The 576,716-nt window shown below is 38.7% G+C and overlaps 9 protein-coding genes, 1 non-coding gene and 1 pseudogene across 13 annotated transcripts; 2 read left to right on the top strand and 9 right to left on the bottom strand.

The window, feature by feature from the left end:
* Positions 1-111,435: 111,435 nt before the first annotated feature.
* On the bottom strand, positions 111,436-139,906 carry RSL24D1 (ribosomal L24 domain containing 1). Its single transcript, XM_060005941.1, has 6 exons — positions 139,779-139,906; positions 122,401-122,514; positions 120,597-120,669; positions 117,832-117,895; positions 115,996-116,081; positions 111,436-115,038 (listed from the first exon to the last, which is right to left on the bottom strand). Exons 1-6 carry the CDS (start codon positions 139,857-139,859, stop codon positions 114,965-114,967), a joined length of 492 nt encoding a protein of 163 aa, XP_059861924.1. The 5' UTR covers positions 139,860-139,906; the 3' UTR covers positions 111,436-114,964.
* Positions 139,907-146,243: 6,337 nt separating this feature from the next.
* On the bottom strand, positions 146,244-220,333 carry RAB27A (RAB27A, member RAS oncogene family). The gene is made up of 6 exons (XM_060005940.1): positions 220,201-220,333; positions 173,443-173,617; positions 165,135-165,220; positions 163,015-163,118; positions 157,768-157,891; positions 146,244-148,576 (listed from the first exon to the last, which is right to left on the bottom strand). Exons 2-6 carry the CDS (start codon positions 173,593-173,595, stop codon positions 148,378-148,380), a joined length of 666 nt encoding a protein of 221 aa, XP_059861923.1. The 5' UTR covers positions 173,596-173,617; positions 220,201-220,333; the 3' UTR covers positions 146,244-148,377.
* LOC132421494 (U6 spliceosomal RNA) lies at positions 195,177-195,283 on the bottom strand. The gene has a single exon (XR_009518738.1). It is a non-coding gene; the product is annotated as a U6 spliceosomal RNA (small nuclear RNA).
* A 10,833-nt stretch (positions 220,334-231,166) lies between the features above and the next one.
* PIGBOS1 (PIGB opposite strand 1) lies at positions 231,167-232,345 on the bottom strand. The gene has a single exon (XM_060005939.1). The coding sequence runs from the start codon at positions 232,343-232,345 to the stop codon at positions 232,181-232,183; it is 165 nt and encodes a 54-aa protein (XP_059861922.1). The 3' UTR covers positions 231,167-232,180.
* On the bottom strand, positions 232,270-297,758 carry CCPG1 (cell cycle progression 1). Of its 3 annotated transcripts, XM_060005933.2 has the most exons (10): positions 297,304-297,748; positions 281,471-281,539; positions 278,571-278,691; positions 276,799-276,875; positions 275,630-275,834; positions 271,254-271,505; positions 266,727-266,848; positions 262,620-264,028; positions 260,039-260,136; positions 232,270-232,400 (listed from the first exon to the last, which is right to left on the bottom strand). In XM_060005933.2, exons 2-10 carry the CDS (start codon positions 281,528-281,530, stop codon positions 232,330-232,332), a joined length of 2,415 nt encoding a protein of 804 aa, XP_059861916.1. In that variant the 5' UTR covers positions 281,531-281,539; positions 297,304-297,748; the 3' UTR covers positions 232,270-232,329. The 3 variants fall into 3 exon arrangements, with proteins under 3 accessions (XP_059861916.1, XP_059861915.1, XP_059861914.1); XM_060005932.1 differs by lacking the exon at positions 232,270-232,400 and having other exon boundaries at positions 259,141-260,136; positions 297,647-297,758; XM_060005931.2 differs by lacking the exon at positions 232,270-232,400 and having other exon boundaries at positions 259,141-260,136.
* On the bottom strand, positions 232,408-234,709 carry LOC132420980 (methyltransferase-like 26 pseudogene; annotated as a pseudogene).
* On the top strand, positions 234,847-259,128 carry PIGB (phosphatidylinositol glycan anchor biosynthesis class B). Its single transcript, XM_060005934.1, has 12 exons — positions 234,847-235,051; positions 236,687-236,822; positions 237,250-237,367; positions 240,992-241,096; positions 242,685-242,815; positions 245,369-245,509; positions 246,796-246,847; positions 251,935-252,146; positions 252,766-252,830; positions 255,211-255,424; positions 258,482-258,662; positions 258,991-259,128. The coding sequence occupies exons 1-12, from the start codon at positions 234,919-234,921 to the stop codon at positions 259,126-259,128; spliced, it is 1,626 nt and encodes a 541-aa protein (XP_059861917.1). The 5' UTR covers positions 234,847-234,918.
* A 151-nt stretch (positions 297,759-297,909) lies between the features above and the next one.
* On the top strand, positions 297,910-304,489 carry PIERCE2 (piercer of microtubule wall 2). The gene is made up of 2 exons (XM_060005937.1): positions 297,910-298,206; positions 303,992-304,489. The coding sequence occupies exons 1-2, from the start codon at positions 298,189-298,191 to the stop codon at positions 304,337-304,339; spliced, it is 366 nt and encodes a 121-aa protein (XP_059861920.1). The 5' UTR covers positions 297,910-298,188; the 3' UTR covers positions 304,340-304,489.
* Positions 304,490-316,155: 11,666 nt separating this feature from the next.
* On the bottom strand, positions 316,156-390,335 carry DNAAF4 (dynein axonemal assembly factor 4). Of its 2 annotated transcripts, XM_060005935.1 has the most exons (9): positions 390,204-390,335; positions 389,663-389,810; positions 382,240-382,373; positions 351,179-351,410; positions 333,187-333,332; positions 331,782-331,891; positions 319,712-319,865; positions 318,184-318,289; positions 316,156-316,619 (listed from the first exon to the last, which is right to left on the bottom strand). In XM_060005935.1, exons 1-9 carry the CDS (start codon positions 390,324-390,326, stop codon positions 316,510-316,512), a joined length of 1,263 nt encoding a protein of 420 aa, XP_059861918.1. In that variant the 5' UTR covers positions 390,327-390,335; the 3' UTR covers positions 316,156-316,509. The 2 variants fall into 2 exon arrangements, with proteins under 2 accessions (XP_059861918.1, XP_059861919.1); XM_060005936.1 differs by lacking the exon at positions 318,184-318,289.
* An 8,712-nt stretch (positions 390,336-399,047) lies between these two features.
* Positions 399,048-425,271, bottom strand: PYGO1 (pygopus family PHD finger 1). Its single transcript, XM_060005930.1, has 3 exons — positions 424,594-425,271; positions 408,253-408,338; positions 399,048-407,203 (listed from the first exon to the last, which is right to left on the bottom strand). The coding sequence occupies exons 1-3, from the start codon at positions 424,640-424,642 to the stop codon at positions 406,079-406,081; spliced, it is 1,260 nt and encodes a 419-aa protein (XP_059861913.1). The 5' UTR covers positions 424,643-425,271; the 3' UTR covers positions 399,048-406,078.
* Positions 425,272-447,935: 22,664 nt separating this feature from the next.
* Positions 447,936-575,771, bottom strand: PRTG (protogenin). The gene is made up of 20 exons (XM_060002982.1): positions 575,678-575,771; positions 573,150-573,452; positions 519,598-519,742; positions 517,785-517,918; positions 516,125-516,262; positions 515,703-515,861; positions 514,935-515,094; positions 513,881-514,128; positions 511,652-511,816; positions 508,099-508,404; positions 507,181-507,369; positions 467,293-467,388; positions 466,066-466,252; positions 465,252-465,379; positions 461,946-462,116; positions 453,723-453,905; positions 452,191-452,311; positions 450,746-450,911; positions 448,807-448,911; positions 447,936-448,322 (listed from the first exon to the last, which is right to left on the bottom strand). Exons 1-20 carry the CDS (start codon positions 575,769-575,771, stop codon positions 447,936-447,938), a joined length of 3,585 nt encoding a protein of 1,194 aa, XP_059858965.1.
* Between the last annotated feature and the right edge of the window lie 945 nt (positions 575,772-576,716).

Here is a 576,716-nt window from a genome sequence, read left to right as displayed (position 1 = left end):
ATTGGATGAAGGTGGTCAAAAGGTACAAACTTCCAGTTATAAGGCTAATAAATACTAGGGATGCAACGTACAGCATGATTAATATAATTAACACTGCTGTATGTTATACATGAATGTTGTTAAGAGAATAAATCCTAGGCATTCTCATCACAAGGAAAAAAGTTTTGTTTTTCTTTTATTTTGTATCTATATGAGATCATGAGTGCTCACTAAATTTATTATGGTAATCATTTAATGATGTATGTAAGTCAAATCATTATGCTGGACACCTTAAACTTGTCTAGTGCTATATGCCAATTACAGTCTCAATAAAACTGGAAGAAGAAATTGTAAGTACCAAAAGCCACTGAAATGTACACTTTGAATGGTTGAATTGTATGATATGTGAATTACATATCAAGAAAGCCATTTTTTAAAAAAAGAAAGAAACTGCACCTTGACCATCGCCTATTTTACTCTTCACTTTTGGTTTTCTCTGTACATACTGTGAAGGGAAAAATAGACGATTTTCACATGTATCAAAAAAGAAAGTGATGGGCAGGAGACCAGCATATATGTCCACAACTGAATCATATTTAACACCTTTCTATAACGCTTTTCTCCAAAATTCCCTCCTACCATAAGAAAAAAGTTGAAACACTGTTATTTTTCCAGAAAGCTGGGCTCTGGAATGCTATTTCAATTTGCACAATTTTAAGCAAGAAGTTATAGAATTGTATGCCAGTACATTTCCACAACAACAAAAAATAGTTCTAGTGGCTGAGATCTATTGGCAAAGGGGGAAGAGAAAGAGGTTTCAGATACTGTATTTCTTCAGACTCAGGAATACAAAGTTGACAGAAACATGAGAAAAGTTTCAGAGGTGAGAAAAAATAAATGGGAATGTTTACGATCCTTAAATCTCTGACTTTTGTAGATTTAATTATTTTCAGAGAGAGAGAGAGAGAGGAGTCCTAACATAGGCAGTCAAATACATTTCCTTTCCTACTCCTGCTGTGACACAGCAGGCTAGGTAGGATGAAATCATATTAATTAATTCACTTACAAGTCCTCTTCATAATCAAGTGAGAGGCTGAAAAGAATGGACAGGGTGTTACTGGGAATTCAGACAGTGTTGTTTATCAAAATAATACAGTGAGAGCCCTTGTATCTGACATAATTGAGAGCAATTAGTAAATGAATAAAATAACAGTAGGGAGAGAGAATTATATAAAGTGATGCACTCATTAAAATTTTTGTTTTAACATATAAATCCATTTTCATTCATCAATCTTTTGATGTAGGACCAAAGCCTTTGCTTTTAATATGATAGAAATTACAATGATCTGGTCACAATATTTATTAGTGGCTTTAACAAGTCTTTCCAAAACATTCAGTTGAGCTTTCAGAGAAACAATTCTCTTTTCACACTTCGGTTTATATAATATTTAACTAAATTACATAATTACAATATCAAGTACAACTGGTATAAAGAGCTTTGGAAACAAACACAACTGACTTGTGGGAAGCATTTAACTCAGCTGACATGGCAAGAGCAGAGGATGCAGAGTTGTTTTTGAATCATTAATAGATGTTGAAATTTATCAAAAGCTTCTACTGCATTCATCAAGATAACCATGAAAGAGTTCTTGTTTACTCAATTAAGACAGTGAACTGGGATTTCTGAAGTTAAACCATCCTTTTACTTGATCTGATATTTGTCATACACCAATAGACTTAGTTTCATAGATTATTTGGGAGTTCCACATGCCAGACCTATAATTATCTTTCCTTGTGCTGTCTTTATTTGGCTTAAGGTCATACTAGCCTAAAAAATGAGTTGGGAGGTTTTCCTCTTTATTTCTAAAATGTATATAAAAGATTGATTTTCTTTCCTTGAAAATTTGGTAGAACTCTCCCATAAAGCCATCTTTGTCTAGAGCTTTTGGGGATGAGGGTAGGGGTGAGGGTCTTTGATTACTACTTCAAATTCAAATGTTCTCTTTCTTCTGACACCAATTTTGTAATTTCATATTCTTCAAGAAACCTAGCTCATCTAATTTTTCAAAACATTTTTTGAAACAGTTTTTTAAATCACTTCTGTGAGGGGCTTCCCTGGTGGCACAGTGGTTAAGAATCCTCCTGCCAATGCAGGACACACGGGTTCAAGACCTGGTCTGGGAAGATCCCACATGCTGCAGAGCAACTAAGCCCATGCACCACACCTACTGAGCCTGCACTCTAGAGACCACAAGCCACAACTACTGAGCCCGCGTGCTGCAATTACTGAAGCCCTCACGCCCTAGAGCCCATGCTCTGCAACAAGAGAAGCCACCGCAATGAGAAGTCTGCACACCGCAACAAAGAGTAGCCCCCGCTCACCGCAACTAGAGAAAGCCTGCACGCAGCAACGAAGACCCAACGCAGCCAAAAATAAAATAAATAAATAAATTTAAGTCACTTTTGTGAAAGAAGACTCCAGGCTGTGGCCTCCTCAGAAATTCTGATATTATAGTCTGTAACCCTCTAAACACTAACCTTCAAGACCTTCGTGCTAGCACACAGCTCTCAAAGTGGAGAAGGGTGCTGAGGAGGAGAGAAGGCTTGAAGACCAGTAGGTCTGCCTGCACCTACTGTAAACTCCCACTGCCCCAACCAGACTCACCTCCATGCTGTTGGATAGCTGTCAGGATGGCTACTGTTTTCCCACTTCATGGTAGCAATGCAGCCAACCACAAGCCACTCAAGTAAAAACCAGGGCAAGGAATCTTACCTAGAGATTCCCACCTAAAATCCTCTCCCACCCTGTCTACTGCCTGTAGTGTGCCCATTTATTTTACATTCAACCATTGTGATTGAGCTTGTAGTCATGGCAGACTCTGTCCAAGGTACCAGGAAACTCAGTTGTGAACAACATATAAAGCAGTCTGCCCTTTTGGAGTTATAGTCTAGTGCAACCCTGTCCAATAGAAATCTAATGCAGCCACATGTGGAATTTTAGATTTTCTAGTAGCCACATTTTTTTTTAAATAAAAAGAAACAGGTGAATTTAATTTTAATAATGTTATAGGCTGAATTAGCACCCACCCCCCAATTCATATGTTGAAAAGCTAACCTCCAGTACTTCAGAAAATGGCTGTATTTGGAGTTAGGGCCTTTAAGGAGGTCTTAATTCAGTTAAAATGAGGTCACTGGAATGGGCCCTACTTCAGTGAGACTGGTGTCCTTATAAAAAGAGGCAAGGGCTTCCATGGTGGCGCAGTGGTTGAGAGTCCACATGCCGATGCAGGGGACGCAGGTTCGTGCCCCGGTCCAGGAGGATCCCGCATGCCGCAGAGCGGCTGGGCCCGTGAGTCATGGCCACTGGGCCTGCAAGTCCAGAGCCTGTACTCAGCGGCAGGAGAGGCCACAACAGTGAGAGGCCCGCGTACCGCAAAAAAAAAAAAAAAAAAAAGAGGCGATTAGGACACAGAAACACACAGAGGGATGACAATATGAAGTTATAGAAAGAAGACAGCCATCTAAAAGCCAACAAGGAAGGCCTCAGAAGAAACCAACTCTGCTGACACCTAGGCACTGGATTTCTAACCTCCAGATCTGTGAGAAAATAAATTTCTGTTGTTTAAGCTACCCAGTCTATAGTATTGTACTTTGTTACAGCAGCCCTAAAAAACTAATACATATATTTTATTTAGTTCAGCATATCTAAAACATTATCATCGCAACATGTAAGCAACATAAAAATGAATTAGTGACATATTTTACCTTCCCTTTTTTATACTAAGTCTTCAAAATCTGGTGGAAGGTGGGGGAATGAGGTATTTTACATTTGCAGCTCATCTCAATTCAGACTGGCTGCATTGTAAATGCCCCATAGCCACCTGAGGCTAGTGGCTATACCATACTGGGCAGTAGCGGTCTGGTCCAACGCTCTTCCAAACATGCTGCCATTTCCCACACTTTGTAACCCAGATGTGATCTTTGCCTCAGTGTTCCTTAGAGTTTGTTTGTCTGTTTTTATTAGTTTATCAGGCCGACTGACTTCCCTCTGGCTTTTGCAATGTTTTAATGTTGGTTACAGAAAGGGAGTCAGGAACCCAGCCTGGGTGAATCATATTATCAGAAGTCAGAAATCTCCACACAGGACTGAAAGTAGGGTTTGAACACACACTGCTCCTGGCTAGTCAGTATTCAAATCAAAGAGCGTGGTAATGACTCAGTCATCTCCCTGCTCAGCCTTACACAAGTTTGTCCTCTCTAGATAGTTGGGGTTTTCCACAGCTTCGAAAGCAAAGAAATGGAGTAGGATATTCAAAGTTGTCAAATGTGCCCTCAGTGCTATGAGAAGAAATAGTGTAGAACCCCTCCACTTCCAGAGTCCCCGTAGCAAAGCCCCACTTCTGTGAAAGACCCTCCTGAGAGACAGACAAAAAAGATAATTATTGACCAAGGACAGCTTTATTCCCATCCACTAAAAGAAAGAGCTGCTTAGTGCTACACTTCAAACATTCCTTTCCCCTTCATGTTGAACACTGAAGTTTCAGCTTTCAAATTCTCTTCTGAAGTTCTGATTCACTAACATCCTTATAAAATTTTATGATAGTCTTTCAAGTAGATGTAAGCCGGATATGAACTGGTGTTGACCTATTTCTTAATATCTAGATAAAGATAGATTAAAATCTCCACATTATCTATTGTAGAAAAATGCAGTGGCATCCTTGGGATTTCTGCTCATTTCTGTGGCTTAGGGGTAGGGGGGCCCTCTAATGGCTGCCTCTGCCCCTGTGTCTGTTGAGTGAATACTGAGATCAGCAGTTCTCTCACCCTCCACTCCCATCTGGCTCAACCCTGCTCTGCCTTCAGGTGCTCTTGTCCTTAATTTCAACCCAATGCACCCTCCAATCAAGGCATTTTGAGTAAAGAGAAAATATTATTGAAGGTTTAGGAAAGAAAAATCTACATTGCAGCAGCAGAAATCATTTAAAATTCAATAATAGATATTTGTATTGCTAGGTCGCTTGGCTTTTTCCTTGACTTGGGCACCAGCCACCCTCCATATTGTTGCTTCTCTCTCTCTTCCCTCCCCCTTCTCTTTTGTCTCCCCCTCTACATTCAGCCCCCTCTAAATCCCTGTTCATTTCTAAGGCACACCGCTTCAGCTATCATGAGTTTGCCTCGGCTCCTGGAGGTCCCCATGCCCCACCCTAGGATCCCATCTTTGCTTCAAGCAGCTTATCAAGGTATTTTTGCTCTTCTAAATGTATCTATCACTGTATCTCAAAAGTTCCCAATTGGATCAGTTTCAAGATTTGGATATGTATCTCTGTGAAATTAAATAATATCCTTTTTTCTCTTTCCTTCTTCCTTCCCACCACGTTGTACTCTTTCTATTCATTACCTCTCCACTTAGAGTCCTATATTCCTTTCCTGCCAGCATCCCATTTTAAAAATAAAAATATGATATAATCTTCTGGGTTCTATTTTTATACTTCCTTGTTTGCACTCTCTCTGGCTAATAGACAAATGTGAGTTGATACTGCGTTAAAGTCTTTCCTTTTTCACTGGGGTATTTGCATCCTAGTAGAAGAGCTAGGACCTTGCCAAGCTGACCAAAGCAAGTAAAAATAAAGGTGTCCTAATCTTGAGCACAAGGCACAGTTATCTAAAAACAAGAGTAATCTCTTTGCCTTCTAGCCTTTGGTGGCCAACATTGGGCATGAGCAGATGGTTAGTCTTTTTATAAAGAAGAAACACGATTTAGAGGAGTCTAAAGCCAGAAGGGAAAGTGGACAGATGATGTAACTTCTTTTTGTCTCTATTACAACCTCAGCATCTTAACCAAAGGGCACCCTAATTAGGTGTGCACACAACTATCTCATAACGAGGAGAATGGTCAATTCAGGAAAGGGCCTGGGGGGAAAGGCTTTGCCCTGAGGTGTCAGAGTGTGTGAGTTGCCCCCTAGGAAGCGGGGAGTGCTCTTCATAGCACCTCCTCCCCAGCAGGCAGCTATCTTCCCTTACTCTGAACTCACCCAGCAGGTCTTCATCTATCCCTCCCTTACATCACTTACCTGTTCCACCTTCTGTTACATGAGTTTACCTTTACACCTTTTTTCCTTATTAGAAATGAATTCCCTGAGGGCCCTGGTACTTGTTCTTCCCTCAGATAAATGTATCTCTGATCAAATGTCATTTTATCAGAGATGCCTTCCCAAACCACCCTATCCGCCAGCACCTCTCTCTTCATTCTCTGCTTCATTTTTATTTATAGCTCTGACTACTACTTGGCATATATTTTTTGTCTGTCTCTCAAATACACACCCAGGAAAACAACTCACTGACAAAAGAGATTTCATTTCTAGCTTGCAAAATAGAGCCTGGCACACAGTAAATATTCATTAAATGGATGAACAAATCAATCATAAAACTTTTTCATCTATCTATATATCTTTGTATCCCCCACAGAACTCAGTACAAGGCTTAGCATTTCTTGAGAACCTAGTAATTATTTGTTGAAGGGAGGAAAGGGGAAAAAAGGGTAGAAGGGAATGAAAGAGGAAAGAAAGAAGGATGGTTGAAAGGAAGGGAGAGGGGAAGGAGGGAAGAAAGAAGTGCTAAATGGCTAAATGAATGAATAAATGTACAGGTTATACATAAGTAACCAGTCACCTTGAGAAATTGTGGGAAAGACTGCAAGTGTCATTAAAACCAACGACTGCAAGGAAGGAGGCCCAGATAGTGGCTCATTTGCTTGGTAGAGACATTTAAGGCAGAGAGGCAAGATGCAAGGAAAGTTACCATAGGAGAACTCCATCCTATAGGCTGGCCAAGTGAAATATGAGATGAATTCAGGCATTAGCACTGCTTGGCCAAGAGCCACAGAGCTAATTGTTACTTGTTGTTTGAGTCTCTGAAGATGGCACCATTAAAACTTGCACTTTTAATATAATGAATAAACGTCTGTGAGCCCCATAATTAGAGGATGGTCTAGAAAATTAGGGAAATTACTTTTTTAAAAAGAGGAAATTAAGACTTGGAATCAGTCCAAGAAATTATTCAACTGCCTCCGTGTAAGACCAGTTCATATTTTCTGCCTCTTTAAATGTCTGTTGGCGATAAAACCACACATCTTCAGCTTCATCCGGCTCTTGTCAACCAAATCATGCTGACCATCTTTCATGTTTCAGCTACTCAACCATTTGGCACAGATGAAGATGGGTTTATTCCCTAATGAGCAACAGAAGAGCACTGAAGGTGTCCATAACAGAGTAAAGCACAGTGACTAATAAGAGTCTGGGATCATTGGTGGGGCTAATGGCGGACGCTGGGAGGGCTCAGTCCAAGGAGTACTTCCCAGAACTTCTGCTGCCAGTGTCCTTGTCCTCACGGTGAGATGAAGCCACCCCCTGCCTCTGCAGGAGACCCTCCAACACTAGCAGGGACCAATAATCTGTAAATATCAACATCAGTCTCTGTGAGAGAGGAAGAGTTGACAGGATACAGTTCACACGAGGCTACCAGCAGAAATGTCCAGTTTACCCCTTTCTCACCTGTGCTCCAAAGATACATCAGAAATACATCTACACGCGGAACAACTCCTACAGAACACCTACTGAATGCTGGCAGAAGACCTCAGACCTCCCAAAAGGCAAGAAACTCCCCACGTACCTGGGTAGGCGAAAAGAATAAACAAAGACAAAAGAATAGGGACGGGAACTGCACCAGTGAGAGGGAGCCTTGAAGGAGGAAAGTTTTCCACACACTAGGAAGGCCCTTCGCGGGCGGAGACTGCGGGTGGCAGACGGGGAAAGCTTGGGAGCCGCGGAGGAGAGCACAACAACAGACGTGCGGAGGGCAAAGCGGAGAGATTCCCGCACAGAGGATCGGTGCAGACCAGCACTCACCAGCCCAAGAGGCTTCTCTGCTCACACGCCGAGCTGAGGCTTGGGCTTCGGTCGGAGCGCAGCGAGAGGACTGGCGGCGTGAACACAGCCTGAAGGGGTTAGTACACCACGGCTAGCCGGGAGGGAGTCCGGGAAAAAGTCTGGACCTGCCGAAGAGGCAAGAGACTTTTTCTTCCCTCTTTGTTTCCCGGTGCGCGAGGAGAGGGGATTAAAAGCGCTGCGTAAAGGAGCTCCAAAGACGGGCGCGAGCCGCAGCTAACAGACAACTTCCCCGAGAGAATGCACGGCGCGCCTCAGGCTGGTGCAACGTCCCGCCGGCCTCTGCCGCAGGCTCGCCCAGCATCCGCACCCCTCCCTCCCCCCAGCCTGAGTGAGCCGGAGCCCCCGCATCAGCGGTTCCTTTAACCCCGTCCTGTCTGAGTGAAGAACAGATGCCCTCCGGCAACCTACATGCAGAGGCGGGGCCAAATCCAAAGCTGAGCCCTGGGAGCTGTGCGAACAAAGAAGAGAAAGGGAAATCTCTCCCAGCAGCCTCAGGAGCAGCGGATTAAATCTCCACAATCAACTTGATGTACCCTGCATCTGTGGAATACATGAATAGACAACGAATCATCCCAAATTGAGGAGGTGGACTTTGAGAGCAAGATTTATTATTTTTCCCCCTTTCCTCTTTTTGTGAGTGTGTATGTGTATGCTTCTGTGTGAGATTTTGTCTGTATAGCTTTGCTTTCACCATTTGTCCTAGGGTTCTATCCGTCCATTTTTGTTGTTTTTATTTTTTACTTTTAAAAAAAAATTTTTTTCTTAATAATTATTTTTTATTTTAATAATTTTATTTTACCTTACTTAATTTTATTTTTCTTTTTTTTTTTTTTTGCGGTACGCGGGCCTCTCACTGTTGTGGCTTCTCCCGTTGCGGAGCACAGGCTCCGGAAGCGCAGGCTCAGCGGCCATGGTTCACGGGCCCAGCCGCTCCGCGGCATGTGGGATCTTCCAGGACTGGGGCACGAACCCGTGTCCCCTGCATCGGCAGGTGGACTCTCAACCACTGCGCCACCAGGGAAGCCCTATTTTTCTTTTATCCTCTTTCTTTCTTTCTATTTTCTCCCTTTTATTCTGAGCTGTGTGGATGAAAGGCTCTTGGTGCTGCAGCCAGGAGTCAGTGCTGTGCCTCTGAGATGGGAGAGCCAACTTCAGGACACTGGTCCACAAGAGACCTCCCAGCTCCACGTAATATCAAATGGCGACAATCTCCCAGAGATCTCCATCTCAACACCAACACCCAGCTTCACTCAACGACAAGCAAGCTACAGTGCTGGACACACTATGCCAAACAACTAGCAAGACAGGAACACAACTCCATCCATTAGCAGAGAGGCTGCCTAAAATCATAATAATTCCACAGAAACCCCAAAACACACCACGAGACGTGGACTTGCCCACCAGAAAGACAATATCCTGCCTCATCCACCAGAACACAGGCACTAGTCCCCTCCACCAGGAAGCCTACACAACCCACTGAACGAACTTTAGCCACTGGCGACAGACACCAAAAACAACAGGAACTACGAACCTGAAGTCTGCAAAAAGGAGACCCCAAACACAGTAAGATAAGCAAAATGAGAAGACAGAGAAACACACAGCAGATGAAGGAGCAAGGTAAAAACCCACCAGACCTAACAAATGAAGAGGAAATAGGCAGTCTACCTGAAAAAGAATTCAGAATAATGATAGTAAAGATGATCCAAAATCTTGGAAATAGAATAGACAAAATGCAAGAAACATTTAACAAGGACATAGAAGAACTAAAGATGAAACAAGCAACGGTGAACAACACAATAAATGAAATTAAAAATACTCTACAAGGGATCAATAGCAGAATAACTGAGGCAGAAGAACGGATAAGTGACCTGGAAGATAAAATACTGGAAATAACTACTGCAGAGCAGAATAAAGAAAAAAGAATGAAAAGTACTGAGGACGGTCTCAGACACCTCTGAGACAATATTAAATGCACCAACATTCTAATTATAGGGGTTCCAGAAGAAGAAGAGAAAAAAAAAAGGGACTGAGAAAATATTTGAAGACATTAGAGTTGAAAACTTCCCTAATACGGGAAAGGAAATAGTTAATCAAGTCCAGGAAGCACAGAGTCCCATACAGGATAAATCCAAGGAGAAACACACCAAGACACATATTAATCAAACTCTCAAAAATTAAACACAAAGAAAACATATTAAAAGCAGCAAGGGAAAAACAACAAATAACACATAAGGGAATCCCCATAAGGTTAACAGCTGATCTTTCAGCAGAAACTCTGCAAACCAAAAGGGACTGGCAGGACATATTTAAAGTGATGAAGAAGAAAAACCTACAACACCAAGATTACTCTACCCAGCAAGGCTCTCATTCAGATTTGATGGAGAAATTAAAACCTCTACAGACAAAAAAAAGCTGAGAGAGTTCAGCACCACCAAACCTGCTTTACAACAAATGCTAAAGGATCTTCTCTAGGCAAGAAACACAAGAGAAGGAAAAGACCTACAATAACAAACCCAAAACAATTAAGAAAATGGGAATAGGAAGTTACATATCGATAATTACCTTAAATGTAAATGGATCAAATGCTCCCAAGAAAAGACAAAGACTGGCTGAATGGATACAAAAACAAGACCCATATATATGCTGTCTACAATAGACCCACTTCAGACCTAGAGACTCATACAGACTGAAAGTGAGGGGATGGAAAAAGATATTCCATGCAAATGGAAACCAAAAGAAAGCTGGAGTAGCAATTCTCGTATCAGACAAAATAGACTTTAAAATAAAGAGTATTAGGAGACACAAAGAAGGACACTACATAATGATCAAGGGATCGATCCAAGAAGAAGATATAACAATTGTAAATATTTATGCACCCAACATAGGAGCACATCAATACATAAGGCAAATATTAACAGCCATAAAAGGGGAAATCGACAGTAACACAATCATAGTAGGGGATTTTAACACCCCACTTTCACCAATGGACATCATTGGATCATCCAAAAGGAAAATAAATAAGGAAACACAAGATTTAAATGTTACATTAAACAAGATGGACTTAATTGATATTTATAGGACATTCCACCTAAAAACAACAGAATACACATTTGTCTCAAGTGCTCATGGAACATTCTCCAGGATAGATCATATCTTGGGTCACAAATCAAGCCTTGGTAAACTTAAGAAAATTGAAATTATACAAAGTATCTTTCCCGACCACAATGCTATGAGACAAGATATCAATTACAGGAAAAGATCTGTAGAAAATACAAACACATGGAGGCTAAACAATACACTACTTAATAACAAAGTGATCACAGAAGAAATCAAAGAGGAAATCAAAAAATACCTAGAAACAAATGACAATGGAGACACAATGACCCAAAACCTATGGGATGCAGCAAAAGCAGTTCTAAGAGGGAAGTTTATAGCAATACAATCCTACCTTAAGAAACAGAAAACATCTAATAAACAACCTAAGCTTGCACCTAAAGCAATTAGAGAAAGAAGGAAAAAAAACCACAAAGGTAGCAGAAGGAAAGAAATCATAAAGATCAGATCACAAATAAATGAAAAAGAAATGAAGGAAACGATAGCAAAGATCAATAAAACTAAAAGCTGGTTCTTTGAGAAGTTAAACAAAATTGATAAACCATTAGCCAGACTCATCAAGAAAACAAGGGAGAAGACTCAAATCAATAGAATTAGAAATGAAAAAGGAGAAGTAACAAGTGACAATGCAGAAATACGAAAGGTCATGAGACATTATTACAAGCAACTCTATACCAATAAAATGGACAACCTGGAAGAAATGGACAAATTCTTAGAAAGGCACAACCTGCCAAGACTGAATCAGGAAGAAATAGAAAATATGAACAGACCAATCACAAGCACTGAAATTGAAACTGTGATTAAAAATCTTCCAACAAACAAAAGCCCAGGACCAGATGGCTTCACAGGCAAATTCTTTCAAACATTTAGAGAAGAGCTAACACCTATCCTTCTCAAACCCTTCCAAAATATAGCAGAGAGGGGAACACTCCCAAACTCATTCTACAAGGCCACCATCACCCTGATACCAAAACCAGACAAGGATGTCACAAAGAAAGAAAACTACAGGCCAGTATCACTGATGAACATAGATACAAAATTCCTCAACAAAATACTAGCAAACAGAATCCAACAGCACATTAAAAGGATCATATACCATGATCAAGTGGGGTTTATCCCAGGAATGGGAGGATTCTTCAATATATGCAAATCAATCAATGTGATACAATATATTAACAAATTGAAGGAGAAAAACCATATGATCATCTCAATAGATGCAGAGAAAGCTTTTGACAACATTCAACACCCATTTATGATAAAAGCCCTCCAGAAAGTAGGCACAGAGGGAACTTTCCTCAGCATCTTAAAGGCCATATATGACAAACCCACGGCCAACATCGTCCTCAATGGTGAAACATTGAAAGCATTTCCACTAAGATCAGGAACAAGACAAGGTTGCCCACTCTCACCACTCTTATTCAACATAGTTTTGGAAGTTTTAGTGACAGCAATCAGAGAAGAAAAGCAAATAAAAGGAATCCAAATCGAAAAAGAAGTAAAGCTGTCACTGTTTGCAGATGACATGATACTGTACATAGAGAATCCTAAAGATGCTACCAGAAAACTACTAGAGTTAATCAATGAATCTGGTAAAGTAGCAGGACACAAAATTAATGCACAGAAATCTCTGGCATTCCTATACACTAATGATGAAAAATCTGAAAGTGAAATCAAGAAAATACTCCCATTTACCACTGCAACAAAAAGAATAAAATATATAGGAATAAACCTACCTAAAGAGACAAAAGACCTGTATGCAGAAAATTATAAGAAACTCATGAAAGAAATTAAAGATGATACAAATAGATGGAGAGATATACCATGTTCTTGGATTGGAAGAATCAACATTGTGAAAATGACTCTACTACCCAAAGCAATCTAGATTCAATGCAATCCCTATCAAACTACCACTGGCATTTTTCACAGAACTAGAACAAAAAATTTCACAATTTGTATGGAAACACAAAAGACCCCGAATAGCCAAAGCAATCTTGAGAACGAAAAACGGAGCTTGAGGAATCAGGCTTCCTGACTTCAGACTATACTACAAAGCTACAGTAATCAAGACAGTATGGTACTGGCACAGAAACAGAAAGATAGATCAATGGAACAGGATAGAAAGCCCAGAGATAAACCCACGCACATATGGTCACCTTATCTTTGATAAAGGAGGCTGGAATGTACAGTGGAGAAAGGACAGCCTCTTCAATAAGTGGTGCTGGGAAAACTGGACAGGTACATGTAAAAGTATGAGATTAGATCACTCCCTAACACAATACACAAAAATAAGCTCAAAACAGATTAAAGACCTAAGTGTAAGGCCAGAAACTATTAAACTCTTAGAGGAAAACATAGGCAGAACACTATGACATAAATCACAGCAAGATCCTTTTTGACCCACCTCCTAGAAAAATGGAAATAAAAACAAAAATAAACACATGAGACCTAATGAAACTTCAAAGCTTTTGCACAGCAAAGGAAACCATAACAAGACCAAAAGACAACCCTCAGAATGGGAGAAAATATTTGCAAATGAAGCAACTGACAAAGGCTTAATCTCCAAAATTTATACGCAGTTCATGCAGCTTAATAACAAAAAACAAACAACCCAATCCAAAAATGGGCAGAAGACCTAAATAGACATTTCTCCAAAGAAGATATACAGACTGCCAACAAACACATGAAAGGATGCTCAACATCACTAATCATTAGAGAAATGCAAATCAAAACTACAATGAGATATCATCTCACACCAGTCACAATGGCCGTCATCAAAAAATCTAGAAACAATAAATGCTGGAAAGGGTGTGGAGAAAAGGGAACCCTCTTGCACTGCTGGTGGGGATGTGAACTGGTACAGCCACTATGGAGAACAGTATGGAGGTTCCTTAAAAAACTACAAATAGAACTACCATATGACCCAGCAATCCCACTCCTCGGGGCATATACCCTGAGAAAACCATAGTTCAAAAAGAGTCATGTTGATAAAAAAACAGTTGATAACACTGTATCATATAACTGAAACTTGCTAAAAGAGTTGAACAACAGCAACAAAAATTTGGGAAGTAGGTAAATGCCCTTATTGTGACTAAATGTTACAAGGCACATTCTGGAGCTATTTCATAGTGTGGTTCTTTAAACTTTGGCATACAGAAACAAGCGTCAACACCAGTAGGCTACCACCAAAAATGGCTTTTGGTATCATGGAGGATGAATTAAAAGCTACCACAGAACCAGCCACAGCAGAAGCTCCCCCTGTTAGGGTTACAGGACCCACAGAGCTCATCTCTCATCTCAGATAATGAGCCACTGTGACTCTGGGAGCTCTGCCTGGTGACATCTGAGAGCAAAGGCCGTGACATCTGGCTTCCAGTGCTGCAATGTGACCTTTCTTCCTGTTTTTGCTTTTTTCTCTGTAAAAATTGACAATGAAGACCTTTTTGAGGGGGGAAATGACATAAATCATTGCAAATGGAGATAAATCAGTTAACAGACAAGAGAAGCTGATCTGGAAACCAAGAGATAATATTGTGTGTAAAATAAAGTTCATACATTCATGAAAAAAAAGAAAAAGAGTCTGGGATCAGAAGTCAGTTTCCTGGATCTGTCTTTTAACTGCTGTGTGACTTTGGGCAAGCTTTTTAACCTCTTAAGTCTCCATTTTTATCATCAAAATATGTGATAATAATAACACATACTTCATAGTATTGTAACAAATATGGTGCATGCAAAAATATGGTTTACTATAAGTAGAGTTCCTAGCAAATAATGTGTCTAGTGAATGTTCATTCTTTTCTGTCCTGCTTGTATTTGTCTTCTTTTTTCCTTTGACAGGATAAATTCCTTAAAGGAAGAAACCCTGTTTCTCTTTCCTTGATAATGATTCATTTTAACTAATAAAAATATTCACCAAAAAAGGCTGTACTCACTTTTGGTGATTCCATCCATCCCCAATTAATAATCTTCACTTACATTTTCCTAAAGATAGCATCCAGTTGTGAAGCCATTAGAAAGATGTCATGGGTTTGCAGGTTGTTACTATGCATCTGCATGTTATTTTCAGGTAATATTCTGAGCCCTATTGCTTCTTTTTCTATTTTTCTCTTTCTCTCAATCTTGCTGTTATCTTCAACCTCAATCCCCTATTCCAAAAAGTTACACTGGATATTTGCAATCAAACTCTTGTCACTGGTTTGTTGTACAGTCATCTAAAACGCAAATCACATTCCTCCATAAAACACAAATGCCTAACTGATGAAGTATAATTTAATTTCCCAAGGTAGGGGCTCCAGTCTCTCTCCCCTCCTCTACTTCCAGAAGAGTAAAAATGCTGCTCCCCTTATCAGGAGGAATGGAAACAAGCATGGCAGACACCATACTCTAGAATACTGAAGCAAGAAGGTGAGACAACAGTGCTGACATCTTGACCCTGGCCTGCAGTCCTGCTGAGTGACCTTGCCAAGACAAAGATTCTATCTTGCCCCTGTTGAAGCTATAAGAAACCATTCTATTAGCTCCATCAAATTCAGTCCATTAATTTGTCCTGCCTCCATGCCCCAGATCCATCACTAGAGGGATCACACTGTTGTAGCAAGAAAGGATCTCCCAGGACTTCCCTGGTGGTGCAGTGGTTAAAAATCCACCTGCCAGTGCAGGGGACACAGGTTCAATCCTGGTCTTGGAAGATCCCACATGCTGCAGAGCAACAAAGCTGGTGCGCCACAACTACTGAGCCTGTGTGCCCCAACTACTGAAGCCCACATACGGAGAGCCCATGCTCTACAACAAGAGAAGCCACCACAATGAAGAGCCCACACACCCCAACGAAGAGTAGACCCCATTCACCACAACTAGAGAAAGACTGCGCTCAGCAACAAAGACACAATGCAGCCAAAAATTAGTTAATTTATTAATTTTTTTTTAAAAAAAGGAAGGAAGGATATCCCACTCACCACAGTACCACAGTGCCTATTTGCAGTATGACAATTCAGGTACCTCCTGTAGGAGGAGAATCAAGAAAGTTTTTTAAAGGAGAAGAAAAGCTAATGGAAGCCTGCACATGTCCAAAAAAGGTTCCTACATCACAGTTTGACAAATACAATACTTTGGAAAAATTATAAATTTAAGGATTCAGAAAAATAAGGACATAGTTACTTTCTAAAGAATGAAGTCACATTTGATGATCACTGGGATAATTCCAGTTTCAGTGTATTCCCTGTGGAGGAAAAATCTGGGTTCTTCAAATAGAAATGCTCCCTACATCTTCAGTATGTAAAAACTTGGGTTTGCTTGAACTTTTAAGTTTACTGTCTGCCAAAAGTTTAAGCCTGTTTTCCTACATAATCAAAACCTGGGTTACAGCTGGTATTAATAATACATCTAAGTTGGCTAAGTGCTGGTGTGGTGATTGATTCAGAACAATCTGAGCAGGAGTGCTGAACAAGGGACCCTCTCCAAATCAGTACAACCCTCAAAGCCTCCCAGTGGACCTGTGGTGAGTATTTTAATCAGTCACTTGAATGAAGACATAGGATGGCAGTGGATGAACAGGCTAACAGTCGTAATGACAAACAGGAATGGTGCTTTTGATCAAATGAAACCAGCCATGTCGCTGGCAGGGCCTTTGTACTCTGGCTGGTTGTCAGGCCTGTGCCTCTGAGGTGGGAGAGCCAAGTTCAGGACATTGATACGACAGAGAGATCCCAGCTCCACGTAGTATCAAATGGTGAAAGCCCTCCCAGAGATCTCCATCTCAATGCTAAGACCCAGCTCCACTCAACGACCAGCAAGCTACAGTGCTGGACATCCTATGCCAAACAACTAGCAAGACAGGAACACAACCTCACCAATTAGCAGAGACGCTGCCTAAAATCATAATAAGGTCAAAGACACCCTAAACACACCACTGAACACATTCCTGCCCACTAGAAAGACAAGATCCAGCCTCATCCACCAGAACACAGGCACCAGTCCCCTTCACCAGGAAGCATACACAGGTCAATGAACCAACCTTAGACACTGGGGATAGACACCAAAAACAACGGGAACTATGAACCTGCAACCTGAGAAAAGGAGACCCCGAACACAGTAAGTTAAGCAAAATGAGAAGACAGAGAAACACACAGCAGATGAAGGAGCAAGATAAAACCCCACCAGACCAAAGAAATGAAGAGGAAATAGGCACTCTACCTGAAAAAGGATTCAGAGTAATAATAATAAATATGATCCAAAATCTTGGAAATAGAATGAAGAAAATACAATAAATGTTTAACAAGGACTAGAAGAACTAAAGAGCAAACAAACAATGATGAACAACACAATAAATGAAATTTAAAATTCTCTAGAAGGAATCAACAGCAGAATAACTGAGACAGAAGAACAGATAAGTGACCTGGAAAATAAAATAGTGGAAATAACTACCACAGAGCAGAATACAGAGAAAAGAATGAAAAGAATTGAGGACAGTCACAAAGACCTCTGGGGCAACATTAAACACAGCAACATTCGAATTATAGGGGTCCCAGAAGAAGATGAGAAAAAGAAAGGGACTGAGAAAATATTTGAAGACATTATAGTTGCAAACTTCCCTAATATGGGAAGGAAAATAGTTAATCAAGTCCAGGAAGCACAGAGAGTCCCATAAAGGACATATCCAAGGAGAAACATGCCAAGACACATATTAATCAAACTATCAAAAATTAAATACAAACAAAAAATATTAAAAGCAGCAAGGGAAAAACAACAAATAAAACACAAGGGAATCCCCATAAGGTTAACAGCTGACTTTCCAGCAGAAACTCAGCAAGGCACAAGGGAGTGGCAGGACATAGTTAAAGGGAAAAAACTACAACTGAGATTACTCTACTCAGCAAGGATCTCATTCAGATTCGACGGAGAAATTAAAACTTTTACAGACAAGCAAAAGCTAAGAGAATTCAGCAGCACAAAACCAGCTTTACAATGGATGCTAAAGGAACTTCTCTAGGCAGGAAAAACAAGAGAAGGAAAAGACCTACAATAACAAACCCAGTACAGTTTAGAAAATTGTAATAGGAACATACATATCGATAATTACCTTCAATGTAAATGGATTAAAAGCTCCAACCAAAAGACATACACTGGCTGAATGGATACAAAAACAAGACCCATACATATGCTGTCTACAAGAGACCCACTTCAGACCTAGGGACGCATACAGAATGAAAGTGAGGGGATGGAAAAAGACATTCCAGGCAAATGGAAATCAAAAGAAAGCTGAAGTAGCAATTCTCCTATTAGACAAAATAGACTTTCAAACAAAGACTATTACAAGAGACAAAGAAGGACACTACATATAATGATCAAGGGATCAAACCAAGAGGAAGATATAAAAGTTGTAAATATTTATGCACACAACATAGGAGCACCTCAATACATAAGGCAAATGCTAACAGCCATAAAGGGGGAAATTGACAGTAACACAATCATAGTACGGGACTTTAACACCCCATTTTCACCAATGGACAGATGATCCAAAATAAAAATAAATAAGGAAACACAAGCTTTAAATTATACATTAAACAAGATGGATTTAATGGATATTTATAGGACATTCCATCCAAAAAACAACACAATACACTTTCTTCTCAATTGCTCATGGAACATTCTCCAGGATAGATCATATCTTGGGTCACAAATCAAGCCTTGGTAAAGTTAAGAAAACTGAAATCATATCAAGTATCATTTCTGACCACAGTGCTATGAGACTAGATATCAGTTACAGGGGAAAATCTTTAAGAAATACAAACACATGGAGGCTAAACAATACACTCTTAATAACCAAGAGATCACTGAAAAAATCAAAGAGGAAATCAAAAAATACCTAGAAACAAATGACAGTGAAAACACGACAACCCAAAACCTATGGGATGCAGCAAAAGCAGTTCTAAGAGGGAAGTTTATAACAATACAATCCTACCTCAAGAAACAAGAAACATCTCGAATAAACAGCCTATCCTTACACCTAAAGCAATTAGAGACAGAAGAACAAAAAACCCCCAAAGCTAGCAGAAGGAAAGAAATCATAAAGATCAGATCAGAAATAAATGAAAAAGAAATGAAGGAAACAATAGCAAAGATCAAAAACTAAAACCCGGTTCTTTGAGAAGAAAAACAAAATTGATAACCCATTAGCCAGACTCATCAAGAAAAAAAGGGAGAAGACTCAAATCAATAAAATTAGAAATGAAAAAGGAGAATTAACAACTGATACTCCAGAAAGACAAAGGATCATGAGAGATTGCTACAAGCAACTCTATGCCAATAAAATGGACAACCTGGAAGAAATGGACAAATTCTTAGAAAAGCACAACCTTCTGAGACCGAACCAGGAAGAAATGGAAAAGAAAAACAGACCAATAACAAGCACTGATATTGAGACTGTGATTAAAAATCTTCCAACCAACAAAAGTCCAGGACCAGATGGCTTCACAGGCAAATTCTATCAAACATTTAGAGAAGATCTAACACCTATCCTTCTCAAACTCTTCCAAAATATAGCAGACAGAGGACCAGTCCCAAACTCATTCTACAAGGCCACCATCACCCTGATACCAAAACCAGACAAAGATGTCACAAAGAAAGAAAACTGCAGACCAATATCACTGATGAACATAGATGCAAATATCCTCAATAAAATACTAGCAAACAGAATCCAACAGCACGTTAAAAGGATCATACACCATGATCAACTGGGTTTTATCCCAGGAATGCAAGGACTTTTCAATATACACAAATCAGTCAATGTGATACATCATATTAACAAATTGAAGAATAAAAACCATATGATCATGTCAATAGATACAGAAAAAGCTTTTGACAAAATTCAACACACATTTATCATAAAAACTCTCCAGAAAGTAGGCATAGAGGGAACTTACATCAACATAATAAAGGCCATATATGACAAACCCACAGCCAACATCATTCTCAATTGTGAAAAACTGAAAGCATTTCCTCTAAGATCAGGAACAAAACAAGGTTGTCCACTCTCACCACTATTAATCAACTAGTCTTGGAAGTTTTAGCCACAGCAATCAGAGAAGAAAAAGAAATAAAAGGAATCCAAATCGGAAAAGAAGTAAAGGTGTCACTGTTTGCAGGTGATATGATACTATACATAGAGAATCCTAAAGATGCTACCAAAAACTACTAGAGCTAATCAATGACTTTGGTAAAGCATCAGGATACAAAATTAACACACAGAAATCTCTTGCATTCCTATAGAGTAATGATGAAAAATCTGAAAGAGAAATTAAAGAAACACCCCCATTTACCAATGCAACAAAAAGAATAAAATACCTAGGAATAAACCTACCTAAGGAGACAAAAGACCTGTATGCAGAAAATTATAAGACACTGATGACAGAATTAAAGATGATATAAACAGATGGGGAGATATACCATGTTCTTGGATTGGAAGAATCAACATTGTGAAAATGACTCTACTACCCAAAGCAATCTACAGATTCAGTGCAATCCCTATCAAATTACCATTGGCATTTTTCACAGAACTAGAACAAAAAATTTCACAATTTGTATGGAATCACAAAGGACCGGGAATAGCCAAAGCAATCTTGAGAAAGAAAAACGGAGCTGGAGGAATCAGATTCCCAGACTTCAGACTATACTACAAAGCTACAGAAATCAAGACAGTATGGTACTGGCACAAAAACAGAAATATAGATCAATGGAACAGGATAGAAAGCCCAGAGAGAAATCCACACACATATGGTCACCTTATCTTTGATAAAGGATGCAAGAGTATACAATGGAGAAAAGACAGCCTCTTCAATAAGTGGTGCTGGGAAAACTGGACAGGTACATGTAAAAAAATGAATTTAGAACACTCCCTAACACCATACACAAAAATAAGCTCAAAATGGATTAAAGAGCTAAATGTAAGGCCAGACACTATCAAAGTCTTAGAGGAAAACATAGGCAGAGCACTCTATGACATCAGTCACAGCAAGATCCTTTTTGACTCACCTCCTAGAGAAAGGGAAATAAAAACAAAAATAAACCAATGGGACCTAATGAAACTTCAAAGCTTTTGCACAGCAAAGGAAACCATAACAAGACGAAAAGACAACCCTCAGAATGGGAAGAAATATTTGCAAATGAAGCAACTGACAAAGGATTAATCTCCAAAATTACAAGCAGTTCATGCAACTCAATATCAAAAAACAAACAACCCAATCCAAAAATGGGCAGAAGACCTAAATAGACATTTCTCCAAAGAAGATATACAGATTGCCAACAAACACATGAAAGAATGCTCAACATCGCTAATCATTAGAGAAATGCAAATCAAAACCACAGTGAGGTATCACCTCACACCAGTCTGAATGGCCATCCTCAAAAAATCTAGAAACAATATATGCTGGAGAGGGTGTGGAGAAAAGGGAACCCTCTTGCACTGTTGGTGGGAATGTAAATTGGTACAGCCACTATGGAGAACAGTATGGAGGTTCCTTAAAAAACTACAAATAGAACTATCGTACAACCCAGCAATCCCACTACTGGGCATATATCCTGAGAAAACCATAATTCAAAAAGAGTCATGTACCACAATGTTCATTGCAGCTCTATTTACAATAGCCTGGACATGGAAGCAACCTAAGTGTCCATCGACAGATGAATGGATAAAGAAGATGTGGCACATATATACAATGGAATATTAGCCATAAAGAGAAACAAAATTGAGTTATTTGGAGTGAGGTGGATGGACCTAGGGACTGTCATACAGAGTGAAGCAAATCAGAAAGGGAAAAACAAATACCATATGCTAACACATATATATGGAATCTAAAAAAAAAACAAAAAATGGTTCTGAAGAACCTAGCAGCAGGACAGGAATAAAGACACAGACGTAGAGAATGGACTTGAGGACACAGAGAGGGGAAAGGGCAAGCTGGGACGAAGTGAGAGAGTGGCATGGACATATATACACCACCAAATGTAAAATAGATAGTGGGAAGCAGCTGCATAGCACTGGGATATCAGCTCGGTGCTTTGTGACCACCTAGAAGGATGGGATAGGGAGAGTGGGAGACGCAAGAGGGAAGAGATATGGGGATATATTTATACATATAGCTGATTCACTTTGTTTTAAAGCAGAAACTAACACACAACTGTGAAGCAAGTATACTCAAAGATGTTAAAAAAAAGATTATGTGCTAAAAGAAAAATAATAATACATCTATATTACCAATAATTGCTTCAGGTTTCATTTTGGCATTTTAAGGTTAACCATAATCCTTTGAAAAGTCCATTGTTTATTCTGTTTAAAGCTACTGTTAGAGTTAATGCACTTTCATTTTCCTACCTTCCATTCAATTAATCTGAAATCAAATATGCATTTCTTTTAATTGTGTCAACTTTTAGCTTTCATTTCATATACCAAAGTAATATGTCTGAGTGTCTAGCAGAGAGGAATAGATTTATGTATTTTGGTTACCAAATCCTATAAAAATCCTTAAAATATGCACAATTGTATCACATTTATGCAAAGGTCATATGTAAAATGGCTTCAGCCATCTGGATGAGATCTAAGAACCCACATGTAATTGAAGGTCAATGTCTCTGGCACAAATAGTAGAGGTTGCTTGTTGCTACTGTAGCTACCCAGTGGTCTCCTACTGCTCCTTTACTGCCAACAGTACTGTCACAGCTGCAACCAGCCAAAGTCTGACACACTCTGCCCAAGGGTAGGGAGTCACCACTGCCAGTACTCCAGAAAGACATGCAACTTTCAGATATCTTCTCACACTACTAGTCTCACATATTTCCCTATCATTCTGCCACTCATGACTTCCTGAGAAATGGTGAGAGCTCCTCAGAAAGACTTCTTTGTTCCCACCTTTAGCAGAAGAACTCTTGGCTCTACTCGTTTCTGATTGCACTTTCAAGGCACCTCTCCCAAGCCTTCAGGAGAAGACACCAAAGAATGAAGTTATTAGCGTTACTGCCCTCACACGACATACTCCTACAAAAATGCCAATGAATGATTCCAACCTCCTCTCCTCCTCCCAGCGTTCAGCTTTCTTAATAGAAGGACTGTTGTCAACTCCATCTAGACTGAAGGTCCCACTTCCAAAACCAAAGCATTTGTCATGTCCTCTAAATCGTCTAAGCTTCTACCAGGAGGGAAATCTCTTGTGTCTGATTCCTGCAATCAGCATCCTTCTACCCCTAACCTACAACTGCTCCCCTCAGTGTCCCAGCCTCCCCATGGCATAGGCAGATGGCTTGAGGTCACTGAGCCTGATAAACTCATGTTTTGACTGGGTCAACTCCCCTCCCAGGTCTCTAAACACAACACCTTGCTAAGCGGCTCCAGCACACTGGGTTACCCTTCCTATCTCAACCACGCACATCCTAAGACACAAGTCTTGTCGTGGGCCTACTGCATGCAGGGCAACATCCCTCCCATGCCATCTATAAACACTAACATCTGCAGCATCCATGCCTGAGACAGGCTGAGGGACCCCGCTGGTAATGAAGCCGGGGGATGCCTCAGGCTCCTGTTTCACAGCCAAAGACTAAGGTCACAACAGGCTTTCTATGGCCACCTTTCTACTATGTGGGCCAGACCACACATCAGACTCTGACACAACTAGCACCAGTGGTTATTAGTTAAAATGTGCATCCAAAACAGAATTCTACTGAGAATGAGAATTCAGGCTTTAATAGATTACACCACATCTCGATCATACGTAATCCATAGAGTGAGGTCCCCTTTGTGTATCAATCTAACCAACAGTGATTTGATTGCCTATAGAATACATCACTCTGTGAAGTGCAATTAGGGATGTCTTTGAAAATTCATTACAAAACAACCTGTATTAAGGCTTTTATTGCTAGAGAGTTGCAACATGTTAGATTTTCAGAGGAAAGTGAAGATGTGCTTTAGAAATGGGGGAAATTTATGAAGATTCCTAAGCTTAACACTACTTTACTCCCTCTACCCATTTCTTACTATCTCAGGAGAAAAGAACAATGTATCTTCCCTTGACTCTCTCTATTCATTTAATGTTACATAAATTATCTTTCTTAAAAGTATTTCACTGGTACACTCTGAGGTAAATTCTCAAAAACAAACAAATTTTACTCTACATTTCTTATTTGCTTCCCCCTGTCTCCTTCCTTGTTCCTGCTGGCTCCTCTAGGGGTCAAATTTACCTTTTCTCAACCTTCTCTTTTATGGATATTCTCTACCTCTTTTCCAGCTGGCTCGCCCTAACCCACACACCTGCCACTAGTTTCACATGAGTAAATTACCATAACCATCCTGGTTTCAGTCACATGACTCTTTTCAAAATAAATCATTCAAGATAAATTATTATCCCTAAAGAGAGCCCAAGGATCTACTGAAGTAATTTTGGTGAGGCTTTACAAAATTTTAATTGTGTCAAAACAGCTGAGATTGATTTAATTTTAAGTGCAGATTAATTCAGAGGGAAGAGTTTCAGCATTCCCTGCTTAAGAGCACTTTTAAATCGCTGTCACAAATTTGAAAGTCCTGAGATAATTACTTTTTTGCTTTTCTTTGATAATATATGAGTTGTTTTTATGAGATGCTCTAGACCTGTGGCAGTGAAAATCACCTATTTGCCCAGCCAGCTGTGACAGTGATACAGTGATCTGAAGAGAGAAATGTGAAACAATTTCAGAAGACCACAAATACTAGAGGCCTGAAAAATCTAATGGGGAGAGGTGTATGGAGTGAAAAGCGAGAGAGCTCCCAGGGCTAGAGTAAAGAGGTTTGGCCATGTGCCCATAGCAGCTGCCCTGTGGTAAGGAGCCAAGGGGAGCCCCTGAAGATGCCTTCCAAACTCAGCCAACCCCCACTGACCCGGCTTCCTCCCTCTTCCACCTTCCTCCTAACTTTCTCCAACTGAGGCCTCTGGAGAACGGAGAGGAGATAAGGCAACAGACAAGAGTCTATCGTGGTATCCGAGAATTCAAGGGAAGGAACAGCAGAACGTAAGCTTACCAATCAGTTCCCCCAGAGAAGAAACAAACCACCCACTCCAACTTCTAAAGGAAAATAGGAAGGAAGGAAGGAATTCAGCGAGGGAGGGAGGGGGGGAGAGAGGGAATCAGAATCCCGGAGGGAAATACAAAATGTTCCTTAGAAACCAGATATTGCATCTTCAGCATTTCTTTTATTTCAACTGTCTTCTACAAAGTTATTACTTCCAAAACCACCAATCTTTGGGTAATTTAAGTACTTTACCATGGCCCGCAGGCAAACTGAAATATATCAGGAAAAGGAAGAGTGTGTTAGGTCCTCTAAGCTCTTTGTAAGGGATAAACAGCCAATGTTGAAAACTTTCATTGCATAGAATTCAGACCTAATGATATAGCTGATGAATTTTTCCATCTTCATTTTTTAAAATTCCATTGTGCTTCTAACAGAATTAGTGAGATAAAAAATGCTGTGTTCATTTACTCCCTCCCCACCCCACCCCACGCCCCCCAATCTAAAGGCTGGTATACAGACTTCTTCACCCCTTCCAAAGTTATCACAAATAGCCCAGTGCCCTCTATTGGCCTTCCTGACACACTGCTTCTCTGTGGCCTCTGCAGCTACCTGGGTTGTTTTTAAACATTCTGCAGCCACAGCTCCGCAGATAAATTAGTGGCTTAAGAAAAGTGCTGTTTGGATTGAACACAAATCATCTGACAAACAAAAGAAGAAATAGGTATAATGGACTCTGAAATCAAGCAGTAAAATTAATTACAGCGGGTCAACAGTTATGTCACTTTCCTCTTTCAAGAAAAGATTTAATTTGACTTTTCTTAAAAACAGCTTTGTTATATTGCTGAATTACCATTGAGTGTGGCTTTACCTGACTGGCTTCAGAAGCAGACAATGAACTGAATCAAATCTACTCAAAGTGACCCAGCAAGCAGGGGAGTGATGGGAGACGATCGTGCTAGCCCATAAGGGCTGAGGGAGGAGGGGGGCTAAGCTCCTTCAGGCTTACATCATCTTAGACCAAGTTGGGAATGGGCTTAGGGAGTCAGATGCTATGAGGAGAAGAAGTTCCTTGAGGAGGACAAATTGGGCATGTTCAGAAAGCAACCCTTTCAAACTCCTAGAGAACCATTTCTTGACAGGAACATTTAACTCTACAGTCCTTCATCCAATTGTTGTTTTTTATTTTTAATGACACTATAAGGTGACCCTTATTGATGGATTTTTCTTTTTTGCATTAGAAGACTTTGCCCTCCATACAAAAGTTTATTTTACCCTCCTGTGTGAAAAAATCAAAACTTCCAAATTTGCTGGAAACGAACAAACAAAAAAAAACTAGCAAATAAGCCAAGAATAATTTCAATCTGGGACCTGTGAGGTCTCCATGTAAAACAGAGAAGGGACATCACCACAGCCCCCAGCCCCATTCTGACTGATCTGTTCCTGAGGCTAGAGACCTCATAGGTGACATTGCCTTGCAACACAAGATGGATATCAGCAAATAGCTACTCTTGCAACTAAAATAGTGAATTTCGTTCCTGCCTCAGTACTGTTGAATCATTTGTGTGCCAGGCGTTGGACAGGGGTTGGAGGAACAGAAATAAATAAAACACAGTCTCTACCCACAAGGATTTCAGTCAAGCAGGATACAAAGACAAGTGAATATAATTAGAACCTAACACTGTAAACTCCATGATAAAAGTACACACAAAGTGGAAGCAAAAAAGAGATGGTTCTAGCAGGAAAGATCCATGATTCCAAATCACAGTTTGTATTGTACCCCCAAATGCATCACTTTCATTCAGTGAGGACTCAGGAACCGCCTGAATTCTTTCATACCCTTCTGATGCATGGTTGCAAAGCAAAGCTGGTGATAAATATATTAAGTGAAGTGTGATTTACTCATATCAGAGAAGCATCAAACATAAACAACAAGCTACTCAAAAACACAGAAGAAACACATTCAAGGAGAGGATGGTAGGCTTGTCCGATAGAGAGAAGGTCAAGGAACATTCCGACTGAAAGGATTGCTGGATTTAGCAGTAAAAAGTCACTGGTGAGTTCAAGACAAGCCACTTCAATAGAGTGATGAATACAAGAAGCCAGGCTCAAAGAAAATGTGTTTAAAAAGGAAATAAACACCGTGGGCAAAGATACTCTTGTAGGAGCAGTTACCTTAAGTGAATGCCTTTGGAGACAGCACAGTGGGAAATTTTCCTCAGGGACAAGAGCCTTTCCTGTGGGGGAGAAGATGAGAGTGTTGGCCCTCCAGTCATAGAGACCTGGGTTCAAATTCCAGCTGTGCCACTTAAAGTAATTTGCCACTCCAAACCTCTGTCAGATGGGATCATCAGAGCACCTATCTCATAGAAAAAGTACCTGGCACAGAGTAAACACTCACTGTGGAAAGTGGGAAGGAGTCAGAGAAACCCCCCTATTCCTTGAATTCTAAGACTCCTATTTTAACATATCTGAAATCAGCATGCATCATAGTTTGTCAGTATTTTCCCTTCTTAGCAGCACATAAAATAATGACTCATCTAACAATCAATGACAACTTGGATTTAATGAGAGAATTAGTCCCTAACCCTGGAGCAGTTGAGTAACTGACCTAGCTTTATGCAAATTGGGTTATGAAGAAATGTTAAAGGGAACATTTCGCTTAAATTCACAAGGGTTTCAAAACATCTTCTGGACCCTTGCTACTTGTAATATGGCCCACAAACCAGCAGTGGCAACATCACCTGGGATCTTGTTAGAAATGCAGAATCTCAGCCTCCTCCCCAGACATATCAAATAAGAATCCTTATTTTAACAAGGGCCCTAGGTAATTTGTGTGTAAAGTTTTTAAAGCACTGTTCTAGCATTTTTAAAATTCGTTTTAAGTTGGAGCTATTGGTATAATTGGACACTGAATCCATTTTCTTAACTTATTTTCCTTCCGTACTCACCAAAATTTTATTCTTTCATTAAAAATATAAAAGAGAAGTGCCAAGTCAGTTCCGGCAGAGAGCGCGGTGAGAAGCGGATTGCGGCCTTCTAGCCCGGGGCCCTCCAGGCCCTCCGGCCTCTGGTCGGCAGGTGAACTGGGGGGCCCCCAGGACAAGCTCAGGCTGTGTCTTACCGAGCCCCAGAGCCCTCGCCGCAGCCGCCCACTGGCAGGGCCCGAGCCTGGAAGCAGCAACGAACTGCTCCCCCACCCCCTCCTCCGCGACCTAATGGCGGCGGCCCCTCGGAGCCCAGATCCCGCCCACCGCCGCGTCTCTTGACCCCACGCTGCAGGGAAGAATGGCGGCCACTGGAACGCTGCGGAGGGCCGTTAGAGCCTCGAAGGCCCGGGAAGGGGACTCTACGTGGACGCCAGCTCAGCCACCCTTAAGCCTTGGAGCCCGCGCGGATCCGGGACCTGAGGTGACCTCTCTGCCCCAGTTGGACGAGACCTCACCTCGTCCGGACAACGACGGACAAAGGCCTTAACGGGCCCGGAAGGTGAGCGGAGCCCCGGTCGACGACGGGTGGAACGTTAGCGGGTCATCGGGCAGTTGGTCGTCGTTCTACCAAGACCTCGATGTCGGAAGATAGAAATGGTAGAATAACGTACCACATGCGGCCAATAGGAAGTGCCCGCCACCCTTTGGGAAGATTTACTGGCCGTTTATATTAGGCCTGTGTATATAATATGAAAAAGCTGCTCTCAACTTTCCCCCCAACCTTTCGAAAGAAAACTTTTCGCTACATATAGGCCTTCTAGATGTGAAGAGGTTGCCGACGTATGATAGAGTTAAAGTCACATGTCTTGTAAATGCCCATTTGTTTCTTTAAAAAAACCGTAGAAAAGAAATGTCTTCTGGAAATGACTTTTCGAAATGGAGTTGTTTGACCACCTCTAGAGGCGACATCAGGAGCCACAGAGGTCCACGTTTGTTCAGTGGGTTAGAGGACATGGAATGGAAGACGTTGAGGAGGAAGAAAAGAAGGTTCTGTGCCAGACTGGTCACAATAGACATTTGCATATTAGAACCATTGTTTTGTGTGTGCATTTTACTCCTTACTACTGTATGTGTAGTTGACAATAAGTACTTTTTTGATATATCTAGTCTTTCTAGATCTTCTAAAGTGCCTGATATTTGTTCAAAGTAGAGGTAGTAAAAAGACATTTTGTAAATATCTTTTTGTTAAAATTCGTATGAAATGTTGTTGGGGGGGGAGGGGTGGCCAAACCACCTTTTTGAACAGTACGCAGTATGCACTGTGTGTGTTTGTGCACTGGTTCAAGGTCGCGGGGAGGAGAAGGAAGTGCAAAGAGCTCTGTGCCAGTGTGTTTATAGTGAGGCAAGATTAACCGTTGTCTTTTTTATGTTCCCGCATTTTGTTTCACTTTGCTGTGTATATAGTGTATATAATGGACAAATGAGTCCTAATTTACAACATCTAGTCTTTCTAGATGTTAAAGAGGTTGCCAGTGTATGACAAAAATAGAGTTAGTAAATAATACATTTTGTACATTTTGTGTTAAAATTTCTAGGAAACATTGTCTTCTGAAAATTTGAGCGTGATAGCCCTCTGGGTTGGTGGAGGGGAGAGAGAGAGAAGGGGGTTGGTCTTAGAATGGCTAGAATGCTGTTATTTTGAAGACAGTTTCAGATTATAACTGTTACATGTGTGCAGTTCATTCAGTACTGCTCTGTATATAGTGGACAAATTAAGTCCTTATTTGAAACATCTAGTCCATCTAGATGTTTAGAAGTGCCCAACGTATGTTAAATGGAGATGTAGTAAAATATCACTTTGTAAATAACTTTTTGCTAAAATTCACAGGAAGTACTGTCTTTGGGAATGTTAAATGTTAAACCACCTCTCTGAGCAGTATACTATTGTCTATACTTGTTCAGTGGTTTGGAGGAGGGAGGGAAAGAATTGCAAAAGGTAATATGCTAGTGTGTTCATACCTGGACATTTTCAGACAAAACCATTTTTTGTATGTTCATTTTGTTTTGCTGTGTATATAGTGTATATAATGGACAAATTGAGTCCTAGTTTTGCAACATCTAGTCTCTAGATGTTAAAGGGGTTGCCAGTGTATGACAAAGTAGTAAAATTAGCACAATTTTGTATACTTTATTGAAATTCATAGGAAAGCTTGTCCTCTGTAAATGACTTTTGGATATGAATTTGTTCAACCACCTCTAAGCATTACATATGCATGTACTTGTCCACTGGATTTGTGGTGGAGAGAAGGAAGTGAGGGAGGAAATGGTTCAGGCCAAAATGGTCATATTTAGAAGATACCTCAGATTATAACCATTGTTACATGTGTGCAATTTTATTTAACAGTGCTGTGTACGTAGTGGACAAGTAAGTTCTTATATGAAATATCTATTCTTTCTAGATGTTTAGGAGTGCTTGATGTATTTAAAAGTAGTTTTAGTAGAATAATGCTTCTTGTAAATAGCTTTTAAAAACTGATGGGAAATACTGTCTTTGGAAATGGAATTGTTAAACCTCCTCTCTGAACAGTATACTCTGTGCTTGTTCATTGGGTTTAGGGAGGTGGGAGGGAAGATTGCAAAAGATGTTTTGCTAGCAGGTACTAGAACATTTCAACTTATCCATTGCTCTATATGTTACATGCATTTTGTTTAACTTTACTGTATATATTTTGTATATACTGGACCAATGGGTCCCAATTTTATAATATCTAGTCTCTAGATATTAAAGAGGTTGCCAATGTATGACAAAAGTAGAGTTAGTAAACTAACACATTTTGTACACTTTGTGTTAAACTTCATTGAAAAGCCGTCTTCTGAAAAGGGCCTTTGGAAGTGAAATTGTAAATCACATCTAAGTGACACCTGTGCCTGACACCTGTGCCTGTACTTGCCCAATGTTGGATGGATGGCACAAAGGAGGTACTGGGAGAAATAAAGTGTTCTAGATTAGAATGTCCCTATGTAGAAGACACTTTCAGATCTAACCATTGTTACATGTGTGTAGTTTATTCAACACTACTGTGTATATAGTGGACAAACTTTAGTCCTTATTTGAAACATCTAGTCTTTCTAGATGTTTAGAAGTGCACAAAGTATGTTAAAAGTAGAGGTAGTGAAGTAACATATTTTGTAGATATATCCTTTTGTTAAAATTCATATGAAATACTGTCTTTTAGAAATGGAGTGATCAAAATGATCAAACCACCTCTCTGAGCAGTACACATTATTTTATTTGTGCTGGTTCAGGGAGAAAGAAGAAAGTGTAAAGGGCTTTATACCAAGACTAACCATTGTCTGGTGTGTCTCTGCATTTTGTTTTACTTGGCTGTGTACATAAAGGACAGAGGGTCCAAATTTACAACATCTAGTCTTCCTAGATGTTAAAGAGGTTGCCAGTGTATGACAAAAATAGCCGATAAATACATTGTGTACACTTTGTGTTAAAATTCATAGGAAAGACTTCTGAGAACAACTGGAGGAAGTAAAATTGTTAAAATCCCCTCTAAGCATTACAGATGCTTATTCTTGTCCACCGGGTTGATAGAGATGAGAAGGGGAAGCTTCTAGGCCAGAGTGTTCCTGTTTAGGAGACACTTTGTGACTATAGCCTTTGTGTGCAGTTTCTTCAGTGCTACTACGTGTATACATAGTGGACAAACTTAAATCTGTATTTGAAACATCTAATCTTTCTAGATGTGTAAAAGTACACAACATGTTGAAAATAGAGAGTTAAAAATAACACCTTTTAAAGTATTTTTTTTCTGTTAATTCATAGGAATGGTTGTATTGGGGGAGTGGAAATTGTTAAACTTGAGTCTTGGAGCGTAAGCTGACTATTCACTGGGTGGTGGGGAGGCGGGGAGCAGACAGGGAAGGAAGTACAGAGAAGGGATCTGTGCCCATGAGTCTTTAGACAAGTTCAGATTGTCTAACCATTGTTCTATTTGTGTGTTTTAGTTAATATTGCTGTGTATTAAAGAATAAGCAAGTCCTAATGCCCAAAGTATATTAAAAGTAGAGGTAGTAAAATAACCCCTTAATAAATGCCCTTTTGTTGGTTTTTAGGAAGGGCTGTGTCTTCTGGGAGCGTCTATGTTAATCCACCTCTTGGAGCTAGATATAGTCCTGTACTTAGTTGCTGATATGCTGGAGGACGGGTGAGAGGAAGGGTGAAGGGAAGGGCTCTTAGCTAATATCTCCATATCTAGAAGACAGTTTTAGGTTATAACCATAGGTCTAAATGTGCATTTTTGTAAAGTACCAATGCTTACTATGGACAAGGTTCATTCATTATTTTGCAACATCTAGGCTTTTTAGGAGTCCTGAGGTGACAATGTATGATAAAAAGTAGAGCTAGTGAATTAACCAATTTGTAAATATCTTCGTTATAATTGGTAAAAAAGTAGCATCTTGGACATGGAATTGTTAAACCATCTGAGAAATGTACACCAGGACTTGTTCATTAGGTTGGCAGCAGAGGGGCAGAAGGAAGTATAAAAGGGAGGGAAGTATGTGGATGTATTCCTTTTTATATTTTGATGCTAACCATTGATGTGTGTGCATCTCTTAGCTGTACTATAGGAATACATTGTTAAGTAATTCAGTGGAAATATACCTCCTTGCTAATACTTTCATAGTTTAGATCAGATAATGAATCCTCTTAAAAGCATTATACTATGGGTACTCTGTTGCTTTATGTCTCATTTTTAATTGAACGTTAAGGGAATGTAGTATTTTAATCATAACTCTGCCAATATCTTTACCTCTGGGACAACATTAAACGCACCAACATTCGAATTATAGGGGTTCCAGAAGAAGAAGAGAACAAGAAAGGGACTGCGAAAATATTTGAAGAGATTATAGTTGAAAACTTCCCTAATATGGGAAAGGAAATAGTTAATCAAGTCCAGGAAGCACAGAGAGTCCCATACAGGATAAATCCAAGGAGAAATACGCCAAGACACATATTAATCAAACTGTCAAAAATTAAATACAAAGAAAACATATTAAAAGCAGCAAGGGAAAAACAACAAATAACACACAAGGGAATCCCCATAAGGGTAACAGCTGATCTTTCAGCAGAAACTCTGCAAGCCAGAAGGGAGTGGCAGGACATATTGAAAGTGTTGAAGGAGAAAAACCTGCAACCAAGATTACTCTATCCAGCAAGGATCTCATTCAGATTTGATGGAGAAATTAAAACCTTTACAGACAAGCAAAAGCTGAGAGAGTTCAGCACCACCAAACCAGCTCTACAACAACTGCTAAAGGAACTTCTCTAGGCAAGAAACACAAAAGAAGGAAAAGACCTACAATAACAAACCCAAAACAATTAAGAAAATGGGAATGGGAACACACATATCGATAATTACCTTAAATGTAAATGGACTAAATGCTCCCACCAAAAGACACAGATTGGCTGAATGGATACAAAAACAAGACGCATATATTTGCTGTCTACAAGAGACCCACTTCAGACCTAGAGACACATACAGACTGAAAGTAAGGGGATGGAAAAAGGTATTTCATGCAAATGGAAACCAAAAGAAAGCTGGAGTAGCAATTCTCATATCAGACAAAATAGACTTTAAAACAAAGACTATTAGAAGAGACAAAGAAGGACACTACATAATGATCAAGGGCTCAATCCAAGAAGAAGATATAACAATTGTAAATATTTATGCACCCAACACAGGAGCACCTCAATACATAACGCAAATACTGACAGCCATAAAAGGGGAAATCGACAGTAACACATTCATAGTAGGGGACTTTAACACCCCATTTTCACCCATGGACAGATGATCCAAAATGAAAATAAATAAGGAAACACAAGCTTTAAATGATACATTAAACGAGATGGAGTTAATTGATATTTATAGGACATTCCATCCAAAAACAACAGAATACACATTTGTCTCAAGTGCTCATGGAACATTCTCCAGGATAGATCATATCTTGGGTCACAAATCAAGCCTTGGTAAATTTAAGAAAATTGAAATTTTATCAAGTATCTTTTCCGACCACAACGCTATGAGACTAGATATTAATTACAGGAAAAGATCTGCAAAAAATACAAACACATGGAGGCTAAACAATACACTACTTAATAACGAAGTGATCACTGAAGAAATCAAAGAGGAAATCAAAAAATACCTAGAAACAAATGACAATGGAGACACGACGACTCAAAATCTATGGGATGCAGCAAAAGCAGTTCTAAGAGGGAAGTTTATAGCAATAAAATCCTACCTTAAGAAACAGGAAACATCTCGAATAAACAACCTAACCTTGCACCTAAAGCAATTAGAGAAATAAGAACAAAAAAACCCCAAAGTTAGCAGAAGGAAAGAAATCATAAAGATCAGATCAGAAATAAATGAAAAAGAAATGAAGGAAACGATAGCAAAGATCAATAAAACTAAAAGCTGGTTCTTTGAAAGGATAAACAAAATTGATAAACCATTAGCCAGACTCATCAAGAAAAAAAGGGAGAAGACTCAAATCAATAGAATTAGAAATGAAAAAGGAGAAGTAACAACTGACACTGCAGAAATACAAAAGATCATGAGAGATTACTACAAGCAATTCTATGCCAATAAAATGGACAACGTGGAAGAAATTGACAAATTCTTAGAAAGGCACAACCTGCCAAGACTGAATCAGGAAGAAATAGAAAATATGAACAGACCAATCACAAGCACTGAAATTGAAACTGTCATTAAAAATCTTCCAACCTGCAAAAGCCCAGGACCAGATGGCTTCACAGGCGAATTCTATCAAACATTTAGAGAAGAACTAACACCTATCCTTCTCAAACTCTTCCAAAATATAGCAGAGGGAGGAACACTCCCAAACTCATTCTACGAGGCCACCATCACCCTGATACCAAAACCTGACAAGGATGTCACAAAGAAAGAAAACTACAGGCCAATATCACTGATGAACATACATGCAAAAATCCTCAACAAAATACTAGCAAACAGAATCCAACAGCACATTAAAAGGATCATACACCATGATCAAGTGGGATTTATTCCAGGAATGCAAGGATTCTTCAATATATGCAAATCAATCAACGTGATACACCATATTAACAAATTGAAGGAGAAAAACCATGTGGTCATCTCAATAGATGCAGAGAAAGCTTTTGACAACATTCAACACCCATTTATGATAAAAACCCTGCAGAAAGTAGGCATAGAGGGAACTTTCCTCAACATAATAAAGGCCATATATGACAAACCCACAGCCAACATCGTCCTCAATGGTGAAAAACTGAAAGCATTTCCACTAAGATCAGGAACAAGACAAGGTTGCCCACTCTCACCACTCTTATTCAACATAGTTTTGGAAGTTTTAGCCACAGCAATCAGAGAAGAAAAGGAAATAAAAGGAATCCAAATCGGAAAAGAAGAAGTAAAGCTGTCACTCTTTGCAGATGACATGATACTATACATAGAAAATCCTAAAGATGCTACCAGAAAACTACGAGAGCTAATCAATGAATCTGGTAAAGTAGCAGGATACAAAATTAATGCACAGAAATCTCTGGCATTCCTATACACTAAGGATGAAAAATTTGAAAGTGAAATCAAGAAAACACTCCCATTTACCATTGCAACAAAAAGAATAAAATATCTAGGAATAAACCTACCTAAGGAGACAAAAGACCTGTATGCAGAAAATTATAAGACACTGATGAAAGAAATTAAAGATGATACAAATAGATGGAGAGATATACCATGTTCTTGGATTGGAAGAATCAACATTGTCAAAATGACTCTACTACCCAAAGCAATCTACAGATTCAATGCAATCCCTATCAAACTACCACTGGCATTTTTCACAGAACTAGAACAAAAAATTTCACAATTTGTATGGAAACACAAAAGACCCCGAATAGCCAAAGCAATCTTGAGAACGAAAAACGGAGCTGGAGGAATCAGGCTTCCTGACTTCAGACTATACTACAAAGCTACAGTAACCAAGACAGTATGGTACTGGCACAAAAACAGAAATATAGATCAATGGAACAGGATAGAAAGCCCAGAGATAAACCCACACACATATGGTCACCTTATCTTTGACAAAGGAGGCAGGAATGTACAGTGGAGAAAGGACAGCCTATTCAATAAGTGGTGCTGGGAAAACTGGACAGCTACATGTAAAAGTATGAGATTAGATCACTCCCTAACACCATACACAAAAATAAGCTCAAAACGGATTAAAGACCTAAATGTAAGGCCAGAAACTATCAAACTCTTAGAGGAAAACATAGGCAGGACACTCTATGACATAAATCACAGCAAGGTCCTTTGTGACCCACCTCCTAGAGAAATGGAAATAAAAACAAAAATAAACAAATGGGACCTAATGAAACTTAAAAGGTTTTGCGCAGCAAAGGAAACCATAAAGAAGACCAAAAGACAACCCTCAGAATGAGAGAAAATATTTGCAAATGAAGCAACTGACAAAGGATTAATCTCCAAAATTTTTAAGCAGTTCATGCAGCTTAATAACAACAAAAAAAAAACCCAATCCAAAAATGGGCAGAAGACCTAAACAGACATTTCTCCAAAGAAGATATACAGGGTGCCAACAAACACATGAAAGAATGCTCAACATCATTAATCATTAGAGAAATGCAAATCAAAACTACAATGAGATATCATCTCACACCAGTCAGAATGGCCATCATCAAAAAATCTAGAAACAATAAATGCTGGAGAGGGTGTGGAGAAAAGGGAACCCTCTTACACTGTTGGTGGGAATGTAAATTGATACAGCCACTGTGGAGAACAGTATGGAGGTTCCTTAAAAAACTACAAATAGAACTTACCATATGACCCAGCAATCCCACTACTGGGCATATACCCTGAGAAAACCATAATTCAAAAAGAGTCATGTACCAAAATGTTCATTGCAGCTCTATTTACAATAGCCCAGAGATGGAAACAACCTAAGTGTCCATCATCGGATGAATGGATAAAGAAGATGTGGCACATATATACAACGGAATATTACTCAGCCATAAAAAGAAACGAAATTGAGCTATTTGTAATGAGGTGGATAGACCTAGAGTCTGTCATACAGAGTGAAGTAAGTCAGAAAGAGAGAGACAAATACCGTATGCTAACACATATATATGGAATTTAAGAAAAAAAAATGTCATGAAAAACCTAGGGGTGAAACAGGAATAAAGACACAGACTTACTAGAGAATGGACTTGAGGCTATGGGGAGGGAGAAGGGTAAACGGTGACAAAGCAAGAGAGAGGCATGGACATATATACACTACCAAACGTAAGGTAGATAGCTAGTGGGAAGCAGCCGCATAGCACAGGGAGATCAGCTCAGTGCTTTGTGACCGCCTGGAGGGGTGGGATAGGGAGGGTGGGAGGGAGGGAGACGGAAGAGGGAAGAGATATGGGAACATATGTATATATATAAGTGATTCATTTTGTTGTGAAGCTGAAACTAACATACCATTGTAAAGCAATTATACTCCAATAAAGATGTTAAAATGAAAAAAAAATTAAAAAAATAAAAAAAATATATAAGGAAAATTGGGAGTAAGTTGATGCTTTCAAATCTTTCAATATTTCTGATGTACCTGGGGATTAATATAACTGTCCATGGAAATCAAAATCTCTGAAAATCAGGTATAATATTAATACCAAAGTTGGAGAGGTGTGGAATCAAGTTTTAATTTAAAAAATAAATCTTTTCTCCTGCAGCATTGCTGAATTTGGTTTTCAGTGATGTTCCAAATTGACATATTTATACTGTTAGTCAAGAGGAATACCAAGCAGATTGAATACTTATAATGCATAAGGACTGAACACCTTAAGGCTCCAATTAACCTGTTCTGACCAACATAGGAAAACAATAGGATGCCAAATACTTGACCATATAATTAGAATTATTGGACTGTTATAAAATTTGTTGCTTGGTGACATCTACCCTGGAAAACATAAATCAGTATTAGGGACTTTTGTGATGCCCTGATTGAGGATAATACTAGTATAATCACGACCAAAGGTAGCACAACTTTGATTACTCTATTTTTTGTTTGTTTTGTTTTTGTTTGTTTGTTTGTTTTGCGGTACGCGGGCCTCTCACTGCTGTGGCCTCTCCCGCTGCGGAGCACAGGCTCCGGACGTGCAGGCTCAGCGGCCATGGCTCACGGGCCCAGCCGCTCCGCGGCATGTGGGATCTTCCCGGACCGGGGCACGAACCCGTGTCCCCTGCATCGGCAGGCGGACTCTCAACCACAGCGCCACCAGGGAAACCCTGATTATCCTATTATTCTCTATGGTGGGTTCAGTAAAAGGGAATGTAAAATCAGGAAGCATAACCCTGAAATGGAATAGTTAGTCCTCCACATAAAGAGTTCTCTGGATTGACTGCCAGAATGCAATTAGCTGGAGTGGTGAATGTGAAAAGATTAGCAATCCAGAGAAACCCCTGGACACTGTTACTTTATAGAGCAAATAAATTAGGTTTTCTATAATTCATGTAGGTAGAAGGAATTGGATTTGGCGTTTTTTTTTAAATCTTCTTGGTTTTATTACACTGAGTAGGCACACGTGCCTCCTTTCACAGCCCCCAGGAATCTGGTGTCCACTGTCAGCTTCTTGCTACAGGAGTCCCTTTACTAGCTGACCAGGACCTAGCCAAGCCCACCCAGGCTCTCTCTCACCCAAGGCCCATCTCTACTCCATGGGAGACACTCACAGTCACTCTCCTTTGCCCCAACAAACACTGAGGTGTAGGTTAATCCCTACGCAGTAACCTCTTTGCTGCCCCCCTCAGCGAAGCAGTCTCTCTTTTCTGATTCCCTGGGCAGGAGTCGCATCCCAGTTCTCTACGCCTGGCAGCCACAGTGGACACATAGCAAGCCCTCCAGATAGTGTGGTGAAAGCCCTATCTTGCCTTGAGTCCGCCCAGAAGCAGGCACTGGGACAAGGATTCAAGCGCAAGTGGTTTATTTAGGAGATTATCTCAGAAAACACTGGCAAGGAGTGGGAAGCCTAGGTCTGGTGGGCTCTGATGCATCGCCCAGATCCTCCAAGTAGGAAGGCTGTGTGTGTCACAGCAGAGCCTCAGTTATCGGCCCTCTTTGGAGATCATGTTGGCTGAAGACAACTGCCTCTCCCGAGGTCAGGCCTCCTTCTAGGCACAGCCCACACCCATGGACTAATCACTGTGAGGTTATAAACATCCAACCTACTCACCCCAACTGGAGACAATGCTGCAGGGCCTCTCCAGCTCCAGAGTTCCCTAAGGGGTCGGCCGAGGCTTCTGTTTGGACTGTGTTGTGGTCCAGCTTCTTCTTCTGTTACTCTGCTTCTGTCTCCTCCCTCTCACAGGTGCTGATCCTGAAAGAACTCCCTAATAAACACCGTGCATGCTAATAAGCCCCACCTGCAACAGGGAAGGGAGGGGAGCCAATACAGAATGTGTTGTCAAGCAGTTTACCACTATGGGTCATGGAGCTCAATCCCACCAGAAAAGTTTAAGAAACAGTATAGAACATGTGCCTTAGAATTATCCCACCCAAGGGGCAAAGGAGCTGAGGTATTCATTGGTTGAGGACATAATTCCTTCCATAAATGGCGTGCCCCATGCACAGGAGGCTGCAGCTGCCAGAGGAAGCCTTCGGGCAGAGTCATGGGGTTGGTGCTTGGAGGCTGGGTGGGAGCGCGCAGAAATGAGAGATGCCAGTGGGATACGGACGGGCTCTGACAGGATCTGCTTCTAGCCACCTGCTCCAGTTTAGGCCTGAGGGGAATCATCGTCCCGGACTAATGATGCTGTGGACCCAGAAGTAAAGAAGCACCAGACACGGAAGAGCCCTAGAAACACCTACCCCAGTCAGGAAGGGATGTGGGCTTGAAACCCAGAGAGTGGCCATATAGCAAACACTGATGGAGTGGATAATACCTGCCGGACATTCTATTGGGCTCTTCTCAGTCCTGAACGTATTTAATCTTCACAACAATTCTATGAGGTATGTCTATTTAACAGTTGAGGAACTGAAGTTTAGAGGAGGGAAACTTCCCCAAGTTAGAAGCGTCATCCCAAATCTAATGCAAAATTCCATAGTCTTAACCAGACTATACTATTTCACCTCTCTAGGAGCAAGAAATAGATTTCTCCAAAAAAGGAACATTTTTAGTGAGTCTTGGAAGCCAAAGGCCGCTACCCACAAGGCTGAATAAACATCGTTCACTTTTGTGAAAAATGAAGAACCGTGTCCCCCTTTCCCCCTGCAAACAGCTAGCATGGGGGGCAGGGGGGAGAAAATGTAATGTCATAATAAGAATTTAATGTTACTAGGTGAAATTACTTTATGTTTTAAACTGTCAGAGTTTGTTTATTTATTCCCTAGCATTAGGCAATCCAACTGCTGAACTGAGATTACGTTTGCAACTTAAAGTGACTATGACCGTGTTATTACCTAAGAGTAACCAGAAGGGTCATGGGTTGGCCAGAATTTTCATCCAATGGCAGGCGCAGATTACTCTCCCTCGATAAATTTCGTAAGGAAGATGGGAGACAAAAATAAAGGTGTGTCTCAATCACAGGCCACATCCCATGCATCACGCTAGCTCAACTTACCAGTTACATACTGACTAACCTACAAAATTCACAGGCTACTGGTTTCATTGGCTTATGACATTTTCAAACAGCCAGAATCCAAAATTAAAATTTATATCAAAATAATATTGTGGATTGTCATTTATTTTCATGTATGTATGAAAATCATTACAAGTCAAATGAAAATTAGAATCTTCAGGGGAAAAAAACTGTTTTAAGTAAAAACAATCTTGCATTATATAATGAACCCCACTAATAACAACTGGGTGTTACAACACTCTACTCCTTTGATATTTATTGAACTTTTACCAACAGATCATTATATAAAATAAAATTTTGGAAACACTCTGCTTCCTGAATCATAAGCCAACTCATGTACAATAAAAAACAATAATATGAAAAACAAAGCTCCAACAACTGTAACTTAAAAGATAGCAGAAGACACAGAGAAGAAAGGTGTTATGGACCCAGAAGGAAAGGAGAATTGAACCCAGATTGAAACATGAGACATGAACTCCACCATCTTCTTGTCCCCACACCAGTGTATGTATCAGTATCTGAACTCAGTTCACCATGCTTCCCTCCACTACCAGTGGAAGAGTTTTCTTTCTTCCCATATCTTATCTCTAAGATTGCAACCTAACTTTATAATCTTCTACTTTCCATTTTCCTTCTCCTCCTTAACCCCTTCAAGAGTTTTTTCAAAACTCTCCTTCAGCTGTGTAACTCTCTAAACCTACCCTCCTATAGCTCTCCTCCACCACTGCCAACTTTCTCAAGAGAATTAAATTACCTCTACTTTCTTATGCCAATTCACTCACCACCGAAGGCTTCCAACACTGCATCCCCAACACTCCCATGTTGCCTAGCAAAGATCACTGGTGACCTCCATTGTCAAATCCAACGTCCATTCCCCTGATTTTGCTTGAAGTCTGGGCCTCTCTGCTGCACGTGACTCATCAGCCACTTCACTCTCCTTGAAACTCTTATTCTTTGACTCTTCTATCACAGCTTTCTCCTTTCATCTCCCTGACTGCTACTTGTCAGTTTCATTTGCTGACTCAACTCCTCTGTCTTGGATGGCCCTGGTATGTTGACACGTCCTGGGATTCTGTCATTTGGCTGACAGTGTCAGTGATCCAACAGATTCCTTTTGCAATTTTAATACACTCCCAGCAGTCTGCTCCCACTTCTTTCTGCTGGAGCGCTGCCCGAGAGTGCTAGAGTCCACTTTGCTTGTCTGCACTTAGACCTGGAAGTGCTTGGGAATTCATGTCACCAAAAGCAGCCACTGGCCAGTGCTGACAGATGAGGAGTATACATATTCCATCTCTCTTGGCCCCAAATCAGGACATCTCTCAAGTGAGAACTACGCTGTCACCAGAGCTCCCCTTGGGTTTAAAGCAAAGTCATCCTCCGTGGAAGTTTAATATTGCATCCATTGCTTGACTTCCTTCCTTTTCCTGACCCACTTCCCTACTTCCCTACTTGTCTTGCCTATTAAGTCACTTTTACACAAATCTCTATCTCTAGGACTGCTCCTGGGGAGCCCAATCTAAGGCAGACACTGGAAATCTTCCCTCACGCTGCTCACTCTCTCTGGGTGATTATATTCATGCTCACAATTTCATCTCCTACCTATATGCTGATGACTTCTTAATAGTCCTATTAAGCGCTATCCTCTCCCTTGAGCTTAGATCTATCTACTCAACTGTCTGCTAGGAAATCTCAACCCTCATGTTCCCCCAATAACTCAAACCCAACACATGTACAAGACCGAATTCATGGTCTAGCACCAAATCCTGTCAATTCTATTAACACCTGTCATATCAATCCCCTCATCTCTGTCCCAACTGCTGTTGCCTTAGTCAGGTCCCCATGTGCTGTTTCCTAGACTATTTCAATGAAGAGTGTAGCTTACTACCACATACTACAGTGTGGGATGGCTCAGGCTCTAGAGACACACTGGTAGGTTCAAATCCTGACTGCCTCATGCACTAGCTATGGAATGTTAGGCAAATTACTTATCCTCTATGAACCCCAGTGTCCTCTTCCGTAAAAAAGAGAATCACATAATTATCCCCATAGGGTTGTTGTTTGGTCTAAATGTAAATTTATAAAGGTAAGGCACTTAGAAGCGTGTCTGGTACTTGTTGTTAAAAAATATACACATATGCATGTTGTTATTATTCTTGTTTTTACTGTGTTTCAACTACTGTACTGCGGCAAGATTAGTTCATGGCAGCAACTGGTATTTGGGGATGAGATACTCAGTGTTTTCCATACCAAGTCAGGAGAGGCTCAGTGACTTCAACACAGAGAGCATGCATAGCATCCTCCTAACCCTTCAGAGCTACCAGAAGGCTTTTAGGAAATACACGGAATTTCCATTTTTGTAAGTCAAAAACTGTGCAGTTACTGCAGTATCAATCTTATACTTTAATGTATAGAAATGAAATATGTTTACACAAGAAAAATACTATCTTTAAACCTATTTTGTTAAGGACCTTTAAAAAGTAGCCCCTCTTCCATTATGCTAAGTGAAATACGTCAGACAGGGAAAGACAAATACTGTATGATATCACTTATATGCGGAATCTAAAAAATACAACAAACTGATGAATTCAACAAAAAAGAAGCCAACTGACAGATATAGAGAACCAACTAGTGGGTGCCAGGGTGGGGGAAGGGCAGTATAAGAGTAGGGGGGTAGGAGGTACCAACTATTGGGTGTAAGACAGGCTCAAGGATGTATTTTACATCATGGGGAATAGAGCCAATATTTTGTAATAACTGGTAATGGAAAGTAACCTTTAAAAATTATATTAAAATTTTTTTTAATTTTTAAGTAGCCCCTCTTCTTTAAATAATTATAAGATTTTTTTCAAAGCCATATTCCTGTAGCTATATGTCATATCTCCTCTTCATTAAGATTAAGACACTCATCATCAGTAACATTAGGCAAACTCAGGTGTGAGCTTCTAGTTCTCCAGTCTTCACTGAATGAGTTCCTTGGGTCTCTGACATGCTAACTGAACCACCAACTGCTTAATTTTAAACCCTGGATCATAGAGGTTTTAGCTTCTAAATTTGACTTGAACATTAAAGTGTTTAATGGAGATGCCTCTCCCTGCAGATGTTCTAAGAAGCTGGTGACCGCATCTGTTTTCACCCACACAGACATGTCAGCAAATTTTCTGGCCCATTTTGATGTTGTATGGCAATGACGGTGGCAACAGTTGCTCACAGAAGCATCTCCACCTCACAAAAAGACAAGAGGGATCAAAAGCACTTCTAGCTGAGTACGGAAGATGCGGGGTGTCCAAACAACCAGATGTTCTGATTTTGTAAAGGCAGCTTGGTTCTCATCACACATCCTGTGAGCTCTCAACCCAAGCCCAAGTGGTTTGAACTTAGTTCATAGCTTCTGATTAACTGTCAGGGAGGAGGAATATTTTAAAATGATTTCCCTATCGGCATCACTCATACTCTTCTAATCCAGGTCCCAGGGCACTTGCGGAAGATTATATAAGAAAGAGAAGGCATTTTAGGAAACTGGAAGAGTAAGCCAATGACAGTACTAGGTCTAGGGACTACTCTGACACACTAACAGGTAAAGCAAGATTTTCAGTTCGAGAAATGTTAAAGAAAGAGCTGGAGTAAGGAGGACTTCTTCCTCCATCTCAGGGTACTGATGAGTTGGGCTGAATAGACAACCTGCGCGGAAAGGATAACATTTAGTATTAGTGGCCTAACTCTAGTGGCCAGACTAACAATAAGGGGATTGGGCAACATCAACCAATGAGCTCAGAAGAAGAGGCCAAATGCTGCTCAGAAAAGGAAAAAAGAAGCAAACCCTTGAAGGCAAAGCAACCAAGAAAGGGCTTTGGAAGAGAACAAATAGGTCCAAAGGGGATTTTTTTTAAGTGGGTATGATGAGATATGTGACGCAAATCACCTCCTCCACTTTTCCTACGAAATTTTTTACCTCAATTGTTGATTATTTTATACAATCAGGAAGATGTTTGTTGTTGTTGTCTTGTGTTAACCCTAAAAGATTCTGAGTTTGTCATCTAGGTTGGTCCAGAGATTCATCACGGAAATGCTGAAACTAGACTACAGTCTGGGTGGAGTTAATATCCTTCAGCATTCACCAAGGCCTCACCAAATCCTGAAACACTCCCCTAACTTCAGAAGAGACTCGGTGGCCCAGGATTTAACTTAACTCAGAAAACACTCTCAGAGATTTCTTACAAAGCAAACACTTGCTCCTACACTACATTTCCACAACTGCCCCAAACAGAGACCCAGCAAAGAACCATTCCCTGAATTGTAATAAATAATATATGTTTTTATTTATAAGTATAACAAAAGGTAAAGGCAATCCAGAGTGATGCACTGAATGAAACAATAGTTTTGCAATTACACCATAGCAAAGGTGCACAAAAGCTGCATGGCAGTTGGCTACACCACTCAAGGGAAGCTGGAAAAACATAAACACTCTCCAGTGACTAATACAGCAGGGCTTTGGGAAGAGACAACCAGATCTCAATGCAAAGAGGCGTGGGTTCAGTCTGAAGCCACTGGTGGCTGCCCGCCTTCCTAGGATCAATATTGCAAGTCGCTCCCAGCTGAAAGGACTGTCATCTGAAAAGAAGCAGGAATAGCATCTAAAAGAAACCAAATAGATGAGACAGATGTTTACATTTCCATTTATCAAATATCACACAGGTGTGTTTGTAGGAACAATCTGAGTGGATTTAGCTAAAATAATAAATAAAATGTAGCCCTGAAGTATTTATAAAGTAATTCTAGGCAAAATCCTTAGAGACAGTTATTATCTATCAGTTCTCAGTAGAAGTTGGTCTCTCAGCAAAATCAGTCAGATGAGTAGGAGGTTGAAGAGTAGAAGGCAGTGGTGACATCACCTGACATTCGTGACAATAAACAAGAGGAAAACAGTTGCAATCCTAGCCTTCTGGGATGCCAACATCAACCCTGCACAGCAGGTAGACCTGTGAAATGAGGGAACTTTCCAGGATGTAGGATGGACTTGCATAGGGTAGAGAACTGCATGAGAAATGGGTAAGTGGGGATAGTGGAAAGAGACTTCGTTGGATTCTCTTTGGAAGCTGTGATTCACACTAACTCAACCACTGATATCTCCCAATCAGTTCGGGCAGGGGCAGGAGACTGTTATGTAACTGATTTACCAAGCCCACTGGGCTCTCAGAGCTGATTCTTCAAACTAAGAGAGGAGAGAGAGAAGAAAACCTAACTAAATAAATAAAATTCTAAGGCATGAGGTACATTCAGTTGTCAATTTCTGCTAATCTGATGCACCTGTTGGTCTGCCAGTTCTCAGAAGATCAAAAGTTCTCTGCCAGTTCTCAGAAGATCAAAACTTGAGACAGGTGGGAGGCTTTAACTATGGACATTTAGAACTGCCTCTGGGGTACCAGTAATGCACAGCCTCGCCAGCAGGATGTCCCCTGTGCCTGCCAGGGGTGGGGAGGGGGGAGACTGAAAGAACTTCAGGGACATAGCCTTGAACCCCAGGGGAATCCCAGGGAAACCTGAAATATGAGAGAGAGGTTTTTTAATATACTGCATATAACAACCTCTCTCAGTGCTGATTAATCACTCCTTTTCAAGCGTGAATGCTCCAGTCCTAGAGCTCTCTGCTCATATGGAATAGAACAAACAAGGTTGGTTGGTTATTTAAAAGCTCCTCAGATAGAAATTTAAAAGGACCTGTGATGCTGCAGATAGAAATTTAAAAGGACCTGTGATGCTGGTAGATCTGAACAACTGCAGAATGGTACCATGGACCAGCTGTCAGGAGTCTCGGGAGCTATTTCTGCATCTGCCTCTAACTCTGTGTTACTTCTAGCCCTTGATTTTCCTCGTCTGTGAAATGAGGCTGGGATGATAAATATTGCATTTCATCTCGTATGCATGGAGTAGTTGACCCTCACTGGGTGCATGGATGGCTGTTTGCGAGGAATATGAGGCTGAAGTTAGGTACAAAGAGAAAGAGGACCGTGATGTCTGCAGTGCACACAACATTAGAAAGTATTGACGCATGATTCACCATATGTGAAAGTTCTTTTCTGAGGCTGCAGCTCTGTAAGTCTATGACTCATGTACTTCAAATCTTATTGGTGTTCCCTCATACATAAGTTATTTTTCCCTTGATGGTTTCAAGATTTTCTCTTTGTCTGGATTTCATCATTTCTGCAATGATGTGTCTGGGTGTGAGTCTTCGAGTTTATCCCACTTGGAATTTGTTGAGCCCCTTGGGAATGTAGGTTAATCATTTTCATCAAATTTGGGAATTTTTCAGCCATTATTTCTTTGAAAATATTTTCTGCTCCTTTCTCTCTATCCTATCCTTCTGGTACTCTCATTACACATATGTAAGTGTGCTTCGTGTTTTCCCAGATTTTTCTGAGGCTCTCTTCATTTTTCCTTATTCTTTTTTCTCTCTGTTCTTCATATTATATAATCTCTATCAAGCTATCTTTAAGTGTGATGATTCTTTCTTCTTCCAGTTCAAAACTACTGTAAAGCGCTTCTGGTGAATTTTTCATTTCAGTTGTGCTTTCAACTCCAGAATTTCAATTTGATTCTTCTTATTTTGGCTGCACCGTGGGGCATGCAGGATCTTCCCCTGCATTGGGAGCAGAGTTTTAACTGCCTGGGACTGCCTGGGAAGTCCTGATTCTTTGTTATAGTTCATATCTTTTTATTGATATTCTCTATTTGACGAAACTGTCTTCATACTTTCCTTTACTCCTATAAGCATGATTTCCTTTAGTTCTTTTAACGTATTTATAATGGCTGATTTGAAGTCTTTGTGTATTAAATCTGCCGTCTGAGCCCTCCCACAGGCAGTCTCTATTGCCTACCTTTTTCCCTGTGCATAGGTCACACTGTTTCTTCGCATCTCTCATAATTTTTTGTTGAAAACTGGACATTTTAGAAACTCTGGATATTGATTTCATCCCCCATCTCTGGGGATTTTTCTTTTTTGTGCATGTTTGCCTTTTTACGTGTTTGGACACTTGGATACTATTTTAGTGAAGTCCAATACCTCACCAGAGATGAAGCCTTTTGGATGAAAGTGGTTTTAGCAGAGCTGTCTTTGAGAGTCTCTCTGTTAAGATGTCTGCCTCACTTGGTATTACACCTAATTGTTAGGCTCCACTAGCCCATAGGGCTATTGTTTTCAACAATGCTTTGGGCATAAATTGCTCCGCAATCTCATCCAATGAAATTCAGACAGTAGTCATTTTTGAGACCAGTTTTTGAGGTTTGTTCTGACCTGAAGAAGGATCTTCTTAGTGGTCTCTCTCCAGTTCTTACTGCTAAAATAACTTGTCTGTGATTTAGTTTGTTGCTTTTAATTTGTAAGAGCTACCAGCCTCCTCTTATTTGCTTACCATCAAAACGTTCATATTTTGGAGAGCATCCCAGGTTTAAACTTCCCCACATTCTTTTTCAAATAAATTCTGTCCCGTTGTGGAGAGCTTCAGATATATCTTTTGCCTCTTGGGCAAAATTTCTGAGCTCCTTCTCCAGGCACTGGGCAGGTGTGGTAGCCTCTGGCCTTATTGACTTACCTCTCCTGGCTTGGAAACTCTGCTCTACAAGTGAGCCAGGACAGGGAAACTGGGGACCAATATGCTCATCCTGTTCCACCTGGGGTAGATCTGCCCAATGAGTGAGGGCTGGGTGGATGAAGGGAGCCACCTGAGTTCTCAGTCTCTCTCACCAGTAAATTAGCCTCTTCAACTCAGAGATTGAGGGGATGAAAAGGGCTGGAGACCTGCCCCTCCTGGTAAATACCACATCCCCTGATCAGAAGCTGAGAGGAGAGGGAGCCCCATCTTCTTAGTCACACCCACCAGAAGTAGTGCTTCCATCAAGCTGGTGGTGAGGGGAGCTGATCATGGCTCAAGTGCCACGGACTCTCACTAATCTTACTCTGTTTCACATATTTTCTTGAATAAATGTTTCTTCATTTACTGCATGCCCTTTGGAAATTTTCCAGGCTTTAAAATAGTTTGGCTTTATTTTATGGTTTTCAGAAGGTATACTTATTTCACTGAAGAATGGGTCCACAGAATTCCTCACACTACTATCCTAGAAGTGGTATCTGACAGCTGCCTTCTTATCTTAAAAAGCAAACTTAAATTTGCTGTAGCTGTATCTTAAAGTTGTCACCTCTATTTTTCTTGACTGAATGTCTGATCATCAGGTATCTTCTGTTATCCAGTTAAAATTGACGCACGGATAAGTAGAGATCTATGCTTATTTTCCATTCTGAAAAAGAATCTGTGTCACCTGAGGCTCTTAATTTTTGTAGAACCAAATTCTGGCAGAATCAGGGGATTCTTGAAGGAACACTTTCTTGCATACCATATAGATTAATTTTACGTCCACTTGACTGGGCCAAAAGGTGCCCAGACATTTGGTCAAACATTATTCTTGGTATGTCTTTGAGGGCGTTTCTGGATAAGATTAGCAATTGAATTGATAGACTAAATAAAGCAAATTGCCCTCTCTAATGTGGGTGGGGCCTCATCCAATCAAATGAAGACCGGATAAAACAAAAAAATTTTGAAGAAGCAGGAACTCCTCCCTCCTGATTTAATGATCTGGGACATTGGTCTTTTCCAAACTTCAGGCTCAGACTGGTGTTTCATGTCGAGCCTGCCATCTTTGGGACTGGAACTGCACAGCATCTCCTGTGTCTCCAGTTTGCCAACTGAAGATCTAGGGACTTCTCAGCCTCTATAACTCCATGAGCCAATTCCTTACAATAACCTCTTTATAGATTAGATAGATAGATAAATGTATAAATGTGTAAATATCTCAATTCATCCTATTGGTTCTGTTTCTCTGGAGAACCTTGAACAATACACGTAACAACTGCCTCACCTTTTGTAGCATTTTGCAGCTGCAGGTAATTCTCAGATTTGGCTCTCTCCAAAATAGATTTAGCCTCAGGACAAACTTCAGGGAGTCACTCATGGTTTCTTCTAGTTTTTTACTCATAAGTGTTGATTAAGAAAGTAAGTTGCAAAAGTAAAGCTATTTTTCATCCTTTCCTGCTGCATTTGACTCAGAACTACCATGAGGCCAAACTATTCTGAGAATGTATACAAATCAAACACCACAGGCCAAGATGAAATAGATGAAGTTGCATTAACCAGTCTGAGAGAAATATTCAAATGAATTGAGGACAAGAGCAATCAGACCAAGAATTGTGATAAAACTACATGGTACTTTCCACCAATTTCTGTACCATTCAACAGAGACCACTCCTCCTGACCACACAAAACATATCTGGACTATTTCCAAAGGACTTCCACAATGAGTTTAGACCACTTCTAAATGTAAAGTGGTAGAAGAAATGAAATCTAGTAGCAAACCTGCAATTGTGACAAGGTTACCATCCATACACCACAACTGTAGACCATCCCAGCTCTATGAACAATAGCCTGAGCTGGTTTGCACCACTGGCAAAATAATTTGGCAGGAACAGACCCTGAAATAACTGAGCCAAAAACAGTAAACACACATTTTAAAGCAACTCTGTTTAATTCTACTAATATGATGCCATGTCTACTTCATTAAACATATTTGAAGAGAAAGGGGGCATTAGGTGTTTCACTGCCTTACGTGATCATTGCAAATCACCACAACTAGCAATCCTATGCCTAGAAGGATTACACACCTGCATCATCACACAGTAATCTTGCTGGCCGCCTCCTGGGCAATTAGCTCTATCAGTTTCTGCTGCACTAGTCAACTTGAATCTGCTTTTAAACCAGTCAAAGACATAATGAAAACCAGCCAGCACAACAGAACCCTACAATCCCCCACAGAATGATCTGGAAGACAGCCCCTTCCCCGCCAACAATAAAAGCTGATCCTAATTTTTTTCTTTTCTTTTTTTTTTCTGGCTGCTCCACGCGGCATCTTGGTTCGCCCCACAAGGGATTGAACCCATGCCCCCTGCAGTGGAAATGTGGAGCCTTAACCACTGGACCACCAGGAAGTCCCAACAGCTGATCCTAATTTAAACCTCCATTGCCAAGCACTATTTCTAGCCTGTCATGAGGCATTAAGTGGGACCCTCTACTTCTTTGGAAGACTATGTATGACGCCGACCGCTAACCATGGGTGTAAATCCTCTAGATTTTGCACGCCCTCGCTCCCTCAGTCTGTAACAGACGCTGAACCAGATCATGGTATGCAACAGTAAATCAGATACAGGGTCTGTCCTCAAGGGGCACCCAGTCTGAGCATAAAACTAAGTAATTATAACTCCATGTTATGAGAGCTGCAAGTGAGACGTATACATGGAAAATTTGGAACTCAAAATGTTAAAACCTCTGGCTGAGGACAGGGAAAAAGACATCTTCATAGAGAAGAATTATTGAGCCAAGTTCAAATTTGTAAAGATCTGTTTATTCCTGTTCCTCTTTAGCCCATTATCATTCGCTTTCAACAACCACCCAGCTTCTCACCTCAAAATCAATAGATGCCCAGCCCTGAAGGCCAGCAGGTGCTCTCACTTCACTCCTATGTGGCGTCAAGGGATAGTTTTTAATTGTTTTTTCCCTCGAGGCTAAAACACCAGCACTCAAGCTCCTGACAACACTATCAAACTCAGCTTCCCAAACCTGCCCTGCCGAACAAATGGCAGTAGAAATTTTATTAATTGACGCCCATTTAACATTTCACCATGTTCACCAGCTCTGTCTATAAAACAGAGATGACAATGCCTACTGAACAGTCACATTTTGTGGGCTAGTCAGCCACTCCCTAGTATACCCACACACTTCTGCTTCCACTAATAAGTTAGCTGTATGTTTACTAAGAGTCAGCTGTGTTTGTTCCCAAACCTGTTTATGCCTCTTGTACTTCTAATCTGAATGGGGACTGTGGTAGGCAAAATAATACCCCAAAGATGTCCACATCTTAATCCTCAGAATTGTGAGTATGCTACCTTATGTGGCAACGGGGACTTTGCAAATATGATTAAGGTTAAGGACTTTGAGAAGGGGAGGGGAGAATGAATTACCCAGGTGGAACCAATCGAATCACCTGAACCCTTATAAGGAGAACGCCTTTACTGCCTGCGTCAGTCAGAGCGTGGCGTGATGGTGGAAAGCCGGTCGGAGAGCTGTTAGCTTTGAAGATGGAGGACGAGATTTGTGAACCCGGGAATGAGGACCGTCTCTAGAAGCTAAAAAAGGTAAGAAAACAGACTTTTCTCTAGAGCCTCCAGAAAGGAATGTAGTCCTGCTGATACCTTGACCTTAGTCTAGTGAGACCCACGTCAGACTTCTGACTTACAGAACTGTAAAATATGTTTGTATTGATTTAAGTGGCTAAATTTGTGGTGATTTGTTATAGCAATGATAGAACGATAATACAGAGATCAAAGACCTCATCCGGGCTTCCCTGGTGACGCAGTGGTTGGGAGTCCGCCTGCCGAGGCAGAGGACGCGGGTTTGTGCCCCGGTCTGGGAGGATCCCCCATGCCGCGGAGCGGCTGGGCCCGTGAGCCATGGCCGCTGAGCCTGCGCGTCCGGAGCCTGTGCTCCGCAGCGGCAGAGGCCACAACAGTGAGAGGCCCGCGTACCGCACCAAAAAAAAAAAAAAAAAAAAAACCTCATTCTCCCACTATCCTTAATCCTTAGCTTTGTTACAACTGCTGTGGTTTTCAGTGTGTAATGGGGACTCTCTGCACAGGTGGCTTTCTAAGCTGCTCCCAGGGCCATGGCAAGGTTGCCGGAATCCTGCTCGGCTAGAACTCACATACTCAGGAAAATGGGAAGGCCAGTCTGCAGACTGAAGCTTTTATAACAGCTTTACTAGATCAAAGCTTGTGTACATTTCTAAGGTGGCAAATTACTGGACTGAGTAGTTATGAAGAAAGGAAAGCTTAAAAATAAGAGTCAGGGCTTCCCTGGTGGCTCAGTGGTTGAGAGTCCGCCTGCCGATGCAGGGGACACGGGTTCGTGCCCCGGTCCGGGAAGATCCCACATTCTGCGGAGTGGCTGGGCCCGTGAGCCATGGCGGAGCGGCTGGGTCCGTGAGCCATGGCCGCTGAGCCTGCGCATCCGGAGCCTGTGCTCCGCAACAGGAGAGGCCACGGCGGTGAGAGGCCCGCGTACCACAAAAAAATAAAATAAAAAAAATAAGAGTCATACTTCAGTCTCACCGTACTGACAGCCTATGAATGTAGGAAGACTTTAGGGGAGGCACGTAAGGTAGTGAGAAGAGTACAATCTCTGGAAATAGGCAGGACTGAGTTCCTCGAACAAATCACTTTACTGGTGAAATGGGAATAAAAATATCAAATTCACAGAGTTGTAGAGATACCAATGATTCATGTAAATCTCCTGGCACATGTTTACTACATTAGTCACCATTACAGTGATACTGGCAACAGGTGCTGTTTCTTGACTGTTTTGGGCCTCATATAGAAAAGTAACACCTGCCATGCTCAGGGCTTCAATTGTGCGTTTATGTGTGTTGCCTCGTTTGATGTTAACAACATCCTTAGAAGCAGGCAGAGTAAGCTTTATAGAGGTAGAAACTGAGGAAATGGGCAGTGATTTGCAGACTGCTATGAAGCAGCAAAAACTGCTGAGAAGGCAAACAGACTGGTACACAGTCCACTGTGTACCCCACCTGATGTCTCCTGATCCTATCTCTGGTTCCCATATGCAGTGTGGTTCTATTTGTGGAGCTTCCCAGCAAGCCCTTCAGTGCTGTGTCGTTTGAGGCAGTGTCGTGATGTTCCTTTTCCCACACTTCTCATGCTGACAGCCTCTCCCCTCCCTGTGCAGTGTCTAACAAGCTGCCTTTCCTTCAGCCATCCACAGCTCAGATCCTCCCACCTGTGTTGTGCAGCAAAAGCACTGTGTCCACACTGGTGGGCAGGGTCCAGAGTTAGAGTTGTATGCTTGCTATAGGTTGGCAGTAGTGGTCAGAGCTGATAAGTTTTCAGGATTGTAGGGTCAGGTCCATAAGGAAGTGTGACCATCAGCCCAGTCACTCCACAGATCTGTAGAATGGTCTGAGGATATATCTTTTGTTGCCTCAGTTTCCCAAAGTGGATCACTTTTCAGGATGCCAGTGGAGATGTGGCCCAAAGGCACACAGCAAATGACTTGAGCAGTGTGTTGTATATATGTATAAACACATACATATTCCTAGACATCTCCAGTTGCCAAGCTTTTAGGTGTTCCTTATGGCTAAACCTCGAATGTTCACCTTCTTAAAGTTTATGGAGCTCACAAGAAGTCTGATACTAGGTAAGGGCATAGAATATGGACCAGAACTTCCACCTGCTCAGTCCCTTGGTTTCCCTGCTTTCACAGCCCACCTTGGGAGAAGGGAAAAGAAGAAAGGGGGGAAGAATGGAGACTAACATCTAGTGAGCCCTGACTGTTCCTGGCACAATGCTGAGAGTATCTGTCACGTGGCCCAGGGAGATAGGCACTGTTACCACTACAGGTGAAGAGGCTGAGATTAAATTACCCAGTGTCACATGACAAGTAAGTGACAGAACTGGGATCTAAGCTCAGGTTTGATTGACTGCAAAGCCCATGCTCCTTCAACTCGGTCATGCTCCCAGAAGCATCTAAAGAGCAAACCTAAGGCTGATTATATCACAACCTACTAGTCATCAACTACAGCTATGTTCGCCTATAACAGTGGTTCTCGATAGGGAGCAATTTTGCCCTCTAGGGGACGTTTGGCCATGTCTGGGGACGTTTTTCGATGCCACAAGTGGGGAGGAGTACTACTGGCATGTATGGGTACAGGCCAGGGTTGCTGCTAAACATCCTACAGTGCACAGGGTATCCCCCCAACAAAGAACTATTTAGCCCAAAATGTCAATAGTGCCATGTTGAAATTCTGACCTGTAAGAATCAGTCTCAACGTTGACAAATCACTGCTTACTTCATTTCTCGAACTTTTTTTTTTTTCCTGCTACCTGTTTCCCTGTTAAGATGCTTTCTGCCACTCTCAGTATATACCATGTATAATTCGGTTGATGCAGAGGAATACTTCAGATCCTTGTGACCAATGTCCCCACCAGGTCAACTCATAAGCAGAGTCCAGACCACTCTGCGAATCAAGCCAAGTAAGAGAAGTCTTTCAAGCTTCTCCATAAAGTCATGAACAGGTGAGAAAATCTGAAACCTAGTTCAGATCAAATGACTGAGGCAGTGAGGGTCCAGTCCCTTGCCTGTGTTGTTGGAGGATTAGCTAATGAGAACCAGCTCTTGGTCTTGAGGAAAAGGACAGAGTCATGAATATTTTATCTTAAACACTTCCCCAAGGCCCATGGCAGTGATCACTATAAATAAATGTCCCTTCTTGGATGTGAAACATTGATTGCCCTTACGGCAAATTTGGCCCCTAGCTGAAGACATGAATTTTCAACTCTAAGGTAGCCTTAAAAATGGAAAACAAAATAAGTGCCCTCTGAAAAACAGGAATACTTGCCCTACCTACTTTCTCAGGAAAGAGTACCTAGTGAATATCTTTGGATTGCAGAAAATAACAGTAAAGGAAACATAAAAAATTAATATATAGCTGTCTTTGCCCATTCTCCTTATGTGTACTTATGTTCTGAGTAAATATATATAATATATATAATGTATTATATATTTATATATTATATATTAATTATAATATATATATTATATATATATAGATTTTTTTTTTTTTGCGGTACATGGCCCTCTCACTGTTGTGGCCTCTCCCGTTGCGGAGCACAGGCTCCGGGCATGCAGGCTCAGCGGCCATGGCTCACGGGGCCTAGCCGCTCCACGGCATGTGGGATCTTCCCGGACCGGGGCATGAACCCACGTCCCCTGCATCGGCAGGCGGACTCTCAACCACTGAGCCACCAGGGAAGCTCTATGTTCTGAGTAAATATATTATTTGACTAAAAACCATCATTGCAATATTAGATCCAGAAAATTAATTGGGATTTGATTTATTCATTTTCTACTTGCCGATATTTTGAGAAACTGTGGTCATTTAAAACTCTCCAAGTATAATTTTGTGGAAATAAATGTATCCACCAAAAGTTCAGCTGATTTAAGCCATAATTATCCCTGCACAAGGCTGCAACCAAATGGTCTCTTTTTACAAAACAAAGATTTTTCAAGAGGCAGTTTTCACCTTCAAGTCAGTTTAAACTGTCCCGTTCTTCGCCTAAGAAAGAAGCAGCAGCCACTCTGCTCCCACTGTTAGCCCCTAGCTGTTCCTCTAAACACCATAATATGCTGGAATCACCCACCAAGGAAGATCCAGCACATTTTCTGAACGTCTGAGTCATCCAAAAACTGGACCATGTCAAAGCATAACATGTCATTTGCAGGTCGTGCTAAAACAGAACTAGAGAAAACAGAGCAAACAGTATTGAGAGTCCACTTCTAGGCATAGCTCTGCCTTTAACTGGCTATGTGATCCTGAGCTAGTCTGTTGGGCCTTTGTGAGTCACAGTTTAGTTATCTGTCACAGAGGAATAATAGGTGTTCTACAAACCATACAGGATTGTCATGCACCTCAAGTGAAAGAAGTGTATGAAAATGCTATGAAAAGTTTAAAGCTCTGTACAAATACCAGATTATCATCTCTGAGTGAAATCTCATGGTAGTGGAGAGACACTTACTTCCAAAGATTTCCATAACCTAAATCATCCTTGCCCCATTTCTATGCGTATAATCTGAAGTTATTTCCTGCTACTTCATTGATGGGAAATATCCCAAATCATCCTTATAAATAGGTTTATTTCACTATTTTCTTTCACAGAGTTTTTCCGTTCAAATCAATATCTAATTTTAACCCATGTATGAAAGGCCACTGCCTTTCCCTGATAGAACTAAAAGTAGAGATGGGGGAAAAAAGAGGACAGAAGAAAAAGTAAGCCATGCCTTTTTTTTTTTTTTCGTTACGCGGGCCTCTCACTGTTGTGGCCTCTCCCGTTGCGAAGCAGAGGCTCTGGACGCGCAGGCTCAGCGGCCATGGCTCATGGGCCCAGCTGCTCTGCGGCATGTGGGATCTTCCCAGACCAGGGCACGAACCCGTGTCCCCTGCATCGGCAGGCGGCCTCTCAAACACTGCACCACCAGGGAAGCCCAGCCATTCCTTTTTTACTTCCATTAGAGACCTTGACCAGAATCGATCCTAACCTCCTTAGCTTCTCTTACTGGTAAGAATATTGTCTATCCAGCTTTCATCACTGCCTTAGACACAGATCGTCCCAACTGGTAGACTGAGCCCATGGTTAACAGTAGCCTCAGCAGCCTCAGAGCTCCACTTGTATTGTTTTCCACATCTGTCCAAATTGGCATGGTAGGATCAGCCAGAGAGATGTGCAGCCTTTCCACTGTATTTATGGCCCTAAGTCATGGCCTCCACTGCCTACCATTCCTCAGCTGGGATCAGGAGCTTCCAGCCCTTATTTTCTGCCCAATACATGCAAGCCCTATTATTTATTCTCTTCCCCAGCAATGGAGCAAATATAAGTTGCCAAATTCAAACATAATTCCTATCCTGCAATTCAGACCTAAGGAATGTCTAATATTTCCAGTAGAATCTTTCCATCCCCCACCCATTGAACAAAACATGATTTGAATTGTACTTTTTTTCTTTGGGTTTGGTGGAGGAGGGTTCCCAGCTTTATCGAGATATAACTGACATTATATTGTGCAAGTCTAAAATGTACAACATGTCAATTTGTTATGTTTATGTTTAGCCAAATGATTACCACCATAGCATCATGTAATCATTTATTTATTGTTAGAATATTTAAGGTTATTCTCTTAGCAACTTTCAAGTATACAATATAAAATGATTAACTAGGATCATCATGCTGTATGTGAGATTCCCCAGAACATACTCATCTTATAACTGGAAGTTGGTACTCTCTGACCAACAGCTTCCCATTTTCCCCAGCCCCAGGTAACTATCATTCTGTTTCTCTGAGCTTGGACTTTTAAATTCCACACGTAAGTGATGTCATACAGTATTTATCTTTCTATGTCTGACATTTAATTTAGCATAACGCCCTCAAGTTCCATCCATATTGTCACATACGGCAGGATTTCCTTCTTTCTAATGGCTGAAGGACATTCTATTATGTTTGTATGTGTGTATGTATATATCACATCTTCATTTATTCATCCACTGATGGACAGGTTTTTCCATATCTTGGCTATTGTCAATAATGCTACAATGGACAGGGAAGTGTAGATATCTTTTTCACCTAATGATTTCATTTCCTTTTGATATACACCCAGAAGTGAAGCTGCTGGATCATATAGTAGTTCTATTTTTAATTTTTTGAGGAAACTCCATACCGTTTTCTATAGTGGCTGCACCAATTTACATTCCCACCAACTGTGCACAAAGGTTCCCTTTTCTCCACATCCTTGCCGACACTTATTTCTTGTCTATGGATAATAGCCATTCTGACAGATGTAAGGTGATAGCTCACTGTGGTTTTGATTTGCATTTCCCTGATGATTAGTGATGTTGAGCATCTTTTCATGTACCGGTTGGTCATCTGTATACCATCTTTGGAAAAATGTCTATTCAGTTTCTCTGCCCATTCTTTCATGGATTGGATTTTTGCTATTCAGTTGTATAAGTTCTTTACAAATTTTGGATGTTAACCCCTTATCCAATACATGATTTGCAAAAATTCTCTCCAGTTTTGTAGGTTGCCTTTTAATTTTGACAATTGTTTATTTTGCTGTGCAGAAGTGTTTAAGTTTGACATAATTTCACTTTTTCTTCTGCTGTTTGTGCTTTTAGTGTCATATCCAAACAGTCTTTACCAAGACTGGTATTGAGGAGCTCCTTCTCTGTTTTTTCTAGGAGTTTTATGGTTTCAGGTCTTAAGTTTAATGCTTTGATCCATTTCAAGTTAATTTTTTCTTTTTTTCCATACTGTAACAAATCTCACAATTACCAAATAGCACACACGTGAAAGAGGTAGTTCTGCATCAAGACTAAGGTCAGAAATGGAATGCTGGAATCTTGTTGCTTTCCCTGGATCTTTACCTAACCTGAGGAGCTGTACCAGCAAGATAATCTTACAGTCTTTGCCAGGATAGGAGTTGAGAAAGGGAAAAGACAGAGCCCAATTTCTGTTAGAATCGTTTTAGGGATAAGGAAAGGAAATAACAACTGGAACAGAATGTGTGTCTATCTTTACTCTTGTTGTCTTCTCCTTCTTTGACCACAGTATATCTTTTTTGCAGCTTCCTTGATGATAGAATATCACTCCCCCTACCTTCCCTTCCTTCCTTATCCATTGTGTTCCCAAGTAGTTTAACTATTGATACGGTAAGGGAAGGAGAAAAGGAGGGTGGGGGGAAAGGAATGCAGCTTTGGCATTAAGCTCTGGGAAACAAAATAAGCAACCCACAGATGACTCATGTAGGGAGGTGTTCAGAGGGTGGTGTTCATTTTTACCTTTTGATCCCCTTCACCCATTTCTCTCAAGTAAATTTTGTGTGATGTAAGATAAGGTCTGATTTCATTTTTCTGCATTTGGTTATCTAGTTTTCCAACACCATTTGTTGAAGACTATCCTCCCTGCACTGGGTGTTCCTTGCTCCCTTATCAAATATTTATCGGGCTGGGTGGTTAATTCTAGGCGCTCTATTCTCTTCCATTGGTCTATGTGTCTATGCCAACCCCATACTTTAATTCCTGTAGCTTTGTAGTGTAGTTTGAAGTCAGGAAGTGTGATGCCTCTGGTTCTTTCTCAGGATTGCTTTGGTCATTTGGCATCTGCGGCGAGCCGTTTCTGACCGGCAGAATAACGAGCCGCCACACGCAAGATTCTTCTCGTATCACACTTTATTGGAGCACAGCTTGGTTGAAGAAAGATGGAAGGAAGACCCCGCAATCCTATAGCAGTCTGCTTATATAGGGATTAAGAACATGTGTCGCTCTGTGATTGGCTTTCGCCGATGGTGCGATTTGTGAGCCAGCATCGGATAGGTCGCTACTTTAAAACCTCATTAGTATACTTAGCGCAAGCGCAGTGGCCACAGGAAGGATGACTCAGCTTATTTCAGCTTCCTGCCGCGTAGCAGTTAGCTGACCGCGCCCTACAGGCATCTTTTGTGGCTCCATACAAATTTTAAAACGTTTACTATTTCTGTGAAAAATGTCATTGTAATTATGATAGGGATTGTGTTGAATCTACAGATGGTTTTGGGTAGCATGGACATGTTAACAGTATTAACTCTTACAATCCATGAACATGGGATGTCCCTTCATTTGTTTGTATCTTTTATTTCTTTCAGCAAAGTCTTGTAGTTTTCACTGTACAGATCTTTCACTTCCTTGAATAAATTTGTTCTTAGGTATTTTATTGGTTTTGATGCTAATGTGAATGGGATAGTTTTCTTTTTCATGACTTGTATGTCCATCTCCTTCCTCAGGTTTGGCAAGTTCTCACTATTATTTCTTTAAACTCGCTGCCCCCTTCTCCTTCTCTTTTCTTCTCTTCCAGACTCCAGTTATTCAAATGTTTGCCCTTGTGATGGAAATTGATAGTTCATGTAGGCCTTCTTCACTCTTTTTAAATCTTAGTAAAGTTAGAAGATGAGAGGGAACTATTTTTATATTCCTACACTCCGAGTTACTACTGCTTTCTGTCATCTGCTCTGCCCTGCTACAGATGCTCTGTATTGCACTGTTAATCTCATTCGTTGAATTTTTCAGCTCCAGAATTCACTTGGTTGTTTTTTATATTTTCATTCTCTTTAGTAAAGAACTCCTTTCCATTAATTTTATTCATTATTTCATTGAACGGCCTTTCTGAATTTTCTTGTAACTTGTTGAATTTTTTCACAACAGCTATTTTGAATTCATTTAGACCACAATATTCCATGCCTTTGAGTATGGTTACAGAAGAATTACTATTTTCTTTTTGTGATACTGTATTTCTTTTTGTGATATGTTTCCTTGATTTTTCATATTGTTTGCAGTTACTCCTTTTACCTTCGAAGTAGCAGACACATTAACTAAGCTTTTATACTTTCTTTGGTTCTTAATATTCACCAGGCTGGCCATTTGAAACTTGTCTTTTGTATTCCACAAGGTGGTACTATAGCGCTTTTTTTTGTGTGTGTCTGCGGTACGCGGGCCTCTCACTGTTGTGACCTCTTCCGTTGCGGGGCACAGGCTCCGGACGCGCAGGCTCAGCGGCCGTGGCTCACGGGCCCAGCCGCTCCGCGGTACGTGGGATCTTCCCGGACTGGGGCACGAACCCGTGTCCCCTGCATCGGCAGGCGGACTCTCAACCACTGCACCACCAGGGAAGCCCTATAGCTCATTTTTGGCTTCTCCTCTGCCAACCATCCATGACCTGTTTCCTAAGCATTCTCCCTCCCTACTGGAGCTTGCTCTCACAGAGGCATTCAGGAGCACACACCAGGATCCAGCAGCAGAGTTAGGGGAGGTATGCGCTTGGCACTTGGGGCTTTGGGAGTGCTCTGCCCAAGCCTTTAAGACCAGTTCTTAGTCTTGTGGCTTTTGTGCATATAAGCCCTGTTGACTTTCAAAACTAGATGTTCGGGGGCCCAATCTCTCAGCTGCAGGTCTTAAAAGTTGGGGTGGCAATTTCAAACCCTTCACTCCTCAGAGAATCTCAGAGTTGTGAGTTCCCTCCTTATTGTGAGTCACTGTGACGGGTGGGATTCATGGCAAGATTGTGTCAGTCTCTCCTACCCATTTTGATGTGAGTTTTTTTTCTTACTCACCTGACGTGTAGGAGTTGTTCAGTTACTTTTTGGATTTCTTTCATAGGTAGGGAACTATTCTCTACATAGCTGTAGGTGTGGTGTGTCCATGGCAGCAGGTGAGTTCAGAATCCTCCTACACTGCCATTTTGATCCAGTCCTTTTTACTGTTTGTTTGTTTTTTCCTTTTGCTCCTTTGATTGGATATTTTCAATTGATCTATCTTCAAGCTCAATTATTCTTTCCTGCTTTGTCAAGTCTAATGTTGAAGCTTTCTATTGATTTTTCAGTTCAGTCATTCTTCAGCTCCAAAATTTCTATTTGTTTCTTTTTTTATGTTTTCTCTTTGTTAAACTTCTCATTTTGTTCTTGTACTGTTTTCCTGATACCCTTAAATTACTTGTGTTCTCCTGTAGCTCTCTGAGCATCTTTAGAACAATTATTTTGGATTTTTTATTAGGAAATTGCTGGATCTCCCTTTGGGGGCTGGGGGTCAGCTCTGGAGGTTTACTGTAATCTTTTGGTGGAGTCCTATTTCTGGTTCTTTGTGATCCCTGTAGCCTTGTATAGGTGTATGCACATTTGAAGAAGCAGTCACCTCTTGCAGACTTTATGGACTAACTTTGGTAAGGGAAGACTTTTACCTGCAGGTAGGGACATGCTGGAGCATGTAGTGACCCCAGGAGCAGTGTGCAGGGTACCACGTGTTAGGGGAGGGGTATAGCAGCACTGGGTCCAGGGGACTGTGATAAATCTTCTACTCAGCCTCCTGGGGTCCAGAGCACCAGCAGCCACACAGTTTGGTGAGCATTGTGGGTGTCCACAGTGGCTACAATAGCTATCAGGGTCCTAAGCAGTGCCTCCAAGTCCAGGAGCTAAGGACCAGGACAGGCAGCAGAGGTAGCTGGAGCTGGTGGTATGCATACCCTCAGCTGCAGGGGCCAGCTGCAAGTGCCTGTGTCGTGCCAGGGGCTGGTCACAGACATACACATGTAGTGGTGGGGGCCAGAGCAGACAGAAGAGGCTGCAGCCGACTATGGGCATGCTGGCAGGTGCAGGTGCCCTGGCTATCGTTACGCATGCTTTGGCTGCGGCATCTCACTGCTGGTGCACAGCAGTGGTGGCCAGCTATGGGGGACAGGCCGAGGCTAGGCAGGTGCACAGCTGGAAGGGCTATAGCTGCAGGTGAGTACAGTGCAAGCGAGTGACAGAAGAAAAGGGCTTCTCCAGGCCCACAAGTGTATTGTGACTTTTTTGGGGGAGTGTGGGAGGTAGGACTATCTCCCATGGCTGGACAGTGTCCCCTTGGGCCCATGCACTATGTTGAAGCCCAGTGATGCGTGTGAGGCCACCACACTACTGAAGGGGCTCTCCCTGAGTATACACACAGCAGGGGGGATCAGCTGCAGGAATCTAGGCTGATGTCTTGCACTTGTATAGCTGCACCGGCCTGGGCTGGCTGCCAATACAGGTCCTGGGCTCCAGAGGGGCCTGGGGTGGGGGGAGGGGTTGGGAATAGACAAGGACTCAGGCAGCTGGCATCAGTGAATGTGTGAATACCTGTAGGGCAAAAGCTGGTGAAATCTGCAGGGGGTCCTAGGCAGCTCTGCTGGCCCTTGGTTTCTTTAGTGGGGAGAGCTGCCAGGTCTGTCTGCAGATCAGGTCACTGGGAGACATGATCACTTCTGCTGTGTGGTTGCTCCTAGTAGCCCCTCTTCTCTTCTTTGTTCCTAGCCGTCTCTGTATGGCTCAGCTTTGCCAGTTGGAGTGGGGTGAAACTGGTGGAGGACATTAACGCAGTGCCTGAAAGCCTGGGGAAACTGGTAGCTCACCCCTGCAACTCTTCGAAGGGATGGGAGCCCTCCCTACCTGGGAAGTTCACTTTTGGTGCTGAGCAGTTCCAGCTTGGGGATGGGATGAGGCACACAAATGATGAAGCTGTCTTCTTTCCCTTTTTGAGCTGTTATTCTCAGGGGTTTTGTTCAACTGCGTTGCTAAAGTTTAAGTGGATTCCAGAGCTCTCTCAGAGCTCTTTTTGTTCATGGATGGCTGTCTAACTGTTAATCTTTGTTGGGGAACAAAGGCTGGGGCCTCCTATGCCACCATTTTTATGACATCACTCCTGAATTGTACTTTTGAATACTGCCCATCAGCTTCATGGTTTCAATTCGGTCTTTTCCATTCTTTGCTCAGTGCCTGGACTGATGGACTACATCTCTAAGGACTAGATCAAGGAGCTTCCTTGTTCCAAGTAGAATCTTTCTGATCTTTAAACAAAAAAGTCCAGAATGACTTTGGTTGAAGTCGGTAATCAGCCCTGAAATCACCAACTTCATCTGTCTTACTCTCAAAACCAAGGTGACAGGAGTGTTCTCTGGGCAGTTCGCCAGCCCTTCCAGTATCATTGCTCTGTCTTCAGTAAGCATGCAATTTGGGGTTTGAGATGAGAGCCTGGGTGACTCCATAATAACTTTCTGAGGCTGGAATTTCTGATAGCATTTTGGGAAAGTTACCCCTTTTTTCCACTGTTGGAAAAAGCTCCAGTCTACCAGGTTCTTGGGCAAATAAAAGCTGTCAAAAATGATTTCTGCAGCAGCATGTAGGCAAAGGTACACCCCTTTCTCTTGATCACTACTTCCCAAAAGAACAGCCTGTCTTTTTAAATAAGTATTTTCCATGGCAACTTCCTCCACACTGAGAGTCACAGTAGTCCAAAGCTGGCCCGAGAAAACTCGTAACCTTTGTTCCCAAGTTACGTCTTCAAGCAGCCCAGACCATCCCAAGCCATGCCAGCCTTTTAGTCCCGTCCATAGCGGGGAAGGGTCTTTGCTGAGGTTAATGAGAACAGCTCATTCAGGTCTTGCGTGGTCAGTGTGGGAATATAGATCAAAATATTGTACAAAGCAATAGAATAAGCCATGAAAAATTCTAATACTTGCTCACAAGGCCAATGCAGGAGTCTCAGTACTCTGAAAGGTTTCCCTGCCGTAATATTGGCCCACATTTCAGGAGGCTGGAGGGAAAATACTAAGAAGTAATTTTCTTGGTCAAAGAATAATTTGTCCTTTGGCAGAGCTGGAAGTCTGAGCAGCATTTCACAATAGAGCCCCTTGGGAATGATTGGAAACAGAATAGGCTACAGTCACTCCCTCACTGGTCATTCAAGTATTTACTTAACATTTACTACGCCAGGCTCTCTGGGGACTCGGTGGGGTTTCCAAAGATGAATCAGCCCTGCATCCTTCACCATAGGAATTTGGCCAAACTGGTTGAAAAGGAAAACAAAAGCATCAGCAGCATCACCATAATAGTTCCTATTTATCAAGCACTAGGAACTGTGCTAGGTAGTCTCATTTCATCTTCGCCACAGCTCTGCCAGGGAGGTACAGATGATAGAAGTGCGATTCGGAGGTTCTGGTAAACTGGACCGCGTATGCACAGCTAGCGTGTGGCAGAGTCAAGATGAAAAGCAAGGCCACTCTGACCCCAAAGTCTCTAACTTGATGTACAACACAGAATACACTCAGAGAAAGTACACTGGAAGTGATCTCAGGTGGTCTCGGCCTGCAGCAGCTTGAAGCAGGATTTCGGTTTCCGGCCACATACTGAGGTCGGGCTGCGGCAGTGAGAGCGCTGAATCCTAGCCACTAGACCAGTGGTCAGTGACAAGGCCCTGGCCCTTTGGCTTTGCGGAAATGAATTCCCACAAAGACAGAAGTAGTGAAACAAGTTAAGTGTTTATTAGGAGGAAAAAGAGTATGTGTGGATAGACAGGTGGACTCAGAGTCACGCCCTCATGGTACGTTAAATCACTTACATGGGGCATTATTTCCGGGTTTCCTTTGGCCAATCATCTGGCTTTGCCTGGTTCTGAGTCCATATTTGGTATATCTTGGGGTCCTCCCACGTGTGCGTGCATCTCTTAGCCAAGACAGATTCCAGCGAAGAGGCCTATGGGTAGGTTGACATCACCTACTATGCGGTGGCGCCCCCTACCTTTTGAGCTTCAAGGAGCCTTTTCTGTGCATGCATAGTCCAGAAGGTGTCCTTGACTTTGAGAATGAGAAATACGGGGTCTCTATTTATCTGGGCAGGGCTCGGACTCTCCTGTTATCCTGCTGTTATGGAGTATGTGTCCACAGGGGACGAGCTCCAGCTGCTCAGCCTGGGGCCCATCTATCTCCTGCCTCAGAAGAACAGAAATTACATCTCAGCCTCTTTCATTTGGGGATATCAGAGATCATGTTCACCTAAACTCGGTAGTGTTCCTTTTTGCACATTTAACCTAAAACTTTCCTTGGCCTGTGAATAAGTGCAGCAGCTTACTTCTGTTTCTCATGCCCACTTAAAGTTTAGGAAAAGTTACTCAATGGATTATGGATCGTAACATCTTTGGATGGGACCTTTCCTATCCTGACCTGTTTGTCCTGGGGTAGTAAGTCCCACACTCACCTAGGCTGCTATGTGTCCTGTGTGCTCGCTTCCCTGTGTTCCCTTCCTCTTTCCTAGGGGACACCTTTGCCATATGGTTCCCATAGGATTTATCCATATCACCCCCTTTCCCCAAGAACCTGATCTAATCCAGGTGGCCAGAATATTCCATTCCCTGGACTGAGTGATTGGTTCAGATATGGACAATGGAATCCAACCAGATCAGTCAGTCTCCCCTGGGACTTTTCTGCTACCGCCAAAGAGTCTTTTGCCCCTGGGTGTTAAGTTGGAAAAGTATGAGTTCAGGACTCCATTTGCCATCTTGCCCAATACAAAGAGCTGAGAAGGCAGAGTGAGGGCTCGCTGACAATATCGTTGTGACCTAGACCTCACATACCTAGGCTAGCGACATAGGTGATCTTTTCAGTAAGTACCCTCTCTCCATAAGCTAGTATGAGTTGGGTTTCGTCCACTAGAAACCACAACTTCTGAATAATACATTAAGGCAGTTGGCTGCAGAGTTCTGTGATTACATGTACCTCAGCACTAAAAATTTGTGCTGACTCTCAAAATACACATATATGCATGTGTTTGTTACATACTTGCGTTGCTGTACTAACATACTGTGTAATTAAAGAATACACAAAATATATACGTCATAAAAGGATGATTAAAAGCTAAATATAAATAAAAGATTTAATGTTTTCTTTCTGAACCCCTTTGAATTATCTTACAAAGTCCCTGAATGGTCACATCCCACTTTAGAGACCACCTATGAATGGAGTTAGGAGGGTGAGACAGGAGGTTGGGCACTACTGAGAAAATCAGACCTCAGATCTTAGAAAATGGGGCAGTTTCTGTTGGTGATGCACTCTAGGGTGACACTTTGCTGGTAGGTGATGGAGATCATTGGCAGAGATGAAGGACATTGGACCTCAGGAGATTGGGGAAACAGGACAGAATGACAAGCACCTCAATAATGTCCTCTACTTTTCAGCATCATCACTGAAGCCCTCTGCATCCTCCCCATGGAATTCATAATTTTCTCATAACTCAACTTTGACTCCCATCACATTGTATCATCAGTAGGTGACAAACCTTCTATCCCTTTGACTTAACTGTAAACATTTTAACCACAGTTGGCTAAGTTCTGCATCCCTAATGCTTACTTAACACAAGACTTGGAAACTTCTGTGACGAACAAATGCATTCATTACCCCAACTCAGAGCCAGGAAAGGAAATAAATTTAAGGCTCTAGCTTGGCAGGAGATAAGATAGTAAGAACTCCCATGTATCACTTCTCAGCTGAGAGAACGTCACGTTAAGCTTTGTATGGGTCATGTTAAACCTGTGCATGGTAAGAACTGTAGCCTATATCTACTACTTCAGAAGGGAGCAGACCACTTCTGATGCTTTCCCATTGACTCAATATAATAGCAAACATTCAGTATATGTGACAAGCTCTTAATATGCATCAACTGAAAAAATAAATACTGTCATCCTCAATTTACATATGTGAAAACTGAGTCTTACAGAGGTCAAATAACTTGCCTGAGTTCAGAGTGAGGGTTCAAACAGCATCGTGTGACTTCAAAGCCGTGCTATATCAGAACTTTCATTTTTTTAAAGCAGGACTCTCTCCTGTAGATGGCCCTGGCTTCAATCCCTCCCAATCGGAATCCAGGATCTAATCCCTGGATCTATACTGACTGTAGCCCTATTTAACCCCTTCACTGACATTCTGCCTTTCTGAGCCTCTCAGCTTATTAGCACAGCACGTTTGCCTGGTGTTACCCTACTTGGAATCCTGATTCTCGCAACTCTCTGCTGCCCCCATCTGGCGCCCAGAAGTACAGACTCCATCATTTCAGTCTAATCCCTTGTGAGCACTCTCCGATCGCCATATCTGTAACTAAATTTTCTAGAGGCCATATTAACAGAGAATAGATGAAATTAATTTTAATAAAATATTTTGTTTAACGTAATATATCTAAAATATTATTACAATACGAAAAATGTGTTAATGAGATTTTACCTTCTGTTTTTCATCAAAATCTGGTACATATTTTACACTTGGAGGACATCTGAATTTGCACTAGCCACATTTCAACTGCTCAGGTAACCACATGTGGCTAGTGACTTCAGTATTCTACGTCTTAGCCTTAGACATTAAATCTACTCTTCATGTCTGATTAAATTAGTAAAGTGGTTCCCATCTGGAGATAAAATGGTATTACCAAGTTTTAATACTTAACTAATGGGTTCTACAAAATCTAAGTGAACTATAATAGAAGGATATCACTCGAGAGTCAATTTGATATGGTGGGGAGAGCGCAGGCTTTATAGTCAGACGTTCTCAAATTAAAATCTCAGCAAAACGGTAGATAAAAGGATCTTCACTAATTGATTGTTTACAATAGTGAAAAATTAAGCATTTGTTTAAATTTCCCTCACTAGGGCAATGCATAACAAATTGTGGTATATTCCCATGATGGAATATAACACATTTAAATGAACAAATTAGATCTACATGTGCATGACACAGTTATAACTTAAAAAAGATTAATGATAAAATGTATTATAGGATACCTGCAGTATGAGATCAATTTTTAAAGTTTATATACGTGTAAAATTCTGTAATACATTGTTTGTGGATATACACTAATGACATGCAGTTATGAAGACGTGCCTGGAAAGATATACATCCACTTTCAAAGAGTGGTTCTCTGGCGATGGAAGGAGGGAAATTGGGTGACAGTGTGCAAAGTAAGACTTCAACAGTATTTGGAATGATTTATTGAGGAGGAGGAGAAAATATTTAAGACAAAGACTTAGGCAGTTAACGAATGACTACAGCCCAGGAAGTCCCTTGCCTGAAGAACACTTTGTTCAGCCTCTTAGTAGTTTTGAGGAAATAAAACCAGCAAGTGCAATTCTTAATCTAGAGACTTTCTAGACAAGCTTCCATCTCAAATCTGTTTTCTAAGGTAGCGCATCTTCCCACAAGGCAAACCCGTACTTCCACAACACTGGCTTAGAAAAGGTTAGAGAAGATGAGAGGAACAGCTATAAATACTGAACTTACCACCTAGGCAAGTCTGGAAAGAAATGCCTTTCTCAACTATCTAATGATTTCACTTAATGGAACATGACAAGATGTGCCTTGACAGTTTGTTCAATCTGCAGGATTTCTACTCAGAGCTGTAGACAGCAGAAGAAAACTTAAAGTAATTAATGCAAAGTTAATTATCATGCAGGCATTGGGAATTTAATATAGTGCTTATAGAGGATTTATTCCTGGACATATTTTTTATCAACATCTCCTAATCCATCTGTGCTTCTACAGTAAGATTTCTAACGCTAAAATCCTATGACTGTTTCCATTTGCTCTACTATAATTATGCAAAACTGTGTGTTTTGTTCAGCCTGATCCTAGTTCAATTTAAACACTGATTAAATGGGAAATACATTAATGTGATGCAAGTGTGGATGGAATCATCATAAACTGGTGCTTACCTACAGAAACAAACTATTCACTAATGAGATAATTGTACGCTTTATTTCAGGGAAAACATTTGATGAGATCAAATGGAGTACACACATTCGTGGACCCCAATAAACGGGTATGTTACAAGAATGACAGTAAATTAATTTGAAGAAGCTCTCCTAGCACAGGATATGCAGGCTCCAGTTAGAAAAGTGAGGAGTCCAATGAAAGAGAAAACATGTGATCTGCCTTGCCCACTCAACGGTGTTTGTCCTACCAAGGTAATGTGACTTTTTTTCTACTTTGTTTTATTCACTTCTGTATCTCCAGTGCTCAGAACAGTGCTTGGTACATAGTAGGTGTTCATTATATATTTGTTGAATGGATGGATGAATGTTTTAGGAGCAGTAAACTCTCTAGCTGGGCGCCAGCACTTCATGGTAGTTCTGTAATTTCTCTCAATACTCCTCCTCAAAATCAAACAGATTACTCAGAAAGACCTCTTAGGGCTTCCCTGGTGGTGCAGTGGTTGAGAGTCTGCCTGCCGATGCAGGGGACGCAGGTTCGTGCCCTGGTCCGGGAAGATCCCACATGCCGCAGGGCGGCTGGGCCCGTGAGCCATGGCCGCTGAGCCTGCGCGTCCGGAGCCTGTGCTCCGCAACGGGAGAGGCCACAACAGTGAGAGGCCCGCGTACCGCAAAAAAAAAAAAAAAAAAAAATAGACCTCTTAAGCTAAACTTGTTACCATAGTAGAGATGAGATTCATCTAGGGGAACAGCACCTATAACACATTTTTGCAAAGGGTCTGGCACTGAAACATTCTGTGGACACTATGATCATCTTCCATTCAACAAATATTTAACAGGTATCTATTATGTGCTTTGGTGTATATAAGAAAGGAAATAAAGAGACCCTGCCTTTCAAGAAGATTGTTTTTAGTAAGATTATTACTGTCTATAATACTACATGAGATAAATACCCCAAAAAAGTCATAACAATACATAGTTAGGGTAAACTGGATGGAGAAAATATTTCCAATAGCAGTGGTCATGAAAAGCTTTATGTAAGAGCAGATATTTGAGATGGGTCTTGAAGCAAAGTTGGGATTTGACAAGTGGAGACAGATACTGGGATACAGAGAAGCTCAAGGTAATGTGACTTTTAATCAAAGAATGGACACAGTTAATTCTCTGATGAATAAAATGTGCACATTTAAAGTAATAAAAATCCCAGGTGGTCACCTGAGAATTTCTGCAGAGACCACAGTAGACTTCTACAAACCAGCATCATGCCACTGACCCTGGATTCCCTGCAGATAAAATCTGGGGACTCATTAAAGGTATTGTATGGCTAATCTTTTTAAGCCCATGGTGGCTTAAAAAGTGGTAGCTACAATATTTCAACCAAAAAAGACTCAACTAGACCCCAGCTTTCCGGGAGATAAGCCTGGATTGGACCTGCCAAAGTAGAGTTGTCAGCAGTCGAAGCATTCACTGTGCACTTTGGTGATGAGGGATGAAACAGTCCTCTGACTTCCTCAGAATAGAACTCATGGATGTCTAAGAACATGATATTCTAAGCATGAACAGATGACTTCCTTGGTGGATATAGCTCATTACTAAGCAGGCAAGTCCCTCAACCCATGTTATAGGAGTAAACCACGTCCATCAGAGAAATGGAGGCATCACAGATACCAGCAATCAGGTGTGTACAGGCCAGAAGAGCAGTAGAAAAAGACAGAAATGCCTGAACTTTTTAATAGAAAAACATTCCTGGGCTGAGATAATGAGTCCAAGTTTAGCACCACATTTATAATAGTTTCTTTTTGTTTCTAATTACAAAGTCAATCCTTGCTCATTTAAAACAAAATGCAGATAAACACACAAAGAAAAATAACATGCAAAAACATCCATGACCCTATTTATCCAAAATGTATGTTTCCTTTCAATGTTGTATGTAATTATTTAAGAGCAGGGTTTCTCAACTTCAGCACTACTGACATGTTGGACCAAATAATTCTTTGTTGTGGGGGACTGTCTTATCCCTGACCTCTAGTCACGAGATGGATCACCTCAGTGTAGCAGCCAAAAATGTCTCTAAACATTGACACGTGTCCCCTGAAAGGCAAAATAGTATCCAGCTGAAAACCACTGTTTAAGTGGAGTCACATCATACAATTTCAAAAGCCCCCCAATTTTTTTTATTGAAGTATAGTTGATTTACAATCTTTTATTGGTTTCAGGTGTACAACACAGTGATTCAATACTTTTATAGATTATACTCCATTCAAAGTTATTACAAAATAATGGCTGTATCTCCCTGTGCTATACAATAGATCCTTGTTGCTTATTTAATTTATACATAGTAGTTTGTAGTTCTTATACCCTTACCCCTATCTTGCACCTCCCCCTTTCCCTCTCCCAACTAGTGTGTTCTTTGTAATTGTGAGTCTGTTTCTGAAACCCTCAACTTTCACTTAACAATATATTATAAGCATCTTTCTGTGTAATAAGAAACATTTCTGTGGCATCTTTTTTAATGGCTTCAGAATAGTCTACTACATGATGCGCTATAATTTAGTGAACTGTCCTTAATTTATTTAACCCGTCCTTAATTTATTTAACCAGTCCTTGTTTTCAGTGTTGTGCTAAAATATGATGAAGATCTTTGTACATACATATGCTGGCAGCAAATTATTTCTTAGATTATATTTCTTAAGATTTCTGGGTCAAGATGGGGGTTTTTTTTTGGTTTGGGTTTGTTTGTTTGTTTTTTAATGTCCTCTTATTTTAAAACTTTTGACATACCCTTGCATTATTTTCTGTTTGAGATTGGTGTCAGCCTTTACCTGGGACATTCTCTCCCACACTGCACTGTGAGTTCAGGGATTTATTTCTCTATTTTCTATATGCTACAATATCCACACATTGTCTAGAGCTGTGCCTGGCACATAGTTGCAGCTCAGTATCCATTAAATAGATGAATGGATACGTGAAAGATGGCAGTTAAAATTTCAAACTCCTTGCAAACTGCTAATTTTGAAGCTTATCCAAAAAGAGTACGTTTAAGGTTGATTCTGAAGTAATAAATAGGTTATAAATGTACTTTGACTTCAGAGAAGAAGGAAGCATATTAAGAGGCAGATTAAAAGTCCAAGACCTGAACACTTCAGTTTCAAGTTTGCAGTTGGAATGAAGAGAATTTGGTGGAGGTAGGGAAATGATGAATTATTTAGTGAGTCTCCCTAGCTCTGTTGTTTCTTTCGAAGATAATACCTATTCACTGCCTCATGACTTTACAGCTTCCTTACTGAGAAGAAAATAAAGACAGAAAGTGGTGTCTTTGAATATTATTGTAAATCAAGACTAAGAAATTTGGAAGATGCCATTTTGACTAAACGTTGATGTTTTGTGATGGAAACATTCCAAAATGAGTTTGAATAGTTCATCTGGGCTAACACTTTGTACCTGTTTATATCTAATTAGTGGACCCCAAACCCCAAAGTGATTGAGAAAATACAAATTTGATTATAACAAGGGTATGAGAAAAATGCTTCAAGTAATATTCCATCCTTTGGCTCCGTCCACCTACAGATGGTACAATACATCTCTCTTAAACAAAATGCCCAACTTGTTCCACTCATACATTCTCTTAACCTCTCTTTAAAGGTAAGTTTTATTTTTTGTGATAAGCTACTTCGTGGAAGAAACACAAGTGGAAGATAAAGAATATGATGAGGGCCTCATGTAGGATTCAAGGAGTCCTAGCCAGGCCATTCATAATTGTAAGAATTAAAGGGCTTCCCTGGTGGTGCAGTGGTTAAGAATCCACCTGCCAATGCAGGGGACATGGGTTCGAGCCTTGGTCCGGGAAGATCCCACATGCCGTGGAGCAACTAAGCTCACGCGCCACAACTACTGAGCCTGCTCTCTAGAGCCTGCGAGCCACAACTATCCAGTTAACTACCATAGTGGAGTCATGAGGTACTTGGAAAATTACATAACTGCTGTTGAAGTTATACACACATCATGCTAAAAATGCTTCCATTATTTTGGAAAGCCACTTGATAACATGATGAAACAAATTAGAGTGTTTGGTAAAATTCCTCTTGAAAAGGCACTATTTGAAAACAACTTTGCATTAATTGCCTAAACTAAGAAATTCTAGATGTTATTGATGTTAGTCCTCAACCTTGGGAACACATCAGGATCATCTGATAGCATTTTTCAGCTTTCCTTAGTTAAAATTGACAAATAAAATTATAATATATGTGAAGTATACAACCTGATGATTTAATCTACATAAACATACATTATGAAGGGATTCCTCAATCAAGTTAATTAACATATCCATTGCCTCACATATTTACCGTTTGTGTGTGTGACTGAGACACTTAAGTTTTACCCTTAGCAAATTTCAATGACACAATACAGTGTTAAGACACTACAGTCACCATGTTTTATATTAGATCCTCTTATAGCGGCAAGTTTGTCCCCTTCTACCAACCTCTCCCTATTTCCTGCATTCCCCTGCCCCCAGCAATCACTTTCATACTGTTTCTATGAGTTTCACCTCTTTTTTCAATTCTACATATAAGTGATACCATGCAGTATTTGTCTATTTGGCTTATTTCATTGAGCATAATGCCCCCAAGGTCCATGCACATTATCACTAAAGGAAAGATTTCCTTCTTTTTGTGGCTGAATAATATTCCTCTTTGTGTGTGTGTATGTGTGTGTATTGACATTTTTTTTACACATTAATGGTCAGCAGACTTAGATTGCTTCTATGTCCTGGCTATTGTAAATAATGTGCAACAAACATGGAAGTATACAGATACCTCTTTGCCATAATGGTTTTGTTCCCTTTTGATATATACCAAAAAGTGGGATTGCTGGGTCATGTAGTAGTTCTATTTTTAATTTTTTAATTACAACCAACAGTATACAAATGTTGGATTTTCTCCACAACCAAACCAGAATTTATGTATTATCTCTTTTATTTGTTTTTTATTGAAGTATAATTTATTTATACTTTATTTATAATATAACTAATGTTATATTAATTCAGGTGTACAACATAGTGATTAGATATTTTTATAGATTATATTCCATTTAAAGTTGTCATAAAATATTGGTTATATTCCCTGTGCTATATGTTACTTCCTTATATCTTATTTTATATGTAGTATTTTGTACTTCTCAATCTCCTTCCCTTGTCTTGCTGCTCTCCCCACCCCTCTGTCCTCTGATAAACACTCGTTTGTTCTATGTATCTGTCTATGTTTTGTGACCTTCATTTTTTTGTTTTTTAGATTCCACATATAAGTAAAAACATACAATATTTATTTTTCTCTGTCTGACTTACTTCACTAGTGATAATAACATCCAGATCCATCCATATTGTTGCAAGTGGAAAATCTTCATTCCTTTTTATGACTAATATTCCAATGGAGTATTATATATTATATATGTATAATATATTGTATATATGTTATATGTATAATATATTGTATATATGTTATATATAGTAGATATGTTATATATATATTGTATATATGTTATATATATATAATATCACGTCTTCTTTACCCAGTCATCTGTTGATGGACACTTAGGTTGTTTCTGTATCTTGGCTATTATAAACAGTGCTGCTATGAACGTGGGGGGGGGGTGCATATATCCTTTTAAATTAGTGTGTTTTTATTCTTCAGATATATACCCAGAGTGGAATGGTTAGATCATATGGTAGTTCTATTCTTAATATTTTGAGGAACCTCCATACTGTTTTCCATAGTGGCTATACCAATTTATATTCCCACCAACAGTGAATGAATGTTCCCTTTTCTCCACATCCTTGCCAAAATTTGTTATTTGTGCTCTTGTTGATTTTAGCCTTTTCTGACAGGTATGAGGTGATATCTCATTGTGGTTTTGATTTGCATTTCCCTAATTAGTGATGTTGAGCATCTTTTCATGTGCCTCTTGGCCATCTGTACATCTTCTTTGGAAAGATATCTATTCAGGTCTTCACCCATTTTTTAAATCAGGTTGTTTTTTGATAGCAAATTGTATGAGATTCTAAATACATTTTGGATGTAAACCCCTTATCAGTTATATCATTTGAAAATATCTTCTCTCATTCAGTAGGTTGTTTTTTCATTTTGTTCATGGTTTTCTTTGCTGAGAAAAAGCTTTTAAGTTTAACTAGATCTAATTTGTTTATTTTTGCTTTTGTTTCCCTTGCCTGAAGAGACAGATCAAAAAAGTTCTAAGAATTATGTCAGAGTGTACTACCTATGTTTCCTTCCAGGATTTTTATGATTTCTGGTCTTATATTTAGGTCTTTACAATTTTGGGTTTATTTTTGTACATGGTGTGGGAAATTTTTCTAATTTTATTCATTTATGTGTGGCTGTCCAATTTTCCCAGCACCATTTATTGAAGAGAGACTGTATTTTCCCCATTGTATATTTTTTCCTTTTTGTTGTAGTTTAATTTACCATATATGTGTGGGTTTAGTTCTGATCTCTCTGTTCCACTGATCTATGTGTCTGTTTCTGAGCCAGTTCCATAATGTTTTGATTACTGTAGCTTTGTAGTGTAGCTTGAAATCAGGGCATATGATAACTCCAGCTTTGTTCTTTTTTCTTAAGATTGTTTTGGCTATTTAGGGTATTTTGTAGATAAATAGGAATTTTAGGCTTATTTGTTCTAGTTCTGTGAAAAATGTCATGAGTATTTTGATAGGGATTGCGTTAAATCTGTAGATTGCCTTGGGTCATATGGACACTTCAACAATATTAATTCTTCCAATCCCTGAACACGTGATATTTTTTCATTACTTTGTATCATCTTCAATTTCCTCCGTCAATGTTTTATAGTTTTCAAAGTAAAGGTCTTAATCTCTGTGGTTAAGTTTATTCCAAGTCATTTTATTATTTTTGATGCAATTTTAAACAGGATTGTTTTCTTGCTTTCTCTTTCTCATAGTTAATTATTAGTGTAGAGAAAAGAACAGATTACTGTGTATTAATCTTATGTCCTACAACTCCACTGAATTCATTTATTGTAATACTTTTTAGTGGAGTCTTTAGGGTTTTATGCATATAGTGTCATGTCATCTGCAAATTGTGACGGTTTTGTTTTTTCCCTTCCAATCTGAATGCCTTCAGTTTCTTTTTCTCATCTGATTGCTGTGGCCAATACTATGTGAATAGAAAAGGCAAGAGTGGACATCCTTGTTTCTGATGTTAAAGGAAAATTTTTCAGTTTTTCACCATTGAGTACAATGTTAGCTGTGGGTTTGTCATAGATGGCCTTTATTATGTTGAGATATGTTCCCTCTACACTCCCTTTAATTGAGAGTTTTTATCATGAATGGGTGGTAAATTCTGTCAAGTGCTTTCTGCATCTATTGAGATGATCATGTGATTTTGATCCTTTGTTTTGTTAATGTGGTGTATCATATTGATTTATTTGTGGATATTGAATCATCCTTGCAACCCTCAAATAAATCCCAATTAATCATGGTGTATGAGCCTTTTTATGTATTGTTGAATTTGGTTTGCTAATATTTTGTTAAGGATTTTTGCATCTATGTATTCATCAGATACTGGCTTGTAATTTTCTTTGTACTGTCTTGGTCTGGTTTGGGTGTCAGGCTAATGGCCTCATAGAATTAATTTGAGAGTGTTCCCCTCTCTTCAATTTTTTGGAATATTTTGAAAAGGTTAAGTAGTACCTCTTCTTTATATGTTTGATAGAATTCACCTGTGAAGCCACCCAGTCCTGAATGCTTTTGGGGAATTTTTTTATTACAAATTCAATTTCATTACTGGTAGTTGGCCTGTTAATGTTATCCACTTCTTCCTGTCAGTTTTGAAAGATTGTATGTTTCTGGGAATTTATCCATTTCTTCTAGTTTGTCCAATTTTTTGGCATATAACAGTTCATAGTGCTTTCTTTGAAATTTTTTGTATCTCTGTGGTATGAGTTGTAATTTCTCCTCTTTTATATTTTGTTTATTTGGATCTTCTTTTGTTATGAACCTGGCTAAAGGTTTATCAATTTTGTTTACCTTTTTAAAAAAAATAGCTCTTGGTGTTTTTGATCTTTTCTATTGTTGTTTTTATTCTTGTTCTCGTTGTTTTTCTGGTCTCTATTTGATTTAATTCCTCTCTGACCTTTAATATGTCCCTCCTGGTGACTTTGGACTTCATTCTTGTTTCTCTAATTCCTTAGGTGGTAGGTTAGGTTGATTGATTGAGATTTTTCTTGTTTCTTGTGGCAGGCCTGCATCACTATAAACTTCCTTCTTAGAACTGCTTCTGTTGCATCCCATAGAGTTTGGAAAGTTGTGTTTTTATTTTCATGTGTTTCAAGGTATTTTCTGATTTCCTCCTTAATTTCTTCAATGATTTATTGTTTTTTTAGTAGCATGATGTTCAGTCTCCAAGTGTTTGTGTTTTTCCTATTTTTCTTCCTGCAATTGATTACTAGTTTCATACCACTGTGGTCAGAAAACTTGCTTGCTATAATTTCTATCCTTTTAAATTTTGAGACTTGCTTTGTGGCCTAGCATGTGATCTATCCTGGAGAACTTTCCATGTGCACTTGAAAAGAATGTGTATTCTGCTGTTTTTAGATGGACTGTCCAGTAGGTATCTACTAAGTCCATCTGGTCAAATGTTTCATATAAGGCCAGTGTTTCATTTTTGATTTTCTCTCTGGATGATCTGTCCATTGATGTAACTGGGGTGTTAAAACTCCCTGCTTGTTTTTTTTATTATTATTATATTTTTTGGCTGTGTTGGGTCTTCATTTCTGTGCGAGGGCTTTCTCCAGTTGTGGTAAACGGGGGCCACTCTTCTTCACGGTGCACAGGCCTCTCACTGTCATGGCCTCTCTTGTTGCGGAGCACAGGCTCCAGATGAGCAGGCTCAGTAGCTGTGGCTCACGGACCTAGTTGCTCCATGGCATGTTGGATCTTCCCAGACCAGGGCTTGAACCCATGTCCCCTGCATTGGCAGACAGATTGTCAACCACTGTGCCACCAGGGAAGCCCCCTGCTATTTTTGTATTGTCAGTTTCTCCCTTTATGTCTGTTAATATTTGCTTTATGTATTTAGGTGTGCTTATATTATGTGCATATGTATAGGAACGTTATAGCCACTTCATGTATTGATCTTTTATCATTACATAATTTACCTCTTTGTCTTATGTTATAGACTTGTTTTAAAGTCTACTTTGACTGACATGAATATTGATACCCCAGCTTTCTTGTCATTTCAGTATGCCCAGAATACCTTTTTCCATCACCTCCCTTTAAGTTTGTGTGTCTTTATCTCTGAAGTGAGTCTATTGTAGGCAGCATAAGGATGGATCTTTTTTCTTTTTTTCTCAATTACCCAAGCTATATCTTTTTTAAAGTGAAGTATAGTTTATTTACAATATTGTGTTAGTTTCAGGTGTACAGCAAAGTAATTCAGTTCCATATATACATATATATACACACACACACATCCTTTTTCAGATTCTTTTTCATTATTGGTTATTACAAAATATTGAATATAGTTCCCAGTGCTATACAGTACTTCCTTGTTATCTATTTTATATATAGTAGTGTATATCTGTTAATCCCATACTCCTAATTTATCCCTCCCCCCTTTTCCCCTTTCCCGTTTGGTAACCATAAGTGTTTTCCATGTCTGTGAGTCTGTTTGTGTTTTGTAAATAAGTTCATTTGTACTATTTATTTTAGATTCCACATATAAGTGATACCATATGATACTTGTCTTTGTCTGACTCAATATGATAATCTCTATGTACATCCATGTTGCTACAAATGGCATTATTTCATTCATTTTTGTGGCTGAGTAATATTCCATTGTATATATGTACCATGTCTTCTCTATCCACTCATTTGTCAATGGACATTTAAGTTGCTTCCGTGTCCTGGCTATTGTAAATAGTGCTGCTGTGAACAGTGGGGTGCATGTATCCTCTTGAGTTAGAGTTTTCATCTTTTCCAAATACATGCCCAGAAATGGGATTGCTGGATCATATGGTAAAACTATTTTTAGTTTTCTGAAGTACCTCCATTTTTCTTCATAGTGGCTGCATTAATTTACATTCCCAACAACAGTATAGGAGGGGTCCCTTTTCTCCACACCCTCTCCAGCATTTGTTATTTGTAGACTTTCTGATGATGGCCACTCTGACTGGTATGAGGTGATACCTCATTATATTTTTGATTTGCCTTTTCTCTAATAATTAGTGATGCTGAGCATCTCTTCATGTTCCTGTTGGCCATGCTTCTTTAGAGAAATGTCTATTAAGGTCATCCAACCATTTTTTGATTTGGTGGTTTGTTTTTTTGATATTGAGTTGTAGGAGCTGTTTATATATTTTGGAAATTAAGCCTTTGTCAGTTGCATTGTTTGCAAATATTTTGTCCCATTCCATAGGTTGTCTTTTTGTTTTGTTTATGGTTTCCCTTGCTGTGAAAAATATTTTAAGTCCCATTTGTTTATTTTTGCTTTTATTTCTATTGCTTTGGGAGACTGACCTAAGAAAATATTGCTACAATTTATGTCAGAGAATGTTTCACCTGTGTTCCCTTCTAGGCGTTTTATGGTGCCATATCTTTAAGTCTTTAAGCCATTTTGAGTTTATTTTTGTGTATGGTGTGAGGGAGTGTTCTAACTTAATTGATTTACATGCAGCTATCCAGCTTTCCCAACACCACTTGATAAAGATACTGTCTTTTCTCGAGAACAAAAGTATGGACACCAAGGAGGGAAAGCAGGAGGGTGGGTGGTGGTGGGATGAATTGGGAGATTGGAATTGACATATATACACTAATATATATAAAATAGATAACTAATAAGAATCTGCTGTATACAATTTTTTTTTTTTTTTTTTTTGGCAGTACACGGGCCTCTCACTGCTGTGGCCTCTCCCATTGCGGAGCACAGGCTCCGGACACGCAGGCTCAGCAGCCATGGCTCACAGGCCCAGCCGCTCCGTGGCATGTGGGATCTTCCCAGACCAGGGCATGAACCCATGTCCCCTGCATCGGCAGGCAGACTCTCAACCACTGCACCACCAGGGAAGCCCTAAAATTTTTTTTAATTTAAAAAATACTATCTTTTCTTCATTGCATATTCTTGCCTCCTTTGTTGAAGATTAATTGATGGTAAGTGTGTGGGTTTATTTCTGGGCTCTCTATTCTGTTCCATTGATCTATATGTCTGTTTTTGTGCTAGTACTACACTGGTTTGATTACTATAGCTTTTTAGTATTGTCTGAAGTCTGACAGGGGTATGCCTTCTGCTTTGTTGTTTTTCCTCAGGATTGCTTGGGCAATTCTGGGTCATTTGTGGTTCCATATAAATTTTAGAATTATTTGTTCTAGTTCTGTGAAAAATGTCATAGGTAATTTGATAGGGATTGCATTGAATTTGCATAACACTTTGGGTAGTTTGGTCATTTTAACAATATTAATGCTTCTAATCGAAGAGAATGGGATATCTTTCCATTTCTTTGAATCATCTTTAATTTCCTTTATCAATGTTTTATAGTTCTCAGCATAAAAGTCTTTGACCTCCTTGGTTAGGTTTATTCCTAGGTATTTTTTTTTTTGATGTGATTTTAAACAGGATTGATTTTTTTTTTTTTTTTTTTTTTTTTTTTTTTTTTTTTTTGCGGTACACGGGCCTCTCACTGTTGTGGCCTCTCCCATTGCGGAGCACAGGCTCCAGACGCGCAGGCTCAGCGGCCATGGCTCACAGGCCCAGCCGCTCTGCGGCATGTGGGATCTTTCCGGACCGGGGCACAAACCTGTGTCCCCTGCATCAGCAGGCGGATTCTTAACCACTGCACTACCAGGGAAGCCCAACAGGATTGATATTTACTTTCTCTTTCTGATACCTTAGTGTAAAGAAATGCAACCGACTTCTGTATGTTAATCTTGTATCCTGCTACCTTGCTGGGTTCATTTATCAGTTCTAGTAGTTTTTTTGTGGATTCTTTGGGGTTTTCTATATATAGTATCCTATTATCTGCATATAATGACAATTTTACCTCTTCTCTTCCAGTTTGGGTACATTTTACTTCTTTTTCTTGTCTGATTGCTGTATCTAGGACTTCCAATACTATGTTGAATAGAAGTGGTGAGAGCGGGCATCCTTGTCTGGTTCCACAATTGAGCTGGAAGGCTTTCAGCTTTCCACCATTGAATATTATGTTGGCTGTGGGTTTGTCATAAATGGCTTTTTATTATGTTGCGATATGTTCTCTGTATACCCACTTTGGTGAAGATTTTTTATCATGAATGGTGAATTTTATCAAATGCTTTTTCTGCATCTATTGAGATGATCATGTGGCTTTTGTCTTTACCTTTGTTGATGTGGTGTATCACACTGATTGATTTGTGTATGTTAAACCATCCTTCTGACCCTGAAATAAATCCAACTTGATTGTGGTGTATGATCCTTTTTATGTGTTATTGAATTTGTTTGCTAATATTTTCTTAAGGATTTGTGCATCTATATTCATCATAGATATTGGCCTGTAATTTTCTTTTTTGATTCTGCCTTTGGTTTTGTTATCAGGGTGATTGTGGCTTCATAGAGTGACTTTGGGAGTGTTCCCTCCTCTTCAATCTTTTGGAAGAGTTTGAGAAGGATAAGTATAAGTTCTCTCTATGTTTGGTAGAATTCCCCAGTGAAGCCATCTGGTCCTGAACTTTGTTTGCAGGGACTTTTTTTTTTTATTACAGAGTCTAGACCACCTCTAGTGAACAGTCTGTTCAAATTTTACGTTTCTTCTTGATTCAGTTTTGGCAGGCTGTATGTTTCTAGAAACTTGTCCATATCTAGGTTATCCATTTTGTTGGCATATAAGTGTTCATAGTATTTTCTTATGATTTTTTGTATTTCTGCATTATCAGTTATTTCTCCCCTTTCATTCCTTATTTCATTTATTTGGGTCCTCTCTCTTTTCCTTTTGGTGAGCCCGGCCAGAGGTTTCTAGATTTTGTAAATCCTTTCAAAAACAACTTTGGGGGCTTCCCTGGTGGTGCAGTGGTTGAGAGTCTGCCTGTCGATTCAAGGGACACGGGTTGTGCCCCAGTCAGAGAGGATCCTACATGCCACAGAGCGGCTGGGCCCATGAGTCATGGCTGCTGAGCCTGCGCATCCGGAGCCTGTACTCTGCAACGGGAGAGGCCACAACAGTGAGAGGCCTGTGTACCGCAAAAAAAAAAAAAAAAAACTTTGGTTTTATTAATTTTTTCTATTATTTTTTATCTCAATTTTATTTATGTCCTGTCTGATCTTTATTTCCTTCCTTCTGCTGACTTTAGGTTTTGTTTCTTCTTCTAATTCTTTAAGTTGGTAGGCTAGGTTATTTATTTGGGCTTTTTCTTTTTTGAGGAAGACCTGTATTGCTATGAACTTTGCTCTTAGGACTGCTTTTGCTGCATACCATAGATTTTGTATGGTTGTGTTTTCATTGTCCTTTGTCTCAAGGTAGTTTTTTAATTTCCTCTTTGATTTCATCATTGACCCATTAGCTTTTTGGGGAGTATGTTGTTTAGTCTCATGTAATCATTTTTTTTCTCATTTCTCTTTCTGTGGTTGATTTCTAGTTTCATGCTGTTTGGGTCAGAAAAGATACTTGAAATAATTTCTATCTTCTCAAATTTGTTGAGACTTATTTTCTGTCCTAGTAGGCAGTCTATCCTAGAGAATGTTCCTTGAAATGAATGCACTTGAGAGGAATGTGTATTCTGTTTGGGCTTTTTTTTTGGAGGGGGGCCATGTAATATCCTGTAGATAACAGTTCTATTTTGTCATTTGGAATCTCTGTTGCCTTACTGATTTTTCTGTCTAGATCTGTCAGTTGATGTCAATGGGAGTTAAAGTCTCCTACTATTATTGTATTCTCATCAATTTCTCCAATTATGTCTGTTAGTATTTTATGTATTTAGATGCTCCAGTATTGTTTGCATATATGTTAATGAGTGTAATATTCTCTTCTTGTATTGATCGTTTTATCATTATATAGTGTCCTTTGTCTTTCTTTATGGCCTTTGTTTTAAAGTCTATTGTGTCTGATATGACTATTGCTACCCACACTTTCTGGTCATTTCCATTTGTGTGAAATATTTTTTTCCATCCCCTCACTTTCAATCTGTGTGCATACTTTGCCCTAAAGTAGGTCTCTTGTTGGCAGCCTATTGTAGGTTCTTGTTTTCTTATCCAGTGTGCCACTCTATGTCTTTTGATTGGAGCAGTTACTTCATTGACATTTAAAGTAATTATTGATAGGTATGTATTTATTGCAATTTTAAACCTTGTTTTCCAGTTGATTTTGTATTTCATTTTTGTTCCTTTCTTCTTCTTTTTGTTTTCCCTTTTGTTGTTTGATGGTTTTCTCTTGTATTATGCTTTTTAGGTTTTCTGAATCTATTGTATGTTTTTGATTTGTAATCACTCTGATTTTCAAGTATGTTAACCCATAACTATATTTGCTTGCTGTTGACTTGTAGCCATGTAAGGTCAAACACAGTCTTAAAAAATCTACGCTTTCTTACTCCCCCAACATTTTGTGATTTTGATGTCCTATTTTACATTCTCATGTTTATCCTTTGCTGTTCATTGTAGTTATAATCGCTTTCACAGAGTTTTTTTAATCAATATATGGGCTTATTTATCTACTTTATATATATATAAAATCACAATAGGAAAGGCCATATTTATATATGGCCTTTCCTATTGTGATTTTCCCTTTACTGTAGATTCTTCTTTTTTATTTAGAGAAGACTTTTCAGTATTTCTTTTAGTTTTTGCTTGTCTGAGAAATTCTTTATCTCCCTCTATTCTAAATGATAATATTGCTGGATTGAGTATCCTAGGTAGCAGGTTTTTCTGTTTCAGGACTTTGGTTTTTGTATTTTTTTTGTAATTGAAGTATAGTTGATTTACAATGTTGTGTTAATTTCTGCTGTACAGCAAAGTGACTCAGTTATACATACATATATACATTCTTTTTTTATATTCTTTTCCATTATGGTTTATTCCAGGACATTGAATACAGTTGCCTGTGCTATAAAATAAGACTTTGTTGCCCATGCATTCTATATGTAATCGTTCGTATCTACTAACCCTAAACTCCCAATGTATCCCTCCTCTACTCCCCCTTCCCCTTGGGAACTACAAGTCTGTTCTCTATGTCTGTGAGCCTGTTTGTTTTGTAGGTAGGTTCATTTGTGCCATATTTTAGATTCCACATATAAGTGATATCCTATGACATTTATCTTTTTCTTTCTGACTTACTTCACTTAGTATGATAATCTCTAGTTGCATCCATGTTGCTGCAAATGGCATTATTTTGGTGTTTTTTTATGGCTGAGTAGTATTCTACTGTATATTTGTACCACATCCTCTATATTCACTCATCTTTTGATGGGCATTTAGGTTGTTACCATGTCTCGGCTATTGTGAATAGTGCTGCTATGAACATAGGGGTGCATATATCTTTTCAGATTAGAGTTTTGTCTAGATATATGCCCAGGAGTGGAATTGCTGGATCATATGGTAATTCTATTTTCAGTTTTCTGAGTAACCTCCATACAGTTTTCCATAGTGGCTGCAACAATTTACACTCCCACCAACAGTGTAGGAGGGTTCCCTTTTCTCTACACCCTCTCCAGGATTTGTTATTTGTAGACTTTGTTTTTTCAGTGAAAGCAGGTATACTGAGAGAGATATACATTCCATAGGTAGAATATGGTTGTCTCAGAAGGTGAAAGTGGCCCCGGGCTAAGGGGGTGGTTAGTTCTTATGTGCTGGTTAATTTCATGCACTAAAGAGTAGGAGGATTATTCCAACTATTTTGGAGAAGAGTCAGGGACTTCCAGGAGTTGGGCCACCACCCACCTTTTGGCCTTTTTTGGTCAGCCTGGGAACTGTAATGGTATCTGTAGTTGTCATTTAGCGTGTTAAAGTTTATAATGAGCATATAATGAGGCTCAAGGTCTACCAGAAGTTGAATCTTCTGCCATCTTGGGCATAGTTGGTTCTGACCGGTTTATGTCATATCTTCAACGGCTGTGTCATTCTTTTCTGTTTCTTTTTTTTTTTAATTGAAGTATAGTTGATTTACAATGCTGTGCCAATCTCTGCTGTACTGCGAAGTGACTCAGTTATACACATATAATCATTCTTTTTTTAATATTCTTTTCCATTATGGTTCATCACAGGATATTGAATATAAGTTCTCTATGCTATACAGTGGGACCCTGTTGCTTGTCCATCCTATATTTAATAGTTTACATCTGCTAATCCCAAACTCCCAATCCATCCCTCCCCCTTGGTAACCACTATGCTGTTCTCTGTCTGTGAGTCTGTTTCTGTTTTGTAGATAGGTTCATTTGTGCCATACTTTAGATTCCACATATAAGTGATATCATATGGTATTTGTGTTTCTCTTTCTGACTTCACTTAATGTGATAATCTCTAGTTGCATCCATGTTGCTACAAATGGCATTATTTTGGGTTTTTTTGTGGCTGAGTAGTATTCCGTTGTGTGTGTGTTTGTGTATACACCACATCTTCTTCATCCATTCATCTGTTGATGGACATTTAGGTTTCCATATTTTGGCTATTGTGAATAGTGCTGCTCTGAGCATAGAGGTGCATGTATCTTTTTGATTTATACCTTTGTCCAGGTATATGCCCAGGAATGGGATTGCTGGATCATATGGTAATTCTATTTTTAGTTTTCTGAGGTACTTTAACACTAATTCCCATAGTGGCTGCACCTGCTTGCTTTCCCACCAACAGTGTAGGAGAGTTCACTTTTCTCCACACCCTCTCCAGCATTTGTTATTTGTAGACTTTTTAATGATGGTCATTCTGACTAGTGTGAGGTGGTACCTCATTGAAGTTTTGATTTGCCTTTCTCTAATAATTAGCAATGTTGAACATCTCTTTGTGTGCCTGTTGGCCATGGCTTCCTTAGAGAAATGTCTATTTAGGTCTTCTGCCCATTTTTCAATTGGGTTGTTTGTTTCCGTTGTGGTTGAATTGTATGAGCTGTTTGTGTATTTTGGAAACTAAGCCCTTGTTGGTCTCATTGTTCGTAAATATTTTCTCCCATTCCATAGGTTGTCTTTTCATTTTGTTTATGGTTCCTTTGCTGTGCAAAAAGCTTTTTAAGTTTGATTATGTCCCATCTGTTTATTTTTGCTCTTATTTCTATTGCCTCGGGAGGCTGACCTAAGAAAACATTGGTATGATTTATGTCAGAGAATGTTTTGCCTATGTTCTCTTCTAGGAGTTTTATGGTGTCATGTCTTATATTTAAGTCTTTAAGCCGTTTTGAGTTTATTTTTGTGTGTAGTGTGAGGGTGTGTTCTAAATTCATTGATTTACATGCAGCTAACTTTCCAGCATCACTTACTGAAGAGACTTTTCCCCATTTTATATTCTTACCTCCTTTGTTGAAGATTAACAGACCATAGATGTGTGGGTTTAGTTTTGGGCTCTCTATTCTGTTCCATTGATCCATATGTCTGTTTTTGTGACAATACCATGCTGTTTTGATTACTATAGCTTTGTAGCATTGTCTGAAGTCTGGGAGAGTTATGCCTTCTGCTTTGTTCTTTTTCCTAGGATTGCTTTGGCAATTCTGGGTCTTTTATGGGTCCATATAAATTTTAGAATTATTTGTCCTACTTCTGTGAAAAATGTCATGGGTAATTTGATAGGGATCACATTAAATTTGTGTATTGCTTTAGGTAGTATGGCTAAATAGCATACTAATAGCAATATTAATTCTTCCAGTCCAAGAGCATGGGATATCTTTCCATTTCTTTGAATCATCTTTAATTTCCTTTTTAATGTTTTATACTTCTCAGCATATAAGTCTTTCACCTCCTTGGTCAGGTTTATTCCTATGTTTTGTTTTGGGTTTTTTGGTGCAAGTTAAATATTTTTTTACATTCCCTTTCTAATATTTCATTGTTAGTGTAAAGAAATGCAACTGATTTCTGTATGTTAATCTTGTATCCTGCTACCTTGCTGAGTTCATTTATCAGTTCTAGTAGTTTTTGTGTGGATTCTTTGGGGTTTTCTATATATAGTATCCTATTATCTGCATATAATGACAGTTTTACCTCTTCCCTTCCAGTTTGGGTACATTTTATTTCTTTTTCTTGTCTGACTGCTGTGCCTAGGACTTCCAATACTATGTTGAATAGAAGTTGTGAGAGTGGGCATCCTTGTCTTGTTCCAGAATTTAGCAGGAAGGCTTTCAGCTTTTCACCATTGAGTGTTATATTGGCTGTGGGTTTGTCATAAATAGCTCTTATTATGTTAAGATATGTTCCCTCTATATCCACTTTGGTGAAGGTTTTTATCATGAATGGATGTTAAATTTTGTCAAATGCTTTTTCTGCATCTATTGAGATGATCATGTGGTTTTTGTCTTTTTTGTTGATGTGGTGTATCACATTTATTGATTGGTGTATGTTGAACCATCCTTGTGAACTTGGGATGAATGCCACTCGGTCATGGTGTATGATCTTTTTTAGGTGTTGGATTTTGTTTGCTAATATTTTGTTAAGAATTTTTGCATCTGTATTCATCAAAGATATTGGCCTGTAATTTTCTTTTTAGGTGGTCTTTTAGGACTTTGGATATATTTTGCCTCTCCCTTCTGGCCTACAAAGTTTCTGTAGAGAAATCAGCTTATGGGGGTTCCCTTGTAACTGACTGTTTTTTCTTCTCTTGATGGCTTTAGAATCTTCTCTTTATCTTTAACTTTTGCCATTTTCATTGATATGTCTTGTTATAGGTCTTTTGGGATTCATCTTGTTTGGAACCCTCTGTGCTTCCTGTACCTGGGTATGTTTCCTTGTTTAGGTTTGGGGAGTTTTCAGCCATAATTTCTTCAAATACATTTTTGATCCCCTTTTCTCTTCTCCTTCTGGGATCCCTATTACATGGAGATTAGCATGCTTTATGTTAGCCTATACATCTCATATGTTGCGTTCATTATTTTTTTTCTGATTGTCTTTCTCTCTGATGTTCTGATTGGATGACTTACAGATCACTTGTTCATTCTTCTGCCTTGTTTAGTCTGCTACTCATTGCCTTTAGCTTGGTTTTTATCTCAGCAATTGAGTTGTGTAATTTTGATTGGCTCCTCTTTACAGTTTCTAGTTCCTTGTTACAGTCATCTGCATTTCTATCAATAATCTTTCTTAATTTCTTTAGTATTTTTATGACCTCACTTTTGAACTTGGGGTCTGGTAGACTGGAGAGGTCTGTTTCATTGTTCAGGGAGTTTCTCTTGTTAGTTGGGAGTAGCACCTCTGCTTTTTCACTTTACTTATTTCTCTGATTCTATGAATTAAGGAGAAACAGTTATCTACTGTGGTCTTGAAGATCTGTTTTATGTGGGAGCCTCCCTGTGTAGGCTGCACAAGACAATATTTTTGGTATGAGGGCTGTTTTTCTTATAGATGCCCGCCACATATTTCCTCAGGGTGTGTTGGCCCTTATTCCCTTAATATGGGGTGTGTTTCATGGGGTCTGCTCCCCAGTTGTTGGAGTAGAAGCCCCCAGATCCAATTCCAAGCTATAATGTGAGTTAGGCAGGAGTGGAGTGCTCCCACTGGGAAAGGAGTCATTGTATTCCTCTCCAGGAGCTATCAACCAGGACATGCAACTCTGATGCCACCTGACACCTGGCATGCATGCCAACAAAGTATACTGTTGCTGGTGCTGCCTTGGGACCCACCTCCACTGTGAGAGCGCTGGTAATCAGCTTGGACATCCCTCAGGCACTGCACTCACAACGCCACTGGCAAAAAAATCTGCCAAAGCTATGCTCCCACACCTCCTGTGGGAGCCCCAGTAATTGGATTAGATTTCAGCCCCACCTCCACTTGTGTGTGTGCACCCACAATGCCCACTGCTGCTGGCAGTGGACACGTCTCCACTGCAGAAGCACCATTGATTGGCTTGGATGACCCTCCAGTGGTGCATGCATGCTCCCAAACCCTGCTGGTGATTGCACACTCCCAATGTCTGCAGTAGCTAGAGCCATGCCCTGCTGTGAGTGCACTGCCAATGAGACTGCTGGGGCAGCCCCACACCTCTGTCTTCACACGCTGACAATGAGGCTCCTATGGTGGACCTATACTCCATCCCACCAGCTGTGGACCACACTTCAGGCTCTTTGGCCTGTCTCTGTGCATTCAAACCTAATCCTCTCCCCAGGGCTGTCCAGGGTAGCCCAAGTTTCAGCACCCAGCCACTGAGTACAACAGCAGGCACACATCTTGGGCTGGGAAGTGCAGTGAGGTGGCCAGGACGGTCTATGTTGGTCTCTCTCTACCTTATTTTCCCACACGGCAGCTCCTACACTCTCTTCTAGAGCCTCTGAAACTCCCTATCTGTCCTGGCGTACCTCCCAGCTGGTGAAGGAAGTCCCCATGGTGAGGGAACCTTTCCTCTTTCATTTTGTCCTACCCAGTTACATGGGGATCTTTATTGAAGCTTTGGTTGTATGAGATCTTCTGCCAGCTTTCAGTAGGTATTCTGTGAGAATTGTTCCACATGTAGATGTATTTTTGATGTATTTGTGGGAAAGGTGAGCTCTGGGTCCTTCTACTCTGCCATCTTGATCTGATGGGTCCCCCCTATGTCTGTTGATTGGAGTATTCAGTCCATTTACATTTAAGAGATTGTTGATAGGTAGGTACTTATTGCCATTTTGTTATTTGCTTTTTGGTTGTTTTTCTAGTTCTTCTCTGTTCTTCTTCTTTTAGTCTCTTCCCTTGTGGCTTGATGATTTTCTTTAGTGATATGTTTGTTTCCTTTCTTTATAGTTTTTTGTATAGCCATTGTAGATTTTTTTAAACATCTTTATTGGAGTATAACTGCTTTACAATGGTGTGTTAGTTTCTGCTTTACAACAAAATGAATCAGTTTTATATATATACATATGTTCCCATATCTCTTCCCTCTTGTGTCTCCCTCCCTCCCACCCTCCCTATCCCACCCCCGCAGGCGGTCACAAAGCACTGAGCTGATCTCCCTGTGCTATGCATATGCTTCCCACTAGCTACCTACTTTACGTTTGGTAGTGTATATATGTCCATGGCTCTCTCTCGCTTTGTCACAGCTTACCCTTCCCCCTCCCCATATACTCAAGTCCATTCTCTAGTAGGTCTCTGTCTTTATTCCTGTCTTACCCCTAGGTTCTTCATGACATTTTTTTTTCTTAAATTCCATATATATGTGTTAGCATATGGTATTTGTCTCTCTCTTTCTGACTTCACTCTGTATGACAGACTCTAGGTCTATCCACCTCATTACAAATAGCTCAATTTCGTTTCTTTTTATGGCTGAGTAATATTCCATTGTATATAAGTGCCACATCTTCTTTAACCATTCATCCGATGATGGACACTTAGGTTGTTTCCATCTCCTGGCTATTGTAAATAGAGCTGCAATGAACATTTTGGTACATGACTCTTTTTGAATTATGGTTTTCTCAGGGTATATGCCCAGTAGTGGGATTGCTGGGTCATATGGTAGTTCTATTTGTAGTTTTTTAAGGAACCTCCATACTGCTCTCCATAGTGGCTGTACCAATTCACATCCCCACCAGCAGTGCAAGAGGGTTCCCTTTTCTCCACACCCTCTCCAGCATTTATTGTTTCTAGATTTTTTGATGATGGCTATTCTGACTGGTGTGAGATGGTATCTCATTGTAGTTTTGATTTGCATTTCTCTAATGATTAGTGATGTTGAGCATTCTTTCATGTGTTTGTTGGCAGTCTGTATATCTTCTTTGGAGAAATGTCTATTTAGGTCTTCTGCCCATTTTTGAATTGAGTTGTTTGTTTTTTTGTTATTAAGCTGCATGAGCTGCTTATAAATTTTGGAGATTAATCCTTTGTCAGTTTCTTCATTTGCAAATATTTTCTCTTATTCTGAGGGTTGTCTTTTGGTTTTGTTTATGGTTTCCTTTGCTGTGTAAAAGCTTTGAAGTTTCATTAGGTCCCATTTGTTTATTTTTGTTTTTATTTCCATTACTCTAGGAGGTGGGTCAGAAAGGATCTTGCTGTGATTTATGTCATAGAGTGTTCTGCCTATGTTTTCCTCTAAGAGTTTGATAGTTTCTGGCCTTACATTTAGGTCTTTAATCCATTTTGAGCTTATTTTTGTGTATGGTGTTAGGGAGTTATCTAATCTCATACTTTTCCATGTACCTGTCCAGTTTTCCCAGCACCACTTATTGAAGAGGCTGTCCTTTCTCCACTGTGTATTCCTGCCTCCTTTATCAAAGATAAGGTGACCATATGTGCATGGGTTTATCTCTGGGCTTTCTATCCTGTTCCATTGATCTATCTTCCTGTTTTTGTGCCAGTACCATACTGTTTTGATTACTGTAGCTTTGTAGTATAATCTGAAGTCAGGGAGCCTGATTCCTCCAGCTCCATTTTTCGTTCTCAAGATTGCTTTGGCTATTCGGGGTCTTTTGTGTTTCGATACAAATTGTGAAATTTTTTGTTCTAGTTCTGTGAAAAATGCCAGTGGTAGTTTGATAGGGATTGCATTGAATCTGTAGATTGCTTTGGGTAGTAGAGTCATTTTCACAATGTTGATTCTTCCAATCCAAGAACATGGTATATCTCTCCATCTATTTGCATCATCTATAATTTCTTTCATCAGTGTCTTATAACTTTCTGCATACAGGTCTTTTGTCTCCTTAGGTAGGTTTATTCCTAGATATTTTATTCCTTTTGTTGCAGTGGTAAACGGGAGTGTTCTCTTGACTTCACTTTCAGATTTTTCATCATTAGCATATAGGAATGCCAGAGATTTCTGTGCATTAATTTTGTATCCTGCTACTTTACCAAATCATTGTAGATTTTTGATTTGTGGTTACCATGGAGTTCATATACATTGACCAGTACTATATCAACTGGCTTTAAACTAATAGCCATTTAATAGGTTAAACACATTCTAAAAGCTCTACATTTTTTGCTCCCCACCCCACGTTTTATATTTTTTATATCGTATTTTACATCTTCATGTGTATCTGTTAACTTTATTTTAGCTATAGTTGATTTTACAATTTTTGTCTTTTAACCATCATACTATCTTATTTAAATGGTTGATCCACTGCCACTAGTATATATTTGCCTTAAACAGTCTGATTTTTCCCTTCCTATAATTTCTTATTGTAGCCTTTTCTTTTTCACTTAAAGAAGACCCTTAAACACTTCTTGTAAAGTCTGTTTAGTGGTGATGAATTCTTTTAGTTTTTGTTTGTCTTATAAGCTCTTTGCTTCTCCTTCAATTCTGAATGATAGGCTTGCTGGCTACAGTATCCAAGGTTATAGGTTTTTTTCCTTTCAGCACTTTAAATATACCATGCCTATCCCTTCTGGCTTGCAAAGTTCTCTTAAAAATTCAGCTGATAGCCTCATGGGGGTTCCTTTGAATGTTACTCTGTTTTTCTCTTACTGGATTTAGAATTCTCTCTTTAACTTTTGACATTTAATTATGATATATCTTGATGTGAATCTCTTTGGATTCATCTTGTTTGGAACTCTGTGCTTCCTGTTCTTGGATTGTTTCCTTCTCCATGTTTAGGAAGCTTTCAGCCATAATTTCATCAAATAATATTCTACACCTTTTCCTCTCCTTCTCCTTCTGGGACCCCTATAACATGCAGGTTAGTATGTTTTATGTTGTCCCAGAGGTCCCTTAAACTGTTCTCATTTTTTAAAATTTGTTTCTTTTTACTGTGCTGATTGGGTGATTTCCATTATTTAATCTTCCAGATTGCTTATGTGCTCTTCTGTATCACCTAATCTCCTTTTAATTCCCTCTAGTGTGTTTTTCATTTCAGTTACTGTATTCAGCTCCGAGTGGTTCTTTTTTATATTTTCTAGTTGTTTGTTAAAATTATCATGTGTTCATCTGTTCTTTCCCCAGGTCAGTTAGAGTTCAAAGCAATAGTAATGAGAATGCTATCAGGTAAATTATTTATCTGTTTTCTTAGGTTTTTTTAAAGGTTATTTCTTTGTTCTTTCATTTGAAACATACTCCTCTGTCTTTTCATTTTGTTTAACTTTATCTCTATGAAATTATGTGAAACGGTTACTTCTCCTGGTCTTGAAGGCATGTCCTTCTGTGAGAGCTTGTGTATGCCATCTGCCTTTGCCCAGTGGCTTGGAGAGAGAGCTAGATCTGAAATGAGCATGAGCTGCATCTTTCACCCCAGGATGTGCTGGCAGCCACTACTTTTGTGGGAGGTGGGGGCTGGAGTTGGATTGGCTAACACCAGAGCCAGGTGCAAGCTGAGGTTTCTCCTATGCTCGATGGCCATCACCATCCTATCAGGGTCAGGGTCGGGGGCCAAGTGGCTGGAGCAGGACCCCTGAGGAAGTTGGGTTTCTTTCAGGAATGATGACAATCTCTGCCTTGATTTGGGATGTGACTGGGGCCTGAGGGCATGGGGTTGTACTTCTGTGCTGGTTTCACTTTTCCCCCATGTTCACACCTTTGTTAGAGGGTGGGTCAGGAACGGAGGGGTTGGTGCCACACTACTGAGCTTGTTTCACTCCTGTTGGCAACGTTGGTCTCCACCCTGGAGCTAGTTTTACTCCTCAACATGGGCAGAATGTGCAAGCTGGAAATGGCTGTATCCACTGCTGCCAGAGACAGAGCTGTGTCCAAGCTGGCTCCATTCCCTCTAGGTGTGCTCACTCTTTTGGCAACAGCAGCCTCCACCCTAGTGGAGAGCAGCACCATCGCAAGAGGGGCTGGAGCGAGTGCCTGGCGTGGGCTGGGTGGGGGTGTGCTGGGGCAGTCTTGGCAAGCCTACCAGAGCCCCAGGCAGTTTTCAGTCTGATCGCTTCATGCTATGACTAGGAGTAAGGAAATTAAGGCATGTGCTTTTCAAGATCAGAGTCTCAGTTTCATACACTCTTCCAGTAAGCCACACTGATTTTCAAAACAGCAAAGGGGCTCATCTTCCCAGTGTCATATCCCAGGGCTGGGGTGCCTAATACGTGGCTCAAACCCCTCACTCCCCAGGGAGGATCCCTGAGCCTGTGATAGCCCTCTGTTCTTCTTTGTCCCCCACTAGGGGTACCAGTCCCACCTATTTTGCATTTCCTCCCTTCCTACCCGAGTACATGTGGATCTTTCTTTACAGCCTTGCTTGTAGAACTGTTCTGCTAGCTCCTTGGTCAATTTCAGTGAGAGTTGCTCTATATGCAGTTGTAGTTCTGATGTGCTCGTGAGAGGAGGTGAGACCAGCATTCTCCTACTCTGCCATCTTGGTCTCCATCTCTTGTCCTTTTTTTTTTTTTTTTTTTTTTTTGCCGTACACGGGCCTCTCACTGTTGTTGGCCTCACCCGTTGTGGAGCACAGGCTCCGGACGCGCAGGCTCAGCGGCCATGGCTCACGGGCCCAGTCGCTCCGCAGCATGTGGGATCCTCCCAGACTGGGGCACGAACCCACGTCCCCTGCATCAGCAGGCAGACTCTCAACCACTGCACCACCAGGGAAGCCCCGTATCTCTTGTCTTTTTGATAGTAGCCGTTTTAACAGGTGTGAAGTGATATCTCATTGTGATTTTGATTTGCATTTCCAGGATGAGTAGTAATGAGCACCTTTTCATGTACCCGTTGTGCATTTGTATGTTATCTTTAAAGAAATGTCTAGTCAGATCCTCTGCACAGTTTTAATATGATTATTTAGGTTTTTTCTACTGAGTTGTATGAGTTCTTTATATACTTTGGATGTTAACCCCTTATTGCACATATGATGTGAAAATATTTTCTGCCATTTGGTAGGTTGCCTTTTCATTTTATTGATGGTTTTCTTTGCTGTGCAGAAGCTTTTTAGTTTGATGTAAACCTACTTGTTGATTTTTGCTTTTGCTGCCTTATGATTGTGTTTGTCGTATCAGTTGTCTTGTCTCCTCTTGCAATTATAATTTTAAATCCCATCTTTTCTTAGTCAGTCTATTTAAAGGTTTGTCTATTTTGTTTATCTTTTTAAAAACCAGGTCTTAGTTTCATTGATCTTTTCTATTGTCTTTTTAATCTCTAATTTATTTATTTCCACTCTGAGCTTTATTTCTTGCTTCTAACTTTTGGCTTAGTTTATCCTTTTTCTAATTCCTTTACGTGTAAGATTGGGTTGTTTGAGATCTTGCTTTTTCTTAATGCAGGCATTTAATACTATAGTCATCCCTCAGTATCAGTGGGATATTGGCTCCAAGACTGAGGATAACAAAATGAGCAGATGCCCAAGTCCCATGGTCAGCCCTCTGTATCTGCATATTCTGCATCCAAGGATTCAACCAACCGTGGGTTGTAAACATAGTACTCAATCCACAGTTAGTTGAGTCCACAAATGTGGACCCCATGGATACAGAGAGCCAACAATTTTGGAAAAAAATTGTATGTATTAAGTGGACCCATGCCATTCAAACGTGTGTTGTTCAAGGGTAAACTGTATAAACTTTACTCTTTGAACTGCTTTTGCTGCATCTCATAAGTTTTGGTATGTTGTCTTTCCATTTTCACTTGTCTCAAAATATTTTTCATATTTCCCTTTGTTTTCTTTGACCCATTTGTTCTGGAGCATGTTGTTTAATTTCTTTATATTTGTGGGGGTTTTTTTTCTAGATTCTTGTAATTGATTCCTAATTTCATACCATTGTGAATGGAAAGGAAGCTTGATATGATTTCTTTTTTTAATTTAATTTTTATTTTATATTGGACTGTAGTTGGTTTACATTGTGTGTTACTTTCAGGTGTACAGCTAAGTGATTCAGTTATACATATACATATATACTTTTTTCAGATTCTTTCCCATATAGGTTATTCCAGAATATTGATTAGAGTTCCCTGTGCTATAAAGTAGGTCCTTATTGATTGCCTATTTTATCTATGGTAGTGTGTGTATGTTAATCCCAATCTCCTAATTTATCTGTCCCCCCACCCCATGTTTCCCCTTTGGTAACCATAAGTTTGTTTTCCATGTCTGTGAGTCTGTTTCTGTTTTGTAAATAAGTTCATTTGTATCATTTTTTTTAGATTCCATATATGTGATATCATATGATATTTGTCTTTCTCTGACTTACTTCCCTTAGTATAATAATCTCTAAGTCCAACCATGTTTGCTGCAAATGGCATTATTTCACTCTTTTTTATGGCTGAGTAATATTCCATTGTATATATGTACCTCATCTTCTTTATCCATTCCTCTGTCAGTGGACATTTAGGTTGCTTCCGTGTCTTGGCTATTGTAAATAGTGCTGCAGTGAACATTAGGGTGCATGTATCCTTTCAAATTATGGTTTTCTCTGGATATATGCCCAGGATTGCTTTAGTTTTTTAAGGAACCTCCATACTGTTCTCCATAGTGATTGTACCAATTTACATTCCCACCAACAGTGTAGGAGGTTTCCCTTTTCTCCACACCCTCTCCAGCATTTATTGTTGTTTTTTTGTATGTATTGGAATATAGTTGATTAACAATGTTGTGTTAGTTTCAGGTGTATAGCAAAGTGATTCAGTTACATATATACATGTATCTATTCTTTTTCAAAGTCTTTTCCCATTTGGGTTGTACATTATATTGAGCAGAGTTCCCTGTGCTATATAGTAGGTCCTTTTTTGTTATCCATTTTAAATATAAGTGTATACATGTCAATCCCAAATTCCCTAACTATCGCTTCCCCCCACCCTTCCCCCCAGTAACTGTTGTAAATAAGTTCGTTTGTATCATTTTTTTGATTCCACATATAGTGATATCATATTTCACTTTCTCTGTCTGACTTACTTCACTCAGTATGACAATCTTGAGGACCATCCATGTTTCCAGCATTTATTGTTTTTGAACTTTTTGATGATATCCATTCTGACCAGTGTGAGGTGATACCTCATTGTAGTTTTTGAATTTCTCTAATAATTAGCAGTGCTGAGCAGCTTTTCATGTGCTTTTTAGCCATCTGTATGTCTTGTTTGGAGGAATGTCTATTTAGATCTTCTGCCCATTTTTTTATTTTTAATTTTTTTATATAAATAGGGCTGCATGAGCTGTTTGTATATTTTGGAGATTAATCCATTGTTGGCGGCTTAGTTTGCAAATATTTTCCCCCATTCTGTGGATTGTGTTTTCACTTTGTTTGTGGTTTCCTTTGCTATGCAAAAGCCTTTAGGTTTAATTAGTTCCCATTTGTTTGTTTTTGTTTTGATTTTCATTACTCTAGGTGGTGGATCAAAGAAGATCTTGCTTCGATTTATGTCAGAGTGCTCTGCCTATGTTTTCCTCTAAGAGGTCTTTAATCCATTTTGAGTTTTTTTGTATATGGTGTTAGGGAATGTTCTCATTTCATTCTTTTACATGTAGCTGTCCAGTTTTCACAGCACCACTTATTAAAAAGACTGTCTTTTCTCCATTGTATATTCTTGCCTCCTTTGTCATAGATTAATTGACCAAAGGTGTGTGGGTTCATCTCTAAGCTTTCTATCCTGTTCCATTGATCTATATTTCTGTTTTGTGCCAGTACTATACTGTTTTGTTTACTGTAGCTTTGTAGCATAGACTGAAATCAGGATGTTTGATTCCTCCAGCTCAGTCTGCCATTGGTAATTTGATAGGGATTGCATTGGATCTGTAGATTGCCTTGGGTAGTACAGTCATTTTGACAATATTCATTCTTCCAATCTGATATCATGGTATATCTTTCCATTTGTTTGTGTTGTCTTTGATTTCTTTCATCAATGTCTTATAGTTTCCTCTTGCCTTGTTAGGTAGGTTAGGTAAAATAACTCCCAGGTATTTTATTCTTTTTGATGCAATGGTGAATGGGATTGTTTCCTTAATTTCTCTTTCTGAACTTCCACTGTGATTGTATAGGAATGCAAGAGATTTCTGTGTATTAATTTTCTAGTCTGAAACCTTACTGAATTCATTGATGAGCTCTAGTAGTTTTTTAATAGCATGTTTAGGATTTTCTATGGATAGTATCATGTCATCTGCAAACAGTGACAATTTTACTTCTTTTCCAATTTGGATTCTTTTTATTTCGTTTTCTTCTTTGATTGCCATGGCTAAGACTTCCAAAATTATGTTGAATAAAAGTGGCGAGAATGGACAGCCTTGTCTCGTTCCTGATCTTAGAGGAAATGCTTTCAGTTTTTCACCATTAAGAATGATGTTTGCTGTGGTGTTTGTCATATATGGCCTTTATTATCTTGAGGTAGGTTCTGTCTATGCCCACTTTCTAGAGAGCTTTTATCATAAATATGTGTTGAATTTTGTCAAAAGCTTTTTCTGCGTCTATTGAGATGATCATATGGCTTTTATTCTTCAATTTGTTGTGTACAACACTGACTGATTTACAGATATTGAAGAATCTTTGCATCTCTGGGATAAATCCCACTTGATCTTGGTTTATGATCCTTTTAATGTGTCGTTGGTTTCGGTTTGCTAGTATTTTGTTGAGGATTTTTGCATCTATGTTCATCACTGATATTAGCCTGTAATTTTCTTATTTATTTACTTATTTATTTTTGGCTGCATTGGGTCTTCTTTGTTGCACACGGGCTTTCTCTAGTTGCAGCAAGCAGGGGCTACTCTTCGTCACGGTGAGTGGGCTTCTCATTGCAGTGGCTTCTCTTGTTGCAGAGCACAGGCTCTAGGTGCATGGGCTTCAGTAGTTGTGGTGAACAGGCTTAGTTGCTCTGCGGCACGTGGGATCTTCCTGGACCAGGGCTCGAAACCATGTCCCCTGCATTGGCAGGCAGATTCTTAACCACTGCGCCACCAGGGAAGTCCTAGCCTGTAATTTTCTTTTTCTGTAGTATTTTTGTCTCCTTTTGGTATCAGGGTGATGGTGGCCTCAGTAGAATGAGTTTGGGAGTGTTCCTCCCTCTGCAATTTTTGGAATAGTTTGAGAAGGATAGGTGTTAACTCTTCTCTAAATGTTTGATAGAATTCACCTGTGAAGCTATCTGGTCCTGGACTTTTGTTTGTTGGGAGTTTTAAAATCACAGTTTCAATTTCAGTACTTGTGAGTGGCCTGTTCATATTTTCTATTTCCTCCTGGTTCAGTCTTGGAAGATTGTACATTTCTAAAAATTTGCCCATTTCTTCTAGGTATTCCATTTTGTTGGCATATAGTTGCTTGTAGTAGTCTCTCATGATCCTGTGTATTTTCTGTTGTGTTGTAACTTCTCCTTTTTTATTCCTAATTTTATTGATTTGGGCCCTCTCCCTTTTATTCTTGATGAGCCTGGCTAAAGGTTTATCAATTTTGTTTATGTTCTCAAAGAACCAGCTTTTAGTTTCATTGATCTTTTCTATTATTTTCTTCATCTCTATTTCATGTATTTCTGCTTTAATCTTTGTTTTCTTTCTACTAACTTTGGGTTTTGTTCGTTCTTCTTTCTCAGATTGCTTTAGGTGTAAGTTTAGGTTGTTTATTTGAGATTTTTCTTGTTTCCTGATGTAAGATTGTATTGATATAAACTTCCCTCTTAGAACTGCTTTTGTTGCACCCCATAGGTTTTGGATTGTCATGTTTTCATTGTCATTTGTCTCCAGGTATTTTTTTATTTCTTCTTTGATTTCCTTGTGATCCATTGCTTGTTTAGTAGCATATTTTTTAGTATCCACATGTTTGTGTTTTTTAGGGTTTTTTTTTTCTTGTAGTTGATTTCTAATCTCATAACACTGTGGTTGGAAAAGACCCTTGATATGATTTCGGTTTTCTTAAATTTACTGAGGTTTGCTTTGTGGCCCACCATATGATCAATCCTGGAGAATGTTCCATGTGCACTTGAGAAGAATGTGTATTCTACTGCTTTTGGATGGAATGTTCTGTAAATATCAATTAAGTCCATCTGATCTAATGTGTCATTTAAGGACTGTGTTTCCTTATTGAATTTCTTCCTGGATGATCTGTCCATTGATGTAAGTGGGGTGTAAAATTCCCTCACTATTATTGTGATACTGTTGATGTCCCCTTTTAGGGCTGTTAGCATTTGCCTTATATAGTGAGGTGCTCCTATGTTGGGTGTATATATGTTTATAATTATTATGTCTTGTTGGATTTACCCTTTGATCATTATGTAGTGTCCTTCCTTGTCTCTTGTAACAGTATTTATTTCTAGGTCTATTTTGTCTGAGTATTGCTATTCCAGTTTTCTTTGGATTTCCATTTGCATGGAATACCTTTTTCCATCCCCTCACTTTCAGTCTGTATGTGTCCCTAGATCTGAAGTGGGTCTTTTGTAGACAGCATATATATGGGTCTTATTTTTGTATTCATTCAGCCAGTTTATGTCTTTTGGTTGGAGCATTTAATCTATTTACATTTAAGGTAATTATCAACATGTAAGTTCTATTTCTATTTTTTTAATTGTTTGGGGTTTGTTTTTGTGGGTATTTTTTCTTCCTTTCAGCTTCTCTTGTGATTTGATGACCATCTTTGGTGTTGGGTTTGGATTGCTTTTTCTTGTGTGTGTGTATCTATTACATATTTTTGGTTTGCAGTTCCCATGAGGTTTTGATATAGCAGTCTATATATAAACAAGATTGTTTTAAATTGCTGGTCTCTTAATTTCAAATGCATTTCCAGTATCCTGCATTTGTACTCTCTTCTTCTCATGATTCCTGGTTTTGATATCATATTTGTGTGTGGATAATTTCCTAACTTTGTTTGCCTTTACCAGTGACCTTTCCCATTTGTAATTTTCTTTTTTCTACTTGTGGCTTTTTCTGTTCTGCCTAGAGAAGTTCCTTTAGCATTTGTTTTAAAGCTGGTTTTGTGGTGCTGAATTCTATTAGCTTTTGCTTGTCTGTAAATCTTTTGATTCCTCAGTCAAATCTGACCGAGAGCCTTGCTGGGTAGAGTGTTCTTGGTTGTAGGTTCTTCCCTTTCATCACTTTAAATATATCATGTGAGTGCATTGTGCATGCTCCAGGAGAGAGGTGGTGTCAGAGCCTGCAGATTTTTGCTAAGTTTCCCTGAGAAGTTTGTGGAAAGTCAGAGCTCAAGGGAAGCTGGGGGATGGAGAGTGCAGGGAAGCAAGCATTTGAGAGAGGGAAAAGCAAAAAGTCCAAAGCACACTGCCACTGCCCTGCCTCCATCCATCAAGCCATGACCAAAGCAAAGCCCAAGCCCACCAAGACCCTCATGCCTGAGGAAAAAGCATGGGGATGACAGCAGCTGCTCCTTCTGCCTGTGCCCACCCTGATACCCCTCACCACAGGGAGAAGGGAGAGAGCAGGAGGGAACGATGAAAATCCTAAGACACTCACTGGATGTTTGCGTGGTGGAGTGAAAGCTGACATCCACGCTCTAAAGTGCCTGCATGCAGTGGGCCACTGGTGGCTCTTCACTGCTCTCTTGGGTGTGGACTCAGTGCGTTGGAGTTCAACATGGCTGCTGAAGGCCTGCTATGGGACTTTGGCGCCTTTTCCTTAATTTCTCCTCATCAGGGGACTCTTTGATTCCCCTTTTCTATCTTTACTGTGGTGGCCTGGAGTTAAGCTACAAGTGTGGAGACCCTAGGAAAGGGGTGCTCCCTCCCCACGTCCAACCAAAAGGGTGTCCTTGGCAGACAAGTGTCACCCAGCAGGTATGCCATGCTCAGTTCTTTCCAGTTTGTATGCCCTTAAGTAAGAGCCTCCTGAAGAGGGGGCTGTTTGGAAGGGAAAAGGCAGCCCAGGTACAAAGTTGCCAAGTCTTTTGGACTTGAGAGGGCAGAGGATGGTGCTGCTGGGTGGGTGGTATGGGAAGGCCAGGGTGTTTCCACGTGGCCATGGAGGCGTGCCTGTGTCCAAGGAGGGCTGGGGCCCCTGACCACCATCAAGAGGAAGCTCAGGCTTGCATTGCTGCACTAGGGATGGGATCCATGGCACCTTTAATTTCCCCTCCAGTGCCCGCTTGGGGCCTGGCCCAGCTGTCATCTTGTGACGCAGCTGCCATTTTGTGGCGTGGCCACCGTTTCGCCCAGCCATGGGGGCCGTGTAGTGGGGGAAGGGCACACTGCCAAAGAGGGGTGGGGCTGGCAACTGGGCACGTGCTGCCCCCAGGAGCAAAGGCGGGCAAGTCCCCTTTGTTCTTCTTCTGGGCTCAGGGCTGGGCTTGGGCTCTGCCACAATCCTTTCCAGACACAGGCCAGGTGCATATGGTGTGTAAACCTCTAAAAAGCACAGAAAGGCATGCATGGAGTCCCAAATCCTTCCTGCCCTCTAAGCGCTTGAAAAGTGAGATTTCTCATGCCCACCCTTGCAGTGTGATAGGGATTGACTTTATGAGGCTGTGCTCAGAGCTCGAGCATGGGAAGCTGTAATTTCACTCAGAGTGAAGGCACTTTCTGCAGTCCTGTGCTGCTGGGAGTAGTAAGCCCACTGGAATGCCATGTCTTGAACCACAGTGGTATTCTGCAAATAAAAGTTAAACTGCGGACCTGGGAGACCCAGCAATGGTGCTAAACACCAGTGTAACTGAGAGGTCAGTCTCCTTAAAGAAGAAAAAAAGAAAAGGTAATGTCTTTGGAGTGCCTTCAGCCATAGAAAAAGGGAGATGTTGCTTTTCATTGGCTGGCTTTGAAGCACACACTGTGCAACTATTTTCAGATCATGTTTATTCCATTATTTGTGGGGTATAAACTGGAACAGTAGATTTGAATATCTTATTTCTGTCTGTTGAGAACATCTTCCATTTAATGTCTTTTTAAAATCCCTTATGAGTATGTAAATAACAAACTGACTCAATAAAATGTTATGTGCCAAAAATAAGTATCAATATGTATCTATATCTATCTATCTGTATCATGCCACTCCCCTCTGGCCTGCAGAGTCTCTGCTGAAAAATCAGCTGATAACCTTATGGGGATCCCCTTGTATGTTATTTGTTGCTTTTCCCTTGTTGCTTTTAATATTTTCTCTTTGTGTTTAGTTTTTGTGAGTTTGATTAATATGTGTCTCGGCATGTTCCTCCTTGGATTTATGCTGTATAGGACTCTCTGCACTTCCTGGACTTGAGCGAGTGTTTCCTTTCCCATGTTAGGGATGTTTTTGGCTATAATCTTCAAATATTTTCTCGGGCCCTTTCTCCCTCTCTTCTCCTTCTGGGACCCCTAGAATGCATTGATGCATTCAGTGTTGTCCCAGAGGTCTCTGAGACTGTCCTCATTTCTTTCCATTCTTTTTTCTTTATTCTGTTCTGCAGCAGTGATTTCCACCACTCTCTTCCAGCTCATTTATTTGTTCTTCTGCCTCATTTATTCTGCTCTTGATTCCTTCTAGTGTATTTTTCATATCAGTTATTGTATTGTTCCTCTCTGTTTGTTCCTCTAGCTCTTTGTTAAACATTTCTTACCTTCTCAGTCTGTGACTCCATTCTTTTTCTGAGATCTTAGATATCTTTACTCGCATTAGTCTGAATTCTTTTTCAAGTAGATTGTCACCACTTCACTTAATTGTTCTTCTGGGTTTTTACCTTGTTCCTTCATCTGGAACATGTTTCTCTGCCATCTGATTTTATCTAACTTTCTGTGTTTGTGATCTCCTTTCCACAGGCTGCAGGATCGTAGTTTCTCTTGCTTCTGCTGTCTGCCCCCTGGTGGGTAAGGTTGGTCCAGGGGCTTGTGTAAGCTTACTGGTGGGAGGGACTGGTGTGCTTGCCCACTGGTGGGTGGATCTGGGTCTTGTCCCTCTGATGGACAGGGCTATGTCAAGTGATGTGTTTAGAGGTGGCTGTTAGCGAAGTACATCTTTAGGCAGCCTGTATGATGATGGGTGGGGCTGTGTGCCCCCACTCCTTGCTGTTTGGGCTCAGGCGTCCCAGCAGTGGAGTCTGCAGACTACTGACTTGGGCCAGGTCTCAGTGCCAAAATGGTGACCTCCAGGAGAGCTCATGATGATATTCCCTGGGGCCAAGCCACCAGTGTCCTTCCCCCCACAGTGAGCCACAGCCAACCCCCGTCTCCCCAGGAGACCCTGCAAGACACACAGTTATGTCTGGCAGAGGCTCCTATGTAGTCACTGTTTTGTGCTGTGTCCCAGTGCACATGAAATCTTGTGTGTGCCCTCTGAGAGTGGAGTCTCTGTTTCCCCCAGTCCTGTGGACCTCCTGCATTCAAGCCCCACTGGACTACAAAGCCAAATGCTCTCAGGGTTCCTCCTCCCAGTGCCAGATCCTCAGGCTGGGGAGCCTTACATGGGGCTCAGAACACTCACTGCTGTGGGAGAACATCTACAATATAATTATTTTCCAGTTTGTGGGTTGCCCACTCGGCAGGTATAGGATTTGATTATATTGCAAAAGCGCCCCCTACTGTCTCATCGTGACTTCTTCTTTGTCTTTGGATGTAAAATATCTTTTTTGGTAGGTTCCAGTCTTTTTTGTTGATGGTTGTTCAGCAATGAGCTGTGATTTTGGTGTTTTCATAAGGAAAGGTGAGCTGAAGTCCTTCTACTCTCCCATCTTGTCCAGAATCAAGGGGCTGCTTTTAGTGTGGATGCTTGCTGCCTCTTTCCTCAGTGTGTGCTGGCCATTATCCCCTTGATAGGTGGTGTGCAGGTGCGGCGGCCTGTGCGCTCTCCCAGTACGGCAGGGGCAGCGACTGGCACCCACTCACAGGTCTCCCAGCCATGGCAGTGGCCCACACGCTCCCAGGACAGCAGGAGCAGTGCTTGGCGCCTGCTCCTGTGCCTCTTAGTGGCGGCGACAGGCCGTGCACTCCTGGGATAGCAGAGGCAGCAATTAGTGCCTGCTGCTGCCCATGTGCGCTCCTACAGGTCTTTTGCCTCCTTAGGTAGGTTTATACCTAGGTATTTCATTCTTTTTGATGTGATGGGAAATGGGATTGTTTCCTTAAATTCTCTTTCTGATCTTTCGTTGTCAGTGTTTATTTATATGATTTCAATCTTAAATTTATTGAGGCTTGCTTTGTGGCCTAACATAATCTATCCTGGAGAATATTTCACGTGCACTTGAAAAGAATGTGTATTCTGCTGCTGTTTGATGGAATGCTCTATAAATGTCTATTAGATATATCTGACTAATGTGTGGTTTAAAGTGCAGTATTTCTTTATGGATTTTCTGTCTGGATGATGTATCCTTTAATGAAAGTGGGATATTGAACTCCCCTACTATTATTGTGCTGCTTATATATTACTCTTCATGTATGTTAACACTGAATTTATATATTTAGGTGCTCCTTTGTTAGCTGCATAAATATTTACTGATGTTTTGTTCTACTGATAAATTGAACCCTCTATCATTATATGATGACCTTCTTTGTTTCCTGTTAGTCTTTGACTTAAAGTCTGTTTTGTCTAATGTAAATTTAGCTACCTTGCCTTCTTTTGATTTCCATTTGTTTGGAATATCTTTTCTAATCCTTTCACTTTCAGTCTATGTGTATCCTTAAAGCTGAAGTGAGGTTTTGTTTTTTGTTGTTTGTGTGTGTGTGTGTTTTGTTTTGTTTGCTTGTTTGGGCTGTGCTGCACAGCTTGTGAGGTGTTAGTTCCCCGACCAGGGAGTGAATCTGGCATCCTAACCACTGGACCACCAGGGAATTCCCTGAAGTGAGTTTCTTGTAGGCAGCATATAGGTGGGTCTTGGATTTTTTCATCTTTTGTTTTGGTTTTGTTTTATCCATTCAGCTACTTTGTCTTTTATGAGAATATAGCCCATTTACACGTAACGATTGTTAGAAATGGACTTGATGTTGCTATTTTGTTGTTTTTCTGGTTGTTTTGTAACTGCTTTGTTCTTTTGATCCTCTCTTGGTTTCTTCCTTTGCGATTTAATGATTTTCTGTAGTGGTATTCTTAAAGTCATTTCTCTTTATCTTCTGTGCATCTACTATAGGTTTTTGCTTTGTGGTTACCATGATGCTTACATAAAATATAAGTCTATTTTAAGCTGATAACATAACTTTGAAGCTCTACATTTTTACACTCCCCCACCCACATTTTTGTCACAATTTGTCTTATGTTGTGTAACCATTAACAAATTATTGAGGTTATTATTAATACTTTGGTCTTTTAAACCTTATAGTAGAATTATAAGTGACTTACCCATCAATGTTGTAACTTTACAGTATTCTGAGTTGAACTATATAGTTACTTTTACCAGTGAGTTTTATGCCTTATGTTTCTCGTTACTAATTAGGATCACTTAATTCCAGCTTGAAGAACACTTCAATATGTCTTCTAAGGCCAGTCCAGTGGTGATAAACTCCTTTAGCTTTTGTTTGTCTGGAAAACTCTCCAAATCTGAAGGATATTTTTGCCAGAATATTCTCCATTGGCAACATTTTCTTCCTTTCCTTTCCTTCTTTCTTTCCTTCTTTCTTCCTTCTTTCCTTCCTTTTCTTCTTTTTTTCTTTCTTCTACTTTGAAAATATTCTGCCACCCACTTCTGTCCTGCAAAGTCCCTGCTAAAAAATCCACTGATGGTCTTATGGGGGTACATATACAACTTGTTGCACGAAACAAGTTGCTTTTCTCTTGCTGCTTTTAAGGTTCTTTCCTTTTCTTTATCCTTTGGCAGTTAAATTATAATATGCCTTAATTGGGTCTCTCCGAATCCTCTTTATTTGGAACACTCTGGCATTCATAGATCTGTAAGTCTGTTCCCTTCCCCAGATCAGGGAAGTTATCAGCCAATATTTTAAAAAATAAGCTTTCTCTCTCTCTCTCTCTCCTCCTTCTAGGACCCCTTTAATGCATATAATTGTGCTATGAGGGTTGATATCCTGTAAGACCCTTATGATATCTTCACCTTCTTCATACTTTTTGGGTTTTGCTTCCCTGGATGAATTCCATTGCCCTGTCTTTAAGTTCACTGGTCCTTTCTTCCACTTGCTCTAATCTGCTCTTGAATCTCTCTATTGAATTTCTTAGTTCAATTTATATTTTTCAGCTCTGTGATTTTTGTGCTTTTCTGCATTTTCTCTCCCATTTTTGAAATTATCATTTTGTTGTGCATTGCTGTCTGACCTCAGTTAGCATCTTTATGACTTATTTTGAATTCCATCAGTTACTTTACTTTTCTCCATTTCATTAAGATCTTTTTCTAGAGATTATCTTCTTTTGTTCAGAACATACTCCTCTATTTCTTCATTTTTCTTGATTCTTTATGTTGATTTCTGATAAAACAGCCACCTTTCCCAGTCTTGACAGAATGGTCTTGTGTAGGAGATAAACCTCAGCTATCAGCCTGGCCCCAGCTCCTGGTTCTCTCAAACCTCTGTGATCTTCCAAGCTGCCTTCTTTGTTCTGAATGGCTCCCAGTACTTAAGGGTGTACCAAGATCTGTCAATGTCCTAAAGTGGAGGATCTCAGCCGGAACCTAGATACACACTGATTAGAAGGCTGACCCTTAGGTGGCAGCTGGGAAAGTTTTTAGTTAAGCCCCTTCTAGGGAGAAACTGGGAGATAAGAATTTTTGCCTGCTCCCTCTGCTCTAGGCCCGCATATATAGATGCAGGGGTCAAGGGGTGCTTCTGTGCCCATTAAGAACTGCTTCTCTGTTTGTTACTATCCTGTAGGACTCATGAATGCAAGCCCTGTTAGCTATCAGAGCCAGGCAATCTAAGGGCCCATCCCACAGGCAGCAGCGCAAAAACTGGGCACAGATATGCATATAAGCTCCTTCCATGGTGACAGTGGCAAGTTTGAGGGGCTATAGGGAGAGGCTATAGCAGAAGAGGTGTCTGACAGGTTCCTGTCTCCAGGAAACACAGCTAGTGCCTAGATGTGTCCTAAAGTAGAAGCCTGACCCTGAGGCAGCAGCTTTCAAAGTATGCACATACACTCCTTTCAGAGAAAGATTGGGAAACTGGTGATTTTTGCCTGCTTCTGCCACACAGAGCCCAGGGGATATAGCCACAGCAAGTGCTCACACACCCACTAACAACTGCTCCTTTGTTTGCTATAGTCTTGTGGGTGCAAGCCTGATTGGCTTTCAGAGCTAGGTGTTTTGGAGGACCCACTCCTCAGGTGAGCATCTTTAAAGTTGGGACACCAGATGGGAGGTTCAAACCCTTTAATCCTCAGGGAGAAGCTGGAAGTTGGGAGTTTCTACCTAAATGTATGGTGGTGTGCTGGGGGTGGGGTTTATGGTGAGTGTGTCTCAGCCTTCCCTATCCATTTCAGTGTGGGTTTTGTTCATTCACCAGTGTATACGAGTCATTCAGCTAGTTTCTAAATTTCTTTCAGAGTTGATTACTCTGCGTGTCCATGGGAGAAGAGTTTAGGTACCTCTTGTGTCACCATCTTTCTTGACCCTAACGCCTGATAACTTTTAAAAATACCAATGCCTGGGCCTCAATCCCAGATTCTCATTTAATCGTTCTGGGGCAGGGACCTGGCACTGATAATTGTAAATTGCCCCAGATGATTCTCTTGTGCCATCAGGCTTGAGGCCCCCACTCTGAGTGCTATTGTAGCTAATCCTCAACTGTTTTGATCAAATCTTCCTGGATCCCTAATCTCCAGTGGGGACTTAGCATCAAGAAAAAGGAATACAGTTGCTTAGTAGGGCCCACATTATTTCTGAGGTTCCACTTAACTAACAGTGGGAATAAAATATTATCATGCGTGCTTATGCATTGCAAGAACATGATTTTAGATTCTTTTCCACATCAGTTATTACAAAGACGAATCAAATAGTACACTGGGCATCTTCAAATCCCACCTCTCACCTTAGATGAAACCTGAAGCTTGTCAGCATCAGGACTTTCAGCCCCTGGGACAAAGACGTAACTCTATTGTCAGTAATCCTGACAGTCCTAGAGAATTTAAGAATTGGCCCAAGAGCAACAGCTATTAGAATTAAAGTCCTATAAAATGAACTATAACTAGAGGAATGCACTTTGCAGTGATTCAAATTTCTCAAGTATAACATGAATTAACTTGCTAAGTGAGGCAAGCCATTCCTCACATACAGCAGACACAAAATAAACATTTAAAATTAATACTGAAGTTGCTTAATTGAATCAGGTGTTGAATTTCAAAATCTTTGGATAACAAGATTAGCATGCATTGTAGTGCTAAATGAACACTTGCTCCAATAATTACACTGTAATTACTTGTACTGCTGTACTAATTTTTGAAGTGAATTTCAAAAAAACTTAATTTCCCTAAACTTGCTGTCTGAATTATACTCAACCTGGGATAGGTGATCACCTGTCAGTCCTGGAAGAACTGGTAAGAAAAAGTGTTCATTCTAGAGTCATAGGTTAAACTACTCCATGAAATCTATCCTTTCCTCCTGGATACTTTTTTACTGCTAGATTTTTTTCCTTGAATGAATAAACACATGTATATTGAGCACCAACATGCTAGATGCTGTTTAGGATTTCAGCTAGTGATTGTCAGAGCTTGAATTTAAGCTCTGCTACTTGTTAGTGACAAGCATATGGATGAAGCTATTTTCATATTCTAATGTTCCTCATCTGCAAAATGTAGGACTAACTTAAAGGGTTGTGAATATTATGAGATAATATATGCAGTGTACCTGGCTGTAATATTTCCTGTATCACTGAGTTCTCACAACTCTGGGATAAGGTGGTACTACCTCTTGGCAAACGTGTGATCAAAGGAACTGAGAGGTTAGGACCTAGATATTTTTCCCTACAGAACTTTTATTTCCATTGTATATTATCTTCTAGAAATGGGGAAACTGTCTCTACAAAGTCAAAAAGCTACTAGCTCTGGTGTTTCGGCAGCATGAAGAATCAGAGTACTGAAGAGAAACTCAGTGGACAACAATGTAGTTTAACACAGTATAAGCAGGTAGTATCATTTGCTTTGGAATGGGGAGTCCTTTTAATCAGCTGGACTGCCTTTACTTGCTCACTGCCTACATCATTCTATATCAGAAGAGTTAATATGTAACAATATCATCAAATGGACACTGGAAAACAGTGTGAGGTAACTCACTGACTAGAATGGCATACTGTTCATTGGTGTTCCTCTTAAGAGTCCAAGGCTTGGTGCCGAACCAAACATATATACACTTTATTGGAATATATTAAACAAATGAAGTATTTAAAATCTGGCATTCTCAAAACAAAGAGTTCCTCAAAATGCTAACGGGCCAGTCTCCTGTATTTTTTTGGTTGGTTAACATCCCTTTAGAGAAGCAGTACTCTTTTAACAGATTCTTCCCAATTGTCCTTCTTTCTATTTTAGACTCTGTGGCTCCTGAAGTAAAGTTCTACTTCCACCAGCAAAGCACGTTCCAGACAAAACATTAAGAAACCTGCCAAAACCATGGCTCATGCTCAGTTCTTCCTGGGATTTCTTGACTTGTGAATGCTCCAGCCAGACCCAGAAGTGGAGGTTGGTGTACCACGACTAGACGGTTAGACCTAAGCAGCAAAATCAGTTTTTTGCAACCCAAGGTAAGCACTGTTCTTCAGCAAGTCTTCCCAACAGTGCAGATACAATTAATGTTAAAGTCACAGACAGGCTGCTTCCTTTCCTAATGTAGTATCTCTCTGCTGCTAATTGGTTCTTTATATCTTCCAAGTTACTGGCTATCTTAAAGATAAGCAGGAGTAAACCTAGCAAATGGCTACATTTAGTCGCATTTATTGAGCACCTTCCATGCACCAGGTACATAATATGTGTCTGGGATATGAAACAGTCCCTGCAATCTTAATAGATTATGATAGAAATGGGTTACCTGGACTTGCTGGAGAGGATGGGGATGTCTATCAATCAGAATTTTTGGTTACAAACACTGGCAAAAGGAATTTATTGTCGGGATCAAAGCAAAGACACAGAATCGATGGGAGCCTAGAGAATCAGTTCAGGTAACTGTAGTGAGTGTTTCTACTATGTTGGTAGAAACATCACCTCCAACCTCTGCATGATAGCTTGAATTAAGATACAAAACCTGGGGGGGGGGGGAGGGGGCTTCCCTGGTGGCACAGTGGTTGAGAATCTGCCTGCTAATGCAGGGGACATGGGTTCAAGCCCTGGTCTGGGAAGATACCACATGCCGCGGAGCAACTAGGCCCGTGAGCCACAACTACTGAGCCTGCGCGTCTGGAGCCTGTGCTCTGCAACAAGAGAAACTGCGATAGTGAGAGGCCCGTGCACCGCGATGAAGAGTGCCCCCGCTTGCCACAACTAGAGAAAGCCCTCACACAGAAACTAAGACCCAACACAGCCAAAAATAAATTAATTGAGGCAGATTAAAAAAAAAAAAAAACCTAGGGAGAGTGTTCAAGCAGGGGAGCTTAAGTTAGAGACTCACCCCATGGCACCAGAAACTAAAGATTGTTACATCCAGAATGTCAGAAAAGATAAGAAAAAGGTCACTTCTCCTTTAAAAAGAAATTCAACAGACAAAAACGATTCCAATCAACACGAGGCTGATGGATACACTCAGTGTAAACACATGCAGGGTAAACCATGTGGGTTAACTTTTCCATTCTGCTATGTATCAGTAAAGAATAGACACCTTAGAAAATTCTTCCTATAGCCTTTGAAACTGATTTTTTATATATTTTTCCCCTTCGTTTTTCAACACTCTCAATTCAGCAGGCTGCTAAGTTAAGTTTTACAAGGTGTAGTGTTCATTCAATATTGGAATTTATACTGAGTGATTAAAGTCTGATGTCTTTTTCCAGATCTCCATTTAAAATGTAAGCTAAAGGACAGAGGGAAAAAATAACTTTCCTTATATCATGTAAATTAGCCATTAAAACTATGGGTGATGATTCATTTTTTAAACTAATGCTGATGAACCAGAAATGTATTTCCCCCTTCCAATCTTCACAGCAGAGAATCTTTGTGGAATGAGATGCTTTTAATAACTGAACTTGCCAGCTGACATAAAGGCTAAAATTAACATTTTAAACCATACATATCACTTTGTAGACTAAGTACACTGCACTCAATTTAGCACAGCTAGCCCCAACCCTAAGACCTTCCATCTTTCTTCCAAGTCAAAGTCCTTTGCTGTTACTGAGTTTGTTAATAGCTAACACTTTTTTTTTTTTTTTTTCTGGTATGCGGGCCTCTCACTGTTGTGTCCTCTCCTGTTGCGGAGCACAGACTCCAGATGCACAGGCTCAGCGGCCATGGCTCATGGGCCAGCCGCTCCACGGCATGTGGGATCTTCCCGGTCCAGGGGACGAACCCGCGTCCCCTGCATCGGCAGGCGGACTCTCAACCACTGCGCCACCAGGGAAGCCCCGATAGCTAACATTTTAACAGTACCTTACTATAGTGGTGGAGTTGAAATGACTATTTTACATGTATTAACTAATTAGATCCTCATAAAACTCCTGAGGTTAGTCATATTATTGTCTCCATTTTTTTTTTTTTCAGATGAAGAAACCAAAGTATAGTCAAGTGAGTGTTGCAGCTAACACCTGTGAAGATGGGATCTGAGAGCCTCTAGATCAATCCCTTCCATATGAACGCAGGGCAATGCTGGAAACAGACTGGTAAGAACACAAATCCCTGCCTCTTCCATCTTCTGTTTCGTGTGATTAAGGGGCAAGATTTTATACCTGAGATTTGGCCATTTATAAAATTAGAAAAATGCTGTCTTCTTCATGAGATAATAGGCTAGTCCTTCTCAAACTTTCTTCTACAGGGTAAACATCTTCCTAGGGTTTCCATTTTTAAGAAATGAGATTTTTTTTTCATGTGAGAATTTTTTTTCTGCAATCTTACAAGGTTTTTTAAGAGGTACATGTTAAAAAAAATTCTATGACTTCCAGCCCTATGCTGTTCTTAAACAATGAGAGAATATATTCTGTGTAGTGAGTGTTTGGACAAATTTACGCTTTTGTGTTTATGCTAACTGCCCAGCAGAGGTCTCAACCAGACAAGCTAAAACAATAGTAGCCTAAAACCATTGAACCTCGCCACTCTCAGGCAAACTTTAAAGGGACAACTCATCCTCAGTGGTCCAACCAAGCTTAAAAAGCTGTGGGTGGATAAAATCATGGCATTTGCACCCAAATACTTATCTGGCGTCTCACAATAATATGAAATCCTGACAGCTAAGAGAACTGCCTGAATGTTAAACCTGAGACACAGTGTCAGCGCTGTTTCAGCTCAATTTCCCCAATTAATGATCTCAAAGCAATAGCTAAGCTGCTCCCTAACTAGCACAGTAGGAAATTTGTTTCTTAAAATTCAGTAAAACTTACTTACTAAGAAACTAAGTTTTACTATGTAATTTTAAACAAGTTTATATTAAAACAAACATGAATATAGAATGCAATGAAAACTTCAAGTAATTTTACAAATGTCTTTACATACATATTTCCCCTAAATGTTGCATCAATAATGTTGTTTACAAATGAGCTTTATTTTATCAATAAGAACAAAGCTGGATTCAGGTCTTCTAACACGTGGTCCAGTGATCAGTCCACTTTTTTTACTAATACTAAAATAAAAATTTAGCCATAACTATATAATTATATAACCTTAAAACTTGGAATTTATTCTAAATTTTGTCCTAAAAAAAAAAAATCTGAGTTACCTAATACTCTAAACATACTTACTCATAAGTAATGTAAAAATAAGTAATGTAAAAATAAGAAAACATGAAGTATAAAGTATACATTTCTCTCTAAATGTATCTCCTACTTCTTAGTATGTGTGAGCAAACTTCATACCTTTTGTTTAGTACTTTTAAATAATAAATACGTAGGCACTTACTTCAGAAACAATTTTATGTGAAAATAATCTATAATATGTTACCCATACGTCCAATTTTCCACAAACAATTAAGGAGTTTTTAAAAAGAAAACCACACAAAAAATTTTAATAGGTACTGGACGCCTAGAAAAATCTTATTCTACTAGGAATCTCAACTTAGAAGTGAGTATTCTCCAAAGTAGAAATTATATAGTGCCATTTCAGGAACAGACTATTCAACTCACCCCCAACATCCACAAATGCCTATCAATCACAATAGTTAAAACCAGATCAAAACGGTCCAACATAATTAGGCTTCAATATATTAGACCATTATGTTCTTCTAAGAAGCTAATAAACCAAAACCAGAAGTACTAAAATCAAAAGAAATTACTAGAGGCTAATTATCATACAGATTGTTAGTTCCTTCCTGTATCCCTTCTAGAAAAGGAATATTTTACTGCAATGAAAATTTTATTTTATATATAACTCATCATGAATTTGTCATTGTTACATAAATGCTGCCTAGTGCCGTTAACCAAATGGCATGACCATTTTATGTCCACAATTCACTTCTGTATTTACAATTTTCATGACTTATAAAAGTGTATCTCTCAGTGAAGGCTTACCGTTGAGATGCAATCAAGCATCCACATCTGCTGTTCTGTAGAGACCAATGTAGGAAGGAAGTAGTATAATCCCCTTTCATATGAGTGACCTTATATGGAAAAAAACCCAATAATTTAGAAGTTCTGTGTCTCCAAAGGAGATTGCCAGATGCACTTATAGAAATGGTTACAGACAGTGAGAGTTCTAAGAAACATCTTCCATGTCCACATCCTGTTGTAATTTCTGCACCATTCTGTCTTCCAGCTGCTTTTCTTTGCCTTAAAAAAAAAAAAAAAAAGGGAAAGAAAGAAATTAAACTCTTGACAAAGAGCTGAGATGTGAACCCTGGCCACCTTGAACCAGGGTCTCTGCTCTTAACACTGTACTACCTACCTCAAAGAGGGTTACCTAAAAACTTAGGTAACAATGGTTCATTCCTATTGTTTTTTGGGTGTCTGTCAGTCCATATCATCTATATGTGAAACAATACTCCAGGATTTTGTCTTTGGTACAAAAACAACCTAGCTAGGACTTTTGCATAAATCTACCCAATATGTGGTTATAGGATTTGACTTTACTAAGGTTTAGGCATAGCTATATCTCACCAAAATTTCTCTCCTTTTAACAGATTGTACTTGGCACCAGCTGAGTAAAAAGAGTGGTTTCCTAGCATCTCGCAAAAGAAATTATGCACACAAGCAACTGCTCAAGTGAGTGCCTAACTGTAAGTTACATAAGCACAAGGAGGGTTTTTAATACAAAACTGTAGTTCTCAAACTGAAGTATGAGACTCACCTGGAGAGCTAGTAAAGAACAGAGGTCCAAACTCAAGGGGCTTAGACCTCTATGTTTACATACTAAGTCCCCCAAGTAACTCCCACACCAAATGAAGTTTGAGAGCTACTAATATAAAACATTATCCTTTAATCAAAACAGGTATGAGGCAAAATCATCTATTAAATTATTACTCAAATCGTTTTGATTAACTTGGATTTTGTGGAAGCTAGGATTTTATGAAGGGAGAAAAGAAACACCATACGCAATAAATTGACTGGAACTGGGAAACACACTGACTAAATTATTTTTATAAACAGTCATATCATAAATGAGGGAGAACATTTACATGAAAAGATTCAACCTTAAAAAGTTGGTTGGTACCCAATTACATGGACAACAATCCAGATTTTTCATTTCTCTACTTAAGGCACAGAACTCCTGCACAGTGCAGTACTTACCTGCAAGAGGGGCCCGGATAAGATGGATGTTTTGCTTCACTTCTTTAATGTCCTGAACTTTCTGTAGTTCCTTATTTTTCTTCAACCTAGGACAAAGGCCAAAATTTCAGTTACTAAAATCTCTTTAAAAGACATTAATTCCTAATTTGTAAAAATTGTATTAAGTTAGCCACACAAATGAGCAATGGGAACACAATTCATTTCTTGTTCCTAATTAGCTTAAACATGATTCCTGCACTCCCAATTTGTTCATTCACTGTATTCTTAGCACCTAGTCAGGAATAAAACAGGGGTTGAAAAGATATTTGCTCAGTGAATGAAGGGATGTGATTGAAACAAAGAATTAACAAGTCTCAGAGATTACACAGAGTAAGAATCTCTAATTATTAAAGTGTCTGTGTTCTCTATTTGAGGAGAAAGATTTGTAGTCTCTGTGTTACCTAATTTTTTAAATCATTCAGTAATTACAAGAGCACAAAACACAAGACATTGAACAAAAAAAGCTAACAGACTAGTTCTCAAGACTAGTTCTCAAGCATTTGGGTCTTTTGTAGTGCTTTAAAAAAAAATTTTTTTTTAAGCCAGAAAGCTGTTGACACATGCTTTTCTATGACTTTTATGGTGACTAGATCAAAAGCGATGCCCCTTCTAAAGAAATGGCCAGTTCCAAGCTGGGGCAGGGAAAATCTTATTAGCCATAAAGCAAAAAGCAAGAAAGGACTCACAGAATGGTGAGGAACTGTCAAACTGACACACACAGCCTGCCTGAAGGAATTCTCACTGGCCAACTTGGGGCACTTAGAACATCAAAATAATGACAAAGAATTATAACTCATTGAATACAGTAAGAATTAATGAATACACACAGATATGATGTGAATAAAAGAATAAATTTTGGAACTGGGGAAAAAGGAAAATGCTCTTTCTTAGATAAGAAGAAGGTCAACGAATAAACGGAGAAGAAATGATGAAATCAGAAAAACCACCGTTTGGCAACAATCACAGTAGTAACAGATTCAGGCAGAACTCTAATGGATGTGAGAACCAGTACGTATCAGTTTGAGGAGTAACAGGCTCTTTGCCGAGTCTCAATGTGTCTCCCTCAAGGTATGTACTGATTAAAAAGGGGGAAAAACCAGTAACTTTCCAGTGGAGAAAACTGGCAGACACTACTTTAACCAAGCAATGAAAGTTAACATCACCAATAAGGGACAACAGGTGCCTCTGCTGGGGTGCTTAAGGGGGACACACTTCTATGATGTTCTGGCCAAAGGGACCTGAATCTAGTCACGAAGAAAACAAACAAAACCGGGGAACATTCTATGAAATGACTGACCTGTACTCTTCAAACAGGCCAATGTCATCTAAGACAAAGGTGAGAAACTGTTTGGATTAAAGGAGCTTGAGGAGATATGACCACTAAATATAATGTATGATCCAGGATTTTCTGCTATGAAGGACATTATTGGAACAACAGGTAAATCTAGTAAGGTCTATAGTATTTTAGCAGTGTTAATTTCTGATTTAACTATACTGTGGTTATTAAGAGCATGTTCTTATGCTGTACACCTGAAACTAATGCTGTGTGTCAATTATACCTCAATTTTAAAATCCCAGAGAAAAAGAACATGCTATTTTTAGGATATATATATATAGAGAGAGAGAGAGAGAGGCATACTTAGGAGGAAAAGGTATCATGTCTTCAACTTACTACGCACAGAGTTAAAGTAAATTTGGCAAAATGCTAACAGAATATACAAGACTTCTTTATACTATCTTGCCAGTTTTTGAAAGTTTGAAGTTACATGAAAATAAAGATATTTTAAATATTCATACCTGTTCATTATAAATGTAGCCTGGCGTTTCTGTTTGATCTCTTCAACTCTCTTCATTGCATCAACTACAGAAAAAATTCATAAATGTTAACAAATTTATGTACATTCATTCAAGCAGGATGATTATAACCAACAGGAGCTTTAACAATCACTACTTTACTGTGGCTTAGAAGTGGATTAAACTCAACAAAAAACTCACCTCAAAAACAATTCCTACTAAAATAGCTGACAAAGGTATGCACCCTTGGCTGATATCACTGTTGACTCTTTCCCACGTATCATTTCTCTTTTATTTTGCAAAAGCCTTTACTACTAAATTTTTCTTGTACTTGAAACCAGTCCAACGCTTTTCAAATTTTATTCTACAGAGAACTTGGATTAATGGCAATTAATCCCATTCTTAGCTTGTCATCTCCGTAAATAGACTCTACCTTGTCATAAAAGCCACTTTTTCTTCAAGTGCCTAGGATATGATCTGCACATGATGAATACTGGTAGAATGAACCAATCTGCCACGTTCTTAACCACTAAAATCCAACTGTTTCAGAAAATGTGTAGAGGAGCCTTGGCTATAAGGGAGTTGAGTCCAACTACTCTAGAATCTATATCAGCACTGTCCAATGTAAGATAAATCACATGTAATTTAAAATTTTCTAGTAGCCACTTTTTTTAAAAAAGTAAAAAGGAACAGTTTGAAATTAAATTTAAGATAGATTTTGTTTAACCCAACATAGCCAAAATACTGTCATTTCAACATGTAATTAATATAAAAAATTATTACTGAGATATTTTATGCTTGTTTTCATACTAAGTATTCAAAATCCAGCATGTATTTTATATTTACAGAACATCTCAATTCAGGCTAGTCACATTTTAATTGCTCAGTAGCCCCTGGGGCTAGTGGCTACCATACTAAATAGCACAATTCCCAATCCAGATTCTTAAAGTGTAGTCTGTGGATCTGAGTGGGGCAAATGAATGAGACTCTGTGATAATACCTAAACCAATTACTGTCTAACAGAAACAATAAAATAGAGTACTCAGTAAAATGCACTGAGAGATCAGGGACTGTGTATGCCCTGTTCATCTTTGTATGCTAGAGTCAGTGGTTATTGGTAAAGGAGACAACATCTTAGAGAACACACACTATTTCTCAGGAACAACATAAACATCATGATACCAGCACAGAGGATCTTAGTAACTGAAGATGCACAGATGACTAAAATATGTACCTCAGTTTCCATATCAAGCTGAACACCCATCAAATAAAAGTAGTTATAGGTAAAAATGGTCTGGAGCTGCTATCTTCAAGTAGTAACAAAAAAGAAAACAAAGGCCAAAGTGAACTAAAACTCAGTGGGGTCCAGAAACGCTTTAGGATCTTCCAATAATGTCCCTGCCAAGAGTACCTTTAGGAATCAATTTAATAATCCTATGAAAATTAGCTATGTATGCTGTAGATATTAACCAGACTTATTTTAGTGATCATTTTAGTGATCATTTCACCATATATACAAATATCAAATCATTGTGCTGTGCACCTGAAACTAATATGTCAATTATAATCTCAATTTTAAAAATCCTATTAATCTCTTCAATTTAAAAAATCCTATTAATCTCTTCAGAAATCCTTGCGTTTGAATCAGTGTTATTTCCTTACTAAATAAACCCAATAAAACCAACTGCTAATCAGAAATTAACTCCTCTGCTAATTACAAAACAGAAGGGAAAGACCTTATTTTTTAAAAAGATAAACCAAACAAGCACACCAAGGGGCAGAATACTGAGGCAAGTCCCCATTGGGACTCTGATTTTTCCACACAGTTCAGGAAGATAAACAAGGCTTTAGAGGGTGTCAAATGCTACTACAAAGGCCCATAACTTTCCAACTCTTCCTCTGAAGTCTTGTGACTAACTGGTGAAAAGGTGTTGAAAAGTATGCCCTGCCAATAATCCATTAGAGACCAACAAAGTTGGTAGAATTCGAAGTCTTAGAGACTTCTAGTTAACAAACTACATCACCCACACCCAAGACTAGAAATGGCTAAAGGCTGCATAAGCAGGCATGGGGGAAGGAGAAAAGGCAGGGCCGAGGGCCTCAAACACACATAGAGACATAGTGGAATCTACAAGCGAGCTTAAGGAACTACGTTTTACTACATGAGAATTTTTTAAATTAAACCCTCTGCTTAAACAAAACAGAGAGGTAGGTAGGTAGGTAGATAAGAATTAAACATTACTTTTAGTTTCAGTAGCCTATAGCTTCATTTTTACCCAAGTCGAGCACTTAGAAGTTCTCTTAGAAAACTTGTAATTATCACCTTACATGCTGTACTTTTTAACTTTACAGAATCACTAAGTTTTATTAGGTATACAGAAAACAATACTTATATCCCTAAACCAAATTATCTAAACTTGTAAAGTGTGTTAGGTTTTTTGTATATTTTAACTATGCCACACTCACCCCCCAAAAGTATTCTACATCTCTATTTTTTTCCCCAGATATTTGAATGTTTTTATATTTCTGTGTAGGCACTTCAAATAATATCATTATGTCACTTTTATAATGGATACATCAGCCAATTCTGAAAAGGATTTGGGATAGCTTATTAAAAAACCCCACAAATACAACAGAGCCATTAAAATAAGGATAAAAGTATAAAAGCTAACTGATGAAAAGAAATTAATATTTAAACAACCAACTGATATTAAAGTTACGGTAATATCCCAAACCAGTGTCTCCTGAAAATCCCCGTTGTGACTTACTGGTTTTATTCCACAGCTCTCGCTGGTATCTGACAGGTTCATTTCTACGTTTTTCAAATTCAAATGAATTATCCTGTAAGAAGAGGAGAAATACGGTTTTAAGAGAGGTAGAAAGGAAGCATTTCAAGAGAGGTAGAAAGGAAGCATTTCTTAAAACTTTTTCTCCTTTTCACAAAAGTTCTAAGTGTTTCAAGCTATGGGCACATATTAAGATTTCCCCCGGGGTGATCCCAGAAGATACAAGTTTTCAACCTTTTTCTCCTTTAAATACCACGATGTACAAGACAGCCCTATTGAAAACGTCTGTCTATGTATGAGTGATTCTCAAAGGGAGGGGAGGGGAGAGGATCACCACCATCCCTCATAGGGGCCTATAACAATCATGGGGATTATAAACGAACTAAAAAAGCTTCCCTTATTTCCTATTCCTAGATGAGACTCACAGCCAGAAAACTTTATATTAGTTTGAACCATATGAAATTTCCTTTTCCCATAGATCAAAAAGTCAAACACTGAGAACTGCATATGGTTCAACAAAAATACCTAACATGTTTATATATTTCAATACCTATAAACCTTTGTGTTACAGCACAGAGTTGAAACCACATCTTCAAATAATGTGGTACGACTCTGCATGATGTAAGCTGCAGCCTGAAATTCTTTAGTCCCCTCCAAATGTAGTTGATATTTTGACAATTAACAATCCTATTTATCTCAAAACATGCAAAATAATTTTGGAAAAACTACAGATATTTCTTAGTTTTCAAAGCTATCAGACTCTGGCATATGGAACAGCATTAACTCTGCACGTGGCTATTTCATTTATATACACATGCCTCTGTTCAGATCACAGTAACCTCAGCCATGATAAGGTAAGTGGTCACCAGCAAATGACTATGACCCGGCATCCTTTCTTCACTCATACAGTTGCCACCTGTATTTGAGATGCAACATATCTATTCGTCCACAGTGAAAATTACTTTTGTGACCATTATGATTTGGCCTTATGTGTTGTCAAAAAATATTCTTTATGTTCACTGAAGAACCTCAGGTGTCGAGAAAGACAGCAAAGGGCCTCACAGCAACTACTTAGATACTGTCTTTAAGGAGTGGAGAGGTGGGAAAGAGTCATGGGTTTGGGGGAAGAGGAAGTCCGGCGGAAGGGGACAGTTGAAAGCTCTCCCTCCCTCAAAGGTAGCCTGTGCAGCAGCTTCCCCTCCTCCCTTTTTAAGGATCGAGTGCAGATAAGCTTCACCAGGTCCTTACACCAACTCAATTAACAGCAATATGATGGTGGGGGCTTGCCCCATGGAACTCCCTCACCCCTGATTCCTCACTATTCCTCCTTACACTGCCATTATGAACTAAGCTCTCTGCTCTCAGACACACAGTCCTGCTAAAGAAATCAAGAAACTGATAAATGAGTCTACTACAAACCTCATCTGAGTCCTCACTGCTAGTCAAAAACCCTTTAATCTCTTAACCTCCTTTCAAAATCCTTAAGTAGCAATTTCCAACTTCAATCCATTTAAATAATTCTCCCCTTGTTGCAAGAGCTAAAAATACTTTTTCGAGAATAAGAAAAATCACTTTTACAAACTAGATTAGGAATTTTTTTCCTTTTCAGAATTCTACAGATTTATGGTTCTGAGGATCATGTGAGAATGAGATTACCAGATGCAAATAAGTCACTCATTAACCATTCTATAGGAAGCCTTGTTAGAGTTAATGAAATCACATCTCCCACCCAGAAGTTAAAATTTTGAAAACTGTAAAAACTATACTGATAGCTAACCGTACTCACCACTGTGAGCTCTTTACCAGCTGCTTTCCGGAATGCTTTGGTCCACCTGACCTTGCGAGGATTGCGCTTCTTTTTAAAGTTTTTATGACACTTGGATTTACAGAATCTGAACACCTACAAGAAAAGTGTTAAATAGTGAAAAGTCAATATTAAAAAATTTTATACCATAGGATGTTATCCTACCAAACAAAATATACTATGAAGTCTGAGAAGCAACAATCGTTCTCACAACTGCTTCTACTTACTCAAAACACCATTTAGAAATGTGTGAGACATATCACATAAAATGGAAATTGAACTATTTTTTGACTAAAACAGCATCACAACTAAAGATTGAGGGCCCCAAAAATATGGTTAAAACAACCATTGGGGCTTCCCTGGTGGCGCAGTGGTTGAGAGTCCGCCTGCCGATGCAGGGGACACGGGTTCATGCCCCGGTCCGGGAAGATCCCACATGCCGCGGAGCTGCTGGGCCCGTGAGCCATGGCCGCTGAGCCTGCGCGTCCGGAGCCTGTGCTCCGCAGCGGGAGAGGCCACAACAGTGAGAGGACCGCAAAACAAAAACAAAAACAAACAACAAAAAAAATGAAAAGGCAACCTACTGAATGGGATAAAATATTTGCAAATTATATATCTGATAAAGGGTTAATATCCAAAATACGTAAAGAACTCATACTATTCAATAGCAAACAAACAAACAATACAATTAAAAAATGGGCAGAAGACCTAAATAGACACTTTCCTAAAAAAGACAGATGGCCAACAGGTACATAAAAAGATGCTCAACATCACTAATCAGAGAAATGAAAATCAAAACCACAGTTAGAATGGCTATTTTCAAAAAGACAAGAAGTAACAAGTGTTGGAGAGGATGTGGAGAAAAGGGAACACTTGTAATTGTTGGTGGGATTGTAAAGTGCTGCAGTCACTATGGAAAACATTATGGAAATGCTTCAGAAAAAGAACAGGACTACTATATGATCCAGCTATTCCACTTCTGGGTATTTACCCAAAGAACACAGGAATACTAATTTGAAAAGATATATGCATGTCTATGTTCATTGCAGCATTACTTACAATAGCCAAGATATGGAAACAACCTAAGTGTGCATCTAGAGATAAATGGACAAAGAAAATGTGGTGTATATATACAATAAAATACTATTCATGCCACTGTAAATATGACATATATATATAATGGAACATTATTCAACCATAAAAAAGAAGGAAATCTTGGGAATTCCCTGGTGGTCCAGTGGTTAGGACTGGGTGCTTCCATGGCAGGGGGCCCGGGTTCGATCCCTGGTTGGGGAACTAAGATCCCACAAGCCACGTGGCACAGCCAAAGAAAAAAGGAAGGAAATCTTGCTGTTTACAACAACATGGATGTATCTTGAGGGCATTATGCTAGGTAAAATAAGCAGACAGAGGAAGACAAATACCGTATGTATGATATCACTTACATGTGGGATCTAAAAAAACAAAAACACAAAGCTCACAGATACAGAGAATAAATTGGTGGTTGTTAGAGACTGAGGGAAGCGGGAGAGGTGGGCAAAATGGGTGAAGGGAGTCAGAAGATACAAACTTCCAGTTATAAAAAAAATAAGTCATGGGAATGTAATATACAGCATGATGACTACAGTTAATAGACTGTATTGCATATTTGAAAGTTGCTAAGAGAGTAGATTTTAACAGTTCTCATCACAGTAAAATAAATTCTCTAACAAGGTAATGGTGACAAATGTTAACTAGACTTACTGTGGTGACCATTGCACAATATATATAAATATCAAATCATTATGTTGTACACATGGAACTAATGTTGTACGTCAATTATAACTTAATAAAAATAAGATGGTAAATTTTACGTTATGTAAATCTCACCTCAATAAAAACAAATTTAGAGTTTGTTGCCAGTGCCCTACAAGAAATGCTAAAGGAAGTCCTTCAGGCCGAAATGAAAGGACAATGGGCAGTAACTTGAATCCACAAGAAGAAATAAAGAACACCAGTAAAGGTAACTAAATAGGTGAGTATAAAGGTCAGTATTAATGAATTTCTAGTTAGTGACTCCTCTTTTTTCATAAGATTTAATTTAAAAGACAATTGTATAAAACAATAATTATAAATCTACATCACTGGAAATTAAGATTAATTGTAGTCACCAGAGTAACCATTAAGAAAGTTACTAAAACTAAAAATATACAAAGAAACAAGAAGGGAATCGCAACAGTAAACTACAGAAAAAGCAGTCATAAAGTAAGACAGTAATAAGAATTGAGGAACAAAAAAGACATGACATAGAAAACAAATATCAAAAATGGCAGAAGTCCTTCCTTACTGGTAATTACTTTAAACGTAAATAAATCAACTTCTCCAATGAAAAGGCAGAAATTGGCAGGATGAATTTTAAAAATGATCCATCCTGGGACTTCCCTGGTGGTGCAGTGGTTAAGAATCCGCCTGCCAATGCAGGGGACACAGGTTCAAGCCCTGGTCCGGGAAGATCCCACATGCCACGGAGCAACTAAGCCTGTGCACCACAATTACCGAGCCTGCGCTCTAGAGCTCACAAGCCACAGCTACTGAAGCCCATGAGCCTACAGTCCGTGCTCTGCAACAAGAGAAGCCACCGCAATGAGAAGCCCACTTACTGCAACAAAGAATAGCCCCTGCTCCCTGCAACCAGAGAAAGCCCCCATGCACCAACAAAGACCCAACGCAGCCAAAAATAAATAAATATTTTTTTAAAAAAAAGATCCATCTATATGCTGTCTACAGGACAGCATAACAGTAGTTATACTGTTTATATAGTATAACTATATTAGTAGTTATACTAATATCAGGCAAAATAAGTCTTAAGAAAAATTGTTACAAAAGACAAAAAAGGACACCATAAAATGATAAAAGGGTCAATCCAACATGAATATATAACTTAAAACATATATGGCTGGACTTCAGGAAGATGGCGGAAGAGTAAGACGCGGAGATCACCTTCCTCCCCACAGATACACCAGAAATACATCTACACGTGGAAAAACTCCTACAGAACACCTACTGAAGGCTGGCAGAAGACCTCAGACCTCCCAAAAGGCAAGAAACTCCCCACGTACCTGGGTAGGGCAAAAGAAAAAAAAAAAGAAAAAACAGACAAAAGAATAGGGACGGCACCTGCACCAGTGGGAGGGAGCTGTGAAGGAGGAAAAGTTTCCACACACTAGGAAGCCCCTTCGCGGGCGGAGACTGCGGGAGGCGGAGGGGGGAGCTTGGGAGCCGCGGAGGAGTGCACAGCAACGGGTGCGGAGGGCAAAGCGGGGAGATTCCCCGCACAGAGGATCGGTGCCGACCGGCACTCACCAGCCCTAGAGGTTTGTCTGCTCACCCGCCAGGGCGGGCGGGGCTGCGAGCTGAGGCTCTGAGGCTCGGCAGCTTGAACACAGCCTGAAGGGGTTAGTGCACCACGGCTAGCCGGGAGGGAGTCCGGGGAAAAGTCTGCACCTGCCGAAGAGGCAAGAGACTTTTTCTTCCCTCTTTGTTTCCTGGTGCGTGAGGAGAGGGGTTTAAGAACGCTGCTTAAAGGAACTCCAGGGACGGGCGCGAGCCGCGGCTACAAGCGCGGACCCCAGAGGCGGGCGCGAGCCGCGGCTAAAAGCGCGGACCCCAGAGACGGGCGGGAGACGCTAAGGCTGCTGCTGCCGCCACCAAGGGGCCTGTGTGCGAGCACAGGTCACTCTCCACACCCCTCCTCCGCGGAGCCTGTGCAGCCCGCCACTGCCAGGTTCCCAGGATCCAGGGACAACTTCCCTGGGAGAACGCACGGCGGGCCTCAGGCTGGTGCAAAGTCACGCCGGCCTTTGGCGCCGCAGGCCCGCCCCGCACTCCGTGCCCCTCCCTCCCCGCCGGCCTGAGTGCGCCAGAGCCCCCGAATCAGCGTCTCCTTTAACCCCGTCCTGTATGAGCAAAAAACAGACGCCCTCCAGCGACCTACACACAGAGGCAGGGCCAAATCCAAAGCTGAGCCCCTGTGAGCTGTGAGAACAAAGAAGAGAAAGGGAAATCTCTTCCAGCAGCCTCAGAAGCTGCGGATTAAAGCTCCACAATCAACTTGATGTACCCTGCATCTGTGGAATACCTGAATAGACAACCAATCATCCCAAATTAAGGAAGTGGACTTTAGGAGCAAGATCTATGATTTTTTTCCTTTTTCCTCTTTTTGTGAATGTGTATGTGTATGCTTCTGTGTGAGATCTTGTCTGTATAGTCTTGCTTCCACCATTTGTCCTAGGGTTCTATCCGTCCATGGTTTTTTAAAAAATTTTTTTCTTAATAATTTTAATTTTAATAACGTTATTATACTTTACCTTCGTTCGTTCTTTCTTTCCTTCCTTCCTTCCCTCCTTTAGACAACGAATCATCCCAAATTGAGGAGGTGGTCTCTGAGAGCAAGATTTATGATTTTTCCCCCTTTACCTCTTTTAGTGAGGGTGTATGTGTATGCTTCTGTGTTAGATTTTGTCTGTATAGCTTTGCTTCCAACATTTGTCCTAAGGTTCTATCTGTCCCTTTTTTTTTCTAAATAAGAATTTTTTAATTCAATAACTTTATTATACTTTATATTTACTGTATCTTCTTTCTGTCTTTTTTCCTTCTTTCCCTCCTTCCTTCCTTCCTCCCTCCCTCCTTTCTTTCCTTCTTGCCTTCTTTCCTTCTTTGCTTCTTTCTTTCTTTCTTCCTTCCTTCCTTCCCTCCTTTCCTTCTTTCTTTCCTCATACTTCTACTAATTCCCTCTACTTTTTCTCCCTTTTATTCTGAGCCGTGTGGCTGAAAGGCTATTGGTGCTCCAGCCAGGAGTCAGGGCTCTGCCTCTGACGTGGGAGAGCCAACTTCAGGACACTGGTCAACAAGAGACCTCCCAGCTCCACGTAATATCAAATGGTGAAAATCTCCCAGAGATCTCCATCTCAACACCAAGACCCAGCTTCACTCAACGACCAGCAAGCTACAGTGCTGGACACACTATGCCAAACAACTAGCAAAACAGGAACACAACCCCACCCATTAGCAGAGAGGCTGCCTAAAATCATAAGGCGACAGACACCCCGAAACACACCACCAGACGTGAACCTGCCCACTAGAGAGACAAGATCCAGCCTCATCCACCACAACACAGGCACTAGTCCCCTCCACCAGGAAGCCTACACAAACCACTGAACCAACCTTAGCCACTGGAGACAGACATCAAAAACAGGAGGAACTACAAACCTGCAGTCTGCAAAAAGGAGACCCCAAACACAGTAAGATAAGCAAAATGAGAAGACAGAAAAACACACAGCATATAAAGGAGCAAGATAAAAATGCACCAGACCTAACAAATGAAGAGGAAATAGCCAGTCTACCTGAAAAAGAATTCAGAATAATGATAGTAAGGATGATCCGAAATCTTGGAAATAGAATGGACAAAATGCAAGAAACAGTTAACAAGGACCTAGAAGAAATAAAGATGAAACAAGCAACGATGAACAACACAATAAATGAAATTAAAAGTACTCTAGATGGGATCAATAGCAGAATAACTGAGGCAGAAGAACGGATAAGTGACCTGGAAGATAAAATAGTGGAAATAACTACTGCAGAGCAGAATAAAGACAAAAGAATGAAAAGAACTGAGGACAGTCTCAGAGACGTCTGGGACAACATTAAACGCACCAACATTCGAATTATAGGGGTTCCAGAAGAAGAAGAGAAAAAGAAAGGGACTGAGAAAATATTTGAAGACATTAGAGTTGAAAACTTCCCTAATATGGGAAAGGAAATAGTTAGTCAAGTCCAGGAAGCACAGAGAGTCCCATACAGGATAAATCCAAGGAGAAATACGCCAAGACACATATTAATCAAACTGTCAAAAATTAAATACAAAGAAAGTATATTAAAAGCAGCAAGGGAAAAACAACAAATAACACATAAGGGAATCGCCATAAGGTTAACAGCTGATCTCTCAGCAGAAACCCTACAAGCCAGAAGGGAGTGGCAGGACATACTGAAAGTGATGAAGGAGAAAAACCTGCAGCCAAGACTACTCTACCCAGCAAGGATCTCATTCAGATTTGATGGAGAAATTAAAACCTTTACAGACAAGCAAAAGCTGAGAGAGTTCAGCACCACCAAACCAGCTTTACAACAAATGCTAAAGGATCTTCTCTAGGCAAGAAACACAAGAGAAGGAAAAGACTTATAATAACGAACCCAAAACAATTTAGAAAATGGGAATAGGAACATACATATCGATAATTACCTTAAATGTAAATGGACTAAATGCTCCCACCAAAAGACACAGATTGACTGAATGGATACAAAAACAAGACCCTTATATATGCTGTCTACAAGAGACCCACTTCAGACCTAGAGACACATACAGACTGAAAGTAAGGGGATGGAAAAAGATATTCCATGCAAATGGAAACCAAAAGAAAGCTGGAGTAGTAATTCTCATATCAGACAAAATAGACTTTAAAATAAGGACTATTAAAAGAGACAAAGAAGGACACTACATAATGATCAAGGGATTGATCCAAGAAGATATAACAATTTTAAGTATTTATGCACCCAACATAGGAGCACCTCAATACATAAGGCAAATACTGACAGCCATAAAAGGGGAAATCGACAGTAACACATTCATAGTAGGGGACTTAAACACCCCACTTTCACCCATGGACAGATCATCCAAAATGAAAATAAATAAGGAAACACAAGCTTTAAATGATACATTAAACAAGATGGACTTAATTGATATTTATAGGACACTCCATCCAAAAACAACAGAATACACATTTTTCTCAAGTGCTCATGGAACATTCTCCAGGATAGATCATATCTTGGGTCACAAATCAAGCCTTGGTAAATTTAAGAAAACTGAAATTGTATCAAGTATCTTTTCTGACCACAACGCCATGAGACTAGATATCAATTACAGGAAAAGATCTGTAAAAAATACAAACACATGGAGGCTAAACAATACACTACTTAATAATGAAGTGATCACTGAAGAAATCAAAGAGGAAATTAAAAAATACCTAGAAACAAATGACAATGGAGACACAACGACCCAAAACCTATGGGATGCAGCAAAAGCAGTTCTAAGGGGGAAGTTTATAGCAATACAAGCCCACCTTAAGAAGCAGGAAACATCTTGAATAAACAACCTAACCTTGCACCTCAAGCAATTAGAGAAAGAAGAACAAAAAAACCCCAAAGCTAGCAGAAGGAAAGAAATCATAAAAATCAGATCAGAAATAAATGAAAAAGAAATGAAGGAAACAATAGCAAAGATCAATAAAACTAAAAGCTGGTTCTTTGAGAAGATAAACAAAATTGATAAACCACTAGCCAGACTCATCAAGAAAAAAAAGGGAGAAGACTCAAATCAATAGAATTAGAAATGAAAAAGGAGAGGTAACAACTGACACTGCAGAAATAAAAAATATCATGAGAGATTACTACAAGCAACTCTATGCCAATAAAATGGACAATCTGGAAGAAATGGACAAATTCTTGGAAATGCACAACCTGCCAAGACTGAATCAGGAAGAAATAGAAAATATGAACAGACCAATCACAAGCACTGAAATTGAAACTGTGATTAAAAATCTTCCAACAAGCAAAAGCCCAGGACCAGATGGCTTCACAGGCGAATTCTTTCAAACATTTAGAGAAGAGCTAACACCTATCCTTCTCAAACTCTTCCAAAATATAGCAGAGGGAGGAACACTCCCAAATTCCTTCTACGAGGCCACCATCACCTTGATACCAAAACCAGACAAGGATGTCACAAAGAAAGAAAACTACAGGCCAATATCACTGATGAACATAGATGCAAAAATCCTCAACAAAATACTAGCAAACAGAATCCAACAACACATTAAAAGGATCATACACCATGATCAAGTGGGGTTTGTTCCAGGAATGCAAGGATTCTTCAATATACGCAAATCTGTCAATGTGATAAACCATGTTAACAAATTGAAGGAGAAAATCCATATGATCATCTCAATAGATGCAGAGAAAGCTTTTGACAAAATTCAACACCCATTTAAGATAAAAACCCTGCACAAAGTAGGCATAGAGGGAACTTTCCTCAACATAATAAAGGCCATATATGACAAGCCCACAGCAAACATCATCCTCAATGGTGAAAAACTGAAAGCATTTCCACTAAGATCAGGAACAAGGCAAGGCTGCCCACTCTCATCACTCTTATTCAACATAGTTTTGGAAGTTTTAGCCACAGCAATCAGAGAAGAAAAGGAAATAAAAGGAATCCAAATCGGGAAAGTAGTAGTAAGCTGTCACTGTTTGCAGATGACATGATCCTATACATAGAGAATCCTAAAGATGCTACCAGAAAACTACTAGAGCTAATCAATGAATTTGGTAAAGTAGCAGGATACAAAATTAATGCACAGAAATCTCTGGCATTCCTATATACTAATGATGAAAAATCTGAAAGTGAAATCAAGAAAACACTCCCATTTACCACTGCAACAAAAAGAATAAAATATCTAGGAATAAACCTACCTAAGGAGACAAAAGACCTGTATGCAGAAAATTATAAGACACTGATGAAAGAAATTAAAGATGATACAAGTAGATGGAGAGATATACCATGTTCTTGGATTGGAAGAATCAACATTGTGAAAATGACTCTACTACCCAAAGCAATCTACAGATTCAATGCAATCCCTATCAAACTACCACTGGCATTTTTCACAGAACTAGAACAAAAAATTTCGCAATTTGTATGGAAACACAAAAGACCCCGAATAGCCAAAGCAATCTTGAGAACGAAAAAAGGAGCTGGAGGAACCAGGCTCCCTGACTTCAGACTATACTACAAAGCTACAGTAATCAAGACAGTATGGTACTGACACAAAAACAGAAAGATAGATCAATGGAACAGGATAGAAAGCCCAGAGATAAACCCACGCACATATGGACACCTTATCTTTGATAAAGGTGGCAGGAATGTACAGTGGAGAAAGGACAGCCTCTTCAATAAGTGGTGCTGGGAAAACTGGACAGGTACATGTAAAAGTATGAGATTAGATCACTCCCTAACACCATACACAAAAATAAGCTCAAAATGGATTAAAGACCTAAATGTAAGGCCAGAAACTATCAAACGCTTAGAGGAAAACATAGGCAGAACACTCTATGACATAAATCACAGCAAGATCCTTTCTGACCCACCTCCTAGAGTAATAGAAATAAAAACAAAAATAAACAAATGGGACCTAATGAAACTTCAAAGCTTTTACACAGCAAAGGAAACCATAAACAAGACCAAAAGACAACCCTCAGAATGGGAGAAAATATTTGCAAATGAAGCAACCGACAAAGGATTAATCTCCAAAATTTACAAGCAGCTCATGCAGCTCAGTAACAAAAACCAAACAACCCAATCCAAAAATGGGCAGAAGACTTAAATAGACATTTCTCCAAAGAAGATATACAGACTGCCAACAAACACATGAAAGAATGCTCAACATCATTAATCATTAGAGAAATGCAAATCAAAACTACAATGAGATATCATCTCACACCAGTCAGAATGGCCATCATCAAAAAATCTAGAAACGATAAATGCTGGAGAGGGTGTGGAGAAAAGGGAACCCTCTTGCACTGCTGGTGGGGATGTGAATTGGTACAGCCACTATGGAGAACAGTATGGAGGTTCCTTAAAAAACTACAAATAGAACTACCATATGACCCAGCAATCCCACTACTGGGCATATACCCTGAGAAAACCAAAATTCAAAAAGAGTCATGTACCAAAGTGTTCACTGCAGCTCTATTTACAATAGCCCGGAGATGGAAACAACCTAAGTGCCCATCATCAGATGAATGGATAAAGAAGATGTGGCACTTATATACAATGGAATATTACTCAGCCATAAAAAGAAACGAAATTGAGCTATTTGTAATGAGGTGGATAGACCTAGAGTCTGTTATACAGAATGAAGTAAGTCAGAAAGAAAAAGACAAATACCGTATGCTAACACATATATATGTAATTTAAGAAAAAAAAATGTCATGAAGATCCTAGGGGTAAGGCAGGAATAAAGACGCAGACCTACTAAAGAACAGACTTGAGGTTATGGGGAGGGGGAAGGGTGAGCTGTGACAGGGCGAGAGAGAGTCATGGACATATACACACTAACAAACGTAGTAAGGTAGATAGCTAGTGGGAAGCATCCGCATGGCACAGTGATATTGGTTCAGTGCTTTGTGACAGCCTGGAGGGGTGGGATAGGGAGGGTGGGAGGGAGGGAGACGCAAGAGGGAAGACATATGGGAACATATGTATATGTATAACTGATTCACTTTGTTATAAAGCAGAAACTAACACACCATTGTAAAGCAATTATACCCCAATAAAGATGTTTTAAAAAAATATATATATAAATATATATGCACCTGCATGTAAATCAATGAAGTTACAACACACCCTCACACCGTACACAAAAATAAACTCAAAATGGCTTAAAGACTTAAACATAAGACATGACACCATAAAACTCCTAGAAGAGAACACAGGCAAAAATTTCTGACATAAATCGTACCAATGTTTTATTAGGTCAGTCTACCAAGGCAATAGAAATAAAAGCAAAAATAAACAAATGGGACCTAATCAAACTTACAAGCTTTTGCACAGCAAAGGAAACCATAACCAAAATGAAAAGACAACATACAGACTGGGAGAAAATATTTGCAATTGATGTGACCAACAAGGGCTTAATTTCCAAAATATACCAATAGCTCATACAACTCAATAACAAAAAAACAAACAACCCAATCAAAAAATGGGCAGAAGATCTAAACAGACATTTCTCCAAAGATGACATACAGATGGCCAACAGGAACATGAAAAGATGCTCAACATGGCTAATTATTAGAGAAATGCAAATCAAAACTACAGTGAGGTACCACGTCACACCAGTCAGAATGGCCATCATTTAAGAAGGCTACAGATGGGCTTCCCTGGTGGCGCAGTGGTTGAGAGTCCGCCTGCCGATGAAGGGGACACGGGTTCGTGCCCCAGTCCGGGAAGATCCCACATGCCGCGGAGCGGCTAGGCCCGTGAGCCATGGCCGCTGAGCCTGCGCGTCCGGAGCCTGTGCTCCGCAACGGGAGAGGCCACAACAGTGAGACGCCTGTGTACGCAAAAAAAAAAAAAAAAAAGTCTACAGATAACAAATACTGGAGAGGGTGTGGAGAAAGGAAACCTTCCTACACTGTTGATGTGAAAGTAAATTGGTGCAGCCACTGGAGAACAGTATGGAGGTTCCTCAAAAAACTAAAAGCAGAGTTGCCATATGATCCAGCAATGCTACTCCTGGGCAAATATCCGGACAAAACTATAATTCAAAAAGATAGATGCACTCCTATGTTCATAGCAGCACTGTTCACAATAGCCAAGACATGGAAACAACCTAAATGTCCATAGATAGAAGAATGGATAAAGAAGATGTGAGAGACATATATATATGATATATATATATCATATATATGTATACACACACACATATATACACAATGGAATATAAAAAAAGAATGAAATAATGCCATTTGCAGCTACATGGATGGACCTAGAGATAATCCTACTAAGTGAAGTAAGTCAGAAAGAAAAGGACAAATACCATAGGATATCACTTATGTGTGGAATCTAAAATATGACACAGATGAACTTATCTATGAAACAGAAAAAGACTCACATGCATAGAGAACAGACCTGTGGTTGCGAAGGGGGAGTGGGGGTGGGAGAGGGTTGGATTGAGAGTTTGGGACTAGCAGATGCAAACTATTATATACACTGAGTTGGCCACAAAGTTCATTCGGTTTTAAGTAAAAATAAAACACACATTTTTCATTTTCAGCAAGAACTTTATTAAATGTATTCATTAACCAAACGAACTTTTTGGCCAACCCAACAGAATGAATAAACAACAAGGTCCTATTGCATAGCACAGGGAAGTATATTCAATATCCTGTAATAAATCATAATGGAAAAGAATATGAAAAAAATATGTAATATATATGTATAATATATAACTGAATCACTGTGCTGTACACCAGAAACTACCACAACATTGTAAATCAACTACACTTCAATAAAATATATATATATATATATATATATATATATATATAGGCACCAAAAGAAAAAAAAACACCAACAGAATTGAAGGAAGAAATAGTTCAACAGTAACAATTGGAAACTTCAAATGCCCCACTTTCAATAACGGTCAGAACAAAAAGAAGATCAATAAGGAAACAGAGGACTTGAACAATGCTATAGAACAACCAGACATAATAGACATCAGTAGAACTCTCCACTCAACAGTAGAATATACATTCTTCCCAACTGCACATGCAACATTCTCCAAGACAGACCACAATTTTAGAACACAAAACAAGTCTCAATAAATCTGAAAAGACTAAAATAATACAAAGTATGTTCTCTGACCACAACAGAATGAAACTGAAATCAATCACAGAAAAAAATCTGGAAAATTCACAAATATGTGGAAATTAAACAATGCACTCAAACAATCAAGGGTGCAAAGAAGAAATCACAAGGGAAATTAGAAAATATTTTGACATGAATGAAAATGATAACAAAGCCTACCAATACTTAAGGGATGCAGGGAAAGCAGTGCTAAAAAGGAAATTTGTAGGGCTTCCCTGGTGGCACAGTGGTTGAGAGTCCACCTGCCGATGCAGGGGACACGGGTTCGTGCCCCAGTCCGGGAAGTTCCCACATGCCGCGGAGCAGCTGGGCCAGTGAGCCATGGGCGCTGAGCCTGCGCGTCCGGAGCCTGTGCTCCGCAACGGGAGAGGCCACAACAGTGAGAGGCCCGCGTACCGCAAAAAAAACCCCAAAAAAACCCGACCATTTTTATAGAATAATAGTAAAACCTTACAAATGATCTTGAATGAAGGGAACAGTTTTAGGGAAAGTCATTTATTTAAATCCCTTTGCAATTCAGAATAATTCTCAAAATTCACTTTCTAAATACCTCAATGGGGGGAGGGGGTTAAAAGTTTCAAACAACCATTCTGAAACTTCCTTTGGTTCTTTCCACCGTTGCACAAAATAATTTCAAAAAAGCAACTAAAACTGACTATAGATTTGTTTTCTAAAGTATTTATTCAGAGATCTACTAGGAAGATTCTTCACTACTTTAATTCTTCACTTTCATCCCAAAAGATGTGATCCTTTAATAGTGTTTACAATTTAATGATCATTCAACATGCTCCTGAAATGGCTTATTGGGACTCATTTTATAAGTCTAAAATGCATCATTTTGTTACTTTGTCTTAGAACACATTGAAATTTGTGTGTATTACTAGAGGAAATCTGAAGAGAAAAAGTAATTGAGTTTGTAGATCTTGGCAAAGAAAATTAAGTTGAATTATCATACCTAGAAAATGTGACCCATTAAAAAAAAAAGGTCAAAATAAGATATCACCATTTCAAGCTAACATACACACACTCACACACACACACACATACGCATATATCACAAACCAAAATACTTTTCATTTTATATACACTTTGTTCTATGGAGACCTTCAAATAGGTCACTAAACACACTAGGACATAGTTTTCTTAGAAATGGTCAATACCAGATCAATCTGATCTAAGCCCTGACCTCATGGAGAGCCCTCTCCTGCGAGACTCGAGTAAAAGCATGTCTACATTCTTGAATTAATTTCAAACCAACTAGAAAATAGGAGAATATTGTAGTCTTCTGGAATAACTCACTATAAAATCATTACTGGTAAAATTTCTTTGAGTATTTTCAGCCAAAGTACTATTAGCTTTTTTAAGTAAAAGGCTTCAATGTTTAATACCTACTAGATAACTCCTAAACAAATCCCCACTTCTGAAATATACCTAATGAGAGACCTGAACTTGTCCCAGGTCTCCTCGGTTCCAAAGAGAGCCAATGGGAAGTTACAGGCAAGTCTACTTGAACTCCATATCTAACAGACGTCACCTGAAAAGCACAATGAATTATCTGAAGAGACTGGAGTCACTGAGATGGGATGGGGATTCAATCCCCAAATAAGGAGCAGCTACTATGTGCTGGATGTTGTACTAGATACAAGAATAATTAAAACATGACGCCCTACGTTGAGAAGCTTAGTCTAGCAACGTGGTAAAATCTCATTTTGCAAACAAGAGAGATAAAGAGCCGACTAGGATATAAACAATGGGATATAACTATACACAATAATCAAGTATAAAGTAATATGCAAGTACACATTAAGGAAGTGGTTAAATCTATGGTGGGGTCGGTGGTAAACGATTATATGTGAGACAAAGCTTCATAAGACTCAAATTTCCCTTTTAACCTAGTCCTCTGGCATCATCCTCAGTCTTCAACATGCACACAAATGATCCATCTGAGCCTCAAAGTTCTTCCAACACCTTCAAGTTCTTATGCCACATCTTCAAGTTCTTATGCCACTAATTCAACAAACATTTATTAAGCACACCTTAAGAGTATGTATATTTTTCCTGTTTGCAAACTATGAAAATATGGAGCAGTAATACACTAATTCTACTCTTAAGAAACTACCTGAGAAGCATAAGAGGGGAGGTTTCTATGAAAGATGGTCCCAAAAGCTAAGAGCATAAATGCAGAAAGACTAGTTAGGAGGCTACAAAAGCGACAAGTGCCTAATCTGGACCCAGGACAGGTGGGCATTAAGAAAGCTAAGACACCACTCTCCCTTGCAAAGGCAGAATGGATAGAACCTATAGCTATATATAAATGGTGAAAGATTCAAAGATGACTCTCAGTTTCTAGCAGAACTGTCTAGGTGGATGACAGTATTAATTCAGAGAGCAAAAAGATTTGAGGTAATAAGGAACACTCTCAGTAGGCTCACTGTTAGGTACAAACAGGATTTCCCTGTCAAGCGGAAAATTCACACCTGAAACTAAGGAGATAAAGATTTCGGAATCATCAACAAAGAAAAAATGAGGCACCTGTTCTTCATTAGTGCTTCAGGGCCTCTACTTCTTATTTCCCCAATCAACTCTGTTCTGGATACACTGGTCTTCCCTACAGCAAGCTAGCTCCCAGCTAATTCAACACTATCCTTGCTAGCAATATAGACTTCCTCATCAACTTGAACTTCCACTGTGTCTGCCAGATCAACATACAACTCTAGATAGCTCCCATCATCCTTTCTAATTCCCATATCCAGCTGACAAACACTGATGGACAAAAATCATAGTCATGATGACCAAATCATCCACAAAGCCATAATGCCCACTGTGAATTACACCCCAAACTGACAATCATTTCATTCATTGCTATTAATTCTTTGTCATGTTCCTGAGAGCAGGAATTAAAAACCTTTTGGGCTTCCCTGGTGGCTCAGTGATTGAGAGTCCGCCTGCCGATGCAGGGGACACGGGCTTGTGCCCCGGTCCGGGAAGATCCCACATGCCACGGAGCGGCTAGGCCCGTGAGCCATGGCCGCTAAGCCTGCGCGTCCGGAGCCTGTTCTCCGCAACGGGAAAGGCCACAACTGTGAGAGGCCTGCGTACCGGAAAAAAAATAATAATAATAATGCGTGGAAGACCTAAATAGACACTTCACCAAGGAAGACATACATACAGATGACCAAGATGCACATGAAAAGATGCTCAACATCACTAATTACTAGAGAAATGCAAATCAAAACTACAATGAGGTATTACCTCACACTGGTCAGCATGGCCATTAGCAAAATATCTAGAAACAATAAATGCTGGAAAGGGTGTGGTGAAAAGGGAACCCTCCTGCACTGTTGGTGGGAATGTAAATTGATATAACCACTAGAGAGAACACTATTGAGGTTCCTTAAAAAACTAAAAATAGAACTACCATATGACCCAGCAATCCCACTACTGGGCATATACCCTGAGAAAACCATAATTCAAAAAGAGACATGAGGGCTTCCCTGGTGGCGCAGTGGTTGAGAGTCCGCCTGCCGATGCAGGGGACACGGGTTCGTGCCCCGGTCCGGGAAGATCCCACGTGCCACGGAGCGGCTGGGCCCGTGAGCCATGGCCGCTGAGCCTGCGCGTCCGGAGCCTGTGCTCCGCAACGGGAGAGGCCACAACAGTGAGAGGCCCGCGTACCGGGGAAAAAAAAAAAAATCTTTTACATGCTCTTTCAAGTTTTCAAACATCGCTTTGTTCCCACACTTTTGGCAAGACCCCTTACTCCTAATTTAGTGAGGTCAATATTTTTCATGTAGAATACAGACATAAGGTGATGAAACAAGAACTGTAGTTCTTTAGCATGTCAAAATCACCTCAATGAACATAGATTTCTAGCTCCTCTTCCTCTCTCCGCAGAGATTCCAATTCAATAGATCTGGTGGAAACCAGGAATCAGTATTTTCTACAAGTGTCCAGTGATTCAGAAGCATATACAAGAGAGGTCTAATTCTGAGAAACAATGTGTTAAACAGAGGAATGAGATCCATTCTGGTATGAAAGGCAAATTCATGTATCACTCATAAAGTCTTTCACAGAGGCCTTATACAGACGGTCCCCAACTTATGATCTTTCGACTTCATGATGATGAAAAAGTGATACACATTCAGTGAAAACCGTACTTCATTATAGCCCTACCCCAAGCCTCTATTACCATCTGCAATCCGTCACTTCCCTAAACAGAGAAGTAGCTGCTCCCCTCTGTGCCTTTGCTCAAACTGTTCGTTTTCCTTCCACCTAGATTGCCTTCTCCTCACGTTCTTAAGCAAAATGCAAGATCCAGGATAAACGTCACTTCCTTTCTGTGCCTTTCTACAGACGACCCTCTCCAAAACACCTCCAACAGCTTCATAATACATAACTCTATTATTAAGCCATATGCAACATTTCTATCAACCTCTACAGACTATGGCCAACCCCAAGTCTTATTCATCTGTACAGACGCGGACCTCAGCAATGATGCTTAACCCGGCATGCGTTCAACAAAGTTTACCGAACTGAAGAACGTGGCCCATGTGCAAAAGTGGGCAAACAGACTCCCAGCTTCCCCGTCGGCGCTGGCTGGAATCGCTCCTCAACCTCATGGCAGCCAGCCTCGCCCAACGGCGGTCTAGTGACCAGCTCCGGTCGCGACGCCGGCAGGAGAACCTTCCCCAAGAGGGAGGTCGAGGTCGGAGCCGCTAGCAAAACCAGCCCCACGAGCCGAAATCCTAGACCAAACCCCACGCAGGGGCAGAGGAACCCCGCGCCGAGCGGGCGCGGCTTCAGCCCGGCGGGAGCGCAGCGGAGCGCGCGCTACTCCCGGCCGTCTCACCTTGCAATCGTTGCGAACGAACATCATGCCGTGGCCTGGGTAAATCGGACCCGAACAGAAATAACACTTCTCAATCCGCATGTTGAACGCTCGTGCAGACGCCGCTCGTGCGGACGCCCCGGCCAGACGCCGCGCTTAAGAGGAAGTGACGTAGCCCCGCCACGGGAAGTGATTCTCTTTCCGGTTCTCCACCCGGAAAAGGCGGTGTTCCTTCGCTCTTGGGGGCCCCTGGAAAGCTAGCCGGACGTGACAGCGCCACCCCGCGGGCACGCCGGCAAAAGCGCTGCCGTTTGGCGCAGGCCCAGAGTGCGGCTGCCCGCTGGTGAAGTGCGCGTTTCTACGCAGGCTTCTGAACTGGCTGTCCGAGTCTGTAGTTTTCCTCCCCACCGTGTCGTACGACGTCAGCATTTACTCACGTCTTGTATATCTTGTTTCTGGTTTGTGCTTTTCCCAAGACGGCTCTCCACACGTGTCTCGTCTCCAGGAACTCATTTCTCTGCGGCCCGAGCCCCGCCCATGATTCCAGTCCCAAGCCGACTTGCCTGATGTCCGCGGCGGGAACCTGCTGCCACGCGCTGCAACCGAAGCAGCTGAGCCTCAGGTTCGGAGGACTTAACCGGCAGTGTTTTAAAGACTTGTAGTGGTGGTCTCCACCTTTACTCCCCCACCTCCGCGCTTTTTAATTAATATACATATGTGGTTAAAAAAATTTTTTTTTCTTCACAGTAAACTTAAGTTCTCTCCCCAGACCTCCAGTCCTCCTCTCCAGTACCAGTCACTTCCTTTTATTACCTACCAGAGGTTTTCTGTGCATAGACAAACATTTGTGTGTACGTGTCTCCACTCCCTCTTCTTGATAACACTGATGAGCATCCTGTTCACCCTTTTCTGCATCTTGCTGTTATCTGCCTCCCCTCAATGGGATGTGAGCTCCATGAAGGCAAGGATTTTTGTCGTTTTGTTTACAGCTATACGCCCAGTACCTAGAACAGTTCCTGGTACGTAATTAGGCATCCAATACACATTTTATTATCAGTGAATACTTCACATTGTCTTCCATAGTTACATAAGCGCAGTTGTAGGAGGGTATCATCTTAATTGGTCGCCTGTGTTTGGAAATTTGTTTCGTATCTTGTCTCCTATCTTTGGGAGATAATAAGCATCCTTACTAATTTTTTTTTTTCAGAAGAGTTTATTGGTATAGAGTTGCTGGGCCTATAACACTTAAAATTTGGTAGATAATACTAAATGCCTTCCAAAAGGTTTTACCAATTAACACTCAACAAGAACAAATAAGATGCCTACTTCACGACGTCTTTGTCGAAGGTGATCTTTGCCAATCTGAGATTAAAAATTTTTTTATTATTATTTTAACTGGCATTTATTTGATTATGAGTGGAGTTAGGAATCTTTACAAATGTTTGACATCTATTTTTTTCTGTGAATTGCCTGTTTATGTCCTTCACACAGTTTTCTACTGTGTTGTTGATTTTTAAGAGCATTTTACATATTAAGAAATTTAGAGCTTTGCTCTAACTTTCAGAAATTGTTTCCCAATTTATCAATATTTTAAATTTTGCTTATAGCATTTCTCTGTGCAGAAATGTCTTATTTGTATGTATCCAAATTAATCTTTTCTTCTGTGGTTTTGGATTTGGTGTTTCGCTTGAAACTGCATTTCCCTCTTCAAAATTGTTTTTCAAATATTTTTCTCTATTATTTTTATAGTATCATTTTCCACATTTGAATTTTCAACTAATCTGGAATTTGCTTAAGTATAAATAATAACATAGGATTCCAGTGCATTTTTTCCCCCAAGTACCACAGGTTGAATAAGGGCATTGCTTCCTCCACTAATTCAAAATATCACTTCTCCATGGGTCTATCTACTTTGTTCAACTGATTTATCTATTTATGTGACAGTTCCAAAATGTTTAAATTATTGTAATTTTTTAAATAACTGGGTTTACCAGCAGTCCTCCTCTTCCTTCCTTGGCCTTCTTATTCCTTGTTTCTCTAGCTATTCCTTAAAGTTTTTTCTTTAACTTTAGAATCAGTTTGTCTAGTTATAATCTGTGAATACATGTGTTTTCTTTTTATCTGATACTTGCATTTATTTTTCTTTGCTAATCACTTGACATGCAATTCCAGAACAATGTTAATAACAAAGGCACACATCAGAAATTTCAGTAATAAACATTTTCCCAACACTTCATTGGCAACCAAGATACTGAAAATTATTTTACTTTTGTTTGATCTTCTCCCTCTCTCATCCCCCTCAATAATTATAGAAGAACCTCATCAGTCTTCCCAAGCTCTTTACACAGTTCCTTCCCAACTCTCTCTGTTTTATCCCTTTACTTCAACAAGAAATTTCCTGCCTTTCTCACCAACATGATAACCCAGCTTCACTTCTTACCTTCAGTGTCAGGGGCCCTATCCCTTATCTGTGTTCTTAATCCCACACCTTAAGGCTTCATTTGAGACTGTGTTCCCTTCAGCCTATGAGCATACTCAGTGCTTCGCTCTAGGTTGAATAGGTGAGTAGCCAGTCTTAGAAAATGCTTTTCTTTCCAATTATTATAATGGAATACAGAGGAAGGGGTTCACAACAACAGCAAACATGTATTTCACGTCCAACAGACTGAACTGAAATCTTGGAAATACTATTTCTTTTTGTTTAGCTTGCTTGAGACTTAATGATTCCTGAATCTGAAGGTGTATGTCTGTCACCATTACTGAAAAATTCTCAGCGATTTTCTTTTCATATATTTCCTCTTCCTCTATGTCCTCCCATTTCTCCTTCTAGAATTCCTATTAGACATAAGTTGGAGCCTTAATCTTTCCTCTATCTCTCTTAACCTCCCTCATACCTTATCCCTGTCTGCTGAATTCTGTATAATTTCCTCCATTCTATCTTCTAGTTCACCAATTTTCTCTTCACCTGTCAAACTTGCCATTTAACTTCTGACCATTCCATTTTGAACATCAATAGCTACATTTTTCCATATATGGAAGTCTTTTTCTAAAATTCAAACCAGTCTTGTATCTTTAATAAAGTCTTCTTTTCCCAGATGTTTCCATTCCTTTTATGTTTGTAAGCATTTTAAACATCTTTACTTTATGGTCTCCATCTGATAACTATATTATCTGCTGGATTTTGGTTCACTGGCCCTTGCTCATGTTTGGGGCTGAAGGGGGTGAGGAAGGAATGGGTTTTCATTTTAAATAGTGAGCTCACTCTTAGCAGGGTGTTTTCTGTAAAAATCCTGTAAGTTCCGGGTGAAAATGTTTTCTCTGAAGAGATTTTACTTTGCTTCTCCCAAGAAATCCAGAGGTATTACCAACCACAAATCACTTTATGTTAGTTTATGTTCATTTTTTGGCTTAGACATTCCCAGAAAAGGGGGCTAATGTAAACTTGAACCTCAAACCTGTGTAAAAGCATACTTATGGTTATAAATGCTCAGGGAAGATTAAGACATAGACCAGGGCCTGGCTTTGTGTGTGTTTGGAGGTAGGGGCCCTCCACCCCAGTATCCAACCTCCAACAGATCCAAAGCTTTCTCCCATGATGGCATGTAGCCATTAAAACCAAGCACCTAGATTACTGATGCTGGAAAAAACCAAACCAAAAGCAAACCACACTCAGTATCAGTTTGTTTTAAGTTCCCTCTGTTGCTGCCATTGTTGTTGCTGATGTTGCTGCTGTTGTCTGTTTTGTGGAAAAAGAGGGATGGTCTCAGGGTATTTCCCTTACTTTCTTAAGAGATCAAGAGTTCATTAAAAAAAATGTTCATTATATTTTATCCAGCATTATCAAGTGTTTTATATTGGGAGAGTTTTCCAGTTCTATACTCACCCATATTGCCAAAAATAGAAGACCTGGAAATACCATATAGAGTTTTCCAGCTTATAAAAAGCCAAGCAAAACATTCTTTAGTGTGCAAAAATAAACAAATGGGACCTAATCAAACTTACAGGCTTTTGCACAGCAAAGGGAACCATAAACAAAATGAAAAGACAATCTACAGAATGGGAGAAAATATTTGTAAATGATGTGACCAACAAGGGATTAATTTCTAAAATATACAGACAGCTCCTACAACTCAATATCAAAAAACCCAAACAACCCAATTCAAAAATGGGCAGAAGATCAGAAGAGACATTTATCTAAAGAAGACATATAGATAGCCAACAGGCACATAAAAAGATGCTCAACATCACTAATTATTAGAGAAGTGAAAATCAGAACTACAAAGAGTTATCACCTCACACCAGTCAGAATGGCCATCATCAAAAAGTCTACAAATAACAAATGCTGGAGAGGGTGTGGAGAAAAAAAGAACCCTCCTACACTGTTGGTGGGAATGTAAATTAGTGCAGCCACTATGGAGAACAGTATGGAGGTTCCTTAAAAACTAAAAATAGAGCTACCATATGACCCAGCAATCCCACTCCTGGGCATATATCCAGAAAAGACAAAAACTCTAATTCGAAAAGATACTTGCACTCCACTGTTCATTGCAGCACTATTTACAGTAGCCAAGACATGGGAGCAACCTAAGTCTCCACTGACAGATAAATGGATAAGGAAGATGTGGTAATATATATACGATAGAATATTACTCAGCCATAAAAAAGAAAGAGATAATGCCATTTGCAGCAACATGGATGGACCTAGAGATTATCATACTAAGGGAAGTAAGCCAGGCAGACAAATACTATATGACTTAAATATGGAATCTAAACAATAACACAAGTGAACTTATTTGTAAAACAGAAACAGACTCACAGACATAGAAAACAAACTTATGGTTACCAAAGGGGAAAGGAGGGAAGAGGAATAAATTAGGACTATGTGATTAACAGATACACACTACTATATATAAAATAAGCAACGAGGACCTACTATATAGCACAGGGAACTATATTCAATATCTTGTAATAACCTCTAATGGAAGAGAATCTGAAAAAGAATATACATATATATATTATACATATATAATGTATGCATAATGTTAGCAAAGAATTACTTTGCTAACACATATTGTAAATCAACAACAGTTCAATTAAAAAAAAAAAACTCCTTATTGGGAATTCCCTGGCGGTACAGTGGTTAGGACTCTGTGTTTCCACTGTGGGGGGCACGCGCTCCGATCCCTGGTCAGGGAACTGAGATCCTGCATGCAATGTGGAGCGGCCAAAAAGTCCTCATGGAACATTTCTTCAATAGATTATTAGCTATCTTGACATCAACTTCAAAACACCAGAATATACTTCTCAGATTTCCTAATTTCTCATAATAAACCAATATGGATTTCTTATATGAGAGCATTTCTAAACATTTTTGAAGAGGTTACTTTCAAATTCTATTCCTGTCTTTGAATATTAATAGTGACTCCTGTTTTGAAAACTCTTTCACTTGACCCTGCTGCATCTTAAGTCCTTTATTCAGTCCACCAATAACCATTTGAGTACCTACTGTATACCAGGCCTTTTCCAGGTAGTGGCAACACAATTTTGAAGAAAACTTCCCAAGTCCCTGTCCTCATGGAGCTTATATCTTAGTGGATGGAGACAAACATACAAATATATTGAGTGGTAATAAGTGACATGTACAAAAACAGAGCAGGATAACAAGGCAGCAGGTGACAATCTGGTTGGGGCCATGAGGGGGAGTGACTGATATTTTATTTTATTTTTTTGCGGTACGCGGGCCTCTCCCGTTGCGGAGCAGAGGCTCCGGACGCGCAGGCTCAGTGGCCATGGCTCACGGGCCCAGCCGCTCCGCGGCACGTGGGATCTTCCCGGACCGGGGCACGAACCCGTGTCCCCTGCATCGGCAGGCAGACTCTCAACCACTTCGCCACCAGGGAAGCCCGACTGCTATTTTATAATAAGGTGATCAGTAAAGTCCTTTTGGACAACGTGACATTTGAACTGTCTTAACGGATGGGAGAGGGAGCCATGCAGATATATGGAAGACTAGCGTTCCAGGTAGAGGGAACAGCAAATATTCCTGAGGCAGGAACATACTTGGCCGCTCCAGGGAGGCCCGTATGCCTGTGGAGGAGTAAGTGGGGTGAACAGTGGTGGTAGGAAATAAGGTAAGAGTGTCCATTTCCCCACATAGTCCCTCCTCATCCAGTCAGGTACCACACCGCTCCCAATGCCTCTTGCACCCATCTCTCAGTCCCAGTCTTAGTTCACGCCCTTACCATCCTTGCTTTGTTCACCTGAGGACAGCTAGTACAACATTTCCTGCACTGTAGATGCTCCGTAAATGTTCGAGGATAACATATTTGAATTATCTTCTCCAGAATATGTTGTCTTGGCTGGTCCCTCAGCACGCACCTAATGGAATTTGTGTCTCTGAATGTGGTTTCCTTCAGCATTATGACTTCTGGTTGAAACTTTATTGTGATGGGAAATGAAGTTGTGTTCACATCCAAACTTGACAGATTAAACCACTTTTTTATTATAAGCTTAATTGGCACACAGTTCACTGAAGATACACTTCACTTTTACAGAAGCCTGTCAATAGGAAAATACATTGACACACACAAAAATTTATATTGGTACTTCAATATAAATTGAAACAAATGCTTTCCAAAGAGAATACAGGTTATTTACTTCAATAATTAAAGATGGCTCTTGCATGTGCCAATATCATGTATATGTTTAATTGTGTATTATGTTTAAGGCCGATGGAATCTGTAGCTAACTTCTCAGTTGGTTCCTAAATAGGTTGGAACATACTGATATTGTCTTCCTTTTAACTGTACAAATGAATCATATAAAATGTTCCCTGATATGTAGCTATAAAATTATCATTTACTCCACTCAAGCCTTGTGGCAACTTTAGAAGGCACTGCCTGTGAGGATGACCCTGCCCTTGAAATGTCTGGATCTTTTTCTCACCAGGTACACAATTCAAATGCATAGGACTCAATGAATCCTTAGTATTTAAAAAGGTCCTCATTTCATGGATAGAAATATATAAGATCTTAGTAAACACAGCTAAGTTTCTTAAGGGGATGGTGGGAGGGCAATGGCAAAAAAAAAAAACCAGGACAGATGCTCAACAAAAAATCGTTTGAAAATCATCATAAAGGTAATTACTTTCCATCATAGCTGTATTTTTCTAATTACTGTTATGCCAAACATTTGCCACCACAAAATACATTCATTTTTATTCTTTATTTAAATTATAATGAGTGGTGGGTGTTTCTTCCTAAATAGCCATTAAGCTCTTTGGAAATTTTAATCTACTTTACTTAAACTACTTTAATAAATAAGAATTTTCCCCTTTGATTTTTGTAAGCAACTGCCATGAAGCATATTTTGAAACCGCCTTTAATTTGCTAAAAAGACACTTTGGCAATGTGGAAGAGTACATGACCTTGGAAAGACCCAACAAGTACAGTAAATGCCCATGATCTGAAGGAAAACTACAGGCTACAGAACACTCCATTTTTCTTATGCTGAGCTAGAGTACAAATGTAACTGCTTAAACACAACCATCCATCTTCCACCAAATAGTAAACGGATATTTTATGTAATTATAAGATAATTCCTTCAATGCCACCAATGTAAAAACAAAACAAGTTGCAAAGATCAACAATATAGAGACTGAGGGTGAAAACAAGATGAGTCGTTCACAAGCTAATTGAAACTGCAGCCTGAGGATGCCAGACCAACATTATACATATGAAGAAAAAGAAGCTAAATGTTTACTTATCACAACTAACTTCGGCATAAGCACCAGCTATGTTCAGATGGGGTCAGCACATAGGCCACGTATAAATGCACAGATCACAGTGAACGAAAGCCATAAAAATCTAGCTCCCTGGCCCTTCAATCAACCCTTCAGAGCAACGGGAATCTAGCAGGGAGCCAGAAGTCCCCCTTCAGCTGCTTATACAACATTAAGCCCCCCCAGGGCTCACCCCCAAGCCCTTTCCCACCAGCAACAGTCACAATGAGCATACAATTTCTTGATCCAGTTTATCCAAGGTCTGTAGATATGGGCAATAATTTGCCCTATTTCATTTTAAACAGAATGCTTACATAAATTAATACTCAAAGACACTGAAGCATCATTTGTGTATATTCTTATTTAACATTCAAATGGTTTAGATGGCATTTTAGAAGGTCCCTTGGGTGCAAGTAAGGGTCTTCAAATTTGGATTAAACACTGATATTACGTCTAAGATCTTGAATGTGAGACTCCAGGCCTATCTATGGTAAGGCAGGTGACAGTATCTTCAGTCATTCTACATAATAAATGCACTGTTCTGTGGCTACAAAATCCTGACTACTTAAATGATCTACTGCCATGGGCTAAGGTTTTATAAGGCACTTTGGGCTATGTGAAATATTTCTCCTAACTCTCAGGCTGAATCTTAAAGAAATATTTACAAAGCTGCAGCAAAGTAATTTTAAAACTGGATGCTCTACTGATAGGTCTAACTGGGATGGTGAGAAGCAGTTTGTACACAATGCCCGTTAATTTCTCCCTGTGCCGTGTGTGTATCACCGTAGAGAAGGTCACAGACATGGGCCACCTGAACTACTGTGTAGCTCGCTGGACTCTTCAACAGCCACATGACCCCTTTTCCTTTTCTTCATTCAACTGATCTGCAGAGGTGTGACCGTTGGATCGCACCACGCCTTCGGGAATCCAGGACTTGTCCACACACCGTTCCATTCGCTTCATTATCAGGTCCAGGAGCATCTCAATCGCTTGGTTTATGTTTGTCCCATTGGCAGCGCTAGTTTCAAAGTAGGGGATTCTGGAAGACAGTGAGAACTCGGGTAACAACATGTGGAGGGAAAGGACAGTGACCTTTTTGCTCTTGATAATTCAACTTAAAAAATCGGAAGAATACAAATATACAAGACAACAAAAGCATTTTGCCACACAGGCCACATTAAAAAGTGAAAAATAAAATGATTGACACTGAATTCCTAACAGACGTAAAACTTCTGGAAGTGTTTACTCCCATTTAACAGATGATTAAACTGCAGCTCAGAAAGATAAAGCAACGTGCCCAATTTCATTATGCTAGAAAGTAGCGAAGCCAGGATTTGAATCCACAGCTGTTTGATTCTAGTGTAACCAACTTAAACTATAGGCTCCACTGGTTCCAAATATGCATACTTGCATGAGGATTTCCAAAACAGAAAACTCTGTTTCACTTGATACATACGGGGGGGTAAAAAAAAAGCTGATATAAGAGAGACTTCAGAGGTCCCTGGCTGTATTTGTCAAAGGCTTTGCCACTTGTCAGCTCCAGGCTGTATTCCTGGACCACACACTTGAAGACATTCTGAATTCCACAGCACTTCAGAGTTCCTCAGGTATTATCGATCTTAAGCATGTTTGTTTTGTTATCCCAGGACCCGAGGTTAGGTGTAATTTTTTAGTAACTCACAAAGCATCATTTCAAAACTGTAAGGCTACTTTTCACATATTCTTAAGACGTCAGTCTTGTCATGGTGGTCACCTTTCATACTTAGAGTCAGTCTTTGCAAGGGGATTAATCAATCACCTGCCAAGTTCTTCCTCCTTCTTAATAAAGTCATGAAAATAGTGATAAAATTGTATTTTCTTCAAACTGTTGATTTCATTCCCACCACTTAGTAAGGAATCTGACCAAAAATGCTCTTAGATGTAAAATCTACGAAAGAAAGTTGTTTTAGCACCTCTGGGAGCCCTGCAATTGAATTCAGTAAAATACTCCTTACATTTATAGAGACTTTAACATCCAACTCTATTACAATACTTTTCCTGAAGAATGTCTTTGTTTTCTTGTCTTCTCATAGCATGTTAACACTACATCAATGACTCTCATTACAACTTTGGTTATTCTTTCATTTCCTGGCTAGCAGCAGCTTCCACAGGAGAGCGTTTACAGATTTGTTTTAACCTTCTTACTACTTCTACAGATCTTTTCACAACTGTTCTGCTTCCTGTGTCACCAAGAAGCACATTAGGGGCACATGTGTAGGGATGGAAGGCTATTTGTCCATTATGATTTCCTCAAGATGTTGCCTTATTATCTGCTCGCTTCCTATGGGAGGTAACAGGCCTTGCAACTGGACTCTACAATCCTCTCCTGTTTGAGTATAGCTCTTAAAAACCGGTTGAGGAACCATCACTTCATTTGAGGATTTATCTACCTATCTGTGAGTTCTGAAGGACATGGTTGCTCCACTGATTCTACCATGACCATGTTCATAGCCCTTCATATGCTGACTCTAAAATATCTTAATCAGAGAAGGGTCCACTGGGCAAATTACATCATCTCAGTAGTTTTTAAACCTCTTGCCTGGATATCTCTTTGGTTACTGTCAGTCTTTTTTCCCTACCTCTTCATCTGGTGCCTTAGCCACAAAATGAAGGTAATACATCTTTCCCATCCCCCTGGTCACATGCAGTATTTCTTTACCAAGTTTGAAGAAGACATTCTTTGTGGGGACTGAATAAATACTTATTTATCAAGTACCTATGTGATTGAGCTAAGTCCTGGGGACACTTTGTAATGCTGCCATTTTTACATGAGCTGCATTTTAGATTAAGAAGTCTCAAAATTTAAATACTTAGGTTTTCTCCATCGTGCTCTTTCTCAATTATATCCATGAAGAATCATTTAATATCTGCAGAACATTTCTTATACTTAAGGAGAAGGCTTGATCATTCTATCACCATTCAGAAAGCTATTGTTTAATGGAAAAGCAACTGAAAAACTCATCTCTCCCTCAGAGAATAATGGGCTGAAATTGGAAATACAAAAATAAAAAAGTAGTTGAGCAGTAAACTTTCTTGTAAATACTAGTCATAATAGTGTACATCTTACTTTTAAAATTTCCTCAAAGTCAATTAAGAATATCCTTCCAGCTATAGAGTCCTCAGCCTCAATGAATTCCCCAACAGGATCTCCATTAAGCTATTTCTATTTTCCATAGTTTCTTCCATCTCAGCTCCTGGTAATTATCTCACAATAATTTTTAAGGCATAAATGAGAAAGAACAGTTGAAAATACTTTTTAAAAAATAATAAAACCGGGCTTCCCTGGTGGCGCAGTGGTTGAGAGTCCGCCTGCCGATGCAGGGGACACGGGTTCGTGCCCCGGTCCGGGAATGTCCCACATGCCGCGGAGCGGCTGGGCCCGTGAGCCAAGGCCGCTGAGCCTGCGCATCCGGAGCCTGTGCTCCGCAACGGGAGGGGCCACAACAGTGAGAGGCCCGCATACCGCAAAAAAAACACAAAAAAACAAAACAAAAACAAAAATAATAAAACCTATGCATGGAAGTTACAGACAGTTTGGAGAATAGTTAAGAGCCATAACCTCTGGAGCCTGCCTGCCGGGATTCAAATCCTAGTACGACTCCTTACCGACTGTGTAGCCCTGGCAAGCTATTAACATCTGTGCCTCAGTTGCCTTGTCCATAAAACTAGATAATATCAGTATCTTCCTATTAAGGATTAAATGAGTTAACATTTCAAGCACTTAGAAATGCGTAATTTTTGACAAATGTGTCATTGACAAACATTCCTTATTTCCAACGCAGTAATGGGTTAGGTTACAAAAGTTTGTTTTTAATTTTGTTGTTTAAATCTTAGGACACATAGAAACAATGTCACTGAATCATGGAAAATCATAGCTCCAAGAGACCTCAGCAAGATTATAAACATTAAATTTCCAGACTAGCCCATAAGCATTGATTTAATCCACAATGTAGCTGATATACAATCCTGCCCTAAATTCTGGTAAACTGAACCATGCTTCCCTACGTCAGAGATGGTTCACTCAGATCTGTCCTAGCCAAAATGTTTCATGCTTCAAAGCATTTGTCTCCCTCCAGTCCCTGTCAAACCATAAGAGGTTCCTTACTGCCCCCAAGTGATCATCACTAAATGCTGAGAGAAAATGGATCTTACTTTACTGATCAATACTGAAGTATAAATGACTGGTGCCTCTAGCAGAACTATGAGCTATTCTCTATTTACTAACTTCAGCAAATATTTAATTGGTATAATTTCAGGGTATATGAGTGAAGGTGTACATTTTTAAGTCACTCATATTAAAATAGGTACAGTATTAATGAGATATAGTTTAGAGTTATAATTCAAATTCTAGTAACAAACTAAAAATATATTTACTGGCCATTTGTGAATCTTCAGGTGATGTGACCAGGAGTCAGGTTAACAGCCTTAAAATCTTTTGACTAATTATTCAGAGTCTTCTGAGCAATTGGGGCAACACGGTTTTTGTTTCTATAGGAATAAATGAGTGCTAGAGATCACTCCTCTCTACTCTCAGTTCTTTGAGCTGCCAGACAAAAAGCAAACTAGATGAGATGCACATCAAAGACCCTGAATTAAGACTTCTGTTCCAGCATAAAATGATGCCCCAGACACAGAAATGTGCCTTGTGCTCACATTTGAAAATTGGACTTGCTCAGCTTGTCCTAAGGGCATAGGAAGTCTAGTGGATGGAGTCAGTCATATTTTTATGTCCATATCTTCCTGATGCTCACTTTTAGAAGGCATTCGGGCTACTTTATCTGAACAGTTCTCCGCGTCTGTAAAGAGGTGTTAACAGTGTTTCATGGGGTCTTGATAAGGAGGCAATAAGATAATATACGTAAAGGGCTTAACACAAGCCTAGCATCCGCAAGTGCTCAATCAGTGTTCATCTAATGGGGTTCTCTTCTTCTCTAAAAATAATATTCTGCTTTTCCTAAAACTTTCTAGGCAAAAATTTAGTAATCTTAGCTTAAATTCAAGAGGATCAATTGTCCCCCTTTTAAGCATGGAGACAGGTGTGTTGTTCCTTCTCGCCACATGGTGGTGCTAGAGCAGCATGACTAGGGAGCAGTACCGCCAAACATTTGAAAAAATCATGTGCAGCTAATTGATATCAATCTGTAAACGAGCGCTTAATGACCTTTTGGAACACATGCAGAATACAAATTTTGATGTGCTTTTAATAACTTGATAAATCACAAATTTCTAAATTAAAAAATAATGCGCAAAACGAAAATTAGGGTGGGCATTATCATTTACAGCTTTTCACCGAGACACCTATATCCAGCTCATGTCATAGGTTAGGACCCACATTTTTAGATGTTTTCTTTTCCATGACTTATTTCTACAACACTAGAAGAGCTTAGATCCCAGGAATGAAAGCAAGTGTATTTGGTGATTCTGTCCAATGGTTCTAGATATTTGGCTCACGTGTGGGTCCAGAAATTATGAAGATATTTTTCACTAAGGTAAGAAGCAAGTCTCACTGCTCCTCATGGCCTGTTGGCTGGTAAATGAACAAGCATTTACAGGAAACAGTGAGGGTATAAACTGTTTCAGCCTGGGAGACTGTGCCCAAATGAAATTCAGGTCCTCTACTGAGTCTTTGGGGCTCTGGAAATCAGCCTTATCTGTTTAGTTGCAGCTTATGTGTGTGGTTTTAAAATGTGCCCAATGATACGGCATTAATTTATTTCTTGAATAAGGGTCGGATGTCCACAAATTTTCAAAGAATAAAAAACTATTAGAGATCAAGCTATTCATACATTTCATCTAGTTCAGACTAGATAAGACACTGACAGCAGTATGCTGAGCTAAGCCACTTGAAATCCCAGAAATGGTCTGTACTCGTATTACTAATGTTGTAAATCAATGTTTTTAACACATCTTTCATTCAAGAAACTCTTGAGCACCCTTCTCATCACTAGCCAGCAGTCTCCAGTGGGGGAACAAAGTTGTCTTATATTTGCTGCCCCTAAGAATAGATCTTAAAAGCTCTCATCACAAGAAAAAAAAAAACTGTAACTACATGGGACTTTCCTGGTGGTCCTGTGGTTAAGACTCTGCACTTCCACTACAGGGGGCATGGGTTCCACCCCTGGTCTGGGAACTAAGGTCCCACAGGCTACCAGGTGTGGCCAGAAAAAAAAAAAAAAGGAAAATAAAATTGTAACTACATGTGGTGATGGATGTTAACTAAACTTACTGTGGTGATCATATCACAATATATACATAAATCAAATCATTAAGTTGTATACCTAAAATGAATACAATGTTATATATCAATTATATCTCATTTTTTAAAAATTTGCTGACTCTTTCTTTGCACAGCACATGTGAAATACATACTTTCAATTATCATACTTTCATCATATTCATAATGTTCTCTATTTCCCTCGACCCTGAATCAAAAACAAAAGGCTTATATTGACCACCAACTATCTTCTGTGAATAAAGAGGGTAGAAGGATGCTTAGATGCAACCATTTTCACTCACAATAAAGTCCTTTCCCACCCAGTTGTGGCTGGTGCTCCTTTGGTACCAATCCCAGTGTCCCTGCCCAGTCTGTATCAAAGCTGATATCATTAACTGTGCAAGAGAAAAAATCCTCCTGGATTTAGCATGGATTTTCCGATGTTAAGTCATTGAGCACATTTCCCTTCTCCAAGCATGGCACAAGTACACACCTGCTTCATATTCTGTGCATAATGATCTTGTCCAGCTCTGCTGTCAAGGAAAATATCTGCCAGCATGCACAGCTCATAGTAACTTGACATCTACACAGGTGGGTCTCAAAGTGTTATCCTCAATCACTAACAGCAGCAGCACCTAGGAATCAGCTAGAAATGTAAAATGTGGGGCTTCATCCCAGACGTACTAAATGAGAAACTCAGTGGGACAGCGTTCAGGTGAAGCTGGAGCACACTAAAGTCTGAGATTCAACGGTATCATCTAAAAGACGAATGTTGTCAATGTTGCATTCTGCTTTCTCTTTTAATATATTTGTCACTGACTTTGTAGCTATTTTTAAAAGTATTTCAGCAACAGTGTGAACTATAATAGTTTTGACTGGCAGAAGTACAAATTTGAATAACCCTCTGTTTTGCTCTCTTCTCCGATTTCATTGACAGTATTATTCAATATTACATACTAGAAAGCATTATTTTGTAGTTGTTCTAAAAAACTCGACTGCTTTACGGGGCACATCGCTTTGTTGTGTTAGGAAGTGACCTAAGAGCTTCACATTACAATTTAACCACGTTTTATAGCAAAAAAAAAAAAAAAAAAAAAAAAAAGGTAACTAGGGGTGAAGGGATTCTTAGTCTACTAAAACTAATTTTTTGAATATTCATCATCATGCATCCAATTCACCCTTTCTATTTTGGGCTGCTGCATGAAGCCCTCATTCTCAGATTTACTTGTCCCAGCAGACACAGATTTATGTTCCATATTTGCACTGTAACATGTTTTTATTAGGTTTGCAAAGTTTTTCTGAGACATAGTCTTTCACTCTCCAAATGCATGTATATTTCAGAGAACCACCTGTGAACCAATGACCCATTTTTATGAACTGAGGAGAGAAGGCAATATGATAGTAACAAAAAATGCAAATTTATCAGACAACATACAAAAGATATGAAGATATGCCGTAAACTACTGTTTTCTGAGTGTTAGCACATAGATGGACTAACCAACATAGTCCTCTAGTGCATGTGCAACCAATGAAAATATTACGATTATTAAAAGTGAAAAAAAGATTTCTGTGAAAATAATCATTAAACTTATATGTTCAAATTTGTGAAGCGCATGTGAACCAAATTTCCCCTTTACACCTTCCTCTGCCAAACAGCCTACAGAACTCTATTTTATGCTTCCTAAATCCTGAGGGATGTCCGTTTCCACCCCTTTCCATTCTTCAATAATTTCAATTATCTTATCTGCTAATCTCTCCTCTCCTTATTTTAACTCAGCTCAGAAACTTTACATTGAGTCCCTCTTATGAAATACTCCCCAGATCTTCCAACCTGGGCACAGAGGGAAGACAATCCCTGTTATCCCCAGAGCCCCCATATAGTCAGAAAGCAATGCCAGGCTCTTTCATACCAGGCAGGAGATGGGATCCTAAGAACCTGCCCAGAGGAAACAAGCAAAGGGCTGAAGAAGGCCAGAGGGATAAGAAATCAATCCAGACTCCCCCACAAAGCTTGACAATGTGCTTCTTTGATCCAGCTAACTCCCCTAGCTGCCCTATTTTTTTTTTTTTTTTTTTGGTCTTTGCAAACACACTTCTCAAAAGCATGGTCCACAGTTTCCGTTGCTTCATCACTTACTTCCTCCTCACCCCCTTGCAACACAGCGCCCAGCTTCAACACTACAGAATCCTCCATGATATTTGATCCCTCCCTCTTTCCTTCCACTACTTTACACAAAGTGCCTCTCATGAGAGGAGGGGACATATCAGGTGATCAGAATCGCCTGCAGGGCTCTGTCAGCCTCCATTTCAGAATCTCCTCCGTCAGAGGTTCTCAACCTCTGCTCACAAAAATCACATGGAGAGCTTTTAAAAGATACCAGTGCCCGGCCCCCACTCCCTACCTGTGGTGGCTTTGCAATCTGTCAGCTTGGCTAGATTGCACAACACTTCCCAGAATTCCCTTCCCAGTCAGGGTGGACCACAGAGAGATGCAGCGGGGGGGATGCAGAGGGCAGAAGTGAAGAAGCAGCCATTCTGCTCATACATCGACGCTTCTCCACTAGCTCATCTCGTTGGCACAGACCAGTGACCAGACCTGCCCCCTTTCCACCTTCCCCTAGATCCTCCTTCAGCTTCTCCAACTCCTGGGCCAGGTGTGTGTGTTTAGCTCTGTGGCAAAGGGTCTTGGCTTCTGTAGGACACCCACACCATCCAGGTCAGAAGCCATAAGAACTGATACAAGTTTCAGTCCATGATTACGGGTCCCAGCTGGTTCTGGCTCTCCGCCACTTCAAATCCATCTTTCCCTCTGACTGCCTGCCCTGTGGGCTCCAGAGTCAGACACAAAGCAACACTTTACAAAGGCTGCCCGACAGCTCTCCACTTCACCCCACTCGTCATCCCCAGACTGACCTGGGAAAGTACTCATAACAGCCCTCCACGTTTGAAGGCTTTCGACAACTTCCTGTGTCCCGGGAGATCAAGTCCACTCTTCTTACCTGGTGTTCAAAGCTCTCCAAACTCTGGCTCCTTCCCACCGGGCCTTCCACTCCCCCCCACCCCCGGTTTGAACCCCATTGTTGAGTGTTTTCCGAACTCAATCAGCCCAAGGAAGAACAAAGCAGGGGTCACACAAAGAAAAGGGAAAGGGCCTCCTCGGGCCTGCCTAACAGAGGTCGCCAGCGTGGTAACGCCCCTACACACAGCCTACTGACACCCCACACCATATCTCTCTCTCCCTCTCTCTCTCTCTCTCTCTCCCCTTCCTTCTCTACCCTACTTGCTGCCTCCCACTTATATTAAGGGTAATTAATACATACACATTTGCATTCTCATTATATTAGAGGCAGAAAGAAAGTAAAGCACGAATTGTTTTGTAGACGTGCCCCAGACACCTTAATTAGCAGCGGCTGACCCCTTCTCTCATGTCCAGTTAATGCTGCTGCTACTACGAACCTATTCCCTGAGCTAAAGGAGGAAGACAGTATTTAGTTGATTCTCCAGCACAAAAACACAGCTTAAACCAAAGGGGATCTTCACAGTCCTCTCCCAGCACAGGTATTCCAAAGCCAATAAGGCCTTCTTGTCTGCGGGAGCTCTCTACAGCAGCATAGGAACTGGCTTTGAAATTTCCTCACTGAATATAGAGAATTTCCTTACCCTGGGTGTCTCTTACCTGCATCTTGGAAAGGAGGCCTTACATAGTTAGGGCATTTGACCTCAAAGCTGTCTTTCTTCAAACACCAAGAGACTGAGAAAAACGGTACTGAAGCACTGAATGAGGGCCCTCGCCCACTGCTGTTGCTATGGTTCCCATATCATATAATATTAATATGCAAAGTAGGTATTTGACACCTCCCCCCAAGGGCTACATCTGAGTGTTTCAATTTTTTGCTTTTGCCCTTTTTGTTATCCGTTCATATGCAAATGTTTGCATTGGAAACTTGCCCTGTAGATTCCTCCACAAAAATACTCACCCATACTTCTCTGCAAGTCCTCTGGCTTCTTCCTCTTTTACTACTCTTTGGTCTTCCAGATCACTCTTATTTCCACATAATACTATATCTGGGTTTTCACAATATGCATGCATTTGTAGCTGGCCTATTAATATAAGAAAATTTATTATAGGTAAGTAATGTAAGTCTATGATCAGTGGAGAATACATGCAAAAGTGCTTTGAAACTGTAAATGGATACACAGATATAAGGAACTGATATAATTCTTTCAAAGCACCAAGACCCTAAGCTATAAAACTAAATGGATGGGGCAGAGATGTAAAACTAATCCTACCCTTATGCACATACCCCAGCTTATTTGTATCGGAGAGGAATGGGAGAATTTGTTCTCTCTCCAAAAGTTATGTACACACACACACACACACATGCATACACATACAACATAGCTGTCTTTCTTATGAAGGCCGTTTGAAAAAAAAAAACTTGGAGGATTTACTAGTGCTTATGGCTAATCTTAAAGCTCTGTTTGTCATATATTTTCTCTCCATAGCAATGACATTTTAAAACAAATTGTCTTTCTATAAACTAACCTATTTCCATCTGAAATGTTATTCACATTTTCCTATTATCCTAAGGCAGAATCAATTTACCTAAAACAAACAAAATATAGGATCAAATGAAGACAGAAAACCCAGAATAAGTAGTAAATGATTCTGTCACCAGAACCAAGAAGCAGGAGACTACAATTCTTACTCCATAGCTGCTATTTCTTTTCACCTGAAAACCTGTAAATAGGCAATAATTTTTAATAGCAGTTAAATCAAGGGAAATTCAACTAAGCTAAAGAGCTTAATCTCCCAAAGAAGGAAAATAAAGCCTTATTTCTTCCTCATCACACTCCACAATGAAATGAAAGCAACCCAAACTTGCACAATAAGACATCCTCAAAAATGTGCGGCTTAATTTATTTTTTATCATGGTTAACCAGAAAAGTGTTGACATTTTAGTTCCTCATTATAAAGTCATGTTCGCTATATCTTATCAGGAGAAAGTCAAATCGGCAAGTATTTACTGAGCAATAAGGGAGGCCTGTACTTGGTGTAGAATTCAGGGCACTGACCTTTGCCCTCAAGGGACAGGTAGGGGAAACAAGACCCATACAGGCAAGACCAAACTGTGTACCATTTCCAACAACAGCCGAGACCTTTCTTTCCTCCAGGCTGTTACACATGCTGTCCCCACACCCTTGAATACCCAAATACAACCTTCCTTCAGGGAATCCCAACCCTTCCTTTAAGACTTGCCTCTCAGTTACCTCTACTGTGAAACCTTTGTCGTCTCCAGAGAGACTCTGTGCTCTGTTAACACCATGTCTATTCAGTGTCATGGTTATGAGCATGAACTCAGGACTCAGGGTGTCTAAGGTTGAATCCTGGCTCTGCCATTTACTAGCTGTGTGGCCTTGAGGAAGTTATGTGGCCACTCTGTGCCTCAGTTTCCCCATCTGTAAATGGTGATAATGACGGTACTTACTTCATAGGGTTTAGGTGAGGATTAAATGAGTTAATTCAGCAACTCTTCAGGTAAGGTCCATGGACCAGCAGCCTAACCATCACCTGGGAACTTGTTAGAAATGCAAATTCTCAGGTACCACCCCAGATCTACTGAATCAGGAAGGCTGGGTTTCAGGCCTGGAATCTGTGTTTTAACAAGCCCTCTGGGGGGATCTAGATGCATGCTTGCACTTGACAATCATTGTTAATATAATAAAGAATTTAGAGCTGCTGTGTATTACCAGTAGTAATGTTTAATAGTATTTACTTTGAGGAGTCTGGGAAGTACGATAACTGATAATTTTTCTTTTTTCCCAACTTTTCTACAAAATCTGTGAATTACTTACCGTGGGTTCGATCCCTGGTCCAGTAAGATCCCACATGCTGTGAAGCAACTAAGCCTGTGTGCCACAACTACTGAGCCTGCACTCTACAGCCCATGAGCCACAACTACTGAGCCCACGTGCCACAACTACTGAGCCCAGGCACTGTAACTACTGAAGCCCATGTACTGAGGCCCACGTGCTGCAACTACTGAAGCCTGTGTGCCTAGAGCCTGTGCTCCACAACAAGAGAAGCCACCGCAATGAGAAGCTTGCGCACTGCAACGAAGAGTAGCCCCCACTCACTGCAACTAGAGAAAGCCCGTGCGCAGTAATGAGGACCCAACACAGCCACAAAAGAAAAAAAGGTAAATTACGGACGTCCCTGGTGGTCCAGTGGCTAAAGACTCTGTGCTCCCAATGCAATGGGCCCGGGTTCGATCCCTGGTCAGGGAAAATAGATCCCACATGCCGCAACTAAGAGTTCGCGTGCTGCAACTAAGGATCCTACATGCCTCAACTAAGACCCGGCACAGCCAAATAAAAAGTATTTTTTAAGTAAATTGATTAATCCTTTTAAAAAAATCTCACCAAGGAAAAAAGCACATACATAAATAACTACAACTAGAGGTGGTATGTGATACGGACCCTGTAAGTAGTACAAAAGGTAATAGGAGTTAAGAGGAGAGAAAGAATTTAATCCAACAAAGTTATCACAGAAAATTTCATGGAGGCCATATTTTGCTATATTTTAAAGAAAAAGTGAAACTCAACTTTTTAAGGAAATGGGAGTGGGTGTGAGGAGGGCTTTTAAGACAGAGAGAATAACAGGAATAAAAATATAAAGGCAAAAATACGTTAAAAATATACCTGCTGGGCTCTTGTCCCATTTATGTGAGGCTACAGAAGAAAAGTTTAGAAATATAGGCTGCTTTAGAGTTTCCCTACAAAACACGCTGCCTGTGGGCATGGCTGGCTCCTCCTACAAGCTCCAGAAAGACAGGTGAGTGATAAAAACTATCTGATTGCTCTCAGATTTCAAATTCAGGCCCAGAGGACACAGCTCTCTATTCAGTCTCCTAAACTCAGCAGGGATCACCTTGGGACTCTTACCCCTTGCCCAAGATGGCATGGACAGATCTTGGGTCAAGGGAGAAGGGACTGCAATGCAGCTCTAGAGAAGCAAAGGGAGGGGGCAGACTTGCTTCCTCCCCCTGGGCCTTCAGTGCCCAGGACTCAGCTACCTGTTCAATGCAACACTTGCCTCTGTTCTTCTATCACCATTAGTGTGTATATATATATATTTTTTTTTAATTTGACCAAAAAAAAGAAGAAATGAATGATCCCTCTAATAGTCAAAATACTAACAGGAAGAGGAAAAATAAAATGTATAGATAATTAACAAATTTTTATTCCTAATTAAGATTTGCTATTACCACCTCTGACACTGAACCTTATACCATTTTTTTAAAAACGGGGCTGGAGGGAGGAGAATACTTTCCATTGAAGATGCGAAATCTCCAATATGCATGTTTTCTTTACCTAACTGGGCAAAAAGAATTCTTTTACACTATAAGGAAAATATAAAATAATACATACATACACATAATTTCACATGATTTTGTTCTTCATCTAACTAGCCATAAAGCCCAAATGGACAAGATTTATCTTGTCCAGGGTTTCAGTTTCTGCCAGTGAAAAATAGGTGGGTTGATGCTCTTTCGATGCTAAGATTCTATGAGCCCATCTCTAACAACAATCCTTTTAAAGTGCTTGACTTAAGAAAGCCCCAGAATTTGTTCCGATGATGCAGAGGCGAGAATGATGAGCAAGGAATGAGGATAAGAGATTAGAAATAGCCACCACCCTTCAATTGTAAGGGTGTGTGACTCAGGCAGGCATTTAACGAACTGAAGCCCAGTAAACATGACTAAATTGGGGAACCTATATTTAAAGTATTAAATAGCTCTTCAACTCTTAGTGATCAACTTAGTTGAGAAAGAACATAAAGGGCCACTGAATCAAGGGGGGAAAAAGGCCACTGAATCAAAAGCCATAAGCTCCATGTCATTGGACAAGTCTGTTACTCTGTGAGGCTCAGCATCTTCATCCTAAAATTAGGACACACCACCTCCCTGCATCTGCTCACAGGCGGCACGTGGGGATCAGACACAAACTATGTGAAAATGCTTTGAAAACCACAAGGCACTAATAAATTACTTATTTAAAAACTCTTTTTTTTATTTTTAAAAATTATTTATTTTTGGCTGTGCTTGGTCTTCGTTGCTGCGCGCGGGCTTTCTCTAGTTGCGGCGAGCGGGGGCTACTCTTCGTTGTGGTGCACAGGCTTCTCTTTGCGGTGGCTTCTTTTGTTGTGGAACATGGGCTCTAGGCTCACGGGCTTCAGTAGTGTGGCATGTGGGCTCAGTAGTTGCGGTGCAAGGGCTTAGGTGCTCCGCGGCATGTGGGATCTTCCTGGACCAGGGCGTGAACCTGTGTCACCTGCATTGGCAGGCGGATTCTTAACCACTGCACCACCAGGGAGGTCCCTCATTTTTTAAAATAAGGTTTTCTACTATAAAAACCACAGCCCATTACCCTTTCATAATACAAAAACTCCAAATTCTTAAGTAGTGGGTGTTTCGAAATAAGTGTTTTCACTTTAAAGATTTGATGTTAAGAATTTAACATCACAGCCCTCTCAATAGATTCTCTAAGGTAACACTAATACAACCAACAGAGGAAAATGTACATTTGCAAGGCAAGAAAATGATACATTTGGTCAAGTAGCAGTATTTTAAATGGCTACTATAACCAATCATGTAAGAGATTAGGCTGTCTCCAAAGAGCCAAAATGCAGGTTCATATATATTTTGCTGGGGACCACTCTGGCCAATGCAGTTCTAGAGGTTTCTATGACGGGATCCTCCTGGTAAATGCTCTGGCCCTAAAAGTAGAAAGGGCCTCAAAATACAGAAGAGGCATGGAGCCAGGGGTAGGGTCCATTAAGCTTTCAAAAGGGTCAATGTAATATACGTTTTAAACCCTGGGATGGTAAAATACCTGATAGCACTTCTCTAGGCTTCTATTTCCTCATCTATAAAATGCAGATGAGAGTCCCCTTTGTGGAAAAGACTGATGAAGAGATTACATAGAAAGCACTCCTTGTATCTAGAGTGCAGGATGCACTCAACAAATGAAAGTGAGCATGACTAGGGAAAGCAGAGTATTTCAGTTATCTTCACCCCTAAACTAAGAGCCTTGCTCCTTTAAACAGCATCTTAAACAGCACTAGGAGCTCTTACAGAACAACTTACAAAAGAAGTAGAATATAAAAGGGATTTTACTGCAGGGAGTGGGAAGCAAGAGGCAGGGAGACTATTAACACTTACTTATCCAGTTTCTGACACTGAGGAAACTTTGCTCATTTGTCAGATCAAAAAGCAGAAGAAACCCCATAGCATCTCTGAAGAATGCGGTTGTCAAGCTGCGGAACCTGGGAACATAAAGCAGATTGGTCACCTAAACCATGGCCCCACTCTTGAGAGAGAAAGCCACCAGCAGTGCCCTCAGCCTCTTACAACAGTTCATCAAAAACAAGTTAGATGTTTAATAACATGCCGCTGTTTCTAGTAACTTCACATTATATATGCACATTATACATGCATAAATCTTATTTGTGCAAGATTTACTGTATTACATTAATAGATAATTTCAACAGTGTAAAATTATGTACATAATCAATGATACTGGATAGCATACAAAATATAGTAAGTAGTTATCTAGAGCAAGAAAGAATATGTGAAAACAAATCTAGACTTTCGAAAATGCCAACAATTACCCAAAGTTAAACGTGCAATTTTCTTTTAAAATAAAGACCATCTGTGTAAACTTTTAAAAAATTTTAAATAAGTTAGATGATGCTGTTCCAAACATGTACATTACAGTTATTTATCTGACTGATAAAAGTTTATGTGTTAATAGGCCGTGTGATTTAAAAACCCAGCCTGCTGGACAGGGATGACAAGAACTAGCTCGTGATTCCTTGGTCTCAACCAAGAATTTACTGTACAATTAAGAGTTAAATAGGCCCAAAGCAATGGTGCTTGCTGTGTTTGTCTTCTTTGTCCTGTGAAAGCTTGACTTGATTGAACATCACAATGTGTTCCATGACCTTTTAATGTTCAGTCTCTAAAGAAATCTCTTATCTCTGAGAACCATTTCTTTGGCTTTAAGGTGGGGATAGTATCGCCTCAGTCTCCCCTTTCTTGGTACTCTCTCCACCAAGGATTTATCCTGCTCTCTCTCCTCTCTCTCCCCCTCTAGTAGCAGGTTTTCTCTTATTTTGCTTTTATGCAAAGCCTGCAACTGACAGGCGAAGGCTCCAGGGAAGAAAATACTGGTACGAATCTGTCATCTAATCCGCTCTTTTAAGTTTTCTCAATTATTTCTAATCCATGTTCTTACAAAAAGAGTACTTATCTTTCAGAGATACGTACCAAAATAGTTACGAATGAAATAATTTGCTATTTGGGATTTGCTTCAAAATAATTGGGCGGTGGGGGTGGTGGGAAAAGGTGAGGAATATACGTGAAGTACGATGGGCCACAACTTGATGGCTGTTGAAACCAGGGAATTAGTACCTGAGTTCACTGTACTCTCCTCTCTACTTCTGCATATACTCGGAGTTTCCCATGATAAAAAGTTAAACAAACAAAATCCTTCAAGGAAATTGTGAGAGCTAACATGGCTATAGCTAACTAAAAGCAACTTCAAACAGACTTGTGGTTGCCAAGGGGGGAGAGGGGTGGGGGAGGGATGAATTGGGAGTTTGGGATTAGCAGATGCAAACTATTATAAACAACAAGGTTCTGTTATATAGCACAGAGATATATTCAATATATATATATATAGATATATATCACAGGATATATTCAATATCCTGAGATAAACCATAATGGAAAAGAACATAAAAGAGAATGTATATATTTGTATAACTGAATCACTTTACCATACAGCAGAAATTAACACAACACTGTAAATCAACTATACTGCAATTTTTAAAAAGTAACTTCAAATGAAGATTTCATGTGACATTTTTGTCATGCAACCTCTGACCCTATAAATTAATTCCAATGAGATTTTCTACTAGGTTTCAACAATCAGGTAAGAATAACGCATACAACTCTACAGCTTTCTTTGTGGTTGAGTAAACAGCAAAAGCAAATGGAGGAAAGTATACAGATCTAAAAAAAGGGTGGGAGAAAAAGAAAAAAGTCCATAAGTAAAAGGGTCCATTTTGAAAAGGATCCATTTTTCCTTTGACCTTGTATGAAATAAAGCCACCATTATCAGCTCAGACTGATACATTTCCTGCTAATTTGGCAGCATGTCTTATCCAGGTGCAAATCAACTAATCAGCTGGCCTTTTCCTGCTCAGGTCACTGCGTGAAGAGCGCAGCTGTTTTTCCCCTTTCCTCCAGTAAGGAGCACGTAAGTGAAGATCTCATACCTCTCCTGCCCTGCTGTGTCCCATAACTGCAGGTGGATTCTCTGGCCTCTGCCAATGGCTCCATCTGGTCCATTGGCTCTGTACACCTAAAATGGAAAAATGAAAGAGAAAAAGAGAACTTCTGAGAGAACTTCTTCTCACTTTCCTATTCAGTACAACTCCCCTAATCATCTAAACTTCTAAAGGAAATCCCATCTGGAATACAATCTTATTTGTATTTTATTCCAAATAATCGTCTTTGGGTAACACAATAATTTGTATTAAATGATGTATGTACATTATATATCTTTATAAATATATTACAAAATATACAAGTAATACATAATTTGTATTAAAAAATAATAATCAGCTCACCTTTCCTCAAAGTCCCCTCAGGTCGCTAGTTTCAGGAAATATTACCTTCTCCCCATCCTATGTTTAAAAAGTACTCTTAAAACAATTTTATAGGAAGGGCCTCTGAAAATCTCTTCCTCCATCAAAGCAATAAAAACACTGGCAAAAACAGTCAAAATCAACTTTTTCCAAACCCTTAAAATTAACAAAAGCTTGCAACATTCCAAGGAGCACCTATTCAAGAAAAACAGCTGAATATCAGTAAAAATTGTAAATTTTGTGCCTTTTTAACTTGTCCTATTCCCATTCCCCCTCCCCAGCTCCACTGTAGCCTTGAAAACCAACAGATGCACAACTACAGTAGCTGTGAAAACCATCAGTGCAGCAACCACTGTAGGAAGGAGAGGCAGAACAGGTTTGGAGTTCCCCAAAAGTCTCACCCCCAGAGTAGTGTCTGAAATCTGCCTGTAAAGCTCCATTCCCAAGTCTTGTCTTTATTTTATCTGACTTAACTTGCTCTATGAGAAAACCCTATCCTTAGACCATTTATTGAAAGCAATCAGCAGCAATTATTTAACATCACAGCTACCAAAGGCAGCAAGACCAGTTGGACCTAATCTAACCCAAAATCTTAAAGATAAGATATGAGATGTCCACAGAGAGATTTGAAAAGTTTCACAATATTCCTTGGAACCTACTAGGCCAGGCTCACGTGCATGGTTGTACATGTGTCCAGGAAAGACCTAAAAATGCCCTAATCTCTCGCCTTTGGCTGACCTTGAGACTCTTCTCAAGCAGAAGTGAAGGCTAAGGCAGAGTTGTAAACTGCCTGCAGGAGCATTAAGCAAACATCCCAGCACACACACACAGAGTCCCTCAGAGAAAGCTGAGAGATATACTGGCTCAAGAATTTAAGAAACTTTCTGTCCACTCATTAGCTGACCACTAAGTTAACTAAGCAGAGACTTCAGTAGCTGCACGTAACAAGAAATACAGACTTCACAGAATTAGCCCAAGAACATCACTAAACAAACAGTGACGACAAAAATAAACGGGAAAAACAAGAAACCCTTGGGAATGGGGAGGAATCTGATTTCCAGAGTTGCTACATTCTATCAATTTAAATGTTCAGCTCTCAACAAAATTTATAAGACACACAAAGAAATAGGAACACACACACAGATAAAGCAACCAAAAGAAACCATTCCTAAGGAAGCCCAGATGTTGAACTTACAAGACTTTAAATCAGCTATTATAAATATGTTCAAAGAACTAAAGGAAATCATGCCTAAGGAATCAAAGGAAAGTATGAGAATAATGCCTCACTGAATAGAGAATGTCAATAAAGAGATAGATATTATAAAAAGTAGTAAACAGACATTCTGGAGTTAAAAATTATAACTGAAGTGCAATATTCACTAGAGGGGCTCAAGAGGAGATTTGAACTGGCAGAAGAAATAATCACTGAATCTAAAGATAGCTCAATTGACATCACCTAGTCTACTCACAAAAGAAAAAAAAAAGGAATGAATAAAAGTGAAGAGAGGGAATTCCCTGGTGGCACAGTGGTTGGGAATCCACCTGCCAGTGCAGGGTATGTGGGTTCGAGCCCTGATCCAGGAGGATCTCACATGCTGTGGAGCAGCTGGGCCTGCATGCCACAACTGCTGAGCCTGTACTCTGAAGCCCACGAGCCACACTGCTGAGCCCATGCGCCACAGCTACTGAAGCCCATGCATCTAGAGCCCGTGCTCGGCAGCAAGAGAAGCCACCGCGATGAGAAGCCTGCGCACGGCAACGAAGAGTAGCCCCTGCTTGCCGCAACTAAAGAAAGCCTACGCACAGCAACAAAGACCCAACACGGCCAAAAACAAATTAACTAATTTTTTTTAAAAAAAGTGAAGAGAGTCTTGGAGACCTATGGAACACCATGAAACATACCAATATATGCATACTAGCAATCCCGTAAAAAAATAAAAATAAAAAAAAGGAGAGATAGAAAGAGGCAGAAAAATTATTTGAGGAAATAATAGCCAAAAACTTTCCAAATCTGATGAAAAACATTCATCTCCACATTCAAGAAACTCAGTAAACTCCAAGAAGGATAAGCTTGCTGATACTGACTAGACATATCACCACCAAACTGTCAAAATCAAAAGACAGAGAGAATTTTAAAAGCAGCAAGAGAAAAGTGATTCAGCACATGCAAGGGATCCCAATAAGACTAAGAGCTGATTTATCATCAAAAAAAATGAAGGCCAAAAGGCAGTAGGATGACAAAAAGTGTTGAAAGAAAAAAGACTGTCAACCAAGAATCCTATATCCAGCAAAGCTATTCTTTAAAATTAAAAGAGAAATTAAGACAACCTCAGATAAACAAAAACAGAAAATTCATTGCTAGCAGAACTGCCCTGCAAGAAATAATAAAGACAGAGCTTCAGGCTGAGATGAAAGGACCCTAGCCAGTAATTCGAATCCATACAAAGAAATAAAGAGCACCAGTAAAGATAACTACGTGGGTCAATATGAAAGACAGTATAAATGGTTTTTTGCAACTCTTTCCTTCCATCTGATTAAAATACAACTGCATAAATTAATAATCATAAACCTGTGCTGATGGGCACACAGTGTATAAAGATGCAATTTGTATGACAATAACAGTGCAAAGTAAGGGGTAGGAAATGGAGCCACATAAGAGCAGAGTATGGCATTGAAATTAAATTGGTATTAATCCAAACTAGATTGTTAAAAATTAAGATGACAACTGTAATCCCTAGGGGAACTATTACGAAAATAATTCAAAAAATATATAGTAAAAAATGAGAAGGGAATTTAAATAGTATACTAGAAAATATCTATGTAACACAGTTGCAAAGAAATAACAAAACAACAGAAAAAAGATAAGATACACAGAAAACAAGTAGCAAAATGGCAGATATAAATCCTACTTTATCAGTAATTATATTGAATATAAATGTATTAAAGACTCCAAGTGAAAGGCAGGGGTTGGTAGAATGGATTTAAAAACATGATCCAACTATATGCTATCTACAAAAGACACACTTTAAATTCAAAAAGGTGTAGGGAAAAGGATGAAAAAAATATATACCATGCAAACAATAACAAAGAGAGAGCTGGAGTGGCTATACTAATATGAGACAAAATAGACTTGAAGACAAAAAGAGTTATTAGAGACAAAGAAGGATATTTTATAATGATAAAAGGGCTGATTTATTAAGGATACATAGGGATAAAAAGAGAAATGAACAATTTGACAATAATATTTAGAGACTTCAATACTACTTTCAATAATGGATCAAACAGGGGCTTCCCTGGTGGCACAGTGGTTGAGAGTCTGCCTGCCGATGCAGGGGACACAGGTTTGTGCCCCGGTCCAGGAAGATCCCACATGCTGTGGAGCGGCTGGGCCCATGAGCCATGGCCGCTGAGCCTGCACGTCCGGAGCCTGTGCTCCGCAATGGGAGAGGTCACAGCAGTGAGAGGCCCGCGTACCGCAAAAAAAAAAAAAAAAAAAGGATAAAACAAGCAGGCAGATGAACAACGAAACAGAAGACCTGCAGAACACTGTAAGCCAATTAGACACAATAGACATCTACAGAAGATTTCACCCAACAACTGCAAAATACACATTCTTCTCAGGTTCACATGAAACATTCTCAAGGACAGACCATATGTTAGGTCATCAAACAAGCCTCAATAAATTTAAAAAACTGAAGTCATACAAAGTATGTTCTCTAACCACAATGTGGTAAAATTAGAAATCATTAACAGAAAGAAATTTGGAAAATTCATGAATATGTGGAAATTAAACAATACAGTCTTAAATAACCAATGGGTCAAAGAAGGAACACAAGGGAAACTAGAAAATACTTTTAGATGAATGAAAAGCACAACATACAAAAAATATCAAGTGAACTTAAAGCAGTGCTCAGAGGGAAATTTTTAGCAGTAAACACCTATATTAAAAAACAAGAAAGATCTCAAATCAATAACTTAAACTTCAACCTCAAAAAACTAGAAAAATAAGAGTACACTAATTCCAAAGCAAGCAGAAGGAAAGAAATAATAAAGATTAGAGTAGAAATAAATGAACTTTTCTTTGGAAAAAAATCAAGAAAATTGATAAACCTTTAGTTAGACTAATCAAGGATAAAAATAGAAGACTCAAATTCTTAAAATCAGAAATGAAAGAAAGGACAACACTACCAACCTTACATATGTAAAAAGATTATAAAGGAATAGTATGAACAATTGTATGCCAAAATATTAGATAGCTTAGAAGAAATGGAGAAATTCCTAGACCCAAACAATTGAAACTAACTCAAGAAAAAATAGAAAATCTAAAGAAATATATAATCAATAAGAAGACTGAATTCATAATAAAAATAACTTCCCACAAAGAAAAGGCCAGGCCCAAATGCCTTCACTGATGAATCTGATCAAATGTTTACAGAAAAATTAACACCAATTCTTCTCAAACTCTTCTAAAATATAGAAAAGAAGGAAATACTTCCCACCTCATTTTATGAGGCCTATATTATCCTGACACCAAAATCAAAGATACAAGGGGAAGAAAAACTACAGACCAATATCCTCTCTAAATACAGACACCAAAATACTAGCAAAAAGAATCCAGAAAAATATATAAAGGATTATATACCATGACTGAGTAGAAGTTATCACGAGAACAACAAGATTGGTTTAACATACAAAAATCAACCAATATTGATTTGTAATGGAATAGAATGGTTATAGAATAAAGGACTAAAACCACATGACCATTTCAAAAGATGCAGAAAAAGCATTTGAAAAAGTCCAACACCTTTCATGATAAAAATGCTCAACAAATTAGGAATAGAAGGGAACATCCTTGACCTGAAGAACAGCATCTATGAAAAATGCACAGCTTATATTACACTTAATGGTGACTGAATGCTTTCTCCCTAAAAGACAAGACAAAGATGTTCTCTCTGAACACTTCTATTCGACTTTTTACTGGAGGTTCTCATCAGGGCGATTAGGCAAGAAAAAGAAACAAAACATACCCAAGTTGGAAAGGAAGAAGTATAACAGAAGATGGGAATTCCGAACATCTATTTCCTATCTTGTATATAGGAAATCCTAAGGAATAAATACACACACAGATACATACACCCCCTACACACACATGTACAGGTTATATTAAAACTAATAAACAAGTTCAGTAAGGTTCCAGTATACAAGCTCAACTTACAAAATAAATTGTATTTTTATACACTGGCAAGGAACAATTCAAAAAAAAATTAAGAAAACAATTTAATTTATAATAGCATAAAAAGATTAAGATACTTAAGAAAAAATTTAATTAAAAAGTATAAAACATATTCTGAAAGCTATAAAATATTGTTGAAAGAAATTAAAGAAGATCTAAATAGGAAAACATTCCACGTTCACAAATCGGAAGACTTAATAGTGTTAAGATACCAATACTCACCAAATTATTCTAGAGTCAATGCAAACCCTATCAGAATCTCAGCCGGCTTCTTTGTAGAAATTAACAAGCTGTCCCTAAGATTCATATGAAATTGCAAGGAACCCAAAACAATCGTGAAAAAAGACAAAGTGGGAGGACTAGTGCTTCCCAATTTGAAAACTTACAACAAAGCTACAGTAATCAAGATAGTGGCATAAGGATAGACATATAGATAAATGAAATAGAATTGAGAGTCCAAAAATAAACCCTTACATTTATGGTCAACTGATTTTCAACAAGAGTGTGAAGAACATTCAACAGGGGAAAGAATAGTCTTTTCAACAAATGGTGCTGAAACAATTATATATACACATGCAGAAGAATGAAGTTGTACCCCTATTCACCCTATACCCCAAAATTAACTCAAAATGGATCACAGATCTAAATGTAAAAGCTAAAACTATTTGCATATCATATATCTGATAAGAACATTTATCCAGAATACACACACAAAAAAACCTCTTAAAACTTAACAACAAAAAAACAACCAATTTCAAAATAGGCAAAGGATCTGAACAGACATTTCTCCAAAGATGATAAACAAATGGCCGATAAGCATATGAAAAGGTGATTGTTCCACAACATTCATCATTAGGGAAATTAAAGTCAAACTTGCAGTGAGGTACCACTTCACACCCACTAGAATGGCTACAATCAAATAGACAACAAGAAGAGCTGGTGAAGATATAGAGAAATTGGAACCCTCATACATGGTTGGTGAGGATGTAAAATGGGGCAGCATCTTCTGAAAAATGTGAAAGTCCCCACAAAGTTAAACAGAGAGTTATCATATAGCCAGTCAAATCCGCTCCAAGCCTATATAAGTATATTGAAAACATAAGTTCACCCAAAAAATGTATATGAATATTAATAGAAGTATGGTTCATAACAGCTAAAAAGTGAAACAACTGAAATGTCCACCAATGGATGAATGGATAAACAAAATGTGGTATACCAATACAATGGAATACTATTTGATCATAAAAAGGAATGAAGTTCTGATACACGATACAACATTATGCAGAAAACATTACACTAAGTAAAAGAAGCCAGACGCAAAAGGCCACATATTGTATGATTCCATTTACATGATAAATCCAAACGAGCAAATCCAGAGAGTAGATTAGTGGCTGGGGGAGGGAAAATGGAAAAATGCTAAAGGATATGAGGTTTCTGTTGGGGTGATGAAATGTTCTAAAATTTGGTAGTGGTGACAGTTGCACAACTGTGAATATACTAAAATACCACTGAATTGTACATGTTAAATGGGTGAATTTTATATAAATTATATCTCAATAAAGTCATTTTTTAAAAACAAAGTTATAAAATGGGGATTAGTTACTAAATATAATCACAAGCATATAGGGGAGGGGCAAGATGGGGTAGGGAATTGAGAGGTACAAACTACTATATATAAAATAAATAAGCTATAAGAATATATTGTACAACACAGGGAATATAGCCAATATTTTATAATAACTATAAATGGAATATAACCTTTAAAAATTGTGAATCACTATATTGTACACCTGAAACTTATACAATATTGTACAGCAACTATACCTCAATTTTAAAATAATTAAAAAAAAAAAAGAAAGAAAAAGCAACAGACTCTCTGGTAGTGGAAGGCTTAGGGTGGATCAGAGGGAATGAATATTTCTGTCCTAGAAGCCAGAGACCATTCATTTTTCCCAGGTAGAATACTCTCCACTGCAGGGTTTTTGTCATTAATCTCCTGACTACTTGTTGACCTGCTTCATGGGAACAGCTGCTTTTTCAGTAAGAAATGTAGTTCCTGGACATACTAACCTCCTGCCTTACTCCCTACCCCACAATAACTTATCTTGCTGTCCTCTGAAATATAAATTAAATAAAAATATTTTAAAATATCCTCTTCCCTTATTCTGCAGAACCTTGCTGTTCCCTTGGTTACCTCCCAGATTCATATGCCCTACCGCCATTCCCATCCCTACTCCAACCTCACACTCCTCGTGGGATCAATGAGTTCTGCCACTTAGTGTTCCACATGCGATAGCTGAGGCCTTAATTAAGAGAAAATCCATTAAAAATGATATCAAAAATGGAAGAAATAGCCCACAAAACAGGGGTATGAGGAGCAGGGAAGATTGCAAGCTTCATAACAAAGGTACGAAGCAAATTCCACAAATAACTTTGTGGAAATCAGAAGGAACATACCAGCCAAAAGAGTATCAAGGAAATTTTTTTAAATCTTCACTTTTATTTTATCTGCTTGGTTTTATATGAAGCGTCCTCAGTTACAGCCTTTAATCACATTGCCCAGACTGAACATAATACACTCTCATATGTACCTTTTAATTTTAGATTCCAACCTTTGTCCTCCTAATTCCTACAAAGTAAACAAAACAGACAGGCAAATGTTGACTCAGATTACGTTTTTATATAGAAGGATACAGAACTTACCACTCTCTTTTCCCTGAAATCAATGCCGACTGTCGTGATAAATTTGGAGTTAAATTTACCATCTGTGTACTGGTAAAGTACACTGGTCTTCCCTACTCCAGAGTCTCCCAGAGCTAAAAACTTGATGAGGTAATCATAGTCTCCATCAGACATAATGAAGAACTCAGTGGTTCACCTGAAAAATACAAACAAATGTATATTTACCAAAAACCGATTAGAAAATATTAGAATCTTCCATGAATTAAATGACTTCCTTTAATATCCAGTTCATCAAGTACTTCTACGTAACACCTATGTGCCTAAGGGTTCTGTGAAGAGAGGATTAGACATGATTCACTATCCCAAGGACTTAATCATTGGCTAGATGAGCTGCTACTGAATTTGTAAACAACTAACAGTTTAGGTTAAATTTATCGTGCATATTATAGTACTGTTAAGACAAAAATTCCAAGTGAGAATGAAAATCAAGAAGATAATGGTCACTAAGGCTTATACGCAAGCCATGTAGAACAAGAGTTGACAAAACAAAGAAAGAAAGGAGGAAGTTGAATATTACAGGAATAACAAAAATTCTTAGAGTGCAAGTGGTTCCAACTGCCCCTCCTTTTTCAAAGTCTCCTAGTGCTGCATCCTTGGCTTTTCTTTTTTTACTTGGACGTTGAGGCAATTTCATTTATCCTATTCATTTTCACATGTGATTATCATTCCTTCAAAGATAATGTTAAGTTCACGAGTAAAACTTGGTTTGCAGCTTCCTTACAAATTATTGTTACTACATATTAAATGAGATCTTTCTAGAATATCACTGCTCACTTGAGAACTGAGTTCCACCATGAAGGGCTCATTTATCTACATTTGCCTTGGTATTCTACAGGAATACCTACAGGAAATTCTACAGGAATTCTACAGGAAATGCTTCCAATTCAGCTCTTCAATATTGGCCAGAAGTCTACCTTTGAGAAGAAATATTCTTGGTTTTACAGCAAGATCTAACCATGGTTACTTTCTATCCTTTGCAATCAGCACTTTTCAAGATTGTTTTTATCCTCTAAATAGATTCAAACTATTCAAAATATCAGTCTGACTAGAAATATAGTCTGTCTCCAGGGAAGGCTTACTTCTTTTTATCCTCCCATTTCTAATACCGATAAACCCTCCTGAAAATCAGAAAAACAATCAGCTATTCCGTTACCACTGACAACTCTACCTGCCCATTCAACATACATATTCACCCATCCACATACACATCATATGCCCTACATTAGATGCTGCTGATTTTCCTCTCATTGTCCCCTTTTCACCCAGCCATCTCCTGCCCAGAAACTTTACCACAATTCTCAACGCTTCCTATAGGATTATTTCTATAGATCCATAAAATTCATAAAAGCTCAGGCAAGGACATTTATTGATTTTCAAGGTTGCCTCCCCCACCCTATCCTCAATTTGGTGACCCACCTTATGCTCAAAAATCCTGAATTCTGATCCCCAAGAGCTGCTTCAGTGACTTCCACAGAGTCCCTTGGTGCAGAGCTGTGGCCTCACATTCAGATATGGCTGGTCAGTCGACAAGGGCAAAGCCTCTACAAACATTTGGCATTCTATTTGCACACTATAAGGTGTGACACTGTACAGATGATGGTTTTCCTATGTTATAGCTTCTGTACGCACAGGTACAGGTTGCCAGCATTAATGGTGTGTAACAGAATGCCTCTCCAGAAGATGACCACTTGGATACAAATAAAGATTCTAGTACGTTTTATCACAGCATCTCACTCGGCTCCAAGTTATTCATAAATAAGAGCTAAGAATTGAAAAGTAGGTCCAGATAACATTGAATCATTTGGGGGGGGGGGGCTCCCGTCCAAATAAATGAGGAAGCAGAAAGCAACTCCAAATTCTGCAAGGAGAATGATGCAAGAAGTCGCTGTGGCTACCTTATTTCCTCTTTACTTTTTTTTTTTTTTTTTTGTGGTACGCGTACCTCTCACTGTTGTGGCCTCTCCTGTTGCGGAGCACAGGCTCCAGACGCGCAGGCTCAGCGGCCATGGCTCACGGGCCCAGCCGCTCTGCGGCATGTGGGATCTTCCCAGACCGGGGCACGAACTCGTGTCCCCTGAATCGGCAGGCGGACTCTCAACCACTGCGCCACCAGGGAAGCCCTCCTCTTTACTTTTATTTTGAAAAAAGTTGGTCATTTTTATAACGAGTTTCTGTATCATTTCAGGTACAGGAGAAAATGTTGTCACCAATGGCATACTCTTCTAGAATTCTCTAAACCTACTTCAATGGAATTCAAAGACTGATGAACCTATCTCTGCTGCACCAAAATTTAACATGTTTAGTTATCATGGGAGAAGAATTACACAGGTAAGTCTACAAATGATCTTCATGGGTTTTGTCTTCTATTTGTGATGACAGCAATATATAACAGTTTGTTCCCAAACCAAACCATCATAAAGGAAGTGTTAACAACATACCACAACTGAAGGTATAGACACCACCATTGAAATTAATCATATTTTATACTCTTCAGACTGCACCTTTAGACAATTATCTGCCTTGCTGATCTGAAAATAAATGCTCAGACCTTCCATTTTCTGGGTTCAGTTTGCTAAAGAATGAAACAGAACCCAGAGAGTTTAACTCATTTGCACAGTCTAGAACATGTGTCTCCTAACTTCAAGTCCAATGTCCATTCTACCTCAAGCTTTGTGGCCATTACTCAAGTTTTTACAAATGGATGTTGGATTTAAAAGTGACCAGGTGGGATATCATACAAGGTAGCCTAACAGGAAACATGTGACTTCTGAAGTCAAGCAGAGCTGGATTGGATTCCATATCTCCCACATCCTGGCTACTCAGATGTTTTTCAGTCTTGGATTTTCAGGTTTCCATTCCATGAAAAAGAAAATGTACACTACTTCCCACCATTGTTCTAAGGATTGAATGAGATACTCTTTGTGGAGTGCCCAGCACAATGCTTGGCATAAGCTGGCTACTCAGTAAATGTTGGCTCACTCTCTTCTCCCCATTCTGGACACATCAGACAGGCTCTGAAGACCTAGAACAATTTCTGAAATTGCCTCTGGGCAGCTCAAAACATGTATTTCTGGCACAAAAGATTGCTGACTGGCTCAGAGTAGTTTACGGAGTCAGCAAACGTCACCTTCTTTTTTGGCTGCTTCAAACCATTTTCAATGAATTTTAAGTAGATATGTCAATTTCAAAAGAGTTATGACCAGCTTAAGAACAGGTTTAAATTGTATAAAGCACTCTGATCCATACTAAAAAATTCATACTTGTTTAAAAGGATCTCAAAGGTTCATTCTGGTTCAGAGTGAAAGAGTTAAGTTCAGAGACATTCTACCTACAAAACCATTTCTGATTGATCTAAAGCCACTTAGTTAAAACCATATGTATTACTCAGCCATAAGAAGAAATGAAATTGAGCTATGTGTAATGAGGTGGATAGACCTAGAGTCTGTCATACAGAGTGAAGTAAGTCAGAAAGAGAAAGACAAATACCGTATGGTAACACATATATATGGAATTTAAGAAAAAAAAATGTCATGAAGAGCCTAGGGGTAAGACAGGAATAAAGACACAGACCTACTGGAGAACGGACTTGAGGATATGGGGAGGGGGAAGGGTGAGCTGTGACAAAGCGAGAGAGAGGCATGGACATATATACACTACCAAACATAAGGTAGATAGCTAGTGGGAAGCAGCCGCATAGCACAGGATATCAGCTCGGTGCTTTGTGACCGCCTGAAGGGGTGGGATAGGGAGGGGGGGAGGGAGGGAGACGCAAGAGGGAAGAGATATGGGAACATATGTATATGTATAACTGATTCACTTTGTTATAAAGCAGAAACTAACACACCATTGTAAAGCAATTATACCCCAATAAAGATGTTAAAAAAAAAAACCACATGTATCTAACCACAATCATTTAGGTCTGGTTTTAGGAGCTCAAACTGCTTCACACTGGTTTTAGCTAGCTCAAATAATCTCTGACCTGGACAAGTAGGTTCTGACCGGCTCACCTAAGGTTTGACTGGTTCCGAGCATATTTTACTGAATCAAGCTAGTGCTGACCAATTAAATCTATCTCCAACTGGGTCACACTTGCTCTAATTTTATCAAACTGCTTGTAGTTGAAGGTAAAAACTGGCTCAAAACAGTCCAAGTTGACTGATAAGATGTTCAAACAGTTCAAGACTAAAAATGTAAAATGATATTCAGAAGCACCAAAAGCAATGGTTTGGGGCTTTTAAACTTATACCAAATCAACAATCTTAAAATTTTCCTTATAATTACCCCAGCTGTAGACAATCTGTACTCAAATATTTATCTCCATCACAGTATAGTCTCTTTCTACACTTGAACAGTTTGTACGTGTTAGAGTACAGAAAACAGGTTGGGAGAAGGGATACTGGCAGAGGAGAATACGATAAACAACAGGGAAAGGTATGATGAGTGACACAGGCTTCCTTGGTTGAGAACTCACCTCCTGCCTTATCTCAAGGACCTGGCAGCAAAACACTGATCTGTAATCCAACAATAAAACAGAGATTTCAGCTGGGGGGAACCTTTAGCAAATTGGGATGCTATTTACAGTTTGCCCTAAGTTGGTCACAATGACCAGGCTGTTCTGGGTTAACAGAGACCAGAATTCTAAAGAGTAAGGAAGCTGCTAGGAAATAAAAGTATTCAGGGAACAGGCAGGTCTTCAAATTGTTGACAGAGATTTTTCAGGGTATTGGTGGTGACAGGTTCCTTATCTGAGCTTACAGTCAGTTAGTCAAAGCCTAGAGTTAACGGAATCATTCCATCTTTCAGGAGAAAATAATTCTAGTCCATAGCAGACTACAATCCCAAACCCATGCTGCAGTCCTATATGTGGTTGTCTCGCCACTGCTTACCACCACGAGGTAAAGACAACTAAATGTTAAGTTTCAGCTTCTGGTAGGTCTTCACGTAGAACCATCTTCATATTATTAAAAATTATTTTTGGGACTTCCCTGGCAGTCCAGTGGTTGAGACTTCGTCTTCCAATGCAGGGCGTGAGGGTTTGATCCCTGGTCAGGGAACTTAGATCCCACATGCCTCCGGGCCAAAAAACCAAAACATAAAACAGAAGCAATATTGTAAAAAATTCAATAAAGACTTTAAAAATGATCCACATTAAAAAAAAGAAAATCAGGGCTTCCCTGGTGGCACAGTGGTTAAGAATCGCCTGCCAATGCAGGGGACACGGGTTCGAGCCCTGGTCCTGGAAGATCCCACATGCTGCGGAGCAACTAAGCCTGTGTGCCACAACTACTGAGCCTGCATTCTAGAGCTCACGTGCCACAACTATTGAAGCCCAGGTGCCTAGAGCCCATGCTCCACAACCAGAGAAGCCACTGCAGTAAGAAGCTCACGCACCACAACAAAGAGTAGCCCCCACTTGCCACAACCAGAGAAAGCCCACGCACAGCAATGAAGACCCAACGCAGCCAAAAATAAAAATAAATTTATTTTTAAAAAAAGAAAAATTTTTTTAAAAAGAGTATAAACATTTAAAAAAATTTTTAATTAAAAAAAATTAAAATTATTTTTGCTTTTTATTTTTGTTACTCAAGTCCTGAGTGGTGTTTCTGGAACCTGTTCTTCAGAAAAAAAAAATACTCCACTCCCCAATTATGGAAATAACAAATTATTTTTATGTTGGCATTTTAGAGCAGACAGGGAAACAGTAAAAATACACAGTGCAGAATTTGGGGCACCCAAACAACATTTTGTGCACACAATTTCCAGCAAACACTCCAGCCTATTGATGCTTGGGAAGCTAGTTCATCAAGGCCTCCCAATTGCACTGCTCTTGCTAAAAATAAGTAAGATGCCCACATGTCAGGCACTTTACCTGCATTAGTGTAACAGCCCTCATCACAGCCCTAAAGGCAGGTGATACATACATCACACACACTTCCTCCCTCCGAGGAATCTCGGTGCCAGTCTATCATGAATGCCACAATGAAAGGATGAGGAAGTGGGTCTTGGGCAGTCTCTCCACATATTAACATGCGCTCAATTCCAATGAATTGTTGAGAGGCATAAAAAAAGTGGAAGTTAAGAGCAAGGACTCTAGGGTTGAATCACCTGGATATGAATCCAGTCATGTCACTTTAGAAAATTTAATGTCTTTTGCCTCAGGATCCCCATCTTAACAATGGGAATGATAACCTATTTTATTAATACTATCAAGTATCTGCTTTCTTAACTTCTTTAAAAGTGGGGTGCATCTTATATTTCACAGTCTTACCACCCATGACATCTTACAATTGTTATTAAATAAGGTGGTACTGGAAATACAGTTGTGTGAAACCTTTCATTAGCAACTTCTAAGCAAAATCAAGAATGCAGCATCAACACATTTTAGATTCGATGGAGCACAACAGTAAACCTATCTCAGAGGGCTGTTGTGAGGATTGAGTATACATATAAAGTTTAGTTTAGAACAGTGCCTGGCACACAGTAAGTCCTGTATAAGTATTAACTGCTATTAGCATCATCAAGCAGTCTAGCTCTGAAGGGTCAATACGAAGGCAATATTCTTTCTTAGAAATGAAGAAAGAACTGAATCCCTAATCGAAAAATAAGATTAAAAAAAAAAAAGACTCTATGGAGATGTAATGGCCTATATGGGAAAAGAATCTTAAAAAAAAAAAAAAGAGTGGATATATGTATGTATATAACTGATTCACTTTGCTATACACCTGAAACTAATACAACATTGTAAATCAACTATACTCCAAAAAAATGTAAAAAATAAAATAAAATAAATTTTATCAAAAAAAGGAAAAAAAAGAATCTATGGAGAGCACTTGAACCTAAGGTCACTTCTTTAAACACTGTACCTCCTGGAGGAAGGAGCAACTAAATACCTCAAGGAAATGTCTTCTAAAGTCAAGAATGCCCTCAATTTGAGACAGGCAAACGATTTTCTTATTCATCTCATATCTATCTCTCCTCCTTACACAAATATTTTTTCAAAGTGATCTACACCCTCACTCTCATCAGATTAACAATAGAAAGCAAGGAACACCTACTTCCTCAACATGTACCATGTGGTGATAATTGCCTGGTGAGAGAAAGTCAATGATCTTCTTCCTTATTTAAAAAATAAAATATATTTTAATTGCTTTTCAGGAAATAAGGTAGAAGAAATTGATTTTAGTTAAGTGCAAAGGGAAAAGCTCTCACTCTCACTCCCTCTCTCTCTCTCTCTCTCTCTCTCTCTCACTCTCTCACACACACACACACACACACACACACACACACACACACACACTATAGCCCAAATTCTCCACGAAACTTCCTATTAAATTCAGTCAAAGATTCCAACCTTACGATCCCCAATCACTAGGCAGAATCATTCAAAATCTACTCCAGATAAGCCAGTTTTTAAAAGCCCAATTTTCCCTCTATCAACCACATTTAATACAGAGAGTAAAAAAGCAGGGAGGGATAATATTACCTGAACAACTACTATGTGACATGAATGGTAGTAGACATGGTTCTATTTTATCATCCTTAAGTGCAACTTAATGTCTGGGTAAGGCATAAAGAGAACGTTGTTTTCTTAATGTGGTGGCACGTAAGCTTGGGTTCAAATTCTGGACTCTTCTTGGTGTGACTTGGTCCAAGTTCTTCAAACTAAGTCTCCTCTCTTTCAACTACAAAGTGGAGATAACATTACTAACCTCACTGGGTTACTTTAAGGATGAAGTGACATAATCCACAGAAAGTTTTAGCACATTGCTTGGTTTGTGTTAAGTGTTCAACAACAGAAACTTCCTTTTAGCAATACTATTACTAACATATAGCCTCATCAAGTTCTTATTAGGCAAGGCATGTAATTTTATAACCTATTCTTAATGTAACCAGTACCTGAACCTTTAGAAAAAATAGAGAAAGAAAGTCAATTTAGGTGCAATCATTTAAGAGGTCTCTATCACAAAAGCTATCTTGGCATTCCAATCTAACAATGAGTTGGGTTTTTTTTTTTGTGGTACGCAGGCCTCTCACTGTTGCCTGTCCCGTCGCGGAGCACAGGCTCCGGACGTGCAGGCTCAGCGGCCATCTATCACAGGCCCAGCCGCTCCGCGGCATGTGGGATCTTCCCAGAGCGGGGCACAAACCCGCATCCCCTGCATCGGCAGGTGGACTCTCAACCACTGTGCCACAGGGAAGCCCAACAGTGAGTTTTAACTGGGTGATTTTTGGCAATTTCAGAGCTAGAGTGTTCATTATAAAAGCATTTTATAATGGGGAATTCCCTGGTGGTCCAGTGATTAAGTCTCCTCATGCTTCCATTGCAGGGGGCCTGGGTTCGATCCCTGGTCGGGGAACTAAGATCTCACAAGCCATGAGGAAAAACAAAACAAAAAAAAAAGCAGCATTTTATAATGTACCAAGATATGAGTAGGGGCAACTTGTGTTTACCAGATGAGCTCTGGCTACAACTATCTTAGATCACTGTAATTGCTATACCCTGAAGTGACATACATTTACTTTCACTGCAAAAGCAAGATGTGTACTGCCCAAGAGTGGGGCTCCCCATTTCCACAAGAGGAGATAGCCTCTGCCCTCTGTGCACGTGACCTTCCTCTTCTCAATTTCTGATCTAGTGTGAGTAGATAGGTTTCTGCCCTCCTAAATAGGTTGACAGTAGAATAGATGAAATTATAAACAAAGAGCTTATCTTGTTTGTGCAAAGATCTTAGGTAGAGAGAAGTAAGTAGAAATGTAATGGCATTGAAGAATAGACAGAAATTGGAATCTGTTTCATAGTAATATAATAGATCCACCCTTAACACTGAGAAGAGAGGTACATAGCTAAAAACTGACAATCTAAATTTACATACAATTTGGCTTAATATTTATAAATGTGCCTCTTACACAGGAATATTCCATTTTCCCCAATTACACAAAGTGAAAAGACTAAATTATAGCATTCGATGATATTCCAACATAGTAAGTTATTCAGAGAAAAAATAAAATCATCTACAAACACTACTGAATTAAATATACATTCCCAAATACTACCAGGACATCCAAATATATCATTTGTAAAAGCATCCTTCAGCCATTTGCAATTCCTTATGAGTATTAAAAAAGAAAAAATAAGCAGTCTCAATCCAGGAGTTGACCTACTATTTCTGAAATGTTACCATCATCTCAGTAGGTGACTAACATAAGCCAGTAGTCAAATAATACAAGCAACTACACATTAAGAAAGAAGTGGGCACTGGAATGATTCTTGAAAGTAGAAAATGTTCTTCTGGAAGACCACTGTCAGCGACTCAAATGAGATACTGGCTTCTTTGTTTTTGTAAGATGTGGAGATCATCGATTCATTTACTCAAAAGGCATTATTTGCTGCCCACGCCTCTTTTACGATCAGAATATAACTGTTTACAGAAATTTATGGAAAGTAAATACTGGGTGTTATTTACTTACAGTTTGTGACAAGTACATCTTATTTTATAGACACAGGGTAATAGGAATAAAGGCGTACTACAGAAACTGTCCTTTGTAAAATATAGACAATACAGTGGCAATAGGAGTGGCTGTTTGGTTTGCCGACTAATATCTCAAATAAGGTGAAAGTAGCCCCATAATGGCCCCAACCACATGTCCCTGCAATGGAATGTCCCACCCATGGCTAAACGTGCTTCCTAATGACACCGTAAAGCAGGAAATTCTTGGAGAATTCTTGGAATTCTCCAAGAAGTCCACAGAAGTGCAAAACGTGTAAAGTCTACTCCCACTCAGTGGTTGCTTTCTGTGAGCACATAGAAAACAGTAAGACATAGGTGTTGGAGTCAGGGTCTCCTCAATTCAAACAGGGGACCACCACCTACTGGTGTAAAGTGAGTAGCAAAATGCATGATGGAGATCAATATATCGTAGCTGTTCTTATGACTACGAGAGATTAAGGTTTGAACACTGACCTTATGGCATTAAGACTGGTGCTTTTTCCACTATTCCTTAAGAGGGACACTGAACCTAATAAATCTCCTAAAGAATGGAGTAAAAATATTTTCCGAAAATGGAACAGGAGGAGTGACCTAAGCTACCTGGAAGGTAGCTGCAAGACCAACTGATTCATAGAGGGAATTCTGCTATTAAGTTCTGAAGAGGTAGAAGTGAAGAGCCTTTGGTTATGTCAGAGTGATGCCAAACTCCTGGGCCCAAGACTCAAAGGTGGAAATATTGGGAGTGACTGTGCTGCTACCGCAGCCAGGACTGGAAGGATTACAAACCAAGTAGCACTCAAAGGACTTGAAATTGAAAAGTGCATTTCCATGAATTGGGAGATTGGGATTGACATGTATACACTGATGTGTATAAAATGGATGACTAATAAGAGCCTGCTGTGTAAAAAAATAAAGTAAAATTCAAAAAGAAAAAAAAAAGTACATTTCCAAGGTTGCAAAACACAGAACACCTTTCCATTTATGACCTAGAAATGGAGTCAGGGATTCTGGCCAAGCCTGGTCCTCCCGGAATATGCGAGGGTTGTAAAGGCCTCTGACCAACACAACCTAGCTGCCCTCTTGCATCTCACCTGCCTCAAAGTTTTTCATGTGCTAAAACACAGGAAAGATGTTGATTTGTCAGAGGAAATGCACCAAATCAAGAAAAGAATCACTTCACTTTGTGATGGAGCAACGATGGTTCTTTCATTCCAAGAAAAATTTTAGGATGGAAAAACAATTGTGAATTAGAAGAATCAAGACCTGTTGAGGATGACTGTCCAAATAATAAAAACAATTAGATTAATATCCCTGAGTTGGCAGTAGCTGGGGAGGAGAGGGATTCCTTTACCATTGCCTTTTTTAAAAACTAAAATGAGTGCTCTATATTTATGCACCCCGTAGAGACACTGTGTCCAGAATATACCACCTCCCTGCCTTTCCAGACCCAATCATTTGCATACCAGGATATTATTTTCACTGTTGTTTTTTTAGGGTGACTTCTACAGTGTACTGTAACCATTTCTCTGACTTCTTAAACAAAGGGCATAGACCATACCTCACCTTTTCTGTGATGAGATACCGTAACTGTATACTTGCAGAAACTGTGAATGGTGAGGGCTCGTATCCCACACACCCTACTCTGAAGGCTTAAGATGAAACATCAGTTTGGCACACAGATACTTACAAAGGCCACTAAGATGCACCGGACAGGGCTTCACCTCTCCCTCGTCCTGCCTACACCACAGTCTCACCCATGCGGACCACACCAGGGCACAGCCGTTCTCCACCCCCAGGGATATGCTTCTCAGGTGCAGTCTGGCTTACAAAAGCACACAGGAGTCCATCTCTTCACAGCTGGCTTTCTTTCTTTCTTTTTAATATAAATTTATTTATTTGTTTGTTTTTATTTTTGGCTGTGTTGGGTCTTTGTTGCTGCACATGGGCTTTCTCTAGTTGCGGCGGGCGGGGGGGCTACTCTTCGTTGCGGTGCACGGGCTTCTCATTGTGGTGGCTTCTCTTGATGCAAAGCACGGGCTCTAGGCACGCGGGCTTCAGTAGTTGTGGCACGCGGGCTTCAGTAGCTGTGGCACGAAGGCTCTAGAGCGCAGGCTCAGTAGTTGTGGCGCGTGGGCTTAGTTGCTCCACGGCACGTGGGATCTTCCCGGACCAGGGCTCGAACCCTTGTCCCTTGCATTGGCAGGCAGATTCTTAACCACTGCACCACCAGGGAAGTCCCATGCACAGCTGCTTTTCTTTTCCATAGTCTCCTATCCACCCTACAACACCCCCATGTTGGGTTCTAACAGTCCCACTTCTATCCATTACCCTGAGCCTCTCTACTCTTTCTTGTCCCTCATCTCCACGTACTCTTCCCAAACTCCAGTTTGTGTGTGCAAAAACTGACCTCACACCAACAACACCAGTCCATGAATACTGGTGCTTTCCTTGTAACAGTGAGCTGTGATATCAATTTCAAGGTACTGGACTCTCCTCCATAAGCTCATTTGCTACTCTGTCTTCAGGGACTTCTGCTTTTCCAATAAGGAAAGTCTTCCCCCAGCTAAGTCTGGGAACAGAGCCATTTCAGAAACCCAAGTGCTTCTCCACTGTGCCAGTTTGGGGTTTACCATATACTGATGAAAAGGCAGCATACTGACACAAGTTAATCATGAGTTTAAAAAACTAGTGTCTGAGGACTTCCCTGGTGGTGTAGTGGTTAGGAATCCACCTGCCAATGCAGGGGACATGGGTTCGAGCCCTGGTCTGTGAAGATCCCACATGCTGCAAAGCAACTAAGCCTGTGCACCACAACTACTGAGCCTGTGCTCTAGAGCCCGCAAGCCACAACTACTGAGCCTGCACGCCACAACTACTGAAGCCCGCGTGCCTAGAGCCTGTGCTCTTCAACAAGAGAAGCCACCGCAATGAGAAGCACGCGCACCGCAATGAAGAGTAGCCCCCGCTCGCTGCAACTAGAGAAAACCCGCACACAGCAATGAAGACCCAACACAGACAAAAATAGATAAAAAAGAAATAAATTTATTTTAAAAAAACTAGTGTCTGTAAATATTCCACCATGTATTAACTTAGTTCTTTTAAAAACAGTAAAATAGGCTCAGAAATATCAAACTATTTCCTGATGTTTTAGCACCACAAAACAACAGTACTAGGATTCTTAGCCTCTCTCGTTTGGTGTCAATAAGCTCTAAACAGCCAGCTATAGGTCTTCCTGGTCCTCGATCAGGTCCACTCTCTCCATTTAATATACTTACAATACATGTTTAACTGCTCCCTAAATATCATATTCTTTAATAGCTGAATCAAAAGGAAAGAAGAGAAACTCACCTGTGGTGCAGGTCCAATCTGATATACTTCTTATTGATTCTTGCCCGGTTCCACCTATGCAGTAGGCAGTCTTAGCAGGGACTGTTTGCATTTCTATCAACAGCTTTTTATAGACTAGGGCGTGCCTTGGGTTTACTTATGCAAAAGAGGACTGGGGTACTTGCAGCCATCCAGCCTATTTCTAAATCAGCCTGTCAGATCACAGTTGGCTTTTTTGCGATTGTTGTTGTTTTTTCTAATTTTCTTACCTTTGAATCAGTAAATGCTGCCTAATGTCACATTTGGGGGGATTTGTTACGTTTTACGAATGTCCCCTGGTTGCGTAAAAAGGATCTGTATTCCCTGTTTGTTGTATGCAGAATTACGTATGTACTAGTTCAAGCTAGTTAGTTGTATTTTTCAACCTGATATATCCTTGTTTATGTTTTCCTACTTCACCTGTTAGGTTCCGAGAAAAAACTGGATCGTATTTATTTTTAGAAAATAAGCACAAGACAATGTCTTAAACGAGATGAATATAGCAAATCATAAAAGAGTAAGGCACTGCAGTTCTTATTAGAGAGGCCTCAAGTCTGTGGAGCTCTGGGACCCATTGAGGTTCTTTAGGAGTCTATAAACTTTTATTCAAATGTCCTTTTTCTCTTTATTGTTATTTTTTTTAACTGGAATAAAAAGTTACAGCCAAACGAGTTATATACCACATTTAGAGACCTCCAAATTGTTCACTTACTGCCTGGCTAAGTTATTTGCTTCTGCCTTTAGTGCATACATATTATTTGGAATTCTTATAAATCTGTCATTAATTGAGAAGGCTATAGTTTGCACTAGGCTTTTGTCATTCTCTTTCCTTTTTAAAAAACGTTTGGAGTGGATTCACATGTCCACTCTTGTGAGAATATTTAAGGAAGCATATGTGAGCCACACTCAGTAAATGACAGAAAGGCTCAGGCACATCTGTTCAGCACATGCTGGCTTTTACTCAGTTAGGACAATTGAGCAATAAGGAATGAACACACTATGCTGCATCCTAACATTCTATTATAGAGCACTGCAGACATGATTTTATGTTTGGGGAGCTTCTTCTCTGACTTAGAGCTACGCTAAGCTTGGGTTACTTCTTGTTCATAGCAGATCAGTGTTTTCACAGCCAGCTGAATACTCTTGCATAGCGTCTCAGAAAAGCTACATAGTATCACTGCAGCAAATCTTTCGCTCCCTCAGAAAACTGCTCTGGTCCAGCTGGTTGCAAACTTTCTTTAGCAAGGTTCTTCAAATGAAATCTTACCTGGCACTTTAACATATAAAACAGGTGAAAGTAGAACCACTCTGGTAAAAGAAGTGAAGGTAAGACCCCACCTCCAAGGCCTGTGGACCCAACAAAGTCCTAACAAGTGCTCCATTGTACACATGTGGAAAATCAACGTGGAAAGCTCGACCTCAATGGCTCTGAATCATCTCGTTTACCTTCAGCTTTGTACCCAACACTTCCTGCCTGCCTAAACACCTCAAACTGACACCTCATTACAAGGTATGCTACACTTTTTTATTCAGCATCTCCTAAAAATGCCATCTCTCAAATCTCATCCCCTTACCACAACCTTAGGACTCTTCTTATCTGGGACTGAAAATCTGGAATGTATTGGGTGACCCTGGTAAGAATTCCAAGAAGGGCTACCTGGAGCTTCACAGAATAAGTCTGTAGGAAAGGACAATGATCACTGGGTCAATCAAAGGGAAAGAAGAGCTGTGGATCTAAGGCTGAATAGTCCAGGGAAAATCTAGATCAAACTGGCTAGAAGTGAAGCAAGGGGCAGCATCCCCCTTGGGACAGAAAACCAGTGTTCTTGGAAAAGGGAACTATTGGGAGGATGTTTATAATCAGCTACACTGGTGATCTTTTCCCAAAGGGCATTATAAAGCATAGCCATGTCAGTCTCAATGGACTCGACAACCTATGCTTGGGTGGAACCCTCAAAAGTCAAGATATGCTTTGAAGACCACAATGAAATGTTGATATAGCAAACTTAAAATAACTGAGAATATGTTATTTTGTGCTACGTCAGAAGCCACTTTGTACTAAAGTACAGCACAGGATAACACAAAGCAGCATAACTTTTAAAAAATACTGATGGGAGAAAAACTTAAAATTTTCTCCACTATCTTGACTTTTTTCTATAAATTCAAAAGAAATTGCTAGTATTGTATTTTCTCCATAGAACCCCTTGTTCCAGCTAATGGCTATGTCATGAGGAATGTTTCATATGAAAGGACTGCTACTGGGACTTCCCTGGTGGCGCAGTGGTTAAGAATCCACCTGCCAATGCAAGTCCTGGTCCAGGAAGGTCCTACATGCCACGGAGCAACTAAGCTTTTGCGCCACAACCACTAATTAGGCCTGTGCTCTAGAGCCCGCAACCCACAACTCCTGAGCCTGCGTGCTGCAACTACTAAAGCCCGTGTGCCTAGAGCCCGTGCTCCACGACAGTAGAAGTCACCGCAATGAGAAACCCGCGCACCACAACAAAGAGTAGCCCCTGCTCACCGCAACTAGAGAAAGCCCACACGCAGCAATGAAGACCCAAAGCAGCCAATAAATTAATTAATTAATTTAATTAAAAAAAAAAAAAAGAAAGGACTGCTACTTAGAACCATTAGAAAGTTCCAGGGAAGGAGGAAAGGGCATGGGGAAGACGGGAACAGAGCAATCCCTAGTGTTCCCTACCACAGCAGGCAGCCTCATATGAAGATGGCATAGAACCAACTTCAGGCCAGAAGGGGGAGATTCAAATGGAGGTCCCAGACAGGTGGACAAAGTCACATCAAAGTCAAACACCAAAAAAGTAAGGAGCAGATCAAAAAGGGGAGAGATGGCTTGTGGATTTGAGGAATTCAGGAGGACAGCTAGCCATACAGACTGGGAAGACCAGTTGCTCATCAGAGCCAGTAGGAACAACACCTAGAAAAGACCCAGGTAGTTGTTACTTTATCAAAAGCCAGAGAGATTCTTCCTTTCTAAGTCAGGGCAATTTATTCCATCTACTTGCTCTCCCCTGCTTAACCTATCCAATTTCAAAGGCTCCCTAATCAACCCAAACAGGTTCCTTCACTAAGTTTCCCCCAGCTGCCCTGGGCAAATGGAAAAGTCAAGCATCCAGGTTAGAACTTGGTTCAAAGCCATACCTGTCTTTGTCATCAGCCAAGCCTGGGATAAGGACACCTATGGGAACCAAGCTCCTATTTTCTTTTTTTTTCGGGGGGGGGGATGGGTAAGAAGTGGATTTATATAACACAAAATAAAGATTCTGTGTTAGCAAGGAAACTATGAATCAGCAAGAGAACAAGCTTCTATTAGGAAACTGGACATTTACCACATACATTCTAGTGCAAGAGGTTTTACATTTTGTTAAGATGCAAAATGTTTATTTACTCAGGAGATGCAGTGTGATTTTCCAAACCAAAATCTGGGGCATGAGGTCTGTCAGTGGATTTTCATGACCATTTTGGGAAAAAGGCAGAATCGGGAATATAGTTTAGTTACCAAAGTACTGGAATTTCTAAAGCACCTCACTAATTTATAGGGCAAATACACAGAGAAGAAAGTGAAATGAAGCAGTATCGGAAAAGCCATGGAGTTGGCCATCACAACACACCTCTGTGCACAGAGGACACGTGCAATCATTTGAGTTCCCTTCACTTCTGACCATCAGGGCTCAGGACTGAGACCCTACTGATCACCGTAGTAGAGAAAGGGGAAGGGAAGTTGTTTCAACGGCAACATCCTCACCTACTTATGTTCCTCTTCTCACAGTCTCAGTAATTAACAGTATGATCACGAACTAAGCCAAAAGTTTCTCTACCCATTCCACTCTCAGCCTGGAAACCAGTCCTCCTAGGCCACATCATGCTCTGGATATTCCTTTAACCAATGTTTTCTCAATATGTATGAGTGCTTTATCTTGGTTAACTTGGACGGGTATTACACTACTTCTGAGTACTCCTCTCCCATTCCTCAGCTCCCCAGTAAACTTGCGTATTGCCGGGACTGTTCTTCTTGTGTGTCGCTTCCCCTCCACACCTCACCGCTGGACTTAAAACAGGCCAGCTGTCACTCAATTGCTAATTGTGTCTACCATCTGGCTTTCTCTGACAGCCTTTTCCTTCCTCTGTTTCCCTCTGTTCCCTGCTGATTTCATTCAGGAATGACTCATAAGGTGTCTTGGAGCTCCACTGATAGCGGCTCTTTTTTTTTTTTTTAATAAGTTTATTTATTTATTTATTTATGGCTGTGTTGGGTCTGCATTGCTGCGCGCAGGCTTTCTCTAGTTTTGGCGAGCAGGGGCTACTCTCCATTGCAGTGTGTGGGTTCCTCATTGCAGTGTCCTCTCTTTGTTGCGGAGCACGGGCAATAGGCTCACGGGCTTCAGTAGTTGTGGCATGAGGGCTCAGTAGTTGTGGCTCGCGGGCTCCAGAGCGCAGGCTCAGTAGCTGTGGCGCACAGGCTTAGTTGCTCTGCAGCATATGGGATCTTCCCGGACCAGGGTTCGAACCTGTGTCCCCTGCATTGGCAGGCAGATTCTTGACCACTGAGCCACCAGGGAAGTCCCTAGCTGCTCTTTTTTGGTAAATTAAATTATATTTGCATTCAACTCAACAGTATTTGATAAGCAGTTTCTATCTGCCCAGTACTGTGTTGGCAACTACAAATGGCACAAGAGAAATATGAGAACCCTCAAGAACTTGGTAATTGGGATGAGCAAATAAAATGAACTCACTTCCAACAAAGGACAAATAAGACAAGATAATCAGGAAGCAAAATGTCACCCAGCCCAGGATATCAAAAGTGAAATGGGGGACTTCCCTGGTGGCTCAGTGGTTGAGAGTCCGCCTGCCGATGCAGGGGACACGGTTCGTGCCCCGGTCCGGGAAGATCCCACATGCCGCGGAGCGGCTGGGCCCGTGAGCCATGGCCGCTGAGCCTGCGCGTCCGGAGCCTGTGCTCCGCAACAGGAGAGGCCACGACAGTGAGAGGCCCGCGCACCACAAAAAAAAAAAAAAAAAAAAAAGTGAAATGGGCTTGATGTCAGAACACCTGGATTCTGCAACATACTTCCTAGCTGTGTGATCTCGGGCAAGTCACGTAACCTCTCCCAGCCTGTTTCCTCAATATGGGAGTGTTTATCTAGCAAGATCACTGGGAGGATTAAAGACCCCAAGAGGTCAGAAACAGGGCACAATCTGACCAAGGCTTCAAGCAGAAACCAGGGCCTTAGCTGAACACCTTCAAAGCCGGAAGGGATTTAGCTCAGTGGTGGTGAGTAGGAAAGATGGAATGTTTGGTGCAAGAACATGTTTTGACTGCAATTTAACAAGTATTGAGAAGCCCTGTTAACTACTTCAAAGGCTACGAATGTAAATACGATATAGTTCTTTCCCTCAAAATTTACAGTCAGAGAAACATAAGACAAATCCACAAATAACTATAAAACTGGCTATAAATTCAAAGGAATGCTTATGAGGCAATGTGGCAAGCTGAAGAAGGCTGGACAACGAACCCGTCGGTGTGCTGGGTACTCGTTTCAGCTCTGCTACCATCTGTGTGTGATCCAGCATGGGTCACCACCCCTTCTCCAGGCCTTGTTTCCTCAAATATGAAATAAGAGGGCTGAACTCAATGGTCTCTTCCCTACACAAACATTCTACATTTGAAGAGTTTAGCCACGAGACGTTTAAATGGGGTCATGGTGGCAGCTGTCCCTCGTGTCACCTCTCACTCCTTAAAGACGAGAGCCTAGACATGAGCATGAGATGGAAAAGATCCAAGAGACATCTGCATTGATTTTGTGGATTCTTGATGGTAAATAAAATGGTTATAGTATAAAAAATAATAATAATAATAAAATGCAGTGCCTCACTGGGTAGAGGAGGAAGCAGCAAAGAGAAAGTACTACCAAGAATGAAACTGGGTGACCAAGACAGCAAAATGGGCTGCTGACAGAAACAGGATATTTGAAGTTTGGGAAGGGAGAGAGCTGAAGTGGGCAGAAGTTTCTTGTGGGTGGCCACCAGATTTTTGGAGGGAAAAGATGATGAGATTGGATTGGGACAGACTGAGAGTTAGGGGTCAACAAAGCCACATGACAGAGAAGTGCTTGAAAACCATCCCCTTTCACTATGGTCCCACATTTATCTCTGTCCTTGGGACAGAGGCAGAGGGGCCAACAGTGAAAGGTCCAAAAAGAACGCCATGACTGTACAAACCACAGAAGAGGGAACACACAAGACCAAGGATCACAGCAGGGTGTTCTCACTCAAACTAAATTACATGGGACATGATGGGAAGTTCCTGCTGTTGTGATGAAACTTCATTTGCAGACATCATGCCTCTAGTATCTGACAGTAAGTAAAAGGGAAATGTCAAGGAGGACAGCTGGATATCTCCTTGCCTCTAGACTGTTCTCTCCTTTGGGGAGCCTTTATTAGGGCACCAATTCAGATTCAAAACATCACCCTATATCCTACCCATCTGACTACATGTTAATAAAAATACGTAATGGCCAGGGGTATATCATTTTCCTTCAGCCTCATTCTCTGCCTCTCTCACTCGGCTTGAAATAATTACCACTTTTACCACTGATTTTAAGAAATGACAAGCCCAAACCCTTTTCTAATTACTTAATGGCTGTGGGTTTTCAGAAGAGAATTAGCTAACTAGACCATGTCCCCCATGTTTTTGTTCTCATTTAAAATAAAACAACACTTCTATAAATATGCATGTGCACCGTCTCCTGATGCATGCCAGCAACAGCTTCTCCAGGAAATTGTTTGGCAACCTTTTTCATGCTATTTGTTTGACAAACTGGGTCAAATGCTTATAATCGAAGGCCACAGATCTGGGCATTCCAGCAATGCCAGGCCCTGCCCAACAACCCTGAGAGAAGAAGCGTTACTGTCTCAACACATCTGAACCAATTCAGAACATACCAGGGGAGAAGGGTAGATACCAAAGAGTGACATTCCTGGGGCATAGGTATGTGCGCGTTCAATAATATTCAGTACAAGACAATGCCAAATTGTTGTCCGGCATAATTGCTGTACTCTCCCAACTTCACATCTTCACCAACATTTTATTGGCAGACTTCTCAAAATGGTAACACACTGTAATCTAAATTAGCATTTCTTTTATTGCTAATGTGGTTGAGCCATTCAATTTCTTTTTTTTTTTTTTTAATTTGTTGGCCATTTGATTTCTTCTTGTGGAAGAGCATAGTCATGTCCTTTCCCTTTTTCTTCTATTGGGTTGTCCTTTTCTTATGGACTTTTTCTTAAAGACATTCTTATGTCTTTTTCTTATGTCTTTTTCTTCTATTGGGTTGTCTTTTTCTTTTCTTCTATTGGGTTGTCTTCTCCTGTCTTATGAAGGAGTTCATATATTCTGGCGACTTGTCCTTTGTCAGTTACAGAGGTTGCAAATATCTTCTTCCTGTTTGTGGTTTGTCTTTTCACTTTTTTTTTCTTAATTGAAGTATAGTTGGATTTGCAATCTTGTGTTAATTTCTGCTGTACAGCAAAGTGACTCAGTTTATGGAGAGAGAGAGCGAAAGAGTCTTTTTTATATTCTTTTCCATTATGGTTTATCTCAGGATATTGAACATAGTTCCCTGTGCTACACAGTAGGACCTAGTTGTTTGTCTTTTCACTTTTTTAATGGCTCAATCTTCCAGTAGTCATATCTATCAAACTTTTATAGATAGTTCTTTTCATATCATGAAAGAAATCCTTCTTTACCTAAAGTAATAAAGATATTCTTCTACATCATTTTCTAAAAGATTTTGCCTTTCACATTAAGTCTTCAATCCAGTGGGAATTTTTAAGGTGTATGTAGGAATCCAATTTCATTAGTTTCCCCAGAAGGACACCTAATTATCATAGTACCATTTATTGAGAAAAATTATGCTTTCCCTAGTGAGTCACCATATCTGATTAGATCTGTTTCATGGCTCTCTCTTCTGTTCCTTTGGTCATTTTCATTATCCCTGGGCCAATGTCATATGGTCTTAACTACTACTATGGCTTTATAATACAGCTTTATAATTGTTTATATCTGGAAGGACCAGGCCCCTCTACCTCACTGTGGACATCCTTGACCTTTCACACTTCCATCTAAGTTCCTCAAAAACCATAAGGAAATTTTGATTTGGAGTACATTAAATCTATAGATCAAATTGAGAAGACTGACATATTCATGATATTCAATCTATCCATGTAATGTATAATCTCTACCTTTATTTATGTCTTCTTTAACGCCTTTAAAAATGTTGTCAAAGTAAATTCTCTTCATAAAGACCTTGTACATTTTTAGATTTACTGGTACTTTATATTTTTGTGACTATTATAAGTGACATCTTTTAAATATATATAATATATATGTAGTATATATATATACACACACACACATATATATATACATTCTATATATTTCTTTTCTAATCTTTATATCTTTTATTTATATTCCTTGTCTTACTGTACCAGTTAGGACCTCCAAAAGTACTGAATAAAAATCTTGTCTTGATTCTAACGTTTCACTGTGATGAATAACATTTGCTATAGGTTTCTGGTACACACTCTTATCAGGTTAAGGAAGTGCACCATCTATTACTAGTTTTCTAAGAATGAGTATTATGAGTGCATATCAATTTTATCAAATTTCGTTCCTAAGTCTATTGGGAAAATTATGTGGGTTTTTTTTCTCCTTCCATCTGTTAATTTACAAGTTTTTATAATTATTCTGCCTTTTTTTTTTTACATCTTTATTGGAGTATAATTGCTTTACAATGGGTGCTAGTTTCTGCTTTATAACAAAAAAATATGGAACACTTCACGAATTTGCGTGTCATCCTTGCACCGGGGCCATGCTAATCTTCTCTGTATCGTTCCAATTTTACTATATGTGCTGCCAAAGCGAGCACTATTTTGCCTTTGATCTTTATTTTTCCTTTCTTCTAGTTTTTTCTCTAACTTTCCTGACTTCTCCTCTTCACCTATACTCTCTACCCAAGACTTCTCTTTCAAAGTCACTGTTTCTTCCATGTCCATCCCTGAGGAGAGGAGGCTATAGTTCTCAGAATCATTAATAAATATTTGAATGAATAAAAAAATGAAATACCTAATAAGTATCACATAATTGAGAGGATTTACGCAAAACCAATCTTCAAATGTAACACATCACGTGTACATAGGTTGCTCTAGCTTGGAGCCAAAAGAAAAACGTTGCTCAAGATGCAGTCAGTTAGAGACAGAAGTAATTATCACAGAAAGTTTTCAACTGAAATAGTCTTTTACTCCCTAGAGAAATATCAGAAAATCATTAGTTGTCTTTTGAATTTCTTTTCAGTACTATGTTGGACTTTAAGTACTGGGGTTCAAGCGCTCCCCCCATTATAAAACCTAGCAATGAGGGTGACAGATTTCAAAAATGGTAAGCATCTTAAGAGAGACAAAAAGTGACGCTTATATATATTTTGCAATTCAACACCACCAGCCAAAGGGTCCAGCCCATGCCTCAAAACCTTGGTTCCAAACCTAAACCAGACCAGCCACAATGATCATCTAATTTGTACAATCTGAGGATAGAGGGGAAAATATAGTTATTTCCTTTTGCTTAAAACAGGATGAACAAATCTGATTTGTGGAATGCTGCATCAAGGGAGGTTATACCTCTAGAAAAGACTGGACAGGTTCTGTTTTAATGAGGAGTTATTATCTGTTTGTTTTGTTCATTCATTTAATAGTTGAGTGCCCACCACAGGCAAACACTGTGCAAGGTGATAGAAATGCAAATGAGACAGATACAGCACCTGCCCCCCACCCCCCCCCGGCCAAATTTACCATCTAACGGAGAACACTGATCACGGAAGCAAGACTCCAAGTGTGGTTAGTACCTATGGCTGGCATAATGGAAGGAGCACATGAGATCAACACCTAACCTAGATACAGGTGAGGTAGGTTCTGAGAGGAAGTGTACAAAGGGTTTGGTGTCTGGAGATGGAGAAGTTCTCTAAGTAATTTGCCCTAAATAGTACATTAAAGCTGGGATTCCCTGGGGGGAAAGCATTCTACAGCCCAACAGTGTAGAACAGGAGAGAACAGAAAAGCTGAAAGATCCAAAGACCCTCATGCATACTCTCCCCTCATCCCACCCCACCGCCCATACACACACACAACTGTGTGACTCACCCTGAAGGCTACGGTTTAAAAAAAAAAAGTCAATGTATTCCCCAGATACTTGGAGAAAAGATTGTGACAGTGAGTAGGAAACAGGTTCCTCATCTTTCTTGCCTTACTATACCTCTCTTGTTATGCACTACATCCTACCCAATCTGCCTGCCATCTCCCTCTACTAGTCAAAAAATGTGCTTTTCATATAGATGGCTAAAAAGCACATAAAAAGATGCTCAACATCACTAATTATCAGAGAAATGCAAATCAAAACTACAATGAGGTTATCACCTCACACCAGTCAGAATGGCCATCATCAAAAAGTCTACAAACAATAAATGCTGGAGAGGGTGTGGAGAAAAAGGAACCCTCCTACACTGTTGGTGGGAATGTCAACTGGTACAACCACTACAGAGAACAGCATGGAGGTTCCTTAAAAAACTAAAAGTGGGGGCTTCCCTGGTGGCGCAGTGGTTGAGAGTCCACCTGCCGATGCAGAGGACATGGGTTCGTGCCCCGGTCTGGGAAGATCCCACATGCCGCAGAGTGGCTAGGCCCGTGAGCCATGGCTGCTGAGCCTGCGTGTCCGGAGGCTGTGCTCCGCAACGGGAGAGGCCACAACAGTGAGAGGCCCGCGTACCGCAAAAAAAAAAAAAAAAACCTAAAAATAGAACTACCATATGATACAATAATCCCACTCCTGGGCATACATCCAGAGAAAACCATAATTCGAAAAGATATATGCATCCCAATGTTCATAGAAGCACTATTTACAATAGCCAGGACATGGAAGCAACCTAAATATCCATCAACAGAGGAATGGATAAAGAAGATGTGGTACACATATACAATGGAATATTACTCAGCCATTAAAAAAGAACAAAATAATGCCATTTGCAGCAACATGGATGGACCTAGAGATTATCATACTAAGAGGAGTAATTCAAAGACAAATATATGATAACACTCATATGTGGAATCTAATTTTTAAAAATGATACAAATGAACTTATTTACAAAACAGAAACAGACTTACAGATATCGAAAACAAACTTATGGTTAACAAAGCGGAAAGGTGGGGGATAAATCAGGAGCTTGGGATTAACATACACACACTACTATATATGAGATAGACAACCAACAAGGACTTACTGTATAGCACAGAGAACTCTACTCAGTATTCTATGAAAACCTATATGAGAAAATAATCTGAAAAAGAATGAATATGTGTATAACTGAATCACTTTGCTGTACACCTGAAACTAATACAACATTGTAAATCAACTATAATCCAATAAAAATTTTTTTTAAATGTGATCTTATCACTTTTTAAAAGGTGACATCTCGGGGCTTCCCTGGTGGCGCAGTGCTTGGGAGTCTGCCTGCCGATGCTGGGGACACGGGTTCGTGCCCCAGTCCGGGAAGACCCCACATGCCGCGGAGCGACTAGGCCCGTGAGCCATGGCCGCTAAGCCTGCGCGTCCAGAGCCTGTGTTCCGCAACGGGAGAGGCCACAACAGTGAGAGGCCCACGTACCGCAAAAAATTAAAAAATTAAAAAAAAAAAAAAAGGTGACATCTTGGACTTTCCTGGTGGTGCAGTGGATAAGAATCCACCTGCCAATGCAGGGGACATGGGTTCAAGCACTGGTTCGGGAAGATCCCACATGCCGCAAAGCAACTAAGCCCATGCGCCGCAACTACTGAGCCCATGTGCCACAACTACGGAAGCCCGCGCGCCTAGAGCCCGAGCTCCGCAACAAGAGAAGCCACCGCAATGAGAAGCCCATGCACCGCAACGAAGAGTAACCCCTGTTCACCGCAACTAGAGAAAACCCACGCAGCAACAAAGACCCAGCACAGCCAAAATAAATTTTAAAAATAAAAAAATTTTAAAAAAGGTAACATCTTCATTTTAAAATTAAAGAAGTTGAAGGTACATTTCTAAACTCTGGCTAATTATTTAGGATGCACTTTTGAAAAAACTGCCAAGTTTTTTTTTGTTTTTCAATTGGCCTATACAATTATACTAAAGTCTGTATTTAACTCCATGAAATACACCTATTTTACCAGGGATGTTAGATGAAAAAGGGCAGTTAACTAGAAATCAGCAAGTAGCTCTCAAACAAACTTCTAGAGTCTTTCATCCTAAGAAAAGTAAATTAAACATCACAAGACTATATAGAATTGTAATTTGCACCTGACTCCAAGGAGCCCCAGGGCCATTGCCAGCAGTAAGTTTTCTAACACCATAAAAACAAAAACAAAACAAAATAAAAAACAGTCTATCTTCATTCTGTGATTTCTATAAACACTTAATCACTCTTACTTTTTAAACACTTTTCAGAACTATAAAAACTAGACTAGATGGCAATCTATTTTTTTAACACACTTTTAAGTGGCTTTAAAGGAAAAATTGGGGGGACTTCCCTGGTGGCAGAGCGGTTAAGAATCTGCCTGCCATAGCAGGGGACACAGGTCGATCCCTGGTCCGGGAAGATCCCACATGCTGTGGAGCAACTAAGCCTGTGCACCACAACTACTGAGCTTGCGCTCTAGAGCCCGCAAGCCATAACTACTGAGCCCACGTGCCACACCTACTGAAGCCCTTGCGCCTGGACCCCATGCTCCGCAACAAGAGAAGCCACCGCAACAAGAAGCCCGTGCACCGCAACAAAGAGTAGCCCCTGCTTGCCGCAACTAGAGAAAGCCAGCGGGCAGCAACGAAGACCCGACGCAGCGGAAAATAAATAAGTAAATTTATATAAATAAATAAATAAAGGAAAACTTGGCTCAAGAAATTTATATAAATAAATAAATAAAGGAAAACTTGGCTCAAGAAATTTATATAAATAAATAAATAAAGGAAAACTTGGCTCAAGAAATTTACATAAATAAATAAATAAAGGAAAACTTGGCTCAAACAAATGCAGGGACTTCCCTGATGGTCCAGTGGTTAAGACTCCGTGCTTCCACTACAGGAAGCGCGGGTTTGATCCCTGGTCAGGGAACTAAGATCCCGCATGCCATGAGGCACCGCCAAAAAAACAAAAAAGGCAAATGCAAAATCAGAAAAATTATAAAGGATAGGATGATGTGGAGAATGGCTGTGACAGATACGGAAGTATTTCCCAAGAAATACACATACACCAAATGTCCTTAAATATAACCAGAACTAAATGCAAAATGATATATAAATATCAATCCAAAAGGTGCTAATAATTTTAAATAAAATTTGACAAGTGGACTGTCCTACACCAATGATCCAAAGATATACCAGCAAAGCCTAAAGACACTGAGGAGGGAGAGCCTGGTATGAATGATAGAAATTCAGGTCGTGGCTGATGAGCAGATCAGTTCAAACATCATGCCTGTAATAAGTTAGCACTGAGAACAGGCCCTGCGCTCATCACTATGTTAAGCACCCAGAACAAGGCTCTAGAAAAGCAACGGTCTAATAGAAGCGCTGCACATGGAAATGAACAATGAAAATGCAGTGGAACAAGAACGTTACAGAAATATGCACACAACGCTGGGCAGCCAGGAGGCCTGGGGCAGAGAGGGCCAGAGGGGCGGGGAGCCCACTATGCCGCCTTACAGAGGGGCACCTGAGCCAAGGACTTACATCAGCACACAGAGACGCAAGTGACAAATGTGAATGAACAAAAATTACACAGTTCACATATGATGTGGTAAAGGACTTCACCTCATATGTCAAATAAGCATTATCCTTTAAAGATCATGGAAACCATCAACCAAAATGATCACAGATGCCAATCCGAAAGGTGTAACCGAGTTTTGATGGAATTAGGTAAGGGCTGTCTGACATTCGAAGTACAAAACACAGGCCAAGTTTAGAGCCAAGAGAAGGGAGCAGGTGCTGGGGTGACTGAATGGGAGGGTGGGAATCGGGAAAGAGCATTTGCACTTGCAAAGGTCTAAGAGGGAAAAGGCTACGATGCACTTAGGGGACCTCAGGAGATGCATGCCGCTATAGGGCTGCACGGGGAGGCGACAGGAGGTGTCCCAACAGGCTGAAAAGATGGGAGAGAGTTGGGACCTGGGCCTGAAAGGACTCTTATATGGCACTAGGAAGTCTTGTGTTGTCCTCTGGGCAATGGAAAGCCACTACAGGCTTTTACGAAGAGGAGGAACACAAGGTCTGTGTCTTAGAAAGATCTTTCTGGCAGCCACATGGAGACTGGGAATACACAGAGGACCAGGAAGCTATGAGGAGAGACAGTGAGTGACATGTGTTGGTGACAGTGGGATGAAGAAGAAGGGATTAATTCGAGATAGATTTAGGAGGCAGAAAATCAGTATAATTTCTTAACTGACTGGTATAGGAGTTAAAGATAACCAAAACTGAATGAAAGGTATTATCATTAACTAAGAGAGGAAAAGCTGGTTTGAGATGATTATAAGTAACACTCACTGACTACTAAGCCCTTTAAAATATTAACTCATTAGAGCTTCACAACCCTATGAATTCTCTAATTTACAGATGAGAAAAAACTCATGCATAGAAAGGCTAAGTAAGTTCTCCAAGGTCACACAGCCAATAAAAGGCAAAGCCAAGATTTGAACGCAGACACACTCTCAACTACTACGTTATACTGTATGGGACAAGACCAATTAAATGTCCCTCATGTCTCAGGGACATCCAGGGAGTTGTGTTTAATTGGCATGTGGAAAACAGAAACAGGGCTCAAAAGAAAAACAAGGGTTAACATGACGGATTTTAAAGCCATCAACACAGTTGATTTACTGAGAAAATGGGAGAGATAAGATGGCCTTTTAGAGTGAAGAGCCAAAATGTTAAGGATCAGCCAGAGAGATCCAAGGACACTAGGAAGGAAATTTTTCAAACGACAGTCCATAGGCTGGGTCAGTCACCACCGCACGGAGGTGCCAGCTTAAAGCCGTCTGGACTTTCTCCTTCTTGTGAAAGCAGAGGATCCATTCAATATTTGCTGAGTGATAAATCCAGCACTTACAATAAAGGACCCCTTTACAGATGACATCAGGGAGAAGAGAAGCCCAACAAAATCGATGCTCTCAGCTCTTGGATGATTTGCATCTGTGTCTGAGCAAAGTGGCTCCTGCCTCCAGAGAAGCAGCAGCAATGCGAGCTCACCTCTCACGCAGCGCCCTCATCTCATCACCTCCCTACCCTCCAACCCCCACCGAACCCAGCCTCTGCTCTGCCAAGAGGGCAGGGCCCCGGCCACACCACAGCAACACCGGGAGCGCCGGAGAAAGCAGGAAGGTGTCCTCTTGCAAAGACAGCCCCAGAGAATGATGGCTTCTGCAAAAATCAGCTTTTGTTTTTAATGGGCCTGTTCCATGACTCATCAGCTACCACATATGCTGCACCCTGGCTCAAGCTATAAATCAACCAGGTTCCTAGGGAGGAAGAAGGGAATGACAGCAAAAGAGAGAAGAGAAACAGAGGGAAGTGGGGAGCATGTCCTCCGTGAGCACTCAGGTACTGAGGGACTGGAAAGGGCAGATGCTGAAACAGCGGCAGAGGCAGCCCTGGGCTCCCAGCCCTGCCAAACAGGCGCAGGTCCTGGTTCCCATGGCGCTATCCTGCTGGCCGGTAAGGTTGCATCAGCATTCTCTTTCTACCACAGTTCCTGTCTTGTGGGCGGCAGCAGCAGCAAGAAAGAAGAAAAAATGTTGTTTGTACTCTAATGGCTGCTGGGTCACTGAACACTGTGCCTGGAAAGAAAAAAGGGAAAGCGGAAAGAGACAGAGAAACTAACCAAGGTGGGAGCAAACTCCTTTGGGATGTATTAACTACAAAATGGACATTCTATGGATGAAATTCTATGGATGAAATGCCCTCATGAATAAACACTCCTCCCCCAAACTTTTTTTTTTTTTTGGTACTTAGAAGAATCTCAACAGAGAATGTCGGCTTTTTATCAAGTCTCTTTCTCGTGGGATTTTTTTTTTTTTTTTTTTTTGCCACACCACGTAGCATGCAGGATCTAAGTTCCCCAACCAGGGATGGTCCCCTGCAGTGGAAGTGCAGAGCCCTAATCACTGGACCACCAGGGAAGTCCCCCTCTCACCTGATTTCTGATGAGACTTTGGGTTCACTCCTAGGTGAAAGCATGAACTGTGACCAAGAAAACAAAATGATGTACTGGGGTGGAAGTCAGGACACTGCCTTGGCTCTGACACTCGTCAGCCAAATGACTTGAGCACTTTGAAGCCCGAGTTTCTTCATTTGTGAAATGAGGAGGTCAGACTAGATGAATGTTAGGGGTCCTTCTACTCTCCTCACCTATCCTGAGGGTGTTCCGGAGCAAGGGAGCCCTTCCAGGTGCCCTTGTGCCAAGATGCTGATTGTGTCTCCAGGGACACCCAACAGTGAAAGTGGCCCCGACTCAATGGAAGAGATAAGTGAACGCACACTCACGAAGTTAGATCCATACATATGATTAAACCAATGTTAGTGGGCAGAGACAGTGTCTTATTTATCTTCACACACTCAACACTCAACACAATCTAGGCACTTGGCTTAATAAATACCTATTGCATGCACGTGGAGGCAAAGTGTGATGTAATGAAATCTTTCAGATTTATCTGTTATGAGTTGAACTGTGTTCTCCCAAAATTCATATGTTAAAGTCCTAACTCGTAGTACTTCATAACATGACCTGATTTGGAAGAGGGTCCTTAGAGAGGGTATCAAATGGAAAAGAGGTCATTAGGGTGGGCCCTAATCCAGTGTGACTGGTGTCCCTATAAGATTTCTGAACAGGGACACACAGAAAAGAAAGATGACAAGAAGAGACAGAGGGAGAAGACAGCCATACACAAGCCAAGGAGAGAGGCCTGGAACAGACCCTTCCTTCAGAGCCCCCAGAAGGAGCCAGCCCTGCCAACACCTTGATCTCAGACTTCTAGGCTCCAGGACTGAGACAAGAAATTTCTGTTATTTAAGCTACACGGTCTGTGACACTTTGTTATGGCAGTCCCAGCAAACTGGTACATATCTAAAAGTAGGGAGAATTGTCTAATAAGATACCCCATCATACTCATCACCCAGATCTTTCATTCCTGCATACTATCACTAAGCACCTCTAAAATAGATGGACCTTTCCTCACAATGCTGTTTCCAAACATCACAAAATGAATAATTTGAAGGCAAATTTAACTGACAGAAGAAATACACCTTATACTAAAACACATGCTTATATAATCCTCCACTAGAGCTACTAACAATATTGAAAACAAAATCCCAATAAGCCTTGAATTGTTGTGGATAAAATGCTCAGAGGATGAGCGAGACTCTTAGAGCAATTCAATTCCATAATTGGCTCTCTTATTCAGCATATTATCTGAGAATAAAAGCCTCTGTTACTTTGTTAAAGTACAGAAAAGAAAGGAAGAATGCAGTCGGTATTCATACTCACTCTCTGGTAACTGAAAATGCACTTTTCAAACTAAACCCAAGAAATTTAGCAGATGTCTTGAAGTCTTTGTTTAAAAAAAAAAATTAACATGTGCAGTGGCATTTTATGTTAAATTGCATGTGTTTTAAGTACTTGAAAATTGGCATGGCAGAACTCTACCTCCCTCCGCACCACCAAAAAAAGCAAAAGCATACCTTGATAAAGTCTAAATCGCTGGTTAATTTTCCTAAAACTGTAGAGACTGGCGTTCCCAATACTTCAACAATTAGAGATCTTGGAATCACATGTCCTCTTCTAAAAAGTTACTTTTTGTCTAATACAAAGATGTGAAAGTCAGAATCGCCTACTTGTAAAAGTTTTTCAAAAGAGTCTTTTGAAAAGCAATTTGCTCCATCAACTTTCAAAATCAGGCATCTCTGTAAAAACCCACAATCCAGCTAATTAGTCTCAGCTGTTCGTCATATGGCCTGCAAACCAGTCAAGTGACTTTGCCCCTTTCAAGTTTTTACTAAAACCCAATCTCCTGGTCTCTCAGACAGAAGGTGGCTGTATTAACCGCCTTCCAACGTTAGAAGACTCACACTTCAACTTTTTGTTTTTCCCCCCATCAAAAAATTAGATGTTTCTTGAAAAGACATCTTTAAAGGGATTGCGTTCTCAAGGCCCTGAAGGTTTATATTAATACTGTTTCTTTACAAATACAAGGCCTGATCCAAACAAACACCACGGGAGATCAGTGTTAAGTGGCAGAAGTGAGGGGACTTCCCACACCTCTCACTCCGGCCTCCAGACTCACGAGGGAAACTCTCTACCGCGCGGTCTACCCAGATATCTTGCCGGCATCTTAAATTCAACATGTCCTGCCCTCCACTTACCTCCCGTGCTCTCCTCTCCAGACCCTGCTTCAGACCCTCCTCTCCTCCTGTGTCTTGAGTAACACAGTCCGAACACACACCCAGCCAGACATCTGACTGGCCCTCAGTGGCTCCTCCCACTTCCATTAGCCACCAAGTTCTAGGGCTCCTCCCTCCTCTTGCCTTTATTCCAAGTGTTTATCATTTCTCATTGGATGGCTACAATCAACGACACGTTCGGTTTTCTGGCCCCCAACTGGGCCCCCCCACGGACCCATCCTCCACGCCTCAGCCAAAGTGATCTTTCCAAAAGGTAAGTGGGTGTCCATCACCGTCCTCTGTAAAGCCAGCCAACGGCTCCCCACCACCTCCGCAGTGGCATCCCCACTCCTTAGGCCTCTGCCTTCTTTGTCATCCCTGCCTCCTGACTCCAGCCACCACAACTAGCTGTTAATTCTCTAAACCAGTGATTTTCAAAGTGGGAGGGCAGTCATCAGCAGCATCTGGGAAACTGTTAGAAATGCACATTCGTGGGTCCACCCCAGGCCTATGGGATCAGAAATTCTAAGGATGGGGGCAGCCAACAAGCCCTCCAGGTGATTCTGATACACTCCCCAGAGGGCACCTGCTCTAAACCCACCCAGAGACTTAGTCCTTCGGCTCCTTCTTCTGCCAGTAATGCTGCATTAGATGCCCCTTCTCTGTGCTCACTCTTCCTAGAACAGGTTAACCCTGGATGGTAATTATCCAATTTATTTCTTGCTGGTTGGTGAATATCTTTTTTTTTTTTTCTTGGCCGTGCTGTGCGGCCTGTGTGGTCTTAGTTCCCCAACCAGGGATCAAACCTGTGCTCCCCTGCAGTGGAAGCACGGAGTCTTAACCACTGGGCCGCCAGGGAAGTCCCTGAATATCTTGAAGACAGGAATTGTGTCTTATCTGACTCACCGGTCCCACAAATCACTAGCTGAAGACAAGCCTGTCACTGGGATAGATGCTGGGCGTAAAATGAATCACTCTATCCTTTGCCTCTAGGGGAAGCCACCCGCTCACTTTGACCACTCAAAGTGTGACTGAAGACTCCACCGATACAATCTACACAATCCCATCACCAACCTGAAATGTGAGCAACTGAAAAAGACTGAACATAACCAGTCTGACATCATCTGGTAAATGACACGGAATTTTCGGTTTATGTGGTTTATAAAGGAAAACTTATATACTCCTCTTTTCTCACAGCAACCTCTAGAATGTGGAGAATAATTTATTAAGGGAATGTACCAAAATGTTTAAATCCCAGATTAAAATTCATTACAGTTAGCTTATTCTAAATTACAGTAGAAGCTGAGTAAAGTTTCATATTAGCACTTCTCAGCCTTCAGGGTTCTTAGGAATCTTAGGATTTTGTTAAAATGCTAATTCTGATTCAATAGGTCTGGGTAGGGCCCAGGATTCTGCATTTCTAAGGAGCACTCAGGTGATACCCAGGTAACAATGATGCTCTTAGTCCTAGAACGACACTTTCAGTAGCAAGTAAAACTTCAACGACCCCATTTTTCATAGAACTATAAGTCTTAGAGCAACACAACCTTTTTTTAGACCACTTTGCATTGAAAGCTTTCTCAAATGTCTTTCAGGCTTCAGGATACAGATGGAACACTAAATACATTTAGTTCTATTCCCTCCCCAAATCTCACTAGTATAACAAGGAAGAGAATTTTATTGCTTATAGACATAAACTTACAAAAACAAAGAGAACGTAAGTGGAAACAACAGGAAGAAAATGTTGGAAGCTAGAAAGTATCGAATAGATGAACAAGAGGTAATCGATTAGCAGACCCAGGAAAGCAAACTCTTTACCTGCCGTTAGAGAAAGCCAACAAGCAACTCATCACAGAATCTCCAGAAAGGCTTAGGCAGTTGGGGCCCCAAACACCTCTGAGGGAGGGGAGAGGGTAAAGTGGGGCTGAAAATGGTGGAAGTCTGTTTACACCCCCAAGCCCCACCCTTGCCAGCCTTGTGACTCCTCCAGCTCTGGCAGTAGTCGAAGGTTTATTCTCTGGAGAGAGTAAAACTCCGAGTACCAGACTCTCAGAGGGTCTCTGAGTCATACCAACTTCAGTGGAGGCAGGGGGAGGCACTGAGAAGTTGCTAAGTATGAAGACACCTCCACCCTCACCTACACACTGGACTTCCAGAAGGCAGGCATACTCCACAGGCAGGTGGGTTCAAATGGTCTTCTCGGGAGAATCTGCCCAACCCAGGAGGGACGCTGAAAGATACAAAGGAGCTCATGACATGTCAATCTAGCTAAAACTCTGTTGTACCTGCTGGGAGAAGGAGGAGATGGAAATGGTACACGTGTGTGGTAGGGGTATAGGTGGAAAAACAAGCTAAAATTCTCTTCTTCCATAGTAAAGCATCAACAGATAATGCCTCAAACTGAAAAACCGGCCATAGAAATATAAGTACGTCATTTAGAGACAGGGGATATAACAACCAGCAAGAGTCAATTCATTGCAAGAACTGAAAGCAGTTGACTCTGGGGAGCAGGAAATGAACTGGGGGCGGGGGCTCGGATGGCTTCTCCTAACAGGCCTTGTAGAACTATGCCCTGATAAAATCTTTAAAATTAATTAATACAAAATGAAATGTAATGCCCAAGCTTAAATTATTTTTTCTTGGATGAGTCAGGCCATCACAATAAACATCTCTGACGTGTGCTACATCCTCAGGATCTAGGGCCTACACGGAAACAGGATGCTGAGGATCTGGGCCCTGGAGACAGGCTGCCTGGCTCTGAATCTCAGCTTTACCACTCACTGGCTGTGTGACCTTCAGCAAGTTACTTAACCTCTCTGTGCCTCAGTTTCCTCATCTGTGGAACCAGGATAATAACAGGATTATTTTGTAAAAATTGAATTATGTAATACCTATAAAGTGCTTAAAACAGTGTTTGGCACATAGTAAATGTTCAAAAGTAGCTATTCTTATTAAGGTATGTTTGCCCCTATAATAAAAGCTTCCTGACACTGTATTGATTTTGTCTTTTATTAGTTTACATTTCATTCTCCCTGTCCTCACCTTCTCTGTCAGTTAGCCAGCTGTCCCTCACCACAATAGTCAGTGTGCCTTTCTAGGGTCACCCCTTCCCCCGCCAATGTGCAGCTTCTAATTGACAAGGCACATGGAAACCAAATAACCAAGATTAGAATTATGTATAAAATGGAGAAAAATGGGCACCACAAAATGTTCTGATGGTCTCTCTGTGGGGCAAATCTGCACGTTTCCATATACGAATCATCTATCTGACAATTCAGAACCCTTTGGGCTTACTTTCTAACTATCAACTGTAGGTCAGTGAGCTGGGTGACACTCAGGGAAACCAACCATCCCAGTTTACCTGGGACTGCGTTTTAGCACCGAAAGTCCTGCATACCTGGAAACCCCAGTCCCAGCATTGGTTAAATTACTTAATCCTTCTGAGCCTGTTTCATCAGCTGTAAAATGAAGGATAATATTTACTTTGAAAGTCTATTGAGGATTAAGTGAGAGAATGTTCATATAATTCCTGACACATAGTAAGCTCTCAATAAATGATAGCTCTAGCTACTGGACTCAGTTACCTATTGTTATTACCAACTCTGATATCAGTGGCAAAATAAATTATCCTTAGAAACTTAACCTGTACCTTGGTTATTTTCTTACTGGAAAAATAATTAACCTTATATACAGTGGATCCCAGGAAACTGAAATGTTTGCTTTCATGAATTTCCTTCCACCCTTTTCCTACACAATTTGTTTCAGGGACTAAGACTTGTTAAAGAAATGTAATATTTCAACAATGTTGACTTCTCCATGCATCTTTTCTACTACAGAAGCCCTGGGGTACTTATGTTAGTACTTATGTTAGTAGTTGCTTCTAAACTTCTGGACAGAAATCAGCATTCCAACTCGCAAAGAAGGACATCAGACATGATGAAATTCTTTTTTAATTTGCATCTCACTTTTTTCCTTCATAATGGCACCAAATCATTGTCTCCTAATGGATTAACAATTCATTCACTAAATATGTCCATTCTATGCCTGAAAAATAAGGGATCTTATCGACAAACAGATGAAATGCCATTCTGACCTCAAAAGCCAAAGGAAATTGCTCACATCAGGGCAGTCCACGAACACAAGGGCGAAGTTGCTATGAGAAAAGTTGCACGATTTGGGGTAGATAACTGAAAGGATCACAAGTTACTCAAAGCCAAGACATGGCCTGGGCACTCTAAGAGGCAGCAGAGAGCATGAACAGCCAGGCATGTAAGAGACTTCTCTGTCCAGGCTCCCAAGCTCCCACCTCCCATGCTCATACTTCTTCTGCCAGTGCCCCCACCCAGTGCCCAAGGCCTGTGAGCAAACCACTGGCGAACCACAGAACCTCCAAGGAGCCTTGAGAGACATCTGGTCCAACTACTGAAGCAAGAGTGATTGGATCCAGGAGAGAACTTCTCCAAGTGTGGTCTGATGCCCACTGGCAGCAGAATCACCTGGAGCACCTGAAGAAAATCCACCCAGGCCCCTGAATGAGGATCTCTGAGAGGATGGCTAGGGAATGTGCATTTATAACAAGATTCCCAGAGGACTCCTGATTGTGCATAAAGAGGTTTGAGTGGAGACCACAGACAGCAAAACACACAACCATCTCTGGGCAAATAACCCAGAGGAAAGACCACGTTTAACCTCCACCAACCTCAAGACTCCAAATCTGTAAAACAGGGATAATAATACCTACCTAGCAGGATGGTTGTGAGAATTAAATGAGACAACAGGTAATAGCTTCCAGCACAGAGCCTCACATGCAGCAGGTGTTCAACAAGTATTAACCCATCCCCCCCTTTCTTGTGTAGCAGTCTAATGAAGATTTACAACAAAAGTCCTTATTTTGAACAAACTTCACCAAGGAAAGCAGATGGCTAGCCTAAGTCCTGCATGTTAATGAGTCACCAACTGAAAGGCCGAGGCCAGCTTCTTTAACCAACGGTTGGGTTGTAAAAAGTACCTGTGATGGTGGTTCTCAAGCTTCAGTGGGCATCAGAATTATCTGGATGGCTTGAAAACACAGACTGCTGGGCCATCTCCAGAGTTCCAGAATCAGTAGTTCTGGGCCGGGGCTGAGAATCTGCATTTCTAACAAGTTCCCAGACGGTGCCGGTGTTGCTGGTCCCAGAACCACACTTTGATCATCGCTCCACTAAAATCAGATTGTTCTGACAGTTTGTAATCAAAAAGGAAAACGATGCTACATGCATTTCCTGTTTGACACCAGACTGGTTAGTTACATGTCCATAAAGAAAAAAGTAATAAACCCACAACTTCCAAGGCTGTGCCACCTCTGTCCCTGAGACTCTTTCTCACTACATTTTTCGAAAGGCGCAGAGAAAGCTGGGAGATTTGAGTGCCATCTCCCAGCTCCCCAGGTGGGTGCCCCTCAGTGAGACAGGGGATCTCTTTGAACCTCTCAGTGTATTCACCTGGGAACAGAAGTGGGCTCAGTCACTGGTTCCCAAACCTGGCTGTGCACCATCCATCACTACAGCAGCATTTTAGATAAAACATGGATTCCCCAGCCTTAATGCCAAGAATAGCAAATTAAAATCTCCAAAGGAGAGACTGAAAAACGTGTGGTTTTGCATGTGTATGTTTTTTTAGGTTTTGGTGTTTTTTTTTTAATATTTATTTGGCTGCACCGGGTCTTAGTTGTGGCACACGGGAATCTCTGTTGCCACGTGCAGGATCTTTAGTTGCGGCATGTGGGATCTAGTTCCCTGACCAGGGATCAAACCCAGGTCCCCTGCGTTGGGAGCGCAGAGTCTTAGCCACTGGACCGCCAAGAAAGTCCCTGCGTGAGTATGTTTTAAATAAAAGTTCCCTGTGTGATTTTCATGGGCAGCCAGTTTTGAGGAACCATTCCCATGGTGATCTTACAGGCCCCATCCAGCACTAAAGCTCTTGGACCTGTTTGATTTCTAAGTCCCTGTGTCTGAGTCTGTGCTTACGAAGTACCCTTGTCCTTTTATACTTGCTTCCCACAGAGTTTTTACCAGAGGAAGTGAGTACATTCATCTTCAAAGAAGGGAATCTAGTCTGCTTAACAGTTGCACTTTTCTCATGTATCAAACTGGCATTCCAGTTTTAGTTCAAAAAATAAAGTCCAGGACTTCCCTGGTGGAGCAGTCGTTGAGTCCTCCTGCCAATGCGGGGACACGGGTTCGAGCCCTGGTCCAGGAAGATCCCACATGCTGCGGAGCAACTAAGCCCGTGCACCACAACTACTGAGCCTGCGCTCTAGAGCCCATGTGCCACAACTACTGAAGCCTGCGCACCTAGAGCCCATACTCTGCAGCAAGAGAAGCCACCACAATGAGAAGCCCACGCACTGCAAGGAAGAGTAGTCCCCACTCGCCACAACTAGAGAAAGCCCGCACACAGCAACGAAGACCCAACGCAGTCAACAATTAATTAATTAATTAATTTTTTAAAAAGAAACAAGTTTAAAAAATAAATAAATAAAGCTCAATGTAGGAAAAAATAGGAATTACATAGGACAATCTGTCAGGCAATCTTCTCTAACACCAACTCCCTAGTTACTCTATCATTCATTTATTACCTTAGCATCTACCATGTGCCAGGCATTACTCTAGGTGCTAAGCATAGAGAGTTCACAAAACAGAAAAAGTCCCTGCTCTCATAGACAGAACAATTCAGTAGGAAGACACAGACAGTAATAAGGGAAGATAGAGATAAAATAATTTCAAAGAGTACTAAGTCCTGTGAAGACAATAGTGTAATAATAGGGTAGAGACTGACTAGAGACTACCTTCAACAGAGTGATCAGGGATTACTCTGCTGCAACGGACCAGCCAGGTGAGGATCTAGAGAAAAGACTTATAGGCAAGTATAAAGGCTCTGAGGAAGGAAAGAACTTGGCATTTTTAAGGAACAGAAAAGAAGTAGATAAGGCTGAAAGATGGAGGCACAGGGGTGAACTGAGGTCAAGGAGGTCAACAGGGCTCAGATCACGGAGACTCTTCCAGACCAGTTAGAACATTTGGATTTTACACCAACTGCAATGGGAAGTGACTGAGGAATTTTTTTTTTTTTTTGCGGTACGCGGGCCTCTCACTGTTGTGGCCTCTCCCGTTGCGGAGCACGGGCTCTGGACGCACAGGCTCAGCGGCCATGGCTCACAGGCTCCGCGGCACGTGGGATCTTCCCGGACCGGGGCACGAACCCGTGTCCCCTGCATCGGCAGGCGGACTCTCAACCACTGCGCCACCAGGGAAGCCCCGACTGAGGAATTTTAAACAGAAGAAGGATATGATCTGATTTACATTTTTTAAAGATCACTGGCTTTGTGTGAGGAATGGGTTATGGGTGGCACAGAACGGGACCAGAAAAGCAGCAGGGACTTCCCTGGTGGTCCAGTGGTTAAGACTCCACGCTTCCACAGCAGGGGGTGCAGGTTTGACCCCGGGCCGGGGAACTAAGATCCTACATGCTGCGTGGTGTGGCCAAAAAAAAAAAAAAAGAAGAAGAAGAAGAAGAAAAGCAATAGTACAGGCAAAAAAATGATGGTGGCCTTTAACTGGCAGCTGGCACACAGCCATAGCAGACAGATATTTCTGGACTGCTTTAACGTAGGGGAAAATCATTAATATACTTGCTTCAATTCCTGTGATATTTCAGAAGAGTTCAAGGAAGAGACACTGCTGGTTACAATTAAGAAACATTTGCACAGGGGCATAGAAAGAACCAGCAGACCTGTCTTCTAGAACCGTCTCTTTGTCATGTGACCTTGGGGACCATTCTGAACCTCTGAGGTGGAGGGGAGGCTGGGCCCCCTTGTTTCTAAGGTGCCTACCAGCCCTTAAATTACACGATGCCATAAGTGTAACAAGTGAGGTTGTTGCCACCTTATCTGGGTGGCAAAATGGGCTGCTGACTCAGGGTTGGGGTTTTTGCTGTTGACTTTTAATCTCTCAGAGAGGCTCTAGCTAAGCAGGAAATGGGGTGTTAATGAAGAAACTGGCCAGTCCTACTATTTCCTTGGGAAACTCTGAGGTCTGTGGCACCTCTGGCACAAGGGTACGGTGGCCAGCTGGGAATCTGTGGAGCAGACACTCCCAGGAAGCTGAGAGCTCGTCAGGCCGAGGGGCTGAGGGCCCCATCTCTGAGGAATTCAGGAACCAAACCTTCAGTCACAGCACTCCCTGCGGCCCTTCTGGCAGCCTTCCACCTGCGCTGAGTCACACGGCAGCCAGGCCCTGCCACCCGGCTCTCCCTTCCTACTGGCAGGCTCTCCCCACACCATCCACTCTCCTCAAATGGTCCACCTGGCACCTTGGTGAGGACCTCACTCCATGATCCCTGAGGGCAGGGTTCTCAGTCCCAACTGCCCACCAGCATCCCTGGTGGGGATTAAAAACTATGTACACATATAGATGCCTGGGTCCTACTTCACATTTAATGACTTAGAATTGGGGTGAGGGAGAGGTTAGAAAGGCAAGAGTGGTGGAGTTAGGCTTAGTTAACTTTACATGATGGAGAGAATGTGGAACTCAGGAAACCGCATACCAGAGAGGTTCAACGATGTGTCTAACGCAGGGTTTCTCAGCCTTGGCCCTACTGACATGGTGGGCAGGACTGACCCTTTGCCATGAGGGGCTGTCCTGTGCATTGTGGGATGTTTAGAGGCGCCCCTGGTCTCTAAATGCCAGCAATAGCTCCCCAGGTGTGACAACCAGACGTGTCTCTAGACATTGCCCAGTGCCCTCTGCGGGAGGAGCGAGTCGGAACCAGCCCAATTGAGAACGCTGGTGTAATATCACTTAGTTAATTATTGGCAGTGTTAGAAGCTAAAAACCAATCCACTAATTCCTGCCTGTGTTGGTTCCTCCACATTCCAGCAGGAGCTGTGGAACACAGGGATGAGTCACTCCCTGAAGAAGTACCACAACCCACTTCACGGCCCTCTGTGCCTAAGCAGAGTGGGGGCAATGGAGAACTGACCTTGTCTCTGATGAAGGAAGCCCAGCCTGGAACAGCCAGCAGCTTGTCTGGCCACATTTGGTCTCCAGTATCTGACTAGAAGGACGATACCTTATCTTTTCAAGGGCTGCTAGACCTTTTTACTCATGCCTGGGGTTGCTCCCTTGCAGTGGTGAGATTCATTATGAAAATGATTCACACACTGCAGGAAACAAAGAAATCCCGACCACAACCATGGATTATATTTTAAAATTCTCAGGTGTATGTCTCATTCCTTCCTTCCTGTATTAGGGCTAGTACAGCAAGAATTTAAACAATACCTTACCATAAGTTTTATTAGCTGACTGAGACCCTGTCTTTGTTGCCAATGATACACATATACAGGAGACAAGTAACCAGCCATACTCAGATAAGACTTGACCAGCTGCCCATGAGGTGGGATCAGAGCAAGATAGATGAGCAGCAGTTAGTTAAGAACGAACAGATTTTTCAGTCTCTTGGCAACCGATTTTATTGTTATGCTTTGACCTGGCAGCTGGTAAGGCTTTATATGAATTAATCAACAAAGCTATGAAAAAACAGGATTAGTGGCTCTGAAACATGGTATTCTCGTGAGAGTCAGAGGAAGCATATTCGTTTTCAAGACTGCTTTCTCAAATAAGTACCAATAACTTTTAAACAGTAAGAAAATAACCCAGTGTTTTAAAAGGACACATCTCTAAACAGGAAGTCACGTATACCTATCTACTGCATTGGTCCTTACCATGTAGCTTCCATATTTATTCTACCAAAATACAAAAGGATACGGAGTATCAAAGGAATAGGCCACACAAAGCAAGTGACTTACAGTGAGACAGTACTTGGTGGCTGTGGAATTGTTCTCAGCAAGTCCTCCTAAATCAAAGCATCTTACAATGAACACTCAAAGGTAACAAAAATATTAACCAGACCTTAAAAGGAATAAAAACACATGGAAAGACAGGCTTTCTGGCTTTCTGGCATCACCACAGAAATACAACCTATGGTGGCTCTAAACAGTCCTATGGTTCTCAGAGAAAAGACAAGGGTATCCATGAGGATGGCTTTGCCTGCCACATAACGGATCTAGGGACTGGAAGGACAGCAGGAGAATGGAGCGATCATGGGAGGGTGGCAAAAGAAGTGATTAAAGGTCAGCACGAAAACATAAGCAACTTACACATGATCTCTTAAGGGAAGACATTATGTAGCAGACCAACCACTGGACCCAGAGTTCCGGTTCTGGCTCTGCTACTAACTGTGTGACCTTAGAAAATGACTTAACATCTCTGGATAAAAATTTCCTTAACTACCAAACACTAGAGTAAGATAATCTTCTACTTCCTTCTAGTTCTAATACTCCTTGAGTTTACAAGCCCCCTCCTTCCTTAAGATGGACACATGTGCAATCACCAAAGTGAGCCATAGCTCAGGCATTCTTTGGACATTATCATGATCAATGCATTCCCTGTGCATAAACCTAGGTTTACCAAACCAGGGTTACCAGATTAGATTCAAGACACCAGTTGATTTTGCCTTTCATAAAAACAACTAGGGCTTCCCTGGTGGCGCAGTGGTTGAGAATCGGCCTGCCAATGCAGGGGACACGGGTTCGAGCCGTGGTCTGGGAAGATCCCACATGCCATGGAGCAACTGAGCCCGTGAGCCACAACTACTGAGCCTGCGCGTCTGGAGCCTGTGCTCCGCAACAAGAGGCCGTGATAGTGAGAGGCCCACGCACCGCGATGAAGAGTGGCCCCCGCTCGCCGCAACTAGAGAAAGCCCATGCACAGAAACGAAGACCCAACTCAGCCAAAAATAAATAAATAAATAAATAAATAAATAAACAACTAATTTTTTTAGCATAAGTACATCCCAAATATTGCATGGGACATACTTATAGTAAAATATTAGTTGTTGGTCATCCAAAATGCAAATTTCTTTTTTTTTTTCCAATTTGCTAAATCTGGCACCCTACCTCTGACCCCACGTTAAAAGTTCAATTTCAAAACTCAAAAGTCTGATTTCATATTTGTGGGTGGTGCCAAGTGTGGCTGAGGCACCAAATGGGAGGCCTTCTCATGGGTAACATACACAGAGGCAAAAAACAAAACAAAAACAGGCAAGGAAGAATAACTTTCAACATTTCTTTTGAGTAAGTGAGGCATCAAGTTTTCTTTAACAGTGAGTGAAATATGAGTGTTAGTGGACCTCAATCATACAAGAAAAACAATGTGGTGTACTGCACAACCAGACAGGAGGCCAAAACCAGCTGGATGCTCACAGCTCCACACCTCTCACCCTCTGGACATAAAGTTAATTACAAGCCCTTTATCTCTTCCTCCAACTCAGTGCTCACGTCTGCTCCCAAGATAATCAGCTTAAGGGAAACCAGACCATAAACTGGAACTTCCTGACCAAGAGGCAGAGGAATAAATATGATCCAAGCAAAACCTGCACACAGTATAAAAAGCGAAGGCAGTGAAAGGGAAAAATTCCTCTCTTCAGAAGGCAATCTTGTTCTAACAATGGCAAGACAATCTGGCTGCCTAGGGCATCACATTTTTTTTTTTTTTATTGTGAGCCAGCTTTATTGAGGCATAATTGACATATAAAATTGTAAGATGTTTAAAGTGTATATCATGGTGATTTGATATACATATACATTGTGAGAGGGATTCTCCCACCCATCCAGTTAATTACGGACTCACTTTAAATATGTGAGCCCTGTTTGGTTTTTCAGGTGGTATCAAGCCTATCATTATTTATTAGAGAGAAAATATATATATATATATATATATTCCATGTACGTAAAAATAATCCTTTTTCATAGCTTGTAGTGAAGATATAGACAGGGCACATTCCAAGATAAGTTTAAATAACGATGGAAGGCTAGTTCAGTTTTCAAAATAACACAGAAGATTGATTACTGTGCTGTCTGGGCCAGTTAATTCAATTCTCACTGAGAGAGGTCCGCAGGAAACCCCTCTCAACTGTTGCCAATATTGCTCTATCAGGAGCAGCAGGATGAGGTGGACTGAGACCAGATACTTATATCTATACACTAAGAAAAATTAAATATATGGACTAGAGGTTTCTAATGAGGAAAACAAATCCAAGTTTATTCATTAACTTATGGGTACATTCAGCAAGAGTTTATTGAACACTTCTTTTTTTGTCTAAGGCCACGTACACATAATCAGCTGACAGTCTAAAGTCATCACGTCATTAAAGGCCAAAATGAGTCTCAGAACTGGCAATTTCAGTTAGAAGTCAGAAAAAGATTAAATTCACTGTACTGCAAAATATTCATTAGGAAATGAAATTCCATTTTCTCAAATTTCCAAGGGATTTCACTCTCTCCCTAGATCAGCACAAGAGACCGAATCACTGGACACAGATGCTGAATGCCCCCACCCAGAGAAGAGGGCTCCCCACTGCCACGGTGGGAAGGACCCAAAGTCCTCACCTTTCTGCTTGTTTGACCTTTCCCTTTCCAAGGAGGGTAAGGCCCTTATCTTGAGGAAAATAGGAGAATAGAAGAGGAGAGGTTTAGGAGTTGTGGTATAGCTATGGACATTGCTTCTCGGATAAAGTGGGAAGAAGAGTGAGAAAGAAATAGCAGAGTGATCCCCATTTCTCAGCCTCTCATTCCCTTTTCATTCACTCAACATGATTTTTTAGGGCTTAATATGTGCCAGAAACCATTCTAGGCGCTATGCCCACCATAGTGAACAAGACAAATTCCTGACCTTCATGGAGCCTGTATTCCACCAATGGGAGATAGATGTTGTGTACAACATATGTGTGTGTGTGTGTGTGTGTGTGTGTGTGTGTGTGATGACAGTAAGTGCTATAAATACTCCAAAGAAAAATAAGGCAAGGGAAAGGGGAAGAAAATGATGGGGCAGGGCGGGGGTGGGGGGTGAAGGATGCTATTTTAGATGGGATGGTACAAGAAGGCATCTCTAAAGAAATGACTTTTGACTTGAAAGAAATGAGTGAGTAAGCTGTGCAGACATCTGAAGGAAGAACATTCCAGGCAGAGGAAACAGCAAATACAAAGGTCCTGAGGCGTGGCTGAAGCAGAGTGTGAAAAGAGGGGAGTGATAGAAGATGAAGCCCCCCACACCATGTAAGGGGACTGCAGGCCACAGTAAGGACTTTGGTTTCCTTCTGAGATAAAAAGCCACCGGAGAGCTTTGAGCACCGGAGTGAGAGACATAATTGACTCTGGCTGCTGCGTTGAGAACAGACTGTAGAGTGGTGAGGGTGGAAGCAGAGTGGCCTTGTAGGAGGCTTTTGAGTAATCCAGGCAACAGAAGTGAAAGGGACTTGGTGGAAGCAGGGGAAACTGTGGAAATTTCCTATCCTAGGTATAGACTCAAAATAGAACCAATGAGATCTGCTGAGGGACTAGATGTGGAGTGTGAGAGAAAGAAAAGAATCAGGGGTGACCCTGGGGTGTTTAGCCTGAGCACCTGGAAGAGTGAAGTTGCCATTAACGGAGACAGGTGAGACTAAGCGAAAGCGGGTTTGGAAGAGGAAAATCAAGAGTCTGTTTCCTAGAGACTGTTGCCCACTTCAAGACCCTTAGATCTCTTTTAAAACCAAGGCAACAGAAATTGAGAAGCTGATCTTAAATTTCATATGGAAATTCAGGGAACCCAGAATAGCCAGAACAGTCTCAAAAAAGAAAAGCAAAGTGGGAGGACTCACACTTCCCGATCTCAAAACTCACCATGTACACAGCTAATAAAGAGGCGAGTATGATACTAGCATAAGGATAGACATACAGATCAGTGGAGTAGAACCGAGAGTCTAGAAATAAACCCTCACATTTACAGTCAATTTATTTTCAACACAGGCACCAACAGCATTGAGAGGGGAAAAAATAATCTTTTCAACAAATGGTACTGGGAGAACTGGATGTCCATATGCAAAAAAATTAAGTTAGACCCCCTACCACACACCATATACAAAAATTAACTTAAAGTGAGTCAAAGATGGAAATGTAAGAGCTAGAACTATACAGCTCTTAGAAGAAAACATAGGCATAAATCTTCATGGCTTTGGATTTAGCAATGCTTTTTTAGATTTGACACCAAAAGCAGAGCAACAGAAGAAAAAATAAATTAATTGTACTTCATCAAAGTTAAAAATCAAGGCAGGCCATGGAAATTAAGGAAGTGAGGGAGTAAGGAAGAAAGAATAAAGGAAAGGAGGAAAGTAGGAATGAAAAACTAACATAAAATATAGAAAAGAATGATGGTCAGTCAAGTCTTTCCAGCACTACATTAACCTTTCTTCATTTGTAACCATCTGCAGAAATTCTGTTTTCCAGACTGTGTTTCCCCCCTAAAGCAAGTTTCTAAGAAGTTTAAGATAAATAAATAAATGGAACAAGAACAGTGAAGCACCAACAAGTTATATCACCAATAATTATAGAAAATTTATACAGCATAACACTCCTCCCCTTCTCAACATCTGAATGATGAGCTGAGCCAAAAGTGATAATCCATCCAGTAGGAAAAATAGCTGTTAGCCCATAGAGGTAAGAAAGAGGACCCCCTGGCAGGAAGTCATGTGGCCCGCAGGAGCCGAAATGCTGGGAAGGTGAAGTCAAGGGCTCACAAGCTTTCCTTCACTTCAGGCCTGACTTGGCTTAATCGGTGATCTACTGGGACAGAGACAAAAGCTTTGGCAATAGTTAGCAAACGAGTCATCACACCAGCCCTACCACCAGTCAAGACCCGAGAGCCTGGCTGCCTGGTAGGGTTTTCTGTCTGATTGGCAGGGAAAGAGAGAACCCTCTCCCACCCGTGCAGTTTGCCCGTCCAGACCCTCACCAGCAAAGGTGTCAAGATGTTAAATCATTCAACCGACAACAAAGGGAGGGAGGAAAGAACGGCGGGGGGCTGGGGGGCGGAGAGGAGGGCGTGCAGGAGGTCTGGAACCTTCCTCCTCTCCTGCCAGAGAAGTTTCCTTCCTCCCACCCCGAGATGGGGAGCCTCGCACCTGGATGCCGCCCGGAGGTGACCTCAGCCCCGTCCCAACCTGGGACTCCACCTAATCAGCACCTCGCCCAAGCTGACCCTCACCCCCGTCACTGTCATCGTGGGGTCTGTGCTGAGGGCCCGGGAGAAGCAAAGCAGCTTTTCTGGTGGGCTCAGCCGCCCACAGGCGGGGAGAGAAGGAGCTGCAGCTCCACCCCCCGCCCCAGGGCCAGACCCTGCGCTCGCCCTCTCCGTCGCTCAGCCCCGCGGGGTGACTGGAGCCTCCAGGAGCCCCGGGCCTAAGCGCGCCTCCCCCGCCCGCGCCAGCCGCCTCACCTGTTTCGCCCGCGGTCCCCACGCCGCTCCTTCTGCGCGCGCCGCGTCCACCCGCTGACGGCCTTTTTTGGGTCCTCGGCGGGTATTTTCCGTCGGGCCCCACATCACTTCCCGTAAAGGAGAGCGAGGTGGGGGCGGGACCTCCTCTCCACCCTCCACCTCCCGCTTCCTCCTGTCACCTCGGCGAGCACCCCCGCCCAACTCCGCGAGAGCGCTTTGCGGGCGCCCTCCCCGCGCGCCGCCCCCAGCCCCGCCGCACCTGCCACGCAAAGGCCCCATTCGCCTCTTTTTAATCCAAGTTGGGTCTCCACTGCCGCTTCCCGGAAGGCGCGAAACCTTAGGGGGTTGTTTTCGTTCTGAGACACAGTGGTGACACTTACAAACTGCCACGGGATCGGGCACTGCAAGGTAGTTTGGTGTCTCTCGCCAAATCTGCTCCCCTAAAAGCCATTTTCTAAAGGTGTTTTCCAGGGCATCAGGTCGGTGTGTCCACCTTGTAGCCAGAGGTGCTGAGCGGCTGCAAAGTCAGCCCTGCCCGCGGTTCCTGAGGCCCGGGGGCGCTCCAGCTCACAGTGCCCCCTTGGTCCGGCTCCCCAGGGACCGGATCCGCGCTGGGCATCCGGCTCTGCCACTGTCCATCCCGCCCCGCCAGCTCCTCACTCAGGGAGCCTGGACATGGCCCTCCTGGAGTGAGAAAAAGCTCTGGGATTCTTGAAAATGACCGGGGGAAGCGGGGGCGGGGGGAGAGTAGTAGAATTCTGGCAGGAAAAAAATATATTTCTGGAAGGAAATGACAAACGGGGTCTCTACTCGTACAGTCTAGTTCAGATTATAAAATCGCTCTCAGTTAAATTTCCAAGTATTAGAGCAATTCGTTAACAAAAAAAAAAAAAGTACAGTACTTGAAAGAATAGCCCCTGTACGGAGAAATCTGCGAGCCTTTGCTGCCCCCCAGCGGCTCCCTTCTCTCAGTGCCGACGGTTTTGTGTGGGCCGCTTGGACCTGTGGCTGTGAGGCAGGTTGGGGCCACCAGGTTCCCACTGAGAGGCAGCCGAATTCTCCTCCAGTGCCCTGGGGGTCTGAACAGTGGCTTTGGGGCCTGCCCCGTGGGCTTTCCGGCAAAGCACTTCTGAACCAAATAATTCTACTTCTAAGCAAAAGAAAATGACTGGAAGCCCTAGTCTACTGTCTCTTACTATCTGTTCTATCTCACTGATTCTTCTTGCACCACAAATTCCAGCTGTCTCAGGGCGACCTGCCCAACTCCATCATTCTTTCAGTCTATAACTACTCACAGTTTGCACTACAGTACAATCAGCTTCTCAGATTCACATATAGGATGAACCATATGAAATTGCCAAATATTGAATATACATTCAATTTAATAGTTCTAAATACAACACAGTGATCTCAAAGTTAGGGATAACAGATTTCACCATAGGGTGATGCTTTCAAGGGATGTTTTCCAGGGAAGAGAAAGGCCATCAAACTGTTGTTGATGGAGGTTAGGACAGGAAAAGTAGCCCGATATTCATGTGTAGAGGAAGTCTTAGGAGTCACTGATCAGCTAAGATCTGGGGGGCCAACAATGCAGCAACCGCTAATGGCTCATATAAGGAGAGCTCCCCCTTCAGCCCTCCCCACTCCTGCAGCCAGGCAGGGCTGTCACCAGGAGTTTACCAGGCAGGAGATCAGAAAATAGTGATACTGTGGCCCATTCGTCGTCACCCATTCATTCATTTCATTCAGTGAGTCAAGCACTGTGTTAGGTACTGGAGAGGCAATAGTGAACGAGGTAAATTGGTCCCTGCCCTCAGGGATCCTGCCCTCAGAGAAACCAAGTTAACTCCAGTGCAGTGAGATACGATCCTTGATAAGGGAAGTTAAAGAGTGTAACTGGAACACAGATAAGTGACACCAAGTCAAGACTTCCCAGAGATAGTGATGTATAGATTCAGAAGGATGAATAAGAGGGGAAAGTGACAGAGGAGAGAATTTTAGGAAAGAGAGCAGAGGAATGGTCTGGAGGCAAAAAGAGAGAATGAGATATTGGAGCAACTGAAAGAAGTTCGGAAAAGCTGAAAAACTGAGTGGAAGGAAGCAATCAAAGAAACTGCAGAAATGAGCCGAGGCTGGAATATGAAGAACCCTGGAATGCTTATATTAGCTAACATTTATTGACCATTTACTCTGAATCAGCCAATATGCTAAGAACTTTACATATATCACCTCATTTACGTCTCACAATTGCCCTATAAAATAAGCACTATTCTTGTCCCCATATTACAGATGAGGAAACTGAGCCTTAAAGGGATTAAGCAACCTAAGTTCATATACCTAATAAGTGGCAAAGCCAGGACCAGAACTTAGAACCCATTTTCTTTCTTTCTTTTTTTTTTTTTTTTTGTGGTATGTGGGCCTCTCACTGTTGTGGCCTCTCCCGTTGTGGAGCACAGGCTCCGGACGTGCAGGCTCAGTGGCCATGGCTCATGGGCCCAGGTGCTCCGCGGCATGTGGGATCTTCCCAAACCAGGGCACAAATCCGTGTCCCCTGCATCGGCAGGTGGACTCTCAACCACTGTGCCACCAGGGAAGCCCTGAACCCATTTTCTTAATGGCTATAAGGCGAAGAATGGGCTGGGAAGGCCAATTAGCATGCTGAAGTCCAAGTGAGGGATATCTGGTTTAAGGCAGTGGCTCTGAGGATGAAGATGAATGGACAGATTTGAGATACTTAAGAGAGTGAATCAAGAAGACTTTGTTAGGGACTTCCCTGGTGGCGCAGTGGTTAAGAATCCACCTGCCAACGCAGCGGACACGGGTTCAATCTCTGGTCCAGAAAGATCCCACATGCCGCGGAGCAACTAAGTCCACGCGCCACAACTACTGAAGCCCGTGCACCTAGACCCTGTGCTCTGCTGCAAGAGAAGCCACCGCAGTGAGAAGCCCATGCACTGCAATGAATAGTAGCCCCCCGCTCGCCGCAACTAGAGAAAGCCCATGTGCAGCAACGAAGACCCAGCACAGCCGAAAATAAAAATTAATTAATTTAAAAAAAAAAGAGGAAGACTTTGTTGTAGGGGGTGAAGAAGAGGGAGGAATCCATGGAGACGCCCAGATTTCTGGTTTGGGCAACTAGGAACCCTTGAGCAAAAGGAAGAAAGCAACAGGGAAGGAGAGTGAAATAGGCAATAATAAACAAGTTTAGGACATTTCAACTCTGACATACCAGCACCAGCAGAACATCCAAGTGAAACTGTTTAGTATGTAGTTGAATAAGTTGGTCTGAAGCACAGAAGACGTGAACTGGAGCTATTACCAAGGGGACTCAAAGACATGAGAGGCAATGAGCTAGTGTAGAAAATGTGCTGAGAGGGCAAAGAGGGGGCTTGGTGCAGAACCCAGAGGATCACTCAGTATTTAAGGCATTGGCAGAGGAAATCCAAGAAGGAATTTGAGAAAAGTGTGTCCAGAGGAAAACAAAGAGAGAAAGTTATTACAGAAACTAAGTATATTAAACCCATCTTGTGCACCAGTTCAAAATCCTCCCCACACCACTTCTTACTCCAGCCACAGAACTGGTCACAGTATACCTCTTGCTTCCAGCTCTGGAGCTTCTCTGACACTGCAGGCTGCTGCTTGAAACATGCAGAGTCCCAGCTCCAGTTACATTAATAGGATTGAAATGGGAGGTATCAGTACAAACTCATGATTTTTAATATGGAGAAATAGAGTTATGTATAGATATGTATTAAGTATATATTTTCCAGCTCCATCTGCTAAGAGGTCCTAGAAGCAAGTATATCATAGTAGCTATGAACACACTTAGCACTCAGATCTTGATTTCTAAATACCCTTTTCCAATAAAAGGAACCAAAGACAAGGTCTTTTATATATAAAATCCTAAAGAATCTACTAAAAAACTATTAGCGCTAATAAATGAAAGATGCAGGGTGCAAGATCAATACACAAAAATCAGTTGTATTTCTACACACTGGGAATGAACAATCAAAAAAGGAACTTTTAAAAAAAAATCCCATTTATAATAGCAACAAAAAGAATAAAATACTTAGGAGATGCAGGATTTATACACTAAAAACTACAGAACACTACTGCAAGAAATTAAAGAGGACTTAAATAAATGAAAATATATACCATGTTGTTGGATTGGAAGACATAATATTGTAAAGATGGCAATGCTCCCCAAAGCAATCTGTAGATTCAATGCAATCCCTATCAAATTCAACACTATTTTTGCAGAAAAGGAAAAGCTGATGCTAAAATTCACATGAAATTGCAAAGGACACCAAATAGCCCCCAAAAAAATCCTGAAAAAGAATAAAGATAGGGCTTCCTTTGTGGTGCAGTGGTTGAGAGTCCGCCTGCCGATGCACGGGATGTGGGTTCGTGCCCTGGTCCGGGGGGATCCCACATGCCGCGGAGCGGCTGGGCCCATGAGCCATGGCCGCTGGGCCTGTGCGTCTGGAGCCTGTGCTCCGTGGCGGGAGAGGCCACAACAGTGAGAGGCCCGCGTACCACAAAAAAAAAAAAGCATGAAGTTAATTCACACTTCCTGATTTCAAAACTTAATACAAAACTGCAGTAATCAAAACAGTGTGGTATTAGCATAAAGACAGAGATATAGACGAGTGGAATGGACTTGAGGGTCCAGAAATAAGCCCATAAATCTATAGCCAATTGATTTTCAAACAGAGTACCAAGACCATTTGATGGGGAAAGAACAGTCTCTTCAACAAATGGTGCTGGGAGAATAGATATTCACATGTAAAAGAGTGAAGTTGGACCCTTTCCTCACACCATATATAAAAATTAACTCAAAATAGATCAAAGACCTAAACCATAAGAACTAAAACTATAAAACTCATAGAAGAAAACATAGGCAGAAATCTTCATGACCTTGAATCTGGCAATGGTTTCTTACATGTGATAGCATAAGCAGAAGCAACAAAAGAAAACTGTATTAGACAATCAAAATTTAAAATTTGTTCACATCGAAGGATACTCTCAAGAGAGTGAAAACACAATCCACAGAATGGGAGAAAATATTTGCAAACCATATATCTGATAAGAATATAGTATCAGAATATATAAAGAGCTCTTACAACTCAACCACAAAAAGACAATCCAATTAAAAAGCAGGCAAAGGACTAAAATAGACATCTCTCCAAAGAGGATATAAACGTGGCCAACAAGCACATGAAAATATGTTCAATGGCATTAGTCATTAGGGAAACACAAATCAAAACCATAATGAGATACCACTTCATAACTTTAAAAAAAAAAGAAGAGACAAATAACAAGTGTTAGTAAGATATAGAGAAACTGGAACCTTTATACATTGCTGGAGGGAATGTAAAATGATGTAGTCACTTTGGGAAAGAGTTTGGCAGTTCTTCAAAAAGTTAAACAGAGAATCGTCATATGTCCCAACAAGTTTATTCCTAGAAATATGCCAAAATTATTGAAAACAGGTATTCAAACAAATACTTGTACACAAATGTTCATAGCAGCACTACTCCAAAAGGTTCCAAAAGGTAGAAACAATCTAAACATCCATCAATGGATGAATGGATAAAGAAATTGTGGTATATCCATACAATGGAATATTACTTGGCCACAAAAAGGAGTGAGGCACTAATACATGTTACAACATGAATGAAACTTGAACGTATACTAAGTAAAAGAAGCTAGTCACAGAAGGTCACATACTGTATGATTCTATTTAAATGAAACATCCAGAAAAGGTAAATCCATAGAGACAGAAAGCAGACTGGTTGCCAGGGCTGCAGGGAAGAGGAATAGAGAATGACTGTTTACTGTACATCATCCTTTTGGGGTGATGAAAATGTCCTGGAACTCGACAGAAGTGATAGTTTCACAACATTGTGAATGTACTAAATGCCACAGAATTGTATGCTTTAAAATGTGTTATGTGAATTTTGTTTCAATTTTTAAAAAAGAACCAAACTCCTAGAGTCAAAGCTTCATCTAAGAAAAGGATGAGCCAGAAAGTAAAGAAGTGCTCAGAGAATGACAAGGACATATCAAAAGGACACAGACCCATCTGGGGGAGGATTATTCCTCAGCTAAGAGCTTGCTTATTTTAACTAGGACTGTCAATATATTTTTGTTTATAAGCTACATTAACAAAACTTACCTTTCAAAAATGCCCACTGTGAATGTCAAAGTATATTCTTGAGTATTTTATACCTAGTTGTAAACTTTTTTAAGAAGTCTTATTTTACACTTGTTAAACTACAAAATTATTTTCAGAAAATGCTTAAACATTACATTTTATATCTGAAATAAACATTTATTAAAAAAGAATACAGGAGCCAGCTTGAAAGGACTCCAACCAGCCAAATCTGGGACAATTTGAACATGTAGTGATTGTCAGGGTTGTCTTCAGGGGCATGGAACTAGAACTTGACACAGGGCTCTGCACTCAGAATTTTAATGCTCTACAGTCACTGTCTTAAAATTCTTAATAATTTTACCTTTGAATTTGTGTTTTATAAGTGAAATCTGATGGCACAATGGAGGATGCTGGAGGCTTGAAGCCTCTGCAGACACATGGCTCTGACTCCTGCCACTGCCCACTCCTCACCCCCTGGTCCCCTGGGCCCTACCCAGCCTTGCATTCACTACCTTACTCCAGGGCAGTGACTAAGTCACCTTGGCTGCGGGAGGCTCACATTCCGCCATCACCTTCCACCTGGCCAGGAGCGTGGATGTGAGAGCAGAAGGGATCAGGGTTGAGCCCATGCCCCATGGCAGCATGGGGCAGGCAAGAAGGCAGGTATCACTACCGTAGTCTGGTAGCACCACAGTACATTCTATGTGCCACTCAGCAGGGGGCTCCTGCCACCACCACCCAGGAATCAAGAGCACCCCAGCATGGAGGCTACAATCCCTGGGGGGTGCACATTCACCATGGGTTGGAGTGGTGGGTCCATGAGAAGAGGAGATTGACTTTCTCATCCTCACCCAGGGCTGTGCATCTTCATTCTGCACTAAGCCCCACAAATCATGTGGCTAGCACTGGTGACAGTAATAGACTGTACCTCACTGAACAAAATAGGAATCTGTGAATCGTACTGAAAGATCATTTCTGCAGTATTCCTACCAAAAAGGTATAACCTGAATCTGTCTAATCATGAGGAAGCATTAAACAAACCCAAATTAAGGGAAATTTTACAAAACAGACCAGTATTCTTTAAAAATTTCAAGATCATGAAGGGCAGTGACTAAGGAATGAGAATAAATGAAACCAAAGAATCATGACGACTAAACTCATATGTAATCGTGAATTAGTTCCCAGACCAGAAAAAAAATTTTGTCTTGCTCTAAAGGACATTAATGGGACTTCGTAGAATTTGGATAAAATCTGAGATGAGATAATAATATCCTATCAACCTTAACTTCCTGATTTTGATTATTATACTATATTTATAAATGAGAATATCCTTGTTTTTAGGAATGGCACACTGAAATACTTAGGGGTAAAAGGGAATCACATGGGCAACTTATTGTTCTCAAAGGGTTTAGAAAAACAATGTGTGTGTGTGCATCGACATACACACACATATATAGAGATTAAAGCAACTGCGGTTAAATGTTAACATGTGTAGAATCTGGATAACAGGTATATGAAAATTCTTTGTACTATTTTTGCACTTTTTATTTAAGTCTGAAATTATTTCAAAATAATATCTAAAGAGCTTTTAGAATTCTCTTCAGCAAATCCCATAGGATCAAGTTTAGTGGCCCCCTTGAAAATCTACCATTGTTTAGGCTTTCCCCCTTTAATTCTCTTATTCTCCCTATCTTGCCCTCCTGATCTTGGAGTTAGAATGGATTTGTGATGAGACTGCAGAACCACCACCTGATTATGTTACCTGGGAAGGCCCTGATGATACTCCTTTCACTGAGGCACTGGTGAGGAGGCCACTGACATCTCTGAAAAGCACAATGGTGGAAGTCCTTTATGAGCTGAGACTGACAGAAGATGCTGCTGCAACAGGACTCCTGAGTATCAGTTAGAAACAAAAGAATGCCCAAATGGCAAAGAACAGATGGCAGGCCATAAGTACTATAATGGGAAGCCAGGCTGGGGTGCAACCAGGGTGTCTTGACCCACAGAGATCTGTGATGGTGGCTTACAGGTCATGGTGTTCTGAAGGAAAAGATAGATGGGGTGTTTTCGTTTTCAGGAGAGAAGGGGTGTTTCTTGACTCAAATATTTTTTAGAGAAAATCAAGAACTAGTGAGCAGAAGGCTGTCAGTCTCCACAATGGCAATCATGGTCTTTCACCAGTTTCCTGATTTAAGTCATTTCACAGACTTAGAGCCAATGACTGAAGAAGCTGTATTCACCTGAGGAAGGTGAATACCACAAGAATTATACCAATGCCACAAGAATTATATCGTAAACTTTCCTCTGCTCCTACCAAGAGACCAAGGCCTTCAACCAGGATAAATGTGCATTGGGGAAAGAGGAATTCAGACTTTGATGACTGCAAGATCTGAGTTGAAACTGGTACAAGGAGGCTCTAAATGCTACCACAGTCCCTCAGTTTAGAGTGGGGGCTTGTGAGGGTGATAAGATATGTGCAGGTTTGGCCCAAATTTGTTTTACAGGACCCACTCTGTCATTCCATAGGATACATTCCATAGGATACATACATATACTCAGTAGCTGGCAGAAACCCCACACTGACCTTAAAGGAAGAGCCCCTGCCTTAGTCTGCTCAGACTACTATTAAAAAAAAACACCATTAAATGAGTGGTTTAAAAAAACAGGTATTTTTTTTCTTACAGTTCTGAAGGCTATGGTGTCCAAGATCAAGGTGCTGGCAGATTCAGTGTATGATGAGGCCTTCTTCCTGATTTGCAGACAGCCACCTTCTTGCTGTATCCTCACATGGGCAAGAGAGAGAAACAGCATCTCTCTTGTATCTTTTCTTATAAGGGAACTAATCCCATTGATAAGGGCTCCACCCTCATGACCTAATTACCACCCAAAGGCCCTACCTCCAAATACCCTCACATTGGGGATCAGGGCTTCAACATATGACTGGGGAAAAGCATTCAGTCCATACCACATCGTTATTGTAGAAAGGACCAACTGAAAGCCCCTAAATCTGCTTTCCCTGGCTCCAATAGTAAATGAAGCAATTCAGGCAAAAAATTGCAGACGTTAACGCCACCTTCAAAGATATGAAGTATATGTGGGGGGGGTTCTCTCTATAACACCATTCAATTCACCTCTCTGCGCCCTGCAAAAACTAAACAGAAAAAGTTCTCGGGACAGATGGTGATGGTGGTCACACAACAATGTCAATATATTTCATGCCACTGAAATGTACACTTAAAAATGGTAAAAACAGTAAACTTTGTTATGTATATTCTACACCACACACACATGCTAGATGGATTATGGCAGAAACAATGGACTACCTCAACTGCAGCTGCTATTCTGGATGCAGTGGGTTTTTTTCTTCTCTGACAGTTTTGTTGAGATATAATCCCACACAATAAAGCTTTAAAGTGTACAATTCAGTGGTTTCTGTTTGTTTTTGTTTTTTGTGGTATGCGGGCCTCTCACTGTTGTGGCCTCTTCCGTTGTGGAGCACAGGCTCCGGACGCGCAGGCTCAGTGGCCATGGCTCACGGGCCCAGCCGCACCGCGGCATGTGGGATCTTCCCGGACCAGGGCACGAACCCGTGTCCCCTGCATCGGCAGGCGGACTCTCAACCACTGCGCCACCAGGGAAGCCCAGTGGTTTTTAATATATTCACAAAGCTGTCATTGATCACCACTATCTAGTTCCAAAATATTTTCATCAACCTAAAAAGTAACCCTATATCTATTAGCAGTCACTCCCTATCTCTTTTCCCCCTTAGTCCCTGGGAACTACTAATACACTTTGTTTCTACACATTTGCCTATTCTGGACACGTCATATAGAATCATACAATATATGGCCTCTTGTGCTCAGCTTCTTTCATGTTTCAAAGTTTATTCATGTTGCAGCACATATCAGTATTTCATTCCTTGTTATAGCTGAGTAATATTCCGTTGTGTGGATATACCACAACATGTTTATCCATTCACTGGTTGAGACATTTGGGTTATTTTCACTTTTTGGCTATTATAATAATGATTCTATCAGCATTCATTTACAAATTTTTGTGTAGACATATATTTTCACTACTCTGGGACATATGTCTAAAAGCAGAATTGCTGCCTCATATATGGTATCACTATGTTTATCTTTTTGAGGAACTTCCAAACTGTTTCACAGCAGCTGCACTGTTTTATATCCTCACCAGCAATATACGAGGGTTTCAACTTCTCCACATCCTTGTCAACACTCATTATTTGCCCTTTTTGACTGTAGTCATCCTAGTGTATGTGAAGCGGCATCTCACTGTGGCTTTGATTTGAATGGCCGCAGTACCTTTACTGGAAAAAACAAAAAACAAAAAACAACTCATTCCCTGGCACTTGTTATGTGACTACCGAACTGACAAACCAATCCTTCTCAAAAGGAGGATCAAAAGCAGTTCAATTTCGCATGATGTTAAATAGGATTATCATTCCTTGGATAACAGGATTATATATTCTTGCCTATGGTCACAGGCAGGAATACACTGGACTGTGTATCCTGTGGGAAGAGTCTTTTTCCCTGGCCTCACCTTTGGGCAGGACCTTGTGACATGTTCTAAACCAGCAGACTCTGAAGAGACATTTGCCACAGCTGAGCAGACATTTACAATTATGTTTCCTTTCAGTCTCTCTCTCTCTTAATCCTAAACTCTGTCATATCCTAGACAGGGGCTACTCCTTGAGCCTGGGGCCCACAATGATAAGACACACAGAACAGAACCCCAGTCTACCGACAGACAAGCCAAGCCTGTCACACAGTAGATACTTGGTATGTGTTATAAATTTACATATATTTTTCAGTGTGCATAGAAGAAAAACAGTCTCAAAAGCTCAAACTATTAAAGGTGCTAATTAAATCAATGTATACTGAAAAACCGTAATTTTCACTTTGTTCATTCTGTATTGTTTGGGTTTTTTTTAATGAGGTGAACATGTACTACTCTGTAATTTCTTATTCACATTTTTTTTTTTTAATTACCTATGCTGGTCTCAACATAGTTTAGATTAAGTTACAATGAATTTACTTTTCAAAAAAATCAATAATAAGAAATGAGTTGATTTAAAGCATTTTATACATATGTGATTACATTTAAACTTTCATTGTTAAATATCAGTTCTTAGCGATTTCCAAAAAACCCTTTAACTGTGTGAATAGCTTCATAATAAATTAACTCCTCCCTGACCACCATTATAATGCAAATTTGCTTGGTGGGTTAAGTAAACAGAGCTGTGGCTTGTTTGCCACCCTATGTGACACCACCTACCTTCTCAAAAACCTCCATTTGATCTGAGCCACCCCAATTCTCAATTTACTCCGCCATTCTGCCTGGGATGAGAAAGGGCTGGGATTAAAAGACTTCTAAAGTATATTAAAGCAGGCTAATTGTAGGCTAACTGAGGGGCATCCTGCCTGAAGTTAACTTGGTTAATTTAATCTACAAACACAACTGTAAACAACATTCCCAGCTAGTTTATACAGTCTAGACTGCCAATGTATAGGCCACATTCCCAGAAAAAAGAAGCTTCAACTAGGAAATAAAATATTCCTTAAGACATTCATTTTTGCTTAAAAGGAAAGTACTAATCTGTCCTGGTGAAAAGACATAAAATGGCAAACAAGAATACAGGAAACATTAAAATTGACAGTGCTAGTTTTAAAACTAATTTAAAATCATTATCTATGATTTATTTACAATTAAAATATACTTGATAACTTTTTACTAGATTATTTATAGTCAATGTATAATTCAATGGAACTTTAAGCAATTACAGTTCGACTCCATGTAGTATTAACTTTTCTTCTCTTCTGAGTCTTGTACCAATTTCAACTTTTCTTTTAATTCCTTCTGATCTCTGGAATACTGTTCAAATACTGGTTGATAAATATATATTCCTCCAGCAATTCCAAGGATGGTAGCAAAAAGCAGTTGTGGAAAAGTCAATCTTCCAAACATTTTTTCAACAAACACCGCACAGTGCAAGGGTGGTTTCCAGGATATCTCTTCAGATCTGTATACAAAGAAAATGGGAAGCAAAGCAGTAACTTAGCACAATATCCTTTATAAAGACTTCATGTCACAACTTTGCTCCTGCATGAACAGTATTTTTGTCATAATATGTAAATATGCTTATTGATGTAACTAAAATAGGAATCCAGATACATAGGGAATATGAGAAATGACCGTTAGGGGATAGGGTAAAATAAAGCTAAATCCTATTATAGAACGTTTTCAGTGGTTTGGGGGTTTTTTGTTTTTGTTTCTTTGGACAGCAGGAAACACTTTATTCCCAGGATCTCAGCAGCCCTGTGGCCACTGGCTAAGAATCCCCAGTGTGGGGAGGGCTAGTTCCCATAGTCTGGCCCAGGGTGGCAGGCGCTGGTGGTCTGGGTTTGTCCCAGGGACACAGGCATGGCGGAGAAGGGGGTTACTCTTTCCGGAAAATTAGGCACTTGTTGGCTGGTATGTCCACCATCCTCTCCAGCAGCAGCCCACTGGCCTGGCCCAGGTCCTCCAGAAGGGCTGTATCCCGCAGCCCCCACTCTGGGTTCCCGCATCGGAGGGTCAGGTCAAAGTCCACGTTACTCTGGGGAGAAATCTTCCCGTTGATGGCACAGGGCCCATAGGTGATGAGAAGCGCCTTGCATTTGAGCAGGTGTCCTGCTGCTCTGAAGAGCCCCTCGGTGCAGCTCAGGGGGCTGATGTGGCTCATGTCGATGCAGAGTAGCAGATCCAGAGATTGCGGCAGGATCCCACCCCACTACTCCCAATCTCACCTCACGTCCAGGTACAGCAGGGCCTTCACGTTGGATAGTCCCTGGGCCTGAGTGGTGGCCAGGATGCTGTCCAGGCAGCTCTGATCCACGTGGTTCGGCTGCCATTCGGCATGGGGGAAGGCCCGCCCGAAGTGGGCCGTGTGCTGGCCAGAGCCCGAGGCCAGCTCGAGCACGCGGCCACCGCACACAGCCGCAGCATGCGCAGGATAGGTTCCTTGTTCCTTTCCGCGGCTGCCGCCACCAGCGTCTTTCTAGTCCTGAGCGGCGTGGTCCATTGGCAGTGGTAGTCCAGCGCTGCTGGGCCCGTCGGGAGTGGTGGTGTAGTACCGCGGGGCCCGTCGGGAGTCTTCAGTGGTTTTAATGGATGATTTTTTAAATGGCAATAGTGTGAGAGAGGAGAGAAGCATACTCTTTATGCCTTTAAAGGCATACCAAACCTACTGAAAGAAACAGCCCCCCAAAAAAGTTGAAAGTGATCGCCAATCCCGTCTGGAAGTAGGAGAAAGAGATTTCTTACTTTTCATTATTAGCCTTTCTTTACTATTTTATGTTTTTTGGCAATATGTATGATTAAAAACAATTTTTAAAAACAAGCTAAAAGATTTTCTAGTTCCTTTTGATGCTGTAGTAGGTACATATTGACATCACCTCTAAGTCATCTGCCATCTATTTTTGACAAAAATATAATGAGGATTTGGCTGGTTTTACTTTTAACAATTGAGGAGTTAAGGCTCTAGAACTTCTCAGAAAATTATACTCCTTGCTATAGTCTATAGTCTATGAGAAGTCCTACAGTTGCAGGAGACCCTAAGCAGATGTTTATGAACGAGGAAAGCAGAGCGAAGAATTTACACGTTTTCTTTATTACAATATTTCACAGCCTCCTAAACAGCTGCCAAGGTCACAAAAATCAATAGGAGCTTAATAATTAGTAGCTTGCTCTTAATATATTGCTAAAATTGTCATTTAAACTAATCGGGGTGGGGGAGAGACTGTTTTCTCTTGGACTCTACAGCTAACTGGATAAATGACAACTTCGCCAAGCTTGGTTTCGTTCAATGACCGCTAGGTGTAAGAAAAGGAAACATTTGCAAGTCAGCTCCTTGGAAAACAGACAATTAAACCACACAAACACGGCAAGGTTCCCCTTCTGCCACTAGCTCGCTAAGTAACCCTGACCAAGTCCTTTAACGTTTGGGGGCCTCATTTCCCACAGGCTAAATTACCCCTACCCTGCCTACGTCGTTCAACAAATACTTATTGTGAGATCACCCAAAGAGTACAATGTTACACCAACACTTCCGTTTGTAATGAAGACTACTATTATCATTACCACTCAGAGATCTCTGACAGTTCTGCTCAGGCTCCGCGCCGCCTCCCGCCTGTCCCCGCAGAGGCGAGATCCGGCTCCTTTCTGCAGTTTCCGGACCGCCAGCCGCAGAGACCACGAAGCCAAAGGAGGGCAACAATCCCTCGAGAAAGAAACGTAGGCTGGAAAGCAGGGACTAGCCCGTGGCGAAGCGCAGAAGCGTTGCCTGAACATGCAGTACTGCGCCACAGGGACGCGCAGCAGAAACCAGCCGCTGGCGTGGGCGTAACCAAGTTAGCCTTTCCCGGCTACCTCCGCGCCTGCCAGAGACGGCAGCTCGCAAAGGCCAAACTTAGTGGGCGGAAGAGCGCGCTGCTTCAGCTACCCAGGGCTGGGGACGGTGACGGCTGGCCGTCCCCAGCAGACCTAGAAGCAGATGCAGGATGGAGCGAGAGGGCGGCGGCGGCAGCCTCTTTTTCCGTGGTCTCCAGAACCGCCCCCACGAGAAGATGAAGCTGAGAACGAGAAAGTCCACCTTGTACCTCAGCCAGCAGAAGAGCACTGGGCACGGCGGAGGTGAGTGAGTGGGTGTGGAAGACGAGCGGAGTGGCGGTGGCGGGAAATCGCCGACACTGAGCGAGGGCTCCATCTGCTGGGGTGGGGGGGGGGGGCAGGGGCAAGAAATCACTTTGCTTTCGAGAAGGGATCCTCGATCCCTGTCGTTTGCGCGGCGGTGTATTCTGCATTATTTTGTGCCGTCCTCCCCGCAGCCGTGTGAAGTGAGTAGGCATGATGTGGCCATCCCCTTTTCAGAGAGGGGGTCGTCACCCTGGCCCAGTGTTCCCGAGGTTTCGTAGCTACGGAGGGGCTGATTCCTGGAGTGGGACCAGGTCTGACCCCCCGCCGCACTGCTTTTTCTTCACTGCCCCCTCCGCCTTTTCTTTGGTCCTGATGTAATGTTGACAGGAGAAAAATCATCCCAGCAAGTGGGATTTTGATCTGTCGGAGGGGTATTTACTATAAAGATGGGCTCCTCATTCATTATTTATTGTGCGCCTCTTATGTGCCAAGGGCGGTTGTTCAAGGGCCACTTCTGAGTACAGTTTCTTCTGCCTGAGTCTACGGACTAGAGAGAAGGAAAGGAAAGAACAAGGTTTTCGGACAGCAGATACAGTGCAGTCGGGAGGTTTGTTTCTGAAAGATGAAAGTTCAGAAGGGGCATGTATGTGGTGTTGAACGTACCAGTTGTCTGAGAAACATTTAAAATGTGTTCCTGGAGAAGAAGGAAGGAGAGTGGCAGGAACCCGGAATGTTAGCAAAGACTCACAGTGGATCAGAGGCAGGTTGCAAACTCAAGTCCTCAGGAGGCCGGACAGGCAAGGCTAAATATTATATACATAAGAAGTCAAAGCACCCTATATTTCAGTACCAGCCAGTTGTTCCTAGTTGAGCTCTGTGTTGCCAGATCTTAGAGTTTTGATACGCTGCAATACAGATGTTAATATAAAACCTGATTTTTAAATGTTGGCAACTAAATTCACATTAAAAAAAATATTGTCTACAGGCAGTCCATTTGTGATTAAGAGCAGGGCTTTGGAGTCAACATACAGACCCGGTTTTGAATCCTGTTTATTTACAACCGTTTGACTTGGGAGAAGGCAGTTTAACTTCTGAGCCTCAGTTTCCTCATATATAAAATAGGGCTAATGATATTTTCCCCATAGCATTGAGGACTAAATGAGATAGCGCATGTAAAGGAACGAACTCAGTGCCTAGCATATAGAAAGTATCAGTAAGGACTATTTTAAAATGCATAGAGGACCATTTTATATGCTAGTATATGCACATTATACAAAGTGTCCCTTCCTATGTTAGTAATTTGTTAGCTGGTTTCTTTCATTAGATATACATATAGGATAACCTAATTAGCCTAAGGCCTTAGTTAACCCAATCTTTTTCAAAATGTATCTTAATATTCTCTTTATATTAATAAGTTGCCAGAAAGATTGGTGAAGCTCTGGCCTTTGTCTAACTTTCCACCCAGGTCTGCTTTGAGAGTAGTGTGGAGGGGCCAGAGTTCACCACTGCTTTAACAGAACCTGAGCAAGGGGCCAACCAGAGCAGCAGATTTTAGTTCCCCAACTGGAATTTGCCTGACTTTTGTGCTACAATTACCTGTTTGTTCATTTTTTGTTGTTGTTTTTTTTTCAGATCTTCTTGGTGAAAACATTTATCTGGTCTTGTTTACCATAGCATTACGAATATGTAACTGCTTTTTAGTCCAAACAAGTTTTGTTCCAGATGAATATTGGCAGTCTCTTGAAGTTGCACATCACATGGTTTTCAAATATCCTTTGTAGTTTCTTTTCTGGACTAGAAATGTGTATTCATCTTAGGAACTGTGTCAGCTCCATGACATATTTTCAATAAATCTTCCATATTTTCTCCAAATAATTTTAACTTATAAAAGTGTGCCCTTATTTTACGCTAATATTTCTTCTATATCTTTCTTTGATGTTAGTGTACCTGACTCAGCCTTTAGCATATATTCCCAAAGGGTTCAGTAATGTGGAGGATATAGATGAAGTAAAAAATGCATTCCTGCTTTGAAGAAGTTAACAGTTTAGTTGGCCAACTGCATTTTTACTTCAGATATCCAGTGTAAAATACTATTTTTTTAAGCTTCTTTGCCAAAAAATAAAAGTGTTTTATATATAGAACTGAAAAGAGGTTTTGTTTCAGTGCTATTTAACATTAATCCTTAATATTACTAATTATGGTTATTTGACTTGGGAATGGAGAGAAAGATTGAGGGGTTACACTTACCCCTTAATCTTTGCAAGCATATACAAGATTCTGCACCTTTTGGGGAAAGATAGTGTTCAGTTGCTGGTAAGTTTAAATAAAAGTAATCAAAATAGTCATTAACAGATTTATTCCATCCCTTTAAGGTTAATGTATATTAACTAAATGATAATATTGGTATCATGAAGTTTGTTTTTAAAAGACTACTGTTGCTAAACTCAGACCGCATCTGGGAAGCCCAGGGTTCAAAGACACACTGTGATGTGTAACTGTTCAATATGTGCTAAAACATAAGACTGAGCACGAAAGTGTTCTGCTGTGAGCAATCCTGTTAAGATATACAGACTCTCAGAATGACTACATTATATATTATTCGTACTTTAGAAGTAAATTTCCGTCATAAAACAATCACTTAAGAGCAGTGTTGTATCTTGCTTTTTTTAACTTGTGAGCAGAAGATCATGTTATATGAGCCTATGAAGACTAAATACATGTAAACCCACTCAGGATTTAGTGTTGAAATTACAAATTAGGAAAATTAATTTGACAAAAATATAGTGATATATACAATCATTGTGCTATGTAGTAATTAGCCATCAATAGTGAGCAGGGTTGTAATCCCTAGATCATGAACTTTGGGGGTCAGTCACCAGGAGAGGATACAAAAGAACTAATGGTGCAAAAGTTTTTCTAACCTCATTCTCAATATCTTTAAGCTATCATCAAGCTGGACTCAGAAGTTTGGGCCTTCCCCATTTTCTGTTAGGGAAGTGGCCCAGAATTCCAAAGGCAGTCTAAATCCTGAAGGGTTTTTTGAAGCCTGGAAAGACACTGAGGTTCTGGAGTTTTGGGTTTTGTTTTGTTTTGGTTTTCTTAGGCTGTATTGTACCCTCCCCTTTGCAACGATATTTGATTACCCATTATTGAGAAACAGGACCATATCGGTAAAATTGATGCTTCATTTGGGAATATCACAGGGAAGGAAAATTGAGAGCAGTTAACACATGTAGAAGTTAGGAACTATGAATTCTCTTTCCTTCTCTCAGGGCTACCCACTAGCTTCTAGATCAAGAAGGATATTCATAAACACTTGAAACAGGGCAAATATATATAACATCCCAGAAAGTAGGTTATATTATGAATGAAGGAGTCTTCAAGATTGAAAAACTTCCTATTCCTCCACGATCAATCCACTGCCCTCAACCTGTAGCTGACCCACCTGGCCATTTTGTGATTTAAAGGAAACCTCCTCTCGTCCCCATCCCACCCCACTCCAATACCCCTCCACCCCTGAAAAAACCTCTATCCTACCTGGAACTTCAGCAGATAGAGAACCATTATGATGCTATCAGTCATTCATACTCTCATATTGATTATTTTAAAATATAGATTATACAATTTTGAAACTAGAAGGGTCAGAGAAGGGATGAAGAAAATAGACCAAAGTCACAGCATGTTAAAAGCTAAAACTAGATCCTAGGTCTACTTATTTACAGCCTAGTGTTCTTTCCAGATAGCTTCTCTCTAAATTGCGTAAGGTGTGTGAAAAGAACTAGGGATGGCTTAAAGCTCTGCTGTCCAATATGGTAACCACTAGCCACCTGTGGCTACTGAAGACTTGAAATGCAGCTAGTCCAAATTGAGAAGTGCTATTAGTGTAAAATACATACCAGACATCAAAGAACTAATACAAAATAAGAATGTGAACTATTTCTGTAACTTTTATATAGATTAAATGTTGAAATGATAGTTTAGATATAATGAGTTAAACAAAAGCACTAAGATTAATTTTACCTGTTAGAGATTTTTTTTTTTTTTTTACTTTTTGACTACTATAAAATTTAAAATTTGGTATGTGGCTCACATTGCATTTCTACTGGACAGCGCTGGCTTAGAATATGTGAGAAGAAAGAGGGATAAGAAGGGAGACCTGTGGGAGTACCACAGTGGGGGCTTTGAACAGTCAGGAGATGGCACAAGGGCATGTGGCTCCTAGAGCTTAAGGGAGGAGGATCTTAAAGAGCAGGAGTGTAGAAAGGTAAGCCGCCAACACAGGCCTCACCTTCAGGGTTTACCCCTGGCATGTTCCTGCTCCTCTTTACCCCACTGCCCTAGTTGTTATTTTCCAGAAGCCATGTGTAACTGTTTAATTCTGGTCAGGTCCTTATAACCTGGAAAATGATATCTTAAAAGTCTGGAGAGACTGCTAATAACTGGGAATTTACAACTCCACTTATTTTTGTGTTGAGCTAAAATCTACCTTCTCTTAAATTCAAGATTTCTACATGACAACCCTTCAAAAAAGTTTTATTTATCCAGGATAAATAATCTCCAGTTCTAAACCTCATAATCAGATAATGTCCTCTAAACATCTTGTAATTTATTAATGTCCATCTTAATATGTGGGTCTCGAAACTGAACACAATATTGAAAGCTAGCTCAGAATATAGTGAGACCATTAACTTCATAAATACTATACTTCTCTCAGTGCACAAGAATCCTTTTAGTCTTTTAGTGGCTACCTCAACACTCAGCTCCTATTAAGTCTGTAGCAAAATTAACTTTTTACATGAAGTACTTTCATACCTGGGAGGTGAGGAGGAAGCTTACAGATTCTTATGCAGGGCAAACAGAAGGTGAGTACAGAGGTGCCTCTTACTGTATTTTACAGTGCACAGTTTATGTGGAATTATGAAGTACAATGTACCTTTAACTCTAAGATTTAAACATTTATTTACAGATTATTGATAAAGGATGTAAAGCTAAAGTGTTAGAAGCCACTGACAACTGAAAGTAAAGCGGCTCTAATTATAATGTAAAATTAGTGAAGTTTGATCCAACAAAAATACAGATTTACATATAAATTTTTAGAAACACATCTTTTGAGCAAACTAAAATTAAGCTGTGATCTACCAGCAAGTGTTACTTTGTTAATAACTGTGACACATTTTAAAACTCAAAGATGCTAATGTATAACATTAGAATCATTAACTGTAATTAAGTTATAATACATTTACTCTTTCTTTTTACTCTTATTCTTTAGTGTCATCTGACTGGATACCATGTTACATGTTTCTGTAATTATAGATTACTTAAAGCTTTAAAAAAAAAGTAACATTATTTTATTATCTATGTCGTAGGATAGGGGAGCAATGTAACTTAGTAGCTAAGAGCTTTGGAGTCAGGCTGACTTGGGTTTGAATCCTGACCTCCACACTAACTAGCTCTGCAGCCTTGGGGAAATTAACCTCTCTATGCCTCAGTTTTCTCATTTATAAAACAGTACCTGTTAGAAGCACTGAATCAGCTGATATACATAAAGTACTTAGTACCATACTTAGCATACAGTAGGGTAAATGTTTCATAAAAAATTACCTACTGTTATACTACTGAAAAGAACTATATGTGCTTCTAAAATAGAACCTTCACACAATGAAATGGTCTGCTGGCTATTTAAAATTAGTAGTGTTGTAATATATATATATTACAGAGAGAATGAGAATGAGAAAACTACCTTTTGGTATTTCCATGAAAATTAATGTAATTTTTAACGTATAAATTATTTTTGCAGAAGAATGGAATAATATATCTTTTTTTTAAACTAAGAATGGCTTTCGATTGATAGTTGGGTCAGCTTGTTGATTTCTTATGATTTTAAAGTATGAACCAACAGATGTTTTTAATATCTTTTTTTTTTTTTAACTAATGAAGATTTGGATTCCTAGACTTGCCCAAGCACTTCTGTCTGCTATAGCAGACTTGAGGCTTTACTCATTAATGAAGCAACTAGAAAATCAGCAAGTGGCAAGATGGGTGGTAAGTCCTAAACACTTTAGAAACTGTATGTCAGTTACTTCATTCCTACAAGCATGAAGCACATGAACAGGTCAGTCAATATGATTGATTCCCAAAACAGTTTCTGAAGGTAATTTGTACAACTTTATAGGGGTACTTCCATAATTAAGAACAGTAAAATGCAAGTGGACATGCTATCTCTCTCCTTCTGAATGAGCCCTAGGTGGCAGAAGCCACTGATACCCTCCAACACTATGAGAGGCTAAACCCTAGGACCCAGCCTTGGGAAGCACCATGACTCGGAACTGAGTCCTTGCCTCACTTTCCATAATATTCAGTAGGAATAGTTCTAAACCACTGCCTACCTCACAGATCACCTCAGCTGTTTACAACCCTTGTTCACTCTTCCTCCAGCTACCTGAGACATATCTTTTCACTGATGCACTCTTTCTCTTCTGGCTAGAATGGTAGAAATAGCTGGACTTTGCAAGAGAATGTGGTATAGAAGACTGTCTTTTGTCATTTGGCTCATTTCACAGTGGGGAGATAGATTCTCAAACTCCCATTCAAATCTTGAATGGATTTTCCCATTTAAACCGTAAGTAAGCTTATATGAGCCAACTTAGAAATCTTACTGCCTTTTTTATATTTCTGTTAGCAAATATGTTCCAAATTCCAAGTAACCAATGTACCAACACATTTCTGAAATATTGTTAATTAATATTAACAATTTATTATTAATAGGACATATTTCTGCAGGTAGTGTGTTGATTTGCATTAAAAAGACAGATTGCTTTAGCGATTGAGTCCTTGATAATTGATTCAAGGATTAAGTCAATCTCTTTAATTTGTGCTTAATACACACTGTCGAAGGCTGAACCTAAAATGGCAAAGGCATAATGCCTTTGAAATCCTTCCTCCAAAGTAGCAGCACTAGGATCTTCTAGCTCAGGAAGAGCCTTTAACTGCACAAAAATTGGGAACATATTTTAAAGTCTGTATTTGAAGAGATAGGAAGCTGGTACGATGTTTAATACCCTTGCAAGAACTAATAAGTTTCTTTTAAGGCATTTGTTTTGTAGACTGAATGATGCTTCTGTTTGTGTGTTCCACCAAAAAGTGGTTTATTAATTTAGTCCATTTCCAAATTAAAATTTAATGATGTTTCCTGATAGTCATGATTTTTTCTCTCTTACGTTGTCTTAAATTTTCCACCAAGAAACAGGACAACATTCCAAGCAAGGTCAATAAAAATCAGTCAAAATACTTGTCAGTAATATAAGACAATTGGAGGAATGCTGATTGTGAGACTCTAGTTATGAATTTCATTCTTCTCTGAACTCTCATCAAAGAATCTGTGTTTTATGTCTTTTATTAGTGTGAAGTGAGATTTAAATCAAATGCAATGCCACAAAAATGTACCTGCAAGTATGAACTTAACTTTAACAAATACAGACCTGGTATCATAGATGTGCTTGATATAACTTCTTAAAAACAATGTTTGGACATGCCCACTTTTAACATTATTTAGACTTGCTTGCTATTTTCCTTAGAATACTAAGCTTTTCCATTTCCCACTCCATATACGTTTGCTTATAATTGTTCTTAGTTTTTTTGCCAGTTATGCTCTTGGTTCACGTGGTATTGCTGTACCAGAACTCTTACAAACACCATGGAAACTGTTCTCACTATAACTGCTCTTTTCTACTATCCTTTGGAAGGTTCAAAGTTTATGAACAGGTGAGTAACAGTACTGTTATAATTATGTACAAAACTCTAAAGCATGCTTTTGAAAAATCTTAAATCATCAATATATTGCAATGTCCAGTGGACCCCCTAATGCTCATGAAGGCTTTTAGAACCACAAATTCACAGTTGATGTATTTATTATAGCAGGAAAGAGATATACTCAAACCAGATAATTAAGGAGAGTTTAATAAAAGGACTGTTTACAAAGGTGTAAACAATGTTTGGAAAAGCTAATAAGGGGATACCATAGTACCCAAGGGCTAGTCACAACAGGAAGTTTCAATTACCCTTTGGCCCCAAGGAGCAAGGAGAGGAAAGTTACTGAAATCCATAGAGCTGTAACTTTGAGAGGACCCCAACAGGAGAGGGGCACAGCCAGCCTTTAACCATAGCAAGGAAAGAGCAGGGTGAATAAAACACCCTGACTCTTCTGCCCTGCTGTTAACCAATACTAATGAGAAGCCAAAAAGCAAGATAGCCCATTGATATAGTCCATAAAGGTCAGCCTCCCTGCATATTGAGCAGGTGAAGAGTAGAGAGCATATCTGGATGGGCAAATAGAAAACATATGGACCTGGTTTGGGTTTATATAAATTGGTATAAAATACCAAGCAAAGGGAACATGAGAAAAGGCACAGAGCTATAAAAGGGCTTCATTGTATTCTGGGCAGGTTGTCCAGAGGAGCTAATGTGTGGTAGGATGTGTGGGAGAAGAGAAGAATGAGGGATAAGGCTAGAATGGAACTTTGCCTTTCTCCAGAATTTGGACTTTACAGGTAGCAGCTTACCACTGGTGGCTTTCGAGAAGCATGACATAATCTGATTTAGTAGCAGTATTTAGGATATACCGAAAGGGAATAAGCCAGAAAATTTGGGAATCTAGTTAAGAAAATTTGGGAATCTAGTATCCATTCTCCCTTATATGTAAGGTTTTTGGGAGGATCAAGTCAAATAAGATCATTTCTGCATTAGACTCTCGACTGCAAGAATAGGCATTCACTTAGGTTACCTATAGATGAGGATATCTAAACATTGATTTCTATCAAATGAGAATATTACAACAGCTCTCAAGAATTAAATGAGACTCTATGGACAGTATATAGCGTATAGCACATGACCTATTACAAAGTAAGTGTTCAGTAAGTACTGATGATTGACAATGATATTAAGTAATATTTCTGGGAAATTAAAAAAAAAGACTATGAAAAGATTCCAAACAAGTGACACAACTGTGAAAAGATTCTAGAGTAGTGAGAGGACTTGATGTAAAATGATGGCAATGAGAATGGGGAGGAAACACAGTGGATGTGTGGGATGAAAAGTTTCTATTTAAGGTGACTCCAAATTTTAAGACTGAGAAACTGAGTGATACCATTAACTTAAACATTAGACACTAAATAGGTTTGAGGGAAAGGTGTGGAGCTTATTTCATACAGTTTGATTTTGAATGCCAGTAAGAAATTTATGTAGAAATATTCAGAAAGGAGTAAGAAATCCAAGTCTGAAAATTTGGAGTGAGGTTAGGTAGGCCTAGATATATCTGGGCATCCCCTAGGTAGTTTCACTATAGCAGAATTTGCAATTAGGCTGTCTGCAAGTCAGACCAAGCCACAAATGTTTTATTTCACCTACACAGTGTTTGTTTTTTAACTACTTGGCAAAGTTTTTAAATTGGGAGATCTTACCTAAAATCTGGATTTCTAGTTCCTCTTGAAAAAAAATGTAAGGCCTGTTAACATTTTGGGCCAGGATTCCTTCATGATGATATCAGAGCCCCCATGCAGCCAATATCACACAATTTTTATTACTTATCTGGTCTCTGTAAGCATTTGAACTTGAAATCCCTGCTGTTACATCTTCACCAACATTGGAAATTTCTTTATAGTTACTTATTAGTTAATAGGTATGTAATGGTACCATAAAGTTGTTTTATTTTACCACTGTCTGTAGTCCTCATGATTAAATTATCAGGTGCTCGCCTTCAACCCTTTATTGAGAGAAGTCCTAATAGTAAAAACCCACATTTCTATCCATGATCATATAGGGTTTTATAAGTAAGATTTTTTTTAAAAAAATCAGGTGTATATACACATCTTTCAGTTGGACAAAATTACCAGCTTACATTCAAAACAAAACCACATGTGCCCAGATTTTCCTTATAAAATGGGGACTGTCTTTTATCTCTTTTATCTCTTTAGGAGAGACTTGATCATTTTTCCACCAGGAAAGCGACTGGCAGAGTTGTACGGTTAAAAGATGGTATACCTTTCAGTAAACAAGATAAACATTAGGACACAGAATAACTTCTTACTTGAAAATACTAGAATATTAAAGCTGGAAAAGACCTTACATATTACCTCTCTTTATGGATGAGAAAAATTAAGAGCCAGAAGTTTAAGTAACTTCCCCAGGTTCACATAGCTATTTATACCAAAAGGAAAATGCTCTCATTGTTTTAAAAAAAAATGTTATACCACAGCGTAAATAGATAACTTCTGAACTCATTTCCTAGTTGTCTTGACAATACCTTTTCCTTGCTTATAGTGTCAAGTACTCATCCCTGGTGGCTCTTGCCTTTATAATTCGTCCCACAGCTGTTATTCTGTGGATACCTTTGCTGTTCAGACATTTCTGGCAAGAACAGAGAAAGCTTGATCTTATTCTACATCAGTTTTTACCTGTAGGGTAAGTATGGCTACAATCCATATATTAATTTTAAAAACCTATAAATTATAAACAAGATTTTACATCTTTTAGTCAGTTACATCTTCTAACGTCAATGAGAATTGTCAGACCAAGGAAACATAGTATTTCCAATTTTACATGTTATATTTTTATTTGTGATTCTGAAGTATTTTAATTTGCTTAAGTGAGGATCTTGGCAATCTTTCTAAATTAGAACTTTCCTATGCTTTATTTCTTAAATATTTTTCAAATTTTTTTTTTTTAGAGATACTTGACTCCTTCACATTTGTATGGGGCTTTATAATATATGTGTTCACATATTACCTGATTTTCACAATTCTTGGATCTAGGCAATGTAGGTGTTTTTACTTTGTGATACAGAAAATGGAGGGCTTGGTGAAATTAAAAATGAATTATAGCCAGTGTCACTGGGTTGATTGCTCTGATGGAAATGGGATTGAAACCCAGGTCCTCTTAACTACATTTTGAGCTCCTAGGATCAGAATTATCCCAGGTATCTAGTAGAATATCCAAAATAATTATTTATTGAAGGGATGAATGCATTTTGACTCTTAAAACAGTGATCTTTTTAATATACTAGTATTCACTCTGTACAGGTTGTTTTTGGTAGCTATTAAAAAAGGACAAAATCATCCGGTGGCTAAGTTGCCAGTGTTGTCATTTCTCAGATTTATTAGCATTGTTTTGGAAGTAATGCATTCATTCAGCAAATATTTATTTAATCCTAGTATGTGCTAGGTGTCGTTCCAGATGCTGGAGATACAGCAATTTAACAAAACAAAGTCCATTCCTTCATGAAGTATACATTCTAGTGGCGGGGAGACAGCTAGAAACATATGATTAACATGTTTCTCAAATGACAATAAGTGCTATAGGGAAAAATCATGAGAGCCTGCAGATGAAATTACAGCCCCAGTCAATATCCTGACAAGTTATGAGACCTTGAGTCAGAGACACCCAGTTAAGCTGCGCCTGGATTCTGGACCCACAGAAACTGAGATAATAAATGTTCATAGTTTTTGGTTACCACATTTTGGGGTAATTTGTCATGCAGCAATAGATAATACAGAGTTTGTTACTTTTAAAAAGTTTGCTTAAATATAGCTTCTGTCAATGAAAGATCTTTCAAAACGATATTCAGTTGGTAAAACTTTTAAAGCATTTTTAAACTGGCTTTTGATGCAGGGCACTTTGCAAAGCCATATGCCACTGTTGGATTTTCAGCAAGTTCAGAATGTTAATCACCCTTTTATTTTGTTTTTCAGATTTGTCACTTTGAGTTTCTCTCTGATAATTGATCGTATTTTTTTTGGTCAAGTAAGTAAAATTATGTTTTTTTTTATTTAAAAAAAACTATTTTAATGTAATCATTTGTAACACTAAAAACTCAACCTTACTTTTTAATCCATGAATATCTGGGAGCATAATCAAATCATTTTTTTAATGATATGGGATATATTAGAAAAAAACTACTAGCATATGCCTTTGGTTAACTTTGCTGTGCTTTCTATATAACAGAATTGTATATTCCTAATTGAAGTTCAAGAATCCATTTTCAGGCATTTTTGTCAGGTCTGAACATTTCTGTCAGGTTTGTAACAATAAAGGTTAATTTTTAAATGATTTTAATTGACCTCAATTATTCAGAATTCAAATTAACCAGAATATTCTTTAAGCATCTGATTTGGCATTTTAATCTTATGACTATTGGTAATGCCTTTGGTTGTTTTTAAGTTCCCTGTTTTTAAGTCACTCATGGGTTCTGGAATCAGATGCCACTGTCTGAGGCCTAGTGCCCTCATTATTAGCTGTAAGACATTGGACAAGTTGTGTATCTTTCTTGCCAGTTTCCTTATCTGGAAATAATTGTGATACCTGTCTCTTACGGTTGGAAGACTAAATGAAATAATACATGTAAAACGCTTACAACACTGCATGGCACAAGTGAGCACTTAATGTTAGCTGCTGTGTCATTACCTACTTTATGCTATAATTCAAACTGCAATGTTTTCAAAGCTTTATCTTAATAGGTAATATCTGATGCCATAAGGTAGAACAGTAAAAATTTTAATATGGGTACCAAACACATATACTCATAAAAATTATTTTTAAGGATTCTCTTTACGTCCAGTTGTATGTAAAACTTAACACTGTCATAACATTTATTCATACTTGCTTGAATCTCAAGAACCCAGTGTTTCACAAATTAACAAAAAACACATTAGTACTTAGAACATAAAAAAATTAATAAAGAATGATTTCATTGTTATTACAAATGACAATGAAAACACAACTATACAAAATCTATGGGATGCAGCAGAAACAGTTCTTAGATGGAAGTTCACCAAGATACAGCCCTTCCTCAAAAAACAAGAAAAATCTCACATAAACAACTTAACCTTACCACTTAAAAGAATTAGAAAAAGAAGAACAAACAAAACCTAAAGTCAGCAGAAGGAAGGAAATAATAAAGATTAGAGAGAAAATAAATAAAATAGAGATTTAAAAAAATAGAAAAAAATCAATAAAACCAAGAGCTGGTTCTTTGAAAGGGTAAACAAGATTGACAAACCTCTGGCCAGGCTCACCAAGAAGAAAAGAGAGAGAACCCAAATAAACAGAATAAGAAATAAAAGGGGAGACATAACAACCGATACCACAGAAATACAAAAAACTATAAGGGAATACTATGAACAATTATATGCCAACAAAATTTGACAACCTAGAAGAAATGGACAAATTTCTAGAAACATTCAGCCCACCAAAAATGAATCAAGAAGAAACAGACCTATTGTATAAAACAGGGAACTCTACTCAGTGCTGGCTCTGTGGTGACCTAAATGGGAAGGAAATCCAAAAAAGAGGATATATATATATGTATAGCTGATTCACTTTGCTGTACAGTAGAAACTAACACAACCTTGTAAAGCAACTATACTCCAATAAAAATTTTTTAAAAAGAAGAAGAAATAATTTGGACAGACCAATCACTAGAGGTGAAACAATCTGTAATTTTAAAACTTCCTACAAACAAAAGTCCAGGACCAGATGGCTTCACAGGCAAATTCTACCAAACATACAAAGAAGAGCTTATACTGATCCTTCTCAAACTCTTCCAAAAAACTGAAGAAGAGGGAACACTCCCAAAGATAGTCTATGACGACATCATCACCCTGATACCAAAACCAGACAAAGACACCAGCAAAAAAGAAAATTACAGGGCAATATTTTTGATGAATATAGATGCAAAAATTCTCAACAAAATATTCGCAAACCAAATCCAACAACACCTAAAAAAGATCATACACCATGACGGAGTGGCATTCATCCCAAGTTCACAAGGATGGTTCAACATATGCAAATCAATGTGATATACCACATAAACAAAAAGACAGAAACCACATGATCATCCTAATAGATGCAGAAAAAGCATTTGACAAAATTCAACTTCCTCTGATGATAAAAAACTCTTACCGAAGTGGGTATAGAAGAAACATATCTCAACATAATAAAAGCTATTTGACAAACCCACAGCCAATATAATACTCAATGGTGAAAAGCTGAAAGCCTTCCCACTAAAATGTGGAACAAGACAAGGATGCCCACTCTCACCTCTTCTATTCAACACAGTATTGGAAGTCCTACCCAGAGCAATCAGACAAGAAAAAGAAATAAAAGGTATCCAAATTGGAAGGGAAGAGGTAAAATTGTCATTATATGCAGATGACATGATACTATATATGGAAAAACCTAAAAACTACTAGAACTGATAAACGAATTCAGCAGGTAGCAGGATACAAGATCAACATACAGAAATCAGTTGCATTTCTTTACACTAACAATGAAATATCAGAAAGGGAATGTCAAAAAACAATATCTGGGACTTCCCTGGTGGCGCAGTGGTTAAGAATCTGCCTGCCAATGCAGGGGAGATGGGTTCAAGCCCTGCTCTGGGAAGATCCCACACGCTGAGAAGCAACTAAGCCCATGCACCACAACTCCTGAGCCTGCGCTCTAGAGCCCACGAGCCACAACTACTGACCCCGTGTGCCTAGAGCCCGTGCTTCGCGACAAGAGAAGCCACCACAATGAGAAGCCTGCGTACCACAATGAAGAGTAGCCACTGCTTGCCACAAATACAGAAAGCCCGCATGCAGCAACGAAGACCCAAAACAGCCAAAATAAATTAAAAAAAAAAAATCTTTCAAAATTGCACCCCCCAAAATAAAACACTTAGGAATAAACCTGACCAAGGAGGTGAAAGAATTATACACTGAGAATTATAAAACATTAATGAAGGAAACCGAAGACGATTCAAAGAAATGGAAAGATACCCTATGCTCTTGGATTGGAAGAATTAAGATTGTTAAAATGGCCATACTACCTAAAGCAGTCTACAGATTTAATGTGATCCCTATCAAATTACCCATGACATTTTTCACAGAACTAGAAGAAATAACCCTAAAATTTATATGGAACCATAAAAGACCCAATATTGCCAAAGCAATCCTTAAGAACAAAGCAGGAGGCATAACCCTCCCAGACTTCAGACAATACTACAAAGCTACAGTAATCAAAACAGTGTGGTATTGGCACAAATACAGATATATGGATCAATGGACCAGAACAGAGAGCCCAAAAATAAACCCACACACCTACAGTCAATTAATCTTTGACAAAGGAGGCAAGAATATGCAATGGGAAAAAGGCTCTTCAGCAAGTGGTGCTGGGAAAGTTGGACAGCTGCATGTAAATCAATGAATTTAGAACATACCCTCACACTACACACAAAAATAAACTCAAAACGGCTTAAAGACTTAAATATAAGACATGACACCATAAAACTCCTAGAAGAGAACATAGGCAAAGCATTCTCTGACATAAATCATACCAACGTTTTCTTAGGTCAGCCTCCCAAGGCAACAGAAATAAAAGCAAAAATAAACAAATGGGACCTAATCAAACTTAAAAGCTTCTGCACAGCAAAGGAACCATAAACAAAATGAAAAGACAACCTACAGAATGGGAAAAAATATTTACAAACAATGAGACTGACAAGGGCTTAATTTCCAAAATATACAAACAGCTCATACAACTCAACAACAACAAAAGACACAACCCAATTGAAATATGGGCAGAAGACCTAAATAGACATTTCTCTAAAGAAGCCATGGCCAACAGGCACATGAAAGGATGCTCAACATTGCTTATTATTAGAGAAATGCAAATCAAAACTTCAATGAGGTATCACCTCACACCAGTCAGAATGGCCATCATCAGAAAGTCCACAAACAATACATGCTGGAGAGGGTGTGGAGAAAAGGGAACCCTCCTACACTGTTGGTGGGAATGTAAGTTGGTACAGCCACTGTGGAAAACAGTATGGAGTTTCCTCAGAAAACTGAAAATAGAATTACCATATGATCCAGCGGTCCCACTCCTGGGCATATATCCAGACAAAACTCTAATCCAAAAAGATACAGGCACCCTTATGTTCACAGCAGTACTATTCACAAGACACGGAAACAACCTAAATGTCCATTGCAGATAAATGGATAAAGATGTGGTATGTGTACACACACACACACACACACACACACACAATGGAATACTACTCAGCCGTAAAAAGGAACGAAATAATGCCATTTGCAGCAACATGGATGGAACTAGAGATTATCATACCAAGTGAAGTAAGTCAGGAAGAGAAAGACAAATACCATATGGTATTACTTATATGTGGAATCTAAAGTATGGCACAAATGAGCTTATCTACAAAACAGAAACAGACTCACATAGAGGACAGACTTATGGTTGCCAGTAGGGAGGGAAGGATTGGCAGTTTGGGATTAGCAGATGCAAACTATTATATAGATAATAGGTAAACAACAAGGTTCTATTGTATAGCACAGGGAACGATATTCAGTATCCTATGATAAATCATAATGGAAAAGAATATATAAAGAAGACTGAGTTCAGGCTTCCCTGGTGGCGCAGTGGTTAAGAATCCACCTGCCAATGCAGGGGACACGGGTTCAAGCTGTGGTCCAGGAAGATCCCACATGCCGCGGAGCAACTAAGCCTGGGCTCCACAACTACTGAGGCAGCATGCCACAACTACTGAAGCCCGTGTGCCTAGAGCCCATGCTCCGCAACAAGAGAAGGCACTGCAGTGTGAAGCCGCCCATGCAGAGCAACGTAGAGTAGCAACGAAGACCCAACACAGCCAAAAATAATAAATTTATTTTTTTTAAATTAGTTCATATTCAAAATTATTAATATAAACTACGGTCTGGTGTTTAGACTTCACTCTGATTTAATTTCATGATTCAGCCAAATTTCCTAATGCCAAAGATTCATACTTGGCACTAACACATTTCTATTTCTTTTTCCTTCGATGATGCCAGTGGACTCTGGTTCAATATAATTTTTTGAAATTTAACGTGCTGCAGAATGTGGGATCATTTTATGGTTCTCATCCATGGCACTGGTACTTCAGTCAAGGATTTCCAGCTGTCCTGGGTACTCACTTACCCTTCTTTATTCATGGCTGCCTTCTAGCCCCAAAGAGGTACAGGATATTTTTGGTGACTGTGCTGTGGACACTGCTAGTTTATAGGTAAGATTTTATTTATTCAAATAGTTCACTACTTAAATGTTACCAAGAAGTTAACTAAATTATTTAAAAGGTAAACTGTTTATCTTTTGTAGGTGCATTAATTCTTATGATTTGTTAGTGGGGATTATTTAGCAGATGGAAAATGTAATAATTATGCTGGTACTCAGACAGACTGAATACTTCTGATACAGTTTGCTTAATATGGATGGATACATTCAATTTTTAAAGAGGTTGAACAAATTGTATTTGCTTTTAAAAAACAGAAACTGCCAAAATTTTAAGTATTGAAGGACCAGAGAAATATTTTGAAAATGTATGCGCCTTTATTTGAAATTTGAGTAATATAACTTACTTGGATTGGTAATAGAAATCCTTTTTTTAGAATGCAGTTGTACTTTAGAATATCGCATTGACATCAAATGTTAGGATTACTTTTAACACATCATCATCACCTTATAACTAAAGAAGAATGAGACTGATTCCTAAAGCATGAAATTCAGTCTCAGTAATTACAAAAACAGATCAGGTTAATTATATTCTTTTTAAATACATTAACTTCTCAAACCATCATTTAATATAAAAAAATAATATTTTCTTTGAATATCTTTTTTTACTATAGCATGTTGAGCCACAAAGAATTCAGATTTATCTATCCAGTTTTACCATTTTGTATGGTGTTCTGTGGTAAGTATTTTCATATAATAGAGAAAAAAACCAATTATAAAGAAACAGTTAAAAGACAATCAATGCTTATTAAACTCTAAAATATTATTTATTTTCTACTAGGCTAAATAAGAATTGCTCCTTAATTACAAATTGAGTATATTACTGCAGCATTCCCTTTTTGCAGCCTAAATATCCTTTTTCCTGTGTCCTGTGAGACAAAAACATAAGGATCCAGTATCCATAACACCTTTTGGTGGTGGTGTTTCTGGCTGTCAGAAATCTTCCACTAAAAAGTAATACAACATGTCTATTTTAGAATAGCTAATTTAAATTTATGGTTAAACTACAAAGTTCTACATTCCACAAATGAAAAATGTACACTGAAACTAGTTTTTAATGCTTTACACACATCTATCCCTTCAAGACTCACTCTAATGCATATGCAATTTTTAAAGTGATTCACACCTCTGACTTAGTTTTTAATCTTTTCTCTATTTTTCCACTAGGTTTTTTTCAGTAAGTTTCTTACTTATGGCTGCTAAAAAGTCTTATATTACTCGGCTCTGGAAAATATGAATTTTTTCATTGGTTGGTTTGGAAAATTTACGAATTAAAACTTTATTAACTTCAAGTTTAATTCAGAATGAGTGTTGGCTTCCTTCAAATAATAATCACTAAAAAAATCACTGGACTAAGGAGGGAAGAAATGAGTAATCAACTGGGCCTGGAGGCTCAGAAAAACTGGGAAGTTAATGGTACCAAACTTTTTACTTAAAAAAAAAAAAAAAACCTCCGAACAACCCATCGAGTTAAGCAGCCTTCTTTGACCAAGTATAAGTGATCTCCTGCAGATCTCAGATGTAGTCTCTTCAATTTAGACACAAACATACACATCTATGTATTTGAAACATCTAAAGTTCTGAAACCAAAGTTATTGTCCTATTTATAGTCTTACTTCATATACAAATGCAGGCACAAATAAAAATATAAGCATCTAAGAGCTATTTGGCAAGTTTTAAGAACAGTGGGACCATTTAGCAGAGCAAATATGTTCACAAATCACTATTCAGATTTAAACTTTTTTTTTTTTTTTACAATAACTTGAGTTAGAGTTATAATTGTTTGCTTTTCACCCAGGTAAGCATTGCCAGACTACTGGAGGACAAATATTTCTGTGCACGTTTGGTTTGGTTAATTTACGAACTTGGTTTCATTCCATTTTTATAATCTGGTTTTTCCAGCATTCCACTTCTCTGCTCTGTCTTTACAGAGTGTTTTAAAGACTGAGTTGTCTGAATTCTCATTCCCATTCCAAAAGAGTAAGTCTTTAAGTGGCAGGATCTTGGGTTGGGTTTCTGCTTAATCTGTTTTTACTACAGTGGCCAGTGCAGACTTGCTGGTCTCTGATTAGGCCACTTTGTTTTTCCATATGCTTATCTTTTTAGCAAAACTGCACAGGTACTGTTTCAAAAGTCAGATAAGGATTTTTAAAGAACGGTGGTTCCCCTGCCCTCCCTCCCATTACCATACTCAGAGGCAATCACTTACACTCTTTTAGGTGGTGGTTTTGTTATTTGTCTCCCTCTCTAAATAAAATGCTAATAATGCTCTTAAAGGTTACTGTTTTTGGCATTATCTGACTTCTCACTATGGAAAATGAAAATATAGATTTCCTTAGCAAAGTGGTTTTTTTGTTTTGTTTTGCCACATACAAGAATTACTTTTACAAATTAAAAAAGAAAAATTGTTTAGCATCTCCAAATTGTCCAACACTATAATGAAAGAAAAAAATAATAATAAAACATAAATCGTTCTCTTCCAGAAAGAGATCCATGCCACCACTCATAAACTGACCACTGAAAATCTCCCAGGAGCTTAGTGGTGTATTTTTCTAAGAGGATATTCTGTTATACTTCCTCCAGAATTACTGAGACCTGTATGTACACATCCATTGCTAGTGCTTGGAGATTAAAGTGATAGGTAAATGGAATAAATACCAGTCCTGTTTGTTTAGCAACTATGTACCAGGACAGGCACTGGACATAACATTTTTTTTTAATACTTGAAAAAGGTACTGTTAGGGAAGATAGGGAAACTAATTCCAGAGCTAGAATTCAAATCTGTTTCTGTTAGACTCTCTAGCCATAATCTTTCTGCTATACCTCAATTCCTTTTTCTAGAAAAAGGTCAAGACATGGATGATAATGGATAGTGACAGTGAATGGTCAGAGAAATTACAAAGATGACGTATTGCTGATTTCTTGTTTGTCCATGACAGCATTACAGCTTATACTACACTTCCATGAAAGATTACCAATATAATTTGCAGTTAATATTTGCTTAGCTATAAAACAAAACATTACCAGTGTTACAATTCAGTGTGTCTATCTTTATATAGGATACTCCCTAAACAACCTGAAATTGTGGAAGAAACCAGCTCTAAGTTTCCTGTTTCTATCAAATATGTTCTTTGCCCTCTATACTGGTTTAGTTCATCAACGAGGTACTCTTGATGTCATGACTAATATTCAAGAACTCTGTTACAACAATACAAATATATCTTCAGCTTCAGTACTTATGATGATGCCTTGTCACTCTACTCCTTATTATAGGTAATAAAATTTGTTCACTATATGCTATTATTACGAAAACTACTTTAAAATTCCTTTTGGATTCCTGGATTTAAATTAATTGATCAAATGATTATAAGAAATTTGAAACTGCTATTTATGTCAATGAAAATCATATACAACTTTTAAATAAACTTTAATATTCTATTTTCAAAACAACTTACATTTAAATAATCTGATCAAAAGCCTATATGATATTTTATACTATTTAAAGGTAGTTTAAAATACCATATAGGCTTATTTGATGGTACTCTTAGTAAAGAAATTCACTTATCATTGATCTGTACAAACCTATCGTACATCTTATTATTTACATAATTTTGAAATAATCTCAAAACACTGGATTCAAGTCCAGATTTACTGTTGTACTGTTGCCCTGGTCTTAAACCAGTATTTTTAGTCTCTTTGGATATCAGCTGTCTTGCCTGTAAAAATTAGGGAATTCAATTAGATGATATCCTAATGCTTGGATTAAGTGTGTCTGGGAAATAACACTGAAACTGCCTTTAATTATGCAGGACGTTTAAAAAGACATCACTGGGCTTCCCTGGTGGCGCAGTGGTTGAGAGTCCGCCTGCCGATGCAGGGGACATGGGTTCGTGCCCCGGTCTGGGAAGATCCCACATGCCGCGGAGCGGCTGGGCCCGTGAGCCATGGCCGCTGAGCCTGCGCGTCCGGAGCCTGTGCTCCGCAACGGGAGAGGCCACGCAGTGAGAGGCCCGCGTACCGCAAAAAAAAAAAAAAAAAAAGACATCATTGACGCTATGCTTGTATTTCAGGAAGCTGTATTACTTCACCAATTGCCCAATAAGGGTAAAAGGACAAAGCAAACAGCTTTCCTTTAGAAAATTCTTTACCTATCTGGCTTTAAACAATGTGAAGTTATTTTTCCATGTGCACAGTCAACTTAATATCAAACTTGATGTCATTTTAAGGTAATTTAACACTTTTGGAATACTGTACTTAACTGAATCATTAATGCCAATCATTAATATGCAATTTGGAAATGTCTACCAAAAGCCACAGGTTAGATGGATTTAAGACCCCAAGTATCCCTTTAACTTGAGGATCCTATACTATATAAAAAAGACTAGAGGGCTTCCCTGGTGGCGCAGTGGTTGGGAGTCCGCCTGCCGATGCGGGGGACGCGGGTTCGTGCCCCGGTCCGGGAGGATCCCGCATGCCGCGGAGCGGCTGGGCCCCGTGAGCCATGGCCGCTGGGCCTGCGCGTCCGGAGCCTGTGCTCCGCGGCGGGAGAGGCCACAGCAGTGAGAGGCCCGCGTAACACACACACACAAAAAGACTAGAGCTGCGAGAGGGAGATTCACTCTCCATCCATGCTCTCAGTAGAGTTAACACGGAAGAGAACAGGAATTCTAGAGGCACCAAGATGCTCTCCCATACATGGTTGTAGTGGTTGATATCTTAGGCTTTGTATAGTTCACCTAGTTCTTCTCTTACATTTTTTCAACTTGCAAAATGGAGCACACAAAAAAAAGAAAAAAAAGTCTGATACCTACTTTGGAATATAAGGCTGGCAGCTTTTTCTCAGTTTCTGCTTTCCCCTTGAAGCAAAACCTTCATCTTCAAAATTATAAAAGTCATGAAGTATTTGAAATAACTTTATTTATTTAGGCATTGTTGGGTCTTTGTTGCTGCATGTGGGCTTTCTCTAGTTGTGACGAGCTGGCTTCTCATTGCAGTGGCTTTTCTTGTTGCGGAGTACAGGCTCTAGGCATGTGGGCTTCAGCAGTGGCAGCACACAGGCGCAGTAGTTGTGGCACGCAGGCTCAGTAGTTGTGGCGCAGGGGCTCTAGAGCGCAGGCTCAGTAATTGTGGAGCGCGGGCTTAGTTGCTCCATGGCATGGGGGATCTTCCTGGACCAGGGCTCGAACCCGTGTCCCCTGCATTGGCAGGTGGATTCTTAACCACTGAGCCACCAGGGAAGTCCCAGTCATGAAGTATTAAGGTCTTGTGTAAATTTATTTTGTATGCATTTCATAGATAAAAATAAACTTTTATCACTTATTAATTTTTCTTTTTATAAATTTATTTATTTTTGGCTGTGTTGGGTCTTCGTTGCCACGTGCAGGCTTTCTCTAGTTGTGGAGAGTAGGGGCTACTCTTCGTTGCGGTGCGCGGGCTTCTCATTGTGGTGGCTTCTCGTCGCGGAGCACAGGCTCTAGGCACGCGGGTTTCAGTAGTCGTGGCACGCAGGCTCAGTAGTTGTGGCTCATGGGCTCTAGAGCACAGGCTCGGTAGTTGTGGCACACAGGCTTAGTTGCTCCGTGGCGTGTGGGATCTTCATGGACCAGGGATCGAACCCGTGTCCCACTGGCAGGTGGATTCCTAACCACTGCGCCACCAGGGAAGTCCCTATATTAATTTTCCTGAGGCAAAGTTGTAAACATGGCTTTTTGCATGGCCCAAGTAACTGGCTTAAGTTGTTATGATTCATCAGTCCATCTTTTTTACATACACTCTAGTCTTTCTATGCCACAGTAAAACCATTACTTATTTGAATTTTTATCAGTGAACCCATGTTGCTCTCTATTACTAAATCTTACTTATATAAATATTTAAGAAAAAAAAGGAAAAACTTGTCATGTAAGGATTCAAAGCAGAAAGAGGAAAAGAATCCTTTCTGGTTCATGATCAGTTTTCTACTTTGCCAGATATTACTCTTATTAACAAGCAACATACCCGGTCCCAAAGGCCCCATGCATCCCTGGAACAGCATACTAATGTTATAGACTACTGAGTCCCACAGGCTGCTGACCTACTTCCTGCCCTGAAATGGAGTTTTGCTCTTTAGTTTGGACTTGAAGTTACTGCACAGGTACACAGTGTGAGAATCATATTCTCCATTTTTGAGAAAACTGCATTAAAGGTGTGCCTCCTCACCTTAACTGGAACCTAGTTTAGATTCAGATTTCACATTTTGTTATGTGAGTGTATCTTAAGAGTAATTTGAAAACTTTCACGAAAAAAATTTTTTTTTTACTTCTTGTAACTATAATGGTAACTTTCTTTTTATAGCCATGTCCATCACCCACTTCCAATGAGATTTCTCCAGTGTCCCCCAGACCTGACTGGAAAAAGTGATTATCTTGTTGAAGCAGATATATTTTATCTAAATCCCTTAAAGTGGTTGTATAGAGAGTTTCAAAATGATTCAACGCTGCCTACTCACTTGATCATCTTCAGCATCTTGGAGGAGGTAAGGGAACATGAAAAAAGGTATAACTCAGTATTTTTATTTCACCTCAGGTTTAGCAAACACTCAGGTAAATAGACAACATCACTTTTTTTATGGTCCCTTTCAACCCATATTTTATAACTGGTCTTTTCCCTAGTCCAAATCAGCCCTAGTTCTATAACTACCAAGGAATATATGTTACTTACCATGAGTTAATTATTTTATTAAGAAATTGCATTATTTTATTAAGAAAAGGGTTTCAGAAGAACAAATAGGTCATTCTTAAATTCTTGAAACAGTACTCAGCAAAATGCAGCCTTTATTTACTTAAACATTTATTTACTTCTAGGAAATAAATCCTTTCCTAATTTCAAACAAGTATGAGAGAACTGCTGTTTTCTTCCACACTCACTTTCCGGAGCGTCGAACTGGAAGTCACATATACGTCTATGAACGGAAGTTAAAAGGGAAACTCAACCAAACATGAACATGAAATTCTGACTTTGTTTAGATCTTTCTCAGAGAAATAGACATTGCTGAGTAGAAATATCCAGATGCTGCTTAAATATGCTAGTAAATACTGGGTAAAATTCATGGAACTAGCAAAAAACCACTATGAACTGCTTTACCAAATATCACTACTGAGGAAATATATGAAAAATATCACAAAATATAAAATCATATATTAATAATGCAAATGCCAGATTTTAAATAAAGACCTTTAGTTTTCCTCATGGTGTAGTTTTATTGTTTCTTCCACAATATTCATATGTGCAAGAAATTTCACAAGAGAACAAGTCAGCAAGCTCGTAAGGCAGCAAATTCTTCACAAGTCAATGGGCTCTTGAACCCACAAAAAGACAAGAAGTGTAAGATTATAAAATGTTAGAGATGAAATTCCATCACAATGTACTTTTTTCAAGCTCTACTGGAAATTTAACACAAATATCAGTGTTAATTACACTTTGTCATGTATGATTTGAGCTTGCTTTGAGCTCATACACTGAAAGGAAGTCTCATTTCATGCACAAAATCTGTTGCATGCCTGGCTTCCTTAATATAAATCTACAGTTGAACATTTCCAGTGCCAAAAAAAAATTCAGCAAAGCTAAACTACCGGAAAATGCAAGTTAGTAAGCTTTTGCTTGATGCTTCTGAGTAATAATATAAAATCATCAAACTGATACTTAGAAATGATAAAAAGACACTGTTATCTTGATAATTTCATCTTAGTTTCAACACCAAACAGTATAGAAAGCATCCAAGTTTCTGTTACAGTTTTCTAATTTAACTTAATCATGATGGTCAATATTTAGGATCAAAAGGTAATTGCCCCAATTCTATTTCAAGGTTTGCCATGTGTCTTCCATTAGTGCGAGCATATTTATGCCATTTACCTTCCCTTTTATAAGGTTGTGGCTGAGGGTGCTTCTGCTCTTGTTTTCGATGCCTGGAGCTTTCAATATTTACCATACGTTGCTTTTTATCTGGTCGACTGAAAGCAGTAAACACATTTTTCATCCATGTTAGAGTTAAATTTATTTAAACAAGAAACAATTTTAAAGTTTTTCTCCATTAATCTATTATCTGAACACTGAAAAAGGATGTTAAATTAATCTGAAGTATAATCCTACTATAACCATACGAAAAAGATTCAGTGAGTTTATACTTTTATCCTATAGAAAGAAAAAATAGACAAACTGTGCTGGCAAAGAGGGAAAACACTCAATAGATAAGTAGAAATGTGACAATAAAATAATGAGATGTGTTTCCATTATTTTTCCTCCTTTCCTATAAAAATTAATCCCCCCCCAGTGGCTTCATTCATGAATACATATACATCTCTTACAGAGTCTCTCTCTCTAAGCTAAGGCTTATAAACAATGTCTACATGAACAGTTCTCCATCTCTATAATCAGGCTTCTGTCACTACTTCACTGAAACACTCCACAATGCCATCCACGGCCATCCAATTCCCAGCCAAGAAATCCAGTCTTTTCCGTTTTTTTTGTTTTGTTTTGTTTAAGCATTTAACACTGCAATATTCCTTTTACTTGAGAAGATCTTTGGATTTTCATGATGCCACTCTCTGGCCATTCATTCTCAGCCTTCTTTCTCTACAACCCCTTGGATGTTGGTGTTCCCCAGGAGTCTGATAAATACGTCCAGCCTAGACTGTCTACACACGCACGGAGTCTGGGCTAGAGACAGTCATATAACCAACAGCCAACTAATTCTCTACTTGTATGTCAACAGGTACCCTCCAAACACAATTCTCATTTCCAATTCCCCTTATGCAAAACCTTATGGTATTCCTTAGTGCAGCTGATGTCACTATCTAACTAGTGACCCAACCCAGAAATCTGGAAATCATTGTTACTTTCTACTTCCCTTTCACAAGAAATACCACCAATTTTACTTACTATATATTGTTCAAATCTGCCTCCTCCTTTCTACTCCAGCTGCTGCCCTAGTTCAGATACCCATCAGCTCATGTCTATACTGTTTCAAAAGACCGCTTTCTAGCAGTTAGCTTCACCCTTTCCAACAAACCCTTCAGGCTACTGCCCGTGACCCAAAATGCAATAAAGCAAGTCCTTCAGCATAAAGTGAAGGTTCTTCATGCTCTGAATCTTTTCTTCTGTTCACACCCCAGCATTACCTTGCCTCCTTAAAGTAGCATGTCTTCATATCTACAAATCTGTGCAAATGAAGTTCCCTTTGAGTGGAATGTCCCACCCTATCTGCTTGGCAAGTTCTCACTTCTCCTTCAAAAGTTTGTTAAAAAGTTCAGTTCAAAGGCCATCTCACTTATGAAGCCTTCCCAAACATCTCCAGACTGAGGCCACCATATACATATGCCTCCATACCTCCACTGCATTCCTTGTACTGACCTAATTCTCCAAAAGCTTGTGAGCTCTTTGACAGCAAGAATTTTTCATTTGTTTCCTCAGGGCAGCCTCACAGTACTTTGCACTAGATATGTATTTAATGACTAAAGACACCAAAATCAGTCTCATTATTTTATAGACACATTACATTTACTCAAAAAGATATATATATAAAACTATCTCAAAGTTAGTTCCCTTTCTAAAAGGTAAAAAAATAAAGCTAAGAAGATTAGGTTAGTTTCATGTTACAGAATAGAAAACTGATATGCAATGGATACAATATTACTTTTAGAGATTATATATAAAGCACACACATTAGAACTTTTGGCTTGCTAAGTTTGCCACTTTGATCATACCTCTACCTTTACCAACAATAATTCTGTAATAAATGTATTAGATATCATAATTTAGTTGGTAAATGGAATAGATAAATGAAAGTAAGTGGGACACTGAATCGTTATTCTGATTTCAAAGTGAAATCTGTATTTTTCCTCCTAGCTTCCCAAAGTGAGTAAATAAAAAATTAAAGGAAAATAATTTCACTTAAAATGATTATCTTTTCATAAAGTATAATGAAAAGAAACAAAATAGGCTAAAATAGGATTATATATCCTTAACTGATTTTTAAGATAGAAATTAAACAATTCGCTCAAGTCAAATTGATTATATGAAATTTTCAGTTTGTAATAGATTTTAACTTAAAATTTTATCTTTCAATTTAATTTATCCTAAATTCTTAGGCAATAAAGTACTTTTACAAATAGTACTTTTGTTTACAAGAAGTACTTTTACAAATACAGCTGACCCTTGAACAACGTGGGTTTGAACTGCGTGGGTCTACTTACACATGGATATCTTTCAATGGTAAATACTTCAGTACTACATGGTCTGTGGTTGGTTGAATCCACAGATGCAGAGGAATTGCAGATACAGAGGGTCCGACTACAGGTCATATGCAGATTAACCCCCACATTGTTTACAGGTCAACTGTAGTAACATTCTAAGAAATTTATCAAATGATACAAATGCTATCCAATATAAATGTTAAAAACTATTATAATAATAACATGGTGCTATGTAAACCGACCTGGGTCCATATGGAGGGGAAAAGGTGTGACCAAAGAAGTGTCTATATATATATCCATCCAACTTCTCAAATACTCCATCATTATCTACTTGATATTCCTTCATGTCTTTAAGATAATCTTTAACATCATTAACAAAGTCAGTGAAGAGCTTCTGATCATGTATAAAGATACCATTTAGGAAAAAATTATTGATGAAGTGATCAAGTTCTTTCCAATGATGAAAACTATCCAGTTTTTCTAATAAATACCTTTCAATTAACTGTCTAAATTCATCTATCCTTACAGGATTCAACATTTTAACATTAAAAAGATTAATGGATTCCTGTTGAGCACATTCAAATACACCAGAACAAGCCTTTCTGAAAGAATTATAATTTTCACCACAGTCATGCTCAGCACTGCATTTCTGTGAATTTGTATTTTTTCCAAATTCTTCAAAATGAGGCTTTTCTTTCCTTCTCTCTCTTTGCGTAGTAGGGCCTCTACTATTCTGGTTTTGTGTACGTGCCTTATACTGTGGATATAAATATTCACTAAAAACTGTTGTTGGTTTTTTGGCTGCTGCTTCTTTTGTAGCACCAAATCTTTTATTGCCTTTTTCATCAAAGATATTCTTGGTGGTATCTTTGAAATGTCTGAAAGTGGATTTAACTGAATCTGAGAATTTTTTCAGATTTTCTTTTACAGCTTCTTTAGCCTGTTTAATTTTTTCTTTATGATGCCTCACAAACTCCTTGGTAGAATTCTTCATAGCATCAAATGTTTCCTTAACAGAACCCAAAAATGTTTCCTTTGACTTATTTTTAGCTCTGTGGTTTCCTCTGTTCCCTTTCTTTTTTCCATCAGTTTCTTGTTTTCCATTTTGATCTTTTGCTTCAACATACAGTCTTTCCCACAAGTCAGAACGCTGCTGTTCAAAGTTTAGCTTGCGCTCCAGCTCAGTGAGTCTTTCCCGTAACACTTCTATTTCCTTTTTTTCAGTCACTACACTGGGAGAGTCTGGGTTGCTATATGACTGACTAGAGCTTAGCTGCTGGAGTTCCACCCTTAAAGCCATGGTTATTAGTTGTTCTCTTTCCAGTTCCCTCCTTAGCATCTTTGCTTCTGCCAACAGAGTCTCCTTTTGACTAAGGAAGCTTTGTGTTTTCAGCTTTTCTTCTTCCAAATGCTGCTTAAGTTTCTGATTTTCTGTAACTAATTCAGCACTTGTCCCTTTATCTTCCAATATCCTAATCTGTTCTCTTAGTTTCCTTAACTCTTCCTGTAATGAAGATAAGGCTTTTTCTTCCTTCTCCAGAGATATTCTTAGATACTGATTTTCTGTATCAAGGTTCCTTTTCTGCGTTTCAAAGGACGTTTTCTCTGCTTCAGTATGGGTCCAACACCGTGCAAGGTTTTCCTTCAATGACTAAATTTTTTTGAAAGATAAGAAAGAAAAATATCAAGAGCTTTAAAGGCTGAATTTAAATCTTTAAGATACAACAAATACCCCATAAATGTTTAGTGTCTATTTCTGCAGAGACTATCCTTTATGTAGTTTTTTCAATATATGAAAACTGGAAAATACAAGGTTCATATGCAGGAAAATGCACAGCAAAGAGCTTCATCAAAAGAAAAACATAGCACACTGGAGGAAGACAGCCTTCTATCTTTTGACTACAGGACTCCAATCTCTCCTGAGAAAGCTCCTAGAGAGAATGTAGGAAGGACTAAAGGTTCTCTGATCCTTGGGTGAGGGCGATTATCTCTTATAAAAAGTAAAATTACAGCTAGAGATGACTTCAGGCTTCAGAAAGTTCTGTTTATACTCACTGCACTCTTTGAAGGAAAAAAATTTCAATAATCTTAGTCCTATTTGAAAGATCTTGGTCGTACGCAAATTAACATCTCTAAGTTCACATAAGTTATACAAGTTCTCCCATACTTTAGAGAACACACTGAATCTTGGTGACATTTACAACTAATTTCTCCAATTTCAATTAATTTTCTGAAGAGACTGTAACCAGATTAGCAATGCAACTCTGAAGTCAACATTCTTGCTGAGAAATTATGTCCAGTCAGGTTTAGAGAATTCTGCTGCAGTGCTAGGTAGCCTTGAATGATCTTTCTTTCAATACATGTATTAGTAACAAACTTTCATCACAACAGCAAGAAATTAAACAATATGCTTAAACAGGTTAATGGTTATAGCACTATCCAGTCAGTTAATTGTTAGAGCACTATCTAGTCAGTTAAAATATCTTCATAAATCAGCAAAACGATATAACTTTGCTTAATTTACTACAAATATTATGACTATTCCCTTTGAATCAGACCAGAAAAATATCTGAATTACAGAGACCAAAAAAAAAAAAAATCCTTTGAATGAGGATATTTTTCCACTTGAAAAATAAATATCTGAAATGGATATTTCACTGTCTGGCTCATTAATCTTCAAAGAACAAATTAAAATTTAAAATTTCCTTACAGTCATTTCATCTGCTCTCCCTGAGTGAGAGAAAACAAGTTTCATCTACCCAACAGAAATGGACTTTGGAGAATATTATGCTTACTGAAGTAAGTCAGAGAAAAACAAATACTGTATGATATCACTTATTGTGGAATCTAAAAAATAATAAACAAATGCATGTAGCAAGACAGAAACAGATATAGAAAACAAACTAGTGGTTACCAGTGAAGAGAGGGAAGGGGGAGGGGCACATTAGGGATACGGGATTAAGAGATACAAACTACCACTATGTATAAAGTAGATAAGCAACAAGGATATATCCTATAGCACAGGGAATTACAGCCATTATCTTGTAATAACTTTTAATGGAGTATAATCTATGAATTACTATGAATTAGCATGAATTACTATGCTGTACATCTGATACTAATACTGTAAATCAACTACACTTCAATTTTTTTTTAAGTGAACTATGGAGTAGAACAGACTAATGTAACATTATCTTTAAATGCACAAGCACGGGGAGCACCACAGAATGACTGGAGGGTACCATATTCTGTATCTAGTAAACTCTAAAATCTTGAATCAAGTGACTAAGCAGATGCTGGACAGGTCTTCCATGATGATCTTCAAAATCCAAACTACATTTAACAGCTGGAGACAAAAGGTATGCAAGAACTGACTCAGCAAACATCTATGCAGGGCGAGTCTCCTTACAGCCAACATCATTCTATAGAACCATAAACCATGATGGTAAGAAGGAAATAGCTGCTCTTTTTTATAACATCCTCTGCTCAAGGCAGGGAAAACTAAACTATTTACAATTAACTTCAGTAGTCCCTCCCTGAAAGATATATTTCAGATGTTAAGTGGGATTCTGCCTTCCAAAGAAATACAATCATAACCCTATAAAGAATATATAAATAAACTGTGAAGGAAATTTAGGGAAATGGAAGGAAAAAGGAATAGTTTACCTTTCTACCCTGAGTTTATCTGTAATCCCTACACCCTTCTTAGGCAAGAACTAGAGAGGAGACCAGGTATTTTGCTAATCCTCATAAACCCAGAATAGACAGCACAGTCCTGTTGGAGCCAGGTGAATTTCAGGTATGAAAGTGTAACATGCTTTCTCTTTCTTCGTAACTGACATGAAACCAGAGAAAAAGGACTGGCTGATTATTTCCCTTGATCAAGGGTGGCTCCTTAGAGAAGCTACAAACTCTCCTCTCTCTCTCTCTCACTGAATGAAAATGTTTTGCTTGGCTCTATGAAAATAACGTTAATAATAATAATGTTTCATAGATAATATCAATTAAAATAATGTTAACTATAATATAGTGATTAGGAATAACATCTTTGGAGTCAGATAAACAGAATTAAATTCAGCTCTGCTGGCTGCTAGACTTGGGAAAGTTACTTAACTTTTTTGAGCCTCTTTCCCAACTATAAAATGAAATTAATACTTGCTTAATTCACTGGGATGTGGTGAGAAATAAGAGAAATACTGTATGTGAGGTACAACAGTGCCCAGGACACAGTAAGTACTCAATCAATAATTACCAATATTATTACTGATTTACTAATCTGCACTGTAGTTGTATCTGAATAGCATAATTATTGGCTAACAAAATTTTAAAATTTTATTTCTAGCACATACCTTATAATCTATAAAGGACCCTTGTTCCTGTTGACACTGGGAAAGATAATCCTTCATATCATTCAATTCATCTTTATGTATCTTTCTGACTAACTGTTGACGCTTCTGAATCTGAATTGTGCCTAAAAATAAAAATTTTTATTAGGGATATATAACATAAATGTCATGATTACCAATATTTTTAAACATACAATAAAACATTTACTTTGCATATATTTAACTGCTTAATCCAGACAGGATCATTTTCTTCAAAATACCAGCATTTCACAGTTCTATAAAAATTCTGATTATATAAACAAAGAAGGAATAAGTAAAATCTTACAGTGTCATTCATCAAATGGTGGTACATGGATGTTAATTTATAAATCAGGCCAAGTAGGTTAATATATTTTTTACTTTATTTAGCATACACCAGGGATATTTAAGCAGTTCACTATCCTTTTGATTAAAACAAGCCAGACCATATTACCTTGCCAAACAAAAAACTTTATGTAAAGTTTCTGTCTTACTGTTGTTTTTAAGGGCTGAGGTACATAAAGTGTTGCATTCCCCACTTCAACAGAGAAAGGAACAAACCATGTAGTCTATTCACAGGTTATAAGTAACTAAGGAAAAATGAAGATGTCTAGCTTTTCTCACTGTATTTTGCCTAAATGATATAGCACAAGCCCAAAAAGAATAGCAAGAAAAATAATTGGCTAACTATAATTACCCACCATTCTCAAAGCCAGATCTTTTAAGAACTCTGCATTAGTTAGGTCTGTACTGGAGTATCACCATCCCTATCCCAGTAATAAAGAAATCGTAAATCAACCAGGATGCTATATTTTCATCCTAAAAATCAAAATGTTAATTTGCCAAGACATGCTGTTCACGTGCTGCTACATGCTTCATGCACGAGAAAAACAACAACACTAAATCAAAAAGAAGGCAAAATGCATTTGGCAACCATAATATTACATCTACTGAGTGGCATACCATTATGTAAAAGACATCACAGAATTTTGTAATGAAAGAATATAATATGGGACTGAGTGAACTGATGAGGATGATTATAATTTTTGTGACTTTCTGTTTGAATTAAAAAAAGAATATAATAATTAATAGTTAATTGATTTCTGAAAAATTAACTCATTTCTTCAGTACATCTTGAAAACCACTAAAGAGAAAACTTCTGCCAAGTTACAGACAACTGTTACCAGTTAACAGCTATGATATCCTGTTAGAATTCACTTATCAAAAAAAAAAAATCACAAATTTGCATGGCAAATTTGTTTCGATATTACTCAAAAGAATCTCAGATTTTTTGAAATATTGAAATAAATTTATCTATAGTTCCCAAGGCAACTGAAAACTTCTTTTTTTCAAACTGCTAACAGAATGAATTCCTTTGGCCACTGGGAAATAACTTAAAACTAATGTGTTGAGATCTGAGTTTGCAGTACCATTACATAGCATATGTTTGATGACTATCAATGTGTCCTCTGTCAATCAATCTCACAAACAATTAGGTATTTTTTTCCCCCTCTACATCTTCAGTTGCCTAACTATGAAGTGTTACAACCCAGGGTTTAAGGCCTTCTGGTTATATCCACAAATATGCCTACCTTAATCACATTAACCCACTGTCAGTTTTTGCTACCACTGCTGTAAGACTTCTCTTCTACAGGTAAAGAGTCTCAATCTCACCAGAGCTTGCAGCCAATATATCCAGCTGCCTGCTAGGCACAATTTTGGGGGTGTCTTCATTTAAAAAACAAAAAACAAAAAACTGAACTTCAGCACCTGCCCTAATTTATTCTAAAATAAAGTTGGGTAAAAACAAACCGAACTGTGCTCACCGTCTATTAACTTTCTCAACTAGCAAAACTCTTCCCCTCTAACTCCCCCAACGCCAAAAGTAAAGCAGCTAACACACTTCTTGGAATTTAAAAAGTAAACCACCAATATCTCAAGCATCCAGGCTCAAAGTTCTGTTTTCCATTGTTACTTCAGTGTCCGTTATTTCACCAGCCTTCTCTCCATCCCCACCATCACGAGAACTGTCAAGGTCCTGATCACTGAATACCTGAATTACAAAACCTTCTAGTTAACTGTTCTAATTTTTCCCACACTATTTATCTTCCTGCACTTTTCCTCTAAAATTACTGCTCTCAGTTCACTCTATAAATCAAACTCTCCTACTCGGATTCCAAGATGTTTTACAATATAATAGCATCCCACATATTCCAACCTATTTTCCATTATCTCTAAATATCTATTCTGCTATAATCCTACCAGTCTTTTCAGTGCTCCCAAACGTAGCAAGTTTACTTTCAGATTATCAGGTTCTCCACTGCTAGAATGTTCTACTTTCCTTCCACATAGTGTAAGTCCAGACCCAACTTAAATCCTACCATCTCTAGGGTGACTCAGTGTCATAGTTTGAGCTATGATTCTTGTCTGTGCTTCATAACTTAGCACCTAGTTATACTGTTATACTGAAATGTCTGCTGAAAAGCAGGACAGCCTATACTTAAAGCAACTCCATGAGGAAACCAATCAATTGAACTCCGCTGTTGATTTGGAACATGGATAGTCTACAGGTAAAAGAAAGAATAAAACAGGTGCTTCATCAAGAATTTTTTTAAAAATTTTTGTAAGCACTTTCAGGACCTGAAGCAGTGCCAAATACCTATAGTACATTCTTTTACTATCCTCAGTCCTTCTAGTTCTCTCTTCCTTCCAAGATAGATCTGACACTCCAAATTTATATCACCAAGGTTGGTGAATGTTCTGAGTGATTAACTTAGTAGTTCTTGTTAAATGATTATAAAGCAAATGACTGATTATGGAGTGCAACGACTGACTTCACAGTGCCTGAGAAATTCAAGCTGGCTCTAAAATCAACTCAAAAGAGCTCTTAAAGTATTGAGATCGGTGCCACAATTAAGAAAAAAAAATGTGATGTCCTTTAAAAGTGACCTTGAAAAGCTATCATTCAGGTTAAGTTTTTTTATGTTCCCTGAGTCAATCATATTATTATATGGACCTATTATTATGAAGGTTGTTCCTATTCTGAAAAGCTAATTTGAAATACTACAGGAAAATATTTATTAAATACAATTAATAAAGTAAATTTTACAAGTAAACAAAATTCTTAAATAACAGGGCAATAATTTCTCAACTTTGAAAACACTCCTAAATTGATCTTTCTACAAAATACTTAAAGGTCATGCAATTTGTAGAGTTTTAATGCAATGTGGATTAACATTAAATCACTGTCCAATTTTTTTTTTTAGTAAGAAAAGAAGATTAAAGTAAGACCTTCTCCTTTGTTACCTCCATGTTTACCTGCAAGGGGAAAAAACCAAGCTCAAAAAAACATATTCATATATTTGCTCCAGCTAGATAATAAAGTATGTATTTCAAGTCAAATCTCATTACAACGAACTTCAAGGGAGGATACAAATTACAAGATCCCAGTATTAAATTCAAGCAGACATCCACCAGGAGTCTAAATACTTATTTTTATTAATATAAAGTTAAATACAAGAAGAAACACATTTTACTGACTCTGACTTTAAACAGGATTGTCTTCACTAAGTTTCTTCTAACATTACACTATATTGAATAATATCTTTTCCACAAATCAACAAAGGGAACATATAATTCTTCAATCTTAAGGAACACATTGTTGGAAGGAACTAGCAAAACCAGATTTACTCAGAAAGCTAAACTGTGGATTATGTAGGCAAAAATCCTAAAAGTAGTTAATACAAGGCAAACTGAAATTTGTGAAGTTGACAAGATCTAAGACATTTGTTTAAAGTGTCTTTTTCAAAATTCTAATAAAGCAAAAAGAATGAATATTCAGTTCTCAGCCTTATCTTTGTACAAATATATACCTTAAATAAGATTGAATGGTTAGGCTCCCAAAAGAAAAGTAACACCACATGGAATTCCTTCCTCTTTTCACCCAGGATACTTTTAAAGGCTTTGCATTAAGAAAATTATTAATCAATGTAAATAAACACTAACAAGGATAATAGTGAGCAAAGTATAAAACAAATGAATTCTTAAGTCATGTGAATCATGGAAGTAACAACAACGGTCACAAAATATAGTGCTTTCATGAAACCTAAAAGTAGAAATAATGAGCACCTATTATTGTGACATTTCATATGTAACTATTTAAGTGGAATTTAAATAATCCTCCTAATAAAGTCACAGTTAAAACTAGTTTAACTGTGATTCTAAATTAAAACGATTTGCCCTATAATGAGCATTTCAGATTTTTAATCTTCCAATATTTTCTTTAAATAAATATATATATGAGCAATCCTTACATTTCTTAAATACTACCTCATTTCAGTGCAAACAGCTTTGTGAAGCAACACTATCCCCAGTTTCCACATGAGCAAACCAAGGCTCAAACACGTACAAGCTTTCCAAGGACATATATTTTAAGGAAGACACTGAAAAAGGATCCCAGAATTCCTTACTCTTTACCACCAGTTTATATATAACAAATTTTCAAATACTTACCGTAGAAATGTCCAAATCCCATGCTGATTGCAATCACCAAAGCAAGGATAACGCATTTATTGAGACCACTATTGAACTGACGTTTACACGGCTCCTTAGAAGGTTCAGTTTCTTGTTCAGCAAGTAACCTTTCTTCAGATTCTGAACTAGAAACAGTCTTCTTTCTAGCACGGCGTCGTCTAAAGGCCGGACTGGGCTGATGACTGGTTTCATCACTACTGGATTCGTCATCGCTAGGCTGAGATGAAAATACTATTTTAAAAAGAAAAATGTAGATAAATATTAAATATTTTAGAAAAGCCTTCCCAGTAAATATGATTTAGAATGCCATCCCTACATGCCTTTTTACATACAACAGCCAAGAACAAAAACAACAGAATAGAAACAAAAACTCAAGTTTTCAAGTTTATCAACATAAAGCCAAAGATTTCAACTGTGATACATAAGAAACTGTTAACTATACTCTGTGCCTTTGAGGGCCTGGTTTTGGTTGTTTTCTTTTTTTTAACTTCCCTTATAGTTTACACCATTAGAACAATCATTCTCATAGCCTATTAAATTTCACTGCTATTAGAGCCACAAACAAATACTATTTCTAGAAGGGGAAAAAAAACCCTCTATCTCTTCATTTAATTTCAAATAGAGGTAATTTAAGCTCAGCTGTTTAAGGAACAGAGGGAAGTATATAAGCAGTTCCTGAGACTTAAAAAAGATAACAACTACCAAAAGTTTCCTTGAGTGTACTAGTCCCTAGTTTTGTTTCCATCCTATGAGCCCAAAATCAAGATTCAAAGCACTATAGTTTAACACAGGTTTCCAGAAGTCAGATGAGCCCTTCCCTTCGACTGCCACTCTTACTAGAAGGTTATTAATTTTACCCTCTAGTAAATATGTCAGCATGAGGAAGTGACACAACAGCTATCTCCGATATTAAGGACTAGTCTTGTGCTGCTCCTTTATGAAAAGAATAATAAAGAACAACAAATTGGAAAAAAAATTCCACAAGAAATCTCAAGGACTAGAAGCATATTCATTGGAAAAAAACATCTTCAGCTTTTTCAAGTGTATAATTTCTTAACATTGTCCCATATATCAATAAACTATATGCTGACACAGAAGATTAGATGACTCAGTAATAATTTCCATAGGCCAGAGAGAAGAAAAAAAAAAAGCACTAAAAGTAAGGATAAAATGTGAACATGAATTTGATACAAAGAGCTCCAAAACAACAAACATTCATGCTTCGAAAAAGCAGAACAGTTCTTCAGAAGACAGGGTATCCATGCCACAGCAAAGCTGGTGACTTAGGTTAGACAGTACTTCTAAAAGATGTATCATAGAGAATTTATAACTTTCACACTTACAACAAAAAACACAAAGACAGAAGGCACTACTGAATGAATGAATATTCCTAATATTTAGTGATAATAGATGCCACTGAGAGATCTTTTGGTCATAACCCTTATGCCCATCATGTTTATCTGGTTATTCTTGATCACTAGTTTTTCCAAGATGTCGTCGCCTCAGCTGTGAGGTTACATTTCTTGGAAAAAGAGAAAGAAAGGAAGACTTAAACAAAGCATTACATAATACAAAGGCATTCATGATCATGGTTGGAGTACTTAAGTCAGACTTTCTGACATTATTAAGATGGGTAAATATAAAAACAAACCATTTGTCAAAATTTCTTAAATTTTCAATTCTACATTAACTTACTGCCTTCATTATACAGTCTAAGTAAACAAACCAGCCTAACCCACATGAACAAATTCGCATCCTTATCTAATGCTTCCATCTTTTTTAACCCATAAGTATGATAGCTGAAATATTTTGATTTTTAAACTTCTTTTAAAGCATAATTTGGCACACAGTCCAAGATGCAAGCAATGCAAAGGCATGCAATAAGCTTAGCCAGCTTTATTACAAGATCAATTTTGAACACCTGTTCAGAGTATCACAGATTACAACAGATATCTTCAAAGCACTAAGTAAATTGTAAATGTGACTAGGCACACTCAGCTCTAGAAAAGCTGATCAGATTTAGTCACACCACCTTGGAAAGCGAGTTGGCTAGGAACATGGTGTTTCAGCTGATCATCCCATCCCCTTATGCATTCAGGAATCTTCCACAGCTTCTCCCACCACCTTTCTTTTGTGAATAAACAGGAAAAAAGATGTATAAAGCTTTATTATAAAGAATAAAAAGGAAAAAGAGAATTGAAAAACACTTGTTTTAATTATCACTTAACATTATCACTTGTGCTCCATCGAAATCTAATAATCATGCCTTTTTAAAAAACATACATACAAAAAAAATATATATATATACACACAATACAAACTTTTCTACAGCTACCAATTCTGGTTCCTTAGGGGAGCAGAGGGTCATATGGAGGGAGTGGGAAATGTTCTTAAATCAACAAAAAGATTATTGCCATAGAATCTAATTTATAAAAAGAAAAAAATGAAGTTGAAATCCTATAAAGATGGAGAAGAAAGGGAAAGGAAAAAAAAAAAAGCAATAGGTAGCAGGAAATTAACCAACGAAGAAAAATACAGGCTAAGGGAAGAGAACAAAAACTCTTGATAATTGATGTATACATAGTATTTTCAACATAGTCCAAAATCATTTTTGATTATTTTTTAACATTTTCTTTATTGAAATAATTAATTCCCTTGGGAGGGACAGCAATGGATAAAAATACACCTAAAAAAATACTCTGCTTAACTGAATCTGTAAAATTCCCAAGAAGTCCAAGTTCAGAAAGGAAATTAAAAACTAGATTAATGTGATCTGAAGTACTGAAGTTCCTGGAAAAAAAATCAACAGTGTGTGGCATCGTTTCTTAAATGTCTGCTTTGACTCTTCTGCAATGCTCCTGGCTTCAATCTGACTATACATTCTGGCCCACAAATATTTTTAAATTAAACCAGCTTCTGGTTTAACCTCTACTTGAATTTTACTAGCTTAAACTAGAATAAGAAAAATTCCACTGTCTGATTCTGGCAAATTAAACAAAGAATGGTAAAATCTAAGAAAATGATCTGAAATAAATACTACACGTTCCTGTCTTTTTTTGTGTTTTTTTGCAGTTACGCGGGCCTCTCACTGTTGTGGCCTCTCCCGTTGCGGAGCACGGGCTCTGGACGCGCAGGCTCAGCAGTCTGGCTCACGGGCCCAGCCGCTCCGCGGCATGTGGGATCCTCCTGGACCGGGTCACGAACCCGCATCCCCTGCATCGGCAGGCGGACACTCAACCACTGCACCACCAGGGAAGCCCTACACGTTCCGGTTTTTGCATCAAATTTGGAAACTCTTATTATCACTAGCAATGTCCCAGGTATCTCTCACATAATTCACCCTAAGTTATAATTGGGGGTTAAAAACCGTGCGTTGGGCTTCCCTGGTGGCACAGTGGTTGAGAGTCCGCCTGCTGATGCAGGGGACACGGGTTCGTGCCCCGGTCCGCGAGGATCCCACATGCTGCGGAGCGGCTGGGCCCGTGAGCCACGCCGCTGAGCCTTGCGCTCCGCAACGGGAGAGGCTGCGTCAGTGAGAAGCCCACGTACCGCAAAAAAAAAAAAAAAAAACCACAACAAAAAAACACCGTGGGTTAATTATAGATCTCTTTCTTAGATTTTCTGTAACTTTGTGTCTAAATATTTATATTACCCTGAAAGATGTTATATATGTCCCTAAAACTGTGCCAAAGAATTGTAGAGGGAATTAGCTCAGTAACTCACATTTTACCTCCAAATGATTCTGTCTGAACAACAGGCATTCACTGCATTAAGAATGTGATTTACAATAGGTACATTTTCATAACTCAATCTAAAGTGAAAGATCCAAAGTTCAGGGGCTTTAGGATGCTGCTGTTTTGCCAGTTCCTTAAACCCTGTTTGGCACATGGTAGCACACAATAAATGTTTGTTGACTGACTAATAATTAAATGGATCTGGAAGGCTTCAATAAAGTTTCTTTCACTATTTCTATAATATAAAATTTGTACCACTGTAACTAAAAATCTTACTAACATTGTCCTACTTTTTTAAGTATAATGGCTCAATCTCCCACTCCTAAAGACCTAAAAACTGTCAAATGCATTTTGGAGTGTTTGAGACATTAACAAATCTCCTTGAAGCTATTTTTTCTCTTCTTTCAATGATAAAAGATGGTATTTATTGGACTACCGTGCTCTAGGCCCTAGATCTAGGAAAACACTAGATATAACAGTAGATTTTACAAAAAATTTTCATGAGTTTTACCCAAACATATTCAAAACTTGAAATTCAGGGTCAGAAATCAAGCCATTATATAAAATGTGGTCACAAGAGTCCTAAGTCTCCTATCAGCGTATCCGTTATGTAGTTCTTACCAGTTTCTGGCTGACAAAACGTATACTGGCTGCTAGAGGAAGAGCCCATGTTGAAGTCTTCCGGACTCTGTGCTTCTTTAACAATTATTGCTTCTTCTTGACTCCCAGTTTCTTCTAACTTAGGTGGCTCAAGTGTAACAATATCAGAATCATCACTGACAGTTCCAAAATAGAGATTGTCATCAGGTAACTTTTCTTCCTCTCCCTGAAGAATCATAATTTTAGAGACAAATTCAACAATTATTTATGGGCCTTATATTTTCTAGGCAGTTCAAAGTATATAATGGACTTAAGTAGTATGGTGATTGGGTTTAAAATAAGTCCTGCTCAATAGGAAAGGATTACGCAATAGTAGGTTCATCCTAGGGAATTCCCTGGCGGTCCAGTGGTTAGGACTCTGCACTTCCACTGCCAGGGGCCTGGGTTCAATGCCTGGTCAGGGAACTAGGATCTCACAAGCCGTGTGGCAAGCCCAAAAACAAAAACAAATAGTAGGCTTATCTTTCAGTCTGAAAATACCATCAAACCTGTTGGCAACTCTCTCTTTCAGAATTAAATCAAACTGCTGTCTACCATTCATTGGTGGGCTGCAGAAGCTGAGAAACAAACCCACCTTTCCAACCCAATGTCCACAAAAAGGAGAGGATTTGTTTCTCACCAGTTCTACGGGTTTATTTGGGCATAACTCTGTGGTCAGGGAGCCCATAAAAGACTGATTAAATTTTCCTGATAAACTTCAAAAGCTACGTAATGTAAAGATCATCCAGCTATCTAGTTTTATCTGGAAGTCAAGTAAAATGCCAAAGGACAAAGTTTGTTCTCAAATTTTAAAACGAACCTTCATTTTAGATATGAACCCTTAATTTCTCAATATAATTCAAGAAAGCAACATATTTCTAAAGAAAATATTAGAGGTGAAATGAATAGATCTTTAACACATTACCAAGAAATCACTTTTCTAAATTAAAAGATAGCTCACTTAATTAGGAGTTATATGGAAGCTAACTTTAATCTTAAAACTGACCAACCTGCAGAATCCCAAATTTTTCAACAAAAGATATTTATAATTCAAATAGGAACAGAACACACAAATAGAAATGGAAGCTTTAATTAGTATTCTCTAATAAATACTGTTTATCATATATCCACATAGTAAAACACAAGGTTACCTCGAGTGCTGACTTCATTTCCTCCAAAGCTGGATAAGTAGCTCCTCCCATTAACACTGTGCCATTCTGGCTGCTCTCTGACATAAAGCAAAGATCAATTTAATTACACTTCATCGACCTTTTTTTTTGTCTGCATATATTATATAATATAGGCAGATAAAATCTATTCCTAATTTTTAAAGTGGATTTAAGGAAATGCCACATGTAATTATAACAGTCACTCTATTGTTACTAAAAAGATCTCTGTATTTCAAATATAACTATTTGAAATTGTCAGGGGATAATTTTAGGTACTGAACTGAACTCATTTAAAAATCTACTAAAAACCATAATCCCTAAATAAACAATCTCTACATTACAATTCCAAAGTACTTAAGCCAAGGTGTTTGTAAAAACCTGTTAATATGGAAAACTGATTCTCAGATAATTGACGGCAGGTTTCCTGAATTCTTAGTTTATTCATAATTCTTAAACGTACCACTATTCTAATGACTGTCAACGCCTAGTAACACAAGAATCAAAACTATGGCTTCAAATTACAAATCTTTACAATAAAAAATGGACTATAAAAAACAAGGCCTCAAAAGAACACAGAAAAACAAGATAATGTCACCATAGCAGCTGCATATATATTTTATAAGAAACTCTCAAAAAACAATACACAAATTAGATTTTATGTCATATTTTTAATGAAAAAGGCTATAAAATGGTAATAGAAGCTAAAAATATTAAAACAGTATACAATAAGCATCAGGTTTTATGCATAGCAAAGTATATGCATTGTTGGTATAACGTTACCTCCAGATAAAAAGAATTATAGATGGCTTTGAATTTTTTTGCTCATCATTTGTTTTTCTATTTTAACCCCTCCAAAATAACAAAGGGAAAAAAACCCAAACATCACTTGTGTGTGTTATATAGCTCCTAACAGAATATTAATTTGGAGATAAGACTCCTCAACGAAGGTGGACTAGGGTCCAAGGACGCCTGAGGAAGTATGGAAATTTTTTTTTAAATATCTAAATATATGCATTTCTTGGGAGAGACCATCCACAGCTTTCAGATTCTCAAAGAGATCTCTGACCCATGAAAGATGAGAATCACTGTTCAAATGAGAATAGCAATCAACACTTAAGCTGAAAACAAGATTAACAGGTATAATCTTTTATATTTCTGGCCTTGACACATGCACTTTATTCTCCTGACGGAGAAATGTTCTGTTACGTTTTAATGCAATTTTTAAAAGAAAATTTAAGAAGTAATTTTTAAATATGAAGATGTATTAATTATTTGGGTTTCTTAATCCTCTATATAATTAATATGGGCATCAAATCCCACAGAAGAATATATAACATTAATGCAATACAGTAGTTAAATGCCATTTACCACCTATAACCAAAGGTACTCTGAAGTATGGTAACTGGAGAAGAATTTAGTAAATCCTTTGTGTGAATAAATAATTTTGTATATCACTAGTCTTAATCAAGGTTCATAATATTTAGTCACTGTTTACACTAGCAGTATCAAAGAGTCATATGGAGGCCCAAGTATGTACTATAGCTACAAACAAACAAACCCCCTGGGCAATTTGGTGCCACTGGGTTCTTTAGGCCTGCCCACCTAATCCACACGAAAATTCTAGTCTTTCAGTGTGACTTGATGATTTAGACTAGCCAGAAAGGCTGCCCACCTAGAAAGAAGGCCAAGATTCATAATGTTGCTCACATATCCTATTAAAAAAAAAAAAAAAAATCAGACTTTTTTAAACTTACCTCCCTGCTCTAACTGCAATACTTGTAGCTCCTCTTGTGATAAAGATGAACATTCTGGGGTGAGCTCACAGCTGTCACTGGCTACACCATGTTCAGAATTCATCATCTCTGTATCAGACCCCTAGATAAAAAGTGTTAATCAGTTATTCGTCTATCAGCTGCCCAAAGCTGGATGTGACTACATGTAGATGCTTCCATTTTTAAAAGTCACAGATGCTGCTATACTCCAAAGGGAACAGTATCTATTCCTTTTTCTTTTTTAATTTAAATTTTTGGTCGCGTTGGGTCTCGTTGCTGCGTGTGGGCTTTCTCTAGTTGTGGCGAGCGGGGGCTACTCTTCGTTGCGGCGCATGGGCTTCTCATTGCGGCAGCTTCTCTTGTTGCAGAGCATGGGTTCTAGGGGCACAGGCTTCAGTAGTTGTGGCACACAGGCTCAGTAGTTGTGGTGCACGGGCTTAGTTGCTCCACGGCATGTGGGATCTTCCTGGACCAGAAATCGAACCCATGTCCCCTGCATTGGCAGGCGGATTCTTAACCACTGCACCACCAGGGAAGTCCAGTATCTATTCCTTTTGTTCAGTTTAGTCCATAAAACCTACAGCAGGGGAGCCATAGGTTTAGATTTTAAAAGAAGTCAGTCCTGGGACTTCCCTTGTGGTACAGTGGTTAAGAATCCACCTGCCAATGCAGGGGACATGAGTTCGAGCCCTGGTCCGGAAAGATCCAACATGCCGTGGAGCACCTAAGCCCATATGCCACAACTACTGAGCCCACATGCCACAACTACTGAAGCCTGCATGCCTAGAACCCATGCTCTGCAACAAGAGAAGCCACCACAATGAGAAGCCGCACACCACAATGAAGAGTAGCCCCCACTCACAGCAACGAAAGACCCAACACAGCCAAAAATAAATAAATTTTTTAAAATCTTAAAAACAATAAAATAAAAGAAGTCAGTCTAAAAGTCCAACATTCTAACTATGCTATAAGCCCAAGCAATAAATCTGAATCCCAGAGGATAAGTTTCTAAATTTAGCTATTTCTATTAATTTGCTTCTACTCAACACTTATAGAACTACTCTAGGCAAGACATTTTGCTAGTGTCACAGGGTATGAAAAACTAAAATCTAAAATTCAGATTTATAGCCTATTCAGAGAAACAGCCACAAGCAAATAACTACTTATTATTGCAACATATGACTAAAAAGGTTTAAGGGCAAGGATTAAAATTAACCTATTAGATTAATGGAGTAAACTTTCCTTATAAAATTTCAGACTCTTTTATTCTTCCAAGGTTTTCCTTCTTACTTTGATGTCAGACTGTCTTTTCTTTAATAAAAGTGGATCTTAACAGGGTTTTTTTCTCATGTTAATTAGCAAAATAAGTTATCCACTAATGATTCTGTCTCTCTCCAGGCCCCTCCCTCAATTTTCCTATAATTTAGTAATCCATGAAATCAAAGGTCTGAGTTCTCCTGATATACATAACTCACAACAGCAAAAACTAAGAGACGTCATTAAAGCAGTGGGCTTGAGTTGAATCCTAAAGAGAATTCTGAGTATAAGATTTTGGGATTGCCTAAAGTGGCAGGAGAATGGTAGTAACAGACACAAGGTTCGGGTTGAATTGTGAGTCACTGGGGAGACCAGATCTGGCCTAAATCAGAATGGTAGCAATGGTAAAGGAAAAGGAAATACATGTAAGAGACATTAGCAAGAAAGGTTAGAACCTGATAACAAGATATGGAAGGAAAAAGGATAAAGGTACAAATATGATCAACTCTGTGACAAGGTATTTCTAATACAGAATGCCCAAATGACACACTTGGCTAAATGCCAGAAAAGTCTGCTATCTTGCTTCACACTACAGACTCCCACACCTGCCTTACTTCTACACTGTTAATTATCCTTGAAGGAGAAATTGTTACTATGAGAGTTGATCTAAGCTTTGGAGAAAACAGGTTAAAAATAGAAAAGTCACTTATTAAAAAAAAGAAGAAAAAGAAACCACATTCATTTCAACTGGTACAGCTGCTAATAAATTTTAAAACTTTCTTGCAGAAACTTTGGTTAATGTTGTTTTCTAGAAGTCATGACTAACCAATTGTCTAAATATTAAATTATCAAAGGAATCATAAAAAATAGCGTTTAAAATTTTTATTGATGAAGGAAAATAAGTGAGGCTTGAGTCTAAAAATAAACAGGAAAATTATAGATAAATCCATTAACACTTTAAATAGGTATAGTTTTTATCTTACTGCTTCTATACATCACTATTTTATGATTTTTCTGTAATTAACATATATTACCAGTGTGAGAAAATAAATTACTGTTTATTATGTACTAGTTATGTAACATCACATTTCTATAATCAAATTCATTTTTTAAGAGTTCTAGCCATAGTCCTTTTTCCATCAAGTTTTGAAATGATAATATAACGTAACGTAACATAACATAACATGGGTGGAACACATGTTCTCCATGCTCCTTGGTCTGTTTAAACGCAGGCTCTGATGTTTTCTAGTTACATAATCTTGGCCAAATTACTGAATCTCCGTAAGCTTTGGTCCTCTCAACTATGAAATGAGAATGAAAACAATCTGTACCACAGAGGGTTGTTTAAAATTATGAGAACATAAGTAAAGCACAGGACCTGACCAATAATAAGCCCTCAGTAAATACCTGCCTAATGTCTCAAAGCTGAGGAAAGCAATGTCCAATAACATGCTGGCTCGTGAAGAGTTTTCAGCAGTGAAGTGAAATGTAGGTGGGAAAAGCTATAGACAATGGAACCTTATGCTTAAATGTAAAAAACTAATGGCCTTCAAAGAACCCAGTTTACATCACTGTTAACACTGTAATATTACAAACTGCCTTATAAAAAGTATTCAGTAGCATACCTCATGATTGATGACAGTCCAACCACAAGATGAATCACTGTCACTGGAATTTTCAGACATTTTTCAGGTCTACAAATACAAAAACATATTGATATGTGGGACACATTTTTAAAAATTCTATAGGAAGTACTATATGTGACCCAAGTACAAAAAGTGGCGCTTACTGCCTTCCAGGTGAAACTGAGACAACCCACCCATAGATTTACCAGACAGGATATGCTTGCATATCTATATGAACAAATACAACCAAACTTTATGACAAGGAGATCCTCCTGAGCCAAAACAGTGTAGACGGTCGTACTGTGGAATGAAGAGGCAAGCTGGATCTGAAAGAAAATGTAGGATTTGGCCAGGCAGAAACAAAGGTAAATGAAAACAATCTGACTCTGAGGAAGTCAACTGCTGAGGGAACGACAAATGGGGAATAGTCAGCCAGAGCAAAAGCCTATGTTTTCAATGAACAGTACGGTGTGAAAATCATGGCTGAAGAAACCAGGTGGGGGAAAGAGAAGAGTTCCAAGGCCCGGCAAAATGAAATCTACTGTTGTCAACATGAAGCAATTAATATTTTCAAGCAGGGAAGGAATGTGATCAAATGGTTTTTAGGAAAATAACCATGTTGGTAACACTTCAGTTACATTAAAACAGGGGAAGAAAAAGACCAGAAGTTGGTTAGAAACTTGTGGCCATTGGCAATAACCTAGATAGACTCAAGTCCTAAACCAGCAAACATTGGTCACTCTATCCGGTTTGTTCTACCCTTTCTATCTGAAACTCCTATTTAAACTTCAAAATTAAGCTCATTGGGCTTCCCTGGTGGCACAGTGGTTGAGAGTCTGCCTGCCGATGCAGGGAACATGGGTTCGTGCCCCGGTCCGGGAAAATCCCACATACCGCGGAGCGGCTGCGCCCGTAAGCCATGGCCGCTGAGCCTGTGCTCCGCAACGGGAGAGGCCACAACAGTGAGAGGCCCGCATGCCAGAAAAAAAAAAAAAATTAAGCTCATTAAAGTAAATGGTATCTTGCTGACTTTGTTCTATACATATGTCTTATAAATGTTTCTATTATTGCACATATACTGAGAACCCATTATATCCAAGTTGATGGTTAGTGTTCTAACAGAACTCTACTGCAGACAATTTAATATGGAACCAGTGCACAAATGAAAACAGGGCAAAAAATATAGATGTGGACCGTCTATTAGTGATTCTGGAAACTCTCGTAAATTAATATTTTAAAAAGAGAAGATACAGAGAGGTGGCTGGTCACTGATAGTAAAAAATAAGCATGTTTTCAGACAAATTATTCAAAATCTAAAATAAGACCTAAAGACGACTGTGTGACTTTTAATGTCACTCGAGACAGAACATTTTACAATAACTTCACCTGAGGTCATCTGATTGTTTGATTTCCCATTTACAACTAATTAGGGCCCAGGCAGTTTCTAAATTTAAAGGTAAATTTGTAAAAACAAAACAAAACAAAACAAAAACTATTACAATGAAATGCACTTTTTTCTGTCCAGTAGAGAATACTATCCCAAAGGCTAGGCTTAAATACCCTCCCTATAGTATATTAACCAATTTTATAGCAATTTTATTTCACCATTCCCTATTAAACTGACTACATAAAGCCCAATTTCTCATTGAACCAGTTTTCATGAGTTAAAAACTCTGATGTTACTATTTGTATTTGAATTATTTTATAACAATTCCAAAGTTGTGGGTTAACATATTAGACTGCACAAAGACTGAGCAGTTAACTTTGCAGGAAGAAAGGAAAATGGTCAAAGCAGGCTTTATAAATGAGGTTGTAATGTTTTTGACATGCTGGACAGCATGTTTTTTAACTGAATTAGTTGCCAAAATTTTAAAATCGAGAGCTATCACAAAAAAATTAAGTTCTGGTTCTTTATTGCCAAAAGAGAAAATATGACGACACTGGAAGGATTTCCCAAGAGATAATGTGAAAAGCACTACAAAAATAAAGGCAGAAAAAGTTAAAGAATATGACACTTCTAAGAAATTCAATTAATTTAGCATGAGTGAAGTATTAAAAGAAGACATCTGAAAATCAGAATCTTTCAAAGGGCACATATTAAAATGGGGAAACAACTAAAGGGCCCTAGACCTGTGGGATACAAAGAATCAATGCAATATTCCATGAAAAAGATGAGCACCTAAATTTAACCAGTATTGATGAGGGGGAGAGGATAAATAGGATGGGGAGGGGTTAGGAGAGATTTAGGAAGACAGACACGAAAGATTTTTAAAGGACTGAATAACCAAGAAGAATAACAAAGAAAAGAGAAAGTGTAGTATATTTTGGTTTAAGTGACTTGGTATTTGGAAAAACCATTCTATATGCAACAAGTAGGTAGGGCTTTACGATTAAGAAAATTGGCCTAGGACTTCCCTGGTGGCACAGTGGTTAAGAATCCGCCTGCCAGTGCAGGGTACACGGGTTCCAGCCCCGGTCCAGGAAGATCCCACATGCTGCGGAGCAACTAAGCCTGTGCGCCACGACTACTGAGCCTGCACTCTAGAGCCCGCGAGCCACAACTACTGAGCCCCGTGAGCCTAGAGCCCGTGCTCTGCAACAAGAGAAGCCACCACAGTGAGAAGCCCACACACCGCAATGAAGAGTAGCCCCCCACTCGCTGCAACCAGAGAAGGCCTGCGCACAGCAACAAGACCCAACGCAGTCAAAAATAAATAAATAACATTTTTTTTAAAAAAAGGAAAATTGGCCTAAAAAAAAGCAATCATTCTTCACCATGTGAAAGCTCCTCTTCCCTTTGCAAACCCCCAGTTCCTAACCTCCTCTAGCAGCCCACATTCTCACTGCTGCTCCATCTCACCCCCAGACTTACATAACCTTCCAAAACTCCTGGGATACAAGACCTGATCAGGGATATTTAATGTGTATATATCTCCTGCTCTTATCTAGGAAATTTCCATTTAAACAGTTCTAAATAGATAGTCCCCAGCTTTTGTTTTCCAATCAAGAACTCTAATTGCTCTGGGGATAAGCAAAAACAAGATTTCAAAAGAAAGTTACATACATTACTAAACTGGGACTTTATCATATTTGAATTTCTCAAATCAAGGAGCCCATTTTAATCTGATCCCAGTTTCTTTGTTTACTTGCCCTGGAGGAAGAACAGGCTTCACATCTAGCCCAAATGAGGAAAAAAAGATTCCCCTACTGGCCATAACACCACAGTAAGAGTTTGGTAAGCAAAATTCACAGCCCTACTAAAGAACCCTCTTAATTCAGGTGTTTTCAAAAAGTTGGGTGAGGGCTTCCCTGCTGGCGCAGTGGTTGAGGGTCCGCCTGCCGATGCAGGGGGACACGGGTTCGTGCCCCGGTCCGGCAAGATCCCACATGCCACGGAGCGGCTGGGCCCGTGAGCCATGGCCACTGAGCCTGCGTGTCCGGAGCCTGTGCTCCGCAACGGGAGAGGCCACAACAGTGAGAGGCCCGCGTACCGCAAAAAAAAAGTTGGGTGCACTGAAATTAAATCAAAATTTTAAAAAGTAAATTTCTGAGCCCCATCCTAGACACATTGACTCTGAAAGCTGCCTCTGTATTTGAACTTCCCCACTACAGCCAGTTATCTTCTTAAAATGGTAATATTTTGTCATTCCTTAAAAATGTTAAGATTTTCATCCTGTCTTCAGGATAATGCCCACAGGCCTTAAATATCAAGTGTTTTGTCTCTAGCATCTCATCCTCTCTCCCTCCATCCCCTCCCTCTCCCCTCCACCTTTTCAATTCTGCTAAAAAGCTTAGCTTTCTCTTAGTTCAGGGGCTTTGCATATTCTGATCTCAGTTCCTCACCTCCTTACTTCTACCCAAACTCCTGTGCCCACTCTTCTATCTCAGCTAATGCATCACTTCGTGAACCATTCCCTGACCCCATCCCCAAAGACTAGTATATTCCCTAATCTACTACTTAAAATACAATACTACGCTGTAATTGCTTGTTTACTTGACCGGTAACACATATTAAGCACTCAATAAAGAAAAAAGGTAAACATTTCTGGGTGATGATGCAGTTACTGACACACTTCTAAACTGTTCCTCAAGGAACTCAAAATTCTGGAGGAATCCATGAAGTTCCTTTCCCCATTATTTTGACCAAAGGTAAATGCAAAACCTGTTCCATTTTGAGGGCTTTACTAATAATAACTTAGAAATAAACAGTTTATGGGAAAGTTACAAAGGCATAAAAAATCATACAAAGTTAAAAAGCTAAGGGTACTTTATGAAGATGATAAACTTGAAGCCCTTTTCTAGACTCAGGCTTCGTTTTATTCCTCAGGGTAGCTTCTTTACCCCAATCTCAGGTCATATATTTCCCCATTGCTTTTTGGATGATCACTAGTAGGTTTCTCAGGCCTTTCAAATAAAGCATCTACAAAACTAAGATTATCTTCCTGCTCCTCTTCCTGTTTCTATCATCTCAGAGAACAGCATTAGCCAAAAATAATCTGGCTGCAAGAAAAAGCCACCAAACATCAGGTCAAAAATCCTAGATTTAGGATAACTACATTTGGGATAACTAGAATTGCCTTGACCCAAAAATCCAATCAGGTCTAAATCCTTTTTCACTTCCTATCCCAACTTCATCATTTCCCACTTGTATTACAGTGACGGCTCTCTAAGAGATCTCTGCCTGCAGTTTCAAATTCCCCTCCAGTCACTCCTTCCCAATGCTGTCCCTACTCTGTTTATCCTAACACATAAATCTGATCACTTAATCAATCACTTAAAATTGGTCTCCAGTGCCTTCAAGATAAACTCCAAAATCCTATAATAATAGCCTCTAGAACAGAGACAAATCATTTAAATTGATTCTCACTTCATAAGAAATCCTATGGAACATTTCTTCACAACATGTAAGATTTTATTCATAGAACTCTATGGAAGAGAATTTGACACTAAGAATTATAAACATACGGTTTTCCACATAGAATATAGCACATTAGTCATATTAGGATGTAAATTTATTACATGGATGTTCGTATCTCATTTATGAAGTTACTTAAGGTAGAAGGATTATACTACACTAGTATAATCAAACTCTACAGCAGATGGGCCTACAGATAGTACCATTTTTAATTTACTCCTTTATCCATCTGTTCATTCAATATTTATTGAGTTCTTAGCACATGCAGGATACTGAAAATATACCAATGTACAAAACAAATAAGAGTCTTGCCTTCCTGGAGCTTAAATTCTATCAGTAATTGACTAGGTTGAACTTCATCTGAGCCCTGTGCTCCAGGAAAGCAAGGAAGGTTGAGAAATTTCCCCATCCTGTTTTGTGTTCTGACTGATAGCTAACTGCAAAGGACCAACCTGCCCTCAAAAAATCCCAGGTAAGACTCACTTCCACCCATTCTGAGTCCCTTGTTTACTTGCCTCTATAAAACTCCTCGGTTCATTGAGATATTCCTATTGCAATAGTCTGAATTAAATTCATCTCAATTTTCTGGGACTTCCCTGGCGGTCCAGTGGTTAAGACTCCATGCTTCCATGTAGGGGGCATGGGTTCAATCCCTGGTTGGGAAACTAAGATCCCACATGCCACATGGTGTGGCCAAAGGAAAAAAAAATCATCTCAATTTTCCTAAGCACTTCCTCTTTCACACTGGAGTCATCCAATAAACAACATTACCTGGTAGAATACACAGTGTATTTGATGGTATATTTCCTACTACAGAGAAAGCATGGGAAAAGAGAATAGAAAATGCTGGGTTGGAGAGTCTTAATTTCAAAGAGGATGATCAGCGAAAGCTTCCTTAAGAAGGTATATTTGAGCAAAGACTTGAATGAGTGAGTGAATCATTGTGCAGTTAACTGGGTAAAGAGTGTTTCAGACCAAAGGAACAGTAGGTACAAAGTTGGAACCAAGCCCATATCTATGAGAAACAGCAAGGAGGCCTGTGTGGTTGGAGAGAAGTGGGCTACCAGGAAAGTGGAAAGAGATGAGGACAGAGAGATAATGGAGTGGGAGACAAATGCTGTAGGGCCTTACAGATCCTAAGACTTTTTACTGAGTGAAACTAAAAGTCACAGAAGTATTTTGAGGAAAGGAATAATTGAGGATCACACTGGCTGCCCTATTGAGACAGCACTGTGAGGGGGCAAAGGCAGAAGCAGGAAGACCATTTGCAAAGCTACCACAGTAATCCACGTGAGATGATGGTGCTTTGGACCAGGGTGGTAGCAAAGACAGTAAGAAGTGGGCAAATTATACCTATATTTTGAAGGTATAACCAACTGGGCTTCCTGACGTACTGAATACAAGGTATGAGGGATGACCCCCGTCCTAAGTAAATACAAGAATGGAAAGGCCATTAAGACTGGAAGACTTCAAAAGCAGCAGGTTATGAAAGGAAAATTGGTAAACTCATCGGGGACACATTAAATTTGAGACAGCTATTATCACGTCCAAGTTGAAACGTCAAGTAGGCAGCTGGAGACTGAATTTAGGGGAGAGATACAGACCAAAGATGTAATTTAAAATTACACTTTAGGTGGCAGCTGTCAAAACTAATAACAGAGCAACAATATTAATTTTACCTCATAAAATACAACTGGAGTGAATATTAGCTGATATGATGGCGCCCCTCATCATTCCTGAGTAGCTACATTTTACTATGGAAAAGGTACGGTTTCCATTACTGTATCTTCTAGACTTAGACACGATGGAGAAGAATGGGGGCATTATTCTCCCACACGTCTACAATTCCGAGGTAAGCCAACCAATGGGCTGTGACCAAAGGTCCCAAAAGTGCTGCTGTACTGTAAATGTGATCAAAGATGAGTCAGTCAGTCTAGACAGCTTTCAAGAATCTACTTCTATCATGCTTTTCAGAGGTTCTGGAACTTTCATCTCCCCAAGAGGATATGAAATGCCTGCTTTAAACCAGACTGTTGGATAAAGGAAAGAGGACCCAAGATCCCAACTAATAAAAACTTTTTAAATGTCTCTTATATTCTATTTTTTGCCCAATAACAACCCCACAGAAATAAACAAGCAGAAGATGTAGTTAAGTTAGTTGGTGGCAAGTACTGTGGAGAAAAATAAAGCAAAAAGGGGGAAAACTGAATGCAGGGAGTAGGGGGTAGGGATCAGAATCTTAAATAAGGTTGTTAGGGAAGACCTCCCACCAACACAAGAAGGTACCGATTTCTCCACAACCTCACCAAAAATGTAACAACCATCTTTAATTTCTGATCATGTCATGAGCAAAAAAAAGTAAATCTCCTATTTCAATTTGCATTTCCCAGATGACTCAGTGGGGTTGTGCATCTTTTCCTATGTTTATTGGCTATCCTTATTTCATTTCCCATGAACTAATGTTCACATGTTCACTTTCCTATTGGGCTATCTCTGTTGATTTTCAGAAGTTCTTCATAAATTGGGTCATGAATGAATTCACTGCTAAACCTACTGCAAATATTTTTTTCTAGCATGCTTCAATTTAAAAAAATATCTTCTATCATAGATGTCTTTAAATTTTATGCAGTCAAATGTTGAGGATGGAGAATAAGGTATTTTTTATAGCCTATATTTTACACCTTGCTTTAGAAAGTCTTCCCTACTCTCAAGATTGTAAATAGTTCTCCTATATTTTCTACTAATACTTTTTCAGTTTTGGCTTTTACATTTAGTTATTTAATGTGTGAATCTGGGTATTCTCCCTTTTAGTGTGAGGTAGAAATTATGTCAATTATTAAATATTCCATATTTTTTCTATGATTTAAAATGCCACTCTCTGTCACATAAAGTCCCATACATTTATGAATCAGTTTCTGTAGTCTCCATTCTGTTCCAATGATCTATATTCCAGCACCAAAACAAGGCTGTTTTAATTACAATGGTACTCACCACTTTTTACAGTGCTATTTTGCAACTCTTCGCTTGGTCCCTCCCTAAACACACACAACCACCCTGAACACTTACATACAGGCAACAATGAAACTGACTGCAGGTTACATGCAGTACTTATTCCAAATGCTAGAAATTTTTTTTTAAACTTCCTGTGCAAAAGTCTCCCCATGACCTTGAGAGTAAGTATTCTGTACAATAAAGTCAAACTTCTTAAGGGGACATCCAAATGCTTCCACTACCTGGCTCTAGCCTAGCTTGCAATCGATTAGTTCTCTCCTCCAGGGCTATTTCATCTGATCAAAGTAATCTACTTGCTACAAGTAGAGGAGCACAGCCCTACCTCCATGTCTTCACTTACTCAAGTCACACTTCCTGGAATGCTTTCCTCCTTTCCTTTCTTCTGATTTCCATCTTTAAGGCTCAGTCTCCTCCATGAAGTTTTCCTTCATGTTTCTGACACACTGATCTCTCCTTCCCCTGAATGTATCGCATTTATTTCTTATTTCTCAGCATAAGTTCTGTACTTCTTAGCATAGCTTGCCTAAGAGCAGCCTCTATTACTTTTATCCATGAGTTACTTTACTAGTTAGTGTTAAGTTCAAAGCTTTTGATAAGAAGTTTCAATTTAATTTTCAATGTCTCTATAACTGCACAAAAATTTTAACTGCTCTCTACTAGTCAGAAGTCATACAATACATACATAATAATCTCTCATCTTTAATCGCTTAATATTCTATTTTATCTATAGAAAAGGACACACAAGCATTTTTACTCAGATCAGGAATTGAAGGATCAGAAATAGTAATGAGCTACAGGTCTAATTCCAGGTCTAGCCCCACCCCTTAAGCTTGCCTCTTTTAAATGTACCACAATTATGAATTTTTTTTATTCCTGCCTATTTTCAAAAGGGAGCTAGGGCCACTAAAATCACTAAGCACCACAATGAAGGGGTTGAAACAGAAAAGCTTAAGAAAGTCTAAGATTTTCTGTCTAAGTAAGGATCTAAAACTGTTACTGTCACTATGCTTTATGGTAATTTGGCACAAATTTACATTTTAAAAAGTACTGTGACAAACACTTCTGGAGTAAATGGTGAGAACTGTATCTCTTTGCGGAATTAAAGGGTCTTCAATCCTGTTCATTGTGGTGGGGGAAGAACCTTTCACTGTGTTGCTTTCTTTTTTCCAAATAGTCTCATCTTAAGTGAAGGCTCAGCTTATACTTTTTTTTTCATCTACAATGTCAACCTTATTTCAGTCCCCAAACTCTGGCAATAAATAAGCCTAGCCTAGGAGTGCCTAGTACCCACTAGGCCTCTGTGCTGTGGGGGAAAAAAAAAAGACTGCCTTAGGGAAGTTGATTCCAAGGCTTATTGGCTAGAATGGTCAGGTAAACTCTTTATTTGAAAAAGAGTAAGTTTTTGTATGGCTTTTTAACTGTTATAGCAGATAAATCCTGCAACATATTTTCACGAAGCCCAGGCCAAACTAAATTGCTTCCAAACAGCATCAAGAGACAAATGATCTGACAGGTAATTCTGAATATGGAACTAAAGTGCTGGCTGCCATTATGGATGCTCAAAACAGCAGAGCCTTTCTATGGTTGGTGTGAAAGGTAGAGAATGAAAGAGATGCGAAAGATAAGAGCCATTTTCACATAAAACGCTTCTGAATTTAAAAAGACAGTAAATTTCATTGTTCTTCCCCTTCTACCTCCCAAAGGGGGAAAAAATCAGTTTTTTGACAAATTGCATCACTCAGGAATTATACTCTCCATTAAACGTCATAAATGTGGTGTTGCAAAAGACTTTCAGATTGATGTCATCTCTCATGTTTGCCTTGTGAAAGTTCGGCATTATTAAGATAAGGCTTCATAAAACCTTAAGACCACCTGGTAAAAATACAGCCCAGAGATTTAAACATATAAAATAAAACCACACACACAAAAAGACTCAAACAAAACAGAAAAGTTTTACAATCCTAGGGTAAAGATGACCTTTTTACTAAGCTTTACACAAAACCTAGAAATTGTAAAGGAAAAGCTTTTTATTATATAAAAATCATAAACTTGTTTGCCAAAAGTCATAAAAATAAGAATGATATACTGAGAATACCTGTGACATATATAACACTTTTCAAAACATTTAAAGTACACCAATAAATGAGTAAGAAAAAGGTTAAAAAACTGAATAGAAAATTTATCAAGGAATATGAGTAAGCAATTTATAGAAGATATTAAAATGGCTTATAAGGAAAAAAATGCTCAACCTTACTACGAAAGATACACAAAGAGTAGCAAGATTATTTTAATGCCTAAACGATCAACAAAGATTAAACAGGTTAATAGGTCAGATACAGAAAAATAGGTACTGTAAACAGTAAAAATGCATAGTTATTATCATTTGAGTAATTTTGTAATAACAAAATTTTACAGGCAGATACCCTGTGACCTATCATCTCTATTTCATTTCCTATCCACCTCATTTCTAGGAATTTATCTGGTAGAAATACTCACATGAATATGAAAATACATATACATGTGTGTAAGAATGGTTGAATTTTTATAGTACAAAATTAGAAAGTGAAAAGTCTATCAAGAGTGAGTTTATTAAAATTAAAATGTATAATATCTATTATTAATGCAGCCATTAAAAATTTAAAATAGATCAACATGTCCTGACATGGAAAGACATCAATAATATATTCTGTGAAAAAAGCAAGTCAGAAAATGATATGTATAATAAACCCTATTGATATTAATTTATATGCATTAGTCTAATTTTAAAGAGTATCTTTCAAATCTAAAAAAACTATAATTACACGTATTATGTCTGCTAAATTTCAGTGAGCTATTTATTACCTTCATAATCCGCAGGAAAAAAATATACATTTTTTAAATGAAAAGACAAACCCAATATTAAGTAAATGAATGACTGACAAAAATCCAATCATCTTCTGGATGACCAGTCTCTTCAGAATAAATTAAAGGACTAAAGGGAATCATATTAAAACGTTTATATCTGAGGTATCAGAAGTTTACTGGAGAAAGCTGATGCTAGAGAAGAGAGAGCATAACCCAGGGATTTGAAGAGTCCACAGTGTAGTAATTACGGCATCAAGATGTGGGTCCAATGGCTGTCCTGCCCCTTGGTTATATCCATCTTCTAAGTGGATTCAAAGATAACCTGTCCATAGCAAACAGGCTTTCCTAGTTTTAATGGAGTGGAATTTCATTTAAACACCGATATCGCTAAAGATAGGTATCTGGAAAAAAATCTCCAATAGTAGTAATTTCACTTTATCCATGACCAGAAAGAGGCAGCAATACTGTTACATACAGTAAATTAACTTTTTGGTTTAGAAAACAAATTCTGCAAGAAGTGAGTCAATACACAATTTCTTCACAAGATTTCTTTTATGATGTAACATCCTTCATATTGGGAAACAAAAGCAACTACTGCCATATTTGAAGATAAAAGTATCCCTTTTTGCCTCCATCTAAAAGAAGCTACACCTTTGATTAAAAGTTTGAAACAAAGCAGAAAACCATATGAATTCAAAATGCTGGGGGGAAATTAAGATATCTGTTAGTATGGAAATACCTTTTCACCAGGTGTTCCCATTCTGAAAAGAATCCTGACTTTCCAGGATTGTTACATCTTAATTTTGGAAAAGCCTGAAAGAGCCAGTAGTAAATCTAGAAGCTTGACTAGGCGCCATACGACCCTCACTTGGGCACTGCCAGGCCCTGTTGGCTCCTCTTCCCCTTTCAGAGATAAGTAAAACTAATGGGATCTAGCTTGATGTTGTTTTTTCTACTCTTAAAAAATTTTTTTAATAATTTTACTTGTTAAAATGTATGTATTCATCATATATCTATATTTTTTGTTTATCTTAAACATACTTTCCACAAAAGGATAATCTGTCCTAATTTTTTTTTTTTACAACCCTCTTCTACTTTTCATTTGGGAAAAAAGCCAGAGAGATGGAAAACAAAGGGATTTTATATATTTTTATTCTGTTTTCCATTTTTTTAAGTACATAATAGACAAGTACACACCCATTGTTACTTTCTAGTAGTAATATTAGATAAAATGTTAGTAAAGATGTTATTTGAGTTATCAACTAATCAAATATAGAAGCAGTCATTACCAACCCATGATATATTATGTTTCTTTGCCTTTCACTTTCGCTTATATTTGCTCTCATAAAGTCCGCAGAATTGATTTGTAAGTTTCTAAAAGACTTTTTTACTTGAATGTTCTATATGTCAACCCAACTTGAAGTTAATCTCAAGGGGCAGATGTTGTATGTAATACAGATAGGGTTGACTTCCCCAGAAGGAGTGTCTAAGCTCTAAACTATCTCTTTCCCTGAAAGACAAATGCTTACACATGTAATGTATCTCTGGGAGGACCTGGAATTTGACATTCTGTGTAGACTCACTGTTCATGAAATCAACTTAAAGGACTGTTTTAGAACATTAAAAACAACATCCACTTCCTACTGTTAAGTTACACTGAAGATCTTCTTTATACTTTAGATGTGCAATTAAAACAAATCAAAACCAAAATTAAAGGCTGAACCATAAAAGCACACTGCAATTTCCAAACCTTTAATGCAGTAGAGTACAAAGTCACAGTCAGGAAAGGGGCCAGGTTCCCTTCAACCTAGTAAAAGGCAAAAAGCACTATCAAAAAAATCAAATGAAGATCCCATATGACTTTTTTCCATCAAACTTCTCAGTCCAAAAGTATATATATCACATTAAGTCATCACACTTCAAATGTATAATATGCTTTATGTAAATGTTACTTACGCAGGCCAATAATACTTTGCATGGGTAGATCACTCTGCCACTTACAAAGTGATACGACTTTTTATATCTGATTTGATCTTCACACATACCCCATGAAGTATGGTAATGGCTGTTACTTATTATGTACAAATGGAAACAATAGAAGCTCATAAGTTAAATTATTTGTCAACATCATTAAACGTCCTGACTCCCAATCCAATTCTTTTTTCACATTTCATCATGCTGGCAACATGAACCAGAAATAAGGTTTTAGGAAACTGCTTTATGGACAAATACTGAAGAAAAATTAGATTTCTGACTTACTGCTAATACTAATACTTCCTTGCTAATACTTCCTCCAGAAAACTCTATAAGCCCTTAAGCAGGTTTCCACACCTTAAACACCCCTTGGAAAAAAAATCCTCTCAATCTATCAGTTAGTTGCAATCCTCCCCATATTACAGAGTTAAATTTCACCTTAGAACTCAAACTGAGATTTTTATTTTCAAGTTTATCTAGTGCAATACATCGAACATGACCTTTTAAACCAACTCATTTTTTTTAACTGTTTTAATTTAGTCAAAACTGCAGAACTGCCACACAGACAAACATGGTAAGACATCACTTATATGTGGAACATAAACAATACAACAAACTAGTGAATATAACAAAAAAAGAAGCAGACTTACAGATATAGAGAACAAACTAGTGGTTGGGGGCGGCGATACAGGGTAGGGGAGTGGGAGGTACAAACTACTGGGTGTAAGATAGGCTCGAGAATGTATCGTACAACATGTAAAACAGAGCCAATATTTTGTAATAATTGTAAATGGAAAGTAACCTTTAAAAACTGTTTAACAAATTTTTACAAATAAATTTAAAAACAAAACAAAAACTGCACAACTCCCAGGAAGAAAATTCTTGAAAATGTAAGTTATCGCCTACAATATGGCAACTTCCTCATCTTAACCACTCAAACACAAAAGCAATTCAGCCTCTAGTAGTTCTGCATTGTTAGATGAGTCTGCATTTTCTGTTTTAAAATACCCTGGGCTTAACAGGCCTTGCACTGTGTCCATATTCTTTACATGTCAGAAACTACTACTTCTAAGCTCTCAGTTCAAACTCACCTAATTTTTTAAATATTTAACTTAGATAAAATACAATTACACAACCTACACAATACTGTGGAACCAGTTAGTAAACCAAACATGTTAAGTAATTATGAATGTTTCTTATGCCCTGTAAATGAACCCAAATTTTTAGTGAGATATTGAGCCAACAAAGGGCACAAAATACACAAAATAAAACAATAGAAAATATTGAAAAGAAACTGAAATCTGGGGAGAGAAGCAATGCTCCAAAGAAAAGAACCTAAGAAAACAAAGTATGACTTCTACAGCTTAAAAAACAAAAAAGCAAAAAAATAAAAACAAAGCTTCAGAATGGCTATTCTATTGAGTTAATGGACACTTGGAATTGAGGTAAACCCCATTTTCTCAAGACTGGTAACTGCAAAAATACATGGACTATTCCTATCAAAGAACAATGTGGCCCTTTCTTTATGACAGAAAACAAAATGTGGGCTAAATATGCTACTTACCCAACCATATCCAACATATCCATAATAGAAAATGAAACAAAAACATAATCCAAAATATCAGGCATATAAAACATAGTATTGATACTTGAAATGACTTGATGAAAACAAGCTTAAAGCCCCCATTTTATAATAATGTTTAACTTCTTTATTTCCACTGGCAAATGTTTACAAATAATAAATGAAAAATCCTGCTACATCCCAGATCTTTTCAGATTAATATGCCCATGCTTTGTCACCTTGAGTTACAGTAATAATCAAGATTGCACTCCCTTAATTGAAGAAAAGTAAGCAATCTTGTCTTGATTTTACTGTACAAAATGAAAAGAAAACAGATCAAAATAAGACGAGATGTACAAATGCTAAGAATTACTGTCATATTTTTTTGTTTCCTTTCCAGTCCAACCAACGCATTTCTTGTCACTTCTCAACAACTAACTTACATACATTTAAACTTGTTATTCACAGAGTCCGTGGATGCAGTAACAGGGGCTCTGCCTATGTTGTTTTTAGTTGTTATTTGCTTTTTAAAATTAATGTTTAAAGAGTCTGTATAACTGGAATTGCTGCACCTGTGTCCTTTTCTTTAAATTAAGGTTTTTTCCTATAGAAAATTTGGAAAATACCAAAAAGTATAAAGAAAAAAATAATTTGTAGTTTCAGCATCTAATCACTTTATAACTATTACACTCCTTTGAGTCTTGTTTCTAATAGACATTGAATCACTTCTAGTCCTATGGTTTAGTTAACAAAATTAGTATTACACTACTTTCTAACCTACTTTCATTTAAAAACTAGTATTTCCCACACCCTCAAATATTATTTGAGAGCGATTTTTAATAGCTTCTTTAATCCTTAGGTTGGGTAAAGGATTAAAAATTATTTATTAAAATAATACCCTCACTTTCTCCCTTCCCTTCCCCTTTATGACCATAGCTCAGGGAAGTATAGTAAACCACTCACACTAGCGTCCAAGGTGTGATAAATACCCCCCCTTGAGAAAGGTGGGGCCTAATAAGATTCAAACGTTAAGCCAAAGATACGATGCGCTAATAATGACATTTCAAATACCGTCCAGTAGATGTGACCTTATTTGAGGAGGCAAATCTCCTAAAATTCGCAGTACTAAAATAATTACCTATTCTAGCTACAAGAAGGCTCCATTCCATTTTTTAATAAAGCCAGACTGAGTGCAAATTTCACCCACTCAACAAAGTACCTAATTGGCTGAGTTCGTTAAAATTGGCGCTCCCAAAGGCAAAAACTTGATTCGTTAAATAAAGATAAACAGTAACGCGTACAAGGCACGGTGTGACCTGCTGCTACGAGGGCTTATCGATTAGGAAGGGGACCGGTGGAGGCGGAACAGGATAGACAGAGAGATTTGATCATTATCAGCCAGGCTCACAAGCAGAAATCTCAAACACATTATTTAATCTTTCTCTTCCTGTCATCACGGGGCTCAAACGTCACCAAAAAAGACCGGCCGGCTGAAAACCCGGCGGAGTGACGCACATAACATCTTACCATATGGATTCTCATCAATCAGGACCGAGGAGAGCCTTAAGCCAGCCCAGCGGAGGAAGGCGGGTGCGTCCCCTGGGCTGTCGGCTCCCCCACACTCCCGGCACACCGCTCGCGTCTGCAACGCAGGGAACCGAGGCTGCAGGACCACCGGACCGGCTCCGCCACGGGGGATGCAGACTCGCCTTCCGAGGAGGCCACCCAGGCGGCCGCAAACACCGAGCGCCTAGGGTCAAGCCCTCCTTCAGCGGAAACCCCGCGACCGCCTCCACCAGGCGGCTAAGCCAGGACCCCGACAGTCGGCCGGGACTCCCCTCCTGGGGTCCAAACTCGCCCAGGGCCGTACCTGAAGGAGCAGCGCCACCTCCGCCCGACGGCGTTAGCTGTCGCGGCGGCGACGGTCACAGCTCCGAGAGCAGTGACGCCTCTCATAAAACAACAACCTGCTCGCAGGCGACCGCAGCCGAAAGGCGGAGGACGGCGGGGCGCCGCGGCGCATGCCGGGACTCGTAGTCCCGCCCGCGCCTTATACCGGGCGGCGGCGGAGGGAAGAACTACGACTCCCGAAGAGGAGCGCAGTCCGCCGCCGGCAGGCTGCCGGAAGCTGGGCCCCGCGGCCGTGATCCTCACAACATCCGGGCCCCGGCACTGCAGAGGCGCCGCGGCCGGTTACTGTGGAGACGGCCTGCTACAGCCTCTCCGAAGGATTCCACCCTGGAGGACGGCTCCCGGGATTAGGCCGATTACTTTACACGTATCCATCCAGCCGACGGTTCGCCTTCTCTTTGCTGCTTTAATTGGGTGTAGTAAAAGTCGGCGCTTGCTGGCCTTGCCATCCGCTGCAGGAAAAGACTGCGTTTGCCGAAAAAAATAAAGAAGATATCGAGAATGACCGAGGGCGACTGGGTGGGTTTGGGCAGAGGGCTGAATGTTTTTGACTGTCGGTACTCTTTACTATAAACTTGGGCACCCCACACTCCCACCCACCCCCACCCTCCAAAAAAAACCCACCGTTGTAGGCAACCGCTGGGCTACACAGATGTAACATGCATTGCATTAAGCCAGAATTGCCTCTGAAGGTATAAAGATGATTGGGGATGGTATGCAACTCATGCCCCATTGCAAAATGCCGTGATGGTTTTGAACAAGAAAAACGTACCTTGTTAATTTGACATCTGTTTACATTGTGTCTTGTTCAAAAAAGGATATGAGGGGAAAAAAGTATATGGTGCATTTATACTCACTGTTGATGGAAACAGTAGAAAGTTAAGGTTTAATTCTCTGTCACCTAATTGTGGCCAGAAAAAGATAAATTAAGAAAAACATGAACAAGGAGGATGGTGGGCCTGAGGGGAAACAAAAGGGTGCCTCAAAAATAGACTTACAGGGTTTTTTTTGCTTTTGTTGTTACTGTAGTTAACATCAACTGTGACACAAAACCAAAAAAAAAAATTTTTTTTTAATTTTATAATTACAGCTTCTATAATGGGCATTTTTATTATTTCAGTAGCTTGTTATGTATCTTTATAAAAATGTGTGTGTGTTTATAACAAAAGACTTGGAAAAGTCAAAGTGGCCTGGTTTTCTCTAATTCTAGGAGAGCCTGAAAATTAAATTAGTAAGGAAGCTAATACCATCTATTTGTAGATTTTCAAGGCACTTGCACAGTCTAATTTTAGACTTAATCGATTTTAAAAGATTCATTTATAATTTTCATTAACCTTCTTCTCCTTCAGTAACAGTTGCTGACCCAATGTATAACCTAGCAGAGAATTTAAAGTAATCTTTTTATTATTCTTTATATTAGGCTGTTTTGTTTTTGATTGTATCTGTTTTGAACTCTACATTTTAAGAATACCAGATTTGAAGAGGTTGAAACCCAAATAAGAAAGTTGCAGTGAGGGCCTAGGATATAAAGTAAAAGCAAGGGGTATTTTGTTTCCAAGTCCGTAAACATTTGTGAATTGTCCTGGAGGTCTAAAAGATTTCGGTAGACACTAACTTTTACAGATTGTGTGGTATGGATTATGCCAACAAAATTTGTCTTCTATTTTCACTAGATTCTGTTTTCTGTATTCCATTTTGATTCAAAGTTGATCAGAATTTTAGAGCCAGTTGCAGAAGGTGATTTGAAAGTCACAACCTCTGGGACTGAGGTTGCCCTGGGCAACCTGACTGGTGTCCATAAAGTAAATTAGGGTTGGTACTTTTTCTCACAAGTCACAGGGCAGCACCTTCCACCTAAGAAGCCTTCCATGTGCTGAGAGAACCTAGACATTTTGAGAAAAGCTGACCTGTTGTGATACCGTAGGATTCTGGTGACTTACTATTCTCCAATGTCTGTGCTCTTGATATTTAAAACAATAAGCAGTGTCAAAAAAGAATAAACAGCAAGAACTGATGAGTTCTACTTCCAGCTTTGCCAGCTTCCTACAAGATAATGAATGTTAGTAAATGGTAGCACACTACTGTAAAGTTTTCTTAACCTGTAAATTTCAGAACTGAATTCTGGAAGATCATGCATATGCATTGAAGTATACCTGCAAAAAAGAAAATGTTAAAAATTGGTTCCATTTATATAGCAGCGTATCATTTACATCCGATTTTCTTTCATTTCCACAACCACAGGAACTATGGCAGGTTGTTTTTTTTTTCCCCCTTTTTTCCCAGTTTTACAGACAATATAAAAACAAAGGTGCAGTGATGATAAAGGACTGGAATCTAGGCCACAAAGTTCTTGCCTGTGCTACTCCTCCAACACTCTATTATACTTCTTCAAATCTGAACAAAAGAAAAGAAAGTGGAGTAAATACTTCACATTTGCAGGTTTGAACTCAAGATTTCAAAACAAATAGGTTCCTGACAGTGGGGAACTTAACTTTGCAGAGACATTAAGTAGAATAACCCAAGAATTCAGAGGGAGCTGAGTTAGTCTAAGAGGAACCGAACTAATCTGACCCAGATTTGATCCTAACTTAAGCGTGACACAGCAACTTGGTCAATATTCTTTCCTCCATTTTTAGAGTTGGAGAAACTGAGATTATATGCTTGCTAGTTTTAAGGATTTAGAATTCTTAAAGGGTCTCAGCCTCATGAATCACAAGCATCTACTATAGAGTCTTCAAAGCAAAAGAATTTTAATGCATATAAACAACCTTCTATTTAATGCAACCTTAAAAAGTCAGAGTTACAGAACCCTGCCAATCTCTATGAGGTTAGATATAATAATATAATTTCTGATCTGGAAGGACTTAGATCTTAAGTATTCCAGAAGTTGCCAAATTTGGAGGGTTTTTTAACTACCAAATTTTTTTGCCTACATGGACACCACAATCATTTTTAAGAGCCTTATCACAAGTAAATATACACTTCCTTCATGTTTTTCAAATAACTGAAAATCACTTTCCTATTGCTACATTTGGAGAGCCCTTATAACCTCAGATTAGAAAAAGAAAAAAAACTAATCCATCTCCTTTGTTTTATATTTATAGACAAGGAATTTGAATCCTTGCAAAATAATTTTATCAAAGTCACACAGCTATTATCACTGGCAACATCAGAACCCAGAACTGGTGACACCTAATATTTGAAGGTGAAGACCTACATTTTTTTTAAATAACCAGTTTCCCAACATTATTGAGCTGGTTTCCTATGTGCTTGTCTTCTAGGTAATAAAATGTAAGTTCTAGGAACTTTAGATTGTTGATCACTATTTTTCCATCATCTAACAATGCCTGGTACACAGTGGGTACTCAGTATTTGTTGAATGAGTGATAAACAAGGTGCATATAGTGTGTTCCATTTGAATTCTTTCACCTTCATTATTGAAGCTTGATGTTTTTTATAGACTTGACTTTACTAAGGATAAGCATGTTATATGCATTGCTAGAAAGCAATATGCACTTTTGTACCCATTCTTTGTAATATCTTGCTCCCTCCCTCCCCAAATAGCTAAGTTGTGTATATTTTAAATATTTATTAAATTTATTATATATGTTAATTACATATTAAATTGTAGTAAATGGCACCACCATCTACCCAAATGTTTGTCCAGAAATGTGGGAGTCTTTCTTGATCTGTCCCTCTTCCTCACTATCCACATCCAATCAATCACCAGGTCCAATGAATTCTACTTCCAAAATGTGTCTCAAATTTATTTACTAGTCTCTCTATACCACCATTCTTCTATAAATCATCATCGTCAGTCACATGGAACACTGAAGCTCCTCTCCACATCCATTCAAGTCTCTGACGGCAGCCAAAGTAATCTTACTAAAAAGCATATTACATCATGACATGGTTCTCCTTAAAACGCTTCAATAGCTTTCCATTGCTTTTACCATAAAGATCTAAACTTTTCACATAGCCAACCAGACCCTTCAGGATCTGGCTCCTGCCCCTCTATTCTCATCTGCAGCCATTTTCACTCTAACTTACTCCACTTTGGCCATGCTTTTTCTTTGTGCCCTCCTCTATCTTTTCCTTCGCTTGCCTTCCAGCGACACTTCACCAGAATGGCCTTCCTAGGCCCTCACACTAGGTTAGAACCCCCTATATGTCTTCATAAATATCCTGAATTTTTTTTCTTCATAGCACTTACCACAATTAGTCAGTTGTATAATTATTTGCTTAATGGCTATCCCCCACAAGGTTAAGATCCCTGAATGTTTATCTTGTTCCCTTTTCACCCTGAAATTAAGCTGTACGTCCTCTTTGAACTATGACCTATTGCAGTCTTACTCTATAAGTTACACGTTTTTATAAATTCTCATAGTTCTAGTACAGGATTTTAAAAAGCTACCTTGTACATACTTTTGACAAGTTTGCTCTGTACAGATATATATAATTGAATGGGTACTCTTCAATGTCCTCCAGAGAAAATGACTCCCAAAAGGAGAGTAGATGGGGCTAAGTTTTTGTTTTCTTCTCTATTGTTTTTCCAGCTTTATTGAGGTATAATTGACATATAATATTGTGTAAGTTTAAGGTACAACATGATGCTTTCATATACATATATACTGTGAAATGATTAACAGTAAGATTAGTTAATATGTCCATCACCTCACATAATTAAAAATTTTTGTGTGTGGGTATGGTGAGAACATCTACTCTTTTAGCAACTTTCAATTATATAATACAGTATTGTTAACTGTAGTCACCATACTGTATGTTAGATCCCTAGAACTTACTCTTCTTATAACTGGAAGTTTGTACCCTTTGACCAACATCTCTCTATTTCCCCCATCCCCAGCCCCTGGCAACCACCATTCTGCTCTGAGTTTGACTTTTTTTTTTTTTTCCAGATTCCACATATATGTGAGATCATACTGTATTTGTCTTTCTCTGACTTAACTTTACTTAGCATAATGCTCTCAAGGTCCATCCATGTTGCTGCAAATGGCAGGATCCCTTCCTTTTTTATGGCTGATAATATTTCGTTGTGTGTGTGTGTGTATATACCAAAATTTCATCCATTCATCTGTTGATGAATACTTAGGTTGTTTCCATGTCTTAGCTATTGTGAATGCTGCAGTGAACATGGGAGTACAGATATCTCTTCAAGATGTGATTTCATTTCCTTCAGATATATACCCAGAAGTGGAATTCCTGGATCATATGATAGTTCTATTTTTAGTTTTTCTGGTTGTTTTTTAATTTATTTATTTTATTTATTTATTTTTGGCTGCGTTGGGTCTTCATTGCTGTGCGCGGGCTTTCTCTAGTTGTGGTGCGCAGGCTTCTCTTTGCGGTGGCTTCTCTTGTGGTGGAGCACAGGCTGTAGGTACTCAGGCTTCAGTAGTTGTGGCACATGTGTTCAGTAGTTGTGGCTCGCAGGCTCTAGAGCTCAGGCTCAGTAGTTGTGGTGCACGGGCTTCGTTGCTCCGCGGCATGTGCAATCTTCCCAGACCAGGGCTCGAACCCACGTCCCCTGCAGTGGCAGACGGATTCTTAACCACTGCGCCACCAGGGACGTCCTGTATTTTTAGTTTTTTGAGGAACCTCCATACTGTTTTCCACAGTGGCTGCACCAATTTACATTCCCACCAACAGTGCACGAGGGTCCCCTTCTCTCCACATCCTCGCCAACTCTTATTCTCTCTTAACTTTATAATAGCCATTCTTCAGGTGTGGATTGATATCTCATCGTGGTTTAGATTTGCATTTCTCTGATGATTAAGGATGTTGAACATCTTTTCATGTACCTGTTGGCCATCTGTATGTCTTCTTCGGGAAAAATGTCTGTTCAGATCCTCTGCCCATTACTTAATTATATTGTTTGGTTTTTTGCTATTGAATTGTATGAGTTCTAAAGATATTTTGGAAATTAACCCCTTATCTGATGTATGGTTTGCAAATATTTTCTCCCATTCCAAGGCTGCCTCTTCCTTCTGCTGTTCTTGTGCTGCACAGAAGCTTTTTTGTTTGATGTAGTCACACTTATTGATTTTTGCTTTTATTGCTTGTACTTTTGTTGTCATATCCAAAAAATTACCAAGACCAACTCCAAGGAGCTTTTTCCCTGTGTTTTCTTCTAGGAGTTTTACGGTATCAGATCTTACATTTGTCTTTGATCTTTTTCGAGTCACTTTTTGTGAGTAGTGGGGTAAGAAAGGCTTAGGGCTAAGTTTAAATAATTCTGTTTTTTTCAGAACTTTATAATTGAGAATTATTTTATGCATTTATCTTTTAGGATAAGAAGATTACTTCAGCTTCAAATTCAGAAACAGAAATGAAACCTGAACAACTGCCTCCTTGTGTGAACCCTGGCAATCCTGTGTTTTCATGTATGTTGGACCCAAAGACACTCCATACAGCTACCTCACTATCAAAACCTAAGATGATTATGTATAAAACCAATTCAAGTAATTATGGTGAATTTTTAACCATGCCACAGTTTTTCCCCTGCTATTATACTCCAAAGGACCAAGTATTTTCAAGCAATATCAGAGCTACTGGATTTTATCAAAATAACACTCTAAACACTGCACCTGACAGAACAAGAACCCTTGATTTTCCTAATTTTCAACACACTCTATGAAAATATATTACTCTTAAATAAAGAGAAAATATACTCAGGAAAAATGAGTTTTAAATCTAAGGCTAGGATAGCTAATTTGAAATATAAAAAGATTTGAATTATTTTTTAAAAAATACCTTTAAGAAATAAAGCATTTCAACTGATAACTGAATGACAGTGACTTCTTAAATAAAAATGTGTTCAAAATAGAATAAAAGGTAGAAAGCATTTTATTATACCTAGCTTTATTTCGTTCATGTAGTCCAAAAGCTTCAAAAGGCTTTCAGGATCTCAACTGTCTACTGAGTATATTTATCAAGACAAAGGAACACAGGAACTGTAATTTTGAAAACTGAATTAAGGAAGATTCTGATGAGTAATTTCCTACTTTTCTGTTATTTCAACTAATAGCTTAGAACCTGGGGAACGTTAGTTCACACTGCTAAACTGGTGGAAGAGAGGACTTGTTATTCATTCATTTAGCAAATATTTATTGAACACCTACTTATGGCAGGTGCTATACAATGAAAATGGAACACAGAAATAGAAAAGTGTCTTTTATTGTTTCAATAAACAATATTTGGGGGGAATGAGAGTAGCAAATTAATAATACATGATAATTTATGTAATGTAAACTATGTAAAAGGTCTTTCAGACACAGAGAATTGCTTAAATTGAGACCAAGATCAGAAGAAACATTCTGGAGAAGGTAAAGCCAAATCAAAGGAAAGGTCCATCCAGGCAGAAGAAACCTTACTTATACAAGAATGAAAATGTGAGACAATGTTGCACGTTTTTACAAGTGCAATTACTTTTTTTTTTTTTTTTTTTTGGCCTCATCATGCAGCTTGAGGGATCTTAGTTCCCCGGCCAGGGATTGAACCCAGGCCGTGAAAGCAAGGCGTCCTAACCACCGGACCACCAGGGAATTCCCCAAATGTAATTACTTTGCTACATCTTTAACATAGAGCATGAACAGTGGTAGATTATGGGCTATACAATTCTTTAAACTCTGTAATTCCACTATATAGAGAGATTTATTTCAGCTGCCATCTGTTGAAACCTCCTGTTCAGTTGGATCTGAGTACCTTTACTGGAAAAAAAAAAAAAATCACTGTTCTTATTTTTCCCTGTTGGTTTCAGGTTCAGGATATTAACATCAATTAGAAAAAATAATCTTGTGAGTCACTAGGGGACCAGAAAAGTTGAATCTTCTATTTACAAAAATGGCTTGATGTGAGGAAACAGCTCAAACTGCAGCCTCATGAAATTCTTTCAAATATCCCAAAATATGATATTTGGCACAAGAAAGAAAAAAAAATTAGTTTTGTTCACTTCCTCTAAAACATCAAAAATCAAGGCACTGCACAAGATTTCCAGGTAAATGATGCAACAGAATTTGAGTTTACCAGATTTTTCTCTGCATAAAGTATACAAACCCTTTTCCCCCTTCACTGTAGGTGCTTGATTTGTAGAAAGTGAAGTCAACTTTTTATTATGTAGAATCTAGAGGTTAACCTAAAGTTCCTTACTATGACAGGTGGTTAGGCCTTTTGTTTTGTTGTTCTTGCTAAAATTCTTAGGAAGGATGAGTATCTTGGAATCAAGCATATTGTCTGGAATGCAATTATGTAGTCATTCAGTGCCTATCAAAGTCCAGGGACTATTCTAGGCACTAAGAGCTTGCCTTCATGGAGGCTAGATTCTAATAAATTCTAGTAGGGGAAAACAGACCAAAAGACATATGTATAAATATGTATACATATTTATATATAAATGTTATAGAACATAAATGTTTATATGTTTATGTTATACATGTGTGTATGAGACATATACATATGTGTAAATATGTAAATGTAAAATATGTGTACATATTTATATGTAAATACTTATGTCCATATATGTATAACATTTATGTATTTATGGTACATAAATTTTATTTATGTAAATATTTTATTTGCATGTTATTAGCATGTAAATATTTATATATGTCTATATGTATACCACCTGGCCCTGCAGCTGGTATCCCCTAGGCCCTAGAGCACATGGGGTAAGAAGAGGGCGTGGCCAATAAGGAATGAGGGAGAGAGATCAGAAATCACCAGAGCCCTGGGGCCTGCAGGACAGTCTGCTTTGACCATAAGCTCCATAAAGGTGAGGGCCAAGTCTGGCTGGTTGATCCTTAATTCCTCAATGCCTGGCATGGTGCCCTGTGGGCAAGCAGCTCCTGTCCAGCAGCCCGTCTCCCAGGATGCTGGCTTTCACCTGGATGCCGCCACCACCACCTCTTCCCCTGTCTCTGCAGGGCAGGTGGGCGAGAGGCTTCCCTTTGTGGGCAGCTGCTGGGGGCACAACATCTCTTACTAATTCTGGGAAGCTACCCAAACCTCTGTAAATAGTCACTTCACTAAAAAGCCTTTTAAACACCGCAGCTGAGTGTACTCTCTGTTTCCTGCCTGGACTCTGACAGGTCCTTAAAGGGAATAAAATAGGAAAAGGATCAACAGGAGCCTGGAAGGATAAGGGGGCTTCTCAGAAGCACTTATACAGCCCCAGGAGGAACAATTCTTGTTATTCCCTGTACTCACCCACTGAGGGGGAAAAGGACTTAGAAAGGACTGCGTGAGGCCCACTACATGATGGCCGGCCTGAGTCACACCAGCTATCCCGTGGTTAGTGGCTCTCTCCTCTCTATGCCCCTCAGTGTTTGGTTCTATCTAGATAGGAATCCTTGATACGGTGGGATTATAATTTACTACTCTATAGGCCTGTCCCCCACACTGGACTGAAAACTCCTCAAAGGCAAAGATTTGGGTTTTGGCCATTTCTGGGTCCTGCCCAGTTTCTCACAGGCTGCCAGGCACAGAGGAAGCCCTTGAATGGATTCATGTGAAGAAGGAATGAAGGTTTCTCCCACAAATGAACCTGTAGGCCCACCCTTCTAAAATCCCCACCTTCCGAGGTGATGAAACCACCTCAGAAGCCCGTGGCCAGGCCCTGAAGGCTAAAGAGTATTTGACACTGATGATGCCGGAAGGTGACTAAGCTGCTGAGTCAAGAAAACCAACTTCCTCTTCCAAGACGGTTGCCTGATCTACCCTCAAGTTGTTTCGCCCAGACACATCCTGGCCTCATGCTTGCCTGACACCTTTGCCTGCTTCTTCAAGGGCCACCAGTTTCGCTCAAACAGCTTTCTCGTTCTTGTACCCTTTTGTTCTGTTGCTGTCTCAGATGTTATCCAAATGATCCATTCTAACCCCTTCACACCTTGATCAGGAGACCCTCACCACACAAAGCCAACAGTGTGGACCACATCCTCCCATCCCCAAACCAGGATACAGTCATTTGCAACCAGGGGTGTCCCAGGAAACCTGGGATAAAATACTCATCATATCTATAGAACCGACACTAAACCTTGATCCATTTTTAACGTAAATGGTCTTAATAACCAGAAACATATGGGGGAGAAGAACAGTGAACAAAGCTTAACTGTTTTGTTGACAAATTGACTGTAGTTTTCATAGGCATGGTGACCATATTCTGTAATTTTCTAATGCAGTGTTTTTTTTTAAATCTTAATTTTATTGGTGTATGGTTGATTTACAGTGTTGTGTTGGTTGCAGTTGTACAGCAAAGTGATTCAGTTATGCATATACATATATTCATTCTTTTTTAGATTCTTTTCTCTTATAGGTTATCACAGAATATTGAGTTCTCTGCGCTGTACAATATGTCCTTGTTGGTTATCTATCTTTATAGAGTAGTGTGTGTATGTTCATCCCAAGCTCCTGATTTATCCCTCCCCTCTAATGCAATGTTAATTTCAAATGTTCCGTTAGTGGAAACATTTTTAATGCTGAACATTATGATTCATGTTGTACTGTTTTCAATAAAAGCAGTTCTTTATGTGTATATATTAAAAAAAAGGCTGCAAGAAGTAAAAACTACATTTTATTAGTTTTGCTGTATACTGAACAGAGAAATGGGGTGATAGCTGGAAACAGATATGGGGGCAAAGGTTACTTTTTAAAGACAGGATCATAATATAGCATGTTTGTATTTTGATGGAACCACATTTGGAGAACCTCTCACCCACAGTAATCAGTTCCATAGAGAAAATGTAGCTAAAGATGACTACACAGTAATATTTCTTTAATATGGACTAAAAACGCTAAAGTGTATAAAATCAAAGGCACAGATAGGATGAACACAGAATTATTCACCAATTTATAGTATATTTAGAACTAGGATACGTAAGAACAATTAAAAAAAAGCATTAGCGTATGGACTGTAAAGTATTAATTTAACTATTTTGTGAGATACACTAAATAAAGTAGTATATTTGGAATATGCTATGCTAAAGTATAAAAAGTGAACTTACTCTGTAATTTTTCCAAAAAGAAAGACTCCATTTCAGATAACAGTTTGAACAATCAATTCTCCTGGAAGATACTTAAAGCAAATTAATTTGAAAACTCACATACTTTAGGCAAACTTTCCTTCCTTTCCACAATTATCAGAATATTTGAAGTTTTACCTCCATTTATTGACTGATCATTTCTTGAAATACAGCATGAACTCTCAGCTTCAAATGAAACTGAAGGCTTACCTTCCCAAAGGAATATTTTACCAATTTGTTTAGGTCTTTTTCCTCTTTTAGCTATAATCTAAAAGACTATCATAAATATAATTTACCCCATCAATAATCTAATTAATATATTTGACCAAATAATGTTGGTTGGTTTTTACTATCTATAATAGCTCAAAATTATTCTGAGTTTATTATGTTCTAGGTACTATACTAAGCAGTTCGTTTATTAAACAAAAACCATGTTCATTTAGGTCATAAAAAGGCTAAAATGAAGTATGTTCTAAGTACTGTCAAAAGTAGATCCTTGAAGAGAGTATCTTAAGAGAAAGATGGTCTTAGAGTCATATGCTTTTAAAACATTGTAGAAGGGCAAATCACAACATCAACTAAATAAATTACTCAATTAATGTTCTTTCAGAGAAAAAAAAAAAAAAAAGAAGGGCAAATCACACTTCAAAGAGAAGATGCTGGTAACCTTGTCATGACCTGAAGAATTAACCTGGTTTTATTGTTAGTACACCAGAGTTAGTTACAGTGAAGTATCTCTTAAGGCTTGTAAACAAAGGGAATTATCCTAAACTTTGTAGGAAAAAGGAAGCCTGTTATGTAGAATTGCATATATGATGCCATGAAACATTCCATTCATTAAACTAATCATCCGTGTTCTGAGTCCCTGTTTGCCAAGCAACTTTATTTTGATTTACCATATCAAATCTGCTTATAAAGAGAAATGAATTTTCATTTAACCTACCGTGACAATGAACATCCTCAGTCAATTTCTGATTATGAATTAATAATAAGTAGGCAATCTGTTTTATTTGTCTCCTGAGCTTGGTTAATGTGACTCTGATCCTTAAAGATGGGCCAGCTCTTGAGGGTGCTCTTGGGTCTTTGAGAGTGAGACTGAGCCAGATCAATTCAATAAGGTAATGAAACACACCCTTGTTATCAGGCTTCTTGGGAGATCATATACCAACCTTTTCCCCAGATGGTATGTGCAAAAGTCCTTTGCTTTTTTATTCTCCACATAGATGAGGTTTGTTGGAAAGAACCTGGCTTGCCAATGGCAAGTGGTCTCTCCTTGACCAAACTCTAAACATGCTCCTCTGAGCCACTTTTTCAACTAGGCCTCATCCTTGTGTAAGCAGATGGGGTAGGGGTTCCCTGGAGAAAGAACTAGATATAGCTTCTTGACATAAGAGAAGCCATTTTAGGCCTAAGCCATTTTGTGATCTAAGCCTGGCCACAATGCTTGCCTTTGAATAGGTCTCAGTAATAATGATCTTAAGGGAATAAAAGAACAAAGTACTCTTATCAGGCAAGAGAAGGAAGAATAGCAAAGATAACAAATCAGATAATAAAGACTCAGTTCATTTCAATGGTAAAGATTAGCCTGAAGCACTTTTTTGAGCGGTTCTGCAGAATTTAAACCCCCTCCAGGGCTCAAACACCAGATCTACTGGAAGCTAAGGGATGTTGACCTTTTCTGACCCTCATAGCTTCAATCAAGCTTGGAACTCTGTCGACCTTTGCCCCAATTCTATGCAGAATTCTCTGCTCAAGCTCCTTCATAAATATGCATACACCAGCCAAGCCCCTTCATGAATATACCTGTACCCTTAGCTTAAAACTTCCCTAATTTTGCTGTTCAAGGATACACTCCTTTGGGAAAGATCGCCCGTGTTCTCCCTACTTAATGCAAATAATAAATGGGTCCTTCTTTCGCTCTTTCCCTTGGTTGCGTCTTTTGGCTCGACATCACCAAGAGGTGAACCCAGTTTTTGGGTAACACTTGGGCCTTGTCCTTAAGAGCCTAGTTGTAACAAAACTCTTGTTAAACCCTCTCCTTCAACTCCTCGCAAGCCTGACTCTTAAGAAGTGCCCTCCTGGAGGAGCTCAACACAGGGTCACAGGGTCACTGGTGAAAGCAAAGGGGAGAGTAGAAACTGATCTGAGCTTAGGCTGAAACTTGAAACTGCTATGGATATGGAGGTCAGAAGGGAGCATGGGCATGAATCCTGAATGGTGGGGAAACTCGAAACCATCACAACCAAGAGGTGGGTTCCATGACACCCGCCCCTCAGGTGAGCAGCCCCGACTCCTTTGCCCCCATGAGGGAAGCCCCACTCACCTGACTTGTCCCCCTGGAGTGAAAAGAGGCCCCACTTTTGAGTGTTGTGTGTCAATAACAGTGTTGTGTCACCGGTGGTCATGTTGATTAGTTGAAGAGAATAAGATGTAAAAAAAAAAAAAAAATCTTGTTAAATCGGTTTAACCACAATCCCACCATCAACATCTGATCACCTTCAATATCTAACCAAATTCCTCATCTCTCACCTTCTCCCAGGTGATATCTGATCAAAATGGCCTGCCTTCAGCAGGAATCCTGTTAGGTTAGTTTAGCCAGAATCTCCCTACCCCTGATGTTTCCTCTCAGTAATTTTCTATCCACTGACAAGCCACTCCCTTCCCCACTTCCCCCCGACCCCACTATTGCTCCTTGGCTATAAATCATCACCTGTCCATTCTGTAGTAGGAATTGAACCCAGTTCTATACTGAGTGCTCTTTTCTCCTATTGTAATAGTTCCTGTAATACTTGATTTTACTGCTGTAACTACTGTCCAGCTCTAGTATTTTGTGATACTAGGAAACTGGAACAGGATATGTTTACTTAAATACATGTGTTTACTTTCCATTTAACTATTAGACAGCATTTATCTATTAGGAGTAATACTTTTACCTCTGTCAGTAAAAAGCTAAAATGTGTAAAAGAAAAGTTATCCCAAACCTGGTCTGGGACAAACCTTTTTTTGCTTGATGTAGTTCTCTTTCTGGAAAGAAAGGAGGAAATGAGCATCCCTGACAAAATGCTTAAGCACGTTTAATGAGATAGAGACACATTTTGTGAAACTAGTTACTTACCCACCCTAGCTGACTCTCACGCGATTGTCAGTCAAGAGGCAAGTGGCATGTAAGGAAATACTCTTTTTAAAAATCTAGTCTAGGACTTCCCTGGTGGTGCAGTGGTTAAGAATCCGCCTGCCAATGCAGGGGACGTGGGTTCGAGCCCTGGTCTGGGAAGATTCCACATGCTGTGGAGCAACTAAGCCTGAGCACCACAACTACTGAGCCTGCGCACCACAACTACTGAAGCCTGTGCGCCTAGAGCTCATGCTCCACAACAAGAGAAGCCACCGCAATGAGAAAACTGCGCACTGCAACGAAGAGTAGCCCCTGCTCACCGCAACTAGAGAAAAGCCCACGCGCAGCAACAAAGACCCAATGCAGCCATAAATAAATAAATAAATATTTTAAATAATAACTAAAATAAAAATCTAGTCTAACAATAATCTAATTATTTCCTATTCCTATTTCCTATTATTTCTGTTAAAGAGAAAAATCACAGGCCCAAAATGGCAGCACTTGTGTTAAAAGCCCATGATTTAATACCTAACCTAACTGCAGTTTTGACCTTTCCCAGAAATGTAATCTTAATCAATCAGTTTGGAATTTGCTGGTCAGCACCAAGAGGTAATCTGTCACTTGGGCCCTCTCCAACTCCCGCCAACCCCCTAAAGGAAGAAGCAGCAATCTGCCTGACAAAACCTTTCCCAGCAAAAAGATGTCTTAGCCTAAAAATAATCCATTATTTTTTTTCATCAATAGCTCCCTTGTGCCCCACCCTTCTTTCTATAAAAACCTTCCCTTTTGTACAACCCTTCAGAGGGCGCTTCTAGTTCCTAGATATGATACTGCTTAAATTATGAATCACTGAATAAGGCCAATTAGGTCTTCAGACTTTGAACTCTGTTTTTTAACATTTCCTATTTCTATAAAGGATCAATTGCAAAATGGACTAACTAGCAGTTTTTCCTTTGCATGCAAAATTGTGATATAGCTTTGATATTTATTACCAACTTAGCGGAAAAGTTTTCTTTAATTAATGTGTACACTGTGTATTTATGTAATAAGCAGTTATGGTAGGGGGTCCTCAGAGAAAGAGATCCAGGCATGGTTTTCCTGACATAAGAGAAGCCATTTTAGGCCTAAGCCATTTTGTGATCTAAGCCTGGCCACAATGCTTGCCCTCAGTAATAATAATCTTAAGGGAACAAAAGAACAAAGTACTCTTATCAGGCAAGAGAAGGAACAACAACAAAGACAACAAATCAGATAAGAAAGACTTCCCAGATCTGTTTCAATGGTAAAGATTAGCCAGAAGCACTTTCTTGAGCTGTTTTGAAGAATTTAACCCCCCTCCAGGGCTCAACCACCATTATCTACTGGAAGCTAAGGGATGATGATGTTGACCTTTTCTGACCTTCGTGACTTCAATCAACTAAAGCTTGGAACTCTGTTGACCTTTGCCCAATTCCATGCAGAATTCTCTGCTCAAGCTCCTTCATGAATATGCATGGACCCTTAGCTTAAAACTTCCCCAAGTTTGCTGTTCTGGGAGACACTGCCTCAGGAAAGATCCCCAGTGTTCTCCTTACTTGCTGCAAGTAATAAATCCTTCCTTCTTTGGCTTGGTCATGTCAAAGGACTACCATGACAATTTTTTCTTTTAATAATTTTATTCATAGGCTTTAATGATCACACTATTATTTGGGAAACATGTTTTTATCATAAATGAAATGGGAATGTCTATATCTATATTTTAACTCTATCACTACTTCAGTCTAAGACAGAAGTCCCTTAATAGAAGATTGCTCATAAAAAAGGTCAAGTGAATACAAATGAGTGTCTGTTGCTTTTAAACCAAGACTTAGAGGATAGGGTCAAAAAGAATAAATAACTACTTAAGACTCCCTTCTTCTACCTCCTCCAAAAATAGATTCTTTTGCTCTTATGGTAGCTATTGGGGCCAGTTTTTGTTTTCTGACTGAGATAGTAATAGGAATGAGACAGGAGGGAAGGGGGCAGGGCACAACCTTTAAAAGAATGACACAGCCATTGAGGATGCAGAAAAAAAACTAGTTAGAACCAACTAGGTCCAAGATGGCAGAAGATTCAACTTCCAGTAGCCCTTGCGCCTCAGTACACGCTCATTGTAATATCAATACATTAGCTAAATGATACATCCACAGGCACCATGACAGCTCCAAGGCTGACCACAAAAGGCCAAAAAGTGGGCTGTGGAAATCCCTGCCCCTTGTCCAAGATAGTAGGAATAATCCTCCCACCTATGAAATTACCCAGCCGTAAAAACGATCCCCCCCCACACCTCAGCACCACTCTTGCCTTTTGAGACGGACCACATTCTGACTATGGAATGTGTATCTCTCTAAACAAACCTGCTTTCGCTTTACTATGGCTCGCTCTTGAATTCTTTCCTACGCGAAGCCAAGGACCCTCACTTGGCGGCCTAACCCAGGGACTCACCCAAGACCTGGGACATGACCATACTCGCGTGCCCCATTTTTCCTGCAACAGGAAGAACATGAGGAAAGACTAGTTTGGTTAAAGTATTTTGAATGTCAAACTGGTATGTGTCAAACAGAAGAACCACCTCTATTTTGGTTACATTTATTTTTAAAAATAAAAGCAAACCAGGGGAACTCCTCTGGTGGCACAGTGGTTGAGAGTCCGCCTGCCAACACAGGGCACACACGTTTGAGCCCTGGTCCGGGAAGATCCCACATGCCGCGGAGCAACTAAGCCCGTGCACCACAAATACTGAGCCTGTGTTCTAGAGCCTGTGAGCCACAAGTACTAAGCCCGAGTGCCACAACTACTGAAGCCCGTGTGCCTAGAGCCCGTGCTTGGCAAAGGAGAGGCTACCGCGATGAAAAGCCCATGCACCACAACAAAGAGTAGCCCCTGCTCACTGCAGCAACAAAGACCCAACACAGCCAATAAATTAATTAATTAAAACAAAAAACCAAACAAGGGTTGATTATAAGAAAAAAGCAATCCTGTCTCACCAGAAGGTCTGATAACTGGGCAGAACTGCTATAGAATTTATCAAGAGTTGCTTTATAGAAGTAAAAATTTCAAGGTTGGGGTTTCCCTGGTGGCACAGTGGTTGAGAGTCCGCCTGCTCGTGCAGGGGACATGGGTTCGTGCCCCGGTCCGGAAGGATCCCACATGCCGCAGAGCGGCTGGGCCCGTGAGACATGGCCGCTGAGCCTGCGCGTCCGGAGCCTGTGCTCCGCAACGGGAGAGGCCACAACAGTGAGAGGCCCGCGTACCGAAAAAAAAAAAAAAAAAAAAAAAAATTTCAAGGTTGCTGAACTAGGATACTCTTACATATTCAAAAAAGTACTGCATTTTTTCTTTAAGAAAGAGGCTGTTTTATGATCTACTTGAATGACACCTGATGAACAAATACTATAAAACTTACTCCGAAAAATTTTGTTTTGTTTTCCTAAAAATCCTCTACATATAATCACAGAGAAATGTGACAACTATTGGATGCAAAAGGGAAGCTGTACTGGTTTTGCTTAATGCTTGCATCATCACAGATACAACACAAGTGGTGGTGCAATCCAGTGTCAGTATCATAACACTCTAAGTTAACATTTTCACCTTTGCTTCCTTTTTTTTTTTAAATAAATTTATTTATTTACTTTTGGCTGTGTTAGGACTCTGTTGCTGCGAACGGGCTTTCTCTAGCTGCAGCGAGCAAGGGCTACTCTTCGTTGCGGTGTGTGGGCTTCTCATTGTGGTGGCTTCTCTTGTTGCGGAGCATAGACTCTAGGCGCACAGGCTTCAGTAGGTGTGGCACGCAGGCTCAGTAGTTGTGGCTCTCGGGCTCTAGAGTGCAAGCTCAGTGGTTGTGGTGCGTGGGCTTAGGTGCTCTGCGACATGTAGGATCTTCCCGGACCAGGGCTCGAACCCATGTCCTCTGCATTGGCAGGCGGATTCTTAACCATTGGGCCACTAAGGAAGTCCCTGCTGCCTTCTTTTGTTTTTTTCCTGATGTACTTGAAGGTACTAGAAAAAATCTCACTAGAAAATTTATCATCACCAGATAGTGTTATGAAATATGATCGACACTTTGGCAAACACTTCCCACAACTAAAGTTGAAGATAAGGTTTCCCAAACAGTTGTTTTACTAGGGTAAACTGTTCTAACCTCAAACAACAGGTAGCGGAGCAGTATTTTTTTAAAAGAAGGTCCTGTGCATTTGGAGACTAAGTCAAAACATCAGTATTGATTATACCAAGCCCAATCATTCAGTCAATTAAATAGAGTAGTATATAATACAAACAAAAATACTTTATAAATACAACCGTTTATTTTAAACTTCTCCTTGTTAAAAATGAATCAGTAAGCGTCCTGGTAATCACACCAACAAATATTTTGTTAGTTATAAGGGCAAGCTGAATTCAGTAACAAAAAAATACAATTATGTTGTAATATGAAACAAATAATTAAAATAGATTATTCTTACTTTGACTTACTTATTCAAAAACCACTGAAATCAAACATTTCATTTTCTACAGATTTATAATATTCTGCCCTGTACAGAACTAAAGAGAAAGTGATTCTGTATAATCAGCCATAATATGCACAGATTCCTAATGCCTCCAGTTATTTTTGTAAAACTTAGAACAATACCTAGTACAATACCTAGTTGCTTCTAGTAGTCATTAAGATTTTAGTTCTGTTCCTTGAATTATATTCCGAATCTTCTCAGCATCATTTTGCACAATTTTGTTGGATGGATCAATCTTAAGGGCAGCTTCATAATCCTGTAGGCCTATATTTATATAGCAATGATGATGAATAAAATACTTTATAAATACTTGTGTTATCTAAACAATATTTTTAAAAAATAAAAAGAATCATTAAATCCATGGTTCAGCACAAGCAACGAGTTTTAGTCAGATTCCCATTTTCACATACATGGTCTCTAAGAGACTGAAGAAATTTTTCAGTAATTTCAGAAATAATTATGATTTCATTCAAGATTCAGTAAGAAGCAGTTTTTTTAAACTGAAATACAAATAAGCTAACAGCTTAAATTCATTAAAGCATGAATAGACTCAAAACTCATATATCAAAAGGACATTTTTATCACCTCCATGAAAAAGTAATAAATGTCATCTTCTTTCAAAATTCTAGATTTTAAAAAATAATTTTGGTAGACTCAATCCATACTTTATATAATTTATAGACTATAGTTTGTGCTCTCTTTTTTTTTCTAATTATCCTATCTACAAAATTTCTTTGAGGAAAATTGGTTAAAAAGGAAAGCATTGTAGACTGGTTGTTAAAAATATATAACTGGATCTAAATCTTTAACAAAAATATCAGTGAGAAGAATTTCTAAGGAAACTTGACTTCCAGGTGCTATTGATTTGCCATGCCACTTCAGGCAAATCACTTAATGTCTCTAAGTCTCCATTTTCTCATCTTTAAAATGAAGGGAGGGCCCTTTTAGCTCAAAAAAGTCTAGGATGCTGCAATTCCTAAAGAATGCTTACAGTGTTTCATTCCTGTCTTGATCATTTTTATCCTCATGAAGCTGAATAAGACTCTTAAAAAAAAGGATAGGCATATAAACCTAATTTGGATGCTTTGGTTGGAAAAACCTAAAAATGGCAGAAACAAGCTTACAAACAAGTCAGAAATAATAAAACTTTATAAGTTAAAGCCAATTCCCTGGCAAGACATCATCAGGAATAGGCCTTTAGGCCTTGAATAAAGGGAAACTGAACGGGAATCTGGGTAGGGAAGTATGGGAAGAAGAGCACTGAAGATAAAACTCGGGGGCAATATGAGTAACTGCAAATAGTCCTTAATTACATTAAAAATGAAAAACAATAAAAATTAAAACAATAAAAATTAAATAAATATGGCTTCCATACACATGAGACTGAATTACAAACCTTAGTACGGTCTCACAAAAATAAGCAATTGATCATACATTGTGGTAGATCAGTTATTTCTGAGCTTATGAATGTATGTATGTATGTATGTATGTATGTATGTATGTAGTGTCTGTGTGTCTGACCAAAGAAGCTCATTTTGAAATTTCCATTATATCTTAAGTGACTCATTTATCACACATCTTTCCACAAAAAAACTTGTCTGATACTACAGCATCTCCCTAGACCTAGGGAGATGTTTATATCTTGTGTTAATTCCCTTCTACAACAATGATTTTTTAAAATATTTCAAATCATCTTTTGTTTTCTCAGAAATTGCAAAGAATAAATTAAATGCTAAACGTATAAAATAATGGAGTCATCTTGAATAATGGCAATGACATTTTTTTTAGAGTATAACTTGGAACTTAAAACATTTCTGTCATTTCTTACCTTCTACATACAATTCTAGTTGACAGAATGCTGTTCCACGTCGTACGTGTGCCTTCATTCTTGCATTAGCATTGTCTGCAACAGGTGGTGTCAATAATTCTAGTGCCTTACAAAAAGAAAAAAAAATAGGGAAAAATATAATTTCCTAATTTACACTTGAGCAAAAACATGATAAAACTCAACTTTAAAACAAGCCTCAAGCCCTCACCCACCTAAATTTTTGGCTTAACTAGGACAGGAATTTATCAACTACATACATTTATGTTGAACAATTTTAGGACTTGTTCAATTGTTCCTATATGAGATTCATACCCTTGCCCCCAAACTTATGATTTAGTTTATCATTTGAAACCTCTACAGCTTTACCTTTACTAGCAGGGATGATTAAATAGCATTAATTTAATTAATGCTATTAATTATAGTATTATATATACTATATATAATGCTTTTATATTTAAATTTGGTGATTCCGTTTATTCATTCATTCAATAAATATTTGTTTGTGCCTGAAATTATGCTACTAAAAGGAAAACTGGATCACAAAAATATTGTCACATCTTCAATAGCTTAATGAGATCAAAATATGAGGACTAGGGCTTCCCTGGTGGCACAGTGGTTGAGAGTCCGCCTGCCGATGCAGGTGACACGGGTTCGTGTCCTGGTCTGGGAAGATCCCACATGCCGCGGAGCGGCTGGGCCTGTGAGCCATGGCCGCTGGGCCTGCCCGTCCAGAGCCTGTGCTCTGCAGCAGGAGAGGCCACAACAGTGAGAGGCCCGCTGCGTACCGCAAAAAAAAAAAAGAAAAATACGAGGACTTGATTGTTTCCTCCATATCCTCAATCTCAAGGAGACACATAAGAGATTTTGCATGTGATTTCCCTTAAAACAAGTTACTTTGATATGGGGGGGGGGGAAACAGAAAAAACTAGAAGTTTAAGATAATGACATGATATTCATAATGGAAATTAGAATTTACTAAGTTACTCTGAAAATGGAAAAATAATCATGGAGATATCCTTTTACTGTGCAAGCGGTAGTGACACCAAGTGTTCTTCTATCTCGCATCAAGTCTGCAAAACTTTAATAAGAAAAAAGGTGAGCACAAACTGACAACCATTTACTAATTTCCTTCTGAACTTCAACTGATACACCAGGGCAATTGATAGGGGATCTCTAATCTAATTTGAAGTCTCAAGAAACGCTAGTTCCTTGTCCATTAAAAAAAAAAAAAATTCTTTTGGGGGGGAATTCCCTGGGGGTCCATTGGTTAGGACTCTGTGCTTCCAATGCAGGGGACACAGGTTCGATCCCTAGTTGGCGAACTAAGATCCTGCAAGCCACGTGGCATGGACAAAATAAAAAAAAAGAATTTTTTTTTCAGTAAAAAGATGTAAAAAGCAAGATTCTTAAAATCCTTGCAACTCACTTATTCAAATTTAACTGACAAAAGATAAGGGCATCATTTAAACCAATAAATAGGAGCATAACAATTTTAAAGCACCATATATAAATAAATAGATACACATACCTTAGAAGAATCTTCTATGGCCTTGTGTAAGTTTTTCAGTTTTAGATGGCAAGCAGCCCGATTCAAATACAGTAGTGGAATCTTATTATTTAGTCTTATGGCTAAGTTGTACGCATTAATAGCTGCCAAATAGTTTTCTGTTGCAAACAATTTGCTAATGAGACGAAAACATAAAAGAAAAGCAATGTAACACTAAAAGAGAAACACAGAAATAATATCTAATGATATTTGGCACAGGGGATGGATGGCTTCCTTTCTTTCCATTCCTTGTAAAATGGACATTGCGGGTGGCACTAAGCCCACCTATCCTCCATACATCAGCATGTAATCTGAACGGGCCTGACCTCACCTCCACCTCCAAGGGTAGCCAATCAACAGCTTAAGCCAACAGGCATATTTCCATCCACCCTGCTACAATGATTGACAAAGGGATGGATTTATGACCTAAACTGGTCTATTGAGAATGAAGCCTGTGATTTTATTACCAAAGTTGGAGAACGAAAAATTGGGAAAACTCCCCCTGCTGGACACAAATGAAGAAAGCATATAAGCCCAAATTGTTGCTGACCATCTTTCATACTGTGGGAGGAGCTAGCACTAGAATAAAGTTGATACTATTGAATTATGAAAAGGATAAAAAGGCAGTTAAGCTGTTGGATCAAGCTTTACCCGAAATGTAACACACCTTTAGCTTTTTAGTTATATAAGCCAATAAATTCCTTTAAACATTAAGTCAGTTTAAATTGGGTTTCTCAGTTACTTGCAAAACAAAAGCATCCTAATAAATACACTCTTTCAGTTCAAACCTTCCAAAATTCTCTTCAAATAAAGAGATGTACATAATTAAAGGATGTATTTAAAACATAAAGCGTCTTGTTTGTTTTTCATGTACAGTTTCTGGTATTTCGAAAAATGCATAAACCAAGGAAAATAGAAAATACTTTGTCAAATATAAAAGTGCCATAAAAACAACACTTTGTACATTGTATTCATTTCCAGTCGATTGTACTCTACACTTTACAATTCTAGAATAATAAACACGATGACTTCAAAAGTAGACCCATAAAAGGAGACAGCAAATCATGAATAAAAGGTAAAATGACACCACTGTGACATTTAACCTGAGCCTGACTCAAGTTTAAAATAACTTCCTCAAACTAGAAAAGCTAATTCTGTGGGAACAGTTTACCTTTCTGAAATGTCTCATTTCAGCTAGGATGTTTCTGACTACAAGGAACAGAAGCTCAACTCAAACTGGTTTAAACAAGGAAGGAAATAGATCGCCTCACATTAAACAAGTTCAGAGGGAAAGGCTCCATGCCCAATATGATCAGCAGAACAAGGATCTTATCAAGGCCTCAGTTTCCTTCCATTTCTCCACCCTACTGGACTCAGCAGCTACTTCATCCTGGAGCTGGTTTTCCTCATGCATAGTTCAAGGTGCCACATTCAGGCACAATATTCATTAGAAGAAAATGGGACAGTATTTTCTGGTATATGCTCCTTGAGAGCAAGAAAACCTTGCCCAGAAATCTCCCAGTTCACTTCCTTTCCCATCTCACTGACCAAAAATATCTACCCTTAAAAAATATTTTGCCTTAAAAAAACCAACCAGTTTCTCCTGTTCTCAATCCTTCTACCCATTCTCTCTCTCTCTCTCTCTCTCCAGTTTCACTCCTCAATGCTATATACTGCTGTTTGGGAACGTTTAAAAAAATTCAAAAATATGACCATCTGTCCATGTTAATAAATATAGAGATATACTTTTTTTACAGAGATTTTTACAGACCACTCTCTCATTTGTGCAAGGATTTCTAAAACCAGTCTCCTCCTACTGAGAGACACTTACGTGTTTTGTTTCCCGATACTTAGCTTTTATAAACAATATTATAATACACATTACTGCACATATACATAAAACACACACACACACCAGCAGTGTAATGAAAGTAATCCTGATTTGTTGCAGTCAATCAGAATTTATAGCTGAACTTGGGACAGGGTCCCCACCCTAAGTCACATAGGCAAGGTCTACACACCTAAACAAAATAGGGACTCCGCCAACAAGGATAAAAGGAGATGATAAATGTTGGCTAGATAACCTATTGTGTCTACTACAAACCTTCTTTTTAAATTAATTTAATTTTAAAATTTACCACTTTAACCATTTTTAAGGGTACAGCTTAGTGGCATTAAATGCATACACACTTTACACACTTTTGTACAACCATCAGCACCATCCATATCTAGAACTTTTTCATCTTCCCAAAATGAAACTCTACACCTATTGAACAATAACTCCCCATTCCCTCCTACCTTCGACAACCACCATTCTTTTTCTGTCGCTGTGAGTCTGACTACTCTAGGTACCTCATATAAGTGGAGTCATATAAGGACAATATTTGTCCTTCTGTGCCTAGCTTATTTTACTTAGCATAATGTCTTCAAGGTTCATCATGTTGTAGCACGTGACAATATTTTCTTCCTTTCTAAGGTTGAATAATAGTCTCCTGTATGGATAAATCACATTTGTTTATTCATTTATCCATCAATAGACCCTTGGGTTGCTTTCACCTTTTGGCTATTGTGAATAATGCTGCTATAAACATGGGTATACAAATATCTGTTTGTGTCCCTGCTTTCAATACTTTTGTGTGTGTATCTAGACAGAACTGATGGATCATATGGGAATTCTTTTTATTTTGGTCATGCTGCACAGCATGCAGGATCTTAGTTCCCTAACCAGGGTTCGAACCCGTGCCCCCTGCAATGGAAGCACGGAATCCTAACCACTGGACTGCCAGGGAATTCCCTCATATGGTAAGCCTATTTTTAACTTTTTGAGGAGCCTCCATACTGTTTTCTCTACTGTGCACCACCATTTTACATTCCCACCAACAGTGTTCAAGGGTTCCAATTTTTCTACAACCTCACCAACACTTGTTATTTTCTGTTTTTTTTGTTGTTGTTTGTTTTTTTAATAATAGCCATCCTTCTGTGTGTGAAGTATTATCTCATTGTGCTTTTCATTTGCATTTTCTGAATGATTAGTGATGTTCGACATCTTTCCACGTGCTTATTAGCCATGTGCATATCTTTGAAGAAAGGTCTATTTAAGTCCTTTGCACATTTTTTAATCAGGCTGTTTATTTTTTGCTGTTGAGTTGTAGAAGTTCTTTATATGTACTCTGATATTAACCCTTTTCAGAAATATGATTTGCAAATATTTTCTCTATTCCATGGGTTGTCTTTTCACTCTGTTGACAGTGTCTTTGATGCACAAAAGGTTTTAATTTTGACGCATTCCAAAATAACCATTTTTTCTTTTGTTGCCTGTGCTTTTGATGTTACATCCAAGAAATATGGCCAAATCCAATGTCATGAAGAATCCTATGTTTTCCCCTAAGAGTTTTATAGTTTTAGCTCTTATGTTTAGGTGTTTGATCCATTTTGAGTTAATTTTTGTATATGGTGTTAGGTAAGGGTTCAAATTCATTCTTTGGAATAAAGGCTGAAAATGAAATGAAAACTGGATATCCAGTTTTTCCAACACCATTTGTTGAAAAACAACATCCTTTCTCCATTAAATATTCTTAGCACCCTTGTTGAAAATCATTTGACCATATGATTTTCATATGTGAAGGTTGTTTCTGGGCTATCTATTCCATTGGGCTATATCTATATAAACCTTATATTAATACATTTATTTGGAGCTCCATTTTTCATCTTTAATATAAGTTTACAGTTTTATAATGTAACAGTTTTAACAGAAAAATTCTCCCAGATTCTAAGGGAAGAACAGCTTACAATGAGCAGTATTAAAAGAACCAGTGTAGCATGTAGGAAACAAACCAGTGTAGCATGTAGGAGGGAAAAGTGGGGAGAGGGATAAACTGGGAGATTGGGATTGACATATACACACTACTATATATAAAACAGATAACTAATAAGGTCCTACTGTATTACACAGGGAACTCTACTCAACACGCTGTAATGATCTATATGGGAAAAGAATCTAAAAAAGAGTGCATATATATATATATGTATAACAGATTCACTTTGCTGTACACCTGAAACTAACACAATATTATAAATCAACTATACGCCAATAAAAATTAAAAAAAATAAGAGCCACTGTAGGAGCCATAATAGCAAGAAATATGAAGTATTAAACATTTTTAATGTTTACATATATATTAAAATATAAATCCAAATGAACATTATATTCTTTAAACTTCAATACCAGTACAAACATCCAATAAAGCATAATTTGCTTTATGGCTTTCAGAATGGTTCTGAACTCAGAAACAGCTGAATTTCAAAAGGAAAGGGAAAAAAAATTAAACCTGTCTTAAGGGCAGTAGCCTTTGAACACCAAATTTAAACAGAGAAGCTAATAACCAGTAAGTCTCGCCTGATGGCTCCAAATAAAGCAATGCCAAAGAAAAGAATTATGCAAAAGTACTCACTCAAAACATATTGAGTCCTTATGGTACTGACTGTACAGAAAGAACAAAAGAGACGTGGAGAATTGCAAACACTCCTGTCATTTTTATGACGATTGATTGGTTTGACTTTGTAAAGAAGGAAACATTCTGATTGGCAATGGCCAAAAGGGCCAAACATTTTGAGCAACAGTTCAGCACAGGAGAAGCTACAAGAAGCAGGAGTGATAAGAAAGAAGCAATGTGGAGGGAAGTAAAGAAAGGGGCAGAAAAGAGTTAAGAGAAGTCAAAAGCAGTGGGGCTTACATTGATACTAGGTATAAAATAGATAACAAATGAGAACATACTGTATAGCACAGGGAACTCTACTTAATGCACTGTGGTGACCTAAATGGGAAGGAAATCCAAAAAAGAGGGGATATATGTATATGTATGGCTGATTCACTTTGCTGTACAGTAGAAACTAACACAACATTGTAAAGCAACTATACTCCAATAAAAATTAATTAAAAAAAATGACTAAAGGAAGCAAGATGTAGAATTTGTACGTTGGTAGTACTGTTCTTTGTATACTGAGATGTTACAGATTATATGTCACACCGTCATTTCATATATAGTAAGAAAAAATCTGCCAGTTAAACTATAGCAGTGTTTGCTTATTTTTTAAAAAAAAAAAAGCAGTGGGGCTTAGAAACAGCAATGGAGGCAGAGGGTAACACATATTCCAATACAAGACACAACAGCTCTGTTTTGTGGGTAATAAGGACTCTAACAGCCACCTACCCCTCAAAAGACTTTTAAGGTCCTGGTTTCTTTCAGCATCTTATGTGGGTAGAAAACATTCTTGGTATCTCAAGAGCTTCTAAAACTGAGTATTAGTGCACCTTAGTGAAGGAACATCAACCAGTACAATTTAGCACTCAGGATGGAAGGAGGAAAAGGATACTGCATACAAAATAAAATGACAAGTTAGGCCATAATAGGGACTGTACTGCAACAGAATATTATGGGCTGTAAAATACATACAATCAACAAACAAAATTATAATTATGTCAAAGAAGTCATCTTAGAATATGGCTTCTAAACTTCTTTAAGTCAGGCAAAAGGTAGCAGCATAAGAAAACTGTCTTATCTCCATAAACAAATAAAGTTGTAAAAAATGCAGCAGAGCAAGGCAGATTTGGCAGATCTGTTCTGAAAGTAGGCAAGTACAAGAGGATACTGGGAGACAATTCTCCATGGGTCTTTTACCCTGCGTGTCATATGTCAGATGCACTGACAGCTTCTGTTTGGGACTATCTTTTCAAAGATGTTTGTATAGTGCACAGCCTTGGAAGATAGAGACAGTGTCTCTCTCTGGGGCAAAGAATAGATTTGTTCACTGCTCAGTATAATAAAGATATCATCACCTTGTGAGGCAAAAATTGGACAGGTTTGCTAATAATCCTCTATAAAAAACTGTGTTCCTTAAGCTTGGTCTTCTCAGCTATGGTACCAAACCTACTGTGTGTACAGCATCCACCTGGGTCCCCCTCTGCATTGGCCCCATGGGAATTTAGGGGCAGAGGGAACCAACTTGAAGGTCATACTGTTTGATGTGACTTGAATAGTAAAGTCCTTTCTCTTTGACTCATGAGTCTCCTGACTTCTGTCAGCACCTATGAAACTGTGGTAGGCTAACTCTTCACAGTCCTTGCCAGGGCATGGATCCAAACCAAAGTGCTAGAAAGAAATTCAATCTGGCAAGTAGAACTGTATGCTGTGTTGGGAGAAGATGGTAACAGGTGGTTAACAATCAGTAATAAAAAGTCCAACGTGAAGTAAAAGGACATCCAGACAGGCAGATAGAATCCAGCTACAGAAAATTCACAAACAGCAAGCAAACAGAAATTCAGACTGGCACAAGTTGGTACTAGGTTAGTCGGTCATCAAATAGCAGGCTCCCACACACAAATCTGGGGTTCAGAAGAGAATTAACTTGGGTGGAAAGAGAATAAGTAAAAGCAAAGCAGAGCCTCAGTCTTAAAAGGACTGGAGTATTGGGCAGGCTATAAAATCTGACACTTAGGCCAAGAAAAAAAAAAAGAAAATTCAGACACTAGAACTAATGTAGGTAATTTTATGTAACAACAGTAATATGATGCTGGGTGCTAGATTGTAGAATTATATATCCTTAATTTCCTCCTATCTAACATTACAATTTGCTGTAGAGAGTGAGGTATGCAGATGGCATTCAAGTGGTCCTAATGTGGGGGAAGAAGGAACTTTCAGACTGGGGTTAAGAGAGTATCCAAAAAAACGCATGCTAAAACTCAAGCACAAAGTAACATCAGTGGGACAGAACAACGATTCATCTAACCTTATATGATTATAAGTGACTGGAAGGGTAGCTATTATTTACAGATTCTGAGTCATGTAAGGCTGTTAAATAACAACACACCATGCGAATATATAAATTAGAGCACAGAAACTCTGTTTTATGTGAGACGTTCTCAGTAAAAAGCTATCTGGTACAATATTAATTGCCAACGGTAAAATGTTCTCATGAGCAAATAAAATTACCTAAGCTTATAAATTTTCCTGAAAGGTAGATTTGGCATTTAAAACTAAGACTTGGCAATAGAATGCTAGGTTAAAAAAATGAAACATTCTATGGCTTTTTCTAAGAGTCTCTTTTGAGTAGATACAATCCCATAAACAATTTTCTCAAACTACTGCTTTTGGAAGTCTTGTCCACTTCTACCCACGGGTTTAAAAACAATAAAGGACAGTTGGATTGTTTTTGCCTGTGTAAATATAGAAGGCTAGCATGAAACAAAGCCTCTGGAGATGAAAGTATTTTATCTTTTGGCTTAAATTCAACACTGCTTCTGAATGGGTTCTATTATGTCTGTTTCTGTCTTTTGTACTGCATTACATTGCCAGAGAGGATACATTTCTCTCTAATAATTAGTACCTTTCCTTTTATCTGTTTGTACTTGGCACTATGATTAACTGTACTTTGTTTCCCTGGGTGTCACTAGTTACTAAGTTTTCTTCCATCTCTCCTCATTTTTAACTCTTTTCTTCTCCTATTTTGCTTGTCTTTCTTATTCTACCTAATTGGAGGCAGTGAGGCAAAAAGGTACAAAAAACAACAGACTGAAGTGATTACAATCTACCAGTCACACCTGACTGCAACCAAGTATACTTTTGCACGAGGTTGCTGGCAATTCATTGCTTTTGCCAGCAGTCACACACACACACACACACACACACACACACACACACACACACACACACACACACACACACACACACACACACACACACACACATCTTTTGCTGTACTTGTCAAATGCCAACCTCAGCTCAATGATCTTATCTGCTCTTTCCACACTTAAATCGAAATCACAGCATTAGTATATCAAAAATAAGACCAGACCAAACACTGTCTAAGATGTTTAGCCAGTCCCAGCACCAAAAACATCTTATGCCAAAGGACTCTCTAACCATCTCCATCAACCTGCTATCTTTGGGCTGATCTAAAAGCATGCTTCTTCTTTGTCCTCACATGAAAGTTCGTATTTGCTGGTCTTTCCTACTTTCATCCCCCTCTATTCCTTTGCACTTTCTTATTCCTGTTCTGCCATAACTGACTCCAACTCCCACCCCAATCCTTCCGGGGTTCGTGCCCCGGTCCAGGAAGATCCCACATGCTGTGGAGCGGCTGGGCCCGTGAGCCATGGCCGCTGAGCCTGCACGTCCGGAGCCTGTGCTCCGCAACGGGAGAGGCCACAGCAATGAGAGGCCCGCGTACCGCAAAAAAAAAAAAAAAAAAACACTACAATGAGATATCATCTCACACCAGTCAGAATGGCCATCATCAAAAAATCTAGAAACAATAAATGCTGGAGAGGGTGTGGAGAAAAGGGAACCCTCTTGCACTGTTGATCGGAATGTAAATTGATACAGCCACTATGGAGAACAGTATGGAGGTTCCTTAAAAAACTAAAAATAGAACTACCATACGACCCAGCACTCCCACTACTGGGCATATACTCTGAGAAAACCATAATTCAAAGAGTCAAGTACCAAAATGTTCATTGCAGCTCTATTTACAATAGCCAGGACATGGAAGCAACCTAAGTGTCCATCAACAGATGAATGGATAAAGAAGATGTGGCACATATATGCAATGGAATATTACTTAGCCATAAAAAGAAACGAAATTGAGTTATTTGTAGTGAGGTGGATAAACCCAGAGTCTGTCATACAGAGTGAAGTAAGTCAGAAAGAGAAAAACAAATACTGTATGCTAACACATATATATGGCATCTAAGAAAAAAAAAAAAAAGGTCACAAAGAACCTAGTAGCAAGACAGGAATAAAGATACAGACCTACTAGAGAATGGACTTGATGATATGGGGAGGAGGAAGGGTAAGCTGTGACAAAGTGAAAGAGTGGCATGGACATATATACACTTCCAAACATAAAATAGATACCTAGTGGGAAGCAGCCGCATAGCACGGGGAGGTTAGCTCGGTGCTTTGTTACCACCTACAGGGGTGGGATAGGATGGTGGGAGTGAGGGGGATGCCAGAGGGAAGAGATATGGGAACATATGTATATGTATAACTGATTCACTTTGTTATAAACCAGACACTAACACACCATTGTAAAGCACTTATAATAAAGATGTTAAAAAAAAAACAAAAAACAAAAAAACCAAGGGGGACTTTGAATTGATGTGCAGTGTAAATTTTTTTCAAAAGATATATCTTTATCATAAAGTGTAAAAATGAATGCAACTTTTAACAAGAGGAAAAACAAAAACAAAATCGGGATAAACCATCTACCTTTGGCCTTGACCCAATTTTCTCCACTCTTCTCGAGGACAGTTCAGCCACCTCTTCTGTCTCATCTGCACATCTATTCAAACCTTTTCTATTCTTAAAGAAGAACAAAACAAAACAAAAACTCTGAAAGTTTCTATTCCATTGGCTTCTGGGAGTATTTTTGTGTACTCCTTTATTTTACCAGGTCTTCAAATGTTGGTAGGTCACAGGGTTTTATCCTTAGGCCACTACTCCTCTGGTCTACGTGCTCTTTTCAGATATCTCACCTACTCTTGTAAATCAACTGCTACGTAAATGCTGATAACCTCCAAATCCATAATACACTGTTGGCCTCTCCCCTGAGTTTCAAACTTGCTGGACACTGTCAGCCAGACTGACCAAGAGGCAGCACAAATTCAACATATTCAAAACTGAACTTACCTACATTCCCTCCTAAATGGCCCTCTTCTAGAGTTCTCTGATTCAGTTGGTGGCATCATATAATCAATCATTGAAACTAGAAACCCAAAGTCGCCCACAACTACTCTTCTCTCACTCCCCAACAATCACTCAAGAAGTCCTCCCTATTTCACCTCCTGAATATTTCTCACACTGCTCTCCTCTTCACCCTATAACAATGTCATAATGGTTCAAGACCTCTGCCATAGTTTCTGCAACACATTTTTCCCCACCTTACAGAATAAAATGTAAGAATAACACAAGGCCACTGCCTATTTTTCTAGGTTCATTTGGCATTATTCCTAGCACCAAATTTATGTTTTAGCAAGCAATAAACTACCCAGTTCCTGACCTATGTATCACAGTATTCTTGCCTCTGAGCTTTTGCTCATACTGTCTCCTCTGCTATTGCCTTTCTGTCCTTCCTCCTGAAACTCCTCCTTATCATTAAGAGGAGCTCAGGTGCTATATTCTTTAGGAAGCTCTTCCTGAAACTACCTTTCTTCCTTTAAGGTTAGGTGCCCCTCTTCTGTACTCTCATTTACCTTGTTCTTTCTATGTATTGTACTTTCCACACAGTGTTATAAGTATTTGTATTTTCTATGTATTGTACTTCCCACACAGTGTTATAAGTACTTGTATATGTCCCTCTTCTCTACTGATCTCTGTAGCTCAGAGCCTAGCCTACAGTCTGACAAACCGCAAGTAATCAACAGATATTTATTTAATGGTTTAACAGATGGAGAAGAAGCAGAGGGGATTTTTGTTGGGAGTAAGAGGAACAAACCTGTCAGCCCCAGGCTTCTGAACTTCAGAAAAATTGTTAACTCCAGCTCAACTCCACAAATCAATCTCTGGTGTTGTTATCAGATATGAGAAAAGACCAAGGATGAACAGAGAGAAGATGAGAAAAGAAAAACACAGATTTTGTGGTTAGACAGATAAATCTCCCCACCAAAGATGTCCACATCCTAATCCCCAAAACCTGTGAATATATTAACTAAAATGGTTAGTTAGAAAGAACCTTCCAGATGTGATTAAGTTAAGGATCTTGCAGTAGGAGATTATCCTGGATTATACAAGTGGGACTAATGTAATTACAACGGCACTTATAAAAGCAAGAGGGAGGCAGGAGAGCCAGAGTCAGACAAGGAGAGGTGACTATGGAAGCAAAGTTCAGAGTGACGCAACTGCTGGTTGGGGGCCATAAGCCAAGGAATGTGGGCAGTCTCAAAGCTGGAAAACCCAAGAAAATAGATTCTCCCTTACAGCCTCCAGAAGGATTGCAACTGATATCTTGATTTTAGCCCAGAAAAACCCATTTTAGACTTCTGACCTCCAGAACTATAAGATAATAAATTTGTATTGTTTTAAGATACTAAGTTTGTGGTAGTTTGCTATGGCAGCAATAGGAAAATAATACAAAAGTGTATAAAATGAGATAAATAATATATACAAAATTGCCTCAAAATATGAACTCGAATTACCACAGAATATAGCAGAATTCATTGTTGTTAACTGTCTAAAAGTTTACACATAGAGTCACATACAAATAAATAAAAGGATTGTCTGGATATAAAATGAAAATTTATAGGATAATTTGATAATCTTTTAAAGATGGATATGACTAACCAAAGTAGCTCTAGTTTTAAAGAACCATGATTTTTTTTTCTAATAAATTTATTTATTATTTATTTTTGGCTGTGTTGGGTCTTTGTTTCTGCACACAGGCCCCTCCCTAGTTGCAGCGAGTGGGGGCCACTCTTCGTTGCGTTGTGCAGACTCCTCATTGCTGTGGCTTCTCTTGTTGCGAAGCACGGGCTCCAGGCACTGGGGCCTCAGCAGTTGTGGCACACGGGCTTCAGCAGCCGTGGCTCATGGGCTCTAGAGCACAGGCTCAGCAGCCGTGGCGCACGAGCTTAGTTGCTCCGCGGCATGTGGGATCCCCCTGGACCAGGGCTCGAACCCATGTCCCCTGCACTGGCAGGCGGACTCCCAACCACTGTGCCATCAGGGAAGTCCCCAAAGAACCATGATTTTAAGGGAAGTAGTATGAAGGACTTATGTTAAACATTAAGTGATTTAAAAAGGGATTTTGATAAGCAATCCAAAAGACGTTATATTTTTCATTTCCATGACATATAAATACAAAAGCAATAAAAATAAGAGCCTTATTTGTTATAAGATCTGACTTTTTAAATATGGAAGCACTACCTACAGAATTGGCATATTTGCATTATTTCTCCCCCAAACTCACACACACACATATGTCAAGATAACTAGAAAATATGTATTAATATCTACATAAATTTATTATAAATCTCATGGGCAGAGTTCAAACAACTTACTTTCCTTTGTCCTTCAACCATTCTGGGTTCTTTTCCTCTTCTTTTAAATCACAAAGTTCAGGAATGTCAGTATTCGTTGCTCTTCGCGCCTCTGCTTGTTTATGTAGCCACTGAAATGAGAATGAAGTTTAATGAAGGACACAAAAGTCTTGTTTTATTAAAAGTTACTTTTAGATTTTCCATCTTCCTATACAAGATGGAAATACTATTTGTTATGGACTGAATGTTTGTGTCCTCCAAAATTCATATGTTGAAGCCCTAATCACCAATGTGATGGTATTTGGAGATGGGGCCTTTGGGCGATAATTAAGCTTGGATGAGGTTATGAGGATGAGACTCCCATCGTAAGATTAGTGTCCTTATAAGAAGAGGAAGAGACCAGAAGGCATGCTGGCACCCCACCCCACCCCAGCGTCCTGACCTTGGACTTCCCAGCCTCCAGAACTGTGAGAAGTAATTGCCTGTTCTTTAAGCCACCCAGTCTATGTACTTTGTTACAGCAGTCTGAGCAGACTGATAAAATAATTGATGGTGGTGATTTTAAACTTCTAGTTTTTATACATCTTTAAGCTTTTTTTTAAACTTCACTAGCTGATTAAGATCAAATGTATAAAAAGTTCTAGTCCAAATTTCATCCAAATTTCTGGGAGTTCATGTGAATATTGTTTTATTTTTCTTGTTTATAATGTATATATATATATTTTTTACATTATAAAATATATAAATGATTTTTAAAATTATAATTTTATAGTTACAGAGATACTTTTATAAATAATAAAATATAGAAATATGCTATTAATAATAAGAAAAAAATTAATATTTATTAAGTGTCATTATATCTTAAGGAGATTCAATTATTTCCACAACTTTTCAATTGAGGTATCAGTTCACACCTTACAGTAAAAAAAAAAAAAAACAGTTCTTACTGCTTACACAACTAAATATACAATATTCAAAATCCCAGAGCTCAGGAATTTATAAATGAATGAAAGATATTAATGCCAAATGTCACATTAGAAATACTTGATATTAATAATTAATTGTAATAAAATAATAAATTTACAAATCTTTTCTTACCGCGACATACACTGACCCAAAGTTTACAAATCTATTATGGAAAATGATGTATTTGATAAAATAAATGCACATGCAACATTTTATCTCCTGGGATAAGCAACAACACTGGATATTAAACCAGTGTTTTCTCATCAGCATTCTGGAGCCAAAAAAGAAATAAAAATCCTGCAAAATATATTTTTCTCAAAAGGAAATATTAAATTTTTTCATGAAGTAATATCTTTAGCCTAATGAATACTTTAAAAATTCAGACCCAGTAACAGTTTCAATATATGGAATAAAAAATATTTTCATTGTGGTCACTGTAACTAACAGCAAGTATACCAACCTCCTCTTCTGCTGCTACCTGTGATTCCCGGAGAGCAGTTGGGAATACTCGAGGGGTAAAGTTGATTTTAATATTGCCGACAGAGCGAGGAGCAGGAATACTGTCTTCCTTTAACTTCTCAAAAAATATAATTTCTGAATTTCTCCCTTCAAAAACAATATTAGCAACTAAGTTATTTATCTCTCATTTCCTAGTTAACAAACTGACTTTTAAGGTAATTACACATTAAAGCTACTTCTAAAATCCTATACAAATAATCCAAACATATTTTCTACAATAAGGCATGTAAAATCCCTCATTGAAATTATGGCAGCTAATTATCTGTTCTTTCAATGACCTCAGCTACTTTTCTGGGGTTCTCTTTGTTAAACCACACAGTGTCTAACTTACATTCACTATAGAGGAAGCCACTCTAGGCAACTTAAACTACATCAACTCTAGAGGAGGGCACCTAGGCAAAGCCATCATTTTCCTTAAGCTCTGATATCAGTATCTTCTATAAGCTCCCTGGTGATGATATAAAAGTTTTTCAGCTATTAAAGACAGCTAATGGGAACAGGCAAAGAGTTGTAATGAAAGGCCATACATTTGTATAAAGGTAGTTAGATGTAATAATTATTAAGTCAATATAAGAGAAGAAATTAATCTATATGTTAGAATATAAACTATATGAATAAAGGGAAGGAAAGGTACTAAAAAGGAAAAGTACTAAAAACATGATATACAGATTTAAAAGGCAAATATCAAAATTGTTTAAAAAAAGATTTTCCAGAAACATGACAGAGAGTTAATATCCTTGATATAAAATGAATACATAAAATTAAGATATAAAACTTCCAATTTAGGGAACTGGAAGTGATGCAGTGGTTAAGAATCTGCCTGCCAATGCAGGAGACACGAGTTCAAGCCCTGGTCTGGGAAGATCCCACATGCTGCAGAGCAACTAAGCCCGTGTGCCACAACTAGGTGGCATGAAGCCCATGCACCTAGAGCCTGTGAGCCACAACGAAGAGTAAGCCCCACTCGCCGCAACTAGAGAAAGCCTGCACACAGCAACAAAGACCCAACTCAGTCAAAAATAAATAAATTTATATATTTTTTAAAATGTCTGAAAAAAAGAGAGAAAATTAAAAAAAAATAAAACTTCCATTTTAAAGAAAAATTGAAAATGGCATGAATTAACATTTCAAAGGGAGGGAGGAGGGGAGCAAGAAAGAAAGAATAAGGACTCAAACAAAGAAAGTAACTTCAACAAAGTTCAGCCTCCCTTAAGAGTGCTGTAGTTATGTGCCAAACCTGAGACAACAGAATATGAATATAAGTGCTGTATAAAACTTATGGATCATTATCTTACATGTAAATCTACTTGCAATGGACGTCCTCTTTCCCCTTCCACTGGCTAAAAAACAATGCCAACTGCAGCATCCACCTTGGACACAGAAATGGAAGCCAAATGATGTGATGATATATGTGGCCCCACCAGCTTAGATGGCCCCGTGGAACAAAGCCATCTATCAGGCCTAGATTGATTGCTGTTACATAATAAGTCTTAGATTACAGAGAATTCAATTTCTATCTTATTTGATCTGTAACTTTGGACCTCTTTATTTCAGCAGTTGGCTTGAACCTACCTAACACAATGTCCTAAGAATTTTGTAGCCTGGTAAACTGTTGTTCACTTGTGAAGCCAAGAGACATTCCTAGATATGTAAGAACTAAGTAAATATACCATCTAGTCATGTTTTCTGAATTACTCAAAGAAATGTTCCAGAACATGGACAAATAAAATTAAGAACTCAGGAGTGGGAAACCTGAGGGTAAAAATGAAAAAGGATGGGTTTTCTAAAACACACGAAAAAATGTTGTAAGATTTTTTAATGTTACTACAACAGAAGGAAAACAGAATAAAAAGTAAAAATGAAGTATATAAGTTCGCATTTTATACTAATGATTACTAGGATACACAACATGGAGGGAATAAGCACTATTCTTCCATAATGAGAAATTTAAAAATTACTTTGCTATTAATTTTGTTAAACAAAAGTAAATGAATAAACATTTGAAAATGCTTATGGAAATCATTATGGTGACCATGAGTTACATTAAAAATAGGATATCTAGCTTTCAAACTCTTACAGTAAAATAAGACAAACAGAAAAACATAAAAAGAAATTAGCTTTCTGTTTTCAGCAGCATAGGTTAAAGTTTTTACAAACTTTAACAAGCAATTTTACAAGCAGACAAAATGCTATGAACACATAAAATGCTTGATAAAAATATAACAAATAAACAAAAGTTTCAAGTACATAGTTCAGTTCAAAACCTATGCAAAAGAAAAGCCTTATCAGCAATTTATAGCCAGGGTAATCTCAAAAGCTGACAAAAAGCTATTTGGAAAGATTTCAGATATAGATATAGATATCTATATAGGTATACCTATGAAGGTATATATCTATATATCTATCTAGATATCCATATCTGTATCTGAAATTTTATATATATGAATATATTATATATTATACATATATATATTAGAGACTATATATAAAGGATAAAGACTGGAAATTTAATGCTCATATAGGTACAGAGGTGAAAGCTGAGAATGCAATTACAGCCTGAGAAGGGCTACACTCTCAGTGAAATGGACACATAAAATCTCTGTCCACAACTCCAAGAAAGTGAAGCATGTCTCCTCCTGGGGCTCTGGATAAGAGAAGAAAAAACGTCTCTCGTGAGAAACCTAAACTTCAGGTATCCCTTCCGAGTAATTCTACTTCTGCAAACCAGTACACATGAAATTTCCTCATATGCACACATAAAAATAATCCGTGCTGAAGATGAGCACACAAACAAAAACTACAAATCACATGTGGATACAATGTATGTTTCTTCCTTAGAGTACGGAGAACAGTCAGCAGACACAACAAACAGGAGGACTGGCCTATTAAGAATCTGAAATACCAGAACAATCTGAAAGAGACTATAATAATTTAAAACATGCTTACTTAAAGAGCTAAGATAGGCTAAAATACATAATGAAAAACTAAGGTAATGAAAAAAGAACAAACAGGTATGAAAGAAGCAAACAGAACTTGCAAAATGAAAAATATTATCCCTGAAATTGAAAACTTCTAGGACAAGTTTAACAGCACATTAGGCATATTTGAAGAAAATTTGCAAACTAGAAGACAGATCTGAGGATATTATACAGAACGCAGCCAAGGAAGATAAAGGCAATTTGAAAACAATTTGCTATTTAAAAACAATAGCTTATAACTTCCCAGAACTGAGGTAAGACATACGTTCTTTGAGTGAAATTATACTCCAACTTCTGATATTATGAGATGAATAAATATAAAACTGCACTTAGAGCAATAAAATCAACATATACCAAAGTGAAGAATTTTAAAGCAACCAGAGACAAAGGATGGATTTACCTTATAAAGGATCAATATTAAATCAAGAGCAGACTTCCCAGCAGCAATATTAAAAGTCAGAAGACAATAGACATATCTTCAAGTTACTGATGGAAAATAACTGTCAATCTTGAATTCTACAACCATCTAAAACATCACTGAATAACAATAACAAAATAAAAATAACTGAACTTAACGTTCAGATCTTTATTAAAGAACTACTAGACAGGTATAAAGACACAGACGTAGAGAATGGACTTGAGGACACGGAGAGGGGGAAGGGTAAGCTGGGACGAAGTGAGAGAGTGGCATGGACTTATACTACCAAACGTAAAATAGACAGCTAGTGGGAAGCAGCCGCATAGCACAGGGAGATCAGCTCAGCTCAGTGACCACCTAGAGGGGTGGGATAGGGAGGGTGGGAGGGAGATGCAAGAGGGAGGAGATATGGGGATATATGTATATGTATAACTGATTCACTTTGTTATAAAGCAGAAACTAACACACCACTGTAAAGCAATTATACGCCAGTGAAGATGTTAAAAAAAATTTAAAAACTACTAAAGGATTTACTTAAAGGAAAGGTAATTGGATCCAGAAAGAACTTAGACGCAAGAAGCAAAGATAATTAAAAAGCAGTAAATATGGGTCAACAGAAATAGTAATGAGTATATGTGGTAAAGCCACACTAACGACTAAATATAGAGGTTTAAAAATAAGGTGAGATCAGTTGAGTCCCTCCCGCCAAAAAAGTGGAATGAAATCTTTAGACAGTAACATAGAGGATGGGTACGACTGAAGTTCATGTATTAAATTTCCTTCTAATATTTACAAGTAATGGTAGAGATTAAATTTTGTTTAGTATGCACATTAAAAATAGAATTGTAATTATATCTATGTATCAAAACAGTTATAAAAAATTTAATATTGATCATTCAGAGAACAAAAATAGAATGTATACCTTTCAAATTAGTACAAAGGAAAGGACGTAATTAAGAAAAATTATTTAATCCAAGGCAGAAAAATAGAAAAAAGAACAAAAAAGGAAGTCCGGTAAATATAAATCACAAAGTAAGAGGGCAAAAGGAAATTCTAAGATGTTTGGATATATTTTATTTTATTTTTTAATTAGTTAATTTATTTATTTTTGGCTGCATTGGGTCTTCATTGCTGTGTGCAGGCTTTCTCTAGTTGCGGAAAGCGGGGGCTGCTCTTCATTGCAGTGCACAGGCTTCTCACTGCAGTGGCTTCTCTTGTTGAGGAGCATGGGCTCTAGGTGCATGGGCTTCAGTAATTGTGGCACGCAGGCTCAGTAGTTGTGGTGCGTGAGCTTAGTAGCTCCACGGCATGTGGCTTCTTCCCAGACCAGGACTCAAACCTGGGTTCCCTGAATTGGCAGGTGGATTCTTAACCACTGTGCCACCAGGAAGGTCCCAGGATATATTTTATTTATAATAATAAACCTAAGTAGCCCATATCAAAAGAAGGACTCACAATAAACAAAAATACACACTAGCAAACTACAAATGATTTATAAACACATTTGTATATAACACAATGACCCACATAATATAAAATATGAGAACAACTGTCATTCCTCTTTTATACATTTGGAAATTTTTTTTAAAATCTCCTTAATAATTCAAGGACAAAAAAAATCATGATGGGTTACAAAATATTTGCAACTAAATGGCAATGAAAACACAAGATTTCAAGACTTGGTGAATGTATTAATGCAGCATTTAAGAGAAAAAATTATAACTTCATATGCATGTGTTAAAAGATTCAAAAATTAATGCAGACAAATTGTATAAAGAACAGAGAAAACCCAAAGAAACTAAAAGAAGCCAAATAAAAATAAACACAGGAATTAATGGAATAGAAAACAAAGAAACAATAAAAGATCAACAAAACCAAAAATTGCTTTTCTGAATAGACAAACAAAATTTGCAAAATGCTGCAATAGTTGATCAAGGAAAAATAAAATAGTATTAAGAACAACAACAACAAATATATATATATATATATATACATTTCTTTCTCAGATTCTTTTCCATTATAGATTACTACAAGACATTGAATATAGTTCCCTGTGCTATACAGCAGGTCCTTGTTTATCTATTTTACATACAGTAGTGTGTATATGTTAATCCCAAACTCCTGATTTATCTCTCCCACCACCCTTCACTAAAAAAAAAAGTTTTTAAAAATTATTTCTTATATGTGGAACCTAAAACAAAAAAACAGACTCATAGATACAGAGAACAGATTGGTGGTTGTCAGAGGTGGGGGGTGGGACGTGGGTGATGATGGTCAAAAGGTATGGACTTCTACTCATACAATACATAAGCCCTGTGAATGAAATGTACAGCCTGGTGACTATCGCTAATAATGCTGTATAGCGTATTTGAAAGTTGTTAAGAGAGTAAATCTTAAAAGTTCTCATCTTAAGAAAAAAAATTGTAACTATGTATGGTGCTGGACATATTTGCTAGATTTACTGTGATGATCACTTCATAATATACACACATATCAAATCATTATATTGTACACATGAAACATAATATCAATTAAATCTCAATAAAAAAAGAATTTTTAATAAATTATTACTTTTCCTCTGTTTCTCCCTTCCCTCTTCCTAATACTCCTATTATGGGAATGTTGTACAACCTGAATGGATACTCTAGTTGTTTTATCTTTTCTATTTTAAAATCTCTTTGTTGGGGCTTCTCTGGTGGTGCAGTGGTTAAGAATCCGCCTGCCAATGCAAGGCACATGGGTTCGATCCCTGGTCCAGGAAGATCCCACATGCCACGAAGCAACTAAGCCCGTGCACCACAACTACTGAGCCTGTGCTCTAGAGCCTGTGGCCACAACTACTGAGACCACGTGCTGCAACTAGTGAAGCCCATGTGCCTAGAGCCCATGCTCCGCAACAAGAAAAGCCACCGCAATGAGAAGCCTGTGCACCGCAAGGAAGACTAGCCCCTGCTTGCCGCAACTAGAGAAAGCAGGCGGGCAGCAACAAAGACCCAATACAGCCAAAAATAAATAAAATAAAATAAAATAATAAAATCTCTTTGTCATCTTATTCTATTTTCTGGAAAAAAATTAACAATATTACAACTATTTGATTTAATTTTTAAATTTTTAAATTACATTTTAATTTCCAAACTGTTGTTTGGAAAAATTCTTTATTACAGCCACTTGTTGTTGTTCAAGGATTAAAATATGTTCTCATCTCTCTGAGGACATTAATTATAGTTCTTTATTTTCTTTTAATTTTTGAATTTTATTTTTTTATACAGCAGGTTCATATTAGTCATCAATTTTATACACATCAGTGTATACATGTCAATTCTAATCGCCCAATTCATCACACCACCATCGCCATGCCCCCATAGCTTTCCCCCCTTGGTGTCCATAAGCTTGGTCTCTACATCTGTGTCTCAACTTCTGCCCTGCAAACTGGTTCATCTGAACCATTTTTCTAGGTTCAACATACATGCATTAATATACAATATTTTTCTCTTTCTGACTTACTTCACTCTGTATGACAGTCTCTAGATCCATCCATGCCTCAACAAATGACCCAATTTCATTCCTTTTTATGGCTGAGTAATATATTGTATATATGGACCACAACTTCTTTATCCATTCATCTGTCGATGGGCATTTAGGTTGCTTCCATGACCTGGCTATTGTAAACAGTGCTGCAATGAACATTGGGGTGCATGTGTCTTTTTGAATTATGGATTTCTCTGGGTATATGCCCAGTAGTGGGATTGCTGGATCATATGGTAATTCTATTTTTAGTTTTTTAAGGAACCTCCATACTGTTCTCCATAGTGGCTGTATCAATTTACATTCCCACCAACAGTGCAAGAGGGTTCCCTTTTCTCCACACCCTTTCCAGCATTTGTTGTTTGTAGATTTTCTGATGATGCCCATTCTAACTGGTGTGAGATGATACCACATTGTAGTTTTGATTTGCATTTCTCTAATAATTAGTTATGTTCAGCAGCTTTTCATGTGCTTCTTGTACATCAATATGCGTTCTTTGGAGAAATGTCTATTTAGGTCTTCTGCCCATTTTTGGATTGGGTTGTTTGTTTCTTTAATATTGAGCTGCATGAACTGTTTATATATTTTGGAGATTAATCCTTTGTCCGTTGATTCGTTTGCAAATATTTTCTCCCATTCTGCAGGTTGTCTTTTGGTCTTGTTTATGGGTTCCTTTGTTGTGCAAAAGCTTTTAAGTTTCATTAGGTCCTATTTGTTTATTTTTGTTTTTATTTCCATTACTCTAGGAGATGGATCAAAAAAGATCTTGCTGTGATTTATGTCTAAGAGTGTTCTTCTTATGTTTTCCTCTAAGAGTTTTATAGTGTCCGGTCTTACATTTAGGTCTCAAACCCATTTTGAGTTTATTTTTCATTATGGTGTTAGGGAGTGTTCTAATTTCATTCTTTTACATGTAGCTGTTCAGTTTTCCCAGCACCACTTATTGAAGAGACTGTCTTTTCTCCATTGTATATCCTTGCCTCCTTTGTCATACATTAGTTGACTACAGATGCATGGGTTTATCTCTGGACTTTCTATATTGTTACACTGATCTATGTTTCTGTTTTTGTGCCAGTATCATATTGTCTTGATTACTGTAGCTTTGTAGTATAGCCTTAAGTCAAGGAGTCTGATTCCTCCAGCTCCATTTTTTTCCCTCAAGACTGCTTTGGCTATTCGGGGTCTTTTATGGCTCCATACAAATTTAAAGATTACTTTGTTCTAGTTCTGTAAAAAATGCCATTGGTAATTTGACAGGGATTGCATTGAATCTGTAGATTGCTTTGGGTAGTAGAGTCATTTTCACAATATTGATTCTTCCAATCCAAGAACATGGTATATCTCTCCATCTGTTGGTATCATCTTTAATTTCTTTCATCTGTGTCTTATAGTTTTCTGCATACAGGTCTTTTGTCTCCCTAGGTAGGTTTATTCCTAGGTATTTTATTCTTCTTGTAGCAGTGGTAAATGGGAGTGTTTCCTTAGTTTCCCTTTCAGATCTTTCATCATTAGTGTATAGGAATGCAAGAGATTTCTGTGCATTAATTTTGTATCCTGCAACTTTACCAAATTCATTGATTAGCGCTAGTAGTTTTCTGGTAGCATCTTTAGGATTCTCTATTTATAGTATCATGTCATCTGCAAACAGTGACAGTTTTACTTTTTCTTTTCCAATTTGTATTCCTTTTATGTCTTTTTCTTCTCTGATTGCCGTGGCTAGGACTTCCAAAACTGTGTTGAATAACAGTGGTGGGAGTGGACATCCTTTTCTTGTTCCTGAACGTAGAGGAAATGCTTTCAGTTTTTCACCATTGAGAATGACGTTTGCTGTGGGTTTCTCATATATGGCCTTTATTATATTGAGGTAGGTTCCCTCTATGCCCACTTTCTGGAGAGTTTTTATCATAAATGGGTGTTGAATTTTGTCAAAAGCTTTTTCTGCGTCTATTGAGATGATCATATGGTTTTTATTCTTCAATTTGTCAATATGGTTTATCACACTGATTGATTTATGTATATTGAAGAATCCTTGCATCCCTGGGATAAATCCCACTTGATCATGGTATATGATCGTTTTAATGTGTTTTTGGATTCTGTTTGCTAGTATTTTGTTGAGGATCTTTGCATCTATATTCATCAGTGATATTGGCCTGTAATTTTCTTTTTCTGTAGTATCTTTGTCTGGTTTTGGTATCAGGGTGATGGTGGCCTCATAGAATGAGTTTGGGACTGTTCCTTCCTCTACAATTTTTTGGAAGAGTTTGAGAAGGATGGGTGTCAGCTCGTCTCTAAATGTTTGATAGAATTCACCTGTGAAACCATCTGGTTCTGGACTTTTGTTTGTTGGAAGATTTTTCATCACATTTTCAATTTCATTACTTGTGATTGGTCTGTTCATATTTTCTGTTTCTTCCTGGTTCAGTCTTGGAAGGTTATATCTTTCTAAGAATTTGTCCATTTCTTCCAGGTTGTCCATTTTATTGGCATAGAGTTGCTTGTTGTAGTCTCTTAGTATGTTTTGTATTTCTGCATGCAGTGTCTGTTGTAACTGCTTTTTCATTTCTAATTTTATTGATTTGAGTTCTCTCCCTCTTTTTCTTGATGAGCCTAGCTAATGGTTTATCAATTTTGTTTATCTTCTCAAAGAACCAGCTTTTAGTTTTATTGATCTTTGCTATTGTTTTCTTTGTTTCTATTTCATTTATTTCTGCTCTGATCTTTATGATTTCTTTCCTTCTGCCAACCTTGGGGTTTGTTTGTTCTTCTTTCTCTAGTTCCTTTAGGTGTAAAGTTAGACGCTTTATTTGATATTTTTCTTGTTTCTTGAGGTAGGCTTGTATAGCTATAAACTTCCCTCTTAGAACTGCTTTTGCTGCATCCCATAGGTTTTGGATCGTCGTGTTTTCATTGTCATTTGTCTCTAGGTATTTTTTGATTTCCTCTTTGATTTCTTCAGTGATCTCTTGGTTATTTAGTAACATAGTGTTTAGCCCTCATGTGTTTGTGTGTTTTACGTTTTTCCCTTGTAATTCAATTCTAATCTCATAGCATTGTGGTCAGAAAAGATGTTTGATATGATTTCAATTTTCTTAAATTTACTGAGGCTTGATTTGTGACCCAAGATGTGATCTATCCTGGAGAATGTTCCGTGAGCACTTGAGAAGAAAGTGTAATCTGCTGTTTTTGGATGGAATGTCCTATAAATACCAATTAAATCTATCTGGTCTATTGTGTCATTTAAAGCTTCTGTTTCCTTATTTATTTTCATTTTGGATGATCTGTCCATTGGTGTAAGTGAGGTGTTAAAGTCCCCCACTATTATTGTGTTACTGTCAATTTCTTCTTTTACAGCTGTTAGCAGTTGCCTTATGTATTGAGGTGCTCCTATGTTGGGTGCATATATATTTATAATTGTTGTATCTTCTTCTTGGATTGATCTGTTGATCATTATGTAGTGTCCTTCCTTGTCTCTTGTAACAGTCTTTAGTTTAAAGTCTACTTTATCAGATATGGGTATTGCTACTCTAGCTTTCTTTTGATTTCCATTTGCATGGAATATCTTTTTCCATTCCTTCACTTTCAGTCTGTATGTGTCTCTAGGTCTGAAGTGGGTCTCTTGTAGACAGCATATATATAGGTCTTGTTTTTGTATCCATTCAGCAAGCCTGTGTTCTATTGGTTGGAGCATTTATTCCATTCAGGTTTAAGGTAATTATCGATATGTATGTTCTTATGACCATTTTCTTAATTATTTTGGGTTTGTTTCTGTAGGTTCTTTTCTTCTCTTGTGCTTTCCAGTTAGAGAGAAGTTCCTTTAGCATTTGTTGTAGAGCTGGTTTGGTGGTGCTGAATTCTCTCAGCTTTTGCTTGTCTGTTAAGCTTTTGATTTCTCCATTGAATCTGAATGAGAACCTTGCCAGGTAGAGTAATCTTGGTTGTAGGTTCTTCCCTTTCATCACTTTAAGTATATCATGCCACTCCCTTCTGGCTTGTAGAGTTTCTGCTGAGAAATCAGCTGTTAACCTTATGGGAGTTCCCTTGTATGTTATTTGTCATTTTTCCCTTGCTGATTTCAATAATTTTTCTTTGTCTTTAATTTTTGCCAATTTGATTATTATGTGTCTCAGCGTGTTTCTCCTTGGGTTTATCCTGTATGGGACTCGCTGTGCTTCCTGGACTTGGGTGGCTATTTCCTTTCCCATGTTAGGGAAGTTTTCAACTATAATCTCTTCAAATATTTTCTCGGGTCCTTTCTCTCTATCTTCTCCTTCTGGGACCCCTATAATGCGAATGTTTTTGCGTTTAATGTTTTCCCAGAGGTCTCTTAGGCTGTCTTCATTTCTTTTCGTTCTTTTTTCTTTATTCTGCTCTGCAGCACTGAATTCCACCATTCTGTCTTCCAGGTCACTTATCCATTCTTCTGCCTCAGTTATTCTGCTATTGATTCCTTCTAGTGTATTTTTCATTTCAGTTATTGTATTGTTCATCTCTGTTTGTTTGTTCTTTAGTTCTTCTAGGTCTTTGTTAAACATTTCTTGCATTTTCTCGATCTTTGCCTCCATTCTTTTTCCGAGGTCCTGGATCATCTTCACTATCATTATTCTGAATTATTTTTCTGGAAGGTTGCCTGTCTCCACTTCATTTAGTTGTTTTTCTGGAGTTTTATCTTGTTCCTTCATCTGGTACATATCCCTCTGCCTTTTCATCTCGTGTATCTTTCTGTGAATAGTAAAGGTTTCTTGATGCACTGTGACTGTTTCCACAAACTGATTTCACCAGGAGTCCCTCATGTGAGGACGTTCTGTCAGATTCTCTTGGTGTGTCAACTGTCTTCAGGTTCAACATATGAATGAAGTTTGGAGGTTGGTGTCCATCCTGCTAGTGTTGGAGGGTCTTCTGCAGAGGCGGGGGGTGGCTGTGGCTCACCGTGGGGACAAGGACACTGGCAGAATTTCTGGTAAGTACTCAGCGGGAGCCCTCCCAGAACCTGCCATTAGCCCCACCTAATTATACTTCTTTTTAAGTTTTCTTCTATTCCCTGCATTACTTGGTTGTTCCAATTTGCATTTTTCTGTTTGGTTCTTGGCTGTCTGTTCATATTAAAGATGAAGTACAAATATTCTGACTGGAAGTTTTGTGTACATGAATCTAAAGATTGTTGACTAGTGAGCTTCAGCATGGTGAACTAGTGGGGCCATTATAAATGCCAGGGTTTTTTCATCCTATACTAGTTAGCTTCCCTGTAGAGGAATTCTCCAGTCTACATAACAGGTGCACTGGGCTCCTGCATGCATATGGCGAAGAGAATAGAGCTGGAGGGGATCTCTTGAATCAGTATTTAGATTTTTACAATGCAGACTTTCACTCAATCTCTGTATTTTCAGAGCAGAATCTCACTCAGTCCTCAATTGTGCAGAAAGTAAACCTCCAGTTATCTGCTGTAGTACGGGAGGAGAGCTGGTAATCAAAGTCCTATGCACTTTCAACCAATCCTATTTTTTTCCAGACCTACATTTGCCCCTACCTTTAGACGTACCAAGTTCTACCAAGTTGAAAAGGGACAAATCCACCTGCCCTGAAGCCTCATCTCTCCCACTACAATGCTTTTAGTAGCTTAGCAAATAGATAGCTCAGCAAATCAAAACTAGTTCAACAGATACCAGTAACTGACTTCAAGAGGCTTCCCCTTTTGGATTTTTTTATTTTTATGTGGAACATTTTTAAAGTCTTTACTGAGTTTGTAAAGCAATGTAAACATTGCTTCTGTTTTATGTTTTGATTTTTTGGCCTCGAGGCATGTGGGATCTTAGCTCCCCAACCAAGGATCGAACCTGCATGCCCTGCATTGGAAGGCAAAGTCTTAACCACTGGACCGCCAGGGAAGTTCCGGCTTCCCCTTTTGAACAAAGCTGTTTCTAACAAGACAAGAAAGCCCCCATAGTCATGTAACTAATTAATGCTCATTGATTCCCCTTTCCTCGTACCTTATAAATATAGACAACAGTACAAGAGCAGGGACCCTCAATTGGAGCCTTTTGGGGGAATGGCTTCACTATGCCTGGCCCTAAGCATAACTCTGTGGAATAGTAAGAACTTGAGGAAATCGTGCACACTTTGATGCTTTCCTGCCTAAAATCAATAAACATTATTTTTTCAATTTTATTGAGAAATAATGCACGTACAATAACTATACTCATTTTAAAGTATATTAAATGAGTTCTGACAGATGTACATGCTCCTGAAATCACAATCAACACAGAAAATTTCTATCACCTCTAAGAGTCCCCTGTAACCCTTGAAGTTCATCCTTTCCCTTCACTCCTGGCCCCAGGCAACCACTGATGTGCTCTCAGTCATTATAGTTAGTATTTTCTAGAATTTCACACACTATGGACTAGTGTCTTGCTTTTTTCAGAATAATTTTGTGATTCATTCATGTCATGTGTATCAGTAGTTGTCTCTTTTTTAAAAAATAAATTTATTTGTTTATTTTTGACTGCATTGGGTCTTCATTGCTGTGCATGGGCTTTCTCTAGTTGTGGCAAGCAGGGGTTACTCTTCATTGTGGTGCGTGGGCTTCTCATTGCAGTGGCTTTTGTTGCAGAGCACAGGCTCTAGGTGCGCAGGCTCAGTAGTTGTGGTGCACAGGCTGAGTTGCTCTGCAGCATGTGGGATCTTCCCAGGCCAGGGATCGAACCCGTGTCCCCTGCATTGGCAGGCAGATTTTTAACCACTGGGCCACCAGGGAAGTCCCAGTTGTCTCTTTTTTATTGAAGAGTAATATTCCATTTTATGAATGTATTTCATAATTTGTTTATCCATTCACCTGTTGATGGACATTGTTTCCAGTTGTTCACTATTGTAAATAAAGCTGCTGTAAACATTTGAATACAAGTTTTTAGGTAGACACATTTCTCTTGTGTAAATACCTAGGGCTAAACTGGTTGAGTTATATGACAGGTTATATGACAGTTGACACTCTTCCAAAGTGGTTGTACCATTTTATATTTTGACCATCATTGTACAAGGTCCAATTGTAGCACATCCTCAATAACACTTTGTACTGATGGACTCTCTAATATTTAATATTAGCTATCTTAGTGGATATGTACAATATTTCACTGTGGTTTAATTTGCATTTCTTTACTAATGGTGTTGAACATAATTTCATGTGCATATTGACCATTCATATGTCTTCTTTTGTGAAAAGTTCATTCAAATCTTTTGTCTAATTGTTTATTGGGTAGTTTGTCTTCTGTGTATATATTATGTACACGGTGAGGCAAGAATCAATGTTCATTTGTTTCCATAGATACCCAATTGTTCCAGACTTTCCTTTCCCCATTGAACTGTTCTGCTTTTGATGAAAAGCATCGGACCACACAGGTAAGGATCTATTTCTGCTCACTGTACTCCATTCTTTTGACCTTTCTGTTCATCTTTTCACCAGTTCCACACTATCTTGATTACTGTAGCTTGATGCTAAGTCCTCAAATCAGGTAGTATAAAGGTAGTATAAGTCCAACATCTTTGTTCTTATTTTTAAAAATTTCTTTAGATAGTCTAGGTCATTTGCATTCTAATATAAATTTTAGAATCAGCTTGTCGATTTCTATAAAAAGCTTACTGGTATTTCTGTTGGAATTGCATTAAATCTATACATCAATTTAAGGCGAAGTGACATCTTAACAATATTGAGTTTTCCTATTCATGAACATGCTATATCTCTCCATTTGTTTAGGCCTTTAAAAATATCTCTCAGTAATTTTTTATAGTTTTCAGTGATGAGATCTTACACTTCTTTTATTAAATTTATTCCTAAACATTTTGTGTCTTAGTGTTATTATAAATTGTTTAAAGTTTAATTTTCCAATTATTTGCTGTTGATAAATAAAATCATAAGTGATTTTTGCTATCTTATATCTTGAGACGTTGCTAAATTCACTTATTAGGTCTAGCAGTTATCTGTAGATTCCTTAGGGATTTCTACATAGACAATCATGTCATCTACAAATAGACAGTTTTACTTCTTCCTGTCTAATCTTCATGGCTTTTATTTCTTCTTCTTGTCTTAATGCAGCAGTTAGGACCTCTAGTATAATGTTGAATGAGGTAGTGAAAACAGACATGCTTGCCTTGCTCTTCAACCTAAGCCACAAAGTACACATTAATTCATCAGTAAATATGATGTTTGCTATAGATTTTTGTGTAGAAGGCTCTTATCAGGTTGAGAAAGTTTCTTTCTAGTCCAATTTTTTTATTATAAATGGGTGTTGGATTTTGTCAAATGTCTCTTTGCAATATTGAAATAATCACATTTGTCCTTTGTTCTGTTAGTATAATTATACTGAATGATTTTCAAATGCTAAATCAACCTTCCCTTCCATTACCCATTTCCAGAAGTCAAAAATTCTCTAGGCTGTGTGAAAAAAAACCATGACTACAGTGGTTTAACCAAACATGGGTTTATTTTTCTCACTTAACAAGCTTGAAGAAAGATAGTTCAGCACGATTTATCAGCTTTCCAATGTCATTAATGTCCCAGGCTCTTTCTTCTTCCCTGTTCTATCATTCTTAATGTATGGCATGCCTCTTCATGATCTCAAGAAGTGTTAATGCACTTCTTGGCAAAGATCTTCATCTTAGGTAGAAAAAGGAAAGGGGGAGCAAGCAGAAAGGAACTGGGGACACTTATCTCAGAAAAGTAATACTTTTTTATAAATCCTTAGTAGATTTCTTCTTGCATTTCAAGAGCCAGAACTGTGCCACTTGGCTACATACAGTTACAAGAGAGTCTGAGGAAGTAAATTTTATTTTCCCTTTTTTTTTAAAACTAATTTAAAATTACTTTGTTTGTAAAAATGAATCACTGTGCTTTGTTCCTTATTTTTTCATTTTATAATAAAAAATTTCAAATATGTACAAAAGTAGACAGCATAGAATAATCACAATCATGCATTCATGACGTGACTTCAATTATCAACTCATGGCCAACACCATTTCATCTTTACCTCTATCCACTTTCACATACCATATTATTTTGAAGCAAATCTCAGACATTATATTTACCTATAAATATTTCAGTAGGCATCTCTACAAGATGAGGACTTTATAAATTATCACATCTAAAGAAAATACCATTATCACATCTAAAGAAAAAAAATGTAATTATTCCTTAATTTCTTCAAATATCCAATCAATACTCAAACTTCCAAGAGGTAAGTTTTTAAGCTGGACACATTTCTTCTGTCCCCCACCCCCAAATCATGATTCTATTGGTAAAAAAGGAAAAAGAGAGTATATATTGAGTAGGCAATCTACAGCACCTGCCACACCATTTGTATTCAGTATACTATAAAAGTAGCTTGTCTCAAGAACGTTTCTGGGGCAAATAATACAATATTCTTTCTATAGTTAAAAATGTTATCAAATGAGCGTTTTTAGTTAAAGGTGGCATTAAAACAGTAGCATTAGACTTTTTAGGAGCAGCCAAGTTTTCCTCTTTAAGAGGTCTAACTTTACTGGCCAATGAGACATTTGTCAATTTTTTAAGCCGTTACTCACAAATCCCAGCTAACTGAAGTTATTTGTATCTACAACATTTTATGTTCCTTAGGCACTGGCCACACGTTAAGTCATATTTGTATATTCTATAACTCCTAGTACAGAGGAGACACTGAGTAAATGAATATTTGTTAAATGCATGGACGAGATGGAAGAAAGTAACCAAAGCCTACTAAAGGATGCTACCAGTCATCCATAATGATACTACTGAAATAAGGAAAAAAAGGACTTCTAGAGTAAAAAATCCAAAAAAAGCTGATTTATACATTTTTTTCCTCCACCATGTTTAATTTCCCTTGTATCCTTGGATGAATTTTTTTAAAACATCTTCAGGATATCTCTTATATACAAAAGTTTGTTTGAGTTCCACCAGTGTTTTAAAACATCCTATTTGTTTAGAAGTAATTGAAATTAGGAAGGAAATGCTTTCAAATACTCCAGTTGTATCAATATTTTGTTGAAATGGCATTAAAGAAGGAGATAGTGTAGTAGTTAACTTGCATGTCAATATTAAACCACAAAATATATAAATTTAATAAAGCTACTGCTTAATATTTACTCTAAATGACTTAACATGCTAAACCTCACTGTTAAAGTAGTAAAGACATGTAGCCTTTGAAAAGAACATAGGTTTCAGAATCAGATCTGGGTTCAAATCCTATAGGTTTGCTTACTGGGTAGTTGTTTATCTTTTCAAAACACCTATTTCCTTTAAAATAAGAATAACAGCACTTACCCCAAAGTGCTGTTGTGAGGATTGAGTGATACAATCAATAAAATTACCTGGAATATAGTAATCACCCAAGAAATGTTAATTGTCACTATTATGTAAGTGATTTAACTACAAAACGTTCCATTTACTAAACATAAATAAACCCAAAACAAAGTTTAATATTCTAAAATCAGATAAAAACAAACTCTTAGCTTTCAATAAAGAAAATTGCCCTCTCACCTATTTTTGAATACACTAGAATCAAAGGCCAGAAGAGTTCTTGTCTGCTTACAGTGAAGTTTGCTTAACAGTATTTATTTTCCTGAGTTATGTGACGAAAAGGTCTTTTAATGAAATTCCTATTTTCTTATCTCTAAAGAAATAAATGAATGCTCCCGGTACTGCTAATTCACTCCAAGTCTTCCTGCACCTGAGTTAAACACATATTTAACAACACCTGCATAAATTTCTAAAGGAAGCACATGAGTAAAAGCAATATTGAATCTTTGCTCATTTTATTATGAAAACTTCACTACTTCGTAGAAGAAGGAATAAATCTTTCACCTTAGTCTTTGTATTGTAGTAATTCATATACCAAAATAATGACCTAATACTGTGGATAGATTCATACACACACACACACACACACACACACACACACACACACACACACTCTGACATATATACTTCACTAACAGGACTCACTTTCCCAGAAAATATTAAGTAATCATTGTACCTTTTGTGGCAAGATTTCTAGATACTGAATTCCTAGTAAGACCTTTATGTTTTAATTTTTTTCTCTCTTCTTCAATTTGCTTTTCTTGTTGATATAATTTTTCTTCTCTCTGAATTATTTTATGTTCTTCAGCTTTTCTTTGATGTTCTTTCCAGGTTTCCAATTCTTTAGTTGCTTTTATCCGTTCATTTTCTTTCATATCTTCTATTCTTTTCCTCTCTTCTTCTTCAATCTGAAAAAATTAAAATTACCAAATCCTTTAAAACATACAAAAAGCAATATTTTAAAAATAAGAAATTCATTATAATAATTAGTTATTTTTACCTTTAAACACTTGTCATTAAACCTGCAGCAACAGTTAGCAGTGAATAAAGAATTAAAATGGGAACGGTAAATGATTTAGCAGAATGCTCAATGATATGGTGTCACTGAACAAAGGTCTTAGTTCCAGATTTACCATTAACTATTGATATGTTCTTGGGCAGTCACTTTCTCTAGCCTCAGTCTACTTGCATGTAAAATGTGGACAGGCATTCAATTAAATGATATCTAAGGGCTTGGTTAATAAAAAAAAAAAGGGCTTCCCTGGTGGTGCAGTGGTTGAGGGTCTGCCTGCCAATGCAGGGGACACGGGTTCAAGCCCTGGTCTGGGAAGATCCCACATGCCGCGGAGCGACTAGGCCCGTGAGCCACAACTACTGAGCCTGCGCGTCTGGAGCCTGTGCTCCGCAACAAGAGAGGCCGCGACAGTGAGAGGCGTGCGCACCGCGATGAAGAGTGGCCCCCGCTCACCACAACTAGAGAAAGCCCACGCACAGAAACGAAGACCCAACACAGCCAAAAATAAATTAATTAATTAAAAAAATAATAAAATAAAAAAAAAAAGGAAGAATTTATTACTCTGAAAGTTAAGTCACTTGTCCCCAAATCTTTACACACACACAAATACACATATGCAAACATTCGCCTTTCTACCAATGCCAGTCTTACCTTGTCTTAGGACTGAAGTTGTGCCGACCTTCACCTGAGGAATGAGGGAATAATAAGAAGGGAATAGGAAGGAGGAACTAGGGAGTTCGTCTCTGGTGGGTGGAAATGTTTGAACTTTGAATCCTGCTGTCAACTATGTTTGCAATAGCAGTTATTTGACATTTCCACACGAAAAGCTAAATATCAGATGAATCTGAAAGCAATACATTGCTCAGTCGTGCGCCAATTTTTCTCCCTTTCACAAACTTCCCTCACATGGGCAAGAAAAAAAAGTCCCTGTGAAACAGAGTAACTGGTTAGTATATATGGTCGACTCCATGTACCTAACCTTCCTATGGTAACAAAAATTTCTCACCTGTATCCTCTAGAGAAGCAGTGTCTAACAGAACTTTTTTGAATGGTAGTAATGTTCTGTACTACCCAATACATTAGCCACTAGTCACACATGGCTAATGAAGCACTTAAAATGGGGCTAGTGTGACTGAGGAACTGAATTGGTAATTTTATTTACGTTTCATTAATGTAAATTTAAATTAATTTATTTTTAAATAGGACATCTGACACAGCTCTAGAATGACATGCTGGGAAAAAGTTTCCTAGAGGCTGAATTATTTTAGGATATAGAATTAACATTATAGGTATGAAAACCGTGCACTGAAGAGGTACTCTGTAATATTTGCATGAGTTAATACCCTCTTCTGGAGACTGTTTATTTTCCTATTATACCATGAAACATTTATTTTAAAATAAATTTCACAGATTACTAACAGGAGTTTCTTATAATCCCAGAATTGCACCTAAGGCCTAAACTAAGCACAAAAGATGCTAATTACTATATGTCCTAAATTCAGAGAGCCGCATTGAGCTGCCAACAGGTTGGGCCAGAAAGAATCTGTACGTGGCAATGAACCAGCATTTAAATGCCTGATAATAGGCCATGATGAACAGTCAGTGTTAGCTAGAGGCAGCCACAACCTAAAAGAAGATGACAACTTCCCCCAGTTTAGTAATATGTTTGCCTTTTTTCCCTCCTTCCTCTGTTCCCCAACACACGGAAGGAGGAAAAAGTATGTGAAGAGTCAGAACACCTTCACCCCTCATGATCCCTGTTATGCAGAATGAATTCTGAAAAGTTTTTAAAAATGCATAAGACTGAGTCTTACTTACCAAAAACAAGACTGTTCTTATAACCAAAAGTAACAAGAAAGTTCTTTTATTATGCCAAGATGTAGTTAAGGGAAATATGTGTGTGTGCACGCACGCACGCATGTGTGCATATAAAGATATATGTATATGCAATTTATAATAGACTATATTAGAAACACAAAAATAGTCCTCAGGGATTAATGAGGAAGAAGAAGGATTTAAAAAGGCTTCTAAGAGCAGGTGACAGAAGGAACTAGAAAGAACAGAAAAACATGAAGAAGGTAATACCTTATGATTATGATAAAGGCAGACTATGTACAGCAAAGAGAAACAGAGACAGACAAATGTTAAACAATCCTTGAAGGTCTTATTTTTTAAAAAACATAATAAGGGGAATATACTACTTAAAGGAGGAATGTGTAGTAACTCAGAAAGCTAGAAAAACAATCACCGCACTGAAGGAACTGGATTTTAAGTGCTTTGTACTGCTCAAAAAAGGACGCTATATAGTATGGGATATTAGTTTAATACAGACAGCAAATATAAGTAATGGGAGAATAATGAGCAGCTCCTAAACGAAATTCCTGAAGAAAGGGAAATCTATAATTATTTTAATTTGGAATGAATCTCTGGTTTATCAGGCATTGTTCTTTTTAAGCCAATCTCATTTATTACATGTAAAAATAATAAATAAAATACTAGAAAACTCAATCAAGGAAAATATTAAAATTATAATACATCTTGATCAATGATGTATTTCTTATCTATGATATTAGGAAATCAAAAAAGAGAAAAATAATATGATCTCACTACATGTCAAAATACCCTTGATACTAAGAAAAAAATTTTTAGATCAATAAAAGGACCTACACAATATTATGCTTCATGGAGAAGCATTAAAAATATTTCTAGTAAAGTCCCTAAGGCCAATATGCCTACTGCTTTACTATTTTCCTAGCGGGCATAACCTACACAACAGAATTTTTTAAATAAATAATTTTTTTAAATGAAAAAACTTTAAGAAATACAAATATAGATTATGCAAAGATAGAACCATCATTATTTGCAAATAATATGGTAGACTACCTAAAAGAACACAAATATATAAACTGACAAACTATTAGAATGAAAAGGAGAGTTCAGCGAGGCAGTCACATACAAGGTCAACTTATACAAACTCTTAAAACTAACTTTCCTACAATCTGGCAATAAACAATTAGAAAATACAATGGAAAAAGTCATTTCATTAGTAACTGCCAGAAAAGCTTTTAAAATGCTACAAGTAAGCTTCACAAAATATGAGCCAGCCCTATATGTAAGCTAAATAATTTTGCTGAGGGATATAAAATGTAAGTCTGAATAAATGGAGATAAATGCCACATTCCTGGAAGAAAATCTCAATATTTTGATATTCTGCAAATTAATTTATAAGTCAGTGTAAATCTAATCAAAATACCAGAAGAACTCTTAGGGAGCTTGATAAGTAACTGTGAAATTCATCCACAGAAGAAAATATGCAGGTTTTATGGAGCTGTGAAGAGGTTGGCAATTCTCATCCATAAAGATCAAGTATAAATCTAGACAAATTTATCAAAACCAACCAATTCAGGGCAGTGGGAATTAACCAAAGGCAGCCTGCAAATTGATAAGTGTTTATTCTAGAAGAACTGCTAAAGTTATAGGTAAGAACAGTGGGAGGCTCTGACCTGCTTAAGGTTACTCCCACTTAACCTGGAGGTTACACCTCCAGCCAGGATGACAAGACTGACATTTTTACCAACATGGAACTAGGAAAAAGAACCCAGCAGCTTTGTTAGCAAAAACGGTGGACTCATTTCAGGGTGGGGCAGTGAAAATCTGTGGCTTTGGTGGAGAAAAGTGGTAAACTTGGTGGGAATGAAGAGGGAAAATTTACAGTTGAGGTCTGAGGTTGAGGTCCTAGTCAGGGTAAGTGCCTGAGTAGTCAGAAAATTAAGAGAAAGATCACGTAAATTAGAGAGCCATAGAAGGTCTGTAATAAGCTCACCATACACCCCTGGTTAAACAGCAAGCTATGCATTTCTGAGGGAGACCTAAGGAAGCCTGGCATAAAACAAAGCCAAGGGATACTTGAGAACTTGCTCTAACTGTGAATGTACTTCCAAACCCACACACAGACCAATCAGCAACGGGGTGGAAGCCTTTCAGGCTAAAGGTATATACTACCTCTGCCCAAATCATTAGCTAACAAGTGAGTTACGCAGACACAGGGAAGACCCTTAAGGAAGCCAGTCCAAAAAACAAGAATTAAAAAACTCAGCAGAGACATCAGCAGTTGTATACCACAAGGGAGTCTACACTAATCCCACAGTTAAAGTCCAGGCAAGTTACTAAAAAATAAACAATTAATTAAAACAGAACTCAGAATTACTATAATCTACTAACTAAAATGTCTAGTTTTCAACCAAAAATATATCAAGAAATAATTACTAAAGACTTCTCAAATTTGATGAAAACATTACATACCTCAGAGAATTTCAAACCAAAGTAAAATAAATACAAAGAGATACACCTAGATACAACTTAGTCAAACTGCTAAGTAAATACAAAAGCCAAACAAAAACAGGGAAATCTTGAAAGCAGCAAGAAAAAAGGGACTCATCATGGACAGGGGAACAATAATATAATTAAAGGCTGATTCATCATTAGAAACAACACAGGACAGAAGGCAGTGAAATGACACGTTCAAAGCACTGACAGAAAGAAACTAAAACTACCAGTTCTAGATCCAGCAAAAACATTCTTCATAAATGAAGATGAAATAAGCACATTCCAAGATAAATGAAAACTGAGACAAACTATTGCCCACAGACCTGTCCAACAAGATATACCAAAGAAAATCTTCAGGCAGAAAGGAAATGGCACTAAACACTAACTCTGATCTGTAAGTGGGAATGAAGAACATGGGAAATGGTAAATATATAGGTAAGTATAAAAGACAACACAGGGACTTCCCTGGGGGTCCAGTGGTTAAGACTTCGCCTTCCAATGCAGGGCGTGTGGGTTCGATCCCTGGTCGGAGAGCTAAGATCTCACATGCCTTGGAGTCAAAAAACCAAAACATAAAACAGAAGCAATATTGTAACAAATTCAATAAAGACTTAAAAAAAATGGTCCATATCAAAAAATCTTAAAAAAAAAAGACAGTACAAATGGATAAACAAAATGTGGTATATACATAATAATAGAACATTATTCAGCCTTAAAAAGGAAGAAAATTCTGACACATACTAAAAAGTGGATGAACCTTGAAGACATTATGCTAAGTGAAATAAGCCAGGCACAAATGGACAAATATGGTATGATTCCACTTATATGAGATACCTAGAGGAGTCAAATTCATAGAAACAGTAAAATGCTGGTTGCTAGGGGCTTAGAGAAATGTGGAATGGGACGTTATTATTTAACGGATACAGAGTTTCAGTCTGAGAAGATGAAAAAGTTCTGGAAATGGATGGTGATGATGGTTGCACAGTAATGTGAATGTACTTAATACCACTGAACTATACACTTCTAAATGGTTAAAATGGTAAATTTTATGTTATGTTTTATCCAATTAAAAATAAATTTAAAAAGACAATAAATATTTTATTGCTTTTCTTCTCTTTATTTAAAAACTTGGGGTTTTGAAAAAAGCAATACTTTTTTTTTTTAATAAATTTACTTATTTATTTTTTAGCCGTGTTGGGTCTTCGTTGCTGCACACGGGCTTTCTCTAGTTGCAGCAAGCGGGGGCAGTGCGCGGGCTTCTCATTGTGGTGGCTTCTCTTGTTGTGGAGCATGGGCTCTAGGCACATGGGCTTTGGTAGTTGCAGCACGCAGGCTCAGTAGTTGTGGTGCACGAGCTTAGTTACTCCGTGGCATGTGGGATCTTGCTGGACTAGGGATCAAACCCGTGTCCCCTGCATTGGTAGGCGATTCTTAACCACTGCACTACCAGGGAAGTCCCAACACATATTGTTTAGTTTATAATATCCATGTACATATACCTATTCATGAATGGCAATAGCCCAAAAATAAGGAGAGAAAAATGGAATTGTAAAAAGCAAAGTTGCTATATTTTACTGGAATTGAGTCAGTGTAAACCTAAAGTAGATTATAGACTGTGATAAGTTAAAGGTGCATGTGGCAACAATTAAAAACTTTCACAACCTAAAAAAATATACATATTATAAAAATTACTTTTATTTATATTAGATTATATATATACACACACACATACACATGTAAGTAGCTAAAAGGTCAACAAGGGAGCTCCAGTTTCAGCTCTGACATGTTAAGAAGTTGTCATTCCTATCCTTATAAAAAAAAAAGGTAGACACACTGAAAACCAAATTTTCTTGGACCCATCAGAGAAGTGAGTCACAGGGCAAACTGCTACCCTGAAACACAGAGATAAGTGTATCCAGAAAGACAAAAAGATCTGCTTGCCTATTGCAGAAGCAACTAGAGCTGCAAACTGGTAGGAACACTTAAACGGTAATTTTGACAAAATGTTGGAGTCTGAGTGGGGCCCAGCATGACAGTGAGAAACTCTCGGGAGCCACAATCTTGGAGGGTGAACCCGTATTTTTGTGAGCTTTACCATCAGAAACCCCACTAGGTCACCATGAATAAGAACTCTGGCAGGAAGGGGGGAAAAATAATCATTATGAAATACAGAAATACTCAGAGTATTCTCCATAACAAAGATCTACTCTCCAGGAGAAAGGATCTTGTCAGAGCTAAAGGAATTCCCTTCCCGCCGGGGAACTGTCAGGGTTTCAGGAAAATACACGGGGAACACTGCAGCTGGAGAAGGGAATAAGAGCCAAGGGAGAAAAGCTGTATCACTGGAGGAACACTTGTGAAGATCACAGGCCCAAAACACAGGCCCATGGAAAGACTGAGACTTAATGGCAAGATTATAGATTGTTTCTACTCCCTTACAATTTATTACCACACCAACAGGGTTCCAGGATAATGACAGTGGATTACAGAAGAAAGAGCTTATGACAAAGGCTCTCTCTGAGGATGAGTAGACAGAGAAGCCAAAAATTCCAACTTCAAAAGAGAAGGGGAAAAAAAACCCCCCAAAAAACCAAAAAAACACTAGAGGAATCTGAAGCCTCTGGTACCTGTTATGTACAGCTAACATTGCTAACATTAAACACAACCCAAAACCCAGTCAGAGTAAATAAATCTACTCACTAAAAGCATATTAACCCTAGTTTCTATTACCTGATACAATATGCCTAGTGTTCAACAAAAAATTGCAAGGCATGCCAAAGGCAAGATAAAACACATTGTAAAGAGACAAAGCAATCATCAGAACCAGACTCAGACACAACACAGATGTAAGAATTATTAGGCATGGAATTTTAAATAACTGTTTAATATGTGAAGGGCTCTAATGGGAAAAGAAGACACTGTGCAAAATGCCCCCTAAGAATATCTTAAAGTTTTATCTCTGTGGGGACTTCCTTGGCAGTCCAGTGTTTAAGACTCCAGGCTTCTAATGCAGGGGGTGCAGGTTCAATCCCTGGGTGGGGAACTAGGATCCCACATGCTGTGCAGAGCGGGGGGGGGTGCAAAAAAGTTTTATTTCTGTAAACAAAGAACGTTGCCTGTCATTCTGGTAAACAATGTTGTCCACCATCAAGCCATCAGCCACTTAGATGCCCCAATGGTGCACCCTGAGGGGAAATTAGGACGGAGAAAAACAGGATACTGGGCCTAGACAGTTAAGAAGAATTTCAAAGGAATAATTTCAATGAGCCCAGACTCTAACATCTTCCCATACATACAAAAGCACTAAAACCATTAACTTGAGATGTCTGTTTCTTGTGCCTAGCAGAAATCTTTTGATGTTCAACTACATTTTTTTTGTTTGTTCGTTTTTTCAGCAAAAACCCCTATATATCCTGGCTCTTTCTTTACCTCTCTGGGACAGTACCTCAGAGCTATCTGAGAGGCTGTTTCCAGGGCTACAGTCCTCAGTGAGGTCCCTTAATAACACACAGCCTAAAAATTGAGAGTTATGTTTTATCTTTTCAGTCAACATCTTCCACATGGAGCTATATATCATTCTAACAAAGAGCTCCCTCAAGCTAAGAAAATTCAAGTATTAATTCAGTCTGAAGTTTAATAAATACAGTGTTAAAATTTCTCTTGGAAAGCTGTTAACTTCTGAAATTTAATTATTTAGTTGTTTGTTTATATTCTGTGGAAATGATAATCCAGTTAAAATAATATAGGTATGTGTTCAAAGCTAAAATGTAACAAAATTGATTTTCATTTCAGTTCCCTTCTCTTCTCCCTACGAACTGAATCATGTCCCCCAAAATTTGTAATGTTGAAGCCCTAACACTCAATGTGACAATATTGGAGATAAGGCTTACATGGAGGTAATTAATGTCAAATGAGGTCATAAGGGTGGGGCCCTGATACAATAGGATTATTGTCCTTATAAGAAGTGACACCAGAGTGCTTTCTCTCTCTCTCTGTCCACCATGTGAAGACACAGCAAGGACGCAGCCAGCTGCAAGCCAGAAAGAGAGGCCTCACCAGAAAATGAATTGGCCTGAACCTAGATACTGGACTTCCCAGCTTCCAGAACTGTGAGAAAATAAATTTCTGTTACTTAAGCCACACAGTCCGTGTTTTTTGCTTGTTTGTTATGTCAGCCCAAGCAGACTAGGAGATTTTCTTTTCCCTTTGGCAGATTTTCAAATAGGTGAAAGGTGGCCCAAAGATATCGTTGAAAGTTATAAGGAGAGCCAGTGGCTAATTAATTCACAAAGTAAAAAATCAAACTTATGAATAACTGAGAGGAACTTGTTAAACTCTCCAGCAAATTTGGACATAAGTAAACTGAAAGGCAGAATAACCTAACTAAATTGAAATCTGGACTTTCATATAAAGCATAAGAATTTGTAAGTGTCTTGGAAACTCCAGGTGTAGACAAGGATAAGAGCAAACTCTTACTATAGTAGTTAGCTCTACCTGTCCTTGAACAAAAGTTATTACTTGATAGAAAATCCTTTGGTCTTACACTATATGATTTCACAATCCTGTCATGATTTGTTGGTATCTTTCAAAGATTCAGCTTTGGCTTATTGATGAAGAAATCTTTCTTAAGTCAGTACCTGGGTTTACTACACAGAGACATAGTACTGACATATTTAATGTCATATATGTTAAAATGCTTCTATTAAACTAGTCTTCAAATTCAAGGAACAAATCTGACAGAACTGAGGAACAGAAGAAAAACTGTTAGTTTTTTAAACCAGATTTTGACTAATGGAAATGAATTAATATCATACTCTTGTACCCTACTCTTCACCTTATCCTTGTTGTTCAATAGTAATCTTATTCACCTCTGATAACAGACTTTTGCAAACAATTTCCTTTTTGGAGGTGTCCAATTGAACTCAGCTACTTCCATCTCAAAAGACCTTGCTGTTGAGATGACAAGGAACCATCAACAACTTAAATCTCTCAACTTCTCTCTGAAAAAAAAGTATTTCTTCTCCCACACTCTGTTCTTTCCAAGGCTAACAAAAACCTAATCAGTATTATAAATGTGTGACCCTATACTATCCATCTCTTTTCCATAACACTATTTCCATAATACATATACTAGCCACTTGAACAACTCAACTGGTACTCAAGCTTAACTCCATGAAGTGTGGGCCACTTACTTCCATATAGAGAGAATTAAAAATATATATATTGCCCTAAAATTATCTACTTATAAACCTTCAGTGACTTCCCAAGAAGCTGATTAGGGTCTAGATTCAGGGACCTAGGGAAAGTAGTGGAAGAAGACTGACTGTCTTGCACTCAAGTTGTAAGAGCTCTGAGAAACTGCCCATAGACTTTCTCTGAGCTCTGTGAGGCCAGGGACATAGGAAATAAAAAAAAGATTTTAACCACACCTCTGGAAAAGATGAAAGAGCTTATAGTCAACAAAAAAGTGGATATATATGATTGTTGAAAGTTTATTTCTGCACAGATGCTGTGAATTTGGGTTATATTTACACAAAACGTAAGTAGGTCAGTAGACTTGACAAAGTGTAAATATAAGAAAGTGTCAAAGATACTGCCTTTTCTCATGATACCATGCTAATGGCTAAAGTTAATTTCTCATATGTTTGGAAATTTGGTAGATGTACATAGGATTTTAGTAATTCCTGTTAGAACAAAAAGAAATTAAAAGTCTAAAAAATAATCATAGGAAGATAAGCACTGTTCCTTTTACAAAAATAAATGTTTTGTTATTGAGGAAAACATGTTTATTGTTGGGAAAACATAAAAAATTTAAAAAAAAACCAAAAGAAAAAAATACTAGTGATCTTAACCCCCATTCATTTTCTATACTTTTTTAATTATAAAAATAAGATTTTATGTAATGACCTTTTTCAAATCACCAGAAAACACATGGATATACTACCATATTAACTGAAATGGAAAAGCCAATCTTTAAATTCAAATGTAACTACAAGGGACCCAGAATAACCAAAATAATCTTGAAAAAAACAAAGTTGGAAGGATCATACTTCCTAATTTCAAAATACATTACAGGGGCTTCCCTGGTGGCGCAGTGGTTGAGAGTCCACCTGCCGATGCAGGGGACGCGGGTTCATGCCCCAGTCTGGGAAGATCCCACGTGCCGCAGAGTGGCTGGGCCCGTGAGCCATGGCCACTGAGCCTGTGCGTCCGGAGCCCGTGCTCCGCAACAGGAGAGGCCACAACAGTGAGAGGCCCAGGTACGGAAAAAAAAAAAAACATTACAAAGCTACAGTAATCAAGAAAGTGTGGTACTGACATAAGGACAGACATATAGACCAATGCAATAAAATTGACAGTCCAGAAATAAACTCATACATCTATGAGCTGACTGATGTTTTTTTTTTTTTTTGGTGGCACGCAGGCCTCTCACTGTTGCGGCCTCTCCCATTGCGGAGCACAGGCTCCAGACACGCAGGCTCAGTGGCCATGGCTCACGGGCCCAGCTGCTCCGCGGCACGTGGGATCCTCCCGGACTGGGGCACGAACCCGCGTCCCCTGCATCGGCAGGCGGACTCTCAACCACTGTGCCACCAGGGAAGCCCAAGCTGACTGATTTTTGATAAGGCTTTTTAATAAATGGTGCTGGAACAAATGAATATCCACATGCCAAAGAATGAGGCAGGACCCATACTGCACATCATATACAAAAGTTAGCTAAAAATGGATCAACAACCTAAATATAAGTAAAACCATAAAACTCTTAGAAGAACACATAGGGTAAATCTTCATGACCTTGGATTTGTCAACAGATTTTTAGATATGACTGACACCAAAAGCACCAGCAACAAAAGAAAAAAATAAACAAATTGGACTCTGTGCAAATTTAAAACTTTTGTGTACCAATGGACACTATCAAAGTGAACATATAATCTACAAAGTAGGAGAAAATATTTGAAAGTCATTTACCTAATAAGGGTCTAGTATCTGGAATATATAAAGAACTCTTACAACTCAACAACAAAAAGACAAATATCCCAATTTAAAAATGGGCAAAGGACTTGAATAGACATTTCTCCAAATAAGATAAACAAATGGCCAAGACACACATGAAAAGATGCTCAACATCACTAGTGTCAGGGAAATGCAAATCAAAACCACATTGAGATACCAATTCACACCCAATAGGATGACTATAATCAACAAAATGGAAAATAACAAGTGTTGACAAGGGTTTAAGAAATTGGAATCATCATATATTGCTGGAAGGAATGTAAAAGGTGCACCCATTATGAAAAATTATTTGGTGGTTCCTCCAAAAATTAAACATACAATTACAAATGACCCAGCAATTCTATTCCTAGGTTTATTCACAAAAGAATTGAAAACAGGTACTCAAACAAATACTTGCAAGTGAATGTTAACAGTAGCACTATTCACAATAGCCAAAAGATGAAAAGAACCTAAATTGCCACCAAATGATGAATGGATAAACAAATTGTGGTATACGCATGCAATAGAATATTGTTCGGCCATAAAAACGAATGAAGGTCTCAGATATGTTACAACATGGATAAATCCTACAAACATTATACTAAGTGAAAGACAGCAGACACCAAAGGCCGTATGTTGTATGTGAAATGTCCAGAATAGGCAAATTCATAGAGACAGAAAGTAGATTACGAATTTTAAGGGACTAAGGGGAGGGAAGAGTGGGGAGTGACTGCAAATAGGTATGGGGTACCTTTTGGAGGTGATGAAAATATTCCAGAATTAGATAGTCATGATGGTTGTATAACCTGTGAATAAACTAAAAGCCAAAGAATTGTACACTTTTTTTTTATGTGTATGTGTATATATATGTACACAAACACACACAATGGAATATTATTCAGCCTTAAAAAAGAAGGAAATGCTGAATCATACATATGTGGAATCTTAAAAGAAAAAGTCAGAATCACAGAAAGTTGAATGGTGGTACCAGGGGCTGGGGGAGTGGGGGAAATGGGAACATATTGGTAAAAGGGTACAAACTTTCAGCTATAAGATGAACAAGTGCTGAGGATCTAATGTATAGCATGGTAACTATAGTTGATAAACTGTACTACATAATTGAAAGTTGCTAAGAGGGTAGATCTTAAAGATTCACATTAAAAAAAAAGATTAAAAAAGGGTAGCTATGTTACGTGACAGATGTGTTAATGAACTTGACTATGGGATTCCTTCCACTATATAAACGTGTATGAAATCTTCACATTGTACACTTTAAATATACTACAATTTTATTTGTCAATTATACCTCAAAAACTGGAAAAAATAGCTTAAAAATAAAAAGTTACCATGGCAGCAGTTTGAAGAAGACCCTGAGTTCACCTCCTTCAATAAACATACCAAAATTACAACTATTTACAGAGCAATTGATGAGAAAGGACCTAAAGACTAACAGAAAAGATTTTCTACAACTAAAAATATATAGAAGGAACCATGAGACAGGTAGAAGGGGTAGAGACCTATGGTCAAGATCCACACTTCCAGCAGGCAACCCACAAACACGAGGATAAACACAGTTGCAAATGTTCTTCCCAAAGAGAGAAGGGTCCGAATTCACATCGGGTTCCCTAGCCCAAAGGTCCTGTACCACAAAGATAAGCCCCCAGAACATGATGCTTTGAAGGCCAGTGAGGGTTTTGTGCAGGAGAGCTGGAGAGCTGTAGGAAACAGACTCTACTCTTAAAGGGAGTATGCAAAATTTCACACACTCCAAGACCTAGCAGAGGCAATAATGTGAAAAGAGCTTAGGTCAGACCCACTTGCTGATATTGGAAAGCCTTCCGGAGAGCCAGGAAGCAACTTGGACTCCTCCTGGAGATAAAGACATGGGCAGCAGCCACTCTGGGGAGCTTGTTCTACCATGAGAACACTGGTGCTGGTAACATTTTGGAGTCCTCCCTCTAGTTTATTATTGCAGGAGGCTTACCTGTCCACCAGTCTATCAGTACCAGTACCAGGACACCTAAGGTCAAGCAGCCAACTGCAGAGGAGACCTCGCTTTCCCCACTAGTGGGCGGGCACCAGCCTTGGCTCCATAGCCTCCCAGCCAGCCACCTTAGGATCTGGCCCCACCCACCAGTGGGCTGACACAAGACCCAGGATCCCCCAGGATTCACCCCCACCTTCCAGCAGGCAGCACCAATCCTGAGACACCCAGGCTCTGCAGCCAGCTGCTCCAGGACGCCCTGCCCACAGACAGCCTTGCTGGGACCTGGCCCCACTCAGGTTGGCACAAATCCCGGGACAGCCCAAGCCATGCATCCAACCATGCCAAGACCCAGCTCTGCCCATAATCAGCTGATTGCCGCCTCTTGAGGAAGGGCCTAGCAGCCAACAGGCACAGGGGCCAGCGCTCTCTACCAGCATGCCCACAGTAATTGGCCCTGCCACAACAGAAGGCACATAGGGGGCACCCCTAGATCATATAGCTACGGTGACACAAGGGGAGTATGTTGCTGAGCCCCATAGGATGTCTTTTATTTTATCTTTAATATTAATTAATTAATTAATTAATTTGGCTGCATCAGGTCTTAGTTGTGACAGGTGGGAATCTTCATTGCCGTGTGTTGGATATTTGTTGCAGCGTGCAGGATCTTTACTTGCAGCATGTGGGATTTAGTTACCTGACCAGGGATCAAACCCAGGCCCTGTGCATTGGGAACACAGAGTCTTAACCACTGGACCACCAGGGAAGTCCCAGGACATCTTTTACACAAGCCGACTTCTTCATGATTGGGAAATATAAATGACCTACTTAATAAGTCCCCTACATACGAACCTTCAAGTTGAGAACTTTCAAAGATGTGAAAACAAAAAAACAAAACAAAACAAAAAAAAGATGTGAATGTGCATTCGCACATACAATCACGTGAGTTAGTTCACATGCCGGGCGTACGTTGCCACGCACATGCATCCGCTACAGTGGTTGTGTTTTTGTGTACTTTACTGTACAGTATCTTTATTTCAAGCCCAGGATGTCCAAAAGCAAGCGTAAAAGCAGCGGTGATGACAAGAAAGCAGTGGCCCAGAGAAAGTACAAAGAGAGACAAGAGGAAGAAGAAGTAACTGAAGAACTGAAGAGATTCACGATGCAAGAAATGGCAAGGGGATTTTCTTTATTTGAGGAGGCACTGTTAGTTTTTGAGGCACAGGACCCAAATGTAGAACAGTACACAAAGGTTGCAGCAGCCATTCAGAATGCAATCCAGTGCCACCATGTCATCTATGACGAGAAAAAAAAGAGCTACTACCCAGACATCACTGGATCGTTTTTTCAAGAGGGTAGATAGAACTGAATCCAGCAAAGAACCAGAACCTGTGCCATCAATGTCAGGCATGAGTGAAATTGCAGCTTGCCCTCTGTCTCCTATTGCTGACGATCCTTTAGCTCCATCATCTCCCACCTCCTCTCCCTCCTCCAGTCAGTAACTCTTCTTGCCTGTTCACTTGATGCCAGCCCCTGTATGCCAGCTGTTGTACTGTACTACTGTACTTTTCAAGGTACTGTATTGTGAGATTAAAAATGTTTTCTTTATTTTTCTTTTTTGTTTTTTATGTATTATGTGTGTGAAAAGTATTATAAACCTATTACATTACAGTACTATATAGCTGATTATGTTAGTTGGGTACCTAGGCTAACTTTGTTGGTCTTGCGAAAAAATTGGACTTATGAACACACTCTTGGAATGGAACTTGTTTGTGTGTAGGGAACCTACTGTAAACACAAAGAATTAGGCAAAATGCGGCAACAAAGGACATGTTCCAAACAAAGGAACAAGATAAAACTCCAGAAGTAGAACTATACAAAGTGAAGACAAACAATCTACCCAATAAAGGATTTAAGGTAATGATCATAAAGATGCTTAATGAACTTAGGAGAAGAATGAATGACCATAGTGAGAAGTTTAGCAAAGAGCTAGAAAATATAAAGAAGAACCAAACAGAGCTGATGCGTACAATAACTGAAATAAAAAATACACTAGAAGGAATCAACAGTAGATTATATGATACAGAGAAATGGATCACCGAACTGGAAGACAAAGTAGTAGAAATCACTGAAGCTGAACAGAAAAAAGAATTAAAAATAAAATGAGGACAGTCTTAAACACCTCTAGAACAACAAGCATACAAACAATCGCCTTATAGAGGTCCCAGATGGAGAAGAGAGAGAGAAGGGGGCAGAGTACTTATCTGAAGTGATAAGAGTTGAAAATTTCCCTATCCTGGGAAAGGAAACAGACATCCAGGTCTATGGAGCACAGAGTCCTAAATAACATCAATCTGACGAGGTCCACGCCAAGCCACACTGTAATTAAATGGCAAAAAATAAAGATAAAGAGAGAATCTTAAAAGCATCAAGGGAAAAGCAACTAGCTACATACAAGGGAGCTCCCATAAGACTGTTAGATGACTTTTCAGCAGAAACTTTGCAGGCCAGAAGGGAGTGGCACGATATATTTAAAGTGATGAAAGGGAAAAACCTTCAACCAAGAATACATGGTAAGGCTATCATTCAGATTTGAAACAGAGATACAGAGTTCTACACACAAGCAAAAGCAAAGAGTTCAGCACCACTAATCTGGCTTTACAAGAAATGTTAAAGGGACTTCTCTAAGCAAAAAAGAAAAGACCAGAACTAGAAATATGAAATTTATGAAAGAAAAAAAACCTCCCTGGTAAAGGCAAATATACAGTAAAGGTAGTAGATCAACCACTTATAAAGCCGGTAGGAAGGTTAAAAGACAAAAGTAGTAAAATCACCTATATCCACAATAGACAGTTACAGGATACACAGAACAAAAAGATGTAAAAGATAATGTCAAAAGCATTAAACGTGGGGGGAGGGAGAGCTAAAAACAATCACATACATATACAGGTTACTATATATAATCTCATCATAACCACAAACCAAAAATCTATAATAGAAACACAGAAAAGGGAAAGGAATCCAAACATAACACTAAAGAAAGACATCAAATCACAAGGGAAGAGAGCAAATGAATAAGAAAGGAACAAAAAATAACTACAGGGACTTCCCTGGAGGCACAGTGGTTAAGAATCCGCCTGCCAATGCAGGGGACGTGTTTGACTCCTGGTCTGGGAAGATCCCACATGCTGCAGAGTAATTAAGCCCGTGTGCCACAACTACTGAGCCTGCGCTCTAGAGCCCGCGAGCCACAATTACTGAGCCCGCCTGCCACAACTACTGAAGCCTGTGCGCCTAGAGCCCATGCTCCACAACAAGAGAAGCCACCACAATGAGAAGTCCGTGCACCGCAATGAAGAGTAGTCCCCACTCGCTGAAACTAGAGAAAGTCCACACAGCAATGAACACCTAACGCAGCCAAAAATAAATAAATTTTAAAAAAGAACTACAAAAACAGCCCCAAAATTATTAACAAAATGGCAATAAGTACATACCTATCAATAATAACTTTAGATGTATATGAACTAAATGCACCAATCAAAGGACACAGAGTGGCTGAATATGTACAAAAACAAGACCCATCTATATGGTGCCAACAAGAGATCACTTCATATCTAAAAACAGACTGAAAGTGAGGGAATGGAAAAGGGTATTTCATGCAAAGAGAAATGGAAAGAAAGCTGGGGTACCAATACTTAGACAAAATAGACTTTAAAACAAAGACTGTAACAAGAGATGAAGAAGAACTTTACATAATGATAAAGGAATCAATCCAACAAGAAGATATAACCATTGTAAATATATGTTCACTCAACATAGGAGCACCTAAATACATAAAGCAAATATGAACAAACATAAAGGGAAAAACTGACATTAACACAGTAAAAGTAGCATATTTCAACACCCCACTTAAATCAATAGATCATTCAGACAAAAAAAAAATCAATAAGGAAACACTGGCCTTAAATAACACATTAGATCAGATGAACTTAATAGATATATATTTATACATAGAACATTTCATCTAAAAACAGCAGAATAAACATTTCAAGTACACATGGAACATTTTCCAGGAAACATCATATGCTAGACTACAAAACAGGTCTGAATAAATTTAAGAAGACTGAAATCATATCAATCATGTTTTCTGACCACAACACTATGAAGCTAGCAGTCAACTATAAAAAATAAACTGCAAGAAACACAAACATATGGAGGCTAACAATATGCTACTGAACAAACAATGGGTCACTGAAGAAATCAAAGCGGAAATCAAAAAATACCTGGAGACAAATGAAAACAGAAACACAATGATCCGAAATCTACAGCATGCAGCAAAAGCAGTTCAAACAGGGAAGTTTACAGCGATACAAGCCTACGTCACAAAACAAGAAAAATCTGAAGTAAACAACCTAATCTTACAACTGAAGAACTAGAAAAAGAAGAACAAATAAAATCCAAAGTAGAAAGAAAGAAATAATAAAGATCAGAGCAGAAATAAATGAAAGAGACAGACAACAACAGAAAAGATCCATGACACTAAGAGCTGAATCTTTCAAAAGATAAAATTGATAAACATTTAGCCAGACAGATCAAGAAAAGAGAGGGTCCAAATAAATAAACTCACAAATGAAAACAGATAAGTTAAAACTGACACCACAGAAATACAAAGCATCATAAGAGACTACTACAGTTATGCGTCAATAAAATGGGCAACCTAAAGGAAATGGATAAATTCTTAGAAACGTAAAATCTCCCAAGACTGAATCAAGAAGGAATACAAATATGAACAGACCAATTCGGTTCATATTGAAATTGATTATTAATTTTAAAAACTCCCAATAAACAAAAGTACAGGACCAGACAGTATCACAGGTGAATTTTACCAAACATTTAAAGAAAAGTTAACATCTACCCTTCTCAAACTAATCCAAAAAACTGAAGAGGGAGGAATGCATCTGAAGTCATTATATGAGGCCAGCATCACCCTGATACCAAAACCAGACAAAGACACCACAAAAAAAGAAAATTATAGGGCAGTATCACTGATGAACACAAATGGAAAAATCCTCAACAAAATATTAGCTAGCTGAATCCAACAATACATTAAAGGGATCAAACACCATGATCAAGTGGGATTCATCACAGGGATGCCAGGATATCCACAAATCAATCAATGTGACACACCATATTAACAAACTGAATAATAAAAATTATAAGATCATCTCAACAGATGCACAGACAGCTTTCAACAAAATTCAACATCCGTTTATGATAAAAACTGTCCACAGGGGAGGACCTTCAAGATGGCAGAGGAATAAGACATGGAGATCACCTTCTTCCCCAAAAATACATCTACATGTGGAACAACTCCTACAGAACACTTACTGAACGCTGGCAAAAGACCTCAGACTTCCCCAAACACAAGAAACTCCCCACGTGCCTGGGTAGGGCAAAAGAAAAAAGAATAAACAGAGACTAAAGAATAGGGATGGGACCTGCACCAGTGGGAGGGAGCTGTGAAGAAGGAAAGGTTCCCACACACTAGAAGCTCCTTCACGGGCAGAGACTGTGAGTGGCAGAGGGGGGAACCTTCAGAGCCACAGAGGAGAGCACAGCAACGGGGTGCGCAGGGCAAAGCGGAGAGATTCCCGCACAGAGGATCAGGCCAAACAGCACTCACCAGCCTGAGAACGTTGTCTGCTCACCCGTCAGGGTGGGGGTGGGGGGTGGGAGCTGAGGCTTGGGCTTCAGAGGTCAGACCCCAGGGAGACGACTGGGGTTGGCTGAGTGAAAACAGCCTGAAGAGGGCTAGTGCGCCACAGCTAGCCGGGAGGGAGTCTGGGAAAAAGTCTGGAACTGCCTAAGAGTCAAGAGACCGTTATTTCGGGGTGCATGAGGAGAGGAGATTCAGAATACCGCCTAAATGAGCTTCAGAGATGGGCGCAAGCTGCAGCTATCAGCATGGACCCCAGAGATGGGCATGAAACACTAAGGCTGCTGCTGCAGCCACCAAGAAGCCTGTGTGCAAGCACAGGTCACTATCCACACTTCCGCTCCCAGGAGGCTGTGCAGCCCACCACTGTCAGGGTCCCGTGATCCGGGGACAACTTCCCCGGGAGAACACACGGCGCGCCTCAGGCTGCTGCAATGTCACGCCGGCCTCTGCCACTGCAGGCTCGCCCCGCATTCCATACCCCTCCCTCCCCCTGGCCTGAGTGAGCCAGAGCCCCCTAATCAGGTGCTCCTTTAACCCCCTCCTGTCTAGGCAAAGAACAGATGCCAGAGGGTGACCTACATGCAGAGGCGGGTCCAAATCCAAAGCTGAACCCTGGGAGCTGTGCGAACAAAGAAGAGAAAGGGAAATCTCTCCCAGCAGCCTCAGGAGCAGCGGATTAAATCTCCACAATCAACTTGATGTACCCTGCATCTGTGGAATACATGGATAGACAACAAATCATTCCAAAATTGAGGCTGTGGACTTTGGGAGCAACTGTAGACTTGGGGTTTGCTGTATGCAACTGACTAGTTTCTGACTGTTATGTTTATCTTAGTATAGTTTTTTAGGGCTTGTTATCATTGCTGGATTTGTTTACTGGTTTGGTTGCTCACTTTTTTTATTACTTTTTAAATTTTTGTATTTTAATAATTTTTTAATTTTTTATTTTAATAACTTTATTTTTTGTTTCTTTCTTTTATTTTCTCCCTTTTCTTCTCAGCTCTGTGGCTGACAGGGACTTGGTGCTCCAGCCAGGTGTCAGGCTTGAGTCTCTGAGGTGGGAGAGCCGCGTTCAGGACACTGGACCACCAGAGACCTCCTGGCCCCAGGTAATATCAATCGGCGAGAGCTCTCTCAAAGATCTCCTTCTCAACGCCAAGCAAGCAAGCTCCAGTGCTGGACATCCCATGCCAAACAACTAGCAAGACAGGAACACAACCGCACCCATTAGCAGAGAGGCTGCCTAAGATCATAGTAAGTTTACAGACACCCCAAAACACCACCAGACGCGGTCCTGCCCACCAGACATGGTCCTGCCCACCAGAAAGACACGATCCAGCTACATCCACCAGAACACAGGCAACAGTCCCCTCCACCAGGAAGCCTACACAACCCACTGAACCAACCTTATCCACTGGGGGCAGACACCAAAAACAACAGGAACTACGAACATGCAGCCTGCGAAAAGGAGACCCCAAACACAGTACATTAAACAAAATGAGAAGACAGAGAAATATACAGCAGATGAAGGGCAAAACAAAAACCCACCAGACCAAACAAATGAAGAGGAAACAGGCAGTCTACCTGAAAAAGAATTCAGAGTAATGAAAGTAAAGATGATCCAAAATCTTGGAAATAGAATGGAGAAAATACAAGAAACGTTTAACAAGGACCCAGAAGAACTAAACAGCAAACAAACAAAGATGAACAACAAAATAAATGAAATTAAAAATTCTCTAGAAGGGATCAATAGCAGAATAACAGAGGCAGAAGAACGAATAAGTGACGTGGAAGATAAAATAGTGGAAATAACTGCTGCAGAGCAGAATAAAGAAAAAAGAATGAAAAGAATTGAGGACGTTCTCAGAGACCTCTGGGACAATATTAAACACACCAATATTCGAATTATACAGGTCCCAGAAGAAGAAGAGAGAAAGAAAGACTCTGAGAAAATATCTGAAGAGATTATAGTGGAAAACTTCCCTAATATGGGAAAGGAAATAATCAAGTCCGGGAAGCACGGAGAGTCCACTACAGGATAAATCCAAAGAGAAACAAACCAAGACATATTAATCAAACTATCAAAAACTAAATACAAAGAAAAAATACTAAAAGCAGCAAGGGAAAAGCAACAAGTAACATACAAGGGAATCCCCATAAGGTTAACGGCTGATCTTTCAGCAGAAACTCTGCAAGCCGGAAGGGAGTGACAGAACATATTTAAAGTGATGAAAGGGAAAAACCTGTAACCAAGATTACTCTACCCAGCAAGGATCTCATTCAGAATCAACGGAAAAATTAAAACCTTTACTGACAAGCAAAAGCTAAGAGAATTCAGCACCACCAAACCAGTTTTAAAAAAAAAAAAAATGCTAGGGCTTCCCTGGTGGCACAGTGGTTGAGAGTCCACCTGCCAATGCAGGGGACACGGGTTCGTGCCCCGGTCCGGGAAGATCCCACATGCCACGGAGCGGCTGGGCCCGTGAGCCACAATTACTGAGTCTGCGTGTCTGGAGCCTGTGCTCCGCAACAAGAGAGACCGCGATAGTGAGAGGCCCATGCACCGCGATGAAGAGTGGCCCCCACTTGCCACAACTAGAGAAAGCCCTCGCACAGAAACGAAGACCCAACACAGCCATAAATAAATAAATAAATAAAATTAAAAAAAAAAAAATGCTAGGGCTTCCCTGGTGGCGCAGTGGTTGGGAGTCCACCTGCCAATGCAGGGGACACGGGTTCGTGCCCCGGTCCGGGAAGATCCCATATGCCATGGAGCGGCTGGGCCCGTGAGCCATGGCCACTGAGCCTGCGCGTCTGAAGCCTGTGCTCCGCAGCGGGAGAAGCCACAGCAGTGAGAGGCCTGCGTACCACAAAAAAAAAAAAAAAAAAAAAATGCTAAAGGAACTCCTCTAGGCAAGAAACACAAGAGAAGGAAAATACCTACAATAACAAACCCAAAACAATTAAGAAACTGGTAACAGGAACATATATATCGATAATTACCTTAAATGTAAATGGATTAAATGCTCCAACCAAAAGACACAGACTGGCTGAATGGATACAAAAACAAGACCCGTACATATGCTATCTACAAGAGACCCACTTCAGACCTAGGGACACATATAGGCTGAAAGTGAGGGAATGGAAAAAGATATTCCATGCAAATGGAAATCAAAAGAAAGCTGGAGTCGCAATTCTCATATCAGACAAAAGAGACTTTAAAATAAAACCTATTACAAGAGACAAAGAAGGACACTACATAACGATCAAGGGATCAATCCAAGAAGAAGATATAACAATTGGAAATATTTATGCATCCAACATAGGAGCACCTCAAAACGTAAGGCAAATGATAACAGCCATAAAAGGGGAAATCGATAGTAACACAATCGTAGTAGGGGACTTTAAAACCCCACTTTCAGCAATGGACAGATGATCCAAAATGAAAATAAATAAGGAAACACAAGCTTAAAATAACACATTAAACAAGATGGACTTAACTGATAGGTATAAGACATTCCATCCAAAAACAACAGAATACACTTTCTTCTCAAGTGCTTATGGAACATTCTCCAGGATAGAACATATCTTGGGTCACAAATCAAGCCTTGGTGAATTTAAGAAAATTGAAATCGTATGAAGTATCTTTTCTGACCACAACGCTATGATACTAGATACCAATTACAGTAAAAAAAACTGTAAAAATTACAAACACATGGAGGCTAAAAATACACTACTAAATAACCATGAGATCACTGAAGAAATCGCAGAGGAAATCAAAAAATACCTAGAAACAAATGACAGTGAAAACACAATGACCCAAAACCTATGGGATGCAGCAAAAGTAGTTAGTTCTAAGAGGAAAGTTTATACCAGTAAAATCCTACGTCAAGAAACAAGAAAAATCTCACATAAACAAGCTAACCTTACACCTAAAGCAATTAGAGAAAGAAGAACAAAAAACAAAACGAAAGTTAGCAGAAGTTAAGAAATCATAAAGATCAGATCAGAAATAAATGAAAAAGAAATGAAGCAAACAACAGTAAAGATCAATAAAACTAAAAGCTGGTTCTTTGAGAAGATAAAACTGATAAACCATTAGCCAGACTCATCAAGAAAAAAAGGGAGAAGACTCAAATCAATAGAATTAGAAATGAAAAAGGAGAATTAACAACTGACACTCCAGAAAGACAAAGGATCATAAAAGATTACTACAAGCAACTATATGCCAATAAAATGGACAACCTGGAAGAAATGGACAAATTCTTAGAAAAGCACAACCTTCTGAGACTGAACCAGGAAGAAATAGAAAATAAAAACAGACCAATCACAAGCACTGAAATTGAAACTGTGATTAAAACTCTTCCAACAAACAAAAGGCCAGGACCAGATGGCTTCACAGGTGAATTCTATCAAACATTTAGAGAAGAGCTAACACCTATCCTCAAACTCTTCCAAAATATAGCAGAGGGAGGAACACTCCCAAGCTCATTCTACAATGCCACCATTACCCTGATACCAAAACCAAAGATGTCACAAAAAACAAAAACTACAGGCCAACATCACTGATGAGCACAGATGCAAAAATCCTCAACAAAATACTAGCAGACAGAATCCAACAGCACATGAAAAGGATCATAAACCATGATCAAGTGGTGTTTATCCCAGGAATGCAAGGATTCTTCAATTTCCGAAAATCAATCAATGTGATACACCATATTAACAAATTGGATAAAAACCATATGATCACCTCAATAGATGCAGAAAAAGCTTTCAACAAAATTCAACACCCAGTTATGATAAAAACCCTCCAGAAAGTAGGCATAGAGGGAACTTACCTCAACATAATAAAGGTCATGTATGACAAACCCAGAGCCAACATCATTCTCAATGGTGAAAAACTGAAACCATTTCCTCTAAGATCAGGAACAAGACAAGGTTGCCCATTCTCACCACTATTATTCAACACAGTTTTGGACGTTTTAGGCACAGCAATCAGAGAAGGAAAAGAAATACAAATCGGAAAAGAAGAAGTAAAACTGTCACTGTTTGCAGATGACATGATACTATATATAAAGAATCCTAAAGATGTTACCAGAAAACTACTAGAGCTCATCAATGAATTTGGTAAAGTAGCAGGATACAAAATTAACGCACAGAAATCTCTTGTATTCCTATACACTAATGATGAAAAATCTGAAAGAGAAATTAAGGAAACACTCCCATTTACCACTGCAACAAAAAGGATAAAATACCTAGGAATAAACCTACCTAAGGAGACAAAAGACCTGTATGCAGAATATTATAAGACACTAATGAAATAAATTAAAGATGATACAAATAGATGGAGAGATATACCATGTCCTTGGATTGGAAGAATCAACGTTGGGAAAATGACTCTACTACCCAAAGCAATCTACACATTCAATGAAAACCCTATCAAACTACCACTGGCATTTTTCACAGAACTAGAACAAAAAATTTCACAAGTTGTTTGGAAACACAAAAGACTCCGAATAGCCAAAGCAATCTTGAGAAAGAAAAACGGAGCTGGAGGAATCAGGCTCCCTGACTTCAGACTATATTACAAAGCTACAGTAATCAAGACAGTATGGTACTGGCACAAAAACAGATATATAGATCAATGGAAGAGGATAGAAAACCCAGAGATAAACCCACGAACATATGGTCACCCTATCTTTGATAAAGAGGTAAGAATATACAGTGCAGAAAAGACAGCCTCTTAAATAAGTGGTGGTGAGAAAACTGGACAGCTACATGTAAAAGAGTGAAATTAGAACACTCCCTAATACCATACACAAAAGTAAACTCAAAATGGATTAAAGACCTAAATGTAAGGCCAGACACTATAAAACTCTTACAGTAAAACACAGGAAGAACACTCTAAGACATAAATCACAGCAAGATCTTTTTTGACCCACTTCAGTGAGAGGCTCACGTACCGCAATAAAAAAAAAAAAAGAGAGTCACGTACCACAATGTTCATTGCAGCACTATTTACAATAGCCAGGACATGGAGGCAGCCTAAGTGTCCGTCAACAGATGAATGGATAAAGAAGATGTGGCACATATACGCAATGGAATATTATTCAGCCCCAAAAAGAAATGAAATTTAGTTATGTGTAATGAGATGGATGGACCTAGAGTCTGTTCTATAGAGTGAAGTAAGTCAGAAAGAGAAAAACAAATACCATATGCTAACACATATATATGGAATCCAAAAAAAAAAAAATAGAAGGTTCTGAAGAACCTAGGGGCAGGCAGGAATAAAGATGCAGACGTAGAGAATGGACTTGAGGACACGGGAGGGGGAAGGGTAAGCTAGGATGAAGTGAGAGAGTGGCATTTACACATATACACTAACAGATGTAAAACAGATAGCTAGTGGGAAGCAGCCTCATAGCACAGGGAGATCAGCTCAGTGCTTTATGGGAGGGTGGGAGGGAGACGCAAGAGGGAGGGGATATGGGGCTATATGTATATGTATAGCTGATTCACTTTGTTATACAGCAGAAACTACACAACATTGTAAAGCAATTATACTCCAATAAAGATGTAAAAAAATAAAAAACTGTCCACAAAGTGGGTATGGAGCAAACATACCTTAACATAATAAAGGCCATATATGACAAACCTAGAGACAACATCATTCTCAATGGTAAAAAGCTGAAACCATTTCCTCTAAGATCAGGACAAGACAAGGATGCCCACTCTTGCCACTTTTATACAGCATAGTATGGAAATTCCTAGCCATAGCAACCAGACAAGAAAAAGAAATAAAATGAAGCCACACTGGAAAGGAAGAAGTAAAATCGTTAGTGTTTGCAGATGGCATGATACTATCTATTGAAGATCCTAAAGATGCCGGCAAAAAACTATTAGAATACATGAATTCAGTAAAGTTTGATAATATAAATTTAACATACAGAAATCTGTTGCATTTGTACACATTAACACTGAACTATCAGAAAGAGAAATTTAAAAAACAATCACATTTACAGGAGTTCCCTGGGGGCCTAGTGGTTAGGATTCCGGACTTTCACTCCTGTGACCCTGGTCAATCCCTGGCCAGGGAGCTAAGATCCCATAAGCCATGTGGCCAAATAAATAAATAAATAAACGAAACAATCACATTTACAATTGCATAGAATAAAAAATGAGCAAGTAGTTACTTGTGGCCTTTCTATCCCTTAGTTATACATGCTTCTAATAAACAGGGCATGTGGTTTCACTGATAAGAGCTTTTTAAAGGCCCTATAGTATAATCTAGACAACTCTAGAAAGCAACTCATACCTCATCTGCATGATCAGGCAAAGTTGTTTTACAGTTAAAGTTTCCGAGTTTCAACTTTAAGAAAACAATATCAGAAGAAAGCACTTCAAATCTGACCTGTTTAGTTTAAAAATTAGTGGGAAATGGGGTCCCCTAAAGTAGAAAATAAAACAAAATAAAACCAAAAAATTCAAAATAGAAGAAGGCAACCTATAAAACAAAAGAGTGAAGAAAACAGGAAAAGTAGGCAATAGCAGTCCAAAATAAAGAGGGGGAAAAAAGCATGTTTCAGATTGGTCTGCCATGAATATTCCAACCTTTCATTAATCACTCCTACCCCACCTCAATTCTTCACAGTCTGGGTAGATGACCTTGCTACCTTCACCAAGGAAAAAAAGGGTTACTTTAACTATCTGTGTCTCTAAGAATTTTCCAAATGCTTAGTTATTCTTTACTCCTGCCCTTTAGGGTCAAAAGATAAAATATCCCCTATTACCTAAGATTTAATTTTTTCACCTGTTCCAACCTTCATCCCACCACAAAAAAAAAACTGCTTCATCATCAATCCTCTCTCTTAGTTGTATTATCAATCTCTCACTCTTTACTGGCTTCTTTCTTCAACGTATAAATATGTTCAAAATCCTTCCGTCTTAAGAATACAAAAGCTCTGCCTCCACCCTGCAACCTCTCAAACTCACTCCCCAGAATGAGCTTTCCAAAACACAAACCCAATTATTTTGGGTTTCTTGCTGAAAATTCCTAAAGAGTTCCCTTCAGGAGATTTTTCTAAATATCAAGATTTTACTTCTGATCAACAAATGTTCCTTGTTGTGCCAAACTCTGTCAGGCACTTATCCAAACTAACTGTAACGTCATTTTCCCATTTATCCCCAGGTAACTGTGGCTTATTCTCCAGTATTCAGCACAAACAACATTGCTTCGTATTTCCTGACCAGCCTCTCAGACTGAAACACCAACCTTTTGCCAGTGTTTTCTCTTTATCTGCCCATGACTTCTTATGCATACTACGGTGTAATCTTTGTTTGTTCTTGTCTGTCACCCTCTCTATACTATGAGTAAACAGAAAGTGAAGACTGATTTGTTCAACTCTGTCTCAGTACCTTTCACAGTATTCAATAAATGTCTGCTAAATGAATGATAGATCAGCAGCAAAGATAATGAGAAGTGGATGCAGCAAACCAAGTTTGAAGCAACAGACTTGAAGTAAAGATTTATTTGAACATGTGTAAAAGTGATTACCATTTGAAATATCATTCTACAATACCTAAAGCAATTGTTTTATGGGGCTTGAAAGGGAGCCAACAGAATAGACAGCCTGTCTCCTGCTGGCCCCTGCTTATGTGAAGATGTGGATCATCTCCCTGTCAGCCTAAGGATGAAGCAGACACAAAGAAAAAGCAGTGCTAAGGATGCTGCAGAGAGATGGAGTCAGAGCTTGGATTTACTGCTCTATCGCGGAACTTTTCCTGCTGGATCAATCAAATTATCTTTATTGTTTAAATCCTAACATTTTCAATTCCAACTAAGTTGTAAAATGACCACAAGTTCCTCCCATAACTATATGCATGCCCCTTTGCGATGTGACTTAATCTTTCTTTCCTAGAAAAGGTGCAGTCTATTTCTCTAACCCTTAATCTGGGCTTGGATATATGGGACATTTGGCTAATGGGACATTGGCAAATGTGACACAGCAGAGCCTTTAAAAGGGCTTGTGCATTAGGGCTTTCCCACTTCAGAGGTTTTAAAAGCACTTCTGCATTAGGGCTTTCCCGTTCTTGCCACCAGGAACACTAACTATGAAGTAAAGAAGCCTGTGCTAGCCTCTTGGAGAATGACATACCACATGGAGAGGGGCTCAGCTTTCCCTGGCAAGGCTCTAAACATGTGAGTGAGGCCATCCTAGAACTTCCAGCCACAATCAAGCCAACCTCAGACCACAGGAACAGCCTGACCAACATATAGAATCGTGAGAAAATAAATGTTTTAAGCTACTAAATTCTGGATAGTTTTTATACAGTGTTATTGACTAGATGTTTGTGTTCCCCCAGATATGCTGAAGCTTTAACTCCCATTTGGAAATGGGCTGCTGAGGAGTAATTAAGGTTAAATGAGGTCATAAGCGTGGGGCCCTGATACAATAGGATTAGTTTCTTAATAAGAAGAGACACCAGAGATTTTTTTCTCTCTCTCAGCTATCTGCAAGCCAGAAACCAACCCCAATGGACCTTGATCTGAGACTTCTAGGCTCTAGACCTGTGAGAAAATAAATGTGTGTTGTTCAAGTCATCCACTCTTTGGTATTTTGTTACGGTAGCCCAAGCAGACTTATACTATACAGCATAGCAAACTGACACAGTGAGTCTTAGCACTAGCCCTGCTAATTATTTTTAAAAGGTTACTATTAGGGCTTCCCTGGTGGTGCAGTGGTTAAGAATCCACCCGCCAATGTAGGGGACACAGGTTCGAGCCCTGGTCCAGAAAGATCCCACATGCCGCAGAGCAACTAAGCCCATGAGCCACAACTATTGAGCCTGTGCTCTAGAGCCCATGAGCCACAACTACTGAGCCCATGCACCTGGAACCTGTGCTCCGCAACAAGAGAAGCCACCACAGTGAGAAGCCCGCACACTGCAACAAAGGGTAGCCCCCACTCGCTGCAACCAGGGAGCAGCCCACGCACAGCAACGAAGACCCAACACAGCCAAAAATAAATTAATTAATTAATTTTTAAAAGAAAAGGTTACTACTTAAAAAACCCCATTATTTTGTGGTATATGTAATTCAAGTTTTAAGCTAATTTATGGTTTAAGCTAATAAGGAGTTGCCTTTTGTCATCATATCTCTTCATTTGCTCTTAATGGAACATCAAAGTTCTTTTTTGCTCTTTTCTGAATGGTGTCTAATATTGGACAGAGTAAAAATAGCTACATCTATCTACCAGAATAGAACTATACTATGGTTACAGGGTACTCGAACAATATATTCACATTAATTCATTCAACTGTTTGAGCACCTACTATTTACTTGGCAACTGCTATGATAAGGATGAAAGAAAATGTAGTCTCAACTCTCAACACTGCTCAGGGAAAGAGACAGACAAAATGAATAGTTGGTAGTATAGGGTATAGACTTTCATAGGTTCTATCACTTCAATGTGATCTATAGCTTCATTCTTTATACACTAATGCCCCTAAAGCACCTTTCCAATACTACCAAAGTCAGACTTTCATATGTCAGTAGACAAATAACTTCAAGGTATAGCATTGTGGTACTGCCTGCCAATCAATTGTTCAGCTTTGTTATGTTTACCAATGCAGCGGTGTGTGTGCCATTGTTTAACTATTTTATTAGTTCAGTAAATACTTATCTGTTGCCACAAATTTTATAGTATTTTGCTTAAAGTTTGATAGTATTGATAACATGATCAAGAAAAGGTGTAACTCATCAAGTATACAGAAAGCAGGAATCTTTGGACGGATGACCACGTGTTCGATTATTAAGTAAAAAAAAAAGTATATTAACCATTGGTGACATTTAAAAGTCAAGTAAAAATGATAAAAGAAGCAGAGAAATCTTTGGAATTATGAACTGTTGATTATAAAAACAATACTAGTGATCCAAATGCAAAAGAACAGTCATGAGTCCATAGGACTCTTGATGACATAATGCTTATTATAGATTCCTTAATCATTTCAAAATGTCAAAAATGAGAATTTGAGAGGGGAAATTATTTGTAAAAATTAGTCAGAATAGGTAAACCTATAGAGATAGAAAGTAGATTGTCGGTTGTCTAGGGCTAGGGGTTCAGAGGAATGGGGAGTGACTGCTAATGGGTGCAGGGTTTCTTTTTGGGGTGATGAAAATGTTCTAAAATTGATTGTGGTGATGGTTTTACAACTCTAAATATACTAAAAACGATTGAATTGTAAGCCTGTAATGGGTGAACTGTATGGTATGTGAATTATATCTCAAAAAATATATTGCTGATTAAAGATTTAACTTGAAAGGCTCAACAGTTAAAAGATATTAATTGGTCAATATTTAGTGTTAAATCTATGCTTTTCTTGTTTTAAATAATCATGTCCAATAATTCCAAGATTAAAAAAGAAGTAAAACATTTACAGCATAAAACCTTGTAACTGTTTTATTCCCTTGGAAATAGAGCATTTTCCCTCAAACAAGTAAACCTATTGTTCAACCTTATACTCTCAACTTTCATACAGATTTTCAGAAATACACATCAATAGTAGATAGCCTACATAACACAGCAAGGCCTGTAACCAAAGTATGAACAAAATGGTGAGGAAATACAGTGGTTGCAACAAATTATCATTGCAATTACTACATCTTTAATTAAAGGACTTTCCTATGAATCTTCAACTTACCTTCATCATGACATTTAGTGTATATTTTTGATCTTCCCGCCTTGCCGAAGCTTTTGCTTCCATAGCTTCTTTTGCGCTTTCTTGTGCTTGTAGGATAGATTTCTCCCTTATTCTTTGCATCATCTCTTTGTCAACTAAAACATAAGGAATATCAATAAATTAGGATCATGATGAATTTGTTTTACTCAGGAGAAACTGCTTACATACTGATCTGGGATAAGATGTTTTTGGACCCAACCTCACATGGAGAAGTGAAAACATATCCCAATATTAAACTGGTCAAGAAGCTAATACTAAAAGGTAAGCAAGTAACTGTAATAGTAATGAATTAGTAAAGAATGCATGCCTTGGGACTTCCCTGGTGGCGCAGTGGTTAATCCGCCTGCCAATGCAGGGGACATGTGTGTGAGCCCTGGTCTGGGAAGATCCCACATGCCGGGGAGCAACTAAGCCCGTGCACCACAACTACTGAGCCTGTGCTCTAGAGCCTAAGAGCCAGAACTACTGAGCCCATGTGCCACAACTACTGAAGCCCGCACCTAGAGCCCGTGCTCCAAGAGCAACAAGAGAAGCCACCGCAATGAGAAGCCTGTGCACAACAACAAAGAGCAGCCCCCGCTCCCCACAACTAGAGAAAGCCCACGTACAGTGACGAAGATCCAATGCAGCCAAAAATAAATACACAAATAAAATTTAGAAAAAGAATGCATGCCTTTGTGCACTGAGAGAGATAGACAAACAGAGTGAGAGAGAGAGAGAGAGAGAGAGAGAGAGAGAGAGACTATGAATAAGAGAGAAGAGGAACAATGGAGAGGGGAAATAACAGAGGGAATGAGGATGGAGAGAGGGGAGGGAGAGGAGGAGAGGGTCACAAGAGGGAGAGAGAGGACTGTGGAATGAGTGGGAGAGGGAAAGGGAGCCGGAGGGGACAAGATGGGAGGAAAGAGAACACATTTATTCTCCTCTCTCTCTGTTGAGAAACTAGAGCTATTTGCTCATAAACCTGATCACAATAAATCATCTCTGGGGGGTCTCCTAGAAGAGAAGTGGGGTTGAGACCATCTGATATAATCAATCACCTTCAAAAATACAAATGGTGATTTATAGTGATACATATGAAGAGTACAGAGCCAGCCTTAGTAAAAATTACAAAGTAACATGACATGTTACATACAGACTTTACCATTCACAATTATTTTTTATTCAGTCACTCAGTATTTTAGAAACTGCAGGCTGTGATCCATTAGGGGGTAAATTATCTTAGGGGAAGAAGGATAAGGAAGGGATCTAGACTTTGAAGAAGAAAAAAACAGGAGGGGAGAGGAAACTTGGTAGGAGAGTGTGAAGTAGGGGAGTGATAAGAAGGGCAGGAGTGTGATACCAAAACCAGACAAAGATGTCACAAAAAAAGAAAACTACAGGCCAATATCACTGATGAACATAGATGTAAAAATCCTCAACAAAATACTAGCAAAGAGAATCCAACAGCACATTAAAAGGATCATACACCATGATCAAGTGGGGTTTATTCCAAGAATGCAAGGATTCTTCAAAATACACAAATCAATCAATGTGATACACCATATTAACAAACTGAAGGAGAAAAACCATATGATCATCTCAATCGATGCAGAGAAAGCTTTCAACAAAATTCAACACCCATTTATGATAAAAACTCTCCAGAAAGTAGGCATACAGGGAACTTTCCTCAACATAATAAAGGCCATATATGACAAACCCACAGCCAACATCATACTCAATGGTGAAAAACTGAAAGTATTTCCACTAAGATAAGGAACAAGACAAGGTTGCCCACTCTCACCACTCTTATTCAACACAGTTTTGGAAGTTTTAGCCACGGCAATCAGAGAAGAAAAAGAAATAAAAGGAATCCAAACTGGAAAAGAAGAAGTAGCACTGTCACTGTTTGCAGATGACATGATACTATAAATAGAGAATCCTAAAGATGCTACCAGAAAACTACTAGAGCTAATCAATGAATTTGGTAAAGTAGCAGGATACAAAATAAATGCACAGAAATCTATGGCATTCCTATACACTAATGATGAAAAATCTGAAAGTGAAATCAAGAAAACACTCCCATTTACCATTGCAACAAAAAGAATAAAATACATAGGAATAAACCTACCTAAGGAGACAAAAGACCTGCATGCAGAAAATTATAAGACACTGATGAAAGAAATTAAAGATGATACAAATAGATGGAGAGATATACCATGTTCTTGGATTGGAAGAATCAACATTGGGAAAATGACTCTACTACCCAAAGCAATCTACACATTCAATGAAAACCCTATCAAACTACCACTGGCATTTTTCACAGAACTAGAACCAAAAATTTCACAATTTGTATGGAAACACAAAAGATGCCTAATAGCCAAAGCAATCTTGAGAACGAAAAATGGAGCTGGAGGAATCAGGTTCCCTGACTTCAGACTATACTACAAAGCTACAGTAATCAAGACAGTATGGTACTGGCAAAAAAACCAGAAATATAGATCAGTGGAACAGGATAGAAAGCCCAGAGATAAACCCACGCACATATGGTCACCTTATCTTTGATAAAGGAGGCAAGAATATACAGTGGAGAAAAGGCAGCCTCTTCAATAAGTGGTGCTGGGAAAACTGGACAGGTACATGTAAAAGTATGAAATTAGAACACTCCCTAACACCATACACAAAAATAAACTCAAAACGGATTAAAGACCTAAATATAAGGCCAGACACTATCAAACTCTTAGAGGAAAACATAGGCAGAACACTCTATGACATAAATCACAGCAAGATCCTTTTTGACCCACCTCCTAGAGAAACGGAAATAAAAACAAAAATAAACAAATGGGACCTAAAGAAACTTAAAAGCTTTTGCACAGCAAAGGAAACCATAAACAAGACCAAAAGACAACCCTCAGAATGGGAGAAAATATTTGCAAATGAAGCAACTGACAAAGGATTAATCTCCAAAATATACAAGCAGGTCATGCAGCTCAATATCAAAAAAATAAATAACCCAATCCAAAAATGTGCAGAAGACGTAAATAGACATTTCTCCAAAGAAGACATACAGATTGCCAACGAACACATGAAAGAATGCTCAACATCATTAATCATTAGAGAAATGCAAATCAAAACTACAATGAGGTAGCCCCTCACACTGGTCAGAATGGCCATCATCAAAAACTCTATAAACAATAAATGCTGGAGAGGGTGTGGAGAAAAGGGAACACTCTTGCACTGTTGGTGGGAATGCAAATTGATACAGCCACTATGGAGAACAGTATGGAGGTTCCTTAAAAAACTACAAATAGAACTACCATATGACCCAGCAATCCCACTACTGGGCATATACCCTGAGAAAACCTTAATTCAAAAAGAGACATGTACCAATTTGTTATGAGGTGGATAGACCTAGAGTCTGTCATACAGAATGAAGTAAGTCAGAAAGAGAAAGATAAATACTGTATGCTAACACATATATATGGAATTTAAGAAAAAAAATGTCATGAAGAACCTAGGGGTAAGACAGGAATAAAGACACAGACCTACTGGAGAACGGACTTGAGGATATGGGGAGGTGGAAGGGTGAGCTGTGACAAAGCGAGAGAGAGGTATGGACATATATACACTAACAAACGTAAGGTAGATAGCTAGTGGGAAGCAGCCGCATAGCACAGGGATATCAGCTCGGTGCTTTGTGACCGCCTGGGGGGGTGGGATAGGGAGGGTGGGAGGGAGGGAGATGCAAGAGGGAAGAGATATGGGAACATATGTATAACTGATTCACTTTGTTATAAAGCAGAAACTAACACACCATTGTAAAGCAATTATACCCCAATAAAGATGTTAAAAAAAAAAGAGACATGTAGCAAAATGTTCACTGCAGCTCTATTTACAGTAGCCAGGACATGGAAGCAACCTAAGTGTTCATCAACAGATGGATGGATAAAGAAGATGTGGCACATATATACAATGGAATATTACTCAGCCATAAAAAGAAACGAAATTGAGTTATTTGTAGTGAGGTGGATGGACCCAGACTCTGTCATACAGAGTGAAGCAAGTCAGAAAGAGAAAAACAAATACCGTATGCTAACACATATATATGGAATCTAAGAAAAAAAAAAAGGTCATGAAGAACCTAGGGGCAAGATGGGAATAAAGACACAGACCTACTAGAGAATGGACTTGAGGATATGGGGAGGGGGAAGGGTAAGCTGTGACAAAGTGAGATAGTGGCATGGACATATATACGCTACCACACGTAAAATAGATAGCTAGTGGGAAGCAGCCGCATAGCACGGGGAGATCAGCTCGGTGCTTTGTTACCACCTAGAGGGGTGGGATAGAGAGGGTGGGAGGGAGGGAGACGCAAGAGGGAAGAGATATGGGAACATATGTATGTGTATAACTGATTCACTTTGTTATACAGCAAAAACTAACACACCATTGTAAAGCAATTATACTCCAATAAAGATGTTAAAAAATATATATATATATATTCACTGTTTCTGATTAAAAAAAAAAAAGAATGGCAGAAGTGGAGGGATGACTAGTAAAGTTTTATACACACCTTCATAGCGTTTTAAAATATATGAAAAAATACACAAAGAAAACTAGTTATATTAAAACACAAAATATTAAAAAATAAATTTGTGATATACAAGTATGTGCTTCTTTATTAATGCATTAAATAATACATAGCAAAATGTCTAATGAATACTATAATTTCAAAGTAGTATATATAAAAGATAGAGGTACCTGTGATATGAACATATTTGTGATTTTTATTGACACTACTGTTGTTTGTCATCTACATTCATAGTTGAAGGGAATATTAATTTCAGTTAAAAATAAGTAAAGAGTATGGAATTTTTACCCATCCAAGATCTTGGCTGGGAATTAGGACTGAAATTACTTCAGAAGTCTCTCCCCAAACCACCTGTTTAGTAACAGAGTGGCAGACAGTTGGACCAGTTTCAGGGGCAGAAGTAATTAAAAGAAAATCAAGTTTCCAAGTGAAATGCTCCATATCTAAAAGAAACGAAAAATGGATCAAGAAGGAACTTCAGAAAAAAATGGAGCAAGTATGTTTTGAATAATCAGGGAGGCAGACTTGGAGTATAGACTGGAGCTCCACAATACTGCATGTGAAAAACAGATTGTTAAACAATTTCACTGAATTGCATCTGAAACTGAGTTTGACTTCTAAAAGAATCTCAAACCTGGTTTCTGAAGTAAAATCGATGTTCATTACTTGTTATATAAGTCAGTTTTAAGACTGTTTTGATTAGTCTTACTGGCAAATTACGGTCAAACCCAACCTGCTCCCTGATTTCTTTCAGCACATAAGCTAAGAATAATTTTTACAGTTTTAAATAGTTGAAAAAAATCAAAAGAATAGTAATACTTTATGACATATACAAATTAGAATAAATTGAAATTTCAGCATCAATAAATACATATTGTCTATGGCTGCTTTTGTTCTGCAATAACAGAGCTGAGTAATTGTGACACAGACTACATAGGCCACAAAATCCAAAATATTATCTGGTCCTTTACAGAAAAAGTTTGCCAACCCTAGTTTAAATGGTCAAAATTTGGAATAGCTGACCATATAACCATGAAAGAGAAGACTCAAGCACCTGTGCAATGAAAGCAGATATCTAAATTAGAGAGGAAGGTTATGATTAGAAAATTCCCTTCCCACTCCTGAATAAAGTGGCCAACAAGTTTAAGAAGGGAATTTGACATAGAAGAAAGTGTTTCATGTCAGAAACAGGGGAAAGTAACAGGTTTATGGATATGACTTTTCTTTATAGCCTAAAAAGTTGGTGGACAAAATGTTACCTGGGGAAATCAAGACACACACACACACACACACACACACACACACACACACACACACTTAAGTCAGTGGTTCACAAACCTGGCCAGGCATCATAATCACCTGGGGAGTTCTCAACCCCCAATCTGTTTATTTTAAAAGAAGCCATTAGATGGTTCTGGTCCCATCTAACTTCAAAATTAAGATTATCAACAACAGCTGAAATAAATCAAAGTATTTACATTTAATCTTAGGTACGAAGTCAGAACACCCTGGGTGTGTTTCACAACATATTCCCAGGCCCTATCTCAGACTTGAATCAAAAAGGAAGGCAGGGGTAGGAGAGCAGGTATCTGGTTTTTAAAAACTCCTCAGTTATTCTGGGGCTCAATAAAGAACTAAAGTAAGCTGGCTATGGTAACCTACCTTAACCAGTATTTTCTGAGCTGAATACCACATTTTAGAGAAAAATCCCACCTGGGATTAAAAAATTAAATTCCACAGGAAGATACCAAGAAAACATTAACATAAAGAATGGCTGCCATTTCCCCATTTCTCAATAGTCCTAACTCAAGACTTAACGCCAAAGACCTAAGAGAAATTTCAGGCAGTAGATAGAAAACACAAGAAAACATGACAACTAGATCAGGGAGGAAGATAACAGAGCTAAAGCAGTATAGGGCAATTACTGACCCACAAAGCTGATCTTGGCAGAAGAATACTGATTAAGAGTACAGAGAATGGGGGATCTCAACTTGGACTGTACATTATAATTCCCAAAAAGCGTTTTAAAAACTACCAGTACCTAGGTCTAAGTCTCACTCCCAGAAACTGATTTGATTGGTCTAGGGTGAGATTCAGACATCTGTATTCTGTAAAAGTTCCGTAGCTGAAACACTGCTCTAGAGTCAAACTGCTAAGACTCCACTTTTTTTGTGTGTGTGTGGTATGCTGGCCTCTCACTGTTGTGGCCTCTCCTGTTGCGGAGCACAGGCTCTGGACGCGCAGGCTCAGCGGCCATGGCTCACGGGCCTAGCCACTCCGCAGCATGTGGGATCTTCCCGGACCAGGGCACAAACCCGTGTCCCCTGCATCAGCAGGCGGACTCTCAACCACTGCGCCACCAGAGAAGCCCTAAGACTCCACTTCTTGTCTGTCACTTACTAGTTGTGTGACCTTTGGCAATTACTCAACCCTTCTGTGTCTCAGTAGCCTCACCTTAAAAAAAGAGGGGGGGTACCTAAGTGATAGATTGTTGTGAGGATTAACAGATGAACTAATGCCTAATACAAAATGAGTGCTAAATAAAGGCCATATTGGGAGGCCTTATCCCCTGAAGATTGGAGCCCACATCCTTTAAAAGCTAGTATTAACGGACTCTAATTTTTGAGTAATTCGATTACTCAGGAATTAGGTGATTTATTTTAAGAGGCAGCTGAAGCACTAACTCTTTTAAATCATGCTATGTGTCTATTTCGTTTTCCTAGAATAGCAACATAAATTTCAAAAGAGAAAATTTTAAATGGTATAAAGTATAAAAAGCACAACCAGCTGAACGTCTTTTAGTAAAGAACTTACCACTTGACAGAGAAAGGGTCTCCCACATGGCCGCTTCTTTTTTGTGTAAAGTGAAAACAATAGTGTCATTTCCAATCTTGGCTTTGCTGCTCTCATCGTCTATGGGAGCATAGAGAAACACCTCAAATAAAAATGGAGGACAGTTCACCTATTCAAAAGGGGGAAAACGGAAGTCCATTTAGTTACACAAATGAAAGACACACCCGTTAAGAAATGTGATAAGAAAGAAGTCTAAATCATTTTCTTAAATTCCTTCTATAAATATATTCCAGGTCACGATAAAAGCACGGCATATGAGGAAATCCTGGATAAAATAATCTCTGACCTGGTGACATCTGTCTACAGACGAGGTGTCACCTGTATGGGATTCGTATTTTGTTTTGTTTGTTTTGCTTTGTTTTATTTTTAATAGGACTAAAATTTTAGGATGCTTATCTGCAAGGACGCGCCTGTTGCAGGTCCACAGCCGCGCCCCTGCAGCCGCTTCGGACCACACCCCCGGCTCCCTCACCCTGCCGGCAGGCACGACTCGCTTTCCTACCTTCAGATAGTTTTCCGTGCAGAACACGTCCGCGTCCCTGACGCTGACGCCTCTGAGGGGCACAGAGATGAAGACCGCAGTCCTCGTCTGCTCCCAGCTGTAGTCGCTAACCTGCAGGGGCATCCCGGGAGGCGTCCGGAGAGGCTGGGGAGGACGCGCGCCCGCTCGGTTGCTAGGGAAGCCGGGGTTACCACAGGCCAGCCCTTCCGGGTCAGGCCGGGCCGCGGCACCACCCTCCCCCGTTCCCAGCGTGCCCCGGGCGCGCCACTGCGGTCGACCTGCGGACTCCCGTCACCACTGCCTGGGCGCCCCTAGCGGGAGCGTTACCGTTACCTGAGGTCTTGTCTCTCACCCGCAGTCCAAGCGAATCTGCGAAGTAGCAGACCCACTTCCGCTTAAGCAAGAAAAGAGCTTCACGCTTGAAAATGCATAAAAGGATGTGGGAAAGCGTAACCCGCGAGAAGCAGGTGCGACGTTCACGCGCCATTGCAGCCCTTGCCTTTTGTTTGTTCTGACGGGGGCTGTAGAAATTAGCACCATTTGGTGTTCCTGTTTTGGAAAGTTCCAGTTCATACTGACCTTCTGGCCTAGGAGCTTGCCTGTACTGTTGTCCTTAAAATCCTATCAACCGTAAGCCCGTCACAAGCATGTAGGTAGGGTTCTTTCCTTGGTTTGAGAACTGGGGAGAAACGACCGTATGACTCACCTGGCGAATGCTTGGCTGCAACTCAACTGTAGGATAAGTTGAATTGACACGGATATGTTTTACCGTTGTTTAAGGAGATTTGTAACTTTAGCGCTGAGAGGAAACTTAAAGATCATGTAGTATTCCCACATGCAGTATTTAAGGAATCTGAGATCCATATACCCAACCCCATTGCCACATGGATTAGCGGCTGAACTGTGATTAAGATCCTGACCCCCTAACTCCCATTCCAATGTTCTTTCCTTGGGATGCTTTCTGGAGACACAGTTTATAAATTACTGGAATTTGATGTTTAAAAAAAAAAAAAGGACATGAAAATTAAGCATCTACAAACTATTTGCCACTTAGGAATGGGGATTTTTAACATTTTACTTTTGGAAGTCATTAATACAAATTTAAAAGCTCCTGAAAAAGTCCTTGAGGAAAGCTAAGGAGCAGCAGACTTGGGAGGAAAAAAAATCATCTTTTACCCCCCAAACAGAGCACCCCTCACTATCTTACCTAATTTTGTCAGCTGTTCATCACCTCAAGGATCGGTAACTTTGAATACTGGGGCCATGTTAGACTTCTTTTCCCTTGTCCTCCTAATCGGAGAAAACTAACAATCCTATAGATTCTTTTTTATGTTGCTTTGGGCATTTCTCCCCCTTGTGTTCAATTCCTACTTTTACCATTTTGTTTCAAACTCTCCTGTGTCTTCAAAAGACAGAGTTTATGCATTCCTATTATATAAAATGTTAAAGTGTAGATTCTGCCACTATATAAAAACACAAGTGATATATGTATAGAAAATAAAAAGGATACTTTGTTCTGTTTGGGAGTTTCAGGAAAATTCGTTAGCAATCACTTTGTTAAGCACATACAAACCTCTGTAGTGAAATTGTTCCCCTGACTACCAGTCTTATGAAACTTTTTACACTCTGAGTGAGTTATGTCTTTTTTAAAAAAAAACTTGATCAGTTTTATTGCTGAATCATTACATCAGCTGATACCAATTTAAAACACCATTAATCTTTATACATTGTTTCAAGACAGGTACTTATCTAAAAAGTGTTTAACAAGCCTTGAAACTAATTCAGTCTTAAAAGTCTTAATCTGTGTTTCCTATTAGATTTAAAAAACAAAAAATCTTAATCTAACTGGAGTGTAGATGGAAATTTGATATATGGCAAAAGTGACTGTGCACATAAGTGGGGAAAAGCAAAGAAAGGAATGACTATTGAATACATTGGGTGCTAGGAGAAATGGTCACCATATGGGAAAAAATGGGATTGGCTCTCTACATGCATATGGTGTCACACACAAAAATGAATTTCAGATGAACTAAAGACATACAAGCTTAAAACATATATGTATTTTATATATACACATACACAAATACGTGTGTGTGTTTGTATGATCTTGGAGTAAGAAAGCATTTCTTAAGTATGACATCAAAAGCACTTACCTTAAAGGAAAAAGATTGAAAACAAACTAAAATTAAGAACTGGTGCTCACCAAAAGGCACAATAAAGAATGGCAAGATATATATTTTTTCAATGCCCTTCAGTCAAAGACCACAGGGGCACCTGTAGTTGAACAAGTTGAGTTTATTTAGTCATTGAGTGCACACCACATTGATTCTCAGTAAGGGGGTATCAGAACTGGAGGGAAGATCTAAGGGAGGGAGGGTTTCCTCTAGATTGGGTCCTTTCTTAAAGAGAGCGTAACTCTATGATTGGGTAAAGAAGTAACTGTTCATAGCAGCTTCTAGCAAAAACCTAAAAACAAGCCAAATATCTATCAATAGGTATATTCATACAAAAGAATATCATACAACAGTAAAAATGAATTAATTTTACTTTACACTGGATGGATGAGTGGAAAAAAGCAAGTCTTATAAGACCCTTAAGGAACAATGCCATTTGTATAAAACTTGAAAATAATGAAAACCAAATCTGTTGGTTAAGGATTCCTATCTATACATATGTGGTACAACTATAAAGGAAAGTTAAGGTGTAAGAAAGGATAATGGTTAACTCCTAGGTGAAAGTCTTGCAAATGACACCCTTTGTGGTAGCCAGAAAAGCTGATTTCTACATAGACACACTGCATGAATTAAGACAAAGTTTCTCAAAGTGTGGTCCCCTGACAACAATATCAGCATCATCTGGGGACTTGCTAGAAATGCAAATTCCCAGACCCCACTCCAGACCTGCTGGACCAGATAATCTGGAACTGTGGCCCAGCAATCTGTGTTTTAACAAGCCCACCAGGTAATGCTGATACATACCAAAGTCTGTGACCCACTAGGTTAAGAGATAGGTTTTAATGGAGGAAAGGAGAAACAAAGCCAAGAAAAACCACAGGTTTCCCCATTCTCCCATCATCCCAAGGAGAAACACACTGGGGCCAAAGCACTATGCTCCATCTGCAGTGTAGCTCTGCATTACAGGAGAGGAATTCCATCCCCTTGCTGTTCTCCCTTCTTATAGGGCAAACATGAAAGGAACCTTTTCGGGAGGGAAGTTATTGGGACCCAGGCAATCTTGGTTTAGGTGCAAACTATAAGACTTATCTGTGAAAGCCAGCTACCCAGTATCTGGAGACCTTGATTCACATGCAAAGATTTAGTTGGAAGAAAAAAATTACTAGTACCCTGGCAAGCTGCGTCAGATGCAGCCCCTCCCACTGGAAGACAGGAGGTCCAGGTCCTATTGGCTGGTTCCCTAGGAAAATCGAGAGAACACCCCAAATTATTTTTTGTTTGATTTTGTTCATTACAACAAAGCATGCCATCAGAGACCATCAAAGAAATTGCCATTTTTTTCCTCTCTCTAATTTTGGTGATGGATTTGCCTTATTCATCTTTTGATTCATAATGTACAAATATCTGTATCATTTTTTATGTAACAAATATTACAAAATTAAAGTAAAATTTTTAAAAACAACCTCTATAATAGAGAAGGGTCCTTATTTTCTCCTTATGTATTGTGAGGCTCTTAGGGAGTGAAAATATACATTATGAAGCAAAAATTAAATCTGATTTATTATTCTTCACCTAAAATGAATTAACTAAAATTTGTTTATTTTTTGATGGTCAAATTGTCAAATTTGGCCATTGGGAAAGGCTGATTTATGCCTTTTTTAACACCACCCCAGAACTTTTTTAAGCCTTTTCAAAATCCTTTATTCTTGGAACAAAAATGATTTAGACCCAGTTTGAATTCTTTTCCTTTTTTTTTTCTCCTCTGGGAAACGGAATCAGTCGTTCTCCAAGAACCATTAGTTCTTTTTAACGGGGGATAGCTTTCAAGAGCAAAATCTAGGTACTAGGTTTTAAATGCATTCGCTATTTTACTATTTTAAATTTGCGCTTTAGAAAAACACAATGTGATTTACGGCTAGACAAGAATATATAGGTAGAGCTCATGTGGACAGTGTGAACTATCCATTTATACTTTTCCTTTTATTTTGGCCCAAATATCTTAGATTGACATTTACAAAGTATAGATCTCAATGATTTTTCCTATTAGACTTGTTTTAGCGTATCAGTTTTTTAAAAAATTTTTAAGTGCTTCTAGTTTCTGATCTGGCATGTACAGAGCTTGGAAGTCACTACTCCATCCCAACAAGTAAAAAGCTGAACAAAATGAAAAATCAACAATCTTCTTAGCTCCACAAGAAAAGTGAGGTCACAGGGCAAACCCCTGCGCCCCTGATGGGAAAGATTGTATCTATAGAGAATCACAACCAATCAGAGCAGAAACCTCAGTGGGAACTAGTGCCGAGGTAGGAAAACCTGAATGTAGTTGACAAATTGCTGGAGGCCCACTGTGGGCAAGTCTGAGAGAGAAAAACTCCAGAGGGACCCCAGTCATCAGGGAGCCCCCAACCCTTTTGTGAGTTTTACTTCCTGAAGTTCTACCAGGTTCTCACAGTGAATACTGCACAAAAATATTCTCATGCTCCCAGCAGGGGGAAGGGAAAAGGAACCATTTTGAAATATGCCAGAGCATTTGTTCTCAGCAAGATCTGACCTCAGGAGAAACTATTTAACCAGAGACTAACCTGCTAGGGTTTTATCAGAGTTTAACTGACTAGAGAGAAATTTACAGCATTAAATGCATATATTAGAGAAAGATTTAAAAATCAATCAACTAAGCTTCTACCTTAGGCAGCTAGAAAAAGAAAAGCAAATTAAATCCAAAGTAGTATTAAAAAATTAAATAATTAAAAATTAGAGCATAAATCAATGAAATTCTAAAAAAATCAATAAAACAAACCTTTGAAAATAAAATCTTTGAAAATAAAATCAACAAGCCCTTAGCCAGGTTACCTAAGGAAGAAAAGGGAGAGGACACAGATAACTAATATGAGAAATGAAAGAGGAGATATCACTGCAGACAACATGGATATAGAAAGGATAATAAAGAAATACTATGAACAACTCTATGCCTACAAAATTTGATGATCTACAAGAAATGGGCCAATTCCCTGAAGGACATGATCTGCCAAAACTCACACAAGAAGAAATAGACAATCTGAATAGGCCTATATCTATTAAAGAAATTGAGTCAATAATCCATAACTTTCCAGAACAGATCGCTCCAGGCCCAGATGGGGTCACTAGTGAATTCTACCAAACATTAAGGAAGAAATTATAACAATTCTCTACAGTTCTTTCAGAAGATAGAGGCAGAGACTATATTTCCTAACCCATTCTATAAATCCAGACATACTACCACCCTAGAAATCTCCAAGAAGACTTAGCCAACCTTGTGCCAAGTCTTGAGGTTGGGTAGTGTCAGTCCTTTAACTTTGTTCTCCTTCAGTAATGTGTTGACTATTCTGGGTATTTTGCCTCTCCATATAAACTGTAAAATCAATTTGTCAATATCCACAAAATAACTTCCTAGGATTTTGATTGCGATTGCATTAAATTTATAGATCAAGTTTGAAGAACAATAATCAAGGCAGTGTGGTATTGGTGAAAGGATAGACAAATACATCAGTGGAACAGAATGGAAAACCCAGAAATATACCCACAGGAATACAGTCAACTGATCTTTGACAAAGAAGCAAAAGCAGTGTGATGGAGAAAGGACAGTCTTTTCAACAAATGGAATAACTGGACATCCGCATACAAAAAAGTGAATCTAGGCATAGCGGTTATAACCTTCACAAAGTGATTTCAAAATGGATCACAGACCTAAATGTAAAATGCAAAATTATAAAACTCCTAGAAGATAACATGGGAGAAAATCTAGATGACCTTGAATTTGGTGATAAATTTTTAGGTACAACACCAAAGGCATGGTTCATGAAAGAAATAATTGATAAGCTGGACTTGATTAAAATAAAATTTTTCTGCTCTGTGGGTGACACTATCAAGAGAATGAAAAGACAAGACACAGAATGGGAGAAAATATTTGCAAAAGATACATATGATAAAGGACTGTTATCCAAAATACATAAACTCTTAAAATGGAAACAATTAGAAAACAAACAACCTGATTAAAAAATGAGCCAAACCTTGACAGACAGCTCACCAAAGAAGATACACAGTTGATATAAATAAGCATATGATAAGATGCTCCACATCATATGTCATCAGGGAAATACAAACTAAAACAATGAGATGCCACTACTACACACATATTAGAATGGCCAAAATCCAGAACAGTGACAACGCCAAATGCTGGTGAGGATGTGGAGGAACTCATTCATTGCTGGTGGGAATGCAAAATGGTACGGCCACTTGAAGGACAGTTTGGCAGTTTCTTACAAAATGAAACATACTCTTACTATTTGATCTAGCACCTCTCACCCTACCAGGCTCAGCATTTCCTATCCCATTCCCTTTTTTATTCTTCTTAGCACTTATTCTCTAATACACTTTTAGTTTACTTATTTTCTGTCTCTACAGAATAAAAACTTCATGAGTGTACTGATTTTTGTCTGTTTGATTTATCACTATATTCTTAGCATTTACAACAGTGCCTGACATATAAATAACACTCAGTAAATGTTGAATGAATGAATATCTACATACTGGGTTTTGTAATTTTAATTCTTTAGTTTACCTTTCAGGATCCTGAATGGTACTTCTCTTTAAAGCCTTTTTCAGGCTATGCTGTCATTTTCATCTTGAGTGGATCAAAATTTTAAAAGATGTTGGTTGGCTGTTTTTATCATTAGTTTTTTTCATATGTTTTGAAATTTTGATTTAGAGTGGGTTTTTTTAAATTTTTGTTTCTTTCCTCTAGGTTCATCCTTTCCTTTCTAGCAGTTTTAAGTTGCCTCTAACTTGTGTCCTAGGGACTCCAATTCAGCCAAGTGTTATATGCTAATTTAGTTTCGAATTATTTGGTGATACTGTACACCAGTTATCAACTGAGCAAATTACAAAACTGTGCACTTCTGCCAAGTTAGGCCTATAAGCTGGAGTCCCAGGTATCGGTTGGAGCTAGGTTTGCTTTTTAACCTTTTTCACATGTGGGGCAGCAGTGCAGAGGAATCCCAGCTCCCTCCAGGCTTAAAGCAGTGCTATGTTTTTTGCCCTTTTTACATTCCTGTTATTTCTGTCGGCCATTTCTTTTTAAATCAGTTTCACCAGAGGCTCATCAATATTATTAATCTTTTAAAATATGGGTTGGCTAAAAAGTTCATTTGGGTTTTTCCATAACATCTTATGGTAAAACCTGAACGAACTTTTTGGCCAACCCAATAAAATAAAATCTTTTATCTTTTAAAGATAAAAATCGCCTATTTGTGGCCCTATTATTCCTCTCTAATGTTTGTTTTCTATTTTATTTCCTATTATTTTCTTTATTGTTTCCTTCCTTCTACTTTCCTTAGGATTTTTTATTCTTCTCTTATCCTCTTGAGATCAACACTTAGCATTATATTTTGGGCTTAAAAATTATCTAAAGCTATACATTTCCCATTAAGTATTGTGTTATTGCATCTCTTAAGTTTTGAAATGTAGTAGCACTTTAGACCTCATTACCCTGCCAGGTTAGAATTTTTGACTGCAAATTTCTGCTTTGGACTCAGAGTCAGGCAGGATGCTGCTTCAGCATCATTTATGCTTTTTTCTTTATTTCTTGTCCTGGGATGTATTTATGTTGGTTTTGAACCCAATTGTATCTTTTTATATTTATTATTGCTATATGTTTGAAACAAAGGGATACCTTAGAGCATCAATTCATGTTATTTGATCAGAAGTCTCTGTACATCTTTTCTCTTTCCTACAACAGGTAAGATACACTTTTCCTGTTTTTTTTTCCCTTCCACACATGTAAATAAATCTTTTGTGCATTCAAATTTTATCTTGTATTTTTGTCACTTTTATTACCTCTAATACCAAGTTGCATCAACTGATACATTCACATTTTATGCATTCTCTTTTTACTCAAGGCACCTGATGGTTGCTTCAAGCAAACTTTGGATGTCTTTTGTAAAACTAATTTTATCATTCAGGCAAGTTTGTTCTTAATATTGCTACAGCGGTGTCTCTACTTCAGGGATCACTAAGCTGCTGAGATTGTAGCACTCCTCTCCAATTAATTTTCTATTAACAAAACTGGAGTCCTAATTTGTAAAAATCAAAATAGAGATATGTTCACATTTTCTTAAGGAAACTCAGGACTCAGTGTTATGTATAAACTTCACAGGAAAAACAAGTTGTATATAGCAAAGCCTGTCCAAAAATATTGGTTTGGGCTTCCCTGGTGGCGCAGTGGTTGAGAGTCCGCCTGCGAATGCAGGGGACACGGGTTCGAGCCCTGGTCTGGGAAGATCCCACATGCCGCAGAGCGGCTGGGCCCGTGAGCCACAACTACTGAGCCTGCGCGTCTGGAGCCTGTGCTCCGCAGCAAGAGAGGCCGGGACAGTGAGAGGCCCGCGCACCGCGATGAAGAGTGGCCCCCGCTTGCCACAACTAGAGAAAGCCCTCGCACAGAAATGAAGACCCAACACAGCCAAAAATAAATAAATAAATAAATAAACAACAACAACAAAAGTAAATTCCTGGTAAATTGTACACTACTGCCCTGCTTAATGTTTCCTAGGACATCTCCTACCCAAAGCCAAGACTGTTCAACGCCTACTTGTCTTGATAAAAGTCAAGCATTTAAAAAACAGTTATTTTTCTCTTTAAAAACTAGCTTTATTTAAAAGAATCTGAAGCATAACACTAATAGGAAACAAACTTACAATACATATTATTCAAGAAAGCCTGCCATACATAATTTCTACTAATAGTAGGTCTATATACTGATAACATTCTTTATACAATGCACAAATGACATTTAGCATGATCCCTGAAAAGAATGGCCAACAATAACATGGACTGTCTGATAGAACCTCTACCCGTCTTACTATTTACCTACAGAATAAAAAACTAAAATGTGGAGATAAGTTAAACTCATCCAATTTTAAATTCTAGCACGGTGTTTAAGGAAGAAAGAAAAAGGATAAGAAGGAAGAAATTATAAGAGTTAAATATCTTAAAAAGAAAAATGAGAATTGGCTTATCATTATTTATAGTAATTATTAAAAAGTATTCAGAATTGAGAATTATTTGGTTTAATATTTGGAAGCCCTTAGACAATTAAACTATCCATTATCTACTATATCCAATCAGTTACCAAGCCAATTTTATTTCCCTGAAAACTGTAACCTGTACATTAACCACATAAAGAACATAAACAATTTGGGGGTAACCTAGTCATTTCATACTTTATTCAGATTTTTCCACAAAGCAATTCATGAATCATTTAATACGAATACTTCTTTCAACTTCTATGATTCAAATAGAAACAGACCCAGTTCTAAAAGATTGTATATGAAAATACCAGAAAAAAAAAATCCCTAACATGTAAAACTAAATTTTTAATACAAAAAAAGAAACCCATGAAAATATTGGGCATTCAAATAAAGTATAATGGGATTATGACACAGTATTGTATCTGGCATTTTTTAAAATTTAAGAACTGAATCAGATTTATTGCTATGTCAATTCTATCAACAGCTAACAATCAAATGTACAAAATATACCACAACAACCATGCCAAAAATGATGCTGTATAGAGATCATTAGAATAACATTGGTAGACATTAATCTTGTAATATACATCACTGATATAGTAAAACCTTGTTAATTCAGGTTAAATTGATAAAAGTCTAAAAATTTGAATATTTTAAAAGATATGCAGTTTAAGCACTCACAAGCATTCTTTTTTTTTCTGTTAAGCACGTAATTTCAAATATACAAATTTCCAAGTATTATCTATTACGATTCTTTTGGGTACTTAAGGTTTAATGACAAAAGAATGCTTTTAAACTAGTATTCTGAAATAAGTGTCTCTAAGAAGCTTAAAATTTTCCCAAGATTAAACATTTTTCTTTAAAATCTTGATTATGACTTTTATTAACAAATCTTTTCATCAGATAGTAGAAAGTAAACATTCAAGTCTTGTATCAATGGTTATAAATTGTAAGTAAATTAGAGGAGTTTTATGGTATTTTAATAGTTTATTAATAAATGAAGATTAATATTACTACTTATTTTGGTTACGGTGGAGTGAATGATATCTTTTTTGGTTGGAAGACATCAGAATAAGTTCAAAGTCTAATATATAATTTTAATGGTATGGGCTAAAAAAATTGAATATGCACTGTCAAATTAAGATAATTCCTTAGTAAATTATAACTGTAAGAGGAAGATCAAATTTTTAAGAAGTATTTATTGTATTATGAGTGCTATGAATTGCCAACACCAAATTTTACCCCTCTCTCCCATTTCAAAGACATCAGGCCATCTACTAACCCATAAATATTGATGTCTCACATACTTCATAGAGTAGCTTAAACATACCAGCATATGAAATAATTAGTATTACATAGTAATTTCCTTTGTCATAGGAATAAATGTTGGACAAAGTCTGGAAACATTTTATTTTCCAATTTGAATTACAGTAATTTTGCCACAGATCACAGCACTAGCGCATGTATTACTTTAAACATGCTCTAAGAACAAAACAAAAATTTACTGCAAAAATACATGTCACCAATGTGGAACACACTCAGATTTGTATAAAAGTACTGAACTAATATCCCAAAAAGAGGTATATGTAAGCAGTACATAAGGAAGAAATAGTTTTAATATGAAACAGTCATTTAAGTCACATACATCATGATAAGAAGCAGGACTTTCTTTTATAAAAGATATTTTAACTAACAAGCAACATCATCTACATCACCTACAGAACAAGAGAAGTACAGGTATTTAGAATAAGTTTTAATATAATTACAAGTAATGTGTTTCGACAAAATATGACAAAGACGAAGCTTATCCATTGGGTTTCATTAAAAGTCTTCAGTGAAAACTTTCTTCCCTTTATTTGCCCTAGACCCCTTGTCTTGGGAGATACTAATCCCATCCCTAGTCCCTTTACTCCAGGGATGCCTCTAAGCCCATCACTGTACCAAGAGTTGGAAAATTACAGATATAGCTTCTATACTGCTTTATCAGATAAATGGAATAGAGAAAAGGGGGAAGTTGATAAAATTTGGAAATGAGAAGAAAATCTCTGAGTTCAGAAGTAGAGGAAAAGAAATTGTGAAAAGTCTCCACAACCTAAAGGAGATTGGGAAGTACTCTCAAGAACGTATCAATTTGATAAAAATACTGCTTTCCATGGTGCCTAAATGTGGTCATATTGTATGAAATCAAAGATATTAAAGATTCATTCTGAATAAAGTCTTTAAAAAAAGAGAAATTTAATCCCACTTCATTATCTTTGTTCAAATCTTGCTGCAACAGACTGTCCCCTTAAAATCTAGCCAACCACAGCCAACAAAGAAATGAGAATTCTGATTAGAGGAAAGATATGAAATTTTGAAGTACAGAGCATCCAGGAAGGCACAAGGCAAGTTGGTTTATATAGCATTCCACTTGAGAGTTTAGGATGGGAAGAGGGCAACTGGGAAACACACCAAACAACTCAACCTTCCTGAACCGAATCAGAAAAAAGGAACAACCTCTGCTTCTTTCTCCTTCCTACATTGACTGATTCCCTAAAGAGGACTGAGCACTCAGTATGATACAACATTGTTAACTACATGATGGTGTAAATAAGCCTTTATGAACTTCCCTAAGAATCTAATCATCTTATACAGAGTTCTAAACCACTATTTACAAATGAACTTTGGGAATCTGGATGCTTTTAAACTTTTTTTTAATTAAAAAAATCTTAAATAGCACAAATGTTCATGCATATGAAACCTTTATACACTGCAAAAAAGAAATCCAAAAACTCTCGAGCTCCCTTTAAAAATCATTGCTTACATATATATTTTACTATTACAAACAATTACCATAGTATGTTGGACAATAAGTACTAGCACTCAGTTTGTTCAAGACAAACAAATGTAAAAGAATATTAGAAGAAAACTCCTGATATTTTATCTGGATGATTAAAGTCAGCAGATTTCAGGGTAACCTATTATTGAAGTTTTTTTCCTACCACTAGGCAGAGTTGGGAGTCTAAACACACACACACACACATACACACACACACACACACACACACAAATTGGATTTCTTTATATTGTGTTCATCTATGAAGAATAAGCACTAGTACAAGAAAATCTTCAGTTTTATGTACATAATCTTCTAGTCTGGATAACAAGAATCATAATAGCAGTATGCTAAAGTATTTCACACAAAAGGAAAACATGGATCACAAATCTAATTCCAAGCACTCTATCTGAAAAATAATTTATTTTTCTATAGTAAGCTAAGCTGTCCTGCATTAGGGAGTCCAGTAGCATCTAGAAGCAAGTGGATCAGGAATTCTCTAGTGAAATGAACAAAGCAAGTTCTGAGAAAGGAACTGACACTTTAAAACTTTCTAGTAACCTAGCCTTGGTGAGAGAGCCTAGCTGCTGATAGCCAGGTTGAACTCTGGCAAAACTTGAGAATGTAGGAGAAACCCCAAGATTTCCTGCTCAATTGCATGTACGTGTCTCTTTGCGTGTATGTGTGCATGTGAGATGAGGCCTTTCAGTGATGGAAAAGGATTACACCAAAAAAGGTGCGATGCTACTGGAAGATTATGCCACCTGTGTGCAGTTATTTCCCTCACTGAGTATTTTTTAAATGTTTAGGACAGCTCATCACTTGTCTTAAGAAAGCCGTATTGATTTGTATCATAGCCTTCTTTGAGTCACATTAGGCAAATTAATATCTGGCCATTCTTATAGTTCATCACTTTCCCTACCAAAAAGCCTCTAGATAACTTCTGACAGTGTTATGTAGAGACAAATGTGGAACTAGTAAGAAAATTAATTCAAATACATGAAAACATTCAACAGCTGAGTGTAGTTTGCCTATGATTCACTGTTAAAATCAACCACGGGTTTTTCTTCTGTAAATTTAACAGATTCGTATTTAAGTAAGGTGCTCTTAAGACCTAAATACAAGAATAAAAATTCACTTGTAAGTTTTTAAAAACAACTAGTTGGAAATGGAAAATAAAAGAATCACATTATAAATCAAGTATTTTTAGACTAACTTGGGAGAGGTTATTTCATTTTCACAAAACTACTAATAAAAGTGTAAGCAATAGAGGGCTTTAGAAACTGCATAATCAGTTTTAGCAATGAGCACAACTTGAGTACTACTGTGTAAAGTGTTAACTCCTGAAGACGTTGGAAGGTTCTACTCAGCATCTACCTAACTGTATTCAGTCATTAAAAAAAAACAACCATGATCTGATGCTAGAACTAGGCATATAACATACAGTGCATCATATCTTAAAAATCTGCAGTCACTAGGATTTCAAAAACAACATAATTAAGTCCTTAAACATTTAGAAAATTATGTATCTTTAACAAAAACTACAATGTAAGCAAAATGTGATCTTCGAGTATGCTACTGAACGTACCAAATGTCAAGAGTCAGCCCAAACTACTGCATTTTTACCTGCTTCAACTGGTAAAGTTTTCACACAAAGGAGTACCTAGTATTAGAGTTTATATCATTTCATTTCCTAAAACTATAAAGACATTTATATTACAACTATATTTAAAATATCTTGTACTCATCTCTAACTAGTCACAGGTAAATGGAGAAAACCTTATATTGCCTTGTACCATATGAAATTGCTGTTTCTGTAGGTCAAAATTAAAACACTACTTAAAAAAATAAGTTTTATTCAAACGAAATACACATCACAAGCATTAACAGTTTTCTTCTAATAGGACATTAAATATTTCATTTTTATAAAATTCATCATTTGCTAGGCTGTATAAACTGTTCAAACCCTCCAATTACTGTTTTTCAATTGGAGAATATGAAGTTTCTTAGAAAAATCTCCAAATGATGAAAACTATACCCATTCACTGGATAAAGTTCTGGTGACTACACTGTAAACAACGGAATTGAATAATTCAATTAACTTTGCTTTAGTGGCTTGTGACATGTGACACCAGTGCTGTCATGTAAAAGTGTGGGTTCATGTTTATTAACCGAAGGACTATAATCAAAATTTTCATGCATAATTTAAATTTCTTGGCAATATTGCTGCTGCTGTCATTTCACCAAGGTTTAAAGTATCCCTTTTGCAGGTCACCACGTAGTCTTCAGAACTTTTTTGGTCACAACGATGGTTCAAGTTTGGGAGATTTACCAACATCCAACCATTGTATAAATTATTATCAATTGTCATATAGAATCCTTTTTTTGGGTCACAGGTTATGATCCGCTCCAAAAACAGGCTTCTGTTGTTTCAAATCTTAATTAGTGCACCTCCAACTGTCTCCATTCTTAATCATCTCTCAAGAGAATACTCTCAGGTCCATTTTTACTCTTTCCCCAGTCACAGCGGAAACTCCTGTCTGCTGCAGGGCCTCGAACTGTGAGTAAGCTCTCATCTTGGCTCTTAATTGATCTTTGCTTAAAATGGATTTTGAACTCCCCTGAGGCTCATTTTTAATTTTCAGATCCCCAGAACAAGATTTTTCAACCCACCACTCTTTGGCCAGTAGAGCCCTCTAAGGCCAAATTGATGTTTCTACCTATCTCATTTGCAATATGTCCCTGGTTTGAAATGATATTAAGAAAAGTATTCACAATTCTTCTGAGGATACTGTATTATTTATTTCTCTGGAAAACAATAACAAAACAACTCAATAATCAAATTGAAGAGTGAAGAGCATAGTACTGTTATATTTCTAAATAGCACAACTAAAAAATCCTTTATGACAACTCTACTAATTGTAGTCAATTTTCAACTGATCTAATGTTAGCAATTTCATGTGGTACAATCCACAAGTTAATCAACAAATACTTATTGAACATCTACTATATGCTAACATCTGTCTCATATCTGTACAAACAGACATCCTGGAAAGACTGAGTTGATAATATGAAGGTCACTAATTTCAAGGACCCTAATATGGGACGAATCTGGTGTCATACTCTATTATTTTTTAAAACACTCATTGAAATGTATGCTTTCTTCCATGTTTTAGCTACATATATTCTTTCTGAAAACATGTTAAATGGATCCTCAAATATTTTTTTGAACTAAATATTTAATTTGATATTGCCAAAGTTCAGCACTGGAATACACTTGACCCTTGAACAACACGGGGGCTAGGGGTGCCGACCCCCTAACAGTCAAAAATCTGAATACAACTTTATAGTCAGCCCCCCAAAACTGTGGTTCCGCATCCTGGAACTTAATCAACCGTGGATCATGTAGTACTATAGTATGTGTTTATTGAAAATCAGTGGGCCCAGGCAGTTCAAACCTCTGTTGTTCAAGGGTCAACTGATACATTTTTCAATGATTCTAACTTTTAAAAGTCAAAACTTGCCTACATTTGCTATATATTATCTTGAAGCTTCACGAGGCTTTTATGTTCATGATTACAAACTAAAATTTACTTGTATATTACTTTCTAATGCACCCCATATACATTATTCTTATTTAAGATAGCAAACAAAAACAATACAAAGTTTGCACTAGCAATGAAGTGGTTATTAATAAAAACTAAAAGGTAAATAACTTTTTTGTGTGTGCATTTAAAAAAATAATGTAAAACATTAAAATCCTGTGTCACTGAACCTCTGTAATACACAGGAGAAAAAAACCACTGTAGTTAATGCCTGTGATTAAGCATCACTGCCCACTGCAGGGGGACCAAAAGTTTCTCTAGTGCGCATTAACTGGACATCTTTGTCAGCCATACAGGTATCACAGCCCCATACTGCTGATGCTTCTGCTGTTAGGAGGCCATAAGCTGTTTCAGTCATTCCAGTGCAGATCCGATGAAACCATTTCTGACAAGAGGCTTCACATAAGATGGCATCCTGATCATCATTCACTTCATTTGTACAAATTCCACAAGGATACACTGGGTCAGAAGAAGAATGCCCATGACGGCTTGGGTGGAGAGAGGATTTATTGCTTTTCTCAGTGGTGCATGTATCTGTGGCACCTCTAGGTTGTCGTGGATTATTCTGTGTCCCGTTGGCATGGCTGTTGTTTGTAGCTTCAGTGCTACTCGAACGGCTATTCTCTTGATTTACGACATTGTTTCGATTAACATTTTTTAATTCAATATTACTCTGATTCACTGTGTCATCCATATTTAAGTGAGGTGGATGAGCAGAGGAATTTTGATTAGTGTTTTTGGTTGCTCCTTGACTAAAGTCTTGTTTTGGGGGTGGTGCTTTTGCTTGACCAAAAGTGTTTGGGGGAGGAATAAAAGAATGATTAGATTCTAATGGAGAACTAAAATTTGAATTATTTCCAGGGACAAAGTTAGATGCCAAGTCAGGGTTAGATATTTGGCTAGCATTCTGTGGAGGAATCTGATTGAAGTTTTCAGCAGGATTTTGTCTAAAATGTTGATTAGGCATGTTAACATTCTGACTTAGTGCATTATTATAAGATGGGTTTCCAAAACTCGAATTATCATGTGGCCCAAAATTAAAAGCATGAGGTCGATTAAAACCCATGCCCAAAGGATTCTGAGGAAATGGGTGTGGCTGATTCCTGAGTGAGTAAGGACCACAGTATGGGGAAGACATTCTTGGAGGAACGTGAGGTGGCATTCTGAATGTGCTGTAGCCTCCAAAGCCAGGATAGCCAGGGCCAAGATATGGATTTGACGAAGGTAGTGGTTTATAGGAAATAGTATTGTAGTTGTCATCAAATGGATTAGCAGCCACTAGATGGTCAGAGTTTGGATTTGGTGGTGGAGCATACTCAGACAATGGAGGAAAAGAAGGCCCCTGAAATGAGAATGTAAAATACATGTTTTGGATCAAAGAAGTCATAAATGTTAACATTTATGAACTTAGTTTTAAATTTCTTTTCAAGTGTTACAAAAATTTAATTCTTCACCTGACCTTTCAATTCCAAATAATGTTTCTATTTATATTTAATGATAAAACTGTGTAGGTTTCTTTCATTTAGGAAAGGAAATAAGGTGTACTTTTTTGAGCTCAAATCAATTGTTACAAACTCTAGAAGTACTCAGCCTTCAAAAGAAGCTTCATTACCGTAATTTTCATTGAATATGCTTGCCTGTAACTCTAGAATCTTTCACTTAAAATTTTAACTGAAAATACCTTTATACCTCCAAACAGCTATAAAATGAAATAACAGTAAACAGGATCTAAATTTCTTTCCCTAGCTTAACTTCAGAGAGTTAGCTATTAAAGTATTCCCAAAGCACTAAGGCCTAGGCCTCAGACTGGATAAATAAACTGCCAGTTTTAGTCACAACTGCAAGCTTAACAGTGTGGCCAAAATGGAAACAGGTAATCTGTACACATTTCATAGTTACTTGCAATCTTTATAATAAAAACAGTGCTTCAAATTTACAAAGGATAAAACCAAGAAAGTCTGTATTTATAACTGTTTATTACAACCAAAGGTTTCAGACAAAAGATGCTTCCATCATGATTGCTTCATGATATGTACATACTACTGATTTATTATAATAGTTGAACATTACTCCAAGTTAAACTTGTGTCCATATATTTTTAAATCTTTTCATAAAAGTACAGGCATCTATTCCTTTTAAATTAGCTTTAAGAGTAAGCATTTTAATTTATCTGCCTACACTTCCTTCCTGCAATATTCACTCTAGGCTTACAGTCCAATAATAGCCGCTAGCTGCAAAACAAAAAAAAACCCAAAAAACAAATCACTGCAGAAGTCACTACTAGGTTCTGAATTAGGATAGGAAACAAAACCCACGACGAAAGTTAAATTTACCTCATAGCCTGATCATATCAGTGAAGAAAAACTGTTATTAAAGAAAATGCCAATTTACCTGGGTATTTGTCTTGCGCTTTTTCTTATCTGGGCTTCCTAGTTGTACACCTGGTCCTCCTAACCCATCCAGTCCACTATCACCACCTAAAAATAAATAAATAAATAAATCCAGATAGTATTTCTACTTATAAGTGAAATTTATATCTCTCATAGCAATATGTATTATAGCTACCTGTTAATATGTTTTCTATTTTTATTAGATAAAACAATACTAAGCTCTTATTATCTTTGTTCTCCAAAAAGTCTTCCCCATAATCTCAGCCAGAATCAGTCATTCACCTCTACCCCATAGCATTTTTTATTATTCTTTCAGTGAAAAAGTAATTCTCCATCCCACCCTCAAACCTTCAGTCATCTGGTTTCCTATCCCTGAAGCAAACACTGTTGCTAGTTTCTGATCTATCTTTCCAAAGATAATCTAGATAAATTCCAGTATATCTCTGGGGAGTACACAAACAATGGCATGCTTAGTATGGAACAATGGTCTGTACCTTGCTTTCTTACTTGGAAATCATTCCATGTCATTACATATAGAACTGCTCCATTCTCTAATAACTGAGTAGTTCACAGTATGATTATACCATAATTCATTAAACTAGTCCCCTCCCTATTGATGGATATTTTGATTGTTTTCAAACCTTTGCTGTTCTGCAATGAAAATCCACGTATCAATGTCTTTACACTCATGTAAAAGTGATTCCTAGGACTGGAATTATGGCATCAGAGGTATGTGTCTCTTAATTCTGAAAGGTATTGTCAAAATACAACAATGTATGTGAGTATGATTTTCTCAATATGATCAAGCAAAAGCAAAAGCTTGACTGTGAATCTAAGAAGTTCAAAAAAACATGGGATTTTCTTCCATTAAAAAAACACACTTTTTATTACAGAGAATTCTGAACATATACAAAAGCAGACAGAATAAAATTATGTGCACATATATGTAGATACACATTTGTAGTAAACTATAATACATATCTGTAATAGATTAATAAATAAATAAATCCAATGAGTTGACAGAGAATTATAGGAGACTTGCTCATACATGTGGATTCCGAGAAAGAGATATTTAAACTGAGTCCTAAAAGATGATAAGAAATCTCTCATATGAAGAGCAGAACGAAAAGCCTCTAGGCAGAGAGAATAAATAGAAAGGAGCTTGAATGTGTCATCCTGTCTGAGACATTTAAAAGAGGCCAGTGTGTTACGGAACTCTGGAGAGCACCTTTAGAAGAGGTTGAAGAGACAGGCAGGGACCAGATCATTTTAGAGTGTCATGAACTAAATGCTCGTGTCCCCGCACAATTCATATGTTGAAACTCTGCCCCCTAATGTGATAGTATTTGAAGGTGGGGGCTGTTGGAGGTAATTAGGGTTACATTAGGTCATGAGGGTAATGGGATTAGTGGCCTTCTAAGAAGAGAAAGTGAACTCTCTCTCTCCACACCCCCTTCCTCCCTTCCACCCTCCTTCCTCCCACATGCAAACAGTGGGAAAGGCCATATGAGGACAAAGTAAGAAGATGGGCGTCTATCTACAAGCCAGGAAGACAGCCCTCACCAGGAGCTGACAAACTAGCTGGCACCTTGATCTTGGACTTCCTAGCGCCAGACTGAGAGAAAATAAATTTCTGTTGTTTAAGCCACCCAGTCTATGGCATTTTGTTACGGCAGCGCGAGCCAACTGAGACATAGAGCCTTATAGTTTATGGTAAGGAATTTGGATTTTATTTTAAGAACAGTGGATGATCATTTAAGGATTTTGGGCAGGAAAGTAACACGATTTATGTTTTTAAAAGATTACATTAGCAATTGTGCTGAGAATAAATTGGTGATGGGAATGGGGTAGAAGCAGGGAGACCAGTAATGATATCTTTACAATAGTAGTTCAGGAAAAGTAATGGTACTTGGCAATAAAGAGAAATCAGCATGCTGGCGATAGTTCCACACATAAAAATGCAAAGCAGATTTCTGTAAGAGCTATTTAGAAGAGGTTTAAATATTGTGGAGGTAAAAAACTATGACAACAGTAACAAAATTTTAGTAAGGATTCTGGATGTTAAATTAATATCTAAACATCAAAAGCTTTCATATTATAAACTATAACCAGTTAAAAGATAAAGTAGAAGATAAGCTTTCATTAACAGGAACAAAACTAAACTAAAATAGCTAGCAATAAATTTAAGAAGTGCACAAGATCAGTATGAACAAAAACTTTTTAAAAGCCCTATTGAGGGACAAACAGGAAGACTTCTAATAAGTGGAAAGGTACTCCCTGTTCTGGCTAGCCATCTAGAACAAAATAACACTGTTTTTATTTAGCTCACATATTATCCCAGATAGCCTGGTTGTGCCCTCCTCAGAGACATCAGCACCTGGTGTCTGAGTCCCAGGCCCATAGGGCCCATCCTCTAACCCCACAGGCATTCGTACCAGCCTAAGCAGCACCCCCTTCTCAGAGACCTGAGTTTAAACTCCACAGGGACCCTCTTGTGAGTTTATATATTTTAATAATTCCAACCTCTTTCCTATGTCCTTCAGCCTTAAGAATGGTAGCTGCTTCCCACAGTTGTTACCTCTGTAAAAACTTTAGTATCCTATTTTGCCAGTTTAATATCTGTTAACAATACTTTATATCAAATTCTTTCCATTAAAAATAACTAGTCTGGGGCTTCCCTGGTGGTGCGGTGGTTGGGAGTCCGCCTGCCGGCACGGGGGACACAGGTTCAAGCCCTGGTCCGGGAGGATCCCGCATGCTGCGGAGCAGCTGAGCCCGTGCACCACAACTACTGAGCCTGCGCTCTAGAGCCCATGAGCCACAAACGCTGAGCCTGCCTGCCGCAACTACTGAAGCGCACCCGCCTGGAGCCCGTGCTCCACAACGGGAGAGGCCACCGCAGTGAGAGGCCCGTGCACCGCAACGAGGACCCAACACAGCCAAGGACAAATAAATAAATAAATTTAAAAATAGCTAGTCTGGTTTCTGTCTCCTGGCTGGACTCTGACTGATACATATTTCTAACACCTCCCAGGCTGAAAATAGTATTACTCCTACGTTAACATCATTCCAGAGATTTAGCTTACTATCTACCTACCTACTTTTCCTCCTGTGTATAAATTTGTGATAGTAATACCTTTACAAAAATGGGCTATTATTTTTTAAATAAAAGCATTAAATTTTAACTTTATTAGAATTTAATAAAGGAAAAAGAAATAAATTAAACTGAAGAATACGCTAAATGTTTCTTCACCAAAAGAGAAATTTTTGAAAATAATTCTCTAAGGCTAAGAAAAGACAAGAAAAACATTAAGTTGGAGAAATTATGGTTTTTCTTTTTTCAATCTTTAGATGGTGTCAAGTGACTTCCTGCTTTGAAAGTTGAGGATAGTATAGTATCACATCTTATTCTTCTTTTTCCCTCCCTAAATTTAGCAGGGTATTTTCTATCTCTAGATTCTTCATTTCAGGTAAATTTTCTTTTCTCATATCTTTGAATACTTTTTTTCCACTCTATTTGTTCAGTGCTCTATTTCAGGGGTACTAATTATCATTATGCTGGGGAGATATTTTAGCTCCATACCTATTAGCTCATCTGACTAGTCTTTTTCATCTGCACTTAATCTGATTATCTGAAGTTTTTCTATTATGTAACTTAATTGTTAACTATCTTTATTCTGTTTCTAATTTGTTCTCTATATATGTTGTTTTAGTCAATTTATTTCCTTAGGTCTGCAATTTACCCTTCTTCTGTGTTTTAATATTATCTTGTCTTTGAGCTCTTATTTTATTTAAGTTCTACAACTTGAAGTACATGTGAGTTATTTCCTTCTGTCCTGTAGGTTATGGGTTCTTCATCTTCTGCATGCTCTTTCTCTTCTTATTCTTTGTGTCAGTTCACTAGTTTGCTACAGTATGTTTACATAATTATCATGCTTTTATTTTTATCTTGTAACTTTGCCCAGACCTTTTAAGCTCTGATTTAATGTGCGTAACTTTGACTCCCTTTTATTCTTATCTAAGATTGTTTGCCTGGCTTAGATGGCTTGCATCTATTGAGATAATCATATGATGTTTTTCCTTTACATTATTTATTTTTATAAATTTATTTATAAATTTATTTATTTATTTATTTTTGGCTGTGTTGGGTCTTCTCTAGTTGTGGCGAGTGGGGGCTACTCTGTTGTGGTGCGTGGGCTTCTCATTGCAGTGGCTTCTCTCGTGGAGCACCAGCTCTAGGCGCACGGGCTTCAGTAGTTGTGGCACGTGGACTCAGTAGTTGTAGCTCGTGGGCCCTAGGGCATGCAGGCTTCAGTAATTGTGGCACTCAGTCCTAGTTGCTCCGCGGCATGTGGGATCTTCCTGGACTAGGGCTCGAACCCATATCCCTTGCATTGGCAGGTGGATTCCTAACGACTGTGCCACCAGGGAAGTCCCCTTTACCTTATTTTAATGTTGAACCCAGCCTGACATTCCTATGTTAGTAAACCCAACTTACTAATTTTTATATGAATGTTATATTTATGTGACTGGATATGCTAATATTCTCTTTATAATGCTTGCCTATGTTAGTAAGATTAACCTGTTGTGCTTCCTTGAAACATCCAGGCTCTTAATTCTAAGATTTTGTTAAATGCACATCTACCTAGTAGGGGGGTGCAGTAACCCATTCACATGGGAGGATTCCGTTGAGTCCTCTGATTCAATTTGTATCCCTGAAGGCTTCTTTTCTGTCAGAGAGTCCTTTAAAAACAACAACAAAAACTTCCCGTTTCACTCATTTTTTTCTTACTCAAAGGAGTGAGAAGACAAGACTACTCATTTAATTTGCTTTTCTCCAGACTTGAGGTTATTAGTAATTCTCAAAATTTTGTAAATCACCAGCAGCTTCCAAGGGGCAGGGATTGTTTTAGAAGCCTAAAACAGTGATCCAGATTTCACCCTGTTCCAGATTTATGTTACCGGGCAATGCCACTTCCCTTGTTTGCTGCTATCGCTGACATTTTTGCTGTTTTTTAAAACTGTTTTGGTTCATTTCACTTGAAATTTAGAAGAGAATCTGTACGGTAGCTTTGTTCTACCATCTTAGAAGTTTATATCTGTATCTATGTTCTTTCACTTAATCTTCATAACAAACCTATGAGGAAAATCATCCCCATTTTAAAAAAAGAAAGAAAAAGAAATGGAATTGTAAAGGTACGGATCATACCCCTGGTAAAAAAGCAGCTCTGAAATCTAAAACTAGTATTTGTTTTTCTTTTGCTTTTAGGTGTACAATTCAGTGGGTTTTGGGCATATTCACCAGGCTGTGCAACCATCACCACTATTTAATTCCAGAACATTATCGGCACCCCAAAAAGAAACCCCATACCTGTTAGCCATATAATGTGTGGCTTTTTTTTTTTTTTTTTTTTTTTGCGGTACGCGGGCCTCTCACTGTTGTGGTCTCTCCCGTTAAGGAGCACAGGCTCCGGACCCGCAGGCTCAGTGGCCGTGGCTCACGGGCCCAGCCGCTCCGCAGCATGTGGGATCTTCCCGGACATGTGGGATCTTCCCAGACCAGGGCACGAACCCGTGTCCCCTGAATCGGCAGGCGGACTCTCAACCACTGTGCCACCAGGGAAGCACCTAATGTGTGGCTTTGAGTTTGGCTTCTTTCACCTAGCATAACATTTCTGACGTTCAACCATGTAATTTTATATATTAGTATTTCATTCTTTTTTATGGCTGAACAATATTCCACATTATGTTTATCCAGTCATCAGCTGGTGAACATTTGGGTTGTTTCTATTTTGGAGGGACTATGAATAATGCATTTACGCATATGTTTTTAAATGAATGTATGTTTTCAATTCTCTTGGGTATACACCTAGGAGTGGAATTGCTGGGTCACATAGTATCCCTATGATTAACATTTTGAGGAACTGCCCAACCGTTTTCCACAGTGGCTGTACCATTTTATGTTCCCACCTCTAAAGTCTGACAGTTCTAATTTCTTCACATTCTCCCTAAGATTTATAGGTTTGTTTTTTTTTAATATAGTGACTCTAGTGAGTATGAAGTGGTATCTCCTTGTGCTTTTAATTTGCATTTCCAAAATTACTAATGATGTTGAGCATCTTTACATGTATTTATTGACCATTTCTTTATCTTCTTTGAAGAAATGCCTATTCAAGTTCTCTGCCTATTTTTTAGTTAGAGTGTTTGTCTTTTAAGTTTTAAGAATTCTTTATGTATATATTAAGGATACTAGAATCATCAGATGTAAAACACATAAGTTTTTAATTTTGATGAAGTTCGAATTATTTATTTTTGTTTTGTTGCTTGGATAAAACTAGGTTTATCTGCTTCTAATATAGTAGTTTGCCTCCCTAAGATCTTATACATATACTGTCTTCCTCAGTGGCCCACAAAAGGCAAAAATGGAAACTTCTGGTTCAAACTAAAGGAACTCCTATCTTAATATAATCAATAAAAAACACTGAATCACTATGTTGTACACCTGAAACTAATATAATATTGTAAATAAACTAAACTTTAATTTTTTAAAAAACTATGAACAGGGAAAAATATAAACATTCATTAAATTATAGTTGTGACCATTAAAAAAATCTTTAATAAAAAAATGATAAAGGGACTCCTATCTTTTAATTTTAATTTGACATGGTAATCCCATTTGAATAGATGGTAAGTAAAGAACTAAGAGAGAGATCCAGTGCACTCCTCAAGGTCATTCATTCAAAATCATATGGTTCAGGAATGGCTAAACTACTTAACCAATGTATAACTTTCAGTAGCCTATATACACTGAACTAATGAGTTCATATTAACAATTTGTATGCAGTTTTCCTTAACAGTATATACTAACATACTGAACAGAGAAATGTGTTGTTCTTGAATCTGAATACCTAGAAATTCTGTGGAAAAGAATTAGTAATGGACTTGAGGTCAAATAATAAAGTGGCTATATAAATAAACAAAAGGTCCAAACATCAAAGTCCTGTCCTTCCTAACATTTTTTATGGGTATTTCATTATAACAAAAGTATCAACAGAAAAAGGTAATTCTTAAAACATAAAAAGTTATTAACAAATTAGTCTCTAATCTAGAATATATAAATTACCATTCACAGCATTATTAAGACTACTGAATAATTATAATTTTACTATTAAAATGCTGTAAGTTAAAGATGGACAAAACGTACTCTTAATGGTTAGTATCTACCATCTCTGTTCATTTTCTAAAACTTTAATGATAATTCCTGTATTTACTGTAAGGCAAAACTCTGACATTTGGAATCAGTTAAATAAATTCATTATTTTCAAGTAATCTGTAAGCAAAACCACCTAAAATTCTTTTTTGAAAATTGAGTTTTATTAGTTTTTTATTTAAGAGTCTAATATTTCCCTCCATAAAACAATCTTCAAGTTCCCACTGGTCTCAGTTGCCTCACTTATTGTTCATCTAAAAAGTTAACTATGTAACATTTCCAATGGCTCTGACTCTTGGCCTTACCTAGGTCCCTCCCACTGCTATATGTAACACTGGTGGTTCTGTCATCTCCATGATGTTAATAAGTACTGTTAGATCAGATTCATGGTCATTGGGGCTAATCAGAATATAAGCTACCAAGAATTTCTGTAATTATTACTCTTTAAAAACGAAGTGCAAGGGGAGGGGAAAGTAGTGGTCATAAAGCTAGTTATTTAGGTTACCTTAATAACTTTTGGTACCAAAGCGTCTCTCTATCTGCTCTACATATCTGCTGCAGCTGACTCTGCAAGGTAAACCATGAACATTCAGCCAGAAGGTGAGAGTTGTGAAGCACAGAACCAAGAAAACGGGAACTTCCAAATCTTGTTGTAACAGTGGCTACTCTGATCCTTCTGTTAATAATTGAATTTCTTCAACTCATCTCTTCACTCCTACCTTCCCAGAGCCCTCCGAATGCACAAGGCGGAAGAGAAGTGGGAAAGGGTGATACCAACAATAGAAAAAGAAACCTCTCTCATCTTAAGTTAAGGAATTTTATCTATATATTATCACTTTTCATTATGCCAATCAATCTCAATTAAGCACAAAAATAGTTTTACCTCTCCTTTCACCCTTTAACCTTTATTTAGAGCTGGAAGCTTAAGTTGTTTCTCTACTTGTAGTCTTAGAGGAGAGTCCAACCTACTAAATGATACAATTTCTTCCCCATCTAAAGACGCTACAAATCAATGATCTTTTCATATGAAATCTGTTTGTAAGTATAAAATCATTCTTTTATTTGTAAGTACTTTTTATTTTGTAAAGAGCGGATTATTTACTTTAGGCCTTTTATGCATTTTTTTTTTTTTTTAGGTCTAGTTACAACTTCTTTATTCTTCCTATTAAAGACTCAATCTATTCTGGCCCCATGTCCTTAAAAGGGAGTGAAGGCATTATTCTGTACACTAGATAGCAGTGTGCCTTTAATATATTTAAATTTTTCCTTTGTTAAACTCACTTTATTTACAATAATGGTTTGGTTTGTGACAGTGACTGTCCTCATAAGTAATGTGACTACATTATTTTAAAATATTTTATAATCAACATTTCCCTTTAAAGAGACTTGCTTCATCATTATTCCAAATAAGTGTTTATTTTAATATGTGTATGTGGTATAAGGATGTATTCTAGGCTCATTAAATGACTCAACCCAGGTTTGTTTTCCCCCAAAATTCGTATGTTGAAATCCTAATCCTCATTATGATGGTATTAGGAGATGGGGCCTTTGATAGGAGATTAGGTCATGCGGGCTCTGCCCTTATAAAACAGATCTGGGAGAGTTAGTGCCCTTATATAACAGACCTGGGAGAGTTCCCTAGCCCCTTCCGCACGTTAGGACAGAGTGAGAAGGATTGTTGTCTATGAACCACGAAGCGGGTCTTCATCAGACACCAAATCTGCTGGCACCTTGATCTTGGACTTTCTAGCCTCCAGAATTGTAAGAAATAAAATGTTTGTTGTTTACAAGCCACCCAGTCTATGGTATTGTTACAGCAGCTCAAACGGACTAAGACAGTGCCTAACACATTGCCTGGCACACAATGGGTACTCAATTATTAGTTTGCATTTTGCTTTCCTTTAGACTAAACTATACCACTAGTGCACTTCATTTCGGCTTCTATAGTATTTATCATCCTCTCAAAATATCTAATAGCCAGCAGTGTCAGCACAATCATTGGACACTCAAGTATCGGTTTTTCACAACAGCAGAGAAGTCTGGGATATAATGTCAGTTTACTCTACCATTTACTATGGATGTGAACATCTTAGCTAACAGCTTTATCTTCACCTGAAACACATACTTCTGTAATACTGGTCTCTACCATGGAATGGAAATATTGTGAATTAATATGTGAACATAGGGCTTCCCTGGTGGCGCAGTGGTTGAGAGTCCACCTGCCGACGAAGGGGACGCGGGTTCGTGCCCCGGTCCAGGAAGATCCCACATACCGCAGAGCGGCTGGGCCCGTGAGCCATGGCCGCTGGGCCTGCGCGTCCGGAGCCTGTGCTCCGCGGCGGGAGAGGCCATAGCAGTGAGAGGCCCACGTACCGCAAAAAAAAATTAAAAAATAAAAAAAAAATGTGAATATAGTATTGTATGAATTCCATTAAGCATTTGGCAAAATGGTCTTATATGATTGAAGTGAAAAAGACATTATTTCCTTTTAGAATGCAAGGCAGAAAGTGTCTGCTATGTGATGCCCCAAACCTAGATCAATCTGGGTATGTAATAAATACTAAATTCAGAAAGCCCTCAACATCAGTGATTTAAAGTTTCATATATTTGTGGTTCTTGTGCCAGCTGTTCGCCCCAAACTAATGATCTTTGCATTCCTGAGGTACATGAGGTTTAAGGCTGCTCACAAAGGTAAAGCTTAGAAGGGTGGGTGGATGGCATCCAAGTGTGAAGCTGACTCTACACAATAATGTCAATACCTCGAATAATGGGCAGTATTGGTGGAGCTGAAGCTTTGAGGATGAGTATCTTACCAAAGTCGGGAAAAAAGAGGGCATGCCTAGCAGAAGGAACAGAATGTGCAAAGAAAAATTTAAAGACATGAGAGATCATGACAACATCTAGAGAGGAAATGTGACTATTTCAGAACTGGAGCATGGGAGACAAGGGTAAGCATTTCATGCAATAGGAAGGATGGAGGACTAAGTGGTAGGCCTGGGCCAAATAAAAATATAAGAAGGTTGGATTGGGCTAATATAAGAAGGTGGGATTTTTATCCTAAATGCAATGGGGAACCAATGAAGAACTTTACAAAAAAGAGTAACATGACTAAACTGTGTTTGGGAAGAATTATAGCAATGGAACATACCGGCTAAGATTTGGGGCCCTAGAATTTAAGTTCTAGCTTTGCCACTTACTAGCTGGGTAAACTTGAATTTGTTACTTAACCACATATTACTTAACCTCTCTGAATATCAATTCCTCAATTACAAACCTAGAATGATGATATCAGCCAGCTTATAGGGTTATTGAGAGGATTAAGCAAGATGATCCATTTAAATTACTTAGCAAACTGCTTGGTAAGTACTCAATAGATGGTAGTTACTTACCACCAGCAGTAAGTAACAATGTGCAAAATGGGTTAAGAAAGACAAAACGGGAGGCCACTGAAACCAGTGATAGGGTTATTATAATAAGCAAAGAGATAATCAAAACCTGAACTAAAGAAGTGGTTGTGGAAAGACTGAGGAGATGATGGGTTCAAAACATACTAAGGAGACAGATAATCTGGGACAGTGCTGAGTTGCAGTGGGGCATGGGTTTGGATCACTAGATAAATGATCTTCATCAGGTTAGGGAATATGGGAGAAAGAACAGGCTGGAGTTCTCACAGATAGACACCTTTCATTCTACTTGTTAACAACAAAATCCATTTATCTCCCCCTCATAAATTTATTCTTCCTGTTATATATCTGACACCATTCTCTTACAGTTTTCTCCTCTACCTCTCTGGCTACTCCTTCGCATTCTGTTTTTCAGGGTCCTCTTTCCCCTTTTATCTCCTAAATGTTAGTGTTCCTAAAGTTGCGTTTCTCAATGCTTTTCTCTTCTCACTCTTCACTCTCTTGGGTGAGCTCATCTACTCCCAAGGCATCAATTAGTATTCACATGTTTACTGATAACTTCCAGATCTCTATTTCTGGCTCAGACCACCCGCCTCAGTCCAAACCACGTGTATCTGTTGCACACACTGCAACATCCCAGGGGGATATTCATTCAATGTGTTGAAAACCAAACTCGTTTCCCTGACACTCTGCCTAGCCCTTACATATGCCAATTAAAAAACAAAACAACAAAAACCCCCAATCCTTTCCTGCAGACTTTCTCTCATCAGTTCTTTCCCTCAATTCTGTGACTGTAAATTATGCTTCCTCTTCAATCTTAATCCAAATCTTCCATACACTTCTCTGATCAAGATGGTCTATATTTTTTAGTACAGTCTACTTTTAGCACTTCTGTGACATTTTTGTGTTACTATGCCATTCTAAAATACATGCTTACCTCTCCAATGTCATTTCTAACTCTGGTTAAAAGTGTTTCATCTGAGGGTGCACAGTCTTTTAAAAGCAGATAGCTACTTAATCACTTTTGCCTCATGACTAGAGAAATTTCTACTTTTACTAAAGAACTATCATTTGTTCATAGTCTAGATGGAGTTATCTTGATACTATATAGTGTTCACCATAGTTCTGATATGAGTCATTAAGTCTGCTGTCTTAACTTCTTCAGGCAAAATCAGTAATAAATCAGACATAACTGTATTTGAAACAATAAATGTGGCATGTATGTTTAAAAAAAAAAAGCATTTCATCTGAAATGAATGCTTCAACTTCCTTATTCATCTCTAAATTTGTTTTTCTTCCTTCATTTTCTCTTTTTTTCCCCAAGACTAACTCTTCATTTGCATCCTTGTTGCTATTCCTTCTCTCATATGCAGAAACCTGATTTATGAGGAGTCTTGTCTGTCTAATGCCCAGCTTCCACAACAGCGAATACCTAGCACATGGCAGATATTAAAAAACACGTACTGAATGCTTTATTAATGAATTATCCTCTCTTTCTGTTGCTTTTTCAGTTTCTCCCCTCTCCTTCTAAATCAGGTTCTTTTGTTTGTCTACTAATATGTCTTGTCATTTTTCAAGGGAGAAAAAATAAAGAGAACCCATACAAACTTCCTCTTGACTCTCTTTCCAAGTTATTGGCTATGTCTCTCCTTCTATCACCAAGCTTCTTTTAAATTATATCGTCACCACTTAATATTCACTACTTTGAAATGTAGTTTTCTCCCAAAAATGCCTTCTCAAAATCACCACTAACTTCCTAGACCTTTTTCTCATCCCTCATCCTCCTTGCTGCTCTTTCTACATCATTTAAAACAAAGGAACACCCACCACTTCGTAGAACTCTCCTCCAGGAGGCCTTCCTTGACTCCCTTAAAGATAGGTTATATACGTTCCTTTATTTCCTGTAGATTATCACAGCATTTATCATGCTGTTTGTAATTGATTACTTATTTGTCAGTATCCCAGACTACACTAAAAGTTCTTGAAGACAGGTATTATGTCTTCTTAATCAATGTATTCTCACTGTCTGGCACTATAACTGCCCAACAAATATTTGTTGAATAAACGAATGAATAGCGTCATCAGATCAACACCTAAGAGTTCTAAAAATACTGGATAATGGGAGTGTTGGTTAGAATAAGGAAAAAGGGCAAGTAAAAGTGGTGGGAGGGGCTACAGACAATCCGAAAGCAGCATAACGATACGAATCAGTTCCTTCATGTATTCACTCATTCGTTCATTTGGTATTTACTGTGAGCAAGGCAATTAGGAAAGAAACAGAAGGATAATCAAGATATTGCACCTATCCTCATGGATCTGTCTTACAACCCAGGGCTGAGGGTTTGGGGAGTGGTAAGAACTGGTAGGAAACAGGAGTAAGATACTTTGCCATTAAATAGCAATTGTGAATCTAATATTAAAATATCAGGACAGGGACTTCCCTGGTGGTGCAGTGGTAAGACTCCAGGCTCCCAATGCAGGGGGCTCGGGTTCGATCCCTCGTCAGGGAACTAGATCCCACATGCATGCCGCAACTAAGAGTTCGCATACCACAGCTGAGGAGCTGGTGAGCCACAACTTAGGAGCCTGCGTGCCGCAACTAAGACCCAGTGCAACCAAATAAATAAATATTTTAAAAATTAAAATTAATAAATAAACTATCAGGACAAGTTTGGAAAACCACCGATCAGCTTCCTCTAGTCCACTTACCTTCACAATCTAGGTCTACCAGCAGCAGTTCTCAAACTTTAGTGTACATAAGGAACACCGGGGGAGCTTGTTAAAGATGCAGAGAAATCTCTCAGAAATTCTGATTCTGTGTGTCCAGGAAGCTACATTTTGAATAAGCATCCTAGGGGATTACGATGCTTTTGGTCTACGAAGTCCTTAGTCATTCACATTGTCATAATTTTGCCATATCTGAGTTATGTCTATAATATTATTTTCTAGTAATTCCTTTAAATTTAAAAAAATATATAGGTCTTTCTCTATATATAGAGAAAGATATGTCTATTTATCTACATCTTAGTCTTATCCTAAGCAAAAGGTTTGATAGCTTATATTTTTGATAATACCCATGAAATACATAACCATTAAAAAGTCTGATTATATATATATCATTGGATAAGAAACAGTTTGAGAAGCACTGTTCAAGAGATTATGCTCTGCAAACACCACATTCTACGTGCAGTCTGATGATATAAATTATAACTAGAAGCTCCAGGGCAGTGAAGTTCAGCAGAATTGTGCTTCGGAAGAGCTCATGTAGATAATCTGGTACCTTTTATGGATTATAAAATAATTTTAAAATGTTTTAAAAATTAATGTTCTAATTAGTACAAAATGACATAATAAAAACCCCTCTTCATATTGGCTTTTTATTTTAAAAAGTGCTTTGTCTTTTATTTTGGTACTTGACTCTCAGAATATTCTTGAGCTGACACCTAAGTCAACTTCCAACAACTAGGGCATCAAACTTAAAACCAGCAGTTGTAATAAAACAAAGACAGATCTGTAGTCTTGATGCACAATAAAATACCCATCAATTTTATTTAAAATTACATTTGATTAAGACTGATAATTGAGTTCAAAGGTATAAACTTGATAAAGCTTTCTTTTCCTTCAACCCCAAAGTAATTTTTAATAGTAGGCAAAATAACATGGCAAACATATCAAAGAAATAACTATCTCAGAAAGGTCTATTCCTTAAAGGCTTTGGCAATTCATAACAACAAAGAGAAAAGAAAGTTGAAATAGAAAACCTTCACCAAATGAAAGATTGTGCTATTAAGCCTGTAAAAACAATATCCTGCTCTAAATTATGTTTTTGCTTAAATGGCTAAGAAAATCAATCTCTAACTAAATACTCAAGTGATGTTATTTGGATATCACATTGTCACTGTGTCACAAGCCAGTTCTATAGGTTTAATCTCTAGTCACAAGGAACAAAAACATAGATGAATGGCAGTGGTCCTTGATCTCTACATCACTTAAGTCAATTGGAAATTTACCTTACTACTTACTGATTTATAAAGCACTTTATCCTGTTTGGATGAAAGGATTATTTCAATAACTTCCTAACTAGCCTCCCTGCTTTAGCCCTTGTTCTCTACAGTCTATTCTCCGCAGAGCAGCCAGTTAAAAACATAAGGCAGGGCTTCCCCAGTGGCGCAGTGGTTGAGAGTCCGCCTGCCGATGCAGGGGACACGGGTTCGTGCCCCGGTCCGGGAAGATCCCACATGCCACGGAGCGGCTGGGCCTGTGAGCCATGGCCGCTGAGCCTGCGCGTCCGGAGCCTGTGCTCCGCAACGGGAGAGGCCACAACAGTGAGAGGCCAGCGCACCGCAAAAAAAAACAACAAAAAAACATAAGGCAGATCACTCACTCTTCTACACAAAATCATCCAGGCGCTATCTCAGAGTACAAGCCGAAATCTTTTAAATGGCTCACAAGGCCAATACACATTCACCCCATACTTCAGCTCAGCTCACACTACTCTCCCTTTGCTCACTCACAATAGCTTCTTTGCAGTTGCTTGAACACACTAGGCAAATTCCAGACCCAGGGCCTTTGCACTTGCTGTTCCTTTTGCCAACACTGCTATTCCCACACATATCCATATGGCTCTGCTCTGTCACTTCCTTTGGGTCTTTGCTCAAACATCATCTTCCAGCTGAGCCCTCTTATACATAATTGCTACCTCTCCACCCCCATACATATTTTCTAACCACTCTCCCTGCTTTGATTTTCTCCATACCACTTACCATTTGGCATCCTATACCTTTTATTTGTTCATCATTTGTTTACCCTACAAGAGTGTGCATTCCTCCTGGGTGCAGATGGTCTTTTTGCTTTGTTCACCGCGGTATCCCAGTGCCAAAAACAGTGCCGGGCACACAGTAGATGTTCAATAAATATTTGCTTACTGAACAAATAGTATTACTTCAACTTTGGGACTTTCGGCCTGAACCCTATTGAAAGCTGGAAATAAGAGCTGGAGGATACTCCCCAAATTTCCAGACGGCACTTGGGTGTCTGTGAACTTACATGCGTTATCTTTTGTCTGGCACATCGTTCCCTCTGATACTTCTTAGATAGTAAGGCAGCAGGAAAATTCCTAACTAGTGTGCAAGGAAGAAGCAAGCCAGCCGTGTATAAAACTGATTTGGGGCGATTTGATTCTTATCCATAAGCCAATAGAGAAAAGCCTTTTGAATGAATATAGGTTCTCCTCTTAAGCCTAAGGAAAATAAAGCTGTATGTTTGTTGTCTTTTGGAGAATGGGAAGGGGGGCTGGGAGAGACACGGAGGCCCGGCACACCTTCTGCAAGAGCGTCAACTCCAGTGCGGTCCAACTTACTTTTTGGGGGGGGGGGTGGAGGGCATCGTTCGTGGTCTCTGCCAGGGGGTGTTTCTTTCTCACCCTCTGAGCTGCCTATTGTGCTGTGTCTGGCCAACGAGGTAAGGTGGGCGAGGAGCGGGGTATGAAGGGATGCTGAGTGCGGCTTCAACTGCCTCCTAACACAAAGTCGGGGCGGCCAGGGCTCGGCACAGGGGACGCGGCGGCCGCGCGCCTCCGACCGCAGCCCGGGCCCCGGGGCGCAGGCGGGACGCGGGCTGCGCGGAGTTAGGCCCGGACAGAGCCCCGTTGCCTCCCGGCCGGCGGGCACACGGCCCCCGCGCGCCCCGCTCCCCCCGCTCCCCTCAACCCGGCGCCCTTCTCGGTTACCTCGAACTCTCTTCAGCGAAATGGGATCCTTCTCCTGTTCTGCTGACATTACAGACCGCAAAGCATGACTCCCCCCCAGGCCGCGGGAATTCGGTCTCTTTGATGCTGCGGCGGCGGCTCCTCCTCCTCCTCGCGGGGCCGCTGCGGCTGCGAGGCGAGCCTCCGAGGTGAGGCGCGGCCGAGGGCGGTGGGGACGCGGGCCGACTTTGCAAAGTTTGGGAGGAGGACGAGGCCTCGGGGCGGCCGGGCAGCGTGCTGGGGCCACCCGGGCTCAGCGGCGGCGGCGGGAGAGCGGCCTGGGGGCGGCCCCCCGCCCGGGGCCGGCGTGTGCGGAGGACGAGTGCGCCGCCGCCGCCGCCGCCTCCTCCCACTCCTTCTTCTTCGCCGCCGCCGCCGCCGCCACCGCCGCCTCAGGAGCCGCTGACAGGGGAGGCGGGAGGCGGGCGGCCCGGCCCTGGCGGCGCACTCACAGCGCCCTCTGAGGATGAGGTCTGCGCTCTCGCCGCTCCCGAGTCGCAGACACAAAAGCCCCCAGCTTAGAGCCGCCTGCAAAACCCGCTCTGGGGCGGGCGAGGGACGTGGCGCGGCCCCGCGGCTTCCCCGCCCCGAGCTCCCCAGCCCCGCGCGGGGACGGACTTTGGGGGGCGGGGGCCGCTGCCTCGTCCCGCGGCGCCTCCTGCCGCCGCCGCCGCCTCGCGCTCCGCCTCGGCCCAGCCCCCACGGCCCGCGCGCGCCTCTCGCTCCACGCGGGGCTAGCGGGCCCGCGGCCCTGGGAGCCGGGGCGGGCAGCGCGCGCCGAGGGGCCGCCCCGCCCAGCCCCGCGCCTACAGGCGCCCGGCGCTCCCCCGCCGCCACCGAGCCAGAGGACGCTCAGCTCGGCGGCCGACGCACCCCGGCCCGGCTTCTGCGAGGAAACTGCATCTCCGAACTTCTTCGGAGGCCGCAGCAGGCATCTTGGCCTCGCGGCCAGGGATCTGAAAGAGGAGTGTATGAGCCGAGCAAACTTTGTACGCGGGAGCTGGAGAGTTCTCGGCGGGCAGGCGGGCAGGTGGAGACCCAGATTCCCCGACTATGTGTCAGTGATCTGGACACCTGTTTGTGGAATGCCCCAACTGCAAGTTTTAACGACCCGATTCTTCAAAAAAGAGCGATGCGTAATTAATACAAGAAAGGGGGATGGGTGGAAGCGGTGAGGCGCCGGGACCTGATGTAGACGTTAAATTTTAGGAGAAGGATCTCCTCGCCCCCATGTGATTGTAGATTGTATTTGGTTACTGATTCCACATCCATCGTTTAGGCTGTGTGACCTGAGGCAACTTAGGTAACCTCTCTGAGTCTCAGATTTCAGATCTTGAAAAGGCAGTGGGGCTACATCCCTGAGGTCTCTTCTATCTCTGACATTCTTTGGCTTACTTTCACGAAACTGTTCTCCCTGTTTGTTAGGTTTCCAGTTATCCTACTAAAGAGAATCTGTAGGTGCAGACTCTAATCTTCAATCAGATGAGACTGATTATTTTGATCCAGAATCACTGAGAAGCACTCATTAATCATATGAGGGCTTAGAACTAACTACAAATAGGAGTCTCTTCCTTTCAGAGACAAGACCCATAGAACTCATTCACTTGCACATATAATGTCAGAACAGATGTAAACATGAAACCAGTGTTACAGCCTTAAGGGCTACGTGACAGACAAGCACCACAGCAGAGGAATCAGCTTTAAATGACAAGATATGGTGTGACCATGGGACAAGTGTTATCCTTTCTCATTTAATAAGTTTGGGGGGAAATTCCTAATTTGAAGATTCAGACTAGGACAGGTTAGGGAAATTTTTACAGAAGACACGTATAAGGAGAGCTCCCCCTCTCCCCCCTCCCCGTCCCACAACTAGAATGTAAGCTCCATGTGGGCAGGAATTTTATCCAGTCCACAATTCTTTGTACCTAACAATGACTGGCAAGTGTTCAAAAAAATTTTTGTTGTTGAATGAATGCATGAATAACAGAACTGGAAGTGGCCCTTGGTCAACTTCCTGGGTTTTGGTAAGTGTGACAGGGTTTTGGTAAGTGTGATAAACTCAAGCGAATGCTAAGTATTGGATCCTCACTTTACCTCACAGGGTCACTGAGAGAAGATGTGAAACCACTTTGAAAATATCAGGCAGTATGGAAGCGTAGAGTTTTATTACATGATCCTTAGTGCAAGAAAAGTCGTTGAGAAAAATCATTGCTAAGAGATTTTGAATTCTTTATTGTATTCCCTAAAGCTAGAGACTCATAAATAATATATAAATTGAAGAGAAACGAATTGGCCTCTTTATAATGATTCATCAAGAATAAAAAGACCATCTTACTTGGCCATGGATTTTTAGATCATTTGGACTTCCAAATCCTGACTATTTGCTACATATCAGCATTACCTGGAAAGCATTCTAAAATTTCAGATTCCCAAGGCCCTCCCCGGTTGTACTGAATCAGAATCTCTGGGAATGAGGTCTAGCAATCTGTCTTTAAATGCTCTCTAGGTGATTCTACAGCAAAGAGCATCGTGTGTTATCCTCCTTATGTTCCCAGTATGACAATTCCTAACAAAAATATCCCTTCACTTTGCTGTTGTACTCTTTATCCGTGGGTCTTGGATATGAGTTCCAGTTATGAGTATGGTTCTCTCATACGGAGAGATGCAAGTAAAGGGCCTACCCCTCTACTTAAAAGTACATGCTCGGACTTCCCTGGTGGTGCAGTGGTTAAGAATCCACCTGCCAATGCAGGGGACACGGGTTCGATCCCTGGTCGGGGAAGATCCCACATGCTGCAGAGCAATAAGCCCGTGTGCCACAACTACCGAGCCTGCCTGACACAACTACTGAAGCCTGTGCACCTAGAGCCCATGCTCTGCAACAAGAGAAGCCACCGCAACGAGAAGCCCACACACCACAACAAAGAGTAGTCCTCGCTCGCCGCAACTAGAGAAAGCCCGCGCACAGCAACAAAGACCCAACACAGCCAAAAAAAAAAGATAAAAGAAGTACATGCTCAGTCATGCCTAAACCACAGTAGAATGCACAGCTTAGTCTAGAGCAGGGGTCAGTAAACTTTTTCTGTGGAGGGCTAGATAATAAACATGGATTTGGTAGGCCATGCATTCTTTGTCACAACTACTTAACTCTGCCATTATAGTAGGAAAGAACCGTATGTGAACAAGTGGGTGTGGCTGCGTTACAACGAGACTTCATTTACAAAAACTGTGTTGAATTTGACCCATAGGCTGTCATCTGCTGACCCCAGACTAGAAACTGGATCATGTAAAGGACTTTGGAGCTCAGGAGGCAGGCCTAGGCTGCAGATACAAATAAAGGAGACATTACCTAAGTCTGGATAAACTCACCCAACACCAATGAGAAATGAGAGCCAAGAACAGAATCCAGGGAAACACTGACATTTTAAAGGGTGGACTGAAATAGAGGAGCTTGTAAAGGAAAATGAGAAGGAATGAAACAAAATAAAACAAAACAAAAACAAAAACCAGGAGTGTTAGGGCAATCAAGAAAAGGGAGAAAAGATCAACATTTTCACATGCTGCAGAAAGAAATACTCATTTCTATCATCACCATCCTTGGCCTGGAGTCTACTCAACCTTGTTTGCTTATATTTTGAAGTATTTTATAGTCTTTGCTTTTAATATTTTACATCTCAAATTTTACCTGTTTATATTGTGCAAGGTAGCATAGTGGAGCTTTTAAACATAAAGATGCGAATATAAGTTGGTTTAGATTAACATGCAAACGTTTTTTCAGAAAAAAAAATATTGCTATAAACTCCATTTTCAAACTTAAAATCATAGATTTGTTTCAATAAAAGTAAAACCCAATTCTAGATATTTGGAAAATTTGCAACATCGGTTTGAATGAATCATGAAGATATAATTGAAACCATGGTCAGTTTAGCAACCTCTATACATTGGTCAGCCACAACCAGGAGCCCTTCGTTGACAAATATAGATGGGCTATTAAAAGCTCAATGTTGAGGGAATCAAAACAGCACTCTTTGGGGGATTGTTTGAGTCAGCATTCAATCAAAACACAAAAGTCATACAGTAATTTGAACAGGGTAAGTTTAATCAAAGAATTCTTAAGTACAGCAGGAGGTTGAAGTAGGGAGGGATTGGACAGTAAGGAGTAAAGAGAATGAGAAAAGCAGATATAAGGAGGAGCTACTACCCTTAAAACTGCGATAGAGCCCCCAGAGAAGAGGCCCCTCCCTCTCCAGGCTAAGATCCTGAACTTATTGGAGACAGTGCAGCCGTGCACTGAGGGGAGTCCCCGTGGAAGCTGCTGGTTCCTGGGTGCTGCCTGTATTGCGGGATCCTGGCACTGGATCAGTTGCCAGTGCTGCAGCAGCCAGACGCTGGAGGAGGCATGCATGCTGAAAGGAGCCTACAAAGAGGAGCAACTGAGACAGGAAGAAAAGCCCCTTCCTCCTGTAATCTCTCTCCAGCACCCTCTGCTGAGAAAGTGTAACATCATGCTAGTTGGCAAAGGAAAAATAGTTAAAGTGTTCAGCTTCATTTATGGAGAACAGGCAATGAAGGGTAAATTGGGGTTGAGGACAATAAATTGAGTTTTGACACAATAATACTGTGTACTTTAGGCTAGCAAAACTCCCCAAGTGACCTCATAGCAACAGCACCTTTGGTTGTGGAATATGCTCTGTCGTGAGATGATGCCTTCCAATTTTTTGCTGTCTTGCCCTAAATGTATATTTATTTTCTAGGCTATGAAATATGGGGCAAAGTTACACTTCAAAATACCCTTGAGCTCATTCTCTCTAGCCTCTTATATCCCATCCATCACCAGATTCCATAATTTTTACCTCCTAAATATTTCTCAGATGTGTCCATTCTTCTCTCTCTCTCTCTACTGCCACCACCCAAGTCTAGCCATGATCATTTGTCTTTTTCCTAGACTAATATAATAATCACTCAGTAGTTTCCTCCATATCAGCCTTAACTTCTATTCAATCCATTTCCTGCTCTGTAGCTAGAGTGCTCTTTGTTTTTTAATTTTTATTTTGAGATATAGTTTAACAGGGAGTCCTGTGCATTCTTCCCTCATCCTCCGGCAATATTAACATCATATACAACTGTAGTACAATATTAAAAAGCAAAAATTTAAATTTTAAAGAAATTGACATTGGTACAATCCATAGAACTTATTCAGATTTTACCAGTTATACATGCATGGGTTTGTGTATATGTGTGTGTGTGTGTAAGGCTATGCAATTTTATCACAGGTATAGCCTTGTATAACCACCACCACAATCAAGATACTTTACTATCAGCACAAGACTCCCTGATAACAAGACTCCCTGGTGTCATCTCTTTACATCCACCCATCCCCTATCCCTAACCTATCAGTGGCTGCCACTAATCTATTATGCATTTTTATAATTATGTTATTTCATAAAGGTTACACAAATGAAATCACGCAGTATATATCCCTTTGAGATTTTTTTCATGTAATATAATTTCCTTGAATTTCATCCAAGTTATGGTGTGTGTCAATATTTTGCTCCTTTTTAACTACTTAGTAGTGTTCCATGGTATGGATGTACCACAGTTTGTTAAACCATTCACCCGCTGAAGTACTACATGGGTAGTTTCTACTTTTTGGCTATTATGAATAAAGCCATTATGAACATTCATGTACAAGTTGCTGTGTGAAAATAACTCTTCATTTTTTTCTGGGAAAAATGCCCAAGAATGCAATTGCTGGGTTATATGGTAAGTCCATTTTTAGTTTGAAGGAAATGCCAAACTATTTTCCAGAATGTAGAGTGCTCTTTTTAAAACACAAATCTCATCCTGTCATCACTTTACATAAAACTCCTCAATGGCTTCCCACTGCTATTATAATTAAGGCTAAATTTTTTTTTCCTAAACACAGACTATAAGGCTTATACAATGATTTCCACTGATTTCTCCAACCTCATCCTGTGCCACTGCCCTTGCTCTTTATGCTCACGGGCCTTTTAAAAGTTTCCTCCAGGGACTTCCCTGGCGGTCCAGTGGTTAAGACTTCGCCTTCCAATGCAAGGGGTGTGGGTTTGATCCCTGGTCGGAGCTAAGATCCCACATTCCTCGTGGCCAAAAAACCAAAACATAAAACAGAAGCAATATTGTAACAAATGCAATAAAGACTTTAATAAATGGGAAAAAATGTTTCCTCCAACATTCGCCTGCCACAAGGGCTTTGCAAATGCTGTTTCCTCTTGCAGGAATGCTCTTTTCCCTACTCTTACTCTAATTAACTCAAACTCTAATCTTTCATTCTCAACTCAAGTATTTCTCTCATCAGGGAAGGCTCTCTCTAGTCTACGTCAGATTCTCTTTTTTCATGTTGTTTGCTTCATCACTTCTCTCAGTTTGAAACTACATATTAATTTCTGTGACTATCTGATTACATTTTGTCTTTACCTCCAGACTTTAAAATTCATGAGAACAAGCGTTGTGTTGATTTTTGCTGGCACATATTAGGTGCTCGATAAACATTTTTTGGAATGAATGAGTGAATTATATACTTGCTAGGAATTCAGTGTCAAAGTCTTAACATTCTATAATTTTGTCTATCGATTATTTAAGATATAGTAACTACTCTAAAGCTGGGGGGAAAAAAGATATATTAACTACTCATGTTCAAGGTGGTCAACTAAGTAATAGATTCTTACAGCCGAAAAAAATTTCAGTCATACAAAGTTTAGACTAATACATTCTGAAGTATATTATTTCAGACTAAGACATATTTCAAAGTATTCCTACTTGATAATTGTTATTGAAAAATAACAAAGGAAATGATTGATAGAGGATTTGTTATTCTTATAAAATACTAAGGAGGCTTGCCAGACAAGAAAGGGGACAAGTGTCTATGTAGCTCTTCATCATGATTATTGTTTGTCATATGAACTTGACATACCCTTTGCAAATAAGCACAAGACTTGAGTTTAACATAATCATCAAGGAAGGTCCTCAATCTTTCCTGGGGCAGCGTGGTTAAAACATGGTTAAGTGAGGTGCCTCCAGTGGGGCACCTGTGTTTGATCTTCGACTCTAAAGACATAGTGAGTCACATACTTCTTATGTGACAGCTGATAAACCAATATGGCAAAGTAATGTGGGAGTTTTGCCTTGTTTTGCTCTGTTTCTTACAGCAATGGGAAAAGAGGCAGATTTTTTTTTCAGGATATAAATACTGCCAATATAGGCAGACTGCAACACTGTGGGTGCTTGAGAAATTTTTTAAGAGCATGTGGGAATGAGCAAGATATGTGCTTATTTCTGAATGAAACACAGCAAGGCAGGACTACCTAAGAAACATGACAAATCTGGGTGTTAAAACAACAAACTGTAAATATAAAACAATTTTATGAAATCTCTTTTAAACGACAGAAAATGTGCCAATTTTAAGCCTTTTTAGTTTGTATGTGTGTTGGGAGGGAAAGATTGGAAAAGGGGAGGCAAGATAATGACAACTTTGCACAGTAACATTTCTTTGAGTCCCCCCATTTTTTTGTATCCAGAATTTTTAATGAAGATATAATTTATATATAAAACTCACCACTTAAATACGTGCAATTCGGTGTATCGTATATTCACTTTTTAGTGTGTATTAGCATATTCACAGAGTTGTGCAGCCATCACCACTATCTAAATCTGACCATTTTCATCACCCCAAAAAGAAACCTTGTGCTGGTCCCTATTGCACCCCTCCACCCACCTGACCCCTCTTAGCCCCTGGCCACTAGTAATTTTTTTTTTAATATTTATTTATTTTTGGCTGCATCAGGTCTTAGTTGAGGCATGCAGGATCTTTCGTGGCGGTGCTTTGACTCTTGGTTGCGGTGCACAGGCTTCTCTCTAGTTGTGGTGTGTGGGCTCCAGAGCACTCTGGCTCTGTAGTTGTGGCACACAGGCTTAGTTGCCCCGCGGCACGTGGGATCTTAGTTCCCCAACCAGGGATCGAACCCGCGTCCCCTGCATTGGAAGGCAGATTCTTTCTTTTCTTATAAATTTATTTATTTATTTTTGGCTGCGTTGGGTCTTCCTTGTGGTGTGCGGGCTTCTCATTGCGGTGGCTTCTCTTGTTGTGAGCATGGGTTCTAGGCCCGTGGGCTTCAGTAGTTGTGGCTCACGGGCTCTAGGAGCGCAGGCTCAGTAGTTGTGGCGCACGGGCTTAATTGCTCTACGGCATGTGGGATCTTCCCAGACCAGGGCTCGAACCCATGTCCCTTGCATTGGCAGGCGGATTCTTAACCACTGCACCACCAGGGAAGCCCTGGAAGGCAGATTCTTAACCACTGGACCATCAGGGAAGTCCCCTAATCTACTCTCTGTCTCTATGAATTTACGTACTCTGGACATTTCATGTAAATGTAATCATACAATATATGGCCTTTTGTGACTGGCTTCTTTCACTTTCCATAATGTTTTCAAGGTCCATCATCCTGTATATGTATCAGTGTTTCAATTCTTTTTATAGCTGACTAATATTCCATTGTATGAATATATCAGAACATTCACTTCTGAAATCTTTAAATTTTAAATTATTTTCAAAATTACAGAAGAGGTACAAGAATAATAAAAAGAACTCTCATATATATCCTTTACCCAAATAAAGTAACATTTTGCCTCACTTCCTTATTTGCTTTCTTTCTTTTTTCTATCTCTACCTTCACACATTATTATTGTTGCTATTATTACTTTCTGAATCATCTTCTGAACCATCATACCCCTCTACCCCATACTTCAGAATATATTCCCTAATAATGAGGTAGTCTCTTACATAATCAGAAAATTATGATCAAATTAAGGAAATTTATCACTGATAAAATACTATTATCTAACATACCATCCATATTTATTTAACTTTATTCATTTATTGTTTTTGGCTGCATTAGATCTTTGTTGCTGCGTGTGGGCTTCTATGTTGCAGTGCGTGGGCTTCTCACTGCGGTGGCTTCTCTTCCTGCGGAGCACGGGCTCTAAGTACGGGCTTCAGTAGTTGTGGCGCGCGGGCTCTAGAGCGCAGGGTCAGTAGTTGTGGTGCACGGGCTTAGTTGCTCCACGGCATGTGGAATCTTCCCAGACCAGGGCTTGAACCAGTGTCCCTGGCATTGGCAGGCAATTTCTTAACCCTGCACCACTAGGGAAGTCCTACTGTCCATATTTAAATTTCACCAATATTCCCAATAATATCCTTTATATCAGTTTTTTCCCTCTGATCAAAGATCCAGATTGCATATAACTATCATGTCCTTCTGGTCTTCCTCAGTGTGGAATAGTTCCTCAGTCTTCCCTTGTCTTTCATGATGTTGATGTTTTTAGAGTACAGGACAGTTGTTTTTGTGTAATGATGCTCAGTTTGGACTTGTCTGATTTTTTTTTTCAGGATTAGACTGATTATTGCATTCCTGACAGGAATAATGGATAAGTGAGTCTGTGTCCTACTCAGTGTATCACACCAGGAGGCACATGATATCAATTTGTTTTATTATTGGTGATGTTAACTTTGATCACTTGGTTAAAATGGTGTCCAATAGAATTCTACACTATAAAGATATCATCACTGTAAAGTTAGTGAGTACTCTCTGGGAAAATAATTTGAGACTATATAAATATCCCTTTCCTCATTAAACTTTCATCTGCTAGTTTTTGCATTAGTTAGTGATTCCTATCTGAATCAGTTATTACTATCATAGCTGCAAAATGGTCATTTCTAACTCTGCCATTCCGCTACATTTCTTACTTGGCACTCTAGTGTAAGAAAGAGCTTGCCTTTCTCCTTTTTTCCCTCCTTCCCTCACCTCCTTTCTTTCTTCTTTCCTATCAGAATACATTTATTCAAAGGGTTATAATAGTAATTCATTATTCATCTTAATACTTAATACTCAATACTCAAATTTCCAGATTTGGCTAGTAGGAGCCCCTTTGGGTGACCCCTGTAATCTTTTGAACATATCCCATAATTTCTTGAGCTATTACTTACTTTCTGATGCAACAAGGTGTTCCAGGATCGAATACCGTCTCTGCTCCAGCCCTAGGATACACAATTTCCCACAAGGAGCCCTCATTCCTTCTAGTGGGAAATGGTATTTAGAAAACAAACTCTGAGTGCTTGGTGTGCTCTTTGCCACTAAACTGTCACTGCTTCTAGACTCTTTTTTGGGGAAAAATGCAGTTTCATATGGTGCATCTAAATATATTAAACCATGAATTCATATCAATACATATGAATACCTATAATTCCAAACCAATTTCACATGGTTCTTCTTTGCCTTTACTGTTTCCCTTCTTGTATCCTTCTTTTCCTAAAATGAGAACCCTGGTTCCCAGAGTTCCCATTTTTATTATAGCTTTTGTTACAAAATAAGCAAAATGTGGAAGCACAGCTTTCATTTCTAAATTCAAAATTATATTAACAATGCATACACATTATTAGCATGTGCACTCATGTATACATGCACAATTTGAGAGTACACGGTCATTCATTTGAATGAATTTTAGTCAGGCTCTCTTTCCCTCAAATGTCAACCTCACCACCACTTGTTGCTCCACTATTATTTTGATGTCTCTTCACCATGCTTTTGGATTGTAAAATTGCTCTGGTTTTAAAGAGTTATCTATTAAAATGTATATTACCTAGCTCTAAAGGCTTTACAATTGGTTTATACCTTACACAGAGATTAGTAGATAGCTCTTATAAGGCTGAGCTGGAGGGAACTGGAAGTGAAGAAGGGTGAGAAAGAGAACGGTGAGGATTGGAGGAAGTCAGGGAGGATCTAATAGAACAAAAGGCTATTTTCCTAATTATCAATTTTCTTTAGTTTATATTGATCTGAATATATGTGTAAATACATGTAAAAGAGAATCAGTACGTATACTGGTTAAGTACTCAGACACCTGGATCCAGGCTGCCTGACTTCAAATCCTGCTTCTACATTTATTAGTTGTATAATCTTGGGAAAGTTCCTTGACCTGTCTGTGCCTCAGTGCCCTCATCTGCAAAATAGGTACAATAATAGCATCTACTTCATGGGGTTGTTGTGAAGATTAAATGAGTTAATGTACATAAAGTGCTTAGAATAGTAGTAAGTGCTATATAGAATTCTACTGGGCTTTTTGCAATCAGGTCTTTAATGTTTTGTTCATTTATTTGCGTTTTGTTCATTTAGATTAGGTAGGCATCCAAAATTATCTTTTTCATATGGAAATTTCTGTGAGAAATCCTATTAGGATTTTCATTTGAATTGCCTTAAATATATAGATTTGGGGGTTTTGACATTTTCAAGATAGTGAATGTTCCTATCCATAAACATGGGCTCTCTCCTTCTTTAAATAGTTCTTCAAATATGTCCTTCAATAGAGCTTTATAATTTTCTCTGTAAAAGTCTTACACGTTTGGTATGATATATTTTTAATCGTTAGTTATTGTTGATTTGGTAAATTATACCTTTCTTGAAAATTACACATTGTAGGTGTTTGTTACCAATAAATAGGAACTCTATTGTACTTTGTATTTTGATCCTATACCCAACAAGCTTGCTTAAATCTTCTGTTTGGACCAATAGTTTGTCTATAGATTTTTCTTGGATTTCCTATGCAGACAATCACACCATATGCATGTAATGATAGTTTTGTTTCTTCTTTTGCAGTTCTACCTACTAAACTAGCTCATGGGGGAGCAGTAATGCTTTCAAGGTTCATCAATGTTGTAATATGTATCAGAACTTCATTTCTTTTTTATGGCTGAATAGTATTCCATTTTATGGACACACTACATTTTGTTTACCCATTCATCTGCTGATGGACACATGGGTTGTTTCTAACTTTAGGTTATTGTGAATAAAGCTGCAAATAACACTGGTGTACAAGTATCTGTTTCAGTCTTTGTTTTCATGTTTTTGGCTATGTACCTAGAAGTGGAATGTTGGCCCATATGGTAATTCTACATTTAGCTTTTTGAGGAATCCAAACTGTTTTCCACAATGGCTGCACCATTTTGTATTCCGACTAGCAATGTGTGAGGCTCCAGTTTCTCCACATCCTTGCCAATATTTATTTTCCTTTACAATTTTGTTGTTTTTATTATAGCCATCCTAGTAGATGTGAAGTGGTATTTCATGGTGGTTTGATTTGCATTTCTCCAATGACTAAGGATGTTGAGCATCTTTTCATGTGCTTGTTAGCCATTTGTATACGTCTTTCAAGTAATGCTGAGCTGTTTGTATATTTTGGAAATTAAGCCTTAACAGGTTGTTATCATTTGCAAATATTTTCTCCCAGTCCATAGGTTGTCTTTTCGTTTTGTTTATGGTCTTCTTTGTTGTGCAAAAGCTTTTAAGTTTAATTAGGTTCCATTTGTTTATTTTTGCTTTTATTTCTATTGCCTTGGGAGACTGGGGTCATTAAGTTTTAAGTGGCAACAACATATAGGAAGATTTTTTTTTATCCAATTTTTAAAGTAGGAGTAGTTTACTTTTTTTTTTTGTAACTACAGGTATAATTGTATTTTTCCTACCATATTACTCTGTTCTTTTTCTCAGTATTATCGTTTGCTTTTTTCCCATCTGCTTCACTGCCTTCTCTTAAATTGATCATGTATTCTTCATTTCCTTTTCCACCTAAATTAGCAGACTTAGAAATGATACATTCTATTTCTATTATTTTAGCACTTAATCTTAAATTTTAACATAGTTATTTTTAAAATGAATGGTAGAATACTTTGGCTCTGTTCATTTTTCTTCTAGTTTTATGGCTCATTGTTGTCTAGTATTTTAGTTTTACCTTGTTTTAATATAAAACTAGTTAGTAGTATTTTTGTTTTATATAGTCAGTGTTGATTTACCCACACTTCTCTCTTTGCTCATCATGGATTTTTTTTTTTTTTTTTTTTTTTTGCGGTACGCGGGCTTCTCACTGTTGTGGCCTCTCCCGTTGCAGAGCACAGGCTCTTTTTTTTTTAGTATATCCACAGAATTGTCCAACCATTATCACAATCAATTTCAGAACATTTTCATCTCTCCAAACGAAATCTCATATCCACCAGTGGTCATTTCCCATTCACTACAACCTTCCAGTCCTATACAACCACTGATCTACTTTCTGTCTCTATAGATTTGCCTGTTCTGAACATTTCATACAAATAGAATTATACAATATGTTGGGGTTTTTGACTGCTTACATTCACTTAGCATTAAAAAAAAATTCACCCTTGTTGTAGCATATATCAGTACTTAATTCCTTTATATTGCTGAATAACATTCCATTAAGTTAATATACCACATTCCATTTATCCAATCATCAGTTGGTGGATATTTGGGTTGTTTCCACTTCGGGGCTATTATAAATAATGCTGCTATAAATATGCCTGTACAAGTTTTTATATGAACATGTTTTATTTCTCTTGGGTATATATCTAAGGAATGAGATTGCTGGGTCAAATGGTAACACTATGTTACTTTTTGAGGAACTGCTAAACTATTTTCCACAGTGGCTACAGCATTTTACATTCCCACCAGCAATCTATGAGGGTTCTAATTTCTCCACATTCTTGTCAACACTTATGATCTGTCTTTTTGATTATAGTCATCCTAGTGGATATGGAGTGGTATCTCACTGTCTTTTTGATTTGTATTTCCCGCTCATTGTTGCTTCTTCTCATATCTTCCTTGTGTATTATATTTCCTTCTTCCTAAAGTATATCCTTTATTGTTTATTTAGCAAGAGTGTGTGTGTGGTAAATTCACTCATATCTGTATCTAGAATTATGTTTACTTAACCTTAACATTTAAATTATAATTTATCTGGTTACAGAACTCCACACTGCAGTTATTTTTGTGATGTTTTGAAGATATTATCCCACCATCTTCTTGCTTCTTTGAGAAATCTTCTTAGTGCAATCTATTTATCATTTTTTCCCCTATAACTGCCTTTAAGTTCTTATCTTTGGCCTTGATGTTCTGAAGTTCACTAAGACATCTTGGTTTGGATTTCTTTTTTTTTTTTTTTTTTTTTTTGCGGTACGCGGGCCTCTCACTGTTGTGGCCTCTCCCGTTGCGGAGCACAGGCTTCCGTCGCACAGGCTCAGCGGCCATGGCTCACGGGCTCAGCCGCTCCGCGGCATGTGGGATCGTCCCAGACCGGGGCATGAACCCGCGTCTGCTGCATCGGCAGGCGGACTCTCAACCTCTGCGCCACCAGGGAAGCCCTGGATTTATTTTTATATTTTTAGACTGAGGTTTATACTTCCTGAATCTGAGGATTTCATAAATTAGTCATATTATTTTTGAAAATTGTTTAGCCTTCATTCCCCTTCATTTTAGAATGACTGTCAGATGTATGTTGAATCTTCTGTTTATCTCTTTTATATTTTCTGTTTATCTATTGTGCTGCATCCTGGATAATTTCCTCACATCTATCTTCCAGTTTTAGAATATTCTTTCAGTGTATTTGATACGCTATTTAACAGATTTTCAAAAATTCAGTGACATTTTTTTTTAATTTCTGGGAATTCCATTTATTTCTTTTTTTTAATGTACTTGTTCTTTTTTTTTAATATATAGTTTATTGTTCTCTAATGTTTCAATTCTTTCTTTCATGTCCTCCACAGTCAGCACAATATCCTTTCAAGAAGTTCCTGTTCTGTTTTTCAGTTCCCCTCCCAAATTGGGAGTTTTTAAAAAATAAGAATTCAGCTATCTTACAAAGCTTGTTTGGGTCATATTTTACCTGTTAGTTCTAGATTTTTTAAGTGGAAGTGTTTTCAATATTTCTTAACCATTTTTTATAATATTAAAAAACCAAAAATTTAACCTGAATTAGAAATGTGTCTATCTGGATGACCCATAGCTTTTAGGCTATTTAGTTCCTGAGGTGAGCAATCATCTACTGGAATGGGAAAATTGTTATTTCCTTGTTGCTATTCAGTAAATGCCAGATGAAAACAATTCTTAGATGCGTTAAATAGGCTCTATTCCTACTGCTTGGAGTAGACTCTATGATCATCCCATCCCAGGATATGAAAGCCATCATTCTATAAACTCAAAGTTTTCATTTTCTATCACCCAAAAGTGAAGAGTAAAAGAAAACATTTTTATTTCTTTTTTTAACTAAGGAAAACTTTTATTTAAACTGTGCAATCAATCAGTATTTAGACAGCAGTTTTATAAATATTTTGGCATTTAAACTTTTATTCATTTTTGGCATGACCTGTAGGATAGTATATAAACTATCCTGGGGAGGGGGAAAGTACTAGGCAATGCTTACTATGATGCCAGAAAAGGAAAACAAACCCACATTATTAAGCAAAATATGTTTTAAGAAGACATTAAAAAGGTACATTCAAAATCAAGGTAAACATTTGCTTTCTTCATGCAATGGAGTTCACAGAGCTGATCCCCTGAGTCAAGTATAAAATTAAAATAGCTCAGCTCTAGAGTCCATTAGCTAGTCTGCAAATGCTGCCCTTACAAGAAAATTGTATACAGAGTGAAAGGATCCAGAACACCCATAATATGAAACAATGTAACTGGCTCCCACACTTTCATTTAATTCACATCTTCAAAGAAAATAGAAAAAAAAATCGCACATACACAGACATAAAATTTTGTCCAACAACAGCAACAGACAGACAAACTTACTTAATATATGTCCTCCAGTCTACTGATAGGCTAAGGCAATGTGTGTGTATTCAGGCTTTGCAAATTTCTGTAACAGGCTCATGTTGCTAATCATCGGTAATCATTTTCATTTGCAAACAGAATGAAGAATGTGGTAATAGGGAGAAAAATGTTTTAGGTAAACATTTTAAGTATTTTTGTTATTTTAAAAGACAGTTCTGTAGAAAAAGAAACTTCTGTAACGTACATTTTTAAAGATAAAGTTTGTAAGTTAGGACTGTGTCTACATACCATGAACTACTTACAAGATATAAACCTGAGTAAATCAAGAAAGGTGTTCAGAATCTCATGGATTATACTAAGAGTGATATTGGCTGGTTCAAGAAAAAGTTAGGTAAAGTATTTCCTTTCTCTAAAAAAAGATGATAATCGTATATTTCTTGTCAATAGCCTTAAAGGTTGACTTGAGTAAACTAGAATTAGGTGCCAGTAGGTGTTACCCTAAAATTTATTCCGAATAGTTTAAATAAATTTAGAAATGCTCCATAATCTTGAAAAAGTAGATCTGTTAGAGAAGAATCCTAAAAATGCACTTCTGTCTTACCCATCTACCCCTCTGGGGATAAAGATCTCTCTCCTTAAGAGAGAGATCTTTAAAAGCCAAGATATCAAAAAATGAAAGATTTAAATTAGGGTAAGATGATTTCATGTTTAGTACTCTCAAAAGCACTGTAAATTCCCCTATTCATCTTACAGATTTACCTACATTAAAGATGAGTGTTTAAATCCCAGTCTACATCTTTTATCCATCACTTTCTTCTGTTTTTTTGGTGCGTATACAGGAAAGCAAACATTTTTCATTTTAGCACAGGCAAAATTGTAATTGGAAAGGCTGCCCTGTAAAACAAAAAAATCTGTTAAGATATGTTTCACAGCCTTATAGAAATGACTTTTGGATAATAATTATCTACACTTTTAAGTTTTCAAAGTACTACTGCTTCATTCTGCACAACAAAGTATCCTTACTTCATGTTAAGAAAAGGAACAAAAATAGGTTAAGAACTTTCCTACCAAACAATTCGCAAAATGGTCAAAAACTAGAATTTAGATGTGCCAAAGACTAACCTTATACTTGTCCTACTATATGATTCTCCTCAACTTTGCTCTCTCCTAAATTAATTAGGTTGAATTCAAATAACAAATATGCTCTTCAGATCTAGCAAGAAAGGATGACTGCTTACACACCTGGCTTTTTCTAGTTAATAAATTTCTATTTAGATATGGGGACTACAGAAAAATTACGAAAGATAAAATTAAATTCTGAACACCTAGTCTAATAAGGAAATGCTTGAACAGATAAGGACTACAGAAACCATGCCTACCTTGTTTACTGCAACTCTAGGCACAAGCATCAGCTTTCAGACACAGTTTCGGCTAAGAGAAATAGAAGGTTTTAAACGAGGAAAAACGGGAGTTTACGAGATGACAAAGAGTGAGTTATAGCTCAGCCTCCTAAATTCCTCCTTGAATAAATGAACGTAACTAAGACAGACTTCTCTCTGTTGATTGGCTATGACTGTGTGGACAGGTTGTGTTGACACAGTGGAAGGCACTATGAGCCTAGGTAATTAAATATCATGTCTTAGCTGAGATGATGTTATCATAGTAGAAATCCTATAAACCCTGAAGTTGGACCAACTTGGGTTTGTATCTTGGCTAAGCCACTTACTAGCTGTGATCTTTGGCAAGTTAGACATTTTAAACCTGTTTCCTGATCTCTGAAATGGCAGTAATACTTGCCTTGCAGAATGTAGCAGTGTGCAGGGATGAAGATGTGCTTGGCACATCGCATACGCTCAGTAAATGGCCTTATCCCTTCCTAAGGAGTAGAGTCAGAAGTGGATGAAAAATGACCAGCACTCTTAACCTTACTCAGAATATCATCACGGTCTCCACCCCATGATGGAGATAGCTTTGTTTCGTTCATTGAAGAAATGCTGAAACTTAGGGTATAATTATAAATTATCCTTCAAATCTGAAAGAAGGCTTGACTTGACATGATCCAGGAATCAGAACAAACTAGAGCTGTGGGATCTAAAGCTTTCTAGGAAAAGGGACAATTGAAATCAAAGAAAACAAAGACAAAATTTCCTAGGAGTTGTACATGCTGCTAAGTATAAGTGGAGGTTCTTGCTAAGGCTGATGGAAAATCAAGAGGCTATCAAACTGAAAACCAAACAGTGGCTGGTGAAGCTGAAGAAATAAACCCAATTTAAAAGTCAGAAAGGGTGAATGTTGCAAAATGCTTTTAAAAGAAAATGAAGAATGAACTTGAGCATGGTCCTGCTCATCTAATCTGAGTTCCTACGTTTGAGGTCTTTCCCCCAACCCTACCCCACCGACGTAATCGCTTAAGAGAAAAGGAGAAAGCTCAACTATAATATGAACAGTTTTCAAAAATATCTGATGAAATTCCACAAAGTTAGAGTCAAATATTAGGAAACTTTCTGTTAAACACATAGAGCTGAGATGTTAACTTACAAAGCACATATTCAAAAAGTTTAAAGCCGAACTGTTTTTGCAAGTGATTTAGAGAGAAAGTTTAATGTAAACATTCAATAGGCGATAAGCCAAGGTTTTCATACTTTGACATTTTGAAGATCACTAAAGGGCACATGGCTTCACACTTCCAATCTCTGTAATGCTATAGACATTTTATGGAGATCAGAATTCTACAGAAATAATATATCTGTTGTACGTAAGAGAACGGCCATCTACGGAAGTCCACGCCCAAATCCCTGGACTCTGAATATGTTACCATACAGGGCAAAAGGGACTTTGCAGAGGTGATTAAGTTAAGAATTTTCAGATGGGGAGAGTACCCTGGATCATCCAGATGGGCCCCAACTAATCACATGAGTCCTTAACACTGGAGAATGTTTCCCCGTTGGGGTCAGAAAAAGAGATATGATAATGCAAGTGGGGTCAGAGAGAATAGGGGGTGGGGTCTACAGTTTCTAAAATCCAGAAAAGATAAGGAAACAAACCTTGATTTTATCCCATTGAGACTGTGTCAGACTTCTGACCTACAGAACTGTAAGATAATAAATTTGTGTTGCTTCAAGGCCAACTTCGTGGTAACTCATTTCAGCAGCAATAAGAAAATAATACAGTATCTGCCTGGTAAAAATGCAAGGCTGTCATGTTAATCTTAAACACCTTCAAAGGCTTACCAAGGGAAACCGCCTGAGGGGATTAAAGCCTGCAAACATACACATTGCATTAGCCTGTGATCTTATGTCCTGAGCATAAATCAACTTCACACAGAATTCTAGGTATGTGTTCTTCTAAACATCAATAAAATTTACAATTAGACAACTGGTTGTGTATGGTGATCTCCAGAACCCTGTGCTCTGTGCTCACAGCCCACAGAAATTATGACTATTAAACCAAAGCAATTTTACCAGAGACCCATGTGCCAAATTGTCAGGAACAAAGTCTACAAAATACATGTTTAGTCTTAAATCATGCCTCTTTCGATGTATTGGCACTTTTTTTCTTTTTTTACATTCAGTATTAAACATTTATATTCAATGAAACAGAAGAGTATGTGTGAATCACTACAGCCACTGCTGAGATGGAACCACATCTGGATATTCTAGCGTTTAAAAAAAAAACCTTTCAAATCATCTTTTTTTGTGACACTCAATTGTTTCCAAAGGTGTCTTCATCGACTTGAACAATAACCCTGAGTTGTCAACATGAGCAAGTTTCTGGCATATGTCCTTAATGAAGCCAAGACACACCAATGCAAATCACTGTCATTGTTCCCAGCGTTGGCACTGCGCTTGGTTGAAACAAAAGCAAATGAAAAGCATTTCACTGAGGATCTAATTTCCCTGGGGTGCCAAGACTGATTTTTTAAAGCCACTTAGTGGATGAAGCTGTGTCCTTACTTTTAGGCTAATCAAAATATAAAACTCCAGATTTCATGAAAAAGATTTTTGTTCCCTTGATGCAATTAAAATATTTCAATTTATGGACAACTTTAAAGAGCAAAGAACAGCCACTTAAAACAGTGATATGATTCTTTTCCCTGTTATATCCCATTGCTCCCCAGAGATGAGAACATCCCTATTATTAAGGGACTGCCTCAAGCCTTCAGAGTTAACCACATAATACTTTAGGCAGAAGGAAGACAGCACAGACTGATTCAGGGGTTGCCAGAATGCTCTGCAGTGGAAAAGCCTGCTGATATTTCTGTTGACATCTCACACTCAAGGTGCTTAGGAAAGTATCACATCATTTGGCAAAAACATCCTGTGGCTGAATCAGCAGATTTAATGGGAAGTCCCTATGTATGCTATTTGTATACAGACAGGGTTCTGGAGAGACAAGTTTGGTTGACATAAAAACAAGAAACAATGGTTTAATGTACAACTAAATCTGCCTATATGTGGACATAACCTTAAATATCTTTGGTTTTCTAAAAATTTGTTGATAAAAAGTACGTGAATTAAAACACTGATAAATACCAATATAATTGTATTGCTTTTAATTATGTAAACTTAGCCCTTTGATATCTTTCGCTACTAAAGCTAGATTCCCTATCAGCCTCTAAATAAATTTATTTCAAATCTGCTCATCTTTACTTACTTACAGGCTAATCTATATATTTGCATGATCTTTGGTATGAAAATACTGATGAGCAGTATCTTGTAATATTTGGCATAAAAATGACATGCATGTATTAGTACTTACAGCAAATAAGTCTTTGGAAAAGAAAATAGTTACTATTTGCATATTAGCCCCTTCAGAGTGAAAATACCATGAAGTAACACCACTATGAGAGATGAAAGAGAACCTTCACATTTTAGTTACAATTTCATACTTAAGACTTCAAAGAAGCTAGCTTTGGCCAAGTAAAAAGAAGTCTTTGGTGTTCACTAAATACCTTATTCAATGAGACCAAAATATTTCTCTTTGGTGAAAAGACTTTTTTTTCTCTACAACAAGTAGTTTCAACAATTTCAAAATACTTTAATACTGTAGAGCTGAAGATTTACTTGCTGAAGAAAAAAAAATTACACTTGAAATTCTTTGGAACTATCTGCTGGTAAAGAAATTATTTTAAATGCTCTGGTAACAATAAGGTAGTTAAAATTACTAGTCTAATTAACTACAACAATCAAGATAAACCCTATTATTCTGGGTTAGTAACTACTTGTATAAGCGTCATACCTATAGATGTTTCTAGTTAATTAAATTTTGGGGGAAATCATAGTCAAATTTTCACTTCCTACTGAAAATTCTTTGGTAATAGGATTATTATGAAAAAAATCTTATATAAGAACAAAATGAAAAGGTGAAAGAGTGAAAAATGTACTGGTAAATAATTAGCAAACAGTTATAGCCTAAAGATCTACAATAACTATGGGCCTATTCATCAAAAACAAAACAAACAAAATACTTTCCTTAAGGACTTCAGATCATCATTTTAGGCTTTTAAAATGATTCAAATTAATAGAGTCCTAGACATGATGGATGACGTTTCAACTTTAGATTCTGTTTGCCTTGTAACGAAAGTTTAAAAACATAAAATGAACTCACTGTAGTCCTTAGTTTTAGATATTGATAAAAGTTGGCCTCACATAATTCTACTTATGAACCCCAAAACGCCATACCCTGTCAATTTGCCCATGCTTCCATGAGGCAGCTCAAAAGTAACAAAACGTTCCCTGAGTACAGGAAAAAAAAAATAACACTAGAATAAGTTTAAAAGGAGGTAGTATAAACAGGAGCTATAAAGGCAGGAGCAGCATTTTTCCTGGCCTCAGATTGTTCACCTAAAGCTCTGCTTTTTTGTTTTGCCATCAAGCCCATACTTAGATAACTAAATGGGGGACTGTGAATTTGGTTCAGAAGTGCATGCTAGCAATTAATGTTGGTCTACTTCTGAACACATCCAATTTGGCACAAAACTACAGATTAAAAAACAACCAAAAAAGGTTGTGTCATCAGACACTGGGGTAGAAGATGATAGAGGTGGGACTGTCATCCAGTAACATTTTTTTGACTTTAGAACACCATTTAACATGACCCCCCACTTCCACAAATAAAAGGTTTCAAGGGGGATACCCATTAAGATTCCTTTTAAAAAGCGGCTCAAAAGTCATTTCCAGATAATTTGAAGAAATACTTTTAAAAGGAAAAGGGGGTCCCTTCTCTACACCATGTATTTAATTCTTTATTGTCTCTCACTGCTGGGCACCTAACAGGTAACTGTCTCATTACTGAAAGAAGGCCTATTCTATGTGGCTAAGTAAACAGTTTACTGATTTCAAACCAGCAAGAGGATTAACTCACTCCTGGAGTTAGCATTCCTCATTCACAGCATTGACACTGAAGGAAGATTAAACAGAGTACCAAATTCTCTTAAGAATTCAAGAAAATACAACCAAGTTGGTAGAGATCTGAATACTTATCCCTAAACAAAACCTGCATAAAAACAAACCAAAATGCTTTGATAAAATACTGTACATCAAAAGAGTTACTGATAAAATCCAAGAAACTCTTAAGGCAACTTTCTGTACTCTTATCCTGAACAACTTCATGAATATTAAAAAGGTATAAGGCAAAGAACTTCATAATATATAATGGAAGGCACTGTTACCGTGATAACCTCAAGTTCATTTTACTGTCTACTGCTGCATTTATCTTCATTATTAACATTTAATGAAACTTCTTTACCCCTTTAAGCCAAGCTGGGATAAAAAAAAAACAACACAAAACACCAACCCTAACCTGTTCTCTTTGGAAGTCTATTTCCTGCAAGGAGTTTTGCAACTAATTCTGGAAAGGTTGAGGATGCTTTGCAAACTAGACAGTGCAGCCTTTGGCCAACTGTCAGGCAAAGGAGCAGGTAGAAAAGGCACGGCTTCTAGGCAGGCTGAGACTTGGGATACAGCAGATAAAGCACTCAAGACTCTAATGCCCACAACATAAAGGCTCTAGAAGCAATAGGAGTCCCTGTATGCTACTGAACAGTTCTATTCTCAAAAGAGATATGCTTTTTTGTTTTGGTCATTCAGTAAAGTCAACAGTCCCACTTTTCTCTTCTCTGAGGTTTCAGTCCTCACAGTTGGAGGTGTTAAATTATCCAAACCATACAGAGGTCATAGTTTGTTGCTGTTGTTTCTTAAATCAGAGCTTCAGATAAACATTCTTACTCATCTACCTATATGACTCCTTTGATCACACACATTACACATACAGCAATGAACACAAAACGCTACTAGGAAGTATCATCGGTTATGTAGCTGAGAAACTATCACAACAAATGAGGTAACAAAGTTGTCTTCTGAGTTTGCCATGTGGCAAACTGAGGTAGATAGTCAGCAAAGGGGCTTTCAAAAGTCTTCCCTTTGCTCCAGTGATATATTTCATAATCCAGTCAAATATCTTGACTGTCTTTTCACATTGCTGACACTGAAACATTCAAAATACGTGAGCTTAAAGATAAAAAAAAAAAAAAAACACATTCAAAAAAGGTGAAATACCCAATAAGATATCATGATTTTCACAAAAGGCTTTGGCTCCCTGTTCACTGTCCTTCGAAAAGACTTAAAGGTGAGAATACCTGGACGTGGCTATCTAGATTGGAAAATCCTTTTAATCAAAGCGGAGCATGGCAGATGGTGGCTGAGGAACTGAAGAGGAAATCTGCTCAGCATCTGATGGCACTGCATGTTCTTCACACTTTCTCATCGAGGGATCCCCACTCGAATCAGTGCCAGTGAAGGAACTGGGGGTCAGGGGTGTGGTACTTATAACTGAGGACAGGTGTATTTCATCATTGGACTCATGGGAGAACCTTCCAGAATCCCCAGTTTCGTGGCTGCCTTCACTATTCGCTGAATGCTCAGTATCAGTTGCAACACCAAAGGGTCTTGGGAAGCTGGCTGTATGACCTGCGGAGCTGGGGGAGTCCTCGTCACTGATTAATACGGTAGTGCCTGGCTGGTAAAAGCAGACCGCTTGAGTAAATCTTCTTTGAGGCTGGGTAAAAATACATAAAACACCATCAGTGATAACAGAGTGCTCTTAAAAAATAACAAATCTGGTTTTGCACACTGTGTGTGTGCTGAGCTAGCAAACTGATCGAGTACATGGGTAAAAGACCATCATGAAGGAACTGTCTAGGTCAGTGGTTCTCCGAGGAGTGGGAACACATCAGAATTACTGGGGCAAGTGAAATGTCGAAAGGCTTCTTCAGTGATTTTGATGAAGGCTCCTGACCCATCCCTTTCTCCATTGCCCCTCAACTCCCACTGAAAACCACAGCTCTGATTACTATTCCAATTGTCACTTCGGTCATCAATCCCCATGGCTTTCCATAGAGTCATGCCCCTAATTAATAAAATCACGGCTAGAAAGAACAAAGAAGTTAAAAAAAAACTCACTTACATTTTCCTCTTTTTAAAATTACCATCTCATATACCAGGGGCAGCAAAAGATTTTTTCCATTTAATGGGTGAGTTACCTGCTCAGCTTTTATCTTCTTAGAATCTTGGAAAAAAAGCCATTTTTTCTTAGTGTTGTTTTTAATTATCGGACCATAGCTATTAATTATCAGGTCAGTTCCTCCCTGGAGATATAAAAGGGGAAAATGCACATATTATAGATTTCAGTTTATTACAAGTAGTACACAAAATTTTTAAATGTTAAAAGAAAAAAATGATCACAGACATTATTATTTCTTCTTTTACACCAGCAGCACACAACAAATACAAGGTACTTGTTCGTGATCAAAAAGATATAATAGGTTTATTCCTAAGACAGATATATATGCTGAAGTATTTGGGGTGAAGTGTAAGGATTCCAAAACATATTTTCAAATGACAGAGGAAACAAAAATATATAGAGAGAGATACAAAAGTATGAAAAGATACTGACAATTATTTGTGCATTTATTAAATTTTTTCAACCTTTTCACATGGTTGAAAAATTTAAAAAGGATTTAGGAAGAGAAAAATGGGCCCACATATGCTCAACAAAATGGCAATAGACGGGGGATCAGCTCTTAGGCTAACCCAAGGGAATTCAGAGACCTGGCCTCCAAACTGGCTTCTCTGCTTCAATTCAGGCCCCCACTCTGCTCTGTGTCCTTTCATTTTAGATTCTCCCTCTCTCTTCCCATGTCTTCCTCCCCACTTCACTTCTCTTCAATCCTTTCTCATGTCTAGTTCCAAGTTAGTAATAACAGAATGACAGTGTATTTTGGTACTTTCTGTGCTTATTTAAAAGTTTTAGGTTCTAATGTTCTAGATTAATTTGAAATAAATTAAATGGCTTACATTTGTATCAGAAAATAAAAGCTAAATTAAGTTGCAAACAAAAAGACAACAGGAGTAGCAAAAATCAATGTACTATTATTTACCCATAATATATATAGTATATAGCACTGTGCTAGATACACGTAAATTGCATCTGCTAAATATAATTATATAAAATTTAACATCAAAATTGCCTGAAATTTTTTAATATTTTTGGTATTCTAAATTTTAGGGAAAGGTTGGGGAAGAAGAATTTATAGCAGGATTTGGCAAACTTTTCCTGTAAAGGGGCAGATAGTAAATGTCTTAGGCTTTGCAGACCACACATGCCCTCTGTTGCATTTTCTCCTCTTCCTCCTTTTTTGTTCCCCCCAAACTACCCTTTAAAAATGTGAAAAACATACTTAGCTCAGAGATGACCATACAAAAACAGACTGCAGGCTGGCCTGGGCTGGGCTATAGTTTGCAGATACTTAATTTACAGCACATTCGTTATGAGGGCTATTATAATAATGCACGATATCTAATGCTGCAAGTGACTAAAAATAATTTTCAGTTGGTGTTCATAATGCTTATCGCTGTACTATTATTACACATAGTGGAAAGGACATGAAGTATTATCCTCCAATGACATCTCTTTACTATATCCAACTTCCTAAGGCCGTACAGGGTAGGATTTTGAGACATCTATTTATATACTCTATATTTAAAAAATTTTCATTCACACCTGGAATGTGCTGATGCTCCATTTAGTTCTAAAATCAAATAAACTAAGTTGAGAATGGATTAATAAAAAATCGTCCATCCAGTATACACACAACAATCCAAATTGTAGTAAATATGGACTGATGACCTTGATGTCCTTATTTAAGACATCTCAGCTCCACATAATCCGAACTAATTGAATTTATGCTACTTTCTCATATTTTCTTTATCTTCATCTTTTATTCTTTTATCTATCCCTATCTTCTCCCCAAATATTGTATGCAAGGAAGGATCTGGGTGAAACGGTTTCACATTTCATTATGTGAAGTATGGACACAATACACTCAACATACAATTTTTTGGTAAAAAGATTTTACGCATAAAGATAAGATGAATGGTAGGAAGGACTATGTAGCACAACAGTCGCTCAGCTCAGAGTACCTTGGCATCGATGAAGCTGTTCGGCATGATCATTGGCATTAAGGACTCTTCATTTTCTAGAGCTCCTTCCAGGTTCTTTCCTACTTCATTTCCATTGGCTAGGGAGGCACTGGTATGAGATAATTGTTGAGTCCCATTCTGTGCTGTCTTGGAGGCAGTTGATTTCCTGAAATATTGCAAGAAAAGGAAATTTTCTAAGTCCACAAGAAGAGAGAAGTAAATGTACCAAATTTGGTGAAATCTGGGAAGTTCACAACTTTGCAAACAATGGAGTTCCTTAATGCTTGTTTCTTAAATATCTTTAGAAACTATTAGATTATAACTCCAACTCACTGCTGCAAACTTTTATGATGTGAGAAGGCTTGTTTTTTTTGTCCCAATGTCTGTTTATATAAAATTACTCTTTACACTTAGTAAAAACCTTAATATTTATAAAGTACTATTATTTATTATTGTCGCTTATTTATAATATATGCAGAAACTGTAGTTTAAAAAATTTACATGCTCTCCTTCAGGTCTGCAGATTGTCACACTAACGTAACAATTAATGATGACAAATTTACAGTAGCACTTATGCAAGATTTAGGCATCACTAAAACAATGTACATAAAGATTTCATTAAAAAATTCTTGAAGTGAGAAACTTGGACAGTAAAATTAAGCCAGTTCCATATACAAAAAACTTTAAAATTCTTTCATTAACATGTTTTCTGAGTGTGTTTCTATGCACAAGTACCAAAAACATATAGAATAAACTCTGAAAAACCTATGATAATGCAGAGAGTCTAGTGATGGAGATTACCTAAAAATGATGTGTATTTGACTTTGATTTTTTTAAATAAAGAACCTTAATAAATGAAAGCAAAAGCCAAAATATAAAAGGTTAGAAACAGAGAGGTTCACTGAATGCTGAGAATTTAGCTGAAGTCAAAAGCACTGATAAAATTGCCTGACAAGAGTTTATAGAGAACTAATCCCTAGTTATTACATTTGTTTTAATCCATGTCTGGAGAATCCCAAACATATGACCTATGGTGGTGAGGGTAGAGCTCTCAAGTGACTCAGACATTTCAGGCTACTTAAATATGAAAATATTCCAGGAAGTAAGGAATCCCTCAATCAGCAGATACATCATATTAAGTGGGTTATTTTCTTTAAAAATCCAAAGGATATACTTTGTGTTTCTCAAAATACCAAGGAAATGAGAAAACTAGGTCCTCATTGAAGAGTATTTTGTTGGTACAGTAATTTTTTTCAAATGGTGAGAGAATAATTTGCCAAAGTGAGCACATCTCTATAGCTGTAAGAACCCAAGTAATAATACATTCATTTTAAAGTGGAAAATCCAAGTTACTCTAAAAGGCACTTGATTTCAATTTGTTTCTGTGGTTACTGTAATTTAAATGTTTTTTAACCACATCAACATCTCTAGCAATGGAAACACACCTGGCTTTACTTCGGTATATCAAGATGAGAACACAGATGAGGATGCAGGTCAAGGCTATGCCAACACCTACAGCAATGCCGGTCATTGATTTTTGGTCCAGATGGTAATAGCCTGAATAAACTGGAAGGGGAAACACATGTACTCAGAGTCAATCAGAAAAGTAAATGATTCCATTTATCATAATTCTCAGATATTAGCTTTTCAACAATGTGTCTTCCTCTCACAGGAAAACTTTTGACAGTATCTGTGTCTAAGCAAAGAAGACATATTACTCTTTTATCAGTGACCTTAAAATTGGCTTATCTTCTCATATTGAAGATTCTAAATATGAGTTCTAGGTATTATTATATCAAACATGAACATCAGTTCATAATTTATAACGCTAAAAGGCACAAGGCATAGATGTTCACTGACAGGCCAAAGGGTAGCTTTCATGTCATATTACCTTAAAAGCAGATCTGTATACTGAAGACTAGTTTTCCATTTATGCATTTTCATGTACACAGCAGTGCTTCTCAAACTTTAATGTGCATAAGAGTTACTAGGGGATATGTTAAAATGCAGACAGATGCTGATTCACGAGGTCTGGGGTAGAGCCCACGCACAATTCTGCATGTCTGACAAGCTCCCAGGTGCCATTTGTGCAGCTGGTCTCTAGGCACTTTGACTAGCAAGGTATCTGAGAAGCGAATACGAGCCTTGCTCTCCGCTTCCCCTGATGATACGGCAGCTACTGTGGCTACCTCCTTCCTGTGCTTAAATCTGACTGCCCTGCCCTTCTCTTTGTTTCTCTCTCTCCTTTCCAAAGTGTCCATCCCACAATACTGAATGACTATCCTCTGAGGAACTAAGAGCCTTTAAATCCCGCCCTGAATTCAGCTGGCACCTCCTCAATCTGAAGCTGTTCCTGCCACACCCTGCATTGCCACCCAGGCCCCCTCCCCCAGAGAGGGGAAAAAGGACGTGTCTAGTCCTGGGTCACAGGGGGCCCTGGCGTCCTTCAGAACAATAGGACGATACCCTGAGTGGAGTGAGAATGGCTCTTTAAAGGTATTTTTTCCAATTGCTTTCTGGAGAGAAATAACTTTCACTCTGGAGAGGATGGGGTTTTTGTTTTTGTTTGTTGTTTTGGTGGGGAAAACTCTTAATGAAAACCATGCTCTTCTTAGCTTGAACACCACAACCATCACTGCCATTTATTTCCACAAACCCCCAGACGCCTGCTCCCATCAGCTCAGGGGTGGTGTGGCTCATCTGTCTTGGTGGATGCACAGCTGGGAGGAGAAGTAACTGGGACACAGTGGTCTGAACACCACAGTTAGTTCTGAGGGAAGTGTTTTCTCCTTCTAGGAGTGCAGGGAGAGCCATGCAGCTCCACAACATCAGAACCTTGCCAGCAAGAATTCAAGGAGCCGAGTATGGGTTTAGGGATATGGTCACGGGAGGAGCAGAAATAAAGCAGAGGGGAGCTGGAAAACAATGTGTGTTTTCGTTTCTTAAGGAAAATCAATGATTATGGCAGTATACAAACCTTTGACATCAGCAGAATCTAAACGCTTGGGCCTCTGATTTGATTCAGGAGTTTCCTTTGGAAGTACGGCCAGCTCCACAGAATTTGAAAAGGGTCCTTCTCCTACCTCATTGGATGCAGATATCTTGACAATGTATATATTTCCTGCCACAAGGTTTTCTAGCAAAGCCATGGTTATTGCCCCTATAAATATATCAATTACAAATTAAGTAAACTGTCTTTTATTTATTCTTTTAATCACACAAACATGGTCCTTTATTTTTAAAATATTTTTCTGATTATAAAAATAACACATTTATTAGAAACCATCTGTAAAATAAATAAAATGACAATCTCCCATTGTTAACATTTTTGTGTATTTGTGTGTGTGTACGTGTGTGTACTGTACATGTGTGAGTACATATTTACTACGTGCATTTTTATATCCTAGAGTTTTCATTTAACATTGTGCCATGCACACTGCCCCTATATAATCCTTCTCTGTAATTTTGTTTTAAGAGTAGCTCGTAAAATCAACATGTATTTTTGTTTGGATACATATATGTATATACATATATATATATAAATACACACTTTTTTTTAACCAAAAATATATATATAAACATATATGTAATTTTTTACTCTTTACATAGGTATGGATACAAATAGCATTAAAAACATTTTATTATGGAATATTTCAAACATAGGTAAAGACAAAATAACACAATGAACTCAGATTCAACAATTACAAGTAGATTTAAAAAATCCAATATGAGGGCTTCCCTGGTGGCGCAGTGGTTGAGAGTCCGCCTGCCGATGCAGGGGACACGGGTTCGTGCCTGGGTCTGCGAAGATCCCACATGCCGCGGAGCGGCTGGGCCCGTGAGCCATGGCCGCTGAGCCTGTGTGTCCGGAGCCTGTGCTCCGCAACGGGAGAGGCCACAACAGTGAGAAGCCCGCGTACCACAAAAAAAAAAAAAAAAAAAAAAAAAAATCCAACGTGAGACTCTTTTTTTTTTGGCCATGCCTCACCGCTTGCGGGATCTTACTTCCCTGACCAGGGACTGAACCCATGACCACTGCAGTGAAAGCGCTGAGTCCTAACCACTGGACTGCCAGGGAACTCCAATGAGTATCTTTTTTTTTTTCTTTTAGAAATGTTTAAACCACTTACAGTAATTGTGATAAATGATTTTGTTCTTATTTCTTAAATTAGAAACAACAATTATTTTTGAAAGTATGAATATATTTTTCACCCTCCTAATCATTATCTAAGATTTCCTGAATATAAACAGGCAAGAAGATGCCAAAGTTATGTAGGAACCTCACGGTGTTGAAGGCTAAGACCTCAGATTAACTATCAAAATTATCACCAGCAACCTGGCTAGCATCTACTTCTCTCCAAAATGAATCATCATTTGAATTTATATATATTTGGTATTGAAAGGTATCTTCTCTGATGGCATGACTGCCAAGAAGGATTCCTATTTGGGCACTGCTATTTCTTGAGGTGTCTTTCTGCTCTTGTCCTGCCACGGCACTGAAGTATTTTTCTTACAAAGGGAATCCCACCCTAGGAATTAGTCTTAATGTTAAGAAACCAGGTATAAAAGAAATTCAGCTAGGAAGTTGTTCTTGCACTGAATTTATGGGTGGATATTCACAGGGAAACCTAGCTTCCCTGGGGTAATTTCTTCTCATTTTTTCCTGATGCAGGGCACCCTTACAATAAATAGTTTTAGAGAGCTTACAACAGCTGGTAGCTGTCACCGCCAGCTCAGAGCTGGCTACACTAGTGCACTTGCTACAATATATTTCATTATGCAAGCGAAATGCAGGGTGATCTTAGAGCTGAGGCCATGACTCAGAGGCTACCTCTGCAGGTCACATTGTGGGAGGGAGCTGGACCCAGTGGCAGCGCGAGGAGCTGAACACAGTTTGCTTTCATGTGCTCCGGTTTCAACCTGGCCTAGAAAGAGTGTGAGCTACTTGAATACACAACTGTTGAATAAACACACTGACCCCTATTTAGAACCAGGAAGAGTGTCTTTCCACTGCCACTTGCTCTTAGGCAGGTGAATTAAAAAGCAACAACATATTGTGACATGTTACCATTAGCTAGATGGAAGAACATTTCAATTTGTTTACCAACATATAAATAAATGGAGTCTCCATTTTATCATAGAATACTTTACATTTAATTTTAGAAAGTGTTTGGCAAAGTCAATCACTAGTGAAATTAAAATTCTTTCGCTTAATTTAAACATTACAAATGGATGAGCTGTGTGTGTATATGTGTGTATGCACACTCCCCTTTCTCCCACAGGAAGTCTTCCTTCAGACAAAAAAAGGAAACTATAACATTCAGGTTCCCATACGAGCAGTTAAACCAGTTCCCAAATATTAAAGTGATTTGACTGTCCCTATATTCTCTCAGCAAATGGTCTAAATTCCAGTTGGTGTGATTGTTTCAGTCTACAGCCTTTTACACACATCTGAACTTTTAGCTAGACTAGGAGTTTCACAAACCGGACAGTGTTAACAGGCTCAGCGTTGGATCAATGTTGATCAAGTCCTGGCATGTTACCAATTAAGTAATTTGCAACTTGGGGCATGTCACTGAACTTTACTTTCCTCGTGGGGGCAATAATTCCCACCTCATATAATTATTATATGGATTAAATGAACTACCATGGACAAGTGTCTGACACAAGTGTATATACTCAATGAAAGTAAGTCTTCCTCCTCACCTCTGATCTCCTCTCTTCCCTTTCTGGAGGACAGAAATTTTTTTTCACATGTGAACAGCTGAAGGTGGCTAGCATAATGCTTTGCACAAGATAATTCTCAGTAAATACCAACTGAACTAATACTAAAATATGAGCCATTTGTTACCAAAGGAATGTTCATTTAAAATATAAAAGCAGGGCTTCCCTGGTGGCACAGTGGTTAACAATCCACCTGCCAATGCAGGGGACACAGGTTCGAGCCCTGGTCCGGGAAGATCCCACATGCACGGAGCAACTAAGCCCGTGTGCCACAACTACTAAGCCTGTGCTCTAGAGCCCGCGAGCCACAACTACTGAGCCTGCGTGCCACAACTACTGAAGCCCACGCGCCTAGAGCCCGTGCTTCACATCAAGAGAAGCCACCGCAATGAGAAGCCCACGCACTGCAGCGAAGACCCAACGCAGCCATAAATAAATAAACACATTTATAGAAAAAGAAAAGAATGTCACCATATGTCACAAGATCTTTAACTTGTCATATCACCTCTCCAGACCTGAGTTTTCTTCTCTGCAAAATGAAGAGCTGATGTCCATCCCCAAATACTAATTACTATTCATTCCGCCTCCAATTAGCGCCTTCCACTGCAGGCACACTGCTGTCACTCCAGTCTTAACATCATCACCTCATACCTTCATGCTGTCACGTGTCTCTTCTCTGGCTTCCCAGACCCCAACCTCCCCAGCTCCTCCTCTGCCTGCCCCTCCCACCGCCAACTCACCCTGGAAATGACATTCAGACTTCTACAAGAACACAAGCTTCACGGGGCTCAGGGACCTCCTCTCTTTAGTTCACTGCTGTGTCCCCACTGTCCAGAGCAATGCTTAGTGCCTAATGGGTACTTATGCTGGTCAGTTTTAGATATCAACGTGGCCAGGCTATAGTGTCCAGTTGCTAGCTCAAACACCAGTCTAGATATGGCTGTGAAGTTTTCTTTTTTAAGATGAAATTAATGTTTAAACCAGTAGACTGAGTAAAGCAAATTACCCTCCATAATACAGGTGGGCCTCATCAAATCAGTTTAAAGCCTTAAGAAAAAACACTGAGTACCCCCGAAAAGGAAAGAATTCTGCCTCCAGACTCAAGACTTCAACATCAACTCCTGTCAGAATTTCTAGCCTGCTGACCAGCTCTGCAAATTTCAGATTTAGCAGCCCCAATTCCTTCAATCTCAATCTCTCTCTCTCCCACTCTATCTACCTACCTACCTATCTGTACATACATACACACACACACATGCAAATACTACTGGTTCTCTTTCTCTGGAGCACCTTGACTTATAAACTACTCAGTAAAGATTTATCAAATCTTACAAATGCTTTTTTTTTTTTTTTCCAGTTCGCGGGCTTCTCACTGCTGTGGCCTCTCCCGTTGCGGAGCACAGGCTCCGGACGCGCAGGCCCAGCGGCCATGGCTCACGGGCCCAGCCGCTCCACAGCATGCGGGATCCTCCCAGACCGGGGCACGAACCCGCGTCCCCTGCATTGGCAGGCGGAGTCCCAAACACTGCGCCACCAGGGAAGCCCACAAATGCTTTTAACCTATAAAATAAAACACTGTTTCATGCTAAAAAGAAAAACAAACAAAAAACCTCTCAGAATATATTAGACTCTGGGGGCTTCCCTGGTGGCGCAGTGGTTAAGAATCCACCCATCAATGCAGGGGACACGGGTTCAAGCCCTGGTCCGGGAAGATGCCACATGCTGTGGAGCAACTAAGCCAGTGAGCCACAACTACTGAGCCTGAGCTCTAGAGCCCGTGGGCCACAACTACTGAGCCCATGTGCCACAACTACTGAAGCCTGCATGCCTAGAGCCCACTGTCTGCAACAAGAGAAAGCACCGCAGTGAGAAGCCCGTACACCACAATTAAGAGTAGCCCCCGCTCATCACAACTAGAGAAAGCCCACGTGCAGCAACGAAGACCCAACGCAGGCAAAAATTAAATAAATAAATTGATTTTTAAAAAAGCAAAGCGTAAGATTTTACGGTTGGAGAAAAGTCCCAGTATGCAGTCTCATACCTTTCTCTCTTCTGTCCATACTAAGTGATTTTGTTTTTTCAATTCCAGTCTTAACTTCATCTACATACTGATGACTTCTAAGTTATACCACTAGTCCATACCTCTCCCATGAACTTAACCCTCCCACCGCTTATTCAACCTCTCTACTTGGACATCCAAGAGGCATCTCAAATGTAACATGTTCAAAATCAAACTTTTGATTTCCCCCACCAATTTTGTTTCTTTTTTTTCTTATACCCCACATCAATCTGTGGCAAATCGAGTAGACTATTCCTTCAAATTATGTTCTCATAGCTTCTTATTACCTTCCTTGTTATTATCCCTGTCCAAACTGCCATTAGCTCTCACACAGACACCTGCGAATTAAATGGTTTCCCAGGGACTTCCCTGGAGGTCCAGTGGTTAAGACTCCATGCTCTCAATGTGAGGGGCATGGGTTCGATCCTTGGTCGGGGAACTAAGATCCCACATGCCCCATGGCGTGGCCAAAAATAAATAATAAAATAAAATATACTTTAAGAAAAAGAAGAACTAAAAAAGTAAGTGGTTTCCCAATTTCTGCTCTTACTTCCTTATAGTCAATTTTTCAGGTAGGCTGTTAGGGGGTTGCCAAAGTAATCCTTTCAAAATGTAAATCAGATCAATGTCTTCCATCCCTCTTAGAAAAAAATCCGTGGTCCAGGAAGTCTGGCCTACCAGATCTTCCCTTGGCAACCTCCCCACCTCATTTCCCATTTCCCCTCACTCTGTCTAGCCACCCTGGCCATCTTGTTGTTCCTCTAAAATGCCAAGCGCACTTCTGTCTCAGGGCCTTTGCACTTCCCCCAGATATCCATATGTCTCTGCTCAGATGTCATTTCTTTCAAAAGAACTTACCCCGCTACCTCCATCACTTTATTCTTTCTCCTATTTTTTTTAAAATTTATTTATTTTATTTATTTATTTTTTTGGCTGTGTTGGGTCTTCTTTGCTGCGTGTGGGCTTTCTCTAGTTGCAGTGAGCGGGGGCTACTCTTAATTGTGGTGTACGGGCTTCTCACTGCGGTGGTTTCTCTTGTTGCAGAGCATGGGCTCTAGGCATGTGGGCTTCAGTAGTTGCAGCACAGGGGCTCAGTAGATGTGGCTTGTGGGCTCTAGAGCTCAGGCTCAGTAGTTGTGGCGCACGGGCTTAGATGCTCTGTGGCATGTGGGATCCTCCCGGACCAGGGCTCGAACCCACGTCCCCTGCATTGGCAGGGGGACTCCTAACCACTGCACCACCAGGGAAGCCCCCTCAAACTCTTTACATTTTTCTCTCTGAAAAAAGTAAACTCAATTGCTTTTTACTTATATTGTTTATTTTGTTCTCTATGAATTACTAGCATTAGCTATGAAAAAGGTTCCCTACATTTAACAAGAGACAAAAGCTTTTCACTGATAATGTTTCTTAAATTTACACAAGCAGCATAATGGCAAAAATAGAATTTTCCCCCTATGATTTATTATATAGTTAGGAAGGCTTATACAGAAGTAAAAACTAATTACAATTCATTTTGCTATTGGGCCATCAATGAGGCAAAAATGTTGTTTTCTGGGCCTTGTCTGAAACTGACAAATGAATGCATTAAAAAGAACCAAAACTAAATACTGTTTCTTTTTAGGCAGGTACAAATGAAGAGCCAAAGGAAGTATGTGCTCATGAGATCAAAATTCTTTTATAAGTACTTATATAACACTCATTAAATCAGGTTAGTCACTTGGTCAAATGTTGTGTCAATGAATCATTTTGGAATTAATTAATGAAAACTGAATTATATATTTTAAGAATATTGTGGCAGACTGTAAGATGAATAGCCCTGCATAAATTACGCTTCCATCTCTCCATACCTGTGGGCAGTCTCTTCCCACACTAAGTCTGGGCTTGCCTACATGATTCGTTTTGCCAGTGGGATGTTAGCAAATGTGAATCAGGCAGAGGTCTGCAAAGCTTTGTATGTGGGGCTTCTTTCCTCTCTCCCGGATTTTGGAATTCTCCCACTGTTTTTATGCCACCCACACCCTGTTGAAACCCTGAGATGATCAGAGCCTCATGAGTGACCTCAGGAGACACCAAAAGAAGAACTGCCCAGCTGATCCCACTCCAAACTGCTGACTCAGAGAGTGTGAGAAAATAAAATGGCTGAGTTTTAGAGTGGTTTGTTAGGGAGCAGTATATAATGGATAAAACACAAAATTGTATTGCTGGGAGGTACTTATTATTACTTTCCAGGCTGTTCAGCGACTAGGAAATCATTACTTAGTGGGGCACCCGCTTAATGAAAAATATGAATATGCAACTATCAAAACTCCAAATTCTGTTACCATTTGTTTATTTTACAACTACAAAAGTGTTATATTGATTACATCCACATAAGTGACCTTAAAGTGTATTCTCTTAATTGGGTGAATATTCCCCTTAAAAGGTAAAATGTATGTGGAAGTGCCTGGCACTGTAAAGTGTTTAGAATATGTAGCTGGAAAACAAATTTCCTTCTCAAAATCCTTCTTAAGCTTTTAATTGCCTGGAAAACAGTTCTTAGCATGTATGTCTGAATTTAAAAACTATCAAAATCAACTATAATTCAATAAGAAGTTAAAAGAAGTATCAAAATCATGAAATTATACTGTTTATGTGATGGTCCATCCAAACACTGGCATATGAGACCTGTCCAAATGAAAGATTCCAGAATTTAAAAAGGGCATATTATAACAGCATGAAGTAAGAATGTTAAATTCTAGAATACAGTTTTTCTCAGCCAAAATAGAATTGGTATTAAACAATTTAAATTCAGTGTTCCTAAGCCCTAAGCAGCTTTTCCCTGTACTTAAGTGGACCCTAGTATTCATATGGGTCAATTTATTTGAATGTGGACCGTTTTAGTAGCTGTACAAAGGTCTTCTCCATTAAACCAGGTCTTTCTCCAGTGTTTGCTACTCCAGTGCAAGATACACAACCGCTGGAAATCCAGTAATTATCTATAACAATTCTCACTTCCTTACCTTCTCTCTCCCTCCCTTAGTGACCAAGTTCTGTTAATTTTACCTCCTTACTGTCTTTCAACCACCCTCTTCTTTACATCTCACCCCTTGCCACCCTAACCCGGGCTTATCATTCTCTTTCCTGGACTGCAACAATTACTTCCTAGTCTCCTTGCATTATTCTTACCCCTACTCCTCCTCTACCAAACCTCTTCTATTCACAATACTCAGAGTGATTTTTCTGAAGTGTGAAATCAGGCTCATGCTTAAAGTATGTTGATGGCTTCCCAATGTCCTTTGAACAAAACTAAAATTCTTAATCATTTGTTACTTCATAAACATAAATTCAAAACAAACTCTAGATCCCTCTTTCCCTTTGTTTCCTTATCATTAATAACCTTACTTTTCATGCCCTTCGGTAAATTATGATCATATATACCTTCTCGGTGTAGGACCTGCCACTCTCCTGCAATCCAGGCCTTCCTGGATGCATACAAGATAGTGTAGCGCGTCACAACCGTCTCTGGGCCATCAGGAGGTTTCCAAGAAACCAGGGCAGTGTCATCCTCTATCAATGTCACTTTCACTCCAACTGGTGGGCCTGCTGGTGCTGTGCACACATGTAGAAAATATTGTATTATTAGGAGAAAATGGTCATTAAGTACTCAAATACCTGGACAGGCACAGATAAGAGTTTAAAAAACTAGAAACTACTATAAAAACATCTCAAAATCACAGCTTTTACAGCTCATTAGTGACAATATCAAAATACGATTTTTCTCTTCTTTATCTGAAAACTCATTTCATTTTTATAATGTTTAAAACATTTAAAATATATAAAGGAGGTGGTAGATTCCTAGATGAGGAACTACTAAGTCAAAGGTTGTCAGCATTTTTAGGGCTCTTTACATTGTTTTGCCACATGGACAACTAGAAAGGTTTACAGTTCCACCAGGGCACCTGTGCATTACTCACTCTATTAGGTACTGAAGCTAAACTACATTTCTTACTAAAATGCATAGAATGTATATTTAATCTGATCTAGGAAGCCACTCAAAAAATACTCCTGAGACTGAAACATTCAGTTACTCACCAAACCGTTGTGAATCAGTGAGTTTATAGAACAGACTTTACCTTATACCTACCTTACCTTATATCTTATCTACCTTTACCTTATATCTTATCTACCTTTACCTTATATCTACCTTAGACTAATACCTTATATTTACGAAAGGTAGTGAAGTCCTGGGATTTTAGTGGAGCCCATGTTCAATATGAGCTAAAGGTGTGAAGAGCTGGTTTTGGGCACTACCTCACATATGGAATATTGCCAAAACCATAGCAAAACAGCCCAATGCTCACTTAAATAAGTATCCTTTGTTTTCTCTCAGCATCATTAAAATAGAGCTGCAATCTACACCTTCACCATCATTCTAGAGAGAAGGAAATGCATGGAGAGATATACCGTGTTCTTGGATTGGAAGAATTAATACTGTGAAAATGACTATACTACCCAAAGCAATCCACAGATTCAATGCAATCCCTATCAAATTACCAATGGCATATTTCACAGAATTACAACAAAAAATTTTACAATTTGTAATGGAAACACAAAAGACCCCAAATAGCCAAACTGATCTTGAGAAAGAAAAATGGAGCTGGAGGAATCAGGTTCCCTGACTTCAGACTATACTACAAAGCTACAGTAATTAAGACAGCATGGTACTGGCATAAAAATGGAAATATAAATCAATGGAACAAGATAGAAAGCCCAGAGATAAACCCACACACCTATGTTCACCTAATTTATGACAAAGGAGGCAAGAATATACAATGGAGAACAGTCTCTTTAAGAAGTGGAGCTGGGAAAACTGGACAGCTACATATAAAAGAATGAAATTAGAACACTCCCTAACACCTAAACACAAAAATAAACTCAAAATGGATTAAAGACCTAAATGTAAGGCCATACACTATCAAACTCTTAGAGGATAACATAGGCAGAACACTCTTTGACATAAATTGCAGCAAGATCTTTTTTGACCCATCTCCTAGAGTAATGAAAATGAAAGCAAAAATAAACAAATGGGACCTAATTAAACTTAAAAGCTTTTGAACAGCACAGGAAACCATAAACGAGACGAAAAGACAACCCTCAGAATGGGAGAAGATATTTGCAAACAAGGTAACTGACAAGGGATTAATATCCAAAGTATACAAACAGCTCATGCAGCTCAATATCAAAAAAACAAAAACAAAAAAAAACACAACCCAATCAAAAAATGGGCAGAAGAACTAAATACACATTCCTCCAAAGAAGACATATGGATGGCCAAGAGGCACATGAAAAAATGCTCAACATTGTTAATTATTAGAGAAGTGCAAATCAAAACTACAATGAGGTTATCACCTCAAACTGGTCAGAATGGCCATATTCAAAAAATCTACAAACAATAAATGCTGGAGAGGGTGTGGAGAAAAGGGAACCCTCTTACACTGTTGGTGGGAATGTAAATTGACATAGCCACTATGGAGAACAGTATGGAGGTTCCTTAAAAAACTAAAAATAGAACTACCATATGACCCAGCAATCCCACTCCTGGGCATATACCTGGAGAAAACCATAACTAAAACAGATACATGCACCACAATGTTCACTGCAGCATTGTTTACAATAGCCAGGACATGGAAGCAACCTAAATGTCCATCAACAGAGGAATGGATAAAGAAGATGTGGTATATATACACAATGGAATATTACTCAGCTATTTAAAGGAATGAAATTGTGCCATTTGCAAAGATGTGGATGGACCTAGAGACTGTCATACAGAGTGAAGTAAGTCAGAAAGAGAAAAACAAATATCGCTTATATATTGAATCTAAAAAAATGATACAGATGAACTTACTTGCAAAGCAGAAATAGAGACACAGATGTAGAGAACAAATGTATGGATACCAGGAGTGGGGGGGAGTTGGATGAATTAGGAGATGGGGACCAACATACATACACTATTGATACTATGTATAGAGTAGATAACTAATGAGAACCTACTGTATAGCACAGGGAACTCTACTCAATGCTCTGTGGTGACCTAAATGGGAAGGAAATCCAAGAAAGAGGGGATATACGTATACATACAGCTGATTCACTTTGCTGTACAGCAGAAACTAACAACACTGTAAAGCAACTATACTCCAATAAAAATTAGTTTTTAAAGAAAGGAAATGCAGGTTCAGAGACATGGAATATTTTAGCAACTGCCATTGGTAAGCTACAAAATTGGTGCTCAATCCGGTATCATCTATACTGCACTATGCACAGAATCAAGCTACTGCTCACGTTAGATTCTAATGTGGGCTCCTAACGTCATTAAATATGTTACCCACTTTCTTCCATTTTAAATTACTTGGGTGCAGCCTTGCACAGCACACCTGTTCTTAGAAAATGTAGCACCCCCTAAAGAGACCCTAAATTTAAGCCCACTTGCTTATGCAATACATTGAGAGGAAAAATATTTTTACTGTAATAAAGGAAAAGAAACTTCAAAAGTTAAGAAACAAAATAAATACATACACGTAGACTGGTAGGTGGCGATCAGGGTAGTATCTTCTTCAAAGTGATGTCTGTGTGTGTGTGTGTGTGTGTGTGTGTGTGTGTGTGTGTGTGTGTGTGTGTGTGTGTGTGTGTGTGTATAATACATAGATAAAACCCAGATAAAACCCACAGGGGAGCTGCTTTCTTTACCTTTTGGAAGTGTAGAGTGGTAGACAACGGGGCTCCAGGGACTGGAAAGTTGATCCACATGCAGTCGAACAGCAAATTCATATTTGGTGTTTGGTTCTAGACCTTGAACCAACATGTGAGTTTCTGATCTATAATGAGTAATAAAGTAGTTAATGCTGGTAGCACATTGTTTCTAAAAGATTGCCAGTATTTCCAATCAATACAGGTTACTGTTATTTATTACCTCCCTCATTTCCTTTAAAAAAATTTTTTAGATTAAAAAGCAATCTAATTTGATTATTAAAATGCTACATTGGATATTATAGAAATAAGCCTAAAAACTGCCTCTCTGAGAGGAAACTAGGAAATTAACGTATAGAAATGTCCCAAATCAAAGGGATTTCTTCTGAAATACTGTTAAGTCAAATCACTCTTTTAAAGTATAATGATGGGCATCTTTCTAACTATAACCTAGCAAACAGAATAACTAGCTTTATTTTTTGATGCCAGCATGAAAATTGACTTGTTTCCTTCTTTAAATATGCTAAGTTTAGCTACTTGAAAGTCATCATATTGATAGTTTCTTGTCTAATCTTGTTGCACGAGGCTGGGGAAACAACAACAAAAAAATCATTTATGAAAATTAAATTTCAAAATAAATGCGGTTTTCAGAACTGATTATGGTAAAGACGCAAAATCCCCTGCCCTGACATAAGTAAGATAAGTTCTGAGACAAATGCTTACAGCTGAAGCCCAAGTTGGCCCAAGATAGTAAAGAAGGAAGTGTGAGTGGGGAGGAGAGCAAAGAAAACAACCATTAATAGAAGCTACATACGTTTGAAGGTATAAAACCAAAGAAGCATTCTGCAGGCCAACAGGGTTACAGCGGATGGTGTAGTTAATTATTTGTGCAGTGGTGAACGCAGGCCTCCTCCAGTGCAGGAAGATGGAAGATGAGGTGTTAGCCTTCGCATAGAGATGGTGGGGTGGTGGTGGAGGAGGAACCATGCGATCACGAACAGCTATTGAAAAAGACAATGTTAATTTACCACATGGCGCAACATTTAATGTAGAAAGTGGTAAAACGGTAAAATCATAACACCCCACCCTTTAGGTCTTTCTTCCACCAGAGGTTCATAGTGGTCTAGAGATGTATCATTCAAACCTGAGTGACTCTTCCTTAAGTTAGATAAGGAATCAAATATTATCAATACTTAGAATGTAAGACAGAAGCACAGAGAAGTCAAGCTACCAGCCGAAGACATTCAGAAAGCCAGCAGTAGACTTAAAACTAGACGACATCCTCTTTAGTAGCAATAAAAGCAAACAGCTCTCAGCAGCAATAAAACTGAATAGCAACTGGAATGAAATTATTAGCCTCAAGGTTAAAGGAGATAAAAGAAAACTTAGTATCTGTAGGTATTCAGGGTTATTTTCCCAGTTAAATTTCTTTTTTAAAAAAATTTTATTTAATTAATTAATTTATTTTTGCTGCGTTGGGTCTTCACTGCTGCATGTGGGCTTTCTCTAGTTGCGGCAAGCGGGGGCTACTCTTTGTTGCGGTGCACGGGCTTCTCATTGTGGTGGCTTTTCTTGTTGAAGAGCATGGGCTCTAGGTGCGTGGGCTTCAGTAGTTGTGGCACGCAGGCTGAGTAGCTGTGGCTCGTGAGCTCTAGAGCACAGGCTCAGTAGTTGTGGTGCATGGGCTTGGATGCTCCATGGCACGTGGGATCTTCCCATACCAGGGCTCAAACCTCTGTCCCCTGCATTGGCAGGCAGATTCTTAACCACTGCACCACCAGGGGAGTCCCCACAGTTAAATTTCTAATGGTCTCTTCCTTGCAAAACTAAAATAGGTTCTTATAATTAAATACATCTCACTTAAATATTTACTGAGTACGTACTTGTTCAAGATACTACGTTAGGTATCCTGGAGGATATGAAAGTAATAAAACCACCAAGGTATCCAAGTAGTGATGAGACTTAAATTTAAAGAAGGAAGTAGAGGAAAAAAGAGTATGAGTCGAACACTGTGAAACAAGCTACTGTAACTCTTACTTACACACGCATCCTGGAGTACTGACTGTTTGATCTGCCTGGTAGCCATCTTCTATGTTGTTGTAAGCCAGCAATCTCACATGATATTTTCTTCTCGGGTCTATAAAGAAACCAACAGGTAATAATTAGGCCCAGCCCTCTAGATAGGAACAAAGGTTCTACAGCCTTTCTAGATTTTGGTTTAAAAACCTTCTGAATGCATAAGAGCTCTAAGTAAAATGAAAATTTTCTCTCTCCTTGTTCTACACAGTGACTCAGCAGTTCGCCTTATTATGACATTGCTATTGTGACTATCTACCAATTGATAAAATTTTATTTTATTTAACCTTATTTCAAACAATAACATTACCACCACTGTTCTTCCTCCTCTTCCTCAACTGACCAGACATAGATTCTTGATTTTAAAAGGCTTGGGCTGCCTGATGGATTCCTTACAAGTGGTTATGCTACATAGAAGTTTTCTGTTTAGTTATTTGAGGGTAGTTAACTTAAAAGCATGGAAATCAAACTGAGATTGTTTTCCCCCTAAAAGGTAAGAAGAATTACAGTTGTCATTCTTTAGTACCTTTGAAAATGTTTATAACCACGTATTATTTAAGTTTATTTCACCGCGTGCCCTTTTCCACAAACATACATTTTCAGTTGAGAGCTAAATTTATCAAGAAAGATGAGGTGGAGCTCCCTCTACTGGTGTTCATTAACTAACACAATACAGAAACTAAAGTCCGTCCCATACATATTAAAACAAAAATTTTTTTCAGGTTTTTGAGGAATTAAGTGGTTACAATTTTAAATAATATACTTTAGAAGATATTCAAGAAGTTTAATGATATAAATACATTTAAATGTAAGTGTTTATGATAACATTTAACTATAAAGTAATACTTGCTTAGGGCAAAATTAAAACTATTCAGAAACAATGTATTCCTTTTTTCTCCCCACAGCTTCATTAAGGTATGGTTGACAAATAAAGCTTGTATATATTTAAGATATATAACTTGATGTTTGGTATAGGCATACACTGTGAAATGATCACTACAATCAAGTGAATCAGAAGACCCATCACTTCACTAGTTACCATTTGTGTGTGTGTATATGTGTGGTGAAAACATTTAAGATCTACACACTTAGTAAATTTCAAGTATACAATACAGCTTTGATAACTATAGTCATGCTGTACATCAGATCTCCAGAACTTACTCACCTTGCATAACTGAAACTTTGTACCCATCTCCCCATTTCCCCCACTCCTGGCAACCACCATTCTACTTTCTGCTTCTATGAGTTTAACTATTTTAGATTCCATATATAAATGAGATCATGTAGTATTTGTCTTTCTGGCTTATCTCACTTGGCATAATGTCCTCTAGGTTCATTTATGTTGTGCAAACGGCAGGATTTCCCTCTTTTTAAAAGTTGAATAACATTCCATTATATATATGCCCCATTTTCTTTATCCATTCACCTGTTAACAGGCATTTAGGTTGTTTTCACACCTTGTCTACTGTGAATAATGCAATGACTATGGAGGTGCAGATAGCTCTCTGATGTACTGATCTCATTTCCTTTTGAGATATACTCAGAAGTGGGATTGCTGGATCATACGCTAAGTCTATTTCTAATTTTAATGCGTTTCTATATTATACTTCTCTAAATAATAAAAAAACAAACACATAAATAAATCCAAGGGAATTTCACAAGGGAAAGCAATCATCCTTAATAGATATATCAAATGTGAAAAAAAACCCTTACAACAATATAATAATTCTAGATTGAATTCAAACATTTAATATCCAAAAACAAGATGTAAAGTTTATTAAATTCTCTAATGTAATTTAAGAATTTGTATAAATATTTTTGAAACTGATGTATTTTAATATTAAAATGCATTAAAAGGATGTCCTAAAATATAAAATTTTAATTTCTATCTGTTTTGACAAAATTACACAAGAAGAAAAATTTATACAACTTAGAACATTTCTGTATTTTCTAGATGGAAAGATGGGAAGACTAACAACATCTGACCATCCTATAGAAAATGTGTTTTAGATACATTATCTTATTTGAGTATCACAAAACCCTGTAAGATATATGTTATTCCCATTTGATAAACTGTGGTAAAAAGGTGTTAGTAGCATGTCCAATGGCACACAAAGCTGAACCGGGAACTTGTGGCTATTTCTCTGACAAAGTACAGGGCCTTTAAATTTACACAAATACATGTGCGTTTGTCATAGCAAGTATGTCTCCTTATAATGAATTTTAACATAGAAATATTTTCAATTTATAAAGTAATTATCAGGAACACATAACCACATTTGAATTTCATCACTGAAATGATTTCTAACATTCAGCACTGCAATTCTAAGATTCAAAAGGTTTCTGTTCAGATCAATGGCTACTTCATTTGAATCTGTTTTCTTCTTTCTTTCCTCTTATTGCTGAACTCATTAGTCAACTGAATCCTGAGTTCCGTATTTCAAATACTCCTTCTGAACGGGTATAAATGAAATTCAACTGGATCTCTGCAGAAGTTCTTCAGACATATTTCTTTATTCTGTCTCTATTCAATTAGAAGAGTACTTTTAGGAAAGCCTCCTGAGTGTGATGAGGTGTTACATCAGGAATTAGGAGACACAGAAAAGGAAGAATGAAACAGAATTTGCCCAAAGTAACTCACATTCTCAGGGAACCAGACACAGATACAGCAAACTCTCGTAGAAAGCTGATTTTGATGAGGGTTATCATTAGAGGTGGAGAGATTAATCTTTTTTCCACTGTGCAATCAATCAATCAATACTTCATAAATACTTCTCTGGAATGGTTATTTTTAGCCCTAAAATTCATTCGTTTTTCCCTTCTTCCTCTTTAAAAAAATGAGCTGCTTACACTAAATTTTAAATCCAGAATTAACCTTTTTGTTGTTGTTGTTGATCAGTCAGAAGCAGCTTACATGTCCTAAGAAGATGAGAGAACAGAGTTGGTTCCTCAACATGGCCAGCACCTGGCTATCACCCACTCAGCACAGACGCCAGCAAGCCCAACACAAGAAGAGGCAGCTCTTCTGACGCCCACCTGGAAATCATCCACGTAGCCAGAGCAACAGTCTCCAATGCTGGGCTCCTTCCCCCTGCTAGTTTATGTGAGGTCAGGAAGAGGCAAACCATCAGGCAGGCAAATAGAGTACACTGGGTACACGAGATTCCTTTCTATCCACACAAAAAAAGTAAAACATGAACCAGGATAACTGGAAGTTATTTCAGTAGAAAAAAAATAAAATTATAGGACATACTGGTAGGAAAAATAATGTAAAGGAAAGGGAAAAATCCATTCACCTTTGTTCACATGTGATCTACTCTTCATGCTCTATAAAGAATCTATTTAAAACAATAAGAAGTGCCACTACGGATAAAAGCCTTTATACACACATTACATTCTTGTGGCTTCATCAAAGATGTATATATTCTTACGTCTAGTGAGTTGTGAAGTCTGAACAAGTCCTCTGTCCTACATGTTACATTGATTCCCTTTCGTATGGACTCTCTGGTGTCAATTCATGCTTGAACTTATAATAAACATTTTGTCATGCTTAAAAAAAAAAAAGTGCCAGGTTGGGGGCCAAGCTGAGCTGTGGGTCACCTGCGTTTGCCATGTACTCCTCTCTCTTAGGCTTTAAAAATGAGTCCAACTTCAAATTCTAGTCACTGTATTATTTTGGTTTGCGAATCCAGAGACCCCAGAAAAACCTGGCTCATTATTGTTCATCAATTTGCTAGAAATTCAATTTCATCTACTTTTGTAAATTTAAGAGGGGACCCAAGGACCAGAGCCTTCACATAATGTTAAGATGAGCATTACCAGACAATAAAAGTTAGCAACTAAAAAAGAAAACAGAGAACAGCTGCACAATTAACAAAATTAAGGATACAGAGTAAAAAAATAAAGTTTAGGACCAATATGTTAAGTACAGTTAAATGCACAAATAATGTACCACAGCAAAGTAGCACAAGTCTTAAAACTCTATAGTTCTGCAAAGACCCTCTGATGCGTAACGGACAAAGCAGACACTCAGGATCAACGCTGTGAAATGCCACAGGGAGCCAGTTCCCAGGGCCTGTTACAGCCTTTCTTGAGTCAAGCACTGCCACGTATGTGCTGCTTCGTTACACAAGACTCAGCAGACATAGTCTATGTGGTTTAGGGGGAAACCAGCAGAGTCAGGAAGAGCAGCCACAAAGGACAGTGCAAGCCTCCTCAAAACCCAGTGAGGGAAGGAGAATGAGAGAGAGGGGAAAGAGCTGCTCCCAGTTCCTTCAAAACTCAAGACAAGGAGCATAAAAACCACCCCTCAACAGGGCCAATTTTTATTTTTAATTTTTATTATTATTATTATTTTTTGCGGTACGTGGGCCTCTCACTGTTGTGGCCTCTCCTGTTGCGGAGCACAGGCTCCGGATGCGCAGGCTCAGCGGCCATGGCTCACGGGCCCAGCTGCTCCGCGGCATGTGGGATCTTCCCGGACCGGGGCATGAACCCGCGTCTCCTGCATCCGCAGGCGGACTCTCAACCACTATGCCACCAGGGAAGCCCTATTTTTAGTTTTTTTAAGGAACTTCCATACTGTTCTCCATAGTGGCTGTATCAATTTGCATTCCCACCAACAGTGCACAAGGGTTCCCTTTTCACTACAACCCTCTCCAGCATTTATTGTTTGTAGATTTTTTGATGATGGCCATTCTGACCAGTGTGAGGGGCTACCTCATTGTAGTTTTGATTTGCATTTCTCTAATGATTAGTGATGTTGAGCATCCTTTCTTGTGTTTGTTGGCAATCTGTATATCTTCTTTGTAGAAATGTCTATTTAGGTGTTCTGCCCATTTTTGGACTGGGTTGTTTCTTTTTTTGATATTGAGCTGCATGAGCTGCTTGTATATTTTGGAGATTAATCCTTTGTCAGTTGCTTCATTTGCAAACATTTTCTCCCATTCTGAGGGCTGTCTTTTCGTCTTGCTTATGGTTTCCTTTGCTGTACAAAAGCTTTGAAGTTTCATTAGGTCCCATTTGTTTATTTTTGTTTTTATTTCCATTTCTCTAGGAGGTGGGTCAAAAAGGATCTTGCTGTGATTTATGTCATAGAGTGTTCTGCCTATGTTTTCCTCTAAGAGTTTGATAGTTTCGGGCCTTACATTTAGGTCTTTAATCCATTTTGAGCTTATTTTTGTGTATGGTGTTAGGGAGTGTTGTAATTTCATTCTTTTAAATGTAGCTATACAGTTTTCCCAGCACCATTTACTGAAGAGGCTGTCCTTTCTCCATTGTACATTCTTGCCTCCTTTATCAAAGATAAGGTGACCACATGTGAGTGGGTTTATCTCTGGGCTTTCTATCCTGTTCCATTGATCTATATTTCTGTTTTTGTGCCAATACCATACTGTCTTGATTACTGTAGCTTTGTAGTATAGTCTGAAGTCAGGGAGCCTGATTCCTCCAGCTCCGTTTTTAGTTCTCAAGATTGCTTTGGCTATTTGGCGTCTTTTGTGTTTCCATACAGATCATGCAGTTTTTGGTTCTAGTTCTGTGAAAAATGCCAGTAGTAGTTTGATAGGGATTGCATTGAATGTGTAGATTGCTTTGGGTAGTAGAGTCATTTTCACAATGTTGATTCTTCCAATCCAAGAACATGGTATATCTCTCCATCTATTTGTATCATCTTTAATTTCTTTCATCAGTGTCCTATAGTTTTCTGCATACAGGTCTTTTGTCTCCTTAGGTAGATTTATTCCTAGATATTTTTTTCTTTTTGTTGCAATGGTAAATGGGAGTGTTTCCTTAACTTCTCTTTCAGAGTTTTCATCATTAGTGTATAGGAATGCCAGAGATTTCTGTGCATTAATTTTGTATCCTGCTACTTTACCAAATTCATTGATTAGCTCTAGTAGTTTTCTGGTAGCATCTTTAGGATTCTCTATGTATAGTATCATGTCATCTGCAAACAGTGACAGTTTTACTTCTTTTCCAATTTGGATTCTTTTTATTTCTTTTTCTTCTCTGATTGCTGTGAGGGCTAATTTCTTAATGGTCTCGAGGGTGATAGGTAGCATTTGGTTTATGGTTAAACTTGCTTAAAGATTTAGCAATATATAAAGATGAAGGGGCAGGAAAGAAAGCCCAAATCAATTTAACACGTATCTGACTAAATTTTTTGATACTTAACTCTGGAGTGTCAGTTTAAGTTAATGTGATCGAGGTCTCAGCCAAATTAACCTATCTTTCTTTATTAGGGAGTCAACCTGTGGCCGAAAATGAAGCTCTCCCTCCTGAAACACTACTATGGCTATACCCTTTACCTTTCTCCACTGCCTCTAGGACCTGCCTCACCTTCTTCCCCTTCTGTTTCATTCTCACTACAGTTCTTCTACTTGAGTTTGTTTCACATAAGAAGGAATCAGAACCAGAAGTCTGGTTGGCCAAGAAAGACTTCACAGGTATCAAATACACATTTATCAAGTACCTACTAAAAGTCAGGCACTGTATGGAAGACTCAAGCATTAGAAAGCTATAACTCTTGCTTTTAATTTCAATCTAACAAAGGGGACAGACTGGGAAATGAATACTTTGTATACATTGTTTACCAACTGTGTAGCCTTGGGTAACGTTCTTAGTTTTCTAAGCGTCATTTATTTTCATTAGGAAAATACAGATGTAATCCCAGCAGAAAGACAAGATCCAGCCTCATTCACCAGAACACAGGCACTAGTCCCCTCCACCAGGAAGCCTACACAACCCACTGAACCAACCTTAGCCACTAGGAACAGACGCTAAAAACAACGGGAACTACGAACCTGCAGCCTGTGAAAAGGAGACCCCAAACACAGTAAGATAAGCAAAATGAGAAGACAGAAAAATACACAGCAGATGAAGGAGCAAGGTAAAAACCCACCAGACCTAACAAATGAAGAGGAAATAGCCAGTCTACCTGAGAAAGAATTCAGAATAATGAAAGTAAAGATGATCCAAAATCTTGGAAATAGAATAGAGAAAATGCAAGAAACATTTAACAAGGACCTAGAAGAACTAAAGAGGAAACAAGCAACGATGAACAACACAATAAATGAAATTAAAAGTTCTCTACAAAGGATCAATAGCAGAATAACTGAGGCAGAAGAACAGATAAGTGACCTGGAAGATAAAATAGTGGAAATAACTACTACAGAGCAGAATAAAGAAAAAAGAATGAAAAGAACTGAGGACAGTCTCAGAGACCTCTGGGACAACATTCAATGCACAAACATTTGAATTATAGGGGTCCCAAAGAAGAAGAGAAAAAGAAAGGGACTGAGAAAATATTTGAAGAGACTATAGTTGAAAACTTCCCTAATATGGGAAAGAAAATAGTTAATCAAGTCCAGGAAGCACAGCAAGTCCCAAACATGATAAATCCAAGGAGAAACATGCCAAGACACATATTAATCAAACTGTCAAAAATTAAATACAAAGAAAACATATTAAAAGCAGCAAGGGAAAAACAACAAAGAACACACAAGGGAATCCCCATAAGGTTAACAGCTGATCTTTCAGCAGAAACTCTGCAAGCCAGAAGGGAGAGGCAGGACATATTCAAAGTGATGAAGGAGAAAAACCTACAACCAAGATTACTATACCCAGCAAGGATCTCATTCAGATTTGACGGAGAAATTAAAACCTTTACAGACAAGCAAAAGCTGAGACAGGGGCTTCCCTGGTGGTGCAGTGGTTGGGAGTCTGCCTGCCGATGCAGGGGACGGGGGTTCGTGCCCTGGTCTGGGGAGATCCCACACGCCGTGGAGCGGCTGGGCCCGTGGGCCACGGCCGCTGGGCCTGCGTGTCCGGAGCCTGTGCTCCGCAGCGGGAGAGGCCATGGCAGTGAGTGGCCCACGTACTGCAAAAAAAAAAAAAAGCTGAGGAAATTCAGCACCACCAAACCTGCTTTACAACAAATGCTAAAGGAACTTCTCTAGGCAAGAAACACAAGAGAAGGAAAAGACCTACAATAACAAACCCAAAACAATTAAGAAAATGGGAATAGGAACATACATATCGATAATTACCTTAAATGTAAATGGATTAAATGCTCCCACCAAAAGACACAGATTGGCTGAATGGATACAAAAACATGACCCATATATATGCTGTCTACAAGAGACCCACTTCAGACCTACAGACACATACAGACTGAAAGTAAGGGGATGGAAAAAGATATTCCATGCAAATGGAAACCAAAAGAAAGCTGGAGTAGCAATTCTCATATCAGACAAAATGACTTTAAAATAAAGACTATTAGAAGAGACAAAGAATGACACTACATAATGATCAAGGGATCGATCCAAGAAGAAGATATAACAATTGTAAACATCTATGCACCCAACATACGAGCACCTCAATACATAAGGCAAATGCCTACAGCTATAAGAGGGGAAATCACAGTAACACAATCAGAGTAGGGGACTTTAACACCCCACTTTCACCAATGGACAGATCATCCAAAATGAAAATAAATAAGGAAACACAAGCTTTAAATGATACATTAAACAAGATGGACTTAATTGCTATTTATAGGATATTCCATCCAAAAATAACAGAATACAAATTGTTCTCAAGTGCTCATGGAACATTCTCCAGGATAGATCATATCCTGGTTCACAAATCAAGCCTTGGTAAATTTAAGAAAATTGAAATTGTATCAAGTATCTTTTCTGACCACAGCACTATGAGACTAGATATCAATTACAGGAAAAGATCTGTAAAAAATACAAACACATTGGAGGCTAAACAATACACTACTTAATAACGAAGTGATCACTAAAGAAATCAAAGAGGAAATCAAAAAATACCTAGAAAGAAATGACAGTGAAAACACAACAACCCAAAACCTATGGGGTGCAGCAAAGGCAGTTCTAAGAGGGAAGATTATAGCAATACAATACAACCTCAAGAAACAAGAAAAATCTCAAATAAACAACCTAAACTTACACCTAAAGCAATTAGACAAAGAAGAACCAAAATACCCCAAAGTTAGCAGAAGGAAAGAAATCATAAAGATCAGATCAGAAATAAATGAAAAAGAAATGAAGGAAACGATAGCAAAGATCAATAAAACTAAAAGCTGGTTCTTTGAGAAGATAAACAAAATTGATAAACCATTAGCCAGACTCATCAAGAAAAAAAGGGAGAAGACTCAAATCAATAGAATTAGAAATGAAAAAGGAGTAGTAACAACCTACACTGCAGAAATAAAAAGATCATGAAACATTACTACAAGCAACTATATGCCAATAAAATGGACAACCTGGAAGAAATGGACAAATTCTTAGAAATGCACAACCTGCCAAGACTGAATCAGGTAGAAATAGAAAATATGAACAGAGCAATCACAAGCACTGAAATTGAAACTGTAATTAAAAATCTTCCAACAAACAAAAGTCCAGGACCAGATGGCTCCACAGGCAAATTCTATCAAACATTTAGAGAAGAGCTAACATCTATCCTTCTCAAACTCTTCCAAAATATAGCAGAGGGAGGAACACTCCCAAACTCATTCTACAAGGCCACTATCACCCTGATACCAAAACCAGACAAGGATGTCACAAAGAAAGAAAACTACAGGCCAATATCACTGATGAACATAGATGCAAAAATCCTCAACAACATACTAGCAAACAGAATCCAACAGCACATTAAAAGGATCATACATCATGATCAAGTGGGGTTTATTCCAGGAATGCAAGGATTCTTCAATATACGTAAATCAATCAACGTGAAACACCATATTAACAAACTGAAGGAGAAAAACCATATGATCATCTCAATAGATGTAGAGAAAGCTTTAAACAAAATTCAACACCCATTTATGATAAAAACCCTCCAGAAAGTAGGCATAGAGGGAACTTTCCTCTACATAATAAAGGCCATATATGACAAGCCCACAGCCAACATCGTCCTCAATGGTGAAAAACTGAAAGCATTTCCTCTAAGATCAGGAACAAGACAAGGTTGCCCACTCTCACCACTCTCATTCAACCTAGTTTTGGAAGTTTTAGCCACAGCAATCAGAGACGAAAAGGAAATAAAAGGAATCCAAATCGAAAAAGAAGAAGTAAAGCTGTCACTGTTTGCAGATGACATGATACTATACATAGAGAATCCTAAAGATGCTACCAGAAAACTACTAGAGCTAATCAATGAATTTGGTAAAGTAGCAGGATACAAAATTAATGCACAGAAATCTCTGGCATTCCTATACACTAATGATGAAAAATCTGAAAGTGAAATCAAGAAAACACTCCCATTTACCACTGCAACAAAAAGAATAAAATACATAGGAATAAACCTACCTAAGGAGACAAAAGACCTGCATGCAGAAAATTATAAGACACTGATGAAAGAAATTAAAGATGATACAAATAGATGGAGAGATATACCATGTTCTTGGATTGGAAGAATCAACATTGGGAAAATGACTCTACTACCCAAAGCAATCTACACATTCAATGCAATCCCTATCAAACTACCACTGGCATTTTTCACAGAACTAGAACAAAAAATTTCACAATTTGTATGGAAACACAAAATACGCCGATTAGCCAATGCAATCTTGAGAACTAAAAACAGAGCTGGAGGAATAAGGCTCCCTGACTTCAGACTATACTACAAAGCTACAGTAATCAAGACAGTATGGTAGTGGCACAAAAACAGAAAGACAGATCAATGGAACAGGATAGAAAGCCCAGAGATAAACCCACGCACATATAGTCACCTTATCTTTGATAAAAGAGGCAGGAATGTACAGTGGAGAAAGGACAGCCTCTTCAATAAGTGGTGCTGGGAAAACTGGATAGGTACATGTAAAAGTATGAGATTAGATCACTCCCTAACACCATACACAAAAAATAAGCTCAAAATGGATTAAAGACCTAAATGTAAGGCCCGAAACTATCAAACTTAGAGGAAAACATAGGCAGAACACTCTATGACATAAATCACAGCAAGATCCTTTTTGACCCACCTCCTAGAGAAATGGAAATAAAAACAAAAATAAACAAATGGGACCTAAAGAAACTTAAAAGCTTTTGCGCAGCAAAGGAAACCATAAACAAGACCAAAAGACAACCCTCAGTATGGGAGAAAATATTTGCAAATGAAGCAACTGACAAAGGATTAATCTCCAAAATTTGCAAGCAGTTCTTGCAGCTCAATAACAAAAAAACAAACAACCTAATCCAAAAATGGGCAGAAGACCTAAATAGACTTTTCTCCAAAGAAGATATACAGACTGCCAACAAACACATGAAAGAATGCTCAACATCATTAATCATTAGAGAAATGCAAATCAAAACTACAATGAGGTAGCCCCTCACACTGGTCAGAATGGCCATCGTCAAAAAATCTAGAAACAATAAATGCTGGAGAGGGTGTGGAGAAAAGGGAACACTCTTGCACTGCTGGTGGGAATGTGAATTGGTACAGCCACTATGCAGAACAGTATGGAGGTTCCTTAAAAAACTACAAATAGAACTACCATATGACCCAGCAATCCCACTATTGGGCATATACCCTGAGAAAACCATAATTCAAAAAGAGTCATGTACCAAAATGTTCATTGCAGCTCTATTTACAATAGCCAGGAGATGGAAACAACCTAAGTGTCCATCATCAGATGAATGGATAAAGAAGATGTGGCATATATATACAATGGAATATTACTCAGCCATAAAAAGAAACGAAATTGAGCTATTTGTAATGAGGTGGATGGACCTAGAGTCTGTCATACAGAGTGAAGTAAGTCAGAAAAAGAAAGACAAATACCATATGCTAACACATCTATATGGAATTTAAGAAAAAGAAAATGTCATGAAGAACCTAGGGGTAAGACAGGAATACAGACACAGACCTACTAGAGAATGGACTTGAGGATATGGGGAGGGGGAAGCATAAGCTGTGACAAAGTGAAAGAGTGGCATGGACATATATACACTACCACACGTAAAACAGACAGCTAGTGGGAAGCAGCCGCATAGTACAGGGAGATCAGCTCGGTGCTTTGTGACCACCTAGAGGGGTGGGATAGGGAGGGTGGGAGTGAGGGAGACACAAGAGGGAGGAGATATGGGAACATATGTATATGCATAACTGATTCACTTTGTTATAAAGCAGAAACTAACACAGCATTGTAAAGCAATTATACTCCAATAAAAATGTAAAAAAAAAAGATGCACTTAATTGATATTTATAGGACATTCCATCCAAAAACAACAGAATACACATTTTTCTCAAGTGCTCATGGAACATTCTCCAGGATAGATCATATCCTGGGTCACAAATGAAGCCTTGGTAAATTTAAGAAAATTAAAATTGTATCAAGTATCTTTTCCGACCACAATGCTATAAGACTAGATATCAATTACAGGAAAAGATCTGTGAAAAATACAAACACATGGAGCCTTATAGGGATTTAAACAGTATTAAATGAAATCATGCCTATTACGGACTTTGTACGGTAGCTCCTATAATTAGTAAACACAACATTACTGTTGTTTTTGTTATGTGAGTAAAGTTGCCTGGGAGAACAGAAAAGGCACTGCCAAAACTACGCTGCACTTAAGTCTGGGAATCGTCTTTGTGAAGGCAAATGAGTATGAAGGCTGTTCGCTCATACAAGCAAGGTCTAGAATCCAGAATATCAGCAAAGTTGCAATTAGCATACACTGAAGCTGAGCTCTAACTACTCTCTATCCTCATTAACATTCTCTGGTTCATAGGGAATGTGGCAAAAGCTCTCAAGTGTGTGTCTGAGTTGTATACATGATTGAAGGAGCTGTGTTTTGTGTTTATGCCCTGAAGAATACTTGCTGTTTTGGCAACCATGTCACATGGAGTATAATCCTCTCAGTGTCAAGTCCACCTTCACCCATGTCTTCCATATTAATCGAAAAAGCTACCATCTGCTAACAAAGAAACAACCTGATGACGATAAATGCTTTGGAAAGCAACTTAGCAGATTTCTTTCCTAATGGAAGAACAGTAGATGGTTTCACAAAAACAAAATATGGAAAAGTTTGAGGACTAGCATTAGATACAGCAAGCAGATGGACACAACAAATTAATTTGTTAATTATATCCATTTTTAACAAATAGGTGTTTATTACCTTCAGTGACAACAACTCAGAACAAGAAGAACAAAGATCAATGAAATGAGACTCCCTGTAATGCCAAGGTCTTTTAAAGATGCACACAGGTTAAAACTGACCAAGAACCTGTCTTAATTCCATTCTAAAAGCACAGGATTTAACAACAGTGAATTAACTGTATCTTTATGCAAAATCTTAAGTAACCTACTGAAGTTTTTGGTACAATATACCGATTTTTCACTGCAACGTGTTTCCAAACACCACAAAACAAGAAAAAAACCCATGCCTTCTTCCAGGGTTTTACCTGACTAACTTGCATTTCTCTTCGCTATCACTAGATGGCACCTGTGAGCCTGTAAGGAGAGTGATGACTCATCTAGCTACTAAGGTGAGAGCTTATTCAGATATCAGCTGAAACTGATGAATGAGCAATTCAAAACAGGTATGCATGAACTAGGGTGACTGCTTTAGTTTCACCAATTAAAGATTTCATGAGATGCAAAGCTATAAAAGGGAGAAGGGGCTGCCTTGGATCAGCATTTGTCATACATAGAAATATTTCACATGAACTTTAAAAACCCTGTGAGTAAGGTACTGTTTTTGTCACCTGTCCCATAACAGAGGAGGATGCTGAAACAAACAGAAGATAACTTTCCCAATGACTCAGCACTACTAAGAACCTAAGAGACGGTTTAGCATGAGGGTTAAGGGCTGAGATGTCAGACCCAGACTCCTTGGATTCCAATTCTAGCTTTGTCAATACTGTGTTAACTTGGGAAGTTATTTTCTCTTCTTTACCTTGGCTAAAATCACCTGTAAGATGGGTATGATGATGATAAAGCATCTATCTCTTGAGGTGATGGGAGGATGATATAAACTGATTCCCATAAAGTGCTTAAAGTAGTGCCAGTGTATGATAATAACATCAATAATAACCTACCAATAAAAATAATGTAGAGATAGAAATATCAGTAGTAATAATATAATTATTAGAAACATCCCCTAACTCCTAATCCCTCCTCCCTCTCATGAAGAAGGGCAGGATGGTACAATGGTGAAAGGATAGACCCTGGCACCAGACTACTTGGGTTTGCATTGAGTTTCCTCTTCTATAAAATGGGGATTAAATTAGTTTATATACATATAATGCTTAGAAGAATGGCACTGAGTAGGTGCTTTTTATTTTTTATTGCTTTTTTGTTTTGTTTTGCTTTTTGGCCGCACTGCACAGCATGTAGAATCTTAGTTCCCTGTCCAGGGATCAAACCCATGTCCCCTGTATTGGAAGCGTGGAGTCTTAATTGCTGGACTGCCAGGGAAGTCCCGAGTAGGTGCTTTTTAGTGCTGAATAAATAAGTGTAGAGGAGGGGGCTGGTTTGAAAATCGGGGGATTTGGATTTTAATCTTGGATTTCATAGCTGTGTGGCTGCAAAGGTGGTCTCCTGGAATTCAGTTTCCTCATCTTTAAAATTAGGAAATTGAAATATATCAGTTGCTCTCAAATTTGTTTATGTAATAGTGTACTAGGGGAGCTAAGACAAAGGTACAAAAAAGCACCATGCAACACAGGAGTGACTGCTACAAAGAGATCTGTTGAAACTCTAAGGGAATTCAAAAGAGGGAATGGTTACTAGTAGTCTGGGTGGTGGGGAGGACTTCATGGAAGAAGCGCATCTGAACAGAATCTGGCCTAGTAAGCGTGGGGAAGAGGAGATTGAGGTCATGGGAAGAGTATAAGCAAGGGATTAACGAGAAGAAAGAGTAAGAAAGCTCCCAAGTTCCAGCCTGGCTTGACCGACAGAAATGGAAGAGGATATGCTTGGTGGAGGCATTGACATGCCAAATCAGAGATGCCAGAGGAGCATTCAAGTGGAGCTGACCAGCGGGTGACTAAAAGTGTCAGCTGGAGCCAGCAGTTAGGATGGAGAACTACATTCAACAGTCGTTTAAATGGAGGATGGGGTGCCACGGGAGAGGAAAGACAGCAAGGACTAGAAACCTGGGGGCAAGAAGAGAAGTGGTCTTAAAGAGTCATGAGGAGAACAGGGAAGGTAAAATACCATGGAAACCAAGAGAAGGTCGGCTGACAATATACAAAGCTGCAGAGAAGTCACCAAGGGTAAGAATAACATCTGGTTATCTAGGTCCTTTAACAGAATAAATTCATCAGGAAGGGGTGAGGTTAGGGGTAGCAGAAAACATGGAGTTAAGGAGCAAGGAAGTGGTGGGACATCGGAGGAAGAGCTATAAAGGGGAATGAAAATGCATCACCTTATGTACCAAAATGTTAACAGTGATATCTAGCTCTATACGGTCAAATTTTTAGCTACTTTGGTTCCTATATTTCTACCTGTTCTACAATAAATATGAATTGCTGTGGTAATAATAAAATGGTAAAGAATTGTTGGGAAAACGTATTATCTTTTTTTAAAATTAATTGATTAATTTCCTTATTTCGGCTGTGCAGGGTCTTCGTCATGGCACGCAGGCTTCTCTAGTTGCAGCACCCGTGCTTAGTTGTGGTATGTGGGATCTTAGTTCCCCGACCAGGAATTGAACCCGGCCCCCCTGCATTGGGAGCGTGGGTCTTAAACACTGGACTACCTGGGAAGCACCTTGATTACTTAGATTTTTCTATGGAGATAATTTTTTTTTAATTTACTTTTACTTATTTATTTTGGGCTGTGTTGGGTCTTCGTTTCTGTGCGAGGGCTTTCTCTAGTTGCGGCAAGCGGGGGCCACTCTTCATCGTGGTGCGCAGGGCTCTCACGTGATGTCACGGCCTCTCCTGTTGCGGAGCACAGGCTCCAGACGCGCAGGCACAGTAGTTGTGGCTCACAGGCCCAGTTGCCCCGCAGCATGTGGGATCTTCCCAGACCAGGGCTCGAACCCGTGTCCCCTGCATTGGCAGGCGGACTCCCAACCACTGTGCCACTAGGGAAGCCCCGATTACTTAGATTTTTTTTTTTTTTTTTTGCTGTACGCGGGCCTCTCACTGTTGTGGCCTCTCCCGTTGCGGAGCACAGGCTCCGGACGTGCAGGCTCAGCGGCCATGGCTCACGGGCCCAGCCGCTCCGCGGCATGTGGGATCCTCCCGGACCGGGGCACGAACCCGCGTCCCCCGCATTGGCAGGCGGACTCTCAACCACTGTGCCACCAGGGAAGCCCTACTTAGATTTTTAATAAAGATTTCTTCTCCTCTTCAGCTATATTTAGCAGGGTCAAAATGAAGCACATTAGGAAACTTTAACTGGAAATAGAAGGCACATCTTATCTCAAATTAGCATCTTTAGTTCTTAGGGAAGGAAGGAAGATTAGGTATTATTTTTCCACATCTTATAAATGGGGAAATTGAGGCACAGAAAAGCGTGGAGACTTGCTTTTGGTTGTGCAGCTGCAGTAATAATAAAATGGTAAAGAATTGTTGGGAAAATGTATTATCTTTTATATGCCAACAAACTAATATGTACTTATATGCATTATCTTAAATAATCCTTACAACTCTATAAAATAAGTATTATTTTAATTTTATAAAGATACTTCTATATAAGTAAACTAGCTTTCCTTTAAAAATTAACCATTTTTCTATATAAAATACCCAAAAATCTATTTCAAATCTCTTTGATTCTTTAGTATGCTAGAAATAAGTTGGGCTGTAAGTTCACTTATTATATCTTCTACAACATAGGGTAGCTAGGTTTTTGAAAACTTGTTTTTGTTGTCCTTCAGCTTCAATTCTGTGCTTCTGGGCCTATGTGATAAAGCCAGGGACCCTATAATCACTGATGTTTTAGAGGTCAGAGAGCAAAACATGTGAGAACATGTGTAAAATTAAGAGAACACATTCTAAAGAATGTCATCCTCTCTTACTGTATGGCTTTATGACTTAAACCCTGTTTTTTGGCCTGTTTCCGGATTTAGGTTATCTCTGAAGTAGGCCCTGAATAAGTGGGTGATACTAATGTACATTCAAAGTAATCAGTTACACAGTAGAACAAAAGCAGAATAATCAGAGATTTAACCATTAAGGAATAAAATTTACTTCAAGGAGAAAACATTTAAGAGTTCCAATCCTGGGGCTTCCCTGGTGGCGCAGTGGTTGAGAGTCTGCCTGCCGATGCAGGGGACACGGGTTCGTGCCCCGGTCCGGGAAGATCCCACGTGCCGCGGAGCGGCTGGGCCCGTGAGCCATGGCCGCTGGGCCTGTGCGTCCGGAGCCTGTGCTCCACAACGGGAGAGGCCACAACAGTGAGAAGAGTTCCAATCCTTTTGGATTTTGATCATTGTTCCATCCTTACACATCTTTATTTAAGATACAAAAGGTAAAAACTAAAAGGCTCACTTCGTAGGAAGTTCCCACACCATACCTTCACCCAAACACTATAAAGACCAAGTGTTTTCTGATTGGAGATGAACTCAGATGGTAAAACAGATGGACATCAATTCAAACTTTATGGATTCTTTGCTATACTACTGACATTTCTACAAGCTTGGCTTCCTGAAGAATGCACAATAGAAAATTATTATTTATTTACGAAGTGTTTAGCTGTGGACCAATAACACTGGGGTCATGAAAACCAAGCCTTTGTTTCTTTTGGCTGCTGCTTGTTGGTGAGGCTCCAGAAGGCTTGAAAAGAGCCAGGCCAAAGTGGACAGATCAGGGGTAGATAAAAGTAAGAGAAAACCTGAGATCAGGACCATGAAAAAACTTTTACCTCACAGCAGTGAGTCCACCTCTGACATAATTTCTAACATTCAAATCTCATAAAGACTTAATGAGTTTTATTCCCCATCTTGTTATGGAAACTTCTCAGGTGATGGGAAAAATAATCCTCCTAGGACCAAAAGAAGGTAAAATAATCACATCTACTTTGGGACAGTCCCCTGCCACTTGCTCAATTTACAGACGTGAAACATGCTAGAGTAGCTTAATAAAACATCTTAAGAGAACAAAAAGCATTACTTTAAAAATCACTAGGTGGGAATTCTCTTGTGGCCCAGTGGTTAGGGCTCCACGCTTGCACTGCAGGGGGCACGGGTTCGATCCCTGGTAGGGGAACTAAGATCCCACATGCTGCGCCACTGCCAAACAAAAAACCCACTACGTACTACTTTAAATTACTTACTTAAACCACTGCTAAAGAAAAGCTTTGCTTATATTAGCAACAAAGTGTCACAATTAAGACAGCCTCAAAGCATTAAAAATAATCAAGTAAATTAGAATATATATGCAAAGGTAATCTAAAAGCAGCAATCTGAAAATCTGCTGCTATAAGGTCAACATATGAAGTCTGAACATTGTTAAAGAAGGAAATGCTCAGAAAAAGTGAGAAAGGTGACATTCTGTGGGATGAAACCTAGTGTCTGGCCAAATGTCCATTTTTTCTTAAATGTATATTTATTTTTGGCTGTGTTGGGTCTTCGTTTCTGTGCAAGGGCTTTCTCTACTTGTGGCAAGCGGGGGCCACTCCTCATTGCGGTGCGCGGGCCTCTCACTATCGTGGCCTCTCTTGTTGTGGAGCACAGGCTCCAGACGCGCAGGCTCAGTAGTTGTGGCTCACGGTCCCATTTGCTCCGTGGCATGTGGGATCTTCCCGGGCCAGGGCTCAAACCCGTGTCCCCTGCATTGGCAGGCAGATTCTCAACCACTGCGTCACCAGGGAAGCCCTAAATGTCCATTTTTAATTTAATCTTTTGTGCTACAAGGTTTTGTGTGAGCCTTTTCAGCCCATTGTTTCCCTGCAGTTTGACGGGAGAGCTCCTTGGTCTGGCTAGCCAGGGTGACTGCACTGCCCCCAAGCCTGTCCTTCCAATACAATACCCCATATAATTATTCAGAGAAGAGGCCAGCAGTATGGACCACTATGACACCTGGGTCATGGCCTCTGACATAGAATCTGGGGCCAGACCAAGTCTGGTCCAGCAGCAGAGGAGCAGGAAAAATGCTAAGGGGGATGCGTGGGAAAGGAAAGCTGAGTGAAATGCTCTACTTTAAAATGCTATGTGTAAGCACAGTAACAAAAACACAAATCACATTTGAATGATGTGATTTGGCTTCAAGTTATTGAAATGCTGTAAGACTAGTGTTTCTCTTCTCTCTAAACCATGATGCCATTAGGAGACCAAGTCTCCTCTAAGAGGGATTTCTTTGTCTTGTATTATCAGACTTATGTTAGAATGGAAAAAGTTCATGATGGTTGAAATAATGCCTTACATAAATGCGCTAGTATGCTGATTTACAAAGAGGTTTTTTAGCTAAAAGAGTGTAAATTTTACTTTAAGTCTAGATTAAAAATTCATTCTCCTTTTGTTCACGAACTGAACTTCTGCAAGGGATTGTTAATCATAAACATAATTCACTTTGCATTAAAAATTTAAAGAAAGTTTTTTTTTTAATGATCACCATGCCAAAATGTTATAAATGTATTCTGTGGTAATCCAGAATATTTATCTGAGTGTAAAACAGACAGAATGGCAGATGGAATGGGCAATCCCCCACTCTCCCAGCTTTCCCTCTCTGTTCTGTAGAACAGCTCTCTATGGAAGCTGATGGTAGAGTATTTGTCTAAACCTGAAAAGACTCAGTCCCTTTTGTCCTGCACCCCTGAAGGGCCCTAAGACAAATAACACCTCTCACTCCCAGTAAAAACATCCCCTCTCCTACTGAGTTTAGGATAATTTGGAAGAAAGTTCTTTGTATGTGACATTTGAGATTACTTTCCTACCAAAATAAGTACATCCTATTGGTTATCTCTAATTTAAAAACCTTCCCCAAAAGACTGGGATTGTTTTGTAAAATCCAGAAGCATAAGGCTTTCCCAATTATATTGTGTTCACAAATACTGTGATCACGTTATTTCTTTTTTGATCATGTGATTTCATTTTCTACATCTATTAGGCTTTCAAGACTTTCTTAAAAATCTATTTTTTATTTTTGACAAATGTATTACACTTTGGGTTGTCTGGATAAGAAATATTTGGAGTTGAAGATTTCTACTTGAACGTTGCCATGAATGAATCTGATTTTCATCCAAACACTGAAAAACAAATCTGAAAGTGATAATGGAGGCTCCAAGAAACACAGTTTTTGATCTTTTATGCTCTTTTCTTATGGCATTCCTTTCCCTTTGGGAATCCCCATGGAAGAAAGGCACTTCCATGGTCTAATTTTGTAAGATGAGTGAACAATGCTACTGAGTCTCTCCTACCACACCATCAATGGAATTATGCCCATAGTTGATAGTTCCTGTGGGTTGGGGAAGAGAAAAAGAACGAAGACTCCAAAAAAGCAGGGGCTTAACTGTCTCAAAATTGATAACAGCTTTATGTGAAGCGTACTAATAAGGCTGGTCCACATATATGTTCCTAAATAATTTAAAAGTGAATAAAATAGAGCGATTGCTGATTATAAGAATTTTTAACACAGAAAAAGTGTTAGAATGGGGGGTGCATTTTAAAAGGCTGTAAAATTTACAAAGGAAGTTTACTTAAAGTCGTTACGTAAGAAAGTGAAATAAGTTCCTTTGATTATGTTGATATTTCTATCAAGAGCAATTCTTACCCTAAAAGCATCCAAAGTACTTGACTTGCGCTACTATACTTGGCTTAGCATTTGTTTAACTAGCTGCTCTGTCTGCCAACACACAGACACTGTCTGTTTGACATACATCATTGCCTTACAAACAATATTTTTGTAGACTGACAGAGAGAGCCTATTCATGGCAACCAAACTTCCCCTGAAGCCATGAAATAAATTTCCTTCCAGGACTAACATTTCTCCCTTTCACTGTCATGGGCTCGCCATGCCATTTTGACCTTTCTGTGAGGCAACATGAAAATACCATCTATCATCTCCTGAACCACAGTGACTTGGCTGGAGGTGCACCATTTCATGGCAAAAACATCTGTGGTCTGATAACCATTCCTCCAAATCTCAGCCCTCGGCAGTTAAAAGCATGCTTACAAGATGGGAGAGAAGCAGGTAGACAGCTTGAAGCCAGTCTTAAATTTCTTCTCAAGTAGGAAATGTAAGCTGGTAAAATACCAGCTTCATCAATCATAGTGATAAAACATGATTGCGTTACTTATTTATGCCTCCATTAGAACTCACAAGAAGCACTATATTACAGCAATTTACTTAAACTTTGCTGAAGGTACCACTTCAAAATTGATTTTAATGTTAGCAGATAAGAGACTTCTGGGAGTTTGATACAAGCAGGTGCAGGTCATTACCATGTTAATTGGCTATAAACAGTCCACTCAAATTCTCTATAAACCTTAAATCTTTCAGGTACTGAAAGACACTGAAGATGTTTGGGGGTGCTTGGAAGTTATTCAGTATATCTTTAAATAGTTTTCAACACATATGATAGAGAATCTGAAGCAATTTGAGCATATGAAGTTAAACTAAAAACATTTCCTGAGAAATAAAGTATTCAACAGAAGACCTAAGTTTTCTTATATTCAATCTGAAATATATTATTATAAGGGAATTCCCTGGTGGTCCAGGGGTTAGGACTCGGCACTTTCACTGCCGTGGCCCGGGTTCAATCCCTGGTTGGGGAACTAAGATCCTGCAAGCCATGCGGTGCAGCCAAAAGAAAGAAATATATTTTTATAAACACCAGTTTATAAACATTCCAAGGACAGAAGAAATATTCAGTTGTTTAAGGAAATAATTTGTTTTTAGTTCCTCAAGTGACCTTTAATTGGAAGGGTTACTGGATAGTATGAATAAGAAACTGATTTTCTGTATTTTTTTTCTCAGTAGGTAAAATTATATTACAATGTATGCCAATTGATATAACTTAAATATCCCACACATCTCTAGAAAATTGTTTTATATAATCAATTGTTATTTCAGAAGTGCTGTCGTTTTAACCACGTGCATAATCATTGTAAAACCATTCCTAACTTGGAGAAACTAATCAAACACACAGCACAGAGCATTTTTAACCTTTTATTTTTTAAACATTTTGATATATTTTCCTTATTTCTTATTCTCTTATCTGTATGTGCATGTGCTCAAGTGTACATATACACACCACTTTTTCTTTTGTTGAATTATCATACACTTCACACCTAAATACGTGGACATGTTTCCCCTGAGAACAAGGTGAAACATATATAACCACAATACCATTATTACACCCAATAAACTTAACAATGACACAATTTTATCTGATACATAGTCTATTTTTAAATTTCCCACCGATAATGTCCCTTATATTCCCCACCCCCGCCCAAATTCCTGAATCCAACTGAGGGTCACACACTGCTTCTTCATCTAGAATTGTTCCCTGTCCTTTTCCTATCTTTTGTGACAATGACAATGACATCTTTAAAGAATCCAGTCCAGATGTTTTATAGACTATCTCACATCTGGATTTATCTAATTGTTTCCTCATTGTCAGATCCAGACTAAATGTTTTTGGCAAGAATATTACACAGGTTAGATTATGACTTTAATATAGAGTTTTTTTATTAAGGGAAATATAACTTAAAATACACATTTTTTGTAACTGCAAATTTGTTATATTTCTTGTTGAAGAGCAACTATCATAGTTTCAAAAGCTTTCCTAACTCCAGAATAGTGTTTTCTTAGTGGCCAATTTTATCTCTGTATTTATCTATATTTATCCATATGAATGTATTAAACTCTTGCCTGACAAGACAATGAAAAGTACAAACTTGTTTTTAGGGTTCTTATAAGATTTCTAGAAATATCTGGGACTCTGTACGTAAATAATGCAAATGCATATTTGTTTCCTTAATTCTCAATGACTCACACTGGAATGCCAATTTGTAATATACACAGCCTAGGAATAGAGTAAACCAAGAAATCAGGGCCATAAAGTGTGCAATTCAGTTAACATGGGACAAAGAATTGATATGATTAAAACAATCACTGTAATTTCTGAGTGGATATACGCATAGAAAAAAGGGCCTTTTAAAAAGAGTGTTTCAAATATAGTTTCTATAGTTCTGTAGGGTCAGAATTAAGGCCCACCTGCCCTGATTTTTCTTCTGAGACAAAAGGCCATTTTATGAAAAGAGTGGGAGTGTATTCAAGAAAGGGAAACCATACTAAAAATCATCATACTTGGTCATCCAGATGGAGAAATGTGAAAGTTCAAAATATTTATTTTAATTGTTTCCTCCGTTAGTATCTCTAGGTCATCCAAAACGCTGTAACTTGTTAAATGATCCTAGAAACTACAGGAATCTTCTTCCCTTATTAGCTTAAGTCATTGTCAAGCATAATATAGTTTTCAATACAGATTCACAGAGACTCTCCAACAACGTGAGCATATGGTTTTTTCGGAGGTACTGTATTTTGGGAATTTAGTTAGTATATTAAAATCTTCTAATAATTAAAATATCCTGTTCCCCCCAGCTACCAGTGTTTGTGGTTTGCTTTGGCTGCAAGGAAGCTCATAGCTAAATTCATAGGCATTTCTAGCAACTGTACAGGATCTTACAGCATGCAACAAAGAAGTCGTTATCCTGGTTTCTCTGACTCTTTCAATCTTGATTTGTCTTTGCTCCAATTTTTTCATCTAAGTATAGTCAATTAAAATATACTTTACTGTTTTCTCTCATTATGATCAAATACATGTTTGTTACAGAAAATTTATGTAACTAAGGCCAAAAGAAATAAAAATAAAATATCCTTAAGACTGGCACACAGAGATAAGCACTGTGAGCATTAGTTTGTATGTTTTTTCATTCCCTTTCCTATCCATATGCACCCATACTCAGTATATTTTATATTTCATAACTGTTGTTTTTCAGTTAATATCCTACGGACAACTATTCCTATCATTAACTATTCTAAAACATTCCTTCTAATGTCTACATTTATTCAAATTGTATGGATGTACCAAGTTTACTTTATTAAACCTCTGTAGCTGAATATTTAGGTTTTCTCAGCTTTTCACAATTATAAATGACCCCATACACTACAGTGAGCATCCTTGTGGTTAAGTGTTTGTGCGTGTTCATAATACTTTCTTATGGCAGGTTCTATTAATAGAGTTGCTGGGTAAAAGAGTGTATATTATTCCACCCCCTGTTGGTGTTGCCTAATTATCCCTAGAAAAGCTGTGTATCAATTTACACTCCCACTATTAATATGAGTGTTCTTTAATCCCAAACACTTACTAACACTGGGCCTTATATCACCTATTTCTTTATTTTGTTGAATTTTGTGTTTCTGTATTGAGTTACTCCAAATCTTTCTTAGAAGGAAGCAGGAGGTATATAAATTTGAAATAATGACTAGCTATAGATGTATTTACAAAATCTACCAGGGAAGATGTATAAACTGTGATAATCAGGCACAATGTGGTGCCTACCGTCTGCACAGGTTTCCTAAGTTATTGTTAACATCCTGGCATGCTGAGAAAGCTAAGATGCCATTTTTACCTTCAGCTGAAGCAACTGCTCTAGTTTCTATGATAAAGTAAGTGTCAATGGAGTCACCTATCTTAGCCAATTCAAGAAGCCTCCACTTACATAGGACAGCCTACGTTCTGGGATGTTATGCAAAGTCTTTGAAGAGTTCAAACATCTCAAAATGGAAGAGAAATGTACAATTTCAATAAACTCTGTCAGGATTATGTTATCACAGCAGCTTATCCAAATGAACTGATAAATCAAGTTGTTTAGATAGGAAAATATACCAGTATTTAGCCTGTTTTGATGATTAGTCTATGACTATGTTTACATCATGCCTCCTTTAAGTCTTTCATTATTCCATTAAGGTCCTTCACCTAGTTAACTTCTATTATCTTTTAGGTCTCAATTCACCATCAGTATCAGTATTAGATCTCAATTCACTAACCCAATGCCCACTCGCAAACTATATGGTGTCCTCTATAACTTATCACTTCCTATGCTTTTCCATCGCAGCACTTTACAAAAGCTGTCAATTACAATTTATATGGTGATTTGATTAATGTCTGTTTCATCCTCTAGATGGTAACGTTTCATAACTGTGGTAGTTAGTTAGAAATAACCAATCATCTATTTTAGAATAGTGGTCTCTAAATTTTTTTCATTTTACCCTCCATTAGTAACTTTTTTTCTAGCAAGCACACTCATAACATATATACAAGTGTGACTGTCCTATTATGTACATTGTGAAATAAACATACAAAAATATTTTTAAAGGCTAAGATAAAAAATACTTTCCTCCAGTAATGCCTGTCTTGTAGCTTGCTCCCCTCCACCTCATGGTGTGTATAATTTGTACAAAGCTTAACATTTCATTTGCATTAACTAAGTTTTTTTTAAGAACAAGGTTAAAACAGAAACAAAGCAAAACCCCCAAGTATAATTACTGCTATGCAGCAAATGTTTTTTTTCTATCCACCCTGAAGTTTCTTTCATGTGGTAATGTGGTATTTAAAAAACCTCCACTCCTTTAACTTAGATCTTTAAAGACCCCACACATCTAAAGATTCTTTACATTCACCAGAAACTTCCAGAGTGGTCTGAGGGTTGACATGCAGTATGATTAATGGATAGTACTGATTTAATTTCCTAAAACAAGAGTTTTCCCTTCTGTAAGGAAAACTGTTGTTCGCAATTCATGTCAAGCATTTTACCATGCTTACAGATTCTTATTTTTAAATAAGAAGGCAAAGCTTATCGAAATTTTTCCTTCATTTATAAAATTACCACTGGAAAAGTTCTGGCCTATAAAACAATCAAGAGCTGATCAATAACTATGAGCATCTTCCTAATACCAAAGAAACATGGCTTTTATTTGTTACCATTTTAATGAGGTTTTATTCGCACATGTAGAAAGGAAGCAGAAAATATAACAGAAGATAAATTTAATAAATAAACTTCAAAATGTAAATACAAAGTGCTCTAGAGACTACTGGGATATTTTAGGAGCTAGATACATAAGGTTAAAGATTCAGTATTAAAGTATTAGTTAAATAATTATTAAATAGATATGAACATCATTAGACAGTAAATTATTAAAGTTTCTTCAAAGATCTTAATTTGGTGTCATTTGGAATGAAGTTAAAAATTCTTCTGTGGGGTAGGGATGGATTGGGAGTTTGGGATTAGCAGATGCAAACTATTATATACAGGATGGATAAACAACAAGGTCCTACTCTATAGCACAGGGAACTATATTCAATATCCTATGATAAATCATAATGGAAAAGAATATGAAAAAGAATGTACACATATGTATAACTGAATCACTTTGCTGTACAGCAGAAATTAACACAACATTGTATATCAACTATACTTGAATGAAATAAATTTTAAAAAATACTTTTCCTGGAGACAAACAGCAGGACTAATTTTGTTCTCATATACTTTTTATATTTGCTATCTGAAGAAAAATTTGACTACTTAACACACAAAGAGAGAAACAATTGGCAATTCCCATTCTCACTCATATTTCAATAGCGCCTGTTTCTGGGTTTTTTTGGTAAGTTTTCTGTTGTTTTGCTTTCCCTAAAGAAAAGATATTTCAAGTGGAAATTTGCTTTGAGGGAGACAGCAGGAAGGGATATTTGATGAGAGTGAAGGAAGCAGTGAAGGACACTTTGCCTCCGGCATCCCCAACTCTTAACTACTCTAACATCAGACCCCAAACTTAAGTGACCTCAGACTCAAAAGTGGAAATACATCACAATTGGTATTTCACTTTATAGACTGGTAAAAAAAACACTGCCACTTGAAATAATGGAACTTCCTTATCCTGCTTATTTTCCCCTTCTCCACAGGGGCCTTACTTTATTTAGGGTTCTTTTCAGTCAGGCATGAGAAGCGAGGCTCCACAAGTACTGTAAATCTTTACCCCAGCAACAAAGGTCAAAGGGTTATCTGTGCTATGTAGTTTTAGAGTAGATGATTTTCTTTATTCTTTTCTTTCTTTCTTTCTCCTTTTTTTTTTAAGAAAACAAAACATATGCATATGAAACACAGCAAGCTAATTTAGGTACTAAAAGAATTCCTCTTCTATAGATGAACTGCTTTCTCAAGAAAGCTACTAAATATCAACTTTTCAGGCATTTTACAAAGGGAAACTAGATGCAACCGAGTTTCCCTCCCCACCACCACTGTCTGCTAGAAAACTTGCCACACAGCTGCTAAAGCAGTAATATAACTTCAAACCTACAAAAGTGATGACCATTTAGGCAAATGCATCAATTTCATTCTTGAAAAAAAAAACAACTTTGCTTTATCCTTTAAAAAAAAAAAAAGAGTAGGCTTTTTTGTTCACAAATTATACCTCATTTACTAACAAGACAAATGTTTTTCAGAGCTTTTCATGTTTAGAGCATTTTGAAAGGTAATGACTGTTCAAGACTAAGAATATAAAAGTCCAGGAAAAACTATCGAAATTCTTTTCCCAATTTTTTTTGTGGCTTTGATATGGAAAGTTAAACCTTAATATCTTTTTAAAGATGGATAAACATATTTAAGAAAACATGGCATTTATTGTTGCCTTTCTTCTCTCACCAAAACAATTTTTTTAAAAAAAAAAACAATCTTTTTAAAGTAGGAAGTAAAACTGTTGAGTGTAACATCCCCTAGCGTGCCACTGATACAATTCTGATACAGTACAATATACAGCACAGAGTAAAAGGCATTTATTCTTTCAGGAGACACTGTCATTTTAATGCTCTTTGCAATCCTCTGAATTTAAGTGGCAGAAATGCAATTTTAACAGTACTGCTATTACATTCAACTGAGTTACAAAAAAAAGCTACAAAAAGGCTTTCATATACTGAAGAGGGCAAAATATCTTCTGTGATCTGCTGCAAGATACAATCTGGAATTTGCCAACTATATTTCTCCCATAATATATCAGCAATGGTTTGTCTAATCCCTTTTGCTTCTTTCTTACTCAAAATTCCTCTATCTTTTGCAGCAAGTAAAAGAAACTGATAAATGTTTAGAATTGCACCAAATTAAGAATATAAATATGACCTCATCTATATGGAAAGAATATGGAAAAGACTTTCAGTTTCCTAAGGTCTATGAAGATGATTAAAAAAAAATAAGATAGCACTGAAAGTGACAACTCAGAAAATGAGAATGTTCAAAATTTCACATAGTAAGAGAAATTTCAATGAGATTTGTTGGATGTGCCCCACTTTCCTGAAAATGACCTAATGTCTTTCATTTTACAATTATGCTGACAATGGTTTCTTCTGCTCAAATCTTTGCAGCTAAGACAGAAAGATGCTGGGTCCCTTGCAGCAGGACAGCATCAGTGTGTAGGCTTAACTCCAAACTGCACACCAATGATTCACCATCTCAGATCTTCTGAAATCGAACCCATATATTAAGCTGCTAGAGACATCTCCACCAGAACACCAACCTTTCCAACTCAACATGGTCAAAACTGAACTTAATATCTCCCACTTTTCCAAACCTGGTCTTAACTCCTAAAGCTCTACTCCAATTAAAGTATCGTCCACCCAGAGCTCGAGAACTGGTCCAACTTCTTCCTTACCTAATCATATTTACAAACAGCTAATAGTTACTGAGCACTTACTATGTACCAGTGCACCTTGTTGAGGGTTCCGCATGTACTAGCACACTTAATTCTCAACATCCTGGACATTGTGCAAATTGAGGTTCGTGGAGGTGCAGTAACTTGACCAAGATCAAGTATGTGGAGAGCTAGAATTCAAAGCCTGGCCATCTTATCTCAAAACCCTCAGTCTTCTATTTTAAATTTTAAAACTGACATTTTGGGGATGTATGGTTCTATTTAACACGTGCACAGATTTGTGTAACCACCACCACAATCAGGAAACAGAACAATTCCATCATATAAAGAAACTGCTGGTGCTGCCCCTTTGTAGTTAAATCCTACTCCCACCCCAATCTATGGCAATCATTCATCTGTTCTCTGTCCCTATAGTTTTGACTTCTCAAGAATGTCACATAAATGGGGACTTCCCTGGTGGTCCAGTGGGTAAGACTCCACGCTCCCAATGCAGGGGACCAGGGTTTGATCCCTGGTCAGGGAACTAGATCCCACATGCCTCAACTAAGAGTTCAAATGCCACAACTAAAAGATCCCACAGGCCGCAACTAAAAAAAAAAATCCCACACGCCGCAACTAAAGATCCCACATACCACCACGAAGATCGAAGATCTCACATGCAGTAACTAAGACCTGACACAGCCAAATAAATAAATATTTTTTTTTAAAAAAAGGAATGTCACATAAATGGAGTCATACAGAATGTAACCTTTTGAGACCAGCCTCTTTCACTCAGCATAATGCCAATATTCATCAACAAACTATCGCAAGTAGCCATATAGTTCATTGCTTTTTATTGCTGAGGAGTAATTCAATGGTATGGGTACATCACAGTTTGTTTATCCACTCACCCACTGAAGGACAACTGTTGTTTCCAGCCTGCGGGGGACTGTGAATGGAGCTATACATTTTATGTATAGGTTTTTGTGTGAACATCAGTTTTCATTTTTCTACAGTAAACACATAGGATGAGATTGCTGGGTCACATGGCACAGGCATGCTTAAGACATAAGACAGCACTGAACCGTCTTCTAGAGTGGCTGTACCATTTTGCATTCCTACAATAATGCATGAGAGTTCCAGGTGTTCTGTACCCATGTCAGCACTTGTTATTGGCAGTTTTGACATTTAAAAAAATTTTAGTCATTCCAATAGATATGTAGTGGCATCTTATTGTAGTTAAAATTTTTTAATTTGCATTTTGGTAATGGCTAATGATGTTGAGCATCTTTTCATAGACCCCTTAGGCATAATCCCTATATATGAAGGTCTCCTATTAGGCCCACATGTAATCAGTCAAGTTCTAAGTGTGAAAAACTTCATACCTGCCTTCTCTTCAATGAACTACTGTCTTAGCTTATACTTATTATTTTAGATTATTTCAACAACCATTTTATTGATTTCCTGTCTTCAGCAGCCCCCTCTCTCCCTGGCTCATGCTCACTGCATTCTCTAAACCTATCCTCTACAATACGATTACCAGTTATCTGTCTAAACAAGCCATGTCATTTTCTCATTTAAAAACTTGCTGGCTCTGCACTACTAACAAGATAAGACAAAGACTAACTAATTTATCAAGGTACACAGGGTCCTTAAAACATGGGACCTAGTTAACTCTATGGTTTTAGCTTCCGTAACTCCTACCCATGCAACCCATGTTTCAGCCATAGCAAACCAATGAGGCTACCTCTTTTAATCTTTTTGTTTGTGTACATTTTAAGCTCCTATGATTGGAATGATTCTCCTCCATTTCTCTACTGGGCAATTTTTTAGCATACAGTAAAATTAGTCATTTATCCTCTGTGCTTTCAGAGTAGTCTGACTATACCTCAATTTTGTCTATCAGCACATTTTCCTATGAACGCTGATAGGTCCTCCAGGCTGAACTTAAACACTTCGGAGGCAAGCATGCCATTTTACATTCAGGTTCCTTGTGCCCAATCCAGGGCCTGGTGAGTATGTGCATTCAATCAATATACGTTAATTTTTAAATTTTAAAAATAATGGGGAACACATACACAGAAACTTCTGAGAAAAATGTGTATTGTATGAACCCTAAAATTAGAAATTTTGCATTTCTAATTGGCACTATCTTCTAGGCAATGTCTTCATGAGGAGTTAGGAGAAGAAATCACAGAAGTCAAAACTGCATGTTGTGGGGATGGTTTCGACTTTGCAATTAATTTGCTGGTAATTAATTTACACTAATTAAACGGTAACTGCAGCCCATTATCAGTCATTTCTAAATGGAGTTCAACTGATTTGCAAGGCCAAAGAGCTTCTGTGTTATAAGCCTTCTAGTAGGGCCCAAGAGACCAGCCCCAGGAAAGCATAGGAGTCTCTTTATCTGAGACCTATTGAGTTCCATAAAACACTGTACTCACACAGTGCTAATGAGGGCTTTACAAACAGTACTGTAGCTCTTAGAGCCCACTGTAAAGCTCAATGATAGCAGCTGAGTGGGTTGAAAAATATTCTCCTTTCGAGTGACTGTTAAACGCTCCTGGCTTCATGCTGTCGATTCAAAGAACAGTTTGTGTTATGGGTTTATGGAATCCATGGCTATGTTTATTTCTTTGGTCATTTAAAAACATAATATTTAATTAACTTGGCACTATCACAGTTACCTAAAATGAGATGACCAAATTAAGAGTAATTAGGTTTTCTCAGGGGATAGAATATGTTATTAGATATATGACTGGATGCCTCCTGAGAGTTTACTCAACCCAAATGAAACATAAATTAAAACACTTTAACTAATACAGTTACAGAACTGGCTTAAAGGGAGGCATAAGCCAAAGGTCCAAATACCTTTCCCTTATATGTTAAAATGGTAGTTGTTTTTTTTTTTCCAGATATGGGATCAATATTACCTAACACTTTGTAAATGATTTTTGAAGAGGGTCTGCACAGTGAAATTTCCAAATTTGCTGATCTGGTGGATATTATATTATACGATGATTTTAATCCCCAAAAGTTGAGTATAAAGCGATTTAAAACAACAGAATAAGCTGTTTTCTAAAGGAATTTTAATTTACCATTTGTGTACATGGAAACTGCCATGTACAGTAGGGACTACAGCAAACTTAGAGTATAGACTTTTATAACATGTGTGAACCAGAAAGTAAAAAGAAAGTTCACAAAACCTCCTCTTTCAGGGAAGAAGCAGTTCTGAGCTGCTTTTGTGTCTCATTTCTCTATATTATATTCTACACACTGCAACAGAAAGATATTTCTAAACATAAATCTAATCAGGCCACTGACTTGCTTAAAATCATTTAATGGCTTCACACTGCCCTTAGGACAAAGCCCAAATTCCCTCACGTGCCTTACCAGGTGTTGGCCTCTTGCAGGCCTCTCCAATTTCACTCTGGTCACAGAAACACTTAGTTCCTCCAGAACATGGTCTCCCTCACCTCCTGGCCATCCCACATAAATTTCAGCATTCCCTGAGTATTTCCTGGGTTCTGCCATTCCCTCTTTGTAAAGGCAGATTTACCCCTGAAGCTATGAAGCTTAACTTTCAGAGCCCCTGACCTGCATGGGGTCTATTAAAGACACTGTACTACAGTGTATTTTTATATTATTTTACTTTATTTTATTATATATTATTTTATCAGGCTCCACATAACCCCTGCCCCTTTGCCTGCCTAATACTAATCTTCCTTTAGATCTCAACATAAATGTTATTTCTTCTTGAAAGCTATCCCCATTTTAGCCCTAAAATAGGTCAGAGGCCCCTGCCAAGTGCCGTAACAGCAATCTGACATCTACTAGCAAGGAGTTCATCACACCCTATTTTAATTGCTTATTTAATTATCATTCTTCCTCCTAAGTTTCCCAAATGCTACGATTATGCCTACATTAAATATGGCTGTGTTCTAATGTAGGGACTACCACATAGTGAGTGTGGTAAATACCTGAGAATGAATCTGTGAATGAGTATCAGTGGCAAACAAAATACAGAAACGAAGGGCCCAAATGAGAAGATTATACCTGAAAGCCTGTGATTCATCCACTCCTTGGATGTTTGGGAAGAAATGTACTGACTGAATGATGATACTCATGAAAGGCCATGTTTTTCTCCATGTGTAAGCTGAGAAGTATGGGGAAGTGTGACTAGAAGCAAGATAAGCAGTAAGAAGTACAGTAAACATGGACTAAAGAAAGGTTTAGTAGGAACAATAATTAAAAACTATAATTGGCTTGACAATTAAGAGAGTCAGAAATACAGGAACCTAGAAGGCACAATAACAAATTTCTGAAAGGTTTCCAACAAGAATAACAAACTAGAGCTAAGAGTTATTAAGTTATAAAGAATTAACACTGGCTATTTAGGAAATATATTACTAGGTCATCTAGACCAGTGTTTCCACTTTTATGTGCATACTAGCCACCTAGTAATTATATTAAAATGGAGACTCTGATTCAGTGGGTCTGGGGAAGGGACAGGGCGAGCCTGAAATTCAGCATTTAAATAAAATTCCAGATTATGCTGCTGATCCTGGGACCACACTTTAAAGAGTAAGGACTATAAAGTCTACAACTGGAATTGGCAAACCATAGTAATATGGTCTACTGTCTTTGGGTTACCTGCCAACTAAAAATGGTTTTATATTTTTGAGTGGTCAGAAAAAATTTTAAGCAATATTTTGTGACACGTCCAAATTATATGAAACTCAAATTTTAGTCTCCATAAATACAGTAAGGCTTTTTACTGGAACATAAGCAACACCCATGCATTTATGAATTTTCTATGCTGCTCTGTGCTACAGTGGCAGTGGAAGAGACCATATAGCCCACTGTATTAGTCTGCTTAGGCTACCATGACAAAACACCATAGACTGGATGGCTTAAACAACAGAAATTAACTTCTCATAGTTCTGGAGACTGGGAAGTCCAAGATCAAGGTCTGGTAGCAGTCCGTTTCTGGTAAGAGCTCTCTTCCTGGCTTGTAGACAGTCACCTTCTCATTGCCTCATATGGTGGAGAGAGCTCTGTTATTTCTTCCTCTTCTTCTAAGGGCACCAGCCCTATTGGATTAGGGTCCCACCCTTATGACCTCATTTAACATTTGTCACTCTCTCAAAGGCTCTATCTTCAAATACAGTCACATTAGGGGTTAGGGTTTCACCATACGAATTTGGTGGGAACATAAACATTCAGTTCATAAAGCCCACAAAGCCTAAAATATTTACTATCTGACTCATTACAGAAAAAATTTGCCTGGCCCTGGTCTAGACCCTTGTTTCTCAAAGTGAGCAGAAATGCAAAAATTTCAGGCTTCACCCAGACCTACTAAATTTTAACAAGGTCCCTGGGTAAATTCATATACATATTAAAGCTCAAGAAGTAGCGGTTTCCATATCTAATGATCATGGTAAGTTATATGGGAAAAAAATTTTTTTAAATACAGATTTTCAGACTCTACCCTGGGAAGAGAACTATGTTATTGTAAAAACAACTACAACAGCTAACATTTGTTGAGGACTTACAATGCAATTTACAATGCAATGTTAACCCTTATGTGTATTATGTCATTAAATCTTCCTAACATTCTAAAATAACTATTATTATTATTATCCCTATTTAAAAGATTAGGCAAAAAACGAGGATTTAATTTGTTAATAAGCTGTGGAGCTTGTAAGTTAAACCTAGGCAGCAGACATGAAGCTTAGTCAACTGATGTTTTTCTTTTAACTATCAGTGCCACGTGCCTCCCATAACAAAGCACTGTAGATGACGCACCACGGGAATGACTGACACCATTTGGGGTCACAAGAGGATTCCCAGAAGAGTTAAGACTTAAAAGTTGAGCAAGATTTTTTCCAGAGAGAAGAGATAGGTCTCCAATTTTGTCCAGAGAGCATTAAAAATATTTTAAAATGGAAGATTACCTTTCATCCTAGAAGAAGAATTTAAGGAAAGATAAACAGATGATTAACTGTAAATTTTGTATAGTTCTTACAGTTTCATCAACCTGCAAACATTCTGTTTTTAACTAGAGGTAGTTGCAAATTGGCAAATGAAAATCTTTTTATTGTCTTTATATAGCAGTACGTTTTTAGTAATGGGATTTTTAGAAGTGGATGCTCCATTTTTTGAGGTATTGGTTTTTTAAGTATTTTTTTAAAAATTTTAAGTATTACGGTTCTAAAATGTGATTTGAATATCAATCATATTTGGCATTGTTGGATATTGCAGAGAAGGGAATTTTCAAAAATTTTTACTCTCTTGATAAATTAGGAATAAATAGTTCAGTGTTCCCTAAAGTCTGTGTTTAAGTTTCAGCATGTTTTGTCTTGATAAAAGATTAAACACAACATAATAACTTAAAAGATATTTAACAGTGAAGGAAGTGAAATACAGTACTTTTTAAATGTTCCCTTTGTTATGTTATAATTTGTACTCACAGTCAATTTTATGGCCTACATAGTAGATGGTTTCCAAAATCATTTCTTTAAGAAGTCTACTGACTTCAGTTAAATGAACTTATTTTGTAATTATTTGAAAAGACAGAAAGAACACAATCAGATACTGTTCAGAGCAACTATTTCTACTAAAAGTGAAAATTAACTGTGGTAAAGCACAGGAAGAACTGAAGAGAGGCAAAAAATGTGAGGTTATGTCCCCAAAGATCTTTCCTGTGGTAAACGACAGCAATAATGTTAATGGAATTTTTACACCAAGCCTAAAAATGGTCTGTTAACAAATAAAGGCAAAGTGATCTCAGAGAAACCAATGCTGCTTTATGAAGTCAAAGCTCATCTGGACAGAATGCTTAATGATATTTATGTTGTCGACTATACATTACTTCAGCATGGAAGACTCCTGGCATCTATAATGACATTTAAACTGGTAGTCAATATCAAAGCACCAGATTATCTGAAATGAATTTATAGGCTAAGTCAGTATGGAACTATACACTTGAAATTATTCACAATTAGGAAGATTTTGTTATAAAATATAGTGTATTTTTTACTCCGTCTTATGTGAAATTTACAGACCAACCACATTGTAAGGATTTTCACCTGTAGCATGTTTCCAAAGACTTTCTGAGTGTTATCTAAGGCTTCCTTGTGTGAGAGGGGTGAGGGAAGACAGTCTCTGAAAAGACTTTGGCTTGCTTTAAAACGTGACTTCCATATTTCGTAAACTGAGTGATTCTAATTCTCTTCGAAACAAAATCGCTATTATAGTAAGGTTCACAATGACCCCTCTCTGCTCAAAGTGGTCTCAAAGTGGTCTCCTTTATGCCACAAAATCTTGTTCTGCCTCGACTAAAGGAAAGCTTACAACTTTCTCCAGCTATATCAACTTGGCTCACCAGTGCTAGTTGTTTTCTTTCTTGAGATATGTAGCCACACAACCAAATCCTATTCTACTATAGTGAAAGATAACACCCAGAAATCTGACTTGATTTTACCATGCTTCTATACAAACTGGCTAAGGGACTCTAAAATTACACCATTAACTAGGGACTGTTTCCTCAGACTCCTACTCCCAGCAGAAACTGGGAGTTACAACTTTAGATTTCTCAAAAAACAATCTGAGTTTTGAAGGTGTGATTTTAAATATTTTGGATCTTTACAATTGGTGCTAAATAAAATGCTCATTAATCATGTTCGCTGTGAAATTTAATAGCACAAATTCTTTGACAAAAAAGAAGCTAAAGATTATCTAACATCAGTGTCCTAAATGCTAAACGACAGCACTATCTAAATAATCCCCCCCTTTTCACTCTATTCTACACAGACAAAACAATTAAGAACAGTTTCTGACAATCAGCTTATGAAAACAGTCCTCTTGCAACCAGAAACTCTAACTTCAGAATTTGAAGCCAATTTCTGAAATAAACAGACCAAAAAAGGAGGAACAAATTATTTCAATCAGTCTATTATCAGGGAACACAAGTGTGCTATTAATTTTGCTTCTGTTTATTATGTGATGAATGAAACATTTAAAAATTCTATTTAAAACTGAACTAAACACTGAAAGTGCCAAGGAAAAAAAACTAAGTGAAAATAATTACTACGAAGATGCAAAATCTTGAAGAAAACCACAAACCACAATTTAGAACAAATCAAATAAACATTAAATCACAAGCCTAGTGCTTTTTATCCAACTCCCCCAAAGTAAACCACTTCCAATAAAATCAAACTGTATATATTAAAATCATTAAAGTAAAACAAACTAACAACGTCAAAAAGACTTCCACTGCTCTGCCAATATTTATATTATACTAATAAAGACACAAGAGCATTTTTTAGCCACTTTAAAAAACAAAACATTCTACATCTCAAGGAATTGAGCTTTGAGCGTTTACAGTAAAATGTTCTAAAATAACTTTCATTACTAAGTACAATTAAATTTAGTTAATCAGAAATTTGGGAGAAAGTTGGACAAGTGATTCAACTTAATCTTTTGGTTTAATCTTTGGTTTAATGTTTTTAGCAGTGGTCACATCTGTTACATTTTTTTAATCCAGTGCTATAATGCCTTACTTTAAAAAGGATTTAAAATGCTTGTTAAATGAATTGAAATATATGAACTCATTCACCTATTTCTTTCTTTCAGAAACAAAGAACTGTATGTATTACTAAGGAGAACGTGTCCCCAAAACATACTTTTTTATTGAAAACTTCATTACCTGAAGTGGAAACAAAAAGGGCAATCAGAAAGGGGATTAGCATGAAAATGAAATTTTGAGACATCAGTTTCCTACTCAAATTGACACTGAATCAGCAAACAAAAGCATTTAAATTTCATTTCCAAGACTACTTAGTAAATCTAGTTCTGGTTAGAGTATCTTTAATGTGCAAAAGCTCAGTAAAAGCAAGTATTCACCATGTAAGACACAGATAGGGTTCCCTTAACCTACTGCCCTCTAGACATATCACACTCTGTTAAACAGGCAGCTACCGCCAGATGCTCTCGCTAAAAATGGTCACAGATGGTCAGTTGTCCAGTTAATAGAACATACTGCTCTCCCAACAGCCAAAAGTAAGACGGAAAGGAGTGAGAGCTGTTAACACTTGCCTGCTTAGTGGGTTAAACCCATTAGCTTGCTGTAAGCTTGGCTAGGCCCCAAGAGTGACTTTGTAGAAAAGGAAGATGAGACCTTAGGGCTCTCAAGATTAGAAGGCATCTTAAAGGTGATCTAGTCAACAGCTGCACAGTGCTTGAATCCACACAACTGCATCCCTGCCAGTCAGCCGATCCAACCCTGGACACAGCAACTCCAGGGGTATGGAACGGGCCATCTAACAAGAAAGCCCTACAGCTATGAGAGAGTACTCTGCAACCCTGCACTGCAATTACTCCAGCCACCCAGTCTGACTCCAGTCAGGAGACACGCGGCTATTTTAATAGATGGGGTATATTGAGTATAACAAAATCATTTCCTACTTTTATGCACTATAAAATGATTTTAAATCCTTTGCAAATGGCACATGCAAAGGATTTTATGACATAAAAACACAGGCAGTAAATATTTATTTTCAAAACATAGGAAGAAATAAAGGTATATAGGATGGAAAGCCATTATTCAGAGATTACAAAAAATTTCAACAAAAATCAATGGATCGTCTTCATATATATGCCATCTGTAGAAAAATTTTAAAGAATTGTTTTTAATTGGCTAAGTTTTAATAAAATGTTTCTCAAAACTTTTCACAAGCACAGCAGTCTTTTGTTTTTTTCTAATAAATTATTCATCTGTTTAGAATAAGCTACCTATATGTTCAATAAGACTTGTCTAACAATCTACTGTTTTATCTTCAATGTACGTACACTTCCTTATCAGTGAAGAAATTGGAGGTACTAAGTTTGATTTTTCATTAAAAATTGTCTCAAATCCTGTTTCTTAACTTGATACTGACTAAAATTTTCTTGACTAAATGACATGCATGTGGAAAGGGAGGGCACCCTGAGAAGGCATGGCTAGAAATAAATGCTGCTGAATGGCTGACAGTAGGTTGGGCTAACGTCATCTGAGTATCAATGGCTTAAGGAAGGTCACCCTGGAACATATGTAACTTCTCCTCGTCCTTTATAAAGCTGTGTGACAGGGATCAACTGTGAAACTTATTTAACCTAATGCAGATTCAATTAAAATCCAACACAAGATTACGAGCAAAACGGCACCTGAAAAATTACGGCAAAGAACTGGAAGATGGGGTTCTGCGTCCCTGGATCTGAAAACAGATTCCCACCACTGCTTCTTACTGCACAGGGATTTGGGTCTAATGCTGTTCTCACAGCTTGTGCTGTGAGGCCAGGGGAAAATAATGAAGCAGTCCCCTGTGGGGACCCCTGTGCCTCTTCCCTTCCTGCACTCCAAAGGGCAGTCTGTTACAGGGAAAGCCAGAGTGCTTGTAAATTTCCATTATGTGCAGAAGGTGTGATAACAGTCCAGTAGGAATTCAGTTGATGCTGCTTTGTGCTTACGGGTAAAAATCTACTCACAAGCAACAAACAGCTAAGTGTGCATTCTACACCTTGAGTACGTTTATACTCACACATTTACTGTAGTTATAAGTGTCTTTACTTTCTACTAAACATGTTTTCATCATGAAATCCTCTCACTGTGCAAAGAGAGGATGAATAGGGAATAAAAGTGTCTTTCAGAACTCTGATGAACCCAAACACAAAATTAAGTGCTTTTTCTTCAGTGTTTCTGGGTTAGAACTACATAAAGTAAATATTTACAGTTACATGGGTCATATGTAAGAGCATTATTTTGTACATAATTTACATATCTTTCACACATGCAAAATAATACACCTACCTGGCACTCTCAGGCAATTTCTAAGTTAAACTTAAATTATTGTGCATTATCTGATCATTTGGTGATATTCCTAATTTTACATTTCTATTCTACATCCACCACACAGTCACAAGAATTGATCAGGATCTCACGCCACCAGAAGTAAACTTTAGAAAGAAAATCGATGCCCAAAGGTGGGGAGAAGATAGAAAGATAACCTGGTTATCTGTCATTGTACCGATTCACTCACAGTGGTGAGTCAAGGACCATTCACTGACTTAAGTAGTAGAATATGCACAATGATGTAGCAGGGTCAATTCTTTTCTTTTTACCATTAAGTCATTACTTCTGCCTTATATCCTATAACTTTTTTCCCAATTGGTCAGGGAGGAAGGAAAAAAGGAAAAACAGTACAGGTTCACTCACCTAAACCACTGAGAGTATAGAGAAGGTCACTGGTAGCTAAGAAAATGGGTCCATTCTCCTGCTGCCCTTCTTCTTTGTAGTACAGCTTGTAGCCCTGAATGGTTGCTGTGTTCTCAGCATCTTGTTGCCACTTTACAGAAATGGTCGTACAATTCAGAGGCTCCAAATGTAACTCTGGAGACTTAGGGGCTAGAAAAATTCACCAGATGAATAAGAAACTCGTAATGCACATGAAAACACAGAATAGTATATAGCTCTCTCTGTTTTAAACCAATAGTTGCATAAAAATTCAATTCCAACAATTATACTTTAATATTAAAAATTCCACAATGATACTAAATTTTGAGACAGAATTAAAAATATAAAATACTACCTAAAAAACTAAGGTATATAAATAAGAACAAAATTACATGTGTATTTTAAGTTTTTTCAAAGAAGCAGTATGTGTTTCCTAATTTTGACCATCCAATATTCCCCTGTGATAGAACAGGCATTATTATTAATCAATTAACAAGAAAAAGCCCAGTCATGTTACATTCCACATTAGTAAAAGAGGAGGCGGGTCTGGAACTTCCTAGTATTACGGTTTTTCTATTAAAATGATAATTTAAAAAAATATATATGGCAATGATATTAATTAGGTCTCTATTAATATATAACTTCTGGTAATTCAATTTGATTTGGACCCATCTGTCTTTGAAGGATCTGCTAAGTAAACATAGAGTAACCAAAAGTTTTACACACTAATGAGCTCCATGCAAAAAACTACTCAATAGAAACTTTAAAATTTTTTTCAATTAAGCCCATGATCGATGGAATACTTCAATTCATAAGACAAAATTTTAAAATGTAAACATAAGTTAGATAAGAAAAAAAAGAAAAATACTGTGTTATTCTTCCTCAGTAGTCAACATTTACCTTTCACGCTTGTAGCTTTGGGTGTCCTGTGTGAGGTCCATACTGAAGACTCTCCCAGCCCTACTCTGGTGGCAGCAGTAATCCTCACCAGGTAGACACTATCAGGTTTCAGGCCCTCTAACAGGTGCTCATGAGTGGTCCCTGGGAGCTCCAGAACTTGGATGGAGTTGTCAGTACTCAGGCGGAAGGACAGGCGGTAGAGGACCACCTGGCCCCGCCGATACTTGGCTGGGATTGGCAGCCATGAGACGAGAATATCGGTGGGACTTCGACTTGTCAAACTAATTTCAGGAGGTCTCAGGGGAACTAGTCATACAAGAAAACAGGTTGCTTATAAATATTTAGCATCAAAATTGTCAACTAGCACACCAGTATTTACTCAAGTATCTTAACAGCAACACATCACATAATAAAGGAGAGAGAGATACTTTCAGCCCTAGCTGAGGTTTCCAGTCAAGCAGAGTACAAACCAGAAAGAGGAAGGAAAAAATAATGAGGGAGGATCCGATATAGAGAACCAAAGAAAGCAAGGCTTTCACTGCTGTTGTTGTGACTGTTCTGATGTTCTTTGGGATTAATAGGAGCTTACTTAATATGAGAATACTTCTCAGTAACCCTAACCAAAATGTCTTAAAACAAGGAAGAGAGAATTACAGAAGAATGGAGAAGCTTAGGACACCAGGGTTATAACCTGACAAATAATTTTAAGTGTTTAGTAAGAGTTGTATCTTAAAAATTAGTGTGAATTTTGTATTCCTAATTATAATATATGGCGCTTAATATGAAAACAATGTTTTTTCCCTGTAAATAATTCGAATACAACAGGCAGTCCAGGAAAATGAGCCAGGTAAACTGGGAGGCAGTCTAATATTAAGAGCTAAGATGGGTTCTGGAGTTAGTCTCTGTGTAACTGAATCCCTGTTATATCAATTACTACTGTCTGTGTGTGATCTTGGCCAAATTAATTTCTCTGTGTCTAGGTTTCTTCATATACAAAATGGGGATGAAAAGAATAGCTTCTTCTACAGGCTTTCCTACCTCAAGTAATGGCAATTATTTGTCCAACTGCTCAAGACAAAAACCTTGGTGTCACCCTTGACTCCTCCATACACTCTCCACGTTCAATCCTATGACTCTACTACTCACACGGCCACCCCCTTGGTCCCTGCACCATCACCCTTGGCCTGTTTTGTTGCAACAGCCCCCTGACAGATTTCCCTGCCTCTGCCCTCTTCTTCACCACCTAGTCTCCAATACATTTGCTGTTAAATTGCAAGTCAGATCTTGTCTCTCTTCTGCTCAAAATAGCTCCCATTTCACTCACAGTAAAAGCCAGAGTCCTCATTATGGATTCATACACAGCCCTACCTACTTATAATGGCTGGTTCCTCATTCATTCTGTGCCTCATCTCCTACTGCTTTCTGCTTGTTCCCTCCAGTCCAGCCGTGCTTGTGCTTCAGGCCCTTAGCAATTTCCATGTCCTTTCCTAGAATTCACGTCCCCCAGTCATTTGCCTAGCCAGCTCCCTCATTTTCATTTCCTTCAGGTCTTCAAATGTCACCTATTACATGAGGTATCTCTGTCTAAAGCCTTACCCCTTTCTCTGCTTTTTTCCCCTTCTCCTCAACACTTATTACTATCTAACAGAGCCTATCATTGATTGTTTATCTTATTTATTGTTCCTCTGTCCCTTCTCCCACAACAGAGAGTAAGCTCCACAAGGTATGGGACAATTTTTTGTCTCTTTCATTCACTACTAAATACTGAATAACACACAGCACGTACTCAATAAATATTTGTTGAATGAATGAAATAATAGGTAGGAAAGGGAAAACCAATCAAGCATTTCTGAGTCCTTTATGTGTATGAACTCATGAATTCTCACAAAGACCCAATGAAGAAAGTGCCATTATCATTTCTACTTTATAGCTGAGGACACTGAGGTACAAAGAAGTCAAATCACTTACCCAAGGTCACACAGCTTGTAAGTGAAGAAGTAGATCTAGAGCCTATATTCTTATCCCCAACACCCTACTATCTCTTATATAACAATGGTTCTTCTATCATAGGGTTATGTGGGGATTAAAGGATATAAATGGAGGGAACGTTTTTAGAACACGCAGTGTTAGACACTCCAAAAGTGTTAGTTGTATCTGACGGGCACACTAGGAGACCCACACATCTCAGTCTGAGAAGTACAGGCTGAGGAAATGGGGGAATACTGATGCAGAAAATTGAAAAGCAGTGTCAGAAGTCCGTATGTTATCCAGAAAACAAAATGAAAATTAAACAAAGAAGTTGCAGAATTAAGGAAAGGTTTAAAAGGAGAAAAACTTTGAGATCACAGCTTAATTGGAATTGGCAAGCTTTAACCAGTAGCTTGCTATGCTAAGACACATTTTCTTGAAGGGTATGGGGGAATACACCTCATATACCAAACAAACCCAAAACAACTACAACAAACACCAGCCTGTGTTTCACCTTAGATATGCATGTCAGAAGTTGTTAAATGTAATTAGGTAACCAGAGAGGTCATGGTTCACTCTAAAATGGAACAGACTCTTAAACGAAAACTGAAATGTGGAATTCATCATCCAGATCAATGACAATTTTTTCATTTAGTAAAAGTCTGAATTTATAAACATTTACACAAGTAGTAGTATAGAGATATAATAGCTCTGGGACCAAATGGACAAAGAAAAAGATGTGAGAATCATTTATATAAAAATGTTTTGAAAACTAAAGGTGGACCATTTCCTGAGGATGCGAAAACATGTGTAAAGGAAGAATAGTATAATTAAGTATATGTTAAACAATCCCCCTTTCACACTGCAGAGTACAAAAATGGGCCATGGAGAGGCCCTGAAGAGAGAGATGAAGAGTCAGAGGAGGAGAAACAGTTCTCCAGGACCATTTTAATGGATAGAATTTCCCACCGTTATAAGAGTATATGGAGGCCTGCCCTCAAAAGGACAGCAACTCAATTTCCAACCCCAGGTAACAAACTGAACAGGCAATACTTTCCTGCTTATGCAGAATAAGCACAATGTATCTAAAAATAAACTAACTGCTATCTGATTTTATAAGAATTTTTTTAACTGACAAGTACTAAACTTCTTAAACTCCCAGTTTCAGAAGTCCAATGCCTCTGACCTCCAGTCATTACATACACTCAATATGTAACTGTCATTATATTTTTTCCCGCCTAGAGAATCTCACATTTTGTTCTCCTCAGTAAAGAAAAGAAAACAAACCAAAAACCCTGCAACACACTTACAATTTAAACCAGGAACTTATAGAAACAGAAGGACAATTTTGTTATTAAAATTTGTATTACGAATTATAAATGAAAGTGCTCTTCATCATGTTACTGTCAAAAACTGAGAGTAAGATTTGAAATGGTAAATTAGCCTGCTGGTTATCACATTTGTTTCTGTTTTTGTTTTTAAACCAAAACCAGGATATTTTCTCTGAGTTAGAACACATATTCATTGAAAATGATAAAGCATATTACTGTTCATGCTGAGATGACCTAGAGTCACGTTTTCTTACCATCCTCTAAAGTGTTCTGTGTCACGTGGTCGGACATCTGGCTGGCTCCCATTGGCATATAAGCCACAATGTAGAAAGTATAATTGCTGGCAGGTTCCAAGTCATCAATAAGATAATGAGTTGTGTCATTTCCGATGACTACTTGATACTCTTCATTGTTTAAACCTAGGTTAAGGAATCAGTGTCTAAAAATTATGAATATTCAAAATAAAATTAACAAGACCATTACCATTTTCTTCCACTATGAAACACTGGTCCTTGGATACCCTTTAAAACATGTGAATAGGAAGGTTTTTATTTTCTAAAAGTAACCATGTCTTGTTACAAATTACTAGTTTGAATTTTTCCTGAATAAATCAAACTGAAAACAATTAATCTTCTCTAAACATCATTTAACATCTAGTCAAAACCCAGAGCAGAGACAATGTACAGCAGTAACACAACAGAGTTTAACGCTACAGAACACTGTAGCTCATTAACAGTGTAAATTTTACTTGCTTAAACTCATGGTTTCCTTTTTCTTTTAAACATAAATGGAGAGACAGTAGGGAATGTAATGGCTCTACTCTTTATAAAAACAAACCAAACCAAAAGTTGTCCTGCAAAAGATCTCATTTTGCCCCTAGAGATTCTATTAAATTTGACTGACACAAGTTGTTCTTTTTACTTATATTGAAAGCAAAAGAACTGGGAGGCACAGAATGTGCTTCAAAATGTTTTGTTCCACAATGAGGGTTTTTTTTCCCCCCCTAGAGAGGAAAAAAATTCTCAGCAATTCTTAATAAAATATGCATAGCAAGGTATAGAAGAGGATTTGTCTTTGTGGGATTTAATTCCTACAGAGTAAACTTGTAAAGTGGAACAAGAGCACTGGCAGCTACTGTGCTTTGCGAACAATTCACAGTAAATGCACGTCAACTTAATCAAAACTCTCTAAGGATGGAGCCCCTTCTCTCCACACTGGATTTATAAACAAAACAGAAGGCAAATTCCACTATTAAGTTTTCCCACATTTCTGAATTAACTTGATAGCATTTTAATTAGACAAGATTACAGGCATTTCACAACAGACTAGCTAATGGTTCGTTAATTAGGAACTGCATAGTACGATTTCTGACCTACCAAACAAGGTCCTTGAGTTCGAATTAAAAAGCCTTGTTCTGCCTTTGAATAGACCACTGAGCCGCATGTGGAGGGCTCTAATGAAACAACCATAATAGCGAACAAGAGTGGTCTCCACCAAAACCAGCATTCCTTTTACCTTCTTAAATCATTAAAAAGGGAATTAACATACTCCAACATGCTCAGTTAACAGACTTTCATTCTTCTTGCTACCATGACCCCTGATTTAAATTCAAAATACTCCTTTTCAAAATACTACTTCAAAGTACAAAAAACAAACAACAACAAACCACCTGTTTGTACAGACAATTTTATTATATCACCATTCTCTGGGTATCTGAATTTGTTTGGAATGTCTATCACATAAAAAGTAGGCTGTTTTGTATATAACCAAAATCTGTAAACCTCTGCCATTGTTTCCATGAGAAATCAATAGTGAAATCTCTAGGATTTATAACTAGTTTTTCCTCTAAATTTTTGCCAAAAGAAAATGTGAGGATAAAAAAGATTCCAGAAATGGAACTGAATAAAAATTTTAAGAAAAATTTGATATCTACTTTTACATAATAAATGAGATATCAATAAAGAGTATCCTGCTCAGTTTTTAGAGAGTTCTATGAGATTTCAGAAAAATAATCAAAATAGATAAAATCATATTACGGGGAATCTGAAAATGTTTACTTTCCCCTTTAAAAATAACATGCTACAGTGACTACAGTTCACCTTATTATTTTATTAAGCAGTTACACCATTGTTCCTATGTAACTGCATACTTAAATTGATATATTTAAGTGTTAGGGAAGGAATTTACATCTCGGCTGAAACGAAATTCCTAAGTACACCACTCTGTAACTTTTAGCATGCAGAGTTGGTACTTATTTCTAAACAGAAAATCTTAAACTATACTTATATACATAAAGTACACAACAATACAAAATTTAACAAAAAAATTTATACACAGGTGATATAGTAATTACTTTATTAAAAGAGGTAAATGCCATAGAACTTCAAAAATATTTTGTGGATTATGTGAGACATCATTTATATTGAAAACAAATCCCTGACAGTAAATAGCACATAAAAATAAACAGTACTCAAATTGCTTACCTTCTGCTTTCATGTAGTGCACAGAATAAGCGATGACTTTGTCTGAATTATAAAGCGGCCTCTCCCAAGCTAAAAGGATGGCTGAACTTGACATGGTTTCAGCATGCACGTTATAGGGAGCACTGGGTCTGTCTTCTGACATTACTACAGTCAGTCTGGCTCTAGATAAAATAGATCCTTGGCTGTTCTCAGCCATGCACTGATAAATAGCATCATCTTCAGGAATAATCTGGTTAATTACCAATTTACTGAGGAAAGAAAAAAATTATTTCAATGAAAATTCTAAGGATGACATAAAGTTAAGCTATTACTAAGTGCACTCTTAATTTTAAAAAACAAGTTATTAAGAACAAAAAACTGTGTGACCAGCCCTATGAAAAAAATCTATATGAATTGCTTAAGATTACTCTTATTTTCTGAGTCTATATAAATAAGTACTTGTGATATCCAAATCCTGTTTGCTTTAGGTGACAGCTTAATCTCTTTTTTAAAATTTGGCTTTTATTAAGAAAGTGTATTAATCTGTAGTAGCATCTAAATTTCTGTAACATTGCAATGCTACATAAAATTCAGGTCAACAAAAATGTTCAAAAGTTTTGTTCAACATACAAGAGTGATACAAGAAGATTCATATTTATACTAATAAAAATGAGTTCTTAAAATCATTAAGTTTGAACTGTGGAGGAACTCTTAGAGACTTAATTATTTCCTTCTAAATTCCTCACTTTATGGAACAAGGAACTGAGACTCCAAAGGGTTAACATGCTTGCTAATAACTTAGCTGGTGGCTTACCAGGACCAGAACCCAGGTCTGGGGAACTGTTTCAACATTCATTTCATTATAATCTACCACTTCCGCGATCCACGTATAAAATACAAAAGGATTTTTGACATGCTGATATTACAATCTTAAGTTTATTTCTTATTGATTTTACTTCAGTTTAAAATACCAGGATAATTTAGGTATTTGATATTATAACTATAACCGTTTCACATAAGAATTACTAAAGCCATTATATCTTATCTAAAATAGTAGCAAAGTGACTTAGCCCACCTGTTGTACATTTTAATTCTACCATTTGAATGTATCTTCCTTCCGTTTTTCAACCATGACATTTTGGGTGAGGGGATTCCTTCTGCCTGACATACAAATCGAGCAGTACCAGCTCGAGGCCTCGTTAAACTTTCTGGCCATTCGACAAATGAAGGAGGAGCTATTTTTAAAGAAAAAAGAAAATATTTTTGTGGTCCAAACAGGAATGATATAGAGTCAAGGAAGAGTACAGCAAGTGACGCAAGTCCCACCCCTGAAAATATTTGACATTCTGAGCTTCCTGTCTACACTCTACATTTATCTATCTCTCCAGATGTCTTTTCTCTGCATTGCTCAGTTAATGTCCACTTTCCCCAGGCTTTCCCCATTGACACCATCTATACAAACACACTAAAAATATGTGTGCCATAATCCTAACTTAACCAAGCCCAATATACAGCCACTTGTGAATGCATGGAGACAATAGATTAAAATCTTAGACTGGTCAATGGGTATATGAATTTGTAGGTGGGTGAGAAGGAAATTAAAAAGGAAGCTTAAATTAACTAAGAAGGACCATAATGTTATAAAAGCAAACAGGATGGCAACTTCAGAGTGATTCTAGTTATATTTTAACGTAGGGCTTTAATTTCCTCCTAAAATTCATCACTGGTTTACAATTTTATATCAACACTACAAAATTCAAGAAAAGTGGAAGTAAGCTACGAGATAAAACAGCAAATGTTAAGATGTAAGACTCTCCTGATTGCAGAAGGAAAGAAAACATACCTAATACAGTTAAAGTTGCCATGGCAACCGTAAAGTTGCGTGTGCCCGGGGTAGTGGCCCGACAAACATATACTCCAGCGTGTTGCAGCCTGATGTCAGATATCATGAGATTACCATTTCCAAGTACCCGAGTATTGAAGACATCAATGGACTTGTGATCTATTTCAAAGAGAACAGTTCAGTTAAAACAATGTAACATGTGATCTAAAATTTGTCAAAAGATCACTATTCAAACAATCATTATTATAAAAAGTCTAAAATTTTCTATGCTAAAACTTTTCCTCTACACACTGAAATACCAGAAAGTTAAAAGCCACATAATTGCCAAACATGTGTGCTGCATATAAAATAAACATGTTATCAGTTTCACCCGTATGAACAAAGTTGAAGGAAAAGACTTTTTTTTTTTTCCTAAGACTTACCAAGACGGCTCCAAGAAATGATTGGTTTGGGATTTCCTGTGGCCGCACATTCTAAAACAACAGTCTGATGAAGAGATGTTGTTATGTTCTGTGGACCTGCTATAATGGTTGGTGTGTGGAAGGATTTAGACTCCTTATCTTTGAGATGGAAAAGGCAGGATATAAGAAAAAATTATAAATAAGATATAATGAATGAAATGAGTTAAAATATCTATTCTGAAGTTTTTCACTTTTTTCTTTTTTGAAAAACAATTTTATTGAGATATAGCTCACCCATTTGAAGTATATAATTCAATGGTTTTTAGTACTTTCAGAGTTATACAACTATTACCATAATCAATTTTAAAACATTTTCATCACCCCAAAAAGAAACTCCATCCCATCAGCAATCACTCCCCAATCTCCTCTCCCCATAGCCTGACAACTACTTTGTGTCTCTGGATTTGCCTAATCCAGACATTTCAGAAAAAAGGAACCATACATTATGTGGTCTTTTGGGACTGGCTTTTCACTTAACATAATGTTCAAGGTTGATCTAAGCTGTAGCATGTACCAGTACTTCATTTCTTTTATTGAATAATAATAATAGATTAATACTTAATTAAATGGATAAGACACATTTTATTTATCCATTCACTGGTTGATGGACACTTAGGTTGTTTCCATATCATCCACTTTTAATTGAGGTTCAAACACTGACTTAATGCTTTCACTAATCTTGTTAGGAATTTATGTGACAGTGGGGAGAACAAAGAAGTGTGAGAGTGCTTTTGTCTTTATGCTTCATACCAAGAAGCTAATAGATACCACCTAAAATTAAAACATGGCATTAAAAATTTAATTTAAGTCTCAATGTTTCTGTGAAAAAATTTTTAGTCTTAAAGGATCTTTAGGAAGTAATATCTCTTGTGAAGAGTAAACACTCACGTGAAGTTCAACAATGTCTTTAGGTCTGGTTTTCTTCCACTACATTCAAGTAAATTTAATTATTTAAAAATAAAAAACTAGCATCTATGTATAATTCCATTTTAATAAAATAAATATTTCTTTCTTCATATCATCTCTCAAGCCAGTTTCCCTTCTAACTATATTTATGAACAGTAAAATATATGAAATTATGTTCACTTAATGTTAACAGTGATAATCTCTGGATATGGAACTAGGGACATTTTTAAAATATATCTTTGTACTTTTTACACTGTTTAATGTAAAAAAAGTTATTTTACTTTTACAGACATTACTCTTTAAAATAAAACATGCATCATTTCTACAAATGCAAATTATAATTTTTCTTAAAACAACAAACAGAAAAACCCAAACTGGAAACAAATGTATTTTTATTGACAATGGACAATTTTAGTGGAAATAGATGATTATTATTCTTTTTTGAGATTTTCTGTATTTTATATTTTAAAAACAAAAATGAAGTATTTACAAAACAAAAATTCAATCTTTCTTAAAGATGTTGACATTGACATATAAAACAAATTAGTTTGAGAAGAAGGTTGCTTAAATAGATAAAAATGATCATTTTCCAAATAGATTACAATAAAATTTAAATGTAATTGAAGTACTACTTTACGGTATACTATTATAGCCAGAGAAGGCAAATTAATAGCTGGTCCCATTAAAAACTGAAAAATCAACTTATGTGTGGTACCTGGAATCACCGTGAGCAAGGCCTCCATACTTTTACGTCTGTGGGCTACAGTAGCAGCAACACAACGGTAATTTCCAGCATCCTTTTGATCAACATCATAGATCTGCAATACTCCTGTTGGTAATGCAGTTACCCTGTCATGAGAGGAAAGATGATTAAACTCTCTGTAGTAAATTTTATATTTTATCTTAACATATATTCTATGATAAGAATTCATATACTCAACCTTTTAAAAATGCCAGATGCAATAATACTTTAAAGACTTTAAAAAATATTAGCTGGATTCAATTGTTTTCATTTGGGTTACTACAACTCTCTAAAACATAAGTAATTATGCTGTACCTCAGCAGTCCTCAACCTTTTTGGCACCAAGGATGGGTTTTGTGGAAGACAATTTTTTCCCCGGTCCCCCCAGGGATGATTCGAGCACGTTACATTTATTGTGTGCTTTATTTCTATTATTATTACATTGTAATATATAATTAAATAATTATACAACACACCATAATGCAAAATCAGTGGGAGCCCTGAGCTTGTTTTCCTGCAACTAGATGGACCCATCTGGGGATGGTGGGAGACAGTGACACCTGAAGTGTGTTGCTTATGTCCTGTCTACTCTGTAAGATGCAACTTAATTGTCACTTACCACTGATAGGGTTCTGATATGAGTCTGCAGGCAACTGATTTATTATGGTCTCTGTGGAGCCAAACCTCTCTGCTAATGATAATCTGTATTTGCAGCCGCTCCCCAGTGCCAGCATCACCACCTCGGCTCCACCTCATATCATCAGGCAGTAGATTCTCATAAGGAACGTCCAACCTATATCCCTCGCATGTGCAGTTCACAGTAGGGTTTGCGCTCCTACGGGAAGTTAATGCTGCTCAGGAGACGGAGCTCAGGCGGTAATGTGAGCGATGGGGAGCGGCTGTAAATACAGACGAAGCTTTGCTGCTCACCCGCCGCTCACCTCCTGCTGTGCAGCCTGGTTCCTAACAGGCCACGGGCAGGTAACGGTCCATGGCCCGGGGGTTGGGGACCCCCGCTGTATGTGATTTGTGAAATCTATCAGTGTAATTTTACACAGAATCTCACTTGACATTATAGCTTACATATAGCTAACTGGTGGTCTAGAGTTTAGTATGATATTTTTCAAATACCTGATTTTTTGCATTTTAATATCTATGTACTCTCCAAGATATATCTGAATGTAAGTTTTTTTTTTAAAGCTCTTCCTTGAATAACTTTGTCCATCTTAGTTCTCTCTACCATTTCAGCAAGGGATTTTTGCCTCCTAAGGAATATTACTACTCATCAGGATTGGAATCAAACTAGGTGTGTGTATGCGCGCGAGTGTGTGCACGTGTGTGTGTATGTGTGTGTGTATGTAGTGCAGAGGGGGTTGGTAAGCAGAAGGCAGAGATGGAAGTGGGCAACCACCACTGCGTATATGGGAGACCCTTATACCAGCACTATTATCCCCAGCACTAAAAGTGTAATTCAGCTCCCTAAATCCTTGGGCTGCCATCCAGGTACTCAGGTGGTCCCATGATTGGAAAAGATGATTGAGGAAAGGAACAAAGCACTAAGGTAGAGTATCTGAATTCTGATCTGAACCAAAAAAAACAGGAACTATGCCCCATGTACCAGAGACTGATGATCTAATTCCTTGCCTAAGTTTGAAATGTCTTTAAGAAATTGGTTATTGTTACCATAAGCGAAAATAAGCTCCACAGTGGTCTTTCCCCATATACAGTTTTATGATGAAGTCCTTGTCATTCCTGTATCATATTCAAAGACAAAAGCTGTATTTACCTGTCCATAGTTACAGGTAGAGTTGTCCGATTTAATTCCCACGTTATGACTGCAGGAGGGTTTGATGAAATCTTGCATGCAAATCTAGCAACTCCACCTTCTTGGACCTCAGTAGAAATTGGCTGAACTTCAAATGCAGAAATAGCTATAAGATAAAGTTCGTCAAATTCAGAATAAGTACCTGCGCTACCATACTATACTTGGAAATAACATTATGCTAGATATTATTTATCAAACTTGAACTCCTGCCCAGACATAAGGCCAACTCAACTTAACAAGCACAAAGAGAAATTAAGGAATAATTTTAGAAATACCACTGGGCAGTTGTCCAGCTAAAGGAGTTTGGTCTTTCCCAAAATGAAATTCTCAACAAACTCAGATCTATTTCAGAAAAAAATTAATATAACTGAAACAAAAATAAGCAATTACCAATGGTATGTAATGATATACTAAGCTGTGTAGTACAAATCTCAAACACTATTGTATTTCAGAGGAGAGGGAGATCAATAAAGACAGATTAGTCAGGTAAAAATCTTTTACAGGGATTGGTTGTGAATTGAGGTTTGAAGAACGCTTTGGGTTTAGATGGAAGGAGAAAAAAAGGACATTCCAGGTTAAAGGAGCAACATGACGGCAAGCACAGAAGTAAGAAATGTGCAGCCTGCGTTCACAAGATTCTACGGTAACAGCCAGGACTAACTATTGTATAATAAATCAGATAAAGGGTTCATGGAAAAGTGGAAGGAGAGTAGAGATAAAACAGATTTGTATCATGGTACAAATTAAGGCCTCACTGAAAAGTTTTGAGCAAAGGAGTGTCATGAAAACAGTAGTGTCTGGGAAAAATTAATCAGGTATTGTTAGATAGGATGGATTGAAGAAAAAGAGCCTTAAATCAAAAGACCAACAGGCTCTTTAAATCAAAATGAAAGAACTGGGTGGTGGCAGTGAGAATGGAGAGATTCTACAGGTATAATGAAAACTGAGACTTGGTTCTTATTAGACAGACATGTCACTCCATGTCTGGAATCAAATGAGGTTGGTATTGTTGGAGCAGAATGAGAGAGGAAAGAGTGAAGACAAATGATGTGTCTGATGAATAAAAAGGTACACAGACTCGAGAGACTATCTTTAGACTTAAATAAGTCTTAAGTGTTGATATTTTCTAGATAATTCTTCTTTAGTATTCTAGACAAGCCTCTAGGAACTGGTCATCATGTTCATGGTTTCACATTTTGATGGAGTCCAGACTCCAGGTAATAGTGTAGCTTGCCTTCCCTCTACTAAGTCTTCCAGGATATAAAGAAAGGGCCCCAATGATAGTCTTACTCCCCATCCTCAAACTCCAGTTCAAAAAATATATATGCCTTTACAATTTACCAATAAAATGAGAAATTCTGAAGAAAAATAGAAGGAATAAGGGCTAGATGCCTTATGCTTCATTAGACTGGGAAGGGTAAAAGGTCACAGAAGACTAACAAACTCTGCCTTGGACTTGACTTCATTAATCTGTAAATGAATCATGGGCCTTTAGAGGTATGGAACAAAGTCAGTGAATAAAAGTGAAAATATTCTTAGGAGTATCAACTTCCAAGAAGGGTGGAGTGGGGGTAAATTAATACTTTATTTATGTAGGTAACAGAAAATTCCTACTTCTTTAAGAACACTGGTTTTCAAACTGCTGCTGTCAGTGGACCCACAAGGTCAAAAGCATTTTTATGATAATCATCCTTTGTCTTTTTTACTTTCATTTCTGTTGAGTATATAGTGTTTCCAGAAGCTACATGATGGATGACAAAGCAACAGACTTAATGCAGTGTGAGAATCCAGCTGTCTTCTATTAAGCTAATTAAAGAGATTTGGGCAAATGTAAAACAATGTCACTCCTCTCACTAAAATGTTTTGGAAAATAGTTATTTTTCATTAAATGTGTATGTTAATATATAATTGATCAATGTTTTAATTTCAAAATTAATTAATGAATATTTTTTAAATTTCTAAGTTTCGATTTCTAATAATAAAGTATCAACAGATATAACCCATATAAATAAAAGCTCTTTGAGGTCCTCAAGAAGTTTTAAGCATATAAAGAGTGAGACTGGGCTTCCCTGGTGGCTCAGTGGTTGAGAGTCCGCCTGCCGATGCAGGGGACACGGGTTCGTGCCCCGGTCCGGGAAGATCCCACATGCCGCGGAGCTGCTGGGCCCGTGAGCCATGGCCGTTGCGGCTGCGCATCCGGAGCCTGTGCTCCACAACGGGATAGGCCACAACAGTGAGAGGCCCGCGTACCTCAAAAAAAAAAAAGACTGAGACTAAAATGTTTAAGAATCACTATTCAAGAACACCAAACTCTCAAAATCAATACAGTTTTTCTTTTTAATTGCTTCTGTAATCACTTTCTAGGATATTAATCTATTTACAAATAACAATGTAAGCTTATCTTTCATTTAATTAACTAAACTTTTGTCGAATATATTCATATTTCGGGGGAACTAAGACCTAAGTTTTGCAAAGTTTAATGCCTGCTTTATGAATTATTAATTGCTCTTGATTCCATATTTATTTTTTCCATGTGTGAGGACGTGACCTTTAGCTTTAGTTGTCATTGATAATCCCATCTATATTCAATTTACAGACTTCAAAGTGGGAATTTTTATCTTACTCTTTCCCAGCATTTACCTCCCCAGACTGAAATATCTAATATAGTTTAACTTTTCTTCATAAAGCAGTAGTTCCTCCAACCCCATCTATTTGAACAATTTCTTCTTCCTTTATCCCATTACAATGAATCAAGCACCTAATTCAGTATGTTTTATCTGATACACATACATATGAGACATATCTCTATCTATCAATATACATCTCATATCTCCGTACCTAATAGTACTCTTTTTTTATTCAGGTCCTTATCACCTACTGCCTGGAAGTCTTGCTGGAGTGTCTTAGGTGACATCTGTCCTGACAACAGAGTTACCTTCCAGAGTGATGGTCATAAAATACAAATTTGATTTGTGTTACTGATGAATTATTTAGTCCCTGCAAAACTGTCACTTTGTATTCAACCACTTGAAATTATGTTCCACAAACACAACTATTTCTAATTCTCTGAATATACCATATTTCACACACACTTCTGAGCATTTATATGAGCATTCCTTCTCTTTCAAATATCCTAGGTCTCTTTGTCCAGCTGGTGAAATCCTATCATCATTTAAAGCCTAGTTCTCTTGTCTGAACCTTTGGGAAGCTGTTCCTGACCTTCTTCTCTACTTCTGTAAAATGAAGATCTTTATTGCTACTTTTATCCCACAGTATTATAGTCACTTATTCACAAGTCTTTCTCCCATTCTACACTCCGAGCTCAATGAGGCTGAGTAGTGGGCCATATTCTTTGCAGGATCCCTTAAGTCAATGAATGGCACAGACTCGGCACTAAAACAATACTTGTTGAATTAAACTGAAATTTAAAAACTGTTTTCCAATTCTATTAGGTCTTTAAACAAAGTAACCAGAAATGTAGGGAGTTTCCCAGGTATAAATACCAAGGCTTGGGATGAGAAGAAAATAATGCTTTTTATTATTTTGTTTGCTATAACTCTAAAGAGCCCCCCATACTTCAGTGTATTATTTTTAGAGACAAATATCTGTCCCTCCTCTCTTAAAGGATTTTTATGAAGATTAAATAAACCAACATAGTGAGGGCTTTTTATATATTATACAACTTTTTATCAATGCTGTGATTACTGAGAACAATATAATCACTCTGTTACCTTGAGTAATTTCCCTCCAACCACTTAGGCACTTGAGAGTTGTTTTCACTCTGAATCTCATCTAATCAACCAAACAATATGATGTCTCTGAACCACTACCTTTGAGCAATTCCCTCTCTTTCCCAGACAAATAAGTCCATGAAACCCATAAGCATTTTTTACTACAAAAACTAAACTAATTTTGCACTTTAGGTCAAATGGGCTAGAACTTTGGAGTCACAGAAGTCTGAGAACTAAAACATAAATGGATGTATCCTATAATACAGCAAGGATATTTATTTACTTTTGGTGGTGTGTGTGTGTGTGTGTGTGTGTGTGTGTGTGTGTGTGTGTATGAAACAACTTTACTGAGATATAATTCACATTGCATGTGATTTACATTCCATAATTCACCACTGAAAGTATACAATTCGATGAATTTTGGTATATTCACAGAGCTTGTGACCATCCCCATAATCAATTCTAGAATATTTTCATCACTTCAGAAAGAAATCCCATATTCTTCAGTTATCACTCCCTAATCTTCCCACCCCCTCCCCACCCCAGCCCTAGGCAATCTTTAACCTAGTTTCTTTCCCCCTCCTTCCAGCTTTATTGAGATATAATTGATAAATAGCATTGTGTAAGTTTAAGGTGTACAACACTGTGTAAGTCTGAGGTCTGATACATGTATATATTGGGAAATGACGACCACAATAAGGTTAATACATCCATCAAGTAAGACTATTTCTTGATCCCATTCTGGTTTTCAGCAAGTTATGAAGCAAGTACTGTATAAAGATTTTTTTTTAATCCTCAAAAACACCTTTATACTTAACATGTCTAACTTCTTGGTCTCTTCTGAACCAACCTGCTGGCAAAATGATTTTGCCCAGAGAAGACCAAGCCAGATATTCCTTGGGATTTTCATCAGTACCTCTGAGACTGAAGAGAAAGAGGCAAACATGTCTCAACCTTAAAAATAAGTTCCTTTTTTCCTTTTGTAACTCTTCCATCTGGGTGCCACCCGCTTCCTCTGCCCTCGCCTCTGGGAACCTGATATATCTGTGTTTTTTATTTCTCTTTCCTGCATATTTAAAATCTTCTTCTCCTGATTCCTTCCTTCAGCTTATAAAAGTGATTAAGGACTTCCCTGGTGGTCCAGTGGGTAAGACTCTGCGCTCCCAATGCAGAGGGGTCCCAGGTTCCATCCCTGGTGGGGAACTAGATCCCGCATGCGTGTCGCAACTAAGAGCCCACATGCCACAGGGAAGATCCCGCGTGCCGCAATTAAGACCCAGAACAGAATGAATGAATGAATGAATATTTTTTAAAAAAGTGATTCTCTCCCAAACTCAAAACACAAAGAGAACAAAACTCCAGGCCTCTCTTTACAACACAAACCCCTTGAGCAGCTACCCACTCTCTCTCTTCCCCACGGCATCAAAACTTCCCTAAAGAACAGTCAATTCTAGCTGTCTCCCCTTCTTTCTCTCTGATGCGATGCCTCAAACATCTAATCTGCCTTCTTCCCCTATTATTTTATTGAAACAGTGTCTATGACACTGTGCACTCCTATTTCTCTCACTCCCTCTGAGGCTCTCCTTCCTCCTCCTGCCCTCCCTTCTAGAGTTCTCTGTTCTTTTCTCTCTCCATATTCTCCTTGGGTGATCTCATCCACTTTCAGTTTTCAACTACATCCGCCTGTTGCTTCGGAGCCCCCAGAATACATCTCCAGCTTAGATCACCACGCTCAGAGATTCATACCCATGGCTCCTACTGTCTACTGGACTTCTTCACCTGGAAGTTATAAAACGTACTTCAAACTCATCGTGTCCCAAATGAAATCATCTTCTTTCCTCCCAGCCTGTATCTCTACCTCAGTCGGTCACACCACTGTGCAGCGACTCACCCTGCACTCTCTTCCATCAATCACCACTTTCCACTGATTTTAACTCCTAAACATATATTAAACCCATTCCTGTATCCCTGTCCCAACATATCTCAATGGAATCACTATAACAGTCTCTTGTCTGGTCTCCCTGCTCTCATTTTCCCTCTTCCCCTTTCACAAACATCCTCCAGACATACAACAGTGTTTGATATGGGCTGCATTTGACTCGTAAGTGGCCTCCATCTATCAATTCAAATGCTCTTGTAAGTCAAACCATTACTGCTAAAACCACCATGAACAACACAATCTCACAAAGAATGTGATTCAATTTTAAATGCTGTCCAAAAGCATTGTCTTAGTCATCCTCCTTCTAAATCTTTAAACTGCTTAGCCTAATTACTAGCAAAACTGAATGTACGTATATATCTTTGTTACATCGAAAGGAACTGATATCTTTCTTTCTACTAACGATGTATTTTTAACTCTTTTTCACTGGGTACATTCTCAATACATGAGATTTGTCAGCAGGCTTTTAACAACCCCACCTCACCAAAGAAAGAAGTAGTCTGGCATCAATTACTCCCAAACTATTTATATGGTGAGCATGCAACAGTATTTAAATAGTCAGTGTAAAATAGTTATATAAAAAAGTGAGTATTTATGCTATTAAAGGTATACATTGTAACTTTGACACAAAGAAGTTAATCTCCATGAGTCATATATTAATATCAATCTCACTATTTTAAAATCAAACCATTCATTTAATGTGTAGTTAACCCTTGCTGACAGGCTTTGAATCAAGCAATTATTCATAAAATAATGGGCCAGATTAACTGTCTCCCTATTCTAGAAAAGGATTTTAATCACACTTATTTTAGAACAATTCTCGACTACGGTAATCTCTTCTAAATTCATTCATGCAACAATTGTTTATTCAGTGCCTAGTATGTTCAAGATGTCAAGGATCCAATGATGAACAAAACTAACAGAGGCTCTACCCTCAGGGATCTTTGTCTAGCAATGGAGAAAGGCATTTAACTAAATGACTATGCAAGTATATAGTAATTTCAAACTGTGATAAATGCTATGAAGGAAAATTATAGAATATTATGAAAGCACAGAACAGAGGTTATAATGATGACAGAAATAACTATAGGTTAACATATACTTTATTGCAAGGCAGCAAGTTAAGTACATTACATATTCTAGTTTATTTAGTCCTCACAACTATTATTACCCTAGTTGTCAGTTCAGGAAACTGAGACACAAGGAGATTAGCAACCTCCTTAAGGTTCTGCAGCCAGTGAGGTGAGGGTGTGATCTGAATCCAGGTAATCTCCGAAGATCCCATGTGAATTTTCTCAGTAAAAGCTTGAGATTCTCAAACTTTCTGTGGAAGGCAAAACTTACTGGTTCTACATCCAAGCAATTCTGCTGCTCAAATAGAGGTTCATATGCACTGGCTTTCTAGCTAGGTAAGAATATGTGTTAAATTCCCAAATTTCCAAAACAAATAACACCTTTGAACTCTGGTGTACTAGGATTTTGAAACTATGGGTCTCATCTCAAGTAGTATTATTTCCATTTCTAGGAATCTGTTAAAGATAGGAAATACAGATATATGCATGTAAATTGAATCAGTCTAAAATTTATTTAGGAATCAAGTATTTCTTTTTAAGTATTTTAGATCTTTTATTTATTTATTATTTATTTTTGACAACGTTGGGTCTTCATTGCTGTGCACAGACTTTCTCTAGTTGTGGCGAGCAGGGGCTACTCTTCATTGTGGTGCACGGGCTTCTCATTGCGGTGGCTTCTCTTGTTGCAGAGCACGGGCTCTAGGTGCACGGGCTTCAGTAGTTGTGGCAGGCAGGCTCAGTAGTTGTGGCTCGTGGGCTCTCAAGCGCAGGCTCAGTAACTGTGGCACATGAGCTTAGTTGCTCCGCAGCATGTGGGATCTTCCCTGACCAGGGATCGAACCCGTGGAGGAATCAAGCATTTCTTTTAAATCTATTTTAAAAAAACTAGTTTACCTCATGGGAATATTAGCTATTCCTTTATTATTATTCTCCTAGTTCTAAGCCCATGTACATTTGATCATCAAACAGTCAAATACCTATACAGAGATACTGCTTAGAGGCAGGGAGACCTGTTAAAAGGCCATTAGAAAGAGGAGGAGAGACCAGCTGTGGGTTTCAATGATGGCAGAGATGACTGGAAGGCAGGGCACATACAAAAGATGCTGTGCATTGAACAACACGATGTGGCCACAAGGTGTTCAAGGGAAACAGGAGGAAAGACCCGAGTGGTTCTGAGATTTCCGGCCTACACACCTGGAAGGTTGGGGGATACTATGGTGCCTGAACAGAGAATGTAGGAAGAGAGATCGGATGGACTGATGCATCTGCATCACAGATCCTCATTTGATGAGAACGAAAAGAAACTGGCCATGCTAAGGAAGACTGGGAAACTATAAAATGAGGCCAGAGATTAATAATGTCAACAGTTTCAAATATCTATTCATCCTGATTTTTATTTTTTTTTAATTTTTAAAAATATTTATTATTTTTTTGGGCTGCATCGGGTCTTAATTGCAGCACACAGGATCTTTTGTTGAGGCATGTGGGACCTTTCGTTGTGGCACACGGTCTCTTCGTTGCAGCTCTCGGGCTTATCTCTAGTTGTGGCGTGCAGGTTTTCTCTCTCTAGTTGTGGCGTGAGGGCTTCAGGGCACGTGTGCTCTGTAGTTTGTGGTGTGTGGGCTCTCTCGTTGAGGCGTACGAGCTCAGTAATTGTGGTGCACGAGCTTAGTTGTGGCGTGTGGGCTTAGTTGCCCCACAGCATGTGTGATCTTAGTTCCCTGACCAGGGATTGAACCCGCATCCCCTGCATTGGAAGGTGGATTCCTTACCACTGGACTACCAGGAAAGTTCCCATCCTGATTTTTTTTTTTTTTTTTTGTGGTATGCGGGCCTCTCACTGTTGTGGCCTCTCCCATTGTGGAGCACAGGCTCCGGACGCGCAGGCTCAGCGGCCATGGCTCACGGGCCCAGCCGCTCCGCGGCATGTGGGATCTTCCTGGGCCGGGCCACGAACCCGTGTCCCCTGCATCGGCAGGCGGACTCTCAACCACTGCACCACCAGGGAAGCCCCCCATCCTGATTTTTAAACTAATGGTTCACATGTTAGGCTGTGGTTAAGATTTAAAGAAAGATATGCATGAGTTTTTATAATAGTGGCCTATAAAAATAACAATGTATAACATGTAAAATTAGTGGAGAAAAGGATTTCCTACTTCTGAGGCTCTGTTGCAATGAGATTAGGAGAAAGTGTTTACTGTTTTTCCAATCTTAACTTATTTTCATTTCTTGATGACAGAAATTAAGGCATTAGAAAACTGAGGTAAATGATATTAAAACTACGGTAAAATTTAATCTTAGCTGGTTTAAAGAAAATCAGGAAAAAGTCCAGTACAATACAGGGCATAATTTATGGAGGTGGGGCAGCAGCATAGCCTTGAGGTTAAAGAGTGCAGGTATTAAAATCTAAAGATCTGGGTTAGAATCACAGCTTTGCATGCATGAGCTGTGTGCCCCTGAGAAGTTACCCAACTCCATGCCTCAGTATTCCCCAGTAAAATGGGGATAATAATAATACTTTATAAGAATATTTTAAGAATAACATTAAATTATATATACATAAATATGTGTGTACACACACACACACACAAATAATATAAGCAGGTACTAAGGCACTGCTTGGCACCTAGTAAACTCCTAGCAGTGGTACCAGAAGTAGTTAATAGTTATAGGATATCTTGCTATGAATACACTGGTTTTGCTTTCAGAACGATAACTTAAAGAAAGTCAAACAAAGGATGTTAGTGACCACTATACAATAAAAATAAATTTTAAAGCCCTAACAAAGGTAGAGGTACTCTAAGATTTTAAAGTTTCTTTTTTTTCTACTAAGCCAGACTATGTAGCTTTTACATAAAGGTACATAAAGTGTAGAGAAACAGGGACTTTCCTGGTGGTCCACTGGTTAACAATCTGCCTTCCAATGCAGGGGACTCAGTTCAATGCATGGTCGGGGCAACTAACCCCGTGCGCTGCAACTAGAGAGCCTGCATACCGCAGCTATAAAACCCATGTACTCTGGAGCCCGTGTGCCACAACGAGAGAGAAGCCCAAGCGCCGCGATGAAAGGTCCCACAAGACACAACGGAGATCCTGCATGCCGCAACTAAGACCCAATGCAGCCTAAATAAATAAATACAATTTTTTTAAATGTAAAGAAACAGAAATAATTTTCCCATTTTTAACGTGAATAGATAAATTATATGAAGAGGATAAAATCCCCTACTTCAATGATGAAATAATAAGAGGCTAGATTACAAGACGATCTCTAGCTGTGGAATTATGTATTTTGTACTTATATTTTTTCCTACAAAACAACATAATTAAGAAAAATTAATGACATTTAAAAATAAATTTTATATGCCTTATGGGGCATAGACTGAAGGAAGAGTCTGCATAAATTTTCTACCATTGCTCCACTACCTGATAAAACCCCTCATCCTGGGACTTCCCCGGCAGTCCAGTGGTAAAGACTCCGTGCTTCCATTGCAGGGGGCATAGGCTTGATTTCTGGTCAGGGAACTAAGATCCCACATGCTGCGCCACGAGGCCAAAAAAAAAAAATCCTTCATCGTTAATTTTTATCTACCTTTTTAGTACTTTGAGCTTATCATTCTTTGGGTAGCTATCACCCATGATCTATGGATGCTTGATTCCCTCCCCAGTCAGTGCCTTCAATGTGAAAAATGATGAGAAAAAAAATCTGAATAAAACCCACTTTTCAATAAAAAAATTAATTACTTAAAAATTTGCATCAAAACTTAGAAACTTCAGAAAAGCATGCACAAATATGATATATCATGACAGTCTTAAACTTTGTTTCTCGGCAAGTATTTGTTTTTCTATTTTAATTTTTTTAAGTGTGGTGTTAAACTGAGTAAATGAATACATCCTTTACAATGAGTCTTAAGTCCCCCCTAAAACTTTAGACAAACTATTTTCAGCATTATCAAAACATTCCATACTTATTTACAAGGAAAAACATCTTGTATTCTTATGCAAATCTTGATTTCTCCTTGATGTCGACTTCATTTCTGCCAGTTAGGTATGATTTTACAAGTCTACAGCCTTCTCGTGAAACCTGACCTCTTTCTTCCCTCCCCAGTCAGTGCTAACATAAACCAAGAGCCCCACAAGAAGTCATTAAAGCAGTGCTGTTAAGAGGCCAGAGCTCTATAAAATAGGCGAGAAACAAGATCTCAAGAAACATGCACCCGTCCTCAGAAACAACCTTGCAAACACAATAAACGTAAGTGCCTATTTTATTTGTGACTTCCACCTCTTCACCTGTCTACTTAATCATTTGCTTCTATGATTTACAGTCAGAAAAAAAAAAGGACCAAAACGCTAAGAGGACAAAAATGCTAAGAAGAAAATGTTCTCCCAACTTTTATTTGATCAGAAACCAACATATTAATGTTTCCACCTTGGAAATGTATGACTGTAATATTAAACTAATGCACCATTCATGCTTCTTACAAGTTGCAATGAATAAAATACTTGATACATGTTGATGTTAAAACCAACTAAAAATTATGAATACACAATCTGAAATGACAAGGCTTCCAGTAATTTAAAATAAGTTCACAAACTATTCCCTAATGTAAGAAAACATAATTCTCTTTTATAAATTACATTTAAAATATTCTTTCACTAAACAGAAAAAACTTCAGTTGGTGAGAACCTGAACGCAGGGTTTACACTGGTGGTCTTAACGCTGCACATCAGCCAGGGGATCTGGAGTCCTCAGCTGGTCAAGGACTATACCAGTTGCTACCACCCCACCCCTCCTGGGGGAGTCCTAAGTAGCCAGTAGTCATGTTCCAATACTTCTGTGCTGTTTCCATGGCTCTAAGTCACCAATCAGTAGCTCTGGAGAAATCTACAAATAGCTCATCAAGGAAACGAGATTTCTATCTCAAACACTCAAATGTCCACAATTTCAGAGTTAGTTATGGAGTTTTATGTATATTAGCTTAAAGTTTATTTCTATGAAACTGGTCTTTCAAATCATGCATTTGTCTACTCCAGGATTTACTAATCAAAACATAGTTATAACTTGTTACCTCATCAGGTTCAATTCACTTTGAGTCTTCAAACTTGAAGACTGACCTGCAACTAACAGGAAGTAAACAAGAGACCTGATCCAGCATTTAATCAAACCAGGGTAACTGATGCTTTACTTACTGAGATAAAAATCAACCAAGGTACAAGTTTCAAACAGAAGTTGAAAACTTATTATAGCCTTAAGATTAGGCAAGAAGCTATCTGAACTTTTTAAAAGTTATTTTACAGAAAACAATTCATCTGTTTAATAAAAATAATGTAATGCGATCATTACATCTTGCATATCGACCTGTTTTTTAAAATCCATACTGAGTATGCAACAGCTATTGTATAAGTGGTTTATTATCTGACTTCTGGTGAATTTAGTATCCTGCTTGAATCTATGGCAATTCTGACAACCAGGTGCTAAGAGGTATACATTTGCTTTTCAAAGGAAATGTTTAAATCAAAATGTTTCCAAATAAATATAAACAAAATGAAGGCTGGAAACTCTGTAACAAAGTTGGGAACAGGGACTTTCAGAAATAGCTGCTATATGCAAACTTCCCACAGACTAGATTATTTTTCTGTCTATTCCTACTGTATTCATATTGAAAGATACCTTTAATAACATCTGAGAATTCTTTGCTTCTTTGATATTTTATCAAGCCTATCCTGGCAAATGCCAGACTTGGCACTCCCCAAACTCAATTTCTTTGTCTGGAAAGAATGACACAAAGCTCATCAAGTCCCCACTGTCATCTGGGCCATTCAGTACTGTTCAACAATTCTCTTAACTCATATTAAGAATTGGTTTCAGGGGCTTCCCTGGTGGCGCAGTGGTTGAGAGTCCGCCTGCCGATGCAGGGGACACGGGTTCATGCCCTGGTCCAGGAAGAGCCCACATGCCGCAAGGCGGCTGGGCCCGTAAGCCATGGCCGCTGAGCCTGCACGTCTGGAGCCTGTGCTCCGCAATGGGAGAGGCCACAACAGTGAAAGGCCCTTGTACCGCCAAAAAAAAAAAAAAAAGAATTGGTTTCAGAAATGCTCTACCCTTCCAATTTATTCAAGTGCCCAGTCACTTTTAACCTAAACTGTAAATTACCTGAGTTTAGAGACATGTCTTACTCGTCTGTATATTGCTAGAACAGTGGCCTGTATACAACAGGCACTTGATAAAGGTTTCCTAAGTAAACTCAGTGAACCACATCACCACCTACCCCTTAATTACATCAAAAAAACTCTGCCTCTTATCTCCTTGAGAAGATTAACGTAATTTTGGCTGTATCACTCCTTACTGTATAACCCAGAGCAAGTTACTTTTTTTTTTTTTGGCCTCACCAGGCAGCTTGCACGTGCAGCCTGTTCCCCGAGCATGGATTGAACCTGGGCCCACGTCAGTGAAAGCGCTAAGTCCTAACCACTGGACTGCCAGGGAATTCCCTACTTATTCTTCATAAACACATTCTGTTATGTCAAATAGGATTCTTAAAAGAGTTTTTATGAATTCATCAGGTATTGAGTGTAAAGCACTTAGGACAGTGCCTGTAACATTAAAAGCACCTTGACCTACACCTAATACCTTATGTAAAAATTAACTCAAAATGGGTCACAGAACTAAATGTGAAACACAAAACTATAAAACCTTTAGAAGAAAATATAGAAAAATCTTTGTGACCTGGGTTAGGCAAAGAGTTCTTAGATAGGACATAAAAAACACAATCTGTCAAGGAAAAAAATTGTAAATTGGCTTCCATCAAAACAAAAAAACTTCTGCTCTTGAAAAGAAAAACTGCTAAGAGAATGAAAAGACAAGCCATAAACTGATGAGGATGTGGGGTACCTGGAACTCTCAAACACTGCCGATGGGAATGCAAATTGGTACAGTCACTTTGGCAAATAACTTGGCAATTTCTTATAAAATTATCTACACACTTACTGCATTCTTACCTTAAATATTTAGTCAATAGAAATGAAAATTTATGTTCATGCAAAAACCTGTACGAGAAAATTGATCAAAGGTGCATTCACATAATTGCCCCAAACATAAATAACCGAAATGTCCTTCAACTTCAACTGGTGAATGGATAAACTGCAGTAAATCTATACTATGGAACCCTACTCAGCAATAAAAAGGAAAGAACTACTGAAACACTCAACAACATATTCAATAGTTAAATCTCAAGGCACTGTGCTAAGTGGAAGAAGCAAGACCCGAAAGGTAACATAATGTATAATCTCATTTATATGACATAGTGGAAAATGCAAAATACAGTGGCTTCTAGGAGTCAGGAGGAGGGAAGGGTATGACGACATGGGCAACATGAGAGAAGGTTTGGGGCAATGAAACCATTCCGTATCCTGAGCTTGGTGAAGGTTACACAACTGTGCATATGCTAAAACTCATAGAACTGTGGACCCAAATAATTTTCACTGTAGGTAAATTAAAAAATAAATTTCAAAAAGGCTATGTTCCTTATAAAACAGAGACTTTTAATTTTCTCATCACTCTTAATAAAGAATTATAAATTAAGCAAGTTGACAGTACACATCAATTTTAAATGCCAAGTCCTGCAGACCATCTTCACTTCTTCTGTGAGGACGCACCTGATTTTCCCAAATAAAACTACAGAACTCTTACACACTCCCAGGAGCCTGGAGTATCCTGTTTGTCTCACTGTTTTATAAGCTCTACTTTCTGCTTCCACCACAAGGCAGAATCTGTCTTTTCATCTTCATATTCCTGGCATGACACCATAGATACAAAAGGCCCTGAGAAACACACGAATGAAATATGTCCTAGGGTACATATACATTCAGTTCGGTCATCACCCCCTTCATCTGGAGTGCATTCAGTATAATGTGCACACAATAATAATCTGAAGGACTAACATGGTGAACCTAAGTTTACATTATCTTTAGAATACTATACACGAAAAGTATATAGAAAAATATGTATCCTAATAACTAGAAATGAATCTATGTTCCTGAGGAACAGGATGAATAAGGAACCTACAGTCCTCCTATCCCTTCACCTACTGAAGTGGTAGGAGAGCAGTCACACCTCTGCTGAGAGGCCAGAAGAGTGGGGAGTCAGTAAGGCAACACACACACACACACACACACACACACACACACACACACACACACACACACACACACACACACACACACACAGGCATACACCTGAACAACCAGTCTTTTCCGAGTATCCCAGCCCAGCTCCCTGCCTCTTGATGTCAGCAGCACACTGCAGGACTGCAATTCCTGCACAGACCTTTTTCACAGGCTGATGACCCAGCATATCCTGCAGACACCTGTCAGCTCTAGGCCCCCTGGCATTCTCAGCCCATCTTGCAGAATCTCATAGTATTCAACCTGACACAGATGCCATCAGGCCAGGCTTGAAATTGTTTAGAATTTGGTCCTGGAACCAACTGGTTTGATCCAAGGTATCTCACATGAGAAACAGATTTTCTAGATTAGCTACAGGGTTTTGGAATTCTTGTTTGACCAAGACAGCTAAACATCTGAGACCTCCTTCAGTATTAAACTGTCCCACTGCACGCTAAAATAAAGGTGTGTTGTTCTGCACACGCATCTGTGCCACATTTGCACTTCCACTCTCCTAAAGCAAACGTGAAAAGAGTTATTTGAATGAAGATTTTCAATGTTGAAGTCACAACCACTTCCGGCATCTTCACCTACAGATAATATACAGTTCTCTTTAGCTGCACCTGGACTTATGTTCTGCTGAATTGATGGTGTTTCCCCCTAAAGAGATCAGCAGTAAGTAGAGAATAACAGGCCATTAGGGTGGCTTCTCAGGACCAAATCATAAAGAACACCATAAGCAGATGTGGAAATGTGATGCTATAAGAGAAAGTGTTTGTCTTGGTAGGAATTTAACGAAGAGATTAGGAAGAAGGAAAAATCACACATCTAAGCAAATAAATAGGAGCATGCTGTCGACAGGAAAAATCCAAGGAAATAAAATCAGTTTTCTATAATTGTTTAACCATCATAAAATTACTACCAACACTCCTTGTCTTCCATTCTAGAACTGATAAAATGAAAATAAACCACTATTCACTTTGCCTTTCACATTTCCCAACTGTTACTTAATCTTGAGTTAAAAAAAGTTTTTTTTTAAATAATCAGTCTCCATATGGTACTCTCATAATCTAGACAGAATCCTGTTAGTTTGGGAGTAAAGTCTGATCTCACTTTGAAAGACATCCCCAACTGGGATTTTCCTCTTCTCAAATTATCTGTCTTCCCAGCAACAGTGTGTGGTCACAGAAGTGTATGAGACATGCTAATGCATTTATCAAGTGATTATTCTTGGCCCCTCTGCTGGCAAAAACAAGCAGGAAATGGTACAGAAAAAACATGCATAGTAAGCCACATTAACCAGCTTCAAAGCCGTTCAACTTGTGTGGCTCGTATGAATTCAAGGGGAAGAGAAAAAGTGCTGTTGCTTTGTCTTCTCCGATACCACTTCCCCTTCAGCGTTTGCCAAGTGATTGCCTTATATTGCCTAATCCAAGAAATGCCTTTCTTATGCCTTGTTGTCATTCCATAAAGAATTAGTTCTGCTTAATAGCTCAACTGTGCAGGAAGAACATTCCATGCAATTTTACACTTTGCATCAGTCAGAGAAACAGAAGGATCAAAAAAGCATTAAGAAGAGTGAGGTTTTGTAACAAAATTCATGTCACTTAGCAACTTCATCTGTTTACAAATTTATAATGGGGAAAAAAAATCACAAAATCCACCAAAATTAAAGGAAAAATATTCCTACTAGGGCTAGTTTTGCTTTTCCAAGTGATTATCTAAAGGACATTTACAACAATTCAAGAACTGCAGTGTGTTAAATTATTTGTCACATAATAAACTGGCACTCAGTGGATATTTAGTAAATGCCTGTTTAACAATACAATTCATTAAAGTTTACATAATCATAATTTATTAGATTAATTAAATGGTCTACATATGAAACTCAATTCATAAACCGGGAATCAATCACTATGAAATGTCTGGGTATCTCTTTCATTTTCTAAGAGCTGTTAAAGACGAAGTCTATTTAGCTGATAACAGAAAAAAATGTATACACATACGAGATGATCTTGTTAAAGTGAATTCATAAAATGGACCTTGAGTTCTAAGCTACCTGTGTATAACAAAATGGAGTCTTTCTTTTTATTATTTTTTTTTATTTTGGCTGAGCCAGGTCTTAGTTGCAGCATGCATGTGGGACCTAGTTCTCTGACTAGGGATCGAACCCCAGTCCCCTGCATTGGGAGCATGGAGTCTTTACCCACTGGACCACCAGAGAAGTCCCCACAATGGAGTCTTTTAATGACACAGTAGCTCACTTTTTTATTAGGCTTGACCACACAGTACTAAAAGGGAGAGAAGAGAGAATTAATCTACTATACATTTTATATACATCAACTCAATATTCAGGAAAACCTTAACAGATAAGTAATATTACTTCTACATACAAGTAGAGAAATATCTTCTGAGAGGTTAATCCACTTGCTCAGGGTCACAGAATTAGTAAATAGTGGAGACATGAGTCAAAATGGTGTTTTTTTTGTTTTTTTGAATTACACCCAGCCTGCAGCCCGAGAGACATAAGGAGTCCACACAAGGAGTCCACCATAGCACTTCAGAGAAGTAACACAAATCTGGCCTTGTGAGTCTATTCCCCAGTAGGAAACAGACATTGATGCACAGAAGACAAGCAGCTTCCCTTCCTCCAATTTGTTCTCCTTTAAAACTTCTAAGAAATAACAGCAAAAACATATTTCCCCAACCTTTCAGTTGATTGGCTATTACATCACTCTCAGAATCATCAGTGAGGACTTTTAGGATCTTCTGTCAGCAATTCTTTCTCCCTCTACTTACTTTTCAGCAACATCAATTTAATTGTACAATTATTTATCCTACTTTCCACATTATTCTCCAATACAGACTTATCTTGTCTATTCCAAGTAAATCCACTTGCCATTCTTTAAAGAACACTCAGAATCTAAGAACATTACACTGTTAAAGCCCTCCATAAAAGTACAACCCTGGGCTTCCCTGGTGGCGCAGTGGTTGCGAGTCCGCCTGCCGATGCAGGGGACGCGGGTTCGTGCCCCGGTCCGGGAAGATCCCACATGCTGCGGAGCGGCTGGGCCCGTGAGCCATGGCCGTCGAGCCTGCACGTCCAGAGCCTGTGCTCCACAACGGGAGAGGCCACAACAGTGAGAGGCCCGCGTACCGCAAAAAAAAAAAAAAAAGTACAACCCACAGGATGCTCTAACATCCCCCAGCCATCAAATCAAGATTGAGAATCAGGGAAGGCTTTGAAGAGGAGGTGACGTGTGGTTGAGGGTTGAAGACCTAGTAAGCAGCAACGGATTATCAAGAGTAGTCCCAGCGTAGGGTAGAGAGTAGGCAAAGGCACAGAGCAACAAGAGAGCATAACACACTCAGAGAACAGAAATTCCATGCGATAGGAACTTAAGGCGTGAAGAAGAGTCAGAGGGTGAGGTAGGGTGGAGATATGGAGCGACAGAGTAGTAAAGGATGTAGATGCCAAGCAGGGGGGGACCAGATAATGAAGAACCTTGCCAATTTATGCTCTAATGCTTTGCTACTCAAAGTGTGGTCCTTGGAAAAGCCTTAGAATTTGTTTGAAATACAGAATATGAAGCCCCACTTCAGACCTACCAAATGCCAATCAGCATTTTTTAAAGATGCTCAGGTGACTTACATGCACTTTAAAATTTGAGAAGCACGGCTCTAAGCATTTGGGTTGCATTTTGAAGGCAATTAGAAGCCACTGAATTATTCTAAGCAAAAGATATACACGATTGGATTTGAAAGCAATATGGGAAATTAACTATGAGTAGCCAAAAATGCAATGTGGTCTTTTTATGGTGTACTTCCTATTGGATTCTGATGTTTGAGAATGATTGTTTCATAAACATGCTTCCCACTTTTCTACTCTCTTCTTCTATGTTTGCCAAGAGCTGGGGAGTGAGGGAGATAAGGGAGAGGCTGGTGAAAGAACACAAACTTTCAGCTATACAATTAATAAGGTCTGAAGATCTAATTTAGAACACGGTGGCTCTAGTTAGTAACACTAAATTGTATAACTGAAATTTGCTAAGGGGGGAGAACTTAATGTTCTCACACACACACACAAAAGATAAATATGTGAGGTGATAGAGGTGTTAATTAACTAGATGAAGGAAGTTCTTTCATAATGTACATCAAATCACCATGACATACACTTTAGATATCTTACAATTTATATGTCAATTATACCTCAATAAAGCTGAAATTTTTAAAGAAGTGCTTCCTTACCTATACAGAGGCTCCCAATGATAGAAGGAACATTTAACGTTATCTCAAACACCAAGAATGCACCTTCTTTAGGACAAAAGCACCATATCCATGTCTAACCATATCCAACTAGTGATTTAAATCAAGTTTATGCAACCATGCTCCCTAAACAGTTTCTTTAACCCAAACTCTTATCTGGCCTGTTAACAGCCTTTGAATTATTTGGGTAGGGGAGATACAGTCTGTATTTGCTGTTCACAAACCATTTTTTAAATGAAGAAAGCATACATTCTTTCAGAATTTTTTTTGTTAATTATATGCAACCTTAAGCTAAGAAGAATAAAAGCACAGAATTCTGGGCCACAATCATATAGAAATCCCCTATAATATGTTCAATAAGCCAACTCAAAACAATGCATAGTTTATAGAAATGGGGTCAAAGAAACTTGCAGCTCATATCTCATCTGTTTTCAAGTGTCACATTCATTCCAGCAAAGTTAACTGATAAAAATCTGCTTTTAAATGCCTGTTATTGACAGTGGAGAGAGCCAGAGAGCCCGATTTCTTCTTTGATGGCTTACAGTGAATGTCACAGAGAAGATTTTGTACTTAAACATGACCCTGCTGAAAAAGACAATAAAACTGATTTTCTTAATGACAGGAAAAATGTAGTTATATGTGTCTGACTATGCAATGCATCTTTTATAGAGACAGAAAAATTATGATACTGCTACCCACATTCAGTCCTCACAGCCCTCTGGTCCAAGACTGATATCCCAATAGGACCGTGACCCTGATATAAATACAACCACATTCAGAGCCAATTATAAAGCTGGATCCCCCAACTTGGTGGGGAGTGCTATTCATAGCCTAACGCAAATTTTCCACGTGGCTTAATAGAAACACTGAGTTTCTTTTAAAGAAATGACCATCAGTGGCATCAGGTAATTTGAATGATTTTTGGACATATACCAGTGCTCAGAGGTCACTAAGACAGTGTTTTTCAACCCCTTCTATTTCATGATAGGCAGCCCTTTATTTTTTTTAATTTTATTTTTAATTTTATTTTTTTGTCTTCATTGGAGTATAATTGCTTTATAATGTTGTGTAAGTTTCTGCTATACAACAAAGTGAATCAGCTATATGTATACATATATCCCCATATCCCCTCCTTCTTGAGCCTCCCTCCCACCCTCCCTTTCCCACCCCTCTAGGTGGTCACAAAGCACCGAGCTGATCTCCCTGTGCTATGCAGCAGCTTCCCACTAGCTATCTATGTTACATTTGGTAGTGTATACATGTATATATGTCTATGCCACTCTCTCACTTCGTCCCAGCTTCCCCTCCCCACTGTGTCAAGTCCGTTCTCTACGTCTGCGTCTTTATTCCTGCCCAGGAGGCCCTTTAGAAGTTTCCTTTCCCACAAATATGAACTTGCCGATAGGAGTCTGTGTGTATATCTATGGAAAGGTGGAGTAAGACGGCAAAGAAAACGGAGGCAAAAGAATTAGTGAGAAAGAGGGGAAAGAGAAAGAACAAAATGGAAAAAATACAGGGGAAAATATTCCATGACAAGCGATAAGACAAGTAAAAAGACAACGAGAAGGAACAGATCAGGAATGAATGGTGCAAATAAAGGGAAACAAAATTTAAAAACAAAGGGATAAATCATGGCTCTGCCAATCACTGCTAAACAATTATGACAATAGCTTCTAGTACATTTTAATTTGGTGACAAAGTACTGGAGCTGACTATACTAGTAAATATGCCTAGCCAGGATTACTTCAAAGTGATCACTGCTGGGGCTATGAAATAAGTTTTTTTTTAAATTCTTGGTTATCTGGGAAAATGAGTAGTTAACAGAATTACAGAAATTTTTTAAGCTCTAAGAGACCTTAAAGATAGTTTAATCAAATTTCTTTATGGCTGTAATTATGGATGTAAGGACACGGTAATGATTCAACAGTATCAAGGAGGCCAATAACAAAAATAAAGTGTTTGTGTATCATGTGGGAAAAAAAGTTAAAGGAACAATTCATGCGCATTTAATGGGATTACAACCATTGGCAGTTTCTTAAAAAGTTAAACATATACCTAAAACACAGCCCAGCCATTTCACTCCTAGGTATCTAACCAGGAGAAATGAACTCGTCCACAAAAAGATTTGTACATGAATGTTCATAGCAGCTTTATGTACAACAGCCCCAAACTGTTGGAAAACAGCCCAAACGTCCGTTAACAAGTGAATGGATAAAGAAACAGTGGTATATTATACAATGGAATACTACTCAACAAAAATGAACTACTGATATACACATAACATGGATGAATCTCAAAATATTTATGTTGAATGACAGAATCCAGACAAACAGAAGGATACATATTACATGATTCTATTTACGTAACATTCTAGAAGAGGCAAACTAATGAATAGTAACAGAAAGCAGATCAGTGGTTGCCTGCAGATGGGGGGAGGCATGAATGACAAAAGTTCAAAGCAACTTTTGGGAGTGACGAGTACATTCATTATCTTCACTGTGGTGATGCTGTCATCAGTACACAGAGATGTCAAATTCACTAAATTGTGTACTTTAAATATGTACAGCTTATTTTGTATTAATCATATTTCAATAAAATTTTTAAAAACTGAAGGAAAAAAAACCCCTGCATGTGTAGACATACATACATGTTTGTAAATACACAGAAAAAAGTCCTAAATTTTTTTTTTTTTTTGCCATACCACGCAGCTTATGGGATCTTAGAGAAGAATCTACATAACCATTAACAATGACTACCTCTGGAGGAACTAAGAACTTAAATTTTCTCTATTATTTCAATATTTATGGTAAGCATGTATTATTTCTGTAATGTCAAAAATAAAAACAGAAATCAGTCCGCATACTCAAAGCCTTTTAAAGTTCCAGAAAGCCCTATTCAAAATCATAAACATTTCCACCAGTTTCTTCATTCTCAATGGTCAAACACTATTTCTTATTAGTTTTTTTTTTTTTTTTTTTTTGCGGTACACGGGCCTCTCACTGTTGTGGCCTCTCCCGTTGCGGAGCACAGGCTCCGGATGCGCAGGCTCAGCGGCCATGGCTCACGGGCCCAGCCGCTCCGCAGCATTGTGGGATCTTCCCGAACCAGGGCATGAACCCACGTCCCCTGCATCGGCAGGCGGACTCCCAACCACTGCGCCACCAGGGAAGCCCTCTTATTAGTTTTAATGTTAATAATCTACTTAATTACACTTACCATAGCAATGTTATTCTATATTTTTCATCATACGTGTATAATTTATTAGCTACTACATGAATTAAACAGGTCTACTTGCAAACTGTTATTCGTAGGACATTTTCCCCCATGGAACAATGTTTGCTAACTCCAAACCACTAAAATTACTCATTCAGTTTGTGTCTTTTTCTGGAGGATGTGGATCTAGAGCTCTGACTTTAAAGGCCTCTCTTTCTGAAAATTTAGGTTGTGATTACAGTATCTAGAATTTAATGTTTTCTTGATCTAGGATATTTACCACAGGATGTTTAAATACTTTTAATTTGTCCTTAAATCATTCTATTTTTAACAGATGTAAAGGTCTTCTCTAAAGACCTATAAGCTAAAACGTTACACCTCTTTCAATGCATTCACTCAATTCCTGATCAATTTAAACATACGGATTATCTAATCTAATCAAAATTGTCAATCAAAAATATAGTAAACCCTCAAATTTTATCTATGACACAGTGGGAGAGAGAAGAAAAAGTGAAACCTTATACCTGCCCTCAGTAGACTTGCCTCTTCCCCTCTAAAAGGGTATATAGTAGATATGCTTTTTTAAACATGCATAAATACACCAAAAACAAAACAAAAACAAAAAGAGCAGAAGCTCAGAAAGAAACTGAATTTAAATCTACTGATTAACAGCTGTGACTCTGTAAATTACTTAATGGCTTTATGTCTTAGTTTCTTAATCAAAGGGTGAGAAATTTATTTCATAGAGTCATGGTGAGGATTCAATGAAATATTCTACATAAAGGATTTCAGTCTGTCCATCCCTTCCCATTCCTCCATAATACTGATTTGTTTACAACTTCTGTCTTCCAGCTCTTCCTCATCCCTAGGCACCATCAGCTTACAAATATACTCATGTCTTTCCTATCCCATACGGATGGTCTCTGGGGCTTGCTTCCATCTCAAGCCCTTTGCCTTTTTCTCACTTCACTCCTCTACCACTACATCTCCTACTCAATGCTCAACCCCACCATGACCATCAGTGATGAACCAAATGGCTTCTCCTCAATCCTCAGCTGATTTGGACTCCACACCATCTACAACAGTGGAATTCCCTCACCTTCAGACTCCCTCCTTGTCTGAGACCCACATCACTATTTTCTTTCCTACTTCCTTACACACGTTGATGACTCTTCCTTCTTTCACCCACTCCTTAAACATAAGGCTGTGTCTTCAGCTCTCTTATCTTTATCTTTGTACACTACTCTTTTCCTTAGCAACCCCATCAACCTCTGGCACCTAATGTGTTAATGACTGCTAAACCTATGTATTTCTGGACTTCAACTTTTCTCTTAGAAAATCTTCACTTCTACCAACAATATGGCTAAATGCCTCCATCGAGATGTCCCAAAGACACCTAAAGCTTGGAATGACAGGACTAAATTCATTCTCTTTCTCACTCATTCATATTCTTTCCTATTCTTTCCATTTTCTACCTCTCCCCACCCCCTAACACTTTCTTTCTGCCTACCAATCCCATCTTTCTTTCCAATCCGATTTAATGATGTCACCATCTAAAAACAAAGCCCTAAATCTTCATCTTCAAGGGTAGAGATCAACAAATCTTCCTTCCCACACACTTTCTCTTATATCCCTTCCATCTACAGTATACTGATTGTGAAAGTACCTGAAATTCTTCACTTCTCCAAATCCATGCTCTTTCCATCGTAAAGAAAGAGCTCCTTTCCCGCCTCTAGAATCTGGGCTGCCCCTGAGACCTGCTTTGGCCAGCAGAATGGAATAGAAGTTAACAGCATGCTAATTCCATGCCAGAGCCTTGAGAAGCTTTCTGTGATTCCCCCCACTCTCTTGGAACTTGCCAAGACATGTGAACAAACTCAGGATAGTTTGGTGGGTGATGAAAAACATGTGGTCCTATCTCTCCCATCATTCCAACCAATAGGCAACCACACAGGCTGAGATCATCCTGAACAAACCAGCACCACTCCTCCCAGCAGCCAGCTGATTGTAAACACATGAGTGAGCCCAGCTGAGATCTGCCAATGATGGCTCATGCCAGCAGAGCCATCCACCTGATCGGTAGACTTGTAGGTAATAATAGACATTTACAGTTTTAAGCCACCATGTTAGGAATAGTTTGTTATGTAGTGAATCGAACTGATAAACTTTCTTTTTTGCTCTCATGGTTACTCATGCATCCATCTCTGAGCTGGCTACTGGAAACCTGCCATAATTGGTTTCCTTGTTTCATCTTTCACCCTATAATCATTCATATACATACATGTGTATATATATTATAAGAATAATTTTAGTAATTGTGTGTATATCTACATGTTTATGTATGTATCTATGTGTATATACACAAAAAACATCCGCTTAATGAATGCAGATATAAGTGATACGTAAAAAGTAGATGACAGCTCTCAGATGAATGTTACACAGACAGAGGTTCAGAGAAGGGAGAAATCACAGGGAGATAAAACTGTTAAGAAAAAGGTAGATAATTCTGGATATAAGACTTGAATTGGGTCAAACTAAAATGGAGCAATGAAGGCATTCTCAGGCCTCAGAGTAACCTCTAATCACACAACTCATCCTAGGCATTTAAATCAAAGGAATAACCTCACATCGAACCTTTTTTCCCTATACTGATAAGTCTTTGACATAAGAATGTGAACGCTAGAGAGTTAATGAATCAATCACTGGCAACCCACACTATGGTCAAGATGGTGAAATGAAATGCTTGGTTAGAGTTCACTGACCATTGGTCAAAGACAGACAAAGACCCCTGTCTCAAATAATAGCTTTAGTCTTCAGAGATAGGCGGCTGTTTTCTGTACCAGCAAAGATTTTCCAGAATGTAGCTTTGCTATACGTTTCAACCGAATACACAAACCTCAGGTGGATTTGCTTTCTTTGGATATTATAATAGCCAACTTAAAGGTAGCTGATTCAACCCCTAATTGTTGATCCAATTTGATCATTAAGGCAACCAAAATAATAGTTCATGGTCTGGTTATTATACTTGCACTACCTCCCAAAATGAATTAAACGTGTGGCAACCTGATTGATAACTCAAAGGCCATGCTGAATCAACTTAAGACAATTTGGTGCCAAGCACAGTTACGGCTTTAATTTTTCAACATATATCAGAGTAGATGTTATTTCAGATTATTAGTATCCTTTTTTTTTTTTTTTTTTTGCGGTACGCGGGCCTCTCACTGTTGTGGCCTCTCCCATTGCGGGGCACAGGCTCCGGACGCGCAGGCTCAGCAGCCATGGCTCACGGGCCCAGCCGCTCCGCGGCATGTGGGATCTTCCCAGACCGGGGCACGAACCTGTGTCCCCTGCATCGGCAGGCGGACTCTCAACCGCTGCGCCACCAGGGAAGCCCATTAGTATCCTTTTATATCATACATTTTAAAGCAAATTCAAGGTACTTTCAAGACTTAGAAGATAGTAAAAAAGACAGTAAAGATAAAATTTTAAGATAAGCTGTCAAATAACTTAAGCAAACAAAATATTTACAGCAATATAAGATAATCTAGGACTTCCCTGGTGTCGCAGTGGTTAAGAATCTGCCTGCCAATGCAGGGGACATGGGTTCGAGCCCTGGTCCGGGAAGATCCCACATACTGCGGAGCAACTAAGCCCATGTGCCACAACTACTGAGCCTGTGCTCTAGAGCCTGCGAGCCACAACTACTGAGCCTGTGTGCCACAACTACTGAAGCCCGAGCACCTACATCCAGTGCTATGCAGCGAGAAGCTACCGCAATGAGAGGCCTATGCACCGCAATGAAGATTAGCCCCCGCTTGCCACAACTAGAAAAAGCCTGCATGCAGCAACGAAGACCCAGTGCAGCCAAATAAATAAATACATTAAAAAGAAAAAGACTGATCCTTCAAAAAAAAAAAAGATAATCTAATTTCAGATGGCCACTAATAGGACACTTTATCTCTGACAAAACAAGGAAATGTATTTAAAACCACTCATCTAAAGATTGTTTATTCAAAATATTTCATACATTATAAAAGAGTAATGTGGGCTTCCCTGGTGGCGCAGTGGTTGAGAGTCCGCCTGCCGATGCAGGGGACACGGGTTCGTGCCCCGGTCCGGGAAGATCCCACATGCCGCGGAGCAGCTGGGCCCGTGAGCCATGGCCGCTGAGCCTGCGTGTCCGGAGCCTGTGCCCCGCAACGGGAGAGGCCACAACAGTGAGAGGCTCGCGTACCGCCAAAAAAAAAAAAAAAAAATGAGTAATATAAGTGCTTATAAAACAACAAGCACTGATATACATTCCACCAAGCTTTATCAAATATTAACTTTATTTTATTTGTTCCAGAATTTTCTTAAAGAATATAAAACATTACAGATTTGGTTGAAGCCCCTTGTATACCTTTCTCTGATCTGATCTTCTTCCTTCCCTCCCCAGAAGTAACCACTAACATGAATTTAGTGTTTATTAGTCCACGGATATTTTACACTATCACTAAATATCTGTGTATTCATAAACAAAGTTTGTACTGTTCTGCATATTTTCAATCTGTATACAAAGGCATCATACGCTATTCTGTAATTCATTTCTATGCTCAACTTTTTTTGCCATTTATCCATATTGAGATGTATATATAATTAATCATTTTAACAGATTTATTTCACTGTATATAGTATGCCACGATTTATTAACCATTTTCTTATTGATGGACATGTAAGTTATTTCCAACTTTTTATTATTACAAAGGATGCTTCAAGGAGCACTCTTATGTAAGTCTTCTTACCTACACGGGTGAGAGTTTTCCTATGATATTTACCTGGAAATGAAATTGGTGATTCAAAGGGCATATAACATATTCAAATTTTCCAGATATTGCCAAATTGTTCTCTAAAATAGTTCTACCAATTTAGATTACCATCAGCTTACTGTGCTATCATTTGGAAATACCATGTGTTTTGATTTTTGTTAATCTAGATATAAAACATTATAGTTTAAAAACTTATTTTCATTTCCCCGATTTCAAGTGAGCTAAGCATAGTTTCATGTTTATCAGCGATCTGTGAACTGCCTCCTGTTCATATTTTTTCCACTATGATGTTTGTCTCCTTTTTTATTGATTTATATGAGTTATTCATATATTTTGGTTACAAATCCTTTGTCATTTAGATTCACTGCACATATCTTGGTTGTGGTTTCTCATTTTACTCCTGGTTTATACTGTCTTTTCAAAATTCAGAAGTTTTAAACTTTTAAAAATTTAATAAAATTTATTCATTTTTTCTTCATAGTTTAGGTTTTTTGCAAATTATTTTTAAATCGTTCTGTATCCAGAACTAAGGCCAAGCCTAAAACTTCAGGCCACATAACCCTCTACACTTCTCTTCTGTTTTGGTCTCTGTAGATGTTTCTCTTGTTTTTGAGCCAGGATATATCTTTCAATTTTCTATTCTTATATTTAACCTATCATTACTATGTATATGGAGCAGAGAGAATATGCCAAAGCATGAGCTCACTGCCCCATGATGACAAAAAGTTACTCCTCTTCTTTTTTTTTTATGTAGAGAAAAAAGCTTAAAGTTTCGAAATAAAGACTATTTCCCCTGCTTATGCATCATAAGCTTTGAAATATTAAGTTGTTTCAGGTGTCATGATCTAGTTCAGACTGCAACTATTCAAATCTCTTAACCACTTACACTTAAAAAATAAAGCTACACAAAATAGCTTTAAGAAATGATATACATTTTTTTCTTTCCTATCTAAAACATGTTTTTATGCATCAAAATTGAGCAGCAGCCCCTTAAAGAAATATATAAACATCTTTTGATGTTGCTAAAGTTTAAACCTGGAAACAATCTTTAAAAATCTCTGTGCTTAGGGAGTTTCCTGGCAGTCCAGTGGTTAGGACTCGGGGCTTTCATTGCTGTGGCCAGGGTTCAATCACTGGTGGGGGAACTAAGATCCTGCAAGCGACACGCGATGCAGCCAAGGAAAAAAAAATCTCTGTTTAATGAATTCAAATGACAACCCCACAATGGAGACTACTGAGGAAAATCCATTTAGAGAGTTCCTTAACTTCTTCTGAGCAGAGCTTTATAATACACAGACAAGACACTATAATGATAACACTGAATACAATTGTAATTTTTAATCTAATAATTTATTTTTTATTTATTCAAATAGTAGAATATTTTTCATATTATCTAACACCAAAAACATTTAATTACATATCAGCTGTCTTTATATATTTATGTAAAAATGAACTTTTAAGTAATGTATCTATTGTTTAATTGAGGCTACAATGACAGGCTATGCGTTAAAACAAAATATTTTCATCCTAAGATCTCAGTGCCAATGTTTTCACATTTGTTTCCTGTCTAATGAATTAGTTTCCACCACATCTGTGGCAAAATCATAGGAAAATAAACCTGAATTTTCAGTCTATTTTCCACTGGCCTTCAGGGATAAGAACACTCTCTTTAGATAATCCCAACTATGTTTTTAATCTGATTGATTCATTGATTCTATACACAAATCTATTAGACTATTAGGAATTTTATCCCTTATCCCTGAAAGCAAGAGCATGAAGTTGAGAGCTGACCTGGGGCCTTGTGAGTATTTGAAGCATTTGTAAAAGTGACCTTAGGGCAACTCCAAGCCCTGAAGGATGCTTTTAGTGTTTACAAAAGCCACAGGAAGTTCCTAATCCCTTTTTCTTTAGAAAGGGGGATAAATGTCTTTGATTTGGGATTCCAACATCAGGGTCCTCTGGAATTATCCAAAAAACTCTTGAGTATTGGGGATTCAAACTGGAAAAATAACGTTTTTAAGGTCAAAAAGTGCTCATCTTTAAACCAAAAAGGCAGTGAAAAAAACTCAAAAAGCAATTTAACTGCTGTTGGCTTGGTATATCAATTAACACTAACTCCAAGTGAGAGAAAAACTAAGAGGGAAACTTTGTGATAAAACATTTAGATGAGCAATTTATTTCTATCTCAACTGGCACAAGTTGAAGAAGAAGGCATAGGTAAATTATTCAGCAAGAGCATGGCTATTAAAATGCTCAACACTTGTTCACACTATCTTGCTTTTTCAGATATACCCAAAAGCTATCATATTAGAATATAGCACTCTGCTTGAAAATAAAAATTATTTGCCACCAATGTGTAAATGAATTTGGACTGACAATTAGCTGATTCTCCAAATAAAATTTTATATCAATCGTAATAGCCCTATTTGTTCTTAGCCAAAACCAAGCTTTTATTCAGAATAAACAACCCATGGGCTGAAGAATGACAGTTCCTTTGCCAAATACATAAGCTTTTCCTACCTCCTTAATCCATGTGACTAAACTAGTATTTAACCCTTAGTTGCATGGGAGGCAAGGATTCACTGGAGAAGTTTTGAAATTTCAAGAGCATTTCAATAGGGTGTTGCAAAATCTTCATAATATGGAAATCATCTTAAAGTCAAGAGCTGAGAGGATCTACTTTTGAAGAAAAGAGTATCATCTAGTTTTTTTTTTTTTTTCTAAATGACCATACCACTAGGAGGAAAAAAATCATTTCTTTCGCCTTTCTCTCTCTCTCTTTTTTTTGTATCTATTTAGACAAAACATACAAAGATATGAAGAACTCTTAGCCAACAATACCTTAGCAGCAAGGTATTTAATTATGATATACACTTTTTTTGACACAATGTTACTGCACACTTAACAGACTGCAGTACAGTGTAAGAAGAACTTTGCACTGGGAAACCAAAAAATTAATGTGATTCACTTTATTGCGATATTCACTTCGTTGCAGTGGTCTGGAAATGAGCCTGCAATATCGTCAAGGTATGCCTGTGTATATTTATAAAACTTGCTAATCCCTAAAACTCAAGCTGCCATTATGAAACTGAAAGGGTTTTTTATTCTCCAATAGAATTCATGTCTCGTAACATCCTCATGCGCACAGTGGTGTGCCAGCTACAGTAAAAATTGTGGTTTTAGCTACATGATACCAAAACATCTTGATGAAAGGTGGAAAATCCAGTCATTGATGCAAGGGCTTTAGTTACATGACCCAATTAAGTGATGGAAACATCCAAATCCCTAACTTTTTTTTTTTGGCTCTGCCTCGCAGCTTGTGGGATCTTAGTTCGTCGACCAGGGATTGAACCTGGGCCCCCTGCAGTGAAAGCACTGAGTCCTAACCACTGGACCGCCAGGGAATTCCCAAATCCCTAACTCTTTACTGGTCCATCCTGATGTCATGGAGACCTGGTTTTTACAGGAAAGTAGAAAATGTATATATTTAACACAGGTGAAATATTCTAACATTTCAAACTGAATGCTTTAACTAAAAATATAAATGATATTTCCCATAAAATAGAGGACACAAAGAGGCATGTTACAACAAACTGTTTCCTACTGAAAACTATCAAAATTTGGGTAAAGCAGAATATTATCCTCTAGTGGAATTCTACTAGTAGTCGATGATTTTAAGAAGACTTACAGGGTAAAGGCTCTTTCCTGCTGATTTATGAGACGTTTCTTTCAAGCATGCCTCTCTAGTAATTCTATGCGAGAGGCCACAAAGTGAAGGTTTCTGGGATTTGCCATCTGAAAGCTTTTATTCTTCCAAAGAAAGAAAAGACCAAAGACCTTTGACATTGTGCTATGGTGCCAAAGAAACTGCTCATATATATATGTCAGTAATGAGGCAGCAATCAATAATTTCATTTAATCTAGTGAACTATTACGTAGTGGGACACAATATGTTTGAAGAGCCTAATGACCTTCTCTTATTAACACCTATGCAGCTGTTTCGTTAAGATGAAAGTTTTGTTTCCCTGTTTTGTATTTTTAAAAATCACTGTAATTTTCACTATCATATATGTAAAGTGTCCAGCATTTTAAAGTTAACATGAAATCCTTTTCTTAAAAGAAAAACTCCTTGTAAAAATTTCTTCAAGTTTTAATGTAACATTTTCATTTGGCCTTCTCAAATATTACGGATATACCATGTTTATAATGATAGGCCTTTTAAGACTCAAATTACTTTTCATTAATAGTTTCTCAAACACATATTATACATATGTATCTGGTTTTATAAATATACACACTTTCAAACCAGTACCTTAGTTGGGCTGCTTATTAAAAATGAATAACTGAATTGTTTAGAAAAGCCATAGTACAGGGTACATAATAGTACAGGGATTGTGGGATTGATTGCTTTCCTTGTCTTGGTTGGCTTTCTAAAATATTTCAAATATTTACAGGTTACTGAGAAATGGCTACATTTGTTATACCACATGAACATTATCTGCAAAGTTGATATTAGAAGATATAGAACAGGGAAGTTTGTTTAAAAATCAAGCTTTCCTTCTCAAGTTAAAGACTTGGTATGCTAAAATTTTAGAAGTGTATATTTTGAGCAAACATCAACTTAATGGATGTCACAGAGAACTTTAACAAATGATGAACTGCTATTAACGGTTTCATATACTCACTGATCATTATTTTTAAAGAGCATGTCCCCCAAGGCAGAACTGTATATGTGTAATAGTTATTTCAGATAAAATACAATAGCAATCTAACCATTTATACTAGTTAAATAACTTAATTTTCTGATAATAACCATGACATTGATAAAAGTTTCAGGAAAGTATAAAATGGTACTATTTTGCTAAATCATAGCATAAAAGTATTATTTATAATTTGAAAATAATGTTGGACAATATTAAAACAATGAGAAATTATCCCAGTGATAAGGTTTAGGAAAAATTCTGTGTCCCCAAAAAACTGTGCTTGTTTTCACTGTTCCAAAACTGCTCTAAGACTTTAATGACCTATTAATAGCCTGGAACAAAGGGTACTTTTCAAGTCTTGTCTTATTGAAACTCTTTGTTGCATCTGATGTTGCTTCATAAACTCTTTGAAACTTCTCCCTTGGCTTCTGTGATTCTGTATTCTCCTGGTTTTCCACCTACCTTCCTGAGGACTGTTTTTGTCTCTGCTGGTTGCCCATGCTCCTTGCACTGCACACCCATCCTGCTCAAAATTACCTATCACTTAAACTCCACCTAAGTCCTGGTGATGCTCAACTCACTATCTTTAGGCCAGGCCTCTCTTGACTCACAACTGCTCTGTTGGACCACTTGCTAGACAGCTCCACACAGGTATCTCACAGATTCCTAAAATGAACACATTCCAAGCAAAACTCATCATCTTGTTCCCTGTATTAGCTCCTCCACCTGTGTTCCATTTCAGTTGGTGACACCACCATTCACCAAGTCACCCAAACTAGAAATATCAACATTATCCTGAACTTCTCCCTTTCCCTTATTCCCCACATCTAACGAGTACTGCCAATTTTTAATCCTAATTATAACCTAAATCTGTCTTCCCTTCACCCCCTTACTGGTGCTCCAGTCCAGGCCCTTAGGAGCTCTCACCATGCTACTGTCACAGCCTCCATCCCTGTGCACCTGAGTTCTGTCCTCAAGACTCCAGTGTGATCAATCTAAAACACAAACTGACCAGTCCAGTCCCCTGCAGCTCTTCATCATTCACCTGGTTCCTTTTAAGGAACCTGGTTAAATTCCAGGTTCCTTAAAAGGGCATTGGTATATAATGAGTCTTTCTTTGAGTGGATCCTGCCCACATCTCCAACTCCATTTCTGGGTCTCACTTCCCTGAAATATATTCTCTAGCAACACCAAAAAGATTATTATTCCACACATAGCATGTTGTTTCTTACTATTGTACCTTACTGGACTAATCACCTCCCTCATCTAACGAAAATCTAGTTTTCCTTTAAAATTTAGCTTAGGCATCACTACCACAAGTATCTCTCCCTAAGTACCTCCCACCTCCCACCCCAGACTTGGAGATGCACAGGGAAGTATTTAGAGGTGAAATGTTATGATGTCTGCAACTTACATTTTTAGAGAGAGTGAGAAGGATGAAGTAAATGTGGCAACATTTTAATGAACAGCTAAGAATCTAAGTGAAACGTATTCAGGTGTTCATTATACTATCCTGCCACTTTTCTATAGATTTAAAATTTTTCAACATAAAGTTGGAAAAAATAATATTACATATGCAGCTCTACCAAAAATACACTCTACTACTGCACAACAATACTGTTGTAAATATTATTTATTTATGAATTCCTTGCTCCCACTCACCTATCACTGAGGTCAAGGACTGTTTTTTTTAATTAATTGTGGTATTCTCAGGACCTAGCAGAGTAGGCTTTCAATCACTATTTGTTGAAGCAACGAATGACAGTGCCAAGTCAGAAATAAGCCTAAACACACAATTCTCAACAAACCAGTAAGTGCTTTAATGTCTACAATGTGCGAAGCATTTTCCTGGGTGCTCTGCCAGTGGAAGGGAATATAAGTCAAGGTCACTGAAAAATCCCACTAACTAGGACTGGGCTGAAACAACAAGGAAGGAAAGACAGAAATGTAGCTGGGAGGGATGATGAGAAATAAAACGAAGAGAGTTAGGATTATGCAGAGATGTGAAGTTAAGAAGTTAGGAACTAAGTCCTCAAAGATCAGGCGTGTAGTTTCTGAGGGAGGAAGAGATTCTTCAAGCTGCCATCCTTTTCATTTCCTACAAAACAGTAGGCTGAGTAAATACAGATGCCCTCTCCCACTAAAACCACGTAGAAATGCTATACAGAACATATTCAAAACAACATCACCAGCACTAACAAAAATTTAAGGGCAAGGACAGAATAGTAAACTTTGGCCTGGTGCCATGATGGTCCAGAGGTGGCTACAGGCACTGGAGGCTTCTAGGAAGAGAAAGTGGTTTTGTTCCATCACAACATAAATAACTGAGACCTGAAGCTGAAATCCCAGAAGCACCTGAAGAAAGAGTCAGTAGAAAAACTCACCCACCAGTAAGATTAGCAACAAGGAGGGTTTATTCTAGATGAGAAGAAATGTTTCCCATGACAAACATAAACCCCTGGCCTTTACTACACACTGGTGTAGATTATAAAGTTATATAAATAATGTAAAGCAGCCAAGAATTAGTTCCCAAATTGGTCCATGACCAGTGAAACTGTGGGGCACCAAACAGAAAAAAACACTTGCATAATATAGGATATATTAAGCCTTAGTGAAGATGAGCTCATAATAAAAGATTACAAGTCACATAAGGAAACCATCTGCCCTAAGGAAAATCACCAGACATAGAAAACAAGGAGGTTGGCACCTCGAGAACTTGAGATAGCAGTAAAGTTGAAGAAAACTGCAAGATAACTATTTAGAATGTTTAAAAACATGAAAGAAAAGACAAAAATAAAGCCATAAGGGAAGAACATAATGATCTGCAAAAACAAAGATGGGTGAAAGAACCTAAGGGACACCACTGAACAGATCATCATATGCACTGTGGGAGTTCCAGAAGAAGAAGAAAGAGAGAATGGGGTACAAAGAATATTTGAGGAAATAATGGCTGAAAACTTTCCAAGTTTGATGAAAACCCAAGTTCTATGAACTCCAAGAGGATGAATTAAGAGAGATATGCACATAAATATACTTATAACCAAACTGTTGTAAGACAAAGGCAAATAGAAAATCTTGAAAACAGCAAGAGAGAAGAGACTTGTCGTGTACTTATCATTCCTCAATAAAATTAACAGTTGGTTTCTCCTCAGAGACCATGGAGGCCAGAAGACAGTGGAATGACATGAAGTGACAGAAAAAACTATAAACCAAGAATTGTATATCCAATAAAACTGTCCTTCAGAAATGAGGCAGAAATTAACACATTTCTAGATAAACGAAAACTAAGGAAGCTCATTACTAGACTGGCCCTACAAGAAATGCTAAAGGAAATCCTTCATGTTGAAAAGAAAGGATACTAGACAGTAACTCAAAGGCATATGAAGAAATAAAGATCTCCAGTAAATGTAACTAAATAGGAAAATATTAAAGTCAGAACTAACATATTTTTGGTTTGCACCTCCACTTTTTATTTCCTACATAATTTAAAAGACTAAAGCATAAGAATAATTATAAATCTATATTACTGGGCACATACGATAGAAAGATGTAACGTATCACAATAACATAAAAGAGGAGACTGAGCTGCATAGAAGCAGAGTTTTGCATGCTACTAAAGTTAGGATGGTATCAATTCAAACTAGATTGTTATAAATTTAGAATGTTAAATATAATCCCTATGGTAACCACAAAGAACTATCTAAAAAATATACACAAAGGGAAATGAGAAGGGAGTCAAAATGGTTCACCATGAAAAAATCAACTAAACACAAAAGAATACAGTAGTGGAGAAAATGAGGGACAAAAAAACATGCAAGACATACAAAAAAAATCAAATGGCAGAAATCCTTCTTTATCAGTAATTACATTAAATATAAGTGGATTAAACTCTCCATCAAAAGGCAGAGGTTGGTGCAATGGATTAAAAAATGATTTATTAACTATATGCTGTCTTCAAGAGAATCACTTTACAACCAAAGAAACAAACAGGTTGAAAGTGAAAAAATGGTCAAAGGTATTCCATGCAAATGGTAACTAAAAGAGAGCTGAGAGGTTATGCTAGTATCAGACAAAATAGACTATAAGTCAAAAACTGTTACAAGAGACAAGGGAGGACATTATATGCAGCTAAACAGGTCAATTTATCAAGAAAAATAACAATTATAAATATATGTGCACCGAACAACAAAATCCCAAAATATATGAGGCAAACACTGACAGAATTGAAGGGAGAAATACAGAGTTCTACAATAACATTTAGAGGCTTCAATACAAGACATTCGATAATGGACAGAACATCCAGACAGAAGATCTGTAGGGAAATAGAGGACTTAAAGAACACTATAAACCAACTAGACCTAATAAGACATATAAAGACACTCTAGCCAACAAGAGTAGAAGATACATTTTCCTCAAGTACACATGGGACATTCTCCAAGATAGGCTGTATGTTGGGCCACAAAACAAGTCTCTTTTTTTTTTTTTTGTGGTACGCAGGCCTCTCACTGTTGTGGCCTCTCCCGTTGCGGAGCACAGGCTCCAGACACGCAGACTCAGCGGCCATGGCTCACAGGCCCAGCTGCTCTGCGGCATGTGGGATCTTCCCGGACTGGGTTACGAACCCGTGTCCCCTGCATCGGCAGGCGGACTCTCAACCACTGCGCCACCAGGGAAGCCCTCAATACATTTTTAAGTATTAAGTTGATACAAAATATTTTCTCCAATCACAGTGGAATGAAGCTAGAAGTAAAAGCACAGAAGGAAAACTGGAAAACACACATATGTGGAAATTAAACAACACATTCTTAACCAATGGGTCAAGGAAGAAATTACCAAAATAAAAGTTAGAAAGTATTTTGAGACAAATGAAAATAAAACATACCAAAATTTATGACAGTGCTCAGAGGGAGATATGCACCTATAAATGTGTACATTAAAAAAGAAGAAAGCTTTCAAAATAATAACCTAAACTATACCTTGAGGAAATAGAAAAAAAAGTAAACACTAAATCTAGCTAGTATAAAGAGGAAAATAATAAAGATTGAAGTAGAGATCAATGAAACACAGGATAGCAAAACATATATATATATACACACACACACACACACACACACACACACATATAATATCAACAAAGCCAAAAATTGGTTCTTTGAAAAGATGAACAGAATTGACAAATATTTAGTTAGACTAACAAAGGAAAAAAAAAGGAGAGAAGACATAAATAACTAAAATAAGAAATGAAAGTAGGAGCATTATTATCGACCTTACAAAAATTTTTTTTAAAAAGATTATAAGAGAATACTATAAATAATTGTACACCAACAAATTAGATAACTTAGATGAAATGGATAAATTCCAAAAACATACAAATTACCTAAATGACTCAGAAATCGAAAATCACAACAGACTTATACTAAGCAAAGAGACTGAATCAGTAATAAAAACCTCTCAACAAATAAAAGTCCAGGACGAGATGGCTTCATTGGTGAATTCTACCAAACATTTAAATTAAAATGAACACCAATCCTTCCCAAATTCTTCCAAAAAACAGAAGAGAAAGGAATACTTCATAACTCATTCTATGAGGCCAACTCTAATACCAAAGCCAGGCAGACATCACAAGAAAAGAAAATTACAGACCAATACCCTTATGTATATAGATGCAGAATCTCAACAAACTACTAGCAAACTGAATTCAACATCATATTAAAAGGACTATACTGACCAAGTAGGATTTATCTTAACACAAAAGTGGTTCAATAGAAGAAAATTAATCAATGTAATATATAACGTTAACAGAACATAGGAAAAAAACCTATATGATCTCAACTGATACAGAAAAGGCATGTGAAAAAATCCAACATCTTTTCTTGAATAAACATTCAGAAACCTAGGAGTAGAAGGGAACTTTCTCAACATGGTAAAGGGCATTTATGAAAACCCCACAGCTAACATCACACTCAATGGTGAAAGACAGAAAGCTTCTCATACACATACACATACACACACATACACACACACACACACATTTTTGGTAGAAAAGTAGTCTATTTTTCAGTTTGCTTCTTTTATTTACAGTAGACTCTGAATAGCAGGTAAAGCAAATATTCTTTCATAATGCACGTGAGGTAAGTTTCAAAAGAGGTTAATAAGACCAAGATTTGCAAGGGCAGAAGGAAACATTCACTGAAGCCCCATTTCCTAGTTGAGTATTATTTCTACAACTCCTACTAAAAAGCAATCAAAACCTAAGGTCATTGGGAACCTAGCCTCTTTTAGAAAATACACTCAAGAAAACACACTAAAACTCTCTACCGCCACCGAATTCAGACACAAAATGCAAACATCTGATTTACTTGATAGGTGATATTCTTCACTTGGTAAGGGTTATAAGACTTCTGCAAGTTCTGCAAAACTCCTTGAAGTAAACCTTGTTGGTACCCTGTAGGTACAACACATAAGTATTTTCCCATCATATGCTGCAGTCCTTGCAGTAATAATAGCCATATTTCTGCTCTGAGAACTGGAAACAGAGGTTATTCAACATAGAAGTTCTAGCCAGGGCAGTTAAATAATAAAAAGATATAAAAGACATCCAATGGAGAAAAATAAGTAAAACTATATCATTCACAGATGACATGATTTTATATATACATGTATATATATATGACTCCAAAGAATCTGTAAGAAAGCTACTAAAGCTAATAAATCAATTCAGAAGAATTTCAGGATACAAGATTGACACAATGGCTTTATGATACACATAAAGCCATTGTGTGTATATACACCCATAATAAACTATTCTATTTACAAAAGCATCTGAAAGAATAAAATAGTGACAAATAAATTTCACCAAAAAGATGAAATATCTGTACAATGAGAACTGTGAAATATTGCTGAAAGAAAATAAAGACCTAAATAAACAGAAAGATATGCTGTTCGTGAACTGGAAGACTTCATATTGTTAATATATCAATACTACCCAAAGCAATCTACATATTTAATGCAATCCATATCAACACGCCACATTCATTTATGTATTGGGATGGCCAAAAGGTTTGTTCGGTTGTTTTCCGAAAGATGGCTCTAGTAGCACTTAGTTGTCTTTAACTTCATTTGAAACAATTTTGTTAGGTTGTATGTGACAGCTGTCATATCAGCTTGCATTTAAAAAAAGACTTACCAGGGCTTCCCTGGTGGCACAGTGGTTGAGAGTCCGCCTGCCGATGCAGGGGACACGGGTTCGTGCCCCGGTCCGGGAAGATCCCACATGCCGCGGAGCGGCTGGGCCCATGAGCCATGGCCGCTGAGCCTGCACGTCCGGAGCCTGTGCTCCGCAACAGAAGAGGCCACAACAGTGAGAGGCCCGTGTACCACAAAAAAAAAAAAAAAAAAAAGACTTACCAAACTGGTGAATTTTTGTGTAGCCATTTTAATATTGAAGATGGAAGAGATATTTTCAGCCTATTATGCTTTATTATTTCAAGAAAGGTAAAAATGCAACTGAAACGCAAAAAAAGATTTGTGCAGTGTATGGAGAAGGTGCTGTGACTGAACATGTCAAAAGTGGTTTGCGAAGTTTCATGCTGGAGATTTCTCGCTGGACAATGCTCTTTGGTCGGGTGGACCAGCTGAAGTTGATAGAGATCAAATCGAGACATGAATTGAGAACAATCAACATTATACCAGGCAAAATATAGCCAACACACTCAAATATCCAAATCAAGCGCTGAAAATCATCTGCACCAGCTTGGTTATGTGAATTGCTTTACTGTTTGGGTTCCACATAAGTGAAGCAAAAAAACCTTCTTGACTGTATTTCCATATGCGATTCTCTACTTAAACGTAATGAAAACATTGTTTTTAAAACAAATTGTGACAGGCAATGAAAAGTGGATACTGTACAATAATGTGGAATGGAAGAAATCGTGGGGCAAGTGAAATGAACCACCACCAACTACAACAAAGGCCGGTCTTCATCCAAAGAAGGTGATGTTGTGTATATGGTGGGATTGGAAGGGAGTCCTCTATGATGAGCTCCTTCCAGAAAACCAAATGGTTAATTCCAACAAGTACTGCTTCCAATTAGACCAACTGAAAGCAGCATTCGACAAAAAGTGTCCAGAGTTAGTCAACAGAAAATGTATAATTTTCCATCAGGATAATGCAAGACTGCATGTTTCTTTGATGACCAGGCAAAAATTGTTACATCTTGGCTGGGAAGTTCTGATTCATCTGTCATACTCACCAGACATTGCACCTTCAGATTTCCATTTATTTTCGTCTTTACAAAATTCTGTTAATGGAAAAAATTTCAATTCCCTGTAAAAGGCACCTGGAACAGTTCTTTGCTCAAAAAAGATTAAAAGTTTTGGGAAGACGGAATTATGAAGTTGCCTGAAAAATGGTAGAAGGTAGTGGAACAAAACAGTGAATATTTTGTTCAATAAAGTTCTTGGTGAAAATGAAAAATGTGTCTTTTATTTTTATTTAAAAACAGAAGGAACTTTTTGGCCAACCCAACAGAAATGGAAAAGCCAATCCTAAAATTCATATGGAATTGCAAAGAGCCATGAATAGCCAAAACAGTCTTAGGAAAGATGAACAAGATTGGATGACTTACATTTCCTGATTTAAAAACTTACTACAAAGCTACAATAATCAAAATAGCATGGTACTGGCATAAAGACAGGCATATAGGCCAATGGAACAGAATTTAGAGTTTAGAAACACACCCTATGTACCTATGGCAAATTGATTTCAACAAGGATGTCAAGTTTATTCAGTGGGGAATCAATATTCTCTTCAACAACTGGTGGTAGGACAACTGGATTTCCATATGCAAAAGTGTGAGTTTGGACTCCTACCGCTGGATGTGGTAATGGATTCTTAGATATAGCACCAAAAGCACAAGCAACAATAGAAAAAATCAACTGGACCTCATCGAAATTAAAAACTTTTGTGCATCAAAGAATATTATCAAGAAAGTGAAATGAAAAAAATACAGAATTGGAGAAAATATTTGTAAATCATATAATTTATAAGGGTTTACTGTCCGGAATACATAAAGAACTCCTACAACTCAACAAACGAATTTTTTAAAATGGGCCAAAAACTTGAATAGATATTTCTCCAAAGAAAATATACAAATGGCCAAGATGCACATAAAAAGATGTTTGGTGTCTCCTCAAAAGGTTAAATGTAGAATTATCAGATGACCTAGCAATTCCACTACTAGGTATATGCCCAAAAGAACTGAAAAGAGGGACTCAAACAAATACTTAGGTGCCAATGTTCATTGCAGAATTATTCAGAATAGCCTAAAGATGGAAACAATCCAAGTTAAGTGTCCATCAACAGATGACTAGATGGTATATCACACAACAGATCCTTATTCAGCCCCAAAAAAGGAATGAAGTACTGACACATGCTAAAACATGGAGGAACCTTGAAAATATTATGCTAAGTGAAAGAAGCCAGACACAAAAGTCCACATACTGTATGATTCCATTTTTATAATATATCCAGAAAAGGCAAATCTACAGAGACAAAAACTGGATTAGTGGTTCCAGGGAATAGGGGAGGGGAGAGTTGGGAGGTGTGGGGTTTCTTTCTGGGGTGATGGATATAATCTAGAATTAGACAGTGGTGACAGATGCACAAAACCTACTGACTTGTACACTTTGAGAGGGTGAACTTTGTGGTATGTGAATTCTATCTCAATAAAACTGTCATTATAAAAACCATTTCCAAGCTAGATATAGGCTGTCACTATGCCCCTCTTCCCATAAGATAATAATGACACATGCTCAACCATTTATTTAAAACTCAACCTTTTGGGTAATTCCCGGTGGCCCAGTGGTTACAACTCTGCCCTTTCAGTGCTGAGGGCCTGAGTTGGATCCCTGGTCAGGGAACTAAGATCCCGCAAGCTGTGCGGCATGGCAAGCAAGCAAGCAAATAAATAAATAAATAGTAGTTTTCATTAAAAGAAAAAAAACAAAAAAAACAACCTTTTAATTACAAAAGAGTCTCACTCCATCGGAGGTTCTTCAAAGACACACTGAAAATCACTGCTTTAGATGAAACTTCCATTTGGACAGATGTATCAACAAACACTGAGCCTCTAAAGGGAAAAGAGCTCAATCTCCCCACATTGAAGTTATCCACAAGAAAAGAAGTTCCATGAAGTGTTACAGGACCAGTAAAAATATAAACACATTAGTGATTTTCATTACATCAACAAAAACAACATCAAAACCTTATATAAGTACAGTAAAGGGTAAGTTGCACAATGATAAAATATTTTTAACATAAATATTAAGAAATGTAGGGCTTCCCTGGTGGCACAGTGGTTGAGAGCCCGCCTGCTGATGCAGGGGACACGGGTTCGTGCCCTGGTCCGGGAAGATCCCACATGCCGCGGAGCGGCTGGGCCCGTGAGCCATGGCCACTGAGCCTGCGCGTCCGGAGCCTGTGCTCCGCAACAGGAGAGGCCACAACAGTGAGAGGCTCGCGTACCGCAAAAAAAAAAAAAAAAGAAATGTAAGAAGTATCTTTAACCTCAGGGTCAATCCCATTACCATTCACTTTTCTATATTCTGGGTGTGAAGAGATATTTGAATATAATAAGATACACTTCCACACAATAACAGGACAAAATCTTCATTTAAGCATTTCAAATTCATGACAAGAATTAGCAAACCTGAGCTCTGGTCTCAGATCTAGCAGCTGTGCCCTTGGATAAGGCAGTTAACTCCTTCCAGCTTCATCTTTATTATTTGCAAAATAGAAATTTCTAAGACTACAAATTGTGCTCTTTACTCATATTAGAGAAAGGCAGAATGATACTGCAAGTCAAATTAGGAAGCAAGGACTCTCTACTGACTATAGGATAAGTTTTACAGATCTTAAGGTTCTCTCTTCAAAATGTTCATAGCCAGTTTCTAAACAAGTCTTTAAAAGTTTGGAGATCAGTGGAAAATAATAATGTATTTTCTTTGTCTTTTATTTTCTAAAAATGTCATCCCCTTTGGAAAGCTGTCTAATAGGAAAAAACTTTGATTAATCACTTTCCTTCTGTTCTGATAAAGAATGGTAGAGTGGAAACCATAAAACTCCTAGAGGAGAACATAGGCAGAACACTCTGACATAAACTGTAGCAGTGGTTTTTTGGATCTGTCTCCTAAAGCAAAGGAAATAAAAGCAAAAATAAACAAATGGGATCTAATTAAACTTAAAAGCTTTTGAGCAGCAAAGGAAACCATCAACAGAATGAAAAGGTAACCTACTGAATGGGAGAAAATATTTACAAATGATATGACTGATAAGGGGTTAATATCCAAAATATATAAACAGCTCATACAACTTAATATCAAAAAAACCAACCTGATTAAAAAATTGGCAAAAGACCTGAATAGACATTATTCCAAAGAAGACATACAGATGGCTAACAGGCACATGAAAAGATGCTCAATATTGTTAATCATCAGAGAAATGCAAATTAAAACCACAATGAGCTATCACCACACACCTGTCAGAATGGCTATCATCAAAAAGAACAATGTTGGTGATGATGTGGAGAAAAGGGCACTGTTGTACACTACTGGTGGGAATGTAAATTGGTGCAGCCACTACGGAAAACGGTATGGAGGTTTCTCAAAAAACTAAAAACCATATGACCCAGCAATTCTACTCCTGGGTATATATATCCCCCCACCAAAAAAACCAAAACACTAATTCAAAAAGATACATGATGTACCCTAACATTCATAGCAGCATTATTTACAATAGTCAAGATATGGAGGCAACCTAAGTGTCTGTCAACAGATGAATGGATAAAGAATATGTGGTATACATATACGTACAATTCTACTCATCCATAAAAAAGAATGAAATTTTGCCATTTGCAACAACATGGATGGACTTGGATGGATTATGCTAAGTGAAATAAGTCAGAGAAAGATAAATACTATACGACATCATTTATTTGTGGAATCTAAAAACTACAACAAACTAGTGAATATAACAAAAAGAAACAGTGTTACAGATATAGAGAACTAGTGGTTACCAGTGGGGAGAGAGAAGCAGGGAGTGGTAAAATAGGGGTAAGGGATTAAGAGGTACAAACTACTAAGTATAAAATAAATAAGCTACAAGGATATATTGTAAACACAGGGAATATAGGCAATATTTTATAATAACTATAAATGGAGTATAACTTTTAAAATTTGTGAATCACTATGTTGTTCACCTGTAAGTTACATAATATTGTACATTAACTATATCTCAATTAAAAAAATAAAAAGAATGGTGGAGTCGATTCTAGTATGGTAAGAAAATTATCACCTTTCTACTGACCAACTGTGGATCCACTTATAATTTCTCATTGTACCATGTGCTAAGCAGTAAAATTTTTTCCTTACATATCAGAGCTTCCAAGTTGACAACTGGTAGACTGAAAATTAAACTTAAATTTCACAAAGTTTCTTCTGTCTGTGTACTTTCTTTCAAGTATTAATTATCACAGATTTCTAAAAATGCAGTAAATCATCCAGGTAAAGATACTTATAGGCTTTGAAGAAATCATATTCCATCACTGGGATAACATTCATAATGCTTTTGGTGAAACTTTTGGTAATCTTATTGCTTTACTGAAGTTGGTCCCTCAGTTAAAATTATGTTAAAAGTATTACTAAGTCAGGGCATGAAAATATGGCTTTCTTAAATATACAAAAAGTGAATTCTTTTTATTAAGAAAACAGTGAACACATTTAGCTGATAAAATTATTTAAGAAAATTTGTGAACTCCCTTTTAAAAAAATACCAAAATGCAATACCAACATCAAAGCATTTTTTTCTTGTTATGTGTCCAGTTTGAGGTCAGTACTTTAATTGAAATTACTTTAAATCCAATCAGAGGGACTCAAGCTAATTCAGTTTGAAAGCTGGAGGAAAAATTAAACCTTATCATTCTTAACAGGAATTGGCGGTCGTAGTGGGGAAGCCAATATAATCTATTTCTATTAAAACACTAATAACATTAGCAAAACTCTCTTAAGATGAAACCAGCACTATTTTTTTAAACACCGAGTCAATAAACATTAGAATACACTATTAATTATTAGCAGAACCAGATACATATTCGTAAAGTTATACCTCTCCTACACTACATCAACCTTCAAAGCAGCACAACTATTCTGAATTGTCCAATCCCAGACAAAGTAATGTATTTTTCTAGACTCTTAAAAATAGTACTAGTTCAAATTATCAGTATTGGTTTAAGGCCTCCCCATCTCCAAAAGCAGATCTTCCTAAGGTCCACTGCAAGAGTATGAATCCTTAAAAGTACCAAGTTAAATAACTGACTAGCTTTTAAAAATTTTTTCTCAATGACTTAAATGGTTCTCTTGCAATGTGATTGGGCTCACCCTTACAAAAAATATAATTTATTGGCCATTTACTTAGAATTACAATAACAGAATTAAAAAACTAAGGGCACTGTGTTGCTCAATATCCATCCCTCCCTTTTTTCCCCCCAGGTACCTATTTTTACAGATAAGACAAGGATCTGACAAGGATGAGAATGATTAAGTGATTTGTCTAAAGTCATATAAGTCACCAACAATGGAGAAGGCACTAATGCTTGGCTCTTCTGCCTTTTAGTCATTCTTTCTGCTTTCCGACCTCACCCCTCCCATCAACTCAGTAAAAATTTAGCAGCATGAAGAGTATTTACCAGCTGTTGGAAATTGTCAACTTCATAATTTCTTTATGAAATGACTACAAGGACAGGAAAATAAGCACTCAAGAATGTTAAAATTCTGTTTTGACTCAAACACTATTTTCCTCAAATATAATGAAAATGCGCATTCTTCTCTTCTATTTTGAACTAACTGATGATTTGTTCTACTCCAAGTAACGTTTTTGGCATAGAACACATGGTGCCAAAAACATTTAGCCAGACTTGCTCAGCACTAGAATCACTCATTAAAATATTCTGCTTCCTCCTTCATCTATCTCAACTTGCCCACTTGAGCCACCAGTGGCTACTGGCCTCTATGGGTGACTAACTGCATGTAGCAACAATCATAACTTTTACTAGCATAAACAGCTTAATCAAAATGGAAGCACACACATAGAGTGATATCCTGGGAAAGATAAAAACTATGAAGTCCCTGCCCACTACTACTAAGTAATCTAAAACAAATATTTCAATAATAACCACTCAATTTGCCTGTGACTTTCTATGTACTAGTTAATATACTTTAGTGTCTAATTCTTTTCCTTTCTGTCACCTCTTGATGCCCTCACAAGATGCTACCATCTTTACATAATTATCTGCAGAAGTGAAATTGCTTCTGCCCAAAATAAGTCTATGGTACCACTGAATTAGCTGAAAATATTTCGGTTAACCATTCACCCAATGAAAAACGTACCACACAGCAAATGTTATTCTCTGGGCTGTTAATCTCATACAGTTTTACTTCTCACCATGCAGAGCATCACAAAAGATGTTCTCTAACACTAACCACACATGGAGATTTCTCATATCTCTTCAACTACGGTGTCCATCACATCAAGAAAAAAAAGGTGCTACATAAACACAGTTAAATGAAATTTGCATTTACTCTTAGACTAGATATCCCCCCCAAAAGATCTGAAATATTGAAATCAAAATGAATGAACCTACAGAAGGGTAAACTCTTAGTAGCCGTTTTCAATGTACTATGTGTGAAAAGGGATGGAAAGGCATCACTCCAAATTAGACAAACAACAATCCAAATACATTTCTTTATCTAGCTTCCTTGACAGTACCTAAAAATAGTAAGTCGTCTCCAATCAATAAATTTAACACCGCTAAAACCAAAAAAAGTTGAATATCAAGTTAACGCAGAAACAGTTAAAATACTAATAGCCTAGTGACACTTGGAAAGAAGTTTTGCACTACTCTCAGAAACATCAGTGGTTCTCAACCAGGGGTGATTTTGCCTCCCAAAACACATTCTTTGGTCACCACAACTAGGAAGGGGTGCTATTGGCATCTGGTGTATAGAGGCCAGAGATGCTGCTACACATGCTACATTGCAAAAGTCAGCCTCTGCAACGAACAATTACCTAGTCCAAAATGTCAATTGCCCCAAGGCTGAGAAACCCTAAGAAATGTAATCCACAGCCGAAAAAAAAAAAAGAAATTTATTTTTTTATTTACTTATTTGGTAAATGTTGGTGGAGTGGAAGATCCATTCTGAGTAGTACTAAAAAGACTACAAAACAATAAAAAGGTCATTTTGGAGGATTATTCCAAAGGAATATGATTTATTTAGAGAAAGTAGTCTATATAAAGCAATATCATTCAAAAAAAACTGTCACACTGTTCTAAACAGGGATTTACTATAGTTTCATAAAGCAAAAATTTTAAAGAAAATTTTCTTTCCATCAGTCCTAACAACAAATCCAATGAGGATACAAGTTTGAAACCAGGACCCTGAACAATGATTGCATTCTCCAATAGTTACTTGATTAATCTAGCCACTACAAACGCTAAAGCTGTAAAATATACATATATGAACACAAGAAAAAGGCAAACCCTCCAGAAACTTAAAAATAAAATTCCCAAACCTTTTAAATTCATGCCTTCTGCTCAGTCTATAAGAATTTGGCTTTTAAAGCTCATCAAAAGCAGTTTCTGAGAACCAGAGGTTAAAAAAAGAAAAAACCCAAGGAATGTAAAAGTCAGGAAAGTATTTGTCAGATTAGTGTCAGAGACCTTTGTGAGGATGACACCTTTATCCTCTGCAATACATATCCCTAAAGCAGTTCACTTGGCTTCAGAATTATAGCTGCTGAAGGTAATTTGGAACATTTTTACCTTTTTTGTACATCATTGTCAACTGTTGACTGTGAACTTGCTCTGTGCAGATTACCATGTTAGGACAACTTCCAATACTGCTTCAATGATTACAACCATATCTTCTTCTTCCTCTCATTTACCAAGATTTTTTACCAAATGAGAATTTTAAAAATGTTTTAATAAAGAGTCTGAACACTATAAACTCTCAGAAGTACTAAAACAGCCCTGACTGGGACTTCCCTGGTGGTCCGGTGATTAAGACTCTGTGCTCCCAATGCAGGGAGCCAAGGTTCAACCCCTGGTCAGGGAACTAAGTTCCCACATGCCGTGACTAAGAGATCCCACGTGCTGCAACTAAGACCTGGCACAACCAAAGAAATAAATTAATATATTTTTAAAATAAATTAAAAAATAAAATAGCCCTGACAACAAAAACTTTATTTGGGGTACAACTTTTAGAATTTCTCTTAAAACATATCAATAATCAGTGCTGTTTTTAAAATTCAACTATAATCCTCAGCAAAATGCCTGACTTAACATTATTATTTTCATATTAATAGTAATTGCCGGGCTTCCCTGGTGGCACAGTGGATAAGAATCCGCCTGCCAATGCAGGGGACACGGGTTCAAGCCCTGGTCCGGGAAGATCCCATGTGCCACGGAGCAACTAAGCCCGTGTGCCACAACTACTGAGCCTGCGCTCTAGAGCCTGTGAGCCACAGCTACTGAAGCCGGCACTCCTAGAGCCCGTGCTCCACAACAAGAGAAGCCACCGCAATGAGAAGCCCGTGCACCTCAACGAAGAGTAGCCCCTGCTCGCGGCAACTAGAGAAAGCCCGCATGCAGCAACAAAGACCCAACACAGCCAAAAATAAATTAAAAATTAAAGAAAAATAAAATCCCCATTAAAAAAATAGTAATTGCCAGTTTAAAAGCTGAAAGTAATCAACCCTAACTGAGCACCTCTGCCTAGGAGAAATAAAAATCATCTCTCAAAATTGTAGTCAAGAATATTAGGGTTTTCAAAAAAGTAACCTCAAATGCATGTACTTATGAATTGAAATACTCCTTCAACCTAACACCCTGCTTAAGAGATTTGTTTTCTGCTATTCTTTTAAACTGCTCTGGACTTCATCAATAGGCCCAGCTGTTAAATTCAGGAGCAATGACAACAAATGCCTGGGCAAACAAGTGCTGAGAGTTAGGGCCTTTCTTTAGAATAATCAGAGCTAGTTGACACAAGAGGGCCATACCAAATGCCCTTTCAAAATTCCATTAAGAAGCTGGACAAAAATAAAATAAACACATTTATACATCTTAAAGCAAATTATAATTCTACCCCTCAGTGGACCCTGCTTCATTGAAAAATAAAAAATCCAACAACTTTGAAAAACAGTGAGATAGCGTTACAGGTTTCTGCAGATGAGAAATGATTCTCACTAATCAAGTGCAAAGTGGGAAAAACTGGTTCCATTACCCAGAGATCACCAGGTACCTGATAAACCTTTTAGGTAGACAGACTTTAAGAACCAAGTATCATCGTAAATAAGCCTGTAGAACTACATGTGCTTTTACTTCCCTGATTTAACTTATGCAATTTTAAGCTAGTAAATTTTTAATTTAAATATGTACTTTTGAACCATACCCCCTTCTCTTTAAAGATGATTTTTCTTAGACCCAGAAAGCACCATCTGAATCTTATCTACAATGTTGGCAGATTGGTCTCTGTAAATATCTCAGTCTGTCTTATTTTTCCAAAATCAAACAACTTTTACTTTTGTGTTAGCACTCTTACGTTAGGGCAAGTAACTGTTAACAGCTTGATTTGAAGTAAACATGCACACAGGTAAGAGACAATGTCCTTTACAGCATCTACAAATCTCAATAAAAAGTGACAATGAAGCAAACTCTTGCCCATCTTGGGTCCAGGATCATTAATAAAATTCAAAATCTAGGCTAATAGTCTCATAGCTCTTACCTTTCTCTTTTCAATATACCACCCACCCTCTTTTCTTTCGAACATGACTCTAAATGTTTTCAATATATTTTAACTTCACATTTCAAGATGAGCTTTGAGCTATAATTTATGTACTACTCTTTAAGCGAGGAACCACACTCACAGAACAGTTTTTCATTAATCTCATCAAAAAACCTCAAGTTTCATCTCAACTTAAACTGAAGTAATAAACATTTTATTCATGGAAAACAACCTACATCCTTTTACAGGAAACAACTACTGCTACATAAAATTACAGAAATAGACAGCCCCCCAAAAAACAATTTTATGGATGCTAAAACTAATCTCAAAATTTCGGAGAAAAAAATCCATCATAAAGGTATAATAATTCCTATGGTCTTCCAGCTACAAATGCTCATTTAAAAAATTATTTTGCACCCAAGCAAACAGTCCTGAAAAACCCAACAAATATAAGCCAGCTTTATGTTCCCTTTCCCTCTATCCTAAGACTTCAATTTCCACCTTTTATGGAAAGGAAATAAACAACCAGCTTCCTGTTCAATCACTAGCTTACTGGCCAGTCTTCTACACATCACACAACACAACCTGCCTCCTCCTTTACTTCTCTCAAATGTCTCATCTTAATTTAAACTTGTTGAAATATGAGACCGTTTTACCACACTAATGCTTTCCTATGAAATTTATCTTACTTCAACAATTAGATTGCAAGAAATGTCAAGATGTCATAGATTACTTCTCACTCCTAAAATATTTAAATTAGATTATTTATGTAGTGAAGACTTAGCACCTATGAAAGTGAAAATTTGATTCTCAGTTAAAAATACTGAAATTTATGGGAAATGGTTTAATATTCTGTTCTTACTATTGTATACAACTAGAAAAAGAGCCTCCCACATTACTCCCCTTTCTATTCCATTACATGAAAATGTAAAATGGCTATCAATAAAAAGGATTAACTTTTTAAAAAAACTAAATATTACTTTAACCCTATACTTTCCTTTAAAAATGGGATGCCTTAGAAAAACTAAGTTAGACAAATCCTTTTGTGCTTGGATGAACAACAGGAAAGCAAAGCCTCCAGGCCTTTGGGGAGGAACCTTGTCCCCACAGCCAGCTCTGATGTGCCTGGGAGATAAGGCTCCATAGTGACACTTAAGGAAAGGCCTGTTCACATTTGAATTTCTGCATTCCTCAAGAACAATTCATGGCAATAACTAACTTTGCAGAAGAGCTACATGAAAGCTTCGGCCAATGAATGAGGGTCATCTGCTCTTTATCACAAGGGTAAACCTCATCCTGGCCAGTTTCTAACCTTTTAACCCTGTGAATTCCTAATTTACACATGAATAATGGAATTCTTGCCTAGAGTGCAACTTTCAGCTTCTAGTTCCTAAGTTTAGAAACCAAGACTTGATTGCCTGTGTTAAAAATCTAAAACTTGCACAGATTAAAGTTTTAGATTTCCAGGTGCAGATCTACTTATTACACTTCAGAACTAAAAGATATGTTTGCTGACAAAATCCTTGACCAGAAAATAAAAAGAACATACCTGCACCCTGCTGCTTTCACTAACTAGGAGAGAACTAACCTTTTAAAAAAAACCCACAAAAACAGAATGTCCACTTAATGCCTATTCTCTTCCTGTTTAATACGTATAACATCTTACCCTGAACACAGAATAAAGTCATCTGAGATGACAATGTCATTGGACATTGCTTCTCAGATATCAGAACTAACTTGGTGAATTTCAAATCTCTAAGAAATTTCATTTCTAAAGAAAAATCTAAACCCACTATGCATTTCTTATTTTAAATCTACAATACTGAATGCAATTTCCTAGCAAAGCACCTCCTCCAAGTTAAATAAAATGTGTGCATATGAAAAGTGTGGTTCCTATAACTAACATACTACAGTTGATATTTAACAGCAAAGCAATGTTCTACATAGTTTAACTGGAAAGTTTTTGATACTTAAAATATGAATACTTCACCACAAAAGCCTTCAAAATGATTCACATCTAATAAAATATTTGTCATTAATAATTTTTATACAGATACAAAATCTAACGCTACTCAAAAAGCCAATATTAACATTGTTTCACTATTACTATGTTAATACTGTTCAGACTTTATTTATGAAAACTGAAAGCTCTGTGTATTTTCAAAGTATTTCTGAGTGCCTTAGAATTGTCAGGCTTCTAAGGAGGTCCTGGAAATACCGTGTGGTCATGACAAATGCTTCATCTTTCAAAGCCCATCTGCCCCCCTCCACCTTTCCATCCTGCCGCTCTCCTCTCTGGCAAGGTAATACAAGTTACAGTTCCTGGATATGAAAACACAATATTCCACAAACCCAAAAAGGTAGAAAAATTACAACTCTATAGAACAATTTTACATTAGACAAAAATTAAATGAACAGGACATAAGCATAAAAAGCACACTATCCTGAAAACAATACTGTACTGAAAAACCACTACTCAGCAACAACACAAAAAGATGATTATTGGTCAATGATCACAGCAAAAAAAAAGTAGTTTATCAGACACTCTCTCAGGTTTATACTATTCTGGGAGAGGGGGACTAGACATGGAAACCTCTACTTTTCTGACATTTTTCAATGCAAAAATATATTTGCTTGCAATTTATTTTCCACTATTAATTATTATTGTACAAATAAAATATATTACTGAAATGAGGATGGCATGAATATGGCCATGGACTGTTACAATAAAGTCACCTAGGAAACCCCCACCAATAGCTGAATTTCAGCTGTGGAGACCCTGAAGAAACTATTTCTTAAAGATTATGACTTTATCTCAAGAGCTCCCTCCTCCTATTGTTCATCTCGTAAATGATCAATTTGTAGGTATAGTGCAAAATCTATCTTTTGTGGATTAACAAAAGCTTGTAGCTAGGATGCCTGTAAAACTATTTTTAAAATACAGTTGTGCTGTGTTTTGTTTTGTCTTAAGATTTACATTGTCTTTTGTAATCTTGAGTGTGGGGTATTTGATCACCTGAAGAGGTGGAAAGCCTCAGTGAAAACAAGGAGTTCTCTAACTATCCTAGGCCCGTGTTTACACTCAACAGTTACCAGGGCAACCACCAAGCAGTGGGTCACTTGGACAAATGGTTGATCTGACTGGGTTGTTAATACAAAGGAAATCATTAGACAGCAAACTTTATGACAACTGGAAAAAAGTGGGCAGATCTGGTTTAAGTCCATTAGGCATAATATGGAAATGGCCTTAATCTCTTTCTCTCCCAGCAGGAAAAGCCTAGGAATACTTCAAAGGCTTGAGAGTTACTGACCAATGCCCTCTCTTTCAATTAAAAAGCAACATGGGTGATCTTAAAGCAGTCAGAGAAATGGAAGCTTGGGCTATACGAAAGATTTAGCACTTAAGGGCCATCTACAAAGCAGAAAAAGTTGCTTGTGATTTTCAAAATTTAATTATTAATTTACAAAAATGAGATTTTAGAACAACTTTTGTTGTGTTGGTCAAACTTTTCATCCAACTTTTTTCACAGTTTGAAACAAATTTATACAAAGCCACCTCTACAGGTTTTGGTGTTCTAAACCTAATGGGACTTCTGTTCTAAATCACTCATTCGAATTTAGATATTTTTTTCCTCAGATTTTTCTGCATGCCTTAGTTAGCATCAACTACTGTCTCCAGGAAAATTCTTAATGTTTGTGTGATTTTTCAGGTTAGCATGCTAATGAATTGAGAAGTAATCAAAATGTAGCAGTGAAAAACGTCAAACAACCAAGAACTTAAACACTTACTTGATAAGGTCAGATGAGCTTTTTGACTAAGAATGGCTCCATGTTTGTTCATGGCCAAGCACTGATAAAATCCTTCATCAGACTGCTCTCCTCGCTTGCCTTCCACCTCACTGATGTATAAAGAGCCATTGGACAGAACCTGGATCCGCTTATTTTCAGACACTTTTGCTCCATTTTTCAACCAAGTGACCTTAATAGGAACTTCTCCATGAGCCTGGCAATCTAAAACGACTGGGTCCTTTCTTGTGACAGTTATATCCTGTGGCTCTTTGATAAAAAACAGTTCGCTAAAGCACCATACTCCTACAAGGAAAAGGGGGGAAAGGCATACCCAGAATTGTAAGTGTAAAATCATTTCTTAACACACAATTGTAAAACACATATTCAGAGTGTAATGAGACAAAGTTTAACAAACCATAAATTAACGTACAAACACCTTAATAAACCAATCTAAGTTTCAGCTAACCTTCTCAACAAATCAGAGAAATCTTTTTACAACATCTTATACTAAAAAGCATAGGGAAGATTTCAATAACTTTTACCCCTTTTAAGAATTCTGTCCTCAAGTACCTTGCTAGAGTTTCAAAATCATCAGGAAAACTCTTGAGCACAAGCTGTTTGCTTACTTTTACAAGCTTGTCAAAAAGATCTTGAACAGAGTAAGTCGTAAAAGTCTAATTTTACAAGAAATCATTAGCAAAATTCAGACTCTGTGAACAAGCAAGTTTATTTCCTTGTCCCTTGAAGAGTTTTTGAAACCCCTGGTACCTACTCCTTTGGGAAGTGCGTTTATCTTTTGTGACAGATGACAAGTTTGCACTTTTATATCTGCCCTTTTATAGCAAGGACTCTCGTCTCTGCTCCTTGAAAGAGACCCATTTACTTAATTTCTGCAGAGTATGGTAGGTATTTAAAAGACAAACATTTGACTTTGAAAAGTTGCTAACTCTTGCTGCTTGTACTCAGTGGGTGATCGGATTAGGAAACTTCTATTTCATTTTTTTTAGAACTACCAACTGTTGGAAAAAAATGTGTGACTAATTGGTCCTTACTGTCTAACAGGGATGGGAGATTGCTTAATCAACCAATACACACTTTTATCAGAGCAGAGTAAAGGCTTTATGCTAGGCATACACATCGTCCCGGGTTCCCGTCAGGAAAAAGCATCCGATGACCAACTAATACCCTGTCACCTCCTGCATTTAGCGCAAAGGTTAGCTTAAGTCTTGCATATTGATTGGGGCCGAGTAGAGTATGAGGGGTTTAGGGGCGGAGGGCATTTCATCTTCCTTCTGATTGTCTTGAATTCATGAGTACCGATCCCCGGGACTGATCTCTGTTTCTCATCAAGGCAGGTCCTCCAAACCTCACACACTAGTCACGCTCCCACGCCCTGGCTGCCGACTTCTCCTAATGGATGCCCAGGGCGACACGAGCGACCCTAATAGCCCCGCGCAGCGAGGACCACTCCGGAAGGCGCCCATTGTGTTTCCGAGTCACATCTGACTTTGATCCTTTTCTCTTGCTAATAGAAAATTAACTCCTCCAGGAAACAAACAAACAAAACAAAAAACCCACGAAAGTTTGGGGTTTGTAACTTGTAAACAAATAAAACAACCAATTCTTAACACCTCTTCTCCCCGCGCACCCCGCACCCCGCATCCACTTTACAATTTTTAACTCTTTAAGAATAAAGCAACACGTCAAAAAGAGAAAAATTAGTTCATCCAAGTTTGCTCAAGGCTAGCCTGGAGTTTGGAGGGATCTTCAGATTTGCACATATCTCAGGCCCTGCCCCCAAATCCCTAGCTGTTAGAAATAAACCCTACTTAGATACCTTCTTTCTCAGCTTCGGGACTCTTCTCCCTCCCCTCCGGGGCACAAATGGGCCACAAAACTTCCACTCCTCTTCTCTTTCCAATTCCACCCCTCCCGTCTCCTCCTCGTTCGATCCGGATCCGGGAAAGTGGGGGCACTTAGGGGTCTGACCTGGGCGCCGAGTTCACCTATTCTCTCCCCCGCCCTAAAACGTGGGGAAGCCCCCACTGCAAACAGGGGAAGCCGCGCGGAAACGCGGCGCTCCCTGCGCCGCGAGGCTGCCACTAAGGAAACAATATAAATAAAGCCACGTGCGGCCGCGGCGGCCCCGGCTGGAGGGCGGGCTGCGCGGAGCCCAGGCTGGCCCCGAAGGCGAGTACGCGGCCGGAGCGCGGACAATGGCGCGAGGAGAAAGGGGCGAGAGTGGACGGCGGGCGCCGGCCCGCAGCGCGCGGCCAGGGGAGCGCAGCGGGGAGGGGCGGGCGCTGCGAGAGGCGCCCACCGCCACCCGCGCCCCCGCAGAGCCCGCCGGTACCTCGCGCTCCAGCGGCAGCTCCCGACTAGCTGCTGGGAGGGGGCAGAGACTGGGGGTCAGCGCCCCCGCGAAGGACCCGCCGCCCCCCCCAACACACACACACACCCGGTTGCCTCCTTCCCCTGCCCACGCGCGCTCTCTCACGCCCCACCGGCACAGAAGAAAGCGCGCCCACCTGGAACGGGGCCGAGGACCGGCAGGAGCAGGAGCGCGCCGAGCAGCATCCCTGGCGGCCGCGGCCGGGCGAGGGGTCGCAGGGAAGGCGCCATTCAGCAGGGTTGGGTGGGCATGCTCCCCGGCCGCCCCGCAGCCGCTGTCCGCCTGCCGACTCCCTCCTCCGGGCGCTCTCCGCGCAGCGGCTGGACGCGCGCAGCCTGGGCTTCCCGCTCGGGCACCGGCGTGGCGCGGCACGGCGCGGCCGGCGGCTGGTCTCTTCGGACGCGGCAAGGCCGGCGCACGGACACCCGCTCGCAGGAGGCGGGGGGCGCGAGCGTCCGGCCCGGGGGCGGAGTGAGGCGGCGGCTGGAGAGGGCGGGGGCGGTGGAGTGGACAGCGCCGCCGCTGCCGGCCTCGGGACTACTTTCTACATCTGGCTTCTGGTCTGGGGACCGCGAGGTCGGCGCGGCCGCGGAGGGAGACGCTGGGAGGGGGCCCAGTGGCGGCCGGGTCGCGGCCCCGGGGGGAGGGGGCGGGCCCGCCGGACAATGCACCTGGGGGTCAAGCCCCGGCTGAGGGTCTCCGGCCCGCTTCCCCACCCCCTCTGGCTCCCCGCCCCGCCCCCCCCGCCGTCGAGGACAGAGCCACAAAGGCCGAGCCTCCTGGCCCGGCCTGGCCTGCCCCCGGGCCCCTCTTCCCCCCCCCCACCCGCCCCAGACCACTCCCCTCCACCCCCGGGCTTGTTTAGGATTCGGGGACGGAGGAGGCGGGGTGAGGGAGGGATGGTGTTGAGAGACGTGAAAAGGCCGGAGACTTCTCCCCTGATGGCCCCTGCCCATCCCCCTCCTTCGCTCACACGCCGAGGCCCTGTGGAGGGAAAACTATTTCCCACTTCGGAGATTTGTCAGCTACACTGGAGGCATCTCCGGGAGATAAGCCCCGACATTTGGAGACGGTTTCTGTCCTCCCTGCCCCCGTGAGATGCAGCCCTGGCTTAAATAAAAACATCTCTGAAGAGTGCCCTGAAATGAACAATTACCGTTTGGGGAGACGTTTTG

The sequence above is a fragment of the Delphinus delphis genome, chromosome 2 (assembly GCF_949987515.2).
Source record: "Delphinus delphis chromosome 2, mDelDel1.2, whole genome shotgun sequence".
NCBI lineage: Eukaryota > Metazoa > Chordata > Mammalia > Artiodactyla > Delphinidae > Delphinus > Delphinus delphis.
This window is presented reverse-complemented; position numbering and strand designations above follow the sequence as displayed.

Excerpts from the sequence above, each read along its gene's own strand:
- RSL24D1 (XM_060005941.1), bottom strand. The coding sequence starts at position 139,859 with ATGCGGATTGAGAAGTGTTATTTCTGTTCGGGTCCGATTTACCCAGGC. Across the intron at positions 122,515-139,778 it reads TCGTTCGCAACGATTGCAAG|GTGTTCAGATTCTGTAAATC; the intron begins GTGAGACGGCCG and ends CTTTTCTTGTAG. Across the intron at positions 115,039-115,995 it reads TATCCGGGCCCCTCTTGCAG|GCAAAGAAAAGCAGCTGGAA; the intron begins GTAAGTACTGCA and ends TTTTTTTTTAAG.
- RAB27A (XM_060005940.1), bottom strand. The coding sequence starts at position 173,595 with ATGTCTGATGGAGACTATGATTACCTCATCAAGTTTTTAGCTCTGGGA. Across the intron at positions 163,119-165,134 it reads GACACAGCAGGGCAGGAGAG|GTTCCGCAGCTTGACAACCG; the intron begins GTATGAGATCTT and ends TTATGTTCCCAG. Across the intron at positions 148,577-157,767 it reads GGACTTGCAGAGAAGTATGG|AATCCCCTACTTTGAAACTA; the intron begins GTGAGTATTTTT and ends ACTGTCTTCCAG.
- PIGBOS1 (XM_060005939.1), bottom strand. The coding sequence starts at position 232,345 with ATGTTTGGAAGATTGACTTTTCCACAACTGCTTTTTGCTACCATCCTT.
- PIGB (XM_060005934.1), top strand. The coding sequence starts at position 234,919 with ATGGAGCGAGAGGGCGGCGGCGGCAGCCTCTTTTTCCGTGGTCTCCAG. Across the intron at positions 246,848-251,934 it reads ATCGTATTTTTTTTGGTCAA|TGGACTCTGGTTCAATATAA; the intron begins GTAAGTAAAATT and ends CGATGATGCCAG. Across the intron at positions 252,831-255,210 it reads ATTTTGTATGGTGTTCTGTG|GATACTCCCTAAACAACCTG; the intron begins GTAAGTATTTTC and ends ATCTTTATATAG.
- CCPG1 (XM_060005932.1), bottom strand. The coding sequence starts at position 281,530 with ATGTCTGAAAATTCCAGTGACAGTGATTCATCTTGTGGTTGGACTGTC. Across the intron at positions 275,835-276,798 it reads AAATGAAGTCAGCACTCGAG|GGAGAGGAAGAAAAGTTACC; the intron begins GTAACCTTGTGT and ends ATGATTCTTCAG. Across the intron at positions 266,849-271,253 it reads GGGATTTGGACATTTCTACG|GCACAATTCAGATTCAGAAG; the intron begins GTAAGTATTTGA and ends TTTTATTTTTAG.
- DNAAF4 (XM_060005935.1), bottom strand. The coding sequence starts at position 390,326 with ATGCCCCTGCAGGTTAGCGACTACAGCTGGGAGCAGACGAGGACTGCG. Across the intron at positions 382,374-389,662 it reads GACCCTTTCTCTGTCAAGTG|TTGACAAAGAGATGATGCAA; the intron begins GTAAGTTCTTTA and ends CTTATGTTTTAG. Across the intron at positions 331,892-333,186 it reads AGGTAGCAGCAGAAGAGGAG|TGGCTACATAAACAAGCAGA; the intron begins GTTGGTATACTT and ends TTCTCATTTCAG.
- PYGO1 (XM_060005930.1), bottom strand. The coding sequence starts at position 424,642 with ATGTCAGCAGAACAGGAGAAGGATCCCATTTCGCTGAAGAGAGTTCGA. Across the intron at positions 408,339-424,593 it reads TTCGCTGAAGAGAGTTCGAG|GTGGTGATAGTGGACTGGAT; the intron begins GTAACCGAGAAG and ends ATTTATTTTTAG. Across the intron at positions 407,204-408,252 it reads AGCGCAAGACAAATACCCAG|GGGCCTTCTTTTCCTCCATT; the intron begins GTAAATTGGCAT and ends TTCTCATTTCAG.
- PRTG (XM_060002982.1), bottom strand. The coding sequence starts at position 575,771 with ATGGCGCCTTCCCTGCGACCCCTCGCCCGGCCGCGGCCGCCAGGGATG. Across the intron at positions 466,253-467,292 it reads CAGTACTCCAGGATGCGTGT|CTGTTCGTGATCGCATGGTT; the intron begins GTAAGTAAGAGT and ends CTTTTTCAATAG. Across the intron at positions 453,906-461,945 it reads GCAGGTCCTACACCGAGAAG|GGGCAATAACCATGGCTTTG; the intron begins GTATATATGATC and ends ATATATTTATAG.